At 45.6% G+C, this 574,208-nt stretch overlaps 11 protein-coding genes, 5 long non-coding RNA genes, 1 other non-coding gene and 1 pseudogene across 98 annotated transcripts; 10 read left to right on the forward strand and 8 right to left on the reverse strand.

The window, feature by feature from the left end:
* Positions 1-8,497: 8,497 nt before the first annotated feature.
* On the reverse strand, positions 8,498-61,144 carry LOC145532136 (ninein-like protein). Of its 47 annotated transcripts, XM_081556583.1 has the most exons (13): positions 60,336-60,516; positions 59,896-60,000; positions 44,385-44,488; positions 30,428-30,579; positions 27,172-27,243; positions 25,959-26,175; positions 25,047-25,148; positions 24,685-24,944; positions 19,709-19,813; positions 12,789-12,905; positions 12,534-12,707; positions 11,249-11,362; positions 8,498-9,458 (listed from the first exon to the last, which is right to left on the reverse strand). In XM_081556583.1, the coding sequence occupies exons 11-13, from the start codon at positions 12,627-12,629 to the stop codon at positions 9,267-9,269; spliced, it is 402 nt and encodes a 133-aa protein (XP_081412709.1). In that variant the 5' UTR covers positions 12,630-12,707; positions 12,789-12,905; positions 19,709-19,813; positions 24,685-24,944; positions 25,047-25,148; positions 25,959-26,175; positions 27,172-27,243; positions 30,428-30,579; positions 44,385-44,488; positions 59,896-60,000; positions 60,336-60,516; the 3' UTR covers positions 8,498-9,266. The 47 variants fall into 47 exon arrangements, with proteins under 47 accessions (XP_081412709.1, XP_081412718.1, XP_081412702.1 ...); XM_081556592.1 differs by lacking the exons at positions 59,896-60,000; positions 60,336-60,516 and adding an exon at positions 61,080-61,144 and having other exon boundaries at positions 12,534-12,704; positions 24,774-24,944; positions 30,428-30,576; XM_081556576.1 differs by lacking the exon at positions 25,047-25,148 and having other exon boundaries at positions 30,428-30,576.
* LOC145530945 (6-phosphogluconolactonase pseudogene) lies at positions 39,464-43,427 on the forward strand (annotated as a pseudogene).
* On the forward strand, positions 53,299-54,273 carry LOC145532137 (stabilizer of axonemal microtubules 2-like). The gene is given in 3 exon segments (XM_081556618.1): positions 53,299-53,514; positions 53,516-53,675; positions 53,678-54,273. Coding segments are annotated over 3 exon segments (972 nt in total).
* On the forward strand, positions 59,184-61,597 carry LOC145532134 (MAP/microtubule affinity-regulating kinase 3-like). Of its 6 annotated transcripts, none has more exons than XM_081556562.1 (3): positions 59,184-60,655; positions 60,788-60,883; positions 60,918-61,597. In XM_081556562.1, exons 1-3 carry the CDS (start codon positions 59,584-59,586, stop codon positions 61,103-61,105), a joined length of 1,356 nt encoding a protein of 451 aa, XP_081412688.1. In that variant the 5' UTR covers positions 59,184-59,583; the 3' UTR covers positions 61,106-61,597. The 6 variants fall into 6 exon arrangements, with proteins under 6 accessions (XP_081412688.1, XP_081412690.1, XP_081412687.1 ...); XM_081556564.1 differs by having other exon boundaries at positions 60,803-60,883; XM_081556561.1 differs by having other exon boundaries at positions 59,184-60,883.
* On the reverse strand, positions 59,276-69,732 carry LOC145532138 (uncharacterized). Its single transcript, XM_081556619.1, has 2 exons — positions 68,156-69,732; positions 59,276-65,032 (listed from the first exon to the last, which is right to left on the reverse strand). Exons 1-2 carry the CDS (start codon positions 68,402-68,404, stop codon positions 64,946-64,948), a joined length of 336 nt encoding a protein of 111 aa, XP_081412745.1. The 5' UTR covers positions 68,405-69,732; the 3' UTR covers positions 59,276-64,945.
* A 10,109-nt stretch (positions 69,733-79,841) lies between these two features.
* Positions 79,842-157,459, reverse strand: LOC145532133 (ankyrin repeat domain-containing protein 26-like). 8 transcript variants are annotated; one of them, XM_081556552.1, is made up of 29 exons: positions 157,088-157,459; positions 154,565-154,679; positions 154,229-154,402; positions 149,776-149,882; positions 148,147-148,284; positions 145,022-145,089; positions 142,446-142,479; positions 141,260-141,329; positions 138,123-138,183; positions 137,834-138,033; positions 134,382-134,475; positions 128,011-128,039; positions 127,843-127,915; positions 121,622-121,867; positions 117,968-118,050; positions 113,253-113,404; positions 111,621-111,788; positions 107,121-107,154; positions 106,710-106,845; positions 104,975-105,023; positions 103,936-104,113; positions 99,877-100,812; positions 94,225-94,295; positions 93,357-93,447; positions 87,422-87,577; positions 86,481-86,695; positions 85,006-85,234; positions 81,417-81,462; positions 79,842-80,083 (listed from the first exon to the last, which is right to left on the reverse strand). In XM_081556552.1, the coding sequence occupies exons 1-29, from the start codon at positions 157,318-157,320 to the stop codon at positions 79,968-79,970; spliced, it is 4,302 nt and encodes a 1,433-aa protein (XP_081412678.1). In that variant the 5' UTR covers positions 157,321-157,459; the 3' UTR covers positions 79,842-79,967. The 8 variants fall into 8 exon arrangements, with proteins under 8 accessions (XP_081412678.1, XP_081412676.1, XP_081412683.1 ...); XM_081556550.1 differs by having other exon boundaries at positions 111,621-111,791; XM_081556557.1 differs by lacking the exon at positions 111,621-111,788 and having other exon boundaries at positions 137,834-138,030.
* LOC145532139 (uncharacterized) lies at positions 100,552-103,847 on the forward strand. Its single transcript, XR_014073028.1, has 2 exons — positions 100,552-101,266; positions 102,782-103,847. It is a non-coding gene; the product is annotated as an uncharacterized LOC145532139 (long non-coding RNA).
* A 5,515-nt stretch (positions 157,460-162,974) lies between the features above and the next one.
* On the forward strand, positions 162,975-202,576 carry LOC145530947 (ankyrin repeat domain-containing protein 26-like). The gene is given in 22 exon segments (XM_081552281.1): positions 162,975-163,005; positions 163,008-163,030; positions 164,299-164,386; positions 166,249-166,347; positions 166,993-167,021; positions 167,118-167,190; positions 170,935-171,011; positions 175,526-175,677; positions 177,131-177,298; positions 179,197-179,230; positions 179,510-179,796; positions 179,863-180,040; positions 182,273-182,719; positions 182,722-183,235; positions 184,859-184,983; positions 187,878-187,948; positions 188,722-188,815; positions 196,064-196,219; positions 196,934-197,136; positions 198,382-198,610; positions 201,282-201,327; positions 202,415-202,576. Coding segments are annotated over 22 exon segments (3,261 nt in total). The 3' UTR covers positions 202,552-202,576.
* Positions 202,577-216,729: 14,153 nt separating this feature from the next.
* On the forward strand, positions 216,730-267,672 carry FBH1 (F-box DNA helicase 1). 12 transcript variants are annotated; one of them, XM_081556631.1, is made up of 21 exons: positions 216,730-216,975; positions 228,078-228,233; positions 228,542-229,241; positions 232,351-232,481; positions 232,588-232,723; positions 235,078-235,268; positions 235,724-235,816; positions 236,576-236,670; positions 237,401-237,569; positions 238,206-238,428; positions 239,158-239,245; positions 239,328-239,414; positions 248,523-248,659; positions 258,763-258,862; positions 258,950-259,071; positions 259,496-259,571; positions 260,169-260,366; positions 260,848-260,973; positions 263,294-263,400; positions 266,586-266,717; positions 267,201-267,672. In XM_081556631.1, exons 4-21 carry the CDS (start codon positions 232,387-232,389, stop codon positions 267,369-267,371), a joined length of 2,346 nt encoding a protein of 781 aa, XP_081412757.1. In that variant the 5' UTR covers positions 216,730-216,975; positions 228,078-228,233; positions 228,542-229,241; positions 232,351-232,386; the 3' UTR covers positions 267,372-267,672. The 12 variants fall into 12 exon arrangements, with proteins under 12 accessions (XP_081412757.1, XP_081412750.1, XP_081412751.1 ...); XM_081556624.1 differs by having other exon boundaries at positions 228,542-229,143; XM_081556625.1 differs by having other exon boundaries at positions 228,542-229,143; positions 232,369-232,481.
* Positions 267,673-278,869: 11,197 nt separating this feature from the next.
* IL15RA (interleukin 15 receptor subunit alpha) lies at positions 278,870-320,145 on the reverse strand. Of its 4 annotated transcripts, none has more exons than XM_081556635.1 (8): positions 318,945-320,145; positions 295,336-295,530; positions 293,448-293,540; positions 290,435-290,626; positions 289,834-289,866; positions 282,096-282,171; positions 279,772-279,981; positions 278,870-279,495 (listed from the first exon to the last, which is right to left on the reverse strand). In XM_081556635.1, the coding sequence occupies exons 1-7, from the start codon at positions 319,039-319,041 to the stop codon at positions 279,798-279,800; spliced, it is 870 nt and encodes a 289-aa protein (XP_081412761.1). In that variant the 5' UTR covers positions 319,042-320,145; the 3' UTR covers positions 278,870-279,495; positions 279,772-279,797. The 4 variants fall into 4 exon arrangements, 2 of the variants coding, with proteins under 2 accessions (XP_081412761.1, XP_081412760.1); XM_081556634.1 differs by lacking the exon at positions 318,945-320,145 and adding an exon at positions 318,604-318,853 and having other exon boundaries at positions 279,147-279,495; XR_014073030.1 differs by having other exon boundaries at positions 279,158-279,495; positions 282,116-282,171.
* On the forward strand, positions 318,807-326,032 carry LOC145532142 (uncharacterized). The gene is made up of 3 exons (XR_014073031.1): positions 318,807-320,291; positions 324,627-324,712; positions 324,987-326,032. It is a non-coding gene; the product is annotated as an uncharacterized LOC145532142 (long non-coding RNA).
* Positions 326,033-335,369: 9,337 nt separating this feature from the next.
* On the reverse strand, positions 335,370-388,396 carry IL2RA (interleukin 2 receptor subunit alpha). Its single transcript, XM_081554016.1, has 8 exons — positions 388,162-388,396; positions 359,354-359,536; positions 346,984-347,097; positions 344,655-344,876; positions 343,215-343,295; positions 342,791-342,862; positions 341,550-341,616; positions 335,370-337,689 (listed from the first exon to the last, which is right to left on the reverse strand). The coding sequence occupies exons 1-8, from the start codon at positions 388,223-388,225 to the stop codon at positions 337,665-337,667; spliced, it is 828 nt and encodes a 275-aa protein (XP_081410142.1). The 5' UTR covers positions 388,226-388,396; the 3' UTR covers positions 335,370-337,664.
* Positions 388,397-422,408: 34,012 nt separating this feature from the next.
* On the forward strand, positions 422,409-444,660 carry RBM17 (RNA binding motif protein 17). Its single transcript, XM_081556636.1, has 12 exons — positions 422,409-422,542; positions 431,035-431,172; positions 431,683-431,799; positions 435,183-435,349; positions 436,160-436,257; positions 437,300-437,356; positions 438,761-438,902; positions 440,886-441,037; positions 442,061-442,134; positions 442,622-442,720; positions 443,939-444,011; positions 444,140-444,660. The coding sequence occupies exons 2-12, from the start codon at positions 431,050-431,052 to the stop codon at positions 444,241-444,243; spliced, it is 1,206 nt and encodes a 401-aa protein (XP_081412762.1). The 5' UTR covers positions 422,409-422,542; positions 431,035-431,049; the 3' UTR covers positions 444,244-444,660.
* On the reverse strand, positions 438,158-438,229 carry TRNAH-GUG (transfer RNA histidin (anticodon GUG)). The gene has a single exon. It is a non-coding gene; the product is annotated as a tRNA-His (tRNA).
* An 18,722-nt stretch (positions 444,661-463,382) lies between the features above and the next one.
* LOC145532145 (uncharacterized) lies at positions 463,383-471,982 on the reverse strand. The gene is made up of 5 exons (XR_014073035.1): positions 471,718-471,982; positions 470,995-471,378; positions 470,760-470,863; positions 469,279-469,381; positions 463,383-463,741 (listed from the first exon to the last, which is right to left on the reverse strand). It is a non-coding gene; the product is annotated as an uncharacterized LOC145532145 (long non-coding RNA).
* PFKFB3 (6-phosphofructo-2-kinase/fructose-2,6-biphosphatase 3) lies at positions 471,746-553,837 on the forward strand. Of its 10 annotated transcripts, none has more exons than XM_081556643.1 (16): positions 471,746-471,823; positions 535,043-535,168; positions 536,166-536,262; positions 536,855-536,921; positions 537,361-537,435; positions 537,804-537,860; positions 540,450-540,574; positions 541,031-541,238; positions 541,790-541,936; positions 542,071-542,175; positions 543,441-543,570; positions 544,115-544,177; positions 544,289-544,353; positions 545,995-546,168; positions 547,670-547,692; positions 551,296-553,837. In XM_081556643.1, the coding sequence occupies exons 1-16, from the start codon at positions 471,808-471,810 to the stop codon at positions 551,300-551,302; spliced, it is 1,485 nt and encodes a 494-aa protein (XP_081412769.1). In that variant the 5' UTR covers positions 471,746-471,807; the 3' UTR covers positions 551,303-553,837. The 10 variants fall into 10 exon arrangements, with proteins under 10 accessions (XP_081412769.1, XP_081412770.1, XP_081412767.1 ...); XM_081556646.1 differs by lacking the exon at positions 471,746-471,823 and adding an exon at positions 496,374-496,464; XM_081556639.1 differs by lacking the exon at positions 471,746-471,823 and adding an exon at positions 527,632-528,033.
* On the forward strand, positions 472,376-485,846 carry LOC145532147 (uncharacterized). Its single transcript, XR_014073037.1, has 3 exons — positions 472,376-472,456; positions 472,726-473,016; positions 485,380-485,846. It is a non-coding gene; the product is annotated as an uncharacterized LOC145532147 (long non-coding RNA).
* LOC145532146 (uncharacterized) lies at positions 481,992-492,688 on the reverse strand. The gene is made up of 5 exons (XR_014073036.1): positions 492,338-492,688; positions 491,672-491,805; positions 489,962-490,115; positions 489,331-489,502; positions 481,992-483,800 (listed from the first exon to the last, which is right to left on the reverse strand). It is a non-coding gene; the product is annotated as an uncharacterized LOC145532146 (long non-coding RNA).
* Positions 553,838-574,208: the final 20,371 nt, after the last annotated feature.

A 574,208-nucleotide genomic window follows, 5' to 3' on the forward strand; every position in this document is an offset into this window, starting at 1 on the left:
AGTGAAATCTTAGACAATTTGGTTCCTTCAAAATACTTTCACTCAGGGAAGACTGGAGCTTCCAAACACGGAAAACTGAGCCCACCTGTGAGAGTGGAGGGAGTTCCTGGAGGGGCTGCGGAGGCCGGACTTCACCTGCTTCCTGAAGAAAGAGCAGGAGGGGCAGCTCCCCAGGCACAGCTGCAACCCCGCCGAACAGCTCCCCAGGGCTGAGCGTGGAAGACCCCGAGGTGTACCTGGCGAACCAAGTGGTCGCCAGCACAAGTTAACGCCCTTGCTGGGTCTCAAACATGACCTGACCCGCCTAGCCGGATCTCAGAACCTGGGGTCCTGGAGGACTCAGGGCTCCAGGCCTGCTGCCTCCCAGGCCCACTTGCTCTCCCCCAGCTCCTCCTGCTGGGCACTGGGTCTCCTTCTTCCTCTGCCCACCCGCAGCGGCACACATTCCCTGAGCCCCTGTAAACAGCCAGTCCCCACATCACTTTACTCCCCGCAGGCCTTCATTTCCTGTGGGCTCGGAGCCTACCACCCACTCCCACGTACGTTCTAATGGGATAAACATTCCTCCTGGGGTAGAAGGGTAGCTGGCAGACAGAGCTCTGCCCTGTCTGGGGGCACCGACTTTTTTCACCCCTGCCCCCTGACTCGGGTTTGGAATTGTTTCCATGGTAACAGGGCCTCATGGACACTATTCAGTTTACCACTGTTGTAAATAAAACACTTGTAAATTAAAAAAATGCTTCACAAACATTTGGTAAATAAAGTTAGTTGAGCTATACCTCGTTCCTGGCTTCTATATTGGCGTTGTAGGAAAGCAGCTTTGCTGCTAGTGATTCATTCTGGCAAAAGACAGCATAGTGCAGAGCGGTGTTGCCACAGACGTCCGTGACACTGGGGTCGGCACCATGCTCCAGCAGAAGAGTCGCACACTCCTCCTCTTGGCATTCTATGGCCTGTTAGTGTTGTGCCAAGAAACAGTGGGTAAATTCTAGGAATTCAAAGTAAACAGTCCACAAGCTTCACCAGTTTGCTATATTTCATTGAGATAAATTCACTTTTAGTCTCAGTAGCTAAATCACACCCATCTCACGTGGACATGGTTCGCTGCCCCATACCTTCATCAGCGCTGTCTTGTTTTCATTATCACAGAGGTTAAGCAGGCATTTTCTCTCCAGGAGGAGAGCTACCACTGCTGAATGGCCGTTGTCACAGGCCAAGTGGAGGGCAGTCCTACAAAAGCAAGAGCAGTTTTTAGGAAACTGTAGTGTAACTGTTTCAAAACAAACAACTGTTCATGTGACTGAAAACACTCAATAGCATGGTATTCCTATCCCTCTAAAACAAATATTTTGTTTTCTTCTGGAGAAAGAGCAGCATATATTAGCTTTAGCTCCTCTTACACAGCAATGAAAGAACAAAATACTTGAATAGAATGCGCAAGACCTTGAGATTCAGCTCAACTTGGCTTTGAATTTGACTTTCACTCTGTCACTTATTAGCTGTCACTCAGCCTCTTTATGCCTCAATTTCCTCATCAACAAAATGGAGAGAGAGTAGTAGTTATCTCACAGGACACCGCTGCAATGCTAAATGAGATCCATGCACAGGGTTTAAAACCATTCCTTGCACAGATAACAGCTAGTAATTGTTAGATTATATTATCATACTTACTACTATTACTACTATCTTACAAGGACAACATCTGAATGAAGTTAAAGGATATTACACCTCCTTTGCAGATATGTTTTGAGGATTAGAGACAACATTGTACTTCGATGATTCTAATAGGCTCATTTTCTCACATTTTAACGTCTCTGACATTGGAATATAATTTATAATTCACAGTCTTTACAACTACAAATTGTAGCATTTTTCTTTGTTCGTTTCTCATTTTTCCTGTTGGTCTAATTACCAGGAGGTGTTTTCATCTAAGTTTGCTTTAGAGATGATGTATGTTATGTATTATTATATAATACAGGTGCACAACACAGCGATCCACAATTGTTAAAGGTTATACTGCATTTAAAGTGACTATAAAATATTAGCCATATTCCCCATGTTGTACAATATATCCTTGTAGCTTGCAGGATTTTAGTTCCCTCACCAGAGCTCGAACCCTGGGCCCAGAGCAGTGAGTCTTAACCACTGGACTGCTAGGAAATTCCCAAGATTCCCTTGACTTCTGAAAAGGCTGAAAGTTGTCACAGGATATCAATCCTCACAAAAAATTCTAAAATAAATTGAAAGTGACAAATTATTTTTATCTGTGCCACATTCCTATTAGTGCCAGAAAGACAAGCCCTGTCTGCTCATCTGACTTCCCTACAGACAGCTTGATCTACAGAGATTTTTAAATTTGGGGGGTTGCTAATTCAACTTTCAGATTTTTTTTTTCTTTTTTTGGTGCCAAAACCCAGGGAACTCCAGAATTCTTGCCTTTGAAATCATTCTTAGAAAGGCCTCTGGGATGGGATATATGTATACTTACAACTGATTTATGATGTTGTACAGCAGAAACCAATACAACATGGTAAAGCAATTACCATCCAATTAACAAAATATAAAGGTTAATAAACAGTAGAACTAGAAAAAAAATGTCTTTGTCAGCACACAAAAAATGTATAAATAGGAATTTCAGTTTTCTTCTGGTACTTTTCTCACTCTGTATATTAAAATTTTTGATCTATACTCCATTTGAAACTTTTTGGTGAGATAAAAATCTAGTTACTTTTCTCTAAATAGTTACCAGGTTATTTCTCCAACATCTACACATAATTTATCTTTTCTAATAGAAAATGTCATCAAGCAAACTTTGATATCTAAAAGGGCAAATCTTTGTCTACTATACAAAACTTTCAATTTCATCACAACAATTAAAGACAGCATGTGTAACCCAAAGTCTTTAAAACTACAATATGTTTATTTGGTTTAAACACGGAAAGACCATATATCATAAGAAAATGTCTTCCTATTCAAGGACACAGTCAGCTTCCTACTTCAAAGCTGTCTTCTAAGGTCCTTCAGCAAGGAACATATACACATAAGTGTACACAGATATAAAACAGATATTGAATTGTATCTGAAGAATTTTTAACCCAGAAGTTGACCTGTCATGGGGATTATTTTTCTCACTATGCAGTTTTCTGTAATATATAACATTATGGTATAAAAATGTGTGCATTAAAAATAAGATGCCAACAACATCAAAAATCTGTCCACTGCCAATATCCACAATGGACGATCCATGCGAAGAAGAGTTTTCATAAATCACATGAGAAAAACAATGTGAGAGCCAGGGAATTCCAGAAGATTTCCTGAGGGCTATAGAACTAGAGAGTTCTTACTCATGAGTACATCATGTTAACACATGCATAATAACAAATGAAAAGGAGGAGGAGGAAGAAGAAGAAGAAAAAAAGGTGTTATTCATGTTTTACTTCAGTTCTGTGATTACTGACATTCAGTTAAATAACTTTAAAACGACCAGTAAAGTGCTCTATAAGGGGAATTATAAGTGGGTCCGAAACCAGCTAAGGCTTTTGCAGCCTATCAAGTCTGTGGGGTGCTGGATCCCACAAAGGTGTCTGCAAGCCTTGGAGGGGAAACTCACAGGAGGGACCCCTGCCAGGCCCTTCCTCCCCACTTACCTGTTCAGCTTGTCCCTGTTGCTCAGGCCATTCTTTCCGAGAAACAGAACCTGCTCCACTTTGGCTATGTTGCCTATGCTGGCAGCTTTGTGGATCTTTCTGAGGTCCTTGTTTCGGACGTGGTACCCGAGCTCGAAGTTGGTTCTTTGATGACTGCTGTCTCCCCCGGGCTGATGGAGGAGCTGAAGGGCGGCACGGCCCTCTTACTCCTGACATCCCAACTCTTCTTCATTGCAGAGCCTATGAGATCAAAACACACCTCACCTCCCCCTCGGCTCTTCACAGTCCCCTAAACCCAACACGAGCGCTACAGGTAAGCCAGAGCCATCCCACCACAACCTCCCAGCTGGGAAGCTCAACGGTTTGGAATCTTTCATCCCAGAATGATCGTTGCTAAGCGACACTTCTAAACACATTGCCCGCGTGCCAGAATGCCCAGTGTGATGTGCAAGAATTGGAAGTGCATTTTTCGAAAGAAACAAACAATATCAATAAACCCTTACCTAAGGTAAGAAGGAAAGAGAGGAAACTGAAATAAACACAGAAAGGAAAGCAACTTTACAACAGACACCTAAGAAGTAAAGAAGCATAATCATAAGGGACCATTATTATTGATGAACAATTACAAATTGGAAAACCTAGAAGAAATAGATAAATTCTGAGAAACATACACCCTGTCAAGACTAAAACAAGAAAAAATAGAAAAACTCAACACTCCAGTAACAAATAAGGAGATTCAAATACTAATTAAAAAAAAAAACCTCCCCAAAGTTAAAAGCTTAGGACCAAATGGATTCAAAGCTCAATTCTACCAACATTTAAGTAAGAATTAAAAGTAATAAGCTGCATAAAAAAACACTTGACAAAATTCAAAACCCATTCATGATAAAAAGAAAATTCAATAAAATAGAAATTTCCTCAATACAATAAAGGCCATTTATGAAAAGCACGAAAAGTGAAAGTGATAATTGCTCAGTCGTGTCTGACTCTTTGCTATGCCATGGACTATACAGTCCATGGAATTCTCTAGGCCAGAATATTGGAGTGGGTAGCCTTTCCCTTCTCCAGGGGATCTTCCCAACCCAGAGATAGAACCTAGGTCTCTCACAATGCAGGCAGATTCTTTACCAGCTGAGCACCAAGGAATCCCAAGAATACCGGAGTGGGTAGCCAATCCCTTCTCCAGTGGATCTTCCTGACCCAGGAATCGAACCAGGGTCTCCTGCATTGCAGGTGGAGTCTTTACCAACTGAGCTAACAGGGAAGCTAGTCTACTTGGGAAAACAGCATCTGAGAGTAGGAAAAGCAGGGACCAAGAGGCTTTGACCAGGATGGCTGCCATCTTTAAAAACAAAAAACCCCTCTGTCCTGTGGCTGATTCATGCTGATGTTTGGCAGAAACTAACACAATACTGTAAAGCAATTATCCTTCAGTTAAAAAAACAAACAAACAAACAAAAAAACCTCTCCCTCAACTCTGCTGCCCCCTTCACCTGCAGCCTCAATGGTGCTCAATCCACAACCGAACACCCTGAAGGAGCTGCCCAGCCCCACTCTCTCCTCCTCGCCACAGCCTAGATTCTGCTCCCTCACTCTGTGGAATTGTTCTCTCTGCCACTGGAGTTGAGAGGAGCCAAAATCAAATGAAATGGCTTGCCTACAGGTGAAGGGGGAGAGCTCTCAGCACTTCAGGTCATGGGTGCTAGATGGTAAGGTTCAGAGAAAGCTGCCAGTGACGTTACCAGGGTATAAACATCACATGTTGAGGCCACGAGCTGGATCCTCACTGGAGGGAAAAAGAGCTCAAGACCCTCAGTCACTGATCTGTCCCCACAGGTGGGAAGGGGGGTGGGTTGGCGTGCATGCAGTCATGGGCTGTTATCACTTCCCGGCGGGGAGGGGACTCCTGCCCTGTGTCTGAGCGGCTGACACCCTGTGCTCTGATTAAACATATCCCAGGTGTGGAGAACAGCTGGAGCAGATGTTCAACCTGCCTCAGCCTGGCTCCCAAGAAAGAGAAATGAGCTTTTTTCTCTTCCCAGGTAGTGGCTGAGGCTGGGAAGAAGCAGGAAAACACACATTTGCTCAAGAGCACATTCTGATCCAAACTCACAGTGTAGCGTAAACCTATCATTTCTGATCCCACAGGACAGGCAATAGCCAACCTGAAAGGTGGTGAAATTGGCCCAGGTCTGAACCTGGGTGTGTGTGGGGTGGAGAGAGAGGGCCCTGGGGCTGTTTTCAGCCCGTGAATGAGGCTGAGGGATGGGAGAATTACTTCTCCAGGATCAAGACAAGTGCAGCCGGGAGCTCCAAGCAGTGCTTGGGTTGCTGTGTCCACATCTGCTCCCTGGTTAGTTTCTGAAGCTGTCCGAGCACAAGAAATCTGTCTAAAGGAAAGTGGGAGGCTGGCGTTCAGATGCTTAAATAAACCACATCTGTAGGAGGGCAGAACCCAAGGGCCATGTCTGGGCCCTCAGCTTTGAGAAGAGAGATCATAGTTTAAGTGGATAAGACAAAACTCGGGATGCTGGAATCCTTTTGAATTATTACTCTGGCTCTGCCCATAAATGAGACTCAGATATCTCAACCAATTTATTTTTTCCATTTTTCTATGGATCCATGTATTTATCTCCTGTCTACTGTGATCTCAGCCTGCAAATTAGACTGTTTGCCTGGGGAGGAAGAGGGATGGCTCTCCCCCAGCAAGGCCGTTCCACTACTGCTTTGGCACTAACATAAACTAACCCCCACAGTGATAAAGAAAAACCAAGGGGTGCAGCAGAAAGAGTCAGATTTTGGTGGCAGGCAGGCCGTGCGTGTGCAAATCCCAGCTCAAATATTAAGTTTAAACCCTCGGCCTCAATTGTCTCATCCAGCTTTATGAAGTTGTGGGTGTTGGAGGTTATCACGTAGAGTGAGGGGCATTCTGTTAAGTGCACACGGGGCAGCGGTCACTGCTCTTGTTACTCGGTGCATCATCCCTGTGTCTGCAGGAGCAGGGATGCCGTGTCACTGGGTGGAGCCCCCGTCTAGTGAGGGTGGACATCAGGGACCATCAAGGCCAGGCTGGGGGGGGGGTGGGCAGCTGCTCTGGAGAGTGGGCAGGAGGCCAGGAGGCAGTGGGCCTGGGACAGGCAGGCACCAGGCCCCAGACCCCAGGGCGATGAGTACAGCAAGGCTGATGATGAAGGTTCTCGACTGAAGAGGAGCAGAACTCAGGCCTGAACACGTCTCCCTGGACAAGACAAAGTACCAGTGGCCCAGGGCCAAGGAATGTGCTGCTGGGGAGGGGACAGAGGGGAACCCATCTCCCTGGTTCCTCCAGCAGAAGGTGAGTAGCTGCTCTCCTCGGGGAAGAAGTAACCTCACCAAAGCCACTCAGACAGTGAGTGATGGATCCAAGGTTGAAAACTCAACTGTCTTTCCTACTGTACAGCACCGGCCACTCTGCTTAATGGTATGTGGCAACCTTGGATGGGAAGGGAGTTTGGAATGAACATTGGAGTATGTGTATCTTTTTGAAGTATAGTTTTCTCCAGATATATGCCCCAGAGTGGGATTTCTGGATCATACAGTAGTTCTAGTATATTTTCAGCTTTTTAAGGACCTTCCATACTGTTCTCCATAGTGACTGTACCAATTTACAGTCTTACCAATAATGTAGGAGGGTTTCCTTTTCTCTACACCTTTTCCAGCCTTTATTATTTGTAGACTTTTGGATGATGGCCATTCTGACCAGTGTGATGTGATACCTCATGGCAGTTCTGTCGTGCATTTCTCTGATAATTAGTGATGCTGAACATCATTTCATGTGCCTACTGCCAATCTGTCTGTCTTCTTTGGAGAACTGTCTACTAAGATCTTCTGCCCATTTCTATTTTTTATTTTTATTTGTTTTGCCCATTTACAAATCGGGTTTTTGGTTTTTTATTTTTATCTTTTTGACATAGAGCTACATGAGCTATTTGTATATTTTGGAGATTAATCTCTTGTCAGTTGCTTCCTTTGCAAATATTTTTTCACTTTCTGTTAGTTTTTTGTTTTGTTTATTGTTTCCTTTGGTGTGCAAAAGCTTTTAAATATAATTAAGTCCCATTTGTTTATTTTTGTTTTTATTTTTGGTATTCTAAGACATGGATCAAAAAGGATATTTCTGCGATTTACGTCAGAGTGCTGTTTTTTTTTGGCTGCACCATGCAACTTGTGGGATCCTAGTTCCCTGACCAGGGATCGAACTCAAGCCCACAGCAGTGAAAGTGCCGAGTCCTAACCCTTGGACTGCCAGAGAATTCCCTCAAGGAGTGTTTGGCCTATGTTTTCCTCTAAAAGTTTCCATTTAGGTCTTTGATGCATTTTGAGTATATTTTTGTGTATGGTGTCAGAGAATGTTCTAATTTCATTCTTTATTGTAGCTGTCCAGACTTCCCAGCACCACTTATTGAAGACGGTTTTCTCCACTGTCTATCCTTGCCTCCTTTGTCGTAGGTTAAGCGACCACAGGTGCATGGAGAGAAGAGTCCACTTCATGTTGCTGAGTCTTCCTACCCCAGATCTGATCTTTCCATCTATTCCAGTGGTTTAAGGTTTTTCTCATTCAAGCTCGTACAGTAAATGTGCAGACAGATGGAGGGGAGGGAGCGTGCAGCAGCTTCAGGAGAGCGGTTGCCACCAGGAAGGGGAAAGACGTTGGCTGCAGTAGAACAGGGACTGCGCTTCTGTCCAAGATGTTGTAACAATGTTCTTAACACATCTGCATGTCTGTGTAATACATATGAATGCCTCCTATAGAACTATTTTTCTACATCTTTGAAATATTTTAGTTTAAAAAATATTTAGAAGTTAATCGGTTTTAATAGAAAAGGATTTTATTGCAAATACAGTGACTTCATATTACAGTAGTTTATTCTGATAAACCAAGTGACCATAATTTATGCATATCTTGGATATAAAACTATACTTTTTGCCTTTTTTTTTAAAAACATATAATACACTTTCCAGTGTGATGACATTTCAATGAGGAAAAGATTGCATTCACAATGGATACCATCCTCCCTGAGTCCACAGCCCTAAAATACCAGCACTGTCTAGACTCCCTCGTGGTGGAACAGGCCCTGACAAAAAGGCTTCCTTCCTCTATTCCTTATCGCTAGCTGAAAGTTACAGAAAGGGCAACATTTCTGGAGTGTCTCTATCGATCCACCATCCAGAATGCCAGTGACTGAACCCATAGCACTAACAGTGCAATGGTAAAACTATAGAGCCCTGACTTTGCATTTTAATCTCTGTAGCCAAGGTCAGAAGTGCAACATTCAAATTGCTTTATTTTACCATTTACCTTGCTGAGAACCCCATAATCTGTTTTGCTTGTCAGTAGCAAAATTAGGAATATAACTCTGGAAGTTACCCAAGGACCACTAAAAAAAAAAGTACTCTTTTCCAACCTGTTTCCCCAGCATCTGGCACACAGACCTTCACTGAATGCTTGTGGGGTAAACAGAATCACAGTCCTCGTCTATCCAGGGGTGTACAGCCAGTGAGTCACAATAAGTAACGGCCATCACAGTGGTTTACTTTAAAAGATATTCTTTCAAAACGAACTCCAGGAAGAAAAGCAGTCTACACAGCGAGGGATGCTGTAGCAATCTTACTGAGCAGTTTGTTGAGAGCTCTAACTTTTTCTTCCAAGAATCGCGATTTTTTCTCGGCACCTCGTTGCTTCTCTTCAGTGACTTGAAGCGCTTTTGTCAGGTGAGCATTTTCCACATAGAGCTCCTTGAGCAGCAGATCAGATCGTGTGTTCTTTTCAAACTGGAGAGGGGAGAAAGCCACAGTGTACTGCATGTCTAACGCAGCCACGCCACCAGCTCTCCCTTCCTATTCCTCCACACGCGTTCAGACTAGTTTGGGGAACCTTACAAGTCAGAGACATGTTGGATGTAATGACAGGTTTTGTTACCGTGGCATGACAGAGGAAACTGACGAACTATGTGGTAGACAAAATTTAAGCCAACTTTGTACAAATTGATTTACCACGAAATGAAGACAAGAAGACCCAAATCTGGAGGCCTCCAAAAGACAACGAGGAAACGGTCAAGAGTACCCACAATGCTTGGCTTATCTCAGTGTGCTCTGCAGGCCCACCATGTCAGCAGGACGCACCGAGGCACCTTGGGTGCCCCCCACATGACATCTACAGGGGCTTCAGCGATGGGGACACGGGATACACTACGCAAGATGCAGAGACGCAGGGGGTCCCAGCTTTGGGCTTTGAAAGTCCGCGCTGAGTTCACTCGCTCAGGTAGCTACCGAGCAGCTCTGGGGGCCAAGTGCTGCCCGGCTACGGCCCTGCTCGTACAGGCACGAGTTCTAACAGGGAGGCAGCAGAGCACCCAGTGCCAGGCAGCGTGTTAACAAGAGCCCAGGCAGGGGACACACGGCTGAGCCTGAGGGCAACAGAGAGACCTGAAAGAAGCATGGCAGATGTGGGGGAGGCTGCCCGGCACAAACCTCCCGGGCAGAGGCCGGCACATACGGGGGTGACAGGAACGGCCAGGAGGCCCGTGAGGAAAGCAGAGGTGAACGCCGGCTGGGCAAGGGGATGAGGGGAGGGGACCAGGTCCTGCAGAATCTCGAGGCCACTGGAGAAGCTGCTGACTACTCTGAGGAAGGCCGGCAGCTCCAACGTATCTAAGGATGACTGCTGTGCTGAGGGGCTGTCAGAGGAGATGAGGACCCCAGCTATCAGGACCCAAAAGACGGGGCGTGGGGCGGGCGATGGGATCTCTGCTCTGCACCGGGGGCTTCGCTGAAGAGTGAGACAGGCCCCTGGGTGGGCGGGTGGCTGGGAGCAGACAGCTCTGAAGGGGCGCCTGTCAAGGCAGCAGAGAACTTGCTGGGAGGACAGGGGCTCTGGAAGGCAGTGCCGAGGAGACCGGAGAGGGGGCGGCAGAAGCGGGGATGGGCGAGCTGAGCGCACGGCCATTTCTCTGGGACCTTCTGGTCTTATGAGGACACAAGCCCAAGTCACAACTGAGAGGAGGGGAGAGGGGCTGGGGGTCAGAGACAGAGGGGAAGGGGCCCCCCAGAGAGGGGTGTGGGGGAAAGGCGGCAGTTGGGACAGTCCACCCCTACCCGCACCCCCGACCGGCATGTAGGAGCCTCAAGATTTACTTGGGGTTGAGGTTTTACCAAGAGGGACTAGGGGGTAGGAGGGTCACCAAGAGTCTGATGGCTGGGAAGGAAAGTGAGGGCCTGGGGACAGAAAAGGTTGGAGGGTGGTGATGCCGGCAGGGCAGGGGCTACACACATGGGGAGTGGGGGTCTGGAGGGGGCAGCCTGCACAGAGTGACTCAAACTGGGGACCCGCGGCTCAGGGCGCTGCACATAAACCACATTCGGTCACTGTGTAAGAGAAGCTATTTCCACAGATGCTCACATTTCACTTCCTGGAGCACCAAGCAGACCTCATAGGACAGCAAGGCCTCTCTCTCCCCGCCCTCCTCTCCCTTCCTCAGCACTTCCCCAGGACACAGGGTTCTCTTGGGTCTTGTCTCCCTGATCAGCTACCTGGACACCCAAAGGACGCGTCCATCACTCACCTGTTCCTTCAGCTCACCCACTTTCTCTTGGAGGAGCACTTCCATGTTCTTCAAAATCATTTCCGCCTCCTCCACCCGCTCTTCTGTTGCTTTCAGCTGTTTTTCATGTGCTTCCTGAACAAGAGGAGGTTAGCGATCAACACGGTACATTTTAAAAAGAATCACCTCAGGCTTATTTACTTTAGAATGGAAATCAGCTGAAGTGTACAAAATCCAAGCATCTGGCTAACCTTTCATCCATAGGGAAGGATGGTTAGAAATGTCTCACAAGCCACAAAGCTGCATTTCTCACTGTTGTGTGAGCAGATAAGAGACTCTTTGTCCTAGGATTTTAATCCTAAAGGACTCAAAGCTGAGTTTCCCCAAACATGGTAGTCTTTCTAGAGGATCTCAGACTAAATTTCCTTTGTCAATAATATGTCCTAGCTTAAATGTCTCTCAAGCACAACGTGTTTGCATAATGCTATAAGGTTGTTCTTCGTTAGAATCTGTGTTTTACAAATGTCAGATTTTACCCACCTTTCCAATCTTGCACAAATTCCTTCCTCACGAAGACACCTAGCCCTCTTCCCCTCCTCACCCTCCCACTGACCCATGAACTTTGAGGACCCAAATGTGCTTCCCCGGGCTCGCACTTTGTGGTGCTCACTCACTGATGCCTGAGAGACTGCTCTGAGGTGGGAACCACTGCCACCAGAGGTGGAAAGAAATAGAAGCACAGAGAGTTAAATCACTCCCTCAGTTAAATCACTGGGCTCAGGTGGTGGGGCCAGGATCCAGTCCCCTGCAGTGCATGCTCTGAGCTACTGTTCTGCTGCCCTTTTAAGGCAGCAACTGTTTCTACATGAGAGCCTGGCACACAGCAGGGCTCCCCAAATCCGTACTGTCACTGTGCTGATCTCTTGTCCAACCAGCACCCCCCACCCCTGGCTGCTTTTAAACATGCCAGGCACAACGCACCTCAGGACCTCTGCACCTGCCTGCACTCCTGAAGAGCTATCCCTGCCCATCCCTCTCTTGTGGCCCTTCTATCACTACCTTTCAGATCTGGAAGCAGGTCACATGTGTGGCTGGCTACAGATACACGCAGCCCAGAAAACAGGCTGGGGGACTTCAGGGTCGGCCGCTCAATGCCCACCAGCTCCCAGCGGAAGCCGGGTCCCATGGCTTCCACAAACATCCCACATGGTGGGAGGGCTCTCAGGCCGTCCTCCTCTTGGCACCAGAGAGCCTACTCGCCCTCCCCGTCACCCCCAGCTGGCCCCCGAGCCTGGTCCCCACTCACCCAGGCCTCCGCCTGGAGCTGCCGTGCCGCCCGCTGCTCCCCTTCCAGCAGCTGCTGCAGCTCGGCCATGTGGCCTTGGGGCACGAGCTGTGCCATCTCGCCCCGCAGCTGCCACACCCGCTGGGCAGGCTGGGACCGGGCCAGCCGCAGCCTCTGGGTGGCTCCATACAGCTGCTGGGGAAAACGCACAGTGGTCGTGAGGTGACTGTCCAGAGCTACAGGGTCACCACCAGACACAGAAAACTGCATCTCTACCTGGTAGGCCACCGCACAGGGGAAGGATGTGTCCAGCAAAGCCCACGATTTCTAAAGAGTCCGTTTATCTGATGCCCACACTCCATTTCCTGGTAGTTCAGAGGGTAAAGAATCCGCCTGCAATGCAGAAGACACAGGATAGATGGATTTGGTCCCTGAGTTGGGAAGATCCCCTGGAGAAGGGCATGGCAACCCACTCCAGTATTCTTGCCTGGAGAATCCCACAGACAAAGGAGCTTGGCAGGCTAAAGTCCATGGGGTCGCAAAGAATCAGATAGGACTAAGCGACTAACACAAGTCCATTCATGGCATTTCTGCACCCTGAGAGCCTGGAAGGCCTGCCTGTAGTCCTCCCTGTGACCTCGTGCTGGATAGTGGAAGGATCAAGTTATTCTGTCCTGTTTACCTCCTGGGTTCTTTGCTCGGTTTAATTCCTTCAATAATGGGACCCACACCAGCTGCGAACAGCAGCCTCCCTCTAAATGTAGAGCTCAAGCTCCTGAGACGGGCTGTGGCCAGGGCCCCGGAGGTGGTTGCACAGCGTCTGGTGGGGCGTGGATGTGGACAGACTAGGACACTGCTCCCCGGGCACAGAACCCAAGGGATCGCTGGCACCAGGCTGTCCAAAGCCTGGCCACTTTCCCTGAATGGAGCGCCTGGGAGGCCATCTAAACACCGTTTACACCATGGACTGTGGCGGCCTCGTCTGGAGCACACAGAACTGCCCTCTGAGACCCCAGGGACAGGAGAGGCGGTGGCTCCACCAGGGGCCCTGCTGAGGACAGGCCGGAGAAGAGGGCACTGGCCACTCCGGGCAGGGGTGAAACTGTGAGCCACAGACCCACTTCCTCAGTGTCCTGTGTCACCGCGTGTCTGAGGGGCCACCCCGGGCAGGAGTGAAACTGTGAGCCACAGCCCCACTGCCTTCACTGGCCTGTGTCACCGCGGGTCTGAGGGGCCACCCCGGGCAGTTTCCTCAGAAGGACCCCCAGAAGCACACTACATGCACGGGTCCAGCAGAGCAGCCCCCACGCTCCTGGGATGAAGAGAGGGGAGGAAGGTTCTCACACATCCTCCACCAGATGTAGCCGCCTCCCACCGGCTTTTAAGCTTCGGATGATCACTATGCAGTCACTCCAGCCCATGTCTGAGTCCCGCACACCTGCCTGGGTGCCTTGCCGCCTCCTGCGGGCGATGCTGTGCTGAGCCCTGAAGCCTGACCACAGGCCTCGCCATCCACTCTCCTTGGCTAGGCAGTACATCAGGACGGCCCAGCTGAGTGCCCTGAGGCCCTCCTTGTAAAGCAAGGCATGGATGGAGGGTGGGCCCGCTCGGAGAGCCCTGCTCGACCGCCACGTGAGAAGGCAGGACGTACCCAGAAGAGAAGCGGGACCACTGCAGCCAGGAAGCCAGGGCCTCCATCTTCTGGATGCTGGGGTGGGGCAGTGAGCCCCTCAGACGATGGTGGACCTTTCTGCCCTGAATCCAGGCTGGCCCGGCCAAATGTGGGGCAGTGATGTTAAGGAACCCCCCAGCACAGTCCTCAGCAGCCTGGATGCTTGTCTGCTCTTCTTGGGGCACTTGGTTGCCACGCCACGAGGACCCGATACCATAGAGAGGCTGGTGCAGGAGCCCCCGCCCGCAGCACCCCGGGACGCCGGCCATGTAAGCGCCCCAGGTGGCTGCTGTGGGTAGCACTGGGTCCACAAAGTCACCACTGTCTGGAGACAAGGCTGGTAGCAGGTAATTAAGGTAACTGTGCTCAAAAGGTGGGGTCCTAATCCAATGGGACAGTGACTTTATAAGAAGACACAGTGAGAGGGGGCTCCCCACAAGCCTGGAAGAGCCTCACAGGAACCAAGTCAGCCCCGCCGTGATCGTGGCCTTGAGAACCTTGGGACAATAAACTCGGTAGTTTAAGCCACCTGCTTGTGGCATTCGGTATGGAGCCTGAGCAGACTAGGACCGTGACTGTTTTGAAGTCCACAGAGTGTTCTGCTCTCTGCCCTCAAGGGAAACCTCCTTCTTTACCAGAATCAGAGAGGGGAAGAGAATAGCCAAGTGGAGCCCCCTCTAGCTGTTCTGACTCAGAGTCACTCACCTACTGGAGTGGCTAAGAGTGACAATACCAAGTGTGGACAACGATGTGGGGCAACTGGACTTAGCATACACTGCTGGCGGGAACATAAACTGTTAGTAGCCGCTCTGGATAACAGCTGGGCAATTTCATGTAAAACTAGACATGCAACTGCTGTACAGATCAGCAATTGCTCTCCTGGGCATTTGTCTTGTGAAATGAAAACCTACATCCACACAAAGACCTGCCTAGGAATGTTCATTGCAGCTTCTGTGACAGGCCCAAACTGGAATCAGCCCAGCCAACCTTTAAAAGGTGAGCATTAAGACAAGCTAGTTCCAAACTGGGAAAGGAGTACGTCAAGGTTGTATATTGTCACCCTGATTATTTAACTTATATGCAGAGTACATCACGTAAAATTCCAGGCTGGATGAAGCACAAGCTGGAATCAAGATTGCCGGGAGAAATATCAATAACCTCAGATATGCAGATGACACCACCATTATGGCAGAAAGCAAAGAGGAACTGAAGAGCCTCTTGAAAGTGAAAGAGGAGAGTGAAAAAGTTGGCTTAAAACTCAACATTCAAAAAACTAAGATCATGGCATCCGGTCCCATCACTTCATGGCAAATAGATGGGGAAACAATGGAAACAGTGACAGACTTTATTTTCTCGGGCTCCAAAATCACTGCAGATGGTGACTACAGCCATGAAATTAAAAGACACTTGCTCCTTGGAAGAAAAGCTATGACCAACCTAGACAGCATTTTAAAAAGCTGACAAACGTCCGTCTAGTAAAACCTAAGGTTTTTCCAGTAGTCATGTATGCATGTGAGAGTTGGACCCTAAAGAAAGTTGAGTGCTGAAGAATTGATGCTTTTGAACTGTGGTGTTGGAGAAGACTCTTGAGAGTCCCTTTTACTGCAAAGAGATCAAACCAGTCAATCCTAAAGGAAATCAGTCCTGAATATTCATTGGAAGGACTGATACTGAAGCTGAAACTCCAATACTTTGGCCAATACTTTCTGATGTGAAGAACTGACTCACTGGAAAAGACCCTGATGCTGGGAAAGATTGAAGGCAGGAGGAGAAGGAGATGACAGAGGATGAGATGGTTGGATGGCATCACCGACTCGATGGACATGAGTCTGAGCAGCTCTGGGTGTTGGTGATGGACAGGGAAGCCTGGAGTGCTGCAGTCCATGGGGTCGCAAAGAGTCGGACATGCCTGAGCGACTGAACTGAACTGAAGACAAGCTGTGGGACATTAACGCCCTGGAATACCATCCAGTGATAGAAAGAAACTAACTGTGGACACATAGCAGGGAATCATGCTTTGTGAGGAAAGGCAATCCCAAAGATCTCATTCTGTGTGATTCCTTTTGTGTCACTTGTGAAATGATACAGTTTTGGAAATGAAGGACAGATGGTGGTTTTCAGGGGTTGGGGCTGGGGTAGGTTGGCAGAAAGACAGATGGCAGATGTAGTTGGGAATGAACAATATGAAGGACCTTGTGGAGCTGCAGCTGTTCAATATCGGGACTGTGGTTGTGGAGGGAATAAACCGTGTAGACCTGACACCCACATGAGTACACGAGTAAAGCTGTGGCAGCATGTGGACTTTCTGGGGGTCCCGTGGTTGAGAATCTGCCTTCCGAGGCATGACACTCGGGTTCCATCCCTGGTTGGGGAACTAAGATGCCACACGCTGTGGGGCAACGAAGCCCCTCCCCCAAGAAAAATAACACCCCCCCAAAACTGGGAAAGTAAGACCTACGGATTGCATCAATGTCAACAGCTGGATTGTGATACTCATCAAAGGCTGACTTGTGCCCCCTCACATCCCAATTCACATGTTGAAGCCCAAACCTCCAATATCATATTGGAATACTGTACAGAGGGACTGCAGTTGGAGATGGGGTCTTGAAAGAGGTGAATAAGGTAAAACGAGGTCATATGAATCCAATATAATGGTGCCCTAATAAGAGATGATGACACAGACACATTGGAGGGATGACCCTGTGCGGACACAGGGAGGACAGTTGTATACAAACCAAAGAGAGAGGCAGAGAGAGGCCTCAGAAGAAACCAGCCTTGCCCTGACCTTGAACTTCTGACTCTGAGAACTGTGAGGAAGTAAACTTCTCTTGTATAAGCCCCTCAGTCTGTGGCGCTTTGCTATGGCAGCCCTAGCAAACTAACACAGATCCTATACTAGTTTCATAAAATGTGACAACCGGGGAAAACTGGGCAAAGTGTATTGCTCTGTAATATATGTCTTATAACCACATGTGAGCCTGCAGTTATCAATAATAATTTCAATTAAAAAAAAAAAGAATGACACATACAAGCTGTGTGAAGTGAAGTGAAAGAAGCTCAGTCGTGTCCGACTCTTTGTGACCCCGTGGATTATACAGTCCGTGGAATTCTCCAGGCCAGAATACTGGAGTGGGTAGCCTTTCCCTTCTCCAGGGGATCTTCCCAACCCAGGGAACAAACCCAGGTCTCCCGCACTGCACGTGGATTCTTTACCAGCTGAGTCACAAGGGGAGCCCTCCAAGCTGTGTGTTTCGGTACAAAAGCCAGGAAGTGAGACCAAGGGCAGAAAGCCTTGATTCATGGGGCAGAGGGAGACCAGTGTGCTGGGCAGTGCTGAAACAGAGTGAGAAGGGCATTCACGTGCAGGCTAAAGGGGACCGATCAAACAGTAAGTCCATCCACCAAGGATGACGGAAACCAGGCTTCTCACTGCTAGAGGCATAGTTATAAATATAGAAAGAGAGAAAACTACAAGCATCCCTGTGATATTGGAATTGCAGAGTTTGAATTTATGACTTTTGGAAGAGAGGTGTATAAATAAATACACCTGAAACCACGTGCATGTGAGCATAATAAATACACACTCTCTAGTTCCATGCACTAACTGCATTTGGACAGTGATGCCCCAAGAGCTGTGAGCACTCCCAGTACCCAAATCTTGGTCTCCAAGTACCATTCTGAGCTAAAAGTCACCAAGGATTCCTTGGAGAAGTGGCTGCTTCCAGAGCTGGGGCAAGGTTAGTACCAGATGAACCTGGAATATCATAGGACACTAGGAAGTACGGAAGTGCTCAAATAATAATGACCAGGACCTGTCTGGAGGGCCCACAAGTCACCCTGAGGGGGCTCTTATTGGCCAAATCTGGGACAAGTGAGCATGAAAATAAATACTGATGGTAACATATTACAACCTATTGAATAAAATGGAGAAAATTGGGTGCGAGTTTGATGAAGAACAGGACATTCACATCATATCAAAGGATTTTCCCATAAAATGTTCAGTAATTACCAAGGGGAAAGTAACTTTGTGAAGAAGTCTGGCCAACACCACCTGACCAAGAATCTGAGGACGTCACTAAAGCTTGTGCCCCCAGACAGGATGGAATGAGAAGGGGATATTCCCACATAATCTTAATCCAATTATAAGGAAGTTCTAGACACACCAAAACAACTGCTTATAACCTTCAAAAGCACAGGGTCCTAAGAACAAGGACAGGCAGACCGAAGACACATGAGGTCCTGGTTGTGGCTGACGGGGCCACAACCCGTCACATCCATACTGATTTCTCAACTTGGAGTGGGAGGGGGCTGATGGGCCAGTGACTCTTGTAACTTTCATTAAAATGTTCTGTGTTTCCTTTCTGTAAGTTGGAGATTATTTCAAAGCAACGGAAAAGAGAGGTGGGCATCAGTTTCACAGCAGGGGTCAATACTTAAGCTGTGTGCAGGCTCTTCCATCTCAGAGCAGGCCTTTTCCTTGTCTCTCTCTTTAAAACCTCAATTTCCTCCCTGGTGAAGAAGCAAAGTTCACCATATCACTGACGAGCCATCGCTCACGGTCACCGTGGTGGCTCGGTTTGTACACCTGTTCTCGAGACCCTACAAGCCACTGGTCTGTCACTGTCCTGCACTGTTACTGATGCTGTCCAATTAAGATCCCAGCCTGGGGACCAGAGGAACCCTGCCAGCACTGAGAACAAACCCTCCACGACATTCCTCAGCTGCACAGCACATGTTAATCTCTCTCCAGCACGTGGGAGTGCTCTTCACACCCAGAAGCATAACAATCAGCACAGCCTTACATTTGCTGACGTCTGCTGTCAAAAGGGTCCTAGCACCAAACTTAGGGGAAATGGTTCCTGAAGGGAAGAAACCTTTCGGATTTCAGAACTGCTGTAACGTAATAGTGATCGCTTGGTGACCAGCCACTCTGGATTCCACACTTTAATCGTCAGGCACTTTTATCAAATCAACACCTCATTCTCGGCAGTTCAGAGCTGAGCTCATTTGAATTTTATTTAAAAAAAAAAAGCCAAACCCTTCTTAGATGAGGCTCTGATGGTGAAAGCTGAAATCCACTGAGAGGTATCCCTCCACAATACACACGGCTCCTGCCTCAGTACTCAGGCCCCTGACCTCGACCCCTGACTCTGACACACTGAAATCCACAGACCAGGAATGAACCTTGGACAAAAGCGCAGCTGAAATCATTATCAGGACGAGAACAAACAGATTCTACTGGCCCAGGAAGGTTGTAAGAGGCCCTCATGCCCCTCCAGGAATGCAGGATGCCTCCTCTGACCCTTGAGCACGCTGGGGAGTATTTCTGTAGGACGCCTGAGCCCTCCCGTGCCCATCAAGACTGGTCAGAGGGCAGCACAGTTCCCTGCTGACTGTTCCTGGAATGTGTGTTATATGTGAACATGTCCCACTTTCTACAGTATCGCCTTCTGAGCTTCTTCTACGATGAGCAAACCGTGTCTGGGATGGGTGGTTGGGGTGGGACCACTGAGCCGGCCCTTACCTCTGTGCAGCCTCTGTCCTTTCCGAAGCTTCAAGCTCTTGTCGGATCCTCCCCAGCTCATTTTTCAAAAGCGTGTTTTCTTCAGAAAGCTTTTCCAACTCAATTCTGGATAACAAATTTTAAAAAGAAAGAAGAGTGGGAATTCCAGGAGCTGGTCACCCGACAGAGTCTGCTCTTGCAATGACCCCCAGCCACACTTTCGTTTCCTGGATAAGGACACAGGGCACCAGTTCCTTCCCTGTAGCCAGTGTTAACCTGCTCTGGTTTGCGTCTCCCAAGAGATAAGCTACAGAAAAACAAAGCTTTCCTAGCTCCTAAAAGAGCCATTGACTAGTGTACTCGGCACCCTGGTTCTCTGTGTTTACAGCTGGCCTGTTCCTGCATTTCCTTACCTTCACTGAAATGTCCGCATGCTCACAGCTGGCACCAATGCAAGATGCTGGGTGACAGTCCTCACGAGGTTGTTGCAAGGAAATCCCCCCAGGGACCCCGAGCACAAAGCTGAGGAACACAAGGACTCAGGAAGCTGAGTTCTATGGGGCGTGCCCCTTATCCTACACCCTGAGGTCAGCACTGGAGGAAATTGGAAAGATGCCCGCATCAGTGGATAGAGGGGGATCCGATGCAATGTGGAACCTTCAGGAGGGGAAAATAAGCACCGACACAGGCTGCCCAGGCCAAGTCTGCCTGGAGCCCCTGGCTTCCGATGCTCTTAGTCTCCCTGGAAGGTAACTCCGTTGATGTGCAACAGATGAGCAACTGACCAAGAAAGATCACGGGGAGGCAGCTTGTAACCCACGCCTGCTGCCCAGAAAATCTATCCTTAATATATGTTGGTCTCACTGACATTTATTCCCCTAAACGTTAGGTCTTTACCTGGCATTACCTTCTAGTTTGTTCAATCTAAAAGTACTCAAAGCACATGACCACATATGTTTAATGTATTATTCTTATAATATCAAGCATAAGTATTTCCTTCATAAGCATAAGTACGATTTCATTTTTCTCATGAGGAACGAAGAGAAAAATTAAGACATAGAAGAATGGCATTTTAAAAGACATGAAGGGTTTCAAGGAGGAGCGTGATCACAAATGAGGTCTGTGTTTTGAACTGTCATTCAGGCTCCTGGATGGAAAACAAAATCGATTCAAGGGAGGGGTGTGTGTGTATGTGGGTGGTGGGGCAGAGGTGGGGGGGGCGTCTGTTTCCAGTTTCCTGGACGTCGAATAAGATGGTGGTTGCCTTATCCCAGTCCTCCACATTCACCAGCTAACCAGAGCCTGTGCAAAGCTGATCATCTAACATGCGGTGTCCTTACAGAAGGTGATAGAAACCTCCAGGGGCCCTTAAACAAAAACCTGAATGCTGAAACCAAAGCTGTGAGCATTAAGCAACACAAAGATGGGATTACCCCGAGGCCAACACCTACATCAGTGTGGAGAAACCACACCAGGGGCGCATGTGCTGGGCTGGTTCCCTGGAAGAGGTTAAAGTGGTCTCAGTTTAAGAGGTTCCCAAATCATCTTAGCAAAAACAAAACACATCCTTTCTGCAGGGAGAACCCTCTACGACAGCTCTCAGGATTCCCAGAGATAAACATCATGTAAGCATGAGCTCACAATCAAAGGTCACCACAACATCTGTGGGAAAGGACCACTTATGAGAGTCAGAAGAAGCCAAAACCACAGAATTAGATCCCAGATATTGGAACTATCCGACACAAACTTGGGATAAATATTATTAAATGTTTACTTACATAAAAGATAGAAATAGAAAATGGACAAGCAAGCAACAAGAAGCTATCAGAAATGATCAGGCAGGACCAAATAGAATGTTTGAAAATGAAAAAAAAAAAATCATTGTCAAAATAAAAGCTCATTGGTGGATTAGATATAACTGAAGAAAGAATCACTGACCTGGAACACAGAGATACGAAAAAAGTACCCAGAACATGACATGTACAGAAAAGAAGATGGAAGAAATGCAAGAGAGGTTAAGAAAAGGAGGAAAAGTGAAAAGATCTAATATCACACATCCAACTGAAAAGGCCATGAGGGGAGAGGCAATATTTTACAAAGAATGGCTGAAAGATTTTCATAGGACACAAATCTATATATTCAGCAGGCATAATATTTCTAAGTACGGTAAGTAAAAAGAAAACCGCATCTATGCCCTACGACTCAACAATTCCATTCTTAGGTATATCAGCAACGAGAACAAAAAAATGGGGCTCCCCATTCTCCTGACTTGGAACAGTGACCCTGGGGGACGTGTTCTGGGTGCTGGTGATACATGTGTCCAATTCATCAACAATTCTTCCAACTGTACACACGCGTGTATGTTTGTGTGTGTGCATATAACACTTCAATAAAAAGTTAAAACGAAAGAAATACACACCTAAACACACCAAAGAGAAACCACAAAAGATGGAGAAGCTAATAGCAACCAGAGGACACAACTCAGAATACCTCCTGTGGGGACAGAAAAACAGCCTCTAAAAGACGTCTGCATCCAGAACCTAAAAATGTGCTATTTCATAGCAAAGGGGAATCAATGCAACAAAGAGAATTAAAGCTGCTAATTCACTGCCCTTAGATAGAAAGAATGTCCTAGACTGTCCACTAGGGCCCTCCACTGTGGAAGAGCAGGCAGAAGAACGGGAGTCAGGATGGAGCGCGAGGAGGATCAGCCAGTCACTGCTGGCATTAGAGGAGGAAGGTGTGGATCAAGAATGGGGGGCCTGCAGGTTTCCTCCAGAGCTTCCAGAAAGAAGGCGGCTGCCAACACTGAGATTCCCGCCCAGTTGTAGCCACTTCTGATTTCCAGGCTCGAGCACCATGAAATCCTAAGTTGTGATGCTTGAAGCCTCTGACTTCCTGGTAACTCTTCACCGCAGCAATAGAAAATGGATGCTCACACAGAGCAGCCTGCCCAGGGCAGAGGGCAGAGGGCAGCCTTCAACTGAGCATCAGGGTTTGTGCTCCTAGGAAGACCGGCCTTCAGAAATGGGAGAGAATCTGAGACATATTCAGATAAACAAAAACTGAGGTAATGTACTCCAAAGACAGTTTCACGAAAGGCCACACATCAGAGTAAAGAAGATGGTCCCATAAAGAAGGCATCTAACCAGGCATCCAAGCTGAGGACCATTCAGTAAAACTCCTGGTCTGTAGTTTTGAAAAATGTCCATGTTCAAATGCCTTGAAACAATCTACCAGGACAGACCCACAAGGAAACATAAGATCTGAACAGGCCTGCAATAAGGGTTACAGATGCCGGAGAATGGAGCCGTCTCCGCCCACTCCCCTGGGGCTGAAAGCTGCAAACACCTGTCTCGCTCCCGGGTGCACCCCCGGCTGTGACTGCACGTGGAAGGTGCCCAGGAAACCCTGTCCAATGATCCAGACACCACTGAGACTGGAACTGTGATGTTAGCTGTGGGGCCAACAAGCCAAGGCGTGCCGCAAGTCAGGAGAAGCAGAGAGGACCAGCACAGCCCGGCGGGTCCGGGGGCTAGGTGGAGGGCTAGGACAGCACTGGGCTCCTGTGCCTGTCCACAGGGAAGTGCCCGAGACAGTCGGCAGAGAGGGCGTGTGGCCCATGGGCTGTCGAAGGCCCCCGTGTGTGCCTGGGGCCTGATGTGGACTTGCAGGTCCACTGGGCCCGAGACCAGCCTTCGATCGCAGCCGCAATAGTAACAGTGGGTCCACACGTTCACCTGAGGCTCTGTGCCACTTGTGAGGCCCAGCACCACCTCTGCGTCATGGAACAGGGAATTCAGAAGTCAGCCCATCACAACCAAGGCTCCACGTCATTGGGGGACCCCTGAGTCCGAGGCAGAAGCCTAGAGCAAGGTCGAGAGGGTGATAAACAGTCCAGGCGCCTCAGGGAGAAGTGAGGGGGGTCTGGGAACAGAGCCTGGGGCTACTGGCTATGCTAATATTTTCTTTCTCAAGCTGGGAGATGCACTGACATTTATTCCTTGGCTTATCATAAATCCCACGTGATCTGTTTTCCGGTGATGCAGCGTGCCACGGTCACCTAGCAGGCAGGAGCTGGCACCTCAGTGGAGACACCTGTGTGTGCAGTCGGCCAGCTTCCTCTGCCCAGACAAGGGGCACAACACCTGACAAAGCCTCTGTCTCCACAGGACGTGGGGACCTTGCGGGAGTGCTGTGTGGACGCTCACGGGCCAAAAGACACAGTGCACAGAGCCGCAACCACAACACACAGCTGTGCCCGGCTTGCAATAGCCCGGGACATCTCCTGGGTGGTGCTGTGAGGCTCCTGGAAAAGACCTTCTAGCGACCTGGGCCCCTGAGATGGAGTGGGTTCCGGCCTGAGCCCCAGGGGGGGCGGGCAGGAGGGCCAGGCCGCATACCTGAGCGGTCCCATCACCGGCTCACAGCCCGCCTCCCCGCCTTTAGCCTCCCCTCCGGCCTCTCCAGCCCCCAGCTTCCTGGTGGAGCAGAGGATAGGCATGTGGGCCCTTCTTCCCTAGCACAGAAGATCATGATCCAGTTCTACAAATAAACCTTTTCTCTCCTTTGCTCACAAATCTCAGTTTTTTTCAAGAACTCCACTAACCCAAACTAAAGGCCTTTCCCATTACTTGGGGGCATTTAGGCCTTTTATCCACCTCCCCGGGAGCCACGAGATGACAGATGATGGAGACTGTATTTTTAAAGTCAGACTCTTTGGGACTTCCTTGGCAGTCCAGTGGTGAAGACTCCATGCGTCCACCAGAGGGGCACAGGTTCAATCCCTGGTAAGGGAACTAAGATCTCTCACGCCATGCGTACAGTGCAGCAGAAAGTAAAGTCAGAACCTTTGTAAAATAACCTGTTCTTTCAGGGCTCACCACTCAGGTAACAAGTACTTGTGACTCTGAACAACCTGCCCAAATTCAATTTCAAATTCGGGTTCTGGGCAACAAACCCTGGACCTGAGATCCCGCAAGGCAGGGGTGGTGGACCTGAGTCGCTGGAGCGCCACCTGCAGCCGCGCTCTCTCCTGGCTCAGCCACGGAGCATGGCCCCACTCCAGCTCTGCCCTCCTCTGCACCTGCTCCTGAAGGCCTCAGACCATCTCCTGCGACTCCGCGTGCAGCGTCGCCAGCTCGGCCTTCTGACCCTATAGCACACCAACTTCGAGCTGGAAGGCCCGTTCCAGCTGCCTCCTCTCCTCTGCAAAGGCCCTTTTTGTCACCTCCATTTCCCTCATGTGGTCATTAACCTGAGGAGAGAGGAGGAGTGATGTCGACTGGGGGCTCCCAAACACAATTTACTTGACGAATCAAGGCTGCAGGGCGCAGCACCCTAACAGCGGGTGGCCCACCTTCAACAGGGTGCCAGGGCCCGTGAAAGGCTCCCCACAGATTGTGTGGGCGCCTGGTTCCGTCACTTCCTGTAACCTCCATTGCAGCCTTGGGGGGAGGCCCTGCAGGCACAGAAGGGAGGCTGGTGGCCCGGCAGGAAGCCGCAGCAGGAGGGCAGTGGGGAATAACACCTCCACGAGGCCTGGAAGGCAAGGCCACAGCAGGCACCCAGGGGCAGGACCACCCTGTGGCCATGGTGACATCTGACGACCTGTGGGACCATCCCTCCACAAACCCCACCACAGTCGAGTATCAGAGCAAAAGACACATTCACCCAAGAAGATAGGCTTGGCCAGGGTGGCCTAGGAGCGCCTGCGTGCTAAGCTGCTTCAGTCGTGTCCGAGTCTGTGTGACCCTGTGGACTGCGGCCCACCAGGCTCCTTTGTCCATGGGGTTCTCCAGGTAAGAAGACTGGAGTGCTTGCCATGCTCTCCTCCAGGGGATCTTCCCAACCCAGGGCTCAAACCTGCATCTCTTATGGCTCCTGTATGGGGGACATATCTCCTCTTTTCCTCTAGCGCCACCTGGGGAGCCCCTGGTGCAGGGCAATCCCAGGAACTAAGATTCTGCTCCCAGAATCTGCTTCAGCTGGAACAGAGCCAGGGCTGTGACTTCCCAGCATAGGGCAAACAGGGAGGTCTGGCCTCTGCACCAGCCTCCGGACAGGGGAGGGACCTTGCTCCCTCCCGTCATTAGCTATTCCTTCTGTCCTGTCTCCTTCCAAAGGGGGTGGAGGCACAAAGTCAAGGTCACCCACATTCCCTGCAAACCTCAGTCCCCCTGAGCATGCTCACTATGTGGAGACGTGTGCGCAGACGCGTCTCAGCAGCAGGAAGTTCCCTGACCTCTGTGGCCTCCCTCAGTCCCCTGACCTTGGTATCCAGGTGGATCTTGAGTTCTTGGTAACGCTCCTTCAGCTGCTCCAATATGATCTCTGTTTCTATACTCGCTGGGGCAGAATCACCCACGAACGTGACGGTGCCCGAAAATAAGAGGACATGTCCATTGATGTTCTGCCCAGGACACCACGGGATCCGATCCAAACTCCAAGCCAACCCTGGGGGAAGCACAGCCTTCCATAGGCCCTTTCTGCAAGAAGAGGGCAGTGCTGGTGCTGAGAGGCCACGGGGGCAAACCTCTTGATTCTGCTGTTTACAATTGAAACAGCAGAGCCCTTTATCAGCTCATAACTGCTGAGTGCATATCTGTTGCATGAACAAATGAAGGACTTGGTAACCTGAGTGCAGGACTTTCCACTTCCCTTACATTTACTGCAGACCTCTTGCACATCAGTTCCCCGTTCATCAGTATCTATCCTTAAACACGGTCACTGCAAAGTGTTCCTACCGTTCTGTGTACTCCACACACCCTAACAACACGCTACTAATTTCTATGCCCAACTAACTGATGAAAACACTACCTAACCAGGCCAGGGACGAAATCTCAAGTTGCAGACAGACTTCTCTCCAGGAGGAGCTCTCAAGAACTCATTTTTCCTCCAGCAGTCAGTAGTCTTGTGTCTTATTCTTCACCCAATCACAGGTTCTTGGAAGTCGGTCGTTCAGCTCAAATTCTCCTCTGTGCCAACTCCCATGCTTGGCTCTAAACAGTCTGCAACTCCAGAACCCTCTAGCCTACCAAGCTGTAGTGTTCTGCAGCACGAGTTCCCAAGCAACTTCACGCAAGCTTTCGGAAGTCACTACTACTCCTGCTAAATTTGCAAACTGACTGTTCTCCCTTTAAACCCACTAAGGCCTCACCTGATGAAAACAAGCAGCGGAAACAATACACTTCACCCGTTAGGTCTGTTACTTGCTCCTGTGTCATCTCTTTTGGATCCACCCTAATTCCTTTCAGGTCATACCGGTCAAACAAGAAGTATTTATCATACACCTACCATGTGCCAAGCACTATTTGGTCCCTACAGACATAATAATCATTAACACAAATCCTTCTACTTCTGCATAACTAGGGTATGATCAGACTCACAGAGAATTTAAAAAAAAAAATCATCTCTAAAAACTAATGTTAAGATGATCTGACATCAATATCATATTTCTTAAACTGTTTAAACTGTCAACTTACCAACTTACACATCAGGTAGGTTTGCTCGTGTAAAGCTTTCATCTCCTCCAGAATTTGCCTCAGTCCATCCTCCTGGAACATATAAAATTACGCTCATTAATTCCCCCACCGAGTTTGTAGCAATACTCTATGCTTATGTACCTTATGAAACACCAACAATTCCTCCACACCTACTGAGATGGCCACAATGACAAGCGTTGGAGAGGATGGGGAGAAACTGGCACCCTCGGCCAGTGCAGACGGGAATGTGAGACGGTGCAGCCCTAGAGAGCACAGCCTTGCGGGGCCACAACAGGTCACATTTCTAATTTCCATATTATCCAGAAATCCCTCTTCTAGGTATACACTCAAGAGAACTGAAAACCTATGTTCAGACAAAGTACGTCTATTCAATGGAATATTCCTCAGTCAAAAAAAGGTGCCGATACACACGACAACGTGAACTTTGAAAACACTGCTTAGTGAAATAAGCCAGACGCAAAAGGACAAATACTGTATGATGCCACTTATCTGAAATGTCTGGAATAGGCAAACTCATAGAAACAAAGTAGATTAGCGCCTACCAGGCTGAGGGGGTAGAAGAGCACGTAGTTACTGCTTAAAAGCTATAGAGTTTATTTGGGGTTATGAAAAAGCTTTGGAAATAGGGGTGATGGTTGCACAACAATGCGAATATAATTAATGCCACTGAAGTGGACAAAGAAGAATGGTTAGAAATGGCAACATTTAAGTTTTGTATCGTTTACCACAATTAAAAAAATAAAAAGGAATGAATTACTAACCAAATACACAATCAACACAGTCATTAAGGATAATCTTAAAGACATTGTACTGAGAAGTCAGACAGAAAGGAGTAACACTGTATGCTTCCAACTGGCCCTGTACAGAAAACTTTGCAATTGCTGGCATGCTGACTCCAGAAATACAATAAAAAAGACAAACATAATCTGGAGGGGAAAGAAAATCTTTGGCTGCCTAAGGCTGCAGATGGGAGGTAGCCACGGCCACAAAAGACAAAGGCGAATCCTTGAGATAGCAGAAATCTTGCTTGGGTTGCTGGATACAAGGATTGTATACATTTGTCAAAACTCTATTAAAATGTGTATTGTGTTGTACATAAATTATACCTCAATAAAACTAATGACACAAAACCAACAGTCTACAGAAGTAAAACACATGACAAAAGCATGTAAATTACTTTTTATTTATTGGAAAAGGATCTTAAAAGGTTACTATCAAAAAAAAAAAAAAACCTACACGCTGCTAAGATGGAAAACAGAAAGGTCAAAAGAGTTTTTCTGCTATCTACGTTGGCAAATTTCTAAAAAAATTTCCCTTGGAAGGATAAAAACATTTGAAGTATAAAATTCATAAATGCTACACAATGTCTGTCAACAAGCACCCCCTACACCTGAAACATTGTAAATAAACTATGTTTCAACTAAAATTTTTACCAAAAAATAAACCCCAATAATGCTATACCAATGACAACCAAAAAAAAAAAAACCACCTCAAAACAAAACAACAATAAGCAACCCATCTACTGTTAGAGCCAAAACAAATGAATTAGCAAAAAAAAAATGCTTTAGCACTACAGGTATAACTACAGAATTACACTATTTACTGCTGCTTGGATGTAAGAAATGATTTCTAATGAAAAATGAAAGCATGACTTCTATCTACTCTTTCATCAGCTGGTTAAAAAGATATCATGGAAAAGTCTGATTGACTAGAATCCACTTAAATATTCCTTTTATCACAAACATTATTTTAAGGGACAGCTGAAACTCTTGCACCATTAGGAGATCAGCAGGTATACAAAAGACAAGTATGAAATAAACTTGTAAAGATACAACCGAGTTTTCAGATTTAAATTTTTATTTATTTTTTTAAACCTTAAATTTTAAAAATTCACACTGGGAATTGCACCATTTTGTGCTCCCACCTCCAGATGTAAGCCCCTGGGAACTCAAGATAATTTCCCTAAAGACTCAAACAATTATCAGTTCTGCAGATACAAAGCCCATCATTACAAATTTGCCAAACTCAGCACCTAACCATGAGGGATTCTGGAATGAAAAAGGCAGAGTCCCTGCTCTACACCAGCAACCATCTGCCAGGGAGGAATGATTCTCGAAAGCATGTGTGGGTCCAGGGTGTGAGGGGTCAATCAGATCAAGACCAATTCTTAGTCTAACCCAGCTCAGCTGCCCCAGTGGCCCGCCCCCAAAGCAGCCATGACTGCAAGAAAAGGTGCACCAACGCCCTCTAAGACCCAGAAAAGCCAGTGATTTTACACTTCTAAGTTCACCCCTGATTTCCTGCCTCCACCCTGCTGCTTCCCAAAGTGGGAAACCAACACTTCATGTCTGAGCGAAACAGACAGCTGGACTCACAGTCTGAAAAGCCAGCACCTGCGGGCAGTGTCTGCGCCTTTGGGCTCCTTTCTTTCCGTGTCACCTGGTCTTCCCACCCTAGTGGGGACATATTGGAAAGCTTCCACCCCTCTCAAATATCCGGCTTCAAACTCAGCATTCAAAAACTAAGATCATGGTATCCGGTCCCATCACTTCATGGCAAATAGATGGGGAAAAAATGAAAACAGTGGCAGAATTTATTTCCTTGGGCTCCTAAATCATTGTGGATGGCGACTACCTCCAAGAAATTTAAAGACCCTGGCTCCTTGGAAGAAAAGCTATGACAAGCCTAGAGAGCATTTTAAAAAGCAAAGATACCACTTTGCAGACAAAAGTCCCCATAGTCAAAGCTATGGTTTTTCCAGTAGTCATGTACGGATATGAGAGTTGGACCATAAAGAAGGCTGAGCACCGAAGAATTGATGCTTTTGAACTGTAGTGTTAGAGAAGACTCTTGAGAGTCCTTTGGACAGCAAGGAAATCAATCCAGTCAATCTTAAAGGAAATCAACCCTGAATATTCCTTGGAAGCACCGATGCTGATGCTGAAGCTCCAATACTTTGGCCACCTGATGGAAAGACCTGACTCATTGGAAAAGACCCTGATGCTGGGAAAGATTGAGGATATAATGAAGGAGAAGGGGGCTACAGAGGGTGAGATGGTTGGATGACATCACTGACCCAACGGACATGAATTTGAGCAAACTCGGGGAGACAGGGAAGCCTGGTGTCGTGCCTCAGTACATGCGGGCCTGAAGACTGGGGCATGACGTAGGGACCGAACAACAACCACCCCTCTGAGTTCTAGTCTCCAGTGAACCTCCCACTGTGGTCTCCTACCTTTTTAGATAAGGTAACTGCCTGAAGTTCCAAGAAGAACAGAGAGGAACTGAAGAAAACTGTTCAAGCTGAGGCTCCGCTTCCAACAGCTGCAAGTTCAGACAAGCGCTTTAACTTGATCCGTAATTCCAGTGGCTCAGCTTCCCCATCTGCTAAATGGCCAAAGTGTCCGACTAAGTGCTCCTGAATGTTCAAAACAAAACTCACCTCACCCAAAGGCTCTTCCTGCTGACCCCCAGATGTTTACTCTGCTACCTGAGAGAAGCCTCCAGAGACGAGGTCCCTCCCCTCCCCCGCTACTCCTCTCACCTCCACCCCTGTCCTTGTACCTACAAGTCCTGTCGTCTCAGGACACGGTGTTCAGTGACCCCAGACCGGGCTGTCGACCACATCCATCTCTCCTGCTGTCTATTATAACCCACTCAGAACCAGTCTTTCTTCTATCCGATCCATTCCCCAAAGTGCTGTGTGGTGGTTTAGTCCCTAAATCGTGTCCGACTCTTGCAATCCCATGGACTGTAGACTGCCAGGCTCCTCTGCCCATGGGATTCTCCAGGTAGGAATACTGGAGTGGGTTGCCATTTCCTTCTCCAGAGGATCTTCCCAACCCAAGCATCGAACCGGGGTCTCCTGCATTGCAGGCAGATTCTTAACGACTGAGCTATGAGGGAAGCCCCTTAATTAGTGGGCAAGCCCCTTAATTAGTGAAGTGAAAGTCACTCAGTCTGACTCTTTGCAAAGTCTTACTCTTTGCGACAGTCTATGCCAGAATAGTGAAGTGGGTAGCCTTTCCCTTCTCCAGGGGATCGGGATCCTCCCAATATAGGGACTGAACTCAGGTCTCTCCCATCACAGGCAGATTCTTTACCAGATGAGCCACAAGCGCTGGGACAGCTATCTAAACACAGAGTAATCCCATCGCGCCTCTGAAATGCCTTGGGCCTGAAGAGCGAGCCTCCCGCCCCACAGCCCCCTTGCTGCCCGCCCTTCCCTGGCGGGGAAGGGTGGGTGTTCGCACGGCCGGCTTCCCGGTGGGGCTACACTCACCGCAGCCCTCAGGGCGCGGCCCTAACGGGTCTACCGGGCTACCCCGTCCCCACCTCCCCGGTGTAACTCGCACCTGAGCTCCAGCAGCCCGTTTCTCGGTCTCTCGGCGCGTCACCGGAGCGAGACGCCCGCCGCGCAGCCCGCGGGCACAGCAGCTTTGAGGACGTGGGGCGGCGGGGCGCGCTGAGGAAGTGGCGGCTATCCCCGCGCACGCGGGAAGCCACCGAAACCGACCTGCCCACAGCCACGGAGTGGAACCACAGGCACACACGCCATCCCGCTCGCGGCTGTGCAGCCCCAGAGCAGCGGCACCGGGAGGCGCCCGCCCGCCCCCGCCCTCACGGCGCCCGCCCGCCCCCGCCCTCACGGCGCCCCGCCTCAGGCAGCCTTCCCTCGGCCGCACGGGGCAGCTCCCGGGCCGGCTCCACGGCCTTCTCGCAGAACATGGCGCAGGCACCGGGCGGAAAGCTTAGGCCGGGCCTCTGCGGGGGTCGGCGGCGCGCCGGGGGGCGTGTGAACGGCGAGCACCGGCCGGCCCCTGGGGGACGGGGGTTGTGTGGGCGGCGAGCCGGGCGGGCGCCTGGGGGGCGGGGGTTGTGTGAGCGGCGAGCACCGGCCGGCGCCTGGGGGGCGGGAGTTGTGTGGGCGGTGAACCGGACGGGCGCCTGCGCGGGGGGCGTGCGGCCGGGGAGCGCGAGCCGGCGACGGGGAGTGTGGGAGTGGGGAGCGCGGCCCGGCGCACTGGGGCGAGGGCGGCGTGTGAGCGGCGAGCCGGGCCGGCGGGGAGTAGGGATAGAGGTGCTTGTGAGCCGGGAGTGTGAGCAGCTGAGCCTGTGAGCGGCCGGCAGCGCTGAGGGCGGGTGAGCCTGGCACGGGGCCCCGTCAGTGGGAAACGCGAGCTGGCGCCCCGGGGGCGTGGGAGCCGGGCACGGGGCCCTGTGAGCCGGGAGGGCTGGCGGTCACTGTGTGGCCTGAGGGGCGGGCAGCTGGCGGTCGAACCCAGGCCCCCTCCGCTTGGGGCCGGCGGGGCGCCCGGAGAAAGCTGCGAGGCGCCAGCGGTGGGCTTGGCCAGTGCGTGCGTCCTGCCGCCACCGGGCTCCTAATTGTTTTGAATTTGAGGATAATGACAATATCCTGATTTTTCTACCCTATGCTTTGGGTTCCGAAGTGACATTTATCTCAAAATTACTGCATTATTCTAGGCCAGTCTATAGCCAAGTGTTTGTGTCTCTTCCTTCCGTTCTTCCCTCGATTTTTATTGGAGTACAGTTGATTTACAATAGTGTCAGGTGTGCAGCAAGGTGAATCAGTTACATGTATATATGAATATCCGCTCGTTTTAAAAAGTTTTTCCATATGGGCTGTTACAGAATGTTGAGTTCCCTGTGCTCTACAGCTGGCCCTCATTAGTCATCTGTTTTATACACAGTAGTGTGTAGTGTGTATGTGTCAGTCCCAGTCTCCCAACCAAATGTATGTTTCTTGGGTACATGTGCATGTGTAAAACTGCTAGAGAGGGTCAGAGAGAAACCGGCTGAATTGTGGTTTTTTTTTTACCACTTCAGCCTTGAAAAGATAGTTCTTGAAACTTGAAAGTATTACTGCGTTTTGATGGTCAAGTTGATCTGCAAGGAACATTTCAAGAGACACAAAAGCGTGGGGTGTAATGACAAATATGTGGGCTTATGACAACAGCAGTTTGCTTTAGTGATGTTTTAACAAGGGCTTCCCTGATCGCTCAGTTGGTAAAGAATCCACCTGCAATGCAGGAGACCCCGGTCGATTCCTGAGTTGGGGAGATCCCCTGGAGAAGGGAAAGGCTACCCACTCCAGTGGTCATTCAGGTATGACCTAGATCAAATCCCTTATGAGTATACAGTGGAAGTGAGAAACAGATTTAAGGGACTAGATCTGATAGACAGAGTGCCTGATGAACTATGGACAGAGGTTCGTGACATTGTACAAGAGACAGGGATCAAGAAAATCCCCATGGAAAAGAAATGCAAAAAAGCAAAATGGCTGTCTGAGGAGGCCTTACAGATAGCTGGGAAGAGAAGAGAAGCGAAAAGCAAAGGAGAAAAGGAAAGATATTCCCATCTGAATGTAGAGTTCCAAAGAATAGCAAGGAGAGATAAGAAAGCCTTCCTCAGCAATCAGTGCAAAGAAATAGAGGAAAACAACAGATTGGGAAAGACTAGAGATCTCTTCAAGAAAATTAGAGATACCAAAGGAACATTTCATGCAAAGATGGGCTCGATAAAGGACAGAAATGGTATGGACCTAACAGAAGCAGAAGATATTAAGAAGAGGTGGCAAGAATACACAGAAGAACTGTACAAAAAAGATCTTCATGACCCAGATAATCATGATGGTGTGATCACTCACCTAGAGCCAGACATCCTGGAATGTGAAGTCAAGTGGGCCTTAGAAAGCATCACTACGAACAAAGCTAGTGGAGTTGATGGAATTCCAGTTGAGCTATTTCAAATCCTCAAAGGTGATGCTGTGAAAGTGCTGCACTCGATATGCCAGCAAATTTGGAAAACTCAGCAGTGGCCACAGGACTGGAAGAGGTCAGTCTTCGTTCCAATCCCAAAGAAAGGCAATGCCAAAGAATGTTCAAACTACCGCACAATTGCACTCATCTCACATGCAGTATTCTTGCCTGGAGAATCCCATGGATGGAGGAGCCTGGTGGACTACAGTCCATGGGGTCGCAAACAGTCGGACACGACTGAGCGACTTCACTTCACTTCACTTCACATGCTAGTAAAGTAATGCTCAAAATTCTCCAAGCCAGGCTTCAGCAATACGTGAACCGTGAACTTCCAGATGTTCAAGCTGGTTTTAGAAAAGGCAGAGGAACCAGAGATCAAATTGCCAATATCCGCTAGATCATCGAAAAAGCAAGAGAGTTCCAGAAAAACATCTATTTCTGCTTTATTGACTATGCCAAAGCCTTTGACTGTGTGGATCACAATAAACTGTGGAAAATTCTGAAAGAGATGGGAATACCAGACCATCTGACCTGTCTCTTGAGAAACCTGTATGCAGGTCAGGAAGCAACAGTTAGAACTGGACGTGGAACAACAGACTGGTTCCAAATAGGAAAAGGAGTACGTCAAGGCTGTATATTGTCACCCTGCTTATTTAACTTCTATGCAGAGTACATCATGAGAAATGCTGGGCTGGAAGAAACACAAGCTGGAATCAAGATTGCCGGGAGAAATATCAATAACCTCAGATATGCAGATGACACCACCCTTATGGCAGAAAGTGAAGAAGAACTAAAGAGCCTCTTGATGAAGGTGAAAGAGGAGAGTGAAAAAGTTGGCTTAAAGCTCAACGTTCAGAAAACTAAGATCATGGCATCTGGTCCCATCACTTCATGGGAAATAGATGGGGAAACAGTGGAAACAGTGTCAGATTTTATTTTTGGGGGCTCCAAAATCACTGCTGATGGTGATTGCAGCCATGAAATTAAAAGACGCTTACTCCTTGGAAGGAAGGTTATGGCCAACCTAGATAGCATATTTAAAAGCAGAGACATTACTTTGCCAACAAAAGTCCGTCTAGTCAAGGCTATGGTTTTTCCAGTGGTCATGAATGGATGTGAGAGTTGGACGGTGAAAAAGGCTGAGTGCCGAAGAATTGATGCTTTTGAACTGTGGTGTCGGAGAAGCCTCTTGAGAGTCCCTTGGACTGCAAGGAGATCCAATCAATCCATCCTAAAAGAGATCAATCCTGGGTGTTCATTGGAAGGTCTGATGTTGAAGCTGAAACTCCAATACTTTGGGCACCTCATGCGAAGGGTTGACTCATTGGAAAAGACCCTAATGCTGGGGAGGATTGGGGGTGGGAGGAGAAGGGGACGACAGAGGATGAGATGGTTGGATGGCATCACCGACTCGATGGACATGGGTTTGGGTAGACTCTGGGAGTTGGTGATGGACAGAGAGGCGTGACGTACTACAATTCATGGGGTCGCAAAGAGTCGGACATGACTGAGCGACTGAATTGAACTGAACTGAACTGAACTGAAGAAAAAGAGTGAGAAAAGTTTTATTTGATTATGTTGCTGAATTGTTTCTGTTCTTATTGAGAAATATTAATTATATGTTTGTGAGGTCTCCTTTGTTACCATTTATATTTAATCATGTGTGTTTTCTAGTTCATCTCCCAGATTCCTCATTCTGTACCCAAAGCACGTCCCCAGTTGCTTATTGCATTGCATTCACTGTATTTCTGTCCTAGGATCAACTGTTTGCTGAAGAACAGCAGGAGAAGGACATGCGGTGTGAGACAGGGAATGAGCCAGACTAGTCAACAGCTTCCATACCGTGTTGCTGCCTGACTCCTTCTCTTATTAAAGATGCTCTTTCCTTTTCTCTCGAGTCACATCTTCCTTTTATTTTCAAAATTCAGCAGTTGTGAGACACTCAAGAAACCCCTTGGGACCTCCTTGATGGTCCAGTGGTTAAGAATTGGCCTTGCAATGCAGGGGACACAGGTTTGATCCCCGGTTGGGGAACTAAGACCCCACATGACTTGAGGCAACGAGCAGCAAGGAAGAACCTGTGTGCCACAGCTAAGTCTCAACGCAGCCAAATCAATCAATCAATATTTTAGAAAGAGAGACCTCTAGAGTAAGTAACTTGAAAATTTTAAGTGTCAGTTCATCAAAAAAAAAATAAATAAAATGAAAATATTAATGATACAACAGAGAAATCATCTGCAACATATTAAGGACAAAAGACTAATATTCTTTATCTATAAAAGGCACACACAGGTTAATGAGAAATTCTCAGTTGAAAAATGGGCAAAAATATGAAAATAAAATGTTTTATTCTATTTCTAATGCCCCAAAGAGACCATACACAAAAGCAGTAATACAAATGGCCCTAAAGTGTTTTTAAGTATCTCTCACTACTAAGATTTCCTTAAATCTTATACTGCCAACTACTGTGAAGTAAGATGACATTTTTATAGGTGCTTTCTGAAAGGCAATTTAAAAAAAATATATTTATTTATTCATTTGGCTGTGCCGAGTCTTAGTTGTGACACAAGCTACGTTCAGTCTTCATTGTGACGTGCGGTATATTTAGTTGTGGCATTTGGGATCTATTTCCCTGACCAGGTATCAAACATGGGCCCCCACATTGGGAGCTTCCAGTCTTAGCCACTGAACCACCAGGGAAGTCCCATGAAAAGCAATTTGCTAGCATAAATCAAAGGTCTTACAACTGCATGTAGTTTTTGAACCCACGATTTTGCTTCAACAAATACATTTTTCTAGAAATGTATTCAAAGAAAATAATCACAAATATGAGCAAAGATGGATCTGCAAACATATTTTCATAGTGGCGTTATTTGCAACTTCAAAAAAACTAATGAATTTAAATGTTCAGCAGTCAAGAATTAGTTAATGAAATATAGCACACCAAATGATGCAATATTATGAAGACATTAAATATTATTATGTGATAATAAATATAAAAATATCTAATACACAGACATATGCCTTATATTGTTGAATCTTTACAAAGTTATCCAAATGCAGTGTAATCACTTTTTAAAAGATACATATATACGCTACTACTAAGCATATTGGAAAGATATACAACAAAATCCTAACAGCTGTTAGAATGGAAGGTGATTTTATTCATCTTTCTCCTTTTCCTGTGTTTTCCACATTTTTTTATAATGAGTATGTTTTGTGCTTTTAAATCAGGAGAAAAAAATGGAAATTTCAAAAGAGAGAGTGAAGGGAATTCAGAGTCCTTTAATACTAACAATGAGCTTTTATTAATAAAATACTTATTCTTCCTTTTTAAAAATTTTTTTCAACATAACATGCGATTATATTTATAAATGAAGGCTTAGGGAACAAATGCATTTCTGAGTATTTGACCACAATAATTTATGGCATACATTGGCTGGAGCTGTTCAGTACTGACAAATCCCAGAAAATAATTGCATACAATACTTGGAGAGGAAATTGCTTTATGCTTCCATGCTATGAATGGAAATTAGCATCTTTCTAAAAATAAACTGAGAGCAATCACAATCATAGACCTTGAAATGTGGTTTCCACAAGATGTTAGCTTTGCTGCTTTGAGACCCATTTGCAATGTGGAGGGGAAACACTGCCTGCCTGTTTTTTTTTTCCTGTTATGAAACTGTTGCATATAATTGGTTTTTTCCTCTTGGATCCTTAATCCCTCCCTTTCTCCTGACTGCTTCCCTTTGGAATGCATATATACTGAAGTGTTCACTGTGCTCCTTAAAACCTTTCTAATGATCCTGTTCCCTTCTCAAAGAGTATTACCTATTTTCTTTATTCAGTGCCTCACCTTTTGCAATTCACAGCTTGCCGCAAGAGGACTCTTTCAAACATAACTGACAATTTCCCAAGATTGGGGTGAATTTTCACCTCCCTGTGTTCCTAAAGCAAGCTCAAAACCTAAAGGAATCTTCCATACTTCCTTTGTTCTCTCTCAATCCCACATAATCACTAGTCAAGTTCTATCCTTTCAAGCTCTAAAATGGTGCCCAGAATCACCCCTCTGGTCAATGACTAACTCCCCCACCCCTCTCCCCACTTAACTCCCATCTCCCACTCCATGCACTCTTGTAAACAGTTAAAGTTCTCATCATTACCAACCTGCACTGGTACCAACAACGTTCCAAGTATCTCTGACTCGAATGTGCTCCTAGTGGTCCAATGGAGTCCTTCTAAAATTTTTAAAATATTTAGTTAGTTCTTTGACTGTTTCAGCTCTTAGTTGCAGCACACGGGATCTGGGATATTTAGTTGCAGCATGCGAGCTCTTCATTGTGGTATGTGAGATCCAGTTCCCCAACCAGGGAGTGAATCTGGACCCCCTGCACTGGGAGTGTGGAGTCTTAGCCACTGGACCAGCAGGGAAGTCCCTCCAATGGAGTCTTAATAGTGTCTCTCCCATCACCTCCTGGTCAATGCCCAAGGCTTCCGTACTGCCCATTAAGCCAAGCCCTCTTTATCATTTCTTTATTTAGCATGCTCGGCAAGGTCCTCTCCAGTGTAGCCACAGACTAACTTTGTTCATCCTTACTTCACACTCCATGCTGTCAAATATCCTACTCTTCAAATCTAGTGTCAGTGGAAACCAAGAGGACAAAATCGAATGAAGAACCATTTCTGAGATGGAAAAAGGGAAGTTGAGGGGTATGGGGCAGGGGCAACAGAGAAGGTCTCCAGAGAGATCCCGGGAGTCTGGGTCAAATGAGCAGAACATGGAGAATCCGGGCACTGAGACAGAGCTGGGGGGGGGGGGGATGACTTCTGTTTAGGAAGTACTGAGGCCTCCAAGGAACATTCTGGTGGAAGCATGCAGCAGTTCATGGATATATTGATCTGCAGCTCATGGAAGAGGCAGGGAGAAACCTCTCAGAGATACTGGGCCTCTTCCGTTGTAGTGAGGTCACCAAGAAGAAAGGAAGAAAGAGAGAGAAGGGAGGAAGGGAGGGAGGAAGAAAGAAAGGGAGAGAGAGAGAAAAAAGAAAACGGGAGGGAGGGAGGGAGGGAGGAAAGGAGGACGGAAGGAAGAGAGAGAGAACACGAGGGAGAGGAAGAAAGAGAAAGAACGAAAGGAAAAAAGGAAGGAAGGGAGAAAGAAAAGGAGGGAGGGAGGGGAAGGGGAAGGAAGGTATCACAATTGTGTTTTATTTCCAATGTTCACATTTAACAGTTGATGTAAAAATACACTTTCTTATCTTTTCGATGTAGATATAATCCTATTTGAAGAGAATATTAAAAGCCTATCTTTGAAAGCCTGAATCACTATGAGACCTGGTTCCTCAGGTGATAACCCCAGGCAGGAGCCTCTGGAGAGAAAAACCAGCAGAGTGATTGAGGCTGCTGGGGGAGAGCATGTGGGGGGACAGAGAAGAGGGCGAACAGCAGAACCCTGGAAGTAAGTAGCTTTTAGAAAGAGTCAGAGGCAGACGATGGCTCAGATGGTAAGGAATCCGCCTGCCAGGGCAGGAGACGCTGGTTCAGTCCTCGGGTCAGGAAGATCGCCTGGAGGAGGGAATGGCAGCCCACTCCAGTATTCTTGCCTGGGAAATCCCACGACAGAGGAGCCTGCTGGGCTGCAGCCCATACGGTCGCAAAGAGTCGGAAACCCATGCATTCAAATCAGTGATCAAAAACGTTCACTTGTTGTTGCTGTTGTTTAGTCGCGAAGTCGTGTCTGACTCTTTGCGACCCCATGGCTGTAGCTCACAAGGCTCCTCTGTCCATGGAATTCTCCAGGCAAGAATACTGGAGTGGGTTGCCATGCCCTCCTCCAGGGGATCTTCCCAACCCAGGGATCGAACCTGGTTCTCCCGCCTTGTAGGCAGACGCTCTTACCGTCTGAGAGAGACTCAAGACGACCCCAAGGGGACTTCCCTGGCTGTCCAGTGATTAATTAAGACTCTATGCTTCCAATGCAGGGGGCATGGGTTCAATCCCTGGTCAAGGAACTAAGATCCTACATGCCATGTGGTGTGGCCCCCCCCAATTTTTTTTTTTTAATTTTTAAAAGAAGACTCCAAGGGTCCCCCAGACAACCAAATCCTCAGAGGAGGGGCAGTTTTGAAACAAATCCAGGCTGGCACGAAGGAGATAACCAAGTGTCCAACCTTCAGGCAGGAGTGGAAACTGACCTAGCCTTCTCTATAACATTCACCCAGGCCCTGTGATGGGACCACCCACAGCTGCAGGAACCTTCCCTGAGAAGATCAAATCCCACCTCCTTCCAGCCTCTGCAGCATTCTCCCTTCTCAGCCGATGCCTCTCGGGTGTCCCCTACAGTTTCCAAGCAGAAATTACAAGCACCTGGATTGTTTGAAGGACGTCAAATCAGTCAATCCTAAAGGAAATCAACCCTGAATATCCACTAGAAGGACTAATGCTGAAGCTGAAGCTCCAATACTTTGGTCACCTGAGGCAAAGAGCCGACTCACTGGAAAAGACCCTGATGCTGGGAAAGATTGAGAGCAGGAGGAGAAGGGGATGACAGAGGATGAGATGGTGGGATGGCATCACCGACTCAATGGACACAAGTTTGAGCAAGCTCCGGGAGATAGTGAAGGACAGGGAAGCCTAGCATGCTGCACTCCATGGAGTCGCAGAGTCAGACACGACTCAGTGACTGAACAACAACAACATTTGTTTCAAAAGGTTAATATATCAAGGGCATTTATTACACGTTGTTGTTTAGTCACTCAGTCGTGTCTGACTCTTTGTGACCCCATGGACTGTAGTCTGCCAGGCTCCTCTGTCCATGGCATTCTCCAGGCAAGAATACTGGAGTGGGCTGTCATCTCCTTCCCCAGGGGATCTTCCTGACCCAGGAATCAGACCCACATCTCCTATACTGGCAGGCGGATTCTTTACCTTTGAGCCACCTGGGAAGTCATGCCAGACAGCTTTTTTTCCCGTTCACAATGGATTGACTCCTCCAGAAAAATCTCTGAGGTAGGCACCCCCTCTCTACAAATGTGGACACTGAGATGCAGAGATGTTTGTATAATAGGCCTTGAAGTGGTGCAGCTGGGATTCCAACAGCTGATGCTGCAAATGATAAAGACAACTAGCCTGAAATCTCCATTTACAACCTCCTGTGCACACACTGTCCCATACATGGAAACAACACCGCCAAGCCACACAGATATGGAAAAATCCAAAAGAGGTCAGTGAGTGATGCAAGCTGGGAAGACACTGCCCTTGGCCAAAGGTCAACAGACTGCCTCAAAGCTCATTTTAATTTTATAGGGTGGGAGAAGACAAAACGAAACGCTGTGCCGTGAAGCCTCAGCCCCATTTGACCAGGAACAAATCTGTTTCAGAGCTGATGAGCTGGAAAAGAAAGTCTCCACCCACCGTGCCCCAACGCTACACCTCGCTGACCACAGAAATCCTAAGATTACCCTGAAAAGATTTACATCTGTTCTAATAAAAGCTATCTATTAAAATGTGGATGAGGTAGCATCAGTCAAGTGCATAACGGGGGAGAAGATGTACCTCACTAACCAGTTCGGTGTGAGTCACAGAAATCATGGGACACTGGAGCTGAAAGGGGCCTGAGAAACACTAAGTCCGAGAGTGAGATGCGAAGCAGAGAGGTCTGACGAATCTCTCTCAGGGTGTGTCTCTTCATTTTTGTGCACAAGCCCATCTAAGAGATGTTAGAGCCTTATTAAGCATCAGGCCCTTTGCCAGACCCTGAGAGTACAGAGGCCACTAAGCCATGTGATGACAAGCTACGTGATCAGGGAGGGGTTGCCTTGTTCTAATTCACACAAGATACCGAATGGACCAGCATGTTCTAATTCACACAGGGTGCAGGATGGGCTTGCAGCAGCTCTCAGGACAAAATACTTAATGTGCTCTGCACTTCATTATTTTTTAAAGGTTTTATTCATGCGGACCATTTCTAAAGTCGTCATTGAATTTGTTACAAAACTGCTTCTGTTTTATGTTTTGGTCTTTCAGTCACAGGGCATGTGGGATCCTAGCTCCCCTACCAGAGATCGAACCCACATCCCGTGCAGTGGAAGGCGAAGTCCCAACCACTGGACTGCCAACAAATCTTGCTCTGCATCTTCCCTGGTGGCTCAGTCAGTAAAGAATCCACATGCAATGCAGCAGGCTGCCTGCAATGCAAGAGACCCGGGTTTGATGCCTGGGCTGGGACGATCCCCTGGAGAAGGGAATGACAGACAACCCACTCCAGTATTCTTGCCTGAGAAATCCCATGAACAGAGGAGCCTGACAGGCTACAGTCCATAGGGTTGCAAAGAGTCCGACACGAGTTAGCGCCTAAATCATAAACAAACTGCTTGGCTGAATCCAGTCTACAAATATATATGTCTGGCTTTCAACCCTTTAAAAACTGGGAGATCGCTTAGGACATCGGGATAACCAGCAATCTTGAGCAGCAAAATGATCCAGCAATCCTGACTGTGCACTCTCATTTGGCAATGATGGGTGGAATTGAGTAGAGGCTGCCCTCACGAGATGGAGACGGTACCATCAACTTTGACACAGTCTCAGCTATTCCCTAGTACCTCTCAGGCAAGGCAAGCTTCCTTCCTTTGTTGGCGTATGCCCAGGAAGTATATGATGATACAGTGTTAGAGCTGTCCCCCCCAGACTGGTGGGAAAGACAAGAGACTAAAGAAAGGCTGCATAGGGCAGGCGTATTGGTGGCCTCCGCTCCATCTTCCGGAGCCCGCAGGAGCTGGGTTGGTTGCTGGCACAACCAGTAGTACAGTGGGTAGCTTTGCACTTGGCCTGTTGCTGGCATCCTCATCTGGATGCGGGGGCTGTGAGCAATGGGCCACTGCTGCCTCGCCCACCACGTGCGCCAGCCTTTGTCACTGGACGTTGGGCTTCTCCAACGAGCACCTCGTGCCCTTCCCCTCCAGCAATCCAAAAGCCCAGACGGCCTCTACAGGACCCACCTGCTCGCCATGCAGCCCAGCCCCACAGCCCAAGGGATCACCATTGACCCCAAGCTGCCCATGGAGGCGGCGGCTGAAGCTGAGACTGGCCTTCCTAAGGGATTCCATTCCGGTTTTCGATCTGCTGATTCTGGGTGTAGATCCTGATGGCAGCCCCCTGCTCACCCTTCCCAGACCCCAATCTCCTGCATGATCAGGAGTCACCCCCATCAGCAATTCCCCCAGACACCGCGGCAGCGTGGGACCCTCACACTTCCCTGCTGAACGCAGCTAGAACTGTCATCTTCGTGGCCAGTGGAGCGGGCAAGGCAGCCATTCTAAAGCACATTTGGGAGGATGAGGAGGAAAACCGGTCTCCAACACCCTGGTCCAGCTTTGCACGGGGAGACTTTGCCGGTTCCCGGAAGAGGCAGCATCCCAACTCCTGACCTAACCTCTCAAGAAGTATTCCACTTTGTAATTGGCACCGAGAGATGCTATAGCTGAGACTGCACAGCCCGAGTAGGCAGAGGCCTTCCGGGGCTGGGACTCCCTGCCAGCCCATTACAGACTTTATTTTAGAAAAGCAGTGTTGTGCCAGTGGAAGCTGAAAGGGTGTGGCCACCAGTGCTGCCAGGAGGCTCAGGCTATGTGCCGTGACTCTAGGTGACTCGGTTATTAGAAAGAGTATTCGTGTGTATAAAGAAAGACAGAGGTAGGGAAAGGGAAAAAAGGGAAGACAGGAAAAAAGAAAGAGCAAAAAGAACTACAAAACAGCGTACTATGTGTTGATAGAGGTACACACAGAATACTTATTTAGTGGCTGAACTAAGGCCAGAACCTGGCCTCCAGCAGCCAGGTGCCTCTCCAGGGCACATGCAGACAGCCATTCCAGACTGAAACAGACAGGATCCATCGCAGCCCCAAGTCACCCCTTGTATATAGTATCCACTGTGGTATTAGGACTCAGAGAGGACGCAAGGGATTGGATTATTCTTACAGCTAAGGCAACGAGAAATATCATTTGCTGGAGGTAAGAAACAAAATTAGATTTCTTTGGTATGCAGTTAACATCAGTCATGCCACATCTTCGGAGAAGGCAATGGCAACCCACTCCAGTACTCTTGCCTGGACAATCCCATGGACGGAGGAGCCTGGTAGGCTGCGGTCCATGGGGTCGCTAAGAGTCGGACACGACTGAGCATCTTCACTTTCACTTTTTACTTTCATGCATCGGAGAAGGAAATGGCAACCCACTCCAGTGTTCTTGCCTGGAGAATCCCAGGAACGGAGGAGCCTGGTGGGCTGCCGTCTATGGAGTCACACAGACTCCACATGACTGAAGCGACTTAGCAGCAGCATGCCACATCTTACGTGATTTAGAATAATACTAAGTAAAGGGAGGGATGCTTACCATTCCTCTTCCCCATCTTATTACCTGCAGGAGGGCAGAGTGCATGAAGACCAGCCACATTAGCAGCCACCAGGGGCTCTTCCAGGAAGCCATGGGGTCGGGTCTCCTCGGGATGTCTCACTTGCAGCCTAAAGAGGAAAGATTTGATTTCCATTCAGCTCCAGACCCTGCAGTGGCAACACTCATGACTTACCAGATCAACAGAGGGAGGAACCCTGAGCCCCACATACTGTGTTGGAAAGCTTTGTGTTGGCCCTGGATGGAACTACCTACTGTAGAATACAGGCTGTCTGGAGCTCTCTTTAGGAGGAGTCCATGTCAAAGTCAGGAGGGCACCTAGACCCGCCTGCACGGTGCAGCCCATACCTCCAGCCCTCCAAAAGCCAAGCCATCTCTGCACCAACCACTGCCCAGCTCATCTGTCAGCAGCAGGGTGTGGCTATTGGCATCCAACTCAGGGAAGCCAGCGTGGACCCAAGGGTTAGGGCACCTGCCAGCTTCTGCTACTTCAGGCACAAATGAGTCTAAGCCCTACTAAGCCAACCCAGAGAGGGGAAGGAACCTGGCCTAAGATCACACCAAAAGACAGTGACCATTCTAGGACTGGAATGCAGGTCTTCTGCTAGTTCGAGGCTTTCCTCACCAGAAGACACCGTTCATCCTCCTCGGAGCCCCCGCCCTGCAGCCAGAGAGCTGAGTGAGGAGGGGTTCAGAGGGTACAGCCTTGGAGAAGCCAATGAGCACAGTCTCCTAAAAGTAGGTGAGGGCAAGCCAGCGGGAGGCTGGAGGGCAGCGGGGGCTTTCCTCGGAGTCCTCCCGACGGTTTGCAAGGAAATCAGGATGGGTCGAGCCTGGAAAAGCCGAAAAGCCGTGGTCACCCTCGCCTCTCGTTTCGCCTCGCGGGCGCCTTGGCGAGCTGGTGTCCGGGGGGTGGGTCGGTGACTTCTTTCCATCTGGAGAAAGCAGTAAGGGCCTGGCCTAATGCCATCCGCAAATGTGCTGCTGTTTCCGACCTGAGGCGGCGACTCTGGGCCGAAGGGAGGCGGCCAGAGCGGGGCCCTAGGCCTGTGCGTCCCCCTCCCTCGCTCGCACCAGCCGTCCCTGGAGCGCACTCCTCCTCCAAGTACCCGCCGCCTGGCGGTCTCCGCGCCCCCGCTACGTCCCGGTCCCGCACTCCCACTGGCCACGGCGGGCGCGTCGCGCAGCCCTTGGCGCTCTAGGCGCTCGCAACCCATTTGCCAAGCGGCCGGACCTTCCGATGCCCGAGCCCACTAGCTGCTGTCAGCCCGTTTTCTACCTAGAAAGCCCCCAACGCGAAGATTCCCCAAGTCGGTGGAGTTCCCCCACGCTCAAGCGTCCCCGAATGCCTCTCCCCCAAACCACTGGGACCCACGGAGCCTGCCCGGCCAGAGGTCTCCGAGCTTCGCCGAGCGCCCGCGTCCTGAAGTTGCCGGGAACCGAGTCGTGCCCGGCCGCTCGGAGCCCCTCAACCCCACTGCGCCGTCTTGCTCCGCTCCCCACCCCCACCCGCGGTGGAAGAGCCTTCCCGCCCCCGGGCGCCAAGCTCCGAGCACCCACCTGGCGCCGCAGAAGTGTCCGGGACGTGCAGCCAGGCGGCGCGGGCTCGGCGCGCACTGGGGAGAGGCGGACGGGAGCGGCCCGGTCCACACCTCGTGCGGGATCTGGGACCCGGACCTCCCCAGACGCCGGCCACCAGCTCGCGGCGCCGCAGTCGCCACCGCCGCCGAGAAGTTCAAGGGGGCTGGGACCCGGCCGCCCCGCCTCTTCCACCTCCTCCGGGCGTGCGGAGCGCGGCGCTGGTCCCCGCCCAGAAGCGGAGGGCGCGCACCGCCCCCTGCACCGCAAGCAAGTGCGCGGCGCGCCCGGGCACCCGCCCGCCCTCGCATCGACCCCGCGCCCTCCGCCCGTGCCGGGGACGCCGCGGGCTCGAAGGGAGCGCGTGAGGGGCGGGAGCCGGGCGGCTCGGAGCGCGCGGAGCTGAGGCGACGGCGAGACTCCTCCGCCTTCGCAGGAGCTGGAACGCTCCTCCGGCCGCTTTTTTTTTTTTTTTTTTTAAAGCTGTGAGCATATAAGACACCATACAAGGAACAAATTTTTAAGACAACACATACAGTGACCATATCAGGGCTTCCCTGATAGCTCAGTTAGTAAAGAATCCGGTTCGATTCCTGGGTCAGGAAGATCTGCTGGAGAAGGGATAGGCTACCCACTCCAGTATTCTTGGGCTTCCCTTGTCCCTCAGCTGGTCAAGAATCCACCTGCAATGTGGGAGACCTCGGTTGGAAAGATCCCCTGGAGAAGGGAAAGGCTCCTCACTCCACTATTCTGGCCTAGAGAATTCCATGGACTGTATAGGGTTGCAAAGAGTCGGACACGACTGAGCAACTTTCACAAAGATTTTCACATACAGTGAACAAATATATTTTTATACTCTAATACAGCATATAGTAATTGCTAAGATATATATTAATTGGTATGCATAGGAGATAATGTATTACATAATAATTTGACATAAAACTGGTGAAATGTTTGTACTGGGTCTTTTAAACAACCATAGTAAGATTTTCTTCTTTTTTTCTCCGTAAAGTTCACTTGAAATACAATAATACTGATAATCCTTGATGCCTTGACTTTTTACATGTAACATACACACACGCACACACACACTCACACATCCAATACTAGTTCTGGCTTCTCATTACCTGGGCTTCCTATAGATTCATGCACTTCTACTCCCATAACCCAATGTTGGGGATTCCTGGGTTCCTTCTGGCCTCCTCTCCCCTGATCTTTCCTAGTGAGGAAAAGTTATCCTTGTATTTCCGGGCTGGGGGCACGAGAGAAGAAAACCCATGGGCCAAGGGGACGTGTTACCATCCTGTGTGATAACCACCCTACAGGCTCTGTAGATCCCTCCATAAGGACAGATCTGTAGCTGAAGAGGAATCCCAGTGGGAAGAGCCTCTCACTATAACCTTAACAGTTAGAGAATAGAGGGCAGATGGAAATGGGGTATGACTAAAAACAAAAAACTACAAGATGGTGAGAAGGGCGTCATCTAGATTCTGGAGATGTGGCTCCATGGAACTGGTGACTCTTAGACGGAAATATATCTGCCCCCAGCAGCCTTGGTTTAGAAACTTATTCAGACTAAAGTGTACATAAAGAAAATAGGTCAGTATTTGATTTGATAAATACTTTTTAGGGATTACTCTTCTGTGTGCTAGGCACTACGAGGAATAGAGATCTGAATGGAGCAGGGTTGTTGACATTTAGAAACTTTACAGTTGAGGGAAAAAAAGAGCAATATAGCATGAAAAATTAAATAGTCATACAAGAAATAAATGAAATATCACAAGGAGGGGAGAATGATTCACTAGAAAATATATGAAACAATTAGTGCTTCAAAAATTTAGACTGAACAAGATATCACTGCAGGCTAGTCTGAGAATGCATCAGAGACTAGTAAGTATTGATGTATGGAAAGAGGACGGACGTCCTAAAAGCTAGGGTGAGATGAGCAAAAAGTCATAAAGCCAGAAAAATAAAAGGGTATTCAGTGAACACGGTGTGGACCAGAGAATTTCAGGATCGGAGTGATTGGTGTCTAATTCCAAAAATGGAGGTTAAGATTGTGATGTCTTGGTTGTCAGACTGAGGAGCTTAACATTTTTCTAGTAGCCACTAAAATTTTTTGAGTTCTGCTACCAGATAGGATATAGTAGATGGCAGAAAGCCATAACCTCTACTGAAACAGCTAAAAACATACATAAATTTTTAAAAATCTTTTTTTAAATAGAAGCAAAGAACTAAATTTACAGAGATGGAGGAGCTCTTCCTAGATGCGCTGAGGTGGCCAACTGTTCACTCCTCTGGAAGCAACTGTCAAGTCTAGGCAAGGCTGAAGATTGGGGAGGCATCAGCAGGAGACTCTTCTAGGGGGAAGGGAAATCAGTGGAGAACCTCACACATAGGCAGGTATGACAGATTAGAATCTATAAGTACCCCAGATGCAGGGCTGGTTTCCCATGTGGGGTGTTTGCTAAGTGTTGAGGGGGCATGGTGGGCTAGAAAGAGCTCACAGAAATGTCCCACAGCCTCTCTTGGGAACAGGTGCTTGGAAGGCAAAGCCCCACTAGAATGAAGACAAAGCTACAAACACATCACAGGTCTTGTCCAAAGAAATCTGTAATTAGAGGAAGACTTTGTCTAATTAAAGATGTCACTGAACACCAGTCTCGCTCAGTGGCTCTTGGATCTCGCTCTTGGATCAAGGTGGTCTGCCCCATATCCTATCTGCCCAACAGAGGGAAAAGCAAGCTGTCTTCTGTTGAAAGGAACACTGATTTTAGTTTCTATGATTTTCTTATGCATAACGTCCAGCATATAATAAAACCTTCTAAGACCTATGAAGAATCAGGAAGTATTTGAAGAGATAATGGTCAAAGAATTGCCAAAATTGGTCAAGGAATTCAGGCCACAGATTCAAGCAGCTTATCAAACCGCAAAATAAACACAAAGCCATGTCTGTCAACAGTCATCAAACTTCTGAAAACCAAGTAAAGATAACTTCTTAGAAGTAGTGAGAGCAAAACTACACATTATCTACAAAAGACAAGTTAGAAATGTACTTAACTTCACCAGTAACTATAGAAGCCTGAAGACAATGAATGACATCTTTAATGTTAAAAGGAAAACAAAAATTGAGAATTTCAAGCCCAGTGAATCCTAGAATTTTATATGTAGTGAAAATATCCTTCAAAATAATGTAAAATAAAGAGGTTTTTAGGGAAGAAAAAAAAGAGAAAATTTGTTAGTAGCAGATACATACTACAAAAGTAATTAAAGGAAGTTCTTCAGGTTGAAGGAAAATGAGTCCAGAGAGAAGCAAGAAGAGCAGCAATCAATGAGTCTGTCAAGAGAAAAACAGTAGAGGAAATTGATGAAAAGAAATGCTGATTCTGTTAAAAGATAACAAAGTTGAATAACCCTAACCACAATGACCAAGGAGAAAAATAAAAAGAGAAGACACCAACTACAAATATCAAGAATGAAATAAGGTTCTTGCTGTAAAGCCTGTAGAACCTTATTTTACAATATTTTTCTTCTATTTCCTTATTCTTATTTTTGATGATTTCATCAGGTTGCTATTCATTCCATGATTGCCTCAGATGGAAAAACTTATAATTTAGAAAGGAAAATAAACAGGATTCGAAAATGACTTGAAACAGAGAGAAGGGAGTGAGGGAGAGAAAATTAACTGGGTGAAATCTTTACATGAGATGCAAAATTCAAAATAGTGTTTTATTGTTGTGTTACTGTTATTTAGGGAAAATGAGTCTGAGCAAGACGGTGAACTCAGTTAGGGCAAACTAAGTTTCAATTTACCTCTTGGACATTTGAGTAGAGATTGTCTAGGAGGAAGATAGATATGTTGGTTTGGATTTCAAGGGAAGTCTGGAGTAGAGATTCAAGTTTGAGAGTCATCAATTTACAGGTAGGATTAAAACTGTGAGACAAGTTTGATGATGTGTAGATTGAGAAAGAAAGGATGGAGCCCCCTGACTTTATGAAAATTGGTCCCACATTCTTGGTGCCACAAAACAACACAGAGAACAGAGCCCCAACTACCGAGAGAAAGAAACTGCATGTCCAGCTGAGGACTTTTGTCCTCAAAGAGGAACCCGGAACAGCTCACTGTGTAAGGATGGAGTTGGAGCTCTGCATCTGGATGTTCACGATGAGCAAACACATGCAAGCACCTCATGGACTTAGAGCTGTTTAGGAGAAAGCAAACTTCCCATCTAAACTGAACGGCCCTTATCTAACAAGTGCAGTACTGTAGTTGCCAAATGACCAGATGCACTGTTAGATGCAGACAGCGTTATGTTTGATTTTTTCCCATAAGTGTCATAAGAGACTAAGAACCAATGATATTAATAAAGACCATGGTGTTTTAAAGGTATTGATAGAGTTATTAATAAATATTATAGGAAAATAATAAATTTCCAGGCATATGAGCATAGGGATATTTAAAAGAGGCAAACCAATTTTCTGCAGATCTCTGGAATTAATACATTGCTATCAAAAACCTCGTCCCTCTAAATTTTTGCTTCCTTTTGAAAACCAAACTTTTTTGGTAAGGGAGAATATTCTCTTCTATTTAGTTTCTCTCATGAAATTCGCACCTTTTTTGTAGACATTTTGGCAACAAAGGGTCTCCCTGTATGTTTATATTGAACCACAGACCTTCCAGTAACATCCTCTGGTTTCCTTTCAGTTACTGAGAAGCAGTGCTATAATTTTATACTTGAGGCAGCAAACAACAGAGATTCCTTCATGGTGACTCAAGAAAAAGCGAGTTTGTGGTAAAGCTTTATGTGAAGTGGAATTGGAAAACTATCGCGTGCAGAGGAAGCTTGAGGGAGAGCTACCCCTTGCCCACCCGACCACCGCCATGAGCTAGCTGGCTTTTCTCACAGCATCCTTACTCCCCTGGACACATCTTCTCTGATCGCCCTCCGAGGTCTAGCCTTCTCTGCCTGTGTATCATGTCCCTGTTTCCTTATGAGTCTATTCCAAAGTCTTCAGCCCACCACAGCTCTCCAATTCTGCTTCACGGCACCTTTCACATTCTTCTCCCACATGTATCTGAATTTGTTTTCAAATGTAAGTCCACAAGACCAAGAATGTGCATGACCCATATCATCTTTTCTTACCAGGTCTCTGCTATCCGAAAGACTGCCTGCTCTTAGGTTATTCGCTATCATTAAAACAGCAGTAGCTTGAAGGTGGTGGGAGTAATCATTATTTGGTCAAAACGTGGCTATTTTGGCAGAAATGCCTGGAACTGAGAAGTTTTTCTCTTCAAAAGAAGTATCCACAGAAGAAGCATTTGAACTTTTGCCTTTCCAATAAACACTGCATGGCCTTTAGCCTAGACTCTAATTCTTTATCTTGTATATCTTCTGTCTCTTATAAATTAAGATATCTCTGTGGTATTTAGAGATACATATTTTGGGGTGAAGTCAATTCCATAGTATTTCTCAGCTTTCTCCCCTTCTCATCTAGAAACAGAAAGCCTAAATAAACCTCAGTTGAAACAAAAGAACACAAGAGACTGTGGAAAATTCTGAAAGAGATGGGAATACCAGACTATCTGACCTGTCTCTTGAGAAACCTGTATGCAGGTCAGGAAGCAACAGTTAGAACTGGACATGGAACAACAGACTGGTTCCAAATAGGAAAAGGAGTACGTCAAGGCTGTATATTGTCACCCTGCTTATTTAACTTATGTGCAGAGTACATCATGAGAAACGCTGGGCTGGAGGAAACAAACACAAGCTGGAATCAAGATTGCCGGGAGAAATATCAATAACCTCAGATATGCAGATGACACCACCCTTATGGCAGAAAGCGAAGAAGAACTAAAGAGCCTCTTGATGAAAGTGAAAGAGTAGTGTGAAAAAGTTGGCTTAAAGCTCAACGTTCAGAAAACTAAGATCATGGCATCTGGTCCCATCACTTCATGGGAAATAGATGGGGAAACAGTGGAAACAGTGTCAGATTTTATTTTGGGGGGCTCCAAACTGCTGATGGTGATTGCAGCCATGAAATGAAAAGATGCGTACTCCTTGGAAGGAAGGTTATGACCAACCTAGATAGCATATTTAAAAGCAGAGACATTACTTTGCCAACAAAGGTCCGTCTAGTCAAGGCTATGGTTTTTCCAGTGGTCATGTATGGATGTGAGAGTTGGACAGTGAAGAAAGCTGAGTGCCAAAGAATTGATGCTTTTGAACTGTGGTGTTGGAGAAGACTCTTGACAGTCCCTTGGACTGCAAGAAGATCCAACCAGTCCATCCTAAAGGAGATCAGTCCTGGGTGTTCATTGGAAGGACTGATGTTGAAGCTGAAACTCCAATACTTTGGCCACCTCATGCGAAGAGTTGATTCATTGGTAAAGACCCTGATGCTGGGAAGGATTGGAGGCAGGAGAAGGGGACGACAGAGGATGAGATGGTTGGATGGCATCACCGACTCGATGGACATGGGTTTGGGTAAACTCCGGGAGCTGGTGATGGACAGGGAGGCCTGGTGTGCTGCGATTCATGGGGTCGCAGAGAGTCGGACACGACTGAGCGACTGAATTGAACTGAAATATAAGCACTTCAGTTTTCCATCCATGGTCTAGGTGAGCTGCAAGAAGAACTAAGGTATTTAACACGAAATCCCAGGCTCAGCTCTGATGTTCATTTCTAAATTCCATACTTCGTCTCTCACAGTTTAGAGGGCATTCAGTCTGGGCCCCTCACCTCCAGACGAAGCCCATTTCCCGAGGAGGAAAACTCGAAGCCAGTGCTCCTCCTGGGATAGTACAAGTTACCCTCGACCCTGTATATTTGCTCAGGGAGTCCTGTAGGCTTCCAGGGGTACAGTGGAGCTGAAGTTTTCTCGACTTTGAGGAGTCCCCCCAAAGTAAGGACTGATATCCACATCACTCCTGTCCACACAGCAGGGCCCTTGGTTTTATGTTAATCCCTAGCTTTTATGTTTCACTTCACCATGTTATAACAAGAATCCCAACCAGTTCCTGGGAACACAACCCTAACCTCCTAAATTCTGTCTTCACCCAAAACACAATCTTTTCGGTTTTCAAAAACAATCAACAGTCAGGCTCAGATGTTCCATTCCCATGTTAAAGCAGAAGACTCTGAAAGTGGAAAGTTGTGTGTATTAAAGTGGGGAGATAGGAAGAGGAAAGTAGAAGAGAAGGAAAAAAGGAATAAATCTGAGGGGAAGTCAGTGGAACTTTCTACTTAATTGGTGTTGAGATACCTAAAGGAAATGTAAGGACAGCAATGAGAGAAGTCAGTCACGATTTTTAGAAGGTGGTGGTGTTCTTCAGTATTTAAAAATGCTCTCTCTTTTAAACTTTCAAGATGATTATAGAGCTTGGGACATTCAGAAAAGGGAACTCTACAATCCGCAACAAACTTACTACCCCCCTAATGTGAGATTTGGAAATTCAACATTTCAGGATGACGACGTCCCTCGGGAGATAAAGCCTAGACAAAGCTGTAAACCCAGCCCTGCGGTCGAACGCTCTACCATCCCCTTTAGCGGTAACACAAGTAAGTCATCGCCTTGATTATGTGCCTCATCGACCAGAATTCAAGTTGGCAAGGCCAAAAGACAGCTACAAGCCCCCCGACCAAGCCTTGGAGGACCTCACAACTCACCGATGCGACTTTCAGGGTCTCGTCGGTGAAACGGCAAAGACCTGCAGACCCGCACAACCAGAGGGGCCCAGGACGCTCCATTCGGAGGAAGCACCGAGTTCCGGGACAGCTTTCAAGCGTGGGCACTCCCAGCACCGCAAGTACAGAAAGCGCCGGAGTACGTCCCTTCCGCAGGCACCAGGCAGCGGCAGAGCACCAGCCACCTCGACTATGGCCCGCATCAGGCCACGCGTGTGCTTCCCACCAGGCTCGCTTCTCGTAGGAGAAATCATACCTTTCCTTTCCAAGGAAAGAGCCCCACGAAGCAAGATTTCCCAGCATGGGAAAGCTGCCGCCAGGGACTCATGAAGCAGGAGCCGCAGATCTCCAGCCCATCCGGAAAATTCGATGGCCTGAGCACTTTCAGGTCCCACTACGTGCCCGTGCCCGGGGAACTAATTCCCACCGAGAGCTGCAAACCTGCGGACGCTCCCTTGAAGAGGTCGCTTCCGTTTGATGACGTCACCACGTACTCTCTGGAGTATCTGCCCAAGAAACTGGAGACCTGCCCGGCTAGCTACCCTTCCCCTCCTGGCTACCTGTTTGAAACTACAAATTCCCGAGGTCATAAATTCTTCCGCAAGATCGCTCCGGAGGTGAAGGCCTTCTAATTCTCAAATCACGTTTAAAAGGAAGCGGACTCACAGCATGTTGGCTTCTCAAGGACAAAATCAGTTTTTTATAGTAGAAAACAAACTTTTTTTAAGTGAAAACTAATCATTTTTTAAATTTTTTTTCCTTTTTTTTAAAATAAATTTATTTATTTTACTTGGGGGCTAATTACTTTACAATACTGTAATAGTTTTTGCCATACATTGACATGAATCAGCCATGGGTTTACATGTGTTCCTCTTCCTGGACCCCCCACCGACCTCCCTCCCCATCCCATTCCTCTGGGTCATCCCATTGCCCCGGCCCTGAGCCCTTGTCTCATGCATCGAACATGGAATGCTGTTCTGTTTCACATATGATAATATACATGTTTCAATGCTATTCTCCCAGAACGTCCCACCCTCACCTTCTCCTTCAGAGTCCATAACATTGTTCTATGCATCTGTGTCTCTTATTCTGTCTCGCATATAGGGTTACCATTACCATCTTTCAAATTCCATATATATGCATTAGTATACTGTATTGTTGTTTTTCTTTCTGGCTTACTTCACTCTGTATAATGGGCTCCAGTTTCATCCATCTCAGTAGAACCGATTCAAATGTATTTTTTTAATGGCTGAGTAATATTCCATTGTGTATATGTACCACAGCTTCCTTATCCATTCGTCTGCTGATGGACATCTAGGTTGCTTTCATGTCCTGGCTATTGTAAACAGTGCTGCGATGAACATTGGGGTACACGCGTCTCTTTCAATTCTGGTTTCCTCGGTGTGTATGCCCAGCAGTGGGATTGCTGGGTCATATGGCAGTTCTATTCCCAGTTATTTAAGGAATCTCCACACTGTTCTCCATAGTGGCTGTACTAGTTTGCATTCCCACCAACAGTGTAAGAGGGTTCCCTTTTCTCCACACCCTCTCCAGCATTTATTGCTTGTAGACTTTTGGATAAATTTTTTAAATTTTTAAACAAGAAATTTAGAAAATCTGTCCGAGGAAATCAGCATTTTTAAATCCATTTCGAATTAATATTTGAACCAAGATTGTTCTTTAGTAGGTGTTTCTGAGACTTGAATTATGTACATTCCCATCAGAACTGTTTTTAATCCCAACATACTGCTTGGTAACTTGTTTCAATCTATTATGATTTATACTTGTGTTCATACTTATGTCAAGTATATGGTTATTCCCATAGGTGTTATCATTCATCAAGTGCCTTAGGACTTTTCTAGAGCACCGCGGAAAATGACACACGGATTCTTCTTTCAAGACAACAGTATTTTTCTCCTTAGACTTCAAGGCATCTATGAGGTGTTCCCTGAGTCAGGTTTTCATTGGTGGCTGTTCAGATGGCTGCACTGCTCCTCACAGGGTTCAGGTTAGTAAAAGTCACCCTAATGTCGAAATCTAAGGCTCCGTGAGTTGGAAATCGAAGCACCTGAGTTCACAGCTCCAGTGATGTTAATTTCTATTTGTGTTATCCTAGGCAAGTGACTCTTGTCTTTGAGGCTCAGGGTCTTCATCTGTAAACGAATGTCTGCTCTGCCTACCTCACAGAAACTTTGCTCTGAGCATCAGGTCCTGTGACGCCTTGAAATCCACAAAGAGTGCTAACCAAGAATCAGGGGTTGTTCATAAGTCACCTAATCTCTTTTTGTACCTGTTCCACCATTTTCATAGTAGGAGAATTCCCTACTCAATACTCCCTTTCTGGCCTGTAGCAAGGATTGTAGAATAACCTAGCCTGCTTCATGCTGATGAGGAGTATGATTTCTGAGAGGAGTCTTGCCCTCTAAAGCTTCACAAGCACCTAGAAGTTGTTACAGAGAATGGAGAGTGTGGGTAGGGGAATAATGTGGTTTGAATGACACTATTTCCAAAAAGGAAAAAGCATTTGCAGAAGTTCAGAGTATGACCAGCAGCTCTGAAGAAAAATGTTCAGGGTAACCGCAGGCAGTTATGCACCCAATTGCCGCTGCCAGAATCACAGCGCAGAAGACCCAGGCTCAGCAGGAGCACAGTTATGTCCTCCTCCCCCTCCAGTGTGAAGAGCAATGCCAAGAAGGGAGCGAGGGAAGGAATGGTGGCACCAAGTGAAGTCAGCAGAACAGACTGCGTATATAAATGCTGAACAGTCCCTAATGAATGAAACTCTCCCCCCCAACCCCAGCCACGCCATGCCGCACGTGGGATCTTAGTTCCGAGACCAGGGATCGAACCCGTACCCCATGCATCGGAAGCATGGTGTTCCAACCACTGGATCGGCAGGGGAGTCCCATGAAATAAACTCTTATTGGGTGGTTTTGGGGTGATAGGATTTATTTTATCTTAAAAGTTTAGTCTTGTAGTTTTAGAATTGTTTCAAAATATATATCCATAACTGAGAATAAGTCCATCACCATTTGGTTAAAGTATTTTTCATTATGTGGCAGTAATTTGTTTTTATTTGCTTTTGTATTTATTAGGGGAAATTATGTTGAATTATATGTATCTAGTAATATTAATAAAGTATCACTAAATGAATTTTCATGAAATCATTTCTGCAACCAATTTTCTCTGGAAGAGACCTTGTTAATAAAGGATTTTCTAGGTTAAGGTATGCATAATTCACACACACACACACACACACACACACACACACAGAGTCACACAACATTTTAAAAGCACTGGAAACTAGTAACATTATTTAACCATCTGCCAGATTTAGAATGAGATTCCACGAAGCCAAACTTGGATGAATCTGATGAAGAATGGGGGACATTTGGAGACAAAAAGCAGTAGGAAATTTCACCCCCACCCCACCCCATCTCAACCCTGTCTCCCTGCATATCCTTGTTGTGGAAATTAAGACCACAGAATTAGAAAGAGAGGCACTGTCGTTCATAAGACTGGAGGGACACCCACGCCCAGAGTGAATGCTAACGTGCACCGTGGACTTTGGGTGGTCATGCCGTGTCAAGGCTAAGCCACCCATTGTGACACCCGCAGCCTCTGGGCACAGACCATTAAAGGGCGGGAGGCTGTGCAAGTGTGGGGGCAGGAGGCACAGGGCAACTCTCTGCTCTTTCCACTCAATTTTGTTGTGAACCTAAAACTGTTCTAAAACAATTAAATGATTAAAGAAAAAAACCCAAAACCTAGGTGACAGGAAGAATGGAGGGGGTGTCCAGCAGTCAGAAGCTGGGAATCCCCATTCCCCAGCCCCTTAAAACATCTGATTTATAGACTTTTGTACAAACTACCCAAGGCCCTCTCTGGGGCTTCCCTCTTGGTTCAGCTGGTAAAGAATCCTCCTGCCAATGCAAAAGACGCAAGAGATGCAGGTTCGATCCCTGGGTCGGGAAGATCCCCTGGAGGAGGAAATGGCAACCCTCTCCAGTATTCTTGCCTGGGAAATCTCATGGACAGAGGAGCCTGGCAGGCTACAGTCCATGGGATTGCAGAGAGTCAGGCATGACTGAGTAACTAACACTACAAACTACTAATAATACACGGCTCTACACATTTCTAACAGTTTTTTTACTAGGTATTTTTTTTTTACTATAGTGTTATTCAAGGTTGTATTTGGAAAAGGGGTTCTGAAACTTTTGTGGACCTATTAATAATGGTCTTCAGTTCCTTTTCTTGAAGCCTGTTCTCATTGCTATTGCCTCACATCAGTCTATCTTGTAGCTTCTGTTACTGAGCTGCTGCATTCAAAGGGACCTGACCCTGGTTTACCTTCATACTGGAGGACAAAGACACTGCAATTTCCAAATACTATCCTTGAAGTCAGGCACATCCATTCATTTTTAGAGACCAATCAGAATTTTTATCCCAAAGTAAAAAAAAAAAAAGTATTAGAAACAGATGATGATTTCTGTGTGTGTATGTTTATTACACAGTAGTCTCAAATCAAATTGAAAACAAAAAGTGGAGCTACAAAGTTACAATAGTACTAGCTTTTCATTTTTTGAAACTTCCGATTTTATAGTGGAGTATAGCTGATTAACAATGTGATAATTTCAGGTGGACAGCAAGGGACTCAACCATACATATACATGTATCCATTCTTCCCCAAACTCCCCTCCCACCCAGGCTGACACAGAACACTGAGCAGAGTTCCCTGTGCTACATAGTAGGACCTTGCTGGTTATCTGTTTTAATTATAGCAGTGTAGCACTAGCTTTTCTAGTCACCCATCTATTTTTACCGGAGATCTTTATCTCTTCGTAAGGCTTTGAGTTACTGTCAAAAATCCTGCACTCCAACCTGAAGGACTCTGTGCTGAGGCAGAACTCTCACAACTCTTATAAACTGGGCAGGTCTTCATTTCTCCTTCCTTTTTGGAGGACAGTTTTGCTACCCATAGGATTCCTGGTTGACAGCTTCTTTCCCTTCAGCACTTCAAATACACTGACCCATGTCATCTGGCCTCTGAGGCTCCCGATGAGAAATCTATTCATGATCCTCCCAGAAAATCTCTCAGCTTTGAAGACATTAATTATGTGCCTTATGAGTGTCTTATGCAACAGCACAGTTTCTGATGGTATAGTCAAGTTCGTTTAAATGGTCACTTTATTTTGAGACCAGAGTTTAAGGAAAAGGAATTGAATATTTCAAGTGTAGATGTTATGAGGTCCTTAACATCATTACTGATTTTCAAACTAGACATGGAAAGGCTGCTGAAAAATTCTACAGCTTTTAATTTCTAAGAAAGTGAATATCAGTCTCTAATAGCACATATAAAGAAAAATCTCTTTAGGACCCTTTTTCCTAAGTGTGAAGGGGCCTTGAACCTGAAAAGACAGAAAACCATTAGGATTTATCCTCAACCATGACTGGTCCATTTCCTGCTCTGTCCTCACAGGGCACAATTGTGATGAAACTCACTAAAAACCTTATATAAGAGCCCAGCTGGCCCCAAGTTTTTGGTCCTTAGAGCCCAGGAAGCTGTTACTGGTGACCTGACGGCTGGACCCACAGTTAGCGTGTTGTTTTCCTGTGTTTTTGCCATTCTGTTGATTTTATTTTTCCTTTTTTTTTTTTTAGTTAGTGCTGCTAGTATTAGTAACATTGGTACAGTTAATATATTTGGTATAGTTAATAGTTTATTAGCATAGTTAGTATAGGTAGTATTAGCATAGTTAGCGCTGTTAGTATAGTTGGCATAGTTAGTACAGTTGGCATAGTTTTGTTGCTAGTATAGTTGTCATAGTTAGCGTTTGTTAGTTTAGTTGGCATAGATAGTGTTTGTTTCTTTAGTTGGCATAGTGTTGGTTAGTATAGTTGGATAGAGTAGTTAGCTGGTAGAGTAGTTAGGGTTTACCACCATGCAGGACCTAACGGCCATTTATTCAACTAAAGGAACTCGAATAGGAAATTATGAAATTGTCCACACTATTGGAGTAGGTCACTTTGCGACAGTTCAGTTGGCCCGGCATGTTGAGGCTGGGACCGAGGTGGTCCTTAAGGTAATCAGCAAGACAGGGGGTTTATTAGGCTTAAAACAGTACTGGCGTGAGAGGAGCAGTTTGGAGCTGCTAGACAATGAGCATGTTGTTAGACTCCTCGATGTCATTGACAATGACGAGTCTCCCATCATGGTTATGGAATACATGAGTGGGGGAGACATGCAAACCTACCTGAATCGGTGGGGCCACATGACCGAGAAGGAAGCCCGACGCCTCTTCCGGCAGCTCCTTTCGGGCCTGAACCACTGCCACAATCGGAGCATCCTGCACCTGGACCTGAAACCGAGCAACTTGTTCCTTGATGCTCATCAGAATGTTAAGATTGGAGACTTCAGTGCGAGCACCGAATACTACGACAATACACCGAAACAATATAGAATCAATGGCACCCCTTCCTTCAAAGCCCCTGAGCTCCTCCTGGACCCCTACTGCTCAGGCCCGACCTTGGATGTATGGAGCCTTGGCATCGTCCTGTACATCATGGTGACTGGGCCCCAACCCTTCCGAACACCAGATTACGATTACATAGCGTGGGGTGTGATGATAGAGGATTTTCACGCGCCCAAGTACCTTTCAGGTGAACTGAGAACAGTAATGGAAAGCATGCTGACCTTCAACCGGACAATCAGAGCTACGATACCCCATCTTTGGCAGCATCCATGGGTGACGATGGATGAGGAGGAGCCCCTCCAGCCACTCTGTGGCGAGGACTCAGAGGTGACCGGGCAGAAGCTTCTGGGCTCTAGGTGCGCCGAAAGCCACAGGTCAGAGAGCGTGGGCTTGGATAGACCCAGGGTGAGGGCCCGTACCATCCGCGTGAAGCCCGCCCCTGTCATAATGGACTTCACCAACGAAAAACCTCAGCCTCCAAGCCCTGAGCCCACCATCATACCACACTGGCTATTCGTGACGGAGCCCACCCACGAGTCAGGTGAGATCCCTGACCCTTCCACTCCCCGACCTCCCCCATCTTCCTGCTGTGACCATGGGGCCACTCCCTCCACCCATGGGCTCCCCAACACCCGCCCCACCCGCCCTACGCCTGACACCCGGGGCATTACAGATATCTTGGACACAGGGGGCACCCAGGACACCCACGGCGAGAGCGGCGCCCACGGTGGGAGTGGCGCCTGCGGCGAGAGCGGCGCCCACGGTGGGAGTGGCGCCTGCGGCGAGAGCGGCGCCCACGGTAGGAGTGGCGCCTGCGGCAAGAACGGCGCCCGGGACAGCAGCAGCGCCCGCGGCACCCGGGACACCTGCGGCACCAGCGGCGAGAGCGGCGCCTGGGACAGCAGCAGCGAGAGCGGCGCCTGGGACACCAGCAGTGAGAGCGGCGCCTGGGACACCCATGGTACCTGTGAGGGAACCCACGACGCCCTGAGTGTTGCCGACACCCCCGGAAGCTCCTCCCAAACTGGGCAGTCCCACTGCCCAGCCACTCCCTCTGGCCTCAGCAAGACAATGAGGGGCGTGGCTAGGAGAATATGGAGGTTTATAAGAAAATATTGCTGCTGTGGACTGCCCAAGCAAAGTAGGCCCAGAACAACCCATGGATGACTGACCATGGACAGTCGACCAAGACAAAAGCAGCCCTGCCGAGCTCCCTGGGACCCAGTCAATCCAGCACCTCCAGGGCCTTCAGGAACCCTGGCCAGCTCCGAGGATGGTCTGGAGCAGCCTGAGGGACCAGGAGAGGCGACATCCTGACCCCGCTGCCCCTCCTCCACCACTGGATGAAACCACAGACTGGACTCTCCCCCGGGGCGTGTCCCCCTCTCCCTACACTGCCCTCTTCCATGTTGCTGGTGGAGGGAATAGTTTTTGCCAACTCCCTATTTCTTCATAGTTTTAATAAACTTCATTTCTCCAGAAAGATGTATCTCCCTCTGTTTTGCATCCTCTCCAGTTAGAGAAGTGTGTAGTCATGTAGGACTTGCAGTTAACGACCTGACAATTAGCACAGTGATTCTCAAGAGCAACAACTGCTGCACTGCAGGGCAGAAAAGCAGAAAGAGTATATTATTCTCCCACACTGACAATACTGAACATTTTCAGAAGGGCTGAGGGGAACTTTTGATCTCTGCAGCCTGTGTTAATTATGACCGGGAGGTCTAGCACAGGATAGTAAGTCCCCTGAACCAGCTGGTGTGTGGTGTGGTCAGCTCCCTGTGCAGATGAGTTTCCTGAATGTCCTGCAGGAGCCAGTGCTCTCCTCTCCCCTGTGGGGAGGGGCCCTGATGGGTGGGGTTTTGTTACAATATGGCTTCTTTTATGTTTTGGCCTCATGGCATGTGGGGATCTTAGTTCCCCGACCAGGGATGGAACCCACATCCCTTGCATTATTGGAAGGCAAAGTCCTAACACTGGACTGACAGCAGAAGTCCCTTTTTGGATGTGTGGGTCTGACCACAGGGACTGGATGATTTAAAACACTAGATTTGTCAGCATTACCTGGTTCCCTTGTTCAACGAGCCCTTGAACACAGGGTGACTGGAACAGGGTCTTCTCCCCAGAGGCCTGTCTCTGGGGATGCACACTCTCGGCGGCAATGCCTGTGCCGTTCCATTGGCTCTTGTGCGCTTACATGTCACTTGCCAACTGCGGAATCCTTCACCACGAGACACAGAGCACTCTGACCACGTGCCTGTGAGGCACCTAAGAACAAAAACTACAGGAGCTTAGGAGGACAGTCCCTATGGGGACTGTCTTCCAAAGAGAAAGCCCATCCTAGCAGTATGACTGTTTCAGGGCCGACACATGCCTCTGGGAGTGGGCAGCAGCACAATAACTCCTGGCCATACGCTCAGATTTCCTTTCACTCAGAAGCAACAGAATCACCACCTAGAGACAATAGCATCGGGGTGGGATAAAGTCGTCCTCAGGGATGTAAGAGCTGTGTGGCCTCAGAGAGCAGAGCTAGGGCAAAATTAGGTGGCAATTTTGGAAAGGTGAATTTCAACTCATTGAAACCAAAGGGAAGAAAAAAGGAGGCAGCACCTGTGTGTTCCTTCTTGTCGTTGTCGTTGTTTGGTCGCTCAGACTTGTCTGATTCTTGCAACCCCATGGGCTGTAGCCCACCAGGCTCCTCTGTCCATGGGATTTTCCAAGCAAGAATACTGCAGTGGGTTGCTATCTCCTCCCCCAGAGGATCTTCCCAACCCAGGGATCAAACCTGGCTTCTGCAGCTCCTGCATTGGCAGGAAGATTCTTTACCACTGGTGCCATCTGGGAAGATGAAACTGGGAGACTGGGGTTGACATGTATACACTGCTACGTATAAAACAGATAACTAATGAAAGCCTACTGTGTCACACAGGGAACTCTACTCAGCGTTCTGTGGTGACCTAAATGGGAAGGAAATCCAAAAAGAGGGGATGTATGTATACATGTGACTGATTAACTTTGCTGTACAGTAGAAACACGACTTTCCTCCAATAAAAAACAAATAAAGATGTTTCTGCTTATCGAGTGGACAAGGCACTCTAGAGAGGAGACAAAACTCAGGAGGCTCCTGACATGGCCCTTATGAGGAATGACAAAGACGCCGGGAACAGTGGGAAACTGACAGGAATGGATGGAAGTGAGAGGAAAAGGGAGTGGGTAGCTTAGGATGTGGTCACTGTGATCTGGAACACTAACTAGGGGCAGATCAGATTTGGTGGAGATTAGGAGTTTGATTTTGGCTACTTTAAAAACTATTGATTTGTGTCATCTATGATATCAAAAGGTTATTAATGGCTTTACCCCTGGGGATGCAGATGATACCACTCTAACGGCAGAAAGTGAAGAGGAACTCAAGAGCCTCTTGATGAGGGTGAAGGAGCAGAGTGAAAGAGCCAGCTTAAGACTACATAGTAAAAACAACTAAGATCACGGCATCTGGCTGCATTGCTGCATGGCAAATAGAAGGGGAAAAGGTGGAAGTAGTGACAGATTTCCTCTTCTTGGGCTCCAAAATCACTGTGGATGGTGACTGTAGTCATGAAATCAGAAGACGGTTGCTTCTTGCCAGGAAACCGATGAGAAACCTAGACAGTGTGTTGAAAAGCAGAGACATTATTACTGTGCCAACAAAGGTCCGTATAGTCAAGACTGTGGTCTTCCCATTGGGCATGTACAGTTGTGAGAGCTGGACCACAAAGAAGGCAGAACAGCAAAGAAGTGATGCCTTTGAACTGTGGTGCTGGAGAAGACTCCTGAAACTCCTTTGGACAGCAAGCGTATCAAACCAGTCAATCTTAAGGGAGATCAACCTGAATATTCACCGGAGGGAATAATGCGGAAGGTGAAGCTCCAGCATTTTGGTCACCTGATGAGAACAGATGACTCATTGGAAAAGTCCCTGATGCTGGGAAAGATGTAGGGCAGAAGGAGAAGAGGAGCCTCTAGGATGAGATGGCTAGATGGCATCACCAATGCAATGAACATGAACTTGGGCAAACTCCAAGAGATGGTGAGGGGCAGGGAGGCCCGGCGTGCTGCAGTCTATGGAATCACAAAGAGTCAGACACGACCGGCAACTGAATGACACCACCACCCGTGGGGGTAGAGTCTAAGGAATGGTGCTTTTCACGAGTGCCTCTTGTGATGCTGGCCTACTGCCGCATCTCTGAGGTGAGCCCATGAAGTCAGCTTCCCTGTGCTCTTAAGGTACATTGTGAGTGCAGGGAGCAGGTGAGAGTGGCAATTAAGGCCAGAAGCTCTGAAATCAGATTAACCCGATTTGAATTCTGGCCCTCGTACCTGTGTGGCCTAGGGGAGTTTTTCCAACTGTATAATAGAGAATGAACAACACTGGAGACATCCTTGGAGGTCCAGCGGTTAAGACTCTCAGCTTCCGGTGCAGGGGACTTGGGTTTAATCCCTGGTTGGTTATGCGGTGTAGCATAACCAAAAAAAAAACCCCCAAAAAACAATGAAATAAAATAAATTTTTTAAAACAGAAGATGAACAATATTGACTTGATAGGTGACTGTGAAGTGATCCACATAAACTACTTAGCTGAGCACCTAGTATAGTCCACATAAAACAAATCTTAGTGGTTGAGTTATTCAGTCCAAATTACCATACATTTTAAAACAAGTCAAACACTGGTAGCAAGGAGAGAAGAGTGACTGCACACACCTTGGGGGGCAGTCCCGGATGTTACAGGGCTGGAACGCAGCGCAAGGCTTCCAGAGCTGGTCACAGAAGGCCTCGCTCACTTCCTGCCCGTTGGCCATCAGGCACGGGGGTCTCTGAACTTGCGCTCCCAAGTGGCCGCACATGGCAGAACAATGAGTCCAGTTGCCAAGCTCCCAGAAAGTCTCTGCAGAAAGAAAAGGAATGTCACAGATGGCCGCTGGAGGAAAAGGGATGATGGGTTAGAGACAACCCGGACAAAGACAACTATGAGCTGCTTTCTGATTAGCTGCCCGTTGGGCTCTCTGAACAGCTCACAGAGAATCTACCATCAGATGGAGTAAAGGGATCCTTTAAATCTCATTTTCCCTTGACTAGCTTGTTGTCATAACCCGGGGCGGGGGGGCAGGGTTTGCGGTGTTATTACAGCCATGATGGAGCCCTTGGTCCTGCAGCTGAACTGGAACCCAGTGTGTCTGATGCCAAATCTAACTCTTTCAGAATACTACCTCACATTTCACAAAGGCCCCTTGACAGTTCAAGGCAAGACATACAGCCTGGGCAAGGGGTTGTCTCAGGCCAGCTAGATCTGCCAGAAAAGTCCCAGAGAAGGAGGAGAAACTCTGGGCAGTGGGCCAGCTTCTCAAGACTCTCCAAACAGAGCCAAGAGGACAAGAGAGGAGGGTCTCTCCAGGGGATGCCCTAATGGATTCTCTTTCTCAGAAGTGGATCAGACTGAGAGAGATGAAAGATGATTTAGCCGGGAGCAGGGGTTAAACAGACAGGTTCAAGATACATTTCAATTCCATTCTTACTTCTCCACTAATTCTTAGTCTAAACTTCAGATGAGTCCTGAAGCTGAATAAATAATTTGCCATAGAGCCCTTTGGAAAGGTGAAAACGGGAGTTTCCTTTAAAAAACCTGAAGCTGACCACCTTCAATAATCATGGCTTGTTTTCCTTTTAGTCCTCATTCCAAGTAGCCTTTCCTTTCCCTTTTGACACCAGATAAAAAGATGAAGTAGGACATGACGATGACAGATTTGTGTATGATCACAGAAAGGACCAGATTTTCTTGTGATAATCACAAGTAAATAATAGCTACCAGCTGTGTCCACAGGCTGCTCCACTGAGTACACCTATGCCTTTAACTTAACTGTTTTCCAGTGCTTCCTTTTGATGTTGGAATTTTGTCCTAAGCTGCGTATCATTTGCAAAGCACAACAGTACACATTTTTAGCTGCCCTACAGTTTATTTAAAACACCTTTTAGAAATAGCTAAGTTTATTGAGAACTTTTCAGGTGATAGGTACTGAGTTAAACACTTTAACATCAAATTTCCATTTAATTCTCATAACCATCTTGTGATTTCGATTATTTTTACTTGCAGAGGTAGAAATGGAAAGAAGCCGTGTGACTTTTCCAAGGTCCTGCAGCTGGACTGGAACCCAGTGTGTCTGATGCCATACCTAACTCTATGTCACATTTCATAAAAGCAAGACAGTTCAACGCAAGACATACATGCATTTCTTAAAAAAAATACACCTCTTTTTATTGAGGTATGATTCATGTCAAACATGCAGTTTTGTGAGTTTTCACAATTGTATGTACTTAGGTAACCATGATCCAGAGCAAGTTATATACATTTCATCACTCACAAAGCTTCCTCTCATCTATGAAGCAGGTTAAAGACTAACAGAGTTTTGCCAAGAGAACACACTGGTCACAGCAAACATCCTCTCCCAACAACACAAGAGAAGACTCCACACATGGACATCACCAGATGGTCAATACTGAAATCAGAGTGATTACATTCTTTGCAGCCAAAGATGGAGAAGCTCTATACAGTCAGCAAAAACAAGACTGGGAGCTGCCTGCGGCTCAGATCATGAACTCATTATTGCCAAATTCAGACTTAAATCGAAGTAGGCAGGGAAAACCACTACCTTCTGAATGGAAGACCATACCTGAATGGATCAAATCCCTTACGATTATACAGTGGAAGTGACAAATAGATTCAAGGGATTAGATCTGATAGACAGAGTGTCTGAAGAACTATGGACTGAGGCTCCTGACACTGTACAAGAGGCAGTAAGCAAGACCATCCCCAAGAAAAAGAAATGCAAAAACACAAAATGGTTGTCTGAGCAGGCCTTACAAATAGCTAAAGGCAAAGGAGAGGCAAATCCCCTCAGGCTTATTTACTTTAGAATGGAAATCAGCTGAAGTGTACAAAATCCAAGCATCTGGCTAACCTTTCATCCATAGGGAGGGATGGTTAGAAATGTCTCACAAGCCACAAAGCTGCATTTCTCACTATAGTGTGAGCAGATGAGAGACTCTTTGTCCTAGGATTTTAATCCTAAAGGACTCAAAGCTGAGTTTCCCCAAACATGGTAGTCTTTCCAGAGGATCTCAGACTAAATTTCCTTTGTCAACAATCTGTCCTAGCTTAAATGTCTCTCAAGCACAACGTGTTTGCATAATGCTATAAGGTTGTTCTTCATTAGAATCTGTGTTTTACAAATGCCAGATTTTACCCACCTTTCCAATCTTCCACAAATTCCTTCCTCACAAAGACACCTAGCCCTCTTCCCCTCCTCACCCTCCCACTGACCCATGAACTTTGAGGACCCAAATGTGCTTCCCCGGGCTCGCACTTTGAGGTGTTCACTCACTGATGCCTTCGAGACTGCTCTGAGGTGGGAACTACTGCCACCAGAGGTGGAAAGAAACAGAAGCACAGACAGTTAAAGCACTCCCTCAGTTAAATCACTGGGCTCAGGTGGTGGGGCCAGGATCTAATCCCCTGCAGTGCATGCTCTGAGCCACTGTTCTGCTGCCCTTTTAAGGCAGCAACTGTTTCTACATGAGAGCCTGGCACACAGCAGGGCTCCTCAAGTCCATGCTGTCACTGTGCTGATCTCTTGTCCAACCAGCACCCCCCACCCCTGGCTGCTTTTAAACATGCCAAGCACAGCCCACCTCAGGACCTCTGCACCTGCCTGCACTCCTGAAGAGCTATCCCTGCCCATCCCTCTCTTGTGGCTCTTCTATCACTACCTTTCAGATCTGGAAGCAAGTCACACGTGTGGCTGGCTATAGACACACACAGCCCAGAAAACAGGCTGGGGGACTTCAGGGTCGGCCGCTCAATGCCCACCAGCTCCCAGCAGAAGCCGGGTCCCGTGGCTTCCATAAACATCCCACATGGTGGGAGGGCTGTCGGGCCGTCCTCCCCTTGGCACCAGAGAGCCTACTTGCCCTCCCTGTCACCCCCAGCTGGCCCCTGAGCCCGGTCCCCACTCACCCGGGCCTCCTCCTGGAGCCGACCTGCCGCCCGCTGCTCCCCTTCCAGCAGCTGCTGCAGCTCAGCCATGCAGCCTGGGGGCACGAGCTGTGCCATCTCGTCCCGCAGCTGCCACACCCGCTGGGCAGGCTGGGACCGGGCCAGCCGCAGGCTCTGGGTGGCTCCATACAGCTGCTGGGGAAAAGGCACAGTGGTTGTGGGGTGACTGCCCAGAGCTACAGGATCGCCACCAGACACAGAAAACTGCATCTCTACTTGGTAGGCCACCCCACAGGGGAAGGGCGTGTCCAGCAAAGCCCATGATTTCTAAAGAGTCCATTTATCTGATGCCCATACTCCATTTCCTGGTAGTTCAGATGGTAAAGAATCCGCCTGCAATGCAGGAGACACAGGTTACATGGATTTGGTCCCTGAGTTGGGAAGATCCCCTGGAGAAGGGCATGGCAACCCACTCCAGTATTCTTGCCTGGAGAATCCCACGGACAAAGGAGCCTGGCAGGCTAAAGTCCATGGGGTTGCAAAGAATCAGATAGGACTAAGCGACTAACACAAGTCCATTCAGGGGCACTTCTGCACCCTGAGAGCCTGAAAGTCCTGCCTGTAGCCCTCCCTGTGACCTTGCGCTGGATCCTGGGAGGATCAAGTTCTTCTGTCCTGTTTACCTCCTGGCTTCTTTGCTTGGTTTAATTCCTTCAATAATGGGACCCACACCAGCTGTGAACAGCAGCCTCCCTCTAAATGTAGAGCTCATGCTCCTGAGACAGGCTGTGGCCAGGGCCCCGGAGGTGGTTGCACAGCGTCTGGTGGGGCGTGGATGTGGACAGACTAGGACACTGCTCCCTGGCCACAGAACCCACGGGATCGCTGGCACCAGGCTGTCCAGAGCCTGGCCACTTTCCCTGAACGGAGCATCTGGGAGGCCATCTAAACACCGTTTACACCATGGACTGTGGCGGCCTCATCTGGAGCACACAGAACTGCCCTCTGAGACCCCGTGGACGGGAGAGGCGGCGGCTCCACCAGGGGCCCTGCTGAGGACAGGCCGGAGAAGAGGGCACTGGCCACCCCGGGCAGGGGTGCAACTGTGAGTCACAGCCCCACTGCCCTCACTGGCCTGTGTCACCGCATGTCTGAGGGGCCACCCTGGGCAGGAGTGAAACCGTGAGCCACAGCCTCACTGCCCTCACTGACCTGTGTCACCGCATGTCTGAGGGGCCACCCTGGGCAGGAGTGAAACCGTGAGCCACAGCCTCACTGCCCTCACTGGCCTGTGTCACCGTGGGTCTGAGGGGCCACCCCGGGCAGTTTCCCTGGAAGGACCCCCCAGAAGCACACCACATGCAGGGGTCCAGCAGAGCAGCCCCCACGCTCCTGGGATGAAGAGAGGGGAGGAAAGTTCTCACACATCCTCCACCAGATGTAGCCTCCTCCCACCAGCTTTTGAGCTTCGGATGATCACTATGCAGTCACTCCAGCCCATGTCTGAGTCCCGCACACCTGCCTGGGTGCCTTGCCGCCTCCTGCGGGCGATGCTGTGCTGAGCCCTGAAGCCTGACCACAGGCCTCGCCATCCACTCTCCTTGGCTAGGCAGTACATCAGGACGGCCCAGCTGAGTGCCCCTGAGGCCCTCCTTGTAAAGCAAGGCATGGATGGAGGGTGGGCCCGCTCCGGAGAGCCCTGCTTGACCGACACGAGAGAAGGCAGGATGTCCCCAGAAGAGAAGCGGGACCACTGCAGCCAGGAAGCCAGGGCCTCCATCTTCTGGATGCTGGGGTGGGGCAGTGAGCCCCTCAGACGATGGTGGACCTTTCTGCCCTGAATCCAGGCTGGCCCGGCCAAATGTGGGGCAGTGATGTTAAGGAACCCCCCAGCACAGTCCTCAGCAGCCTGGATGCTTGTCTGCTCTTCTTGGGGCGCTTGGTTGCCACGCGACGAGGACCCGATGCCACAGAGAGGCTGGTGCAGGTGCCCCCGCCCGCAGCAGCCAGGGACGCCGGCCATATAAGCGCCCTCTTTGATGCCTGGCTCCCCTGCTGGCCCCGTGACCTCAAGACCACGCATTCTCCATGGCTCTGGATGCACCCTCACCTCTGCACCCCCCGAGGGTCCCTAGATGCCCTGTAAGCGCCTTACTTCCCTCTGCACACTTGCATCCAGGTGTGTTTCGGGGGGTCCTCATCTAACTCACAAAAGGTGACACCAGCTGCGTCACAGCAGCTGCTCCTGCCTGTGACAGTGGCTGAGTGCTGGGCATACCCCACCCCAGTGGGCATGGAAGACTCTGGCAGCCCAGCCCTTCTGCCCACGGGTGGATCTGTCTTCTGCGCCTCAAAGGCTCAAACCAGTCCGGCGATTTCTCAAGGTTCCCTTTGCACTACAAACAGGGAAGGGAGCCCCCAATACACAGAGACACCTTAGAGAAAGTGCCTGCTGACAGTGGGGGGCTGGGCCCAAAGGGGTCTGCCAGCCCCTCCTAAGTCCCTGGACAGGGAGGGGTCCCACATGCAGACAGACCTTTCTGCAACCCAGGCCATCTGAGAAGTGACCTCTCACACCAGGTGCCTATAGCTAAGTCCAAGGGTCAGACCAAGGGCCAGGTGGGGTACCTGGTGCCTGGCTGAGCAGAGACACGAGGCTTAGAGACCCTCTCTCACAGCTCCTTCCCCCTGTAGACCCTGGCCCTCCAAGTGCACCCCATGTCTGAGTCCACCAGGGCCTGTGGCCCACAGGGCACCTCACACCATCACCTCCCTCCTCTCCTGCTGGAGCTTCTCGGAAGAACCAGCCCTGCGTCCCAGCACCTCACGCTGACAGACACCTGCCACCCCTCCTGGGCCTGCTCACTCACATCTGTGTGTCCCAGCCCATGAGCTCCCTGCCTCCCCGACGCTGCACCTCTGAGCCTGGCAGGCGCCGGATAAGTGCAGGGCAGGGCAGTGGGTGGACACCCACAGGTGTGTGACACCTGGGCTCCGCTGGGGGCGGGGAGCTGGTCCCCTCGGGGGCTGTCCGCCTGCGGCCTGGACCTTGGAGGCCACCTGCTGTGTCCCCTGGCTCCTCCACCTGCAGAGGGCACATCCAGAGGTGCTGCTATGGCCTGCTGCCCTCGTGAGGAAACAGGCACAGCCCTTCACACGGTTCACTCGTGTTCCGCCTGACCCTGGACGGGGCCTGACTGAGTCCTGGGCCTGGAGGGCGCCCGTCTAGCTGTGTGACCTCAGCTAGCCCCGCAACGCCCTTGGCCAGGCTAGTCCCATCCAGGCTGTCAGAGGCGAGGCTGACCCCCCTCAGCCTGGGACCACCGTGCACACCCATCTGGTACCGACTCTCTCCAAGGGCCTCTCTCAGCTGTGACTGTGCCAGTCTCAGGCTCTGACATTCCTGAGTTACGCGGTCAAGTTCAAGTTTTTGGATTTGGTTACCCTGTTTTTAAATGTCAGTTTCACAAGTATAAAAAGAACATTAGCAACGTGATACGTGTTTAATGCAGAAACTTCAGAAAAGCAAGTATTACACCATTTAAGTCATCCGTGATCACACCACACCCGATGAGCTGTATCTCCTGGCCCTTCCTTCACACACACACATGCTGCCACCACGACATCGAAGGCCATGCCTTCTCTCTTATAATGTTCAGAGCATTAGACACTATTCAAAAATGTGGTTTGTAATGGCAGCACCATAATTTATGGACTTAGTCAATACAGTTGATGATTCAAATCTGATTCCAATTCTATTGTGCTATTATAAACACCAGAGCAACGAAAATATGTTCAGCTAAGTCCATACACAAAGTTCAGGAAAGTTCCCACAGCAGAGTCATGAAGCCAGAGCACACCACCGTTCTTGACCACTCTTGATGTATGTTTTGCCATTATGACCTCTGGAGAGGTCATCCCAATTTAGGCTCCTATCATCAGGATTTAATCTCTTTCTGTTACTTTCTCTAAGTACCAGGCTTTGCAAAAGCTGCTCAAGTTCACACATTTTTCAGGGCTTGCTCGTGAAGCCCCTCGCTTTACCTCCAGGCACCTCAGGGCCGTCCCTGGTCTGTTTTAGGCCAGGCTGCCCGCCCCTCCCTGCCCCGCCCACCATTCACCTGCAGCTCCTCCCGGAGCACGGCCTCCTCAGGTCTGTGTGTCAGCAGCTGGAAGGTGACGTGATTCTTCTCGCTTTGGGCCTGGTGGGTAGAGGCCTCCTCTACGAGCTGCAGGACCCTGTGGTTGAGCTGGGACAGTTCATCCCTATACTTCTGACTCTGGAACGAAAAGGGAGGAAACACGGGTAGACAAGTTATTTTTTTAAGCCAGCAGCATCCCAGAGGTCCTCAACCAGGGGCACTCTTCTCCCCAGGGGATGCTTGGCAATCTCTGGAGACCATTTTGGTCATCTCAGCTGGGGGTGGGATTGCTATTAGCAACTAGTGGGTGAGGCGCTTGCTCAGTGTCTGCAGAGTGATGGATTCTCAGGCCACTGGGCAGAGGATGAACTCTGATCCATCCCCCAAGAAACAAACACTGGACACCAGGATCGCTCACACCCCTTAAACATCCCATCACTGCTCTGGAGAACTGGCATGATTTTCTCGTTTCTCCCAGTTATTTCTGACATTATCTTACACAAGTTGAAGGAAAGAAAACCCCAAACCCTAGCTAAACCTGAGGCACGTGATTCTCTTCAAAAATCTGATCACTGTCATTAAACACAGCACACTGATGAAATCACCCACTTTGCAGACAGTGGATGCTGGACCCTGGCAGTGCGGCCTGGGATAAACAGCAGCCAGCAGGTGACACAAGGAAGTTCATTATCTCCAACCGTGTCACACGCTTTCACACAAACCATGTTTTGCTCCTCTGCTTTTCCTTAGCAATTGCTCTGGAGGCTGAGGGTCTGAAGCCCTCTGTGCCTCAGAGCAGGGCTCATGCACAGCTAGGCGGGTGCATCACTGTGGCCCCAGGGTGGGTGTTCCTACCTTATCAGCCAGACTCGGGGAGGCAGGCAGCGGTGGGAAGAGGCAGGTGGGAACGGCGGATCTCTCAGGAACACAAGGTTGGCAGGTGAAAATCTACTATGCTTCTATGTCCTGACAGTGAATGTGCCAAAATCCACGTGAAAAACAAAACACCATTTCTGCCCTGGCCTGGAAAGAGCCTGGAAGTCGTCACTCCCACCCTCCCAACAGCAACAAAGAAAAAGCTGAGTAACCAAAAGTCAACAACTCTTCTGAGAGCCATCAGAGAACTGAAGTCACAGGGCAAATCAATGCTCTGAAAACCAAAAAGAAAAACAGGCGACGAGCGTCACAGCTCACCAGGAGCTAAAGGCTGGAGGCCTAAACCAGGTGGCTGCTGTGGGTAGCACCGGGTCCACAGGCACCACTGTCTGCAGACAAGGCTGGCAGCAGGTAATTCACATAAATGTACTTGAAAGGTGGGGTCCTAATCCAATGGGACAATGACTTTATAAGAAGACACAGTGAGAGGGGGCTCCCCACAAGCCTGGAAGAGCCTCACGGGAACCAAGCCAGCCCCACTGTGATCGTGGCCTTGAGAACCTTGGGACAATAAACTCGGTAGTTTAAGCCGCCTGCTTGTGGCATTCGGTATGGAGCCTGAGCAGACTAGGACCGTGACTGTTTTGAAGTCCACAGAGCGATCTGCTCTCTGCCCTCAAGGGAAACCTCCTTCTTTACCAGAATCAGCGAGGGGAAGAGAATAGCCAAGTGGAGCCCCCTCTAGCTGTTCTGACTCAGAGTCACTCACCTACTGGAGTGGCTAAGAGTGACAATACCAAGTGTGGACAACGATGTGGGGCAACTGGACTTAGCATACACTGCTGGCGGGAACATAAACTGTTAGTAGCCGCTCTGGATAACAGCTGGGCAATTTCATATAAAACTAGACATGCAACTGCTGTACAGATCAGCAATTGCTCTCCTGGGCATTTATCGTGTGAAATGAAAACCTACATCCACACAAAGACCTGCCTAGGAATGTTCATTGCAGCTTCTGTGACAGCCCCAAACTGGAATCAGCCCAGCCAACCTTTAAAAGGTGAGCATTAAGACAATCTAGTTCCAAACTGGGAAAGGAGTACATCAAGGTTGTATATTGTCACCCTGATTATTTAACATATATGCAGAGTACATCATATGAAATGCCAGGCTGGATGAAGCACAAGCTGCAATCGAGATTGCCGGGAGAAATATCAATAACTCAGATATGCAGATAACATCACCATTATGGCAGAAAGCATAGAGGAACTGAAGAGCCTCTTGAAAGTGAAAGAGGAGAGTGAAAAAGTTGGCTTCAAACTCAACACTCAAAAAACTAAGATCATGGCATCCGGTCCCATCGCTTCATGGCAAATAGATGGGGAAAAAATGAAAACAGTGGCAGAATTTCTTTCCTTGGGCTCCTAAATCACTGCGGATGGTGACTGCAGCCATGAAATTTAAAGACCCTGGCTCCTTGGAAGAAAAGCTATGACAAGCCTAGAGAGCGTTTTAAAAAGCAGATATACCATTTTGCAGACAAAAGTCCCTATCGTCAAAGCTATGGTTTTTCCAGTAGTCATATGGAATAAACTGTAGAAAATTCTGAAAGAGATGAGAATGCCAGACCACCTGACCTGCCTCTTGAGAAACCTGTATGCAGGTCAGGAAGCAACAGTTAGAACTGGACATGGAACAATAGACTGGTTTCAAATAGGAATAGGAGTACGTCAAGGCCGTATATTGTCACCCTGCTTATTTAACTTATATGCAGAGTACATCATGAGAAACGCTGGGCTGGAAGAAATACAAGCTGGGAGAAATATCAATAACCTCAGATATGCAGATGATACCACCCTTATGGCAGAAAGCGAAGAAGAACTAAAGAGCGTCTTGATAAAAGTGAAAGAGGAGAGTGAAAAAGTTGGCTTAAAGCTCAACATTCAGAAAACTTAAGATCATGGCATCTGGTCCCATCACTTCATGGGAAATAGATGGGGAAACAATGGAAACAGTGTCAGACTTTATTTTTTGGGGCTCCAAAGTCACTGCAGATGGTGATTGCAGCCATGAAATTAAAAGACGCTTACTCCTTGGAAGGAAAGTTATGACCAACCTAGAAAGCATATTAAAAAGCAGAGACATTACTTTGCCAACAAAGGCCTGTCTAGTCAAGGCTATGGTTTTTCCAGTAGTCACGTATGGATGTGAGAGTTGGATGGTGAAGAAAGCTAAGGGCCAAAGAATTGATGGTTTTGAACCGCGGTGTTGGAGAAGACTCTTGAGAGTCCCTTGGACTGCAAGGAGATCCAACCATTCCATCCTAAAGGAGGTCAGTCCTGGGTGTTCATTGGAAGGACTGATGTTGAAGCTGAAACTCCAATACGTTGGCCACCTCATGCGAAGAGTTGACTCATGAGAAAAGACCCTAATGCTGGGAAGGATTGGGGGCAGGAGGAGAAGGGTACGACAGAGGATGAGATGGCTGGATGGCATCACTGTCTTGATGGACATGGGTTTGGGTAGACTCCGGGAGTTGGTGATGGACAAGGAGGCCTGGCGTGTTGTGATTCATGGGCTCGCAAAGAGCTGGACATGACTGAGCGACTGAACTGAACTGACCACACCTGGCCCACATTTTTTTCTCGGTATCTCTGGTAGCTCACTTCCTGGGCCAGCCCCTTTATCTCAACGGTTCAACAGTTAAGGAGGTAGTCAAAAGAAACACTTTGAGTCTGTTGTTTCTTAAAAATACTCTACCTAAAGTCATCCTCTTGACAAAGAGGCACATTCTGGGGTGAAAAATTTCGCTTCCCTACAATGCCTTGGATCAGGTAGAAAAGGTTAACGTGGAAACCCAAGGAGGAAGCCACCTGCTTCCCAAAATATCCCTATAAGTTTTGGGGGACTTGCTTAGATGCCTGAATCTAAGACTTGGGGGGCTTCCGCTGAGACCAATTTCTTTTGCTAGGTAAGGGTCTTGCTGATTAAATGTTGCCTAAGACAAGCCAAAATGGCAACCCACTCCAGTGTTCTTGTCTGGAGAATCCCAGGGACGAGGGAGCCTGGTGAGCTGCTGTCTATGGGGTCGCACAGAGTCGGACACGACTGAAGCGACTCAGCAGCAGCAGCAGCAAGACAAGCCAAGAGGATTTGGTGCCCATCAACTTCAGGTTTCCTTGGACTGGTTACAGTGGCTGAACTGCGGCCTAAAACTCCTCTAGGAACAAGGGGGGGAAATTGTGGGGAAATAAACTTCCCTGGGGTTTCTCAGAGGCTCTTTGTCTCTTACATCTCCAGCCATTCATTTAATTAATTGCTCCAACCTGAGAGGATTCATAGTCTCATCTCCCCAAGGAGACTAAATATTATAGCTCAGGGTAGGTCCCCCGAAGGTGCCCTGTCTCATTAAGAATTTATATTTCAAGGAGGGATGAGGCCAAGATCTGGCTCCTTGAGAGATGTTGTTACCAGCAAAGCCTATGAACAGTTACCAGGTTTAAAAAAAAAAGAGAAAAAACCAACTTAGGAATAAAAATACTAACCTTCTTTGCCTTGTGCTTAGTCTGATTTCTCTTGCTCACGGGGTGATACCTTCAGAGGCCTTGCTCCTGGCCCTTCAAACAGCAGTTTCTGGTGTGAACCAGCTTGGCTGACGCTCCTGATTGGGGCAGGGGGGCCATGTGCGCTGACGCTGCATAGGACACCTTAATGTAAGATGTCAACGAGCCCCGTGAGCCCCATTACCTGGAGCAGCTGCGCCTGTCTCTGCTCCCAGAACCCTCCAACTCCACCCCTGCCCCACCGATGAGAGCCCTACGGAGCAGCCCCGCCCGCGGTCTATTGGAGAGCATGGGCCGTACAGGGGGGCTCCCACCTTTCAGGTCCTTTGCTTCTCAACACAACTCATTCCATTGGCAGAGCGACACTGGGCAGAAGGACCCTTTTGGGGTGGGTACCAGCTTTACTTACATATCAAAGGCCAGAGTAAGGAGGAGATCCTTCCCAGGAGAGGAAAAGGCCCTTCACGAGCAGCAGGGACAAGGTTTCCTGCCGTCCTGCACCTGCTGGTGTGGAACAACTGACCTGCTCTCAACACACGGCCCCAGGTGCAGTCCTGGGCTAGGGGGCAACACCTGCATGTTTACTGTGAGATATTTGGTAAGAACTGTGTCTCTGATTGCAATAACCTGTCCATGCCTTCAGGATATAAGGAATGAATATCAAAAGCCCAGCCAAAAGAAAGAGTGTCTCAAAGAGGTGAGTGACAGTGAACGCCAAGAGGAAGGATAAATTCAGACAAACAAGGACTGGAAAGGTGTGGTTTTGATTCAGTGACGTGGAAGTCATCAGTGACTTGGGAGCAGTTTTGAGGGAAAGAGAGGGAAGACGGTCTAGAGTTGCCAGAGATACAGGCAAACCTTTCAAGAAGTTTGTTGTGGGACCTAAGATTGTCTGGTACAAGTGAGAGGGGAAGAGCGGGGTGAGAAATTTATAGAAAGGAGATTTGAAATCATCATCAGAAGATACAAATTACTGAAATAAAGCAGCAGGATCACTGGGCAGTGCAGCACCGAGACGTGAGTCGCGTGGAGAGGGTGAGGGGGAAGAATGATCAGCAGTCTCACGTGAAACTGGAGCTCTGCCAAGTCAGACACCGAGAGGACAGGAGGAAAAGGGGATCAGGATTAAGTGAGCATTAGTAACTTGTCAGCTCTTAGAATTGTGGAGGAAACCACTTCCTGCTCCCTCTTAGATTCAGTGTTTGGGAATCTGCAAATTAAATTGTTAAAAGCAGATAACCATGAGAAAAAACACTTAATAGCTTTCTAGCAGTCATGTACCCATGTGACATTTGGACCATAAGGCTGAGCACCGAAGAATTGATGCTTTCAAACTGTGGTGCTAGTGAGTCCCCCTGGACAGCAAAGAGAATAAACCAGTCAATCTTAAAAGAAATCAACCCTGAATATTTTCATTGGAAGGACTGATGCTGAAGCTCCAATACTTTGGCCACCTGATGTAAAGAGCCAACTTATTGGAAAAGACTCTGATGCTGGGAAAGATTGAGGGCCAGAGGAAAAGTGGGCAACAAAGAATGAGATGGTTCGATGGCAGCTTCGACTCAATGGATGTGAATATGAGCAAACTCTGGGAGATGGTGACAGACAGGGAATCCTGGTGTGTTGCAGCCCATGGGGTCACAAAGAGTTTGCCACAACGGATCAACTGGACAATAACAACATGCAAGCTTCATACAGAAATGTGACTTGAAGGGGAGGCTACACCTGGGAGATGATGTCAGCAAATGACAGGGAGTGGAAGATGAAGGCATCTTCTGAAAGACAGGTGACTTGGGGGAGGAGGGGCACTTATGTGAGAACAAATAACATTTTGGAAAGATACATGGTACTTTAGGAGGATATATGGGAGATAGGGGAGTTTTGTGAAAATGTCTGTTTGTCTGGTGCTTGGAACTTTTCTCTAATTTTAAGACTTTTTCCAAAAATCAAACAAAAATAGATAGGTTGATAGGTAAAGAAAAGGTGAAAAGTCTTAGGCAAATCTATTTATCTATGAGGAACTTTTCCCTAATTTTAAGACTCTCTCCAAAAGTAAATCAAAAGTCAATTAAAACTGACTCAAATGCATTCCTTTTTATAGCTGAATAATACACAACTTCTTTATCCATTCATCTGTTGATGAATGGTTGCTTCCACGCCCTAGCATTTAGGTTGCTTCCATGCCCTAGCTATTGTAAATGCTAGGAAATACATAGAACGAAAAGAATGAAAGAAATACATAGACATTTTCAGATTCTTTTAAAGCTATGGACATAACTGCAATGAACACGGGTATGTGTGTTTTTTTGGAATTTGCTGTATGATGCAGAGATCCCAAAGCTGGTGGTTTGTGAAGAACTAGAGGGCTGGAATCGGGAGGGAGGTGGGAGGGTGGTTCAGGAAGGAGGGTTCATATGTGTATCTATGGCTGATTCAGGTTGATGTATGGCAGAAACCATCACAATATTGTCAAGTAATTATCCTCGAATTAAAAATAAAAATTAGGAAAAGTTAATTCATTTAAAAGGCAAAAACTCAGGCAAATCTTATTTCCCCATGAGGAAAGATCTATGAGTCAGTGTTTAAAGTTACATGTAGCAAGTTTTATGCCACTATTAATAGTTACAATACCTCAAAATATTGACAGTAGCCATAACAGCAGTAGCTAAATCTTTAGGTCTATATATAGTGATAAAAACTGGAAAATACAAAAAAGCTATCAATCAACACCACTAAATAGTAATGACATGTTTGGTTTTATGGGTGCTGTTTAAACAGCTGGTATTAGGGCTCAGTTTGAGTTTGTAAAGGGTGTATCTGGTGGCTCTTATGGTAAACAATCCAACTGCAATGCAGGTGACTCCAGTTGATCCCAGGGTCTGGAAGATCCCCTGGATAAGGGAATGTCTCCCCAATCCATTATTCTTGCCTGGAGAATTCCAGGGACATAGGAGCCTGGTGGGCTACAGTCCATGGGCTCGCAAAGAGTCGGATACGACTGAGTGACTAACACTTTCACTTTGAACATGGAAAACTCAACAGTCCTGATGTTTCTGCTTAAAAGTAAGTTAGATGCAGAGAAACGTGGCTTAAAATGCCATATAAATTTTCATGATACACACAGAATACAAAAATATTTTCCTTTAATAAAGATTTTCTCATCATGTTTAATGGGAAAGAACTAAAATGTCATGGAAACAGTCCAGTAGGGAAATTTTTACTATTGAGTTATCAAACCATATATTTTTTTCTTCAAAATCTATATATATCATTTTGATGTTTCACAGGTAGGTCTTGATATAGATTTGATCCACCTGTAGATAATCGGGAGTAAAATCTAAAGAATTCAGATTCAAATTCAGCAGCACCTGGAAAGAGATAGAATTATATTCTTTATCTAGAATACTTGAGTTCACAAAGTATTAGCTAAAAACAAAACAAAAAAAAAAAACCAACCCTGAGACCTTTCGTAGTGTTCTGAAGAATGAAACATATCTATACATGGCATGACACAAAATAGAAGATAATTGCATTATCTGCCCATGGTAGAATGTGTAGCTGAGTATCAGAGCTTCTGGTTTTCTCATTCTTCATTCATTTAGTCAGTAACTATGTGCAAAGGTGCCGTAACAAGCACTGGAAGTAAAAGATGAAGGTAACCCAGTGCACCCTGAAAATGATATGCTATAAAGTGGAAAAATAGATGACACAAAATAGAAGATAATTGCATTATCTGCCCATGGTTGAATGTGTAGCTGAGTATCAGAGCTTCTGGTTTTCTCATTCTTCATTCATTTAGTCAGTAACTATGTGCAAAGGTACTGTAACAAGCACTGGAAGTAAAAGATGAAGGTGACCCAGTGCACCCTGAAATGATATGCTATAAAGCGGAAAAATAGATGAACAGGCGATTTCCACACAGAGTCATAGATACTAAGACAGATACAAAAGACGGCACGAGGAACACTCAGAAGGAACGGCCGGCTTTGTGTCAGTGCTGCCAGCTTCCTGGTGGGGGCGCTGTGGAAGCAGAGAGAGACCTGAAGGACAGGAAAAAGCACAGGAGACGGAGGGGAGAAGCAGGTACAAAGACCGGAGGGGAGGAAGCCCACCTGTGGGATCCTACAGTCTGGCTGGTTAGATGCAGAGCTGAGGGGCAGAGGAGGAGGGTAAGGAGATAAGGCCGACTACTGTGGCAGGACCCACACTGATGTGGGTGGTTGGAATCCTGCCTGAGGGCAAAAGATAAACTGGTGACAAAGTCAATGACTGAGAAATTTTAAAGTCACCCATCAAGTGACAGCGACACAGACGTAATTGCTTGAGTCTGGGGTTCCTAGCTTTAACCACTACCAGACACTTGAGAAGCTGAACTCCATGTTTTCTGAGAATAGTGTCAGGGTGCAGGCTGACAGCTCCACAGGGATGGAGGAAGTAGAGGAAGGATATACCCAGAAATGAAAAGGAATACATAGACTTTTTCAGATTTTTTAAAAAAGCTACGGAACATAATAAATAAATAAGGAATAAGGATATTTTTCACTATGATTGCTCATGTTTTCACATTTTTCATTAGCTATGTATAAGAAAAAGTATATAACATAGCATTTGTTATACAACAATGAAAAGAGATGCCACTTACTCTTCACAGTATTTCAGAAATCAATGTCTAAATTTAATTCATACGTTTTGGCAACATACCTTCTTCTAGTTCTCTATTTATACGCTTTTCCACCTTCCGCTGCATCTGAAATAAGTCAAATATTATTTATGCTTAAGTTAAACAAGAGATATTATCATAGAAATGATATACAACTTACTACATGTGACATTTAAATAATACTTTTAGAGACTACACCTAACTTGAAGATTACTTAGCAGAAAAATAATCACATAAATAAAAGAAAATGAGTTCCTACTTACTTTGCTTTTAGATAACAGAGCACTTATATATGGAATGCTATTTAGATTAATTTGATAAAAGTACAATAAATGTCAGTCTAATGAGTACACATAATTTCAGAGGTTACGGAATGACGCATAATCCTAGTAATGACTCACAAGATTACTATCTTCTCCTCTAACAGCTCTTGCCCTAAATGTGTACTTCCAAGACCTTTATTTTGATTTCTAGGTAAGGGTCGTGTTCAAATGGAGGAAGTAGTTTGAAGTTGAATGTTAACAAGGAAAACACATCTGCGATTTTCTTTTAACTTTTCCATTTAATGAAAACATAGAAAGGTGAGAAGATTAAACACCAGAAAACAATGTACCAGCAAGATTTAATTTCTAAGATGTATAGTGAGAAGAATTCTCTCATGAGTGCTAGTTTCCGAACTATGTCTCATAGAGGGGGAAGGTCCCACACGGGTCACTGTTGGGTTGAGAAACAGAAGTCACAGCTGCCAGGGTCTCTGAACGCTCCTTATCTAAAGGGCTCTATACTTGTCTCCGTTTTACACAAGACGGTTCCACGCAACAGTTTTTGTTTTGTTTTGTTTTAAAGAAAGGTTGTCTATTTTGAAAAAAACAAAATTTTTTTAAGGTATGAGAGTCATTGATTTAGTCAAAGTTCCTAATTCTACAAAAGTAGTAACAAAGCCAATGGCATTCTTACTGAGTCCAGAGTCCTATGCCAGCTACTTCCTCATATTAAGAAAAAACACATAAATCCTAATTAAAACATAGAGAAATTGAACATGTAAAACCTTATTATATAGTTCAATAATGCTTGTGGCATGACATGACATAGTAGCTTTCTAACTAAATGATATGTTTTAAAGGCATGAGCAAGAATAAATTTTTATCGAACTCCTATTTGTAGCAGTCTATATAGTTAATTTACACAGCATAACGGTTTATTAAACACAGGACAGGGAACTTGAAGGAGAAAATCTTGAGTTGAATCAAGCAGGCCAAAACTGAAGAGATTCATCCTTAAAAGGATGTTCGTTTCCTCCAGATAAAACCTGGCTTATTAAAATTTGTCAACAAATGAAATTATCCCCATTTTGCATTATTTAGGACAAAATGTAAAACACAAAACAGATCTCTCTTTACTGTCTAGCATACTTCTATCCAAGCTCTCATCATTCGTTGGTATATATAAAAAAGTATGAGTATAATCTCAACTATAAATCTGGTCAGAAATTACAGTTGAACTTCATTTCCTCAGCCTGAAGTTTTGAGGGGAGGACTTTTACTCCTACCCTCCTCATGAAAAGCGAGATTTACCTAACGGGTGAGTTTGGGAGAAGGAACTAAGAAGTGCTTGCTTGGTTCTGAATCTCTTCTTTGAAAAGATGTACGTGCCCACAGCACTGTGAACGTGGGTCTGCAGTAGGCAGCCTGCCCCAGGGATGGGGCTCAAACATTTGCTTTCACCTCTTAGGCCTGCGTGGGGAAGTGTCTGACTTGGGATGAAGTGTTTGGAGGCCCGCTGTGACTGCACAGCTAAAGCATGTCCACCAGGTTCATGGCTCTCAAGAACTAAGACCCAACACAGCTGCAGTGACTGCACAGCTAAAGCATGTCCACCAGGTTCATGGCTCTCAAGAACTAAGACCCAACACAGCTGCAGTGCTGTCAAAGAAACAGATTGCTTGTCTATGATGGCAAGAAGCCAAATGAGAAAACAGGTTGAGATTGCATTTAACAAGGGCTACTTTTCTCTGAATGTGAGTGTTGGACTATAAGGAAAGCTGAGTGCTGAAGAATTGATGCTTTTGAAGTGTGGTGTTGGTGAAGATTCTTGAGAATCCCTTGGACTGCAAGGAGATCTAACCAGTCCATCCAAAAGAAAATCAGTCCTCAATATTCATTGGAAGGACTGATGCTGAAGCTGAAACTCCAATACTTTGGCCACCTGATGTGAAGAACCGAGTCATTGGAAAAGACCCTGATACTGGGAAAGATTGAAGGTGGGAGGAGAGAGAAGGGGACGACAGAGGATGAGATGGTTGGAAGGCCTCACCGATTCGATGGACATGAGTCTGAGTAAGATCTGGGCGTTGGTGATGGACAGGGAAGCCTGGCGTGCCGCAGTCCATGGGGTAGCAAAGACTCAGACACGACTGAGCAACTGAACTGAACTTTTCTCTGTATCACCAACATCATGAAAACACCATCAAAACCATAAACCTGTGTGCACTGACTGGATATTTTAATCATAATGATTACACGATGAAAACTAGTTCCAATTTCAAGACTCCCCATCATTACTCTCTTAGTCATCATTCACCCAGGTGCTGTCAAGCAAAAGGGAGCTTCATTTAAAAATTTTTAATGTTTGCTTGAACTACAAATTTAGAAACATTCTACAATTGCTCAGAAAGATATTTGTTAGAAATTTATATAAAATGGCTATAAGTAAAATAGCAATTAAAGATGTATTTTTTTAAAATAAATTTATTTTAGTTGGGGGCTAATTACAATATTGTAGTGGTTTTTGCCATACATTGACATGAATCAGCCATGGGTTTACATGTGTTCCCCATCCTGAACCCCCCTCCCACCTCCCTCCCCATCCCATCCCTCTGGGTTATCCCATTGCCCCAGCCCTGAGCATTTGTCTCATGCATCGAACACGGAATGGTGCTCTGTTTCACATATGATAATATACATGTTTCAATGCTATTGTCCCAGAACGTCCCACCCTCACCTTCTCCCTCAGAGTCCTTAAGACTGTTCTGTGCATCTGTGTCTCTTATTCTGTCTCACATATAGGGTTATCATTACCATAAAGATGTATTCTTGTGTAAGAAAATGACAAAAAATGATAACCTAAAATGACAAATTAATCTTTTGATTTAGTATTACAAGTTTGTTTAATTCATAAAAAGGATTTGTCCAGGATTCCTTCCGATGAAAAGCACTCATATGTGGTCACTGTTCAGACGCCCGTCAGTCGCTTATGCTGAGGGGCAGAGAGCCTGCAGTGGGAGCAGCAGAGCCTGAGGTGACTGTGAAGCGCGGCCAGAGTGAGACCATCAGAGAGGAGGCCAGACACCTGAGAGAACCCTTTCAGTTACCAGGGAATAAGAGTTCATTTCTGAAGTAGAATCTAAAGGCAGCTTTTCAAGAAATTTAAGACGTTCATAAATATCTCTTAAAAATAGAAATCTAGGACCAAAAAAATCATAAAACTTTTGTCTCCTTGATTAGCACACTTAATTATGGCTTTTACTTAGTGTGCATAAGTCAAATAAACAGCTCAGAAGTTCAAATTAAAAATAAGAACCATTCGTATCAGAAATCCTAAACCCAAGGAAAAAAAGATAGTAGAACTAACCTTGAGCAAGTAAGTCGCCATGCTGTTATATGAAGGGCATGGAATTGAGGTAGAAAATCCTACGTTTGCTTTTGGAGAAAGATTCATATTGAACATTGAAGTATTATTGAAATTCCCAACGCAAGGGGGCTCCAGGACTGGCCTCATGGTGAGAGCGCTCAGTAAAGATCTGTTCTGCTCTTTCTCCACCTCAGCTTTGGTGATCATCTCTAGCAGCCTCTCATTAGTCCTGGGGAAGATGGAAAACACCAATTTCATTCATGCTTCCCTACATGACTGGCATTTTTTAAGTTGTCATAGAGTAAATGGAATTCCCATTAAACTGTTTGAACACTGAAAACACAGAGGAGACCTCCTGTAAACAGTGACAGTTGTAACCTTGCTCTAAAGAAGTACACATGTGTCTGGGGCTCCTCAAGTGACAAGTCACAGTGGGGAGACCAGAGAAAGGGCATCAGAGAGAAGGGAGGTGGGCTCACAGTGACCCCTGCTGCCTCTGGGACACACCTGCCTCAAGGAAACAGTTCAGGGATGAAGAAACACACCTCCCACAAAGCCATTTTCAAGTGCTTCCTTTCACCACCCTGGTACATACGTTTCCCTCATGAACTCGGAAAATTAAGCATTTGGCTCTGAGGAATCACCTAGAGCCACAATCTCGAGGGAAGGACGAGAAACTCAATGGGAGACAAAAGGGCTAAATAACAGCCCCAGGAACAATGACAAGTATCCCCTCTTTTCCAAAGTTCATTTTATGTTACTTCACTTCTACGAAGGGCCTATGTCAGCAACTGTTTTTGATTGTCCCCCCCCCAAAAAAAACTGAGGACAAGGTTTGGTTTCATTTCAAAAGGCAGAAAGTCAAAACTGCATTCAGTGCATGTCTACAGTGAGAGGCATCACGCTCCCCAAGCAGGGAGCCCGGCCCCTCCGGGATCCTTCCCCAGAAGCCACACCCGACATCCCAGCATCAAGTTGCCACAGCCCTGAACCCTCTCTGGGAGCACCTGTGCTTCCCTTGTGTCTACTTATTTTAGGCATCGGCTAGCAGAATGTGTCCTCTGGTACCTGCTGCTTTGCCACATGCTCTTCGGGCTGATGAAAGGCGTCCTAGTAGTGCTCTGCTTTCAGACGGTGGCGGCGGGGAAGCCTGGACTCAGCACTGCAGGTGGGATCTGCTCTTTCCAGCCTCCACACACCCCATCGGGTCACCATGCTAGCTTCGGCCACTCTGTGAATTACCCTGCCTTTCACCCCTGTGTGAATTCCCCCAATTTCACAAGCATGCTTTTAAGTAGCATAGAAAAACTTACAAGGATATTGTATAACTCATTTTTCTTAGGGTGCCCTCTAGAAGTGACTATATAGTTAGCTTTCACTTCCTACTAATCTCAGGAACCTGGATCAAGAAAAATTAGGCTTCAGAGAAATTAATGGACAAAATTTATCTTCTGTGATTCTGTGTTTTGACTTACTTGTCTAGTTTATTTTCCAATGACTTTGTAAGTTTTAGTTCCTCTAAGTAGAGTTTCTTATATTTTTCCAACTCTGCTTTATTAGAATCTTGAGAAGTTTCCATCTTGGAGATTTCAGATTTCAAGTCTTTAATTCTGAGTTCCATCGGACTTCTTATGGAAGCAATATGCTCCTCTTGTAGCTGCTCCAAGTTTTCTTGAGATGCTGCTTGTGTCTAAGTCAAATTTAAAAAGATACACTTTTTTAATGATTATAACCTGAATAATTATATTTGTTCCATTTAGTTTTGAGTCAGTAATTCAGAGAGCGATTTTAAATGTGAAAATAAGAAAAGTGGAACTTCAAAATACTTTAAAATAATTCATGTCAATGTGACATGAATTAAATCTGAATTATAAAATTAATGTGGAATCAATGTTATAGTAGTACTTAATGAACCGGATAATTCAAAGACTAAGAGGATGAAGTGAAAATTTAGAAATTGAACAGACAACTTAAGAATAATTCAAGAGGATGGTACCAGTTCTAAACCACATATTTTTTTTTCTCCTCATAGTCTTCTTTTATACCAATTGGTCTTATAAGTAAAAGGATTCTCTAGTGAGAAGCATTCTGAAAGATCAATTTAGTGATAATTGTAATGGAAACTGAAACATTTATAAGGAGAAACAAGTGCCCCCTTCCTTCCAGAAATCTACAAAACACACTGCTCTAAGGGAAGTAGAGGAAACACATAAGCTGTATACATCTAAAATGTAATCTACAGTGAGGTGAATTTAAGCACATGACAGATCAACAAATTATCCTGCAAAAATAGGTTGACTTCTTTTAATTTCTCTATGAGATCCTGTCTTGCTCTTTCTTCAACCTCCCGTTTATACTGCTCAAATTGAGTGTGTTCTATCATATTCAGTTCTATATGACTTTCGAGTTCCACTACCTCTTGCTCCAACTTCTTTGTCTCTTGCTCTAGTTTCTCACATTTCCTTTGCCATCCTTTCATTGATAGTAATTCCTGTTGAAGAACTTGAATTTTTGCATCCAGGTGCGGACATTGTGAACATGCAGTTTCCAGCTCTGCTGGAAGATGATCAATCTGCAAAAATAAAACAATACCATTTGGTTCTGAGGGAAGTGGACTGAGCCCAGCCTAACACAAACTGAGAATCAAATACATACGATGGTATCTGTATTATAGACTGCAGGACCTGGAATACCTCAGAGAATCAAGAAAGTTCAAACCACCAAGAGTCACAAAATATATTCCTCACTATCATCTTAGTCACACAACATTTGCACTTGATTTTACACTCTTTAATTGTTCTACAGTAATACTTTTCTATCTTTCCTCCGTAGAATGACTGCAAGTCACGTCCTAGTAGAATGTCTCTTACTCCTTCCCCCCATCTTGTCCCATGGTTTTTAAAGAAGTTTGAGGTATCCTGTATTGAGTTATCTAGGGCTGAGTTAATGCCTCCCAAAAGAAGATGGTGAAAATAAGACTAATTACTAAATCTTGTAAATATGGATTCTAATCCAATAAGCCTTTTTCTGAACTACAGTTTTTGCTCATTTGAATTGCATTCCAAAGAGAAATGATTCACAAGGTTAAAGAAATCCCATCTCCTAAGAGTTTAGTGAGATGATCCATACATTTTTCTGAACAACAAAAAAATGCCTCATTCTTGCAACCCTTTGTTACTTTCCACAGAATAAGAGAACATATCAAACAAAACAAACAAACAATATTTCCTGGAATTTCAGTGACACAGAGTTGGAAAGAACTTTCATTTAGACAGAATGATTACTTGGTAAGTAGACGTGAGTGGAGCTGGTGGTTTTCAAACATGTCTACAAATTCTTTGACACTCTCGTCATGAAATTCCTTCCCCTTAAATATGTGCTGGCCTCAGTAACTGATTCTAGTGGACAGAGCCTGGGGGAACTGCTATGTGATTTCTCAAGCTAAATAGCTTCTGACTTTGGCTCCATGGGGAAAGCCCACTCTTCGCATCAATCACCACGCTCTGAAGCAGCCCAGGCCACATACTGAGCACATGTCAGTGTCCCCACTGACGACCCCCACCTAATGTCTCCTCCAAAAGCCAGCTCCAACTGCCAGACGTGTGCATGAACGAGTCTTCAGATGACTCTGTTCCCTACCTTCACGACACCCTGGCTGATGCGACTGGAGAAGAAATGAGCTGGCCTCACTCACTGAGGCTTGCCCCATTGCAGACTTGTGAACAAAGGAAATGCTGTTTTGAGCCACTAGGCTTTGAGGTGATCTCTAATGCAATTTGTTAACAGTAAATAACTGGCACAGATACTGATATTAAAAACGGGGTTCAGTGCAGTTCAGTCGCTCAGTCATGTCTGACTCTTGGTGACGCTGTGGACTACCGCACGCCAGGCTTCCCTGTCCACCATCAACTCCTGGAGCTTGCTCAAACTCGTGTCCATCGAGTCGGTGATGCCCCCAAACGAGGTACTGCCATTTAAAAAGAGCTGAAACATGTGAGAATGCCTGTGAACCTGGAGGTAGGTGGCACTTGAATGGATGCAGAGAAAGGAATGATAACCCAGCGGGCTTCCTGACACTGTCCACAGAAGCCCGATGGTCCTTGAAGAGGCTGCTGGTGACGGCTTCTAGGCAAGAGGAGAAGCTGACTCTGACACAGGGGCGGAGACTCCTGCTGTGAAGCAGCTGAAAGTACATCAGTGAGGGAGAGGCTGTCAGAACAATGAAAAGTGCTGTGAAATATAAAGGAGCCAGGACTCACTGGGTTCAGTGTCTGCATCCCCTTTACAGCACCTCCACATGTCCAACTGTCACATGATGCTAAAGGACAGAAATGGCTTCTGGGCTAAGATCAAATCTAGGGTGCTGCCAGGAAAACACGGTATAAAGGTAACACCTGTAGACTGTAAGTGGAAGACCCTGGAAAGACTTAAGGTGGTGCCTCAGATGCCTTTAAGGATCTTAAGAGCAGAAGAATGTTAAAGGTGTCATCCTGCAAAGTTTCACAGGAAGCCCAAGGTGCAGTGCTTCCTTCAAAAAGATTTTTGACGGTAACTTTTCCAATGGCGTGAACCCCAATCAAATTCACAGGACACCAAAAGCTTTAAAGAGAACCTTGGCAGCAAAAACACCGCTTGTTTGTTTCACCTAACAGAGACCAAGTGTGAGTCGCCCAGTCATGTCTGACTCTGTGACCCCATAGACTGAAGCCCACCAGGCTCTTCTGTCCATGGGATTTTCTGGGAAAGAACACTGGAGTAGGTTGCCATTTCCTTCTCCAGGGGATGGGGCTTCCCTGATAGCTCAGTTGGTAAAGTATCCACCTGCGGTACAGGAGATTCTGGTTTGATCCCTGGGCCGGGAAGATCCGCTGGAGAAGGGATAGGCTACCCACTCCAGTATTCTTGGGCTTCCCTTGTGGCTCAGCTGGTAAAGAATCTGCTCACAATGCAGGAGACCTGGGTTCGATCCCTGGGTTGCAAAGATCCCCTGGAGAAGGGAAAGGCTACCCATTCCAGTATTCTGCCCTGGAAAATTCCATGGACTATATGGTCCATGGGGTCTCAAAGAGTCAGACACAACTGAGCGACTTTCACGTTCACTTTCTCCAGGGGATCTTCCCAACCCAGGGATCAAACCTGGGTCTCCTGCATTGCAGGCAGATTCTTTACTGTCTGAGACACCAGGGAAGTCCAACTGAGAGACCAAGACATACAAAATGAGAAGAAGCCTTTGGGATTTTCTTAGAAGTTCTATAAAGAGGAACCTGGCTTAGGAAACATGACTCACCTACAGACAGAGCTCATTTCTTATGAAAAGGACAGCACAGAGCTCAGAGTGCGAGCTCAGAAATTAAAAAAAAAAAATATTATCTTTGATGAGCTCACAAGTGATCAGCATTTGTAGTCAACGCAGTTTATAAACCTGGTGCCAGTAAGCACAGATTTCAAAATGAATGACTTTGCTTCAAACATCTGAAAATGATTTTTCATCATTTCATCATTTTTCTGGAATTTAAACTGGTGACATTTATTTGTTAAATATAGAGGTTGTTACACATGAAATTGACCATCTGGTGATGTCCATGTGTAGATTCATCTCTTGTGTTATTGGAAGAGGGTGTTTGCTATGACCAGTGTGTTCTCTTGGCAAAAATCTGTTTGCCTTTGCCCTGCTTCATTTTGTACTCTAAGACCAAACTTGCCTGTTATGCCACAGATCTCTTGAGTTCCTACTTTGCATTCCAGTCCCCTATGATAAAAAGTACATTTTTTTTTTCATGGTAGTTCTAGAAGGTCTTGTAGGTCATCATAGAACTGCTCAACTTCAGCTAAAGAATTCTAAAGGATAGCAAGCAGACATAAGAAAGCCTTCCTCAGTGATCAATGCAAAGAAACAGAGGAAAACAACAGAATGGGAAAGACTGGAGATCTCATCAAGAAAATTAGAGATACCAAGGGAACATTTCATGCAAAGATGCGCCAATTAAGGGCAGAAATGGTATGAACCTAACAGAAAGCAGAAGATATTACAAAGAGGTGGCAAGAACACAAAAGAACTATACAAAAAAGATCTTCATGACCCAGATAACCATGATGGTGTGATCACTCACCTAGAGGCAGACATCCTGGAGTGCAAAGTCAGGTGGGCCTTAAGAAGCACCACTACGAGCAAAGCTAGTGAAGGTAATGGAATTCCAGTTGAGCTCTTTCAAATCCTAAATGATGATGCTGTGAATGTGCTGCAATCAATATGCCAGCAAATTTTGAAAACTCAGCAGTGGCCACAGGACTGGAAAAGGTGTTTTCATTCCAATCCCAATGAAAGGCAATGCCAAAGAATGTTCAAACTACTGCACAATTGCACTCATCTCACATGCTAGCAAAGTAATGCTCAAGATTCTCCAAGTGAGGTTTCAACAGTACATGAACCGAGAACTTCCAGATGTTCAAGCTGGATGTAAAAAAGGCAGAGGAACCAGAGTACAAATTTCCAACATCCAGAGGATCATAGAAAAAGTAAGAGAATTCCAGAAAAACATCTACTTCTGCTTCATTGACTATGCCAAAGCCTTTGACTGTGTGGATCAAACAAACTGTGCAAAATTCTTAAAAGAGATGGGAATACCAGACTATCTTACCTGCCTCCTCAGAAACCTGTATGCAGCTCAAGGAGCAATAGTTAGAACTAGACATGGAACAACAAACTGGTTCCAAACTGGGAAAAGAGTACATCAAGGCTGTCTATTTAACCTGCTTATTTAACTTACATGCAGAGTACATCATGCAAAATGCCACAGTGGAGGAATCACAAGCTGGAATCAAGGGTGCTGGGAGAAATATCAATAACCTCAGATATGCAGATGACACCACCCTTATGGCAGAAAGTGAAGAGGATCTGAAGATCCTCTTGAAGAAAGGGAAAGAGGAGAGTGAAAAAGCTGACTTAAAACTCAACATTGAGGAAACTAAGATCATGGCATCCAGTCCCATCACTTCATGGCAGATAGATGGGAGAACAATGGAAACAGTGACAGACTTTATTTTGGGGAGCTCCAAAATCACTGCAGATGGTGACTGTATCCATGAAATTAAAAAATGCCTCCTTCTTGGAAGAAAAGTTATGACCAACCTACACAGCATATTAAAAGCAGAGATATTACTTTGCTGACAAAGGTCTGTCTAGTCAAAGCTATGGTTTTTCCAGTAATCATGGATGGATATGCGAGTTGGACCATCAAGAAAGCTGAACCCCAAAGAATTGATGCTTTTGAACTGTGGTGTTGGAGAAGACTCTTGAGAGTCCCTTGGAGTGCACGGAGATCCATCTGGTCAATCCTGGAGGAAATCAGTCCTGAATATTCATATGACTGATTCTGAAGCTGAAGCTCCAATACTTTGGCCACCTGGTGTGAAGAACTGACTCATTGAAAAAGTCCCTGATGCTGGGAAAGATTGAAGGCAGGAGGAGAAGGAGACATCAGAGGATGAGATGGTTGGATTGCATCACTGACTCGATGGACATGAGTTTGAGCAGGCTCCAGGAGTTGGTGATGGACAAGGAAGACTGGTTTGCTGCAGGCCATTGGTTTGCAGAGTTGGACACAACTGAGCGACTAAACTGACACATAAAATACTAAACGCTAATGGAAGTTTTTTAAAGTGTGGCTATATTTACATTTTACTTTCTAAAGATGCTCTAAAATAATTTTCATCAGTGGTTCAAGATATTCCTGGTTTTCTTAAATCACATCTTACTAAAATAATCTTTGAAAAAAAATCCCATGCAAACTCCACCTCTTTAAAAAAAAAAATCCAAGAAAGGAAAAAATATATTCTTTCAGAAAGAACTGTTCTATAGAGACATAGTATTCATTCCTGGTGAAGAGAACAAACTGCAATATTAAAAATGATTCATTCTCTAAAATCTCACAGAAAGGTTTGGATTACAAGAGAAATTCAAAATTCTCAATCAAATCATTACTCAAAGTTCCAGACTCAAACAGATGTTTGTGTATGTACCAGTGTTCTTGGCAGCATTATTAACAACAGCCAGAAAATGGAAAAACCCCAATTTCATTGACAGAGGAATGAACAAAATGTGGTCTAAATATTGCTTTTCGTCTGGATTCTCACAATGTTTTAAATTAAAATCTTACTACAAAAATCATTAATTTTATGAATTCAGTCCTCTTCTTCTATAAAGAGGAATCATGCTACCAGTAGCAAACACTATCGGTAAAAATTCAATAAACTCTTTAATCAATGAGATTTTTCACACTGTCCAAAATATATTACTAGTAAAAAAATTAAAATTCTTCCTCAGTATGACAGACATTAAGAGGTTGACTTACCAATCTTGTACGTAACTTTTTCTGAAGTTGTTCAGTTTTGCCCACTTGCTTTTTGACTGTAGTTTGTAACTTGGCATTTTCAATTTCAAGCCTAAAATGCAGATTTAAAATAATTATTCTCACACATAGGTGTTTGTTTTTTTTTTTTAACATTTTTTGGATGTGGGCCATTCTTAAAGTCTTTATTGAATTTACTACAACATTACTTCTGTTTTATGTTTTGGATTTTTGGCTGTGAGGCACATGGGATCTTAGCTCCCCGACCAGGGGTCAAACCCACACCTTCTGCCTTGGAAGGCAGAGTTTTAACCCCTGAACTCTCAAGGAATTCCTTCACACATAGATTTTTAAAACACCACACTGTTTCTGAACAAACATCTGTAGTTCAATTATACAGGATCTTAGAATTTTGAAAAGTAAATGATTTGGCAACTGTATTGTTTTTCTAGTTGTGTTTTGTGGACAATCGGCTTCCCTGGTGGCTTAGATGGTAAAGAATCTGCTGGCAATGCAGGAAACCCAGGTTCGATCCCTGGGTCAGGAAGATCCCCTGGACAAGGAAATGGCAAGCCACTCCAGGATTCTTGCCTGAAGAATGCCATGAACAGAGGACCCTGCTGGGCTATATCTCATGGGGTCATAAAGAGTTGGATGCGACTGAGTGACTAAAACTTTCCCTTTTCACTTGTGGGTAATGTGTAAAATATGGAAATAATGGGGGAAAAATATGCATCTCAAAACAGCTCAAAGCTGAAATGTCACCTAGCTTCAGAGTGATGTGTTTATTATCATTACTGATTTAATTCTCGTATTATACTGTTTATCTGCTCTATACTTAAGTTGTTTTCTGTGCTGCTTTAAATCGTACTTTTGGATGTGATCCTGTGGTTTTTCAGCACATCTCACAGCCTCTATATGTTGATCCTGTGCTTCTTGCAACTAAAAAGAGAAAAAAAAGGAAAAACAACTGTTTTAACTACTGATAACCTAGCAAATCCAACATCATCACTTTCTGTCTCTTTCGCCTGCATATTGTTTACAGCTGCTTTCCAGCCATACAGCAGAGTTGAGTTGTTACAACAGACACCTTACAGTCCACAAACTGAAAATATTTACTGTGTGCCCTTTGCAGGATGCTGACCTCTCCTCTAGCACTCAAATACAACATCATCCACGCTTTAAATTAGATTTTCTCAAATAAACACATAAATTTGTTAACTGGCCAAATGGGGAATGACAGAAAATTACCTTATGGTAACATTTTTTTTTTTTTCATTCCAAGCTCCACATCAGCCATCACTTTAAATATGCACATATGTGAATGACCACGGCTCTTCCAGTGATTACGAGAGCTAATACTGCTGTTGGTGACAACCAGATGCTTCAGGGCCTAGTGTGAGAGGCAGGAGCTACACAGGAGCTAGAATGCATAGGCCTGTGTTCCAGTTTCATCAGTTCTGAGCTGTGAGTCCTGGGGTAAATCACTTAACCTTTCTGTATCTCAGTTTCCCCATCCATAACATGGAGACAGTGGCAGCATCAACCTCAGTGGGATGCTAGGAAGATTAAACTGGCGACTATACACGATGTATTTAGAAGAGGATGTGGCACATAGTAAGAGCTGTTTGTAATTGCCATTATTACAGTCGCTGTATTTTACCTCAAAACGATTTGGGGTCTTCTACACAAGTCACAGTGAACTCACTCTCCATACCGTTGCAAGTGGCAGTAAGGGGGAGCATGAGGCCCAGAACACATGTGTCCAGTACTTCAAGAATGTTCACTGACTCCACTAACCACCTAGTACTTTAGTACTTTTCTCCACTTACAATAATTTGTAACTTACTTCCTCTCTGTACTACTCAGTGGACAATGACCACCACTTAATATGCAAATAGCACCTCCTGGACAGAGTGGTACAGAACTTTACATGACCGTCAGAGGAAGGGTGAAGTCACTGCCATGGAAATATTACCCGACTGCTAAATCAAAGTTCTGAGTCAATTCATTCCCAGCAACTTTTCATGTCTAGCAAGTACTCGGATGAGAAAATTAAGCTTATCAGTTATGGATATCAGAGAAGCCATCCCCAGAACCTTAGGCTGGGAAGGTCAGAAATCCATAGAGGCCTGAAAGGCTAGATACCCATAAATCCCACTTCTGGCTGCATAATGAAGGAAAGCACGTTTACATTTTACTACCAGAGTCAGGGGGGAAAAAAGAGCATTTAATTGAACAATTCTCCTCTATTAGACTAAGTGCTTTCAATTTTACATTTAATTACTTAAAATACATTTTAATAAAAGTTTTACTATACCAGCATCTCCAAGAAGAAATTATTGGTATGGATGAAGTACTTAGTTGTATTCTAACAATTGTTAAGCTAAACTATTTTCCATTTACGCAAGACAAGTGCTGTGCATATCAAGAAATATTCCCTGTTAGATTAATGTACACTTAGACAAGATTCTCCCTCATGAAAAAAATGACAACAATGTAAAGTGAAGGGCTAAACTGCTCTTCACAGACTAGATGACAGGGCTGAAGAGAAAAGGCTCGATGAGGGCTGGACAGTCAGGGAAGCTCTGGAGGAGGAGAGACTGGGCACCAGGTCTGAATAAACGGAGGACTACCCAAGAGGAATAGAAACTGTGAAGACAGAAAGGACAGTCTGAGCAAAGGCAAGAGAAGGAGAAATCAGCCAGTGAACTCTGAGGATAAAATCCCACCACAGGGAAATAAAAACATGCCCATCCAGAAACGTATAAACCAATGTTCACAGCAGCATCATTAATAGTCACAAAGTGGAAACAACCCAAATCTCCATCAACTTATGAATGGATAAATATGGCCACGTACTGTTTATTGTTTGACAATCAACAGAAATGGAAGAAGTGATACGTGCTATTACATGGATGAACCGCGAAAACATGACATCAAATGAGAAAAGCTAACCAGAAAGGAACACACACTGTGTGATTCCACTTATATGAAACACCCAGAACAGGCATGTCCACACAGACGGATATCAGACTGGGGGTTGCTTGGGGCTGAGGGAGATGAGGGGGCCATACGTGGTGGCTAAGGGATGCAGGGTTTCTTTTGAGGGGTGATGGAAATGCTCTAAAATTGACTGTGGTCACAGGTGACACCTCTCTAGACTAAGAGATACTGGACTACACACTTGGAATGGGTGAATTATATGATATGTCAATTATATCTCAATAGCTTTTTAAAAAATCCAAAGGCACGATCTAGATAATGTTCTTAATTCTTTATTTTGGATGTACATACTATACTTCATCTGAGGACCTCCTTGCTTTTACAATATACCTAAAATGAACAGAAAAGAAGGCAATGCCTAAAGTCAACTGGTTTGTGTAACACCCTTTCTGCACAAGTTATTCTGAAATTCACGAAATAAATATAAATATATACAGAACTCTACAGCCATTCACAAAAGGGAAGATGAGAAATGATAATTTTCTGGAACCTTCCATTAAACATTATCCTCTGATTTTATCTGGCTTGCCTCATAATGGTAATACAGCTATCACTAAAAAAAAAATATTGTTCAATAGAAAAAAAAGTCTCTCAACTTGTGTGAACAATGATGCACATTTCTCCACTTTCCTAAGGGTAAATAACATAAGTAAAAAATATACAATGCAAATGGCAGAATGTAAGCCAGAGTTTAAGAAATGAGTGCATTATAAAGATAATAGAACTGGAGTAAATTACTTGTAATGAAAATACAAAAGAAAGCTGTTTATGAAAAGGAATGTCCTAAAACACTTTATCCTACATATTAACTGTCGACACATTCAATTTCATACGTAGCTGGCTTGTGAGTTGACGTAACTTGCTCCTTAAATCCTGTGTCTCAACTTCTAAGCTGGCACGATAACATGACAAGACCTCCAGTGAAGCCTCCATCATAGATCGCTTTTTGAGGATATCAGCCAGTTCTTGCCGAAGCTGTCTCACGGCTGCCTAATAACATGCTCTGTCACTGAGTTTTTCAAATCACTTTACTATGATGTTGTGCTAATAATAGATAACCCCAACATATGGACTTTGAAAACTATCACCACACACAGCAACTCACCTTCTTTCCCTCCTCACTGAATCTGGTTACAGACACAGAAGGGGCCACCCTCCGGCCTTCCTGATATTAAGTTACTCAACAAAGATGCAGACCCGCTGTCCACGCCCTGCCCCTCCCAATAAATCTGCAGAGCTTCACCACCTCACAACCAGAAAGAAATGGGTGTGACCAGTCAGAATGGCTGCTATCCAAAAGTCTACAAGCAATAAATGCTGGAGAGGGTGTGGAGAAAAGGGAACCCTCTTACACTGTTGGTGGGAATGCAAACTAGTACAGCCACTATGGAGAACAGTGTGGAGATTCCTTAAAAAACTGGGAATAGAACTGCCATATGACCCAGCAATCCCACTGCTGGGCATACACACTGAGGAAACAAGAATTGAAAGAGACACGTGCACCCTAATGTTCATCGCAGCACTGTTTACAATAGCCAGGACATGGAAGCAACCTAGATGTCCATCAGCAGACGAATGGATAAGAAAGCTGTGGTACATATACACAATGGAATATTACTCAGCCATTAAAAAAAATACATTTGAATCGGTTCTATTGAGATGGGTGAAACTGGAGCCCATTATACAGAGTGAAGTAAGCCAGAAAGAAAAACACCAATACAGTATACTAATGCATATATACAGAATTTGAAAAATGGCAACGATAACCCTATATGCGAGACAGAATAAGAGACACAGATGCATAGAACAGTCTTATGGACTCTGAGGGAGAAGGTGAGGGTGGGACGTTCTGGGAGAATAGCATTGAAACATGTATATTGTCATGTGTGAAACAGAACACCATTCCATGTTCGATGCATGAGACAAAGGCTCAGGGCCGGGGCAATGGGATGGCCCAGAGGGATGGGATGGGGAGGGAGGTGGGAGGGGTGTCCAGGAAGGGGAACACATGTAAACCCATGGCTGATTCGTGTCAATGTATGGCAAAAACTACTACAATATTGTAAAGTAATTAGCCCCCAACTAAAATAAATAAATTTATTTAATAAAATTAAAAAAAAAAGAAATGGGTGTGAATGTGCAACAAGTGGTGGAAAATTCCACCCTGTGGAACATTTCCCCCTCTTTCTTTATTAGAGGCTTTGATTAACTTCAGAGATCGTCACATATTCCAACCAGTGCTCAGATCTTTCCAACAGAGTCCTATCCCAGCAAAAAAAAGGAGGCCATTCCCTTGTGGCTTATCTATTTGATATCTAGTGGTGTGTATGTGTTCATTCAAAACTCCTAATTTATCCCTCCTCCCCACCTTTGCCCTTGGCTAACCATAAAGACCTGCTGTAGAGCACAGGGAACTTGACTCAGTATTCTGTAGTCACCTACATGGGAAAAGGAACTGAAAAAGAATGGATGTGTGTATAACTGAATCAATTTGCTGTACATCTGAAACTAACACAAAATTGTATATCAACTATATTCCAGTATAAAAGAAAAATCAAATTTAACAAATGAGGTTGCTCCCATGGCCCTCAAGGAGCCTCGTTATCCTGGCCTCCACCTACCTGCCTCTGGACCGCAGCCCCTACAGCCCTCTCCCTGACTCACTCAATTCCTGCTGCTCTCAAATCCTGCTGCCACCCTTCATTTTTATGGGGCAATCTGGTATTCAAATGATAGTAATTGATCCTTAAAATGAGAATTATGAGCAAATTGTTTGTAAACATGTGCTAAGTTAATAGCATAACTAGCAGTGGGAAGATGAAAACAAGAAGAGTTTGGTTAAAGCTCACCACTTGAGTCCCAAAGTATGATTTAATGACAAGTATATTTAAATGACTTGCCAATGAATTATCAATTAGTGACAATTCTTTAAAGAGTTGAGAGGCCATAAGAATAAATGATTCAAGCCTGAAATGTTTTCCAAGTTAATTCAAATTTACATGAATAAAATTAAAATTATACCAACAAATATGACAAAAAGGTATGACAAGTTATTGAAGCCAAAGTACTATATGTAAGTGATAGCATCTGGGAAACGTGGAATTGACTGTCAAGGTAATCCATGTACCTGAAGCTTAATTTCAAAATATTCATTTTAGGTTTGAGCATTTCTTTTATCTGCTTCATCATTATACCAACATGTGGTAACATAAAGATGAAAATTATTATCTTAATAGTAAAAGACTAAATTACTAATACCTGTCTATATTAAAAATTTAGAACTTAATCTCTTAACATTTCACAAGTGACACGATGTCTCCACTCAAAGTGAAGCATCTCTCGGGCCTAATTTTTATTTGCTGGATACAAGGTGTGCGTTTAGGCTTGTTTAGAGACTATATATTCACAGCCTGTGTATTTTTTCATTTAACTAGATTCACCATTTAGCCAGAATCAAGAATCACTTTGAATTTTCTTTCAGGAAGTCTGAGAATTATTTCTCCTTCTGGATACTTACTTCTCTTTCTGCTTTCTCATTTTCATACTGACACATTCTCTCTTTTAAATGATTGCATTCGTTGATTAACTCCTTGTTTCTTTCCTCCAGCATCAGACATCGTTTCTCCCTTTCAGCAAGAAGTTTTCTCATGATCTGCTGAAACTGGTCTTGGATGCTAATGACTGTCTTCTCTTTACTGTCGGCTCTGTTTTGTGCATTATCCAGTTGCTGTCGGAGCAACATGTTTTCACTCTGGAGCTGAGATAATCTCTCCTCTAAGGATTCCTGCTTTCCAAGGTATTCATTCCCTTTGCTTTGTTCGTTCTGATACATGTGTTCAATTTCCTGCTTTTGACACTCTGCTTGGTGTAGGTCTCTCTGGACACGTTCTAACATCAAAGTCTTTTCTCTGAGATCATCTCTCGTCTGATATGGCTTGATTCTTAGCTTATTGAATTTACTTTCCACTTTAGAAAGTTGCTGGGAAACCGTCTCACTGTTACTTTTCAGCTTAGTCACATCGAACTTCATTTGGTCCTGCAAGCATAACCTCTTGTCTTTTGCTTTCTGGAAGCCAAGTTCCAGGTCTCTTTGTGATGTCTGACCTTGATCACAATCGTGTATGTCAGCAGCCAGTCTAGAACAGAAGGATTCCACTTCTGTTTCCAGTCTTTGTTTGCTTTGTTTTGCGTTCTCCAGCTCAGAGTTTAGCATTGCTTTCTCAGCTACCAGAACATTAAGCTGACCAGTATACTGGGATATAGTCTTTGTTAATATTTCCTCATTCAATTTCATTGCCTTTTGAAGATTTTCAATATCCTCAAAATATTTCTTCTCCTTTTCCTGATTCTGATTTTTTACTGCATCTATTTCCAGTCTTAGGCTGGCAATCTCATCCTGCAGCATGTGGTTTTTGCATAACAGATCTTTTGTTTTTCCACCACTATCAGAAACCTAAATGAAACAAAGGAGACTTCTAGTTAGTACTCAATAAAATGACATTTCATTATTTCCTCCGAAATGAAACACTAACCTGTATGTTTATACAATGAAAAGACTGCAACAAGTGGCTCTCCAACCAGAAACATTAAGGTTTCATACAAACCTCAAACTTTATACAAGCAGAAACTCCCAAAGGTTCAAAAACTTAATTGAAGACAATGAATCCATGAAAGGAAAAAGAAATCCCAAGCGACTTTTCAAGAAGCTCAGAACTGAAAAGGCTTTTCTCTGAACCACAGCGAACCCAGAAGGCTTAAAATGAAAGATTTCTAGAGTTGACTACACTTAAAACTTGTATCCGATGTGGAATATTTATACAATGGAAAACTACTAAGCCATGAAGAAGAATGAAATAATGCTATTTGCATCAACAGAGATGGACCTAGACATTATCACACTATGTGAGGTAAGTTAGACAAAGACAAATATTATATCATACTGCTTATATGTGGAATCTAAAACGAATTTATTTACAAAACAGAAAGAGACTCACAAACATAGAAAACAAACTTATGGTCACCATGGAGGAAAGGAGGGTAGGGGAAGGGATTAATAAGGAGGTTGGGTTTAACATATACCATTATATATATAGCAAAGTGTATATAAAATAACCAGTAAGGATCTACTGTGCAACATTAGGAACTACATTTAATATTATACAAGAAGAATCTGAAAAGGAACGTGTGTGTGTGTGTGTGTGCGTTCCTCACTCAGTCATGTCCAACTCTTTGCATCCCCACAGACTGTAGCCTGCCAGGTGCCTCTGTCCATGGAATTCCCCAAGCAAGAATACTGGAGAGGGCAGCCACTTCCTTCTCCAGGGGATCTTCCCAACCTAAGGATCGAACCCAGGTCTCCTGCTTTGCACATGGATTCTTTACTGTCTGAGCCAGCAGGGAAGCCCCATTTATATAATATACACACACATATACATATATGTCTTAATCACTGTGCTGTATACCTGAAACTAACGCAATATTGTAAATCAACTGTGATGCAATAAACAACACCACTCACTACCTTTAAAAACACTGCATCTGATACCTCCTATACAGCTACTCCACAGCAAGAGCCATAGCTCTCTATATATTTAAATAGATTATATTTTGTACAGAAATTGTTTGAGAATATGCTACCTTTCTAACATTTTAATAGGCAATTACAGACTTATACCTATTGACAACTGTACTAAGGACTTCCACAAACATCAATTAACTCATTAGCTATAATGATTCAGGAAAGGAAGAAGTTAAAACTATATAAGTAAGCTGCAGGCTTTTCACCAGGTCTTCTGACTCTATTAGTCCAATTACATCAAACCACAGTTACTGCTCTAGTACAAACATATCAATACAAAATCATCTTCCTATTTCATTCATGGTATATACACTAATGGTAAATAAGGTAAAATTTAGAGAGGTCTTCTTAGAGGATCATGAGATTATTTCCTGCTGTAATAACTTTCATTCTCTCTTCATACTGTTTAAAATAGTAAGATGGGAGAAATACAATGAAAAACATAATAATGATCACTAAGTGTATACTATGGCATATCTATCACTGTTTTCAAAAGTTCCTTGTACTGAAACAGGACACTACAAAGAGCAAAGGCTCATTTTCTCACAAGTACAAGAATGACTTCCAAAGCATGGTCTCTGAACTGCCTATAGTTTTCCTCCTTACCTTCAGTGGAAGTATAAACTAACCTAATGATCAAGGAAGGGAAATCACTACCAAATACTAGAATATCTACTATTAGTAGCAAGAGTTTTTGATTTTTATTCCCTCGTTGGGAAGGGGGGCTTCTATAAGTTTATTCTAAGAAAACACCTTGTTAAAATGTCCAAAAGTATTTTTGCAACTCATGTTGCAGCTTTTACAAACTGAAAAACTGTAAATGACGTGGAAATGCCGTTGACAGGGTATTGGTTAAAGAAATGACAGCGGAGCCAAGAACGGATTCTGATTTGGACACTGGAGATCAGGACGTGCATGGAGTGACCGACACGCTCGCCCCAGAGCAGAGGGACTCTGTCGGGCAGCGCAGTCGATGGGGGAGCACACGTGATCTGCCTGGCCTGAACCACAATCAGGGTCCCGGCTCCTTTGAGACAGTCGCAAAAGATCTGAGATCAATTCCATGGAAAATATTAAAGGCCTCTCCTTGGATGAGGCCATTGTATGTCCCAACCTGACTGATGTAGACAAATGGATTTGAATTACCAATAGTACTTTTCCGAGCTCTCCCCGAGAGGTTTTCATTGTGGGAGATCTGCTGCTAGGACCTCAGGGATGGGACCCAGTCCATGTTTGCGAGGGACATCGGCTGGGGAGTGAATTCCTCTGCTCTGAGATGCCACTCGAGAACTCTGAAGAATGAAGGAGAATCGACTTCAAGAGTGTTTGGTTTCTACCAACTGCTGGAAAAAAATTCCACGGGGAGCATTCCTGCACCTCTCGAGGACGCCAGTTAACACCTGTCCTTGAGGACTCTACTGTGAGGGAGAACCCAGCTGGGGAAGCTGGAGCCAGCTCTGAGCTGTTCACGGGGCAGGTGGACTGGAGGACTGAAGGGCACCGAGTGAGGGGGTCCATGACCCTCAGCCACCTGCCACATTGAAGGCTAGAGGTAACTTGATGTAAAATTAGGCACGATCTTCCCTCCCCATGCCCCTTCTCTTCTAGACCTATTCACTCACCAGTGGTCCCTCAAGGCAGAAGGATCTGTCGCCTGAGGCGAGCGGAGAGCTTAACCTCCAGTTTCTACAACAATCTCAACCCTGTGGTTTCTCAGTAACTATTGTGTGAGCTACTGACGGGACCTCTTCCTCCCTCTGATCGAATAACTGCACCCAGCATTTCAGGATTATAGAATTCTTATTTCTGGCCTTGTTACTTGGGGAACTTTGAATTTCTTTGCTTTTGTTCTTAAGAAGTAACCTAAAATTTCCTATAACACTAAATAAATGGTACAACACTAAATAAAATGGTACTTCTCCAAAAAAAGGGGATATTATAAATAATATTGATGAAATAGTGTTAGAAATTTGAAATTTTCACCAAAGATTACTCTACCTGATTCCGATTATTTCTCCTAGTCTTCAGCTCCATTCTGAGTGCTCGGAGAGTGAGTTCTAGTTGTTTCATTTCAACTTCTTTAGTATATTCGTCTGCTTTTCTTAACTGCTCCCTATTTTTTTCATATGACATATTAGCATTTCTTCTATTCTCTTCTTCTTGCTTTAAGGTGAATCTGAAAAATTTAGAGAACTCTTAGAAAATCACGGGATTATTCGCTGCTGCTGCAATAACTTGCATTCCTTCTTCACAATCTTTAAAATAATAAAAATGGGGGGGATACAATGAAAAACACTTAATAATGATCATTGTTTTCACACAAAGGGTTAAGAATAAAATCGCATAAAATTTTGTGGGTTTTTTTGTCTTGAGAAAAATGGCTACTTCATACATCTGTGGGTGGGAATGTAAAGTAATGTAAACTTTCTGAAGAATAGTTTAGAAATATAGGTCACAGACCTTTTTAAAACTTCTCATTCTTTAACCAATATTATTATAGAAAAATGTATTCAAAATAATTTTAAAAGGTAGAAATGAATTTATAGAAAAGATGTTCCTTGCAGTATTAAATAGAATACAGAAAAGTGAAAAACAACTGAAAGTCAATTTGGTAAATAAGTCAATTTGGTTTCCAATATGGTGGACTCCTGTATGGTCATGAAAATGATGATTTGGAAAAATATACATTAAGTTATTAGAAGCATTCACTGTTAAGAACCTGCTATATTATTTCCAAGAATTTCACACTCAATACGTTTTCTCCCCTGTAAAATCCAAGAGGATAAGTTAGTCCTTATAACACGCCTACATCTTTGCAGTATTAAATGAAACAACAGTTCAAATATTTCTTTAAAAGCGAGATGTATGGTACCTCAAGCTGCCGAGCTCTTGTTCCCACTCTGCTTTCTGATGTTCTAACTATGATTTCATTTCTTTGCTTTCTGACAGCTCTTTTTGTAGCCCACAAACCTTACTTTTCATTTTGTGAATTTCTCCTCTAAGTAGTTCACAGTGGCTTCTTCGAAAATCTACTAACCTTTCATGGGAAAAAACTGCACCCTGCATTTTCAACAAGCGACCAGAATCTGCGTGACAAAGAAAACAAAGATAGAAACAAACAAACAAAAATTTATGTGCGTAATTTTTGAATATAAAGGACTGTGCCTTTCACAGTCAGTCATCCAGGCACTGAACAAATATTGTCTATAATGTGGAAGACATTCTTCTAAGGTCTGAGATAAAACAGATGCCCCCGGCTCTTGTTTAGCTTGAAGTGTAGTACAAGAGAAAGACAAATCAGATAATTATGACCTCAGAGAGATACTGTAAGAAAAGAGAGTTTTATGATAACATAACAGAACTTGACACAGATTGGGTCCAGGAAAGAGTTCCCTGGGGAAGAGATGTCACACTGAGCAATGAAGGATGAGCAGGAAGTAGTGAGCAGAGTAGGAGGAACAAGCCTGGGGTCAGTCTCCAGCCACCATATGTTTCTAACCAAGACAGAGGGAGCAGCTACCGATTTACCTTCCTGAGTGGAGCAAGCAAGAACAACACGGACAAAATACGTTAAACGATGATTTTCATGACAAAGGCCTTCAGGGAATGCAGGACAATGATGGAGGTTACCCTAAGGAACGCCCCAGCTCATGGCCTGGAGAGAATTTCCAGGCCCCAACACGAGGAGAAGGAATGGCAGCTGAGTCCACCACGCTCCCCAAGTGGAGGTGATGAAGCTGAGAGTCTGGGGAAACCAACGTGGGCAGACATCACAGGTCAGAACCGTGGAGAGGAGGGAGTGGGACACAGAAGAAGGACCCTGGAGATCTAAGGAGGAGCCCCGCGGGTATTAAGCAGAGGAACGAACAGTGCACATGTGTGAGAAACCACCTGAGACCAGGGAGAAGCCAGCTGAAAAGACTACAGGAAACCGTGCCTGGTGCTCACTCACTCCCAGGAATTCTACCTATTCTCCTGAACCAGGCTGGAAAAACTACTTACCGGCAGAATGAACAGGGTAGTCAGCCAGGTCTTGCCTCCAAGGCAGGAAATAATCAGCTCTAGCCCCAGGGCCCCTATGGATGCACCTAACAAGTCTTGAGAAGCAAGAGCACAGAAGGATCTCTGGAAAACTCTCAATATTTGGAAATTAAATCACACGGATCTAAATAACCCTTGGATCAAAGAGGTCACGAAAAGAGAAAGTACAAAGTTTTTTAAACTGAAGGAAAATGAAAACGTTAAGACCAACAGACATTTTAGGAAACTGACAAGCTGATTCTAAAATTCAGTAGAAAGAAGGGTAAAAACTAAAACCAGATGGAACTACACAATTGTGACCTTTAACTTCACAGCAAAGAGAGGCAACAGTTGGGCTTGAAGCAAGGGGGTAGCATGATGAGACCTGAATGTTTAAAAATAGGCAATAATTACAGTTGCTGTGCAGACAGAGGTTCTGCCAGGTGGAGTGGCAGGGAAAGAAGTCCTGAGATTATTTCAGTTACTCTAGAAGGAAAGTGATGCTGACCTGACCGAGGGTGAAGGCACAGGAAAGAAGAAGAGTCAACAGAAGGTACAGTGAGTGAGAAGGATCATAGGCCTGTGGCTCAGAGTACACACTCACTTTCATGTCCTTTTAATGCAAGATATACTTCTAAGATGCACAGCACTGTAACATATCCCTGGCTCTAGAGCAGTACTGACAAGGTGTGCATATATCACTACTCGACACACAGACAGGCTTTCTGTTAACATTTACACTGCAGTCCTACCTTTACACCCCACGTCGAGAGGTTCTACTTGCAACATGGAATTCGTAGAGTAAAGCACGTCACCATCCTCAGAAACAGTCTCAGACGACTGAGTTAAGTCATCCAGGTCGTTCCCGTAATTAATTTGTTCTTTGACCTACACATAAATAATACTGTTTCACAATGTCCTTAAAATATGTATAAAATATACTGAGTGTACAGAGGTGATAAATCTCTGTATCAAAACAAAAACAGACATTTCTTAAGAGATTTTTATCAAAAGGATAACTTTATCAACAGTGTTTCTAAATGATGTGTGCAAAGTAAACTTCCCTACAACAAAGGAAGGTTTTCTATTTTACCACTATTCCTTTTACAAAGTATTTTCGACAAGGATAATATTTTTGAAAGTTCATTTTTTTTTTACTATACCTTCTTCTTTTCATACGGTGTTTTCCTTGCAGGCCTAAAAGAACAAATGATTCTTTTCAGGCTAATATTAGATATTCAAAAATACAAACAATACCTAAACTTTTCTTTTTTATATAAACTCTGCATTGGTAAGTAACTGTCTATAAAGGATGCAGAAATAAGTAAGAGCAGCATTAAAGGACACAGAAAATATATCAGTAATATTAATAAAGTATTAAAGTAGATCCAAGGGGAAGGAAAAGCATAAAGTTACCTGCGTTGTGTGATAGGAAACAGTATACCAGTGTCTTTTGCACCTGTCCTTTTCAATAAGAACTTTTATGGCAATATGACCTATCTGGGAGGTATCCCTTCAGTCCTTCTAAGAAAGAAACCCATTGGAGTAACCAAGATATTAGCTTTTTGAGGATGTCCTATGCATCGGCCAGGCATTATTAGAAATGCTTGACGTGTCTTAAGGGCATGTTGATCCTCGCAGTCACTCTGAGAGACAGGATAGGAAGACATGGAGCGCACAGAGGCTGAGAAATGTGCCCGAGCCCACTCAGCATGTCACCAACAGACCCAGAATCCAAACCCAGGGAGTCTGGCTGCCACACTGCTCTTCTAGACTATGCTGAGAAAGTAATATTGAAAAGTCTTTTTAAGTAATACACTAGCAAATGAATCTATAGTATCATTTCAGGTCTAGCTATAGCTACAAATAACGATTTCTGAAACTTAAAACATATTTCTCAAAAATTAAAAAGACTTCAGAGGTAGGCAAGACTGGAAATCTACTGTCAATCAAGTTTTGTTTTTTGTAAAGAAATTCATCGATAGGCATTCATTCAACCATTCTGCTGTTTCTTCATGCACCTGACATACATGTATTGAGCACACAACATGTGTTAATGACCTGCTTAGTACAGGAAGCACGGTTTTTGTCATTTAGATCTTTATCATCCAAAAGAAATAATTTGTGAAAGACTGTTAATAATTGTTTTTCTATTGAATATAAATAAAATGTTCCCTTTCCTCTGGAATCTATAAACAACTATGAAGTTAATATGATGTGATGTTTCAGAGTACCTTACGAAATCATAGCTACTCACCATGTTACTATCAACTAGAATCATCAAGAAATGACCATATCCTATTCAGTATAGCCTAAGTGTAAATTCACAATTATGTAATTTTTGAAAATCTATATATGATAGAATTAACTTAAGTAATCATCTGCATATTCCATTACATAGGAATATTACACATCAGACCAATGAAAAAGCCCTTACCATAAAACTATACATGAACAGAAGTATTATGTAGAATTAGTTTACTGTAATACTTTAAAGATAATGTCATATAATCAATAAGCTTTCTAGTATGGAAATGCAAACAAGATTAAACTAAATAAATACGTCTTCTGCTGGCTCATTCCCAATAGCATATATACTCTAAAAGCTCCCTTCTTGGAGTATAGGAATGCAAGGGATTTCTGTGTGTTAATTTTATATCCTGCAACTTTACTATATTCATTGATCAACTCTAGTAATTTTCTAGTAGAGTCTTTAGGGTTTTCTATGTAGAGGATCATGTCATCTGCAAACAGTGAGAGTTTTACTTCTTCTTTTCCTATCTGTATTCCTTTTATTTCTTTTTCAGCTCTGATTGCTGTGGCCAAAACTTCCAAAACTATGTTGAATAGTAGTGGTGAAAGTGGGCATCCTTGCCTTGTTCCTGACTTTAGGGGAAATGCTTCCAATTTTTCACCATTGAGGATAATGTTTGCTGTGGGTTTGTCATATATAGCTTTTATTATGTTGAGATATGTTCCTTCTATTCCTGCTTTCTGGAGGGTTTTTATCATAAATGGATGCTGAATTTTGTCAAAGGCTTTTTCTGCATCTATTGAGATAACCATATGGTTTTTTTCTTTCAATATGTTAATGTGGTGTATTACATTGACTGATTTGCGGATGTTAAGAAAACCTTGCATTCCTGGGATAAAGCCCACTTGGTCATGATGTATGATCTTTTTAATATGATGTTGGATTCTGTTTGCTAGAATTTTATTAAGGATTTTTGCATCTATGTTCATCAGTGATATTGGCCTGTAGTTTTCCTTTTTTGTGACATCTTTGTCTGGTTTTGGAATTAGGGTGATGGTGGCCTCATAGAATGAGTTTGGAAGTTTACCATCTTCTGCAATTTTCTGGAAGAGTTTGAGTAGGATAATGAGAAAACAGAAAGAGAAATTAAGGAAACAATACCATTCACCATTGCAACAAAAAGAATAAAATACTTAGGAATATATCTACCTAAAGAAACAAAAGCCTTATATATAGAAAACTATAAAACACTGATGAAAGAAATCAAAGAGGACACAAACAGATGGAGAAATATACCGTGTTCATGGATTGGAAGAATTAATATAGTGAAAATGAGTATACTACCCAAAGCAGTCTATAGATTCAATGCAATCCCTATCAAGCTACCAACGGTATTTTTCACAGAAGTAGAACAAATCATCTCACAATTTGTATGGAAATATAAGAAACCTCGAATAGCCAAAGCAATCTTGAGGAAGAAGAATGGAACTGGAGGAATCAACCTGCCTGACTTCAGGCTCTACTACAAAGCCACAGTCATCAAGACAGTATGGTACTGGCACAAAGATAGAAATATAGATCAATGGAACAAAATAGAAAGCCCAGAGATAAACCCACGCACATATGGACACCTTATCTTCGACAAAGGAGGCAAGAATATACAATGGAGAAAAGACAATCTCTTTAACAAGTGGTGCTGGGAAAACTGGTCAACCACTTGTAAAAGAATGAAACTAGAACACTTCCTAACACTGTACACAAAAATAAACTCAAAATGGATTAAAGATCTAAACGTAAGACCAGAAACTATAAAACTCCTAGAGGAAAACATAGGCAAAACACTCTCTGACATAAATCACAGCAGGATCCTCCATGACCCACCTCCCAGAATATTGGAAATAAAAGCAAAAATAAACAAATGGGACCTAATTAAAATTAAAAGCTTTTGCACAACAAAGGAAACTATAAGCAAGCTGAAAAGACAGCCTTCAGAATGGGAGAAAATAATAGCAAACGAAGCAACAGACAAACAATTAATCTCAAAAATATACAAGCAACTTCTGCAGCTGAATTCCAGAAAAATAAACGACCCAATCAAAAAATGGGCCAAAGAACTAAACAGACACTTCTCCAAAGAAGACATACAGATAGCTAACAAACACATGAAAAGATGCTCAACATCACTCATTATTAGAGAAATGCAAATCAAAACCACAATGAGGTATCATTTCACACCAGTCAGAATGGCTGCTATCCAAAAGTCTACAAGCAATAAATGCTGGAGAGGGTGTGGAGAAAAGGGAACCCTCTTACACTGTTGGTGGGAATGCAAACTAGTACAGCCACTATGGAGAACAGTGTGGAGATTCCTTAAAAAACTGGGAATAGAACTGCCATATGACCCAGCAATCCCACTGCTGGGCATACATACCGAGGAAACCAGAATTGAAAGAGACGCGTGTACCCCAATGTTCATCGCAGCACTGTTTACAATAGCCAGGACATGGAAGCAACCTAGATGTCCATCAGCAGACGAATGGATAAGGAAGCTGTGGTACATATACACAATGGAATATTACTCAGCTATTAAAAAAAATACATTTGAATCGGTTCTACTGAGATGGATGAAACTGGAGCCCATTATACAGAGTGAAGTAAGCCAGAAAGAAAAACAACAATACAGTATACTAATGCATATATATGGAATTTGAAAGATGGTAACGATAACCCTATATGCGAGACAGAATAAGAGACACAGATGCATAGAACAATTTTATGGACTCGGAGAAGGTGAGGGTGGGACGTTCTGGGAGAATAGCATTGAAACATGTATATTATCATATGTGAAACAGAACACCATTCTAGGTTCGATGCATGAGACAAGGGCTCAGGGCCGGGGCAATGGGATGACCCAGAGGGATGGGATGGGGAGGGAGGTGGGTGGGGGGTCCAGGAAGGGGAACACATGTAAACCCATGGCTGATTCATGTCAATGTATGGCAAAAACTATTACAATATTGTAAAGTAATTAGCCCCCAACTAAAATAAATAAATTTATTAAAAAAAATAAATAAATAAAAGCTCCCTTCTTAACATAAAACAAGAAACGCCTTTGAACTCCACATTCCTCTTCAGTTACCATCCAGTTCTTCATTGCCTGTCCCAGTAACATTTCTTAAGGGATGTTTATGTGTATTCACTACAGTCCAGCTTCCAAGGGGACTATTTACTGAAATGACTTCTGGCCAAAGGCACTGGTCCTCACCTTAACCTTTCAGCAGTGTTCGTCCACTAGAGTTGAGCAATCTCTTGTCTTGGCCTGAGCACTGTATAACGCTGCTCTATTTCCAGAAGAAGTATTCAGTGCTAATATTTCTCCCCCTACAAACAAGGAATCTGTAGAATGTACCTGTCATCACCCCGATCTACTTCCCTTAAAATGCTGTCATCATTCACGTGCAGCAGATCACCAGTCAGTGAATCGGTCTTTTCAAATATTGGTGCAATCACACGTTCTTCCGGTGTCCGTTTGTCATTGTTCTTTTTCTTTACTCTCTTCCTGTGCACGCCAGGATTGCTACTTTAAAAAGTCCACAAAAAAACCCAATGTTTTCTAATAATTCAACAGATAAAGAATAAAAAAAACAATTCTTGTAAAATGCCAACTCTTGCCCATCTTAAGTCTTTGATTAACTCACAAAACAGTTATGAAGTACCAACCACATGCAAGAAAACAAATTCTTCCTTCAAACACAGATATAAAATTATGAGACAATATGATACATAAAAGTTGACATATGAAAGTGACCAGTGAAATAAGGAAGGATTTCCAGAAGAAGTGAAGAGAGGAGGTCATGAGAAACAGAAAAGGGAGAAAATCTTTCTACTTGGAGATTTGAATGTGATCACCAACATCAGGCACAGGGCATTTAGGTTGCTTCCTAGGAACCTGGAAGGAAGAGTACAAAATACATGGAAGAAAGCAGAGAGATGCATCTGGAAAGACATTGAGAAGAACCTCAAGGGCTACACTGAAAACCTGGAATCCACTGGCTAAGTGACTTGACTCTTAGACATGGGAGTCATAATTAGATTTACACTATATTTTTCATTTTGCTACTAAATATAATAATGGTGAATTTAGGGATTTCCCTGGTGGTTCAGTGCTTAGGAGTCCACCTGCCAATAAAGGGGGCAGGGGTTCGATTCCTGGTCAGGGAAGATCCCGCATGCCATGGTGCAACTAGACCGTGCTCCACAGCTACTGAAGCCAGCACCCTAGAGCCCACGTTCAGCATCAGGAGAAGCCACCACACTGTGAAGCCCAAGCATTGCGGCAGCAAAGACCCAGTGCAGCCAAAAATAAATTAAAAAGAGAATTCAGAGAAAAAAGTAACACTTAATTTAGGTGGTATTTTAAATGACATGAGGCACATATACCATGAAAGAAGAAATCAAGGAAATATCTGGCCAAGGGAGGAGAGTTTACTTTTAAACCACCTGCATGATGTGGTGACAGCAGCATCATGGCTGAAAGACCAATGCCTCATCGGTTCTCCCGCCACCAACAGCAATTTGGCCTCCATCCATGGACATACTCAAAGCGCTAGGAGAAAAAACCCTGCCAACCAAGAGTCCTCTAGCCAGAAACGTTGTCTTTCATAAATGAAGGAGAAATAAAAACTTTTCCAGACAAAGCAAACCTGATGGAGTTCATCACCACTAGTCCCGCCTCATAAGAAATGCTGAAAGAAGTCCTCAGACTGAAATGAAAGGATGTTCATTAGTGACAAAACAAATTCAAATATACAACACACTGATTAAGGCAAGTATGCAGTCAAATCCAGAATACTCTAATATGTAACATGGTGGTATGTTAACAAAGGAACTCTAGTAATAAGGCTAAAGGAGAAGAGTATTAAAAATAACTATGTCTTTAGTAAAATATAAAATCTGTACATCACAAACATTAGCTCAAGTTAGAAATTATTTTATAGGAAAATAACAAGTGACCTGCTGTTAAATATTGCTATAGGATTACCTATCAGAACCTTCATTCTCCACATCAGGAAACTCCTGGTTGCTGTTTCCTCCACTCCTTCTCTGCTGAATCAATCCACTCTCATCAGCAGCATCGCATATGTTGTCTGATACTTCCACTTCACTACTTTTGTGCTTCTTTTCTTCTTCAACCTTTAATGAAAGCTTGACACTAAGAATACTTGATACTTCTTTATTATAAAGATCTTTGTTTTCAATTTTATCATTTGCCTCAGCGTTTGCCCTGAATTTAAGTGATAAAAATATTTTTGTGTTTATTTTAATTTTATCACTTACAATCCACTGACATTTTTGTAAAATCTGTTCCTTTCTGTTTGAGGAAATGAAACAAAATTCCCAAAATTTCAAAAACGGTTTTCTTAATAAGATGCAATTATTCATATTCAGTCTTCCCCATCTGACTGGCAGAGACAGAGAAATAAAAAGACAAAGACACAAAATCTGTCCTCTTCAGTCTCTACCACCTGCATTTTCCACTAAACAGCCAGATGTAGAGGATGTGACACCTTCGCGCCTCAGAAAGGAAACATTCTTCTCTCTGAACTAAAGCTATTCTTTCCCCTCTGCCTTTTACAATTCTTTTTTCACTTAGATCTGGGAGATAGCAAAAAAGTGTTCATTAAATTAAATGAATGAAAGTTTACCAAAACACAAGGAGCAGAATGAAACTGAGGAGTTGATAGTTCGTGTGGAATTCTGGAATATAAGTAATGCTTCCCAATTCCACATTCAATAAGCATCAAACCTTACAGCTAGAGGGTATAGAAATAATTCCTATTCAGTTCAGTTCAGTCACTCAGTTGTGTCTGACTCTGTGCGACCCCATGAATCGCACCACGCCAGGCCTCCCTGTCCATCACCGACTCCCGGAGTTTACCCAAACCCATGTCCATCGAGTCGGTGATGCCATCCAACCATCTCATCCTCTGTCGTCCCCTTCTCCTCCTGCCCCCAACCCTTCCCAGCATTAGGGTCTTTTCTCATGAGTCAACTCTTCACATGAGGTGGCCAACATATTGGAGTTTCAGCTTGAACATCAGTCCTTCCAATGAACACCCAGGACTGATCTCCATTAGGATGGAATGGTTCGATCTCCTTGCAGTCCAAGGGACTCTCAAGAGTCTTCTCCAACACCACAGTTCAAAAGCATCAATTCTTCGGCGCTCAGCTTTCTTCACCGTCCAACTCTCACATCCATACATGACCATTGGAAAAACCACAGCCTTGACTAGATGGACCTTTGTTGGCAAAGTAATGTCTCTGCTTTTAAATATGCTATCTAGGTTGGCCATAACCTTCCTTCCAAGGAGTAAGTGTCTTTTAATTTCTTGGCTGCAATCACCATCTGCAGTGATTTTGGAGCCCCAAAAAATAAAGTCTGACACTGTTTCCATTGTTTCCCCATCTATTTGCCATGAAGTGATGGGAGCAGATGCCATGATCTTAGTTTTCTGAACGTTGAGCTTTAAGCCAACTTTTTCACTCTCCTCTTTCACTTTTGTCAAGAGGCTCTTTAGTTCTTCACTTTCTGCCATAAGGGTAGTGTCATCGGCATATCTGAGGTTATTGATATTTCTCCCGGCAATCTTGATTCCAGCTTGTGTTTCTTCCAGCCCAGCGTTTCTCTTGATGTACTCTGCATATAAGTTAAATAAGCAGTGTGACAATATACAGCCTTGACGTACTCCTTTTCCTATTTGGAACCAGTCTGTTGTTCCATGTCCAATTCTAACTGTTGCTTCCTAACCTGCATACAGGTTTCTCAGCAGGTCAGATGGTCTGGTATTCCCATCTCTTTCAGAATTTTCCACAGTTTGTTGTGATCCACACAGTCAAAGGCTTTGGCATAGTCAATAAAGCAGAAACAGACGTTTTTCTGGGACTCTCTTGCTTTTTCGATGATCCAGAGGATGTTGGCAATTTGATCTCTGGTTCCTCTGCCTTTTCTAAAACCAGCTTAAACATCTGGAAGTTCACAGTTCACGTATTGCTGAAGGCTGGCTTGGAAAATTTTGAGCACTACTTGACTAGCGTGTGAGATAAGTGCAATTGTGTGGTAGTTTGAGCATTCTTTGGCATTGCCTTTCCTTGGGATTGGAATGAAAACTGACCTTTTCCAGTCCTGTGGCCACTGCTGAGTTTTCTAGATTTGCTGGCCTGTCGAGTGCAGTACTTTCACAGCATCATCTTTCAGGATTTGAAATAGCTCAACTGGAATTCCATCACCTCTACTAGCTTTGTTCGTAGTGATGCTTTCTAAGGCCCACTTAACTTCACATTCCAGGATGTCTGGCTCTAGGTGAGGGATCACACCATCATGATTATCTGGGTCATGAAGATCTTTTTTGTACAGTACTTCTGTGTATTCTTGCCACCTCTTCTTAATATCTTCTGCTTCTGTTAGAATTATCTACTATTGCCCCACTATTTACCAAAAACAGCAATAAAATAAAAAAATATTCAAGGTTTTGTTTAAGGCCCCTAAACTGGCAGGCCCTAGCATTTTATGGCACCAAAAGAGATGATACAATTCTAGAACACTGAATGTGATACATTACCAAATAAATCATCAGATTAATCAGATAAGTTAAAAGCGTGACTTTCTCACAGTAATTCATTGCCTTAGTTGGGGGTAGGGATCATCTCCCTTTTTTTCTTTTACAGGAGAATACATAGAGGTTTATTTCTGTTTCTTTTTTTTGTTTTTTTTGTCTGTTGTTCAAACTTAGTCAAAGCACCTCTTATACAAAAGTGCAAACAACAATTTAAAAAACCTATTACTGAAGAAAGAAAAATCTCACAGCATCTCAAAACTCGGTCTTCTCCTTTGTAAATAAACACTTAATTTTTTTTTTCTTTTTTGCTCAGGGTTTATACTACCTATGGGCTTCCCTGGTAGCTCAAATGTTAAAGAATCCACCTTCAATGTGGGAGACCTGGGTTTGATCCCTGGGTTAGGAAGATCCCCCAGAGAAGGGAACAGCTACCCACTCTGGTATTCTTTCTGGCCTGGGGAACTCCATGGACAGAGGAGCATGGCAGGCTACAGTCCTAGGGTTCGCAAAGAGCTGGACATGACTGAGCAACTTTCACACACACACACAACTATGTAACAAAATCACACATGTCAAAACTTTCTACATTTTAGTAAACAGCATAATGGAAAGGTCTGTCTCAAAAGAAACATCTGAGAGTGCCAATTAAAGCACATGTGCGAGCACGTGTATTTGTTATTAAAAAGATCCTGAAGCAGCCATGCTGGAAACCCATGTGCCCAGTGACTGCGGAAAGCAGAGAAGATCACACATATTCAACCACAATGAAGAGATTAGAGGGAACACGTGTTCATGTCCCATCTCTCAGTCAGTCCTTTCTTCCCATTCTATGGAAATACAACTTATATTTAACCCAACAGAGTTAAAGGGAAAAAAAAATGCAAAACCCTAGCTGATTATACTTCTTAAGCAATTTCCTTGGTGCTTATTCTGGCTCAGAAGATCACATGGTACATAGCTAAATGAGTTTCCCCGTCCATATGAAAGACTGACAGAGAAGAATTAGATATTAGAATTGAAGGACAAAAGCCATGAAAATAGTTTCCTGAATTTCTATTATTGAGATAATAATTTATTTCTACACAATTACCTCTTTGGATGACCCTGCTTTATTCATAAGTGGAAAATCAAAATGGACCACATCATCAAGAAAGAGAAAAACCAAAGCAAGAGAAAATGAAGCTCCACCTCTTTTGGAATTTGAATTTTCTCTTTTTCCAGAGCCAGCAACTCTACTTTTAACATGTCTATTTCACTCTTAAACCTCTGCATATCCTTCTCTAATTATTCATTTACATATACTTCAGATGCGCTGTGACTATTAAGTGGAGAAGAATTCCCATTTTCTAATTCAGGTTCCATGCTTTTATTGTCACTAGCACTGCAATTATCTGCATGCACTGGCTTCTGTAACCAGTCCTGTATTGCTTTATTTTTCAGATCAGTATTTTAACAACAGCAAGGGGAACGTGAATTTTTATTTGAATTATATGTTTCATCTTACCAGAGCAGACAAGCCACAGGCTAAAATGACATGCCTGTCCCATGTCTAATTTCCGATTAGCAGGATCTTGCCTCATATTTTGTGGCATTTGCATATCAACGTCTTGGTCTTTCACTTCGACTGTAACTACCGGCTCTCCTACTTTTTTATTTTCTGTATCATTATAAAAAATCTCCTCAATTTTGATAAACACATGTTCAATGTCTAGTTGATAATTTTCAAAGTCTACTTTATTTTCAGGGAAACAAAGCTTTGAAGATGACCGACAAGTCTATCCAAGGGACCCAGAGTTTACAGGCCACAGAAAAACATTTTTGAGACTGGGTTCTTTTTGTTCAGGAAATGCTTGGAATACTAGAGAGACAGATACTCCAAATGCATCTTTTTCCTCACAATCAAGTATATAATTTGTGAGATTAGGAGATATTTCCTTTTTGTTTGCTCCTTCTTTAGATCATGTAGTGGATCTTCCTCAGGACAAACGGTAATTTTGTATCCCTCACAAATTTCACTGAACTTCCGCTTTAATTCATTTGTGATGGGTTTTAACTTACCTTTCCATTCTAATTTGCCTTGTTGGATACACATTTTCTCATACAGTACTACACCAGAAATCAAATTTACAGTTTTACATACCTGTGAATGGTTATTTTCATCTTCATCAAGTTTTTCTTGTTTTTCCTCTGTTATCATTTCCAAGTCTAGTTCTCTTGACAGATCTGCATGTTTAGTTAAAATTACTTAGAATGTTTAGATAAAGACATAATCCTCATTTAAAACATAGATCTAAAATATTGTATCAAATGACAGATTAAATCAATCTTATTCTTCTGCTGAATATTTACTTCTTTAAGAACTACTTCCAATGACCTAAAAACTTCAACAAACCGTTTGGGAAATACCAGATGTCACCAGGTTACAGGCACACAAACAGCTCAAAGATTCATTCACAGATTCATCCAAACATCAGTGAACAAAACAATCAGAAACCAAACAAAAGTTCAAAATGCAGGACAGACATAAAAAGTCACAACATATTCTCTTCTCTACTTAATAACAGGACCTTTTTAACAACATGCCAAGCTTCAACTGCAACATTATTCATGGTTTACAAAATTCTTCTTACTTTTTAGCTTTTATCAGTTCCTTCATCTGAAATGCTTCCCTCTATTCTTCCGACAAATTATTTTTCATCTTTTAACGCTCAACCTGCTTTGTGAAGTTGTCTTTGATTACTGCCATCTTTCCCCTGATAAAGAGGTATGCCTTTCCTTGTAGCTACCTTAGTACTTTAAAGATTTTTCTAGTGTATCTTTCTACATTTTCCTAGTGATAGATATAGATCCGAACTGTAAATTATTTCTTCACATGTCTATCCTCTTGGCTCCTAGACTGCAGAGGACAAGCTCTTAAAAGCCACCTTGGTATATACAGTGGTTTTTTTTTTTTTTTAATTTTTTTATTGAAGGATAACTGCTTTACAGAATTTTGTTGTTTTCGGTCAAACCTCAACATGAATCAGCCATAGGTATACATATATCCCCCCTTTTGAACCTCCTTCTCATCTCCCTCCCCACCTCACCCCTCTAGGGTGATACAGAGCCCCAGTGTCTCTTATTCAATAATTATTTCTTGGGTTTCTGCTCAGCACTAGACACTGGAGTTTAATGAAAAATGTAGAAAAAGGTGTCAAGGGTGGCTTTTCTAGAGATAATGCCTGAGCACAGACTTACACAGTTCAAGGGCACAGAGGGCAGGAGAGGGAGAGCACTGAAGGCTGTAGCAAGACGGGGAGAGAAGCACACACGCCACAGGGTAGATATTTGTCCAAAGTAAAGAGACAGGGACTGACAAAGATCATGGCATCCGGTCCCATCACTTCGTGGCAAAGAGATGGGGAAACAATGGGAACAGAGACAGACTTCATTTTCTTGGGCTCCAAAATCAACGCAGATGGTGACTGCAGCCATGAAATTAAAGGACACCTGCTCCTTGGAAGAGAAGATGTGACAAACTTAGCATATTAAAAACCAGAGACGTTACTTTGCCAACAAAAGTCTGTCTAGCCAAAGCTAAGGCTTTTCCAGTAGTCATGTGTGGATGTGAGAGTTGGACCAAAAAGAAGACTGAGCACCAAAGAACTGAAGCTTTTCAACAGTCGTGCTGGAAAAGACTCTTGAGAGTCCCTTGGACTGCAAGGAGATCCAACCAGTCAATCCTAAACAAAGTCAGTTCTGAACATTCATTGGAAGGACTGGCGCTGGTGCTGAAGCTCCAGTACTTTGGCCACTGGATTCGAAGAGCTGACTCATTAGAAAAGACCTGATGCTGGGAAAGGTTGAAGTCGGGAGGAGAAGGGAATGACAGAGGATGAGATGGTTGGGTGGCATCACCGACTCTATGAACGTGAGTTGAGCAAGCGCCAGGAGATGGTGAAGGACAGGGAAGCCTGGTGTGCTGCGGTCCATGGGGCCGCGAAGAATCAGACACGACTCAATGACGACAACAGGGACAAGTGAAAAGGGCATCAGCAGCAGTTCAGAATTCTACAGCAAGGGGCAGAAAGGGCTAGAGAAGGAGAGTCGGGCAGAAGTCAGATTATGAAAGCATCAGTGGCACTTTAAGAGGTCTAGACATTAATGTGACTCAGAGTGCCTCATGGTCACGTGTGCTTTTGAGATTGGTGACTCTAAACACCACGGGAGGGATGAATCTGAAGGGCATACGAATAACCGGAGGAAGACGAATCTGAAGGCATTAATACTGGGGAAAAAAAGCTGATGCAGGCCTGAACTGAGGGAGTGTTTACAGAAATATTTAGGATATAAAATTTTCAGGGTACAGTATAGAATAAATCTTTAAGAAACCAATAAATGTACAAATCCAGGGACCCTGAAGGAGTCGATTCTGCTTGTTATTTTATAAAACGTATCGACTGAGAAGAAAGTGATCAACATGAACTGACTGAAGTGGCTTCTACCTATTTTGTAGTTTTCCTATCTCACACCGTCCAGTGTTGAAGGGACTCATGTAGGCGTTTTATTTGAATTTGTTTTTCCTGGACCTACCAATCTCATGGAGAAACAAGAGCAAATGACTCAGTTGTATGCTGCTGCTAAGTCGCTTCAGTCATGTCCAACTCTGTGCGACCCCATAGACGGCAGCCCACCAGGCTCCGCCATCCCTGGGATTCTCCAGGCAAGAATACTGGAGTGGGTTGCCATTTCCTTCTCCAATGAGTGAAAGTGAAAAGTGAAAGTGAAGTCGCTCAGTCGTGTCCGACTCTTAGCGACCCCATGGACTGCAGCCTACCAGGCTCCTCCATCCATGGGATTTTCCAGGCAAGAGTACTGGAGTGGGGTGCCATTGCCTTCTCCAACTCAGTTGTATAGGTTAAAACAACAACAACAAAAAAGCAGGTTGATTTTAGAGCTTGTAGTCTCTATTCTAGCAGATAACTGAGAATCTTCCGTAAATGCAAAAGTGAGGACAGAAAGGAAAAAAGTACAGGAGTGAAAAAAGAAACAGTGGATGATTTCTTACCATAGCCCTGACCATATGACTGATTAAGGGCGCTAAATTAATTAGTATTTATGGACAACACGTTATTAGACTCAATAGACTGGGCATCCTTGTGGAATCAGAATTGACTTTCTATATGCTGCTTTTAAATGATACAGCACTCCTTTATATCAACATCCCTTGTGAACTCTTAATTCAGTACAAATAATAAAACAAGTTGATATACTACATGGACACAGCTGAGAAGGAGCTACTATGTAGCATATTTCCCATGACTCCCATTCCCACTGGGAAAGTCAAATCTGAAAAATAGGAAGTCACAGAAAACACAAGAAATATTTTAGTATTTGGTATCACAGTTGCTTTTCTAGTTATACTGAATATAATCATAACTAATACTTATGAATTCACAGCTATATAAAAACATTGCCACGAAGTCACGTTTGGAGAAGGCAATCTCTATATGTCTACCTAGTTTCCCAACTAGTCCCAGAGTTCTAAACATAATCCTGCTACCCACTCTCAGGTGTATGCTAAATACTAGCCTAAACGAACTTACTTTTTCCTAACTCTTTGTTATTTATTGTATTACTATGGTCAGAGGGAGAATGCAAACACTTTGCTAAGAGGTATTGATTGGCTGCAGGTTGCATAAAAGGAGTCAGCACAAGGTAGATTTTGCCACAAAATCTAATTTGGAACCATCAGAAGGATGGTAAGGCCATGCCCAGGTGGCCCACAGCTGAGTGCTCTGGGCTTCTGCATTACCTTTTTTGCTTTCTCTGTTTCCTGGAAGCTGCGACTTGCATAGCTGACGGAGTGAGTAATTCCCTACCGGGAACAGCGCTGCAATCTTCATCTTTATTTTATCTATTATGGTCTTCTGTCCAAATTCTGTGGATGCTGACTGATTTTTGGTCGATTGGGACACCAACGCACACTGGTCATCAACTTTCAAATGCCTGGCTCTTTGACAAGTCTTATTATTGAGGCTCAAAGCGGTAGAAGCCCCATCTGAAAAATGTGAAAACAAAGTCTCCACTTATTAGAATGTGAGTAAGAATAAAACTCTAACTTGTACAAAGTCTTTCTTCAGAGAATCAGTTCCATGTCCTCCTCTCCCCTGAAACTCACTAGTCCTTCACAGCTTACTCTATCTCACATGTCACCATCATTCATGAAGACATGTTAACTAGTGTGTCTCGTTTCTTCTACTTTTTAATTGTCTAGTACTACTGATTTTGATTCACTCAATTTCTATTACATATTCTGTATTCCATAAGAACTTGACCAATAATTATTTTTTCAACATACAAATATATTATGAAGAAAATTTACATCTACCTTATTTTACACTTAATGATGTCTTACAATACTGTGTGTTCTAGAGACCATGGTTTTAAAAACACTTTTAATGAATGATACTACTTTAATTAATGTTATAAACCTAGACAACATTAAAAAGCAAAGACATCACTTTGCTGACAAAGGTCCGTACAGTCAAAGCCACGTTTTTTTCAGTAGTCATGTACAGATGTGAGAGTTGGACCATAAAAAAGGCTGAGCACTGAAGAATTGATGCTTTCAAAGAGTGGTGCTGGAGAAGACATCTGAGAGTCCCTTGGACAGCAAAGAGATCAAACCAATCAATCCTAAGAGAAATCAACCTTGAATATTCACTGGAAGGACTGATGCTGAAACTAAAGCTCCAATACTTTGGGCACTTGATGTGAAGAGCCGACTCACTGGAAAAGACCCTGATGCTGGGAAAGACTGAGGGCAGGCAGAGAAGGGGACGGCAGAGGATGAGATGGTGGGATAGCATCGCTGATGCGATGGATAGGAACTCGGGCAAACTCTGGGAGATAGTGAGGCACAGGGAGGCCTAGCGTGCTGAAGTCCATGGGCTCACAAAGAGTTGGACCTGACTTAGCAACTGAACACCACCACCAACGACAACTTTAATTACAATGAGATGGTCTTTACTCAAATTATCAATATCTTCAGAACTGATTTTTTAAGCCCTGGATAGACATCATAAACTTATATGAGACATGATAGTCTTGTGGGTGACTAATTGTTTCCACGTGAAAATAGGATAAGTCTAAGATCACACTGGATCCAAAGAGCACAGAGCACCATGAGGCAAGAATGAATACAAAAAAGAAATATTTGCTTTCAAAAAAAGGAACTGTCAGGTATAAATTTCTTAAGAGAAATCAAAGAAACAAGCAACAAATGTAAAAGTGAAACTTTAAACCCCATGTCAACACAAGGGCCTCTTTATCATTTCACATCCAACAGTGCCAATGGTTTAAAATGGTGGTTCTGTAGTGTGCTCTGAGAATTCCGAAGTCCAGAGACCCACTGGGCCGGGGGTCCAAGAGGTCAAAACTATTTTCACAACAACTCTAAACGTCACTTCCATGCTCATTATGTTTTGAGTGCACACAGGAGTTCTCCAGAGACAGGATATGTGATAGCACAACTCTAATGACTAACGGAATTAGCCATTATGATTGCGTGTGCCTGTATTTTTATGGTTTTTAGTTTTATTTTCCAGGAGTTTCCAGCGGAGGCGAGAGTTGGAGGTGGCCTGCTGCAGGGTCAGGGGCACTGAGTGCAGCAGTGCATGCCTGGGACCTGTTGAAGGAGATGCTGTTATCTTCATTACCTCCACCATAGTTTGGCCTCAGGTCAAACAACAGGGAGGGAACACAGCCCCACCCATCAACGGAAAATTGGATTGAAGAGTTACTGAGCATGGCCCCACCCATCAGAACAAGACCCAGTTTCCCCCTCAGTCAGCCTCTCCCATCAGGAAGTTTCCATAAGCCTCTTATTCTTATCCATCAGAGGGTAGATAGACTGAAAACCACAATCACAGAAAACTAACCAAACTGATCACATGGACCACAGCCTTGTCTAACTCAATGAAATTATGAGCGAGTCATGCTGTGAAGGGCCACCCAAGACAGACGGGTCATGCTGGAACGTTCTGACAAAGCATGGTCCACTGGAGAAGGGAATGGCAAACCACTTCAGTATTCTTGCCTCGAGAATCCCATGAACAGTATGAAAAGGCAAAAAGATAGAACACTGAAAGATGAACTCCCCAGGTCAGTAGGTGTCCAATATGCTACTAGAGATCAGTGGAGGAATAACTCCAGAAAGAATGAAGAGATGGAGCCAAAGCAAAAACAACACGTAGTTGTGGATGTGACTGGTGATAGGAGTCAAGTCCAAGGCTGTAAAGAGCAATACTGCATAGGAACCTGGAATGTTAGGTCCATGAATCAAGGCAAATTGGAAGAGGTCAAACAGGAAATGGCAAGAGTGAACATCGACATTTTAGGAATCAGTGAACTAAAATGGACTGGTTTGTGGTTTCGTCCTTAAGTCGTATCCGACGCTTATGACCCCATGGACTACTTGTAGCTCGCCAGACTCTTCTGGCGATAGGATTTTCCAAGCAAGAACGCTGGAATGGGTTGCCATTTCCTTCCTCGGGAGATTTTCCTGACCCAGGCATCAAACCCAGGTCTCCTGCACTGCAGGCAGATTCTTTACTGACTGAGTTACCAGGGAAGCCCCCAAATGGACTGGAATGGGTGAATTTAACTCAGATGACCATTATATCTACTACTGTGGGCAAAAATCCCTTAGAGGAAATGGTGTAGCCATCACAGTCAACAAGAGTCCCAAATGCAGTACTTGGATGCAATCTCAGAAATGACACAATGATCTCTGTTCATTTCCATGGGAAACCATTCAATATTACAGTAATCCAAGTCTATGCCCCGACCAGTTATGTGGAAGAGGCTAAAGTTAAATGGTTCTATGATGACCTACAAGAGCTTCTAGCACTAACACCCCAAAATGATGTTTTTTTCACTATAGGGGACTGGAATGCAATAGTAGGAAGTCACGAGATACCTGGAGTAACAGGAAAATTTGGCCTTGGAGTACAGAATGAAGCAGGACAAAGGCGAACAGAGCTTTGCCAAGAGAACGTACTGGTCATAGCAAACACCCTCTTCCAACAACACAAGAGAAGACTCTACACATGGACATCACCAGATAGTCAATGATGAAATCAGACTGATTCTATTCTTTGCAGCAAAAGATGCAGAATCTTTATAAAGTCACCAAAAACAAGACCGGGAGCTGACTGTGGCTCAGATCATGAACTGCTTATTGCCAAATTTAGACTTACATTGAAGAAAGAAGGGAAAACCACTAGACCATTCAGGTATGACCTAAATCAAATCCCTTAGGATTATACAGCGGACATGACAAATAGATTCGAGGGATTAGATTTGATAGACAGAGTGCCTGAAGAACTATGGATGGAGACTCGTGACATTGTACAGGAGGCACTGATCAAGAACATCCTGGAGAAAAAGAAATGCAAAAAGGCAAAATGGTTGTCTGAGGAGGCCTTACAAATAGTTGAGAAATGACGAGAAGCTAAAGGCAAGGGAGAATAAGAAAGATATACCCGTTTGGATGCAGAGTTCCAAAGAATAGCAAGGAGAGATAAGAAAGCCTTTCTCAGTGATCAATGCAAAGAAATAGAGGAAAATAATAGAATAGGAAAGACTAGAGATCTCCTCAAGAAAGTAAGAGATATCAAGGGAACATTACATGCAAAAATGGGCACAATAAAGGACAGAAATGGATTGGACCTAATAGATGCAGAAGATATTAAGAAGAGGTGGTAAGAACACACACACAAAAACTATACAGAAAAGATATTCATGATCCAGATAAGCATGATGGTGTGACCCCTCACTTAGTGCCAGACATCCTGGAATGTGAAGTGAAGTGGGCCTTAGGAAGCATCACTACGAACGAAGCAGGTGGAGGTGATGGAATTGCAGCCGAGCTATTTCAAATCCTAACAGATGATGCTGTGAAAGTGCTGCACTAAATAGGCCAGTAAATCTGGAAAACTCAGCAGAGGCCACAGGACTGGAAATGGTCAGTTTTCACTCTAATCCCAATGAAAGGCAATGCCAAAGAATTTTCAAACTACTGCATGATTGCACTCATTTCATCCGCTAGCAAAGTAATACTCAAAATTCTCCAGGCCAGGCCTCAACAGCACATGAAACGTGAACTTCCAGATATTCAAGCTGGATTTAGAAAAGGCAGAGGAACCAGAGATCAAATTGCCATCATGCACTGGATCATCGAAAAAGCAAGAGAGTTCAAGAAAAACATCTACTTCTGCTTTATTGACCACCCCAAAGCTTTTAACTGTGTGGATCACAACAAACTGGAAAATTCTTAAAGAGATGGGAATGCCAGACCACCTGACCTGACTCCTGAGAAATCTATATGCAGGTCAAGAAGCAATAATTAGAACTGGACATGGAACAACAGACTGATTCCAAATAGGGAAAGGAGTACGTCAAGGCTGTATATTGTCACCCTGCTTCTTTAACTTATATGCAGAGGACATCATGCAAAATGCCAGGCTAGATGAAGCACAAGCTGAAATCAAGATAGCTGGGAGAAATATCAATAACCACAGATATGCAGATGACACCACCCTTATGGTAGAAATCGAAGAAGAATTAAAGAGCCTTTGGATGAAAGTGAAAGAGGAGAGTGAAAAAGTTGGTTTAAAACTCAACATTCAAAAAACTAAGATCATGGCATCCGGTCCCATCCCTTCATGGCAAATAGATGGGGAAAGAATGGACACAGTGACAGACTTTATTTTGGGGGGCTCCAAATCACTGCAGACGGTGACTGCACCCATGAAATTAAAAGACGCTTGCTCCTTGGAAGAAAAGCTACGACCAACCTTGACAGCATATGAAAAAGCAGAGACGTTACTTTGCTAACATCGGTCTGTCTCGTCACAGCTATGGTTTTTCCAGTAGTCACGTGTGGATGTGACAGTTGGATTGTACAGAAAGCTGCACACCGAAGAATTGATGCTTTTGAACTGTAGTGTCGGAGAAGACTCTTGAGAGTCCCTTGGACTGCAAGGAGATCCAACAAGTCCATCCGAAGGGAATTCAGTCCTGAACATTCATTGAAAGGACTGATGCTGAAGCTGAAACTCCAATTCTTTGGGCACCTGATGTGAAGAACTGACTCAATGGAAAAGACCTTGATGCTGTCAAAGACTGAAAGCGGGAGGAGAAGGCGAAGACAGAAGATGAGATGGTTGGATGGCATCACCAACTCGATGGACGTGAGTCTGAGTAAACTCCTGGAGTGCTGGTGAACAGGAAAGCCTGGTGTGCTGCAGTCCATGGGGTCGCAAAGAGTCGGACACGACTGAGCGACTGAACTCAACTGAACTCCCATATAGTAAACATCAATAGACATAAACAAAAGTTCCTTGGAATTCTCAGTAATTTTTAGAAGTATAAATGGATCCTAAAGCCAACAAATTTCAGAACCACTGTTTCAAAAGATTATGTCTATCAAATAGTCATTAAAGTATGATTACTTCCCCTACTTCTAATAATCAAAGACACCACAAACTCACACATACACACACAGTCTGCTAATCAAAACATCTGATTGGCCTACATTCATCTGTGTAACAACATTATAATGAAATAATTATCAGCTGAAATACAACTGACATATTAGAAAGTGAAGTTTTACTCTAGGGAAAGGTTAGAGTTCAAACAAGCATTCTTGGGCCTTGGAAAAAATTTAGAGTCTAAAATTTAATCGCTGAGATTTCCTGAGAAGTATAGAGAGTCCAAACTGAGAACTTCAGAGTGTTGAAATATAGACAGAAACATCTTGAGTTGAAGCTTACATTTTAAAAATTTCTTGTTCTTATGCTTGTAAATATCTTTTGTTTCAAAAGACAGGTATCAACAATAACATTTGCCTTATGTATGTCTAATTCTTCAATTAAATTTGCAAAGAAAATGTTAGAAGTATGAAGACTGAGCATTTCAAATATTTCAGTGTCCCTCTTTCCAGAGTTAACTGTGTACTGCAAAATTTACCTGAACTGGATGTTTGTAAATCCTTCATTCTGACTGTTTTATTAGGAACAGAATCTTTCATTCTGACTGCTGGCTGAATGGGGTTTGGAAAGAATTTGATTACTAAATAACGTACATATGAGACAATCCAAAGTTCAAAATTCAAGATAAAATCATAAACGTTTTTACCTTCACGTTAGGATATTTCCCAGAAGAATCTAAAAGGAAAAAGGGACATAGAGTTAATTACATGTAAATATGAAAGACAGCTGTACATCCATGCAGAGTTAGTACCAAGCAGAATCCTCACGCTCAGCCTTGGCACTGAATACATTCAGTTTCAGTGTCTTGTTTTTAGGGGGATGTTAGGACACCGGCAAGACAGACATATGAATCTATTATAGATAGTGAAGAAAAAATAGAAATACAGGTTTAACAAAACATGCAGTAAGATTTCAAAAGTAACATTATGTTTTGAATGGCTTTATAAAACATTAAAGTGCACATAGACCAATGTGAACATGCTGACTGATGAGGAGAAAATGGATCTTAATCAGAGGAGCAAGTCATGAACCCAAGAAGATAAACGTGAAAGCTGATGGTAAAATACAACAGCATATCTTGAATGCAACACAGCAGTTATCATTCACACCATTATACTATAAATATTTATCATGTTCTTCAATCTGTCCAGTCATTTAAGAAGTGCACAGTTGGGATGACAGTTCACCAGAATGCATAATTCATTTCTCATCAAAGACAGAGTAATGAACTGATTAGCCTGGATATACACTCGTAGAAAAATGGCTCAAAAAAATATTCATTTTTTTCTCATATCCATGTGGGCTACTGGTATGCCTACGTGTCTTGGCTCCTCTAGTTTATCCATCTTCAAGTGTCTCGATCCACTCCTGCAAGGTGTATAAGACACATCTAGGAAATAATGTGTAATAAATTCTCAATACTGAAATACAATGATCAAAAAGGAAATAATACATTTAATTGCCACAGAATTATTAGAAATTACAAATCTTGCATGTTTCAAAATCACTGTAGTATTTATTAAAAGTATTTCTAGCATTTAGGGAATGAACCCTATTAATCTGCTTGGCTTCAAAACTTAGTTTGGTTTGGTACACCATGCTAATGCTTCAAAGGATTTCTATGAAACAACTCTCAAAAAATCAGCTATCTTTAAAAAAAAAAAGCCAATGCCTCCTTTTTCAAATTAATCTAATTTGAATAACAAACACCAGTACAACATATATGTTTGTTTTTTTTTGCTTTTTTTTATTAATTTATTTATTTTAGTTGGGGGCTAATTACTTTACAATATTATAGTGGTTTTTGCCATACATTGACATGAATCAGCCCTGGGTTTACATGTGTTCCCCAACCTGAACCCCCCTCCCACCTCCTTCCCCATCCCATCCTTCTGGGTCATCCCAGTGCCCCAGCCCCAAGCATTTGTCTCATGCATCAAACCTAGAATGGTGTTCTGTTTCACATATGATAATATACGTTTCAATGCTATTCTCTCAGATCATCCCACCCTCACCTTCTCCCTCAGAGTCCGTAAGACTGTTCTATGTATCTGTGTCTCTTTTTCTGTCTCGCACATAGGTTATCATTATCAACTTTCAAATTCCATATATATGTGTTAGTATACTGTATTGGTGTTTTTCTTTCTGGCTTACTTCACTCTGTATAATGGGCTCCAGTTTCATCCATCTCAATAGAACTGATTCAAATGTACTCTTTTTAATGGCTGAGTAATATTCCATTGTGTACATGTACCACAGCTTCCTTATCCATTCGTCTGCTGATGGACGTCTAGGTTGCTTCCACATCCTGGCTATTATAAACAGTGCTGCGATGAACATCGGGGTACACGTGTCTCTTTCAAATCTGGTTTCCTCAGTGTGTATGCCCAGCAGTGGGATTGCTGGGTCATATGGCAGTTCTATTCCCAGTTTTTTAAGGAATCTCCACACTGTTCTCCATAGTGGCTGTACTAGTTTGCATTCCCACCAACAGTGTAAGAAGGTTCCCTTTTCTCCATACCCTCTCCAGCATTTCTTGCTTGTAGACTTTTGGATAGCAGCCATTCTGACTGGCATGAAATGGTACCTCATTGTGGTTTTGATTTGCAATTCCAGTTGAGCTATTTCAAATCCTGAAAGATGATGTTGTGAAAGTGCTGCACTCGATATGCCAGCATATTTGGAAAACTCAGCAGTGGCCACAGGACTGGAAAAGGTCAGTTTTCGTTCCAATCCCAAAGAAAGGCAATGCCAAAGAATGCTCAAACTACCGCACAATTGCACTCATCTCACATGCTAGTCAAGTAATGCTCAAAATTCTCCAAGCCAGGCTTCAGCAATACGTGAACCGTGAACTTCCAGATGTTCAAGCTGGTTTTAGAAAAGGCAGAGGAACCAGAGATCAAATTGCCAACATCGATGGATCATCGAAAAAGCAAGAGAGCTCCAGAAAAACATCTATTTCTGCTTTATTGACTTATGCCAAAGTCTTTGACTGTGTGGATCACAATAAACTGTGGAAAATTCTCAAAGAGATGGGAATACCAGACCATCTGACCTGTCTCTTGAGAAACCTGTATGCAGGTCAGGAAGCAACAGTTTGAACTGGACATGGAACAACAGACTGGTTCCAAATAGGAAAAGGAGTACATCAAGGCTGTATATTGTCACCCTGCTTGTTTAACTTATATGCAGAGTACATCATGAGAAAGGCTGGGCTGGAGGAACCACAAGCTGGAATCAAGATTGCCGGGAGAAATATCAATAACCTCAGATATGCAGATGACACCAGATTCTCCACAGTGAGGGATACCCAGAGAGGTTCAATGAGTTACATGGAGAGGTGAAGAGGGAGGAGGGAGATAGAAATGACCAGGAGGAGAAGAGGGGGACTCAAATGTGGAGAGAGCAATCTAGCCAGTAAACACTTCCCTATGTGCTCTCCAGTCTGGAACCCTCAGAGCGGTTCACGGAGTAACATAGGGCGGAGGGAGGAAGGAGATAGAGGTGAGCATGAGGAGAAAGGGGGGAATCAGAGGAGAAAGAGAGATCTGGGCAATACTCTGTTCCCTAAGTGTTCTCTGGTTCCCAGAGCACCCATAGAGATTCACAGAATTGGACTGAGAAGAGAAGGAGGAGGGGGGAGATAGAGGTACCCTGGGGGAGAAGAAAGAGAGTCAATAGGGGGAGAGAGTAATCAAGCCAGTAATCACACTCCTGAGTAAAAATGGGTACTAAAGATTGGGTTCTTAAATGTACAAAATTGATATCAAATACTATAAAACAAAGACTAAAAATCTAGAGGAGAGGTTATTAGACTCTTAAAAAATACAATATTAAAAAAAAAAAAACCCAAATCACAAAAAGTATAAGATATGTATATGCAGTTTGCTTTAAAAAATAGGGTCTTTTTTTTGCAAGGTAATAGTGGGTTATATAAAGGAAAATTAAAGGTATAATAGAGGACTTAAAGAAAAAAGAAAAAAAATTTAAAAATTAAAAAAAAAATGATAATAGTAAAAATATATCCAGGACTTTCTCTGGAGCTGTTGTGGGCAGTGTGGGGTCAGTTCAGTTTCAGGTAGTTCCTTGTTCCTGCTTATACTTTTCAAGATCTATAGGCCCCTTTCAATGTAGTTGGTGTTAACTACAGGGATTGTAAACTGTTGCAACCTGTCACTTCCAAAGCAGTTCCCTCTGTTTATTTGGCTTCTGTTTTCAGGTCTCTTCAGTGTCTAATTTCCGCCCTGACACAAGGGGGCAGAGGTGGTCTCTTGAGGTTCACTTGTTCAGTCGTGCTGTGGGGAGGGAGGAACACTGCAAACTAATATCACTGGCGTGTGTGTGGAGATCTTGCAGTGTCTCGGCCGCACTGAGATTAACCCCGCTCACGGCATGTGTGCTTTCCCAGTCTACCCTGCTCAGGCTTCAGGTTATCCTGCTGGGGAGTGGGGCCTGAGATGCGTGCACTTCCCAGGTCTAAGCCGCACAGGTTCAGGTTCTCGGGTACTCCACAAAGGCGCAGACTCGGTTGGGCCTGCGGTTTGTGCCAATCCCTGGTCGGAGCAGCTCAGGCAGCCAGGTGTTTGGCGAGCGCAGTGCGACTTATCACCTCCCTGGTCCCAGCCTCGGTTTCTCGGCGTACCTGGCTCCGGTGTGCCTTGTGTCAGTTCTGGGGAGCTGGTCTCTGGCTGCAACCCTCCTGGCGGAGGTCAACCATGCGGAATCTCAGGAAATGTTTGCTCTCTGGTGCTGAGTTTGCCCCTTTCTGGCTCTGGCTGTCCCCGCCTGCCCACTGCATCCAGTGGGGGATGGGGCAGTCCGCAGCTGGCTAGCTCTTCTCTGGTATTGCTGAGTCCTTTGTTCTGTGAGTGGGCCAGTAGTGCCTTAGATTTGGGCTTTTCGTGGGATAGTTCTCTCTCTCTCTGGCTATCCCTCAGTTTAGGCTGCTATCTCATGTTAGCTCCCTCAGATTGCCCTCAGGGCATTCAGGCCTGGTCCTTACCCTAAGCCATGCCGCCCGCTCCTCTCCGTTCAGCCCCTGCTTGCTGGTGGTGGATGCGAGCATCTGGGGTACTTCTCTGCTGGGAGTTGCCTTTAGGTACATAATCTGTGGGTTTTATTTATTTTTCCTCCCGGTTATGTTGCCCTCCGAGATTCAAAACCTTCCCCCAAACCTACAGGTGAGAGGGTTTCTTGGTTTCTCCTCCTTTACAACTCCCTCCCCGGGACGGATCTCCGCCCCTAACTCTTTTGTCTCTCTTTTTATCTTTTATATTTTGTCCTACCTCCTTTCGAAGACAATGGGCTGTTTTTCTGGATGCCTGATGTCCTCTGCCAGCGTTCAGAAGTTGTTTTGTGAAGTTTGCTCAGCGTTCAGACATTCTTTCGATGAATTTGTGGGGGAGAGAGTGGTCTCCCCATCCTATTCCTCTGCCATCTTAGCCAATCCCCCCCCCAATATGTATCTTTGATGCCTAAGAGTTACTCGGAGGGACTGCAGTTTCCCCCACTTCTGGCATCTGCTCCCACCTCCAGGATTCTCTGGGGCAATAATGATCTTATCTCTTTTCAGGGTAAATACACTGAAGTCATCTAGAAAGAGTTCTCTCAAGTGTCCTCATCAACTCCAAACTCACCTCCTTAAGGCCTGACTTTCCTCCTTTTGTCCTTTCACTAGATTCTCTCCTCTCGAAAGGGTAATCTCTGGATCTGTGGTCTTAATTCTTCCCCCTTTACATTTTTTCTATGGATCATCTCCACCACTTCTTTTTCCCTCTTTGCTTAGCAATGGTATCTTACACCTGTAATTGCTACTTCAACTCTTTGCTTCCCTTCGGCTATAAACACGCTCAGAAAGAAACACAAAATAGTGCTTTTCCTTGATCCTGTTCTGTCCTGCACTATCCAATGCTCTTCTTCCAGATTTCTCTAAAGGCAAGGCCATACCCTTGCTACTCAGAGAGCTTGTTAGAAACACAGAATCTCAGGCCTCCTGCTCAGCATGTGCACTTCGCACACGGTCCCCAAGCAGCTAATTAAAATTTCAGAAATTCTGGTCTACACGGAGTCTGCTTCTACATGACTTCAACTTAATTCATTCTCCTGAAATCTCAGCCTCCGTTTCCTCACACGAATACATTCCCCCCAAACTGAAATGACATTAGAATTTGGAAACCTTCCAATGGACTCTCTATGAGGCTGTGGGTTCCTTGGTCTCCCCATCACACCCCCTGCTCTCTCCTTCTTTCCAGTTCTCTTGTTTTGTCCCATGTGACACTATCCTGGAGAGCAGCAACATTTCATATGACATCAATCTGCACATATGTACAGCTGAGCACCTATGCCCACGCTCCTCCACAGAGGATAAAACACAGCTCTGCATGCCTAGGGACCTCAGTTCTGAATGTCTTCCTAATAACGAGTAAAACAGGAAGAGGGGGAGAACCCTGCTGTTCTTCTCTGATAAGTTTTGGTGTCAGAAGCTCACTTGAAATTCATCATCCATGTCAAATATTCTCCCTTTATCTAAAGACCCTCATTACTTATTGCCGCCTTCCCACACAGACCTGTGTTTCCTTTCTTCATTTCCTCCCCTACCCTCTGCCTCTCTCATCCTTCATTCCCTCTTGCCTCTCATTTCTTGGCCTTCCTTAGGTCGTAGAGTATCTTGAAACAGAACTAATAATTTGTTTTTGGTCATGTGTCACATGGAATCTCAATTCCCTGAGCAGGGATCGAAACTGCACCGCCTGCACTGGAGCGTCTTAACCAGACAAAGTCTAAAACTTTGGACCATGAAGTAAGTCTAAGAACTAATAATTTAGCTCCTTAAACTGGATTCTCAATGTAATCTGTGGTAGACACCTGATAAGATGCATAATTGCCCTCCTTTTCTCGTCTTTTTTCTCACTACCCATCTGACAGGTGATTTTCTTTGCCTATTAGAATGTATCAGCATTCCTATTTTCAATCAACGTTCTGTCAAATGATTTTTCTATAAAACACAGTTCTTACCTTCTACTTGTCCATTTAATGTCTTTTTTCCTCTTTGACCAGCAGTTCCAGGTAAATGATCCACATGCTTCTGTGGCAGGCTCTCAGAGATACTCTGTTAGAATGAATGATAACAATGAGTTGCATGAAGCGTTCCTAATCTGTTTCAAAGAAAGTACCCTACTTTTAACTCGGTTAAGACAGGTTTTGCCAAGATCCCACAGTCACTATGTGACAGAACCAGGGTGCTAAATTCAAACACGGTGCTGCATCACCAAGCAGTGGCTGCCGCATCTAAGAGATCAGGCCCTTCTTATCTCCTTCCATAGCTGCCACCTTCAAACAGGGCACCGTTACTTTATGTTACTTCAAGTATGGCTGCCATAAACGTACTCTGCATGTGCTATTTAAGCTCTCCAAAATGGTTTGCACTCACTAAAACATCACTAAAGCTAACTGCTGTTATTATAGCCCCACATATTTATTACTATTTCCCATGCTTTTGCTTCTCTTGAAATGTTCCTTGCAGATCAACCTGACAATCCAAATGTAGTAATATGTTCAAGCTTCAAGCACTATCTTGTCAATGTTGATGTGGTAAAAAAACCACAATCAGAATGAAAATCAAAACTACAGTGAGATACCACCTCACACCAGTCAGAATGCCCATCATCCAAAAGTCTGCTGCTGCTGCTGCTTAGTCACTTCAGTCGTGTCCGTCTCTGTGCGACCCTATGGACTGAAGCCCGCCAGGCTTCCCTGTCCATTGGATTCTCCAGGCAAGAATACTGGAGTGGGTTGCCATGCCCGCCTTCCCGACTCAGGGATCAAACCCAGGTCTCCCACTGAAGGCAGATTCTTTACCGCTCAGCCACAGCAAGATACCACCTCACACCAGTCAGAATGGCCATCGTCTAAAAGTCTACAAACAATGAATGCTGCAGAGGGTGTGGGGCAAAGGGAACCCTCTTGCACTGCTGGTGGGAAGGCAAATGGATACAACCACTATGGAAGACGGTATGCAGATTCCTTAAGAAACTAGGAATAAAACCGCCATATGACCCAGCAATCCCACTCCTAGGAATATACCCTGAGGAAACCAAAATGGAGAAAGGCACATGCACCCTGATGTTCACTGCGATGCTACGTATGACGGCGAGAACATGGAGCAACCTAGATGGCCATCGATAGATGAGTGGATAAAGACATGGTGGTACATACACACAAAGGAGCACTACTCAGCTGTAAAAAGAAACGCATCTGAGTCAGTTCTAATGAGGTGGATGAACCTAGAGCCTATTATACAGAGTGAAGCCAGTCAGAAAGAGAAATACAAATATCATATACTAACGCATATGTACGGAATCTAGAAAGATGGTACTGACGAATTTATGTGCAGGGCAGCAATGGAGAAACAGACATAGGAAACAGACTCAGAGACACGGGGAAAGGGGAAGAGGGGAGAGGGTGAGATGGATGGAAAGAGTAACATGGAAACTTACAATTCCATATGTAAAACTGATAGCCAATGGGAATTTGCTCTATCACTCAGGGAACTCAAAGAGGGGCTCTGCAACAATCTAGAAGGATGAGATGGAGAGGGAGATTGGAAAGGGGGGTTTGGGAGGGAGGGGACATGGGTGTACCTATGGCTGATTCTTGTTGATGTCTGACAGAAAACAACAAAATTCTGGAAAGCAATTATCCTTCAATTAAGAATAAATGAATTTGCTACAATCCTATTTGAATATTCACATGGTTTACTGCTTCTTTCCCTGTAAACAGCACACTAACGACTCTAACTTCTTATCTATGTCTTCCGGAATGGCAGGTAAAGATGAAAGGAATGATCTAGATATAAAATAAGGAGTAAAACTATGATTATCCAGGTTGAAGATTTAAAAGTTTTCAAATACATTTATGATGATCAAGCAGGACTCAATATTCACGTCGGGAAAGAAAAAACAAACTAAAAAAAATCAAGTGACCACAATGACTAACTTTTCGATATGGAAGAATTTACATGTTAGTTACACATGTATAACAAAGAATTGACATGGTAATTTAACACCTATAAATACTGAAATTAATCAAGTTTCTTAAAAATAACATGGAATGTACATGTTGCTAGAGATATTTTTAAAAGAAAAAATATCTTCCACAGAAAATTTTATAAACTCCAGTGGTGATTTTTCTTTCCTTATGATTTTATAATAACAAGTAGTCTATATAAGAAAAAAAGCATAAATCGTGATTTCATTCATTTAATGATTGTAATTACCCATTATTTGCTGACATTTGGAAAAAAGAAATCAGAATCTCTCCAGAGGAAAAAAATACAAAAAATAAGTTCTACATTTTTTCTTTCAGGTTGTTGCAGCTAAAAATTTTCTCATTTAATGAAGAGAGGTTAAGAATCTCATATATAAAATTAAAAATTATAATTTTAGTAAAAAGAATAGATAAAATGCTTATTTATTTCCTCTTAATTTTAAGAAAGATCTAAAACACCCACCAAGATTATAGCAAACAGTAAGATAAATTAGACAAGTACATTAAGTATTTAGAGTCAGACACGACTGAGCGACTGAACTGAACTGAAGTTAGAAACCACAAGAAACTGAAGGGCCAAAAATTCTTAATTCATAATACACCTCCTAAGGCCTAAAACAGGGCTCATGTTGAATTGTCTCTAAACGAAAGTTTCGCTAGGTTAAACAGAAGACATCGCTTCATTAATTTCAAAGTGAGAATTCTTTAAAATGAGAAATCACTTCAAATTTAAATGAACATCCAGAGGGAACATTATTCAAAAAACATATATACATACACAAGTATAAACAAATCACGTTGCTGTACATCTGAAACTTACACAGTATTTTACACTGACTACACTTCAACTGAAGGAAAAAACAAGAACCACCACCACCATCGAAAACAACCACCAAAAAAATAAGGAACACATTTTCTTTCAGTTCTTCATAAAAATCAGCCATATGTCATTCAAAATAGTATGAGCACTGTTTTTTCACGACCTCACTTTCTCTTCTTAAGCTGAATTTGAAATTATTTCTTGCATATTTATAATATAGAGTTCCTGGTCTGACTTACTCCCACTATTTCTGTTGTGTTTGTATAATAATCTGGCTCATCCTCACCCTCATTCCATCTTATATCCACCTTGCCCTTCTTAAAGGAATTCTTCCCCTTCATCCTCATCCCCATCTTCATATTCATCTAGTTGTTTTTCCTCAGTGCTTTGTAATTCTTTTCTTTCATAACGACATACTTAGTAGGCGAATATTTATAAATCTGAATCATGCACATGTATGGCTCTTATTATCACACCATTTCGTATCGTGACTTTGAGGGCTTCTATTTCTGTGGTGGGATCATTTTTGTCATCATAAGGATCAGGGGAATGGTATGTGAACAAGTACAGGGAAAGAAGAGTTACAAACAGAACAACTTACCTTTGTACAACCAAGGCCTCCTACAGACTTGAGAAGTTTTGGAACAGGCTCAGGCGATGGGAAGGCAGGATGACAGATGCCCTCAAACTGGGGTGATGGTTTGGGAAATGTTTCAACCACATCTGCAACATTACTATCAGAATTATTGTCCTCAGAGAAAGTTGTACTCTCTGGTCTGAAAATGCCACATTTTGCTTCTACTACAGTGAAAACAGGAGAGAGTACATGAGAACATGTGTCATTTCAGATCAGAGAATAACACCAGGAGGACAGTCTTCAAATAACTTACTGTTTCTCTTGGATTGCTGAGAAGGCTTCATTAGCTTTGCTAACTCTGATTTCACGACATGCTGGAGAAGAAAGTAAGAGCTTGAAGAATATAGTAAGTATCAACCTGAATAAAAGAATTATAACATTCCCCATTCCTCTATGATCTAACACAAAAAGCACAGGCTCTGGAGTCATTCAGATGTGGATTCTGCCACTGACTGACCTTCTCATGGGGAAAGGATTATGACAGATGACATCAGAAGCCCCCGATGTTCCTCTCCTTACCCCTAATTGACTGCTATACAAATACTGTGACACCCACTAGATTACTTTCTCCACCAAAATGTTCTAGAATGATCATTTATCCCCGGTAGTTTAGAGCACTACTGAAAAATGAAGACATTTAAATTAATTGCTATATTTTGAAATTAGCTTCCACGATTAATATATACATGAATTATCACTTGGGAAGGGAAATATGAAAGTTTAGGTTTTAGCAGAACTTTATTGAGATGGGCTAGAACTGCAAACAGGATAAGCTACTTCTATTCTGTTTGTCAAACAGCTAGAGACAAATGAAACAAGGGGAAAAAATTCAGGCGCTTCTAAGAAACAGGGTAAAAAACAAGGTTAAAACAGTAGGGCAATGATCATGAATAAAAGCTATAAACACTCCAAACAGAAAGCCATGGGCAAACATGTTCACAATAGAAGCAGAGAGAGATGGACTGAAAGAACAGACACTGAAGAAATGTGTTCTGCAAGGAAAAATTCGGTTAACAGTAAATATTTTAAACAAATTTTTAAAAAGGTAGAGGAGGAAGAAGAAAGGAAAAAGTGAGACATTCCTAGTCAAGAACAAACTTTATGGAAAAAAACCATAAGTATAATAAGGTATGTGAAGAAACACATATATTTAGAATTTATATATAATACATCAGGAATATATCAGTATTCTTAAGGATATACTATGAGCAAAGCCTCTGTTTCACGTGATTTTATTAATATATTTTTATGCATCTACACTCTTCTTCAAATTTTATGAAAGTATCAACATCAGTTCCGTTCAGTTCAGTTGCTCAGTTGTATGCCACGCTTTGCAATCCCACGGACTGAAGCCTGCTTCCCTGTCCATCACCGACTCCCAGAGGTTTTACAAACTCATGTCCATTGAGTCGGTGATGCCATCCAACCATCTCATCCTCTGTTGTCCCCTTCTCCTCCCACTTTCAAACTTTCCCAGAATCGGTATTTTCCAATGAGTCGTTTCTTCGCATCAGATGGCCAAAGTATTGGAGCTTCAGTTTCAGCATCAGTCCTTGCAGTGAATGTTCAGGACTGATTTCCTTTAGGATGGACTGGTTGGATCTCCCTGCAGTCCAAGAGACTCTCAAAGAGTCTTCTCCAACATCACAGTTCAAAAGCATCAATTCTTCAGTGCTCAGCCTTCTTTATAGTCCAACTCTCACATCCGTACATGACTACTGCAAAACAATAGCTTAGATTAGACAGAACGTTGCTGGCAAACTGATGTCCCTGCTTTTCAACATGCTATCTAGGTTGGTCATAGCTTTTCATCAAAGGAACAAGCGTCTTTTAATTGCACGGCTGCAGTCACCATCTGCAGTGATTTTAAATCCCCAAAAAAGAAGTCTGTCACTGTCTCCCTTGTTCCCCCATCTCTTTGCCATGAAGTGATGGGACCAGATGCCATGATCTTAGTTTTCTGAATGCTGAGTTATAAGTCAACTTTTTCACTCTCCTCTTTCACTTTCATCAAGAGGCTCTTTAGTTCTTCAATTTCTGCCATCATGGTGGTGTCAACTGTGTATCTGAGGTTACTGATATTTCTTCTGGCTATCTTGATCCCAGCTTGTGCTTCATCCAGCCCAGCATTTCACATCATGTACTCTGCATATAAGTCAAATAAGCAGGGTGACAATTTACATCCTTGATGTACTCCTTTCCTGATTTGGAACCAGTCTATTGTTCCATATCCACTTCTAACTGTTGCTTCTTGGCCTGTATACAGATTTCTCAGGAGGCAGGTCAGGTGGTCTGGTATTCCCATCTCTTGAAGAATTTTCTACACTTTGTTGTGATCCACAGAGTCAAACGGTTTAGCACAGTCAATAAAGCAGAAGTAGATGTTTTTCTGGAACTTGCTTGCTTTTTTTATGATCCAGAGGATGTTGAAAATTTCATCTCTGGTTCCTCTGCCTTTTCTAAATCCAGCTTGAACATCTGAAGTTCATGGTTCACATACTCTTGAGGCCTGGCTTGGAAAATTTTGAGCATTACTTTGCTAGCATGTGAGGTGCGTGCAGTTATGCGGTAGTTTGAACATTCTTTGGCATTGGCTTTCTTTGGGATTGGAAGGAAAACTGACCTTTTCCAGTCCTGTGGCCACTGCTGAGTTTTCCAGATTTGCTGGCATATTGAGTGCAGCACTTTCACAGCATCATCTTTCAGGATGTGAAATAGCGCAACTGCAATCCCATCACCTCCACTAGCTTTGTTCACTGTGATGCTTCCTAAGGCCCACTTGACTTCGCATTCCAGGATGTTTGGCTCTAGGTGAGTGATCACACCATCCTGGTTATCTGGGTCATAAAGATCTTTTTTGTAGAGTTCTGTGTATTCTTTCCGCCTCATCTTAATATCTTCTGCTTCTGTTAGGTCCATACCATTTCGCCCTTTATGCTGCTCATCTTTGCATGACATGTTCCCATGGTATCTCTAATTTTCTTGAAGAGATCTCTAGTCTTTCCCATTCTATTGTTTCCTCTATTTCTTTGCATTCATCACTGAGAAAGGCTTTCTTATCTCTCTTTACTATTCTTTGGAACTCTGCATTCAAATAGGTATATCTTTCCATTTCTCCTTTGCCTTTTGCTTCTCTTCTTTTCTCAGCTATTTGGAAGGCCTCATCATACAACCATTTTGCCTTTTTGCTTTTCTTTTTCTTGGGGATGATCTTGATCACTGCCTCCCGTACAATGTCATGAATCTCCATCCATAGTTCTTCAGGCACTCTGTTTATCAGATCTAATCCCTTGAATCTATTTGTCACTTCCACTGTCTAATCATAAGAGTAAATACTACATGAAACTAATTTCAGAGCAGGAAAACTAATTTCACAACAGAACACTTTACCTTGGTTTTAAAATCTAAGACTTCATCGTTTGATGCAGGCCCTAAATCAACGCCAGGTTTGCTGGGAAACCTTTAAAGCAAAAACATACCATAAAAATGAGTGAGCTCATTTCCTTGAACAAAAGAAAAAAAAGCAAGTGAAAGTTTGTCTATATATTAAATGAACTTCTTGACATGAATAAAATTTGGCCTGTTTTAAAACAGCTTTTTTAAAAATTTTTTTAAAGATTTCTTGATGTGGACCACTTTTAAAGTCTTTACTGAATTAGTTCCAATGGTGCTTCTATTTTATGTTTTGGCTGTCTGAACCTGAGTCATGTGAGATCTTAGCTTCCCTGACCGAGTATCGAATCCACACTGCCTATATTGGAAGATGTCTTACTAACCGTCTTAACCACTGCACCCCCAGGGAAGTCTCCAAAAAAGTTTTTCGTTACCTATTTCTGCTTGCATCTCTCCCAACCTATGAAATATCTAGTTAACACTCGTTCTTAGTTTCCATAACAGAGAGTGACAGCCAATATATCAGTAGAGCCTAAATATAATTTGTTTTCCCCAGAAGTTCTAATAGCTGATCTGAAAATCCAATTGATGGATGAAATAATTCTTGTTTGCCCTAACTGGAATAAACCTAAGACTTAAAACAAAGTGGAAGAATAGGCTTTTCCTTCTCCATTGTCTCTTCAAGGTTCAGAGACAAATCTGAGTCCATCCAAAATGGGAATCTTGGTCCGTCAGCAGGGACACCACTTACTGAGATGGCACCACTTCTCTCCTTTACTCTACGAGGGAGCACAGGGAGTTTTCCCACAATGTCGAAAATTAAAATGGACACAAATCAAAGAACTAATTTATATCTTTAACTTATATGCTCCATGGGCACTTCTCAGTCTCTGCTGAGGGCCATGGGAGTGGACATGGGAGCCAGGAAGGCCAATTGTCAAATCACAGGTCAACTCATTTTAACCAGGATCAATTCACTAACCTCCTGAAACCACAGTTGCCTAATTAAGTAAATGTAGGACACAGCTACTTTACAAAGCTGCTGTGATGACTCTATGTGGTCACAAATGTTAAGCACATAATGCAGTGTCTAACCCAGAGTAGAAAACTCAACAAACATTAGTTTCTCTTCTCCATGTTCCGTTAGTTAAACATATAATTTAAAACATTCATAAAATCCTACCTCCTTAAAGAGTCCTCTTCAGAACTCTCATCCACTATTAAAGAAAAAAGCAAGATACATTTTAAATCAACGGGAGAAACATACAGAATATTAAAACCTCAAGACGGATGCTTTGTTTAAAAGTATTCCTTTCCAACCGCACCTGGAGGCCACACTACAGGAAGGGAACAGTGGTTGTACTATACTCATAGGCCACTAATGCCTAAGAACCACTCCTCCCCTTTATAGTCATCAAATGCAAAACAAAAAAACAAAGAAAGAACTGCTGTTTACAATGACCATAATCCTAACCAGACTCCAGAAGACTGACAAAAAATGATACTATACCATTAATAGAATCAGTACTATAAGCTGACAATAGCACACTTAAACAGCAGAGTCTTTCTGGACTTCCACTCCCTGGAGCAGTGAACAGAGCCTACAGGTGTCTTGCTGGGACATAACACAACTTCTCTGGCTCTTCAGTTCACAATGAAAACGCCCTATCACAGGGAAGCTTGGTCTACAGGCACTGAACTTCAGAGCATGGTAAAACATCGGAAACAAAAGTCTTCTCTTCCTGGCCCTCTTTCCCAAGGCAAGAGAAGTATGAAAGATGTAGTGATTCCAGGTTTAGAAAGGATAATCTCTTGAAAGGCAGGTGGGGGAGGGCAAACGGGTAAAGGGGCTCAACTCAGTGGTGAGAATGGGGACTAGACCTGTAGTGGTGAGCATGAAGTAGGGTACACAGAAGCTGAACTTTTAAAAAACGTTCCATATATATATATATATATATATATATACACACATATACACACACATACACACACACACTAGCATGTTTAAAGAGAATCTCTTAAGACTATCTCCTTCCATCACACAGAGCAGGATGGTCCAAAGAGGGCTGTGTACTAGTGAGGGATATCATTATATCAATCTTCCCCATTATATGGCAAATGTTTATAGAAATCATGCATTTTCAGCTTGGAAGGCATACATCATCACATCCTAAGCTGATGAACAAGGGGAGGGAGGGAAGGATGGAGGGAGCCACGGACTCTGGTGCCGTTGGACGACATTTCCCAGGGGTCGTCATGATCTGATGCTGGAGGGATGACTTGCATGCAGTGACTCCACGGGGAGAGGAGCACTGCAAGCTTGAGCCTGGAGGGCAGGGGCAGTGATTTTTAAATGTTTGCACCCTGTGACATCAGAACAACGCTTAGTACACAAAAGACACTTGAAAGTTATCTGTTTAGTGAACAAAGGAACAAAAAATAAGCATGTTTTCTCTGAAAATTTTGTTTACAAAAATACAGAAATTAACCAGAGAAAACTCTATTCTGAGCGTATTGAAGACCAAGACACTGTCATCTCTGTATCTCCTCTGACTCGTGTATTAAAACAACCTACAGTTCTTTAATAGATGTTTTTGTTGTTCAGTCACCAAGTTGTGTCTGACTCTTGTGACCCCATGGACTACAGCTCATCAGGCCCTTCTGTCCATGGGATTTCCCAGGCAAGAGTACTGGAGTGGGTTGCCATTTCCTTCTCCAGGAGCTCTTCCCAACACAGGGATCAAACCATATCTCCTGCATTGGTGGGTGGATTCTTTACTACTGAGCTACCTGGGAAGCCCCCTTTGATTAGATAGAGGTCTATTCAGTTAAAGGTATCCTTGGATACCCTGTACAATGTGCTAGATGCTACATCCACTGGACCTAATGCTGTTTGTGTTAATGCAAAGTATTTTTGTGCTTTTCTTAGAAACTGCAGAGTCCCAAGTTGTTCTTTTTGAATAACTATTATGATCATCTTTTAACTGATGGCAAGAGAACATCTTTTTCTTAACAAAACTATACTGTCATGACAATTGTCCAACACACAAAAGAAAATATCTGGTCCTAATGAAGTCAACCTATCTCACTCTCTCTAGATCTGTAAGGAATGAAGTTGGTAATCTAGATCTGCTTGGTACAACAATAGGCAAAATAACTGGTTCTCGGCCAGGCATTGCTTTTCTGCCTTCTGTACTATTGGTATGTATCTTTCAGAAATAATCTCTCACTACTATGCTGCACACTGGCTCAGCTTTGCAGTTATTGTTTATCATTTCTTATCCTACCAGGAAGGGATTATTCAAGTTCCCAGTTTTAATGATGGTAACTATTTTAGTGAGACTGATCACTGCACAATAACTACTAACTATTCATTCACTAAAATGCAAACCATTTCTAAAAATGAAAGTTCACTTTCATAAAAAGTCCAATCTGCTATACTATGAATATAGAGGAAATATACATCATACTCACTTAAAATTTTTTTTCTGATTTACACAAAGATCTAATATAGAACTTTAGGGGCCATATTTAATAGATGGATTTCTTTTCAGACAATAATGTCTTTGATGTTAAATCACCTACAATTAACTTCTTAAAGAATTCTGAATACTAGAGTATAAAGAAATTAGTTTAAAAAATAAAATGCACATGCAATTTATACTAATTTTTTCATAGTTCTTTCATTATTGAAACTTCCTCATTCCTACTTTATCTAGGGTAGAATCACCAAGAGCAGTTCGGTATCAGATGACGTACCTGGGTTGCTATTTTCAGGAGAAGTTTTAGGTCTCTTTTCTTTATATTGAGAAATCAGTTGGCAAAAGCTATGTATTAAAAAGGTGATAAATAATATTTTAGCACTGATATGAAAAACAACTACCAAATTCTTAGATCATTTCAGGCAATGTCAGCAATAATATCAAAACTTCAATTGTCCCATACATTTCAAGTTTCTAAGTTCTATAAACTTTTATTTAGCATGTAGTAAAGGAGAAAGTAAAGGTATATTGTCACCCTGCTTATTTAACTTATATGCAGAGTACATTATGAGAAATGTTGGGCTGGATGAAGCACAAGCTAGAATCAAGATTGCCAGGAGAAATATCAATAACCTCAGATATGCAGATGACACCACCCTTATGGCAGAAAGTGAAGAAGAACTAAAGAGCCTCTTGAAAGTGAAAGAGGAGAATGAAAAAGTTGGCTTAAAGCTCAACATTCAGAAAACTAAGATCATGGCGTCCGGTCCCATCACTTCATGGGAAATAGATGGGGAAACAGTGGAAACAGTGACTGACTTTGTTTTTTTGGGCTCCAAAATCACTGCAGATGGTGATTGCAGCCAAGAAATTAAAAGACGCTTACTCCTTGGAAGGAAAGCTACGACCAACTTAGCATATTAAAAAGCAGAGACATTACTTTGTCAAGAAAGGTCTGTCTAGTCAAGGTTATGGTTTTTCCAGTGGTCATGTATGGATGTGAGAGTTGGACTAAAAAGAAAGTTGAGTGCAGAAGAATTGAACTGTGGTGTTGGAGAAGATTCCTGAGACTCCCTTGGACTGCAAGGAGATCCAACCAGTCCATCCTAAAGGAGATCAGTCCTGGGTGTTCATTGGAAGGACTGATGTTGAAGCTGGTACTCCAATATTTTGGCCACCCGATGCGAAGAGCAGACTCATTAGAAAAGACCCTGATGTTGGGAAAGATTGAAGCCAGGAGGAGAAGGGGACGACAGAGGATAAGATGGTTGAATGGCATCACTGATTCAATGGACATGAGTTTGGATAAACTCTTGGAGTTGGTGACAGACAGGGAGGCCTGGTGTGCTGTGGTTCATGGGCTCCCAAAGAGTTGAACACGACTGAGAGACTGAACTGAACTGAAAGGAGAAAGAAAAAGAAGATGAAGTCGTCCTGAACTCAGGGCAGTACAGCTCCAAATATTAGCTAGATTTAGCTTGGCATACGAAAAATCTCTTGAGCTTGCAAATCCTAGCTCTATAACCAACTGTTCTTTGTTCCTGGAGGAGTTGTTTCTCTACAGTTCAAAGTCTTCCTCTACACAACTGGGATATTACTACCTTATTTCACAAGAGGATTAATAGGATTTAATGAGATAATATACTGCCAAAATGCTTGCAGAAATAGTCAAAGAGTGGAATAATTTCATCTGCAACTTTATTGCTGTAAGTGCTTTGGAATTCCAAGTAAATCCCAATGTGTGCTTTTTCATACGTTTAACATTCAAGTGTTGCATGAAACTGTTATTAATTGTGGTGATTAGCTGTTCTTTGTGGTTTGTAACTTAGGGAATCTCAGCTCTTATATAATGTGTACCTAAATTTATTTATAACATATGAATTCACTACATTAGAGAACATAATGATCCCCCATTATTGCAGCTAATTACACCAAGAGCAGAAAACTAATCCCAATCAAGACCTGGCCTGGACCACTACTCTTCCTTCTCTAACTACTCAAACTCTGAACCAGCAGATCTTTCTGACAATGATGTTTAATCTCCATGTTCCTCTCCAATTCACGTGGAAGACATATCCCTACTCTTACAGTGGACACTGGCAAGTTCTATACAGGGCTTACCTCTCTGAATTCTAACTATCTTACTTGAGATTTAAGGATTTCTGCTGAATGGGTTCCTTATGGGGCAGATTCTGAAAACATTTAAGGTGGAGGCAGATAGGAATCCGTTGGAAGATTTTCATTACTACGGGAAACAGATGCCATGAGGGGCCAAGCATAATTAGGGAATCTCAGGAAAGTTGGCACCCGCTACTCTGGAAAGGATGACAGGGAACCTGTGACCTAAGAAAAGGTGCCCCTGCAGGACAGAAAGCTGCCTTGAGCTTCAAGTCTAGATACAAAGGAGAAAGGGAAGTCTGCTCAATCCCTGCAGGAGCTTTTGATCCTCTCTGACAGCCTAAAATGGTCCCCACTGACATCTGCTAGCAGAAAAGATAAATAAGAGCCTTAACGGCACCTCATCGGGAAGATCTAGGCTTTCATGTGGGCTCCACACAAGGTCTCTGAGTGAGGAGGGAAGCTAGGAGGCCCAGCTGCCCGAACTGGGTGCTGGTGCTTTGCAACAGTGACTGAGCGACAAGCATACGTATGACAACAAAGGAGCTCTCACTCTGAAGTCGACGTGTGCATCACCTTAAAGGCTGGGGAACCTGGACCCACAGGGGTAGCCTGGGAGCAGAGGTCAATCATGAGCCCACTGCAGGATGAGCTTCTGTTTTTTTTTCCTTTTAAAGTGATTTTATTAAAGGTCTTTATAGAGCCACATCCAGAGTCCAGATCCAGCTGTCAAGCAGACCCCGTCAAGGCCAGCTGTAGCAGCAGTGCTGCAGCAGTAGAATCAATGCAAGCAACAGAATGACGAGAAAGAACTATTTTCTCCAAATGACCTGTGGAAGAGGACTGTCTCGTTGATCTTAGGGAATCCACCAGGTTCTTGGAAAATTCAAGTGGAACTGTATAGAGAGGCAAGTCCTCAAGGGAAAACACAGGATTTTCTGCTCAACTAAATATTTCAAGACCCAACGAACTAGTTAGAAATATCACAACTGTGACACTGTTCGTACACCATACCAAAAGGTCACACTTGGAATGAAATGGCTAATGTCAAGCTTTCTAAGGATCAAGGTCTGCATGTCCTGAGATAAAGCACCCCAAGCCCACAGCCAAGAGTAACTAATTGGCCTTTGCTTGGCTTTCAGCTCTTGAGGGGGAACATCTCACCACCATTCTCCAAACTGCCTGCACCAAACCGGAACTCTCACTGGTCACGTAGCAAGTAACAGTTAAAATTATTTTTGGCTGCAGTTTAGTGAGAACTGGCATTTTAATGTGAACACTTACATAGTAAAACCACTAACAGCAGCATAGTCTTCTGCAGTCCGTCCAAAATCATCTTGAGAAAAGATGTCAACACCTTGCTGAAGAAGAAGTCTGACGACATTTGGTGATTCAGACTTGACAGCAAGCATGAGGGCTGTTCTAAAACAACAGAGAGATGACTTCAGCCTCAGGAAGTTGAGTTAACTTACTTAAACAGTTAATTTGATATGCTTTACCAAGTGAACGCCTTGCCCTTTCATGAAGAACTGACCATTTACAGGCTCAAGTGTTCATCTTTGTAAATTACCTCCAAGGCTAAAATGAAGGGATGGAAAAGAAGTCTCCTGTCCCATTGGGATGCCAGGTAGCAGCACTTACTATTTCAAAAGTCCCTGATGGGGACTTCTCTGGTGGTCCAGTGGATAAGACTCTAGGCTCCCAATGCAGGGGGCCTAGGTTCCATCCCTGGTCAGGGAACTTGATCCCATATACTGCAATTAAGAATTCCCACAGCTAGGACCCTATGCAGCCAAATAAAAAATAAATAAATAAATGTTTTTTAAAAACAATAATAAAGTCCTTGATGGACAAGAAACGATGCTGAGGTCACTTATCTGAGGCAGATGACTATTTAAGGGATGAATTCCCCATTTCCTCCTTCGTCTGATAGATTCGGCTTCAAAGTCAGCTAGAGGTTGGGTTAAGGAGAGGCTACTTGCAGGCTTAAATCAAGAATATTGATAATAATGGGAATAAAAATAGTCATGGTGGCAGTTAATGATGTGGACAAGCATGCGCTAGGCACTAAAAATGAAATACTATATATAAAATCTTTCTTACACACAGGCACCTTTGAAAGATGCATTACTATTTGCCTTTCATATCAGGAAACTTATTTGCTGATGATAAATAACCCTAATCGATAGGAAACCTAGGAATTGAACCTAGTTTAATCTAAAGCCCATCATTTTCATCTGTATCGTCCACCTCTGACTTGTCTTTGTTAAAGGAACTGTTTATCCAATCAAAGCTTTCTTCCTTCTACCTGCATTAAAAATGAAAATATCAAAATGTACTAAAATGAGAAAGGAGAAAAACTGATGAGCCCACAGGATCTGGTGACAGTGAGTAATAATGACGTTTTTGTGGCTGTTGTTATTTAGTCGCTATGTTGTATCTGACTTTTTTGCAACCTAATAACATCAGCATTCTTCAAACAAAGTAATTTAAAGCAAAGAGTTATCCAAAAGACAAAATCAAGTCTTTTAGTTTACTATGCATCTTTTTAGAGGTTAAAGAATTCTTTTAAAAGAATTAAGAAACCTGATACTGTCATGAGGTAAACTAAAAAGCAGAATCCATATTTCATAAAGCTAATAAAACTAATTTGAAATCCCTCAGCTATTACAAGATCTACCAAACAAACAAAAAACAGGTTGCATATGACATCAGTCAATATTATAAAGGAATATGAATCTTGCTATATATATATTCCTGCTATATATCGTTCATGATTCCCAGTCAGAATAATTGATTTTCTACCTAAGTGATGATGTGTTGATCACAAATCAATCCTCTCATTCATTTAATCTAGATATTAGCATCCTAGAACCGCATTAAGAGTTTTAAAAAGAAAAAGAACAATGGTACCTTTTCATCTTATCAACCGCATGTATATTTGCTTCTTCCTTTACTAAAAACTCCACCATTTGCCCTCTCCTTTCATGTATCCCAAGTAACAGTGGTGTCAGGTCATCCTGTAAAACAGGGAATACCATTTCTAATGTACACAGTTAACCTATTTCGAAACTGAAATTAAAATCGTGCAATAGATTCTCTGAACTTAAAAATAAGTGTCAGAAAGTAAATGAAAGAGAGCCCCCTCCTCCTCATCGCCCTGTGCACCTTCTTTCTCTTTAATATATGCTCCTCCTCTGGGCCTTCCCTGGTGGTCCAGTGGCTAAGAGTCAAGCTCCCCATGCAGGGGGAGCGGGTATCACTTAGCTACTGAATCAACTGCGTGTTTTAGGAACAATGCTGAGGCAGAAACATATAATACTATCTGTAGCATGCATAACCTATCCAAGGATGACCATGAGTAAACTCAAAAGGTTTACAGACATTCCAGTGGGAATATTCTTCTCTACACGAAGATGCAAAGAGAAACTTTTTTTTTTTTTTCAAAAAATCAACTGTGGGAACCCTGTTTTACTGCTTTCTCAGAAATGTCTTCTGGAATTTAATCTTACTCATTCTCTCTTCCTTGCTTGCTCTTTCCACTGCCCTTCCTGAAGTTAGATGTTCTGGCTGACAGGTCAGCATTAGCTAGATGCTAACTGCATGCAGAATGAGCGCCCTCCCCACTTTATCTTCAAAGACCCTTCTTGATGACTCTTCATATGATTACCTCCAGACCACCAGGAGGAAGCTTCGAAAATCCTAGAGTTCTGGTGTCTGTCTTACTTTACTGCTCTTAGTTAAAGATTGCAACATAAAATTAATAATAAATACACACTCAACATTTTCTCAGGGAATTGCTCTTCCACGAGCTCTCCCTGTGCTGTCTCTTATAATCTTGTGTGTTTGTGAGAATTATTCAGTGCGAAACCGCCACAATCAACTTAAAAATTCTAATTTGAAAAATTCAATCCCGTTCTTAAGAGATTTTTTAAAATATGAAATCAATTACAGATTAGACTTTAAAACCTTCAAAAATTTATCAAAATAAACTATCAATTGAAAATTGGAAATTCAAATGCTTATGGACAGAAAGCTGATGACCTGAGTAAGTGAAAAAGCCAGGTGACACCGGTAACCCTGAAAACACATGTCCCATACAGAAACAGTGGCCTCTGCACGCAGACCAAACAGTAGGATGGGCTCAAGGGGGTCCAGATTTGGTCCCTGGAGAAGGCTGAACTGCAGACTTCTGCATGAGCCTCCTAAATTTGAAATATTGACTCAATCTGTGTGCTGCTGCTGCTGCTAAGTCGCTTCAGTCGTGTCCGACTCTGCGCGACCCCATAGGCGGCAGCTCACCAGGCTCCGCCGTCCCTAGGATTCTCCAGGCAAGAATACTGGAGTGGGTTGCCATTTCCTTCTCCAGTGCATGAAAGGGAAAAGTGAAAGTGAAGTCTCCCAGTCGTGACCAACTCTTAGCGACCCCATGGACTGTAGCCTACCAGGCTCCTCCGTCCATGGGATTTTCCAGGCAAGAGTACTGGAGTGGGGTGCCATTGCCTTCTCCCAATGTGTGTAGGTAAACTAAACATATCCAAGGGCCATGTTTGGTCTATGGCCCACTTTTGGTTTTAGGTTTGCTGTTTCCAAACAGGTGGGTGTAAAGCAAATATTTGTATGTGAACCCTTTCCTTTCTTTAGTATCATATGTTTCACAAAATAAGTGGGTCCCAATATGTAATAAATATGGCTATTAAGACTCATAATTCAAGTAAACATAAATTCTTTTAAAAAGATTCATAATTCACAGTTAAGAATGTTTCCACTGCCTGTTGAAACTACAGTCTATCTCTAGAATTCTTCTAGACTGTTAATCAAATGGATAATGAATTCCTAAGCCCGCTGAAAATAAATGCTTAAAACAATTCCCCTCTGTACGAACTTCATGGGTTTTAAAGCTCTCATCTGCTTATGCCAGGGATCAGCAATTCCAACAGACACACTGCAAGAGTCTGTCCTGCAGCTGACACCAAAAATGGCTCATGCGTTACTATGACTGCAGACAGGAAAACCCTGTTGGTAACAAACATCTGTTGAGCTAATGACCTGGATGATAAGAGAAGGTACAAAATCCTTAAAGGGTCAGACTCTACAGACGAAGTGACTTCGCCATGAGTAAATCTCTAAAGACTCTCAGAGTGTCACTGAATGATGAGTGGTTGTAAGGAAGAGTTATCGTTCAAGTCCATAGATACCGCCAAGGATACTCCTTTTAATGTCTCAAACACAGGGGCAGCGAAAAAGTCAGACTAATATTGTTGGAAAGGGGGAAGCTGATGGAAGTAGCTAGCACTGATCAAACTCCAATGCTTCTAGAGACTACTTTCTTTTGTGAAGGGTGCATTTAGAAATTACATGTGTTCACTGCATAGTCATCAAGGATTGCATCAGAATCTCACGGGAATAGTTCTAAACACACACGTCCAAGCGTTCCTGGATTTACTCAGTCAAAATCTTCAGGGAACAGCCTAGGCTTGTAAATTTTTTAAATAAGTTTTTCCAAATAATTGTGGTTCACCAACAGAATATAGCTGAGACTTAGTGCAGCAACCACTCCAGTCTCATCTCTTACTCACACGGCCAATTCCTTCTCTTACATGAGGTTTTGAATAAAAAAGAAAAGTGTAAGAGGTAAGAGTCATCAAAACTGCAATTTTTTAAATTTTCCTGGGTAAACAGTGGTAGCACAGGGACTAGTAAACCCAAAAAGCAACCTGATCTCATTATTTATAAACCCCTTACTTCCTTCCCATCAAGACATTCTAGATGGGAGAGCAGAGTCTAGACTCTCATCTAAGTCAATGGTTCCACCAGAACAGGATAATATATCAGTTAATTATTTGTTCTTCTCTCTTAATTCCCACTTATTCACCACCTGTTCACTGCCACTCTGTTTTGCTCAGAGTCTTCTTAAAACTGGCACATAGGTAAGTTTACAATTCACTCACATTCTTTTTCAAAATAACTATTATCCCTGAAAACTGAAAAGCACCTCACAGAAATATATAAACTGAAGGGAATAAAAAGCACAAACCAAAATCTCAGGACTTCTGAGGTGGTCCCGTGGCTGGGTCTCAGTGCTCCCAGTAAACAGGGCCTGGGTTCAACCCCTGGTCAGGAAATGAGATCCTACATGCTGAAACTAAGCCCAGCACAGCCAAATAAGTAAATATTAAAATAAATAAATCCTCTTCTTGGCATTTCCCAACTGCCAAAATTCCAGCTTGACTTGCTCTTTTCACTTGCTCGCTCCTTTTCCTTTCCTTTCACCCTCTAAAGACTTGGGCAATGAGAGAGAAACCGCGTTTATATAAATCATTTTTCATGACATGGGGATTTGTGAACAGCAGCAAGATTTCTATTATGTTGTAAAATGCTTTCGTTATATTTGAATTGTAAGACAACGTCTACTGAGGCAAATTTTGCTTTACTGTGTTATTTTAGACTGATTACAAAAAAAAACTTAAGTGGGGGAAAATATTTGGAAAATGTTTTACCTTTAACAAGTGCAGTGGTATCACAAATACCGGCCATAAACACATAAAGGAACGTTTTACTCTCTAATGCTTGAGAAATATCATGATTTAAAGTGAAATCTTAGACAATTTGGTTCCTTCAAAATACTTTCACTCAGGGAAGACTGGAGCTTCCAAACACAGAAAACTGAGCCCACCTGTGAGAGTGGAGGGAGTTCCTGGCGGGGCTGCGGGGGCCGGACTTCACCTGCTTCCTGAAGAAAGAGCAGGAGGGGCAGCTCCCCAGGCACAGCTGCAACCCCACCGAGCAGCTCCCTGGGGCTGAGCGTGGAAGACCCCGAGGTGTACCTGGCGAACCAAGTGGTCACCAGCACAAGCGTACGCCCTTGCTGGGTGTCAAACATGACCTGACCTGCCTAGCCAGATCTCAGAACCCGGGGTCCTGGAGGGCTCAGGGCTCCAGGCCTGCTGCCTCCCAGGCCCACTTGCACTCTCCCAGCTCCCCCTGCTGGGCACTGGGTCTCCTACCTCCTCTGCCCACCCGCAGCGGCGCACAATCCCTGAGCCCCTGTACCAGTCCCCACATCACTTCACTCCCCACAGGCCTTCATTTGCTGTGGGCTCGGAGCCTACCACCCACTCCCACGCATGTTTTAATGGGACAAACATTCCTTCTGGGGTAGAAGGGTGGCTGGCAGACAGAGCTCTGCCCAGTCTGGGGCATGGACTTTTTTCACCCCTGACTCGGGTTTAGAACTGTTTCCATGGTAACAGGGCCTCATGGACACTATTCAGTTTACCTATTTACATACTGTTGCAAATAAAACACTTGTAGATTAAAAAAATGCTTCACAAACATTTGGTAAATAAAGTTAGTTGAGTTATACCTCGTTCCTGGCTTCTATATTGGCGTCGTAGGAAAGCAGCTTTGCTGCGAGTGATTCATTCTCGCAAAAGACAGCATAGTGCAGAGCGGTGTTGCCGTAGATGTCCATGACATTTGGGTCGGCACCATGCTCCAGCAGAAGAGTCGCACATTCCTCCTCTTGGCATTCTACGGCCTGTCAGTGTTGTGCCAAGAAACAGAGTGTAAATTCTAGGAATTCAAAGTAAACAGTCCACAAGCTTCACCAGTTTGCTATATTTCAATGAGATAAATTCACTTTTAGTCTCAGTAGCTAAATCACACCCATCTCACGTGGACATGGTTCGCTGCCCCATACCTTCATCAGCGCTGTCTTGTTTTCCTTATCACAGAGGTTAAGCAGGCATTTTTTCTCCAGGAGGAGAGCTACCACCGCTGAATGGCCATTGGCACAGGCCAAGTGGAGGGCAGTCCTACGAAAGCAAGAGCAGTTTTTAGGAAACTGTAGTGTAACTGTTTCAAAACAAACAACTGTTCATGTGACTGAAAACACTCAATAGCATGGTACTCCTATCCCTCTAAAACAAATATTTTGTTTTCTTCTGGAGAAAGAGCAGCATATATTAGCTTTAGCTCCTCTTACACAGTAATGAAAGAACAAAATACTTCAATAGAATGCGCAAGACCTTGAGATTCAGCTCAACTTGGCTTTGAATTTGACTTTCACTCTGTCACTTATTAGCTGTCACTCAGCTTCTTTGTGCCTCAATTTCCTCATCAACAAAATGGGGAGAGAATAGTAGTTATCTCACTGCTGCGATGCTAAATGAGATCCATGCACAGGGTTTAGAACCGTTCCTCGCACAGATAACAGCTAGTAATTGTTAGATTATATTATCATACTTACTACTATTACTACGGTCTTACAAGGACAACATCTGAATGAAGTCAAAGGCTATTACACCTCCTTTGCAGATATGTTTTGAGGATTAGAGACAACATTGTACTTCGATGATTCTAATAGGCTCATTTTCTCACATTTTAACGTCTCTGACATTGGAATATAATTTATAATTCACAGTCTTTACAACTACAAATTGTAGCATTTTTCTTTGTTCGTTTCTCATTTTTCCTGTTGTTCTAATTATCATGAGGTGTTTTCGTCTAAGTTTGCTTTAGAGATGATGTATGTTATGTATTATTATATAATAAAGGTGCACAACACAGCGATCCACAATTGTTAAAGGTTATACTGCATCTACAGTGACTATAAAATATTAGCCATACTCCCCATGTTGTACAATATATCCTTGTAGCTTGCAGGATTTTAGTTCCCTCACCAGAGATTGAACCCTGGGCCCAGAGCATGGGCCCAGAGCAGTGAGTCTTAACCACTGGACTGCCAGGAAATTCCCAAGATTCCCTTGACTTCTGAAAAGGCTGCAAGTTGTCACAGGATACCAATCCTCACAAAAAATTCTAAAATAAACTGAAAGTGACAAATTATTTTTATCTGTGCCACATTCCTATTAGTGCCAGAAAGACAAGCCCTGTCTGCTCATCCGACTTCCCTACAGACAGCTTGATCTACAGAGATTTTTAAATTTGGGGGGTTCCTAATTCAACTTTCAGATTTTTTTTTCTTTTGGTGCCAAAACCCAGGAAACTCCAGAATTCTTGCCTTTGAAATCATACTTAGAAATGTCTCTGGGGTGGGATATATGTATACTTACAACTGATTTATGATGTACAGCAGAAACCAACACAACATGGTAAAGCAATTACCATCCAATTAATGAAATATAAAGGTTAATAAACAGTAGAACAAGAAAAAAGATGTCTTTGTCAGCACACAAAAAATGTATAAATAGGAATTTCAGTTTTCTTCTGATACTTTTCTCACCCTGTATATTTAAAATTTTTGATCTATACTCCATTTGAAACTTTTTGGTGAGATAAAAATCTAGTTACTTTTCTCTAAATAGTTACCAGGTTATTTCTCCACCATCTACACATAATTTATCTTTTCTAATGGAAAACGTCATCAAGCAAACTTTGATATCTAAAAGGGAAAATCTTTGTCTACTATACAAAACTTTCAATTTCATCACAATTAAAGACAGCACGTGTAACCCAAAGTCTTTAAAACCACGATATGTTTATTTGGTTTAAATATGGAAAGACCATGTATCCTAAGAAAATGTCTTCCTATTCAAGGACACAGTCAGCTTCCTACTTCAAAGCTGTCTTCTAAGGTCCTTCAGCAAGGAACATATACACACAAGTGTACACCGATATAAAACGGATATTGAATTGTATCTGAAGAATTTTTAACCGAGAAGTTGACCTGTCATGGGGATTATTTTTCTCAATATGCAGTTTTCTGTAATATATAACATTATGGTATAAAAATGTGTACATTAAAAATAAGATGCCGACAACATCAAAAATCTGTCCACTGCCAATATCCACAATGGACGATCCACGGGAAGAAGAGTTTTCATAAATCACATGAGAAAAACAATGTGAGAGCCAGGGAATTCCAGATTTCCTGAGGGGTATAGAACTTGAGAGTTCTTGCTCATGAGTACATCATGTTAACGCATGCATAATAACAAATGAAAAGGAGGAGGAGGAAGAAGAAGAAAAAAAGATGTTATTCAAGTTTTATTTCTGTTCTGTGATTACTGACATTCAGTTGAATAACTTTAAAATGACCAGTAAAGTGTTCTATAAGGGGAATTATAAGCGGGTCCAAAACCAGCTAAGGCTTTTGCAACCTATCAAGTCTGTGGGGCACTGGATCCCACAAAGGTGTCTGCGAGGCTTGGAGGGGAAACTCACAGGAGGGACCCCTACCAGGCCCTTCCTCCCCACTTACCTTTTCAGCTTGTCCATGTCGTTCAGGCCATTCTTTCTGAAAAACAGAACCTTCTCCACTTTGGCTATGTTGCCTACGCTGGCAGCTTTGTGGATCTTTCCGAGGTCCTTGTCTCGGATGTGGTACCCAGGGTGGAAGTTGGTTCTATGTTGACTGCTGTCTCTCCCCGCGCTGACAGAGGGGCCGAAGGGCGGCACGCCCTTCTTACTCCTGTCGCCCCAAATCTTCTTCATCGCAGAGTCTACAGGCTCCAAACACACCTCACCTCCCCCTCGGCTCTTCACAGTCCCCTAAACCCAACAGGAGCACTACAGTTAAGCCAGAGCCGTCCCGCCACAACCTCCCAGCTGGGAAGCTTAACGGTTTGGAATCTTTCATCCCAGAATGATCGTTCCTAAGCAACACCTCTAAACACATTGCCCGCATGCCAGAATGCCCAGTGTACATGTGCAAGAACTGGAAGTGCATTTTTCGAAAGAAAAAACAATATCAATAAACCCTTACCTAAGGTAAGAAGGAAAGAGAGGAAACTGAAATAAACACAGAAAGAAAAGCGACTTTACAACAGATACCTTAGAAGTAAAGAAGCATAATCATAAGGGACCATTATTATTGATGAACAATTACAAATTGGAAAACCTAGAAGAAATAGAAAAATTCTGAGAAACATACACCCTGTCATGACTAAAACAAGAAAAAATAGAAAAACTCAACACTCCAGTAACAAATAAGGAGATTCAAATATTAATTAAAAAAAAAAAAAAACCCTCTCCAAAGTTAAAAGCTTAGGACCAAATGGATTCAAAGCTCAATTCTACCAACATTTAAGTAAGAATTAAAAGTAAGACTCTGCATAAAAAACATTTGACAAAATTCAAAACCCATTCAAGATAAAAAAATTCAATAAAATAGAAATTTCCTCAATACAATAAAAGCCACTTATGAAAAGCATGAAAAGTGAAAGTGATAGTTACTCAGTCGTGTCTGACTCTTTGCTATGCCATGGACTATACAGTCCATGGAAATCTCTAGGCCAGAATATTGGAGTGGGTAGCCTTTCCCTTCTCCAGGGGATCTTCCCAACCCAGAGATAGAACCTAGGTCTCTCGCAATACAGGCAGATTCTTTACCAGCTGAGCACCAAGGAATCCCAAGAATACTGGAGTGGGTAGCCAATCCCTTCTCCAGTGGATCTTCCTGACCCAGGAATCGAACCAGGGTCTCCTGCGTTGCAGATGGAGTCTTTACCAACTGAGCTAACAGGGAAGCTAGTCTACTTAGGAAAACAGCATCTGAGAGTAGGAAAAGCAGGGAACAAGAGGCTTTGACCAGGATGGCTGCCATCTTTAAAAACAAAAAAGCCCTCTGTCCTGTGGCTGATTCATGCTGATGTTCGGCAGAAACTAACACAATTAAAAGATGCTTGCTCCTTGGAAGGAAGGTTATGGCCAACCTAGATAGCATATTTAAAAGCAGAGACATTTCTTTGCCAACAAAATTTCGTCTAGTCAAGGCTACGGTTTTTCCAGTAGTCATGTATGGATGTGAGAGTTGGACAGTGAGGAAAGGTGAGCGCCACAGAATTGATGCTTTTGAACTGTGGTGTTGGAGAAGACTCTTTTGAGAGTCCCTTGGACTGCAAGGAGATCCAATCAATCCATCCTAAAAGAGATCAATCCTGGGTGTTCATTGGAAGGACTGATGTTGAAGCTGAAACTCCAATACTTTGGCAACCTCATTGGAAGAGTTGACTCATTGGAAAAGACCCTAATGCTGGGTAGGATTGGGGGCAGGAGGAGAAGAGGACGACAGAGGATGAGATGGTTGGATGGCATCACTAACTCGATGGACATGGGTTTGGGTAGACTCCGGGAGTTGGTAATGGACAGAGAGGCCTGGCGTGCTGCAATTCAGGGGGTTGCAAAGAGTCGGACACGACGGCGCGACTGAACTGATATGTGTATAGAAAGTAAAAGATATCTGCTTGTACATCTGATCTTTTAAAAAAATTATCAGATAATAGTTGATTTACTATGTCTAATGTCTTATATTAGAGTTAAAATACATTCAATTAAAATTCAGAACTAAAATATTTTTTATTATTTCTTTTGAGGGGAGAAAAAGACTGCTAATACCAAGAATTGAAAAACATACGAAGTTTCTGTGACAGTGGGTATTGGCAGTGGTGTACTGGTAACTAATTAACAACTGGCTCACTAGGAAAGTGTGATTTGTAGAAGTTGCCAATTTCTGTGGGATAAATACTTTAAACATGGCTGACTCTCACACATTGTTGGTAGGAGTGTAAATTGCTACAACCGCTTTATAAAATCATTTGATGAAATCTGTTAAAGTTGAATGTATGCAAATGCTGGGAAACAGCAATCCCAACCCTAGTTATGTGTACCAAAATATTTGTATTTTCAGGTCATCAAAAGTTGAAAAACTAACATGAATAAATAGTTGTGTATTCATGCAATGGAATACTATGCAGCAATAGAAATGAATAAGCTGCTATTACACATAACAACATGAATGACTCTCACACATGCAAAAGCAAATATACTATATAATTCTAACTATAAAAAGTTCAAAACACAAAACTACTGTGGGGGGTCAGAAGTCAGGGTAGTGGTTGATTTGGGAAGGACAGAGAAGGTAGTGATCAGGAGCATCTTACCTGGATGGTTACTGTATGGACTGAATGTTTGTGTTCCCCCAAATTTATGTTCAGTTCAGTTCAGTGTTTATCTGTTAAAATTTATGTGTTGAAACCCTAATCCCTAATATGATGATATCATTACCGAGTCCAAGCTCACACTGCTCACCACATGACAGGTGTCCCAAAGAACCATCTTACCCGAGTTAGAATTCAGGCTTCTTTTATACTGAAAGGGTAGGGGATGTGGCTGGTTGTCGCAAACTTGTTGGTGCTGACCAGACCCCAGAGGGAATGTGAGATCCTTTGGTCTTGTCCACTCTAGGTCTCATCACCATATTCCTATAAATCTCCAAAAGAGAAAAATTATCTCTATATGAATGAAAATTGTTATATCTTTAATAGTCCAGCCTGGGAGCCAGAGCCCTGAAAAGGAGCTATGATGTGTATTTCAGGCTGTAGGTGGCATTCCTTTCCAGGGTGCAGAGCCAGCAGGAGTAAGCACAGGAAACAGAGCACAAAGGTTAGAGCTAAAGCAATAGCTCCAATATGGAGTCAGGTTTGTTCTCTGCTACATTATGAGGTGGGGCTTGGGGGAGGTACGTGCGAGGGTTTAGATGAGATCATGATGTGAGGCCCCCATAATGGGATGAGTGTTTTATGAGAAGAAACCAAAAACTTCTCTCTCCATCATTCTCTCCCTCTCTCTCTCTCCCTTCGTTCCTTCCCACCATGTGTACACACAACAAAAAGGTGGCTTTCTGCAAGCCAGGAAGCCAGGAAGAAGGCTCTCACCAAGAACTGAATCTGCCAGCACCTTGATCTTGGATATCCCAGCCTCCTCCAGAGATGTTAGAGATAAATGCCTGAAGTTTGAACCTCCCTGTGTATGGTATTTTTTTACGACCTAAACAGTCTAAAACAGTTATGCTTGCACAGATGTGTTCAAGTTTTAATGGTGTATTCATGAGCAATTTCAATTAAATTTTATTAAACTAATGGAGTCTTCGCACACACAAAACCAAAGAAATCTTAACATCATTATCAGAATAAATCAGCTTTTTCAATGTCTCTTAACTCATTGATAAATCTTACTGTGTTCATAAATGAAACAAATTACACCTTGGCCAGTTAAACACATAAAGAGAATTTTGCCAAGAGCAATTTAGGCTCATAGTAGAGCAATTCATTTACATACTTAAGAGAAGACATTCAAGCAAACAGAATATTTTCTAAATCCCCAGATACTAATTTTGAACCAACTAGCTCTAAATCCAATTGGATCAAAGACAGTTTCTGGCTGGAAACAAACAGTGTAGTACCCTCTCAGAAGGAGAAAAAGTTAAACACATATTTAAAGACAAAAATATTCACCATTAAGATGAAATCTCTAACTCATCTCCTCTTACATGTCCTTCCCCCCAAACCCTTCTGTTTTCTCATCCTGACAAAAATGTACTTTTATTTACCCTGGGTATACTATCTCTTGGTCCTTCTCTTCTTTGGCTTTGTCTTGTTTTTTTAAATAATGTCACAGCATTTTTTATTTCTTGTTCCCAGTGAATCAAGGGAATCAGTGGAATTGGAGTATTTCTCAGTTTAACTGATATCTAGAATCTAAAAGAGATCAATCCTGGGTGTTCACTGGAAGGTCTGATGTTGAAGCTGAAACTCCAATACTTTGGCCACCTCATGCGAAGGGTTGACTCATTGGAAAAGACCCTAATGCTGGGTAGGATTGGGGGCGGGAGGAGAAGGGGACAGAGGATGAGATGGTTGGATGGCATCACCGACTCGATGGACATGGGTTTGGGTAGACTCCGGGAGTTGGTGATGGACAGAGAGGCCTGGCGTGCTGCAATTCATGGGGTCGCAAAGAGTCGGACACGACTGAGCGACTGAACTGAACTGAGAATCACCCAGGCCGACTCCAGTTCTGCTTGGAAAGTTATTGGCTGTGCCTTCTTATTTAAATGACCTTACCTTAGTCCACGTCAAGCGAGGGGGAAAGTTCCTATCTCCACAGCCTTAGATTTTCTCACATTTTAAGTAAAATCCTTGGGTTATTGCCATCAACTACTCCCACATCTTTCTTATTTCCTGATTTCTGCATGGTGAAGTTAGGCGAAGCTGCATAGCTCCCGGCTCACACGCACCCCGCCCCCCGCCCCGCGCTCCCCGCCCCGCGCTCCCCGCCCCGCGCTCCCCGCTCCCCGCTGGCCCGGCTCGCCGCTCACACGCCGCCCTCGCCCCCGCCCCCGCCCTCACGGCGCCCAGCCTCAGGCAGCCTTCCCTCCGCCGTGCGGGGCAGCTCCCGGGCCGGCTCTACGGCCTTCTCGCAGAACACCGCTCACGCGCCGGGCGGAGAGCTTAGGCCGGGCCTCTGCGGGGCTCGGCGGCGCGCAGGGGTCGTGTGAGCGGCGAGCACAGGCCGCAGCTTGGGGGGCGGGGGTTGCAGGCGCCGGCCTGTGCTCGCCGCTCACATGACCTCCGCCCCCAAGGCGCCGGCCTGTGCTCGCCGCTCACAGGACCCCTGCGCGCCGCCGACACTTGCTCGCCGTTCAAATGACCCCCGCCCCCCAAGCGCCCGCCCGGCTCGCCGCCCACACAACCCCCGTCCCCGAGGCGCCGGCCTGTGCTCTCCTCTCACACCTCCCTTGCGCCGCCGACCCCCGCAGAGGCCCGCCCTAAGCTCTCCGCCCAGCGCGTGAGCGGTGTTCTGCGAGAAGGCCGTGGAGCCGGCCCGGGAGCTGCCCCGCACGGCCGAGGGAAGGCTGCCTGAGGCTGGGCGCCGTGAGGGCGGGGGCGGGCCGGCGCCTCCCGGGGCTGCTGCTCTGGGGCTGCACAACCGCGAGCGGGATGGCGTGTGTACCTGTGGTTCCACTCCGTGGCTGTGGGCAGGTCGGTTTCGGTGGCTTCCCGCGCGCGCGGGGGTCGCCGCCACTTCCTCAGCGCCCCCCGCCGCCCCACGTCCTCGAAGCCGCTGTGCGCGCGGGCTTCAGCTTCAACATCTTCACAAAAGATGGCCAGGTAAGGGTGTTTCACAAATTACTACATCGCTAATTACTACCAACTTTTTCTTCCTGAAAATGCTTCAACCCTCTGAAATCCTTTTCCACTACTTTATTTTATTGAAAAATTTGTGGAGAGAGATAGACTTATATGTGTCTTTAAAATTCATAGTAGTGAATGTTCTCATTAATGTATCTGTGACTGCATTTTACAGATATGTCAGCTGTAAAATTGGGAGAAGAGGAAGATTAGAATCACCTTGGGATTCTGAGGTACTGTCTTCTATTATTATTTTGAAATGTAAGCCCCAAGTGATGTAAGAACATAAAAGCGGGAGATGCTGTGACTTTCTCACCTTTGCATTTCCCCCTCAAAACTTTTTTCTTACTTTTAACCAATATTGAGTAAAATAATTCTGTGCTAAATACTACCACATAGTACACTTTTGTTCATTTGCAAGATTCACCTAATGAAATCAGTGTAGTACAGAAACCAAGGCTTAGAGGTCATAAGGAATCCCTTTGATTCTGAAGTTGCATTTATCTGCAAACTGAAACATTATTTCAGGTCAGTCTATGGCAAAATGTTTCTTTGTTACGTGTGTGTGTGTGTATCACCTCATTTTTAAATTCTTTTCCCATATGGGCCATTACAGAATATTGAGTAGCGTTCCTTGTGCTATACAGTAGGTCCTTATTGGTTATCGATTTTATACACGATAGTGTGTAGGGTGTATCTGTCAATCCCAATTTCGCAACCAAATGTATGTTTCTTTGGTACATATGCATGTGTAAAACTGCTAGAGAGGGTCAGAGAGAAACATTTTGAATTGTAGTTTTTTACCACAAGATAGTGCTTGAAACTTGAAAGTGTTACTATGTTTGGATTGTCAGGTTAATCTGGAAGAAACATTTCAAGAGAAGCAAAAACATGGGGAATAGTAACAAATATGTGGGGTTATAATAACAGCAGTTTGCTTTAGCGATGTTTTAATAAGTACAAACCATTTTGGATTGTGTAGGTAGCAGGGGGACTTCCCTGGTGGCTCAGGCGGTAAAGCATCTGCCTACAATGTGTTAGACCCAGGTTCAATCCCTGGGTCAGGAAGATCCTCTGGAGAAGGAAATGGCAACCCACTCCAGTACTCTTGCCTGGAAAATCCCATGGATGGAGGAGCCAGGCGGGCTACAGTCCATGGGGTCCACAAAGAGTCGGACACGACTGAGTGACTAAACTTAAGGAGCAGGGCAGAGTACCTTTATGGCAGCCGTACTTGAAGTAGCATAGAGTAACGATGCCCTGTTTGAAGGTGACAGCTATGGAAGGAGATGAGAAGGGCCTGATGTCTTCGATGCTGGCAGCCGCTGCCTGGTGAGTCAGCAGTGTATGAAGTCAGCATCCTGGTTCTGTCATTTAGCAGCTGTGAGATCTTGGCAAAACTTGTCTTAACTGGGTTAAATGTAGGCAGTTTTTTAAAGTAGGGTATTTTCTTAAAAAGGCACTAGGAAATCTTCATGCAACTCAATATTCATTTTAACAGAGTATCTCTGAGAGCCTTCCACAGAAGTTTGTGGATCATTTATCTGGAAGTCAAAGTGGAAAAAATACATTAAATGGACAAGTAGAAGGTAAGAACTGTATTTTATAGAAAGGTTATTTGACAGAACATTGACTTAAAATGGGAATATTCTAACAGGCCAAAAAAACCCCAGACCACCTGTCAGATGTGTAGTGAGGGACGAGAAGGGCAGGGAAATTGTGTATCTTATCAGGTGTCAGCCACAGATTAAATTGAGAATCCAGTTTAAGGAGCAGTTTAAGGAGCTAAAGTATTGGTTTCTGGACTTCTTGGAGGTCCAAACGTTAAGACTGTCAGGGGCAGGGGTGGAGATTTGATTCCTGGTCAGGGAACTAAGATTCCACGTGGCACATGACAAAAGAAAAAATTACTAGTTCTGTTTCAAGATACTCTGCAACCAAAGGAAGGTCGAGAAATAAGAGGAAAGAGGGAATGGATGATGAGAGAGGCGTAGGGTACAGGGAGGAAATGAAGGAAAAGGAAGCAAGGGCCTATGGGGAAGGTGGCAATAAGTAAGATAGGTCTTTAGAAAAAGAGAGAGTATTTGACATGGACAGTGAATATGAAGTGAGCTTCCAGCACCAAAACTTGTCAGAGAAGAACAGCAAAGTTTTCCCCCTCTTTTCTGTTTTCCTCATTGTTACGAAGGCATTCAGGATTGAGGTCCCTGGGCATGCAGAGCTGTGTGTTATCCTTTGTGGAAGAACATGGGCATAGGTGCTCAGCTGTAAATGTTTGCAAATTGACGTCATACAAAATGTTGCTGCTTTATAGGATGGTGTCACAGAGGCCAAAATAAGAGAACTGGAAAGGAGAGAGCGGGGAACGTGATAGGGAGACCAAGGAACCTACAGGCTGATGGAGAGTCCACTGGAAAGTTTCCAGTTTTGTAATGCAGTTTCAGTTTGGGGGCAAGTGTTAGAATGAGGAAGTTGAGGCTAAGATTTCAGAGAATAAATTAAGTTGAAATAATGTAGAGCAGACTCCGTGTAGACCAGAGTTTCTGAAATTTGAATTAGTTGCCTGGGGACCTTGTGGGAAGTGCACATGCTGAGCACGAGGTCTGAGATTCTGCATTTCTAACAAGCTCTCCTAGTAGCAAGAGTGTAGCCTTGCGTTTAGAGAAATCTGGAAGAAGAGCATTGGATAGTGCGGGACAGAACAGGATCAAGGAAAAGCACTATTTTGTTTTTCTTTCAGAGCGTGGTTATAGCCAGAGGGAAGCAAAGAGTTGAAGTAGCAATTACAGGTGTAAGATACCGTTGCTAAGCAAAGAGGGAAAACGAAATGGTGGAGATGATCCATAGAAAGAATGTAAAGGGGGAAGAATTAAGACCACAGATCCAGAGATTACCCTTTGGAGAGGAGAGACTCTAGTGAAAGGAAGAAGGGAGGAAAGTCAGGCCTTAGGGAGGTGAGTTTGGAATTGATGAGGACATCTGAGAGAGCTCCTTCTAGATGGATGGCTTCAGTGTATTTGCACTGAAAAGAGAAAAGATCATTGTTGTTCCCGATAATACCGGAGGCAGGAGGGGGTGCTAGAAGTAGGGTCAACACCAGCTACTCCAAGTAACTATAGGCATCAAAGATAGATGTTGTACTGGTATTTGTTAATTTGAATATGGAGGGATTGACTTTTTTTCTTTAAGATAACTGATTTTTTGACAGTTGTTTCACAGAAATCCTTTTAAGCATTAGCATGATGTACCCAACCAAACTACGTTTTGAAACAAAACAGACTGACAGGCTTCATTCTCTAAATGCTAGAATTGTTATTTTCAGTAAATACTATACTGATTTTAAAATGTGCAAGATTTTTAACATCTAATAATTCTGTGACAATGAAATTTATTATTTCCTTTTTGATAATTGTATTTCAATGTTGAGCATTTATTGTACATTATTTCATAGGTGTGTCTTATCTGCCTTCTTGCAGGAGTGATTCGAGAAACTTTAAGGTGGCTAAACTAGAGGAGCCAAGACATGCAGGCATACCAGTAGCACACATGGGTTTGGAAAAAAATGAATATGTTTATGCACCGTTTTTCTGTAAGTGTATATTCGAGCTAATCAGTTCATTACTCTTTCTCCGATGAGAAATGAATTATACATTCAGCTGAACTGTCATCCCAACTGTGCACTTCTTAAATGACTGGACAGATTGAAGAACATGTTAAATACTTGTAGTATAATGGTGTAAATGTTACTGCTGTATTTTATACTGTTGCATTTTACCATCAGCTTTCACATTTATTTTCTTGGGGTCACGATTTGCTCCTCTGATTACGATTAATTTTCTCCTCATCAGTCAGTGTGTTCACATTGGTCTATGTGCTCTTTAATATTTTCTAAAGTCATTGAAAACATAATGTTACTCTATGTGCTCTTTAATATTTTCTAAAGTCATTGAAAACATAATGTTACTTTTGAAATCTTACTGCATGCTTTGGTAAACCTGTATTCCTATTTTTTCTTCACTATCTATAGTCTGTCTTGCTGGTGTCCTAACATCCCCCTAAAAACAAGACACTGAAACCGAATGTATTCAATGTCAAGGCTGAGCACGAGGATGCTGCTCGGTACTGACTCTGCATGGAGGTACAGCTGGCTTTCATATTTACATGTCATTAACTCTGTGTCCCTTTTGCCTTTTAGACTCTCCTGAGAAATATCCTAACTTGACGGTAAAAACATTTATGCTTTTATCTTGAATTATATGAACTGTAGATTGTATCATATGTACATTATTTATTAATCAACTTATTTCCAAACCCATTCAGCCCACAGTCGGAGTAAAAGATTCTGTTCCTAATAACACAGTCGGAATGAAGGATTCACAAACATTTAGTTCAGGTAAATTTTGTGATACACACTTAACCCTGGCTCCTGCATTGCAGGCAGTCGCTTTACCACCGAGCCATCAGGGAAGTGCCTTCTGGAAAGAGGGACACTGAAATATTTGAAATGTTAGCTCTTCGTACTCCTGACTTCTTTTTGCAAATTTAATTGAAGAATTGGATGTACATAAGACAAATGTTATTGTTGGTATCCATGCTTTGAAAAAAAAGATATTTATAAGCATATGAGCAAGAGATGTTTAAAATGTAAGCTTGAACTCAAGATGTTTCTGTATATGTTTCGATACCCTTAAGTTCTCAGTTTGAAATCTCTATACTCTCAGGAATTCTCAGAGATTAATTATTAGACCCTAAGATTTTTCCAGTGTCCAAAAATGCTTATTTGAACTCTGACCTTTACCTCGAGTAAAGCTTCACTTGCTAATATGTCAGTCGTTTTTCAGCTTATAATTATTTCATTTTGGTGTTGTTACACAGATGAATGTAGGCCAGTCAGATGTTTTGATTAGCAGACTGTGTGTGTGTGTGTGTGTGTGTGTGTGTGTGTGTTGTGTCTTTGATTATTAGAAGTAGGGGAAGTAATCATACCTTAGGATTCGATAGACATAATCTTTTAAAACAGTGATTCTGCAAGTTTTTGGCTTTAGGATCCTTTTATACTTCTAAAAATTATTGAGAATCCCAAGGAACTTTGTTTAAGTCTATTGTTGTTCACTATATTGGAAAATAAAACTGAAAACTTAAAATACAAGCACACACAATCATAGTTGCTAATTCCGTTAGTCGTTAGTATTATGATGTCACATATCGTGTCTCTGAAGAACTCCACTGTGCCCTCAGAACAGAATGAGAATGAACGTAATGTTTAGTGGTGTTGTGAAAATAGTTGTGACCTCTTGGACCCCCTGATCCAATGGGCCTCTGGACTTAAGCACTTGAGGACCACTGTTTTAAACCATTGAAGTGGTTGGATGTAAAATGATAAAGGGGCTCTTGTGTTGACACAAGGTTTTAAGTTTCACTTTTACATTTCTTGCTTGTTTCTTTGACTTCTCTTAAGAAATTTAAATCTGACAGTTTTAGTTTTTTTATAAAAATAGGAAAATATTTTTGTGGTGTATTCATTCCTGTCTCATGGCCCTCTGTGCTCTTTGGTTCCAGTGTGGTCTTAGACTTACCTATTTGCACATGGAAACAAGTAGTCACACACAAGGCTATCATTTCTTATATAAGTTTATGGTGTTTTTATTTAGTTGCTAAGTTGTGTTCAACCCTTGCGACCTCATGGACTGTAGCCTGCCAGGATCCTCTGTCCAAGAGATTTTTCAGGCAAGAGGCAAGAATACTGGAGTGGGTTGCTGTTTCCTTCTCCAGGTTATGATGTTTATCCAAGGCTTTAAAAATGAGTTCTGAAGATATCTGTACATTGAGGAAAGACCGTCTCATTGACATTAAAGTAGTTGTTGATGATGGTGGTGTTTAGTCGCTAAGTTGTGCCCAACTCTTTGTGACCCCATGGGCTGCAGCATGCCAGGCCTCTCTGTTCCTCACCATCTCCCGGAGTTCGCCCAAGTTCTTATCCATTGAATCAGCGCTGCGCTCCAACCAGCTCATCCTCTGCCACCCCCTTCTCTTCTTGCCCTCCCGTTCTCATCCTGCCCTCAGTCTTTCCCAGCATCAGGTGCTTTTCCAGTGAGCCAGCTCTTTGCATCAGGTGCGCAAAGTATTGGAGCTTCAGTTTCAGCATCAGTCCTTCCAAAGAATATTCAGGATTGATCTCCCTTGGGATTGACTGGTTTGATCTCTTTGCTGTCCAGGAGACTCTCAAGAGTCTCTCCAGCACCACAATTTGAAAGCGTCAGTTCTTTGGCACTCAGCCTTCTTTATGGTCCAACTCTCACATCTGTATGTGACTACTGAAAAAACCAGAGCTTTGACTATACAGACCTTTGTCAGCAAAGTGATGTCTTTGCTTTTTAATATGTTGTCTAGGTTTCTACCATTAATTAAAGTAGTACCATTCATTAAAAGTGTTTTTAAAACCATGGTCTCTAGAACGCACACTATTGTCATGCAAAATTAAACATAAAATAAGTTAGAGATAAATTTTGTTAATAAAATGTTTCTATGTTGAAGGAAAACAATAATAAAGTTCTTATGAAATACAGAGTATGTAATAAAGATTGAGTGAATCAAAGTAATACTAGAAAATTAAAAAGTAGAAGACATGAGACATGCTAGGTAACATCTCTTCATGAATGACAGTGACATGTAAGATAGAGTAACCTCTGAAGGAATAGTGAGTTTGAGGGGAGAGGAGGACGTGGAGCTGATTCTCTGAAGAAAGACTTGGTACGAGGTAGTAAGATTGTATTCTTACTCCGATTCTGATAAATGGAGACTTTGTTTTCATATTTTTCAGATTGTATTTTCAGATTGGGATTCGACTAGTTGGAGCCTCAATAATGAGACTTGTCAAAGAGCTGGGTATTTGAAAGTTGATGGTCAGTGTCCGTTGCTGTCACAATCAATGACCAAAAACCAGTCAAGATCCACAGAATTCGGACAGAAGACCTTAATAGATAAAGAAAAGATGAAAAATGCAGCAGTGTTTCTGGTAGGGAATTCCACGTCCCATCACCTGTGCCAGTCTCAGCTGCCAGAAAACAGAGAAAGCAAACAAGGTAATGCAGAAGCCCAGGGCACTCAGCCATGTGCCACCTGGCCACGGCCTTACCATCATTCTCATGGTTCCGAATTAGATTTTGTGGCAAAATCTACCTTGTGCTGACTCCTTTTATGCAACCTACAGCCAAACAATACGTCTTAGCAAGGTGTTTGCATTCTCCCTCTGACCATAGTAATATAATAAATAACAAAGAGAGTCTGGAGGAAGCAAGTCCGTTTAGGCTAGTATTTAGCATACAACTGAGAGTGAGTAGCAGGATTATATTTAGAACTCTGGGACTCTTTGTGAGACCTAGGTAGACAAATAATTATTGAAAAAAATAAAGAATATTTATACTACGGTGATGTTTAACAGCTTGTCCTCTGCAGTCTAGAAGCCAAGAGGATAGACATGTAAAGAAATAATTTACAGTTTAGATGTATATCTATCACTAGAGAAATCTATAAAGATACACTAGAAAAATGTATAAAGTACTAAGGTAGCTACAGGAAAGAGATACCTGTTTATCTGGGGAAAGATAGCTGTAATCAAGGACAACTTCACAAAGCAGGTTGAGTCTTAAAAGATGAAAAGTAATTTGTCAGAAGAGTACAGGGAAACATTTCAGATTAAGGAATTGATAAAAGCATAAAAAGTAAGAGGAATTTTGTAAACCAAGAATAATGTTGCAATTGAAGCTTGACGTGTTGTTAAAAAGATACTGTGATGAAGTAGAGAAGAGAGTATACTGTGACTTGATACGTCTGTCCTGTATTTTGAAATTTTGTTTGGTTTCTGATGGTTTTTTTCACTGATGCTTGGATGAATTCATGAATGAATCTTTGAGCTGTTTGTGTGCCTGTATCCTGGTGACATCTGGTATTTCCCAAATGGTTTGTTGAAGTTTTTGATCATTGGAGGTATTTCTTAAGGAAGTAAATATTCACCTGAAGATTAAGATCAACTTAAGCTATCATTTGATACAATGTTTTAAATCTGTGTTTTAAATCAAGATTATGTCTTTTGTCTAAATATTCTAAGTAATTTTAACTAAACATGCAGATTTGTCAGAAGAAATAGACTTGGAAATGATATTGGAGGAAGAACAAGAAAAACTTGATGGAGATGAAAATCACCATCACAGGTAAGTAAAACTATAAATTTAAATTTCTGGTTTAATTCCATTTCTATGCTTTAACAACACAATACAGTGTAACAGAGTCCATAACAAATAAAATTGCCTTTCAAAATTACCCTTTTAGAATTGATAGATAATAATTTAATAGTTTTTGTAGCACTTTAATTATAAAACTTAAAATACTGTTAGAATCTATTATAATTTATAGTTCATCTTTAGAATTGAGGGAAAAAAAATTCCTGACTTGTTTACTTCTTCCGTTTTTAAAACTTCATTACATGATTAAGAAGGTGATATCAAATACTGAATCATAAGATTAAGCAGTTGAAATTATGAACAATATGACAATGATGGCCCCTGACCTAGATACATGTAAAGAGAAATCATTCCCAGTGGCTCAAGGTTGAAATCGCCAGTCACTGCTGCCAAGTGAAAGATTCATTCTGCCTGTGATCTCGGCATAATTGACTTAGGGATGAACATTCAGGGAGAGAGTGGGGTCACAGAATCAACCCAGTTGCTTATTAAGAGAATCGAACCTTCTAGATTGGACCTTTGTTTTTAGGGTATAGATAATAACTTTCTAATTTATTTCATTTCAGGCTGGGAAATCAGTAGATACTACTAAAAATGCTTTATCCGCTTTCTTTGGTGAATACTAGAACATAATATAACTGATTGTAGGGGCTTCCTGGGTAGCTCAGCTGGTAAAGAATCTGCCTGCAATGCAGGAGACACCGGTTCGATTCCTGGGTCGGGGCATTTCCCTGGAGAAGGGATAGGCTACCCACTCCAGTATTGTTGGGTTTCCCCGGTGGCTCAGACAGTAAAGAACCCGCCTGCAATGTGGGAGACCTGGGTTCGATCCCTGGGTTGGGAAGGCATGGGTTGAGGAGGGCATGGCAACCCACTGCAGTCTTCTTGCTTGGAGAATCCCCATGGATAGAGGAGCCTGGTGGGCTACAGTCCTTGGGGTCGCAAAGAGTCAGACAGGACTGAGCACACACATAACTGAATGTAAGCAGGTAATATGTATTGATGTATAACACTATCATAATATGTAATTTGCATTAAAATGCAGGAATTGGTTCCTCTTTCTGATTGGTGTTCATTGATTTTGGCTCCTGGTCATATAAAGTTTGTCTGTTCTCCAGATATTAGTTCTTAAAAAAGAAAACCAAAAACCTTAACAGACATGCTGTAGGGACTCCCTATATACGGTATAGTGAGGTGAAATATTTCTAAGGGAAGAAGCGTTTATGACATTAAAAATCATCTAATTCATTTTTGATTGACTTAACATGTATAAATTGTTTAATTCAATCAAACAGTGACAAAATTGGGTTTGTGAGTTAATGTTTTTCGCCTATTTTCAGGTAAGTCAAGTTATTTTTCACTTCTTAGTTGTGATCTGGTGATTTGTGAGTAGTTACATATAATTTAAGAAGTTTAACAGTGAAATTTTAATAATTTTCTGATTTTTCTTTATCCATACTGGATGAGTTAAGGATTATATTATTTTGCACACATGTACCCTGACAGAAAAGACATCTGAAAATCAAATCAACCCAATTAATCTTCCATTCTCACAGCTGCAAAAATTGCCTCAAGAACCAGAAATGAATAAGGAATGTGGTAGACAGGACAGATCTGTATGTTCAGGGCCTCCTTGTGTGGAGAAGTATGAGAAAAGGTGGATCAAACAAGGCAAATTAGAATGGAAAGATAAGTCAAAACCATCACAAATGAGTTAAAGCAGAAGTTAGGTGAAATTTGTGAGAAATACAAAGTGATCGTTTGTCCTGAGGAGAAGCCACTACATGATCACCCTAAAAAGGAGCAAACAGAAAGGAAACACCTCCTAACATGACAAATAATATACCTGATTGTGGGGAGAAAGATGCATTTGGAGTATGTGTCTCTCTAGTATTCCAAGTATGTCCTGAACAAAAAGAACCCAGTTTCAAAAATGTTTTTTTGTCGAATAAACTATGGGTCCCTGGGATATGCTTGTGAGTCATCTTCAAAACTTTGTTTCAGTGAAAATAAAGTAGACCTTGAAAGTGATAAACTAGATATTGAACATGTGTTTATCAAAAATGAGGAGGGTTTTTATAATGATGCAGAAAATAAAAATGTAGGGGACCAGGTAGTTACATTTGAAGTGAAAGAAGACCAAGAGTTTGATATGCACATGTCAGAAAATGTGAGGCAAAATCCCACTAATCGGAAATTAGACATCGGACAGACACATCAGTCTTGTCTGTGGCTTGTCTGCTCCGGTAAGATGAAACACGTAATTCAAATAAAAAGTCACGGTACTCCTGCTGTCCTTACAAATACTGATAAGAAAAGCAAACCAATACAGGACTGGTTCCAGAAGCTACTGCATGCAGATAATTGCAGTGCTAGTGATGATGAAAGTGTGGAACCTGAATGAGAAAATGGGAATTCTTCTCCACCAAATAGTTACAGAGCATCCAAAGTGTATCTAAATGAAGAATTACAGAAGGATATGCAGAGGTTTAAGAATGAAATTGACACGTTACAAGTAGTGTTGTTGGCTTTGGAAAAAGAGAAAATTCAGCTTCCAAAAGAGGTAGAGGTTCATTTTCTCTTGCTTTGGTTTTTCCCTTTCTGGATGATCTGGTCCATTTTGATTTTCTACTTATGAATAAAGTGGGGTCATCTAAATAGGTAATTGTGTAGAAATAGATTATTTCTGCCATCTAAATAATAGGAATTCAGGAAACTTGTCATGGCTTTTTGTCCTTCAATCAATCTAATTCTGTCTCTTTCAGTCTTTCATATGGACTGGGAAACTCATTTAGTTACATACCATGTAACCTTCTGAGCCAGAATAAGCACCAAGGAAAGTGCTTAAGAAGTATGATCAGCTAGGGTTTTGCAGTTGTTTTTAACTCTGTTAGATTAAATATAAGTTGCATTTCCATAGACTGGGAAGAAAGCAGAAACTGAGAGAAGGGACATAAACTCGTATTCCCTCTAATCTCTTCACTGTGGTTGAATATGTATGATCTTCTCTGCTTTCCTCAGTCCCTGGGCACTTAGATATCCAACATGGCCACTTCAGGATGTTTTTAATAACAGATACATGTACTCCCACATATGCTTTAATCACCACTCTCAGATGTTTCTTTTGAGAGAGACCTCTTCATTATGTTGTTTACTAAAATGTAGTAAGTTTTGACATGTGTGCTTTTGTCACATAGGTAATGTGTGTGAGAGTTGATCAGTCGTGTCTGACTCTTTGCGACCCCATGGACTGTAGCTGGCCAGGCTCCCCGTCCATGGATTTCTCCAGGCCGGAATATCATTGGAGTAGGTAGCCGTTCCCTTCTCCAGGGGATCTTCCCAACCCAGGTTTCAAAGCCAGGTCTCCTGCATTGAAGGCAGATTCTTTAACATCTGAGCCACCAGGGAAGCCCATAGGTAGTATAAACCCTCAGCAAAAAAAAGAAAAAAAAAAAAATCAAATGTTTATCTCCAAAGGAAAAACTGAGGTTTGAGATGCTGTGAGATTTTTCTTTCTTCAGTAGTAGGTTTTTAAACTTGCTTGCTCTTTTGTGTAAGATTAAAAAAAAAAAAAAAATCTGTAGCTCTTCTCCTTTAAAGAAAAAGGAGAATGAACCCTACCCCCAACTAACGAATTAAATTACTTTGCCAAAGTCAGGCTTTTAACTTCCCTGATTCATTCAAGGAATTCATTTGGTAGTTTATCAGATTCAAGATTACAGAATTGTATCATCTCTTTTGGTACCATAAAATGTTAGGGAATGCAACTTTAGGGGCTTTGAACAAATCATTTAACCTTTTTTGATTTTAAAACTGTTATTGGTAAATAGTGGGGCAAAGGTAGATAGTTATTTCTATACCCTCTAGCTATAAAATTTGATGGTTATTGAACGTGGAATTGGGAAGCATTACTTATATTCCAGAATTCCACGCTAACTAACAACTCCTCAGTTTCATTCTGCTGCTTGTGTTTTGATAAACTTTGGTTCATATATTTCAGTGAACACCATCAGGTTTTTGCTATCTCCTGGATCCAAATGAAAAAAAGAATTGAAAAAGGCAGTGGGGAAAGAATAGCTTTAGTGCAGAAAGAAGAAAGTTTCCTTTCTGTTTCTGAGGCACTAAGGTGTCACATCCCCTACATCTGACTGTATAACGGAAAATCCAGGTGGTAAAGACCAAAGAGGACAGATGTTGTGTGTTTTCACTTGTCTATCTGTGCCAGTCAGATGGGGAAGACTGGATGTGAATAACTGTAGCATATTAAGAAAGCCTTTCTTGAAATTTTGGGAATTTTGTTTCTTTCCCTCAAACAGAAAGAAGCACATTTTACAAAAATTTCAGTGACTTTTAAGTGATAAAATTCATGTAAGCACAAAAATATTTTTATCACTTAAAATCAGGGCAAATGCTGAGTCAAATAATAAATTGAAAACAGAGTCTTTAGAAGTAATAGCAATTATCCTTAGTGTCAAACTTTCACTAAAGGTTGAAGAAGAAAAGAAGCACAAAAGTAGTGAAGTGGAAGTATCAGACAGCGTATGCGATGCTGCTGCTGAGACTCGATTGATTCAGCAGAGAAAGAGTGAAGGAAATAACAAGCAGGAGTTTCCTGCTATGGAGAATAAAGATTCTGATAGGTAAGCCTATATCTATGTTCAATGGTAGGTCATTTGTTATTTTCTTGTAAAATAATTTGTAACTTGAGCTAACGTTTGTGATTTACAAATTTTATTTTTACTAGGGATATAGTTATTTTGAATACTCTTGTCCTTTAGCCTTAATACTAGTTACTTTGTTAACATACCACCATATTACAGTATTAGAGTATTCTGGATTTGACTGCATACTTGCCTTAACCAGTGTCTTGTATATTTAAATTTGTTTTGTCACTAATGAACATCCTTTCGTTTCAGTTTGAGGACTTCTTTCAGCATTTCTTATGAGGTGGGACTAGTGGTGATGAACTCCCTCAGGTTTGCTTTGTCTGGGGAAGTTTTTATTTCTCCTTCATTTCTGAAAGACAGCGTTTCTGGATAGAGGACTCTTGGGTGGCAGTTTTCTCCTCCTACCATTTTCAGTATGTCCATGGATGGAGGCCAAACTGTTGTTGGTGGCAGGAGAACTGATGAAGCACCTGCCTTTCATCCATCATGCTGACGTCACCCCATCATGTGGGTGGTTTACAAGTAAACTGCCCCCCGCCCCACTAAATTTGATTTCTTCTTTCATGGTGGATGTGCCACGTGACATTTTAAAAATCATCAAAATTGTTACTTTTTTCTTTGAGTTTTTTTTTTTTTTTAATTTATTTGGCTGCGCTGGTTCTTTGCAGCTGCAGTGCTTGGGCTTCTCATTGTGGTGGCTTCTCTTGATGCTGAGTGTGGGTTCTGGGGTGCTGGCTTCAGTGGTTGTGGAGCACAGGATTCATTGCTCCACAGCATGTGGGATCTTCCCTGACCAGGGATCAAACCTGTGCCCCCTGCATTAGCAGGCAGATACCTAAGGACTGGAATACCAGGGAAATTCCTAAATTAAACATTACTGTGTTTAAAAGCAAAACAAAACATATAGTGTAAATCTAATTATGACTCCCATGTCTAAGAATCATTGTGTTTAGCCAGTGGTCTCCAGGTTTTTAGTGTAGCCCTTGAGGTTCTTCCCAATGTCTTTCCAGATGCATCTCTCTACTTCCCTCCATGTGTTTTGTACTTTTCCTTTCAGGTTCCTAGGAAACAACCTCGATGCCGTGTGCCTGATCTGTGTACTCACATTCTAATCTCCCAGTAGAATGATTTCTCGCTTTTCTCTCCCTTTTGACCTCCTCTCTTCACTTCTTCTGTAAAGGCTTTCTTATTTCACTTATCACTTTCATATGTCAACTCTTACGTTTCATATTATATCATAATTGTATATCTGTGCTTGAAGGAAGAAATTGTTTTCTTGCATATGGTTGGTACTTCATAACTGTTTTGTGAATTAATCAATCACTTAAAATGGGTAAGAGTTGGACTTTTACAAGAATTGTTTTTTTATTCTTTATCAGTCGAATTATTTGAAAACATTGCCTTTTTTGTGGATTTTTTAAAGTAGCGATCCTGGCGCGCCCAGGAAGGAAATAAAGAAAAAGAACAATGACAAATGGACACCAGAAGAATGTGTGATTGCACCAGTATTTGAAAAGACCAGTTCACTGACTGATGGTCTGCTGCACATGAATGATGACAGCGTTTTAAGGAAAGTGGATCAAGATGATGGCAGGTAACATGGACAAATTCTTTATTTCTAGGGGAAGAAATACTAGCACTGAATACTTCTTCTGGAAATAGAGCAGCATAATATAGTATACAGGCCAAGAGAAGAGAATCCTCAACTCTACTGGACGAACACTGCAGAAAGGTTAAGGGGAGGACCCGTGCCTTTGACAGGAAGTCGTTTCGGTTAATAGTCCACTTGGAAGCTGGACTGTTGTGAATACACCTAAACAGCTCCATAGGGGATATTTACTGGGACAGGCAATGGAGACCTGGATGGTAACTGAAGAGGGGTGTGGAGTTGAAAGGAGTTTCTTGTTTTATGTTAAGAGGGGAGCTCGTAGTGTGTATGCTGTTGGAAATGAGCCAGCAGAGGAAGTGTTCATTGGTTTTCATCTTGTTTGCATTTCCAATATTAGAAAGCTTATTGATTGTATGATATTATCTTTAAACTATTACAATAAATTAATTGTGCATAATTATTACATACATATATACTTTTGTTCATATGTAGTTTTGGTAAGGGCTGTTTGTTCATTGGCTCTGAAGTGTAATATTCTTATGTAAATAAATATGTGGATGACTACTTAAGTTAATTCTATCATACATAGATTTAAAAAAAGTATATAGTCATGAATTTACAAATACTTAGGTTATACTGAATAGCATTTAATCATTCCTTGATGATTCTAGTTGATAGTATCATCATGGGTAGCTATGATTTTGTAAGGTACTCTGAGACATCACATCGTATTAACTTCATAGTCGTTGGGGGATTTTGCTTATTTTCAATAAAAAAAATTAACAATCTTTTACAATTTATTACTTTGGATGATAAAGATCTAAATGACAAAAACCATGCTTTCTGTACTGAGAGTGTCGTTAACACATATTATGTGCTCAACAAGTGTATGTCAGATGCATAAAGAAACAGCAAAATGGTTGAATGAATGCATATTGATGAATTTCTTTATAAAAAACAAATCTTTATTGAAAGTAGATTTCCAATATTGCCTACATCTAAAGTCTTTTTGTTTTGTTAGAAATATGTTTTAAGATTCAGAATTATCATTTGTAGTTATAGCTAGACATGGAATAATAATATATATTCATATGATATTATATTACTTAAAAAGACTTTTCAACATCACTTTCTCAGCATATTTTGGAACAGCAGCGTTCAGGCCAGATTGCCTGGGTTTGAATTCTGGGTCTGTTGGTGAACTGCTGAGTGGGCTTGGGCAAGTTCCTCAGCCTTTCTTTGCTCCATTTCTTCCTATGTAAAGGATCTAATATATTACCTATCTCCCAGAATGATCATGAGGATTGCTGCTGCTGCTGCTAAGTCGCTTCAGTTGTGTCCGACTCTGTGCGGCCCCATAGATGGCAACCCACCAGGCTCCTCCATCCATGGGATTTTACAGGCAAGAGTACTGGAGTGGGGTGCCATTGCCTTCTCCGAATGCCTTTAAAACATGTCAGACGTTTGTAATAATGCATAGCCGTTGCATAATAAGCCCTCAAAAAGCTAATATCATGGTTATCAAAAATGGGTTTCTTTCTTATAAGGACTTAAGGAATACTTCCGAGATAGGTTTTATTGCCATAAAAGTTAGTTCTTATTAAAAATGACAACTGCAAAAAACCCTGGTAGATAGATACTGCTTCTATCACATAACGCAAGTAATGTTATGTTTTTCCTTTTCCTTTGTCCTGATTTAATGTTTTATTAATATTATGGATATATTTTCTTTACCCTTTAATGCTACTCTTTTTATTGTTTCGTTCTTTTATAGAAATTACTTACGAATGCAAAGATGTTATATAAAAAACAAATGTTTAGGTATTGTTTATATTTTTGAGTTATTAAATTTTAGCCTGAAAAGAATCATTTGGTTTTTTTAGGCCTGCAAGGAAAACAGCATATGAAAAGAAGAAGGTATAGTAAAAAAAAAATTAACTTTAAAAAATATTATCCTCTAAAAAATACTTTGTAAAAGGACAAGTGGCAAAATAGAAAATCTTCCTTTGTTGAAGAGACATTTACTTTGAAAACATTGTTTAGGAACTCTGTTGATAAAGTTATCCTGTTGATAAAAACCTGTTCTTTTAAGAAGCCTCTGCTTTTGCTTTGATAAAGATATTTATCACCTTTGTACACTTGGTATATTTTATACATATTTTAAGGACATTGTGAAACAGTATTATTTATGTGTAGGTCAAAGAACAAATTAATTATGTGAATGACCTTGATGACTTAACTCAGTCATCTGAAACTGCTTCCGAGGGTGGCGACGTGCTTTACTCTAAGAATTCCCCGTTGCCATCGGGCAGGTGGCTGAGGGTCGTGGACCCCCTCCCTCTGTACCCGTCAGCCCTCCAGTCCACCTGCCCCATGAACAGCTCAGCGCTGGCTCCAGCTTTCCCAGCTGAGTTCTCCCTCACAGTAGAGTCCTCAAGGACAGGTGTTAACTGGCGTCCTCGAGAGATGCAGGAATGCTCCCCGTGGATTTTTTCCAGCAGTTGGTAGAAACCAGACACTCTTGAAGTTGATTGTCCTTCATTCTGCAGAGTTCTTGAGGGGCATCTCAGAGCAGAGGAATTCACTCCCCCACCCGATGTCCCTCTCAAACACGGACCGGGTCCCATCCCCGAGGTCTTGCAGCAGATCTCCCACAACGAAAAGCTCTCGGGAAGAGCTCGGGAAAGTAGTATCTGTAATTCAAATCTTTTTGTCTACAGCAGTCAGGTAGGGACACACCATGGCCTCATCCAAGGAGAGGCCTTAATATTTTCCATAGGAATTGATCTCAAAATTTTTGCGACCGTCTCGCAGAGCCGGGACCCTGATTGTGGTTTAGGCAAGGAAGACCGTGTGTACTCCACCGATGACTGCGCTACCCGACCAAGTCCCTCTGCTCTGGAGCGAGCGTGTCGGTCACTCCACGCACGTCATCACCTTCAGTGTCTAAATCAGAGTCCGTTCTTGGCTCCACTGTCATTTCTTTAACCAATACCCTGTCAACGGCCTTTTCATATCATTTACAGTTTTTCAATTAGTAAAAACTGCGACGTCAGTCGAAAAAATACTTTTGTACACTTTAAAAAGTTGTTTCTTTAGAATAAACTTATAAAACTCCCCCTCCCACCAAGGAAAAAAAAGTAAAAAAAAACTCTTGCTACTAACAGTAGCTATTCTGGTATTAGGTAGTGATTTCCCTTCCTTGATCAGTAGGTTAATTTATACTTCCACTGAAGGTAAGGAGGAAAACTACAGGCAGTTCAGAGACCATACTTTGGAAGTCATTCTTGTACTTGTGAGAAAATGAACCTTTGCTCTTTGTAGTGTCCTGTTTCAGTACAAGGAACTTTTGAAAACAGTGGTAAATATGCCATAATATATATTTAATGATAATTATTGTGTTTTTCATTGTATTTCCCCCATCTTACTATTTTAAACATTATGAAGAGGTAATGAAAGTTACTGCAGCAGCAAATAATTTTATAATTTTCTAAGAAGAGCTCTCTAAATTTTACCTTATTTACCATTAGTGTATGTACCATGAGTGAAATAGGAGGCTTGTTTTGTATTGATATGTTTGTACTAGAGAAGTAACTGTGGTTTGATGTAAGAGGACTAGTAAGAAGACCTGGTGAAAAGCCTGCAGCTTACTTACATGTTTTTAACTTCTTCCTTTCCAGAATCATTATAGCTAATGAGTTAACTGATGTTTGTGGAAGTGCTCAGTACAGTTGTCAATAGGTATAAGCCTTGCAATTGCCTATTAAAATGTTAGAAAGGTAGCATATTCTCAAGAAAACAATTTTTGTATGAAATTTCATCTATTTAAATATATACAGAGCTAAGGCTCTTACTTGAAGTAGCTGTATAGGAGGTATCAGATGCAGTGTTTTTAAAGGCAGAAAGTGGTGTTATGGAATTACAGTTGATTTACAATATTGTGTTAGTTTCAGGTGTATAGCACAGTGATTCAGGTATATATGTTTGTGTGTGTGTATATTATATAAATGGGGCTTCCCTGCTGACTCAGACTGTAAAGAATCCACCTGCAATGCAGGAGACCCAGGTTCAATCCTTGGGTCGGGAAGATCCCCTGGAGAAGGAAATGGCTGTCCACTCCAGTATTCTTGCTTGGAGAATTCCATGGACAGAGGAGCCTGGTGGGCTACAGTCCATGGGGTCACAAAGAGTTGGACATGACTGACTAACACATATACACACACACACACACACACACATATTCTTTTTCAGATTCTTCTTGTAGAATATTAAATGTAGTTCCTTATGTTGTACAGTAGATCCTTGCTGGTTATTTTATATACACTTGTCTAGATATAATGGTATATGTTAAACCCAACCTCCTAATTTATCCCTTCCCCTACCCCCTTTCCCATATGGTGACTGTAAGTTTGTTTCCTATGTCTGTGGGTGTCTTTCTGTTTTGTAAATAAGTTCATTTTAGATTCCACATATAAGCAGTATGACTTGTCTTTGTCTGACTTACTTACGCTTAGTGTGATCATGTCTAGGTCCATCTTTGTTGCTGCAAATAGCATTATTTCATTCTTTTTTATGGCTTTGTAGTTTTCCATTATATAAATACAGCACATCAGATGCAATTTTTAAGTGTAGTCAGATCTATAAATCGTTTATTTTAAGCTTTCTGGGTTTGTTGTAATTCAGAGAAAAGCCTTTCCAGTTCTGAGCGTCTTGAAAAGTCCCTTGGGCTTTCTTTTTCCTTTGATGGATTCATTGTCTTCAATTAAATTTTTGAACCTTTGGGAATTTCTGCTTGTATAAGGTCTAAGGTTTGTAACGAACCTTACTTTTTCTATTTGGAGACCCACTTGGTGCAGTCTTTTCATTCTATAAACATACAGGTTAGTCTTTCATTTCAGAGGAAATGTTGAAATGTCATTTTATTGAGTACTAACTAAAAGTCTCCTTTGTCTCACTTAGGTTTCTGATAGTGTTAGAAAAGCAAAAGGTCTGCCGCGCAAAAACCATACGCAGGATGAAATTGCCATGCCAAGACTAGAAATAGACACAGTGAAAAATCAGAACCAGGAAAAAGAAAAGAAATGTTTTGAGGATATTGAGATTGTAAAAGGAAAGAATGATTATCCTCAAAAGGCAATAAAATTGAACAAGGAAACGTTGACAAAGACTATATTCCAGCATACTGGCCAGCTTAACGTTCCAATAGCCAAAAATACAATGCTAAACTCTGAGCTGGAGAAGGCAAAACAAAGCAAACAAAGACTGGAAACAGAAGTGGAATCCTGCCATTCTAGACTGGCTCCTGCCATACACAATCGTGATCAAGGTCACACATCACAAAGAGACCTGGAACTTGCCTCCCAGAAAGCAAAAGACAAAAGGTTACGCTTGCAGGACCAAATGAAGCTATACCAAATATGGCTAAGCTCAAAAGTAACAATGAGATGCTTTCCCAGCAACTTTCTAAAGTGGAAAGTAAATTCAATAGGCTAAAAATCAAGCTGCATCAGACGAGAGATGATCTCAAAGAAAAGACTTTGATCTTAGAACGTGTCCAGAGAGACCTACGCCAAGCAGAGTGTCAAAAGCAGGAAATTGAACACATGTATCAGAAGGAACAAAGCAAAGGGAATGAATACCTTGGAAAGCCGGGATCCTTAGAGGAGAGATTATCTCAGCTGCAGAGTGAAAACATGTTGCTCCGACAGCAACTGGATGATGCACAAAACAGAGCTGACAGTAAAGAGAAGACAGTCATTAGCATCCAAGACCAGTTTCAGCAGATCATGAGAAAACTTCTTGCTGAAAATGAGAAATAAGGTCTGATGCTGGAGGAAAGAAACAAGGAGTTAATCAATGAATGCAATCATTTAAAAGAGAGAATGTGTCAGTATGAAAATGAGAAAGCAGAAAGAGAAGTAAGTATCCAGAAGGAGAAATAATTCTCAGACTTCCTGAAAGAAAATTCAAAGTGATTCTTAATTCTGGCTAAATGTTGAATCTAGCTGAATATAAAAAATACACAGGCTGTGAATCTATGGTCTCTAAAACAGACTAAAAGCACACCTTTTATCCAGCAAATAAAAATTAGACCCCAGAGATGCTTCACTTTGAGTAGAGACATCGTGTCGCTTATGGAACGTTAAGGATTAAGTTCTAAATTTTTAATATAGACAGGTATTAGTAATTTCCTCTTTTACTATTCAGATAGTAATTTTAATCTCTGTGTAACCACATGTCAGTATCATGATGAAGCAGATAAAAGAAACGCTCAAACCTAAACTGAATATTTTGCAATTAAAGCCTTAGTTACATGGATTACCTTGACAGTCAATTCCAGGTTTCCCAGATGCTATTACTTATATATCGTACTTTGGCTTCAGTAGCTTGTCATACCTTTTTGTCATATATGTTGGTATAATTTTAGTTATTCGTATAAATTTGAATTAACTTGGAAAGCATTTCAGGCTTGAATCATTTATTCTTATGGCCTCTCAACTCTTTAAAGTGTTGTCATTAAATTGAGGATTCATTAACAAGTCATTTAAATATATTTGTCATTAAGTCATAATTTGGGACTCAAGTGGTGAGCTTTAACCAAGCTCTTCTTGATTTAATCTTCCCATTGCTATTAATGCTCTTTGCTTAGAACATTTTACAAACAATTTGCTCATAATTCTCATTTTAGGGATCAATTACTGTCATTTGAATACCAGTTTGCCCAATAAAAGTGAAGGATGGGAGGATTCGTGAGCAGCAGGAATGGAGTGAATCAGGGAGAGGGTTGTAGGGGCTGTGGTCTGGAGGCAGGTGGAGGCCAGGTAATCGAGGCTCCTTGAAGGCATAGGAGCAACCTCATTTTTTAAATTTCGTTATTCTTTTATACTGGAATATAGTTGATTTACAATTTTGCGTTAGTTTCAGATGTACAGCAAATTTATTCAGTTATAGGTATACATATATCCATTCTTTTTCAGATCCTTTCCCATGTAGATGACTACAGAATATTATGGTTAGCCAAGGGGAAAGGTGGGGAGGAGGGACAAATTAGGACTTGGGGATTAACATAGACACACGACTAGATATAAAATAGATAAGCAGCAAGGGAATGGCCTCATTTTTCTGCTGAGGAAGGACTCTATTGGAAAGATCTGAGCACTGGAGTGAATATGTGAAGATCTCTGATGTTAATTGAAGCCTCTAATAAAGAGGAAAAATGTTTCCACAGTGTGGAATTTTCCATCGCTTGTCCCACCTACACACCCGTTTCCTTCTGGACGTGAGGTGGTGAAGCTCTGCAGGTTTATCGGGAGGGGCAGGGTGTGGACAGCGGGGCTGCCTCCTTCGTCTGAGGAACTTAATACTGGGAAGGCCGGTGGGGAGCCCTTCTGGGTCTGTAACCACATTCAGGGAGGAGGAAAAGAAAGTGAGTTGCTGTCCATGGTGATAGTTTTCAAAGTGCATATGTTGGAGTCATTTATCACTAACATATCGTAATAGTAAAGTGATTTGATAAACTCAGTGACAGAGCATCTTATTAGGCAGTTGTGAGACACCTTCAACAAGAACTGGCTGACAACCTCAAAAAGCGGTCTGCATCGGAGGCGTCCCTGGAGTTCATTGAAGTTGAGGCACAGGATTTAAAGAACTTATATCAACTCACAAGTCAGGTATGTGTGAAATTGAATGTGTCGACAGTTAATACGTAGGATAAAGTGTTTTAGGATGCTGATTTTCGTGGACAGCTTTCTTTTTTATTTTCATTACTAGTAATTTACTATAATTTTATTAATCTTTAAGTGCACTCATTTCTTAAACTCTGACTTTCATTCTGCCATTTGCATTATATATATTTTTTCATATATTTTATACCATTAGGAAAGTGGAGAATTGTTCATCATTTTTCACACAAGTTGAGAGACTTTTTTTTCTATTGAACAATATTTTATTTTGTGATCCCTGTATTACCATGATGAGACAAGCCAGATAAAATCAGAGGATAATGTTTAATGGAATGTTCCAGAAAATTATCATTTCTCATCTTCACTTTTGTGAATGGCTGTGGAGTTCTGTGTATATTTGTTTCGTGCATTTCAGAATAACTTGTGCAGAAAGTATATTATACAAACCAGTTGAAGTTAGGCACTGCCTTCTTTTCATTTTAGACACATTGTAAAAGCATGGAGGTACTCAGATGGAGTATAGTACATACATCTACAAAATAGAGAATTAAGAACATTATCTAGATAGTGCCTTTGGATTTTTAAAAAGCTATTAAGATATAATTGATGTATCATATAATTCACCCATTCTAAGTGTGTAGTTCAGTATTTCTTAGTCTAGATAGGTGTCACCTGTGACCACAGTCCATTTTAGAGCATTTCTACAAGCCCCAAAAGAAACCCTGCATCCTTTAGCGACCTCCTATGGCCCCCCCACCATGTCCCTCAGCCCCAGGCAACCCCCAGTCTAATATCTGTCCCTGTAGACATGCCTGTTCTGGGTGTTTTATATAAATGGAATCATGCAGTATGCTCCTTTGGGATTAGCTTTTCTCATTTGATGTCATGTTTTTGCAGTTCATCCATGTTATAGCACGTATCAGTTCTTCCATTTCTGTTGACTGTCAAACAATAAACAGTATGTGGATATATTTATCCATTCATAAATTGCTGGAGATTTGGGTTGTTTTCACTTTGCGACTATTAATAATGCTGCTGTGAACATTGATTTACATGCTTCTGTGTGGGCATGTTTTTATTTCCCTGTGGTGGGATTTTATCCTCAGAGTTCACTGGCTGATTTCTCCTTTTCTTGCCTTTGCTCAGACTGTCCTTTCTGTCTTCACAGTTTCTATTTCTCTTGGGTGGTCCTCCGTTTATTCAGACCTGGTGCCCAGTCTCTCCTCCAGAGCTTCCCTGACTGTCCAGCTCTCATCGAGCCTTTTCTCTTCAGCCCTGTCATCTAGTCTGTGAAGAACAATTTGGCCCTTAATTTTGCATTGTTGTCATTTTTTTTTCATGAGGCAGAATCTGATCTAGGTATACCTTGGTCTAACAGGGAATATTTATTGATACGCACAGCACTTGTCTTGCATAAATGGAAAACAGTTTAGCATAACAGTTGTTAGGACACAACTAAGTACTTCATCCCATGCCAGTTTTTTCTTCTTGAAGATGTTTGTATAGTTAAACTTTTATTAAAATATATTTTAAGCAACTAAATGTAAAATTGAAACCACTTAGTCTAATAGAGGAGAATTGTTCAATTAAATGCTCATTTTTCTCCCCGACTCTGGGAGAAAAGTGTAAATTTGCCTTCCTTCATTATGTAGGCAGAAGTAGGATTTACAGATTTCTAGCCTTTCGCCAACTGTAAAGTTCTGGGAATAGCTTCTCTGGTATCCGTACCTCGTAACCTTAATTTTCTCACCGGAGTACTTGCTAGACATTAACAGTTGTGGGAATGAATTGACTCAGAACTTTGATTTAGCAGTCGGGTAATATTTCCATGGCAGTGACTTCACCCTTCCTCTGACGGTCATGTAAGGTTCTGTACCACTCTGTCCAGGAGGTGCTATTTCCATATTAACCAGTGGTCATTGAGTAGTACAGAGAGGAAGTAAGTTACAAATTATTGTAAGTGGAGAAAAGTACTAGAGTACTAGTTGGTTAGTGGAGTCAGTGAATGGTTTTGAAGTACTGGACACGTGTGTTCTGGGCCTCATGCTCCCCCTTACTGCCACTTGCAATGGTATGGAGAGGGATTTCAGGGTGACTTGTGTAAAAGACCACTTCCGTTGGCATGCCGTCTGCCTGAAGTATCAAATGGTTTTGCAGATAAAATACAGCGACCGTAATAACGCCAGTTATAAACAGCTCTTAGTGTCTGTCATGTCCTCTTCTAAATACATTGTGTATAGTCCCCAGTTTAATCTTCCCAGCATCCCACTGAGGTTGATGCTACCACTGTCTCCATGTAATGGATGGAGAAACTGAGATACAGAAAGGTTAAGTAATTTGCCCCAGGACTCACAGCTCAGAACTGATGGAACTGGAACACAGGCCCGTGCATTCTAGCTCCTGTGTAGCTCCTGCCTCTCACACTAGGCCCTGAAGCATCTGGTTGTCACCAACAGCAGTGTTAGCTCTCGTAATCACTGGAAGAGCTGTGGTGATTCACATATGTGGATATTTAAAGTGATGGCTGATGTGGAGCTTGGAATAAAAAAATATATATATATGTTTATCGTCAGGTGATTTTCTGTCTTTCCCCATTTGGCCAGTTTATGAATTTATCTATTTATTTGAGAAAATCTAATTTAAAGCATGATTTTGTGTTTGAGTGCTAAAGGAGAGGTCAGTAACGTACGAAGGGCAGACAGTAAATATTTTCACTTTATGGACTGTAAGGTGTCTATTGTAACAACTCAACTCTGCTGTATGGCAGGAGAGCAGCCATAAGCAATATGCAGATGAAAGAGACAGAAACTGACATTGGCGGATTTGCTAGGTTATTAGTAATTAAAACAGTTGTTTTTTTCCTTTTTTTTTTCTCTTTTTAGTCTCAAGAAACACAGGATCAACATACAGAGGCTGTGAGATGTACTGAAAAAACACAAGATCACATCCAAAAGTATGATTTAAAGCAGCACAGAAAACAACTTAAGTATAAAGCAGATAAACCATATAATATGAGAATTAGATCAGTAATGATAATAAAAACATCATTGTGAAGCTCGGTAACATTTCAGCTTTGAGCTGTTTTGAGATGCATAATTTTCCCCCATTATTTCCATATTTTGCACATTATCCACAAGTGAAAAGTGAAAGTGTTAGTCACTGAGTCATGTCCGACTCTTTATGACTCCATAGACTATAGCCCACCAGGCTCCTCTGTCCATGAAATTCTCCAGGCAAGAATCCTGGAGTGGGTTGCCATTTCCTTGTCTAGGGGATCTTCCTGACTCAGGGATCGAACCTGGGTCTCCTCCATTGCAGGCAGATTCTTTACCATCTGAGCCATGAGGGAAGCCAGTTATCCACAAAACACAACTAGAAAAACAGTACAGTTGCCAAATCACTTACTTTTCAAAATTCTGAAAACCTACATAATTTAACCTGCAGATGTTTGTTCAGAAACAGTGTGGTATTTTAAAAATCTATGTGTGAAGGACTGCCGTGACAGTCCAGTGGTTAAAACTCTGCCTTCCAACGCAGAGGGTGTGGGTTTGATCCCTGGTTGGGGAACTAAGATCCCATGTGCCTCACAGCCAAAAAACCAAAACATAAAACAGAAACAATATTGCAGTAAGTCAATAAAGACTTTAAAACTGGTCCACATTCAAAAAAATCTTTAAACAAAAAACCCTATGTGTGAGAATCATTATTTTAAAATGTGCATTTTAGGCTTGAAATTGAAAATGCCGAGTTACAAACTACAGTCCAAAAGCAAGCCGGCAAAATTGAACAGCTTCAGAAAAACCTGTTAAGTATAAGAACGGTAAGTCAACCTCTTAATTTCTGTCATACTGAGGAAGAATTTTAATTTTTTTAATAGTAATATATAAGAATACTTTGGACAATGTGAAAAGTCTCATTGATTAAAAAGTTTATGGTATTTTTACTGATACTGCTTGCTACTAATAGCATAATTACTCTTTATAGAAAGAATGGACTGAATTCATAAAATTAATGATTTTTGTGATAAGATTTTAATTTAAAAGATTGTGACAATCCAGTCCCAAAGCAATATTTTATATAGAAAATATTTTGTTTGTTCATTCCTCTATCAATGAAGTCGGGGTTTTTCCACTTTCTGGCTATTGTTAATAATGCTGCCTTAAACATTGGTACACAAACATCTGTTAGAGTCTAGAAAATTGAGTAATGATTTGATTGAGAATTCTGAATTTCTCGTATAATCCTAACCCTTCTGTGATATTTTTGAGAATGAATCATTTTTAATATTGTAGCTTATTCTCTTCACCAGGAATGAATACTACATCTGTATAGAACAGTGTTTCTGAAAGAATGTATTTTTCCTTTGTTGGATTTTTTGTTTAAAAAAGAGCTGGGGTGTGCATGGGAATTTTTCAAAGATTACTTTAGTAAGATGATATTTATCCTGGAATATCTTGAACCACTGATGAAAATTATTTTAGAGCATCTTTAGAAAGTAAAATGTAAATATAGCCACACTTTAAAAAAAATTTCGTAGCATTTAGTATTTTATGTGTCAGTTCAGTCGCTCAGTCGTGTCCGACTCTGCGACCCCATGGACTGCAGCACACCAGGCTTCCCTGTCCATCACCAACTCCCAGAGCTTGCTCAAACTCATGTACATCGAGTTGGTGATGCTATCAAACCATCTCATCCTCTGTCGTCCCCTTCTCCTCCTGCCTTCAATCACTCCCAGCATCAGGGTCTTTCCCAATGAGTCAGTTCTTCGCATTGGAGCTACAGCTTCAGCATCAGTCCTTCTAGTGAATATTTAGGACTGATTTCCTTTACGATTGACTAGTTTGATCTTGCAGTCCAAGGGCCTCTCAAGAGTCTTCGCCATCACCACAGTTCAAAAGAATGAATTCTTCTGTGCTCAGCTTTCTTGATGGTCCAACTTTCACATGAATCCATGACTACTGGAAAAACCATAGTTTTGACTAGATAGACCTTTGTCGGCAAAGTAATGTCTTTGCTTTTTAATATGCTGTCTAGGTCGATCATAGCCTTTCTTCCAAGGAGCGAGGGTCTTTTAATTTCATGACTGCAGTCACCATCTGCAGTGATTTTGGAGCCCAAGAAAATAAAATCTGTCACTGTTTCCATTGTTTCCCCATCTATATGCCATGAAGTGATGGGACTGGATGCCATGATCTTCGTTTTTTGAATGTTGAGTTTTAAGCCAGATTTTTCACTTTCCTCTTTGTCTTTCATCAAGAAGCTCTTGAGTTCCTCTTTCGCTTTATGCCATAAGGGTGGTGTCATCTGCATATCTGAGGCTATTTATATTACTCCAAGATATCTTGATTCCAGCTTGTACTTTCTCCAGCCTGGCATTTCGCATGATGTACTCTGCGTAGAAGTTAAATACGCAAGTGACAATATACAGCCTTGATGTACTCTTTTCCCAATTTGGAACCAGTCCGTTGTTCCATGTTCGATTCTAACTGTTGCTTCTTGAGCTACATACAGGTTTCTGAGGAAGCAGGTAAGGTGGTCTGGCATTCCCATCTCTTGAAGAATTTTCCACAGTATGGTATGATCCACACAGTCAAAGGCTTTGGCGTAGTCAATAATTCAGAAATAGATGGTTTTCTGTAATTCTGTTGCTTTTTCTATGATCCAACAGATGGATGTTGGCAATTTGACCTCTAGTTCCTCTGCCTTTTCTAAATCCAACTTGTACATCTGGAAGTTCTCATTTCATGTACTGTTGAAGCCTCACTGGGAGAATTTTGAGCATTACTTTGCTAGCATGTGAGATGAGTGCTGTTGTGCAATTGTTTGAACATTCTTTGGCATTGCCTTTCTTTGGGATTTGAATGAAAACTGACCTTTTCCAGTCCTGTGGCCACGGCTGAATTTTCCAGATTTGCTGGCATATTGAGTGCACCACTTTCAAAGCATCATCTTTTAGGATTTGAAATAACTCAACTGGAATTCCATCACCTCCACTAGCTTTATTCGTAGTGGCTCTTCCTAAAGCCCACTTGACTTTGCAATCCAGGATGTCTGGCTCTAGGTGAGTGATCACACCATTGTGGTTATCTGAGTCATGAAGATCTTTTTTGTATAGTTCTTATGTATATTCTTGCCACCTCTTCTTAATATCTTCTGCTTCCGTTAGGTCCATACCATTTCTGTCCTTTATGTGCCCATCTTTGCATGAAGTGTTCCCTTGGTATGTCTAAATTTCTTGAATAGATCTCTAGTCTTTCCCATTCTATTGTTTTCCTCTATTTCTTTGCACTGATCACTGAGGATGGCTTTCTTATCTCTCCTTGCTATTCTTTGGAACTCTGCATTCAGATGATTGTATCTTTTCTTTTCTCCTTTGCCTTTGGCTTCTCTTCTTTTCTCAGCTATTTGTAAGACCTCCACAGACAATCATTTTGCCTTTTTGCATTTCATTTTCTTGGGGATGGTCTTGGTCACTGCCTCCTGTACAATGTCACAAACCTCCATCCACAGTTCTTCAGGCACTGTCTATCAGATCTAATCCCTTGCATCTGTTTGTCACTTCTACTATATAATCATAAGGGATTTGATTTAGTTCATACCTGAATGGTCTAGTGATTTTCTGTACTTTGTTCAATTTAAGTCTGAATTTGGCAATAAGGAGTTCATGATCAGAGCCACAGTCAGCTCCCAGTCTTTTTTTGTTTGTTTGTTTTGCTGATTGTATAGAGCTTCTCCATCTTTGGCTACAAAGAATCTAATCAGTCAGACTTTGATATTGACCGCTTGGTGATGTCCATGTGTAGAGTCATCTCTTGTGTTGTTGGAAGAGGGTGTTTTGCTATGACCAGTGCAGACTCTTGGAGGGCACAAACAAAACCTTGTGTGCACCAGGAGCCAGGAGAAAGGAGCAGTGTCCCCACAAGAGACTGAGCCAGACTTGCCTGTGAGCGTCCAGGTGTCTCCTGCAGAGGGGTGGGTTGACAGTGGCCTGCTGGGGGTCAGGGGTACCGAATACAGCAGTGCATGAACAAGTCCTTTTGAAAGAGGTGGCCATTACCGTCATTACCCCTACCATAGTTGACCTCAGGCCAAACAACAGGGAGAGAACACAGGCCCACTTATCAACAAAAACTTGGATGAAAGATTTACTGAGCATGGCCCTGCCCATCAGAATAAGACCCCACAGTCAGTCTCTCCCATCAGGAAGCTTCCATAAGCCTCTATCCTTATCCCTCAGAGGGCAGACAGAATGAACACCACAATCACAGAAAACTAACCAAACTGATCAAATGGACCACAGCCTTGTCTAACTCAGTGAGACTATGAGCCATGCCGTGCCAGGCCACCCAAGATGGAAGGGTCGTGCTGGAGTGTTCTGATACAATGTGGTCCGCTAGAGAAGGGAATGGCAAACCACTTCAGTATTCTTGCCTTGAGAACCCCATGAACAGTATGAAAAGGCAAAAAGGTAGGACACTGAAAGATGAACTCCCCAGGTTGGTAGGTGCCCAATATGCTACTGGAGATCAGTGGAGAAATAACTCCAGAAAGGATGAGAGATGAAGCCAAAACAAAAACAATGCCCAGTTGTGGATGTGACTGGTGATGGAAGTAGAGTCTGAAGCTGTAAAGAACAATATTGCATAGGAACCTGGAATGTTACGTCTATGAATCAGGGTAAATTGGAAGTGGTCAAACAGGAAATGTCAAGAGTGAACATTTTAGGAATCAGTGAACTAAAATGAACTAGAATGGGTGAATTTAACTCAGATGACCATTATATCTACTACTGTGGGCAAGAATCACTTAGAAGAAAGGGAGTAACCATCATAGTCAACAAAAGAGTCTGACATGCAGTACTAAGGTGCAATCTCAAAAATGACAGAATGATCTCTGTTCCTTTCCAAGGCAAACCATTCAATATCATGGTAATCCAAGTCTGCCCCACCCACTAATGCTGAAGAAGCTGAAGTTGAGCAGTTCTGTGATGACCTACAAGACCTTCTAGAATTAACACCAAAAAAAGATGTCCTTTTCATCATAGGGGACTGGAATGCAAAAGTAGGAAGTCAAGAGATACCTGGAGTAACAGGCAAGTTTGGCCTTGGAGTACAAAATGAAGCAGGGCAAAGGCGAACAGAGTTTTGCTAAGAGAATGCACTGGTCATAGCAAACGCCCCCTTCCAACAACACAAGAGATAACTCTACACATGGACATCAGCAGATGGTCAATTTTATGTGTAAAATACCCTATTTTTAACAAATAAATGTTGGCACTTTAAATTCCAGAAAGATGACAAAATGATGAAAAATTATTTTAAGCTGTTTGAAGGGAAGTCATTCTGAAGTCTGTCCTGACTGGCATCAGGTTTATAAACTGTGTTGACTATAAATGCATATCACTCATGAACCCATGGGAAGTAATACTTTTTTTTATTTCTGTGCTCACACTCTGAGCTCTGTGCTGTCCTTTTCATAAGAAATGATCTCTGTCTGTAGCTGAGTCATGTTTCCTGAGCCAGGTTCCTCTTTATTGAACTTCTGAGAAAATCCCAAAGGCCTTTTCTCATTTTGTATGTCTTGGTCTCGGTTGGACTTCCCTAGTGGCTCAGACAGTAAAGAATCTGCCTGCAATGCAGGAGACCCAGGTTCGATCCCTGGGTTGGGAAGATCCCCTGGAGAAAGTGACAGTGAAAGTGCTCAGTTGTGTCCAACTCTTTGAGACCCCATGGACTATACAGTCGTTGGAATTCTCCAGGCCAGAATACCGGAGTGGATAGCCTTTCCCTTCTCCAGGCGATCTTCCCAACGCAGGGATTGAACCCAGGTCTCCCGCATTGCAGGCAGATTCTTTACCAGCTGAGCCACAAGGGAAGCCCAAGAAGACTGGAGTGGGTAGCCGATCCCTTCTTCCACAGTCCATGGGGTCACAAAGTGTCAGACATGGCTGGGCGGCTCACACTTGGTCTCTGTTAGGTCAAGCAAGCAAGCAAGCGGTGTTTTTGCTGCCAAGGTTCTCTTTAAAGCTTTTGGTGTCCTGTGAATTTGACTGGGGCTCACGCCATTGGAAGAGTTACCCTCAAAAATCTTTTTGAAGGAAGCACTGCACCTTGGGCTTCCTGTGAAACTTTGCAGGATGACACCTTTAACATTCTTCTGCTCTTAAGATCCTTAAAGGCATCTGAGGCACCACCTTAAGTCTTTCCAGGGTCTTCCACTTACAGTCTACAGGTGTTACCTTTAGACCATGTTTTCCTGGCAGCACCCTAGATTTGATCTTAGCCCAGAAGCCATTTCTGTCCTTTAGCATCATGTGACAGTTGGACATGTGGAGGTGCTGTAAAGGGGATGCAGACACTGAACCCAGTGAGTCCTGGCTCCTTTATATTTCACAGCACTTTCCATTGTTCTGACAGCCTCTCCCTCATTGATGTACTTTCAGCTGCTTCGCAGCAGGAGTCTCCGCCCCTGTGTCAGAGTCAGCTTCTCCTCTTGCCTAGAAGCCGTCACCAGCAGCCTCTTCAAGGACCATCGGGCTTCTGTGGACAGTGTCATGAAGCCCGCTGGGTTTTCATTCCTTTCTCTGCATCCATTCAGATCCCACCTACCTCCAGGTTCAAAGGCATTCTCACATGTTTCAGCTCTTTTTAATGGCAGTACCTCATTTGGGGGCATCACCGACTCGATGGACACGAGTTTGAGCAAGCTCCAGGAGTTGATGGTGGTCGGGGAAGTCTGGTGTGCTGCAGTCCATGGGGTCACCAAGAGTCAGACATGACTGAGCGACTGAACTGCACTGAACCCCATTTTTAATATCAGTATCCATGCCAGTTATTTACTGTTAACAAATTGCATTAGAAACCACCTCAAAGCCTAGTGGCTCAAAACAGCATTTCCTTTGTTCACAAGTCTGCGTTGGGGCAAGGCTCAGTGAGTGTGAGCCCAGCTCATTTCTTCTCCAGTCGCATCAGCCAGGGTGTCATGAAGGTGGGAACCAGAGTCATCTGAAGACTTGTTCATGCACACGTCTGGCAGTTGGAGCTGGCTTTTGGAGGGGACATTAGGTGGGGGTCGTCAGTGGGGACACTGACATGTGCTCAGTATGTGGCCTGGGCTGCTTCATAGCGTGGTGATTGATGCGAAGAGTGGGCTTTCCCCATGGAGCCAAAGTCAGAAGCTATTTAGCTTGAGAAATCACATAGCAGTTCCCCCAGGCTCTGTCCACTAGAATCAGTTACTGAGGCCAGCACATATTTAAGGGAGGGAATTTCATGACAAAAGTGTCAAGGAGTTTGTAGACATGTTTGAAAACCACCAGCTCCACTCATCTCGACTTACCAAGTAATCATTCTGTCTAAATGAAAGTTCTTTCCAACTCTGTGTCACTGAAATTCCAGGAAATATTGTTTGTTTGTTTTGTTTGGTATGTTCTCTTATTCTGTGGAAAGTAACAAAGGGTTACAAGAATGAGGCATTTTTTTGTTGTTCAGAAAAATATATGGATCATCTCACTCAACTCTTAGGAGATGGGATATCTTTAGCCTTGCGAATCATTTCTCTTTGGAATGCAATTCAAATGAGCAAAAACTATTTCTAGTTCAGAAAAAGGCTTATTGGATTAGAATCCATATTTACAAGATTTATTAATTAGAGTCTTATTTTCACAATCTTCTTTTGGGAGGCATTGATTAACTCAGCCCTAGATAAGTCAATACAGTATACCTCAGACTTCTTTAAAAGCCATGGGACATGTTGAGGGGAAGGAGTAAGAGACGTTCTACTAAGGGGTGACTTGCAGTCATTCCATGGAGGAAAGATAGAAAAGTTTTATTATAGAACAATGAAAGTGTAAAATCAAGTGCAAATGTTGTGTGACAGTGATGTTAACAGTGAAGAATATATTTTGTGACTCTTGGTGGTTTGAACTTCTTTCTTGATTCTCTGAGTAATTCCTGGTCCTACATTCAACAATACAGATACCATTATATTTATTTGATCCTCGGTTTGTGTTAGGCTGGGCTCAGTCCACTTCCCTCATTACCAAATGGTATTTGTTTTATTCTTGCAGACTGATGATCTTCCAGCAGGGCTGGAAACTGTATGTTCAGAATGTCTGCACATGAATGCAAAAATTCAAGTTCTTCAAGAGGAGTTATTATCTATGAAAGGAATGCAAAAGAAATGTGAAAAACTAGAGAAGAATAAAAGGAAGTTGGAGCAAAAAGTAATGAACCTCAAAAGTCATATAGAAATGAATATGATAGAACATAGTCAAATAGAGCAGTGTAAACAGGAGATGGAAGAAAGAATGAGACAGGATCTGTCAGAGAAATTAAAGAAGTCAACATGTTTTTACAGATTAATTTGTTGATCTGTCATATCCTTGAATTCACCTCAGTGTAAATTACATTTTGGATGTATACAGCTTATGTGTTTCCTCTGCTTCCCTTAGAGCAGTTTGTTTTGTAGATTTCTGGAAGGAAGGGGGCCCTTTTCTCTCCCTGAAGAGAGAAATATTTCAATTTCCATCACAGTTATCACTTTCAGAATGATTCTCACTAGAGGATCCTTTGACTTATAAGACCAGTTGATATAAAACAAGACCATGAGGAGGAAAAAAATACTGTGGTTTAGAACAGGTACCATCCTCTTGAGTTATTCTCAAGTTGTCTTGTTCAGTTTTTAAAATTTTAAGTTGATCCTCTTATTCTTTGAATTATCAGGTTACAAGTACTACTATACCATTGATTCTACTTTAATTTTATAATTTAGATTTAATTCATTTCACATTGACCATGATTATTTTAAAGTTTCTACTTTTCTTTTTTCACATTTAAAATCGCTCTCTGAAATACTGACTCAAAACTAAAGGAACAAATGTAATTATTCAGGTTATAATCATTAACAAAAGAAATATATCTTTTAAAATTTGACTTAGATACAAGCAGCATCTCAAGAAAACTTAGAGCAGTTACAAGAGAATAATATTGCTTCCATAAGAAGTCAGATGGAACTCAGCATTGAAGAGTTGGAATCTGAACTCTCCAAGAAGAAAACTTCTCAAGCAGAGTTGGAAAAATATAAGAAACTCTACCTAGAACAACTAAAAGTTAGAAAGTCATTGGAAAATAAGCTAGACGAGTAAGTCAAAACACAGAATCACAAAATAAATTTAGCTCATTAATTTGTCTCTAAAGCCTAATTTTTATAGAGCCAGCTTCCTGAAATTAGTAGGCAGTGAAAGCTAACTAGATAGTCACTGCTAAAGGGGCACCCTAAGACAAATTAGTGATACTATATCCTTGTAAGTTTTCCTACACTATGTAAAAGCATGGTTGTGAAATCGGGGGAAATAAGCATAGGGGTGAATGGCAGGATAATTCACAAAGTGCCTAAAAATAACATGGTGACCTGACTGAGGGGGTGTGTGGACGATGGAAAGGGCAGATCGCACCTGCAGTGCCGAGTCCCGGTTTCCCTACTATCTGAAAGCAGAGCACTCCTAGGAAGCCTTTCATAAGCCAAAGCAGCATAGAGCAAAGAAGCAGGGACCCGAGGACGCATTCTGCTAGTAGATGCCTGAAATGAACACACACGAGTAAAGCATGGGTGCTCCCAGATGAGGTTCAGGGCTGTGGCGACTTGATGCTGGGATGTGGGGTGAGGCTTCCGGGGACGGATCCCGGAGGGGCCGGTCTCCCTGTTTGTGGAGCGTGATGCCTCTCGCTGTAAAAACATGCATTGAACACTGGTTCAGCTTTTTGCCTTTTTACATGAAAACAAAAATCCTCTTCAGATTTTTTTTTTTTTTTTTATGAAAAACAAGTGCCTGTGTAGGCCGTTTGTAGAAGTGAAGTAACCTAAAATGAGCTTTGGAAAAGCAGGGGATGCTTGTCATTGTTCCTGGGGCTGTTTTAGCCCTTTTGTCACCCATTGACTTTCTCGTCCTCCCCTCGAGATTGTGGCCCTAGGTGATTCCTCAGAGCCAAAAGCTTAATTTCTCCGAGGTCATGAGTGAAACATACGTATCAGGGTGGTGAAAGGAAGCACTTGAAAATGGCTTTGTGGGAGGTGTGTTTCTTCATCCCTGAACTGTTTCCTTGAGGCAGGTGTGTCCCAGAGGTAGCAGGGGTCACTGTGAGCCCACCTCCCTTTCTCTCTGACGCCCTTTCTCTGGTCTCCTCACTGTGACTTGTCACTTGAGGAGCCCCAGACATGTGTACTTCTTTAGAGCAAGGTTACAACTGTCACTGTTTACAGGAGATCTCCTCTGTGTTTTCAGTGTTCAAACAGTTTAATGGGAATTCCATTTACTCTACGGCAACTTAAAAAATGCCAGTCATGTAGGGAAGCATGAATGAAATTGGTGTTTTCCATCTTTCCCAGGACTAATGAGAGGCTGCTAGAGATGAGCACCAAAGTTGAGGTGGAGAAAGAGCAGAACAGATCTTTACTGAGCGCTCTCACCACGAGGCCAGTCCTGGAGCCCCCTTGCGTTGGGAATTTCAATAATACTTCAATGTTCAATATGAATCTTTCTCCAAAAGCAAACGTAGAATTTTCTACCTCAATTCCATGCCCTTCAAATAACAGCATGGCGACCTACTTGCTCAAGGTTAGTTCTACTATCTTTTTTTCCTTGGGTTTAGGATTTCTGATATGAATGATTCTTATTTTTAATTTGAACTTCTGAGCTGTTTATGTGACTTGTGCACACTAAGTAAAAGCCATAATTAAGTGTGCTAATCAAGGAAACAAAAATTTTATGATGTTTTTTGGTCCTAGATGTCTATTTTTAAGAGATATTTATGAACGTCTTAAATTTCTTGAAAAGCTGCCTTTAGATTCTACTTCAGAAATGAACTCTTATTCCCTGGTAACTGAAAGGGTTCTCTCAGGTGTCTGGCCTCCTCTCTGATGGTCTCACTCTGGCCGCGCTTCACAGTCACCTCAGGCTCTGCTGCTCCCACCGCAGGCTCTCTGCCCCTCAGCATAAGCGACTGACGGGCGTCTGAACAGTGACCACATATGAGTGCTTTTCATCGGAAGGAATCCTGGACAAATCCTTTTTATGAGTTAAACAAACTTGTAACACTGTAGCAGAAGATTAATTTCTAGTTTCAGGTTAACATTTTTGTCATTTTCTTATACAAGAGTGCATCTTTAATTGCTATTTTACTTATAGCCTTGTTACTTAAATTTCTGAAAAATATTTTTCTGAGCAATTGTAGAATGTTTCTAAATTTGTAGTTGAAGCAAACATTAAAAAATTTTAAATGAAGCTCACTTTTGTTTCTATCTCAACAGCACCTGGATGATTGATGACTAAGATAGCAATGATGGGGAGTCTTTAAATTGCAGCTAGTTTTCATTGTGTAATCATTGTGATTAAAATATCCATTTTTGTCAGAGCACACAGGTTTATGGTTTTGATGGTGTTTTCATGATGGTTATGGTGCAGATAAAAATAGCCCTTGTTAAATGCAGTCTCAACCTGTTTTCTCATTTGGCTTCTTGCCATCATAGCAATCTACGGTTTCTTTGACAGCACTGCGGCTGCGTTGAATCTTAGTACTTGAGAGCCATGAACCTGGAGGACATGCTTTAGCTGTGCAGTCACAGCGGGCCTCCAAACTTCATCCCAAGTCAGACACTCACCCCTGCAGGCCTAAGAGGAGGAAACAAATGCTCAATCCCCGTCCCAGGGGCAGGCTGCCTACTGCAGACTCAAGTTCACGGTGCTGTGGGCACATACATCTTTTCAAAGAAGAGATTCGGAACCAAGCAAGCACTTCTTAGTTCCTTGTCCCAAACTCACCCATTAGGTAAATCTCCTTGCTTCTCATGAGGAGGGTAGGAGTATAAGTTCTCCCCTCGAAACTTCAGGCTGAGGAAATGAAGTTCAACTGTAATTTCTGACCAGATTTAGATTTTAGTTGAGATTACACTCATACTTTTTGTATATACCAATTAATGATGAGAGCTTGGATAGAAGTATGCTAAATAGTAAAGAGAGATCTTATTTGTGTTTTAAATTTTGTCCTAAATAACTCAAAATGTGGATAATTCATTTTGCTGACTCATTTTAATAAACCAGATTTTATCTGGAGGAAACGAACATCCTTTTAAGACAAATTTTGGCCTGCTTGATTCAACTAAAGATTTTCTCTTTCAAGTTTCCTGTCCTGTGTTTAAAAAATATTTATGCTTTACAAATTAACTATATTGACTGCTACAAATAGGAGTTTGATATTGATTTATTTTTGTTCATGCATTTAAGACATATAATTTAAAACATTTATTAAATGCCACAAGCATTATTGAACTATGTAACAAGGTTTAACATTCATTTTCTCTATGTTATAGTAAAAATCTATATGTGTTTTCTTAATCTGAGGAAGTAGCTGGCATACGACTCTAGACTCAGTAAGAAGTCCATTGGCCTTGTTACTTCTTTTGTAGAATTAGGAACTTTGACTAAACCAATGACTCTCATACCTTAAAAAAAGTTTTGTTTTTTTTCGAAGAAAACAACCTTTGTTTAAAAAAAAAAACTTCTGTGTGGAACCATATTATATAAAAGAGACAAATATAGAGCCATTTAGCTAAAGGAGTGGCCAGAGAACGTGCAGCTGTGACTTCTCTGTTCCTCAACCCTGCAGTGAGCCCAGTGGGACCTTCCCCTTCTATGGGACATAGTTCGGAAACTAACATTTAGGAGACAGTCCTTCTTGCTAAACACCTTCAGAATTAAAACTTGCCAGTACATTGTTTTCTTATGTATAACTTTCTCACCTTTCTATGTTTTCACTAAATGGAAAAGTTTAAAGAAAACTGCAGGTGTGTTCTCCTTATTAACATTCGACTTCAAACTACTTCCTTCATTTGAACAAGATCCTTACCTAGAAATCAAAATAAAGGTCTCAGAAGTACATATTTAGGGCAGGAGCTGTTAGGGGAGAAGATAGTGATCTTGTGAGTCATTACTAGGATTATGGGTCGTTCTCTAATTCTCTGAAATTATGTGTACTTGACAGACTGACATTTATTATACTTTTTATCAGATTAACCTAAATAGCATTCATATATGTGTTCTCTGTTATCTAAAAGCAGAATAAGTAGGAATTCATTTTCTTTATGTGATTATTTTTCTACTTAAGTAATCTTCAAGTTAGGTCTAGTCTCCAAAAGTATTACTGAAATGTCACATGCAGTAAATTCTATGTCATTCCTATGATAATATCTCTTGTTTAACTTAAACATAAATAATATTTGACTTATTTCAGATGCAACTGGAGTTGGACAGGAGTATAACTAGAGAACTAGAAGAAGGTATGTTGACAAAACGTATGAATTAAATTTAGACACTGATTTCTGAAATACACAGTAAACAGTCAGTGGCATCTCTTTCCATTGTTTGGATAACAGTTGCTATCTTAAATATTTTTTCTTACATATAGCTAATGAAAAATGTGAAAGCATGAGCAGTCATAGTGAAAAATATCCTTCTTCCTCATTTATTCACCATGTTCCATTGCTTGAGAAACAATCCCAAAAGGTCTATGTATTTCTTTTATTTCTGGCTATTTCCTTTTTCCACTTCCTCCATCCCTGTGGAACTATCCGCCTACACCCTGACACTATTCTCAGAAAACGTGGAGTTCATCAGCTTCTCAAGTGTTGGTAGTGGTTAAGGCTAGGAACCCAGACTCAAGCAGTCACGTTTGTGTAGCTGTCACGTGGTGGGTGACTTTAAAATTTCTCTGTCACTGACTTTGCCACCAGTTTATCTTTCACCCTCAGGAAAAGCTCCAACCACCCACATCAGTGTGAGTCCTGCCACAGTAGTCGGCCTTATCTCCTTACCCGCCTCCTCTGCCCCTCAGCTCTGCATCTAACCAGCCAGACTGTAGGATCCCACAGGTGGGCTTCCTCCCCTCCGGTCTTTGTACCTGCTTCTCCCCTCCGTCTCCTGTGCTTTTTCCTGTCCTTCAGGTCTCTGCTTCCACAGCGCCCCCACCAGGAAGCTGGCAGCACTGACACAAAGCCGGCCGGCCCTCTTAGTGTTCCTGTGCCATCTTTTATAGTATTTATGACTCTGTATGGAAGTTGCCTGTTTGTCTGTTTTTCCAGTTGAGGGCATATCATTTTTCAGGGTGCAGTGGGTCACCTTCATCATATAACTCCAGTGCTTGTCCCAGCACCTTTGCACATAGTTATCGAGTAAATGAATGAAGAATGAGAAAACCAGAAGCCCTGATACTCAGCCACACGTGTTTTTTGTGTTGTGTCATCTATAGATATATTTCATTCTTCGGAACACTTGTAAAGGTCTCAGTTTTGTTTTTTTTCCTTAACTAATACTTAGTTAACTCAAGTATTTTAGGTAAAGAATATAATTCTTTCCTTTTCTTTCCAGTTGATGTTGAATTTGCATCTAATTCCTTTAGAGTGTCTCCTTGAGGATCTACAGATTGGTCAAATGTATATAAGGACCTACTTTTGAAAACATCACAAGAATATGTACAGACTCTGAAGAAAAAAGATGTGATTTGAACGATAAATAGTAAAAGTTTCCCTACGGGACTCTTTACATGACGTTTTCATTGTTTCCCATTAAATATGATGAGAAATTCTTTATTAAAGGAAAACATTTTCATATTATGTGTGTATGATAAAAATTTATATGGTATTTTAAGCAATGTTTCTCTGCATCTAACTTAGCAGACTTAAAAACCAGCACTGTTGAGTTTTCCACATTCAAAGTGATACTGTTAGTCACTCAGTCATGTCGACTCTTTGTGACCCCATGGACAAGCCCGCCAGGCTCCTCTGTCCATGGAATTCTCCAGGCAAGAATGCTGGAGCAGGGAGCCATTCCCTTCTCCAGGGGATCTTCCAGTCCCAGGGATCAAACCCAGGTCACCTGAATTGCAGGTGGATTCTTTACCATTTGAGTGGCCCTTTATGAACTCAAACTGAGCCCTAATATCAGCTGTTTAAACAGCACCCAAACAACCAGACTTGTCATTAATATTTAGTGGTGTTGATTGATAGCTTTTTTGTATTTTCCAGTTTTTATCACCATATATAGTCCTAAAGATTTAGATACTGCTGTTATGGCTACTGTCAATGTTTTGATGTATTACAACTGTTAATAGTGGCATAAAACTTACTATATGTAACTTGAAAAACGGATTCATAGGTCTTTCCTCATGGAGAAATAAGATTTGCCTGAGTTTTTGCCTTTGCAATGAATTAATTTTAAAAAAAATTTTTATTTTTAATTAGAGGATAATTACTTTACAATATTGTGAAGGTTTCTGCCATACATTGACTTGAATCGGCCATAGGTATGCATATGTCCCCTCCCTCTTGAACCTCCGTCCCACCTCCCTCCCCATTCCACACTTCTAGGTTGTCACACAGCACCAACTTTGGGTTCCCTGCATCATACAGCAAATTCCAAAAAAGACACATGTACCTCAGTGTTAAACTGCAGCACTGTTTACAATAGCTAGGACATGGAAGTAACCAGATGTCCATTAACAGATGAATGGATAAAGAAGCTGTATATTATTCAGCTATAAAAAGGAATGCATTTGAGTTGGTTTTAATTAACTTTTGATTTACTTTTGGAAACAGTGTTAAAATGAGAGAAAAGTTCCAAGTGCCAGACAAACAGACATTTTCGCAAAACTCCCCTATCTCCCATATATCCTCCTAAAGTACCATTTATATTTCTTAAATGTTTTTTGGTATAAGTGCCCCTCCTTCCCCAAGTAACCTAAGATGCCTTTTTGTCCTACTCCCTGTCATTTATTAAGTAGTACATCAACTCCCAGGTGTAGTCACCCCTTCAAGTCACATTTCTTTGTGAACCTCTGCATGTTGTTATTATTGTTCCGTCATTCAGTCATGTCCATCTCTTTGTGACCTCATGGACTGCAACGTGCCAGGCCTCCCTGTTCTTCACCACCTCCCGGAGTTTGCTCAAACTCAATGTCCATTTACTCGAAGATGCCATCTAACTATCTCATCCTCTGTCACCCCCTTCTCCTCTGGCCGCAATCTTTCACAGCATCAGGGCCTTGTCCAGTAAGTCGGTTCTTCCCATCAAGTGGCCAAATTATTGGAGCTTCAGCATCAGTCTTTCCAATGAATATTCAGGGTTGATTTCTTTTAGAGTTGACTGGTTCGTTCTCCCTGCTGTCCAAGGGACTCTCAAGAGTCTTCTCCAGCACCACAGTTTGGAAGCATCAATTCTTCAGCACTCAGCCTTGTTTATGGTCCATCTCTCACATGTGTACATCATTCCTGGAAAGCTATTTAAATGTTGTTTTCTCACGGTTATCTGCTTTTGTCAGTTTAATTGGCAGATTCCCCATAACTGAACCTAAGAGGGTGGAGGAAGTGTTTTTTCCTCCCCAACAATTCCAAGAGCTGACATGTTAATCATGCTCACTTAATCCTTGATCCCCTTGTCTTTCTGTCCTCTCAGTGATCTGACTTGGCAGAACTCCAGTTTCAAATGAGACTGATGATCCTTCTCCCCCGTCACCCTCTCCAAGGGTCTCAGTGCTGCACTGCCCGGTGATCCTGCTACTTTTATTTAATTTGTATCTTCTGATAAGAATTTCAAATCTCTTCTCTACAAACTTCTCACCATGCTTCTCCCCTCTCACTTGTACCAGACAATCTTAGGTCCCACAACAAACTTCTTGAAAGGTTCGCCTATGTATCCCTAGCAGTCCTAGACTGTCTTCCCTTTCTTTCCCTCAAAACTACTCCCAAGTTACTGATGACTACCACATCGCTGAATCAAAGCCGCACCTTTCCTGCCCTTGTCTACCTGAATTTCTCCTACCTCTTGGCGTTCACTCTAACTGACCTCTTGGAGACATTCCCTCCTTTTGGCTAGGCTTTCAGTATTCATTCCTTTTATCCTGAAGGCACGGACAGGTCATTGTAATCAGAGACACAGTTCTTATTAAATATCTCACACTAAACATACAGGTGTTGCCCCCTCGCCCAGGATTGCACCTGGGGCTGTGTGTTGAGAGCAGGTCAGCTGTTCCACACCAGCAGGTGCAGGACAGCAGGAAACCTTGTCCCTGCTGCTTGAGAAGGGCCTTCTCCTCTCCTGGGAAGGATCTCCTCCTTACTCTGGCCTTTGGTACGTAAGTAAAGATGTTACCCACCCCAAAAGGGGTCCTTCTGCCTAATGTTTCTCTGCCAATGGAATGAGTTGTGTTGAGAAGCAAAGGAACTGAGAAGTGGGAGCACCCACTGTACAGCCCATGCTCTCCAGTAGGCCATGGGCGGGGCTGCTCCATAGGGCTCTCATCAGCGGGGTGGGGGTGGAGTTGGTGGGGTTCTGGGGAGCAGAGTCAGGCGCAGCTGCTCCAGGTAATGGGGCTCACAGGGCTCATTGCCATCTTGCATTAAGGTGTCCTGTGCAGCATCTCTGCACACGGCACCCCTAGCCCAAGCAGGAGCATCGGCCAAGCCAGTTCACACCAGGAACTGGGGTTTGAAGAGCCGGAAGCAAGGCCTCTGCAGGAAACACCCGGTGAGCAAGAGAAACCAGACTAAGCACAAAGGAAAGGAGGTTAGTATTTTTATTCCTAATATTTTTTTTTGTTTGTTTGTTTTTTTAACCTGGTAACTGTTTATGGGCTTTGCTGGTAACAAAATCTCTCCAGGAGCCTGATCTGGAGTCTCCAGGGTTCTGGGCTTCATCCCTTCTTGAAATATAAATTCTTAGGGAGACAGAGCACTACTCTGGGCTGTAGGTCTCCCCTGCTCCTTGAGGAGATGAGACTATGAATTCTTTCAGGTCGGAGCTATTAACTAGATGAACGGCTGCAGATGTCTGCGCTGAAGAGTCTCAGAAGATCCGGGCTTTTTGCAAAACCGCTGAGAAATCCCAGGGAAGTTTATTTCCCCACACTTTCCCCCATTGTTCCTAAAAGAGCTTTAGGTCCAACAGCAGCCACTGTAACCAGTCCAAGGAAACTTGAAGTTGATGGGCACCAAATCCTTTTCGCTTGTCTTGGGCAACATTTAATCAGCAAGAGCCTTACTGAGCAAAAGAAATTGGTCTCAGCTGAACTCCCCCAAGTCTTAGATTCAGGAATCTAAGCAAGTCCCCCCAAATTTTGGGGACTAATTTGGGAAGCAAGGTGGCTTCCTCCTTGTGTTTCCATGTTAACCTTTTCTACCTGATCCAGGGTATTGTAGGGAAGCAAAATTTGTCACCCCAAAATGTGTCTCTTTGGCAAGAGAATGATTTTAGGCAGAATATTTTTAAGAAACAAAAGACTCAAAGTCTATCTTTTGACCGCCTCCTTAAATGTTGAATAGTTTAGACAAAGGGCCTGGCCCAGGAAGATAGCTACTACCAGAGATACTGAGAAAAAATGTGGGCCAGGTGTGGTCAGGGGAACTACAAATATTTACAGAGAGTTCCAAACACTTGCTTTTCCATCTCCATGTGAATCACCTTCCTCCATATTCTAGTCCCAAACCACCACCCACAACATCCTCCTTTGTTTCTAGCTGAAGATGGTATTTAAGGTGAGGGTTTCAACCATTCTGGTGAGTTACTCAAGTTATCTGGTTCTCACCCATGTATACAGAAGTATACATGTTGTTAACCTTTTGTTTCCTTTTCTCCTGATAATCTGTCTCATGTTAAGTTGCTTCTTAACCAGCCAGATGAACCTAGAAGGATAAAGTTTGTGTCCTCCCCCACAGGACACACCTGAGTACAGGTAGTTATGCTCACTTACAGCTGGCATAGACTTTGCCTCATCTGCAAGGAAGAGATCTCTGGTAAACTGTTATCTATACAGCAGCACCAGCCAGTGAGCTGATGCTCAGTTGAAGGCCTTAGACATAGGTAGGGTCATCGTGTTACCAAGTCCTATTGCTTCCTACAGGATGGGCCGATAAATCAAGAGATGAGTTGTTGGGGCAAGGAATAGCAACTTTGTTTGGAAAGCTGGTAGATAGACCAAAATAATGGTGGACTCGTGTCCCCAAGAACCATCTTGCCTGAGTTAGAATTCAGGCTTGGTTTACACTAAAAGGAGAAACAGTAAAGTCAAACCTTCCTGGTTCACATCAGCCTCTGAAGGGAATGTGTTAATTCCCTTCCTGCAGTCATTGACAGCTGGGCTTGGTCAGGAGGTTTTCTGGGAGGTAAACACAGATATTTCAGCTTAATGCTCATCATGCGGGAGGCAGGGCTCCCAGCGATGAGCCACTATGTATAATATACGCATAAAGGCAACATCCCTTTAGTGCTGAACTTGTAATAGAATACAAAAGGGTCTTCCCTATTATAGTTGTTCACTTCAGCAGAAGTCAGGGACAGATTTCAGACTGCCTTTTGTGAACGAAAAACCATGGAGTCAGTAACACTCCCTAATTTGAGCAAACTCCATGAGATACTGAAGGACAGGAAAGCCTGGTGTGCTGCAGTCCATGGGGTCGCAAAGAGCTGAACATGACTTAGCCACTCAACGACAATAATGCTCCCTAAAGAGCTCTCTGAAACAGAGTCAGGAGGCCATTAACAAGCATGTCTCAGCCTGGATGGAATCTGACCTTCTGATCATTTATTGTCCTAATGAAGTCCTCCAGAACATCTGCCAAAAACTCAAGCTACTTCTCGGACCACCCCTGCCCTAAATAACTTGTGATTCCATAAGGACAAATACTTCCTGGCTTGTATCAGAGTTGCTCACAGTTCTCATCAGGCAAATTTTGACAACCTGTGGCCTTTTGTATTCATAAACCCCTGACTCTTTTTGGAACACTCTTTCGGTTTAACCTGAATCTCTGTTTCCCAAATTGCAATTTTTTTCCTTCCAGTTTTATTGAGATGTAATTAACATGCAGCAGTGTATAAGTTTAAGGTGTAGAGCATAATGATTTGACTTACAAGATGATTACCACAATGTATTTTACTATAATTATAAACATAACTGTATTTCTGCTGCCTGGATATAGTGAAACATAACTAGAGCCACACTGCTGAAATACAGTAGAATTTTTAAGGTTCTCCAGAGTGGGAATAAAGACAGTAGGGGATTAGCTATTTATCTATCCATCTGTCAGGAGACCTGAAATCTGAAGAGTGAGCCAGCAGACTGGAGATTCAGGGAAGAGTTGATGTTGCAGTCTTGAATCTAAATCCCGAGAACAATAGTCTGGAAACTCAGCCAGGGTTTCTATGCTTCAGACTTGAATTCCTTCCACTTTTCAGTTGTTGTTCAGGCGCTGAGTTGTGTTCCACTCTTTGTGACCCCATGGACTGCAGTCTTCAGGGCTCCTCTGTCCTCCATTGTCTTTTGGAGTTAGCTCAAATTCATATCCATTGAGTCGGTGAAGCCATCCAAGCATCTTGTCCTCTGCTGCCCCTTTCTCCTCCTGCCTTCAATCCTTCCCAGCATTAGGGTCTTTTCCAAGAAATCGCTCTTTGCATCAGGTGGCCCAAATATTGGAGCTTCAGCATCAGTATCAGTCCTTCCAATGAATATTCAGGGTTGATTTCCTTTCAGATTGACTGGTTTGATCTCCTTGCAGTCCAAAGGACTCTCAAGAGTCTTTTCTAGCACCACAATTTGAAAGCATCCTTCCACTTTGAGGAACCTCAGTATTTGGGCTTGCAGCCTTCAGCTGATTGGATGAGGCCCATGGACATTACGGAGGGTAATCAGTTTTATTCAAAGTTACTGCTTTAAATACTAATCTCATCCAAAATATACCTTCACAAAAACACCTAAACTGACTTTGGAAAAAATGAGTGCATTTCTTGGTAAACTAGAATAAAGAAAAATATGTGGCTTAGGTTTCCTACGGACAAAAATAACTTTAAAAAAAAACTTATATTATTGGAGTATAGCCAATGAACAATGTGGTGGTAGTTTCAGGTGCACAGCAGAGTGACTCAGCCACACATATACATGTATCCATTCTCCCCTAAATTCAGGGAAGGGTTTTTAAAGGCGCCATTAGGGGTGAGGGTGTGAGATGCCTGACAGCTGGTGCACATCCTTCTGGACTGGTTGGTGGTGAGCTAAGTGGGTGGTTTTAGGAGTCAGTATCATCAACCATCAGGTTTCAACCAGTCTGGGGTCTACATAGGTGTAGTCAGCATACGGTTAACTTCTTCCACCTGGTGGGGGTTTCAGTATCTGCAGCAGAACTCCAGGATATGGCTCAGAGTGTTATCTATAGCCCTTGAGGAGGCTTTGACTTTGATGTTTTAACTATTGTTATTTTGTCTTGGACCATTTTCATTTATTTCAGCATTTTCTCACTTCTCTGATTACATTTGCTCTTTGGGACTTGGGCAAAGCCTCAGAGGCTAAAGCTTTTCTACAAACAAGAGGCAGGTGCCATGGGGAGGTCTTCACAGTGTTCTGCTCCATTTCCATTAGTTTTTCTTTTTAGTGTGTCCTCCTTTATTTTAAATGGATTCAAGAGGCAGAGGGAATGTTCCTAGTTAGGAGTTTTTCGTTCGTTTTCTAGACTTTTCTAGAAAAGTCTAGAAAAATCCATCTTCTTAAAATACTCTGTGTGTCATATTCCCCACCTCAGCTATTCAATGAGTATCATGTCCTTCAGAAGCTGCACACCCAAAACCAACTAAGTCCACAGTCTAGTCTCTGTGCTAGGTGCTAGAGATTCGAAAACCAACAAAATGTGGCTTCTTCTCTCTCGTGGGTTGTTACTGGTTGTCATTGGGCCCCTCAGTGCTCATGACCCATTGGACTGAATAAAGGTACTTTAGGAAACTGCAGATTTAATGGAAGGAAGTCATAGGAATGACGCCTTAGCATCTGAGATATTTATTAGGAGTTGGAGAGATTTGTTCTAAAGAGATATAAAGCCTTGTTCCAGCAGGAAACAATTTTTAAAAAATTTCATTGAAGTATATTTGACTCACAGTGTTGTGGTAGTTTCAGGTGTACAGCAAAGTGAATCAGTTATATATAAATATATATATATAGCTCCATTCTTTTCAGATTCTTTTCCCATATAGGTTATTATATAATATTGAGTAGAGTTCTCTGTGATATACAATAAGTCCTTGTTGGTTATCTGTTTTATGTATTGTTGTTGTCGTTCAGGGGCTCAGTCTTCTCCAAGTCTTTGTGACCCCATGGATTGCAGCACAACAGGCTTCCCTGTCCTTCACCATCTCCCAGAGCTTGCTCAAACCTGTGTCCATTGAGTTGATGATGCCATCCAACCATCTAGTCCTCTGCCATCCCCTTCTCCTCCTGCCTTCAATCTTTCCCAGCATCAGGGTCTTTTCTAATGAGTCAGTTTTTCACATCAGGTGGCCAAAATATTGGAGGTTCAGCTTCAGCATCAGTCCTTCCAATGAATATTCAGGACTGATTTCCTTTAGGATTGACTGGTTAGATCTCCTTGCAGTCCAAGGAACTCTCAAGAGTCTTCACAAGCACGACAGTTCAAAAGCATCAGTTCTCTGGTGCTCAGCCTTCTTTATGGTCCAAACTCTCACATCCATACATGACTACTGGAAAATCAGTTCAGTTCAGTCATTCAATCGTGTCTGACTCTTTGCAACCCCATGGACTGCAGCAAGCCAAGCTTCCCTGTCCATCACTAACTCCTGGAGCTTGCTCAAACTCATGTCCATCAAGTCGGTGATGTCATCCAACCAACTCATTCTGAAGTCCCCTTCTCCTCCTCCCTTCAATCCTTCCCAGCATCAGGGTCTTTTCTAATGAGTCAGTTCTTCACATCAGGTGGCCAAAGTATTGGAGCTTCAGCTTCAGCATCAGTCCTTTCAATGAATATTCAGGACTTATTTCCTTTAAGATTGACTGGTTTGATCTCCTTGCAGTCCAAGGGACTCTCAAGAGACTTCTCTTTTATACACCACAGTTCAAAAGCATCAGTTCTTCAGCTCTCAGATCTTTATTGTCCAACTCTCACATCCATACATGACTACTGCAAAAACCATGGCTTTGATTAAATAGGACTGCTTTGGTATTACTTAACTACCAACACTATTTCATTTTTTTGTTTCTTAAATTTTTTATTTTGGGGGGGTATAGCTGATTAACAATGTTGTGATAGTTTCAGGTGAACAGTGAAGAGACTCAGCTATACATATACATGTATCCATTCTCCCCCTTGGAGAAGACTCTTGAAAATCTCTTGGACAGTCAGGAGATCAAACCAGTCAATCCTAAAGGAAATCAACCCATAATTTTCATTGGAAGGACTGACACTGAAGCTCCAATTCTTTGGCCACCTGATGTGAAGAGCTGACTCATTGGAAAAGACCCTGATGCTGGGAAAGAATGAAGGCAGGAGGAGCAGGGGATGACAGAGAATGAGATGGTTGCATGGCATCACTGACTCAATGGACATGAGTTTAAGCAAGCTCCGGGAGACGGTGAAGGATAGGGAAGCCTGGCATGCTGCAGTCCATGGGGTCACACAGAGTTGGACAGGACTGAGTAACTGAACAACAATTCTCCCCCAAACCCCTCTCCTATCCAGGCTGCCACATAACACTGAGCAGACTTCCCTGTGCTATACAGTAGGTCCTTGTTGGGATAGCTAGTGAGTTTGAGACAGTCATGTACACACCGCTGTATTTAAAATGTTTTGTTTTTTTACTTTTGGTAATGTAGTAATGAGAGTGAACAAAAAATCAAAAAGGAGAAACCCGGATACATGAAGGCTGGAAACTTGAAGAAGTGCTTCACAGAGGGAAAGCCAGTAAGGTGAGAATGGGCAAAATGTCTTGTCGTAATTGCACTTCCTAAGCACACAGTCCGGAGAAAGCAATGGCACCCCACTCCAGTACTCTTGCCTGGAAACTTCCATGGATGGAGAAGCCTGGTAGGCTGCAGTCCACGGGGTCGCTAAGAGTCAGACATGACTGAGCGAGTTCGCTTTCACTTTTCCCTTTCATGCACTGGAGAAGGAAATGGCAACCCACTCCACTATTCTTGCCTGGAGAATCCCAGGGACGGCGGAGCCTGGTGGGCTGCCGTCTATGGGGTCGCACAGAGTCGGACACGACTGAAGCTACTTAGCAGCAGCAAGCACACAGTCAAATGAGACTTGCCCTTCTGATGGTTGTTTGGGGAGGCTGTTTCTTTATCCACAGAACTGTTTTTAAAAAGGTAATACGTCTCCACTATCTTTAGACCAACTTACTAGCAGCAGTTGGGATCAGTCACAGCCAAAGCCCAAACCTCAAAACGTAAGCAGGCGTGTTCCCCCATGCCAGTGGGCAAGATGCGTTTTATTTAGCTGTGTATCTTTCTGATGCTCTTCTTGTTTATGTAAGATCAGGAATCCCTTGTGGATTCATTCAGGAACTTTATTATGGTATGAATCTTCAGGTGTTCAAATGTCTAAGGAGGTGGACAGTCAGTACTGAAGACTGTGTGCATCTATTAATAACCGAATGCAATTGCTTTGTATAAAGGTTACAAGTGAAAATAGTGACTGTGGAGGTCATCTGATAAAACTGCACAGAGGACCCCACACACTTGTGCTCATCTATACACCTGTGAAATGTGAGTAAGGGCCCTGATAGTAGCAATGTCATAGCAGTATCAGTTTCTTCTTGTGATTGTACTCTAGTTGTAAGACATTAACTTTGGGGCAAGATGGGGAAAGGTGTGTGGGACTTCCCGGCTGTCTTTGCAAATTTCTGATAAGCTGTAAATATGAATTTCAAAACAGAAAATTAGAACAATGTCATCTGTGCAATAATCATTTAGTGAGAAGTTCCTAGAAAAACATCACACCTGGGACTGTTGCTATAGGCAGTGAGTGAGTGAGTGATAGTCGCTCAGTAGTGTCTGAATCTATGCGACCCCACGGACTGTAGCCTGCCACGCTCCTCTGTCCATGGAATTCTCCAGGCAAGAATACTGAAGTGGGTTGCCATTTCCTTCTCCAGAGGATCTGAACATGTTTGTTCCAGCTCTTTGCTCTATCATGGGAGGCAGTCTGAAACAGAAGGTTGGAGCAGTTAACCCCACAAGGACAGCAATGATGTTCTGTAGGAGAAGCCTGAGAGGCTATGGTGTGGAGGCTGACCAAGTTCAGTTCAGTTCAGTCGCTCAGTCGTGTCCGACTCTTTGCTACCCCATGAATCGCAGCACGCCAGGCCTCCCTGTCCATCACCAACTCCCGGAGTTTACCCAAACCCATGTCCATCGAGTTGGTGATGCCATCCAACCATCTCATCCTCTGTCGTCCCCTTCTCCTCCTGCCCCCAATCCTTCCCAGCATTAGGGTCTTTTCCAATGAGTCAACTCTTTGCATAAGGTGGCCAAAGTATTGGAGTTTCGGCTTCAACATCAGTCCTTCCAATGAACACCCAGGACTGATCTCCTTTAGGATGGACTGGTTGGATCTTCTTGCAGTCCAAGGGACTCTCAAGAGTCTTCTCCAACACCACAGTTCAAAAGCATCAATTCTGCGGCACTCAGCTTTCTTCACCATCCAACTCTCACATCCATACATGACTACTGGAAAACCCATAGCCTTGACTAGATGGACCTTTGTTGGCAAAGTAATGTCTCTGCTTTTAAATATGCTATCTAGGTTGGTCATAACCTTCCTTCCAAGGAGTAAGCGTCTTTTAATTTCATGGCTGCAATCACCATCAGCAGTGATTTTGGAGGCCAAAAAAATAAAGTCTGACGCTGTTTCCACTGTTTCCCCATCTATTTCCCATGAAGTGATGGGACCAGATGCCATGATCTTAGTTTTCTGAACGTTGAGCTTTAAGCCAACTTTTTCACTCTCCTCTCTCACTTTCATCAGGAGGCTCTTTAGTTCTTCTTCACTTTCTGCCATAAGGGTGGTGTCATCTGCGTATCTGAGGTTATTGATATTTCTCCCTGCAGTCTTGATTCCAGCTCGTGCTTCATCCAGCCCAGCATTTCTCATGATGTACTTTGCATATAAGTTAAATAAGCAGGGTGACAATATACAGCCTTGACGTACTCCTTTTCCTATTTGGAACCAGTCTGTTGTTCCATGTTCAGTTCTAACTGTTGCTTCCTGACCTGCATACAGGTTTCTCAAGAGACGGGTCAGATGGTCTGGTATTCCCATCTCTTTCAGAATTTTCCACAGTTTATTGTGATCCACACAGTCAAAGGCTTTGGCATAGTCAATAAAGCAGAAATAGATGTTTTTCAGGAACTCTCTTGCTTTTTCGATGATCCAGCGGATGTTGGCAATTTGATCCCTGGTTCCTCTGCCTTTTCTAAAACCAGCTTGAACATCTGGAAGTTCACGGTTCACGTATTGCTGAAGCCTGGCTTGGAGAATTTTGAGCATAACTTTACTAGCATGTGAGATGAGTGCAATTGTGTGGTAGTTTGAGCATTCTTTGGCATTGCTTTTCTTTGGGATTGGAATGAAAACTGACCTTTTCCAGTCCTGTGGCCACTGCTGAGTTTTCCAGATTTGCTGGCATATTCAGTGCAGCGCTTTCACAGCATCATCTTTCAGGATTTGAAATAGCTCACCTGGAATTCCATCACCTCCACTAGCTTTGTTCCTAGTGATGCTTTCTAAGGCCCACTTGACTTCACATTCCAGGATGTCTGGCTCTAGGTGAGTGATCACACCATCGTGATTATCTGGGTCTTGAAGATCTTTTTTGTACAGTTCTTCTGTGTTTTCTTGCCACCTCTTCTTAATATCTTCTGCTTCTGTTAGGTCCATACCATTTCTTTCCTTTATCGAGCCCATCTTTGCATGAAATTTTCCCTTGGTAGCTCTAATTTTCTTGAAGAAATCTCTAGTCTTTCCCATTCTGTTCTTTTCCTCTATTTCTTTGCATTGATCGCTGAGGAAGGCTTTCTTATCTCTCCTTGCTATTCTTTGGAACTCCGCATTCAAATGGGTATATCTTTCCTTTTCTCTTCTCTTCTTTTCCCAGCTATTTGTAAGGCCTCCTCAGATAGCCATATTGCTTTTTTGCATTTCTTTTCCATGGGGATGGTCTTGATCCCTGTCTCCTGTACAGTGTCACGAACCTGTGTCCCTAGTTCATCAGGCACTCTGTCTATCAGATCTAGCCCCTTAAACCTATCTGTCACTTCCACTGTATAATCATAAGGGATTTGATTTAGGTCATACCTGAATGGTCTAGTGGTTTTCCCTACTTTCTTCAATTTAAGTCTGAATTTGGCAATAAGGAGTTCATGATCTCAGCCACAGTCCGCTCCCAGTCTTGTGTTTGCTGACTGTATAGAGCTTCTCCATGTTTGGCTGCAAAGAATATAATCAATCTGATTTCGGTGTTGACCATCTGGCGATGTCCACATATAGAGTCTTCTCTTGTGTTGTTGGAAGAGGGTGTTTGCTATGACCAGTGCATTCTCTTGGCAAAACTCTATTAGCCTTTGCCCTGCTTCATTCTGTACTCCAAGGCCAAATTTGCCTGTTATGCCAGTGTTTCTTTGCTTCCTACTTTTGCATTCCAGTCCCCTATAATGAAAAGGACATCTTTTTTGGGTGTTAGTTCTAAAAGGTCTTGTAGGTCTTCATAGAACCGTTCCAAGTTCAGCTTCTTCAGCGTTACTGGTCGGGGCGTAGATTTCGATTACCGTGATATTGAATGGTTTGCCTTGGAAACGAACAGAGATCATTCTGTCGCTTTTGAGATTGCATCCAATTTTGAGATTGCTGACCAAGATTGGGAATCTAAGATCGGCAGGAAAGGGTGGGGGTCTCTCTGCAAGGCCCACCAGGTACCAGTCGGCCTTCCAGGCAGTCGACGGCGGCCCCCAGGGCCAGCAGGTACTGCATGCAGTCCGGCTGTCCCATGGAGGCAGCCTCGTGCAGAGAGAGCCCGCTTGTAGTCCTGGTTGAATGCCTCGATGTCCAGGTCCCAGGTGTCAACCTGATAGGCCAAGATGTCCCAGCGGCTATGGCGCGTAGCGTGTGCAAGAGGGTATCTCCGGCAGGCCCCGGGCAGCACGCGCGCCCAGCCGCGTGGAGCTCCTCTCATCCAGCACCAACCAGCCCAGCCGCCGCGGAACCGGGAGCGCGGTCAAGGCCACCGGCTTGGGTCCAGCGGGAACGCTCCTCGACCCTCCCCGGGGCCCCGCCTCCTCCGGGCCCCGCCTCCTCCGGGCCCCGCCTCCGAGATCCTCCCCCGGCCCACCCTGCCTGTCAGGACCCTTTCCCAGACGCCGCGACCCTCCCCAGCCACCCTCAAGTTCCGGGCTGACCACGCGACCCGCGAGCCGCAGCGAACGCACGTGCGGAGACTACCGCCCACACTGGTTTCACTTTGAAGAGAAAGATTAGGTGAACTCCCGGGACCACCACCGCAGGTCCGGTCACAGGCGGTGCGAGCCCGCCGGGACGGGGTGGGGCCTGTGCGGCCCCGCCTGTTGCCCCGCCCTCCGCGACCGGTCCCGCCCATAGCATTGGCTCAGCCCTCCGCGGCCGGTCCCGCCTGTAGCCTTGGCCCCTCCCGTCGGGCTGGACGCGGCCCCTCAGTGAGTCCCTAAGCTCGGAGGAACTCTGGGAAAGTTACTGCTCGCCTCTTCCGCCCTGGCGGAAACGCAGACGCGGCGGGGCCTGCTAGCGGTAGCGCGGCTGAGCGTCCCGATTGGCCGCCGCAGCCGTCCGTCAAGTGCGCCGCTTCTTCTTGCGTGCTTCAATTGGCCGGGGATGCATTCCGTCAGCGTCGGCGGCGGCGGAGCTGGTGGAGGCAGTCCATGGCCTGCAGGGGCTCCCACTGACCCTGGGAAGCCGCCACCGGGAGCCCTGGTGGCCCGGGACCTGAGGCGGCGGCAGCGGCGGCGGCGGCGGGAGCCCCAATGCGGATCGCCATAGTGCGTGAGGCCGCCGGCGTGGTGGGGGCGCGGACGGGTCCGGTCGCGTGGACGCTGAGCCTCTGGCGTCTTTAGCGGGTCTGATCTCAGCGAGGTACGGTCCGCGGGGGTAGTGGACCGCGGGCTGGGGCCAGGGCCGATGAGAGCGCGGCAGGCCGGGGCGCTGTAGGTGATGTGGGCGTCGCCGGAACGTGGCCTCGGCCGTGGGAAGCCAGCATTTCCTTTCCTGCTGCTCAGCTGTTTTGACCTTGGGCGAGTCATTTTGTGGCATCCTTTTGCCTCTTGTATTTGCAGTTGCCCTCCCCCTAACCTGAATATCGGGAAAACTGGGGTAATGTGGGAGGGCCTGGAGCTGGTGCAGTGTCTGTGAGTTCTGAGCAAGCTGTGCGGGGTGGTGGAGGACATGAGGGTCGGTGTTGACTTCTCTACCTGATCTTCCGAGGTGCTCGTCGTTTAATCCTCCTGGTGTTTTCTGTTCCTTCCGAGGGAAAATGGGAGCAGCTCTGCTTTTCAGGCCTGGAAATCGTTATAGTTTGCATCTTGTATCGCACTGTGGTTTACAAAATACTTGACGTTAGTTACCTTATCCGCAGACAAGCCTGTAAGGCCTCGTGGCAGGTGGGGAAATTGAGGCCTGAAGAAGTTGGGGATTTTCCCACGGGAGGATAAAGACCTCTGGAAGGAAGGATGGTAGCCGCCAGTGACGGCCTGCTCGCGCCTGGCAATCTGCTCAAATAAGGAAGATAAAGTGAAAAAAGACCTCTGACATGAAAGCAAGCTCATTTTGCTCATGAGAGGATTGAATTTGATTAACTGAGTAGTAAGAATAGTCTTTGGAGAGAGAATCAGGTCCAGTTATCAGCTTTATCAAAGTTATTGTTCCCTTCTGTCTCACCACTTCAAAAAAAAAAGGAAGGCATGAAAGTTCTTTAAGGTTCACTAAGTTTTAGGAAATGCCAGGCATTGTTCTTACTGCAGCCATTGGTATTGGTGCTAGTGGAAGTTGAGATATCTGGTAGCTCCACACATTTTTTGCTGCTAACCTTCCTTATTACCAGTTGACTCCCTGGAGAAGGGAAAGGCTACCCACTCCAGTATTCTGGCCTGGAGAATTCCATGGTCCAGTATTCTGGCCTGGAGAATTCCATGGACTGTATAGTCCATGGGGTCAAAGAGCAAGACATGGCTGAGCAACTTTCACTTCACTTTCACTTTCCATCTTTTCTTGGGTTAAGCCTGCAGTTTCCTTGCTTTTAAAAACACATGTTTGCAGTTGCTGCTGCTGCTAAGTCGCTTCAGTCGTGTCCGACTCTGTGCGACCCCATGGACGGCAGCTCACCAGGCTCCGCCGTCCCTAGGATTCTCCAGGCAAGAATACTGGAGTGGGTTGCCATTTCCTTCTCCAGTGCATGAAAGGGAAAAGTGAAAGTGAAGTTGCTCAGTCGTGTCCGACTCGTAGCGACCCCATGGACTGTAGCCTACCAGGCTCCTCCATCCATGGGATTTCCTAGGCAAGAGTACTGGAGTGGGGTGCCATTGCCTTCTCCGATGTTTGCAGTATAGGACAGAATATTTTAAATTCAGATGACCGGTTATTTAACTGGTGTCTCACAGGCAATTCTCCTCCTGCATTCTTCTTTTTTTAAAAAAGAGTATTTTATTTATTAATTTCGCTGCACCGGGTCGTTGTTGTGGCATGCAGGATCTAGTGCCCTGACCAGGGATCGAACCCGGCCTCTGCGTTGGGAGTGTGGTGTCTCAGCCATGGGACCACCAGAGAAGCCCCCCTTCTGCCTTCTTTAGGAACTGATTTTGGCCTGTATCCCCCTTTCAACAACTAAAGGACAGTGTATGTGGATCTATTCACAGCGCCTGAGATTCTCTAGAGTGAAAGCTTGCTGATCTTGACAATATGCTTGCGGAAGGAGATGTTCTGGGGTCTTAATGGTTTCACCATTTGTCTGCTCGTCCCTTTTGTGCAGGTGTGTGGAATTTGTGGTGTGCCCTGTAGTAATTCATTTCTCCTGTGGCTTGCCTTGGCATCATTGCTACTTGGCTATCCTCTTTCCTTTTCCTCTCTTTTTTTTTCGTGGTTCCGTTGCATTCCACAGTTGTCATCAGAGTGTGTCCTGATGGGTTGACGTGTTTTGTGGCCTCTGAGTGTGCGAACACTAGACTCTTGTTCATAGACTTAGAGCTCTAATTTCACATTTGTTGTCATCCTCTCTCTCTGCTTATTGTCCCCCTCTATCCTTCCTAAGCTGGTTTTATTTAAAGATTGTGAATTCTGTCTTCATCGGTCTGTGGAATCGTCTGCTCTTAGAGCATCTCACCAAAGCACCTCAAATCTTAGGTCTCCAGCTGTCACTTACAGATGTTTTGAGGGCTAGTTTCCTATTTCAAAGTACCTCCTGGAGCTTAACCTGGCACTCGACAGATAATTTGAAAACAAAACAAGCAAGCATTTTCAAAACTGAAAACTCTCATTCTCCCTTGACTCTTCGAAGAAGTGACTAAAATGCAAACACGATTTCTTCTTTACTCCTCAGTGTGGTTAATGATGTTATCACTGAGATCTGGCTACAAATGTCAGTTACCTGTGTTGTTTCTTTTCTGATCTCTCCTGTCTAATGCTGATCTTCACTTTCCCCTTCTCCCTATTTTTGCCACTGCTGCCCTCAGTCCTTGACCAACTCTTGCCTCTGTTAGTAAAGTGACTTTCTGCCTTGTTTCCATGACGATCTGCATGCTGACTCATCCTCTGCCTGCCTCCAGAGTTCCCATTCTAAGGTGTAAATTTGACCAGGCATTGACCCTGCTTAGAAAAGTGAGATAATTCTCTGAATCCCTCTAAGATAAAGTCCAAGTTCATTAGCATTATACTTGAGGACCTTTGTACTCTGTGTTTCCAAATTCCTTTTTCATCTTTATGAGCCTCTTGGTGTGATGAAACCCAACTTCCCACCACACCATTGCCATGTGTTTTTTTTGCGTTCCTGGATCCTGCTTATCTTGCGAGGCTGATCTTTTCATAAAGCCTTTTTCATCATTCGTAACTGGTCACTTTTCTTTACTCCCATAGCATTTCATAAGTGCATTTGTGTGGCACCTGCATAGTGTGTGTTTTGAGAGCTACCTTATGGACAGATGGAATCATTCATTTTTAAATCTGCAGTGTCTCAAATAGCATGTGACCCCAGAGATGCCAAGAGAGGAAGCCCTTGAGGTGTTTGTCATGAATCTGGGGCATCATAGATACTTACACGTGGTTGTGGGATGAATTGACAGTAGAAAAAGCCTTTCAAATCTTTAGAAATACAGTCTAGTCCGTACACCATGATCATTTTCTTGTTTTTCCTTTCTTCCTGCATTCTTAAAACACACATAGGAAAAAAAGCTCTCTCCATCCTCGCTTGCTGTATTAAATGGTTGCTGTTCCATGAGACGAGCAGGTATTTGTAGGCATCAGAGAACCTAAGTGGGGGGGGGACCTGTGAGAGCGGGCCTTTGGGTTTGTAGGGAAGCAGGGACCCGGCTCTACATTGAGAGCAAGTCCTTGGAGGAGCTAGCACATTTGCTTCTCATACAGCTCAAACTTCCAATGAATTCAAAAATATTTAGAGCTTTTTCCATTTTGAGTGTATAGTATTTAGTGATACCATGTTTACACTTTCCTGATGAGCATCTCTGGTGGCTCAGACAGTCAAGAATCGGCCTGTAGTGCAGGAGACCCAGGTTCGATCCCTGGGTAGGGAGGATCCCCTGGAAGAGGGCATGGCTACACACTCCAGTATATTTGCTTAAAGAATTCCATGGACAGAAGAGCCTGGTGCGCTCCAGTCCTTGGGGTTGCATTGAGTCAGACACGACTGAACGATTAACACTTCCACTCTCCTTACACTTACATTTTCTAAGTATTGGAAGTTGGATCTTTGGTTATGATGTTCCACAATGGTTTCTAAAAATGGGACAGAGAATTTAAACCTGAGGTTTTTAGAAGCTGCTCTGAATCTTTCTGGTGGATTTGGAAGGGAGAGTATTATCTTTCTTTTTTTTTGGGGGGGGGGCCACATGGCATGTGGGATCTTAGTTCCCCAACCAGGGATCAAACCTGCGTCCCCTGTAGTGGAAGCAGGCATGGAGTCTTAACCACTGTACCACCAGGGAAATCCAGAGAATATTACCTTCCATAGAGAGAAATCTGGACTTGAGGAGTCAGAAGGCCTAAGTTGTATCACCTACAACTGTTGTGACTTCAGGCAAGTTTTCCCTGAGCCCCAGTTTCATTGTGGCACAGTCACAGGGTTGTGCAGAAGTCAGATGAGAATTTGTGAAAGAACTTCAAAAGCTATGAAGCTCATTGGCACACTGAGATAGTGTAGGATATCAAAACCAAATAAGACAACCTCAGCTTCTCCAGAGGGCAGTGCTGTAGTTGCTACATTTGTTCATTTCATTCATTCATTCATTCCATTAATATTTTTGGAGCAATAGGTGTTGGATGCCTTTCTCCTCCCTCCTACCTGACTGTAAAGCTTTCATCTAGGGGCAGAAGACATGTTGATACACACCTAAACAGTGGTTTGAAAGTGGAAGTCGCTCAGTTGTGTCCAACTCTTTGCGACCCCATGGACTATACAGTCCGTAGGATTCTCCAGGCCAGAATACTGGAGTGGGTAGCCTTTCCCTTCTCTAGGGGATCTTCCCAACCCAGAGATCGAACCCAGATCTTCCGCATTGTGGGCGTATTCTTTACCCCTGAGCCACAAGGGAAGCCCAAGAATTCTGGAGTGGGTAGCCTATCCCTTCTCCAGTGGATCTTCCTGACCCAGGAACGTACTGGGGTCTCCTGCATTGCAAGCAGATTCTTTACCAACTGAGCTATCAGGGAACATGTTAATAAAACATACTGTAGTAATAACAACAGTCTGTATGTGAACAACTCATGTTAAATACATAGCTGTACAGGTAATCGTTGCATATGTCTCAGACACATACAGGGTGGTTTCGTTACTACACAGCCTTGCCTAGGTTGAATGAGTACTTTTGTCTCACTGAGGTTGGGGACCACCACCATCCATGCTGCTGAGACTGGGCTCTTAGATCTCCCAGGGGGCATTTGACGTGTGAAGTACGCAACTCCTGGTAACAATGGGCCTGCCGCAGCTCACCTCCACTGTCTCGCCAGAAACAAGAGGGTGTCTGCTCGACCTGCATGGAGCCTCTCTGAGAAGGGCAAGAGGCTTGTGAGAGTGAATGGGATGAGGTTGGGTTTCTCTTGATTGGTGAAACCTCCCAGTGTGCCTCTTGTTAGGAGCTGTCGCTCTCGTCAGGCCCCTGTGCCAGAGAGTTACCTTGATTTTCCTTTTTCAAGTTTTTATTTGATAATCTTTCTCTCCAGGAGTTGTAGGCACTTATCTTCAGCATGTCCATTTAGGTCTGTAACCTGCACATCTTGGAGGCCTGTTTGGTATAAATTCTGATTAATGAAGGTTAGGAATCCAAAAAAGTGACTTGGTGTCAATTTCAGGTGACCCTGGAATGGTTAGGGTGGGCATGACCTCAGTAACAAACAGATCCAAACACACAGTGACCTCAGGACTTCTCTGTCCTGTAGCAGTTTCTAACTGTAGGGTATGTGTGTGTATGTGTGTTGTGGGGGTGGACTCTGGTGGTTTAGTCACTAAGTCATGTCTGACTCTTTGTGACCCCATGGTCTGTATCCCACCAGGCTCCTCTGTCCATGGGATTTCTCAGGCAAGAGTACTGGAGCGGGTTGCCATTTCCTTTTCCAGGGAATCTTCCCAACCCAGGGATCGAGCTTAGGTCTTCTGCACTGTAGGCAGATTCTTTACCCACTGAGCCACCAGGGAAGCACTGGTGCTCTTTAAAGCAGTAATCCAAGGACCCAGGCCGTTGGAGGGTCTTCCTTTTTGAATGCGTGGCCTCCAGGTTTCCCTGGGGTCACCTTCCTATTCCGTAGACGGGATGAGAGTACAGAGGAAGGGGCAGGAGAGGCTTTTACGGGCCGGGCTTGGGAGAGGTGCACACTCCTCCACACGTGTTCCCTGGGGCCCCAGCTCCCAGCACGACGGGGAGGTGTGGACCAGACGTGTGCCAAGGAGGGAGGGGACGGGCCATCTTCACCACGAAACCAGGAGCACCCTGTTCCGCTTTGGGCAACTTGTCTTATAAAATGTCTTGCAATCAGGAGGATGAGAAAATGAAGCCAGGCGAATTCCAGCAGAATTGAGGTGTCCTAGCATGTACTTCCGGAGAAGGCAATGGCACCCCACTCCAGTACTCTTGCCTGGAAAATCCCATGGACAAAGGAGCATGGTAGGCTACAGTCCATGGGGCCGCTACAAGTTGGACACGACTGAGCAACTTCACTTTCACTTTTCCCTTTCATGCACTGGAGAAGGAAATGGCAACCTACTCCAGTATTCCTGCCTGGAGAATCCCAGGGATGGCGGAGCCTGGTGAACTGCTGTCTATGGGGTCGCACAGAGTTGGACACGACTGAGGCGACTTAGCAGCAGCAGCAGCAGCACGTACTTCTTGTTCAGTCAGCATTGGAGTAGCTGTGATTTGCGGAGTATCATGCTGAGTGCTTTGAGGAAGAAGTCGAGAGGATGTGTTCCCTGCCTTCTCAGGGCTGGGGGTGTCTCGTGCAGGTTTAGTGATGATCGGTATAGTAAGGATCATTCCAGGGAGCTGAGGAGAATCTAGTCTTCGGCTGTGCGCTTGACCTGAGGGGGGCGGGGAGGGGCGGTGGAATGATGACAGTCATCAGGGTGAAGAGCATGGTGATTGGCAGAGGGCTCCAGGTACTCACCACTTGGGAGTCAAACACAAGGACTGGGACCCGCACCTGCAGTGCCAGTGGTCTGCTAAGTAGGGTGGGGTGGTGGTGGGGGCAACTCTAGAAACGGGGCCCTAGAGATGGAGGATCCATGAGGCGTTTCGCTGTAAGAGAGCTGTCACAGGAAAAGCAGCATGGGATGGGCAAAATCTTGTTTGACAAATGGTTTTCCTGCCTTCCCAGTGTTTTTCTGTCATGACATAAGGGATATGACACTGTGGTCAGCTCTAGAGGCACAGGTGCTCACTGCCTCCTGGAGACGATTCTGCTGGACCCATCTGGGGCCTCGCATAGTTTGGAAAGCCCACCAGCAAGTGTCATGTCCCTCCATCCCTCTTAATGGTGCACATTCATCACAGTGCACTTTAGCTGCTTCCTGAAGAATCACGAGCATCTTCTAATAAGTGCCCTTGGAGAGCTGTGCAGAGAACACCTGCTGTTTGGTGGAGGGGACCGCACGAGGTCTGGGGACTCAGGGAAGGAATGGGTAGCATTTGCGCATCCTTATTTTGATAGAGTTAGGTTTAAGCTGCTGATTTAAAAATATATTAAGAAGGCTAGAAGCTGGTTAGAATTTTACTATAGTAATTTTAAGTAATTTCACAAGAACATTGATGCTGTTAAAACATAGCATCTTTTAAGAGGTTCATCATGGCATGGTCCACGTGTAATTCTGAGCTGATGGGCTGTGTCAGCCTCCCTGTGGTGTCGCTAGGTGCTTCCATCTGTCTGGTTAGAACCACGTGACTGTGGTGTGAACTCCACATGTCAGCTCCTCAGGGTCCTCGTTGTGACCTGACTGTGAGTGATCGCGTGGAGGAGGCCTCCCTGCTCTAGATCTGAGCGCATCACACGGCCTCTGACTTAGACGCCTTGTTAACGCTGAAGGAGGAGAGTGAAAAAGTTGGCTTAAAGCTCAACGTTCAGAAAACTAAGATCATGGCATCTGGTCCCATCACTCCATGGGAAATAGATGGGGAAACAGTGGAAACAGTGTCAGACTTTACTTTTTTGGGCTCCAGAATCACTGCTGAGGGTGACTGCAGCCATGAAATTAAAAGACGCTTACTACTTGGAAGGAAGGTTATGGCCAACCTAGATAGCATGTTTAAAAGCAGAGACATTACTTTGCCAACAAAAGTCCGTCTAGTCAAGACTATGGTTTTTCCAGTGGTCATGTATGGATGTGAGAGTTGGACGGTGAAGAAAGCTGAGCGCCGTAGAATTGATGCTTTTGAACTGTGGTGTTGGAGAAGACTCGTGAGAGTTTCTTGGACTGCAAGGAGATCCAATCAATCCATCCTAAAAGAGATCAATCCTGGGTGTTCATTGGAAGGTCTGATGTTGAAGCTGAAGCTCCAATACTTTGGCCACCTCATGCGAAGGGTTGACTCATTGGAAAAGACCCTAATGCTGGGTAGGATTGGGGGCGGGAGGAGAAGGGGACGACAGAGGATGAGATGGTTGGATGGCATCACCGACTCGATGAACATGGGTTTGGGTAGACTCCGGGAGTTGGTGATGGACAGAGAGGCCTGGCGTGCTGCAATTCATGGGGTCGCAGAGAGTCGGACACGACTGAGCGACTGAACTGAACTGAACTGAACTAACGCTCAAGACGGTGGCGGGGGCCCTGGCTCCCACACAGTGAGGCACAGAGACCCGAGAGGCGGGAAAAGCAGTCTTGGTTTCTGATCTCTCGCTGAAGTCAGAAGAGGAAGTAAGCAGTAAAGCACCACCTCTGCCTCCCGGGTGCGCAGTGAGGGCCATGGGGACCATTCCGGATGGACAGGGCAGGCTGCCCTGCTGGTGCCCAGTGGCCAGATGGCCCACCTGGGCACCTCTGCACCAGCGATGGCTTCGTGCAGGAACGCTTTGGGCTGTACCCAAAGGCTGGAAGCAGAATACTCGCGCAGGTCTGTGCCAGCGCCAAGGCCCTGGGTCTTGTGATTTGAGGGTTTGACATTGGTAATCTTACTCCCTTGTGATTTTATCTATGAAAACTTTCTCTCCAGGCTAGTTTACCTATAGACCTTCACCTTCTTTAAATAAGACATTCTCCAACTATCAGTAGATTTCCTCAGCTGTCTTCAATTCTGATTCTGGACATTGGATTTGCCAGCTCTGAAACAGTTGGGCATGTTGGAAGAGAAAGCCGAGATGAGTCACATATCTGGGATCTACAGGGTTGATGGGTTTATTGGCTGGAATTCTGCAGCTGCTCCTGTAGTTGAACCGAGTGGGTTTGGAGCACCTGAACAGGGGCCGGGGTTTGTCAGTGTAGTCGTCCCAAGGTACCTACAGGGGATTCCTTCCAGGACCCTCCATGGCACCAAAATCCCAGAGAGCTCAGGTCCCTCAGAGTCTACCCTATGGACAGGGACCCCCGAGCCCTGTGGCCTCAGATTCATCCAGCCACAGGTCATGTTAGTGTTGATCTGTGATTGATTAGCTTAGTGACATGAAAGGTTCTGAGCAGAAGAGGTAAACTTTCATGTCTTTTTAAAAAAGAATAATCAGACTTTAAGCTTATTTTTTTTCAATATAGAAAACTTTAAATTTATTCTTTATTTTTTTATTATAGAAAAACTGAACTTTTTTTTTTTTTCTTGCCTCTGTGAGTATGAATAAGACTTGGTTTTTAGTGTAGAGGAATACGTTCCACAATGAAGTAATGAAATTTATGAAACCATTACAGCGGAAGGGATCTTTTCTGATCATAATAAGAAATTAAAACATACGACTTGACTTTGTAAAAGGTGTTTTCAGTAACACACAGCAGGCTGTAACTGGACTGCTGACACACTTCATGTCTTGCCATTAGGTACTATCTTTACAATTTGAAAGTTATTTCAATGTTTTATGCAATCACATCTAAGCTTTGTTCAAGAGAATAAGCAGATGGGTAAATTTGTGTCTGGTTTTATTGTTTCACAAGTCTTTTGGGGTGTGTTTTCTCATTTAATCATTATAGCACCCCTGAGCCTTCAAGAAGCTAAGTGACCGGGGTCCTCCAGCGGCATTTTAACTCTGAATTCAGGTAGTTAAAAGGTCTCTCTAGCATCCTTTCAGAGGGCCTTGTAGAGCTGTCTTTGTGTGGAGAAATAATTTTCTAAAAGTCTTGAAATATCCATGAAGTTTTTTTTTTAAAACTTCTGTTAAACCTTCCAAAAATGAATTGAAATTTTGAAGCATCGTTTCTGAAGAAGCTACGGGCTGAGGGGGGTGGGTTATTGATTAATAATATAAATTATACCAGATACACGTATTAGTGTCTTGGTTTTAGATGTTTTCAGGGTTACAGGAAATGTTGAGTGGAATTCTAACATGTGGTACTGGAGTGTACTCTAGAGTATTTTTAGGGCCTGTGAAAGTATGGTGCTGGCAGGAAGTGGTCTCTCTGTTGGCCATCTGTAAAGGGCCACTTTAATCCTCTTGCACATATTCTTTTCCTCCCTCACCCGTTTTTTTAAACGTAACTATTCTGTTTACAGTAGGGTAACTGGGTAACTATTGTATTTAATGACATTGAAGCAGTGAGATCGTAAATGCAATAATATGCAGAAACAGGAAGAGCATCAGCCAAATATGGAAAAGGATTACCTGGAAGAAAATGCCTAATATAAACATAAATATGTCAGTACTCTCAAGACAGAACTCTCGGCACAGTTGCTGTTGTGTTGCTGAGGGGGAGTATGAAATTTCTTCCCATGAAGATGCTGAAGAGTGATCTCGACTCTTTTCCTCTCGGGGGCTTTGCTCCCATCCTCTTACACTAGTGCTGAACATTGAGGTGCTTGAGGGGTCGAGGGTGCACCGGTGGGTGGGCGGAGTCTCACGAGGGTGAGCTGCCCCTTGGGGAACCTACAGTTACTGTCCCCTTAGTGCCTTCTGCTTCTGCGATTTGGGAAAGCTGGTATATTCGGGGGACAATGTGTGAGTTTATTTCTAAAAAGCTACAGCCAGCTCTTAAAATATTTATGGTTAATATGGGAATATAAAGGGCCTGGGTGAAGTTGGCAAAAGATGACGCATCTCCATTTGGGCAATAGTGGCAACTTTTCAAATGAGCATTTCATGATCAGGGCTTCTAGAAAGCATGATAGGTGAAAGAGAAGGTTATTTTAGGATTCTCAAATCCTAAGGAAGAGATGCTAAGAAACTATGAGATGACTGAAAATTGATGGGAAAGTAGAGAAGATGGAAAGGGCCGGCTCAGGTGGTCCACAGTCACTGTATTCCTAAAAATTAAGTTTAATTTGCTGACTAGCTTATAGAATTCATGATAACTAACAAGAGTCCCATTTCTTCTGCCCTTTGGTACAAAACAGTGGAAAGGTTTAAGCGGAAGCATCTTACAGCCATTGAGTGCCAACATCTCGCTCGGAGTCATTTGGCTGCGTCCCAGTCCTTTGGTCAAAGATGGACAAGCAGAGACCCGAACCACGGTCTCTATCCTAGACCCAGAACCAAAAGAGGGACCAAGGGTATGTCTTCCCCCAAATACCTTGCGTTTCAGAATCTATAGCGTGTATGGCCTTTGAGTATCTCAGTATTTGTAAATGTTGTTACTGTGATCTTACAGTCCTGTGGCAATAGTCTGACCATATGACAGAGCCTGATATGAGTACTTTTTGTATTAAGCTTTATATGTAATCAGCAGACTAATAAATACATCCTTGTCTCTTTTCCATATTAAAATAGATAATTGAAAATTAGTTTGTCTCATTCACGTCAGCGAAGGGTCATCAGTCATTCCTCATTTCTCGTGTGTTCTTGTGGGTTCTCTGTCTAGGTCGAGGATGCCTGAGATACAACCTTGATTTCTTCCTCACTGGCCAGCAGCGGTGCACCAATGACATGGCCAAAAGCAATTCTGTGGGCCAGGACAGCTCTAAGGACTCAGAGGATGAAATGATCTTTGCGGCAGGGAGCCCCTGTGCCCTGCCTCCGGGGGGAGATGGAGAAGCCAGGCTGCACTCGCCAGGGTCTGCCTTGCCTGCAAGGAAGCGGTCTCGGTCCTTAGAGGACGAGAGGAATCCAGCCCCAGGGACCAGTCCGTGGGATGGGGTGTCTAAGAAGACCCCATGGGATCGCTCGTCCCCGTCATGCACACGGCCCAGGGAAGCCAGGCGAGAAGCAGAGGACGGGGTGTGGCAGCTCAGCGTGCAGCCTGGAGAACCCAGCCAGGAGGTGGAGGACATTGGTCTGGACCCTGTTCCTGACTCTCACTACGGGCTTCTTGGGACCTTGCCCTGCCCTGAGCCCCCGAGCCACATCTGCAGCCTGCCCAGCGAGGTCCTGAGGCACATCTTTGCTTTCCTGCCCGTGGAAGACCTCTACTGGAACCTGAGCTTGGTGTGCCGCCTCTGGAGGGAGGTCATCAGCGATCCGCTGGTATGGAACGTGCTCTTCATTCTCTGATGTTTGCTCTAAATCTTCACGGATTCGCCTCGCTTAACGCATCCTCCTGACGATGGCATTTCTTCAGAAATGTTAGTGTCCGTTGTCCTCTAGAATCAAATCCCAACCCCTGGAGGCACCTGAGAACTTCTGTGTGTGTCCCACCTTATTATTTATTCCAGGCTCACTGCTGACTTCTCTCCAGTCCATCCTGGTATTCTGTCCACAGCACACGATATGCTGCCTCCCAGCTGTGGACTGTGGTACTTCCCTTACGCTGCTCTAATCTGTACCCCACAGCCGACCAGCCCAAAGAGTCCCTCATATCTCTGTTGACATCTCACCTCTTCCAGGCTGCACTCTCCGAGTAACTCCTCTTCTCTGTTCCATCCCACGGAAGTTACCCTCTCTCTCTTCCTTACGCTATGATAGCAATTTATAGCTCTGTTCAAGCCTATGATGTTCTGCTATGATCTTAGAGAGCCTTCCTCCTTCATTTAACATTAGAGCATTGCTGGAGGGCAGGTTGTCCTGTTTGTGCATTCTCCACTGTGTGTTCCACTGTGTCTCACAATAGTTTACATGTATTAATAGGAAGTTGCTAAATGAGTGTTGCATGTAGTCACAGGAGTACCTTCTGAGAATGACACAGGGGCAACCCACGCTCACAGAAAGGATTTTCTGGTACCGTTAGCCCACAGCCTGTGCTTCCGTTTGTTGTGTCGTTATACTTCCCAGGTTCAGGTCTCCAGAAAACCTGAGGGCTGGGAGAAGGTTCTGCTTAGCTAGTGTGTCCCTTAGACCAGCCATTGGGAATAAGCCAGAGGTAGAGAGTTTAACCCATTCTTCAAATGCGTGTGCTTAGTTGCTCAGTTGTGTCCGACTCTGTGACCCCGTGGACTACACCCCCACCAGGCTCCTCTGTCCATGGGATTCTCCAGGCAAGAATGCCGGAGTGGGTTGCCATGCCCTCCTCCAGGGGATCTTCCCAACCCAGGGATTGAACCCTGGTCTCCCGCACTGCAGGCGGATTCTTTACTGAATGAGAAGTTGACAACCTTGGAGATGGAGGGCAAGATGGATTTGTTAAGAGTTAGGACATCTCTCTTCCAAGCCCAAAAGGTTTTGGAGGAAATTTCTCATCGCTGTTGCTCCATCTTTTGCTTGGGGGTCTTGTCTCCTACCTTCAGACAAATAACTTTCTGTTTTTAGTTGTGAACTTGGTTTTGGGTCAGTATTTCTGGGCACTTGATTAAGATCTCTGGTGGGAACTGGGTATAAATGAGGGTTCCTGCCATTCTGCTTGAGAAGATTTTGGGAAGGTATCCCAGTTTATTCTTATGTCTTGAAATGTCAGAACAATGCTCTTTTTATCATCACTGGCAATGACGTGATGGTGTTACTTTCAGTGACCTTGTCTCAGCTCTCATTTTCTTTTCATTTCTTGTGGTATCTTTGTCTACCTTTGGTATAAGGTTATGCTGGCCTCAGAATAAGTCTGGAGCGTTGGCTCCTCTTCGGTTATTTTGAAGAATTTGAGGAGGATTGATACTAGTTCTTTAAATGTTCAGTAGAATTTTTCAGTCAAGCAACCTAGTCCTGGAAGCTTCCTTTTTGGGAGGCTTTTGATTATTGATCCAGTCTCCTTACTCCTTGGGCTTCCCTGGTGGCTCAGACAGGAAAGAGCCCATCTGCAATGCAGGAGGACCCAGGTTCAATCCCTAGGTCGAGAAGATTCCCCTGGACCAGGAAATGGCAACCCACTCCAGTATTTCTTGCCTGGAAAATCCCATGGATGGAGGAGCCTAGCGGGCTCATTATTGATCTGTTCAGATTGTCTGTTTCTCCATGATTCGGTCTTGGTAGAGTGTGTGTTCCTAGGGATTTATTCATTTCTTCTAGAGTATCTGGTTGGTTGACCTGCAATTATTTCAAGTATTTTTATAACCCTTCTTATTTCTGTGACGTCAGCTGTAACATTCCTCTTTCATTTCTGATTTCAGTTATTTAAATCTTCCTTGTTTTCCATGATGTATCTAATGGTTGTCAATTTTGTTGATCTTTTAAAATAACTCTTATTAGTTTTATTGATTCCCCCCCTATTTTTCTAGTCTTTATTTCATTTATTTCTCCTCTATAGTCTTTTTTATTTTCTTCCTTCTGCTAGTTTTGGATTTACTTTGTTCTTTTTCTAGTTCCTTTAGGTGTAAATTTAGGTTGTTGATTTGTGATCTTTCTTTTTTAATGTAATTTTTATAGCTATTTAATGTAATTTTTATAGCTAAACTTAACTCTTAGCATTGTTTGCATTTCATCCCATACATTTTGGTACCTGTGTTTTTATTTGTCTTAAGGTGTTTTCTAATTTAGTTGTGATTTCCTTGTTGACCCATTGGTTGCTTTAAAAATGTGTTGTTAATTTTCTCATATTTGTGGGTTTTTCAGTTTTCTTTCTGCTACTAATTTCTAGTTTCATTCTGTAGTGATTGAAAAGCATACTTTCTATAATTTCAGTCTTTTAAAATGGATTAAGACTTATTTTGTGGCCTCATATGTGATCTATCCTGAAAAATGTTCTGTGTACTTGAGAAGATTCTATATTGTTGTTGGGTAGAGTGTTATTTATATGTCAGTTAGGTTCAATTGTTTTAGTGTTGTTTGTGCTATCTGTTCTTGAAAGTGGAGCATCAAAGTCTCCTGTTGTCTATTTCTCTCTGCAGTTCTGCCCATATGTGCTTCCTAGATTTAGGACTTTGATATTTGGTACATGTGTATTTATAATTGTTATGTCTCCTTGGTGAACTGACCCTTTTATCATTATGTAATCTTCTTCTTTGTCTCTTCTAAAATTTTTGACTTAAAGTCTGTTTTGTTTAATATTAAAATAGCTGCAGCTCTCATGTTGTTTAATCCTAGTTGAAACTCTGAGTCATTAGTGTCTCGACAGGCACCAGACTCTGTTTCAGATGGGAAAGTTGAAGCTCTAGCTCTCCCCAGATTCTGTAACAAGTTGGTATTGGAACCAAGAAACTGAGACTCACCTTCTCCTCGTTTTCAGCTGGAATCTGTGTCGTGTTTCTGCCCTTTATCCAGCGTTTGAGTTGTGGGCTGTCATCGTTTTCTAAACGGTTGTCTGTGTCTGTAGCCTGGTCTCTAACAGCCATTGCCTGCATGTCGTTTTGGATTTCTTAAACTATCTAGTTCATTCCTTGGAAAAAGCTGTATCACCGATACCTGATGAATGAAGAGCAAGCCGTCAGCAAGGTAGATGGCATCCTGTCGAGCTACGGCATAGAGAAGGAGTCAGACCTGTGCGTGCTGAACCTCATCCGGTAAGTCACCGTCCTGTGGGAGGAAGTGGATTTCTGAAGTCCTTTCTGAGAGATCAGCACTTAAAGGATCATTTTCCCACGGACACTGCTGTGAATGTCTTAACAGCTACACAGCCACCACGAAGTGCTCCCCGAGTGTGGACCCTGGACAGGCATTGTGGAGTCTGAGGGATCACCTTCTCCTCCCCGAGGCAGAGGCCTGCGTGCGCCAACACCTCCCTGACCTCTATGCTGCCCCTGCCGTACGTGAAGAGGCTGTGGGGAGGGCTGGGGAGACGTCGCCTTTCCTCTTTGGAAGAAAATATCTTGGTGGTCAGGTGTGGCTGAAGGTTGTTTTAGATTTATTTTAAAAATCTTCCTTAAATCTCTGCTTTGAAGCCTTAATCTTTGTCGTTGGTCCCCTAGAGAAATATATGGCCACAGATTCTTTAATTTGGAAGAAATTTTAAAAAGCATTTCATCCAGTTTTCTATTCTGTTGAGCGGTTTCAACAGACGATGATCACCTAGCCTCCGAACACTTTGATTGTAAGAGTTTCTTTACAAGGCAGCCCATTGTATTGGTGACAGCTTGGGTTTTCTGAAAGTGAATGTTGCTCAGTTGTGTCCGACTCTTTGCGACCCCATGGACTATATAGTCCATGAAATTCTCCAGGCCAGAATATTGGAGTGGGTAGCCTTTCCCTTCTCCAGGGCATCTTCCCAACCCAGGGATCAAATCCAGGTCTCAACGTGTTGCAGTTGGATTCTTTACCAGCTGAACCACAAGGGAAGCCCAGAGAAATGAAGGGCTTGGTACTGACACATGGTGAGTTAATGACATGCTGGAAATAGTCCACAGTGTCCTAACTCCATCTCCTGGAATTGTCATCTAGATCAAGGGTTCTTCTTTAATGTTCTCTTAGAAACCACATGCAACCCCAGCCTCATTCTGCAACCAGTGGAGGGTTGGAAATCTAACCCTGTGCATTTCTCTGCCTTCAGTGAAGTGGTTGTTGATGGTGGACTGAGGTTTGTTTCACAGGACGGTTGTAGTGAGAAATGTGCAGAACTTTCCTTTCGTGGATGTGGTTTTAACAGGGAGACTTGCAAGGAGTTAAGAATAGTAGTTATCTGACTATTTTTGATATTTCCATGTTAGTGAACGTTTTCTCAGACATTAATAAATGGAGCGTTCAGTTCAGTCACTCAGTCGTGTCCGACTCTGCGACCCCATGAACCGCAGCACGCCAGGCCTCCCTGTCCATCACCAACTCCCAGAGTCCACCCAAACCCATGTCCGTTGAGTTGGTGATGCCATCCAGCCATCTCATCCTCTGTCATCCCCTTCTCCTCCTGCCCTCAATCTTTTCCAGCATCAGGGTCTTTTCCAGTGAGTCAGCTCTTTGCATCAGGTGGCCAAAGTATTGGAGTTTCAGCTTCAGCATCAGTCCTTCCAATGAATATTTAGGACTGATTTCCTTTAGGATAGACTGGTTGGATCTCCTTGCAGTCTGGAGCATACTGTGTCCCTAATCATACACTTTCAATAATTTATTTACTATTTATTAAACTTAATATTTAATAAATATTTTTAAAAATTCTACCTATCTTTTCTTTCTTTAAAAAGGTTTTTAAATTTATTTGGCTGCATGGGGTCTTAGTTGCAGTATGTGGGATCTTTAGTTGTGGTTTGTGAACTCTTAGCTGCGTCATGGGGATCTGGTTCCCTGATCAGGGACCAACCCTGGGCCCCTGCCATTGGGAGTGTGGAATCTTAGCCACTGGACCACCAGGGAAGTTCCATTAATAAGTTATTAAATAGTCATAATGTAAAGTAAGTAGTAGATTGGCATTTCTTTTTTAAAAATTTATTTTTTTAGGCTGTGATGGGTCTTCATTGCTGTATGGGCTTTTCTTTAGTTGCAGCAAGCAGAGGCTGCTCTCCAGTTGTGATGCTCAGCCTCTCATCACAGCAGCTTCTCTTGTGGCGCACAGGCTCGCGGGCTTAAGTAGTTGCTGCTCACAGGCTCCAGAGCAGTTGTGGCTCAGCAGTTGTGGTGCACAGGCTTAGCTGCTCCGGGGCATGTGGCATCTTTCTGGATCAGAAATCAGGCCCATGTCTCCTGCATTGGCAAGTGGATTCCTTACCACTGAGTCACCAGGGAAGGTCAGTAGTAAATTAACATCTTCATGGCATTGAATTGTCAGCCTTGATTTCTCTGTAAAGACTGCTGTTTTCCTCTTACCCGCCCATTTTGGCACGTTTATTAGTAAGCTTGTTGGACTTGAGTGTCTGGACCTGAGAGCTCACACTGACCTGAGTGGGGAGGGCGTGGATTACCTCCGTGCAGGGTCTTATATTAGGGACTTGATAAATGTTATTCAATCAAAGGAAACTGAGAAGTCAGATCCAAAAGTGATGAGAAAGAAGGAATCCAGGGTAAGAGGAGACGTTCCCATTGTTTCCCAAGTGTCATTTGGGAAGTTGGCCTTCTTGCAGAGGGTCAGTAGGAGACATGTGAACCCTGAGCCTCACTTTCCTCATTGTCGTCCGTGTGCTTCTCACCGACTGTGTTTCGGGTCTCCTCTCTCATCCTCTCCGCCTCCCTCCTTAGGGCGTCAACGTGTGGGCCTTGGTGGCGGCCATCGTCCTCCTGTCCAGCAGCGTCAGCGACATCCAGCAGCTGCTCTTCTGCCTGCGGCGGCCCAGCTCCACTATAACTGTGCCAGACGTCACTGAGACCCTGTACTGCATCGCCGTGCTGCTCTACGCCATGCGGGAGAAGGGGATTAGCATCAGCAACCGGTAACGGGCCCCCCGGGTGAGCCCCCCACCCACCGCGCCCCAGGTTCTCTGGGAGACCGGAGTGCGACGGTGCTAGCAATCGCACTCCAGGGACAGGAGGCTCTGTTCGGTTGCACACCATCCCTGGGGCCTGTTCGGTTGCACACCATCCCTGGGGCCGCGTCCACGTGTGTGGACATGCGTCCTGTTCCCCAGAGAGCACGTCCCAGTCTCTCCTCTGGCCCCTGCGGCCAGGCCTCTCTCCCAGAACATGCTCTCCAGATATTTACCTGCACTGCTACTTACCTCCAACAGTGCAGCTAAATACACCTCTTGGTATATTTAAGCCCTTTTTTTTTTTTTTTGGAAAATAATGGTACATATTTTATTTTTAGCAATGGTTAGGAGTCTGAGGAAAAATAAGATACAGATTATGACTGAATTTGGAAATCTCTAATCTCCTTTCTTCCTGTTAGGATTCACTACAACATCTTCTATTGCCTGTATCTTCAGGAGAATTCCTGTGCTCAGGCCTCAGGAGACAAAGAGGAACCGTCGGTCTGGCCGAGGTACGTCCGTCTGTAGATGTGTGTGGTGTGTTGTCCCCTTTGACTCATGACTGTCATACTTAAGGAGAAAAAGAGTTTTGTATTAAGCACTTTATTGAGTTATAGTTTACATTACATAAAAATCACCCATTTTAATTGTATATAATTCAGTAATTTTTAGTAAATCTCAGTAGATTTACTGAGTGTTCAGCTAACATCATAATCTAGTTTTAGAACGTTTTAATCACTCTAAAGGACCACCCTCTCCTTTTTCTCTTTTTATTAAAGAAGAGAGCATTCTTTTTTTAAAATAATTTTATTTTTTAAATTTTTGGCCATATTGGCTCTTCACTACTGCACAGGCTTTTCTCTAGTTGCAGTGAGCAGGATCTACTCTTTAGTTACGATGTGCAGGTTTCTCATTGTGGTGGCTTCTGTTGTTGTGGAACCACGGACTCGAGGCACTTAGACTCAGTAGTTGTGACTTGCAGGCTCTAGAGCACAGGCTCAATAGTTGTGGCTCATAGGCTTAGTTGTGGCTCATAGGCTTAGTTGCTCCATGGTATGTGGGATCTTCCAGGACCGCAGAATGAACCTGTGTCTCCTGCATTGGCAGGTGGATTCTTATCCACTGCACCACCAGCAAAGTCGCTTCTCCCTTTTTTTTTCTCGTTAAAGTTTATTCACTCCATTTGGTTTCCTATTTGGTTTTTGGTAGTCTTATCATCTGATCTTTTCAGTTCCTTGCTCTTTTCCTAATTTCTCTTCTGTAATGATTAGAAAGAAAACAACCATCCAGCTGACACATGAACAACAGCTGATCCTAAGCCATAAGATGGAGCCTCTCCAGGTGGTGAAAATAATGGCATTTGCAGGTAAGGGGCTGCCGTTCCTGAAGGCTTCTCATTGCTGCATCCCCCTTCCCTCTACCTGCTGGAATATCTTACCATCATCTGTTATTCCACTTCTGCAATTAAATCATCTAAAAAGCAGTTGTCAAGGGATAATTGTGTTTTCTTACCACTCCAGGGAGCAGATAGTCCATAGTTTGTGGGATTAACCCAGCCTGCTATGCGTCATCATGTCTGCTCACACATGGGTGGCTGTGGGGCAGCAGGTCATGTGACTGTCTTGTTCAGACAATGTCAGGAGTTCCTGGCTTTCTGTAGGGTGAAACCTAGAAGGGCTTCTACCTTCTAATTCTAACCTGCATCCCCAGAGGTGTGGTCCAGTGTTTTGCCTCGGTCAGCTAATTGTGTTAGCTGGCTCCTAAAGTACTTGGTCACTCTTTGTCTGACCTTTAATCATACTGCTTTTTCTCCCTGTGTGTTACATGCACACAGTTGAGGAGCAGACTGAAGCTCAAGGAAGTCAGTGGGCCCCTCACTAGAGCAGCTGTGGCTGCAACCCCAACCCAGGTGGCTCTGTCTCGATTCTAGTGTTCCCTTCACTGCATGGCTTTTAGTTCTCATCAGTACTGGAGAGCTTGCCACTGTCGGGTCCCAGGCTGGTGGCAAGATAAGGATGGGAACATACTGATTAGGGTGCCATTGGAGCAGTTCTTCCTGGTCAGAGGGTGACCGCCCTTCCTCTTGGCATCTCCAGGCACCGGGAAGACCTCCACGCTGGTCAAGTATGCCGAGAAGTGGTCTCAGAGCAGGTTTCTATATGTGACCTTCAACAAGAGTATCGCCAAGCAGGCGGAGCTTGTCTTCCCCAGCAACGTCATCTGCAAGACCTTCCACTCCATGGCCTATGGTCATATCGGGCGCAAGTGAGCATCACGTTGGTGCTTTCACATTGCAGTCAGTGCACCCCAGTGACAGGGGAAAACGTAGTGCCTTATCTCCGTTTACAGACAGGGAATATAAGGAAAGATTTAGTGATTTATACTTTTACCCCAGAGAGGTACATTGTCAATTGAGGGAGGCATGTTCATGTCTCTGGAGTTGAGGCACAGGTCAGATGACATGTCTGAAGTCCCAGGCACCACCAGCCTGGTTGATCAGTTCAGGTTCTGCTCAGAAGCGGGAGGGGAGAGGATGGGGCTGAGGGGCGCTAGACCCAGGCTCCAGGGCCTCTGAGCCACGCCCCATGGGATGAGAAGGCTGTAGGGAGGTTCAAGGTCCCCCCAGGGTCTCCTAGAGTTGGGTCCACACCATGAAACAATGATGTCTGCTGTGAGTCCCTTTGTCTCCTGGGTTATTAGATCTGAATTCTGGAAAGCCTAGAGGAGCCCTTTTTGGTCCTACAAGGACCTCACTCAGTCCCTCAGCTTGTTTCCTCACCTGGAGGAGCCACTGCTGGCAACCTGGTGGTGTCATTTGAAGAGAAGGGGGCAAGGCCTGGGGGACACAAGTCCTGTGTGGCCAGGTAGGCTGACCCTGTGCCCTCGGGATGTGCGTTGCAGGTACCAATTGAAGAAGAAGCTGAATCTCTTTAAGTTAACCCCCTTCATGGTCAATTCCGTCCTCACTGAAGGGAAGGGTGGCTTCATCAGGGCCAAGCTCGTGTGCAAGACCCTGGAAAACTTCTTTGCCTCGGCCGACGAGGAACTGACGATCGACCATGTGCCCATCTGGTGCAAGAACAGCCAGGGGCAACGAGTCATGGTGGAACAGAGCGAAAAGCTGGTGAGCAGCTCAGTCTCCCTGGACTTAAGGCTTAGGAAGTTGAGGGCATGACCTGGGGTCAGGTTGTCCCAGCTTTCGGTGTCTTCAGAGCTGCTGGCAGGAGGCAGAGGCGGAGGGAGGCCACAGGCTGGTGTGGCAGCAGGGTGTCCAGGGTCTTCTGTGAAGTGTGGTCCTCTCCCCTGGTCCTCAGCCTGGCCTGCACTGCATCGACAGGGCTCCTGCCAAGGTTATCAGAGCTCACCATGGGGTCTGCTAGTCCTAGGATTTAAGGATGAAGTATCTCTCTTCTAATTTTTATGAATTCTTATCAGTCATTGGCTACTGTTTTTTTTTCCCTCACTCCCACTGCACTGACCAGGGATGTAGCATGTACCCCGTGGAGTGGGAGCACAGAGCCCTCATCTCCAGACTGCTATGGAAGTCCCTGACCACTCTCTTTATGAATTATAATCACTGTGGTTTATAAATCTAGAGGAATCATCCATCCTCTCCTGGTTTGTTGGATGCTGTGCTCCCTGAAAGATGCTCTGCCGCTGGATGTGGTCCATCCCCGGCTGCTTGCCGTCTGGGTGCCTGATGGTGTCATGAGGCCCTCATGCAGCTGGGGGAGGTCAGGGAGGGGCCACCACTCACCATGTGCTGGAGCCTTCGCTCTGACCCCTGCACATGCACATGAACCCCTGATTTCTGGGCCCTGACCTCGGTGTCACCGTGTCACTTGCTTTCTAGAACGGAGTCCTTGAAGCGAGCCGGCTTTGGGACAACATGCGGAAACTGGGCGAGTGCAAGGAGGAGGCTTACCATATGACACACGATGGTACTCATGGGCCTGTCCTAACCCCTGAGCCCACGTGGACCCACCTCACCCCGTGTTCTGACTCTTTTGCCTCTTCTCCTAGGCTACTTGAAACTCTGGCAGCTCAGCAAGCCCCTGCTGGCCTCTTTTGACGCCATCTTTGTGGACGAGGCCCAGGACTGCACCCCAGGTGATAAAGCATTTGGGATACCGGTAGTCTCAAATACATAGAAACTGCATCACGCATGTGTCAGAGAACGTGTGTGCAGTGAGTCCATGATTCTTTTTTTTTTTTTTTTTTTAGGCTAGTATGAACAGGGGTGGATTGGGTTTTTTTTTTTTCTTTTTTTTAAGCTAATTAATTAATTTTTTAAATTTATTTATTTATTTTAGTTGGAGGCTAATTACTTTACAATATTGTAGTGGTTTTTGCCATACATTGATATGAATCAACCATGGGTTTACATGTGTTCCCCATCCTAAACCCCCTTCCCACCTCCCTCCTCATCCCATCCCTCTGGGTCATCCCAGTGCACCAGCCCTGGGCACTTGTCTCATGCATAGAACTTGGACTGGCGATCTGTTTCACATATGATAATATACATGATTCAGTGCTATTCTCTCAGATCATCCCACCCTCGCCTTCTCCCACAGAGTCCAAAAGACTGTGTTATACATCTCTGTCTCTTTTTCTGTCTCGCGTATACGGTTATCGTTATCATCCTTCTCAATTCCATATATATGCGTTAGTATACTGTATTGGTGTTTTTCTTTCTGGCTTACTTCACTCTGTATAATGGGCTAGAGTTTCATCCACTTCATTAGAACTGATTCAAATGTATTCTTTTTAATGGCTGAGTAATATTCCATTGTGTATATGTACCACAGCTTTCTTATCCATTCGTCTGTTGATGGTAATCTAGGTTGCTTCCATGTCCTGGCTATTATAAACAGTGCTGTGATGAAGATTGGGGTACACATATCTCTTTCAATTCTGGTTTCCTCAGTGTGTATGCCCAGCAGTGGGATTGCTGGGTCATATGGCAGTTCTATTCCCAGTTTTTTAAGGAATCTCCACACTGTTCTCCATAGTGGCTGTACTAGTTTGCATTCCCACCAACAGTGTGAGAGGGTTCCCTTTTCTCCACACCCTCTCCAGCATTTATTGCTTGTAGACTTTTGGATAGCAGCCGTTCTAACTGGTGTGAAATGGTACCTCATTGTGGTTTTGATTTGCATTGCTCTAATAATGAGTGATGTTGAGCATCTTTTCATGTGTTTGTTAGCCATCTGTATGTCTTCTTTAGAGAAATGTCTGTTTAGTTCTTTGGCCCATTTTTTGATTGGGTCATTTATTTTTCTGGAATTGACCTGCAGGAGTTGCTTGTATATTTTTGAGATTAATTCTTTGTCAGCCGTTTCCTTTGCTATTATTTTCTCCCATTCTGAAGGCTGTCTTTTCACTTTGCTTATAGTTTCCTTTGTTGTGCAAAAGCTTTTAAGTTTAATTAGGTCCCATTTGTTTATTTTTGCTTTTATTTCCATTACTCTGGGAGGTGGGTCAGAGAGGATCCTGCTGTGATTTATGTCGGAGAGTGTTCTGCCTATGTTTTCCTCTAGGAGTTTTATAGTTTCTGATCTTACGTTTAGATCTTTAATCCATTTTGAGTTTATTTTTGTGTATGGTGTTAGAAAGTGTTCTAGTTTCATTCTTTTACAAGTGGTTGACCAATTTTCCTAGCACCACTTGTTAAAGAGATTGTCTTTTCTCCATTGTATATTCTTGCCTCCTTTGTCAAAGATAAGGTGTCCATAGATATGTGGATTTATCTCTGGGCTTTCTATTTTGTTCCATTGATCTATATTTCTATCTTTGTGCCAGTACCGTACTGTCTTGATGACTGTGGCTTTGTAGTAGAGCCTGAAGTCAGGCAGGTTGATTCCTCCAGTTCCATTATTCTTTCTCAAGATTGCTTTAGCTATTTGAGGTCTTTTGTATTTCCGTACAAATTGTGAAATTATTTGTTCTATTTCTTTGAAAAATACCGTTGGTAGTTTGATAGGGATTGCATTGAATCTATAGATTGCTTTGGGTAGTATACTCATTTTGACTATACTTATTCTTCCAATCCATGAACATAAAGTATTTCTCTATCTATTTGTGTCCTCTTTGATTTCTTTCAACAGTGTTTTATAGTTTTCTATATATAGGTCTTTTGTTTCTTTAGGTAGATATATTCCTAAGTATTTTATTCTTTCGTTGCAATGGTGAATGGAATTGTTTCCTTAATTTCTCTCTGTTTCCTCATTGTTACTGTATGGGATTGCAAGGGATTTCTGTGTGTTAATTTTATATCCTGCTACTTTACTATAATCATTGATTAGCTCTAGTAATTTTCTGGTAGAGTTTTTAGGGTTTTCTATGTAGAGGATCATGTCATCTGCAAAGAGTGAGAGTTTTACTTCTTCTTTTCCAATCTGGATTCCTTTCATTTCTTTTTCTGCTCTGATTGCTGTGGCCAAAACTATGTTGAATAGTAGTGGTGAGAGTCAGACCCGAATAGTAGTGGTGAGAGTCGGCACCCTTGCCATGTTCCTGACATTAGGGGAAATGCTTTCAATTTTTCACCATTGAGGATAATGTTTGCTGTGGGTTTGTCATATATAGCTTTTATTATGTTGAGGTATGTTCCTTCTATTCCTGATTTCTGAAGGGTTTTTATCATAAATGGATGTTGAATTTTGTCAAAGGCTTTTTCTGCATCTATTGAGATAATCATATGGTTTTTATCTTTCAATTTGTTAATGTGGTGTATTACATTGATTGATTTGCAGATATTAAAGAATCCTTGCATCCCTGGGATAAAGCCCACTTGGTCATGATGTATGATCTTTTTAATATGTTGTTGGATTCTGTTTGCTAGAATTTTGTTAAGGATTTTTGCATCTATGTTCATAAGTGATATTGGCCTGTAGTTTTCTTTTTTTGTGGCATCTTTGTCTGGTTTTGGAATTAGGGTGATGGTGGCCTCATAGAATGAGTTTGGAAGTTTACCTTCTTCTGCAATTTTCTGGAAGAGTTTGAGTAGGATAGGTGTTAGCTGCTCTCTAAATTTTTGGTAGAATTCAGCTGTGAAGCCATCTGGTCCTGGGCTTTTGTTTGCTGGAAGATTTCTGATTACAGTTTCAATTTCCGTGCTTGTGATGGGTCTGTTAAGATCTTCTATTTCTTCCTGGTTCAGTTTTGAAAAATTATACTTTTCTAAGAAGTTGTCCATTTCTTCCAAGTTATCCCTTTTATTTGCATATAGTTGCTGATAGTAGTCTCTTATGATCCTTTGTATTTCTGTGTTGTCTGTTGTGATCTCCCCATTTTCATTTCTAATTTTGTTGATTTGTTTCTTCTCCCTTTGTTTCTTGATGAGTCTGGCTAACAGTTTGTCAATTGTATGTATCTTCTCAAAAAAACCAGCTTTTACCTTTGTTGATTTTTGCTATGGTCTCATTTGTTTCTTTTGCATTTGTTTCTGCCCCAGTTTTTAAGATTTCTTTCCTTCTACTGATCTTGAGGTTCTTCATTTCTTCCTTCTCTAGTCTCTTTAAGTGTAGAGTTAGGTTATTTATTTGACTTTTTTCTTGTTTCTTGAGGTAAGCTTGTATTGCTATGAACCTTCCCCTTAGCACTGCTTTTACAGTGTCCCGTAAGTTTGGGGTTGTTGTGTTTTCATTTTCATTCGTTTCTATGCATATTTTGATTTCTTTTTTATTTCTTCTATGATTTGTTGGTTATTCAGAAGCGTGTTGTTTAGCCTCCATATGTTGGAATTTTTAATAGTTTTTTCCCTGTAATTGAGATCTAATCATACTGCATTGTGGTCAGAAAAGATGATTGGAATGATTTCAATTTTTTTGAATTTACCAAGTCTAGATTTGTGTCCCAGGATGTGATATATCCTGGAGAAGGTTCTGTGTGCACTTGAGAAAAAGGTGCAATTGATTGTTTTGGGGTGGAATGTCCTATAGATATCAGTTAGGTCTAGCTGGTCCATTGTGTCATTTAAAGTTTGTGTTTGCTTGTTAATTTTCTGTTTAGTTGATCTATCCATAGGTGTGAGTGGGGTATTAAAGTCTCCCACTATTATTGTGTTATTGTTAATTTCCCCTTTCATACTTGTTAGCATTTGCCTTACATATTGTGGTGCTCCTATGTTGGGTGCATACATATTTATAATTGTTATATCTTCTTCTTGGAATGATCCTTTGATTATTAGGTAGTGTCCTTTGTCTCTTTTCACAGCCTTTATTTTAAAGTCTATTTTATCTGAAATGAGTATTGCGACTCCTGCTTTCTTTTGGTCTGCATTTGTGTGAAATTTTTTTTTCTAGCCCTTCACTTTCAGTCTGTATGTGTCCCTTGTTTTGAGGTGGGTCACTTGTAGAGAGCATATATAGGGGTCTTGTTTTTGTATCCATTCAGCCAGTCTTTGTCTTTTGGTTGGGGCATTCAACCCATTTACATTTAAGGTAATTATTGATAAGTATGGTCCCATTGCCATTTACTTTGTTGTTTTGGGTTCGAGTTTATACACCCTTTCCATGTTTCCTGTGTAGAGAAGATTGTTTAACATTTGTTGGAGGGCTGGTTTGGTGGTGCTGAATTCTCTGAGCTTTTGCTTGTCTGTAACGCTTTTGATTTCTCCTTCATATCTGAATGGGTACAGTAGTCTGGGTTGTAGGTTATTCTCTTTCATTACTTTAAGTATGTCTTGCCATTCCCTTTTGGCCTGAAGAGTTTCTGTTGAAAGATCAGCTGTTATCCTTATGGGGATCCCCTTGTGTGTTATTTGTTGTTTTTCCCTTGCTGCTTTTAATATTTGTTCTTTGTTTTTGATCTTTGTTAATTTGATTAATATGTGTTTTGGGGTGTTTCCCCTTGGGTTTATCCTGTTTGGGACTCTCGGGGTTTCTTGGACTTGTGTGACTATTTCCTTCCCCATTTTAGGGAAGTTTTCAACTATTATCTCCTCGAGTATTTTCTCATGGCCTTTCTTTTTGTCTTCTTCTGGGACTCCTCTGATTCGAATGTAGGGGGGTTTCACATTGTCCCAGAGGTCCCTGAGGTTGTCCTCGTTTCTTTTGATTCTTTTTTCTTTTTTCCCCTCTGCTTCATTTATTTCCCCCATTCTATCTTCTACCTCACTTATCCTATCTTCTGCCTCCATTAGTCTACTGTTGGTTCCCTCCAGAGTGTTTTGATCTCGTTTATTGCTTCATTTATTATTAATTGACTCTTTTTTATTTTTTCTACATCCTTGTTAAACATTTCTTGCATCTTCTCAATCCTTGTCTCCAGGCTATTTATCTGTAACTCCATTTTGTTTTCAAGATTTTGGATCATTTTTGTTATCATAATTCTAAATTCTTTTTCAGGTAGACTCCCTATCTCCTCCTCTTTGGTTTGGTTTGGTGGGTATTTATCATGTTCCTTTACCTGCTGAGTGTTTCTCTGCCTTTTCATCTTGTTTAGATTGCTGTGTTTGTGGTGGCCTCTCTGTATTCTGGTAGTTTGTGGTTCCTCTTTATTGTGGAGGTTCCTCCTTGCGGGTGGGGTTTGACGATTGGCTTGCCAAGGTTTCCTGGTTAGGGAAGCTTGCATCGGTGTTCTGGTGGGTGGAGCTGGATTTCTTCTCTCTGGAGTGCAATGGAGTGTCCAATAGTGAGTTTTGAGATGTCTGTGGGTTTGGCGTTACTTTGTGCAGCCTGTATATTGATGCTCAGGGCTATGTTCCTGCATTGCTGGAGAATTTGCATGGTATGTCTTGCCCTGCAACTTATTGGCTCTTGGATGATGGTTTGTTTCAGTGCAGGTATGGAGGCTTTTGGATGATCTCTTATTAATTAATGTTCCTTGGAGTCAGGAGTTCTCTGGTGTTCTCAGGTTTGGGGCTTAAGCCTCCTGCCTCTGGTTTTCAGTCTTATTCTTAAGTAGCCTCAAGACTTCTCCATCTATACAGCACTGATAATAAGACTTCTAGGTTAATGGTGAAAAGATTCTCCATAGTGAGGGACCCCCAGAGAGGTTCACAAGTTACATGGAGAAGAGAAGAGGGAGGAGGGAGAAAGAGGTGACCAGGAGGAGAAAAGGAGGAATCAAATGGGGAGGGAGCAATCTAGCCAGTAAACAATTCCCTATATGTTCTCCACAGTCTGGAACCCTCAGAGAGGTTTACAGAGTTACATAGAGAAGAGAAGAGGGAGGAAGGAGATAGAGGTGAGCAGGAGGCGAAAAGAGGCGATCAAGAGGAGAGAGATAGCTCTAGGCAGTACTCTGTTCCCTAAGTGTTATCTGCAGCCCAGAACACCCACAGAGATTCACAGAATTGTGTTGGGAAGAGAAGGGGAGGGAGGAGATAAAGGTTACCTGGGGGAGAAAAAGGAGAGTCAAAAGGGGGAGAGAGTAATCAAGCCAGTAATCACACTCCTGAGTAAAAATGGGTACTGAAGATTGGATTCTTAAATGTGCAAAATTGATATCAAATACTATAAAATAAAGATTAAAAATCTAGAGTATAGGTTAGACTCTTAAAAATACAATATTTAAAAAAAACCAAAATCATAAAAAGTATAAGAAATATATATGAAGTTTGCTTTAAAAATAGGGTCTTTTTTTTTTTTTGCAAGGTAATAAGGTTATAAAAATGAAAAAGGAGTAATAGAGAACTTAAAAAAAGAAAAAAATTTAAAAAAAATTTTAACAAAAAATGATAATAGTAAAAATGTATCTAGGAATTTCTCTGGAACTGTTGTGGGCAGTCTGGGGTCAGTTCAGTTTCAGATAGTTCCTTGTTCCAGCTTATACTTCTCAATATCTGTGTAGGCCCCTTCCAATGTAGTCGGTGTTAACTACAGGGATTTTAATCTGTTGCACCTGTCACTTCCAAAGCTGTTCGCTCTGTTTATTTGGCTTCTTCTGTTTGCAGGTCTCTTCAGTGTCTAATTTCTGCCCTGACACAAGGGGGCGGAGATGGTCTCTTGTTCAGGCTCACTTGTTCAGTCGTGCTGTGGGGAGGGAAGAACACTGCAAACAAATATCACTGGCGTGTGTGGGGAATACTCGCAGTATCTCGGCCACACTGGGTTTGCCCCCGCTCACGGCGTGTGTGCTTTCCCAGTCTACCCTGCTCAGGCTTCAGGTTTCTCTGCTGGGGAGTGGGCCCTGAGTTGCATGTACTTCCCAGGTCTAAGCCTCTCAGGTTCAGGTTCTCGGGTACTCCACAAAGGCGCAGACTCGGTTGGGCCCGTGGTTTGTGCCAATCCCCGGTCGGAGCAGCTCAGGCAGCCAGGTGTTTGGCGACCACACTCTCTTCAGGTGCAGTGTGACTTATCACCTTCCCAGTCCCAGCCTCGGTTTCTGGGCATGCCCGTCTCCAGTGTGCTGTGTGTCTCTTCTGGGGAGCTGATCTCTGGCTGTGACCCTCCCAGCAGATGTCAACCATCCAGAATCTCAGGAAGTCTTTGGTTAGAAACTAGAAGCCTGTTCGCAGTTTGGTAGTGGATGCCCTCTCTGGGGCCGAGTTTGCCCCCTTCCGGCTCTGGCTGGCACCCGCCTGCCCGCCATGTCTGGCCGGGGATGGGGCAGTCCGCAGCCGGCTAGCTCTTCTCTGGTATTGCTCAGTTCTTTGTTCTGTGAGCGGGCCGGTAGGGCCTTAGGTTAGGGCTTTTCGCGGGATAATTCTCTCTCTCTCTGGCTATCCCACAGTTTAGGTTGCGGTCTCAAGTTAGCTCCTTCAGATTGCCCTCAGGGCATTTAGGCCCGGTCCTTACCCTAAGCAATACCGCCCGCTTCTCTCCGTTCAGCCCCCACTTGCTGGTGGCGGATGCAAGTGTCTGGGGTACTTCTCTGCTGGGAGTTGCCTTTAGGCACTTAATCTGTGGGTTTTATATATTTATTTTTCCTCCCAGTTACGTTGCCCTGCAAGATTTGAAAACTTCCCCCAGACCCACCAGTGAGAGGGTTTCCTGGTGTTTGGAAACTTCTTCTCTATTAAGACTCCCTTCCTGGGACAGATCTCCATCCCTAACTCTTTTGTCTCTCTTTTTATCTTTTCTATTTTGTCCTACCTCCTTTTGAAGACAATGGGCTGCTTTTCTGGGTGCCTAATGTCCTTTGCCAGCGTTCAGAAGTTGTTTTGTGGAGTTTGCTCGGCGTTCAAATGTTCTTTCGATGAATTTGTGGGGGAGAAAGTGGTCTCCCCGTCCTATTCCTCCGCCATCTTAGGACAGCCTCCGTGTCCGTGGTTCTTATCTGTAGTAGGAGGGGTGTCTGACGCTTGCTACTGCTGCTAAGTCACTTCAGTCATGTCTGACTCTGTGCGATCCCATAGACGGCAGCCCACCAGGCTCCCCCGTCCCTGGGATTCTTCAGGCAAGAACACTGGAGTGGGTTGCCATTTCCTTCTCTAACGCATGAAAGTGAAAAATGAAAGTGAAGTCGCTCAGTCGTGTCCAACTCTTAGCGACCCCATGGACTGTAACCTACCAGGCTCCTCCGTCCATGGGATTTTCCAGGCAAGAGTACTGGAGTGGGGTGCCATTTCCTTCTCTGGTCTGACGCTTAGTCACTCTGAAATCCTTTGCTTCCATATTTCAACAGTCCCCCCATTCTCTATCCCCACGTCCACCCAAAGGAGAATTATTTTCCTCTAAATATTTTGCTTGGGTTATTCTTAAAATACTGGCTGAGCCTAGGTCATCACATTATTAGGACAAAGACTCATGCCGAAGGGAAAAGGTAGTCGATTCAGAGTGAACAATGTTTTTTTTTCCTAGTGGCTGTTAGAAAATAATGTGACTTGGTAGGTCATCTTTAGGCCCTGAGTTCTTATATTAAAGAGGATAATTTGCATCATTTTATATTTGCCTCTATGATTTCTTAGACACAATTGCATATTCAGGAGTAAAAATAATCTGCATCCATAGGATTAGAAACTGTTTGTTATGAACTTGTTTCTTTGGGACTTCTGGATGGTTTGTGGTTAGGACACTGCACTTCCACTGCAGGGGACGCGGGTTCAATCCCTGGTCGGGAACTAAGATCTCACATGCCTCGCAGCATGTCCAGAAATAAATACATGAATGAAAATTATTTCCTTGGACTGAGTGCATGTACCCTGCAGGGAAGGATAACCCTGCCGTCCAGTGTGCAAGTGTTCTCATCCTTTCCTGTCTCCCGTTTGGTCTTTTTGCTGTGTGGGTGGGCCTTGCGTCAGAGCACTTACTTGTCCCTCCTGGATTGCAGCCATCATGAACATCGTTCTATCTCAGCCCTGTGGGAAGATCTTCGTGGGAGACCCCCACCAGCAGATCTACACTTTCCGCGGCGCCGTCAATGCTCTGTTCACGGTCCCTCACACGCACGTCTTCTATCTCACACAGGTAAGACTCTGTTTGCTTCCCAGCCCCCAGATGCATGTACACTCACACACACAACGCACACACAAGCCTGTGTGTGGCTCCCCACCCCAGTTTTCCAGTGCTGCCTGTGTGCTAGGCCCCATGCAAGGTTTTGCCTGAGTTCACACTCTGCAGCAAAGACACGCTTCTAAGTAGGGGCTCTCTGTGGTTCTTGAGGGTCTGGAGAGTCACAACGGTTTTCAACATGCTGCTGCTGCTGCTAAGTCGCTTCAGTCGTGGCCGACTCTGTGCGACCCCATAGACAGCAGCCCACCAGGCTCTGCCGTCCCTGGGATTCTCCAGGCAAGAATACTGGAGTGGGTTGCCATTTCCTTCGCTAGTGCATGAAAGGGAAAAGTGAAAGTGAAGTCGCTCAGTCATGTCCGACTGTTAGCGACCCCATGGACTGTAGCCTACCAGGCTCCGCTGTCCATGGGATTTTCCAGGCAAGAGTACTGGAGTGGGCTGCCATTGCCTTCTCCGGGTTTTCAACATAGTCACTTGCCTTTTGTGCCGTGTTGACATTGGCACTGATGATGCAGAGCCGGTAGTGAGCCGTGGCCTCAGTGCCAGCCTTCCCTTGTAGTCTCTGTATTCTTTTAATGCAAGGTGTTCACTAAGAGCATTCCTGATACCGGAGGGAAGAAAGTTAGTTTCTGTCCTGCAAACCATGATCCCGTCTCTCCAGCACTCCATGTGAGAAAGTGGGAAGAGGAACATCTTCCTCCCCTGAAGTGTGCCGGGGTGTGAGGAAGTGGGAAGCAGAGGGACATCTTCCTGCCCCTGCCGTGTGCCGGAATGTGAGGAAGTGGGGAGTGGAGGTACATCCCCCTGCCCCTGTGGTGTGCCGGGGTGTGAGGAAGTGGGAAGCGCAGGGACGCCCTCCTGCCCCTGCGGTGTGCTGGGGTGTGAGGAAGTGGAGAGTGGAGGAACGTCCTCCTGCCCCTACAGCGTGCTGGGGTGTGAGGAAGTGAGAATAGAGGGACGCCCTCCTGCCCCTGCGGTGTGCTGGGGTGTGAGGAAGTGGGTAGCGGAGGGACATCCACCTGCCCCTGAGGTGTGCCGGGGTGTGACGAAGTGGGAAGAAGAGGGGTGTCCTCCTGCCCCTGCAGTGTGCCGGAGTGTGAGGAACTGGGGAGTGGAGGGACATCCTCCTTCCCCCGGCGGTGTGCTGGGGTGTGAGGAAGTGGCGAGTGGAGGGAGGCCCTCCTGCCCCTTCAATGTGCTGGGCTGTGAGGAAGTGGGAATACAGGAACGTCCTCCTGCACCTGCATTGTGCCGGGGTGTGAGGAAGTGGGAAGTGGGCGGACGCTCTGCTGCCTCAGGGATGTGCCGGGGTGTGAAAAAGTGGGGAGTGGAGGGACGTCTTCCTGACCCTAGAGTGTGCCAGGGTGTGAGGAGGTGGGGAGTGGAGGGAAGCCCTCCTGCCCCTGCGCTGTGCTGGGGTGTGAGGAAGTGGGAATAGAGGGATGCCCTCTTGCCCCTGCGGTGTGCTGGGGTGTGAGAAAGTGGTGAGTCGAGGGACGATTTCCTGCCCCTAGGGTGTGCCAGTATGTGAGGAAGTGGGGATTGGGATTCGTCCTCCTACCCCTGCGGTGTGCCGGGGTGCGAGGAAGTGGGAAGAAGATGGACGTCCTCCTGCCCCTACAGTGTGCCGGGATGTGAAGAAGTGGGAATAGAGGGACGTGCTCCTGCCCCTACAGTGTGCCGGAGTATGAGGAAGTGGGGAGTGGAGAGACGTCATCCTACCCCTGTGGTGTGCTGGGGTGTGAGGAAGTGGGGAGTGGAGGGACGCCCTCCTGCCCCTGCCGTGTGCCGGGGTGTGGGGAAGTGGAAATAGAGGGACGCTCTCCTGCCCCTGTGGTGTGCCGAGGTGTGAGGAAGTGGGGAGTGAAGGGACCCCCTCCTGCCCCTGTGGTGTGCCGGGGTGTGAGGAAGTGGGGAGTGAAGGGACCCCCTCCTGCCCCTGCCGTGTGCCGAGGTGTGAGGAAGTGGGGAGTGAAGGGACCCCCTCCTGCCCCTGTGGTGTGCCGGGGTGTGAGGAAGTGGGGAGTGAAGGGACCCCCTCCTGCCCCTGTGGTGTGCCGGGGTGTGAGGAAGTGGGGAGTGAAGGGACCCCCTCCTGCCCCTGTGATGTGCCGGGGTGTGAGGAATTGGGGAGTGGGGGGACGCCCTCCTGTCCCTGCAATGTGCCGGGATGTGAGGAATTGGGAAGAAGAGGGACGCCCTCCTGCCCCAGCAGTGTACCAGAGTGTGAGGAAGTGGGAGTGGAGGGACGCCCTCCTGTCCCTGCGATGTGCCAGAGTGTGAGGAAGTGGGGAGTGGAGGGACGCCCTCCCGCCTCTGCAGTGTGCCGGGGTGTGAGGAAGTGGCGAGTGGAGGGACGCCCTCCTGCCCCTGCGGTGTGCTGGGGTGTGAGGAAGTGGGTAGCGGAAGGACATCCACCTGCCCCTGAGGTGTGCCGGGGTGTGATGAAATGGGAAGAAGAGGGATGTCCTCCTGCCCCTACAGTGTGCCGGAGTGTGAGGAACTGGGGAGTGGAGGGACATCCTCCTGCCCCTGCGGTGTGCTGGGGTGTGAGGAAGTGGGGAGTGGAGGAACGTCCTCCTGCCCCTACAGCGTGCTGGGGTGTGAGGAAGTGGCGAGTGGAGGGACGCCCTCCTGTCCCTGTGGTGTGCTGGGGTGTGAGGAAGTGGGTAGCGGAAGGACATCCACCTGCCCCTGAGGTGTGCCAGGGTATGACGAAGTGGGAAGAAGAGGGATGTCCTCCTGCCTCTACAGTGTGCCGGAGTGTGAGGAACTGGGGAGTGGAGGGACATCCCCCTGCCCCTGTGGTGTGCCGGGGTGTGAGGAAGTGGGGAGCGCAGGGATGCCCTCCTGCCCCTGCCGTGTGCTGGGGTGTGAGGAAGTGAGGAGTGGAGGGACGCTCTGCTGCCTCAGGGATGTGCCGGGGTGTGAAAAAGTGGGGAGTGGAGGGACGTCTTCCTGACCCTAGGGTATGCCAGGGTGTGAGGAGGTGGGGAGTGGAGGGAAGCCCTGCTGCCCCTGCGGTGTGCTAGGGTGTGAGAAAGTGGTGAGTCGAGGGACGATTTCCTGCCCCTAGGGTATGCCAGTATGTGAGGAAGTGGGGATTGGGATTCGTCCTCCTACCCCTGCGGTGTGCTGGGGTGCGAGGAAGTGGGAAGAAGACGGACGTCCTCCTGCCCCTACAGTGTGCCGGGATGTGAAGAAGTGGGAATAGAGGGACGTGCTCCTGCCCCTACAGTGTGCCGGAGTATGAGGAAGTGGGGAGTGGAGAGACGTCATCCTACCCCTGCGGTGTGCTGGGGTGTGAGGAAGTGGGGAGTGGAGGGACGCCCTCCTGCCCCTGCCGTGTGCCAGGGTGTGGGGAAGTGGGGAGTGAAGGGACCCCCTCCTGCCCCTGTGGTGTGCCGGGGTGTGAGGAAGTGGGGAGTGGGGGGACGCCCTCCTGTCCCTGCAATGTGCCGGGATGTGAGGAATTGGGAAGAAGAGGGACGCCCTCCTGCTCCAGCAGTGTACCAGAGTGTGAGGAAGTGGGGAGTGGAGGGACGCCCTCCTGTCCCTGCGATGTGCCAGAGTGTGAGGAAGTGGGGAGTGGAGGGACGTCCTCCCGCCCCTGCAGTGTGCCGGGGTGTGAGGAAGAGGGGAGTGGAGGGATGCCCTCCTTCCCCACGGTGTGCTGGGGTGTGAAGAAGTGGGGAGTGGAGGGATGCCCTCCTGCCCCTGCGGTGTGCCAGCTGCTTTCTGACCTCGGGCACTTCTGTGAATGTGTTGTGAGCTCTACAGGCTGTTGCTTCCATTTGTACTTGAATGAACAGTGGACAGACCAACTCTCGTTGTTCAGACGTGGCAATTTGGCATTTTCTTAAGAGTGAATACGATGAGCCGTATTTTCCAGGGGAGCAAATACCAAATGTTCATTGCCAAAAAAAAGTCTTGCGTTTATGTGAAATCCACATTTTGAAAAACTTGTTTCCAGCACAAGCACGGCAACCCCTGGAGCCTTGATTGCCTAGAAAGGCTGTTAAATATGCCACTGTTTTTAGCACGCATCTGTGTGAAGCCATCACACCAGGCTGGCCACCCACAGAGCCCCGAGAATCGGCTCTCCTCCCTTAAGCTGTGAACTAACGGCATTTGCAAAAATGTAAAAGCAGTGCCACCCTTGCCTCTAAAAATTTTTTTTAGGGGGGGAGACTGCAGTTTTTGAAAAATGTGTCCTTCGTGTTATCATGTAATGAGATTATTGTTGTTAATGTTTAAATGAACTAAAATTACTAATGTGGTAATTGTAGGTAGATAAAACTCACATAAATACAAGCTTCCTTGGGTCCTCACTAGTTTTCTGAAGTATGAGGAAGTCCTGAGACGGAAATCTGTGGGAACCACTGCTTTTAGGAATCTCCCAGTTAGAGAACGTGAGCGCTGCCGACACACACGGACGTCGTCCGCATCGTGAGTTCTGCTCTGGGGAGCCCCAGAGCCCAGTCTGTGACGCTCTTCCCCAGGCTTTCTCTTATTGTTGGCTCTAGCGATCTAGGATGACATCAGCACAGAGGAATTTTTTTAATGGACATTTTTAGTTTCAGATTTAGAAAAAAGTTGAGAAGACAGTACAGACAGTTCTTACACACGCTGCACTCAGCGTCCTCCAGTATTCGGGTGATGAGTTTGCCACAGTTAACGTGTCATTGTGGGCACATTATTATCAACTAAAGTCCACAGTTTATTCAGATTCCCTGGTTCTTACCAAATGTCCTTTTTCTGTTCCAGAGTCTTATTCAGATGACCCCACTGCGTTTAGTTGTCAAGTCTTCTAGGCTCCTGTTGACTGTGCTCTGTGGTTCCTCTGGCTTGCCTTGGTCCTGGTGACCTTGAAGGGCACCAGTTAGGTGTCTTGTCACATGTGCCTCTGCTGGCATTTGTCAGGTGGTTACACTGATATTTGGGTCCATACCATCAACATGATTTACAACTGATGACGTTGTCTTGGTGCCCTGGCTGAGCTGGGGTGTGGCAGGTGATTCTGCCGTGGAGTGACCCCCCACCCCCCACCCTGTCTCCCCTTTCCAAACTGTGTGCCCTGAAAGGAAGTCACGGCTCACAGGCCTCAGTTAAGAGTAAGAGTTGGAATATCCACATAGATTATTTGGAATTCTTCTGTGAAGGAGATACTGTGTCTTCTCTTCAGTTTACTTATTTATTCATTTATTTGTTTGTATCAGTATGTACTTGTGGATCTTGATAATTTGGGGATGGCTCACTTAGAATAGGAAACATCAAGATGGTTAAGTAGAGAACCTCATGAATAGTGTGAAAAGGTATAAAGATATGACACTGAAAGATGAACTCCCCAGGTCAGTAGGTGCCCAATATGCTGCTGGAAAAGAGCGGAGAAATAGCTCCAGAAGGATTGAAGAAACTGAGCCAAAGTGGAAACAACGCCCAATTTTGGATGTATCTGGTGGTGAAAGTTAAGTCCAATGCAGTAAAGAACAATACTGCATAGGAACCTGGAATGTTAGGTCCATGAATCAAGGTAAATTGGAAGTGGTTAAACAGGAGATGGCAAGAGTGAACATCGACTTTTTAGGAATCAGTGAACTAAAATGGACTGGAATGGACAAATTTAATTCAGATGACCATTATATTTACTACCATGGGCAAGAATCCCTTAGAAGAAAGGGAGTAGCCCTCTTGGTCAACAAGAGTCTGAAATGCAGAACTTGGATACAATCTCAAAAACGACAGAATGATCTCTGTTCATTTCCAAGGCAAACCATTCAATATCACAGTAATCTAAGTCTCTGCTCCAACCACTGATGCCAGAGAAGCTAAAGTTGACTGGTTCTATGAAGACCTGCAAGACCTTCTAGAACACACCAAAAAAAGATGTCCTGTTCATCATAGGGGTGAGTAAAAGTCACTCACTCATGTCCGACTCTTTGTGACCCCATGGAATATACAGTCCATGAAATTCTCCAGGCCAGAATACTGGAGTGGGTAGCCTTTCCCTTCTCCAGGGGATCTTCCCAACCCAGGGATCTAATCCAGATCTCCCACATTGCAGGTGGATTCTTTACCAGCTGAGCCACTGGGGAAGCCCAAGAATACTGGCATGGGCTATCCCTTCTCCAGCGGATCTTCCCGACTCAGCAATCAAACCAGGTCACCTGCATTGCAGGCAGATTCTTTACGAACTGAGCTTTCAGGGAAGCCTCATCACTGAGGCGGAGAAGGCGATGGCACCCTACTCCAGTACTCTTGCCTGGAAAATCCCATGGACGGAGGAGCCTGGTAGGCTGCAGTCCATGGGGTCACGAAGAGTCTGACATGACTGAGCGACTTCACTTTTCACTTTCATGCGTTGGAGAAGGAAATGGCAACCCACTCCAGTGTTCTTGCTTGGAGAATCCCAGGGACGGGGGAGCCTGGTGGGCTGCCGTCTATGGGGTCGCACACAGTCGGACATGCCTGAAGTGACTTAGCAGCAGCAGCATCATTGGGGACTGTAGTGCAAAGGTAGGAAGTCAAAAGATACCTGGAGTAACAGGAAAGTTTGCCTTGGAGTACAACATGAAGCAGGGCAAAGGCGAACAGAGTTTTGCCAAGAGAATGCACTGGTCACAGCAAACACCTTCTTCCAGCAACACAGGAGACAACTCTGCATATGGACATGACCAGATAGATGGTCAATAGCAAAATCAGATTGATTGTATTCTTTGCAGGTGAAGATGGAGAAGCTCTATACAGTCAGCAAAAATAAGACGGAGAGCTGACTGTGGCTCATATCGTGAACTCCTATTGCAAAATTCAGACTTAAATTAAACGAAGTAGGGAAAACCACTAGGCCATTCAGGTATGACCTAAATCAAATCCTTTACGATTATACAGTGGAAGTGACAGATTGAAGGGATTGAATCTGATAGAGTGCCTAAAGAACTATGGATGGAGGTTCGTTACATTGTACAGGAGGCGGTGATCAAAACCATCCCTAAGAAAAAGAAATGCAAAAAGGCAAAATGGTTGTCTGAGGAGGCCTTACACATAGCTGAAAAAAAGAAGAGAGGCAAAAGGCAAAGGAAAAAAAGAAAGATATATCCATCAATGCAGAGTTCTGAAGAATAGCAAGGAGAGACAAAGCCCAAGTGAACAATGCAAAGAAATAGAGGAAAACAATAGAATGGGAAAGACGAGAGATCTCTTCAAGAAAATTAGAGCTACCAAGGGAACATTTCATGCAAAGACAGGCTCAATAAAGGACAGAAATGGTATGGACCTAACAGAAGCAGAAGAGATTAAGAAGAGCAAGAATACACAGAAGAACTATACAAGAAAGATCTTAATGACCCAGGTAACCATGATGGTGTGATCACTCACCTAGAGCCAGACATCCTGGAGTGCAAAGTCAAGTGGGCTTAGGAAGCATCACTACAAACAAAGCTAGTGGAGGTGATGGATTTCCAGCTGAGCTATTTCAAATCCTAAAAGATAATGCTGTGAAAGTGCTGTACTCAGTATGCCAGCGAATTTGGAAAATTCATCAGTGGCCACAGGACTGGAAAAAAATCAGTTTTCATTCCAATCCCAAAGAAAGGCAATGCCAAAGAATGTTCAAACTACCACACAATTGCACTCATTTCACATGCTAGCAAAGTAATGTTCAAAATCCTCCAAGCTAGGCTTCAACAGTATGTGAACTGAGAACTTCCAGATGTTTAAACTGGATTTAGAAAAGGCAGAGGAACCAGAGATCAAATTACCAACATCCTATGATTGTTGGATCATAGATAAAGCAAGAGAATTACAGAAAAACAGCTGCTTCTGCTTCATTGACTATGCTAAAGCCTTTGACTGTGTGAATCACAACAAATTTGTGTGGAAGATTCGTAAAGCAGTGGGAATATCAGACCACCTTACCTGCCTCCTGTGAAACCTGTATGCAGGTCAAGAAGCAACAGTTAGAACCAGACATGGAACAACGGACTGGTTCCAAATTGGGAAAGGAGTACATCAAGGCTGTGTATTGTCACCCTGCTTATTTAAGTTACATGCTGACTACATTATGCAGAATGCTGGGCTGGATGAAATACAAACTAAGATTTCTGGGAGAAATGTCAATAACCTCAGATATGCAGATGACACAACCCTTATGGCAGAAAGCAAAGAACAACTAAAGAGCCCCTTGATGAAAATGAGAGAGGAGAGTGAAAAAGCTGGCTTAAAACTCAACATTCAAAAAACAAAGATCATGGCATCCTATCCCATCACTTCATGGCAAATAGATGGGGAGACAATGGAAACAGTGATAGACTTTATTTTCTTGGGCTCCAGAATCATGGCAAATGGTGGCTGCAGCCATGAAATTAAAAGATACTTGTTCCTTGGAAGAAAAGCTATGACCAACCTAGACAGCATATTAAAAAGCAGAAATACTACTTTACCGGCAAAGGTCTGTCTAGTGAAAGCTATAGTTTTTCAGTAGTCATGTATGGATGTGAGAGTTGGACTATAAAGAAGGCTGAGCACTGAAGAATTGTTGCTTTTGAACTGTGGTGTTCGAGATGACTCTTGAGAGCCCCTTGGACTGCAGGGAGATCAAACCAGTCCATCCTAAAGAAAATCAGTCCTGAATATTCATTGGAAGGACTGATGCTGAAGCTGAAGATCCAATACTTTGGCCACCTGATGCAAAGAGCTGACTCATTGGAAAAGATCCTGATGCTGGAAAAGATTGAGGGCAGAAGGAGAAGAGGACAGCAGAGGATGAGATGGTTGGAAGGCATCACCGATTCAATGGACATGAGTTTGAGAAAACTCTGGGAGACAGTGAAGGACAGGGAAGCTGGCATATGTATTCCGTGGGGTCTCAAATAGTCGGATACAACTGATCAACTCTGCACAACATCACTTAGAATAGTTCTATAGCAGCAAAGTACTACTTGTTGAAAATCTTGCTCTCCTGTGACTGTGTTCTTGCTCTTCACCCAAATATGTAGTACTTCTTTACCTCAAGTTATAAAGGGGTGGGAAAAGGCAGTAAACACCATGAGTTTGGGCGAAAGCACTGACTTTCCAGCTGCAGAGGTCAAGGAATTAGTGCATTGGGTGGTGTTTCAAAGGGTAGGAAATTATTTTGCCACATGCAGTGGGTGGAGACAGGGAGGGGGCAGGAAATGCTCAGGACTTGGTGATCTTTCTCACAGCTTGTTAAGTAGAGCAGTAGTTTTATTTATTTATTTATTCCCGAGAAACACTGTGCTCGGTACAGTAAGGAGTAGCTGTGAGTAAGGCTGTGTGTTGTAACATCCACTTTCATCTCATCTGTGGCCAAGCATTGCAGAAGCTGTGCCTTCCTCAAGTGGGGCAGTGGCTTTACATTGATACTGAAGGAGCCTCATGGGGCAGGGAGTTGCACCCTCCCACCTTGATCTTCTGTGTGTAATTTATGTAATTTATGCTTCTTCTTTAGATGATGTTTGGAAAGAATGAGGGATTTGCTTAAAACGAAAGTCTGCTGCTGGTCTCAGGGAACAAGGGGGCTGAGGCCGTCAGGCTTAGAGGGTCCTGAGAGTCCATACCCCACCTCTTTCTTCGTGGATTGCTCTTCCTGTTTGCGGCAAGGCACAGGGCTTTATGAAAGTGTGTGGCAGAGGATTCATCCAGCAGAGAGAAAGGGCAGGGGAGGAGGGTTGGAGGCTGGGCAGGTGAGGCGTGAGGCGGGGGTTTCTGAGCTGCGCTGGGAACAGTGATAAGAAAGTGTAGAAAATGTGGTGAAAAGATTATCAAAGTTTGGATTCGGGGCAAGAGATAAAGACAGATAGGTAAGTCTCAGTTTTCAAGAGAGAAAACGCTGTTTTGAAAACTTAGAATAGTGATATCTGCCTATGAGGCTCCTGTTCCATGTGAGTGGCTGTGCAGTAGGGAATTTCCAAGGACCCTCTTAAGGTTGGGCGAGTCAGGGATGCGCAGTGGGGTTTGGAGAGGCCAGGCCTTGGTGGTGACGGCAGTGTGTGCTCATTCTTTGGTGGGTGCTAACACCGTCTGTTGTGTTCTTCTCCCAGAGTTTCCGGTTCGGTGTGGAGATAGCCTATGTGGGAGCTACCATCTTGGACGTCTGCAAGCGAGTGAGAAGGAAGACATTGGTTGGAGGCAACCATCAGAGTAAGGCTGCAGTTCCTCGTGTTTGTTATACAGATTAGCTTCCCTCGTTGCTGGATCTGCCCCATAGTTTGTGCTCTCTCCCTCAAGGTGGCATCCAGGGTGACACAAAGGGGCAGGTGGCTCTTCTGTCCCGCACCAACGCCAACGTGTTTGACGAGGCCGTCCGGGTCACAGAGGGAGAGGTGCCTGCCCGGATTCACTTGATTGGGGTAGGAGTGCGTTTCTATCCTCTGCTGTCCCACAGAAACCTCACCCACACACAGAGCCGATGAAAGTGCCCAATACGCCCAGACTCATACTGCATGCAGGAGTTGGGATGACTGTCCCGTGTCTGTGCTGTGGGATGCTACCCCCGGCTGTTCTGGTCCAGCGAGTCCTGTAAACTAAGGCCCAGCAAGGACCACAGACCTTTTGCCCTGCTCTCTAAAAAAAAAGCGCATGCCCTTCTTGCCTGTGTGCACACACAAAAGCTCGCTGCATTTATGCTCTGGGTGCAGTTTGAGAGTCAGTTCCAAGAAGCCAGCTCATTTCAAAATCCCACGTGTACATCCTCTTTACTTTGTCTTGTTAACAACAGTAACAGAAAACAAAAAAGGAAAAGATGCCCAAAATTTCACCAGCAAACTTTTTCAGGGGATTAAATCGTTTGGATTGGACAGAATCATTGATATTTGGACACTTCTCCAGCCAGAGGAAGAACGGAAGAAACGTGAGTACCGCCTGGCCGAGTGGTAGGCATAGGCACCCTGGTGTCAGGTGGGAGGTGGACGGCGGGCTCTGAGTCGCTTGCCGTCTGCACTGGAGGAGCTATTGTGCTGCTTCTGTCAGTGGCGCAGTGCCTGAGGCCGCCTCTTCTCAGAGGCTGTGACAGCTCTTTCCAGGCCCTGTTCTCGGGAGTCTAGATCTCTCTCTCAGACTGGCCCCGCGGCCATCGTCCTCACCCTCTTTCTGTTCTGTCTGCCTGAGGACCTCACACATGGTGACTTCTACCTGTGAATCATTTGACTACCTGTGCAATCCTTTCTAACACTTCCATAGCACACTTGCTTTTTCATTACTGCATTGTTTCAAATCCCCGACAAGCAGGGATCTCAAAGGCAGGGCTCTTGACCCCGAACTTGATGCACAGGTCACTGTGCTGACTCACCCAGGCGCCCACAGCAGGTCGTTGGTGCCAGGGGCCTGGACCCAGGTCTCCAGCTCTGAGACCATTCATTTGTCTCGTGGTCCGTTAGGAATGCGGAACTGCCACCACCGAGCATGGGTGCAGCTGTGTCCCCCTGACCCACATGCATGTTCCCTGTAGGAAACCTCGTCATTAAAGACAGGTTCATCAGGAGGTGGGTGCACAAAGAGGGCTTCAGCGGCTTCAAGCGGTATGTGACCGCGGCTGAGGACAAGGAGCTGGAAGCCAAGATCGCAGTCGTGGAGAAGTACAACATCCGCATTCCAGAGCTGGTGGCGAGGATAGAGCGGTGCCACATAGAGGACTTGGACTTCGCAGGTGAGGATGTGGGGCGGGTGCAGCGGCCTCTGTGCCTCTGGCCAGCGTGGACGTCACTGACCAGGGCGACCGCACCAGCTGAGGGGAGCTGGGCTGCCTTCCTCCCGCTCCCCTCCATTTTTGCTCTACTTCCAGCTGGAAGAAGGGGCTCCTGAGCCCCAGCTCTGCCACCGTGTGACCCTGGGCAAGCCCCAGCACTCCCCTGGGCCTCTGTCCCCTCGTGTGGAGGAAGTGGGTGGCAGGTAGTAGCCGTGAGCTCTGGACTGGACTCTACCGTGGACTCAGCCCCTGCAGTGGGTTTCTCATGCCCCTCATCTGTTTACTGTCTCCTTCCTTCTCTTTGTTTTTCAAACTGAGGTTCCCTCTCCTGCAGAGCTGCACCCAGGCGAGAAAACGCAGTTAGGGCAGCATACGCTTTTCTCCCCTTGCCTCTCTCCCCCTGCCTGCCCCTGGCTGACCGTCGGCTGTGTTTCTGCTGCAGAGTACATCTTGGGCACCGTGCACAAGGCCAAGGGCCTGGAGTTTGACACCGTGCACGTCCTGGACGATTTTGTGAAGGTGCCCTGTGCCAGGCACAACCTCGCGCAGCTACCCCACTTCAGAGTCGGTGAGCAGACGGGGTCCTCACTGTGGGGCTGCTTTCCTTTTTCTGGAATGGTGTGGCCTCTTGGAAGGATCCTTCTAGAACAGAAAGGTCCTCCTAGTCCTAAATTTGTTATTCTTAGACTGTGGTTTTTAGAAAAACTGAGCTTCCAGGGTCTACCTCTGTCAGGCTTCTCCAAGGGCAGGTGTGCTTGTCGCGTCTTGGTTTTTCCCCATCAGGCAGAAGCTCTAAATCATAGTTTACCTACCCACCAGGGTGTTTTCTCTGTAATTTTTTTTTTTTTTAATTAAAGAGGCCTGAGACTCTTAAAAGGCATCAGTGTACACTATCATTTGTCTTCTTTTGTATCAGTTTATACTTGAGGCTACCTGTTAAACTCAAAGCATTAGTGCTGTTGGTTTTGGGTTTAAGTCTTAGAATGAAACCATTTAAGGTGTTCCTATAAACAGACAAAATCTCTCTCTTAGTCATAGAATCAAAATTTTGGTCATAGCCTTCATGGGCAAGCCCAAAATAGAAATACTAAAAATTCCTTATCTCTGACAAATATATTCATAAAACAAGAGGAAGACATAGTGTTGAATATACGTTGCTGTGGAGTGGGGAGACGCAGCGGCCAAAGAGAGATACCAGCTGCTCTGTCTTGAGAAAGTGAAGTTTATTTAATATACTCCTACCTCTCCCTGTAATAGAGTGTGGCCACACGCAGCCCTTAGCATGAGACTGGCGCTGCGCATTACGATTACTGCCGGACTGTTAGCAGTCCTCTCTCATTGGTTGGTGTCACAGCAGCCCCTCCCACAGGCAGCCAGCTGTTCAGGGAGCGACTTTTAGCAGTCCATTCAGCCAGCTCTCAGCAGAGTGGTGGTCATCAGGTGGAGAGTGAGGTAAGAGGCAGAGCCTGGCTTTCCCCCTGGGGCCCTTCAGCTCACCCAGCCCTGGGCCAGCACATGAGCTGGGGGCCCAGGGAGCAGGCTGGGGCCTTGTCCTGCAGGGCTCCAGAGCCTTCACCAGGGCTGCACTCTGGCTGGGCCCATGCCTTGAGGTAGTGACCCAGTCCCTGATCCCCACCTCTGAGACCTCATGGCGGCGGCCGTCTGCATGTGTCATGGTCTGTGGGGCCTGCCCCCACCGTACTGGCAGCCTGCGGAGGCTGCGGGCCATTAGGGCCTGGGTGCCTGGCTCCCTCAGCAATGGCAGCCACACGGGGTCTGGAGACCTGGCCCTGAGGGAGCCGCCAGCTGAGATCTGCCTCCTCTCAGCCAAGACCGGACCTCAGAGGGTGACGATTGTGCCTGGGGACCGTGTCCTTTCTCATCAGAATACAGCATAATATTCAGTTGGTGACGGTTTACAGGAGCATCGTTCCCTGACCGTGACCTGGCCTCAGGAACACAGGCTCTGCCACCAAGACATTAGCAACAACTCATCCGGCCCTCCCTCCCCTTCCCTAGAAAAAGGCTTTGCTGAGAGCTCCCGGGGAGTTTGGGCTGTTTAGGGCATAAGCCACCCAGCTCCTTGCAGGGCCCTGCATTAAACCCTTCTCTGCTCCAAAGTTCAGTGCTGTGGTGTTTGGCCTCATCCTGTGCCCACCCTGTCTAGGGCGGATGGCACAGCTTTTCGTGTGTTCCCAGACCCCCACCCCTTGTGGAGGGCTCCTGTGTGTAGGCACTGACAGGGCGGAAAACACACGAGCCCATCCAGACTGGCTGAGGGAGAGGGACAGCATGTGGAGGGAAGAGCATAGCCCCCAAGACAGGAGGCTCAGGCTCAGGCGCCCCGGGACCGTTGTGCGGCTATGGCTGAGGCCTGTCTGTCCAGGGACTTCACCTCCATCAGCCTGATTTCTGCCAGCCTCCTGGTTGCCATGATGGTGCTCCAGGCACGTCACTGCTGACCATGCACCAGGTGCTGGGTGACCAGTGAACAAGCCCCCAGGACTTGCCAGAGGCAGCGCAAACAGGAACTCGACGTCCTGTGTCCCTTGCTCGTGGGGTTTTGTCTGTTTCTGGAGTTGGTGTTTGTAGGAAAGCTTCGTTTGTGAAGCCAGCAGATCTTTAGGGGGTTTTGCTGCTGCTAAGTCGCTTCAGTCGTACCCGACTCTGTGCGACCCCATAGACGGCAGCCCACCAGGCTCCCCCGTCCCTGGGATTCTCCAGGCAAGAACACTGGAGTGGGTTGCCATTTCCTTCTCCAATGCATGAAAGTGAAAAGTGAAAGTGAAGTCGGGGTGGATGGGGAGTAGTAAACGTTTAGATGAGAACATAAATTTTTGTAAGCAGGCTTGTGTGTTGATATATTTTTTTCCCTTTTTTTTCTTTAGAGTCATTTTCTGAGGATGAGTGGAATTTACTGTATGTAGCAGTAACTCGTGCCAAAAAGCGGCTCATCATGACCAAATCTCTGGAGAACATTTTGACTTTGGCTGGGGTAAGCACAGACAGTTGTTTGCTGACTCCTGGTTTATAGATAAGCCTGGCTTTTCTTAGTCTCTAAACCAGTACCCCAGAGAGTGAAGTAGGAGAGTAAATTTTATGTACAAATAATCTCTACCTGTTGTGTGAGTTTCTGCATGAACTTTGATCTTATGTACTCTTCTTAGAACCTTCAGCATAGTTTTCTTGTAGAACCTGTGTTACAGTAGTGGTTAGATCTGTAACAGAAGCAAATTATCACATTGGCGATTGGTAACAGATGGCTTGTAGAGTACTGATACCATTTCACAACAGGGGTTACATGAGGAAATCTGAGACATTTTAATGTTGAGACAGTGATATATTGCATTCCTACGTCTGCGTGTGTTTGGAGTCCATGTCTCTGAAACACTGGGGACTTTTCTTTCATATCCACAGCCCCTGTTATTGTATCTTATAAAATTTATGGTGATTCCACATGGCCTCTACCACTTGATCCATAATCATACATTTATGATATCTCAGAAATGTTTTTTTACAGTTGATTTGTTCACATCAGGAGCCAAACAGACATTTGGTTATTAAGTCTCTTAAGCTTCTTTGTTTAGAGCAGCCCAAGACCCCTCCCTCATTCCTGACGCTTCTGACTTTTTGTGGAAACTGCGTCAATTGTTCCCCAGAACATCCCCTGTTCTGTGTTTGTTCTACTGCCCTGGGTCGCCGTCACGGGAAGTCACCTGAGGGGTGTGACTGGGCTGGGGTCTAACTGTTCTGGCAGGAACCCTCCACAGTGCAGGGACAGTAGGCTTCGCTCTGTGCTGTATCCCGTCAGGAGGCAGTGGTTTCAGATTCTCTCCCTCTTACTGATGCTCAGACTGTTCACCTTTTTAGCAGACAGAGCTAGGAAATCCATATTTTTGATACTGATCATTTCAATCCCAGTTTTTAATTTAAACTTCTTGTTAAATTTAACACAGATATATAAAATAGACACGCAGGTGCAACTAGCAGGAGGTGGGCTGCCCTCTGTTTGCACCATTGGGAGCTGGTGGCCAATTGCATTTATAACCCTCATCACTTGTGGTTCTCCAGCCCAGTCCTTTAAGGATTTTTACTTCTTTACACATTACACACTTTACTTTCTTTTACGTTTGAATCTTTTCTCTTACACTGAAAATCTTGGTTCTGAACCATATTTATTAATTACTTATTTACATTATTCTGTGTGTAAAAGTTTTCAAGTAGTACCAGTATTACTGTTGACAGAATACCGTGTGGAATTAAAGATTTCCTAACAGCTCTGTCTCTCAATATTCCACTGAAAATGTGTAGTCAGAGTACAGTGTTTCGAAGTACCATGCTTGAAATGAGTCTTTTCCCCTCTGTGTGACTTGATCACCAGTTTAAGCACAGGTAGACATATTTATTTATCTGCAGCCCCTACAAGGATTGCTGTCCTTTTTCATTATCTTTTTTGAATGTATAAAGCTTATGTTTCTGAAATCAGAATTTTGTAACAGGTGTCCTCTGAGAAGTCTGATTCCCCCTCCCTATCTCCTGTAGACTTTCTCTCTTTCCATCATTGATAGCTAGTTTTTAAAAATTAGTTTTTGATATTTCCTTTTGCAGATATCAACAAATATGTATAGATATATTTTTCTATTCACCTTTTCTGTGAAAGGTAGCATTCTGTAATATTCTGTACCTCACTCTTTATCAGTTTCTAAAGCTTTTTCTCCTCCTTATTACAGCTGAGCAGTATTCACTGCATCCATCCAACATGATTTATGTAGTTCCTCACCCATAGATGTTGGATTTTTTCCAGTCTTCTGCTTTTAATACTTTTGCCACCATGCATGATCTTAGGCACAAGTCAGTTTCTGTTTTAGCTAATGCATCTTGGGGATACAATTCTACAGTCAGAATTTCTGGGTAAAGGGTAACGAATGTATCACTTTTCTTGGTATTGCCATATTCATCACGGAAATTGTATGTCTTGGAGTCCCACAAGTTTTGTGTTAAGAGTCTAGCAGACTTTTTAAAGCTAACTGAAAGCATGTCAGTTGCTCATGCACACATTTTATGGGGAAAATGAGTTTTCTCCATGGAGAAAGAACATGGACTCTGCAGAAGTACTTCCTTCTCACTAAGGCTGGTTAGGAGGTATCTGTTGGTCCAGGGGCTCCAAGGAGGCCCCGGAAGCACAGCCCGTTTGTGTGACCAGTTGATTCTTAGTCTAAAGACCTTGCATGAAGGAAGGACTTCTGCTTTTTCTCTGTTGTGGCTTATGAATCCATCTAGGAACATCCTGTTTCAGACGTGGTGAAGTCCACCCTGGTCAGCAGTTAGTTGTTTGTACACATTGGCGGGAACATGAGCGTTTGTATATTTTCTGTTCTTTCCTGTAGCAGGTAGGCAGACCCTGAAAGACAGAAAAAAACCACATAAATCAGAACCTTAGACCTGGATTTTGCAAAAAAAAATTGTATAAATAGCTAGTTGTAATTCAGAAAAACCCATGAAATCATCATTGTTTTGTCAGCAAGCGTTTGAGGTCTTTCTGGTGTGCCAGACCTGGTTATCCTCCTCTGCGGTAGCAGCAGACCAGACCCTGGTCCCTGTTCTCGTGGCATCTCCCATCTGGAAGGGCGCTGGCATTTGACCCGGGTGTCCACTGTGCAGACGATGAGCCCCTGGCACACACTATTGTGCACCTTCCTCACAACAGCCAGCTGACCTGGGTGCTGGGGTCTGTGCCTTTTGCAGGTAGAGCAGCAGAGGCCCAGATCTTGCTCACGAAAAGAGCCAAGGGCTCGGGGAAATGGGCATGGGCAGATGTTTGAAGCTCACTGGGCTGTGAAGAGAACATTCAGATCATTTTTAATGACTCAGAGACAGGTCAGCCTCAGATAAAATCCAGAAGTAGTCCTAAAATATTGTAGCCAATAGTTTCACATGTTTGTCCATTAAACCTTTTTTTTTAAAACCAATCATTTTAGTAAGAAGGCAGCTGGACTGGGTCCCGCTGTGCGTGTTCTTTTGGAGCTGGTGTTTTGCGTGGGGAAAAGGGCAGAGAAACAAGGGAAGCCGCTGTGGTCCGTGCTTTTCTTATCTTGGGACTCGTATGATATCCGAGTGTTGGACGTCCAGGTAGAAAATTGCAGAGGCGTTTCAGTGATACCCTTGCTCTCTCCTTCCCAGGAATACTTCTTGCAGGCGGAGCTGACGAGTAACGTGCTGAAGACAGGCGTGGTGCACTGCTGCGTGGGCCAGTGCAGCAACGCCATCCCTGTAGACGCCGTGCTCACCATGCGCAAGCTGCCCATCACCTACGTATGTGTCTCAGCCGCTGCCTCTGCCCTTCCCAGCTTTTAGCTCAGTCGTCCGAGCTTTATCGCTGCGCAGCCGTGAGCCTGTCCGGGCCATGGGTGAGGGAGGTGAAGGGGAAGCTTGTCTGATCCTTCCATGAGGAGGTCTGGAGGTGCCCTGTGGACCTCAGTGTCGCAGACACTGGACCCAGTGGGGCCAGGCCGTGGCAGTCTGGGAGGCGGGCTGGTGCAGACGCTTAGGTGAGCACTGTGTACTGGGGGCCTGGTTAGCTTTTTCCTGGCTTATTCATCTCATGCCTTAGTATGCCCTGGGAACTTGATATAGCAGAGTCCACCCTGGATGCTTTGCTGGGGGAGGTGTGACCTCAGGGCCACACGGCAGGTCTGAAAGTATCAGAGTCTGATGGGGGAAGGGTCACACTTCTTGGTGGAAAACACTTGTCCTCCAACTGTCCCCCTCCCCTCCTTTTCTTACCCCGCCCTGCAGAGCAACAGGAAGGAGAACAAGGGTGGGTACCTGTGCCACTCGTGTGTGGAGCAGCGCATCGGGCCGCTGGCCTTCCTGACCGCCTCCCCCCAGCAGGTGCGCGCCATGGACCGCACGGTGGAGAACATCGTGCTTCCCCGGCACGAGGCCCTGCTCTTCCTCGTCTTCTGAGCATGGGCCCTGCTCTCCTCCCGCTGGGATGCCCGGGGGGCTCCTGCCCCTGCAGACAGCGGCGTGGGGGCTCCCTCCTTGAGGCCAGACTCGCTCATAGAGCATTTTCCAAGGATGATGACGGCGGCCTGAGTTGGACCTACTTTGTCTTCACCCCTGGAGGTAGCCAGACCCTGCCGCCCCTCCTCCACGTCAGCGGGCCAGGAACGCGGGGGATGGTCTTTTGATTAAAAAAAAAACATTTGATGTATTTAAAATTTTATTACAAGATCTCAATTAAACAGGCATTGTAGCACTGGCATTCCACTGTGTGAGGCCCCTGCCTTCACCCCCGCTGTTTCTGGACTTTCTCCGTTTCTCCACTCACTGTTGTCAAAGCTCTGTGATTGTTCATGTCACACACTGAACAGAGTAGGAGGCTGTATATCCAAGGTGACAAATGACACATCAGAAACGAGATTTTTCGTGCTCTGGGGAGTCACGCACATGTGAGACCCAGGGTGCGCCTTTGTCATCGTGGGGCTCACAGCCTGAACAGGGAGGCACATGACACATAACAAGTGCACAGTGACCATAGCTAGCCATCTCGCGTCCCTGCAGGTAGAGCAGAAGACCAGAGCCCAAGAGAGGGGCGAGGCAGGCCAGCCACCACGCGGGGACACAGGCAGTCGGTTCCTGGTCGGGTGCTGGGGGGTGTCAGTAATACGGCTGTCCTCACAGAGGCATGGCTTAGCCACACGTGGATCCGGTGTTTTCACATTTTCGCCATGCAGCACATCAGGGATGCAGACGGCAGGTGGGGCGCTGCCGGGGCTCCCCAGCTCTGGTGTCTGAGCCCAGGCCGCTAAGTGGGGAGCAGACGTCTTGCCTTGTGCAGCTCCCCTAGTCTCTCCCACATCAGGCCTCTAGTGGAGCTTGGCGAGTGAGCAGGCCCGTGAGGAAAGCAAGGGTGCTGGCGGACGGGGCTGACTGTGTGGAGAGGGTGAGGGCTGCATTAACATCTGCACAGGGAGGAGGATTCACACGGTGGGCCCTGAGCACAGCTGGGGCGGACTTCCTCACCCCCCTGCCGTGTTCCTGGCCCAGCCCCGCTTGGTGCTCCTGGATCATTCAGAACAAAGCGAGTGGGAGGGAGTGGTTTGGATTTGCAGGGCACAGTGTTCAGAGTCGTTCAGTAGAAGGATTTGGGGAGGAGGTGGCTAGAGGGGGCCCCACGAACACGTTTTCTGGAAGTCTGGTTTTGCTCACTGGAGAGGAAGGCGCTTGCAATTGTTGGAGGAGTATATCCTAGGCCTCCACTGAGCCCCTGTTGGGCAGGCCTGACCATGGGTGTCTGGAATCACATGCAGTCCTGACTCGGAGAGGGCAGTGAGGATTGTGATGCTGTGTGGGGGGCTTAGAGGGGGTATCCAGAACTGGAGCTGCACTCCTGCTCTGGGGCCCGAGAGACGTCCATCAGAGTGGAGGGCAGGGGACCACCGGAATGGGTGGTGCTGGAGCTGTGTTTAATATTGGAGTGAGTGGTTAGCTACCTACTAAAGAAGGCGAGAACCTTCTAGAAAGAAGGAGCAACATGAAGGACAAACATGTTTGTGGTCATGGTGCCACAGTAAAACATTAGTGTTAGTATTTTGGTACTTATTTAAAAAATAATAGGATCCAGGAATTGATACTGGTACTTTATTTTTTAAGTGTTATGTAAGAATTTCTAAAATGTCAGTAAAATCAAATAGTTGGTGTGTTGCAGATAGAAAAATAATTTTTAAATAGAAATGGTTATTTATTTTAGTTTCTTAAGGAAATCAGTTTATTAAGATAGAAATTCCTATATAAAATTTATAGTTTTGTTAAATATACTTATAAAGTTAATTATATTCTATTTATTTTTATTACAAATTTTTTAATTGAAGTATAGTTGATTTACAATATGATGTTAGTTTCAGGTGTACAACATAATAATTTAATATTTTTATAGATTACTCTCCATTTAAAGTTATTAAAAATGGTTATATTTCCCTGTGCTGTACAATATATCTTTGTTGCTATTTACTTTATACATAATAGTTTGCATCTTCTAATCCCATACCCATGTGTATAAGTGTTAAATATCCATTATCATTTTAATATGAGTGATTAGATGAAAAAAATAAAAGTGTTATTCAAAAATATAAACTAAGCACTACATGGAAATGAAAATCTTTTAGATCCTTTATAAAGTTTAGTCTTTAAAACATGGGGCTTCCCTGATTTCATTTAGTTGTGAATGTATTTTTGTGCACATTTTCTGTAGAGGTTTGTTTTGTTTTTACACCACATAAACTGGGAGAATAAGGAAAATAATTATAAGCTAGTTCCAGATATTTTTCTTTGGTTCATTCATTTTTAAGTAACCCCTTTTCATTGATAACTTAGATGAGATCTTTTTTCAGTTGTTTAAGAATGTGCAGTCTGCTAATAGCAAGTTCTAGTTTTTATTTCAAAGTTAGGATTTCTGATTTGTCTCCATCTTCTTTGATTTTATCATGTATATAGAGGTTCTGATGCAGAATTACCCATATAAAAACAAATTCTGTTATGTTATGTCATATTCCATTTGTTTAGAAGTTATTGGAAATAAAAATTATTCTCGAAATAGAAGTGTCAAAATATCATAGTGCATTGTAGATTATGCATTACTTTGTCCTTTCATATAATTATTCTCAAGGCATATTTCAGATTTTAGGTTTTTTAAAAAACTAGGTGATAGCATTTGACCAACCTAAAGTATTGGTACAGAGAAATTTTAAAATATCACAGAATATCAGCAACTGAAATTGCAGTCACTAAAGGTTTGACCTGTAGTAAATGTTTGGAGCGATGAGATGTGTTTGGCTGGGGTGTGTGTGCAGTAGGAGCAGGCTAGTGAGGGGCCAGGTAACAAAGGGCCCTGGACACGAAGGAGTTTGGGTGGTGTCCTCAAAAATTATGAGAAGTCAGTGAGAAATTGTAAGGCATAACAGTCCAGTTGTAGATTGGAGGATGTTTTGAGAAGGTCAGCTCAGTTAAGAGGCTCAGAGTTATGATCTCAGCTAGAAATGCCATCTGCTGGGCTGGACTAGCACAGGCGAAGTGGTCCAGTGAGGCGGGGTTGTCCTCTAGTGAGTGGTCCTCAGAGTGTGGCCCCCAAGGTGAGCAGTGTCACATCCCCTGGGACCTTGATATAAATGCACATTCTGTTCTTCACACACATCTGCTGGGTCAGAACTCGTGAGACTGATGCCAGCAGTTAGTATTCTTTTATTATTATTACTTTTTATTAGAATGTCATTGCTTTACAATGCTGTGTTAGTTTCTGCTGTACAACAGTGTAAATCAGTTATAATACATATACATGTATCCCCTCTCTTTTGGGTTTCCTTCCCATTTGCATCATCATAGAGTATTGAATACACTTCCCTGTGCTTAATTATCAGTTTTATACATAGTATTGTATATACGTCCATCCCTATCTCCCACTTCATCCCATTCCCCTCTGCCCCACTTGGTATCCATACGTTTGTTCTCTGCACCTGTCTCTTCATTTCTCCTGTGCAAATAAATTCATCTGTACCATTTTTCTAGATTCCACATATGAGTGATATTTGTTTTACCCTTTCTGACTTAACTTCATTCTTTATGACAGCCTCTAGGTCCATCCACATCTCTGCAAATGGCACAGTTTTGTTCATTTTTGTGGCTGAATAATATTCCATTGTATATATGTACCACATCTTCTTTATCCATTCCTCTGTTGAGGGACATTTGGTTGATGTTGATGTTTAACGAGCCCTACAAGTGATTCTGATGTGCACTGAGTTCTGAGAACTTCTAGTCTCATGATTAAAGAGGTCGAATCAGTAGGACTTAGGGCTTCATCGGGGGTAGTAAGTTGGTGGTAGGAATCCCAACAGGACCCCTGGGTTTCTGGCTTGTTTGCAGTGTGGGTAAGGGTACCCTTCATTGGGACAGAAAACATGGAGTGTAGTAGGTTTGTGTAAAACCAGTGATGGACTTGGTTTTGATGTATCAAGTTTGGGTGCTTATAAGAAACCCAAGTAGGTTTGCTGGTGGGGACACAGGTCTGTAGGTCAGCAGACTGGCATGGACTGGAAGCAGTTTAGAGTTGTGTCTAAGTGGTGGGTGAGGAAGACCAGCATGAGGGTTTCGACGAGTCCACTCCACCATAGTGTCCAGAAAGGAAAGAATAAAGGAACACCAGGCTTGAGCTGAGAAAGGAAGAGGATTCTCTGAAGGAAGCAACAGCCAGTTTCCAAAGATGGAGTTGCTGCTGAATTCAGGAGAGGAAGGGATTTAAGTGGAAGTGGCTTCAGCCTCCAGCACTGCCCAGACCAGCGGGGGTGGGGAATAAAGTTGCAAAGCCAGGGGCCATGTTAGCGTGGTCAGTTCAGTGAGGCCATGAGCTGGACCATGGGGGCTAACATGTGGGTGGGGCCTTTAGGTAACTGAATATGATCATGGACCAATCATATGTGTGTACTTTGGTTGCTTCCTAAAGCCATACTTCAGGGACAGCAAATAGGATCCCTTTTAAAGGCATAAACCTGTTTGGACAAAGACAACAGGGAGAAAGTGACAGCCACAAGAGTCTGGAGGTTGGGAAGCAGATAAGTGAGTGATGACTGACAGCTCACCTGAGAAAGCCGAACCCCAGGCCCAAGAACTCTGATGGGGCGGGACTCGATGGTGCCTGGGCCATGGGAATTAGGAGTAAGGGTGGAGCAGGAACAGTGGCAAAGAGTGTATAAAAGCCAGTTACATCCTCATGTTCTTGCTGTCCTGTGAAACTGGGCAACGTCTCGTCCTCAACCCTGGCAGAATCCAGAGCTTTGGTCTCTGGGGAGGCTGAAATAGGAGGATCTCCTGAAAGAGACCAGGCACAGCTGAGGGCCAGTGGACACAGGCCATCATCTTCACGAGCTCAGGCTGCTGCAGCAGAAGACTTGTAACCTACAGACTGCAACTCCTCCCAGCTCTGGAAGCCAGGAGTGTGAGGGGAAGGCACTGGCAGGTGTGTTGTCTGTTGAGCACCTGCTTCCTGGTTCACAGAGAGCATCTTCTCACTGTGTCCTCACCTGAGGAAGGAGCAGGGAGCTCTGGGGTCTGTTCCCAGGACACTGGTCTCATCCTGAGGGCTTCACCCCATGACCTCATCACCCACAAAGGCCCCATCTCCTGACAACATTCCCTTGGGGGTGGTGATTAGGAATCAACATCCTAGTTTTTATACACACATGCACACACAAGCTAAATGGGAGAACAACAACTTCTGTAGGGAGTAGAACCAGCTTCAGCCAAAACACCCACAGTGATGTAGATTCCTTGGGTCACGCCACCTGGAGCACCCATCAGCATCAGACTACCCAAATGCTCAGGGTTTCAAACAAGTTTTTAGTGCTCAACCCTTAAATAGGAACAGCAGACCAACCAAATGTGGATCTCCAGCCATCTGAAAAGAGCCTCCAAGATGAAGGTGGAATATAAAAACAGAAAAGAATCAACTTGAAAGAAGTGGTCTGTACAAGAAAAAGAAAAATCTAAATCTCTTAAATGTATTCAGAAAGTAAGATAGTGCGTGCATGCGATAACAGGATCAGGTGTCTGTGTGTGTGTGTATATATTTGGAGACTTAAAAGTATAAAATGAAAAACCAATAGAATAGTTGAAAGAAATAAGTTGAAAAAATAATACAGGAAGTTGAACAAAAATTAAGGTTGAAAAGAGACACTTGGTCAGAACCACCTTAAGAGGTTGAGCATCTCAATGCCAAAGGAGTTTCAAAAAAAGAAAACAGGCTGGCAACTTTCAATTTTAATTATGAAAAATCACCCAGAACTGAATTATGAGTTTCCAGGTTGAAATGCTCAGCAAAGTATATGAAGATAGACCTCCAGCGAGCCCACTGTGGTGCAGTTTCAGGAGCACCAGAGAGAGATCCTACAGGCCCTCAGAAGGAAGAGCATCACCTGCATGCAAAGGTCCAGGACCAGAAACGTCTTCAGGTTATGCAACTCCACACCGAGGAGCTGCACCTCAAAACCCAGGGGAAACAATTTCCAGCCTAGCATCCCAAACCCAACCAAAGGACCAGTAAAATAAAGGCGCTTTTACATGTAAAAATGTCATCCACCATGCTACCTTCCTCAGGAAGCTGCAGGAAGGCTGAATCCCAGCAAAGCAAAGGGCCAGTCGGGATGAGGAGGACCTTCCCCAGCAAAAAACAAGCCTGGCCCAGGATGGGGGGGTCCTGGGCAGAATATTTCTGTAGAGGGCAGAGTGTGGGCTGGAGTTGGTGATGCATACAGAGTAATCCAGATTTGCTTTCTTGGAGTCTGGGTGAGGTCCACTTCCTTTGACACACGACAGTGTGGAAAAGAATTAATACCCCAAAGTGGGAACTCATTTGAGAAGGAGGGAGGGAGCAGGCAGCCACTGGGGCCTGGTTGTCTAGTATTTACATCGACCTTATCCAGGAAGCAACTTCAATGTTTATGAGCCTTGTAGACACACTTGGGACACAGTGTACCTTGTTCAGTTCTGAGAAACCTGGGGGAGCAGATGGTGAGGCAGGCTCTAGGGTGATGGATCAGTAGCACATAGCATAGCACTCAGGTTGAAACCAGTGAGATCTCCAAACCCATGGTGTTTTCCACCACCAGCACGTCAACAGCTGGAACTAGAGCTCTTCAGAAAACCCAGATCTGTCGGAAACAAAGCATCGAAGAGTTTCAGATGTTCTCAGCCATGGCATTCTTCAAACCAAATTTTACTCACAATAAATATAGCTGCCATAATCAGAACTCAGGGTAGCCGCTAGAATTCCTTCTAAGCTCTCCCCTGGGAAGCCCCCAAGCTGAGCCTCTAAGGGTTCTGGTAACAGACCAGAGACACTGCAGCCACATGCAGCCCAAGGGGCGCTGGACCTCTTGGACTGAGAGCAACTCAGGCGCCCTCTGGATCTTGGGTTACTCAGAGGGGATTCTGGAGATTCCATGCGTGTTTTGTCATTAGTGCCTTTGGCTCTCTGCCCGGATACGTGAAGAAAGAGTCCTGTACAGATAACCAAGTTCATGGTGATGGAGTCCATGAGAAAGGGCTCCCTGGGTAGTGCCTAGGACTTGAGCAGGACCCAAAGATTCTGCTGATTGCAACCAGTCCCTGCATAACCTTCACTCTTCCAGGCTGCTTTTGTTTCAGTTTGTTTATAATAGTCACTGAGCAATCCTCCTGGAGCCAGCTAGGGTCACAGTGACCCCTGGAGCGGGGGAGGGGGTTGAAGGAAACCCACAAAGCTGCACAGTTGGTGAGTGTGCCATTCCAAGCCACTCCTGCTCCGTCTCATGGTTTTAGCAGAGCTTATGCTGTTTTTCTGTCATCTGTAAGGCAGATCACCATTCAAAGTTATTCCTCCTTCCCTACTTCTCTGTAGTTAGCAATACCTGCTTCTACTTGGGACTGCTTCCATGACAAGTAATGGAAACTGAGTCTATGATAAGGAAAGAGAAGATGCACTGGAAGAATGTTGGGGGCTTGGAAGATCGCAGGAAGTTGGAGGATTAGGTTAGGAAACCTAACCGAGGCAGCCAGGAGAGCTAAGACAACAGCAGCCTGACAGCCACTTGGTGCTTCCGAAGCATTGCTGGGTGCTGCTCCATCAGTTCTGTTGTGTTTGCTCATTCCATACTCACTGCTTCTCACCAGGTGAGGGCATCCAATGGGCCTCATGTGGGTCTGAGTCAGCACCCTAGTGGGAGCCAGGGAAGGGGATATCAGCCTCTCTGTGTGTGGGCAGGAGGTCTCCAACATGATTGCAGATCACTTTGCCAACAACGGTGCGTTGAATCAAAGCTTTTTCCGGTAGTCACGTGCAGAGGTGAGAGACCATAAAGAAGGCTGAGCCCTGAAGAATTGATGCTTTCAAACTGTGGTGTTGGAGAAGACTCTTGAGAGTCCCTTGGACTGCAAGGAAATCAAACCAGTCCACCCTTAAGGAAATCAACCCTGATTATTCATTGGAAGGGCTGTTGCTGAAGCTCCAATACTTTGACCACCTGATGAGAAGAGTTAATTCGTTGGAAAAGACCCTGATGCTGGGAAAGATTGAGGGCAGGAGGAGGGGACAACAGAGGATGAGATGGTTGGATGGCATCACCGACTCAAGGGACATGAATTTGAGCAAACTGGGATATAGTGAAGGACAGGGAAGCCTGGCGTGCTGCAGTCTGTGGGTTCACAAAAAGTCGGACACGACAGCCACTGAGCAGCAATGACAAATTGGAGAAGACAGAGGGTCACATCCCAGGTTACTCAGGACCAGAGAAGTAGAATGGGTGGGTTCATAGGCCCCTAGGGGAGAAAAGTGTGAACCACAACTCCTTCATACTTGTAACACCGTATGTTTATAAATTCTGTGAAAACGTCACATGTTGAGTTCCTGATTTGTTCCTGACAGTGTGAGGTGTTGGGGATACTTTGATTTGAATTAAGCTGGTTTCTTTGCCTTCAAGACTTATGGGAAAACCAAGTAAACCTAAAATTCTCAGCTACGTTCTTAAAATTCTGAGGCCAGAATTGAAGCAGATCGGTCAGTTGGAAACATGTAACTCCCCCCCCGCCTTAAATGTGCCCCTTTGGTCCCTGTTCTCTTACTTCCAAACATCTAGAAGAGAGTTTATAAAGAAGAAAGTCTTATTTACTGGTTAAGTTAAGGTAAAAAAAGATGATGGGCAGTTTTCTTTGTGACAAATGTTGTGTAGGACAGGAAATGAGAGCAGGAAAAAATATGATGAATTATGTAGGTTCATAGCCAGCTGACGACATTATCTGGTCTCAAGACCACTAGGCCCTGTAGAGTTCACAGACCCTTTTGGGTCCTGTGTGCTTTCTCCACTAAAAATAAAAAGAGGGACTCTTCCAAGTACCTGGCAGGTGCTGACCCCTGTCATTCTCCTCACTCATCCATCCAACACCCCTTGGCATTTACGGAGTACCAAGGATGGAAAGACAGACGCTGGCCCTGGGCAGTACCGAGGTAGATTCTTCCAAGACATTTCCCCTGATTCCTCCCCTCCTCTTTTGTCAGCCCACCACATCTCCGAGAGGCTGGGCGGCCCAGCGACTTGCTTTGACCAATGAAATGAAACAGATGTGCCCATAAGATGTGGCAGTCCCCACCGGTAAGGGACCTGGCAGTTTCTTCTTTCACCTGGAAGTGGTCTGACTGTCCCGAGGCCACCATCTGTGAAGAAGCCCCAGCTAGCCACGTGGAGCATTCATGCAAGGGAGTGCTAGGGCCCCAGACAAGGAAGGTCTTCTCAGACCTTCTAGCTCAGCCCAGTCAGTAATGGAATGCAGACAAGTTGACGACGTGCAGAGCAGACCTGCCTGGCTGAGCCCAGTCAGCCCCCAAAGGCAGCAAGCAGTAGTGGTCTGGAGCTGCTGCTGGGGTGGCCTGACACGTGGTGACAGGTCGAAGGAGGCGGCATCACATCAGGTCCATCTGCAGGACCCTCCCCACTTGGCTGAGTCGAGGCTTCCGGGTTGGATGGGAAGTGGTGGTTTTGGAGAACTCACAGTTGGCCTGCAGGTGGGCACAGGTGTGAGGGGGTGGGAAGGAGTCCTGATGCAACAGAAAAAGTGCACCAGAGACCCACGTGCCACCCATTTTCCCTTCCAGGTAGGTGGTTATGGTCTCCATGATGACTCCTCATTTCTAGGCACCTTGTGTCCTCCCAGGCCAGCCCTCTGGGATCAGTCACTATCTGTATATAGAAATGAGGGACATGTAGAACTTGAGGTGCTTGGAGGTGTTGGAGAAGGATGGGGAGGTGGGTGCTGAGTGCCCCCAGGTCAACTCCTTTTAACTCTGCCTGAGAACCAGCTCTCAGAACATTTTACCTTATTTTGATTAGGAATATTTTAATTAATCTATTTTTTTCTTTTATATAGATTGTGAAGAATTATGAACTTTGAGAATTTATTAAAGGGATGATTTAAAATGAGCTACAGAAATCATAGGCATCCATAGGGTCTTAGCCTGAGATACATTGTGTGATCATTCATTCAGTTGTGTCTGACTCTTTGTGACCCCATGAACTGTAGCCTACCAGGCTCCTCTGTCCATGGGATTTCATAGGCAGGAATACTGGAGTGGGTTGCCATTTCCTTCTCCAATGGAATCTTTTAGTTTGTTGATCTAGCATCTGTTAATGACCTTCAGGGCAATGTGTCAGTCTCTGAGAGAATTCAAAGATGAACACATAGTTCTTTCCAAGATGTTCACTGCTTGATGGATGCATTCTGTGGCCTTGGTATGTTTTGGCATCATAGAGGTTGTTTAAACCTTTCCCTAGAAGGACTATACCACCTGGTAAAAGAATTCATTTTTTCCCTTAGACTGAAAAAAAAAGAAGAAAGTCCTGATTGAGTGATTGATTGCTCTGTCCCCACCCAAGCCCTCTTGGTCCTTTTAGACCTCAACTCCACCCAGCAATCCTTGGTGCTATGTCTAGATCTAATTTTTGACATATAATTCATGCAGCTTGAACTTGGTTGGTGCTTGGTGGACAGCAGACTTCATGCTGGGCGTGAGCCAGGTGATTCCACAGCATCACATCACTCACTCTCCCCAAGATGATATGAACTTGAAAATCCATGAGCTAGCCCTGTGACCCAGCCCTCTTCCATCCCATAGAAACCTTTCAAATCCCTGGCTCCACTGAACACGTGCCTTTTTGTTGTTGTTGTTCCTGTTAAATAAGTTTTAAAAATAACAAGGGTCATGCACCTAAAAATTCTTGTAAAGAACAAACTGGATCCAGTTAACAATAAACTCTAGAAACTTAGGGACAAACAGCTGTAGAGAGAAGCAAAAAAGTGTAGGAAACCAGTGTATGTAAGGATAACCAGATAACCAAGGGTATGTAAGGCTCAGCTTGAGTGTTAGCAGTGTTTCCTGCTCGTTGAAAGAGACAGTGAAAATGGTACATCTCTGAAATCCCCAACACCAGATATTTAGAATTCCTACCCTTTCTTCCTTCACTCTTTTCTTTTAATTAATTAATTTAATTGGAGGCTAATTACTTTACATTATTGTAGTGGTTTTTCCCATACACTGACCTGAATCAGCCTTGGGTGTACATGTGTTCCCCATCCTGAGCCCCCCTCCCACCTCCCTCCCCATCCCATCTCTCAGGGTCATCCCAGCGCACTAGCCCTGATGAAGGCATCTAAATTCATGACCTGAAGAAATTCACAAGAAAGAGCACTCTGAGAGCCCCGGCAGCAGGTGAACTGGTTGCTCTGCCCACATTCCACCTCCCCTCCTGGCTACCCTGGCCATGTGATGGCGCGGCTGACACCTGGCTTACCGCCCGCCCCTGTACCTGCCCCCATCCTGACTCTGCAGACTCTGCATGAGTAAATGGGCAAGTCACTTCTCTAGGTCTCAGTTTTCCCATCTGTAAAATGAAGAGCTGGGACAAGGCCCATGAGTTTATAAACAAACGTAAACATCAAAGAAGGAAAGAAAACAACACAGGGACAGTGTGTGCAGCAGATACGCACCTGGTGCTTCTCACGTGGAAACGCTACCAGAAATTCTCCAAAGCCACAGTCCGACTCGGCTGCGGGCAAGACTTTTACCCTCCTTTCAGAGAGAAAAGCTGACCTCAGTCACATGGGACTCTGCATTCCTGATCTCCTTTTTTTCCTTTGTGGTACATTTCTCGTCAGTGATTCTTTCAGTGCAATTTTTTTTATATTGAAAATAGACATTTATATTGTTTGTACAAGGAACAATTTCAAAATACAAATCTTATAATATGTAGATATAAAAGACAAGGATATAAATATAAATGCACATCTATAGAAAAATGTCACCAAGTTAAGTTTTCTTCTTTCTGAATCCTTAAATCTAGAGGATCCAGTAGGCACAGTCTCTCTCTGCTCCCTTTCCATGTATGCAGAGCACCTGGCAGAGAGAAGGTTTTACAAAGCTGAAATGCTGGTGTCATCCTTGTTAACACCTTCCAATCCAGGAGTCTTGTAGTTCACTTGGAGCCTCGGGTGTGTTTCTTTCCTTTGTAACCTGCAGATCAGGATGAGGAATGGGATTGAATGGAGTGGACAAGCTGTCCTGAATAAATGTCATGATGAAATAAAAGCCCCGATAGGAAGCCCTGAGGCCTTCACTCCCTCCCGGGTAACCGTTGACTGCTGGGACTTTGGGAACTGGGCCTTACGCCCAGGGCAGGCAGGCAAGGCAGGCAGACAGCGGGCATCTGTCCTGAGCCCAGAGAACCCACTGGTAAGGGCGATGCTTGAGCTGGGCAGTCGGTAAAATGATGCTCGGATGTTTCCTCACCCTGGGGCCAGCGCCCCGAGTCTTCTCTAGGTCCTCTCTGGCTGGAGAAGAGCTGGGCCTTCACTGTGGCTTCTGCTGGCCTTGGCATCCCCGGAGCCTCTTAGGCCACGTGGGTGGATTTCCATGTCCTCCCCTCTGGCATCTGCCCCCGTGGTCATTGGCACTCTCTCCATGCTCTCCATCTCAACACCGGGTGTCTGGTGGGCTTGCCTGGAAAGCAGGATAATTGACAGAGGAGAGATTGTGTCAACAAACAGTTCCTTTCAGACACTCTGATTGAGAGCACCTAGACTGCCTCCACTCACAGGTGGTCTTTAGATCTTATTTTGGATTTCACCCCTTTGTCAGCCAAGTTTTACCAGCACTGTGGTGGCAGCTCCCCCCGCCTTGCCAACCCCCTGCCAAAAGGCAGTTGTTCCAGTGCCAGGTGCCACGGGAGGAGTGAGTGACAAGGAGCCTGGCCAAGCCAGCATTGACAGTCCTGATAAAAGTGATGTCATGGTTATAAAGCTCATTCATTCGTGTCCGACTCTGCGACCCAGTGGGCTGTAGCCTACAAGGCTCCAGTGTCCATTGTATTTTCCAGGCAAGCGTACGGGAGTGGGTTGCCGTTTCCTTCTCCAGGGGATCTTCGCAACCCAGGTATTGAACCCAGGTCTCCTGCATTGCAGGCAGAGACTTTACCATCTGAGCCACCAGGGAAGCCCTGACATTTATTTAGTAAGTGTTAAATAAATAAACAAATATATTAATCAGTTCTTGACAAGCCAAGAGTAGGGGATGCAGAGAATCTTAATTCCATGCCTCCCCACCTGTTACTAGATATGTGTTTTAAGTCCTGAGTATGTGGACCTGTGGATTACACAGTCTGTCTCCTGAGAAGAAGCAATTTTCAGGACATTTTAGAGTCAACACCTGAGCTCCTTGGAGTGAGGCCTAAACTATAAATCAGGACTCTAGGCCAGTTTACAAAACCAATTTTCTAAAACCCAATTTGTTGAATCACTAATCTACCTAATAACCCATTTGCAAATTAATCAGTTTATGGAAAGAATCAGCTCACCACACGGCCAAGTAGCAATGTTTATCATGTTTACCAGTTCTTAAAGATACATTCATGACTATTACCATAAATACAGTCAGCAAATATTGATGTATTCCTTTTAGGAGTATATTTATTGGCCATATTTATCAAATTCACAAATTCTTTTTAAGAATATATTTTTAATGTCTTCTTTAAAAAGATTGTGTATTTTTTTAAATATCGTCAATGAATATATTCTAATCATATCTCCTAAGAATAATTCTAAATACATTTTATGTAGAAATTATTTAACTGTAATGATATTCTTAAAATCCTTTTAAAAGTAATTTTCTATTTCACAAATATTTTAGCATTTAGGGGATTTTTTGATGACTTTTTAAGTAAAATATCAGCCTTCTTTTCTTGATTCCTAGACTATGAAGTTTATGGCATTTCTTTTTGGTTAGGGTGATATTAATAGCTTTTGAAGATGTGTGTGAATATTTTGATGGCTGTTTCTCATTTTGGCTTTGCAGTGCCATTTCATGGAATATTCATTTTGTCAAAGATAGGCTCGAAGAGTGGTATAATCTTTATATTGATATAATATTTAGGAAGAAATTTTTGTGACTAGTGATTAAACGTTTAGTTTCAACACACCTGATATGTCTGGAACAGCCATATCACTATGGAATGGTAAAATACTGGCTACCAGCTGATGGAAGTACAGGGTCAAGGCTAATATGCTATTTGAGGCTTTTATGAAGGAATGGTAAAAATGCCTAAAGATTAGAAAAATAAAAACTGAAATTTCAGAAAGTGGCAGAAACAGTCTAGCCAGCAATGCTGAAATATAGAATTTCTAGTATTAGAAATGCCAAGGCCAACACGTATGAGCCTATTTATGGGGATATGTGTCCATATTTAACAAGTACATTCAAGAAGAACAATCTGTGAATATATCATACAAATTGCACATCCATGAAATCGGTTACTTGGCATATTCTTTCCTTCTGAATTGGCTTTTGGTGAATTGGCCCCATGTTGTCCATTGATTTCTGGCTGCCCGGATTCTGACCAGTGACCTGCAGGCTGCCTTTGGACAGTGAAGGGAACAGGCCTGACTCAGTGACCACTTGGCCTGGACACTCCTTTTGCCTAGCACAGAGTGTGTGGGAACACCCACATCTCCAGCCAGGATAGGGTCTTCCTTGGCAAGGGCAGACCTGGGTCATCAGATGCAGCCCTGCTCTTGGGGAAGGAAGCATCTTGTCCAGCATGGGCCTCCTGTGCTACTCACCTTGACCTCAGGCAACGTACCAGAAGAAACAGCAGGAACATCCCAAAGAGCACAGCGACAGGTGTGGAGACGGCAGCTGCAAAGAGGGCAGAATGAGTTGGCATCCTGCTCAAAGTCCCAGCACTCCTGAGCGTTAAAATTCTGTACAGTTTCGTTTCTGCAGAGAGATCCAGATGCCTTCCCAACCAGCTCAGAGTTGCTAACAGATCCTGAGATCCACCCTGTTCTGTCTGATCTACATCAGAGCAGAGAGGACACTCCTTTCCCACCACCACAGCCACAGTGGTTGTTTGGGAGTTGTTAGGGAGGGTGGGACCTTCATGTGGAAGCAAGAGGGCTGAGCCCAGGGGCAGGTGAACAGAACTATTTTTAAAACACTTGTATCAATCAGAATTCTGCTCCCAGCAGATTTGGCCAGTTTGCCTTAATATTGTGAAATCTCCCTGCAAAAATCACCAACATGCCCTGCATCTAAGATGACAACCTGGGGCTTCCCTGGTGACTCAGTGGTAAAGAATTCACTTGCCAATGCAGGAGACATGGGTTTGATCCTTGGCCTGGGAACATCCGACTTGCTGCGAAGCACTTGGGCCCAGGTACCACAACTGCTGAGCCTGTGCTCTAGAGCCCGGGAGCCACAACTACTGAAGCCCGCATGTCCTAGAGCCTGTGCTCCATGAGGAGGAAAGCCACTGCAATGAGAAGCCTGAGCACTGCAACTAGAGAAAAGTCCACACAACAATGAAGATCCATCACAGCCAAAAATAAACTAGATTAAAAAAAAACTTAAGATGACAACCTGAACAACTGCAGACCCAGGAGTCTCACTGTGGCCCAGGAGGCATCTTGATCACCTGGAGCCTTGAGCTTTTCAGACCTGCGCCTAGACAGACAGCTACAACCGTGTGTGCAAGGACTTGGCCTTAAACTAGAACTGTCCTGAAAAACAGCTAGAGATAAGATGAGGGAACATACCCAGATTTCTGCAGGATAGGAGAGGAAACGGGCAACATGTAACAGAAGCTTCAGAGAAGACCATTCCTTTTGACTCTAATTTCACTTCTAGAAATGTATTCTAAGAAAATGGGAAATGCGTACACAGAAGTAGTCACTAAAGCATTGTTTAAAATCATTTTTAAAATGTTAATCTAAATATCTTATCAGTAGACAGTTAAATGAAATGTGGCATACTCATACAATGGAGTATTATTCAGCTTTTCAAAACTTTGAAATCTACATTTGTTAACACAGAAAGATGTCTACAAAGTCATAAGTGAAAAAGCTGGTTGAGATAAAAATGAATAAAAGAATTTCCAGCAAGCCATATGTGTGTCCATATACACAAAATAGTCTTGAAGAATATATGCCAAGTATTAAGTAATTCTTTGGGCTTGTAGATAACTTTATTTTCTTTTTTAAAAAGTTTACATTTTCCTTCCCTGATCTTTTTGCAATGACGTTCTAATCAGAAGAGACACTAAAGTTACAAAAACAAGACTGCTTTTATTTACCTAAGTAAATAAAACTTAGAAAAAGTTAGAAAAGCTATTCCAAAAGAAGTAAGAGAAAACATGAGGAATTAGTGAACGATGTTGAGTTTCTAAATTTAACATTAATCATCATTATGACTAAAAGACAAATTTCTTAGCAGAGATGTTGTACCCTCCAGTAAACTATTCCTTCACATTGACTAATCAGGTTGGCATGCATTTACTGTTCACGGAGAGATTTATTGGAAAAGGCGAGCTGATGTTAACTATAGTTTCACTTTCACAATGCTGCTTCCTGTTTCTTTTTGAGAATAGAAGCTGCAGACTCAGACTTAAGTGCAAAGAGGGGTCCTGAGCCAATGATATAACAAAGCAATTTGAATTCAGCCCCTGGAACTCAGACACTTGGTTCCTTCCCCAGTTATTTCCAGGCACATGTAGTAAAGAAATTGAAACAAAACTCACCAAATTTAGTAAAGAGATTGAAACCAGAATCACCAAGTTTAGTAAAGAAATGGAAACCAGAATCGCCAAAACAATCGATTCATGCAGCAACTGTCATGTTTTCCACCCTTTTGTGTTTCCTAGCAGGGTGCATGGGTTGGAGAAAAAGGAAAAGAGATTTGATGAGACAGAGAAGGGAGGAGGATTAGCTTGAGAGAGGAAGGAGAAGATGGATTATTGCACAGGAGGCCAGAAGGGTCAGGAGCCCCTGCCTTGCCTTCAGCCTACAGTGATGTTGGGTCTGCAGTGGAGAAGACGGCTGAGGTGGCCAGTGGACCGTGTTCAGTGTGAGTGATGAAGGATTCCTCTGTAACCACAGTGACGTACCACCTCATGCCAATCAGAAAGGCCACCATCAACAAGTCTACAGATAATACTAATTTGAAAAGATATGTGCACCCCAGTGTTCATAGCAGCACTGTTTTCCAAGTCAAGACATGGAAACAACCCAAATGTCCATGAACAAATGAATGGATAAAGAGGTGGTATTTATGTACAATGTAATATTGCTCAGCCATAAAAAAGAATGAAATTCTAACATTTGCAGCAGTGTGGATGGGCCTAGAGTATATTATGCTTAGTGAAATAGGTCAGAGAAAGAAATATACTGTATGATATCACTTATATGCGGAATCTAACAAATAATACAAATGAATGTATATATAAAATAGGAACAGACACAGAGAAAACAAACTTGTGGTTACCAAAGGAAAGAGGGAAGAGAGAGGGTCAAATTAGAGATAGGGGATTAGCAGATATAAACCACCATACATAAAATAGATGAGTAATAATGATATACGGTAGAGCAGAAGGACTTACAGACAATTATCTTGTAATAACATAAATGGAGTATAATCTTCAAAAATTCTGCACACCTGAAACTAACATATTGTTGTAAATCAACTATACTTCAGTTTTTAAAAAGTGTTCTCTGTGCATATCCAGGGAATCATCATTTTTTGGCAGTACCTGCAAACTAGCTCAGTCAGACGGTAGGGTATCTGACATGCTGTGTGCCTGCATTCGCTGAAGGCAGTTATGAAATGAGAATGTCAACACCTTAGTCCCTGGCAATGGTTTCTCTTTTGTGTCTTCCTGTACTGAGCACATAGGAAGTGCTGGATTCAGAGTGGGTAATCAATAAATACTTAATTGATGGAATTAAACCATTAACTTTCTGCAAGCTAAAGAACTGGAAAAGGTCAGTTTTCATTCCAATCCCAAAGAAAGGCAATGCCAAAGAATGTTCAAACTACCACACAATTGCACTCATTTCACATGCTAGCAAGGATGCTCAAAATCCTGCAAGCTAGGCTTCAAAAGTACGTGAACCGAGAACTTCCAGATGTACAAGCTGGATTTAGAAAAGGCAGAGGAACCAGAGATCAAATTGCCAACTTCCGCTGAATCATCGAAAAAGCAAGAGAATTCCAGAAGAACATCTGCTTTATTGACTACGCTAAAGCCTTTGACCGTGTGGATCACAACAAACTGTGAAAAATTCTTAAAGAGATGGGAATGCCAGACCACCTTGCCTGTCTCCTGAGAAATCTGTATGCAAGTCAAGAAGCAACAGTTAGAACCAGATAAGGAACAACAGACTGGCTCCAAATAGGTAAAGGAGTACGTCAAGGCTGTATATTGCCACCCTGCTTATTTAACTTAAATGCAGAGTACATCATGTGAAATGCTGGGCTGGATGAAGCACAAGCTGAAATCAAGATTGCTTGGAGAAATATCAATAACCTCAGATATGCAGATGGCACCACCCTTATGGCAGAAAGTGAAGAGGAACTAAAGAGCTTCTTGATGAAGGTGAAAGAGCAGAGTGAAAAAGCTGGCTTAAAACTCAACATTCAAAAAACTAAGATCATGGCATCCGGTCCCATCACTTCATGGCAAATAGATGGGGAAACAATGGAAACAGTGACAGACTTTATTTTCTTGGGCCTGAAAATTATTTTGGATGGTGACTGCAGCTATGAAATTAAAAAGCACTGCTCCTTGGAAGAAAAGCTGTGACCAACCTAGACAGCATATTGAAAAGCAGAGCCATCACTTTGCCGACAAAGATCCATCTAGTCAAAGCTATGGTTTTTCCAGTAGTCATGTATGGATGTGAGAATTGGACCATAAAGAAAGCTGAGTGTTAAAGAATTGATGCTTTTGAACTGTGGTGTTGGAGAAGACTCTTAAGAGTCCCTTGGACTGCAAGAAGATTAAACCAGTCAACCCTAAAGGAAATCAACCCTGAATATTCATTGGTAGAATTGATGCTGAAGCTGAAGCTCCAGTACTTTGGCCACCTAAAGAGAAGAGTTGACTCATTGGAAAAGACCCTGATGCTGGGAAAGATTGAAGGTGGGAGGAGAAGGGGACGACAGAGGATGAGATGGTTGGATGGCATCACCAACTCAATGGATATGAATTTGAGCAATCTCTGGGAGATAGTGAAGGACAGGGAAGCTTGGCATGCTGCAGTCCATGGGATCACAAAGAGTTGTACACAACTGAGCGACTGAACTGAACTGCAGCTGAAGGACATGTAAAGTGCCGTTTGCTTTTTAATGAGAAATCTGCATGTTGTTGCAGCTTAGGACCACGTCTGGCACAGGATAGGAGCTCAATTTGTATCATTTGAACAAACGAATGTTGTGATATAGAGGTAGCTCCCTTTAAAGGCTGACCATGTAAACTACAGCAGATGTACTTCTGCCCTGAAAGATGGAGGTATAATACAGTCTGAAAGATGAACCCTTCCCCTCAAGTGTACTAAATGGACATGGCAGTGTAAACGCCGTCGTAGCTGACATTCTATCCTTTTATTTCACAACCAGGAATCTTCAAAAATAGCCTAGGTAAGGAACAGAGACAGACATTGAAATAATCAAATAAGGTTATTGATTTAAAAAAAAAAAAAGGCTTCCAAGTGAGTGCATAGATATAGAAGATAGTGAAATGAGGACAATTTCCCTCAACATGTATTAAAATGTTAGAGCCCTCAAACTCCAATGAGTATTTGCTCACTCACTTATGGAACATCTACTATTTACCATTTTGTTGCACTAAAAGAGCCACTTCTAAAAGTTGTGAAAGGGACTTCCCTGGCAGTCCAGGGGTTAAGACTTCACCTTCCAATACAAGGAGTGCAGGTTCAATCACTGGTTGAGGAGCTAAGACCCCACATCCCTCAGGGCCAAAAACCCAAAACATAAAACAGAAGCAATTATTGTAACAAATTCAATAAAGACTTTAAAAATGGTCCACATCAAAAAAAAATCTTTAAATACATAAAAGTCGTGATAGTCATTTACATAATTCACTTTTTAAGAACTGATATTGGTAATACCAGTGGACTGATTAAAGCATTACATTAATATCTATTGAGCAACTGCTATGGTAAAGCATTATTTATATCATCTTCCAAAGATGATCAATCGGTGGCTTATTCCTGCAGAAATAGGAGCCCCTACCAATGCCCAAGGTGTCATGAGTGCCTCTGCCTCTTGTACCCGGTGGGACACACTCCTGGGTCCCAGGTGGCTGGGATTGTGTATCACAGACATACTTTGGAGAAACTGTCCATTACTAAGTGTTTCTAGACACCTAGCAGGGTTTTAGTCTTAATTCCTATCTTCTTAGCCAATAAAACTTAAATGGATCTCATTTTCATGTCTTTGCTGACTAGGCCTGTCTTATAGTTAGTGTTTACATTAAGTAGTCTGGAAGAAAGAAATCTTATTCATGCCACATAAAAGATTTAAAGTTGTTTTTTTTTAATCTCTGTATTTCCACAGTTCCTTGTGCAGAGCTATCTTTGCCTATTGTAGGTATTCAGTTAATGTTTATTATCTGGCATTTTACAATAAGGGAGAGAATTTTTGATATTTTAATCCAGTGAAAGTCATGAACTGGGAAGAAATACAGATTAGATATCATAATAAAATAGTTTTCAAATCCACATTGGAAAAAAATGGCCCTCAAATTTTGTAGGATTTTTTTCTTTCAGATATACTTGTACATGGGCTTCCCAATTGGCTCAGTGGTAAAGAATCCACCTGCCACTGCAGGAGATGCAAGAGACTGGGGGGTTCAATCCCTGGGTCTGGAAGATCCCGTGGAGAAGGAAATGGCAACCCACTCCAGTATTCTTGCCTGTAAAATCTCATGGACAGAGGAGCCTGGCAGGCTACTGTCCATGGAGTCATTTAGTGACTAAACCAGCATCACCACCATACTTGCACATATGCAAAGTGATATACGGTTTTCCAATTAGTCCTCCTTTGTTATGTAGCCCAAGAATGTAAGGAACCCCAAGGCCCAGTAGGGCTTTGGCTGGATAAATTGTGGCAAATGCATATAATAGAATATCCTGAGCTGTTGGAAAGGATGAGGTGGTTTTTATCTATTGATATGAAAAAATTTCCACAACATACCATTAGGTATAGACAAGGTGCAGAATAGTGAAAATAATATACCTAACTGTATCGTGTATCTTCTACATGCTATTTACAGATTGACTCTCTCTGCAGGATACCCTGAAATCTGGTAGCAGGAGTTCCTGCCTGCCTGCAAGGGGACTTTCAGTCAGAGATAGGCTTTTTACCATACAGCCTTTTGTAACTTTTCATTGTTAAGCCCTGGGCAAATATTAACAGTTCAAGAAAATGACTAAAAAAAATGTAAAAGTCTGTAGAAAGATTAATGTAATACGTGACACAAGGAGAAATGTTTGGTCAGCTCTCTTATTTATTGGCCACCTCTTAAATGATAAACATACTTTGGTTTCAACATCGTTGTCATTAAACGCCACAGTTTTTCCATGAAAACACTCTCCAGAGAGCCTTTTAAAAATATCTTGCATTGGCATATGTTTTGATCATTCTTAAAACCATTCTAATCAACTAAATGCAGAAATGACCAAAGCCTCTTGGTTTTTTCCCAGAATAAACTTGATGCAGATAAAATATAACTACAAAAACTTTAATCATTCTCTAGCTGGGAAACTTGTGAATAGAAATTAGAAATTAATTTTTGCCTGCGTTGAAATTATAGTTTTTTTTTCCTCATTGAAAACTTGCATTTCTCCCTGCTTCTGTTTCCTTGCATTTCTCACATTTCTCCCTGCTTCTGTTTCCTCCCCTCTCCTTTTTTCTCTCTCTCTTCCCTTCCTCTTTTTCTTTTATTCTTGCAAGCACTTTTCCATTTTCCTCCTTATACTCTCTGGGACTTTCTCTCTCTCTCAGCCTTAAAGTCATGTGTCTTCTGTAAAAATGCCTTTTATACCAAGAACGTGAACTTCTCGCTGTTGAGTGTATAGTGCTAACTCCCTGTGAAAGATAAATGAGTCTCATGGCAGAACATCATTTAATGATGTTAACTGGTTTTCCGGTGGGTCCTGAATAACAGTCTAGCCCCCACTTAGTAGGCCTGAATAGTTGCACAAGGGGGCCCTGTGATGCACCGACCTGGCTTCTGTACCAATCACCTGACAGTGAGAACCTACCAACATTAAGAAAAATAGTCAACCTAGAATTCTGCACACACTGTAAACAGTGCAGTCTTGTAACTCATCTACACAGAGACACTTCTGAGAGTGAAAGGGGCAGCTGTTGGTGATCATGCTGGAACAGCAGGCATAAGTCAGGACCGTCCAGCACCCTGTCACTGAGGTCCCCTGAACATAGACACCACCACTTGATGCAGATAAAATATAACTACAAAGGACCATGGAAAATACTCACCAGTCACAACTCTGGGATTGTACTGATAGGCACCTGCAGGGAAGAGATTACAGCTCAGTTATTGCCATGGTCCTGAAGGCACTAATTTCTCTAAGCAAGAGAACTCCTGGACGGTTTGGCTCTCATCTTAAAGCCCTGAGAGATTCACAGCCAGCAAAATCAGACTCACTTTAGCACCGGACCAGGATCATTTGCTTCCATGCTGAGCCATGCTTAGGAATCAGAGGCGCATTTACAGAACATGCAGATTACCCAGAGAGCGTGCCCCCATCCCTCACACCATGATTCCAGATGGCAGAAAGCTCCCTCTGTCCTCCCATATCAGGAGGAGGCAGATCTTAATCAGATTCTAAGCAAAGGCTCTGCCATGTGGCTTAATGTGAGGAGAGACAGTTCTCTTCCCACTGAAGCAGGGTGGAGCATAGAACACAGGCCGGAGCGAGAAGGCTGTGGCAGAGAGCAGGAGGCAGAGGGTCAGGCAGTCGTCCCAATTTTGGATTGGATGGTGTGATGTGATCAGCCTACTCTGGATCTGTGCCTGCATCTCAGAAGCAGCCCCTGGGAGCTGTGCTCTCCTCCAGCAGGCAAAGCCAGCACTAACCGGGTGTGTCCTGCAAGGCCGGGTGTGTGTGTTCCGGAGCCTTGGCTGCTGTCTGAGCTGGGACGTAGGTGGTCTCCTTACTGACTACCCCTGTGGTTCCCACAGGAGGAGCTGTGGACGGCAGCCTGGAGCCTGGTCCAGTAGCTGGCCTTGTGGCCACTTTGGTGTCTGACTTGGAAGTAAGATCTGGCTCTGCAGGGGAGTGCAAGACATGGACAATGAAAACATTGAGAACAGTGTCTTTTCTCAGCTTCAGAAGAGAGTGGACAAACATCTACTCCCGTGAGCCCACCCCGGCCAGCCCTCTCCCAGCAAACTCCTCCACAGCTCTGGGGGAAGATCCCTTGAGTGGATAACATCTTCATCTGTTCCGAATGGCCAAGAGGCTTTTGTGGACACTAGTGGATTTATGACTATTTATCATGGGTCACATAAGCTAACGATCTCAAAGATTTGAGTAGTATCAGGCACTGGAGAAGTGGTTACCAGGAGACCCAGCTCAGACAAACAAGTGGAACTGGGGATTTCCCTGGTTGTCCATTGGTTACTGGACCACCTGCCAATGCAGTGAACAGGGAGTTCGACCCCTGGTCTGGAAAGATCCCTCATGCTGTGGAGCAACAAAGCCAGTGCACCACAACTGCTGAGCCTGTGCTCTAGAGTCCACCAGCCTCAACTACTGAGCCTGTGCTCCACAACAAGAGAAGCCACGGCAGTGAGAAGCCTGAGCCCTGCAACTAGAGAGTAGCCCCCTGCCCACCACAGCTAGAGAGAGCCCTCACACAGCAACGAAGAACCAGTGCAACCAAATAGTAAATGAATAAAAATAATTAAGAAAAGTGGAACTATACTTGCCAAAGACATCAGGATGCTAATTTTAGTTTACTTTTTACATACTTACACAAAACTTTTGAAATAAGGGGAACCTGGGATTCAGCCCATCTGACCTTTCAAGAGTGGACCTGAGGAATGCGTCCTGGCTCGGCACCCATCTCTGGGAGGAGGCTGAGCCACCTGCCTTGCGTTGAGGTTCTTGACCTCCCAACCCTCACTGGCCAGCAGCTGCTCCAAACTGTAGAGTGCTGTTCTGTTTCCGTGCTGAGTGGGTCTTCCAGTGTGATAATACAGTCCTGATGAGCCCAGCCCTGGGGCACAAGCTATGATTGCACATTCTGGGCTATCTGACCCCCTGTTGGGGCCTCTGCCCCACACTCTCCCAGCCACATGCGCCGGAGGAGTTATCGTGCCCTCTCACCCTCTGTCGGCACCTCATAGGGCCCAGGCGCTCTGCAGACCATGCTCCCCCTGACCTGGAGCAGGCCCATGAGGTGCCACTGGCCACAGCACCCACCCTGGAGGTTACACTCACACCCGAGATTTCCCTACGCAGCTGCAATCTGCCAAGGGCTTGGGGCATGAAGGCCAGGCTGAGGGAGGTCCCTCAAGCCAGGTGTGACATGGGTCAAAGGGGTTGTGGGCACCGCAGCCTCTTCCTCCTGTTTGTCATCGGCTCAGTAACTGGAAGGAGACCCTTGCTCCACCCCTCCACCTTCCCTTCAGCGATGGTTCTCAGCCGTGGCCTCCTGAGGGTCCCAGGAGAGCTTCTGAAACTCCAGTAACCAGGTGCTCCCCAGACCACCCACAGTTCCAGGAGATCTCAGTGGGCATCCTCAGTTAAGAACTGGCTCTCGAGGGAGGTGGCCCGACAAGCGCTGTCAACTATTGTGGGATGGGTGTGCCTGGAGGGAAAGGAGGAGACGGGGCCAGGAGAAGCCTGGCACTGGGGCTTCCCTGATGGCTCAGTGGTAAAGAATCCACCTGCCAATGCAGGAGACTCAGGTTTGATCCCCGGCCCAGAAAGATCCCACATGCCGCAGGGCAACTAAACCTAGACGCCACTACTACTGAGCCAGCGTGCTAGAGCCCTCGAGCCACAACTACTGATCCACGAGCTGCAACTAATGAAGCCTGAGTGCCTAGAGCCCGTGCTCCCACAACAAGAGAAGCCACGGCAATGAGAAGCCCATGCACCGCAACTCGAGCACAGCCCTTGCTGGCCGCAGCTAGAGAAAAACCTAAGCATCAACAAAGACCCAGCACAGCCAAAATAAATAAATAAATAAAAACCTCACACTGGGTAATGAGCCACAGAGAATCAAGAGTCAAGAGAGGGTGTCAAAAGAGAAGGGCAAGTCTTCCCAGGATATTTTGCATCCAAGAGCTCAGATTTTCTAAACAGTGCAGAGGAAACTAGGGTAGAGTTTGCCTAAGACTAGGTCAAAATGCAGAACTCTGGCAGCTTTGTGCAAGCATGTGTACCAAAACAATCACAGGTAGGGTTGTTGGGAGCTGGTGTGCTTGGGTCTCTCCTGGCTCTGCACATCTTGCCAGTGGAGGCACCATCTTTTCAGGGATACTTAGATGGCCTTGGCATGTGGAGACAGTACCTCCCCCTGGAGCACAGGGCAGATGTGTTCACACCAACAGTAAAACATCAGGTTCCTGCTCAGGCTCCCTCCTCTCCAGGGATGTCTGCCGCCCACACGGGCACCTGCTTAGGCTTGTTAAGGCACGTCTGGACGAGGGACTTGATGAAACCTGCCAGTGGCCCTGCTGCCTGCAGTACCAGGTAAGACAGTCCTCCGTCTCTGATCAGGAGGATCAGGTTTTCTGCCAGTGCCCATGAGGCCCAGGAAGGCCGATATGCAAGGTGGGCAGAACCTCAGCACCACCCCCGCCCAAACCTTTGTCGAAGCTACGCATCTGCCACGAAGTGTGATCCGGCCTAGTAAGAGTGGATTTTAAACCATTATGAAGTGTGCACCCATGAAGCCTGGCTGTCCGGCAACTTTGGCTTAAAAGAGAAAATGAAGCTAATGTCAGTTCTTATCCTTGACGTAAATAAGGGGTGTTTGCAGTGGAACCCCGGCAGTGGCCCACGGATCTGCAGGCTCTCTGTGGACCTCAGGGCAGCCGGGGATGGGAGTCCTGAGAGAGTCTGCGGCATTCCTACCTTTTCCGGAGGGGGTGGGGCTCTCTGGCTGTGGGGTCAACCCTGTCGGCGCTGCTGTGGAGGGTGGCCTTTGGTGACTCAGGGAGGGGTCTCCTAGAGAGAGGATAACCACACGGCATTTATGATCCCGAGGGTGGAACCTGGGGTGGCTTCAGAACTGGATGTAGATAGAATAATAATAATAATAATCATAAATGTATAATTTAAATAAATAATTAATTTATAATTTAAAGTGGACACATGTGGTTGCCCAGGCCTGGCCAAACACACACGAGATAAACAGCTGTTCGTCCGCAGTTCCCAGTGCAAACAGACTGTACAAGTTCAGTGGCAAGTGTCTTATCTTTGGCTAGAATGATAGCAATGATATCAACTCAGCTTTTCAATGCTGGCTTTTGCATGAGAAAACAAATGATTATTCAATAGATTGTTTTTGGCACAAGTTGTTGGGGAAATCATAGGAGGAGCTGTTAGTAGTAAAAGGTGGGGCTTTGGGGGCTAAGACCTAAAGGTTCCCCCAGTCTTTGGTTATAAACATCTATGATTCTAGGCTAATCCCCATCTTTCATTCCCCCCACCCCACCCTGCAACCCACCCTGTTCAGTTCAACATCCTTGATTCACTCACCCAGAGGAATTGGAACATTGAGGAAACATCCACTTTCTCTACAGTAGGAAGCCCTGATTTTTGCCCCTGGACTACAGTTCCAATGGGTCCCCAGGCTAGATCAAGGAAGACAGCTGTGCTCTCCCCAAAATTACTGCCCAGACCTGGCCTCACCCAGCCCGTTCCCATGGGCCCAATGGTCCATGTGGTGGGCACACTGTTCCCAGCCCAGTGATGCCTCTGCTACAAGCAGAAGGCTTGCCTGGCCTCTAAGCCCTGCACGGTGGCCACACAGTGCGGGGGCAGGGGCACAGGGTGATCTCACTACAGATTCAATAGAGAGACTGGCTTTTCAAGGAGTCCCCCAGCCATGAACCTGCTCTTGAACAACCCCGTTTGTCTGCTTTCCCCGGAGAGGAGCTGAGAATGTCCACAAATGTTGCGTGGGAACGTATCCCACCTGAACACACACCATGTGTGCAGTGACTATTTAATGCATCCTTCTCTTGGAAGACTATGGGTTGCTCTTTCCTTCTCTAGAGTACAGGGCTTAGTCTTCCTGAAAATAACCTTGCTGGCTTCTACTCTAAGATTCTTTGACTTCTCCTGGCATGGTTATCCAGTTGTGGATTTTTTTTTTTTTTAAGGTGGGGAAATTCCATAGATCTTTCCTCATTCTTGGTCTGGCGCTCTGGCTGGATCCCAGACGATGTCTGGACCAGGAGGTCTCTGCTCCATGGGTCTCCCCACTTCTCTCAGGGCAGGTACCAACAAGGGAGGAAGGGCAGTGATTTCCAACAGGGGAGGAACGGCTGTCCCCTGGGGAAGAATTGGACAACCCTCCAGGGAGCAGGGTGCTGTGAGCAAACACCTCTGTCTGTAGCCCAGTTCTTGCTTCTGTGATCTAAAGCACTGATGGTAATAATAGTTAATATTTACCAGAGTTTGCTTACTCCTCCTACAACCCACAATGTTGAAAGGACCTGATGAATCAAGCCCATTTTCTTGATGAGGAACCAAGAGATCCAAGACATTGAGGCCCTTGCCCAAGGTCTCATGGGTGGTTATGTGGCAGAGCCAGGATTTGAACCCAGAACTGTATGACCCCAAAGCCCATGTAGTTTCCCCATCTTTGAGCTGTGTTTAGAGGCCCATTGGTTTATTCTGCCTCGGTCCTCAACCCAGATGTTTAGCCTCCCTCATCAGCTGCCCATACTGCGGTCTGCTCTCTGCATGGCCATGGCAAAAGGGGTGGAGGGACAGTGCTGGGACAGCCACTTACTGATGCACTTGAGGTTGGGAGTGGTCCAGTGGGCAACTTTCGCGGTCTCGTTAAACACACACTGGGTCAGGCTGGAGGTCCCAGCTTTACGCTTGAAGCCAGAATTACAAACATACCGCTCCCTGGAGTTGATGCTGTAACTCTTGACCCGGATGTCTGCATGCTCCACGGATGTGGGAGTCGGGCAGGTGATGCCTACAGAAGTGTAGATGAGAGGGAAGATGTGAGCAGATTGCAGCTTGCTCTGTGGGGTGCATGGGTGGAAGTCAGTAACTTTAAACCCGAGGAACCCTGGGGATCCACCCCCCAGATTCAAGCCTGTGGAAGATGTCGAGTAAGGGTGCCCACCATCTAGAAGTGGTCCAGGATCTTGCTTTAAGAGCCAGCCACCGAGCATCACTAGAGCCTGGGGGTCATCAGCAGAGACCCCTCTCCCTGTCCTCCACCCCCATCAGTCTCCAGCCTCTGTATCTCTCAAACATATGCACCTCTGCCTCTCTCCTACCCTGCCTCTCTTGCCTGAGCAACAGCAAAAGGCTCCAGATTGCTACCTTTAACAAACCTTTAATCCATTTCCACAAGGCAGGTGGCATCATCTTCATTTTTTAAATAGTTCATGTATTTATTTCTTTGGCTGCACTGGGTCTTAGTTGTGGCATTCAGGATCTTTAGCTGTGGCATGTGAGATCTTTAGTTGCAGTATGTGGGATCTAGTTCCCCCACCAGGGATGGAATCTGGGCACCCCGCATTGGGAATGTGGAGTCTTAACCACTGGACCACGAGGGAAGTCCCCAGCAGCATCTTTATAAATGCATATTTGACGACTTCACTCTTTCCTGGTTGCCCACTGTCATCTTTCCTAAGCTGAGTTTAATGTCACTTTCTTAGGAAAGCCCTCCCTCACCCCTACAGTCACCCAAGTCCCATAGTTCTGTGTCCTTCTCCTCTACAGTGGATTCCATCCACAGATGTATTTAAGACGCGGAGCCTTGATGAAGGCTCTGCTGGCCCCATCTGCCTCTCCAGCCACTCTTGCCTCTGGCCAAGCTGGCCTTTGGCCCCTCACCACCCCGGCATGCCTTCACTATGCCCCCCTGCCCCCCACCTCACCCTTCCTCAGTTCAGTTCAGTCACTCAGTCTTGTTCAACTCTTTGCGACCCCATGAATCGCAGCATGCCAGGCTTCCCTGTTCATCACCAACTCCTGGAGTTTACTCACACTCATGTCCATTGAGTTGGTGATGCCATCTAACCATCTCATCCTCTGTTGTCCCTTCTCCTCTCGCCCTCAATCCTTCCCAGCATCGGGGTCTTTTCCAGTGAGTCAGCTCTTCACATCAGGTGGCTGAAGTACTGGAGTTTCAGCTTTAGCATCAGTCTCTCCAATGAACATTCAGGACTAATGTCCTGTAGGATGGACTGGTTGGATCTCCTTGCAGTTCAAGGGACTCTCAAGAGTCTTCTCCAACACTGCAGTTCGAAAATATCAATTCTTAGGCACTCAGCTTTCTTTATAGTCCAACTCTCACATCCATACATGACTACTGGAAAAACCATAGCCTTTACTAGACAGACCTTTTTTGGCAAAGTAATGTCTCTGCTTTTTAATATGCTGTCTAGGTTGGTCATAACTTTTCTTCCAAAGAGTAAGCATCTTCTAATTTCATGGCTGCAGTCACCATCTGCAGTGAGGTTGGAGCCCCCCAAAATAAAAGTCTGCCACTGTTTCCACTGTTTCTCCATCTATTTGCCACGAAGAGATGGGACCAGATGCCATGATCTTTGTTTTCTGAATCTTGAGTTTTAAGCCAGCTTTTTCACTCTCCTCTTTCACTTTCATTAAGAGGCTCTTTAGTTCTTCTTCACTTTCTGCCATAAGGGTGATGTCATCTGCATATCTAAGGTTATTGATGTTTCTCCCGGCAATTTTGATTCCAGCTTGTGCTTCTTCCAGCCCAGCGTTTCTCATGATATACTCTGAATATAAGTTAAATAAGCAGGGTGACAATATACAGTCTTGATGTACTCCTTTTCCTATTTGGAACCAGTCTGTTGTTCCATGTCCAGTTCTAATTGTTGCTTCCTGACCTGCACACAGATTTCTCAAGAGGCAGGTCAGGTGGTCTGATATTCCCATCTCTTTCAGAATTTTCCACAGTTTATTGTGATCCACACAGTCAAAGGCTTTGGCATTGTCAATAAAGCAGAAATAGATGTGTTTCTGGAACTCTCTTGCTTTTTCAATGATCCAGCAGATGTTGCAATTTGATCTCTGGTTCCTCTGCCTTTTCTAAAACCAGCTTGAAATCTGGAAGTTCACGTTCACATATTATTGAAGTCTGGCTTGGAGAATTTTGAGCATTACTTTGCTAGCATGTGAGATGAGTGCAATTGTGTGATAGTTTGAGCATTCTTTGGCATTGCCTTTCTTTGGGATTGGAATGGAAACTGATCTTTTCCAGTCCTGTGGCCACTGCTGAGTTTTCCAAATTTGCTGACATATTGAGTGCAGCACTTTCACAGCATCATCTTTTAGGATTTGAAATAGCTCAACTGGAATTCCATCACCTCCACTAGCTTTTTTCGTAGTGACGCTTCCTAAGGGCCACTTGACTTCACATTCCAGGATGTCTGGCTCTAGGTGAGTGATCATACTATCATGATTATCTGAGTCATGAAGATCTTTTTTGTACAGTTCTTCTGTGTATTCTTGCCACCTCTCCTTAATATCTTCTGCTTCTGTTAGGCCTATACCATTTCTGTCCTTTATTGAGCCCTTCTTTTCGTGAAATGTTCCCTTGGTATCTCTAATTTTCTTGAAGAGATCTCTAGTCTTTCCCATTCTATTGTTTTCCTCTATTTCTTTGCACTGATCATTGAGGAAGGCTTTCTTACCTCTCCTTCGTATTCTTTGGAACTCTGCGTTCAAATGGGTATATCTTTCCTTTTCTCCTTTGCTTTTGGCTTCTCTTCTTTTCACAGCTATTTGTAAGGCCTCCTCAGGCAGCCATTTTGCTTTTTTGCATTTCTTTTTCTTGGGGATGGTCTTGCTCCCTGTCTCCTGTACAATGTCATAAACCTCCATCCATAGTTCATCAGGCACTCTATCAGATCTAGTCCCTTTAATCTATTTCTCATTTCCACTATATAATCATTAGGGATTTGATTTAGGTCATACCTGAATGGTCTAGTGGTTTTCCCTACTTTCTTCAACTTAAGTCTGAATTTGGCAATAAGGAGTTCATGATCTGAGCCACAGTCAGCTCCCAGTCTTGTTTTCGCTGACTGTATAGAGCTTCTCCATCTTTGGCTGCAAAGAATATAATCAATCTGATTTTGGTGTCCACCCTTCCTAGCTTCGTTCAATGCCACTTCCTCAGGAAAGCCCTTCCTCATGAAAGCCCTTCCTCACGAGGGTCCTCAGTTCTTACAAGGTGAGGACCCAGCCAGGTTACCACCTTTCCTCCAAAGCAGCCTCTTTTAAGACTGAGTCCCATCCAAAGCCAGGAAGAGTCGATTGCAGATAAAGTTTCAAAGCGAGATTTTCCTGCAGCCACTTGAAAGAACTGTATGATTTCTTAATGCTCTTTTCCCTATCAATTCAATACATTATTAGGTTTTCTTGTGCATGGAAGAGATGGGAGAACTCATTTCTGAGGCCAAGCCTCACATATGAGGGGTGGTAAAGGAGGCTGAGAGTGGGCTGTGCTGGAGGAAAAGTCCCAGGGAGGGAACTTCCTCAATAGCATTTCCCATTGTCCTGGAGGCTCCCTTCTCAGTTACTGAAGGGTGAGTCTGTGCCGAGTGGCTCATTGGTTGGGTGCCTGGCTGCCCACAGCTGCCTGGGGAACTGACTTCTGGGTTCCAGGTTGGGAAATGTGTAAATCTCTGCTGAGCAGCTGGAGTATCAGGAGGGTTAGAACTCCGGCAAGAGAAGTGAGTGAAGTAATCTTTCTGCCAGGGAGGGACTCTGAGGGGAAGACTGAATGTAGTGCCAGTTGGATTCACAGACTGGAGGAGGAAGGCGCCCTAACGGCCCCTGTGCCAGGGGTCAGCAAACTAGGGCCCAAGTGCCAAATCCAGCCAGCCATCTACTTTTGCCAATAAAGTTTTATTGGCACACACCCTTGCTCATTCGTTTATGAAGATAGAAGCTTTCACTCTGCAACAGCAGGACTGAATTGTTGCAACAGAGATCTAAATTATTTACTTCCTGGCCCGTTTCAGGAACAGCCTGCCCCAGGCTGTGTAGCCTTGAGACAAACCACTGCCCTTGTTACTAAGACCAGCTGCCCAGTGAGTCAGCACAGAAGTAGTGCAGTCCTCTGAGCAACTGAGGTTGACAAAAGTGATATTGCCCCACATAAAAAGAAAAACCTCCCCACATGGCAAAACTCCATGTAAGTCAGAAGACAAATGACCAAACTGGAAAAAAAACCCTGTATTTTCTATCACATAGGGTTAACTTCTCTCATGTCAAGAGCTCCTGAAAGTCAATCAAAACACTGCCAGTCCCAAGGGAAAATAGGAAAAGAGTATAAACAGGAACTTGACAGAAAAGGAAATACAAATGCTCTTAAATATATTTAAAAAATACTCAAACTCAGTCATAATGAAGGAAATGTAAAATAAAACTACCTAAGACAGTGCTTTCAGCTCCCAAGTTGGAACAGAGCCAGAAGTTGGTTACTACACCATTACTTGCATGTTGCCCGTACAGCCCGAGTGAGACATACTTGCAATCTAAATACCCATGCATTTTGATCCTGCAATTCTGCTCTCAGGGATTTTATTTTACAGCTATATCTGCATTCCTGTGAAACGTTGTTACACCACTTATGCACATACCCTTGAACTCAGCAGTTCCACCTCTAAGATTTGCCTTACTGGTATATTTATGAAGTGAGTGTGTACAAGGTTATCCATTATAATAGCCAGTAAATTACCCTGTATGTCGTCAGTAGGAGAATAAATAAATTACAATAGAGATTATAGCACCACTGTACCATGAAGTCCTACCCAGCTCTTTACAATAGAAATTAGGGAAAAAAAAGAAAGTTATTTATGCACTGAAGTGGAGAGCTTTCCAGGATAAACTGTTAGGTTTGGAAGAAAAGGAACAGAGCACTGTGTATTAAACACTACCCTCAGTGAGAAATGAAGCAATACATATATCCAGTTTTTTGTTTATACATAAAATCTCCGAAAGTATACACAAGAAACTATTCACACTGGAGGTGAGGCAGCTGAGAGATAAGATTGCTGACTTTTCATGCTTTCTGAATTTTTAATGGTGCAAATGCTTTACCCATTAAAAATGCTTTTGAAATATTTTGTAATGCTCTGTTTCTTCTGCTGATGTGTACACAGGTTTTTTTATTTTTCATGATATATGCTGGGGTAACAATCAAAATAGCAAGCAACCAGACAGTGGCCTAATTCAGACAGCGAACAATCAGAATAGCTGCTGGCATTAACCAGGACCCGGTGGGGTGACCACTGGCCACAGATCAAAAGCCACACTCATGATGAGGACTGGCAGAATATTAGTCATGTATATATACTATATACTGTTTAAAATAGATGAAATACTTCATAATAAAAAAGTGGGGGATGAGATTTAAAAATACCCCACCACAGGAAGTCAGAAACCACATGACAAAGGAGAGCTAAACCACGCGGAGAGTGTTCATTGCTTTTACTGTAACACATGCCTCCTCTGAGCAGAGCCCTAGCTTTCTGCTTTCCTGCCTGACCCTCTGCCCAGGGCTTGCCCATCTTCTCCTCCAGAAAGCACCCCTTGGGTTTCCATACTCCCCAGCTGCAAGCCTAGGTGTAGATGTCAGAGAATCACTGCCAGAATCAGTAGGACATGTACTCACCTCTCAGGGTCACCACCTCCTGAACCCCTTCTGCCACATCCTGCAGGGTAAGAGGGCCTCTTTAGATATCAAATCAGAGGGAGCCAGTTCCAAATTCAGGGTGTGGTTGGAACAGTCTACTGTCAAGTGCTCAGCAGTCTGCAGACAGGCCAGCCCACCACTGGGTCAGCTGTCACACCCTCCCCTCCTGCTTCAGGGTGTATTGCCAAGGTGTCAGCATCCTCACACCTGAGCACACCTGAGTGCAGTGGGTCAGTCACTCCAGGCTTTACCTTGGTCTTCCTAGTCTCAGAAGGGAAAATAGATTGTTTGATTTTCATTCTTAATCCAACACTGACTCTTCTTTTAAAACCCCATCGACATCTAATATTAGATTTTTAAAATATTTATTTACTTATTTAGGGTGCACTGGGTCTCAGTTGCCACATATGACATCTAGTACCCCAATCAAGGAGCATGAAGCCTCAGCCACTGGACCACAAGAGAGATTCCCTAATATTACATTTTTAAAACTATAATATCCAGCTTGCTGTCCTTTATCACTCCATCCTGATGCTGACAATGCTCTCTTTTCACTTACAGTGATTCTATAGTGGACACAAGCATTTTCATTCCCTTTTCAATGAGATCATAAGATAATCATTATTTTAACGTACCAGTTTTCTAAACAAATTTTTTTTCCTATTAACTTGTGTGAACAGAGTTCATGGGAGAAGCGATCGGGCTGTTTAGGTTTACTTCCTTCCTCCTCCTCTCTCCCCATCTGATGTCTGGGTTGCATCTTGCTCACCTGAATCCCTTACCAAACATTTTTATTCGCCTTGTGGTCCGCAAGTTCAACTTCATCCACTGATTCCAATTTCAAGTCTTATTTTGAATCTATTGATCTTTCCTTGGTCACCCTTTTTTTTTTTTTTGGTCTTCACTGTTTTCTGCGTTGTTTTCAGATTTGAGATTGTGTGTCATCAAATTGTCCTACATCTTCTAAATCTGGAAATACTCTCCTCCATTTAGGGCAGTGGATTTCAACTTTGAGTGTTTGTGGCACTCTGAAATAAAACACTGGCCCTGTCACTCAAGGGGATTTAAAACGTTGAGGCCATGGCAACTGTGTCACTAAGAGCCACAAAGAATCACTGCCACAGTGTAAGGACACCATGCTAGTGTGTCATTCTTCAGAGTGCCTGCTATGTGGGTGGGACAGTTTATTGCATGTATAAGTACCTAAGTTTATGGCATATGTAATAATTCTAAGTTTTGGGCAGACTTCAGTAAATAGGCAGTCTTCTCCACAGTGGCCTGACTTCACCTTAGATGCACAGTTAACCCATGACACAGTAAAGATGCTGTGTGTGAGCGACCTGGCGGGATGGAAGGAACGGTCCTGTTCCTTTGCACTTGGGAGATGGCTGCCCTTGCAGCTCCCGCTGTTACTCATCTGCGGCTCCCACAGGCGGCAGAGCAGCTCCTCCAGCCCTGTGACCCTTTGCTGCAGCTTCTCCCACCTTTGGGCCAGGTGTGTCCAGCTTCAGGATGAGGAGCACCCCTTGTGGAAGCTGGAGTCTCAGAGGGAAGATGAAGGACCCACAGGGGTTCCAGCTCTGCCTCTCGGCTCCTAGGTGGCTCTTGCTTCTCCTCCGTTTCACGTCCATGTTCCCACCAGACCATGACCTGGAGGCTCCAGCTTCAGATGCAGAAAGGACAGCTCCCCTAGACAGTAACCGGCTCCACAGCAGCACAAGGTGGTTCTGTTCCTCAGATTCTTCGGACCACAGTCCTGACCAATACAGTCTCAAAGAATCTTCCCACAGTTGGTTACTAGTTACAATGGGGAAAATGGTAACTACGTTGCTTCCCACAATTGGTTACTAGTTACAACAGGGAAAATGGTAACTACCTTGAAGAAAGCTGACAACTGCCACCTGAACCGAGTGGTCAGACATACAATCACAGGGACTTCCCCATGGTGGTCTAGTGGCTATGACACTGCATCCCCAATGCAGGGGGCCTAGGTTTGACCCCTGGTCAGGGAACTACATCTTGCATGCTGCAACTAAAGAGCCCACATGCTGCATGCGGGAACTACATCCTGCATGCTGCAACTAAGACCCGGTGTGGTCAAATACATAAATTAAATATTAAATAAAAAGAAGTAATACCACCAACATGGGGATATATAGCTGTCATATGCCTCCTGATCTGATTCACTGCCAAGGACACAGGATCACATCTGTGGTCTCCCTCCCCCAAATCCATAACCTGAATCTATCCATGAGGAGACATACAGAGTGTTCCAGACTGAAAGAGGCTAAAGGATATGATAACTAAATGCTACACGTGGTCCTAGATTAGATCCAGAATTAGGAAGAAAACAGATAAAAGGACATTCATGGGACAACTGACAAAATTTGAAAAAATGGACCTTGTATTAGATAATATTATTATGCCGAGATTAAATGTCCTAATTTTGATAGTTGTACTGTGAGCTCGTAAAAGTGTTGTGTTTTAGGAAGGTATGTAAGAAAATGTGTTCTTAGGAAATATACATTGAAATATTTAGGCATAAATATTTCAAGCATAACGTGGCAAACCGTTTAGATGCTTCAGAAGAAGATGTACATGTAATATAAATATGCAAATGTACATATATTTAGAGAGAGGGGGAAACAGTAAATAAAATGGTGGTCCAGTGGTCAGGAATCTGCTTTGCAGTGCAGGGGACATGGGTTTGATCCCTGGTTGGGGAACTAAGATCCCACATGCCACGGAGCATCTAAGTCCATGTGCCACAACTAGAGAGTCTTTGCGCCACAATCTCACATGATGCAACTAAGACCTGACAAAGCGTATAAATAAATTTTAAAAAAAGAAAATGGGGCAAAATGTAAACAGTTGGCAAAGCTGGGTAAAAGGTATTCAGAAAGTCTTTGTACTGTCTTTACAAATTCCTGGTGAGTTTGAGGTTGTATCAGAATAAATAAAGGTAAAAAATAAGTAAGCATCTAAATAAAAATTAGCTGAGTGGTGCCTGGGGCCCTTTCCTTGAGATTTCCTCTTGAAGGAAAGTCTACAAACCCTCTACAGCTCAGACCACGATTACCTTTTGGTCCGGAAACTCTTCTTTGATTATTTCCCTCACTGTGATTTTCATGGCGCTGACTGCCCCTCATTACCTGTCCTCTCTTCACACCTTTTAGAGTTTCTTCCTCATTTCCCCGGGGCCAGTAGTGGTACTTCCACTCTTTCTACACGTGGTCATTTTGTTGTTGTTGTTGTTGTTGTTGTTAATATTTATTTATTTCGCTGCTCTGGCCTGATTTAAAAATCAAATTTTGATTTAAAAATCAAATTTTTAAAAATTTGACTATGCTATTTCTTTGTTTTTGGCTGTGCCGGGTCTTTGTTGCTGCACGGGCTTTTCTCTAGTTGCGGTGAGCGGGGGCTACTCTAGGCGCAGAGCTGGAGCTGCTCATCGCCGTGGCCTCTCTTGTTGCTCTAGGGCGTGAGAGCTTCAGTAGTTGCAGCTCTAGAGCACAAGCTGAATAGGTGTGGCGCACAGGCTTAGTTGTTCTGCAGCATATGGGATCTTCCCAGATCAGGGATCGAAACCAAGTCTCTGGCATTGGCAGGCAGATTCTTTACCACTGAGTCACCAGGGAAGCCCTGCTCCAGGTCTTAGCTGCAGCATGTGGGATCTTCTGGTTGCAGCTCGCAGGCTGCAGCCAAGAGTTCTAAATTTGTCCTTGATGGGAGTGTTCGTCTGCATCAGGGCCACATTGGAGGCCTTGCTCTGCCTCGTCAACTCTGCTCTTTACTGCCTTTACCATCCTCTTCTACTCTCCTTGTCCGGCTTCTCAGATGTGCACCAGAACCATCTGGAGGGCCTGTGACAACACAGAGTACTGCGCCCTCTTCTTGGAACTCCTGAGTCAGCAGGTCCCAGGCAGGAGCCAAGCATCTCACTTCCTAACCCCAACCCTAACAAGCTCCAGGTGATGACGATGCTGCCGGCCCAGGGACCATGCCCTCTGCTATTTACAGGTGCTGAAGAGCCTCGGCATCACAGCAAGTTACTTTTCAGCATGAAAACTGCTTGTTTATCCTTTTTCAGGTCATGGTCTTGGTTCCATCAGTGAGGATTTCTTTTATAGGTTCTTCCTGGTGTGCTCTTCTGAATTTCTGTTCTAATACTTTTTCATTGGATCTAATTCTTCCCCACCTCCAGCTCAAAAATGTTCTGTGGGTGTGTTTGTGTGTGTCTAGCTTGACAGTACCACACCACAAAATTTTAAATTAAATCTCAGATTTTTGCTACCAAAATCCTAAATCTGTACCTGTGGGGCTTTGCTATATATGAACAGAGCTGGGGAAGTATTTAGAAGTGGAGTGGTGGGTTGAGTGGAGAGGAATGACCATAAAACTCAACCCTGGAAACATTTGACCATGACCAGCATGGGTAGTCCCATAAAATCACTAGACTCTGTTCTATGATAAAGTGTTCCTTCCTTCTCTGGGAGTCTGAATGGACCTTGGACCTTTGGACCTCTCAGGGTACATTACTGATGGCTGGACGGTCTCTCCAGTCACAGATGAGTAACTCCAGAGAATACAGCAGATGGGAGAGGGTTTGGCAAAGACAGGATTTTGTTGGCAAGAGTGTATTTAGCTAGTTTCCTTCCTTATGCCAAGTCCGGTCTCTGGAGCTGACACCATTATTGTCTTGGCCTTGGGAGAGTCTGTAATGTCAGAGTCAAGTGCTGAGCCTCTCTGCCAAAGGTTGTTCTGAAAACTTAGAAGGGAGGAGATTCAGAACCCCTGCCTCACCCCAAACATCATACACACAGTGATTCTCAGGACCAGTCCATTTCCTCAGAATTGCAAAGGTAACGTGCTCAAAGCTGTACTTGTCTTTTTGTGACCAGCTTATTTCACTTAAAGGGCTTCCCTGGTGGCTCAGATGGTGAAGAATCTGCTTGCAGTACAGGAGACCTGGGTTTGATCCATAGATGGGGAAGATCCCTTGGAGGAGGGCATGGCAACTCACTCCAGTATTCTTGCCTGGAGAATTCCATGGACAGAGGAGCCTGGTGGGCTATAGTCCATGGTGTCACAAAGAGTCAGACATGACTGAGTGACTAACACACTATTTTATTTAGCATAATCAATATTGTAGCATATTTCAAAACCTCCTTCCTTTTTAAGGCTAAATATTGCACTGTATGTATAGACCATATTTTGATTGTCATTCATCTGCTGATGGACACTTGTGTTGCTTCCACGATTTACTTACTGTGAGTAATGCTGCTATCATCATAGGTGCACAAATATCTCTTTAAGACCCTACTTTCTTATCTTTGTTCCTCTGTATTCTTTAGATCATGATTTTCTCTTTCTCCTTATTTTTCAGCAGTCTGAATATGATGTGTCTAGCATGAGATTATTTCAAGGGGGTGGCATTTATCCTGCTTGGTGTTCTCTCAGCTTCCTGGATCTGTAAGCGAATATCTTTTACAAATTTGGAGAAATTCTCAACTATTATCTCTTCAAATATTTCTGCTGCTCCATTCTCTTTTGTTTCTGGAGTTCTGATTACACAGATATTAAACCACTTCCTACTGTACCACAGCTCTTGGATATTCTGTTCTGTATCTTCGCTTTCCCTCTCATTTTTGCTCTTTGTGTTGCTGTTAGAGTGATTTGTACTGATCTATCTTCAAGTTTACTGATTCTTTTCTTGGCTGTGTCAAGTGCTCTGATAAGCTTGTCAAAGGCTTGCTTCATCTCCATTGTTTTTAAATTTTTTCTAACATTACCATTTGAGACTTTCTCATGATTTCCATTTCTCAGCTGAAATTCCCCCTTTATTCATGAATGCTGTCTATCTTTTTCATCTGAGCCTTTAACATATTAATGATATTGAGCTAGCCAAAAGGTTCCTTTGGTTTTTCCCATAAGATGGCTCTCATAGAGCTTAGTTGTCTTTAACTTCATTGGAAACAATTTTGTTAGATTGTATTTCAAATTCTCAAAGGTGATGCTGTGAAAGTGCTGCACTTGATATGCCAGCAAATTTGGAAAACTCAGCAGTGGCCACAGGACTGGAAAAGGTCAGTTTTCGTTCCAATCCCAAAGAAAGGCAATGCCAAAGAATGCTCAAACTACTGCACAGTTGCACTCATCTCACATGCTAGTAAAGTAATGCTCAAAATTCTCCAAGCCAGGCTTCAGCAATACATGAACTGTGAACTTCCAGATGTTCAAGCTGGTTTTAGAAAAGGCAGAGGAACCAGAGATCAAATTGCCAACATCCGCTGGATCATCGAAAAAGCAAGAGAGTTCCAGAAAAACATCTATTTCTGCTTTATTGACTATGCCAAAGCCTTTGACTGTGTGGATCACAATAAACTGTGGAAAATTCTGAAAGAGATGGGAATACCAGACCATCTGACTTGTCTCTTGAGAAACCTGTATGCAGGTCAGGAAGCAACAGGTAGAACTGGACATGGAACAACAGACTGGTTCCAAATAGGAAAAGGAGTCCGTCAAGGCTGTATATTGTCACCCTGCTTATTTAACTTATATGCAGAGTACATCATGAGAAATGCTGGGCTGGAAGAAACACAAGCTGGAATCAAGATTGCCAGGAGAAATATCAATAACCTCAGATATGCAGATGACACACACTTATGGCAGAAAGTGAAGAAGAACTAAAGAGCCTCTTGATGAAGGTGAAAGAGGAGAGTGAAAAAGTTGGCCTAAAGCTCAACGTTCAGAAAACTAAGATCATGGCATCTGGTCCCATCACTTCATGGCAAATAGATGGGGAAACAGTGGAAACAGTGTCAGATTTTATTTTGGGGGGCTCCAGAATCACTGCAGATGGTGACTGCAGCCATGAAATTAAAAGACGCTTACTCCTTGGAAGGAAGGTTATGGCCAACCTAGATAGCATATTTAAAAGCAAGAGACATTACTTTGCCAACAAAAGTCCATCTAGTCAAGGCTATGGTTTTTCCAGTGGTCGTGTATGGATGTGAGAGTTGGATGGTGAAGAAAGCTGAGCGCCAAAGAATTGATGCTTCTGAACTGTGGTGTTGGAGAAGACTCTTGAGAGTCCCTTGGACTGCAAGGAGATCCAATCAATCCATCCTAAAAGAGATTAATCCTGGGTGTTCATTGGAAGGTCTGATGTTGAAGCTGAAACTCCAATACTTTGGCCACCTCATGCGAAGGGTTAACTCATTGGAAAAGACCCTAATGCTGGGTAGGATTGGGGGTGGGAGGAGAAGGGGACGACAGAGGATGAGATGGTTGGATGGCATCACCGACTCGATGGACATGGGTTTGGGTAGACTCCGGGAGTTGGTGATGGACAGAGAGGCCTGGCGTGCTGCAATTCATGGGGTCGCAAAGAGTCGGACACGACTGAGCGACTGAACTGAACTGAACTGAACTGATTGTGACAACTATCATATCAGCATACATTTTTAAAAACTTATCAAAATTGGTGAATTTGTATGTAGCCATTTTAATATTGAAGATGGAAGAAAAAAGCAACATTTTTGGCATCTTGTGCATTATTATTTCAGGAAAGGTAAAAACACAACTGCAATGCAGAAAAATATTTGTGCAGTGTATGGAGAACATGCTGTGACTAATTGAACATGTCAAGGGTGGTTTGCAAAGTTTCATGCTGGATATTTCTCACTGGATGATGCTTCATGGTTGAGTAGACCAGTTGAAGTTGATAGTAATCAAATTGAGACATTATTTGAGAACAACCAATTAATTGTTATATCATGCAGGCGATTGCCAACATACTCAAAGTATCCAAACTAAGGTTTGAAGATCCTGTGCACCAGATTGTTTATGTTCATCGCTTTGATGTTTGGGTTCCACAAAATTAAGAAAAAAAAAACCTTCTTGACTGTATTTCCACATGCAACTCTCCACTTAAATGTAATATCTTCCATTTTTAAAACAAATTGTGACAGGTGATGAAAAGTGGACACTGTACAATAATGCGTAATGGAAAAGATAGTTGCCAGGTGAAATGAACCACAACCAACCACACCAAAATCTGGTCTTCATCCAAAGAAGGTGATGTGTATATGGTGCAATTGGAAGGGAGTCCTCTATTATGAACTCCTTCTGGAAAACCAAACGATTAATTCCAACAAATAACTGCTCCCAATTAGACCAACTGAAAGCAGCACTCAATGGGAAAAGCGTCCAGAATTAGTCAACAGAAAATGCATATACATCAGGATAACATAAGATCGCGTGTTTCTTTGACACCCAGGCAAAAACTGTTGCAGCTTGACTGTAAAGTTCTGATTCATCTGCCATATACACCAGACACTGCACCTTTACATGTCCATTTATTTCAATCTTTACAAATTAATGGAAAAACTTTCAATTCCCTGGAAGACTGTATAAGGCACTTGGAACAGTTGTTTGCTCAAAAAGATACAAAGTTTTGGGAAGATGGAATTATGAAGTTGCCTGAAAAAAATGGCAGAAGGTAGTGGGACAAAGCAGTGAATACATTGTTGAATAAAGTTTTTGGTAAAAAAAAAAAAAGAAAAAGAAAAGGAAGTTCTTGGTGAAAATGAAAAATGTATCTTCTATTTTTACTTAAAAAAACTGAAGGAACTTTTTGGCCAACCCAATGGTTCCTTTAACTTCCAGTCTGATAGTTTCAATTTCTGGGTGTTCGGTGAGTCTTGTTTATTGCTTTCGATCCCTGGGTCGGGAAGATCCCCTGGAGAAGGAAATGGCAGCCCACTCCAGTATTCTTGCCTGGAAAATCCCTTGGATGGAAGAGCCTGCTAGGCTATAGTCCATGGGGTCCCAAAGAGTCGGACACGACTGAGCGACTTCACTTTCAATTCATAGTGCGACGTTTCTGTTGTTGCGACATACAGGCACACAGTATGTTGAGACATACTTTTCTGTATGTCTCAGTTTTTGATTGAAAGCTTAACCATATTTGTAGAACTGAGATAAATACTATTTATGCCTGAAAGTGTGAACACTTTTAATGCTAAACTGATGATGTGGGGAAGGTTGAGTCAGTCAAGTCAGTTGTTGAATTGGATTTAGATTTTGTTGTTGCTATGGTTGTCTTCAGAATATCATTGGCTTCAAATTCCCCCAGCTTTATTTTTAGCGGGGGGTGGGGGGGTGGGGCGGGGGGTGCTGTGCTGGGTCTTCACTGCAGTGAGTAGAGAGTAGCCCTCACTGCAGTGGCTTCTCTTGTTGCAGAGCATGGCTCCAGGGCACACAGGTTTCAGTAGTTGCTGCTCCCAGGCTCAAGAGCACAGGCTCAGCAGTTGTGGCACACACACTTAGCTGCTCTGTGGCATGTGGGATATTCCTGCACAGAGATTGAACCTGTGTCTCCTGCATTGGCAGGTGAATTCTTTACCACTGTGCCACCAGGGAAGCCCTCTTTTAGTCTTCTCTTGTGCTTAGGGTGAATTTGAGTAAACTCTGGGAGATAACGGAGGGCAGAGGATCCTGGCATGCTGCAATCCATGGGGCTGCAAACAGTCAAACACCACATAGCGACTGAGCAAGGACAAGTGCTTCACGTGGGGGCTGGAGTGGCAGGAGGTTTTTCTCAGTGTTCCTGCTCCACCCTCATCTTGTGTCTTTTTCTGTTTATCTAAACGGCAGGGGTTATCTCTCCACACTCCTGCCCACCCCGCCCTGGGCAGTTGACGGCTGCACTTTTGACTTGGCGTTTGCTTGCCTGGATGGGGTGGGGTCAGGGGAAGCTGACTCTTGTCCTGGTACAGTCTCAGTCTTAGGCAAGCCCACTGTGCCTGGCGCTCAGGCTTGCAGCTTTCAGTCGTATTGCTTTTTCCTTTCATGGCAGCCAACCGCTCCCTTGTTATCTTTAACAGGTTTTGTACATGAAAAAGCTTCCTCCCCTTCTCCAGCAGCAGCAGTAGTGGGCCTCCAGTGGTGTTGGTATAGGATCTGTACCCGGGACCAAGTATGCGTGGGCTTATTTAGGGACTTGACATTCTGTTCCATTGATAGATTTGTCTATTGGTTCATCTAGACACCCAATACCTTGCTGTCTTGATTATTGTAGCTTTATTGTTGAAGGCAGGTAGTGTAAATCCTCTGACTTTGTTAATCATTTTCAAAGTTGACTTTGGTCCTTCACTGGGTTATCGAATCAGTATATCAATTTCTAACTAGAAAAAAAAAGCCTGCTGAAAGTTTGATTGGAATTGCATTAAATTTATAGATCAAGTTGGTGAAGAACTGACAATAGTACTGAGTCTTCTCAATACCCATAAACACAGTCTTTCTTGATTTATTTAAGTTTTCCGTAATTTATCTCAGAAATGTTTTCTAGTTTTCAGTGTATTAATTTTGTACATCTTTTGTCAATGTATCCCTAAGTACTTCATATTTTCACTACAACACAAGTGACATTGTTTATTTCAGTTTCTAATTGTTGCTAGTATTTTGACATTTGCAAATTGATTGTGTACTCTGCAACTTTGCTCAACTCATTGCATTAGCATTTTTGTAGATTCCATGTGATTTTCTATGCAGATGGTTCCATAGAAATTTCATGATTCCATTTCATTTACCATGTTGTCTTACTAACTGTAACACTTTGTTGTATTATTGCAGTGTTTGCTTTCAGATCTGTAGTATATGTCTTTACCTCATCACAGCTCACCCACAGGTGAGATCATACTACTTCACATGTATAGTATAAGAACCTTGAACAATATACTTTCATTTCTCTCCATCCAGCCTTTTGCTATTCTGTCAAATGTTTTGCTTCTACTTATAAACACCACAATACATTATTATTATTTTTACTTTAAACAGCTGATTACATATTTTATTGGCTATGGATTTTAATAGATGTTTTCTATGTATTATTCATCATTTCTGGGTGTTTTGTTTCCAACAGAATTTTTCAGAATGTTTACTCTTGTCATTTTACTGAAAAAGGAAGTCTACTTTCCATTGTGAACAGTGTGTGTGTGTGCATGCTTAGTCTCTCAGTTGTGTCAAACTCTTTGCAACCCCATGGACTGTAGCCCACCAGGCTTCTGTGTCCATGGGATTTCCCAGGCAAGAATACTGGAGTAGGTTGCCATTCCTATCTCCAGGGATCTTCCCAACCCAGGGATCGAACCTGTGTCTCCTACACTGCAGGCAGATTCTTTACCACTGAGCCACCTGGACAGCCAGTCAACCACATATTGGTCAGTAACTCACTCTACAAAGCTGGACTCTCACAAGTGCAGTGGAGGTAACACATTTGATTGTGTCAATAATCTTCATCTCAGAGGCCTTAGTCACACCTTTTGATACTTCAATTATAATTTTTCTTCTCATAACATTGTTCTCTAGATAGTCAGTGAAGCAAATCTCCCCTTGTTTACAACACTGTAAGCTCCTGAATACAGTTCTCCAATACTCTTATTACAGGAGCTAAGCCCAGTATGTGATGGGTGTTTTCTGAAGTTAGTTTTTAGCTCATGAATCTACCGAATGGAATGGATGAAGTAATGGAAATGGGAGAAAATGTAAGATTCTTGAATTTTCAAAACTCTTAAGTAGGCAAAAAATATACATAACAAGTCCTAACGATTGTTTAAATGAAGTCACCAAAATATTTGTGTAGGGCCACACCTCTTTCTACTTCCCAGAACCTGTGAATCACTTTTTTCTAACATGAGTAAGTAACCCTGGCCTACTCTCGAATCCAGAGTTCAAGAGTAGCAGGCTCCTCCCATTCTGTAAGAAAAGTCAGAATTCATTTCAGTATTCTCTGTCTCTTATTCTGCTGTTGAAATGCCTACAGCACGCTGACTGTGGTGGGATATCAAGACCTATAGGCTATGATCTCTGCCCTCATGCTCATTGTGACACTGATGTAGCCAATGCATAAAAGCCTTTCTGTGTTTTCAGTAATCCATCTTCCCTCCTTATCCTGGCTGAAGCACCAGCCAAACCAACACATATTTTCCTCTTGGCACTCAGTATAAGTACCCACCATACCCAGGTCATGCCTTTAACTCTCTCAGGCTCATTAACTGAGCCTCCCAGTCTACCTTTTGTGCGGTAGGTGAACTCATCATCATTCAAGTCCTTAAATTATGACTTCTGAAAGCTTGGGAGAATTGAGTGGCTGTAGGTTGAAGGATGAACAAAAGGGAAAGAATGAAATACATGCTATACTCAAAGGACTCAGGAGGAAATTGCCCCCACCCCCCACCCCTCACCCCCTGCCTTACCAACACCACCTTGGTTCAGGGTTTCATCACCACTTACTGGAACTATTGCAAAAGTCTCCAGCTTAGCTTCCTGCTTCCAGACCCTCTTGCCTACAGTTTATTCTCCACATTCTTGAAAAGAGTAGCCCTTCCACCACGTGTGTGCATGCTAAGTCACATTAGTCATGTCCAACTCTTTGTGACCCCATGGACTCTAGCCTGCCAGGCTCCTCTCTCCGTGGGATTTCCCAGGCAAGAATGCTGGATTGGGTTGCCATGCTCTCTTCCAGGGGATCTTCCTGACCCAAGGATCAAACCTGGGTCTCCCACACTGCAGGCGGATACTTTACCATCTGAGCCACTAGAGAAGTCCAACTCTTCCACCATACAGCTCCAGTAATATCCCCCTGGACCTAGCCCTTAACTGCCTCCCCACTATGCCGAAGAAAATCATCTTTCCAAGTAGAAACATTCAAGTAACATCAATCATGTTTAATAAGTAACATGGATATGACTCCAAGAGTATGTACTAGGGGACTTTATACATGTATTTACTTAGTTATGTGCTATTTGGTAAAATCAGTTTGGTAGAAGTGATCTAGCCCAATACAAGTTATCTGGAGTGATGATTTTATTGAAAAAGAATATCCTCAAATGTTTCTGCCATTTAAAAAATACTTTGAGGGCTTCCCCCTTGCCTTATTTGTTCTATATAGCTAATTTTCATCCAACTTATTTTACTCTATGCTGTTTAGAATATCAGAGGTTTTAAAACAACCTGAATATCCATCCTTTGGCAGGTAACAGAAGCCTCACAACAACTCTAACAATAAGGAATTATTTAAACAAGTCATAAAGGATTATAAAATATATGTATATAATGCAGTTATATGCAGTGACTTTATAGAACCCAATTTTGAGCAATCTGCAAAATTTATAAAGCCACAAAAACATTTCCAAACAAGATTGGTTATAATTAATTAAAGATGAATTAGAAAAAACTCCAAAATTCTAGCTCTTTTTTGTGTTACTTCTTTTGTAGTTTTATTTTTTCCTTTCATTACAAAAGCAATGCAAATTACATCAGAAAGACAAGAAAAGGCAGACAACTACACAGACACAGACACACACACACACACAACCTATCATCTCTCGACTCTAGATCTTTAGTAAAGGCTGAATCATGCAATGCATACTATTTGAAAGCAACCGCATTATATTTATGCAATCCTCCATTGTTGGGCATTCAGGTTGATTTCAACAAATCCCATATTTTGTACATTTAAGTCTGTATCACTTTTTTGCTATCAGTAGCAGCACAAAGCAAAAATGAGATAAAAATAATTTCATAAAAGTTTTTAGCAAAACTCCCCAGGTGTCTGAAAAATGACTTATTAATTTAAAAAACATTTAAAGACATAAGTTGTACAACTACCCTTAAGCACACCAGCACCCTGCATAACAAAACCCAAGCTGGTGAGCAGGGATATTCATCTTCAAACAAATCATTGTCGTCTCTACCTGCTTTGGGCAGATCACCTGAAGCCTCACAGGTTACGAGGATCTTTAAGAAGCTGCCTAACCAAGATGATGCGTTCACCCTCCAGATCAGGTCTCCTGAATCAGAACAGATGACAGCAACTCTCTTTGTCTATTAGCATTGAAAACTAGCGGGAACAGAGCTGAAACTAGTATTTACCCAGCTAGTCATAAGGAAGGAGCTGCTCTGTATAAGTCCCGACCAGGATCACACTGCCAAGTAGCAAATCTAATCATCTGTGTCCACTTCCCTTCTCAGTTCACTTAAAAACATCAGGTACCCTCTGTTCTCTTAGCTATTCATCCATTTTTACACCAGTAGAACACGTCCTGGCAGCTACCCAGGTGGCATTAGTGGTAAAGAACCTGCCTGCCAATGCAGATCTGGGTTCAATCCCTGGAGGAGGGCATGGCAGTCCACTCCAGTATTCTTGCCTGGAAAATCCCACGGACAGAGGAGCCTGGCATGCTACAGTCCAAGGGGTCGCAGAGTCGAACACTTAGCATGCACACTGTCCTGATTACTGCAACTTTATAAGTCTTAAAATCAGAAGTGCTGATCCTCCAGCTCAGTTGTCTTTCAAAGCTGTTTGATTGTACAACAATCTTTTGCATTTCCCGTCTCGATTTTGCAACCAGTCTATCATTTTCTATAAGAAAGCCTGCTGGAATTTTTATTTGGGGAGAACTGATACCTTAGCAGTATTGATCTGTCCAATCCATGAACATGATGCACCTCCATTTGTTTAGATCTTCTTTAATTTCTCTCAGCAGCGCTTTGTGGTTTTTAGTGTACAGTCTTTCTCATTTTTTTTTTTTGGTCAGAGTTATCCCTAACTTTCTGATGCTATTGCAAATGATATTGCTTATTTTAAAAATTCAGTTTCCAATTACTCATTGCTAATGTATAGAAATATAATTGATTTTCATGTAGTGATGTTTTGTCTACAGCAACCAATATATACAAACAGCTGATGCTCAATACAGGTGTAAGAGCAATTCAGCAGAGATCATCTTTTCAACAAATGGTGCTGGAAAAATTGGATAGCCATATTTGCTTGGAAAACCAAACAAATACAAAATTTTCAATCCATATTTCACATTATATGAAAAATTAGTTCAAAATGAATCACAGACATCAATAAAACCTAAACTATAAAACTTCTAGAAGTAAACATAGAAGAAAACCTTTGTAACCTTGACTTAAGCAAATATTTCTTAGATATGACACTAAGAGCACAATACAAAAGAACAAATTAATAAGCTGAACTTCATCAAAATTAAAAATGTCTTCTCTTCATCAAACGCTGTTATGAAAATGAAGAGAGAAGTCACAGACTCTGAAAATTATTTTTGCAAATCATGTATCCAATAAAGGACTTATACCCAGAAAATATAAAGAACTCTCAAAACTCAATAATAATTCAATAACTCAATTTTTTAAAGGGCAGAATGCTTAACTAGACACTTTGCCAAAAGAAGACGGATTGATGGCAAAGAAGCACAAGAAGAGATGCTCAATATCATTAACTATTAGGAAAATGCAAATTAAAACTATGAAAGACAACTACACATTTACTAGAATGGGAATGATTAAAGAGAAAGACTGATCACACACACACAATTGTTTTCTTTTGGTAACTATGTGAGCTGATGATGAATGTGTTGATCTTACTCCGGTAATCATTGCACAATATATACACATATCAAATTATCACTTTGTACACCTTGTGTGTGTGGTCAGTTGCTCCGTTGTTCTGACTCTGCGACCTCATGCACTGTAGCCCATCGGGCTCCTCTGTCCATGGGATTCTCCAGGCAAGAATGCTGGAGTGAGTAGCCATGCCCTCCTCCAGGGGATCTTTCTGACCCAGGGATTGAGCCTGTGTCCTGCTGATGCAGGAGGGTTGTTTATCACTGTGCCATCTGGGAAGCCCTTTGTACAGCTTAAACTTGCACAATATTATATATCAATTACATATACCTCAATAAAACTGGGAAAAAATTAAAAAGTTAACAAAAAAGACTGGCCATACCAAGTGCCGACAAGGATGGAGAGGAAGTGGAACTCTTACCCACGGCTGGCGGGAATGTAAATGAGTACAATTACTTTAGAAAACAGATTGGCTGTTACTTTAAACAGTAAGCATACACATGTCACGTGATCCAGCCATTCGCTCCTAGCCATTTTCTCTACCCAAGTGAAATGAAAACTTCTGTCCACACAAAAACCTATAAATGTTCGTAACAGTTTTATATTAAATAGTCAAAACCAGAAACAACCCCCAAAACGTCCAGCAACAAAGTGGATGGATAAAACACTACAACATCTGTGCATTAGAACAGTTCTCAGTAATAAAGAAGAACAGATTGCTTGATACAAGTTACAAGACTGGAGAATTCTCAGGATAATTATAAGTGAAAGGAACAGAGGACATGAGGAAGCTTCTGAGAGTGATGATTATATTTACTCTCCTGATGGTGGTAACGGTTTTGTGACTTTACATTTACCTCTAAACTTATCAAATTGTGCAACTTACATGTGCTCTGTTTATTATCTGTCAACCATCTCCCAAGAGAGCTGTTTAAGAAAAACTAAGAACCATCAGGAGCTAAGAGATGGAAGCCCTGCCTCTGTGAGGTCAAAGGGCTGCTGGAGCTGAAGAGCTTCAGGGAGCTTGCCTGCAGCCTGCTCTGCCCTGGGAGGTACACAGCTCTAGGTTTTGCTGGGTTCTGACTAAGGCTGCATTTCTCTCAAACATCTCCAGGAGACTTGCTCCCCAGTGCTCTCCCCGGGGTCATGCGGGACACTGGCTAGGCAGGTGGGAGGAACTGACCACATCACCCACATAACTCGGATTCTCAGATACGGGGGGAAATCCAAACATAGTCTCAGGAAAAGAAAATGTCAGGAAAGCCAGAAGAGCTAGGGGATTCTCAGCAGGCCAGCCGGCCACCACTGTGGATGGATCCTCCAATGGAGGATAGGCAGACTGACCCGATTGGATGTAAATTATGCGGAGTGTTGCCTTAAACACAAACGTGCACAGACAGATCACGGGATTACTATCGTCTGGAGAGTCCATGGATGGCCTTTAGGGCCCCTTAACCCCAAAACTATATGCAGGTTTTGTTAAGTTTGTGCATTCGTGTGTTTTTCAGAGGAGACGGTTTGTAGCTTTCATCAGACCCTCGCAGCTCCGTGACTGGAAAATGATTAAGGTGCACCAACGCGGATAAACACGGACACATCCCTGCTTTCTCCTCCCTCTTGTCCAGCTCCGGGGACGAAAACCCACTACTGGCAGGCCACTCATTCGAGTCTGCCCAGTGAGTTGACAGCTGTGTGTCTAAAATTCCCCCTGAACACACACCCAGCCATCCTTCGACTTCATTTTTCCCGGTTTGTCTGGGAGAGCGCGGTCCGGGCTGCGGCCCCCACCCCCGCGCGTCCTCAGAGTTTCCTAACGCTGAGACTTTCCAGGTGTTGCCAGGCCCCCCAGATGTGCAACCTGCCTGACACGTTTTCTCTCCTCTGGGACGCACGCGGCCCGTACCTCGTCGTAACGCCGCCCACCCGTATAACCTGCTTTGGTCGAGAGGAGGGACCCCTGCGGGGACTGCCGGCTGTTGAACGGTTTCCGCGCGGGGCTCACGCATTTCTCGAAATCGCTGTAATGCTCCCAACTGGAGCCCGTGCGGCATACCCCAGCTTCTTCCCTTTGCCTTGGAAATTGGGGAAAACGTAGAATGAAAAGCCCAGCGACTCGCTCCCTGCCTTGAGTGGCCAGGCGAGCCGGGCCCATAGCCCGTGGTCCCCGCGTCCCTCCACGTGTGCCAGGCGCGTGGGGCGCACCCTCGTGCTGGGGGCCGCCCCGCGCCCGGCCGCCCGCCTCCCTGCCCGCCCGCGAGCTGTGAGCGCCCTACCCGGCGTGGCCGGCGATCCAAGCAGAAGCAACAGCAGCAGCAGCAGCCCCAGCGAGGGGAGGGCGCCGGAGCCGCGGCCCCAGAGCCGTCCGGACATGGCCGGACTTCGGCCGCGTCCCCGCCGGCCGCCTCCCGGGCTCGCCCCGGTCGGGACGCCCCGCCGCCGGCGTGCTCAGATGCCCACGGCCTGGTGGAGGCGGCGGGCGCAGCTCCGGGACCGGCTGCCCCGCGAGCCGCATTCGCTTTCGCTTTTGCTTTAGCCCCCGAGGGCTGGAGAGAGGTGAGAAGCGGTGACAGTTCCGTGACTCAGCATCCCCGCCCCCTCCCCTGGAAAAAACCCCGGCGGCGCCGTGACCCCCGCGCCGCCGCCCGGTCCCCGCAGCGCTGCCGGCCGCGCCGGGACTGCGACGCGGACTGTGTCCCGCGGAGGCCCGGAATCCTCGCCGGCTGTGCCCTCCAGCCCCTGGTGATCCCAGCAGTTCATTCCGTCGCGTGTCCCCGCGCAGAGGGAGTGGGAGAAACCGACTCGTTCCCGTAAACACGGCCGGTGGGCGTCACACCTGGCTTCGGCTCCACTCGGTCACCTCCCCTGGCTTCTCTGCGTCTGTCGCTCTGGCTTAGACGGCCTGGACGGCGGGCTGCCGGCGAACGAGTGGCCCCGCGCCCCGCCGGTCCGGGCCTGTGACGCTGGGTGACAACTGGGGTGTCGCCTGGGGTGGCTGACCAGACCTGGCGCGCAGCCCGAGCCGCCTGACCGAATGTTCCCCCACTCCTGGCACTGCCACTGGCGCTTCTTAGTCTTGCTGCATCTTTCTTCCCCAAGAATATTTCAGCTATTTGGAGAGGGCTCAGGAGAGAGGACCGACCGTGGTTCCCCTCTGTGCCTTAGTTCCTGCGTTAGAGGAATTGCCTAGCCTACCATCCTGCTGCTGGGCAGGCGGCTTTCTTTCTTGGGATCTCCAGTTAAGCTGGACGGTACTGAGAAGCAGCTGCGCTATGAGAAAGCTCCCAATGTACAATTGAAAACCCCCAGTTTGGGAAGTGAAAAGAGGCCGAGGCGGAGTCTCTGGCCTGGGGCTCCCTCCATTCTCCAAGCGCTAACATCCTGAATAACTCGGCACACTGTAAACTGTCACCAATGCCAACCGCAGTCCTTACTCAGGTTTGGTCCATTTTCCATGACGCAGGGGAGGGTGTGTACTCAGTTCTAGGCCGTCTTGTCATGTGTGAAGATGTCTGTGCCCCCCACTGTCAAGACGGAGAGCGCTTGTCGCCAGCACCCTCTCCCTGAGCCCTGGCCACCATCGAGTTTTTCTCCATCTCTGTGACCTTGTCATTTGAAGAATGGTATGTGAGGGGAATCATACAGTTTGTAACCATTAGAGGTCCACTCTTTTCCCTTGAGATCCATTCAAGTTGCTGTGTGTCAGTACTTTGTTACTTTTAGTGAGCAATACTGATGGTTTCTTTTTTAAAACGCGTGAAGCTCCGCCATCCACACCCAGACAACCCTGTGCTTTTGGGTCTGTGTTAGTTGGCTAGGGCTGCCTTAACAAAGTTGCTAGAAGTAGGTGCTTGATTACAGCAGAAAGTGATTCTCTGATGTTCTGGAGGCCAGGAGTCCCAGATCCAGGTGTCCCCGGGGCCCAGCTCTCTGGGCAGACGCTGGGGGACCATCCTACCCACCTCTTCTAGCTTCTGGAGTTCCTGGGTTTGTCAGTGTGTCACTGCAGTTACTCCCTGTGTGCCTTCACCTTGCCTTCCCTCTGTGCCTGCCTCTGTCCAAATGTCTCCTTCTTCTATAGACACCAGTCGTCATGGATTAGGAAGCACCGTAATCCTAACGACCTCGTTTTCTCTTGATGACCTCTTAGAGATCCTGTTTTCAAAGTGGTGACATGCTGAGTCACTGGGAGTTAGGACTTCAGCATTTGTTTCTAGGATGACACATTTCCACCTAAACAAGAGGGTGTTTTTTTATTTTTAAAATTTGTTTTATTTATTTATTTAATTTTTGGCTGCACCGAGTCTTCATTGCTGAATGGGCTTTCTCTAGGGATGGCAAGCGGGGGCATCTCTTTAGTTCCAGTGTGCAGGCTTCTCATTGTGGGGGCTTTGTAGTTTCAGCCCTCGGGCTCTAGATCGCGGGCTCAGTAGTTGTGGCTCACGTGGGACCTGTGATTGAACCAGTGTCCCCTGCGTTGGCAGGTGGATTCTTACCCACCGAATCAGCAGGGAAGCCCCTATGGTATCTTTACTTCTAAGAACAAAGTCCAAGACCTGTTTTTCAGGCCAAAGGGAGTGAACAGCTGGGTCCCTGAGGTATCCACACCTCGAGGGTGACTCATGTAGGAGTTTGTCCCAAGGCCTTCAAATCAGAGGCCCTTACAGGGCTGCGGAACTCGGTCATCAGCTGCCACTCAGAGCACAGCTAGGGTTGAGGACAAGGCTGTGGGATCAGGAAAGGTGATTCCTGGTAGCAGGGTCTTCAGCCATAGCCTTTCCTCTGGAGGCATAGACAGTGGACCTCAGGACAGAAGGGTAATGGGTCACATTGGGTCACCCAGAAGAGGAGGCCATGGATCAAGGCTAATGGATATTCCCCACCCTCCTTCTCCTCCTCTGCCTCCTTCTTGCTTTAGAATCTTAATTTTAAAAAAATTATTTATTTGGCTGCACCAGGTCTTAGTTGCAGTATGCAGGATCTTCGACCTTTATTGTGACATGTGGGATCTATTAATAGTTCCCTGACCAAGGATTGAACCTGGGGGCCCTGCATGGGGAGCTCGGAGTTTTAGCCACTGGACCACTAGGAAAGTCCCAAGAATCTTAAATTTTTAAAGTAAACTGTAGTTCATATAACAGTAAATTCACCACTTTATTGTGTATAATTCACTTGTTTTTATTCATGACATTGTATGCCTGTGTGCTAAATCATTCCAGTTGTGTCCGACTCTGTGTGACCCTGTGGACTGTAGCCTACCAGGCTCCTCTGTCCATGGGATTCTCCAGGCAAGAATACTGGAGTGGGTTGCCATGCCTTCCTCCAGGGGACCTTCCAGACCCAGGGATCAAACCCACATCTCTTACATCTCCTGCATTGGCAGGCAGGTTCTTTACCACTAGCACCACCTGGGAAGCCCATGACGCTGTATAACCATCACCAATAGTGAATTCCAGAACACTTCCATCATCCCAGAAAGAAACTCAGTGCCTGTCGGAGTTACTCCCAGTTCCCCCTCTCCTTAGTCCCTGCTAACTTCATATCTTTCTTCTCCTATGGATATTCCTATTCTGAATCTTTCACATAAATGGAATCATACAGTATGTCCTTCTGTGTCTGGTATCTTTCACTCAGCATAACTTTTTCTAGGTTCATCCGTGTTGTAGGGTGCATCAGTACTTTATTCATTTTTTTGGCTACATAATATTCCATTAACTAGATATTCCACATTTTGTTTATTCATAAGCCAGCACACGGATATTTGAGCTGTTTCTATCTTTTGGCTGTTAGGAATTATGCTGCTCCGAACATTCATGTACAAGCCTTTGGGTGAATCTATGTCTTCAGTTCCCTTTGGTGTGTGCCTAGGAGCATTGCTGGGTTGCATGGTCACACTCAGATTCTTGAAGGACAGCACAAAGACATGGGAGCCATTTAAGAACCAGGCACGACTGGTCCCCAGACTGGGGGTGGTCATTCCGCTGCTCACCAAGGGATAGCATCCTTGACTTTGGGAGATGCTGACTTAGGAGCTAAGGCAAGGGAAATCTGTAGGGATCAGTGTACAGGCAGGTAGCAGGGAAACCAAGGCAGCAAACTGTGATAGAGGGACTGAGAGAAAACAAGTCCACGCACAGAGGAGCCTTGCTGAAGAGCAGAAAGACACACGCTGGCTGTGAGAGGAAGGAATTGCTTCTCAGTCTTCAGAATATAAAAAAAACACCACATTTTCTATTTTTGTTAGTCTTCATACCTGGCACCAAGCTTCCATTTGCCAAGATCAACAAAAATCCGATATGACTTCCCCCTCCCCCACCCCCGCACTCCTCCAAAAGCAATGGCTCTCTTCCCTTCCCATGGGTTTTTTCAGGAAAACTAGAGAGGAGGCCTGCCACCTCTGACTTCTTGGTTATTTCTGGATAGTCGTTGTCCAGACCCAGGCTCCAGCCTCTGGTTTCAGCAGGCCTCTCTGACCCCTTCTGGGGATTCCACCTCCGTTCCCCTCAATACACCATTTTGCGCAGCCTCACAGGCAGTCTCAGCAGATTCTCTCAATTAGCTGAGGTCCTTGTCCAGAAGAGTCTTATGTGGGTCTGCCTCCCTGGTACCCAGCCATCAACCAGACAAGTAAACATCAAACAGTCTGTAAACTGCATCCCTGGGAGAGCCCAGATTCTGCAACACAAAAGCCTATCCACTCTCAGGGAAAATCACCCCTTAGTTTCTTCCCTGTGATGAGTCTTCAGTAGCAGAAATCTCCAAGTGACCAATCCATTCCTTTCATTTACTTGTTTCATTTTCTTTTTGGCTGTGTCAGGTCGCTGCTGCAGCACACGGAATCTTTGTTGTGGCACACAGGCTCCTCTCTAATGGTGATGCTTGGGCTTAGTTGCCCCTGGAGTGTGGGATTTTAGTTCCTTGACCAGGGATCGATCCTAGGGCTCCTGCTTTGGAGGTCAGATTCTTGACCACTGGACTGCTAGAGAAGTCCCCTAATCCATTTCTTGATATCACAGTTATATTCATCTGTAGCCTCATAGCCATACTCGAATCACTTTTGTAGTAGAAAAATGGAGTGATGAAATGGACTTTGAATTTTAAAGATTTAAACATGTCAGAGGAGAGTGTGTTAAACAACTCTTTGAACTTTCTTTTTTTTTTTTGACTCAACATTGTTTTGGATCTTTTTATTGAGGTGACAAGACTTACAGCAAGTTCCATTTGTAAAATGTTTTATTTTTACTTCTGTCTACCCTGCAGAGTGCTCACCACCAAAAATTTACTTCCCCTCCATCACCATACAGCTGATCCCCTTTATCAATTTTACCCTCCACTACCCCTTCCCCTCTGGTAACCTCTATTCTGTTCTCTGTATCTGCGTCTTCATTTTTGTTTGATTTGGGTTGGAACTTTTACTTTTTAATTGACTTTGAGCCACATTCTCTCTAGTTCTGCACACGTGGTAATAATAAGATCCACACCATAGGGTGGTCATGAAAATCAGATGAATTAATAAAACCATTTTGTGTGCCCCACATATAACAAATACTCGATAAGTGTTACATATGTGGCATACAACGTATAATATATAATTCATTGTCCTTTGTAAACTCCCCTAGATGATTGTAGAGAAAGTTATCAGCTAGAAATGTTAAGTACAAGTTAGGGGTGGGAAAGGGGTTGGGAGAAATATTATCTGACACTAAGTCAAGCCATCTGCCGAGGTGGGGGCCGGACAGCCGGAGGAGCCCAGCGGGTGTAACAGAGGAAGAACACGCGCACAGTGATCTGCTGAAGGAGGCAGCACCCGCCACCCTCGTGGGGTTGGCAGGGAGCTTTCTCAGCATCCTAGCTTCAGCTTTGGGGAAGTAAAACCCACAGGGTCCTCTTGATTGAAGGCAAAGTCTCAATGCATCCACACAAAAGAGGCAGAATCAAGCATTTATCATCACTCACAGATCCCAAAAGCAAGGAGTGGGGCGCAACTGATTCCAGATGACTCCAGGAAAGACAATTCTCCATCCCAGGACGCAGCGAGCAGAAGGTAAAGAGGAGGGGAGCAAGCATCTATTACTCATGAAGTCCTTGGGCGGAGATCACTAATTTTTCACAGGCTTCCCTGTAAGTAGTAACTTTAAAAGGGGCCCCGGGAATACTGAAGTGGGAACTTAGAGTGGCATCCTCCATTTGAGTCTTTATCCAGATGTCCAGTCTCTGGGTGTGAGGAGGGTTATCACAGCGTATGATGTCTCAGCAGCAACTCAGAAAGACAAAGTTGTTTTTCTCAAAAGTTTTTTTTTTCTCTCATCACACCCAAGTCCCAAGAAGATGGACAGTGAGGCCCCATGAACAGATGGTGAGGATGAAAGCCCCACCCTGGGTGAAGTCCCAACAGCTGGGACCAATCTTCCCGCTTCTGCCGTCACTTCCTGCAGCAAGATTACAGCCAACTAAGATGCCAAACTTGTGAAGCAAACCACCCTGAGCTGAACCAACTTTGTGTTTCATTTTCACTTACACCATGAGAATCCCCTCCTGTCCCTCATCCACCCAAGGGCCCAACGTGGTCAGTTACCCTGAGGCTTCTTCCTTAATCTTCACAAATACACTTGCCCCCTCCTCTCTGCCCCTCATCCTGTCTCTTCTTCCTCCCTTGTCTCATCCTCTCTCAAGTGAGGAGGCTTGAAGAAGAGGAGGACCAGCTTCATGAGCCTCCTGCTCTCTCCGTTGTGTTTTGGTTCATCCCTGAATAACTCAGGATAAAACCAAGGAAGAAAGTGGCAGAACCTTAGAGTTTTAAAAATGCAAACTCATGACTTACCCCAGAATCTCAAACCCAACTAAATGCCCACAATGGCCAGACAGCAGGGTTGGTGGGCATGAGAGGAAGTGAGCTGAAAGCGCTTGCAGGCTTTATAAGCAGTGTGTGTCCAACACATAGGTCCTTGTGTGATAACTCCTGGTTTGCAAACAGTGATTATTGTTTTAGGAAAAAATCAAGACACCATGCAAGCCCCAAAAAACCCATTTATAGGCTTTGCAGCATCTAATATATAGTGATCTTTTTATTCAGACAACCACTCAGCTTCCTCCACCATGCTAAAAATCAGAAATATTACTTTATTGGAATGAGTTCAGTTCACACATTTTAAAATCTTATGTCTATGACCAATCACAGACTGCAGGGTAGCCACAAACCTTCAATTTGTGAAAGAAAATGCATTATCTGCAAAGCACAATAAAAATGAAGTGCAACAACTCAGTAAATTTACTAAAGTAATTTAATTGTACTTCAAAATTGAGTGAATTTTTTGGTATGTAAATTATACCTCAATAAAGTTACTTAAAGAGGTAAAAAAAAAAATGCAATACATTGAGGGTTGCTATAATTGCCTGATAGAAGAACATGCATGCCCATTTATGGGTGTAAATATTCTTTGCTTCTGTCTCTACTATTCTTGTACACAGAAAATTTAACATTCAATCCAAATAACACGCTATCCCCCACCCAAAAAACAAGATGACATGAGATAAAACTGTCAACAGAACCAGACACAGAGGTGGTGCAGATGTGGAAACTATCAAAAACTTTAAAAATAACTGTAACTAATGTATTAAAAAGGCATAGTGGGAAAAGTGAACTCTAGAAAAGAGTTAAATCAAAATTCCGGAAATGAACATCATTTTTACCGGCTAAATTCCCCCAAATTCATCTGTTGTAGCCCTAACCCCCCAACGTGACTGCATTTGGAGATAAGGCCTGCCCTAGCAGACTAATGAAACCACGATATGAGATATGAAGAATTCCTCAACAGGCTTATTAGCAGAGGCAAAAACCAGTGAGCTTGAGGAAAGGTCAGTAGAAATGACTCACACTGAAACATTAGCTGTGAAGAGGAAGGACAAGAAATAACAGCATCCTCGAGCCATAGGAGAGTACAAGATAGTCTTATACACATGTTATTGAGCCCTCGAAAGATGAAAGAGAGGAAGACGGAAGAAGAGAAAAAAGCTGAGATTTTCCCAAAGTGCATGAAAAACAACAAACTCCAGATATAGGATGCTGAAAGCACCCTGAACAAGATAAATACCAATAAAAACAAATAGCATGTCATTGTCAAACAGCTGAAAATCAGTGATATAGGGAAAACCTTAAAGTCATCCAGAATGGAATGATCCATAAGGAAGATACTGCATTCTGAAGACTTCACATCAGATACTGTGCGAACCGGAAGAGGATGGAGGGACGTGGTTAAGAAGCTGAAAGAAGGGACTTACCTCCTGGTCCAGTGGTTAGAACTCCACGCTTCCACTACAGGGGGCACGGGTTCAATCCCTGGTTGGGGAACTAAGGTCCTACAAGACATTCAGTGTGGCAGGAAAAAAAAAAAAAACAGAAAAAACAAAACTGTACTTGCAGTTTATTTATTCTCCAACATCCTTGTCTCTAAGGATCCCAGCACATGGTTTGTCACTATAATATGACTGAGACATCTCTAGGGAGAGGAACCATGGGAGAAGAGGGAAGGAAAAGCCTGCCAACTCCACAGGTGTAGTTTTGGGGAGCAGAGATGCCATCTGATTTCCTACTAAGTGAGCAGACATCTGCCCTCACAGGACCCAGGTGGCAGAAGCATTCTAGCGTTATGACAATAATTTCTTTTTTAAAATCTTGCATATATAATTTATTTAAGTATCAAAATGAAATATTATTTTAGGAACACAGACACTATGAAAGAAAAAACACACTGTATTTCTCTTCACCCAGTCTCCATCCATTCTGAAATGTGTGACAATAATTTCTGACTCTAAATCTCTGACCTGCCAGGTACATTCCATTCCACCTCGCCCATGCCACGCTGTCCCTCCGTCCACTTCAGTCAGCTCACAGGTCAATTATTAACTTGGTCCGAGTTTCATCCCCCTCTTCCTTGGATGGGGCATGTCTCTCTTTGATTTCTGCCCCGGTGTCTCCAGGTGCTGAGGGAGGGTTTCTTGTTCCAGTCCCAGCAGTTCCGGGGGTGCCCTCAGGTCCCTGCAGGAGATCCGCTGACATCCTGAGCCTCAACTCCCTCCCTGCACCCAGGTTCCTTCCTTGCTGAGGCCTGGAGACTGTGCAGTCCCTGTCTGCGGTGCACCGGGCACCTGGGGACGTTTGGATTCTGTTCAAGCCTCGTTTGCCCCTAGGGGAGCTCAGAACTTGGGCCATCTCTGGCAGCTCCCCGGCTTTCCCCACTTCTAGGGGCGCAGGATTCGTGTCCTGGCTGCTCCTCCCAAAACAGTCAGACTCCCCTAGGCTCTCTTTTTTCTTTTTGACAGCTTTGTTAATGTTCTTTGACATATAAAAATTACGCACCCTTAAGATGTTTGGTAGACGTATACATCATGAAAAGATCACCAGGATCTTTACGTCCCCTGTCCCTCTGCAGTTGCCCCTGCTTACTCCGGTGTCTCAATTTAACGGTGCCTGTGTCAGAACCTCCCACCTGCCCTAAAGAGGGTGACGGTGGGCTCTGAGCTTGCCCCTCCCCTGCCCTCTCCTCTTCCCCACGGGCTGGGGAGGCGATTGGCATAGGGAAGGAAACCAGCTCTCCCGGTTGTCCGAGATTCCCCCTCCTTTCTTGTCCCACACTGTTGGTGGAATTTCCTTGAACCAGATTAGCATCTGGCGACTTTGTTTTCATGAGTCCCAGCGTAGGTGGTTGCAGAAGTGCAGAACACAGTCTAGTCCTTTCATTTCTAACGCAGTCAAAACGTCCTCCTTTATGTATGATCCTATCATACCAGCTATGGAGCTGTCTGTCTGGTTTTCCCTAGAGAGTGGTGCTCCATATTCGTAAAATGAATACACAGGAAGCTGAAACTCCAGAGGCCCTAGAAGAGGTTTCAGCACTGGGGTCCTGATCTCTGTGGACTGGATGTCCCGCTCCCCTGAGTTCACCAGTGAAATCCACCCCTCTCTGGGCATGCCTGCTGAACCTCTAGGGACAGTAAGCAGGACTCCATTTGCAGGTTTGGAGGAGCGGGCTCCAGGGACAAGCCTGGCGGGGAAGAGAGGACAGGCTGGTGCCTGTCTGAGGCTGTCCCGGTGGTCTGGCCCCTTGGCCATGGATGAGAACCTGAAAAGCTATTTAGGCGTGAGCTGAGAATGTGGGATTCACAGACACTCCAGGTGAGATTCCAGGGCACACGAAACTTGCTTTAGTGCAAATGCAGTCCTGACAGCCAGATCCTGGGGATTCTCAAAGATGCTGAGGGAGACAGTGTGTGTGTGTCAGCGTGTGTGTGTGCGTATGCCGTGGGTGTGTGCGGAGTTGAAGTCCAACACTAGCAGGTGGAGCAAGAACAAGGCATTATGGTTTATCACCAATAGCCTGGCCTCATCTGAACCTGCAGGCTGGTGAGGCCAGAAGATATTTCATTCAGACGCCAGTCTCTCCTAGAACCCCCCAAACCCTGCCACCCCACCAGGAACTTCAGAGGTGAATTTTTTAGAAAGCATTTTATTGGAGGGGGTTAATATTTGAAGCATACAGTTGGGTAGGTTTTGACATGTCCGCACCGGTAAACCTACAGTCACACAAAAGTCCTTTGTAACCCTTACTCTGCCCTCCCTGCCCATTTTCCATGTCTCCACTAACATATATAATCTTTCCTCTAGCTTTTTAAAAATCTTTTAAAATTCATTAGTTAATTTTGACTGTGCTGGTGTTTGTTGCTGCGTTTGGGCTTTTCTCTAGTTGTGTGCGGCGAGCGAGAGCTACTCTAGTTGCGGTGCGCCAGCTTCTCACTGCAGCAGCTTCTCTTGTTGCCAAGCACAGGCTCCAGGCGCACAGGCTTTAGTTGCTCCACGGCATGTGTAATCTTCCCGGATCAGGGATCGAACCCATGTCCCTTGCATTGGCAGGCAGATTCCTAGCCAGTGGACCACCAGGGAAGTCCTTTAGCTTTTTTATTTTTTATTTATTTATTTATTTTTCCATAACCTTTTATTTTTTATTTATTTATTTATTTTTATAAATTTATTTATTTTAGTTGGGGGCTAATTACTTTACAATATTGTAATAGTTTTTGCCATACATTGACATGAATCAGCCATGGGTTTACATGTGTTCCCCTTCCTGGACCCCCCACCCACTTCCCTCCCCATCCCATCCCTCTGGGTCATCCCATTGCCCCGGCCCTGCTTTTTTAAACAGATGGAATGCAGTTACTGTTACCGTTTTAATGGGTCGCCTGCTTTGGTTTTGATCGATTGACCTTTACTCATTGTGAGTCAGGTACTCCTGCTTGCTTACATGGCCCGTACATCCTGACTGGTTTGTGGATTTTATCTCATTGGCTGCTGGATATTTTTCTGCATTCCTGTAAACATTCTCGGGCTTAGTTCCAGGGTGCAGTGAAATGCGTGGATACGCTTTGATCCTTTTGGATCTCGCTTTTAAGGTGTGTCAGGAAGGATTTGCACAGCTTGTAGCCTGGAGGTTGTTATTCCCCAATGCTGAGGTGTGGCGCCTCTGAGCACTCTACCCAGTGCCTCATGAGTTATGGAATCAGGAGAGCTTCAGGCTGGCTGGTGGGAGCGGGCATTGTCCAGGTCTCAGGCTGGTGGGAGCGGGCATTGTCCGTGACCTCTCATGTGCTGAGTGTTGCCCCCCAGGTCTCCAGGCTGGTGGGAGCGGGCCCTGTCCATGACCTCTCGTGTGCTGAGTGTGGTCCCCCCCACAGTTCCTCAGGGTGGCCCTTTTCCTGGCCTGAGCAGTCTCCTCACACACAGCGGGTGGCTGGCACTCCTGTGAGGAGAAGGGCACTTGCGCGATCTCTCCAGAACCCGCCCGTCTCCGGGTTCTCTCTCAGTGCTGCTCTCTCCTGTGTCCTCCTCTCTGTGACCCGTGAGGCCTGGCTCTCTGGACACTCAGCTCCATCTCCAAACCAGGAATTCTGCTGCGTCTCCTCCCCACGCCTGGCCTGAAATGTAAGACATAAGCTGGGCCAGCGTAGGCTCTCCTGTCTGTTTCTCACCCCTCAGGGATCAGTATCCTTCACTGCAGCACATCCAATGTCTTGAAAACCACTGTTGGGGCTTCCCTGGTGGTCCAGTGGTTAAGACTTTGCCTTCCAGTGCAGGGGGTGTAGATTCCGTCCCTGGTCAGGGAGCTAAGACCCTCAGGCCGCAGGAACAAAAAACAGAACATAAACAAAAGAAGCAATATGATACAAATTCAGTAAAGACTTTTAAATGGTTCACATTTTTTAAAAAAGTCTTTAAAAAAATCTCATTATCTCATTTTGTTTTCTCCCACTTTTGGTTGTTTCAGGCAGGGGGTAAATTCAGTTCCTATTTCCCCATCTTGGCCTGAAATGGAAGCCTAAGCAGAGCTTGTTTAATACAAGGATCTGGTTGTATTAAATAAACTAAAGGAGCAAAATGGGAGAGGTTTTTATTTCAGGAATCAAAGTGTTAGTTACTCCATCATGTTCAACTCTTTGCGACCCCATGGACTGCAGCCCACCAGATTCCTCTTTCATGGAATTCTCCAGGCAAGAATACTGGAGTGGGTTGCCATTCCCTTCTCCAGGGGATTTTCCTGACCCAGGGATCAAACCCAGGTCTCCTGCATTGCAGGCAGATTCTTTAAGGTCTGAGCCACTCCAGAGAAGCCATCAGGAAGCAAAGCCTGGAGGAACACAGGGAAGAGGTGGGGTTACATGAGCAGACTTTCAGCTGATTCTGAAGGAAACTGTTGCTGCTGTTGCAATAAGTGCTGCTGTTGCAATAAGTGCTGCTGTAACTGCAAAACCATTTTGGAGCCTGTAATGGCAGTCAACCACCGCTGTCTGTACCGGGGCTGCCAAAGACTGCTGGAGCCCATAGCCATCTCTCACTGATGGAGAGGCCACGAGAAGCTGAAAGGAAGGATTATGGCTTCTCTTTCTTCATTGGCCTTCCAAACGCTTCTTTGGACTTCCCAATGGCCACCCAGCCCACAGCCAAGGCAGGAGCAACTGCGAAGTTGCAAAGACACAGCCCTTGACAGTAGAGACCTGGGTGTGCAGATACACAAAGTCATCACCTATCTGCGGCTGCATCTTTTACTCCCTCGCTGATCAGTGGCGTTTACCTTCACAATTACTCACATGGCTGTGAAGCATCTACTCCACTGAAGATTTCAGATAGTTCATAACTTCTCATATTGGGGTCTATTCTTTCAAGGTAATCTAAAGAACTTAAGCCAGATTCTCTCTTCCGACTCTACTAATGGAAATTAGTAGCCATTCATCTTGCCTGCGGAGAAGGCAATGGCACCCCACTCCAGTACTCTTGCCTGGAAAATCCCATGGACGGAGCAGCCTGGTAGGCTACAGGCCATGGGGTCGCTAAGAGTCGGACGACTGAGCGACTTCACTTTCACTTTTCCCTTTCATGCACTGGAGAAGGAAACGGCAACCCACTCCAGTATTCTTGCCTGGAGAATCCCAGGGACGGTGGAGCCTGGTGGGCTGCCGTCTATGGGGTCGCACAGAGTCAGACACGACTGAAGCGACTTAGCAGCAGCAGCAGCAGCAGCATCTTGCCTGACTGCTTGAAGGTAGTTCTTAGCCTATTTTTTTTCCAGATGGAATACTCTGTTATCCTACCCTCATAGCATTAGGATAACTCATGTAAGTAGGATAACTTATTGTAGAAAGAAAAGGATGCGCATTTTGTGCTTCACTCTTTCACAAGAGGAATGGAATAACAAGGGGATTGGCTTTGACAATCTCAGCCCTCCCTCTTTCTGACTCCTAGCTTAGCCAGAAAGGACCATCTGCCTGGAACATCCCCGTGTGAGCTCACATTTTTGGAAAGCCTTCAGGGACACTGCAAACTAACTACAGTCATTCTCTGAAGATGAGTAAGGAAATAGTCAAATTAGTATAGAGTGTCAATGCTATTTCCTTGGATGTACTTGTTTACCTCCTGGAGGGAGAAATTTTTTAGATAATATTTATGAACAGCAAACATGTACTTACTTGAAAGTCTGTTTAAATGTTATGTGCTCATTCTTGTCGCATTTTCCACTGAAAATATTTGGATACTGATAAGACCATATAAGCCAAATTTGGGGGAGAGGCATGTCTGTCTCTGATATTGGTAGGGGTGGATGTTATGGGGTGTTGATATAGCTGTTCTAACAAGGGCAGACATCACAGTGGCCTAAAAGGGAGAGTATTCCTTTCTTTCTCTTTGGTAGTTGTAACTGTTATAAGGGCTTCCCAGGTGGCTCAGTGGTAAAGAATCTGCCTGCCAATGCAGGAGATGCAAGAGAAACTGTTATAAATGTTAAATCTGCATTTTATTTTTAAACAATTTTATTTTATATTTGAGCATAATTGATTAATAGTGTTGCATACATTTCAGGTGTACAGAAAGTAATTCAGTTATACATATACACATATCTATTCTTTTTCAAACTCTTTTCCCATTTAGGTTGTTACAGAGTATTGTGTAGAGTTCCCTACACTATGTAGTAGGTCCTTGTTGATCGATTTTGTATACAGTAGTGTGAACATGTCCCTTCTGAACTCCCAATCTGCCCCCAGGGGAGGGTATTTCTGTCTCACATCCAGTACGAGTATAAGCAGTCCCGGCATGGCCCTGCCATGTCAGACATCCTGGCTCCTTTGGTTTTATTTCAGTTTCAATCCCACTCCTGGGCTGACTCCCACCACCAAGGCCACCTGCCAGCCAGTGGAGGAGGTGAAGGAGGGGCAGGACATACCCGTCCTCTTCAAGGGCACATCCTAGAGACTGCTCGCTTTACTATACTCATGTCTCCTGGGGCAGAACTTAGTCACGGGACCCACTGAGCTGCAAGGGAGGCTGGAAAATGTAATCCTTAGCTGGCAGGAGACTGTGTCCCCCTAACACCCGGGGCTAAGGGAAGGATGGATTTAGGGAGGCACACAGCAATCTCTGTTAGAATGACTTATTTTCCACAGTTGTTTTAAATTCCCAACCTGGTAATACCAGCATCTCTGCCATGTCTGTATTTGGTTCTGATGCTGGCTGTGTCTCTTCAAACTGTGTTTGCTGCCTTTTAGCTTGCCTTGTAATTTTTTTTCTTTGTTTTTGCCACATTGCTTGGCTTGTGGGATCTTAGTTCCTTGACCAGGGATGGAACCGGGGCCCTTGGCAGTGAAAGCACTAAGTCTTAACCACTGAACCACCAGGGAATTCCCTAGCATGCTTGTACATTTTTGTTGAGAGCTAGATGTGATGTCCCAGGTAACAGGAGCTGAGGTAAGTAGGCCTTTGGTGTGAGGCTTTGTATGTCGGTGTAGGAATTAGGCTGTGTTTAATGCTTACAGTACCTGGGGTGTCAGAGGCTGAAACTGCCTGTGGTCTAGTTGTTTTTTTTCCCCTGGTTTTCCCTGGGTTTTCTCTGGGTTTCCCTTCATGTTTTTTCTTAAATAGAGTCTGAGACATGCCGGTCTTTGGGCTGTTTTGTTGTCGTTTAGTCACTCAGTCATGTCCGCATGCTGTATGTAGCCCACCGGGCCCCTCCGTCCATGGAGATTCTCCAGCCAAGAATTCTGGAGTGGGTAGCCATTCCCTTCTCCAGGGGATCTTCCCTACAGTCTCTTATGTCTCCTGCATTGGCAGGCAGTTTCTTTACCACTGCATCACCTGGGAAGACTTACCACCCCGTTCCCATTAAGTAATCACTCTTAACAGCCCCAATAGGCACTAGTTTGCTTCAGTCTCTTTGGAGCTGCCTCTTTTGGACACTGTGTATAAAAGGAATCATACAGCACGTGACATTTTATGTCTGGCCTCCTTCACTTAGCGTTGTGTTCTTTAGGCTCATCTACATGGCAGCCTTTTTGAAGACCTCATTCCTTTCTGTGACTGGGTCGTATTGCAGTGTGTGGGGAGACCACGGTTTGCTTAACCACTCATCCACTGGTGAGCGTTTGGGTTGTTTCCATCTCTTGACTGTTTGGCTGTGATGCTGTTATAAATAGTCATATACCAGTTTCTGTGTGGACGTGGGTTTTCTTCACCCCTGGGTAATATAACCGGGAGTGGAATTGCTGAGCCATGTGGTCATTCCATGTTTAACTTTTTCAGAAACTACTACCACAGTGGTTGCATCATTTTACATTCCCACCAGCAATGTATGAGGGCTCCTATTTCTCCATATTCTTGTCAACATTTGTTATTTCCTTTCTTTTCCCCTTAAAGTCGTCTTATTGGGTATGACCATCTCACTGTGGTTTTTATTTGCATTTATTTTTTAAAAATTTTTATTGAAATATAGTTGATTTACAATGTTCTGTTAGTTTCAAGTATACATATATATATATGTTATTTTTTTACATTCTCTTCCATTATAGGTTATTATAAGATTTTTGAGTAGAGTTCTCTGTGCCATACAGTAGGTCCTTGTCAATTATCTATTTTTCTATATAGTAGTATGTATATGTTAATCCCAAACTCCTAATTTATCCCTCCCCACTTCCCCTTTGGTAACCATAAGTTTGTTTTCTATGTCTGTCAGTTTCTTATTGTTTTGTTAATAAGATCACTTGTATCTTTTTCAACTCCACATATGAGTGATATCATACAATATTTGTCTCTCTCATACCGACTTACTTCACTTAGTAAGATCATCCCTAGGTCTACCCATGTTGCTGAAAATGGCGTTATTTCATTATTTTTATGGCTGAGTACTATTCCATTGCACACGTGTGTGCATGCACATGTGTGTGTGTACACATGTATACCTGATTTGCCTTGCTGAAATGACCAGTGACGATGTGCTTGTTAACTGTCTGTCAGGACCTTTGTATGTTATTAAAAGTATTGAGGGCTCCCAAAACTTTTTGTTGTTTATGTAGTTACATCTAGTGATACTTACCATACTTAGATGCTAAAACCAAGAAAATTTGAAAACGTTATTTATTAATTCTTCCATAAACAATAGTAATAAACTCATTATACGTTAACACCAGAGCAATGACATAATCATATATCATGTAGCTTCTGGAAAAACTCCATCATGCACTTGTAAGGGAATGAGAGGGAAAAAGGCAAATCACATCTTACTCACAGTTGACCTTTGAACTACCCAGGAGTTGGGAGCAATGACCCTCTGTGCAGTAAAAAATCCACATGTTATAGTTGGTTCCCCATACCCATGGTTTCTACATATCCCTGGTTCTGCATCTACAGATTCAGCCAACCTCAGGTTGAATAGCACTACAGGATTTACTGTTGACAAAAATTCACATGTAAACGGAAACTCCGCAGTTCAAACCCATACTCTTCAAGGGTCACCTGTATTATGAAAAAGTTTTGATCTCACAGACTTCCCTCCCCAAAGTGAGTAATGATAATCCAGTTTTACTCAAGTCAGATAAATAAGGTTAAAAACTTAATTTTTTTCTGGTCTGACATTCCAGATCTTAACCTTACTTTCCCAGAAAACATACATGTCGGGGAATGATAATGATGGAATCTGATTGTACTTGGTTGGTCACAGAAAGGACATAAAACCACTTTTTAACCTGGATATAGACCTACTGACACCTGCCCATTTTTTGGTAACACTTTCCTGCCCTCTCAGAAATGAAGACTGGCTGCTGATTTAAATTTTTCATTAATCTCCTTCATCATGTGACTTTGTTCAGCTAGGACATTTGTCAACTGATTGAGAATTGATATGTTGGGCAAGAGTCTGAACTTTCAGTCTGAAATCTCAGCCCCCAAGGTTGGCTTTTCCATTGGGGGTTGAGGGTGGGCAGGTGTGGAGAGGTATAAACCCGTTGGTTCTCAAAGTGTGGTCCCCGGACCAGCATCATCAGCATCACCTGTAACCTGTTAGACATGTGGATTCTCGGGCCTCACCCCAGACCTGCTGATTCAGAAACTTTGGAGATGCACTCAGGCTTCCGGGTCTCACCAAGGTCTCCAGGTAATTTTAATTTGCTCACAGTGTGAAGGTCACTGATGTGACCTTGTCCATAATTACACGTGCTCCCCTGCCCCCATCCTTCTTTCTTTCCTTCCATAAACATTGAATGTACTGCTCCCTTATCAGTGTTTTTATGATACCTCTTTGCAAATGTACACATTTGCACACTGTATGTCTGTCTGTAAACATCAAATTTGTGGCAGCCGAATGCAAAGCATCATTAATGGCAATCCCAGAGAAAAAGCTCTTAGAATAGCCAGTCATGAACAGCTGAAGCTAAATGTTAAGGATAACCCACTACCTGGGACCCAGCTTCTCCCCCTTCTCCCGGCATTAACTCCAGTGAAATCCTTTCAAACTCTGAAGCTCAACAGTTCCATGGGTTTGCTTGCTGTCTTCTATGGTCACCCAAAGACTGCTCCCCCAGGGAACCTGTTCTTTAGAAACTCGAACTGGAAGTTTCAGTAGAGGGGGCTAGCTTGGAGGACTGGGCTAAGGTCAAAAGGATTCCTTTGGGGGCATATAAGCAGGAGAGTGGGCTGGTCAACCAGAGGCTGGGAAAGGACTTATGTGGATCCAGGGACAAAGTCCACTCACCTGGGCAGAGAGTGTTGTGTGTCTATTTACATCAGTGCTAGGGCTTTCCTTGGGATCTCTAACCTGGGAAATTGGGATGCTTTTAGCATGAAGTTACTCTTCTTTATACTCTACATAGTGTGGAGAGAACTCCATGCTACTCGTGGGTCTAATGAACACACACACATGAAAACAGGACCAAGAGTTCTGGTTGTCCCTCCCTGTTCCTCCAGCGACCTTGGACTTGCTAAGGACACAGGTCGACCTCACGGGTTGATACTACAGAGCTGGCTTCACGATGGAGTTGCAGTTGCCTGGTGTTCTGTTATGTGACTTCAGAACTTTCCAGAGCCCACTGGATCAGGAGATGCCTCTTGGATGAGTGTTTAGCTTCTTTGATTTTGATTGTGGTCCACGATGTCTATGGGCTGTTCTTGACTTCTTCCGGCCCTTGGTTTTCTAGATTGTCCTTCTGTTCTTCTTCCTGTGGTGATACAAGTCATAGTCATGGGTGGAATGCTGCACCAAAAACAATATGGCCTCACTAAACTGATGTGGGTTGAGCATCCCACGAAAGCCCCATTGACCCGCTAACTTTAAATCCCACCTCAGGATACCCTGACCATCCCACTTGCTGATCATCCCTCTAGAGGTCAAGACCAGCAGCCCCGTGGTCCTCACGGTGTCATGATCCAGTCATTGTGCAGACTGTGAGGCTGAAGATGAGCCTGAGGCCTGGCCAGTTACAGGTGGGGGAGCTGGTGGGTCTTGGGGAGGGCCTGAAAGATAGGCTGTGTTCAGGGGCTACTCCTCACGGGGTGCATAACCTCACTTTGCATTTGTCCCAGTGGGTGGTGATGACAGTTCCCGGGAGGGGGGTACCTGCATCATCTCGAGTCAACCCTCCTCCTTCACACTCACTTCCAATCAGCCACCAGACTCTGCTAACCTGACTCCTTTATGTATCTCTCCATTCTTTTCCTCTGGTTTAGCTGATGCCCCCAACCTCATCCATGCTCTCCTTGTCCCCTGTGTGGATTTATTCCAGCATAACGTATCAAACTGCCACCATTATTACCACCCCAATTCCAGCCTTTCTGGTGGCCAGACCATTCAAATGCCGATGTTACCATTTATCGCATAAGCCAGCTTCTATGGCTGCTGTTGCCCTCAGGATGGGATTGAGTTCCCCAGTCTGGTCTGATCTTCCAGGACATGGTCTCTGGCTAGCACACATCAGGGCACTGTGACCAGTGCACTTTACCCCTCAGTGCTGAGAACTGCCAGACCCTCCCAGACAGCCTCCTGCCCTTTAGGACGCTTCCCTTCTCCTCCTGTCCCTCTGCCTCCCAGCCCTCCTGCTGCTTATCTGCCGGCATCAGCTCTGAAAGCCTGTTGAGCGACCCCATGTAGGATGACATGTGTCATTTCTCTCTTCATTCTCTGTAACAGCTCAGTCTTAGGCTTTCACAAATTGCATTTCAAGTCTCTCTTTTTTATTTTCCTTCTCCTTGACTAGTCTATAAGCTCCTGAGAGCAGGGGCCCTTCTTAATCATCCTGAGGCCCCTACCAACTGCCTGGTACACAGGAGATAGTCTCTGAGTCCCTTTAAAATCGAGAGATAATTGGCAAAGAACACTATGGAAGTTTAAGGTGTAGTGTGTTGACTTGATACATTTATGTGTTGTGACATAATGACCACCATGCTGTTAAGCTAACACTTCCATCACATTGCATGGTTGTCATTTCTTTTTTGGTGGTAAGAATATTCAAGAGCTAGTCTCTTAGCAACTCTAACGTGTACACATACACTGCTGTTGATTGTAGTCACCTAAGCTGTGGCATCAGATTCCCCAGAACTTGGCCATCTCCTCACTGCAAGTGTGTGCCCTTTGACCCACGTCTACACAGGAGCTGTTCTATAAAACTTTCTGGAAGTGGAAGACAATAGCTGCAGAGAAGGAAAAATAATAGCACAGCTAGCTGTGCTAAAGGGATTTCCTGAATTGAAAACTGCTAGTTTCTAGCCAGCACTGTGCTATAAGAAGTTTCTGTGAAGATGGGAGTGTCTCGTATCTGTGTTGTCCAACAAGGTGGCCACGTGTGGCTATCAAACTCTTGAAATGTGGCTACTGCCACGTGTAGACCGAACTTTTAATCATATTTAATTTATTTAAGTTTAAGCTGAAGTATCTGCACGTGGCTAGTGGCGAACCTGTCAGTGTCCTTCCTCAGCTCTCAGCAGCATCTGGTTACCTCCTACCTGACTAAGAGCTCCCATGGGGTGAGGCTGCAGGAACTGGCGTGCAGGCAAATGCTTAACAACCAGCTCTCGGAAACAGTCTGCTCACCTCCATGGTGTAAAAACCCCCACCACACCCAGTGTCAAGCTGTCCTGAATACAGAGCTGGGGAGAGAGGCACAGTGTAAAATTATCATCTAGGCAGTATTTCCTCAACACAGGTACACAGATGCAAACAAGAATAAAGTAGTCAAATGTAAGAAAATAATAAGAAAGTGATTAATTTTGAATATTTATTGACTTTGTACTATTTAACTTATTTAATTGTAAGCTTATATACTTTAGTTTTTAATAATGGCTAAACTTAAAAGCAGATCGCAAAACTCCAGAACACCTAACTTTTGGCCTTTGGGAGCCTTTGCAAGCCAGCTCCATCTCATCACCAGCTCCTAGTACAGTTCAGTCACTTGGTCATGTCCGACTCTTTGCGACCCCATGGACTGAAGCACACCAGGCTTCCCTGTCCATCACCAACTCCCACAGCCTACTCAAACTCATGTCTATTGCCTCAGTGATGCCATCCAACCATCTCATCCTCTGTCATCCCCTTCTCCTCCCACCTTCAATCTTTCCCAGCATCAGGGTCTTTTCTAATGAGTCAGTTCTTTGCATCAGGTGGCCAAGGTATTGGAGTTTCAGCTTCAGCATCAGTCCTTTCAATGAATATTCAGGACTGATTTCCTTTAGGATTGACTGGCTGGATCTCCTTGTAGTCCAAGGGACTCTCAAGAGTCTTCTCCAACACCACAGTTCAAAAGCATCAATGCATTGACGCTCAGCTTTCTTTATAGTCCAACTCTCAAAGGCAATGGCACCCCACTCCAGTACTCTTGCCTGGAAAATCCCATGGACAGAGGAGCCTGGTAGGCTGCAGTCCATGGGGTTGCTAAGAGTCGGACACGACTGAGCGACTTCACTTTCACTTTTCCCTTTCATGCACTGGAGAAGGAAATGGCAACCCACTCCAGTATTCTTGCCTGGAGAATCCCAGAGACGGCAGAGCCTGGTGGGCTGCCGTCTATGGGGTCGCACAGAGTCAGACACGACTGACGTGACTCAGCAGCACATCTGTACATGAGTACTGGAAAAACCATAGCCTTGACTAGATGGACCTTTATTGGCAAAGTAATGTTCCTGCTTTTTAATATGCTGTCTAGGTTGGTCATAGCTTTCCTTCCAAGGAGTAAGCGTCTTTTAATTTTATGACTTCAGTCACCATCTGCAGTGATTTTGGAGCCCCCCAAAATAAAGTCTGTCACTGTTTGTATTGTTTCCCCATCTATTTACCATGAAGTGATGGGACCGGCTGCCACGATCTTATTTTTCTGAATGCTGCTGCTGCTGCTGCTAAGTCGCTTCAGTTGTGTCCGACTCTGTGCGACCCTATAGACGGCAGCCCACCAGGCTCCACCGTCCCTGGGATTCTCCAGGCAAGAATACTGGAGTGCGTTGCCATTTCCTTCTCTCGTGCATGAAAGGGAAAAGTGAAAGTGAAGTCGCTCAGTCATGTCCGACTCCTAGCGACCCCATGGGTCTGCAGCCTACCAGGCTCCTCCACCCATGGGATTTTCCGGGCAAGAGTACTGGAGTGGGGTGCCATTGCCTTCTCCGGTTCTGAATGCTAGCAATTGCTTTAAAAAAAATGGGGGGGTAGTATTTGCTGTGGCCACAAGAGGGTGCTCTCAGGTGACATTGGATTTTAGGAAGGCTTTTGGTGGTTCAGTCCGTAAAGAATCTGACTGAAATGCAGGAGACCTGGGTTTGATCCGTGGGTCAGAAAGATCCCCTGAAGTAGGGAATGGCAATCCACTCCAGTATTCTTGCCTGGAGAATCCCATGGACAGAGGAGCCTGGCGGGCTACAGTCCATGGGGTCGCAAAGAGTGGAACGCGACCGAGTGACTAACACTTGGAATAGCTCTCTGGGTCGGTCTGCGGTGTCTGTTGTCTCCTACTGTCTGTTGTCTCCTGGAAGACTGCAGTTCTGGGTATCTGGAGGACTCACACAGTGTCAGGCAGTTCTTTGTTTCACAACTACTCACCATCTCCGCTGCCAGGTGAGGCAGCTCAGGAGGAGGACACTGGCGAGCAGGAGGACGCAGCCGGCCACTGTGGACAGAGAAGCAGGTCAGGAAGGCGGTCCCCGGGGCTGAGAGAGCCCCTTCCCGTGCGTCTGTCCCCCCAGCCCTCCACACCCAGCTCAGTGCTTCCCGGGAGGTGAGCGCTGCGGTTTCTGCCGCCCCTTTTCAGAATGCAGCTCCCTCCTGGCCAGGCTTCCCTGGAGGCTCCAGGACCAGGGCCTGGGGGTATGGACTGGAAGGGCTCCAGCCTTTCCCATGGAGGCTTCCCTCTTTCTCAGGGAGCAGCTGACACGCACCCTCTTCAGAGAGGGTCAGAGGCCCAGCCTCAGTTCAAGAGACCCTGAGTGAGGCCCGCAAGGGGTGAAAGAAATGTTGGAAACATCAAGATGAGTATAAAGGTAAATGATAAACACTTAGCATCTCCTGAAAGTGTCCCTGTTTCCCATACACTCTTTCCTTTGCCCTGGAGATGGCAGGTTATCCATCCAGCTGTCCGTCTATTGGTCTTAGACATGCCTTAAAGCCTGTTTTTCTCCCTCCATCTGCCCCATAAGATATAATTGACCTGTAACATGGTGTAATTTTAAGGTGTACACTTACTTATCGCAAAATATATTGTAATTACTATTGCTTTTCTGTGCCAAGAACATTGAAGATTTACTCTCAGCAGCTTTCAAGTCCGCAACACAGTATCGTTGGCAGTAGTCCCCACACCCTGACCGTCCCCTGACCGTCCCCAGACCGACTCCGTGACAAAGTCCGAGCCCATTGACACTAGCCCTCTGTTTGCCTCACCCCCAGGCCCTGGTCACCAGCATTCTACTCTAAGAGCTCCGTTTTGGTGTTTTTGTGTTTTTTTTTCTCCTCAGAGCCTGTTTTTGCCTCCCACCAGAAGGCACCTGGCGTGGTCTTGGCGTGTTTTTTTCTCTCCTGCCCTGGGCACACCACCTCACCCCCACACACATCCAGGTGCCAGGTGTTTGTCCTCTGGGAGCTGATCGGGAGGCCCTGGTTGAGGCTGGTTGGAGACCTCACTGCTAACTCACCAGAGCTGACCTGTGACTCTGAGTCACGTTATGCTCTGGATTCGTCTTTGAGTTTTATACACATCATATAGTGTAAAGAGTTAATTTAGACTGACTCATCGAGCAGCTCACCACCCACCAAGCAAATGTGTCGGTATCTGTTGGGTCACTACCCACCTGCGATCTGATACTCGGTGGTAAATATGAACGTATCCAATGTTGTAACCATGTCTGTGGGCTTCTGGAAATCTGTGCAAAAGAGAGGGGAAGATGCTTGTGGATGCTGGCTGTGGGGCTGCCTGGGGCTGCGAGAGTCCAGGCTCCTGGAGGCGGGGGACTTGGAGGCCGCTGGAGACCTGCGAGAGGCCAGGGGAGCCTTGGACCAACATCTGAATGTTTCGTTCTTCTGCCTTGAGCTGCCGCCCTCCAACTTGCTTCTCCTCCAACACTGGCTACGCTGGCTGTGTTTGAGGACTGGGAGGTCATGTGCGGATGTGGGACCGTCTCTAGCACCAGGGGGCAGCTCCCAGGCCAGCTCTTCCGTCTCCTGCCTCACAGTTTAATAGCCAAGCTTTTATCTTCCAAGAAACTCCAGCTGTACCTGTGGTCCCTGCCGTCCTGGTTGTTAAGAAAGTTCCACTCCCAGGAGGAGCCTCCGTGCTCTCCCAAGGCTCTGCGTCATCTGGAGGAGAGAAGAAGGATGCTTGTGGGGCAGAAGGTAGGGAGTGGGGGTCTCCCATCCACCCCCTCCGCCTCCTCAGCTGACCCCAGACACGGTAGCTGAGGTGTGTCTCGGCTCTGCGGTCCCCATCAGGGTCATGGTGAAGTGGCTCAACAACCCCAGCAGAGCGGGAGGAGGGAACTGTGACCCTGACTCTGCTTTCCTTGGAGCTCTGATCAGCTTTCTCCCCAGACTTCCTACTCAGCTCTGGTTTCCATCTGCAGCTTGGAATTGGGTCATCATAATACAGATTCCATCAAACCATTAAACAAAGTGCATGTGTGCTAAGTCACTTCAGTCATGTCCGACTCTTTGCGACCCTATGGACTGTAGCCCATCAGGCTCCTCTGTCCATGAGATTCTCCAGGCAAGAATCCTGGAGTGGGTTGCCATTTCCTTCTCCAGAGAATCTCCCCAATGCAGGGATCAAACCTCTTATGTCTCCTGCATTGGCAGGTGGGTTCTTTACCACTAGGGCCACCTGGGAAGCCTATTAAAGTAGAAATGCACAAAAGGAGAGCTTTTCTCTGTGACAGGTTCCCCATTGCTTGTAGACACGCCAGTGGGCAGCGTGACTCACAGGGGGCGGACTATGGGAAAGAAACACAGCACCTCCCCCGCTGCCCTGAAGATCCAAGAGGGAGGTATGGGGCCTGGTCAATGGGGGTGAGCAAAGAAACCACTAACAGTTAGGGCCCAATGGGGGGACTTTTGATTGTAGATATGGTAATACGATTTCAGGATGAAAATAGCAGAAGACCTCAACGTAGGTGGCTTGTCCATGTGCGTGATTGAGCATACAGGCATGTGCATGTGTGTCTGTGCTTGAAAAGTCCCTCCCCTGCACGTCTGCACTTTGGCAAAGCTCAAGTGGGACTCACACAAGACAGGGGGGTGGCTTTCTCCTGGTATAGCAGGAGAATGGATTTACGTTACGTATCAGCAAGTTGGAAATGTATTCAGGGCAGGTGGACTTTCCCTTTTGAATGAGGAAGTCTTGGTAGCTTAGAGGCAGAGGGGGACTTTCAGGATCAGCTAGAAACGGGGACAGCACCACGTGGGGGTGGGGTGGGGCCTCCGGAGGACGCCTGTCTTCCTCTTTCAGATCCTGCTCTTTATCCCCATCAGGAAATGGGGGACCCCAGGGTGAAGAGAACTTAAAGTTTATCTAATCTGTTTTCTAGAGTGAGAACAAACCGAGGCCCCAGGAGAGGAAGTGGCTCGCCCTAGACCACGTAGTAGGTGGATCAGGAATTCCAGTCTGGTCCACCTCAGGGAAGCAGCCAGTGGTGGACCCTGGGGTGGGGGGCACCTCTGTACCTGGAACCTGACTGTTCGCTCCTTCATTTATGCACTTGAGACTGGGCCTGGTCCACCTCATCTCCCCGTCGATCATCGTGCAGGTGCTTTCAGCAGGACCGGTCTGTAGGGCCCTGAATCCCTGGGCGCACTGGTAATGAACTGTCTGCCCCAGCATGAAATGATAGACTCTCTTTAAAGGTTCAAGTTCATGTTCCCATGGTGGCGGCTCCTCGCAGTGACCTGGGTGAAGGGAAGGGAATTCCAGAGGCAAGTTGAGGAGATGCTGTGAGTCCAGGCTGCCTCTTTCTAGAGACCAGACCACAGTCTTTCTTTTCTTTGGTCCCCTCCTCTTTCCCTCCCCCGCTTTCTTCCAATAAGTATTGGTAACATCTATTTGCCAGGGCCTTTGCTAGGCACTTTGTGAAAGGCATGAAGATCCAGTCCCCCTCTGCTGCAGTGAGCAGACAGTGGATCAGGGAAGGGAGCCTCTGCAGGGAGAACATGGTGAGGATGATACTCGAGACACAGGTGCTCACTCTGGGAACGCAGAGAAATGAGCTTCTGCTGACAGGGAGAGATTTGCTAAGTGGACAGGTGTGCGAACAGTGGTCTCAGCTTAGGGTTAAGGGCAGGCTCCAGCCAGTCTGGGCCGAGGAGATGTGGAGACCACCCAGATCTCGACTGCTAAATGAGGAAACACATCCTCAAGAGGTCATCTTGGAGCCACGGAGAAGTGCTTGGGACAAATTCAAAGCTGGTAGGAGGGAAGCACCAAGACGATCTTAGAGAAATGGAGCCTGGTCCCTGATCAAGGCATGCCTGAAGCTTGCCCTTTTAAGACCTCTGAAAATTCCCATGTCCAGTAACTTTCCCCTCACCCAACTAAAACCCAAGCCTGGCTGACCTTTAACCCCACAGATCATGTCCTGTCCTGATTTAATCCTCTGTCCCCACAAATATGGACACATGGAACCACAGATCCTTCTAAGCCCAGAATTGTGAAGCTGTGTATATGCTCTGACCTTCCACAACCCCAAGGATCCAACATAACCCCTCCCACTGCCCTCCATGACCCTTTGCAGCAGGAGGCCCAGTGGTCCCATCCTGAGGGGTCTGCTCAGTACAGCATCTTGAAGTCCATCCTTGAACATGTGTTTAAGTCTCAGAATCAAATTGTCTTTCCAGTCAGTAAAATTCATAACCATCCAGACCCATTGGAATTGGATTTGCTTCTTTCAAGTGAAAACCTCCAAATTAAGACAGTCTGCACAGCATCCCTTAGCCAGAGGCAGCTGGTTATCTCTTGAGTAAGGAGAGTAAACACTGACCTCTTGAGAAAACTTTCAGTAATTGTGGAATATGGGAGGGGAGAAGTAGAGGAAAACAACTAATGTGTTCTGAAACCTCACTCCAGAACAAAGTCACAGTGACAAGGACAGGAAACAGCATATTGCAGCAGGTTCCCCAGATTAGTCGTTGTCCTTTTTTATTTTTTAATTAATAAAAGCTGAAAATAAATTCAAAGTAGCTTAAATTACCATATCAAGACCCCTGGTCTAATTCAGGAGACCCGAGGCCTTATTTCAGTCCCATTTTGTGAGCTGTGCCATGTCTTTAATTGTCTCCACATCTCAATTCCACAGTAAATTGAAGGAATATTTCCTGCTCTATGACTCACTGGGTTCTGAGGTTCAAATGAGATTATAGACAAAGTCGTAAACTTCTTTGTAAGGTTATACAATTAGCGTAGGAGCACAGGGCATTGTAAGGTCAGCTGGGCCCCTCAAAGCTCAGGTTTCCCCAATGGGCTCCTTTCTTCCTGATGTCAAGGCTGACTTCCACCTTATTAATTTTGGAAAGTCGGGGCAGCGGCTGGGTGACACAGCACTGGCTTGTCCACAGCCAGTTAGCTCAAGTTCTGTCCACAGCTTCCAGAAGCCAGTGTGACCCCACCCACCTCAGAACCCCATCCTGTTAGAAATAGAGACGTCTGGAAGTAAATTACTTGGCTCACAGTTCAGTATCTCTTCCTTAAGGGAAACGCTGACTCAGATTGGTATTGTCTGGCCACTGTGCTTGGGGCAGTTAGTCCCCAAAATGCTATTTGAACGGAAGTGAGTTGAGTTGAATTGAATTGGGTTCTCTTGGGCCGGTTGCCAATCCTGGAGGATGCCCAGAGCTCAGGCCGGCTGCTGTAAGAGGGGCTCAAGATGCTGAGCAGACAGCCTGCCACCACCATGCCGTGGTGCCAGTCCCCAGGACGTCCTCAGGAGAGAGGACCATAGGCTGGAGTCTCCCCCTCGGGGGTGTGCTGTGTGTGGCTGTGAGAGAGAAGGACCACTCCTACCTGGAAGTTCAGCTTGCTCTGGGGGCTGCGTTTGGCTCTGCACACCTGTGGGTTTTCTCTCACTCTGTTCTTCAGGTCCAGGAGTGACTTGTTTTACTGGGTTCTTAGCGGGAGCTAGAGAGTATGGAGAGGATGAAGACGATAACTTCACAGGTATTTAAAAGAGAAAACCCTCAGAAAGAACGTCTTTCTAGGGCCTGTAACATGCCAGGCAATATCGGGGGATGCTGAGGTTATAAAAGTGAGACCTGCATACCCTGTCGTCAGGGGGCTCTCTGAGGGCCTGTTCACAGGCAGCAGGGCACCAGCCTACCAGTCAGGCTTCCTGTACATGATGATAGTAGCCTACAATGTGTCTCTGAAGGACCCGAGCTTTTCTGGTGGAATGGTTTGTGCCCGTGTGTCTCTCCAAAAGGGACCCCATTCTGGCCATCGGCCTGTCAACACCGTGCATGGAGGTGAGTGTGGCGGCCAGAGGAGCAGTCAACTCAACAGCTCACCCATCCTGTTTCCCAAAGGCAGGTCATTTAAGATTCAGAGGGCATCCTAAGGAATGGCAATGTATGCAATCTCAGAAAAGACAGAATGGTCTGTTTCCAAGGCAAACCATTCAATATCACAGTAATCCAAGTCTATGCCCTAACCACTAATGCTGAATAAGCTGAAATTGAATGGTTCTATGATGACCTACAAGACCTTCTAGAACTAACACCAAAAAAAGATGTCCTTTTCATCATAGGGGACTGGAATGCAAAAGTAGGAAGTCAAGAGATACTTGGAGTAACAGGCAAGTTTGGCCTTGCAGTACAAAATGAAGCAGGGCAAAGGTGAACAGAGTTTTGCCAAGAGAACACATTGGTCATAGCAGACGCCCTCTTCCAACAACACAAGAGGCGACTCTACACATGGACATCAGATGGTCAATACCAAAATCAGACTGATGCTATTCTTTGTGGGTGAAGATGGAGAAGCTCTATTCCGTCAGCAAAAACAAGACCAGGAGCTGACTGTGGCTCAGATCATGAACTCCTTATTGCAAAATTGAGACTTAAATTGAAGAAATTAGGAAAACCACTAGACCATTCAAGTATGACCTAAATCAAATCCCACTTCCCTGGTGGATCAGATGGTAAAGTGTCTGCCTACAATGCAGGAAACCCAGGTTCAATCCCTGGGTCGGGAAGATCCTCTCGAGAAGGAAATAGCAACCCACTCCAGTACTCTTGCCTGGAAAACCCCATGGACGGAGGACTGGGGTAGGCTACGGTCCATGCGGTCACAAAGAGTCAGACACAACTGAGCGACTTTCACTTTCACTTTCTATGATTATATGGTGGAAGTGAGAAATAGATTCAAGGGATTAAATCTGACAGGCAGAGTGCCTGAAGAACTATGGACAGAGGTTTGTGACACTGTACAGGAGACGGTTATCAAAACCATCCCCAAGAAGAAGAAATGTAAAAAGGCAAAATGGTTGTCTGAGGAGGCTTTACAAATAGCTGAGAAGAGAAGTGAAAGGGAGGGAGAAAAGGAAAGATATGCTCATTTGAATCCAGAGTTCCGAAGACTAGCAGGGAGAGATAAGAAACTCTGCCCAGGTGATTAATGCGAAAAAATAGAGGAAAACCATAGAATGGACCTGTTTAGAGATCGCTTCAAGAAAATTAGAGAAACCAAGGGAACTTTTCATGCAAAGATGAGCACAATAAAGGACAGAAACAGTATGGACGTAACAGAAGCAGAAGATATTAAGAAGAGGTGGCAAGAATACACAGAAGAACTATACAAAAAAGATTTTCATGACCCAGACAACCACGATGATGTGATCACTCAACTAGAACAGACATCCTGGAATGTGAAGTCAGTGGGCCTTAGGAAGCATCACTATGAACAAAGCTAGTGGAAGTGATGGAGTTCTAGCTGAACTACTTCAAATCCTAAAAGATAATGCTGCTAAAGTGCTGCATTTAATATGCTAGCAAATTTGGAAAACTCAGCAGTGGCCACAGGATTGGAAAAGGTCAGTTTTCATTCCAATCCCAAAGAAAGGCAATGCCAAAGAATGTTCAAACTATGGCACTACTGCGCTCATTTCACACATTAGCAAAGCAATGCTCAAAATTCTCCAAGCTAGGCTTCAACAGTACATGAACCAAGAACTTGCAGATGTTTAAGCTGGATTTAGAAAAGGCAGAGGAACCAGAGATCAAATTGCCAACATCCTATGATTGTTGGATCATAGAAAAAGCAAGAGAGTTCCAGAAAAACAGCTGCTTCTGCTTCATTGACTATGTTAAAGCCTTTGACTGTGTGAATCACAACAAATTTGTGTGGAAAATTCATAAAGCAGTAGGAATATCAGACCACCTTACCTGCCTCCTGAGAAACCTGTATGCAGGTCAAGAAGCAACAGTTAGAACCAGACATGGAACAACAGACTGGTTCCAAATTGCAAAAGGAGTACATCAAGGCTGTATATTATCATCCTGCTTATTTAACTTATATGCAGAGTACATCATGAGAAATGCTGGGCTGGATGAAGCACAAGCTGGAATCAAGATTGCTGGGAGAAATATCAATAACCTCAGATATGCAGATGACACCACTCTTATGGAGAAAGTGAAGAAGAACTAAAGAGTCTCATGATGAAAATGAAAGAAGAGAGTGAAAAAATTGGCTTAAAACTCAACATTCAGAAAACTAAGATCATGGCATCTGGTCCCATCACTTCATGGCAAATAGATGGCGAAACAATGGAAATAGTGGCAGACTTTATTTCAGGGGGCTCCAAAATCACTGCAGATGGTGACTGCAGCCATGAAATGAAAGGACGCTTGCTCCTTGGAAGAAAAGCTATGACCAACCTAGACAGCATATTAAAAAGCAGAGACACTACTTTACCAACAAAGGTCCATCTAATCAAAGCTATGGTTTTTCCAGTAGTCATGTATGGATGTGAGAGTTGTATCATGAAGAAAGCTGAGCGCCAAAGAATTGATGCTTTTGAACTGTGGTGTTGGAGAAGTCTCTTGAGAGTCCCTTGGACTACAAGGAGATCAAACCAGTCAATCTTCAAGGAAATCAGTCCTGAATATTCATTGGAAAAAGTGCTACTAAAACTGAAACTCCAATACTTTGGCCACCTGATGTAAAGAGCTGACTCTTTAGGGGGTGGTCCTAAGATGGTGGAGGAATAGGACGGGGAGACGACTTTCTCTCCCATAAATTCACCGAAAGAACATTTAGACACTGAGCAAATTCCACAAAACAACTTGTGAATGCTGGCAGAGGACATCAGACACACAGAAAGGCAGCTCATACTCTTCAAAAGGAGGTAGGACAAAATATAAAAGATAAAAAGAGAGATAAAAGAGGTAGGGACAGAGATCTGTCCCAGGAAGGGAGTCTTAAAAAAGAGAGAAGTTTCCAAACACCAGAAAACAGTCTCTCCGGCGGATCTGTGGCGAGCCTTGGAATCACAAAGGGCAAAATAACTGGGAGGAAAAATAAATAAATAATTAAAACCCGCGGTTTACGTACCTAACAGCAGTTCCCAGCGGGCGCGCAGTGCAGATGCGCACATCCCCAAATAGCAAGCGGGGGCTGGGCAGGGAGAGGCGGGCTGCATTGCTTTGGGTAAGGACTGAGCCTGAATGCCCCGCGGGCAATCTGAGGGAACTAGATTGAGACAGCAACCTAGACCGTGGGATAGCTTTCCCGCAAAAAGCCTTAACCTAAGACACCGCCACGCCCTCTCACAGAACAAAGGACTGAGCAGAGTAAACCGGCCAGAGACTGGCCCATCACCCACAGGAGACAGGCAGGTGAGGGCAGCCAGAGCCGGAAGGGTGGAATCGCGGCCCCAGAGAGGCATTCTATACCAAACTGCAAACAGACTTTGCTGCTAACCAGGACTTCTTGGGACTCTGGATGGTCGACACCCACCGAGAAGTTTGCAGCCAGAGATCAATCAGCTCCCCAGGAGAAAGCACAGCACGCCTGGGAAACTGCACCCATTGTACCCCCAGAAAACCAAGCGGCTGGGATGGGGGAAGGGAAAAAGGTGCAGCCCCCGACCACACTAGCCAAAAACCTGGTCACTGGAGCTGCTCAGACCTGGGAAGGGCACAAAACCCAGGCTCAACCAAGTCTGCACCTTTGTGAAGTACCCAGGAGCCTGAACTTGAGCGGCTTAAACCTGGGACGTACAGGCACCCCAGGTGCCGCTTTACAGGCAACCCCTGGTGCTGCTTCAGACAGTTCCTGGCAGTGCAACCTAGAGCCTGAGCAGTGTAGACTGGGAAAGCACACATGCTGTGAGTGGGGCAAACCCAGTGTGGCTGAAGCATTGTGAGCACACGCTAGTGAGATTTGTTTGCAATGTTCCTCCCTCCCCACAGCACGACTAAACAAGAGAGACAAAAAAAAAAAGTGACCACCACCACACCCCCTTGTGTCAGGGAGGCAATTAGACACTGAAGAGACCAGCAAATAGAAGAAGCTAAAAGAAACAGAGGGAATCGCTTTGGAAATGACAGATGCAACAGATTAAAACCCTGTAATTAGCACCGACTACATAGGAAGGGGCCTAGAGACCTTGAGAAGTACAAGCTGGACCAAGGAACTATCTGAAAATGAACTGACCCCACACTGTCCATAACAGCTCCAGAGAAACTCCTAGATATATTTTTGCTATTATCATTTAAAAAAAATTTTTAAACTCTTCTTATTATTTTTAATTTTTTTAAATTTTATTTTATTTTCTTATTTTATTTTTATTTTTAAGTCCTCTATTACTCCTTCAATTTTCATTTTTACAACCTACTATTACCTTGCAAAAAAAAAAGACCCTATTTGTATTTGTTTTTTTTCTTTAAGATCTTATTTTTAAAGTAAACGTCATATATATATATATATATATATTATAATTTTTGTGACTTTGGTGGTTTTTTTCTCTTTTTTTAATATGGTATTTTTGAGAACCTAAACTGTACTCTGGATTTTTAATCTTTGCTTTTTAGTATTTGTTATCAACTTTGTATCTTCAAGAACCCAATCTTCAGCACCCATTTTTACTTGGGAGAGAAATCACTGGCTTGATTTCTCTCTCCCCCTTTTAACTCTCCTTTTTCTCCACCAGGTCGCCTCCATCTCCCCACTCCACCTTTTCTTCTCTACCCAACTCTGTGAATCTCTTTGTATGTTCCAGGCTGTGGAGAGCACTTAGAGAACTGATTACTGGCTGGATCTGTCTCTTCCCTTTTGATTCCCCCTTTTCTCCTCCTGGCCACCTCTGTCTCCTTCCTCCCTCTTCTCTTCCCTGTGTAACTCCGTGAACACCTCTGAGAGATCCAGACGGTGGAGAGCACATAGGGAAGTGATTACTGGCTAGCTTGCTCTCTCCCCTTTTGATTTCCCTCTTCCTCTCCTGGCCACCTCTATCTCCCTCCTCCCTCTTCTCTTCTCCATGTAACTCTGTGAACCTCTCCGGGTGTCCCTCACTGTGGAGAAACTTTTCATCATTAACCTAGACATTTTATCATCGGTGCTGTATAGATGGAGAAGTCTTGAGGCTACTGTAAGAATAGAACTGAAAACCAGAGACAGGAGACTTAAGTCCAAATCTTGAGAACACCAGAGAACTCCTGAATCCAGTAAGCATTAAACGATAGGTGCTCATCAAATGCCTCCTTACCTGCACTGAAACCAAGCACCACCCAAGGGCCAACAAGTCCCAGAGTAAGATCTACCACACAAATTCTCCAGCAACACAGGAACATAGCCCTGAGCTTCAATATACAGGCTGCTCAAAGTCACACCAAACCCACTGACATCTCAAAACTCATTACTGGACACTTCATTGCACTCCAGGGAGAAGAAATCAAGCTCCACCCACCAGAACACCGACACAAGCTTCCCCAACCAGAAAACCTTGACAAGCCACCCGTCTAACCCCACCCACAGTGAGGAACCTCCACAATAAAGAGGAACCACAAACTGCCAGAAAACAGAAAGGCCATCCCAAACACAGCAATATAAACAAGATGAAAAACCAGAGAAATACCCAGCAGGTAAAGGAACAAGAAAAAGCCCTCCAAATCAAACAAAAGAGGAAGAGGTAGGGAATCCACCTGATAAAGAATTCCAAATAATGATAGTGAAAATGACCCCAAATCTGGAAAACTAAGTGGAGTTACAGATAAATAACCTAGAGACAAGGATCGAGAAGATGCAAGAAAGGTTTAAAAAGGACTTAGAAGAAATAAAAAAGAGTCATTATATAATGAATAATGCAATAAATGAGATCAAAAACACTCTGGAGGGAACCAACAGTAGAATAATGGAAGCAGAAGAGAGGATAAGTGAGGTAGAAGATACAATGATAGAAATAAATGAAAAGAGAGGAAAAAAGAAAAAAGAATTAAAAGAAATGAGGACAACCTCAGAGACCTCTGGGACAATGTTAAATGCACAAATATACGAATCATAGGAGCCCCAGAAGAAGAAGACAAAAAGAAAGACCATGAGAAAATACTTCAGGAGATAATAGTTGAAAACTTCCCTAAAGTGGGGAAGGAAATAATCACCCAAGTCCAAGAAACCCAGAGAGTCCCAAACAGGATAAACCCAAGGCGAAATACCCCAAGACACATAATAATCAAATTAACAAAGATCAAACACAAAGAACAAATATTAAAAGCATCAAGGGAAAAACAACAAATAACACACAAGGGGATTCCCATAAGGATAACAGCTGATCTTTCAATAGAAACTCTTCAGGCCAGAAGGGAATGGCAGGACATACTTAAAGTGATGAAAGAAAATAATCTACAGCCCAGATTACTGTATCCTGCAAGAATGTCATTCAAATATGAAGGAGAAATCAAAAGCTTTACAGACATGCAAAAGCTCAGAGAATTCAGCACCACCAAACCAGCTTTCCAACAAATGCTAAAGGATCTTCTCTAGACAGGAAACAAAGAAAGGGTGTATAATCTCAAACCCAAAACAATGAAGTAAATGGCAATGGGATCATACTTATCAATAATTACCTTAAATGTAAATGGGTTGAATACCCCAACCAAAAGACAAAGACTGGCTGAATGGATACAAAAACAAGACCCCTATATATGTTGCCTACAAGAGACCCACCTCGAAACAAGGGTTAGACTGAAAGTGAAGGGCTGGAAAAAGATATTTCATGCAAATAGAGACTAAAAGAAAGCAGGAGTAGCAATACTCATATCAGATAAAATAGACTTTAAAACAAAGGCAGTGAAAAGAGACAAAGATGGACACTACATAATGATCAAAGGATCAATCCAAGAAGAAGATATAACAATTATAAATATATATACACCCAACATAGGAGCAATGCAATATGTAAGGCAAATGCTAACAAGTATGAAAGGGGAAATTAACAATAACACAATAATAGTGGGAGACTTTAATACCCCACTCACACCTATGGACAGATCAACTAAACAGAAAATTAACAAAGAAACACAAACTTTAAATGATACAGTAGACCAGTTAGACCTAATAGATATCTACAGGTCACTTCACCCCAAAACAATGAATTTCACCTTTTTCTCAAGTGCACATGGAACCTTCTCCAGAATAGATCACATGCTGAGCCATAAATCTAGTCTGCTAAATTCAAAAAAATTGAAATCATTCCAAGCATCTTTTCTGACCACAGTGCAGTAAGATTAGATGTCAGTTACAGGAGAAAAACAATTAAAAACTCCAACATATGGAGGCTGAACAACACACTGCTGAATGACCAGCAAATCACAGAAGAAATCAAAAAAGAAATCAAAGTATACAGAGAAATGAACGAAAATGAAAACACAACAACCCAAAACCTATGGGATATGGTAAAAGCAGTGCTAAGGGGAAGATTCATAGCAATACAGGCTCACCTCAAGAAACAAGAAAAAAGTCAAATAAATAACCTAACTCTACACCTAAAGCAACTAGAAAAGGAAGAAATGAAGAACCCCAGGGTTAGTAGAAGGAAAGAAATCTTAAAAATTAGGGCAGAAATAAATACAAAAGAAACAAAAGAGACCATAGCAAAAATCAACAAAGCCAAAAGCTGGTTCTTTGAGAAGATAAATAAAACTGACAAGCCATTAGCCAGACTCATCAAGAAACAAAGGGAGAAGAATCAAATCAACAAAATTAGAAATGAAAATGGAGAGATTACAACAGACAACACAGAAATACAGAGGATCATAAGAGACTATTATCAGCAACTATATGCAAATAAATTAGACAACTTGGAAGAAATGAATAAATTCTTAGAAAAGTACGACTTCCCAAAACTGAATGAGGAAGAAATAGAAAATCTCAACAGACCAATCACAAGCATGGAAATTGAACCTGTGATCAGAAATCTTCCAGCAAACAAAAGCCCAGGACCAGATGGCTTCACAGCTGAATTCTATCAAAAATTTAGAGAAGAGCCAACACCTATCCTACTCAAACTCTTCCAGAAAATTGCAGAGGAAGGTAAACTTCCAAACTCACTCTATGAGGCCACCATCACCCTAATTCCAAAACCAGACAAAGATGCCACAAAAAAGAAAACTACAGGCCAATATCACTTATGAACATAGATGCAAAAATCCTTAACAAAATCCTAGCAAACGGAATCCAACAATATGTTAAAAAGATCATACATCATGACCAAATGGGCTTTATCCCAGGGATGCAAGGATTCTTCAATATCCACAAATCAATCAATGTAATACACCACATAAACAAACTGAAAAATAAAAACCATATGATTATTTCAATAGATGCAGAGAAAGCCTTTGACAGAATTCAACATCCATTTATGATAAAAACCATCCAAAAAGCAGGAATAGAAGGAACATACCTCAACATAATAAAAGCTATATATGACAAACCCATGGCAAACAGTATCCTAAATGGTGAAAAACTGAAAGCATTTCCCCTAAAGTCAGGAAAAAGACAAGGGTGCCCATTCTCACCACTACTATTCAACATAGTTTTGGAAGTTTTGGCCACAGCAATCAGAGCAGAAAAAGAAATAAAAGGAATCCAGATTGGAAAAGAAGAAGTAAAACTCTCACTGTTTGCAGATGACATGATCCTCTACACAGAAAACCCTAAAGATTCCACCAGAAATTACTAGAGCTAATCAATGAATATAGTAAAGTTGCAGGATATAAAATTAACACACAGAAATCCCTTGCATTCCTATACACTAACAACGAGAAAACAGAAAGAGAAATTAAGGAAACAATTCCATTCACCATTGCAATGAAAAGAATAAAATACTTAGGAATATATCTACCTAAAGAAACAAAAGACCTATATATAGAAAACTATAAAACACTGATGAAAGAAATCAAAGAGGACACAAACAGATGGAGAAATATACTGTGCTCATGGATCAGAAGAATCAACATAGTCAAAATGAGTATACTACCCAAAGCAATCTATAGATTCAATGCAATCCCTATCAAGCTTCCAACAGTATTCTTCACAGAACTAGAACAAATAATTTCACAATTTGTATGGAAATACGTAAAACCTCGAATAGCCAAAGCAATCTTGAGAAAGAAGAATGGAACTGGAGGAATCAACCTGCCTGACTTCAGGCTCTATTACAAAGCCACAGTCATCAAGACAGTATGGTACTGGCACAAGGACAGAAATATAGATCAATGGAACAAAATAGAAAGCCCAGAGATAAATCCACACACCTATGGACACCTTATCTTTGACAAAGGAGGCAAGAATATACAATAGAGAAAAGACAATCTCTTTAACAAGTGGTGCTGGGAAAACTGGTCAACCATTTGTAAAAGAATGAAACTAGAACACTTTCTAACACCATACACAAAAATAAACTCAAAATGGATTAAAGATCTAAATGTAAGACCAGAAACTATCAAACTCCTAGAGGAAAACATAGGCAAAACACTCTCCGACATAAGCCACAGCAGGATCCTCTATGACCCACCTCCCAGAGTATTGGAAATAAAAGCAAAAATTTAAAAATGGGACCTAATTAAAATTAAAAGCTTTTGCACAACAAAGGAAACTATAAGCAAGGTGAAAAGGCAGCCTTCGGAATGGGAGAAAATAATAGCAAATGAAGCAATGGACAAACAATTAATCTCAAAAATATACAAGCAACTCCTGCAGCTCAATTCCAGAAAAATAAATGTCCCAATAAAAAAGTGGGCCAAAGAACTAACCAGACACTTCTCCAAAGAAGACATACAGATGGCTAACAAACACATGAAAAGATGCTTAACATCACTCATTATCAGAGAAATGAAAATCAAAACCACAATGAGGTACCATTTCACACTAGTCAGAATGGCTGCTATCCAAAAGACTACAAGCAATAAATGCTGGAGAGGGTGTGGAGAAAAGGGAACCTTCTTACACTGTTGGTGGGAATGCAAAGTAGTATAGCCACTATGGAGAACAGTGTAGAGATTCCTCAAAAAACTGGAAATAGAACTGCCATATGACCCAGCAATCCCACTGCTAGGCATACACACTGAGGAAACCAAAATTGAAAGAGACACGTGTACTCCAATGTTTATCACAGCACTGTTTATAATAGCCAGGACATGGAAGCAGCCTAGATGCCCATCAGCAGATGAATGGATAAGGAAGCTGTGGTACATATACACAAGGGAATATTACTCAGCCATTAAAAAGAATACATTCGAATCAGTTCTAATGAGGTGGATGAAACTGGAGCCTATTATACAGAGTGAAGTAAGCCAGAAAGAAAAATACCAATACTGTATACTAACACATATATATGGTATTTAGTCAATCGGTAAAGATAACCCTGTATTCGAGACATCAAAAGAGACACAGATAAATAGAACAGTATTATGGACTCTATGGGAGAGGGCGAGGGCGGGAGGATATGGGAGAATGGCATTGAAGCATGTAAATTATCATATGTGAAACGAATAGCCAGTCTAGGTTCGACGCATGATACAGGGTGCTGGGGGCTGGTGCACCGGGATGACCCGGAGGGATGGAATGGGGAGGGAAGTAGAAGGGGGGTTCTGGAAGGGGAAAACATGTACACCCATGGTGGATTCATATCAATGTATGGCAAAACAAATACAATATTGTAAAGTTAAAAAATAGAAAATAAACTAATTAAAAAAAAAAAAAAGAGCTGACTCTTTAAAACAGACCCTGATGCTGGGAAAGATTGGAGGCAGAAGGAGAAGGGGAAGACAGAGGATGAGGTGGTTGACTGGCATCACTAACTTGATGGACATGAATTTGAGTAGGCTCTACTGCTGCTGCTGCTGCTGCTGCTAAGTCGCTTTAGTTGTGTCTGACTGTGCGACCCCATAGACGGCAGCCGACCAGGCTCCTTCGTCCCTGGGATTCTCCAGGCAAGAATACTGGAGTGGGTTGCCATTTCCTTCTCCAGTGCATGAAAGTGAAAAGTGAAAGTGAAGTCGCTCAGTCGTGGAGTTGGTAAAGGACAGGGAAGCCTAGTGTGCTGCAAACCATGGGATTGCAAAAAGTTGGACACAACTGAGCAAGTGAACTGAACTAAAGAATGGCAGTTGTGCAGCTGCTATGGAGAACAGCTTAATTGCATGGGCTATGTTCACATCATTATGAACTACAATTATTTTCAGTTGTTTAGTAAGTATTAATGTAATGTCTGCCCCCCCCACACACCCTCTTAAAATGTGGTTTCCTTGAGGGCTTGGTGTGGCAGACTCTAGGTCCACCCAAATCTCTACAAATGACCCAATTTCGTCCCTTTTTATGGCCGAGTAATATTCCATTGTATATATGTAGCACATCTTCTTTATTCATTCCTCTGTCAATGGACACTTAGGTTGCTTCCATGTCCTGGCTGTTGTAAATAGTCCTGAAATGAACACTGAGGTGCGTGTGTCTTTCTGAATCATGGGAAAGCAGTACAGATGAACCTATTTGCATGACAGCAATAGAGATCAATAGAGACGCAGATGCAGAGAATGGGCGTGTGGACCAGCAGGGGAAGGGGGGGGTGGGACGAACTGAGAGAGTAGCATTGACATATATACACTACTGTGTGTAAAACCGCTAGTGGGGAGCTGCTGTATAGCCCAGAGAGCTCGACTCGGTGCTCTGTGGTGACCTAGAGGGGTGGGATGAGGGGTGAGAGGGAGGCTCAGGAGTGAAGGGATATCTGTATACTTGTAGCTGATTCACTTCCTTGTCCAGCAGAAACTAACAAAATTATAAAGGAATTCTACCCCCCACCCCAGCCCCCAAGGAAAGTTGCAGTTCTGCCTCCCTCTTTGCTACAGTTTTTCCCTTCCCTCGGGTTACCAGTGGAAACTCTTACAGGTGCTGTTGCAGAGGCATCTGTTTACCCAGGCAGAGTGGCTGGAGTCCCCCGCACAGCGCATGACGGCCGACACTCTGCGGAAGCCTGTCTTGCAGTCACAGTTTATCATGGTGCCCACCTCGTACCTGAGGACCTTGAACATGGCGTTTGTGAGACGCGGAGGGTCATCGTGACAAGCCTCTGCCAAGACAAAAAGGCACCTTAGTAATCCAAGAGCTTCCAAACACGGGCACAGTCAACCATCAAAATGATCTAATCCCACGTTTCTTCCCTTGATTTAAGGGGTTGGTATGTACCCCACTTTTTCCTGGAAAGAAACTCAGGCAGCTGAAGGTTCTTCAGAAACCTTCAGATCAGAGATGGTTTGAAGTTTAACTTCAGCCAAGTTCTTCTCCAAGCTACAGTGTCTTTCAAACTAAATGAATAGAAACAACCGGGGTTTTATACTGAATATGACTCCGGCGGAGCAAGCATAGTTTCTAAACAAGGAACATGAGGAAGGGCTTCCCTTGTGGCTCAGCTGGTAAAGAATCCGCCTGCAATGCGGGATTCCTTCGATCCTGGGGTTGGGAAGATCCCCTGGAGAAGGGAAAGGCTACCCACTCCAGGATTCTGGCCTGGAGAATTCCATGGTATAGTCCATGGGGTCACAAAGAGTCGGACGCGACTGAGCAACTTTCACTTCACTAACGTGAGGAAAGGCGGGGAGCAGGGGAAGCCACACGGATTTAACTGAGGGATGAAATGTGTCTGTTGAGAAATCCTTTCTTGGGGGGAGAAATATTTGTAAAGTGTTCACTCAATGTGTGGTGAGTAGGAAATGTGTTTCTCACCCATCTGCCCACCTCTGAGTTTACCAAGTTTCTTCTCACACCACAAAACCTGACCCTCCCTTGGCCCAAAAAATCATCACTAGTTTCCCACTAAAGACGCTTGAAGAAGTGGCTGAGTACCCAACTATTACAGGGAGGGAAACGTGCTGGTCTCATCAGAACAATGATTCCACTGTGTGTCTCTAGACAAGTTCCCCTGCTTCAAGAGATGAGATTTTTCAGGAAAAAGTCATAGGTTGTGTGGAGGAAGTGGACAGGATGGCACAGGAAACAGGAGAAAGTGAGGCAGCCAGGCTGCCCACAGCTGGCCTCGCTACCCAGCAGAAGGGCATCAGTTCTGGATGGGTGGCTGCACCCTCTGCCTTCAGAGGACCATCTGCCAGTTGTGAATCAATGAGTCAGCATGGAGTGGAGCTTCTCTGAGCCCTCACGCTCTGCCCGGCAACTCTTCGTCCTGGAGACCACCCCATCCCCATCCAGGATGCAGGACCCTCCCGACACCCCCAAGAGGATGAGGAGAATGTGAACAGCTTGCCCCACCTCTAACCAAGAAGGGACTAAACAATAGCAATTTGAATGGCTGAGTGGGCTAGCAGTTGCAGAGGAACCTGTAACATAATGTGCATGCGTACATGCTAAGTCACTTCAGTCATCTCTGACTCTTTGCAACCCTATGGACTGTAGCCCACCAGGCTCCTTGTCCATGGAATTCTCCAGGCAAGAATACTGGAGTGGGTTGCCATGCTCTCCTCCAGGGATCTTCCCGACCCAGGGATCGCACCTGCGTCTCTTAACGTCTCCTGCTTTGGCAGGCGGATTCTTTACCATTAGCACCACCTGGGAAGCTCATAACATAATTAAATTCTGGTAATTGTAATAATCATAATAAGGCAAGAAATGCAGTGTGGTGGAAAGGGAAGGACGCTGGGTCTCTAAATTGTAGCTCCATCAGCTTACTAGCCACACAGTTTTATTGTAGTTACTTATCTAAGACGCAGCTTCCTTTTCTGTAAAATTCATATAATAATTATTATTTTACTGATTTGTTTTGAATATCATGTGAAATAACATATCGAGGTAACTTGCAGAGCACCCGGCACGTAATAGTCATAGAATAGACGCTAGTTCAGCTCCTTTTTTCTCTGTCCAGAAAAAGCAATCTTGGATGTCCCCAGTAAATGAGCAGACAAATAAACTGTGGTAAATTCAGACAATGGAATGTTATTCAGAGCTAAAAAGAAATGAGCTATCAAGCCAGAAGAAGACATAGAGGAAACATTAATGCATATTACTAAGTGAAAGAAGACAATCTTAAAAGAGCACACATTGTATGATTCTAACTATAAGGCATTCTAGAAAAGGAAAAACTATGAAGGCAGTTAAAAAAAAATCAGTAGTTGCCAAGGTTTAGAGAGGCTGGAGATATGAATATGTGGAGCACAGAGGATTTTTAGGGCAGTGAAATTACTCTATATGATACCATAATGATGGATACAATAAATAAGTGGGCAAAGATTATTCAAGTCAATTCTCCAAAGAAGATATCTGATTATCAGTAATCACTTGAAAAGGTGCTCAAGACAACATTAGACATCACGGAAAAGCAAATCAGAAGCCAAGTTGAAAGAGTCCATTAGAATGGGTAAAATAGATACAAGACTGACAATACCAAATGTTGTCAGGGAGTGACTGTAACTTGCTGACATTACTGGTGGGAGTGAAAATAATGCTGTTACTTTGGAAAATTCAAAGTTTTAAAAAATGAAGTTAGATATATACCTGGCCTATGATCCAACCATCCCACTCCTGGGTATCCAGGAGGAGTGAAATCTTGTGTCTATGAAAACACCTAAACATTTATAGTAGCTTTAAGTAATTTCAAAAACATTATGTTGAACAAGAGAAGACAAAGCAACACACACGCGCATTGATTCCATTTATACAAAATTCAAGAAAAGACAAAACTAGTATACAGAAAGAAATTAGAGCAGGGTTTGCTTGTGGTGGGCGGGATTGAATGCAAGGAGTCAGTAGGGTGACGGAAATGATGGGTACTTGGGTGTACATCTTTGTCCTGATGACAAATTGAAATTATAATGGACTCATCACAGTTCAGGCATACAAAAGTGGAGTCAGGGGCCATGGAAGATCTGCTCTCAAGACACCTCCCTGCACCACTAAGAACCTGAATTTTCTCTGAACTGCACCAAACTTAAGGACACCACCAATGGTTTTCAAAACAATATCTGCCAGCAGCTGCAAACTGATGGTCTCAAGGTCTCCCCTTGAAACTGTGCAGCCTTTTCAGATGTCAACCAGTTGGTACTCAACAAGCACCTTTGTGCTTTCCAGCTCCAACTATAATTCTTGGTAAACAAGTCATGTCACTAAGTGCAACCTTGTGGGTTTTCCCTTTATAAGCCTCCCTTATTTTATTGTTGGGGGTGGAGTGGGGAGACAAGTCAAGGGCTTCTTTTCTTAAGTTTTATTGGAGTCTAGTTGCACTACAATGTTGTGTTAATTTCTACTGTGCAACATAATGAATCAGGCATAGATGTATATAGATCCCCTATTTCTTAAACTTCCTTCCCATTTAGGTCACCACAGAACATAGAGTAGAGTTCCTTGTGCTATACAGTAGGTTCTCATTAGTTAACTATTTTATACAGAGTATAAATAGTGTCAGTCCCCATCTCCCAGTTCTTGCCACCCTTGCCCTTTCCCCCTTGGTCAAGGGCTTCTCTGGGGTATTCCTAACAAACCCCAAATAAACACCTTTTTATTTCAATCAGGTCTCCATTTCTGAAATTTTTGGTTAATGGCCAAAACTCATCAAAATCGTACACTTCAGATCTGTGCATTTCACTGCAAGTAATTTTACTTCCAAAAAATCAGTAAGAAGTATTCTGAGCAACTCTCACGATTATTCACTAGCACAAAGAATCAAGAATTGACCTCAGATGCATTCGGAATCTGACGATTCAATCACAAACCAAGAAAATTTCCAAACACAGAAATTGGAGAAGAACCAGGCAAATTGCCCTTGGGACAACTTTGTGTCCTTAAAAACTATTTATGTGGTGATATGCTTTTTTTAATTAGGCCATTAAAATTTCCGGGATCATCATAAATTAGCCTGAGCATCGAGGAGGTCATGTGGGGACAAGCGAAAGTTCCAGAACTTCTTACTCCCACAGACTTGCTTTTTATCAAAACATTTTCCTGGAATCTAGAAGCAATGAAACTTCTCTGATCTATAGCTAAGAACTGGTGAAGAACTTGACTATAACCCTTTGCCCTGGAACCATGCAAAGACTGCTCCAAATGTCATCTGAAGAAGGTGGGGTGGGAGGGTGTTCATCTCAGAGTGGTCATAAAAGAAACAGCAGTACAACATCTTTAAAAAAAAAAAAAAAAGAACGGAAAATGCCTCTTCTCTCCTGAAATCTTGCAGAGGAGTGAGTGAGTGAAAGTTGCTCAGTCGTGTCCGACTCTTTGCGAACCCATGGACTGTAACCCGCCAGGCTCCTCTGTCCATGGAATTCTCCAGGCAAGAATACTGGAGTGGGTAGCCATTTCCTTCTCCAGGGAATCTTCCTGACCCAGGGATCAAACCCAGGTCTCCTGCATTGCAAACGGATTCTCTATCATCTGAGCCACCAGGGAAGCAGAGGACTATTGAAGGACAATTCTGTTTATGTGACTCAGCAAAATGTCTTTACATCCCCTTTCCTCATATTATCCTTACGAGTTTTCTTCCCACACAGCATGGTAGCTGCCCTCATTCCCTAGTTTTACTCTAAAATTCTCAAAGTTCAACAAAGGGGCTTTTCCCGCCTTTACTCTTGCACCCACCTTTCCAAATCTATTTCCTGTTTCCACCAGAGGCTCTGACTTTCTAACAGAAGTCTTTCTCTGCTCTCAACTCTGCCCATTTTCCCAACTCAGGAGGCAAACACAGAAAAAGTTTTTGGAAGTGGGAAGGGAACTGTTTTTGTCTCTGTTGTTTTAAAGCATTGATACATTTCTAAATTGGATGTTATTTTTCTCTTTGGAGAGGATTGAAAGCCTGTGCTGCTTCTGAAGTGGGGGAGAACTGTGTACATTCCTAGTCTGTTGCTGGGACTTGGGGTGAATGCTCAGAGCTCGGACCAGGGGCCCAGGGGGAGGTCCTACCAGGGGCTCAGAGGAACACTGATGTGGTCATGCCACCTCCCACTTTTCGTGTAGGCAGAGAGCCAGTGATTATCATTAATCCTGCAAATCTCAAGAGCTTCCATTCTCACTTAGAGTTAAAATTGAGCTCTTCTGATGTCAAAAGTGTTTCCTGTCTCATTTCGGATTTTAACTCAGACAGGTAATTGGAAAGACACAGGCAGGACCCTACACACGTGTCCCTTGGCCCTGCACCCACTCCACCTCCATCCACACTGGCCCCGGTGCATCTCCCCTTGGGATATTTGTAGGTGTGTTGCCTCCGGGAATTCCCTGTTCAACTGAAGTGCAGGAATCCATGCACTTTTGGCGTCTCCAGCTGACAATGGCAACAGTCATGGAGAGCTCCCTTGCTCTGCGCTGTGTCACCACGCAGGTCTGGGAGGAAGGCGGACGAGGGTGGGGAACCCTGGGACACTCACTGCTTTTGGTCTCCATTGTTTTGTTTTCCCTCCAGTGGATTGCTGGAGCCTCACCTCCTCCATCTCACCATGCCCATGCAGGGGGAGAGAGAGCTGAGGCATCCACTGGATGCGCTGCAACAGACTAAGGGATCCAGACCAGCCAGTTTCTGTCTCCCAGGCGTCTGCTCTCTCCTTTCTTTCCTCTTCTTCTTCTTCTTCTTTTTTTTTTTTTAAGATGTATTTATTTATTTTTGGCCATGCTGGGTCTGCATTGCTTTGCATGGACTTCTCTCTAGATGTGGCAAGTTGGATGCCAAGGCTTCTCATTGTGGTGGCATTTCTTAATGCAGAGTGCGGGCTCTAGGCACACAGGCTTCAGTAGCTGTGGCTCACCAGCTCGAGAGCAGGCGCTCAGTAATTGTGGCGAACAGGCTTGGTTACCCTGCGGCAGGTGGGATCTTACCGGACCAGGGATTGAACCTGTATCCCTGTTGGCAGGCAGGTTCTTATGCACTGGGCCACCAGGGAGGTCCTGCTCTCTCCTTTTGAACATTAGACCAAACCATCAGCCATCTGCTGCTGTTTCCAGAAGGACAGCTTCTACTGCTTGGGTTTCCAATAAAAGATGAGAAACTTGGTGACGCAGGGCAGTCACTTCCCTTCCTCTGAGTGGCCGGTCACCCAGCAGGAGTGACGAGATGCAGACCACAGCTTCCTAGTTGGAGTTGCGATCCTGATACCCTTTCTCTCGTTTCGCATATGCTCTCAATGCCACTCCCCCCAACATAAAGCTACCCTTCGTGTTTTGCCCTTTTGTTTTTAGAAGAGAATAGAACTAAGATGCGGGCTTCCCTGGTGGCTCAGTAGTAAAGTGCCAATGCAGGAGATGTGGGTTCAATCCCTGGGTTGGGAAGATGCCCTGGAGAAAGAAATGGCAACCCACTCCAGTATTCTTGCCTGGGAAATCCCATGGACAGAGGAGCCTGGGGGGCTATAGTCCTTGAGGTCCCCAAGAGTCGGACACAATTTAGCAACTAAACAATGGCAACAACAAAGAACTAAGATGAGTTTTGTGCTGAGATGTTTTTGTGTCCCTTGAGTTAACCAGAAATACCAGCACCGGGAGGGAAGTTGGTCCTTTGAGCGGGAAGTCTGATTCTCTAGAGCCGGTAGGACTCTGCTTCATTTGTGCACAGCAGAGCCTCTCACACTTTGACATGCAGACATGTGGTCTGCGGGGGGCTTGTTGAAATGATAGGGTGAGTGTGGATGCTGAGACGATTTCTCACGAGTGCCTTGAAGCTGCCAGCGGCTGCAGCCGCGTTCAGCATCTAGCAGTGGCTGCCCTCTCCTCAGGGGCCTGCCTCCCCCAGGGGACCACCAGCGGGGTCCTTAGGCGCTGCTAAACCTGCTTCTGGAGTACTTTGTTCCCAGGAAAAGCATCTGAGAGGGGGCACTGAGAACTCCCTTGGCTGGAGGAAAGGTGGATGAGTGAAAATAGTTGTGGACTAGGTGAGTGGGGTTTTTTTATTATTCTTTTCTGATGTTGCTGAAAACAAAAGAGCAGTCATATGGCCCCTGTGGCCTGTGTGAGTAACATGAAAGACAAGGAAAGGGAAGGGGCTTTGAAAGGATGTGGACAAGGTCTGAGATAAGATTCTTCACTCTGTGAGTGAATCAGGGTCACGTTATGTTTGCCCGAACAGCCGAGCCAGCTCTGAGTGCCTGGCTTCATCTTTGTGCCCATCTGCCTGGCCATCGATATGCTAGAGACTGGGAGTAGACATCAGAATAGCTCACTAAGCACAGAAACTTCTAGGTGATGTTTTACTGAGCTTTACAGAAGGGATGTAGGAGCCATTAAAGTTTGGGGCACAAAACACTCATCTGTGTCAAATCTAAGAAGAACCCCGAGATTTGTTGTTGTTGTTGTTCAATCGCTAAGTCATCTCCAACTCTTTGTGACTCCGTGGACTGCAGCACACCAGGCTTCCCTGTCCTTCACAATCTCCCAGAGTTTGCTCAAACTCATGTCCATTGAGTCAGTGATGCCTCCAACCATCTCATCCTCTGTCACCCTCTTCTCCTCCTGCCCTCAGTCTTTCCCTGATGAGGGCATCTCATCAGGGCACCTGATGGTGGCCAAAGGATTGGGGCTTCAGCTTCAGCCTCAGTCCATCCAATGAACATTCAGAGATTTATCTAAATGTCAGACAGTCTCCAAATTTCTCGGGAAGCCTACCCAGCAGTCTGAGCCTCAGAAAAAGCAGGTGTTTCAGGTGTAAACTAAAATATTATAGGACATGTTTGCCATTAATCTCAATAGGATCCCAGGATCTGAGAGCTGGGAGAGACTCCAAAGATAATGAAGGTTAACCTGCCCTTTTGTTGATTAAGGAAACAGGCCTTGTTCCATTCGACGACTAGCCACAAACCTGGGATACACAGAGCCCCGACTTTCAGTTCAGGGCTTCCCCATCGCTAACGTCAGGAGCAAGCGTGCTGGTCACCAGCGGTGGGAGCTCCTCTAGCTGGAGGCAGGGCTCTGCCTATACTATCTGGGCCACTGGGAAGTGTTTGTGAAGTGTTGTGGTTGAATTCAGATCATTATCTTTGAAGAATTCAGAGCTCACGTCCTCCATTTGGGGCTATTTATGTAACAGTAGCTGTGACATCTGAGCCCCACCTGTGGCTGCTCCCTTGTAGAAATTACCTTCCATGCTCACTGCAACCCTCAAAGGGAGAGATTGTCACCCCACCTTACACGTCAGGGAACTGAGGTTCAGAGAGGTTCAGTCAGTTGCCTGAGTCACACAGCTCATGGCGATGGGACCAGAACCACAGGAAATCCCACTATTACTGCCTTCATGCCTACCTTTTTTTTTTAAAAAGGAACAACTTTTTTTTTACGGTAGAGAATCTGCTTGCAACGCAGGAGACCTGAGCTCAATTCCTGGGTTGGGAAGATTCCCCTGGAGAAGGAAATGGCAATCCACTCCAGTATTCTCGCTTGGAGAATCTCATGGAGAGAGGAGCCTGGTGGGTTACAGTCCATGGGGTCGCAAAGAGTCTTATACAACTGAGCAACTCACACTATTTCTTTTTTTTTTAATATCTATGTATTTTCGGCTGTGCTGGGTCATCATTGCTGCTCAAGCTTTCTCTAGTTGTGGTGGGTGCAGGCTGCTCTCTAGCAATCCTCAGGCTTCTTATTGTGCTGGCTTCTCTTGTTGCAGAGCAGGGGCTATAGGACATAGACTTCAGTAGTTGCAGTTTCCCTGCTCTAGATTACAGGCTCAGTAGTTGTGGAGTACGGTCTTAGTTGCTCCACGGCATGTGGGATCTTTCTGGACCAGGGATCAAACCCTTGTCTCCTGCGTTGGCTGGAGGATTCTTTATCACTGAGCCACCAAAGAAGCCCCCTCATGCCTACCTTTAAAAAAAGATCTCATTTTTACTTTCAGGAAATTATTTCAAATAGCAAACTTAAATGTGTCGGAAGAAGCAGGGATGAAGAAGATAGCATGTGGAGAAAAGGTTTGCATGGACCCCTGGTCACCACAAAAACATAGAGGGTGACACAGCTGGTTTCTCTGTAAGCATGAGATTCAAAGTGTTGAACAAGCAGCATAGAGGGGGTTGGGAACCAGTGTGAGGGATGCCAATGTAAGGGTGAAGCCAGCCTCCTACAGCCCCCGTCTGCAACACGGTAACCCTTCAGTTGCTGATGTTTGGGAGGAGCCAGGGGAAGAAGTGCAGATGTATCATTTAAGAAGTTCAAAGGGCAGATATTGACCAACAAACTTGGGCATATTTCAATTCTTTAAACAACTAATATGACAACAGCGGTGATTCTCAAACCTTTTGGTGTTAGACCTCTTAATGCTTTCAAAAATTACTGAGGGCCCCACCCCAAAGCTTTTTTTTTGTAGATTATATCCATCATTGTTTGCCATATTAGGAATTAACACTGAGAGAGTTTAAGAGGACATGTTTATAATTCATCTTAAAGTAACAATGACAAGCCCTCACAAATATGCCCTGATTGGATCTTGTCAACTACACCATGAAGAAGATATTATCACGATTCCTACCATTTTACAAATGAGACACTGAGGCACAGCGAGGTTTGGAGAATTGCCTGAGGTTGCCTAGCAAGGTCGCCTGGCTAGAGGACTCTCAGTGATGGGGCTAGAGGCTTGTCTGGGCTTTTGAGCTGAGGTCTTGGCAAGGATGCTGTGCTGCCCCTTCCAGACACCCACCTCTAGCCCTGAGCTCGTGTCTAGACATAGTGCCTTCACCTCCCCATCTGGCCATCCTCTGGTGCTCCAGCTCTGCTCAAAACCTACTATTTCCTCTTCTACTTAACTTGTCACTGTGGCTTTAGTCAATGCAATCAGATGAAAAAACATGTAGCAGCCTAAATACTAGAAAGAAAAGAAGTAGAGCTATCTCTACTTGCAAATGTTATGATAGTGTATCCAATAAACCCAAAAGAAGCAATGGTGGTAGTGATAAAATAACAAAATGATTTTAAAAGATAGCATATGATCTGTTTGTGTGTTCCAGCTGCTCAGTCGTGTCCGACTCTTTGTGACCCCGTGGACTATAGCCCTCCAGGCTCCTCTGTCTATGGGGTTCTCCAGGCAAGAATACTGGAGTGGGTTGCCATTGATAGTGATACTGAAAAAGCATGGCATGGAGTGAGGAGGAGAGAAGCACTTTTTTGGATAATGTTTGGATAATGCCAGCTAAGGAATGCAGAAAGATGGATTGGAAAGGGAATTATGTGCAGAAAGGTAGGTCGCAAAGGAATTAGGTTGAGTGAAAAAAACCCAGTTTCAAAGGTTATATATCATGTGATTCCATTTATCTCGTAGTCTTAAAATGACAAAATTATAGAGATAGAGAGTGGCTCAGTGTCTGCCAGGGAGGATGGAGGCCTCTGGCCATGGTCACAATAAGGCAGTGGGAGGGGTCTTGGGATAGGAACTTTGGTGTATATTGGCTCTGCTCATGGTCACAGAAATCTACACACATGGGAAAGTCACATGGAAATAAAGACACACGTGCATGAATGAGAGCATGTAAGATTGTTGAGGTCTGAGTAAGACTGATAGATTGCAGCGAGGTCAACTTCCTGGCTGTGATACCATGCTATAATTGTGGGGAGGACTGAATGAAAGCTGTACTGGATCTCTTGATATTGTTATTTACAACTGCATGAAAATCTCTAATTATCCCAAAATAAAAAGTTAAAAACAAACATGCACTCAAACAATCCTCCATTCTTCATGCCCTTGTTTCTTTTAAGGGCCCTCTCAGGCCCGTGAGGCCACTCTTCAGTCCCCTTCATTTCCCCTCACCTTTGCCATCGGTGCAGTCCCTTCCCAGGAGTCGTTGCTTGGACCTCTGCAGGACCCTGGCGTGCACCGCCCCCTCCATCTCCTGTACCGTCCACCCTCACCTCCAGCCCTCCCGACTGCAGACCTGCCAGAGCAGCAGCATCTTATCATTTCCTTCCACCTCCCATCTTTCCCTGCTTCCAATATGTGTTTTCAAATGTCACCAGTTTTGCGCAGTGGCAGTATCGTAGCCAATGAGGTTTATCCAAGCTAGCTGAAAAGGGAAAAAAAAGACCATCCAGTCAGGGACTTGTCTGGATGTCCAGTAGTTAAGAATCCTCCTTACAATGCCAGAGTTAGATCCCTTGTCAGGGAACTAAGGTCCCACATGTCATGGGACAACTGGGCCCTCAAGGAGAGACGAAGCCTGTGCGCCGCAGCTAGAGAGTCTGTGTGCTGCAACAGAAGATCCCAAATGATGCAACTAAGACCCAACACACACAGTCAAATAAATAACTATCTTTTAAAAATTAAAAAATATTTAGAAGTCAAGCATCCTAGCATCCCAGAGCACAGAATGACTGTACCAGTGCCGTAGTTAACGGCTGCAAGTGCAGAGGTCGATCATGGAAGCGGAGAGCTCTGGGTACCACAACCAACCTCCCTCTTTCTCCTTTGATTCAGGAAGTGGGTTTCTCAAGCACCAGACTTGGTTTTTGACAGGAGGGATTGACACATTTCTTTTCTTTACTTCGGGAATCAAGTCTGCCCGTCAAACCACAGATGGCAGATTCCTTAGCGCCATTAAGGAGCGTGTGACCTTAGGGGCTTCTTAGACACTCCAGGTCACTGCTTTTGCCGGGCTGATCCGTCCTCTGGGCCTCCAGGCATGGTCTCCCTGATGGGGAAGCCTTCCCAGCCTGTAAGTCAGGTCAGCAGGAAGGCTGGTCTTGGCTTTACTGTGTTTGAAGGATGAACAGTGGTTTACTTGGGAGAGAGAATGTCAGATTCAGGGGACTGTGCGTGTGTGCTATGTTTCTTCAGTCGTGTTTGACTCTTTGCGACCCTATGGACTGTAGCCAGGCTCCTCTGTCCTTGGGATTCTCCAGGTAAGAATATTGGAGTGTGTTGCCCTGGCCGTCTCCAGGGGATCTTCCCAACCAGGGATCAAACCCACTTCTCTTATGTCTCCTGCATTGGCAAGTGGGTTCTTTACCACTAGCACCACCTGGGGACTTTAAGGGGAATGTTTTCTGGAGTGTGAATGGCAAGGGTGTGAATGACAGAGATGCGTTCATGGAAATAATGTAAGCGGAAGATTTCAATATCTGCCCCCCAGGTCTTGATGTTACTATTATTATCTCTGGAGCAGGGTTGGTTTTAGGACCAAATGATAAGATACGTAAACTTTGTGAGCTGGAAAAAAATATCCGAAATGTGAATAACTTAAAGCTTGATTGTGTCAGAACAAGGAAATGGAGATTCTTTTGACTTTATCTTCTGAGAACTATTTAGAGAGAGAATTCTGGATCTGTTTCCTTCCTCTCACCTGCGTGCACAAGGGCCTTCACATCTAGTAAAGTATGGTCAGCTTCCTGATCACTGCCCACTGGCTCACCACTGTTGAGTTTCAAAACTTCTGGTCATTTCTGGTTGTTGTTGGTCGTCCATGTCACCAACTGTTTCTTTAAACTATTTTCTCAATGCAGGCAGCCATAGGCTGCCTGAATGAATGCTTGAGTGTATTAGCAATCACATCAATAATATGGTCCATTAATTCATTCAGTCAACACAGATCCATCTTCATTCAGTGTAAGTGCTGAGGCATGAATGCTCAGTCACTCAGTCATGTCCAGCTCTTTGCAACCCTGTGGACTGTAGCCCATCAGGCTCCTCTGTCCATGGGATTCTCCAGGCAAGAAATACTGGAGCAGGTTGCCATTTCCTTCTCCAGGGGATCTTCCCAACCCAGGGATTGAACCTGCATCTCTTATTTTCTCCTGCATTGCAGGTAGATTCTTTACCACTGCGCCACCTGGGAATCCCCCCCATGCTGAGGGATAAGTGGCAAAACCAAGTTCAGGGTCACTGGGCTGTGGGCTGGGCGGGGGGGCAGGGGACGGGGTTAAGGCAGGTCAATGGCATCAAAGAAAAGGTCGCCTGACTCCCCAGGTGGGAATAAGAGGGGGCACTGTGTGCTCTGTTGGGGGGGGTGTTCAGTGCAGCTGGGCTCATTCTATGATACTGAGCATCCTTCACTCGTGAGTTCTGTATCTGACCCACAGTTTCTGAGACCTGGCTGGGCCTCTCAGACCAAAGAGTCAGAGTTTCCACAACTCAAGAATGAGAACATCTTCTGCCTTAATCAACACTTGTTACCAAGAAAAAGGGGGGGATGGGTGGGAAAAGAGTTCTTTTCTCTTTATGTTAGAAGGGAAGAAAGGAGACTGAGAACCAGGAGTATTCCTGTCCCAAGTCAAAGCCATCACGTTTGAGGGTCTCAAATACTCCAGGGTGGTGGTTTTGTCCCTGGGAGCCTTAGCTGATAACAAACTTCTGTATGTGAAAGAGTTAACCACACATTTACCACAGAATGTCAACCCGATGAAAACTAAAACGTTGTCAGATAAGAAAAACAAGGGGTGTAGAAACATACCAATGTTCTTTCTCTGAAATCGAAAATCAGTTTTCCTTCAAACCTTTGAAACCTGTTTCTTGGGTCAAAATAATGGTTTCAGCAGAAATGTGCTATGTTGGTGAATCCCACCCACCGTCTTCCCCAAGGGGAGCCATCAGAGAATTTAGACCATGGAGTCGTGGATTTTCAACTCTGTAGCCACAGAGTTTCCACTATTTTAAAGAATGCCAGGTGCATAGGTGCGATGTCGGGTAGAAACTCAAGACCCAAAGGGAAACATAGGAAAGAAGAAAAAAGAAAAAAGTCACAGGAGAACATGAAGGCATCTAGAAGGAAGAGTCACTTGTCAGAACCGACACGCGGTTCAGGTGTTGTGCAGGGGCTGGCCGTGCCACTATGGGCCCCGAGTGTGTCAGGCGCCCCAAATCCATGTGTCCTGGGAAGACGAGGGTCAGGTGCTGCCAGTAGCCACCCTCACCTCCTGGGGTGCCTCCCATACCCCTCACTCTGGGCACGCTTCTTCCTGCCTGCTCTCAAGAATACACTCAGTTTTAAAGAAGACACAAGTGTGTGCTGTTTGGATTCACATTCATATGAAGAAACCCTCCTGCCCAGTGCAATGGTATCAGGAGGTGGGGCATTGGGTGACTTGAGGCCGTGAGTTTGGAGCCTCAGAGGTGGATCTGGGTCCCCTAGGAGAGTCACGAGAAATCCTCTGGGGGGAAACCATAGCCCTCGCCCAAACCCCATCACGCCGCCCCCTCCCCTGTCTCAGATCTCAGCCCCCAGGAATAAAGTGAGGGGTGAAGCTGTACTGTTCTAAGGCCCCCAGGCTGTGGTATTCTGCTAGGGCAGCCTGCTCGGACGAAGACATCATTGTGCGTCTTGGATGGCGACCAGCCTTTCCTTAGAGAACGTCAATCCCAATATGGAAACAGAGGCCGCAGGCCACCTGGAGGGAAGGTGCTGATTTAGGTTCCAAAGTTCTTGGTGCTTTGGAGGCAGCCCTGATCTACTTGTCTACTGTGACTGGCCCAAGATGGGTTCAGTGTAGACCAACAGCAGCCTGGACATGTTCCCCAAATCCACACATTAGTAGGCAAGGCCCCACAGAGAAGAGGGTGGATAAGTCTGTGTCAGAGTGAGCTGATGATAGGGGTGGCCACACGGGGTCGGGAGGAGGGTGTTTAAGACTGTCGCGGAAACGAGGCCCAGAGCCCTCTCCAGTACTCTAGGAACTGGCCTCAGAAAGGCAGCCTCAACCAAAAGGCTTTTGATGAGTTTAGCCTGTAGACTCAGTCTGGGCTGTCCCCCACTAGGCCAGCACTGAAGGAAACAGACTCCAAGATCCCCAGAAAGTGAAGTGAAAGTGTTAGTTGCTCTGACTCTCCGTGACGCCATGGACTGTAGCCCACAAAATTCCTCTGTCCATGGAATTTTCTAGGCAAGAATACTGCCATGGGTTGCCATTCCCTTCTCCCGGGGATCTTCCCATCCCAGGGATCAAACCTGCATCTCCTGCATTGGGAGGCAGGTTCTTTACTGTCTGAGCCAAATTCCCCAGAGCGCCTTTTAAAGTATCAGCTCTAGGGACTTCCTGGTGCAATGGCTAAGACTCCAAACTGCCAGTGCAGGGGGTCCAGGTTCAATCTCTGGGCAGGGAAGTGGATCCCACAGGTCGCAACTAAGAGTTTGCATGCTGCAGCTAACACCCAGTACAGCCAAATAAATAAATAAAAATATTTAAAAATCCACACCATTCCTGCCTTCCCTAAATTCGTAGGTAGCACCCACAATTGTGGTCTCTGATCAAAGCCGTAGGCAAACACTCTTCCTTTCAAGAGACACCCGACTTAGGAGGTTTGGCCACAGTTGATGAATTTGTAAGGGGTTTTCATGTTGGGCTTCTTCTTATTGAATCTAAACCCAAGGTGGCAGCATTTTCCAAGGACATGGGAACTAAGACCTGTTTACCATGATTCATGGGGAATTGCTTTGTGTTGAAAAGAACAGATGGGAGCCATCAAGGATGTAGTCATTGCAGCATGAACTACACAGAGTTCCTCTCGTGGTGTGAGCAATGCCTTTAGTCCTGCTGGTGAACAGACCGGACGCAGTAGGGGAGTGGGCTGGCTGGCTGGGAGCCTGAATGGCTCGATCAGCACAGGGTGGAAGGGATGACGTTTCACTCTGCTCTAGGGAGTTTATTAGCCACAGAATGTCAGAACTGAAAGGGACTTAGAGAGCCTCTGCCCGCTCTGTCCAAGACATGGCAGTCACCGCGTGCTGGCCACTGATCCAGACACACAGTTGGCTCTCCCTGGTCCCCACAGCCACCTCTGTAGTAGGCTGTTATGAACATTCATGACAACTAATACAATGACTATTTTATAGTCCATTATTATAAGTAAGACATTGACTACACAATAAACTGAGATATACAGAATGCTACAGTGTTATTGATACAGCTGTAAATAAGAATCATTTCAGTGTGATTAATTACTGGATGGCCATCCCTGTTGGCTCCATGTTATACAGAATGCAGTGAGCCAGCAGTGTCAGGGCCCTGCCCAGAGTCACACAGCCAGTACCGCGAGGCCAGCATCCGGATCCACAGCCTCTCGGGGGAGGTGCCCATGACAGTGTGCACCCACCTGGCCTCTGTGTGTCTCAGCTACTTCCTGTCCCTGTGGCCACTGTAGCCTCTGATCTCCCCCGTGTGTCCTGTGAGGCAGGAAAGCCATCTCGGTCACCTCGGGCTGGGATTTGGGGGGCTGGAGCTCAGAGAGTGGAGACTGGGTACTAATATGCAGAGATCGCTCAGACTGGACTCCCCAGGGACTGGGCCTTTGTAAGGAATGTGGGGCCAGCGAAGCCAAAGGAGCCAGGATTCCGGGCAGGTTCCCTGGGCAGCTGGAGGTGGTGGTGGTAGCACCTTTCATTAAAACTGGAAATAACGGAGGACAAGCAGGCTGGGGGGTGCCCAGCGCTGGCTGTACTGAACTTGGGAAGCCTGTGAGAAAGCCTGGTGGAGAGGTGCTCTGGCTCTCGGCCGTGCAGATTGCAGGCCCAGCAAGCTGTGCTTACTGAGCACCTACTGTATCCTGATTACATTAGGCAGGCTGCCTCGTCCCAGCAGCCGAGGCCGCTGGAGGCTTGAAGGACTGTCCCATGCCCAGCTCTCCCTCAGGTCACTCAGCACCCTCAGGGGCTGCATCCCTTCCCCCATGCCACCTGTCATCAGTCATACACACAGGTAACAGGGCTGATGCCCTCAAGCCCAGACGGCCTCCATCCCTGCAACAGCTCTGTGGCGCCAGCTCCTTCCCAGGTACAGTCCATGTCCCTGCACTTGGCCTGGCTCCGTGACCAGCTCACAGCTCCGCCCCACGGGTGCTCTCCCACCTGGAGGACCGTGCTGTGTCCTCTGTCATTAACTCGCTCGAGACTTCGCTTCCCCCTTCCTGCCTTCTGCCTGTCCTGCAGGACCCCTTGTTGTCACTTTGCTCTGGGAAGCCTCCTTGCCCCTTTTCTCTGGGGTTGGGCATGCCTCTGCCTTCCCAGGCCACCTGCGCTTGCCACACCTGTCCATCAGCTGTCTCCATTTTGCTAGTGCAGAGAATGGTACCCAGTGATGGCTTTAAAGGAAAACAGGATTACACAAGTTCAAGCCAGGTTCTGAATCCAAGCCCTGTGGAATCCCAAGTTTCTGAGCCCTTTCTACTCTCCCCAGATGCTTCCCGGTTGGGAAGAATTCCAAGCAGGCAGATGAGATGCAGTAGATTATAAAAGAGGAGGTGTCCCTAGGTGCCAGGCTTTGAAATCATAGGTGAGGAAGCTATGTTTGCAGAACAGGAGCCCTGCCAGCTGGAATGGTGCGGGGGGTCCCATGTGCAGGGAACATTCAGATGGACCAGGTCAGAAAAAACATGCGATGCAGACAAAGGACGCACGTCCCACAGGTGGCGGGGGAACAATGTGAGGTCTTTGATCAGGGAAGAGGCATTGTGAAAGTTGCTTTCAGGAGAATTAATTTAGGAGTGGATCAAAGAGTGACTTAAAATAAGAGACAGAAAACTTGCCTAGGAAGCCCAGGGGAATTGATGAGACCGGTTAACTGCCTTCTTCCTCTGTACAAAGACGCAGCAGATAGCTTGGCTCCATCACTTTCTGGGGTGTGTGAATGACTGCCTAACAACTTCAGTTTCCTCATCTGTAAAATGGGAATGATCCCAGTGGCACCTGATTCATAAGGTTGTTGTGAGACTTTGGTAAGATCACAGGTGTAGAGGGCACAGCCGGGTGCCTGGCTGGCCCTCAGTTCCTCTCCCAGGAGGAATAGGAGGAGCAGGAGGGTGGGAGGCTGAGGTGTCACAGTCCCTCCGCAGGAGCCCACTGCAAACTCAGGCTAGAGGAGTGAGACAGGAAACCCTGGGAGAGGGAAAGTGAAACTCAATGGCCTGGCGAGTGAAAGGCGTTGAAAGTCAAAAGTGAAATAAAGGGCCTGTTAGCACATCTGAGCCAAAAACGCTCACCCTTTGTGGTCCCCTGCGCTCTCCTGGGTGTCAGCAGAATGTCAGCGGAAACTGCCCTCCTATCGTTAAAAGGTGTTAGGGTTTGTAACTTTTTTTGGTAGTTGTTTGTTTTGCTTTCCACTTGAAATAAGGAGTTTTCTCTTCACGAAGATCCTTTTATTCTAAATCAGACGCTGAGCAGAGGTGTCAGTACCACAGGGCCGGAAGCAGATACCACACTCAGCTGGGTCTGCAGGCGCTACTGGTTTCACCCGCTGGGGAAGCCGCCAGCCTGCCGCAGCCAGGACCGGTGCCCGCAGCACAGCCTCCCCGAAACTCCCGGGAAACTCACAGGGCCCCAGGCAGGAAGAGGCTGACGTCAGCCCAGGCAGTGGGGATTTCAAGCAAAACTCGTGAAAACGGCTCCTCTGCCCTTTAACTGTATCACAGTCTTTCTCTGAGGAGATAGACCGATTCACTCCAAGGGCCTCATTTCATGAATCTATGTGTATATAGTTATACACATATATATGTACACATTGTATACATGTGTATACTTATACACACATATATGTACACATTGTATACATGTGTATACTTATACACACATATATGTACACATTGTATACATGTATATGGGTTATACACACACACATATATACATATTGTATACATGTATACATATCCATGACACACGCATGTGTACATGTATATATCGTGTGTATATCATATATGTATATACACATAGTGTATAGATGTATATTTGTGTATATATATGTATACACACGGACTTCCAGGGTGGCTCAGTGGTAAAGAGTCTACCTGCCAATGCAGGAGATACGGACTTGATCCCTGGATCAAGAAGATCCCCTGGAGAAGAACATAGCAACCCACTCCAGGACTCTTGCCTGGAGAATTCCATGGACAGAAGGAGCCTGGGGGGCTACCATCCATGGGGTCACAAAAGAGTCGGTCACAACTTAGCGACTAAACAAACATACATATATAGACACACATATATTTACATAAACACACACATATTGTATATATACATAGTACATATATGTATGTGTATACATATATACACTACATATAGCATGTGTATACATTTCTATATATATACATGTATGCATATGCATATGCATATGTATATGATATATATATATATCAGGTTGCCCAGAAAATTCATTCAGGTTTTTCTGAAAGATGTTACAGAGAAACACAAACTTTTTTACTAACCCAATATATATGTGTGTGTGTGTGTGTGTGTGTGTGTGTGTATGTATGCATGTGTATACATACATAGTTTAAAGAAACACTGTTCCTTTTAAGTACCTAGCATTACCAGACTTACTGGGTTCCCTTCATCCGTTTCTTGGAGAGGCAGGTCCTTCCTGGATGTTTGAAATTGGGGAATGGCTCACACACTGGTGAGGGGGCGCCATCTGTCAGCTCCGCGTGTTAATGGTATTTCTGCAGCACCAATGGGCTATGGGAACCATCCGTTTCTCCTTTAAGGAATGTAACTGCTCCCACCAGAAATGTTTCTATTTTCTTGGTCAGGGAGTTTCTTGAGCAAAGGAAAGCTTCCACACATTTTCTGACTATGCTGTTCTAAATTCAAAATCCACAGTGTTTGATTTCAATAGCTGTAGTAATTAGCAACGACAGAGAAACGCTTTCAGCCCTTGTTTCTGTCCCAGGTATTAGGACAGTGAGGCAGTGAGGCAGTTCTTGAGTGACAATGTCCATGGACTTGCATAAGAACAAATGTCTGTCTGTGTGGCCATTCACTCTTTCTTTGTATTTGCATTCTGAGTCTCAGCTAGGTTGGCATTATCTGTGCGATATATTTTTCTCCTGCTGGATGGTGGGTTCCTGGAGACCCAGGACTGGGTTGCACCCATTTCCTGACTCTGTCTCTGACACATAGTATTTGCTTAATAAATGTTCGCCAAGTGAATGAATGAACAAAGGAATCAAGCGGTGCCTGAAGGTGATGCCACAGGCAAGACCATCCCCAGCCACCCTCCTTCACAGCAGAGCAAACTCCCTCCATCATGCCTTGGACGCACACCTACCCTCGCCTTTGTTTTCTTATTGCTGAGGCTACAGAAAGCAGGGAGGCTTCTGAAGGAGGTATCTATTTTGGGCCCAAACAGAAGAGTGGGTGATTCTGTGGGCAGAGATTCCTGAACACGGTGGTGTTGACTCATGCCTGAAGGTGCTCAGAATTTCCTTGCTTTGTGGGCGGCTGGGGCAGACGTGGCTTGACTCGAGTGCTTTCTTTGAAGCCCAGTCAAATGCAGGAAAGACACCCCGAGCTGCTGTTTGGCGGGTAGGAGGAGGGGGAGAGCAGGATCTAGAGAATTTAAACTTCAGGGACTCTGAGGGCCTGAAAAGCCAGCCCCTCGAGTAGACGGCAGGCGACTACTGGGCGTCTGGGGTTGGATGCGGTTGGAACAGGGTTTTCATTTATCGACAACCACAGGGGCAGTGGGGCCTACTCAGAGCAGACGTTTGAAAGGTGAAAATAAACTTCTTTATTAACAGCAGTTTACGAGAATCATCAAGAATGCAGGCCCTGCATGGAGCCAGCCTGGCTTCCATCCGGCACCCCCCACCCCTGGTTGTATTCCATGCGATAACTGATTCACCTCCGTGAGCCTCAGTTTACTGGGTGCAAAAGGGGGGTGAGAACAATGTGGGCTCGATTTTGAGGATTAACAGAGGCAACACAACATTTTCACATAGTGCCTGTGAGAGAGCTGTAAATATGAGCACTTGTCATTATCATTCGTGTTTCAAACATTTCTTGGGGACTTTCCTGGGGGTCAGGGTTTAGAACTTGGAGATTTTACTGCCCGGACCCAGGTCCTTGTTTGGGGACCTTGTTTGGGGAACTAAGATTCCACAAGCCTTTGTACTGCAGCACCCTCCAAAAGTGTTTCCTGGCACAAGGCTGAGGGCAAAATAAGCCTCAAAGGAAAAAGTGGGTGCTGAGATCAGGGTTTGTGCAGGGCCTGCCCCAACCAGCCAGCTGTTCTGCAGTTCACAGCTTCACCCACCTTCCTCATCTCCCTTTCTCCTGAGGGCCTCCTGGAGCCCAGGGGGCTTTCCATGCTCTTTAGGGTAAAGGGACCCATCACCTCCTTAGCACTGACTTTGTGTTCTTTAAAAACCTGCTTCTCTTTCTTCTTCTTTTCAGAAAATAGTATTTCACTCTTCCCAGTCTCCTGATCCATCTGGGCCTTTCGTTGTGTCTGGGCTGGGGGATGGGGAAGGGGGATGCCAGAGGCCTGACTCCACTGGCCTGTGCTGGCCACCCCGCTCATTCCCAGTGGCCTTCTGGTCACCCCGCCCAGGGCATCCACACTTGGGTGCCTTAGAGTTTCTGCTGCCTAAAATCTTCCTGGGTCCCTGGCCCTGGGCTGAGCACTGCAGGCACCATGGCTTATGGAAAGCCGTGTGGACAGGATAGGTTAGGGGCAGATGGTCACATGGGCAGTCAGGATGGAGGCTCTGGCCAGACAGAGGTCGGGGCAAAATTTGAACGGGGGGAAATAAGACCCCAGACTTCTTGACTGCTACCCAGAGGTGTCATGTGGTCCTGGTGATGCTGACTCGGTGGCCCATTGTGGGAGTGCAGACTCCACACCCCAACGATGTGTGAGGATCAACGTGAGAGGGCGAGAACCCAGGTGCTCTTGTTAGAACAGAAGTACTAGTTTTTATAGGATCACTAGGCATTTGAGCTTCATTTTGTTCAGCAAGCAACCAACATGGAGTAGGAAATATTTGAAACGTGGGGCATTTGATTCTTTGCCTTCATGAACGCCTCAATTTTCAGTTTGTTGCTCAAGGAGCATGACTCACGTATACAACTTCAGCCACCTCATTAGGAAACACCACCCCTCAGCTAGCTCCTGAGATTCACAAGTGCAAGCTCAGAACCACCTTCTCCAAGAAGGCTTTCTGAATGCCCCGGGGAAGCACCTCTGGTTGCACCTCTGGTTGCCATGGCGTGCATCAACTCTGCCACCTACCACACTGAGATGTTCAATCTTGTGTCTTTCCCAGACTGCTTTCCCCATTTTAGTTGTAAGCTCTGTGTGGGGTGGACACAGCACCTGTTTCTTCTCTCCCATGACAGCCTTGCTATGGGGTTCAGGCACGAGGCACTCGGATCTCATGGAGGAGCTTGTTTGAACCAGAATCTCCTCCCTCACCCCAGATATCCTGAATCAGATTCTGTCTCACAACAAGCCCCCTGCCTCTCCTGTATTACAGGTGATCTGTAATACATTGAACTTTGGGAAGTACTATGCTAGGGCATCTATTCCCAGTGAATAGGAATAAAACAGTGGAATCGGACCAACCATGGAATCACTGTTCTGTGGATTTCAGTCCTAACTGCATCTTGAATCATTTGAGAAGCTTAAAAATAATGCTAGCCTTATGTCCAGTTCTAATCCCCAGAGAGTCTGACCTAACTGATCTTGGGTGGGACTTGGACATCATTTGTGAAAGTTTCCCAGATGCACACTTAATGTGCAATTCATGCCAGAAACCACTGCTCTAAATACATTTCCCAGTTGGACTTGTGTTTTCTCACTGATGGAAGCAAATCCCAGAGTAAGCTCCAAACAAGTCAAAAGCCGGAAAATTCCTGAGCAGTCTTGGAGTGGGAAATACCTAAAAGACCCAGAGATGATTCTAGTATTGTTTTCCCCGAAATGGGTGACTTACTTGAAAGCCTGGGGAAAGGGGGGATTCAGTGATGGCTGTTGAGTCATTGGCAAATACTGCTGCCTCCCTTGGCAAGTCCTCAAAGTGGGAGTTGCTCAGCAGATGTTTTATCTCCAGTCTTAAGCCAGCAGCAGTTTGAGAGCAAAGACCTTTTCCATCTCAGTAATCCTAATGCATGGATAGATTGATAGATGGATAGATTGATGGATGGATGGATGATGGATAGATAGATGAAAGAAAGGAAGGATGGATGAATGGAGAGATGGATGGATGGGTGGACGGATGGAAGGAAGGAAGGAGGGAAAGATGGACGGATGGATAGATTGAAGGAAGGACGGATGGATGGATGGATGGATGGAAAGTGGATGGATGGATGTCACTGAGAGTTGATGTGAAGACATATGGGGAATATTGTACTAGAATTTGAGAGGCCTGGATTCTGGTCCTAGATCTCCACTTCTCTTGCTTGCCTGATGTCTTTGGTTTTTCCTTGGCAACTTTTTCTTACAATCTTGTCTAGGCACCCAGCCCTCTTAGGTTAGTTTGCCAAGCCAGCTACACCCCCCTTACTAGCGAGGGTAACTTCCCGTGTCTCATTCTCTGTGCTCAGAGTATGGGTGTTCAGATACTAAAGAACATGATCAGAGGTCTTACCTGGAGACCCTGGTTGACAGGGAGGTTGTAACCCCAAATATTACTCTCAAAATTTTGTGCATAAGAAAGTTTTTCTAAGGAAGCAAATAGCAGCACTCCCCAAATTTTTGCTCAAGGACTCACTACTCAAGAAAGGTGGAGCTAGACAGAGTATTTCTATCACGTTGCTCTTCCTGTTGGGAGTTTCAGGATGTGTATAGGAGTAATAAATGAGGCCCATATTTATGTGGTCAGGTCATCTCTGGGCTGTTTCCCACCACTACCTCCCCCCCACCCCACCCCAGATAATACTTGGGACAGCAGCTGACTCCACCTAAGCAGAACTTCCTGAAGAAATTACTAGAAAAGGTAGCAAAAGAGGTGGATGAGGGTGCTCATTAATGACTTCCAATCTCTCCTCCCCTGATACATGCCTGGATGAAGAACAACAGATAGAAGGGTGGCAGGAAGTTTAGGGACCCCCCCACCATGGCTTCAGAGGCTTCTCTGGTGGCTCAGATGGTGAAAGAATCCACCTGCAATGCAGGAGTTGTAGGTTTGATCCCTGAGTCAGGAAGATCCCCTGGAGGTGGGCATGGCAACCCACCCCAGTGTTTTTACCTGAGAATGCAATGGACAGAGGAGCCAGGTGGACTGCAGTCCATGGGGTCACACAGAGTCAGACATGACTGTGCAGCTACCAGCACTGTGACTTCAGAGGGCCCCTGGCTGGGCTGCAGTGATGCACACTGTTAGCATGGAGACAGGAATCCTAGGTCCGGAGTCCAAAGGGCTCAGAGGCCACCCCTTCAGCCCCCCTGCCTGGCTCCTCACACCACTTGACCAATGTTCTTCTAGGCTCTGCTCAGATACCTCCGGAGAAAGGGCGCCCAGGACTGTCTGGGGAGGGAAGGGTGGAACAGCCCTTTCCTGTGACTGTTGAGCTCCTGGACGCTCACCAGAGTAAACCTACGGCCCAGGTCTTACCTCCTTAGTGCCAACCTCCCCCACCCAGCCTCCACCCTCTTCCTGCTCAAGTCTCCTCCCTTCTCTGTTTCTCGCTGCCACCCAAAGTCTGGGGCAGGGAGCAGACGAGGAACGAAAGCCGAGAATCGCTCGTAAGGCCGAGGACCCACGGGTACACAACTGGGTGCCCCGACGTTCGAAAAGTATGAATGTCATCACGTACGCATACGTTCATTTTCTCAGAGGGAAGTTGAACAATAGGGATTGGAGGGACTTCCCAGTAGACACGACTCTGTGCTCCCCATGCCGGGGGCCCAGGTTCCCTCCCAGGCCAGGGACTAAGCTCCCACGTGCCGCAGGCAACCATCTCACATGCTGCAGCTAAGACTTCACAGGCCACAACCAAAGATGCCACAGGCCTCAGCACAGATCAAAGAGCCCACGCGCCGCAACTAAGACCCAGGACAGCCAAATACATAAATAAAAACCAGTACTAAAAGAAACAGGGAGTGGAGGGGAGCAGAGAAGAACCAAAATCCTGCCCTGTCTGTCTTCCTGGCCAGCGCACGTGCCCCTCTGAGGCTCCCCTGAAGTGGTTAGAAAGCCTAAATTTAACCGCTTTCAAGGATGCAGGGCTTATAGCTTTTTGAAGCAATTGACTGAATCAAGATCCTCTTTCCTCTCCTCCCAGGGAATGGCCTGGGATGAAGAGAAGAGAAATAGGTTCCTGCTCACATAAGCTCTCTCCTACGAGAAGCAAGGAAATCGACTGAGAGCAAAAAGGCCCGGAGAGCAAATGGCAGAAGCCTCCCTGGCAGGGAGTGGTGTTACAGCCGTCACCCTCCCTGAAGCCGTGGTCCTGACCTGAGCACAGTGTGGAACCTCCCAGAGGATGGAAATAACCGTGGTGACACGTCAGCCTTGGCACTTGGGCCTCCGAAGTCCTCTCAACCCGGACCCTGCTGTATATGTCTTCGGTTTGGAAACTTTTTCATCTGAAAGTACCCCAGCTTGCAAAGGCCTTTTGACAGAGCTTATTTTATTTCCTGTTCAGAATTCTTGACATAGAGCAAGAGAACCAGAAGGCAGTCTCAGGATCAGCCCCATCAACCTTCTCATTTTACAGAGAAAATGAGGCCCATGGAGATCCAGCAGTTTGCCCCCAAATCATGCCCTTCACCCCCCTGCAAAATTCAGCTTCCTCCTAACATTTCTCTGCCCTGACCTTGGTGGACATGGCCCCACTTCCCAAAGGAACTCCTGTTTCTTTTTCAGGATTCTACTGATCATGAGGCAGTGAGGCGGGCAGGGAATGAGTGAGGGCTGCGTTGAGGGTGACTGTCGCTCTGATGAGAATGACACAGGCGCCTCCAGACCACTCAAGGCTTTGGTCAAAGAAGCTAAGAACTCTTCTCTTTGCACATCAGCCATTCTTTACAGCGGCTGACTGTCAGTGAAGTCAGCTCTTTCTGGTGCCTCGATGCTCTCGGATCTCAAAAGGAGCAGATGTACAGATGATACACAGCACTGCCTATTTAAGAAATGCTGCTTTTAAAGAAAGTAGCAACTGTTTTATGAGGTACTCCCTAAGTTTACCAAATCCGTATATATATATATATATATATATATATATATATATACACATACACCCAGGGTTATGATCTATCTATCTACATACACTACCTTCTCCAAGGCATATCTTAAAGATAAGCAGGAAACATGTGGTAATAACACTTTGGGATCTAGAGAAACTGAATGATTGAATGTGAAGGGTTAAGCGTTTGTGTTTTAATGACAAACGTGAAGATGGAAATTCCAGTGTGGGCAGTCATCTTTACAGGAAGGGACAATTAGACGAAAATATCATCTTCATGGGTTTCCACACTGTGTGTGTGTGTTTTTGAGTCTAGGGCATGCAGATTTGATCACAGAATTCCTAGAATGAAAGAAAGATGATGAAGGCACAGATAAACTCTCAAAATTTCCACAATGCTGAGAAAGGCACCTTCAATAACGTGCCTGTTGGCAACATCAGGAGAATTCTCTTTTCAACCACATCCCAGGACCCAGTAATACAGAGACTAAAAACACCCACGTTGACCAATACACTCCCTGTCAACCATCACAGTTCTAAATGGTGGCTTTGGAAATTTTCATAATGAAAATCAGCCTTATGAATCAGCTAGAAATTGCATCTGTTGACAGTCTGATTGATTTTGTTAGTGACTTCTCCCTTCCTAGGAATAAGATTTGTTTATTTTAAGACTGGGCTCCTCTGGGAGGAAAAAGTCTGAGAGGAGATTATTTCTGACCCTGGAGAGGTTCCTAAGCCATATGTGGATCCCAGAAATTCAGTCCTTGTCATTCTCTTTGGCTGCCAAGTCCTTACTGGTCTCTGGAAGAGGCTATTTCACGCCCTGTCTGCCCACTTACTTTCTCTATGGAGTCACTTCCATAGAGCTTGGGTCCTGTCCAGAGTGAACAGAAAGAGCACTCAGTGGAAAGAACTGGGTTTGAGTCCCAGCTGTGTCACTGCCTCTGTGGCCTCTGAGTCTAGGGGTCTTCATCTTGTGGGTTGGTGACATCCACTTTCAAAGGGACTATGAAGGTGGAAAGAAGACATGTGTCTGGCCTATACAAGGTACTTTGTGCTCAGTTGCTCAGCTGTGTCCGATTCTTTGGGACCCCGTGGACTGTAGCCTGCCAGGATCCTCTGTCCATGGGATTCTCCAGACAAGAATACTAGAGTGGGTTACCATTTCCTCCTCTGGGGATCTTCCCGACCCAGGGATCGAATGCGCTTCTCTTGTGTCTCCTGCATTGGCAGATTGATTCTTTACCACTGTTCCACCTGGGAAGCACCCCCCATAAGGTACCCTATAAATGGTAAATTTTACTTTCTCATTGTCTTTGATTGACTCCCAAATGAAATTTAAAATCCTCAACTTGGGGTCAACCAGTCTTAATCCCCAGTAGCCCCATATCTCCAACTGAGGCTGGGGGCTTTTCCTGACGTTCTGTTGCGTCTCTGCTCGTGTGGCCCTCTCTCTCTGGAATCCCCCTGGAGGGAAACTCACTGACCCCTCAGGGCTCTTTGTGCGACCGCTTTTGTGAAGCCTTCTCAAATAGCCCCTGCTCCCATAGATCTTATCCCATTCTACCCACACTGCTGTCATAACTCTCTTCCCCTCACTAGGTTATATCCCTTTTAAGGTGAGGCTATGTTTTGTTCACGTTTGTATTTCCTGTATGGTTGAAAAGGGGAACAAGAGGCATTGGATAAGTTTTTGAAGATGTGAGTGTATGACAGAGCACTGCTATAAGACCATTCACATTCTCAGATAAGTCACCAACACCTGGCAGTAACACACATTTACTCGAAATGTGCTCCCTAGAGATGAGGCACAGTCAACTGTAAAGACTTTTCTGTTCCCTTGGCCTGACCTCTCACTTTGCAAAGACCCTGTGGAGACAGAAGTTACATTATAAGTCTTCCTAAAATCATGCCCATTTTTCACTTTAAAGTAAAGAAGATCCTACTCCTGGGTCAGTTCATAGCCCAGTGACTGGTCACTTCCCCTCAACAGGCCAAAAAGACTCCTTATGCATCATTGTGTTTCACTTCTTAACACATCTTTCTGTGGCCACTTAGCATTATTATATGTCTAAAAATGAAGGATATGAAACTATAGATGCTGATATGTTTTCCTGCATAAGCAAGGGAGGACATTATTAGAAAATTCACATGCCATTAGGAAGGAGGTTTGAGGCTGAAATTGGTGGTTTCTTATTTCTTAAAAAAAAAAAAAGAAAAACAGAAACTGACAATATCCTTCTGAAAGGATGAATGAGATGCAAAACTTTCATATAAGTACACATACACACATATATATACATGCATGTAGGCATGTAAGAAGACAAGAAGAATTAATGTTCTCAAAGTGATATGCTTATATCTTTTAAAAAAACTTCTATAAAGTTGCATATATAAGGAGCTTCCTAGGTATCATTTCCCTAGGCAGTAAAAAACAAAGTACACATCCTTGAAGCTTAACTTTTCTGAGATCCTAAATGATCACAGTACTTCATATATGAGTTACCGACATCTGAGGCACTTTCACCTGGTCTTAGATTTCTAGCAGATTTTTAGCACTATCCTTACAGCCAGTGGATGCAGTAGAAAACTAAATTCATTTGGAAAATAAAATCTCTTGAGGAATCTGCTCATTAGTATCCGGTTAACAGTCAAATATCACACCATATATTCTTCCCAGAATCAACTGTCAAAGACCTTGAGTGACAAGAACTCCCCATTCCGAGTTCTCTTTATAAGTCGGTGATGGTTGAGGCAAAGAATGGGGCCCCCGTGGGCCCTGGACATAGGGGCAGAACCCAGGATTCCGTCCCCTCCCTGTACTTTCTACTTTGATGCCCCTCGGGTTGTGTGATTGGGAAGAGTCTACATCCTTAGCCTCCCCAGGACTCCAGAGGTACCAGCGACCCCTTACCTGTCATGCGGCCAGGTACCACGATGAATATGAAGAACCTCCACATCAGCAAGCGTGGCTCCATCCTCCTGGCCCCTGGGACCACTGCCGACGTGGGGGCCGGGAAGAGAAAGTGCTGCTCTGCAGAATGCCGGGTTTCCTTTCAGCCTCTTGTTGGCATCACACTGGGAGGCTGGGGAATGAAGGGTGAGTCCGCTCAGGTTGTCATCCTTGCCTGTCTGTTGACTTCTAGGGCAGTCAGTGCTCGCTCTGTATAAGTATTAGCCTGGGTTCTTCAGCCAGGAAATTGTGCGTACCACTCTCTTCTCTAGTCTCAAATATAGGAAGTGGTTTTAACCAGGTTTTTTTTTTTCTTTCTCAAGTTCAGTTGCTGGGAGGTGTGGGCTGGGGTTGGTGAGAAGGATTGGGGTTCATTTATGAATCCTTGCTTCGGCTTACCCCTGAAAAGGACAGGGAGATTCCCACTGCCGTTAAAGCAGAGTGAGCAAGCGCTTCTTGGCAGTGGTCTCATCTAAAGTTTCATAAGCTGACGTCACCATGAAACTGAGGTCCTTACCCCAACTCGCAGCTCCCCGGGGAGTCGGCAGGTGCCACTCGAGATGGAGGGGCGCAAGGTCATGCCAAGCAGTCTTGGCCCTAGATGGGAATTTCCTAAAGCTGTCTGACGACAGAGCCCTTTAAGAAGTCCACTGGGTCTCTGGGTGGGGTCTCCAATACTCAGATAATTGAAGAGGAGGCAGCAGACTGCCTCACGCTCAGGACTCCTGGATACTCTCCCAAGACTTACAGTCAGCACTAGCGTAATTATCTCACCAGGATGCCCTGGGTCCTGAATATGAATTGTCATTTCATAAGATATTTTGCCACCAGGGGTGTTTTTCTCTTGAAGGATCATTACTAAAAGTGGATTTGGGTTTTCAACGTTGGACTTTTTTTTTGGAAAATTGAATCTCACTTTCCTGTTTGATGATCAGAGCTATCTTCTGATTTTCACAGAATAGTTGACTATGTTTTGCCCTCTAGAAATTCATGTCATCATGTATTTATAGTAAGATAAAATTTAAAAAGTATCAGCAAGTAAGCAAAAATATTGACAAAAGGAAGACTATCCAGGCATGCCAAAGCAGTTTATAGTTACACTATGTGTTATTGATAATCTCTAAGAATATTCTGACATTCTCTAAGAAAGACAATTACTGGGACTTCCCTGGCTAAGACTTCACCTTCCAATGCAGAGGGTGCAGGTTCAATCACTGGTTGGGGAGCTAGGATCCCACATGCCCCAGGATCAAAAACCCAAAACATGAAACAGAAGCAACATTGTAACAAATTCAGTTCAGTTCAGTTCAGTCGCTCAGTCCTGTCCAACTCCTTGCGACCCCAAGAGCTGCAGCACGCCAGGCCTCCCTGTCCATCACCAACTCCTGGAGCCCACCCAAACCCATGTCCATTGAGTCGGCGATGCCATCCAGCCATCTCATCCTCTGTCGTCCCCTTCTCCTCCTGCCCTCAGTCTTTCCCAGCATCAGGGTCTTTTCAAATGAGTCAGCTCTTCGCATCAGGTGGCCAAAGTATTGGAGTTTCAGCTTCAACATCAGTCCTTCCAATGAACACCCAGGACTGATCTCCTTTAGGATGGACTGGTTGGATCTCCTTGCAGTCCAAGGGACTCTCAAGAGTCTTCTCCAACACCACAGTTCAAAAGCATCAATTCTTTGGCACTTAGATTTCTTTAGAGTCCAACTCACATCCATACATGACTACTGGAAAAACCATAGCCTTGACTAGACAGACCTTTGTTGGCAAAGTAATGTCTCTGCTTTTTAATATGCTATCTAGGTTGGTCATAACCTTCCTTCCAAGGAGTAAGTGTCTTTTAATTTCATGGCTGCAAGCACCATCTGCAGTGATTTTGGAGCCCCCAGAAATAAAGTCTCTCACTGTTTCCACTCTTTCCCCATCTATTTCCCATGAAGTGATGGGACCAGATGCCATGATCTTAGTTTTCTGAATGTTGAGCTTTAAGCCAACTTTTTCACTCTCCTCTCTCACTTTCATGAAGAGGCTCTTTAGTTCTTCTTCACTTTCTGCCGTAAGCGTGGTGTCATCTGCATATCTGAGGTTATTGATATTTCTCCTGGCAATCTTGATTCCAGCTTGTGCTTCCTCCAACCCAGTGTTTCTCATGATGCACTCTGCATGTAAGTTAAATATGTAGGGTGACAATATACAGCCTTGACGTACTCCTTTTCCTATTTGGAACCAGTCTGTTGTTCCATGTCCAGTTCAAACTGTTGCTTCCTGACCTGCATACAGGTTTTCCAAGAGGCAGGTCAGGTGGCCTGGTATTCCCATCTCTTTCAGAATTTTCCACAGTTTATTGTGATCCACACAGTCAAAGGCTTTGGCATAGTCAATAAAGCAGAAATAGATGTTTTTCTGGAACTCTCTTGCTTTTTTGATGATCCATCAGATGTTGGCAATTTGATCTCTGGTTCCTCTGCTTTTTCTAAAACCAGCTTGAATATCTGGAAGTTCATGGTTCACATATTCCTGAAGCCTGGCTTGGAGAATTTTGAGCATTGCTTTACTAGCGTGTGAGATGAGTGCAACTGTGCGGTAGTTTGAGCATTCTTTGGCATTGCCTTTCTTTGGGATTGGAATGGAAACTAACCTTTTCCAGTCCTGTGGCCACTGCTGAGTTTTCCAAATTTGCTGACATATTGAGTGAAAATTCAATAAAGACTTTTAAAAAAGGTGTGTGTGTCTTAGTAGCTCAGTACTGTCTGACTCTTTGCAACCCCATGGACTGTACTCTCCAGGCTCCTCCTTCTGTGGAATTCACCAGGCAAGAATACTGAAGTGGGTTGCCATTCCTTTTTCCAGGGGATCTTCCGAACCCAGAGATCAAACCCAGGTCTCCCTCATTGCAGGCAGATTCTTTACCGTCTGAGCCACCAGGGAAGAAGAAAGAAAGAAAAAGAAAGGAAGGAAAGAAGGAGGGCGGGAGGGAAGGAAGAAAAGCAGTTACTATCTCTGAAAAGAGCCTTGTGCATGAGTATGTGAGTGCTCAGTCCTGTCCAACTCTGTGACCCTATGGGCTGTAGCCTTCCAGGCTCCTCTTGCCTAGAATTTTCCAGGCAAGAATACTGGAGTGGGTTGCCATTTCCTACTCCAGGGAATCCTCCCGACCCAGGCAGGAATCAAAACTGCGCATCTTTTGCATTTCCTGTGTTGGCAGGCAGATTCTTTACCACTGAGCCACAGCCACCTGCAGATGAACTAGAAGTGGTTTCCAGACTAAGTACCAGAGTTTGCAGAGAAAATCATGGACTGCTCTCTTTCTGAGAGTGCAATACTTGTCAGAATGTGACAGGATCATCGTAGGATTCCAGGACAAGCTTACGCTCACTGCTGAAAACATTCTCAACCCCCGGATGAGAGCAGCAGTTCCTGTTGTCTGTAGGGCTGTCCCAGTTTTTAAGCTGGAGATTTTTCCTGGCTAAAGGTATCAAAGTATAATTTTGAAACAAACACAGAAAAATTGGAAATATAATCCAAATAACATCCCCTCCCCCAAAGCATTGAAGATTAGCTGCCAACATGATATTTAGGGCTGAATTATTCAGAAAGGGAAGGAGCAGAGAATGGTTAGTGCCCAACATTCAAGAATAAAGCAATGAAAGGAAAATGAGACCAAAATGTGAAATCGAGCCAAGCCCAGTGAGCATGTATGTAATGAAGAAGTAAACAAGCCAGAATGACCTCCATGCTTTTTAAAATTTATCTATTTATTTGGCTGTGCCAGGTCTTAGCTGTGGCACATAGGACCTTCCATCTTCATTGCAACATATAGGATCTTTAGTTCGGCATGTGGGATCAGGAATTGGGCGTGGATCCCCTGAGTTGGGAGTGTGAAGTCTTAGCCCCTGGACCACCAGGGAAGTCCTGACATATAAGCTTTTAAGGTGTTTCGTATTTTTTAAACCCTAGAGGGTCTTTGGAATTAATATTTTTTCTTGGAAAGTAACAATTACCTAAAGTTTACTAATACCTTCAGTTTTATATCAGTTTTCTTTCTTCTGTGAATTTAAAATTAAATTTAATGATATTTATAGAATTTTTGAGGACCAAGGAAATATTAACTAGGACTTAAAAGATATACTTGTACTGAAGTAGGTAGACAACATTAATTTCACAGATTAATTCACTGTTACATAAAATAATCAAAATTTGAATTGTAATTTTTTAAATTTTATTGGCACATAGTTAATTTATAATGTTGTGTTTAGTTGCAACTGTGCAGCAAAGTAAGTCAGTTATGCATGTATCTATTGTTTTTCATATTCTTTTCCATTGTGGTTTATCACAGGATATAAAATATAGTTTCCTGTGTTGCACAGTAGGACCTGATTTTTTATCCACCCTATACATATTAGTTTACATCTGCTAATTCCAAGCTCCCAATCCTTTCCTCCCCCTTAAAAACCACAAGTCTGTTCTCTATGTCTGTGAATCTATTTCTGTTTCATAGATAGGTTCATTTGTGTCATAGTTTAGCGTGTCATAAATTTTTTTTTTTTGCTTTACAACAGAACTTCCCTCAACCCCTTCTCATAATTATTAGAAAAATTAATCCATTTTATTTTATTAGCAACAAAAAAAGAAAATAATAGCAAAATAGTTAAACATCTTTAATTTTATCTTGTTTATTATTTAAAATAATGTATTAACTGTGAAAACAAAAATAGTGAAATGGGGCTTTTTTTTAATAATTTATTTCACCCCACAATTTGCAAATGGGTTTTATTTTAGTTCAACTAAAACTTTTTTTCCTACAGTTGCCTGGTTGGGGGGTCTTTTTAATCAAATAACTATTTTTTATGAGTGGTGTTGCTGAATTAGAGCCTTGAAACAAAGCCACATTTGTCATTCTATTCCCCACTGGAATGTTAGGGAAAAGGTAGGACGTAGAAATTGCACACTGCTCCCAAAAAACATCAGGTGGTTTACCTTGGGATGCTCACTTCTCCGTTTGTAAGAAATTTCAGGTTGGAAATGTTCATTTTCACTTTGAAATGTTAGGATGTGTTGTTTGTTTAAGTCAATCCAAGTTGGAAAACCATGAAAAATTCTTTTTAAGTCAGTCTTCTTGGGACAACCATGTAAAACTCTTTTAGTCACAAAGCTTAGTTAATGTGATATACATGTGGGGATTCATTAAACTGAGTAACATCATAAACACATGATGAAATTATGGACAGGGACCAGAGACCAATAGGCTGACAACTGCATCATGACTATTGTCATGGAGACGACATGTCGTGGTGGGGTGGAGACAGCCAGCAGGTCCCCCAGGCCACCCTTCCCTTCTTCTCGGGTGAACGATCAGAGCACATTCCCTAGCCCCCTGGAGCTAAGTGTGGTTCTGTGGTGATGTTCTTGCCAAGAAACATTAGCAGAAGTGACGTTTAGCATCCCTGCCCGGTTTCCCTTCTTTCCCTTCATTCCACATCTGGAATGCAGTGACCAGAGTCCTCCTGGAAGCTGAGTGCTCCATCTGGGTTCCTGAATGCCTGGAGCACAGCTACCTATGACGGGGAAGATGCACCTTGAATTGTCATTTAGGAAACCAGTAGATTTTCTGCCATATTAAGTCACATTCTTGTTGGGTTTTTGTTACAGCAACTTAGCTTACCCTGACTAATATCATTGGTTCCCATAGACAGATCAAACATCATGTGCTCCTGGATCAGTGACTTCCCTTGGGGTGGCAGGTTTGCTTAGGGAGGACTCAACCATTCTCAAATCCCATAAGAATTGTCATAATAGTCTCAGTCTGACTCATCATAAATGGGAGAAAAAAAAAAACCTAGCATGTTGTGAGCTTCTAACCAAAAAATGTTTTCCCTTACCCTTACAAAATGTGGGACTCTAAACATTAAATCTAGGTAAATGATTCAATTATTTGACATGTTATTTAATTCAGGTTTCTTCCTAATATTATCTTAACTTTTCACACAAACACACCTTGACCTTCAAACCAAAACGTTGGTAAAGTTCAAGTGGCTAAGCAGCACCTAGTCCACTAGTAAAGCAGCAGCAAAAAAAATGTCTCGAAGTACTTAATGGATTGTGATGATAAAATATCTACATTCATATGAGTAAAAGTCACAAGGTCTACAGAATTTTTCTGACAAAATAAGGGGACCAGCTCCTGGCGCTAAGATGGACTCACGTAAGACAAATAACTTGGTCAAGTTTTACAGTTTGCACTGAGCTGAACTTTCAGTCTTAGTCTCCTGACCTTGACGGCACTGGGTGGAGGCAGAGATTGGAGAAGAGGGCAGACCCATTTTGTCGTGAATTGTGTATATATTGTACAGAGGCTCCATTGAGTAAAGCTGCTCCCCATAGTGGATTCACGATTGAGAAGGAAAGACACTTGACTATCACTTTCTAATCCTCAGACTCAAAACCCTGGGTTGAATTTCATTTTACCTACTCATCAAGGTCATTTTAAGACTTGCATGTCATCTGAGCGGCATGTAGCCTGAACAATAAGATGTTTGCCCAAGTTGTTGGCTAGGAATTTGGAGTTTGTTGTGTCCAGTCCAAGCTGATGTGGTTAAGGCTGGATGGAACCAATGACCCTTCAACTGGGCAGATGTGAGTGTCCGCGTGGTGACCTTTTGAATTTGACTTAGTCACTCCTGCAAAGAAAGATAATCATGGCACCTTTTTCCAATCGCCTTTCCCCACACTCCGCATGCCTCAGACCATCCTGTTTCTTCAGTCTTCATCCCAGAAATACTCCAGCCCCTTGCCATCAGGGAGTCGGACTTGAGATTTGCTTTTCTATCTCCTCACGTGGCTGCCTTGTGAATAACCCCTCTCTGCGTCAAACCTCAGTGTCCTAGCATTTTGTCTTGCTGGGTTGAATAAGATGAAGCTGGTTCAGTAACAGACTGCCACTATCACAGCACTTGCTTTGCTGTATTATCACCCATTCTTTTTTTTTTTTTTAACTTTTGAACTTTTTATTTTGCATCGATGTGTAGCTGCTTAACAACGAATGCTGTGATAGTTTCAGGTGAACAGCAAAGGGACTCAGCCATACATACACATATATCCATCCTCCTCCAAACCCCCCTGTCATCTAGGCTGCCACATAATATTTAGCAGAGTTCCATGTGCTGTACAACAAGTCCTTGTTGGTCATCCATTTTAAATATAACAGTGTCCATCCCAAATTCCCTAACTCTCCCTTTCCCCTCATCCTTCCCCCCGGCAACCACAAGTTCATTCTCTAAGTCTGTGAGTCTCTTTCTGTTTTGTAAGTTTATTTGGATCATTTCATTTTAGATTCCACATATGAAGGATGTCATATGATATTTCTCCTTCCCTGTCTGACTTACTTCACTCAGTAAGACACTCTCTAGGTCCATCCATGTTGCTGCAAATGGCATTAATTCATTCTTTTTAATGGCTGAGTAATATTCTGTGGTATATATGTACCACATCTTCTTTATCCACCCTCTGTTGATGGACATTTAGGTTGCTCGCATGTCTTAGCTATTGTAAACAGTGCTGCAATGAACATTAGGGTGCATATATCCTTTTGGATCATGTTTTTCTCCATCTGCCCAGGAGTGGGATTGCAGGGTCATATGGTAGCTCTGTTTTTAGCTTTTAAGGACCCTCCATACTGTTCTCCACAGTGGCTGTACCAATTTACATTCCTGCCAACAGTGTAGGAGGGTTCTCTTCTCTCCACACCCTCTCCAGCATTTATTGTTTGTGAATTTTTTTGATGATAGCCATTCTGGCTGGTGTGAGGTGATATCTCATTGTAGTTTTGATGTGAATTTCTCTAATAATGAGTGATGTTGAGCATCTTTTCATGTGCCTCTTGGCCATCTATATGTCTTCTTTGGAGAAATGTCTTTTTAGGTCTTGTGCCCATTTTTTGAGTGGGTTGTTTGTTTTGATACTGTTAAGTGTCATGAGCTATTTGTAAATTTCGGAGACTAGTCACTTATTGGTCACACCATTTGCAGACATTTCCTCTGAACGTGTGAGTTGTCATCATTCTGTTTATTGTTTCCTTTGCTGTGCAAAAGCTTTTGAGTTTAAGTAGGTCCCGTTTATTCATTTTTGTTTTTATTTCCATTACTCTGGGAGACGGTGTCATCCCCACCTTCATATGCCTTTTCTTCCTCTAGTCTGGTGGTTAATCTTTGTTTTGGGGGGATGTGGTTACACTTTTGAGAATTTGATAGAATCTCTAATTTCTTCCCTTGGAAAAAAAATGAACATCAACACATCCCCAGGAAGTTAAGAGTCCATTTCACAAGAATCTCCATCACTTTGAGGACTTAGATGAAAAGATTTTCATGCCAAGTTGCAGGCCTCTGGGCAGCTGAATTCACATGACCCAACCCAGAGTGTGACACGTGGGTATCCAACTGCTATTTGTTAAAATACATACCTATAAGAATACAACTGGCATCTATTAAAGCAACTTCAGACACATTCTTCATGAGCACACGTTGAAGGTTTGTTTCAAGTCTACTGCCAGGGGATCATTTCCAATCAGTCCAGGTCAAAGATTTCCTTCCTGGTAGAGATTCTTTTTGGAAGAAAAGGTGGCTAGATGACACAGACAGATTATATTCAAGAAAGGAAAGTTTGGTTAAAGGTAACTAAGTTCCTCCCAGGAGAGGTGGTCAACTGTTCAAGTTGAATCTCAATTTTTCAGGAAGTTGCTCAATTCTGTTATCAGAAACACTTGGTACTTCCCAGAAGAGACCATTCGTTGCATCAGACAACACATTTCTGACCTAGGCTGCCTTATCTGAGGTTTGTGACAATTTTGTAGCAGTAAAAGGTGATAAATACTAATGATCATGATAAGATACATAGAAGTTCAGGAAGAGAAAAATTCAGGAAGGCTGATATGATCAGGAATGTCTAAGAACTGTCCTTGAAGGATGGATGGTAGGTGGATACTGGGCTAAGAAGGCATGGTCTATGGTCGAATAGAAATAGAGGTAGGTAGACAGAAGATGGGCTTCCCTGGTGGCTCGGATGGTAAAGAATCTGCCTGTGATGTGGGAGACCTGGGTTCGATCCCTGGCTTGGGAAGATCCCCTAGAGAACAGAATGGTACCCACTCCAGTATTCTTGCCTGAGGAATTCCATGGACAAGGGAGTCTGGAGGGCTACAGTCCATGGGGTTGCAAAGAGTCGGACACGACTGAGCAACACACAACACAGACCAGGGGGTGGGAGCCAAGGGTAGAAATGTCAGTTGGATTTAGACTGAGATGGACCTCAAAGGACAGAATGAGATGTGTGGACTTTAGCCTCTGACAAAGTCTATACAGAGTGGGACATAATTCAAGTGACATCATAGCCTGAGCTGGTGCAGCGGAAAGTGAAGGTACAGGGGAGGCTAAAGGGACAGAGATCCTGAGACGCTCTTCACGCAGGAAATAACAGGACCTGAATGAGGGGATGATGCAAATTGGAATGGCAGAAGGGTTGCTGTCAGAATATAGGACAAAAGAAAAATGCAGCTTGTAATACCTGGAATTTGGAGGCAAGAGGTAGGGGATGGACATTGCGAAGTTTGGCAGAAGTGAAATTCATTGATTTGAGTTTCACCTTTTCCTTCGCTTGAACCTTCCCAGGTGAAGATGCTAATAAATGTGAAATGAAGAGACCAGTGGGAAGTGGGGCATCAGGGGAAGAGGTGGAAGAAGATCGTAGATGTTTAAACCCAGGTGCATGAGGCTGATGTTAGGTGAGTGACAGAAAGGTGGGTTAATGCAGGGGTCCCCAACCTCCAGGATCTAGTGCCTGATGGTCAGAGGTGGAGCTGATGTAATAACAAGGAAATAAAGTGCACAATAAATGTAATGCACTTGAATCATCCCCAAACCATCCACCCCCACCCCACCGCCGGTCCGAGGAAAAATTGTGTTCCCTGAAGCCAGTCCCTGGTGCCAAAAAGGTTGAGGACGGCTGGATTAATAGGTGGGAGTTAGTTGTTTACTCTTGGTTGTTCTGTCATTCTTGCTCTCTTGTTCGGTCCTTGAAGACACGGACTTTGCTTTGTCATTTATCATCCAGACTATCCTGAGCCCTGGCTCTCCAGTCTTTCCCTACACCCCTTATAATGAACAACTTACAACAAACTGCTTCTATTTATCAGAATCTAGATTGAGGAGGGAGGGTAAAGGAGCAGCAGGCAAAAGAAGAAGAGATGGTGAGAAATCAATCCTCTTCTCTTACTTTTCCTTCACTTACCATTATGGCTTGTCAAAGGTCATTTCAACAGTGCCCCTAGTCCCAGGTTGCACAGATTCTCCTATGAAAGGCAGATGAAAGAAGTGGATCATGAAATATTGAATGCAGAAATAAAAGGATGAGATAAGAGAAAGGGTAGGGCAAGGAAGAGAGAGATAAGAAAGAAGTGACTGCAGCGAGACCGTGAGTCCCACCTGGGGATGCTGACCCCTGATCATTGGAGTTGCTGTCCTCCCGCAGATGAAAGGTTGCTAAGGTTAGCTCTCTATTGAGTCCGCCTATTACTGTTTTCAGGTATTAAAATGCCACTTCTCTAAGGTGTGCTTGCAAAATGGGCATGAGTATGCGCATTAGAGAAGCCAAGGCCCGGAAAAAGTGCTCCATTAAAGAAAAAAAAATATGCCAGACAAACAGGAAGTAGGGTTGAGAGAAGGTGGCAGAGAACGGATTGGGATAGAGTGAAAAATTAAGGGGAATTTAAAATCATTGGAAGATTTTTGCAATTTGCTTTGTAATGTTAACCCTTTCCCCCAACATTCTATGAAAATCTTGGTTCTGGTACCCCTTTCTTGCTTATGCTTTTTGGAGTTGATTTCACTTGAAGAATGGATGCAGATGCTGAGCACAGCTTTCTTCAATAGATTGGGACAAAACAGACAGCTGTTTAGCTCAGAACTTCATGATTTCTCTCTGATCTTTCTTGCCTCTGCTTTTTTTCTTAACCATTTTATTTTTTTCTAGCATCTTCAAGGGAAGTTCAAGAAAGAGAAAAGGTGAGACTTGGATAAAAAGGATTTCACCTTTGTCAAGTCCTCCATCAACAGAAGTTGACAGCACCTACACTTAAACATGCACTGTGCTAGGACCTGGGGGGATCCAAGAAACGAGGGCACGGCCCTGCTCAGGGGATGTTCAGGGTCTCCTCAAAGGGGAAAGAGATGCACCCTCCACAAGGGCAATGACTTGAGTTGCAGGGAGTCTTAGCCACCAGGGCTGCCCTGCCTCACCCAGCCATACCACATAAAAGCAGCCTTGCTCTCTCATCTTGTACCTCCTTTCTCTAGCAGAGTTATGTGCTGAGCTGTGGTCTCAGAGTCAGAATCCAAGAGAAGAGAAACTTTGCTCTCCCAGATAGAGGCAGGGTGATGACCAGAGGTGGTGCAGGGAGCCTGTTGTTTACATAGTGGATATGGGTTTCCCAGTTGGTGCTAGTGGTAAAGAACCCACCTGCCAATGACAATGAGACATGAAAGACTTGGGTTCGATCCCTGGGTCGAGAAGTTCCCCTGGAAGAGGAAATGGCAACCTACTTCAGTATTCTTCCCTGGGAAATCCCATGGACAGAGAAGCCTGGAGGGCTACAGAATATGGGGTCTCATAGTCGGACACGACTGAGCAATTGAGCACACACATGCCTTATCCAGTTAAAAGAACAGGTGGTTTTCCCAGGTCTGTGGTGTGGTGTCTCAGGTCTTTCTGCTTTTTACCTCTCAGTTATGGACTTGAAATCTCCAGTAGAAGTCCCACAATTTACTCTTTCCTGTAGTTTGTGCACTCTGGGGAGCATTCTTCAGTATAATTCAATTCAGTGAGGACTGGGAGATGCAAAAGGAAATTTACAAGGGCTCCTGCTCTCAAAGAGCCCACAGTCTAATCATGGGGGTTGGGGATCAGAAAAGCCCCAGCTAACTGCAGACACATCTGTCAGCTTGATAATCCCCCAAACAGTGAATCAATCCATGCAAGAGAGGCTGCAGCGTGGAGGTCTTCAATCCATGCTTGTTAGACAGTGGATGGTATCTGCCATGTCTGATACCTGCTGTCACTGAGAGGGACATAACAGTACCTCAGATTTCACCCCAGTTGTTACTATGAAAACAGTCTTATTTCTCTCAAACTCATGTCGAGAGAATTCTGCTGCAAATTCTACGAAATCTACAGGTGCATCCTGTTATTGAGACGCTGAGTTGAATTTCTGCAGTTTGTAATTTCCACCAGAGTTCACTAGTTGAACGGTATCATGGAAAAAACAAAATCCACTATGCATCAAATACCTCTCCCCAACTCACACATCTGGTATCCAAGGAGCTGTGGATTGCCCTGCCCATAAAATACCAGGAGTGAACAGCTGGTTTGCATGAACCAAAAACCAAGTCCTCCATCTCAAATGGTTAAAAAGGGACTTTGCTGTCATTTTGCAGCTTATGAGGACTTTTCCAGTGGGATTCCACCCAAGTTGTCAAAAAGTGAGGTTCCTTTTCTCCATTTCTGTTTGAGAGCAGGATGTGTTTGCTATATGGATTTCAGTAAAAGCTCCCTCACCTCTTCCACTGTGGCTCTAGTTCAGGGATGGATAATAATGTGTTTTCTCTCTCAAGCCAGTGATGATCAATTACCAATAGCTGCCTGGAGCAGGTTCTGGGCTGCATCTGGACTCAGTGGCTGGGGGTATTTGGAGGGTGCGTAGACTTGTATCATTTTTTTCTCTAGATCTTTACCCAGCGTCCCACATGGGCTTCCCTGGCTCAGATGTGTCTCTCACTCCTCAACAATTCTCACTCATTATATTCAGCTTAGTCTTTCTAAAGAACATTGTAATTTTTTCTCTTCTTTTATCTGAAACTTAGAATCTTAGGAATGTCCTTAATGCCCTTGAAATTAAGCCCAGGTTCCTTGGCCTGGCCCTCGGGGTCCTTTATGATCTGCCTTAGCCTCTCTTTTCAACATGAATTCTCCACCTCTCTCTTTCATGACCTCTCTGCTACAGGAAAAAACAAATAAGAGAAAACAAAAGTCATCAACTTCTCACTAATTCCCTTAGGTTCTCTCTGCCAGATCTTCAAGGCCAAATCTAAGTCACTCTTTCAGATCCAGTTTGGATGCTTCCTCCTAAAGGAAATCTCACCTAATCTCTCCTTCCTGTGCCTCAGTAAAACCGATGACAATCGCTAACAGTGATGAAGTGTGTGCAACAGGGCAGGCCCTGTGCTAAGCATGCCATAGGTATCATCTCCCCAACCTCTTGTAAAAAGAGATGAGATCAGTGTAACCATCACAATTTCCATTTTACAAACGAAGACACTGAATCTCCTTGAGGTTGTGAAACACCCACACTCCCCGTTACCTGGGGGTGGAGACCTGTCTGGGTCCCCAGGTCTACCTGCCACGTCCCCTCACTCTCAGGACACTTCCCAACATCTAACTGTGTCCTGGGTCTCTGGAGACACGTCTGATCATTCCTACTAGACTCCACGTGTCTTAGAGGTAGGAAGTGCCTCTATGTCCCCTTTTATTCCCCGTGCAGTACCTGGCACAGAACAGACACTCAGTAAGAGTCTGCTGAATGAGTGAGCACATGGGGAACCCATCTCGAGCTCTGCTTTTGAGAGACAATTCATATGCTGTCAGTCTTCACCAGTTTCAGCAGGCTCTTTATTTATGGGATTGGGTTTCAGGAGAAGTCATTTGATGGTGGCATGTCTGAGTCCACACATATACCAAGAGTTTGGTTTATACTCACGCCTGCAGTGTCAAGAGGCAGGATGGTCAGGATTTTCAGCCAAGAATCCAGAGTCTTGGGTGCATTCGGCCAGCTGGGGTGAGGAGCTGAGAGTGTCCTCTTGGGCTCTGGACTCACCTCTTCTTAAAAGAGCAGTGGAGCCTCCAGGAACTGAGCTGAGGAGTCTTGTCCTCTGAGTAAGGGACCAGGAGGCGGGGGCGAGGAGGGAAGAGAATAAATTCCCCTAACTTTAGATTCTGGGCACCTGTGATCCTCTGTTAAAAGCTCCCGCTTTGCCCCACCATTCTTTCTGGAAACCTCTTGTTTCAGAGCTTGAGAAAACAAAGTGAAACAAAGCAAAAATAAAAACAAAGCAGGGACTTTTGGGGGTAATGAGGCCAGAATATTATTTCATAATAGGCAAAATTTTTTGTGACACCTGGAGGATGAAAATAGAACAAAGTAACTCATTTGAAGACTCTAGAAGTGACATTAGCAAGTGGTTAGATTCATGGAATCCAAATATCTGTTTCATCAGTCGTGGCCAGATGGGGTATTAACAATACCTCGAATTGATGAAATTATTTCTTTCTTAGAACTTCAAAACTTTTTGAGTAACCTCATATTTATCCTCCCAAAACTACTGTGATGTATTCTGTTTCTTGTTTGAGAAATTACAAGATCGAGATCTGTTGAGACTAGATTGATTTCATCCAGGGTGGAGACAGGACTAATTTCTAATTTACTCACCTGTTTTTTTTTTTTCTGAAAAACAAAAACAAAAAACCCTATCTTGCTTATTGATGGCATATTTCCCACCTTGGTGACTTGCCTGTTTTATGCAAAAAAAGGGAATTTTTCATTTTCTACTGAGCTCATTTATGAGCTCATTTGCTGTTACCACTGCTATTTATTGAGTATCTATTGTTTGCTTACTCTAGTATTCTTGCCTGGAGAATTCTATGGTGGCTCAGATGGTAAAGAATCCGCCTGCAATACGGGAGACTTGGGTTCGATCCCTGGGTTGGGAAGATCCCCTGAGAGCATGGCAACCCACCCCAGTATTCTTGCCTGGAGAATTCCTGTGGATGGAGGTGCCTGAAGGGCTATAGTCCATGGGGTCACAAAGAGTCAGACACTACTGAGTGACTTTGGGCTTCCCTGGTGGCTCAGTCAGTTAAGATTCTGCCTGCAGTGAAGGAGAACTGGGTTTGATCCTTTGGTTGGGAAGATCCCCTGGAGAAGGAAACGGCAAACCACTCCAGTATCCTTGCCTAGAAAATTCCATGGACCGAGGAGGCTGGTGGGCTGTAGTCCATGGGATCACAAAGAGTCGGGCATGACTGAGCAGCTAACACTTGCACAATTTTACTTTATACACTATTCACTTATACTGTTTGCCAGGCACACTGAGCCAGCTATTTTATTTAGCAAGGAAAAAACAGACAAAATCCTTGCCATTGGTATGGTGAGGCAGACAGACAATAAGCGAATAATGAAAGGAAAGCCTACAGTGTAATATTCCGTTGTTTTACAAAGAAAAACAACGCAGGTGAGTAAAGCAGGCCAGAGGAGGGGACGCAGAGTATGCTTCTAAAGGTTAGGGTCCACAAAAGCCCTGCAGGGACTTCCCCGGACGTCCAGTGGTTAAGATTCTGCTTCCACTGCAAAGGGTTCAGGTTCGATCCCTGGTCAGCGAACTAAGATCCCACATACATGAAGCTTGGGCAAAAAACTTAAAAAAAATTTTTAAAAGCCCCTCAAAATTGTAGACACTTGGCCAGAAACCTGGGTGAAGTGAGAGAACAAAGCATGTAACTGTCAACTACAAATTGGCACTTGCCAAGAGCATTTGCCAGCAACTGAACAACAACAACAACAGCGTTTGCTATCTGCCTCTGTGGAGACCAAACCCTGTGCTTATGCAGGGTCCTGGGCTGTGGACCTCCAACACCCAGAGAGGGAGCTAAGGGTAGAGTGAGGCACTCTGTGCCCTAGGGAATCCAGTAGAACAGGTCTTGAGAGTTAGATGTTTTCAGGAACTGATTTCATGATCCCAATCCTCGCATCTTTTCATCTCTAGAAAAGCACTAAAATCCTTTCATGGTGACAGCAGCTCCTCATGACTAGTAGAAAACCTCTTGTAAAGTAAGCGCTGGATGGCACTAAATTCCCCCTTCACCAAAATCTTAGATATTGACCTTCTCCGACTGCCTCTTTGGAGCAGTCTCTCAGAAATATAGCTGAGGTGCTATCTCCCGGGCTGCAGTCCTCATTTTGCCCCCAATAAAATTGAACTTGCAACTCTAACATTGTGCATCTTTTTAGTCGACATAACCATTTGGAGGAAAATTGGGGGTGAGCTCACCATCTAGGAACAGAAAACGGAAAACATCCCCAGGACTGTGCGAGCGGCTGTCCCAGAAGACCCAGGTGAGATCCATCTGGAAACGTTCAGAGGGGTGGCTTGCTTAAGTGTCTGCAGAGAAGGTCAGGAGTTGATGATTTTATTCTGATTTGACGGGAAGCCAAGGGAAGGCTGCATGTCCACTGAGGACTGTCTAAGCCCTGCCATGGGCTGTGGCTCTGCTCCAGGCTGCGTGTGTGCTAACTCAGTTCAGTCGTGTCCGACTCTCTGTGACCCCATGGACTATAGCCCGCCAGGCTCCTCTCTCTGTGGGATTCTCCAGACAAGAATACTGGAGTGGGTTGCCATTTCCTCCTCCAGGGGATCTTCCTGATCCAGGGATAGAGCCCATGTCTCTTATGCCTCCTACAGTGGCAGGTGGGTTCTTTACCACTAGGGCCACCTGGGAAGCTCCAGGCAGAGGTTAATCTAACTTATTTCTCTGTCCTGACCTTGTCATTCTCAGCTCTCAGCTTGGAAATCGGTCCCTGTTAGGCCCTTGCCAGTGCTGTGACCCAGGAGAGCTTGAGGGAGCACGCAATAGCTCTTGGAGCGTTTAGGGTGCATTGTACACTACATGCATGCATGCTGAGTCGCATCCAACTCTTTGTGACACCATGGACTGTAGCCTGCCATCCATCCATGGGATGGATGTAGGCTCCTCCATCCACGGGATTTCCCAGGCAAGAATACTGGAGTGGGTTTCCATTTCCTCCTCTAGGGGATCCTCCCAACCCAGGGATTGAAACTGTGTCTCATGGGGCTCTTGCATTGGCAGGCAGATTCTTTACCACTGAGCCACCTGGGAAGCCCATACATCACACCACTGGCCAAAGTGAGTCAGATGGCCCAGAAAGATGCCAGTGGGTGGGGAGGCATTGCAACTCGCAAGAAAGAGCTCCAGCAGGGACGCAGAAGCTCCAACGAGAAGAGGGGCGTGTTTCTGTTCTCAGTCTGTCTAGCCACAGCTTTAGTTACTTTGATCTCTTGTGAATCTACATTCAGCCCAAATTTTCCCTGGCAGTTACAGAGTGATACATTCATCAGATTGCCTCCAAGAGACTTATACTCAGGTGCCTGTCACCTCTCAAAGGTAACATTTCCCAAACTGAACTTACTATCTTTTCCCCCAATGGTTCTCCCAGACTCCCTGGCTCCTTCAGGGTCACCCCATCCGTTCAGCCATCCAGCCTAGAAACTGGGGCTCTTGTACTCTTCTCTTTCCTTCCCTGCTTCCTCTACCTCCAGCTGCTGTTTAAGTCCTTTGGATTTTAACTCTTTTACATTAATCATCTCTTTTTCCCACTTAGAGGATTTATCTCAGGTCCTCAGCATCCCTCTCCTTGACCCTGTCTTACCCTCCAGCATCTGCACCATCACCTAACATACACATCTGATTGTATTGTGTTCTCTATTTCATGGAAATCAATTCCAGAATCCTGGCCAGAGCCTGCGGTGCATTTGTAAATAGCCTCTTCTTTCCACACTCCTCTGAACAACTAGTTTTGCCAACTAGCTACTCTCCAAACTGTGTCAGGCCACACTTCATACCTCCCCAGCTTTTCTCAAGCTCCTCTGCCCAGAAAAATCCCTCCACTCCTCATCTGTCAAAATCAGCCCATCTTTCTCCTTTTTTTTTTTTTTAGTGAGTTTTTATGACCTTCATCCCCAAGTACACCATTCTTTTCTGCACCTGGTATGAATGTGATCATCGACAAAGCATTTTGCACTTCCTTGTCTGTCTGTCTGTCTGTCTCCCTGTTTTGGTGGGTGGCTGGTCCTGCCCTTCCCCTGGCCTCATGTTTTCATTGGGGGAGGGTCTCCAGCTGGAGCAAGCAGTTGGCTTCTCCTCCCACCCCAACTTCCTCCTCTCCATGGAGAGCTGACAGCCACCTGACCTCTGTTACTCCGTTGGGTAGAGCTTATCTACTGAAACTTCGAGAGCACTCAAGATTTGCTCTTGTTTTCTTCCATTAACATTCCCCAAGCCAGCAGTCTTAGGAAGTGGGTCTAATCTGCCACAACCTTAAGCTAGAAATCCTTTTCCTTATATTAAAGGAAAACCCTCTATCAAAATAGAACTGGTGGGAATTCCCTGGTGGTGCGGTGGTCAAAAATCTGAGCTCCCAACATAGGGAGCACAGTTTCAATTCCTAGTTGGGGAAGTTTAAGATCCCACGTGCTGTGAGGCAGCTAAGCCTGTGGGCCACCACTAGAGAAGCCCGAGGGTCTAATTTCATACTTTTGCATGTAGATATCCAGTTTTCCCATCACCATTTATTGAAGAGATCTTTTCCCCATTATATAGTCGCAGTACCATTGTTAAAAAATAATTTGGCCAGGGTGCCAAATTTCAATTCATTCCTTTCTGTTGCTAACAAGTATTTCATAACGAGGGCTTCCTAGTGGCTCAGATGGTAATGGTAACGAATCTGCCTGCAGTGAGGGAGACCTGGGTTTGATCTCTGGGTTGGGAGGATCCCCTGGAGGAGGGCATGGCAACCCACTCCAGTATTCTTGCCTAGAGAATTCCATGGACAGAGTGAGATTCCTGGGTTGTCTGGTGAGTAGATGTTTAATTTTATAAGAAACTGCCCAACTTTTTCCCGGAGTGACTACATTCTGCATGCCCACAAATTGTGGTTGTTGTTACATGACTGTATGTGTTAGTTAAAAATCAGAAAACTGTAAACCAAAAAAGGTGTATCTTGATGCATGAGAAAACCTGTATATAAAAAACTGCATATAAATTACCACTCAATAAAACTGTCTAAAGGACTATGTGGGAGAAGGTGAGGGTGGGATTTGAGAGAATAGCTTTCAAACATGTATATTACCATATGTAAAACAGATGACCAGTGCAAGTTTTATGCTGAAGCAGGGCACTCAAAACTGGTGCTCTGGGACAACCCAGAGAGATAGTGTGGGGAGGGAGGTGGGAGGGGAGTTCAGGATGGGGGAACACATGTGCACCTGTGGCTGATTCATGTCGATGTATGGCAAAAACCACCACAATATTGTAAAGTCATTATCCCTCAATTAAAATGAATTAATTAAAAAAAAAAGAAAAGAAAAGCCCGAGGGCCACAACGAAGACCCAGCGCAGCCAAAACATTAAAAAAAAATAATTTTTTTAAAAGATATAATTGGCACATACATTGTGCAGCTTTAAGGTGTGCTGATTTGATACACGAATATATTGCAAAACCATCACGACAGTTGCGTTAGCTAACACCCTCGATCACGTCTCATAGTTATCATTTCTTTCTTTGTGGGAAGAACATTTTAAAATTTACTCACCTAGCAACTTTCAAGGATATGATGAAGCACTCTTAACCATAATTACCATTCTGCTCATCGGATTCCCAGAACTTATTCAGCTTCTGACCAGAAGTTTGTAGCCTCTGACCAATTTCTTCCCATTTTTCCCACCACCCCCCCTGCCCCCGGTAACCACCACTCTGCTGTTTCTAGCGGTTCAGTTTTTTTATATGTCACGTCACTGAGATCACACTGTATTTGTCTTTGTCTGACTTATCTGACTTACCATAATGCCCTCAAGGTTCATCCATGTTGTCACCAATGTCAGGATGAGAAGCCAACAGTCTTAGAAAGTAGGTCTGGTCTGCAGACCCAGTCTCTGTGGGTGGACTCTTAGGAGCCCAAGGTCTGTCTGGATTTGGGTGATAAATCTAAAGCCATGTTCTCCAACCCTTATGTCGGTAATAATGCTGTTATTCTGATTCCTTGTATGTCCCTTTGCTTTTTTTTTTTTTTTAAAGTTATTAGTATTAACTGTAAACCAAGGACAGAAAGAGAAGATTATAAGGTAATTATCTATAGATTGTCTAAAACTTCAACAACTCCCTTCTAGATGGAAATTTCGTTGAGATTTTATTCATATTTGAATCAAAATGCTTAGCACAGATCACGGCACATAACAGAGGCTCTGTAAATATTTATTAAAAAGGTTTTTGCTGAAGTATAATCTTAGTGTCTGTAACACTAAAATGTACACATCTTAAATGTACAGGCTGATGACTGCACCCTTGTAACCACAATCCCAACCAAGTTACAGAACATTTCCTCCCACCTAGGAAGTGCCCCCATCCTTCTTCCAATCAGTATTCCCTTCCTGCCAGAGATAACCACTTTTCTGATTTCTATCACAATGCACTCGTTTTTCTTCTTCTTTTACTTCATATAGCTAGAATCACGCTATGTATTTTTTCCAGAGGGCTTGCTTCTTTCACTCAGCATAATCATTTTAAGATTTATTCATGTCATTCCACATATCAGTAAGTTTTTCTCTTTTTTCTATTACTATATTGTGTTCCACTGTATAAATACACCAAAATTGTTTATTCTTCTACCTATGGGCATTTTGAATATTTGCAGTTTTTGATTATTATAAATAAATCTCCTGTGGGCATTCTCTTTTTTTAATTTAATTTTTTAAATTGAAGTATAGTTGATTTACGATGTTGTGCCAATCTCTGCTGTACAGCAAAATGACTGAGTTATACACATTCTATTCTTTTCCGTTTTGGTTTATCAGAGGATATTGAGTATGATTCCCTATGGTATAGATTAGGACCTCGTTGTTTATCTATCCTATATATATTAGTTTACATCTGCTAATCCCAGACTCCCAGACCATCCCTGCCCACCCCCTCCCCACCCCGCCCCTGCTTAGTAACCACAAATCTGTTCTCTAAGTCTTTGAGTCTGCTTGTGTTTTGTAAATAGGTTCATTTGTGCCATATTGGTTCCACATATAAATGATATCATATGGTATTTGTCTTTTTCTTTCTGACTTATTTCACTTAGTATGAAAATCTCTAGGTTCATCCATGTTTGCTGTAAATGGCATTATTTCATTCTTTTTCATGGCTGTAGTATTCCACTGAATACATACACTACGTCTTCTTTATCCATTCAACTGTTGTTGGGCATTTAGGTTGTTTCTGTGTTTTGGCTATTGTGAATAGTTCTTTGACAAACATGGTGCGTGTATCTTTTTGAATTATAGTTTGCTCGGGATATATGCCCAGCAGTGGGATTGCTGGATCATATGGTAACTCTATTTTTAGTTTTCTGAGAGACCTCCACACTGTTTCCCATAGTGACTGCACCAACTTACATTCCTACCAACAAAAGTGTAGGAGGGTTCCCCTGTGAACATTCTTTTTTTAAAATTAATTTATTTATTTATTTTAATTGGAGGCTAATTACTTTACAATATTGTAGTGGTTTTTGCCATACATTGACATGAATCAGCCATGGGTGTACATGTATCCTCCATCCTGAACCCCCCTCCACCTCCCTCCCCATCCCATCCCATGCCCTGTTTCATGCATCAAACTTGGACTAGTGATGTATTTCACATACGGTAATATACATGTTTCAATGCTACCCTCTCAAATCATCTCACCCTCACTTTCTCCCACAGAGTCCAAAAGACTGTTCTTTACATCTGTGTCTCTTTTGCTGTCTTCCATATAGGGTCATTGTTACCATCTTTCTAAATTCCATATATATGCGTTAATATACTGTATTGGTGTTTTTCTTTCTGACTTACTTCATTCTGTATAATAGGCTCCAGTTTCATCCATCTCATTAGAACTGATTCAAATGTGGTTTTTTAAATAGCTGAGTAATATTCCATGGTGTATATGTACCACAGCTTTCTTATCCATTCATCTGCCAATGGACATCTAGATTGCTTCCATGTCCTGGCTATTGTAAACAGTGCTGCGATGAATATTGGGGTACACTTGTCTCTTTCAATTCTGGTTTCCTCGGTGTGTATGCCCAGCAGTTCTATTTCCAGTTTTTTAAGGAATCTCCAAACTGTTCTCCATAGTGGCTGTTCTCCATAGTGGCTGTACTAGTTTGCATTCCCACCAACAGTGTAAGAGGGTTCCCTTTTCTCCGCACCTTCTCCGACATTTATTGTTTGTAGACTTTTGGATAGCAGCCATTCTGACCGGCATGAGATTGTACCTCATGGTGGTTTTGACTTGCATTTCTCTGATAATAAGTGATGTTAAGCATCTTTTCATGTGTTTGTTAGCCATCTATATGTCTTCTTTGGGGAAATGTCTGTTGAGTTCTTTAGCCCATTTTTTGATTGGGTTGTTTATTTTTTGGTATTGAGCTGCATGAGCTGCTTGTATATTCTGGAGATTAATTCTCTGTCAGTTGCTTTGTTTGGTATTATTTTCTCCCATTCTGAAGGCTGTCTTTTCCCTGGGAACATTCTTGTACAACTTTTTTTGTAGACATACTCAAGTCTATTGGGTATATGTTGGAGTGTTGACTACACAACTACCAATCACTTGAATACTGCTAATGAATTAAGCTTCTAATAGCATCATTGTAGATACAGACAGTCAGTTCTCCTGGGAGGCTTCACTACCTAGGCACAGTTGATTAAATCACTGGCCAGTGGAGACTGGACTCCATCTTCAGCCCTCTGCCCTCCCTGGAGATCAATGAGAGTGGGACTGAAAGTTCCAGTGCTCGAGTCACATAGTTGGTTCCTCTGGTCACCAATCTCCATCCTTAGATGCTTTCTAAAATTCATCTCATTAATATAACAAAAAATACTTTTATCATCCTTAAAACTTAGGAAATTCCAAGGGTTTTAGGAGCTCCTTTCCAGGAATGGGGACAAATACCAACTATATATATTTCTTATCATAAATCACAATATATCACAATATCACACTCCCTGTTTTCTTTCTCAACCGGTTCAGAACTCAGAGGGGAGAGAGATGAAATTAATTAGCACCTTGAAATCCCAGCATTGTGGGTATAATAGAGAAGATTTACACATCAGATAAGGTTAAGTCTCTTTCAGCCCTATAATGATATGATCCCATGATGACTGTTCAGTTCCACGCCCTTCTCTTACTCAAGAAAGCATAGAGGTGTGCAGGCAAGTCACCTTACGGCCTTGGATGAGACGATGACCCATATCAGATTTCAGGAAGGTGTTTTAAAATTGCTTGCTTTTCTGGGATGATGTTCACATCCAGACAAACAAAATATCTCTTCCTAGAGTAGGGAAAACCAACTATCAAAGAAGAGGAAAACAAACAGATGGAAATAATTATGTTTTTCAACTTTCTTGTAGCAAAGAGAAACTATGTTTTTGCTTAAGGAGGAGGTCTCAGCTTTAAAGGAAACGAAGGAAGGCTACTTGTGAAAAAACAGTTCACTAGCACTTCTCGTTCTGTTTCTTTGAAGGTCACAATTACAGATATTTTGATAAAGACATCCTCTTCAATGCTTGTGGTCTTTCCACTTGATGGAGGAGATACAGTTGGTACTGTTTAGTCACAGCTGTCATCTTACTTTGAAATATGGTAGAAGATAGGAGGAGGGAAATAGAAAATTTTTTTTTTATTTTCCCCAAGGTCATTTCATCATTTTCTAGCCATATATGTCTACTGAACACTTTCATTTTGATTCCCATATTCCCTGTTAAGAAACAACTCTCTGGTTTAAGAATGTGTGTTTTGGAATATGAGAATGGGCTGTGGGGAATCATTATTTGGAATTACACAACTAGGAAAAAAAAAAGGAGTTTGAAATGCAACCTGCAATCAAGTAGGATCATAAATAAACCACTGAATAAATCAACAATCCGTCACTGAATTTGTCATTGAATCAGGAAATAAGAGACACTGGTGAGTTTTCACTTCATAAAGCCAAAGGTAAACTTGAATAATTGTTACATTTAGTCCAAAGGAAGATTGTGACTAGCCTGTGAATTACATCTGTAATAAACCTTAATAAAAACTTCAACAGCTTCATGGCAAAGAAAAAAGAAAAGCAATAAAGAAATAATGGAGATTTTCTTGAATTTTTATTAGAAAGGACATTTTTATGAGTCCCTCAGGGGCAAAAGCCCTGTCTGGGTTCTGTGGGTCCTCAATACTAGCTAGAATCTAGTGGCTGGAGGAGACAGTAGGGAGGGGTTCTCTCTTGTGCAGAAAAGGTCTTTGCATCTTCTTGAAATAAAGGGGATGCTGGCTGGGCATGATTTTCAGTGTCTTCCACCCTCCCGCCTGCTCAGGAGATGAGAGACCCTGTATAAGCTTCTGGAATTCTCTGGCTTTCAGTTGCTCTTAAAATGCCCACAGCTTTTTATTTCCTTTGTGTAAAACAGTAACGGAACCCGGAGACAGCCATCTGCTATGGTTTAAATGTTTGTGCCCCCCACCTCAATTTGTATGTGAGAACCCCAAAGCTGATGGTGTCAGGAGGTGGGGCTTTGGGAAGGTGATGAGGTCATGAAGGTGGAGCCCCCATGAATGGGATTAGCGCCCTTACAAGACACTCTGGAGAGCATCCTTGCCCCTTCCTCCATGTGAGGACACAGTGAGACTGTGGCTGTCCACGAACCAGGAGTAGGGTCCTCACTGATCTTGAATCAGCCAACAGCTTGATCTTGGACTTACCAACTTCTAGAACAGTGAGAAGTACGGTTCTGTTGTTTACAACCCACCCAGTCTCTGGTATTTTGTTATAGTAACACATTAACCTCAGGCAGATCTGGGTTCTCATCGTGGTTCAGCCACTTACTGTGTTTAGCAAATTATTTGATCTCTCTTGAGTCTCAGTTCCTGTTCATAATAACGCCTGTCTCATTGGGAGTTTAGGGGTAAATGAGACTGATTTACATTAAAATTCCCAGCACACAGTGGGCACTAATTCTCCTCTGCTGTTCTAGGAACGTCTTATCTTGGAGGTGAACTGTCGTTGCTACTCTCTGCAATACTTTTGCTCCAGAGAGGCAGAGAGTGTAACTTGAAAGGGTTACTAATCCCTCGAAACCCTCTGATCACAGATAAACTCATTTCCCGATCCTGCCACGTAAGCCACTGATCTGGCTTTGATGACCTGATCACACGTTGAGGACCACATGAAGGTTGCCACTCAAAGCTGTACTCAAGATCAAAGTTCTGGAGCAAGGCTCACTTCTGCCCACGCTCTCCAGGGAGGCACCCAACGACTTGATGGAAAAGATAACAGACCCTCGCGAATCAATGCCTACAGATCAGGCTGTTGGTCTCCCTGCTCAGAGAGTGGGAACCTCAGTGCTGGAAAATGATAAGGACATCTTAAAACTTACTGGCAGATTTAGGTGTGTGTATATGTGAACTCAGGCTTCCCTGGTGCTGGTAAAGAGACTGCCTGCCAATGTAGGAGATGCAGGTTCAATCCCTGGGACAGGAAGATCCTCTGGAGAAGGAAACGGCCTCCCACTCCAGTATTCTTGCCGGGGAAATCCCATGACAAGAGGAGCCTGGTGAGTTATAGTCCATGGGGTTGCAAAAGAGTCAGACACGACTGAGCGACTAAACATGTGTGAACTCAGCTTCTAAAAAATATCCACAGGCAAGTCATAAAACATGCATTTTTAAAAAGGTAAATTTCTTATTAGAAGGATTAGTTTTCAACCAATCGAAGCAATTAAAAAGTTATGGAAAACCTTGTCAAAAAAGCAGAACAAACACCAATTAGTAGAAAATGAATTAAAACTTTTTTTTTAATTCAGAAAATTGTACATTCTTTAACATTTTTTTTACTGAGAAAAGATACAGACAAGCAAAAAATACATATGAAAAATGGCTATAATCCCACTTACCTTGATAAAATCTTGTTGGTAAATATCTTTTTTTTTTTGGTAACCCCATTAAATACTGTCTGTGTATATATTTCCATATTTTTAAACCCAAACTGGGATCCTTCGATATAAATTGCCACTGAACATCATTAAATTTCACTAAATCTTTATTATTGGACTTTTGAATTTGTTTCTAAGTGTTTGCTGTTATCAACATTACAGGAATAACTGTATAGAATGACTTAGGAAAGAAATGAAGGGGAAAAAAGTCAAAAAAATGTCTGAAAAGTGGATAAATTGTTTAGAGATACATTAAACAAAAATCATCCTCTGTGGAATATCGGAAATATCTCTACACACAGAGTCCCTGGGAATTAATTTTTGGTCAGATTATAATTTTGATCTAACCATCATCTTCATAACTTGTTTCCTCTGTATTCAGCATCCTTTTATTTCTCTCCTCTGCTCCCTTCCTGCTCTGTCGTCCAAATGCCAAGGCATTTCATGCCAGCCTTTCTCCTGCCAGTCCAAGCTCCTCTCAAGACTCTTCTCTTTCTAGGATATCTGCTCTGCTAATGTCTAGCTTTTGATTAATTCTATCTGATTGATTTGATTAATTCTTCCCACTTTCTGCCCTTCTCCTTCCAGGCTGCTGAGCGCTGCTGGAGAGAAAACCCACAGCTTGTTTTGCTGGTGTCACTAGGTAAGTTTTCTGTCCTTGCTGTACTGGCCCTCTCTCAGGCCCCTCATGTCCCGTCCCAGTTTCCACAATTTGGTCATCCTTCCCACTCATCGAAAAGCCTGAGTTCTATCCCTCCATCTAATTAAGCCTTAGACCCTCAGTTTGTAAAAGAAAGGGAATAACTGGTTACAATGGACAGGAAGTGAATGTAAAAAGGATGTTTCTAATGTGCTCAGAGACGAGGGGAAAAAAAAAAAGATTTCCTCCTGAGAATTAAGCTAGAAAATTCCAGATGGAGAACTGCACCTATTTTCTGTAAACCAAAATGTTGTTGTTCAGTTGTTAAGCTGTGTCTGACTCTGTGGCCCCGTGGACTGCAGCGCGCCAGGCTTCCCTCTCTTTCACCATTTCCTGGAGCTTGCTCAAATTCATGTCCATTGAGTTGGTGATGCCATCCAACCATCTCATCGTCTGTTGTCCCCTTCTTCTCCCGCCTTCAATCTTTCCCAGCATCAGGGTCTTCTCCAATGACTCGGCTCTTCTCATCAGGTGGCCAAAGTATTGGAGCTTCAGCTTCAGCATCAGTCCTTCCAATGAATATTCAAGGTTGATCTCCTTTAGGATGGACTGGTTTGATCTCCTTGCAGTCCAAGGGACTCTCAAAAGTCTTCTCCAATACCACAGTTTGAAAGCATCAATTCTTTGGTGCTCAGCCTTCTTTATGGTTCAACTCTCATCAAAACTTCTTTATGGTTCAACACTTATGTCACAATAAGTGTGTGACAATGACGTGAACACACAGAATCCAACTGGAAAAGGAGGCGGAGGCGGTGGTAAACAGCTTGCACACTGGACATGTCCAGTCTATGAAGGAGGCCCCAGGGGACAGAAGATTCCCCTTAGAAGTGCCTGCTCTGCCCCACTGAAGGCTCTGGCCTCAGAGGGGAGGTCTTTGCACCCCCACCTGTAACTCCATCAGGGAGGTGGGGACACCGGGACTAGACACCTTCTGTCTCGCCTCTGGGCCCTTTCTCCTCCAGAGCTTGGTGGACAGGAGGTGCTCAGCAAGTTCATCTCATGTCTCAAATGTTCAAGGGACACATTTTGTTGCAAGAATGACTCCTCAATCCTTTTGCACTAAATCAGCCTGAATCCTCAGCCCAAGCCGCCTTCCTGTCTGGCATCTGGGAAGATAGAGCTGCCTTGGGAACTCAGGTGTGTGTTCAGCACCGGCTGTGCCCATGAGAAAGTCATTTCTGCTCAGGAGACGTCATTGGTAAAGTGGGGATGACACCGCAGCTGTGTGGAATTGTTCAGTGTGACCCAAATAAATGCTCTTCCTCCCCCGCCTGGCCTCTGCGTGAGGTGACAGGGCCCGAGGACCCCAGTCTGGAAACTTTGACCCAAAAAGAGCAGAAGCAGGTCATTAGCATACCTTCCTTTCAAAAGCACAATGCAGCATTTTGTACTGTTTCACGTGGAGAGTCTCCCTAGACTCCAGTACGGATGTCTCTCCGGCCCTCAGGGTTTCCAGAGAAAGAGAAAAGGCTGAAATCTTTCTTCCTTGGCTGCCATGCCCCTCTGGGCACTGTCAGCCTTCTGGAAGTTTCCCAGAGCCCACATTCTGGGCCCACAAACTTCAGGACCGAGGGAGCTGTGCAGGCAGCCGGGGCTTCCTTCTCCCCCTTCAGTTCCCGCGAAACGAGGCCCCTGAGAAGTGTGGATCTTTTCTCTCCCTCACGGTCGGCATGTCCGTGTCTCCCCCAAATTCACCACCCCCCGCCCCCGCCCCCACCTCGTGTGATGGTGCTGGGAGGCGAGCTCTATGGGAGGTGACTAGGCTTAGATGGGGCCTGGAGGATGCAGCCCCCATGACGTGATGATGGAGATGGGAGCTAGCTGTCTTCACCGAGGGAGCACACAGCGAGAGGGTGGCCGCAGACAGGCGCCCTCCCCAGGAACGTAGTGAGCGGCGCTTCTCCGGGCTCGGAGGAGATCGGGGTGCGTTGTTTAAGCCTCACGGTGTGCTATTTGTTACGGCAGCCCTGGCTGACTAAGACGGCCTCAGCGCTTTTCTCTCAGTTTCTCTGGGGAATTTTCTGATGAACGTAGGTCTCCACCATATCACGTGAGATTTAAGGTGAGGTAATGTGAGTCAGATGCCGGGAACAAGAGTAAATCGTAAAGTCTGCGAGACGGGCTGAGCTTCTGAATCACACGTTTTGTCCTCTCATCAAAAGACTGGCAGGGTCGGGACTTCCCTGGTGGTCCAGTGTCTAAGACTCCTCGCTCCTCATGGAGCGGGGCCTGGGTTCCATCCCTGGTCAGGCTACTAGATCCCATGTACCACAACTAAGACCCGACACAGCCAAGGAAATAGATAAACAAATATTAAAAAAAAAAAAAAAAAAAAAAAGACTGGCAGCATTTCTTCACCAGAGGGACTAAGAGAATAGTCTGTCTCCTGCCCATCTTGTAGGATGTGGGGTGGGGAGGTTCACTTCCTTATGCCCTAAGCTGCACTTTACTCCCATTCCCTGTTTCCCTTTGAGCTCGATTTCCACAGGATTGGCTCCTTCTAACATATTCTGCAAAATACCAGGTGCTATAGACTGAATGTTTGTGTTCTTGCCAACACTCACATGTTTAATCCCGATTCCCAGTGTGATGGCGTCAGGAGGTGAAGCTTTGTGGAGGTCATGAGGTCATGAGGATGGAGGCCCAATAAATGGGATTACTGACCTCACTGGAGAGACCCCAGAGAGCTCCCCTGCCACTGTAGATGCCTGAGGACAGACTAAGACATCAGGCCACGCTTGCTTATCCAGCTGGCCCCTGCATGGTCCTGCAGCTGCATTCAAATAAATAACAGACTGGAAATGAGAAAGCAAGAACGGCAGATGGCTGGTAGGCTGCATGGCTAGGTGTGCAGACCATCATGGGTCTGGCTCGGGTTCTCTTCCCAAGAGACAGCCAGAACCCGGACAAACACATTTGTTCCCATCTGTATCATCTGTTTGCTGGTCTCTGGACCATGTGCAGGAGTGCCATCTACTCACTTCCTGCCACAGACTGCGTGGAGAAGCAGCCAGGGATTTACTGTGAGGATCTCTTCTCTCCACTGGGATTCTGATCTCCTGCTAGTTGAGCCATCACCTGCATGTCTAAAACAAAGTTCTTCCCCTGAGGATTGAGCCTCACCACTTCCTAGTCACTGCACCTCTTCTTGCCCTCGGCTGGCTCCCTGTGACAGGCATGCTCCCTAGGGTTGGTCATCCTTGGTTCGTGACCTATCTCTTCCCAATTGTGTCACCTCTAGCAACTTCTTCAATGTGTCTAATCCTTTTTTCCTACCCCCTTCTCCTTCCACCCAGGCTGCAATGCTGCATGGTCCACTACAGGCTCCTAAGAGCAGCAGGACCTTTTAAGGAGCCCCTCAGAGTCCACAGCTGAGTCCAAAGCTTAGAATCAGATCTATTTATGACCCTGACCCTAAGCCTGATTGCACTTGAACCTGCATCAGGGTTTCCCTCCAGGAATGACTCCCCAGGTTTGGAAACCTTCACTTCTAAAATGGCGCTGACCCCAGGACTACCCTGGTGGTCCAGTAATTAAGACTTCTAGTGCAGGGAGTGTGGGTTCAATCCCTGGTCAAGGAGATAAGATACATGCCTCGGGGCCAAAAAAACAAAATATAAAGCAATATCGTAACAAATTTAGTAAAGACTTTAAAGATTGCACATCAAAAAAAAAAAAAAAGAAGAAGAAGAAGAACTAAAAAAAGGGTCAAATAAAAAATATTTTAAAAAATAAATAAAATGGAACTGAACCCTACAAACCTAGTTCTCCAAGCAACCTTAGAAATAAATGCTTTGAAGTCAGGACTGATTCCTCCAAATCTACAGCTGAGCACTCCAGCCCTGACATATTGTTTTACTGCCAGAATGCTTCATGTCTCACCCAGAGCTGATCCCCACGCCTTAGGACTGACGATTTCTGTCCTAATGCTGCACTAATATTTTATTTAGGATTTTTGCATTGAGGGTCATAAGTGAGAATGGCTGACAGTTTTCTTTGGGTTGTATTTGTTGGGTATAACTACTATACTAGCTCTGTATGAGAAATTTGAAGCTTTCCTTCTTTTTCTACACTCTGGAACTGCAGAACAAAGTTCATTGGCCCTGGAGGTCTCATTGCAGGACTCCCCTGGTGGCTCAGCAGTGAAGAACCCACTTGCAATGCAGGAGACTTGGGTTCGATCCCTGGGTCGGGAAGATCCCCTGGAGAAGGAAATGGCAACCTACTTCAGTATTCTTTCCTGGAAAATTCCACGGACAGGCTACAGAGGAGCCTGGCAGGCCATAGTACATGGGGTCGCAAAAGAGTTGGATACGACCTAGCACCGAACAACAACAGACAATAGATGTCTGATAAAATTTCTCTGTGGAAGCATCTGCACCTGTTGTTTTGGAGAGTAGCTCTTTGCTCTTTCCTCCTGTTTATCCTGTGATAGTTCGTTTGTTTAAATTTTATAACTCATCTAAAGTCCATTTTGAGAAATTATATTGTCCTAAAAATTACTTCATCCAGAGTTTGTTGTTGGTGTTGTTCAGTCACTAAGTCGTGTCCAACTCTTTGCAACCCCATGAACTGCAGCACGCCAGACTTTGCTGTCCTTCACTATCTCCCTGAGTTTGTTCAAACTCATGTCCACTGAGTCAATGATGCCATACAACCACCTTGTCCTCTGCCACCCCCTTCTCTTGCCCTCGATCTTTCTCAGCATCAGGGTCTTTTCCAATGGATCAGTTCTTCGCATCAAGTAGCCAAAGTACTGGAGCTTCAGCTTCAGCATCAGTTTTTCCAATGAATATTCAGGGTTAATTCCTTTAGGATTGACTGGTTTGATCCCCTTGCAGTCCAGGGGACTCTCAAGAGTCTTCTCCAGCACCACATCAATTTGAAAACATCAATCCTCTGCACTCACCTTGCTTTATGGTCCAACTCTCACATCCATACATGACTACTGGAAAAACCATAGCTTTGACTATGCAGACCTTTGTCAGCAGTGATGTCTCTGCTTTTTAAATATTCTGTCTAGGTTTGTCATTGCTTTTCTTCCAAGGAGCAAGTGTCTTTTAATTTCATGGCTGCAGTCACTGTCCACATTGATTTTGGAGCCCCCAAAATGAAATCTGACGCTGTTTCCACATTTCCCCAATCCATTTGCCATGAAGTGGCAGGACCGGATGCCCATCTGGTCCTACTATTTTTTGAAAGTTGAGTCTTAAGCCAGCTTTTTGACTCTCCTCTTTCCCCTTCATCAAGAGTCCCTTTAGTTCCTCTTCACTTTCTGCCATTAAAGTGATATCATCTGCATATCTGAGGTTATTGATATTTCTCCTGGAAATCTTGATTCCAGCTTGTGATTCATCCAGCGTGGTATTTCCCATGATGCACTCTGCATATAAGTTAAATAAGTATGGTGATAACATACAGCCCTGACTATATAAATAAAATAATAAATAAATATTATAATAAATTATTATATTTATTTAGTATAATAAATCTGAACAAAGTCATCTCTTAAGCTAATTTTACTTTCTTTTGTATATGGAGTTTATTCCTCTTATTCCATATTTTGTATTTTTGTGCTTTCTTCCCTTTCTAGTTTATGTTGATTCACGTAGATGTGTGGTCTTAGTTCTATTTTATTGTTTTGTCATGGTTTCTGTTTTTTAGCTTTTTCAAATATTTCATTGAGTGATTTTATGTGCCTTGCTGTTGTTGTGTGCATATGTCTTGAGAATTTGAAAGGTTCGTATTTTAGTTCTGGGTTAATGATGATCAGAATGCCACACGATATCCTTAGCCACCTATTTCTTTAGGTTAACTACCAACTCCCTACGCTATTTCCTTCTTTTGTCCCTTTTCCTCTCTTTTCTTAACCACCGGTTTTTAATTATATTCTTTCTTCGTATGTACCTTTGTACTAAGGTGCATATTTAAATGTCGACCATTCGATTTATCAAATTGAAATGTTTTTACCCCAAAATATGTTACCAAACCAAAGTTGGGTCCACTTGCCCACAAGCAGTAAAACCAATCTACTGACACTGGGTTGTGACGAAGAAAAGTCTAGCATTTATTGCAGGCATCTAGCAAGGAGAAGTGGCAGCTCATGCTCGGAGGACCTGAATCTGATAGCTTTCAGGGAAGAGGTTTTAAAGGCAGGGTGAGGGAAGGGGCTGCAGGGGGTGTGATTGGCTCCTGCACCGTTCTCAGACTAGTTGGCAACAAGGTGAAGTTTCAAGCATCTTCAACCTTCTGGTTTCAGCCAGTTTAGTGTCTACATGCTTGCAGTCAGCAGTTCTCATCTGGTAGAGGCTGCTTCCTGTAAAAACAACCTAGGAATGTGTGTCAGACCTTTATCGTTCAGGGCCCTGGGAAGTGGGTGATACTGCTCTGTGGCGGTTTATAGTGTAGATTGTTACCAGTTTCCTGGCTCAATAGCTACTTTACATCTTCACATTTCCCAATCATTAACTCTTGAGTCAGCCTTTTGAGACTCCAGGAGGCCCAGGAGACTAAGCAAAATTCTTTTACTTCAAAGGACAGGGACCTAGGGGTTGTATACGGTTTCAAACATAGACATGAAAATCGCATAGGCACAGAATCCTATTTTCTCTTTCCCCCCAAATTTTGTCCTATCGTTTTGAAATCGTGAGGCTTTATAACATCTACCTTGTATGTATACATGTATGTATATGTATATAACATGTATCCTGTAACCCTAACTTCATATCCATGATTTCCTTAGCCCTTCCCTTGTGACTCAGCTGGTAAAGAATCCGCCTGCAATGTGGGAGACCTGGGTTTGATCCCTGGGTTGGGAAGATCCCCTGGAGAAGGGAAAGGCTATCTACTCCAGTGTTCTTGGGCTTCCCTTGTGGCTCAGCAGGTAAAGAATCCGCCTGCAATGTGGGAGACCTGGGTTTGATCCCTGGGTTGGGAAGATCCCCTGGAGAAGGGAAAGGCTATCCACTCCAGTATTCTGGCCTGGAGAATTCCATGGACTGTATAGTCCATAGGGTCTCAAAGAGTCAGACACGACTGAGTGACTTTCACTTCACACAGTTAATTCAGCACTGCTGGTCTTGTCTTTTACAGCCCTTTCCCCTTCATCTCTCCTACTATGATTTATCTTTAGCTTTGCGCACACTGATGATGAACAGTTTTTGTTTTTGTTTTTTTTAATAAATTTATTTATTTTAGTTGGGGGCTAATTACTTTACAGTATTGTAGTGGTTTTTGCCATACATTAACATGAATCAGCCATGGGTTTACATATGTTCCCCATCCTGAACCCCCCTCCCACCTCCCTCCCCATCCCATCCCTCTGGGTCATCCCATTGCCCCAGCCCTGAGCATTTGTCTCATAAACAGTTTTGAAGCCGACCTTTGTAGCTCTGGACCAGTCGTCCTCCTCTCCGCCTGAGGTCAATGCCAGGCTCCCGGGGTCTATTAGTGTCACAACCTTGCGCCATCGCGACCCCTCTTGGCGGCAGAGGAAGTCTCTTGGCTCTGCGGGCGCGGTCCTCCGGCCGGCAGGGGGCGCGCGGCAGCGGGGGCGCTCTCAACGCAGGCGCCGGGCGCCTCTCTTCCGGCCGTACGCGCCGTGACCCCGCGCCGCCGCGCGTCCCGCGGAGTCTGCGTAGAGGTTGGCGCCGGAACGGTGCTGCCGTCGGGGGCTGACGCCCAGCGCCCAGCCCGCGGTGTCGGCGGCGCGTCGGCCTCGGTGCGCCGCCGCGGCCCGGGAGCGTCGGCCGGGCGGGCCGGGTAAGTGGTCCCTGGGGCCGGTGGGCGGGCGGGGGCCGGGGCCGGCGCACCTCCCCGGCCGGGCGTCGCGGGAGGCGAGGCCGCAGCTTTAGGCCGCACTGCGAGGGGCTGGGGTCCCGGGCCGGCCCCTCGCCGCTGGCTCCCCCGCGCCTGGCGGCCTGGCCGCTGGTAAGTCTCCTCGGCTTCTCTCGCTCCCTGCCGGCTCCTTCTTTTATGTGCCTCGGCTTGCCGGACCCTCGCACCCCTTCTCCCCCGGTTTTCTTCCCTGTCTGGTCTGTCCTTGTCTCTCCTGGACCCGAGGGCGCCTTTCCCTCTTCTCTCCCTTCCCTCTCGCTGTCGGTCTGTCCGGGAACAGCTGTTGGTCCCTTGAGCCCGGTAGGCGGGCCTGAGTAGCTTGTGGCCGGGGCCGGGGGTGCCGAGGAAGGAATCCGTTTCCGTTCCCTGCTTCGAATCAGGTGTGGCCATCCCTCAGAGACCGGGGGTTTTACCTGAACGAGGCTCTGGCACTGCCTCGGACCCTGTCTTTTCTTAAAGCTGTATTTTAGTTTCGCTATCCAGTCACCAAGCGTTGTTTTTCTTGAGCGTCTCTTTGCCCACGTCATGTTTAGGAATAGCAGATAGTTAGATCAGTAAGATTCTGTCCCTCCGCTCCCGTGAGTTTAGTTTCCAGAGAAACAAGCGTAAAAAGCCACGCTTCGGTCGGTCTGAGGGACTGGAGTGGGGTCTGGAAAGGCTTCCAAAGGAGTGAGGCGTATAACTGAGTCTTGGGGGTGTTTTGTTAGATGTGCAAGATGGGGGAAAGCGTCCCTGCAGAGGAAATAAGTGTAAAGGTAGCAGAGGTGAAGCACCTTAGTGCATTTTGGAAACTGCAGGAAAGGCAGATAGAAGTGTGAACAGGGATAGTCAGGTCAGATCAAGAAGGTTCTCTGAGAAGTCAGTGTAGGAGGGCTCTGGGGGGTACTTATTCCTAGAGGCAGGCAAGTGGGTGGGAAATAGGATATTCTGGAGGAGGGCAAAATTCTGCACATTCTCAGGTAGGTGCGGACTGTGTCTCCCCTCAACAGGTGGAATTTTTAAAGGATGCCATTTAGTTTCCACAGTTCTGTGGGTTAAAGGCCACAGGCATTTTGACTATAGTGAGAATATTTAGGCGATATGGGATGTTACATTAGTAACTTAAACTATGGGTGTTTTATTTTTAGAAGAAATAAAGCAAATGGTACATACTAAGAAATGTGCTGTGTGCTGACTGACCACTCACTGATATATTTAGAAAATATTTAAAAAGTGCTTAACAGTGTCCCAAGCATGGTGCTCAGTTGGAGATAAAAAGATGAAGACAGAAACAGCCCTTGCTACCTCTGAGGGGTTTATGATATAGTAAGAGACAGACATGTCACCCAGTGGACAGCCTAACATGATGTGAGTGTGTTCAGGGGGTAGCTGGTTTTATGTGAGGGTTGTAGTCAGCAAAGGCTTCAGAGATGCACTTAAAAGATGAGCACGTGGGATGCTCCTGAGAAGACGTCTTCCATATTCTTTTTTGGCAGTTGCACATGTTTTGAAATATACTTCTCTAGCTTAGGTAGAATCTTGAAAAGTCATCATTCTTCTAGAAGAACTGTGTTTACCATTTTCTTTTTAAGTAGAGGAAAAAGGAACATACTTGGAAGATGTGTTGATCAAAGGCTGATGTTACTATGAAAAAGAAGTCAATAATGAGACAGTGTTTTAAAGAAGTTATGAAAATCAACTATTTGTATTTCCATTTGGTCCTGGCTTCCTAAGATATATCCAGATGTTAGAACGTGCTCCGTTTTTATTACCTGTCACCAGACTTCATGAAATAAATGTGTTGTATCATCTGAAAGACATCTGAGCATTAATTAGGTGAAGTTCAGGTCATAACAGTCTTGTTAGTGCACTTGTTATTTTCAGTGTTTGCAGCAGGGAGGGTGCATGAATCAACTGATATATTTACAAGTACTCAAGGCAGCTAAACTGAAGACATATACTCTTTTTAAGGAATGGATGCAACAAGCCGTGTTGGTAAGGTTATATGAAAGGAGGAAAGGAAGGAATTAGAATGGGGTTCAGGCTGCTGATAGGCCAGGGAGGTCACTTGGGTGGATGGGATGGGATGGGGACCATATGGGTGGAGGGTGGTCTCTTGTCTCACTGGTGCTTGTTGCATTATAGTAGTTAATTAAAGCAAGTCTTACAAATGCAGGTGGGTAGAGCGTGTTGTTGCTGTGGTTCATTCAGTTCTGTGAATTTGAAGATCTGTGAAGAAAAAAGTGAAGAAAGCTCTTCTGCCTTTACTGTGATGAGGAGATCTGATGTGTAAGCTCCAAGGTACAGAAAGCTAGCAGATGCTAGTAAGGGGACATCAGTTTCTGATATTTAAGGTGTGTTTTTGAAGGTTTTGAGAACAGAAACAGGGAACTTTAAATGAACATAAGATTTTGCTGCACAATGACTTTTGAAGCTTGCAGAGCGAGGCGAATCAGGTGCCATTGTCAACAGCTAGCTTCAGGTAGACTGGAATTGGAGGAAGTATGGTGGTTGGAACCTCACCAGTTGAGTGATGAAATCGTAGGAGTTGGGCTCTTGGCTGAAAGGACTCTGTTGGAGGTAGAGAGCCTCTGCACTGCTTGAACGTGTAGCCCTGAAATAGGGAAAATGTTGCCATCAGCGTTTGCTCCTTCCCTCGGCGGATGTCCAGCATCCTGTTAGCTCACACTGCCTCCCCTAGTGCTGCTGCTCCTCTCCCTTTTACCTAGTTTTTAAAAAAATTTTGATTGTGGTAAAATATACATAACATAAAATTTGTCGTTTGAACTGTTTTAAATGTGTGGTGCTGTTGTGTGACCATTACCACCATCCACCTCAGAAGCTTTTGTTTCCTCTTTACTTCCTAGTGGAGCCTGTGGGCGTTGTGTAGTTTCACTGCTGATTCATGTGGCTAAAACGAATTTAATTGTTGATATTTAAAAATGTTTATTGAATGCCTCCTCTGTGCCAGAAATTGGAAATGCAAAAGTGAATAAGTTGGTCTTTTCCCTTCAGTTTAGTGGGCATTTACTCGATTTCCATTGAGACCAACATTATTTGTATCCTGCCTGGGACTCTGTGCTTTCTGGACTTGGTTGATTATTTCCTTTCCCATGTTAGGGAAGTTTTCAGCTATTATCTCTTCAGATATTTTCTCGGGTCCTTTCTCTCTTCTCCTTCTGGGACCCCTAGACGGCAAATATTGCTGTGTTTAATGTTGTCTCAGAGGTCTCTTAGGCTGCCTTCATTTCTTTTCCTTCTTTATTCTATATTCTGTTCTGCAGCAGTGATTTCCACCATTCTGTCTTCCAGGTCATTTATCCATTCTTCTGCCTCAGTTATTCTCCTATAGATTCCTTCTAGTGTATTATTCAACTCTATTTATTTGTTCTTTAATTCTTCTTGGTCTTTGGTAAACATTTCTTGTATCCTCTCCATTCTTTTTCTGAGATCCTGGGTCATCTTCACTATCATTATTCTGAATTCTTTTTCTGGGAGGTTGCCTATCTCCACTTCCTCTAGTTTTTCTGGGGATTTATCTTGATCCTTCATCTGGGACATAATCCTGTTTTCATCTTGGTTAGCTTTCTATGATTGTAGTATTAGTTCTGGAGGCTTCTGGGATTGTAGTTCTTATTTCTTCTGTCTGCTCTCTGGTGGATGAGGATAAGAGGCTTGTGCAAGCTTCTTGATGGGAGGGACTGGCTGTGGGGATAACTGGGTCTTGCTCTGGTGGGCAGGGTCATGCTCAGTAAAACTTGACTGCAGTTGTCTGCCGATGGATGGCGCTGTGCTCCCTTCCTGTTAGTTGTTTGGCCTGAGGTGACCCAGTCCTGAAGTCTACAGGCTCTATGAGTGAGTGAGTGAAGTCACTCAGTCGTGCCCGACTCTTTGAGACCCCATGGACCATAACCTACCAGGCTTCTCCCTCCATGGGATTTTCCAGGCAAGAGTACTGGAGTGGGTTGCCATTTCCTTCTCCAGGGGTATCTTCCCGACCCAGGGATCGAACCCGGGTCTCCCGCATTGCAGGCAGACGCTTTACCCTCTGAGCCACCAGGGAAGCCCACAGGCTCTACAGTAGGGCTTTTGGCACCTCCCAGAGAACTTGCACCGAGCCGAGATGCATCTCCCAGTACTGCTGCTACCAGTGCCCCTGTCCCTGGCAGGCAACTGCCAACCCATGCTTCTGCAGGGGACCTGCCGACACTCACGGTAGGTCTGGATCAGTCTCCTGTGGGGTCATTGTTCCTTTCCCCTGGGTTCTAGTGAGCACAAGGTGTTGTTTGTACTTGCTTAAAGAGTGGAGTCTGTTTTCCCCCAGTCCTGTGCAAGTCCCGTAATCAAATCCCACTCGCCTTGAAAGTCAGATTCCTTGGGGATTCCCAGTCCCTTGGCCAGACCCTCTGGCTGGGAGCCTGTTGTGGGGCCTAGGACCTTCACAACAGTGTGAGAACTCTGGTGGTGGTGTTCGCCAGAGTGTGGGTCACCCACCTGGCGGGTGTAAGGTTTGATTTTGTCATGATTGTGCCCCTCCTACCATTTCACTGCAGCTTCTCCTTTGTCCTTGAATGAAGGGTATCTTTTTTTGGTGGGTTCTGGTATCTTCCTGTTGATGGCTGTTTAACAGCTAATTGTGATTTTGGTGCTCTGGCAGGAGAAGATGAGCACACGTTCTTCTGCTCCACCATCTTGAGCCAGTCTCTAGAGGCCAACGTTATTTGTAAATACGTTTCTTGATGATGTTCTCAAATCTCTTACTAAGCAATGTTGACAGAAGTAAAGTGGAAAAGGACTTCCCTGTAGCTCAAACGGTAGAGAATCTTCCTGTAATGCAGGAGACCAGGGTTCGATCCCTGGGTCGGGAAGTTCCTCTGGGGAAAGGAATGGCAACCCACTCCAGTGTTCTTGCCTGGAGAATCCCATGGACAGAGAAGCCTGGTGGGCTACAATCCATGGGGTCGCAAAGAGTCAGACACGACTGAGCGACTAACACACACAACACACAAAGTAGAATTTGGTTTGTAAACAAAGTTTGATAATTTAGCTTTATAATTTCCCAGAAAGTGTTGTTGTTTATATTTGTTTGCAAGAATCTGTCAGTCTTCCCTTGTCTTTATAAGAATAAGGAAAGATAAAACAAATGAACCCATAGTTTGTTTACTAGGCTTTGGTCTGGTGATCAACTGAATGATGAGGTCTCAAAAAATTAGACTAGGTTAGATGAAAGATGCATGGTCATTTCTGAAGTAGTGTTTTGAAAACCACATGACAGTTGACCCTTGAACAAGGTAGGGGTCAGGGGCACCGACCCTCCGCAGCTGAGAATCCATATAACTTCACAGTTGGCCCTCCGTATCTATGGATTCAGCCAACCTCGGATGGTGTGGTCCTGTAGTATTTACTGTGGAAAACAGGCCATGTGTAAGTGGAGTTGTGCAGCTCAAACCTGGCATCATTCATGGGCCCTTTGCAAGCTGGACACTCAGCATTGTTTTTTCTTTGCTGTTGCTCTGAGTTTTTCAGGTTAAATTTAAACTTTAAGGATGTGTACCTAGAAAAGGATTAGTTTTGAATACCAAGTAGGCTGAAAGAAAAGTGCATGACAGCTTCTGCAGCTCTGTGGTCTTATGCAGTCGTCAGTGGCCAGAAATTTCTGAAGGCTTGGATGAGAGGGGGTTGCAAATAGTGTGTTAACTGAGCAGTTGGCCTGATTCCCTGTTCAGCTTTGGGGTAGATATTGATCTTAGTCTGGGGGTAGAGCAGTGACCTCCCCACACTGGATCTAGGTTTTCGTGGAGTTTACAAGACTGTGGATTAAAAGAGTAGGTTCTGAAGTAGATTCCAGGGATATTCCCTGCAAAACTTTGGAGACCTGGTCAGATTTCAGGCATGCTTAGATGAGAAATGGAATTCATTAATTTTTCTACATTTAGCCTTAGTGTCTTGAGCTTGTCTCAAGCTTAATAACATGACAGGGTGTTGCCAGGTTCGCTTTGTGTGGCACTGAAGGCAGCGGGCATTTCTCTGTGGGATACACTCTTCAGGGAATTCTTTGTTCCTGCTGAGCCAGTGAGTTGTCCCAGAAGCCTTGAGGAGGAGAACTGTTAGGCATTTCTCAGTTTTCTTGTGTGTCGCTTGGAGCACTCAGCCACCAGTTCCCTGGGCCCTGCTCTTACTTACCCTGCTTCTGTGCTGCCTTGGGGCCTTTCATTTAGAGATCAGCGCTGAGCGCTCTCAGGTCATCCCAGGGCTCAGGTATAAAGGAAGGAAGGAACTCGGAAAGGCACCCTGACTTCAGCTCAGGAGCCGAACAGCTGTCCTGAGGGAGGGAGGCAGCATCCACCCCCTCACTCCCGCCCCACACACCGTGGGACCAGGTCAGCCAAGGTGTTGGGGTGTCGGGGTCTTAAGATCCATGCACAGAAGGGTGGAGAAGTGAGCAGACACAGAAGTTTTGCCCCAGGTCAGATGTGACTCTGGGGGAAAATTAGATATTTCCCTTCCTGTATGTATCACCTTCTCTTCCTGAGACATAACACAGGCAAAACAGGATTTGTGTGACACGGTTTCAATGGCGAAATGCTGTCTGAGCCTGGGAACTGACAGACTTTTGGAATGTGTTCATAAGTTAGCAACTCCTGTGTTAAGCATTTCTTTGCAGTTTAGGGTTTTCAGTCAATTTTTTTTTCCCCTTTCCAGCTGTGAGAAACAGATTGCTGTCTTATTTTGAGAAATGAGCCATGTTGTGGGTTTCAGAATGTTGAAGTTTTTAAACATGGCAGTAAGGACTTAGCAGCTAGAGGTGTGGACTTCTGACTGGGTTTGACCTGGAGCATATTTATCCCTGGAAGTCCCCACCCACTCCTGGACTTCTCTTGGCTTTACTGGTAGCCTCCTCCTGGGCTTCTGTAGCAGATACTGCTTTTGACCACTCTGACAAATGTGATAGGCTGTTATCCTGATGTCAGAAAGCGAAGAGGAACTAAAGAGCCTCTTGATGAAGGTGAAAGAGGAGAATGAAAAAACTGGTTTAAAACTCAACATTCAAAAAACTAAGATCATAGTATTTGGTCCCATCGGTTCATGGCAAATAGATGGGGAAAAAGTGAAAACAGTGACAGGCTTTATTTTCTTGGGCTCCAAATCACCATGGATGGTGACTGCAGCCATGAAATTAAAAGACTTGTTCCTTGGAAGAAAAACTATGACAAACTTAGCGTATTAAAAAGCAGAGATATTACTTTGCAGCAAAGGTCCATATAGTCAAGGCTATGGTTTTTCCAGTAGTCATGTATGGATGTGAGAGGTGGACCATAAAGAAGGCTGAGCACCGAATAATTGATGCTTTTGAACTGTAGTATTGGAGAAACTCTTGAGAGTCCCTTGCACTGCAAGGAGATCCAACCAGTCCATCCTAAAGGAAATCAGCCCTGAGTATTCTTTGGAAGGACTGAAGCTGAAGCTTCAATCCTTTGGCCACCTGATGTAAAGAGCCCATTCATTGGAAAAGATCCTGATGCTGGGAAAGATTGAGGGCAGGAGGAGAAGGGGATGACGAGGATGGTTGGATGACATCACCGACTCAATGAACATGAGTTTGAGCAAATTCTGGGAGATGGTGAAGGACAGGGAAGCCTGGGGTGCTGCAGTCCATGGGGTCCCGAAGAGTTGGACACGACTGAGAGGACTGAACAACAAGTGTTAATTATTGTCGTTTTTGTTGTCTTCATCCTCTTGTGCTCCTCTGTTCTGCCAGGGATAGCATGTGTTGGTCATTCACATATAGATTATTGATTCTCTCTTTGTGCTCAGTCATTAAAGATCACAAGGTAGGATACGAGGAAGCCTGGGTATTAATACAGTCTAACCTTCTACTCTCCTGTTACATCTGTGAGATCATTTCTGGGTTCTTCCCCTTATTTGTAGGCATATAATAAAATTTTTGTTTATAAAAGGGTAGCTTCCCCGCCACCATTCCTCACCGCCCCCCCAACACCGAGAAGGTGGTTAATTGTGCTGACTCACCTGGTAATAGGTGTTTTTGTAAGGCTTCTACTTTTTGCTACTGACACAAAGTAGAATTTTTTTTTTAATGAATATGTATAGTTAAGAATGCCCTGACTCTAGAACTTCCCTCTTCCCTCATTCTATAGAACAGAATGATTTCACTTCTGAATTACTTGATCACATGGTCTTATATATAGGAAAATTCATGCTAGAGGTTTATTTTGAAAATAGCACATGGGTATTAAAAGGGTACTGATTGATGATATCAGGTGTCTTGGCTTCTGTCAGTGAATGTTCCTGGATGAGGTGATCTCATCAGATATCTCCTACCTCTGAAATTCCATGCCACTGCATATTTTAACATAGGAAAATTAGAAACCTTCACTACATTCTTACATTCTTTAACCCCTATCCACTTTCCCTTTCAGCACTGAACTGAGAAGATGTCCCTGTACGATGATCTGGGAGTGGAGACCAGTGACTCAAAAACAGAAGGCTGGTCCAAAAACTTCAAACTCCTGCAGTCTCAGCTCCAGGTGAAGAAGGCAGCTCTCACTCAGGCCAAGGTGAGAGAAGCTGAGCCCACCCTCCTGAGGATTAAGAGCCACTCCTCTGCCTCTTTGTTAAATATGTAGGGCTCATCCATTGTTGGAGGAGAGGCTGGGGTAGGGAGGGAGAGGAATAAGAGTTGAAGGTCATTTCACGTCTCCTGGGAATAGAACTGTTTCAGAGAATCAGGAGGAGGAAAAGAGTACCCTCGATTTCCAGCATTGATGCTGGTTTTCAAACTTCAGTATGTCCAAGCATCGAGTTTTTTCAGTGTATTATTTCATATGAAGATTAAACAGTGGCCAATCTTTCTGTAAACCTTTTATAAAAATGGAGATTTGTGTTGTAAGAAAAAGGAACTAGTATATGGTTATCGTAATAATTGAATTAAAAGGCTATTGTTTTAAGATTGTTTCTCTCATATCTGAAAGGTTTGTTGCAGAGACCAAAAAAAAAGCTTTGTTACAAGTAATCCGAATTTTGATTTGAAGCCTCAGTACACTGTTCTTGGTTTTTGATGATTTTAGAGCCAGAGGACAAAGCAAAGTACAGTCCTTGCTCCAGTAATCGACCTAAAGCGAGGTGGCTCTTCAGATGAGCGGCAGATCGTGGACACTCCACCGCACGTGGCCGCAGGCCTCAAGGTACACCCCCGCGCGCGCGCGCACACACACACACCCCGCCCCAGGTGGGCTCTCCTGCTTTCCCAGGCTGCACTTTACACACGTCACTCTGAGCACATCTTCTCTGTAGGCCTTGCAGTCTAGTCAGTATCATATTCAATTTAGTTTTTGCTCTGGTTTTATCAACTTTAAAACACTTACCTGTTTAAAGCTCAGTAGTTAATTAATCAGAAACTGGAGGTGGGCGAAAAGAAAAATAAATGACTTAAAAATTTAAAAACTTGATATTCTTTTCCTCCTGCATGTTCTGTTCCCTGATTTGCTTTTCTCACTTAGTATACTGTGGCCGTCTGTCTGTGTCAAAAAGTATAGGACCATGTGATCATCCTAATGGCTTCACCGTATTCCCCTGTGCGGCATGCTCTGAAGCTCTTGGTGGGGTTTCCTGGCTAGAGGAACTGATCCTTTTCCTGCAGTCTAGTAGTCTGTCAAGAGGGAAAACCACTTGATTCCCCACAAGGGAACTTTTCTGAGGATTCTTAGTCATTTAACATTTTTTCCCACAAATTTGTCACCTAATTTTTTCTTGCTGCATCTAATCAAAAACTGGTTAATCATCTTCTGTTATTGTATATTGACTCCAGAACCTATAATGTCACCCCCAAATTTAATCAGTAAGCATTTTCCTTCTTGCTACATAGCCAGTTTTCAATTGTAAAGGATCCCCATCAGGTGAGTGTATGGTGATTTACACACCCATTTCCTAACTGTAGGACCAGTAAACATTTCAGGGAATACCTTTTCAGAGAGCTTTCTATGCATTTAAAATTTTCTTAGGATAGATTTCCTGAGGTGACTTTAGGAGATCAATCCCTTTCCTGGGCAATTTACTTGTTGCCAAGTTGTTTCTGGCAGAGTTGTATCACCTGCAATGTGTGAGCATTTGAGTTTTTCCCACCCTCTGCAGTATTGGGTATTAACAGTCAATCTGTTAAAATGAAACAAGCCCCTTTATTCTTTATGGCATTTAGAGAAGGATGGCTCATTGTTGAACTTAGCAGAGTTCACACAGTAAAAGTTGTTTGCTGTCAGATTTTAAATGACAGAGAATTAACCTTCATGCTGACAGTTTGTTCTCTGAGTTGGAACTTTTTGATGGCAGTGTTAAATAAATTGAGTTACTGATTGTTAGCTTCTTCTGTCTTAATAATAACTGAATGGAAATGTTGTTCAGGTGCTTTTGTGTTTTAGAAATGTTTTTTATGTGCATACAAATGAATACCTGCCCTTTAGGAGCCTTACGGTAAATAGATTTATGCCAGATTTCCAGTGATGGGCCTGAGAAGTGATTACAGCTATTTTTCTAATTTCGTTTATTCAACAAATCAAAGTGATTTTTGATTTTTAATTGTAAGGAGACCATGAAGTGTTTGTTTTATTAATATGATGAGAAAATGTCTAACTGCACAGTGTAGTCCAGGAATTGTTAAGATTTAGATCCATTGATACTGAGCATAAGCTCTCTGTATCATGCCTGTTTTGTGTTCATATATAAAATACATTTTACAAACAGCCGTCCTGCCTTTGGCTGTGCTGGGCATGCTCCTCCTGACAGGTGCAGAGTAGGAGCTTAGGGACCCTGACCTGCATTCATTTTGGTGTCTTTAGGGACCAGGGAAGGCATCTTATTTTTACAGACAATAAGGGGGTGTCATGCTAGAGAAACAAACAGAAGAAAGTACAAAGATTTAGGAATGTGAGACCATGCAGTGGGTCAGGGCTTACGAGAACCACAGAGATCGAGACCACCAGCCTAGGGCAAAGCCCCCTTTTCATCCTATGTTTCTAGTGCACTGTCTGCCTTTTGTTCTTTTACTCTCAAAGAGCAGTTTGTAAATGTACAAAAGAGAAACGCAAAAACCTGACTTCAGTTCAGCCACTCAGCCATGTCCAACTCTGCGACCCTATGAACTGCAGCACGCCAGGCCTCCCTGTCCAACACCAACTCCCGGAGTTTACTCAAACTCATGTCCATTGAATCGGTAATGCCATCCAACCATCTCATCCTTCGTCGTCCCTTCTCCTCCTGCCCTCAATCTTTCCCAGCATCAGGGTCTTTTCAAATGAGTCAGCTCTTCTCATGAGGTGGCCAAAGTATTGGAGTTTCAGCTTCAACATCAGTCCTTCCAATGAACACCCAGGACTGATCTCCTTTAGGATGGACTGGTTGGATCTCCTTGCAGTCCAAGGGACTCTCAAGAGTCTTCTCCAACACCACAGTTCAAAAGCATCGATTTTTCGGCGCTCAGTTTTCTTTATAGTCCAACTCTCACATGCATACATGACCACTGGAAAAACCATAGCCTTGACAAGACGGACCTTTGTTGGCAAAGTAATGTCTCTGCTTTTTAATATGCTATCTAGGTTGGCCATAACTTTTCTTCCAAGGAGTAAGCATCTTTTAATTTCATAGCTGCAATCACCATCTGCAGTGATTTTGGAGCCCCCAAAAATAAAGTCAGCCACTGTTTCCCCATCTATTTGCCATGAAGTGATGGGACTGGATGCCTTGATTTTAGTTTTCTGGATGTTGAGCTTTAAGCCAACTGGGATTGTTTGTATTGATGCTTCCTAAGGCCCACTTGACTTCCCATTCCAGGATGTCTGGCTCTAGGTGAGTGATCACACCATCGTGATTAATTGGGTTGTGAAGATCTTTTTTGTACAGTTCTTCTGTGTATTCTTGCCACCTCTTCTTAACATCTTCTGCTTCTGTCAAGTCCATACCATTTCTGACTTAGTGGACTTAAAAAAATGAGCCACGCTGTGGGGGGAGTTACATGCCCTGTTCAGACTCAGGGCCTGAGATGCAGCGGCCTCAGGAGGCTGTGGACTCCGGAGCATTCAGAGCCCAGGAGGAGGTTTTCTACTTTTCTTCTCTTTTTTTTTTTGAGAGTCTTAAATATGTCATGTCTCCATGTAATCAAAATCTGAGATTATTATTATTATTAAGTGACTGCAAGAATATGTTATTCATGAGTTGTTTTATATTTTAAGTTTTTATGTATATAAAAATAGAAGTATTCTGTATTTACTCTAAAAAATCAGATTTGTTGCTTAAAATTTTGGGTGTTGCCAGCTTGTTTTAAGACTTCCAGGAAAATGCTGTAGGGTGTTTATGGACTTGACCCTGAGCTGAGAGGTGAACTCTGTTGTGCTCTGCTGCCTGCGCGTGAGCATGCCAAGTCTCCGAGCCGCCTCGAGCATCTGCTCCCTCATCTGTAGAGCAGAGGCGGATAGGTGCTCCTCGGGGCCCCGCCTCACCCGCATGGTCCTTGACCTTAATTCTTTGAATAAAACTAAGACAGAGGGTAATACTTACTTTGGCATTTTCCCTTCCTCAGGACCCTGTTCCCAGCGGGTTTTCTGCAGGAGAAGTTTTGATCCCCTTAGCTGATGAATATGATCCCATGTTTCCTAATGATTATGAGAAAGTAGTGAAGCGCCAAAGAGAGGAGCGACAGAGGCAGCGGGAGCTGGAAAGACAGAAGGAAATAGAAGAGAGAGAAAAGTAAGGCCTCATGCAAGTGTGGGATAGGGTTATGTTTGCAATGTTCATTCATGTTATGAGTGAACTTTAGTGCTGTCTGTGGACTGAGTGGGTTTTGTGGTTGGTCTGAATAGTCCTCAGGAGTCAGATTGTTGTTAAGAGTGTGTGGTGGTTATATCCCATCACGGAAACAAACTCCAGAGTAAATTCACGTATAGATGGGGAAAACTTAGAACATACATTTTGAATGAGTTTTTAGAAAAATAGCTTACAAACTGATGTTGAATAATAGGGTTTTTTTCCCCTATGTTCTGACTCTACTGGAGTCATACTGCTTAAAATACTTAAAATGTTTTTCTCACCTTTTACTATTTTTGAGCCAGATAGAGCTTTTAAGAACTCATAACATCTTTTATGTTTTTTGAAAGTATGGGTAACAAAGATTTCTTTGCATTTCTTTTAAAAATGCTGAGTATTAATGATTAAATGATTATATAAAACATTAATATACTATTTCTCATTATTTATTGACTCATTTCATGAAGTGAAAGCATGTTCTAGAGAATCGAAATTATTTCATTGTGTTAAACCTGTGTTGATTCGCTTTAAAGTTGAAAGAGGTAAATATCAAGGAAACTTTTTTCTTGCTATCTATATGCATATACCTGTTAAATTTGTTGAGTTTATCTTCTGGATTTTTCTCACTTGTCATATGTTTGCTGCTTTAGTCTTTAATCAGTTGTTTGCATACCCCCGACCCCTCATGCCCCCGTAAAGTCAAGGTGACATCCTTGGGTTCACATCTCTGAATTGTTCCATCTGTTATCCCAGGAGGCGTAAAGACAGACATGAAGCTAGTGGGTTTTCCAGGCGACCCGATCCAGATTCTGATGAAGATGAAGATTATGAGCGAGAGAGGAGGAAAAGAAGTAATGCGTGAACATAAATGTCATGTTTTAGATGTGCAGTTCTACCTTTTCCTTCTATATTCAGTTTGATAACTAGTTCAGCTGACATTGATTTGGGTAGTTTTCTCTCTGGAATCTCAGCAAAATCCCACATTTGTATGGGGTTTAAGTTTTCGTTGTGTTTCCACAGATAATCTTTCTAACATTTACTTGTTGGACCTTTGAACACACCTTAAACTACATGCCTGTGCTTATCTCTGTCCGTAGCACAGTCGTCCCTGCCTGTTCTCTGTCCATCTGCACTTTTGTTAAGAACAGCACTGAGTGGAGAGTGTGCACTCTTGTCCAGAATCCTTGCCACCCACCCACATGCACGACTGAGCTTCCCTGAATGCTGGCTTCTGGCAGTGTCGTAAGGAGGGCAGGGAGACGGGCTGTGAGCTCATGCTCTGTCAGGCCGCCTCCATCTCTGAAGCCTCACAGGCAGCATCGAAGTTGTGTGAGAGCCAGGTTCTTGGTGACTGCTAGATAGCTAAGCACTGTCCATTCTGAGAGAACAGCTTCATCACATGTGGTTGCTGCCTGTACACTGATTCTGGGGAATTTCTTCTGTGAAACATTTCATACTGGTGCAGCATGGTTTTGTGATTGGTTTCTTTAATTTACATTTTATCATTTTTTCGAGTGTCTCATTGGTGATTAAGTTATAATACATATGTTAGGGCTTTTCCCGGGTGAAAAATCCCTATGTTCTCTGCTCATGTTTTCCTTCTGGTTGTCTGATAGCAAATGGGGTCTGCTTTGGTTTGTTGGTGTCCACCATTCTCTGTCTAGGAAATGTGAACAAGAATGATGACAACACAAAGCAGACTGTGACCAGAAGTACCCACACATCCAAGCACTGATACCTACATGTGTACTTTTAACCCTGGTTTCAGACACTGAACTCTTTAGGTGTTAGTGAGAGGGTGGAGTAGTGTGCCTTCCTGCCTCTTCCTTTGGGGTGGGGGTGCGATCTCACTCCCTCACTCAGCCCTTGCTCAGTGGAATGTCTGTTTTGCAGGTATGGGCGGAGCTGCCATTGCACCTCCCACGTCTCTTGTGGAGAAGGACAAAGAGTGTACGTACATGTTTGTTCCCTCTTCTTTTCAGATGCAGTCTTTAACCCAGTCTTGGGAAGCCTTAGCTGGAATCAGCAAGGTGCCTAGGTGCAGGGAAAAGGCCCCCAAACCCTCTTCACTCTAGCCCTCAGCCAAGAGCACCTTCCAGCCCTTATGCTTCAGAAGTTTTTATGCCAGTCTCTAGGGTTTTTCTGCAGCAAGATGCTTTTTTGTTTGTTGTTAAAAATAATTCATTTTGTTTTCTCTAACATTTCATATTTGGAATTAGGTTAAAACAAATAGTAGCTCAGTTGGCAAGTTCTGTGCTCAGTGATCTCAGTTCAGTTCAATCGCTCAGTCGTGTCCGGCTCTTTGCGACCCCATGGACTGCAGCATGCCAGGCCTCCCTGTCCATCACCATCTCCCAGAGTTTACCCAAATTCATGTCCATTGAGTCAATGATGCCATCCAACCATCTCAAACTCTGTCGTCCCCTTCTCCCACCTTCAATTTTTACCAGCATCAGGGTCTTTTCCAACGAGTCAGCTCTTTGCATCAGGTGGCCAAAGTATTGGAGTTTCAGCTTCAACATCAGTCCTTCCAATGAACACTCAGGACTGATCTCCTTTAGGATGGACTGGTTGGATCTCCTTGCATTCCAAGGGACTCTTAACAGCTCTCAGTGATCTGTGTGTGTGTGTAGCTCAGTCATGTCCGACTCTTTGCGACCCTGTGGACTGTAGCCCACCAGGCTCCGCTGTCGATGGGATTCTCCAGGCAAGAATACTGGAGTGGGTTGCCATCTCCTTCTCCAGGGGATCTTCCCGACCCAGGGATCGAACCTGGGTCTCCTGCATCACAGGCAGATGCTTTACCCTCTGAGCCACCAGGGAAGCCCTCAGTGATCTAGGAGCTGTTAAATTTGTGACTCTCCACAAGGTGGCAGCACATTCCCCAGTTAGGTCCCTCAGTCACAGGTTGTGTGCCTTTACTCAGATTCCCAGAAGTCTTCTGCAGGGATCGGTTCTAGAATTGGGGGTTGGAACTGGACTTTTGTGAATCTTCCAGTTCATTTTCCTACTCTCTGTGTTGGAGCATACCTAAACTATCCTGAGAAAATGTAACCATTCCCAGAGTTTTTAAATACCGATTGCACTATGAATGTTACCTTTTTATAAAGAAGATAATAAAAAAAAAAAGTTTAATAATGAAAATACCTGACAAACTGTAAACCCCAACTGAAACCAGTCTCTGGGAGTGGAGCCCAAGCATCTGGAGCTCTCTGAGCTTCCTTGCTGATTCTGTTGCACAGCTAGGGTTGCACTTCACTGAACTGGTATGTGGTCCCTGACCTCGGAGACCTTTGTTGTCTGCTGGGGTAAGGAGGCACAAAAAATAAAATCCTGTTTCCTGTCATCCAACAGTACCCCGAGACTTCCCTTATGAAGAGGATTCACGACCTCGCTCACAGTCTTCCAAAGCTGCTATCCCTCCCCCAGTGTACGAGGAACAAGACCGACCCCGATCCCCCACCGGCCCTGGCAACTCCTTCCTCGCCAACATGGGGTAATGGTCTGCGCACTTGCACCTCGGCGGGTGCAGGGAGGGTGGGACTCTGGGGGGCGGGGTGCTCAGCCCTTCCAGTGGATGCAGCGTGTGTGGAGATGAGGGCTTTAATGGGTTTACAAGGAGTGCGTGGTGCGCTCAGCCACACGGGGTCAGCGCTTGAGTCACTGGGAGGGTATTGCAGCACGCCCCTGTTAACGTTTTGTACAAAACGTAAAGCTTTCTATCGGAAGTGTTGAGTGATTTGGATGCTGAACTTTATATTCTCTAGGTAGGAACAGTTTCTGATTGTTATTTATATTTGTTTTCAGAACCTTTGCAAATAGCTCAAATGAATTACACCTGACTTACACTATGTCCAAAAGATGAATGACATCCTTTTTTTCCTTGATAAAATGACCTTTGCTTTAAGGTCATGTCTATACCTTTGGTCTAAACACTTTTAGTCATTCTACCTATAATTAGAAATTTGTTTGCCAGTGTTTGAAAATCAGTTTTAAGGTTGACTTCAGGTGGGGCTTGTGGATTTTTTTTAGGACTCACTGGATTTGGCTTGTGTTTTGGTTAAAAGAGTGTTGTGATTGTTTACTCTGTTCCTCTCGTGCTCCGAGGGGGTGTCAGTGGAGCAGCATTGCACCGAGGCCTTTGTTCTGTGTCCTCTAGAAGGACGGCACCTCTGGTGGAGAGGCTGTGCCTGCAGAGGTCTCTCTGGTCTGCCCACGCCTATGTGAGCGCTTTGATTCTGCCTTCGCTCCTGGGCTGCTCAGAGCTGAGGAGGGGGCCAGGGTTCGCACGCTGGGAGAGGATTTGGAGTTCTCACCTTGATACCTGTCTTCGCAACCTGTGCTGTTCTCTGGGGGCTCCTGGCCACTCAGGGCTCTTGAATTAATTGAACGTGAATAGAATTCAGCATGTATTTCTTTCCTCACGCTAGTCTCGAATGCTCAGTAGCCACACAAAGCTCACAGCTACTGCCCTGGGTGGTGCAGACGGAGGATGTTCCCCTCATTGGAGAGAAGCTTGTGGGGCTGCCCTGGAGTGTGTACTGCAGGGGCACAGGCGTGACATCACTGGGGGCTGGTTTTGGTTTTTTCTGCTAGTGAAAAAAATTGCCTTATTACTGGTAAGAAAAAGGTATTAAATCTTTATGTGTAAAGAAGGTACAATGTAGTACAGTTCCTCAGTTTTCAGTCTTTTTAGCCCTGGAACAACTTGTTCAAATGAAATATTTAAGGAAATTACGTATGTGAAATACTGTAGGTACAGTTCTGGTTGAAGCAGGGTTTTGGGGTTCAGGCCCTAAGAAGCAGTGGTCAGAATGGGTACCCTTGAGGCTCCTCCCTGTGCAGTTTGAAAGCTGTCATGAATTAGAGGAAGAGCAGTGGACTAAGAATTCAGAGTTGTGGGTTTCAATTTCAGTCCTACCGTTAATACCAACATGTGGTGTCTTGCTTTGCTCTCAGTCAGCCTTGAGCTGGGCAGCCACTGCGGGCCCCAGTTTCTTCATTTCCATCTATTAAACAAGTAGTTGCTAGGCATCCTTCATTTATGAAGTCAGTCATTGGAAACTCTTCTGTACTACTTAGAAAAATGCAGTCATCTTCATTACATGAAACGGTACTTAGGTTTTGACAGGCTTACTTAAACTGGTTTTGAGCCTTGTAGCAGAGCAGGTACTGGGGCACACAGGAAGTCTGATATTTTCTAACAGGCCCTGGGGAACTTGTACCAGAGGAACTAGTGTTTCCTTCACCTCAGAGGTAATCTCAGGGCACCCAGGATTTCAGCATCCACTTTTTGTCTCTCTCCTGAACATCCCACAACTTCCATCTCATAGCCCGTTAGTAGATATATGGCATCATCAACGCCCTTGTGGAATCTACATTCTCTTCTCCCAGAAGGAGATTGTTGTGATGTAAAATCCAATCTGTGCTGTAGCTGATGACCCAAGTGCAGGGACCTTTCTCCTTTTCCTCCTTGCAGGGGCACGGTAGCGCATAAAATCATGCAGAAGTACGGCTTCCGGGAAGGCCAGGGTCTCGGGAAGCATGAGCAGGGCCTGAGCACAGCGCTGTCAGTGGAGAAGACCAGCAAGCGGGGCGGCAAGATCATCGTGGGCGACGCCACCGAGAAAGGTGGGCCTCCCCTTGAGCAGGGCTCCTGGGGGCGTGGGCGGGGGCAGGCCATCCTCCAGCTCTGGGTGGTGGAAACAGAATTCTGAGGCCCATCTTTACAAATAGTTCAGGACAGAGAGACAGAACGCTTGTGGGAGGAAAAGAAGATGAGAGGCTTTGGCAGAAATGAACAGGACTCCAGAAATCCTGTCGTGCCTGCTTCTCCTTGGGAAAGAGCCTTGTTACACTGATAGAACCTGTGTTTTTATAGAACACAGAGCCATATACAGTATATCAGTGATTCTTTCTGCGGTATCTCTATCCTGTAAGGGTTCTCTGCTTTTTGCTGTCCTTTCATCCTAATTTTCTTACTGACTGCTCTGTAAAACTAACGTTATTTTGCAGTCTTCTGGTAGATGATGCCTACTTGGTGTTTTATTTTCATTTGATTGTTAGAGTCTGTTCTGTAGTGAGGGCGTACTGGAATGAGTCAAACATGATTTAGCACTTTAAGCAGCAGAACTGAGTAGTTTTGAATCTGTCTTAGCTGAATGCCTTTTCCTGAAGAAGAAAGAGAACTTTCCTGGCAGGCCTGTTGATGTAGAGCTTGAGGAAGCAGCAGTAAGCCTCACAGGCTGGAACCAAAAACCAGCAGTCACCCCAATTTGTGGGAGTATCTGAAACTGGTCAGCTCATGGCTTGCTAATGAACTGCTTGTTTACACTGGGCTCAGGACCTCTGACCACTGCCTGAGCCAAAACTCGCCTCTGAGGGTGGTGATCACTGTGCCCTGCCGGCCCTCTAGGAAGTGAACTAAGCAAAAATGCATCTCACTGAGAATATTAAAAAGTTCTAGAAATTATGGTAAAAATTATACCAAAGCAAAGTGATGCTTTCAGAGAGGAAAGGCTGCATCTTTGCTCAGAGACTGTGTAGATGCTGGCTCTAGGACATAGAGAATGGGGATTAATGTGGAAAGTAAATCGCTCATTGTGACTTAGACTTGGTGCCCTAACACTTCTGTCTGATGATGTTTTCTTACAGACGCAGCCAAGAAATCGGATTCAAATCCATTAACTGAAATACTTAAGTGTCCTACCAAAGTGGTCCTACTCAGGGTAAGAAGCTGACAGAGGAGCCCTGTTTGCCCTCTTTGAGTCTTGTGTTGCCCTGTCCCTGCATGCTGTCAGCCTCACTGATGATGGGATAGCTGAAGAGAACTGAAAGTGATACTTGTGGGGTAGACTCCTTGGAAGACTGGTTTTTAGATTCCTTTTCACTAGTGTTTCTTTGCTAAACATAGTATTTAAGACTACAGTGAGAAATTACTTTAAAATGTTTGAAATTGTTAGAAATTCAGCTTGGTTTATGTATTCTGGTGCTTGTCCAGTTGCTCTGGTAACTCTTGTTGAAGCCTAATGTATATTTTTTTAATTTTTTAAAAAAACTAACGTACTTCAGGATATTTCAGGAATGAAAATTTTCTTTGGGTCATTTGGGTTTGGAAACATTTGCCATCGTAGAAAAAAGTTACTTATACATCTCTTTTACATAGTTGTCAATTATACTCGATACTGGAATTTATGTATTTATTTTTGTTTATAGAACATGGTTGGTGCAGGAGAGGTGGATGAAGACTTGGAAGTAGAAACCAAGGAAGAGTGTGAAAAATATGGCAAAGTTGGAAAATGTGTGATATTTGAAGTAAGAGAGATTTCTTTGTTTATAACCCAAGTTATGGTTGATAGGTTACAAAGCATTTTCTATAAATAGAGGATGCATTGTAAGTAATATACTGTCTTACTATAGAAGGTGACATGTGTTGGTTAGTTATACTGCTTTACTCAGTTATTGCAATTTCAGATATTAGCATAAGAAGAACTTCAAATTTTATTTGGTGAAGAAACATTTCATTTTGTGACTGACGTTTAGACTTGATGACAGTGGGCTCAGTAGTTTAGTGACAGGGGCGTCACATGTGCCTTTGGCTTCCTTCTTTTGGCAGGTATTTTATTTAGTGCCTCCCACGTACCAGTACTGACTGCACTGGGGTTGAGGAGGTGCCTTCTGTGCTCTCGGTGATATGTTCAGTTGAAGAAACAACAGAACAAACGTGAAGTTAGAGAATATTCAGTTGCTAGACTCAGTGACATTGACTTATAAGTACAGGAGTTTGAGAGAAGGATTAGATCAATACAGAATAGTTAGAGGAGGCTTTGTGAACAGTATCAGATGTGAGCAGAGCTTTGGACTGTGTGGGTAGGATTTGGGTAGGAGGGAACGGGCATTCACATAGGATCACGGCTTCTGGAGACTGGGAAGGGCTGCACGGTGGCGTGGGTGTGGTGGGGATCAGCAGGAGTCGTGCTTACACAGTGCAGCGGGGCCTAGAAAGCTTAACAGAGGAACTCAGCCTGGTATGAGAGACAGTTCGCGTCCAGATGTTTTATTTTAGTTCCTGCTCACCTCAGCTTTTCCTCCATGCTGGGTTGTATCTGTTGACTGCATAATTATCTGTTTATGTGTCTGATGGCATAGGACCTGCGGAGGTCTTGCTTAGCTGCTTTTTCCTCGCACTTAGCACACAGCCTGTCCAGAACAGATGTTCAGTGAATTTTGATGACGAGTAAATTACACTTACTGGAAAAGGAAATGACAAGCCATCCCAGTATTCTTGCCTGGCAAATCCCATAGACAGAGGAGCCTGGTGGGTTATAGTCCATGAGGTTGCAAAGAGTTGAACACGACTGAGCACTCACAGACACACACAAACACAAATTACACTTATATCCTTGGCATTTGACCACTGTTTATCTGTAATTGGAATACTCATTCTGACAGAAATCATTTATGGAGGAAAACTCACAGTCAGTGACATCTCTGATGATACCTTTACTTACTATACTTCCATTTCTTTTCCAGATTCCTGGTGCCCCTGATGATGAAGCAGTACGAATATTTTTAGAATTCGAGAGGGTTGAGTCAGCAATTAAAGGTAAGTTGTACAGCTAATGATAAAGAATTAAAAAGTTGAACTCGTGATCTTAATATTTTGAAGACATATTGTTGTAATGTCTCATGGAATTCCTGCCTTAACTAACTGTCTTTTTGTTTGCTTTTTAGCTGTTGTTGATCTGAATGGGAGGTATTTTGGTGGACGGGTGGTCAAAGCATGTTTCTACAATTTGGATAAATTCAGGGTCCTGGATTTGGCAGAACAAGTTTGATTTTAAAAACTAGAGCCTGAGTCATCTCCAGCGATCCTTCAGCAAGCTGCAGACTGAGCAGAGGAGAAGAAGGCGACAGGGGGCCTTCATGGCTGTGGGTGCAGAGACTCTGTAAGGACTTCTAAGATATATGTTGACTGATCCCTTTTTTATTTTGTGGTTTTTTAATATAGTATAAAAATCCTTTTAAAAAAACAAACAAAAAGCAATCTGTGTGCCTCTCTGGTTGTTTCTCTTTTTTTATTACCACTTCTGAGGTGATTACATTTTTTGCTAGGATTTCATGATAATTCTCAAGTGCTTCAGTGATACAGCATTTCTTGCACTTAAAAAAAAATCTAGAAAGTTTTGGCAGGGTTGTGTTCCCTTTTTCTTTCTTATTTTGATTTCTTTTAATAAAACCTGCAAGTTACTAAACTGTAGCTTCATAAATTCTGTAATAAAGTATCATCTTGGCAATCTGCCTAAGGTGAAAACCTCTGCTTTCTCTAACAGAGAAATTCTTATTGACTCCAGTCATAGAAAAAGCTCTTTACAGCCTCAACTAAGGTTGAAGAATCTTGAGCCTACCATGACCTGTTTGGATGAATCATTTTCAGTTAAGCTAAGTCGGACTCTAGAGATTGTGATGGATTTAGGAGTATTTGGGTATAGAAATCATGAATATAGCATTTGTTTTCAGAGATTGAAGCCTAGTCTTTAGCATAGCTCAGCAGTGACAGGTTAACTCAGAACCTCATGGGTACATTGTAAATGTGTGCCCGATAATGTTGTGGAAGTGGTGATTCCCTGGGGTCATGTTTCTACTGGCAAAATTTGCAGTCCTGGTAGTTCTCATATGTAGTTTTTAAATTGATAAAATTCAGCCACTTAAACTGTACTGCCAATTAATATAATTCCGGAATTGTGAAAAACTGTACCATCGAAGTACAATGGTATATGTAGCTTAAATGTTTAGTAGGACTGCAAGACAAAACAAATAATAATATTTGGCCAGAGCAGGAAGTGTTTCCAGAATCTGCCTGCCTGTATTCTGCTCCTTGCTTGCCCTAATATTGCATGTGACTTAACCTGAAGCGGTGGCTGGGGCCATGTGCCATGCGGTCTCTTCAGGTCATTTCAGTGTGACGATGTATGTGACCCTGCGGGGGAGGAAAGTAGCCAGCGTTTCTTTGCATCCATGGACTTGGTTTGGAGACATAAGGAATATTTTCACCCTTTTTAAAAAAGGATTTTCTCATGTTTTTATTTAACATAAAATAAAAGAATAACATTTTCTCTTTTGTGGTATTATTTTACTGAGTTAAAGTGAATTAAGACTGCTTCTGAGAAGAAAGTGCACATACTCTATGAAATAAATATGAGTTTAAGAACAAAAGGTAAAAGAACTACATAATTAGACATTTTGTAGGACCTGAGAGTCAGCAGCCAGCCTCACGCTTGAACAGGTCTACCGCACACTTGGCTCCGGATACCCGTGACGGTGTTGCGCTTGGGCTTACAAGGGCCGAGATGTGCTTGTGCTAGGTACTCATTATGACGGCTTAGTTTAATTTGTGTGAACCCTGATGTCTTGGAAGTATAATTTCCAACTCCCTTTGACAACTGCATTACTATTAAGCTTTATGATAACATCATTGCCGAGGTGGCTTTTCCCAGCATTCTCACCATCAACCAGAGAAATGCAAGTGCTTCACTAAGATTTCTGTTAGCATGGGTAAAATTTAGTGAATATCTATTCCCCCAAACTCTCTAATTGTTAAACTCTCCATGATTGCAGTAATCAGCTAGTGCATTACTCACAGTGAATTTCGTGTATTAGAATAATTTAAAAATCTTACACAAGGTAGCGGTTGAGAAATGTGAAATTAATTTTCAATATTAATTAAAATTCAAATCAATGTCAATGGGAAGTTTCCAGTGTAAGTTGAATGAAGCTCCAGTATAAGTAGAAAGCCTCAGCATCACACATTTGTCTTGGTGGACCTGCCTCTGATCTGAACGCCCTTCCTGCCTTTGGGGGTCCCCTGTGTTCACCTGCCTCCCTGAGGTAGAGACTCCAAGCGTGCTCTCCCAGCCTGTCTAGCAGCCCCTCAGGGCAGGAGGATGGCCCTCGGCTCTTTCCGTCAGCCGTCCTCACGCTTGTGAGGTAGGCCCAGTGTTGTCTAGCCTTTGGGGCAGAGATCTGTCTTGAGGCAGGGCCTCTTGTGTGTCAGGGCACTCTTTGGAGCAGTTTGTAGCTGTGATTTGTGATGTCTTTATGTAAAGCCTCCAGGCATGAATGGAGCTGGTTTGGAGATTGCATTTGCTGTCTAGGTTTTGGTTTTTTTGTAAGTGCTTTTTCTGCTTAAACCAGTCAGTGAGTGCTGTCCCTTGTAACCAAGAACAAATCGATGCCTGGAATTGAAAGTGACACATCTTAAAAGACGGAGGAGGGAGGGCCTACCGTCCCAGGTTAGTTGGTGAAAGATTGATGAACCTAGCTGTTTAGTAGCAAAACATCTTGCCGATCTGTTACTGTACTTTAGGGTCCTGACCGGACCGGCATTGACTGAAGGACAGGGAATCTGCTGGGTGTGGCTGTGCTGGTCGTCTGTTGAGGCAGTCGTGGTGGTGTCAGGCTTCGTGGGGTCACTCTGTGTGTTGACCGGGTGGCTCTGCTGAAAACAGAAGTGATCATACCCACTTCTTAGGTTTGTCAGGAAGGTTAAGCAAGCCATACTGGGGAGCTGCAGAGCCCCGCGCGAGAGCTGGACAATCAGACTGAAGGAGCTGATTGGAAAGCAGGGTGAAGAAGAAAGTGCGGCTTTACCCAGAGAAGCTTTCCCAGACTCTGGCTTACAGTCCCATGATTAGAGTCCTGCTGGTTTAAACCTACCAGAGCTGAGCCTCAACTGGGAGCCCAGCAGCTGCCTTAGCAGTTGAGACTGGAGAGTGCGGTCTTACAAAATGGAGTTAAAGGTGTTCTTTCCCACATCAAGCGATGGTTTGAATTGCCCCGAGACACTGGCTACTGAGGTCCAGGAGGGACTAGACAGCCCAGGATCAGCTGCTGTAAGACAGAGCGCTTAGATGAGAGCTCATCCAGGGAAGCCGTTTGTTTGCTCAGGCAGGCCTGGGCTGTGAGGTTTCTCCTGGTCCTTTCCAGCCGTGGCGTGTTGGATCTGCATCCAGGGCAGCTGGTCTGGCTGTCTAGCTGAAGCTGCAGCACAGAGGCCACGTCTTCCCCAAGGAGAAGATGCCTCACCCAGAGACTGGTTTGAAGTAGACTGCGAGAGACTGGCGTCATCTTCCTCAGCCCAGGGTGAGTGCTGTTAAGTCAGTGTGGGAGGATGGATGTGTGCTTTGTGCGGAGCCAGAAAGGCCGGCTGTGGCAGACACTGTCCAGCACAGCACCTGTTCCCAAGCTCCTCCTCGCATTCTTAGGCCTCTGTTTTAAAGGCCAAAAGACTGAACTTCTAACTTGGAACTAGGGATGGCCCCGTGTTTGGCCAGTGAGCTGTAAGTAGCAGTTGAGGTAGTTTTAGAAATGCTTTTCACATTTCCAGTTAAACCAGGGCAGCCGTTCAATGAACTTGAGGCCAACATGCTAAGCATAGTGGGGAGGGGAGTCCTGGTCACAGGCAGTGAGGGGCTGCTACAGACCTGGGTGCAGGTCTCGTGGGGGAAAACAGAGGGAACCCCTGGACCCGTGGGTTCTCAGCTGCTTGCAGGCAGATTCACCTCTTGCTGATTATGTCCCAAAATGTGTGTGATACATTCAAAGGCTGGGGGAAATTACTTTGTAGACAATTAAAAACCATTGAATATAAAACCTTGCAGACTTAACTTTCTTATAGTCTGCTGCCTTAGTCATCCATACCTAAAGGAGAATTCAGTTCATTTTGTTTCAACCAGCATTTCTTTGTGAGTTGCTATGTATATATTGCTAATTGTTTTTAGCACTGAGGATGAAAAAAATGAACACGGGAATAATACTTTCAAAGAGTTCATAGTTTATTTTAGAGAGAGAAGCAAAAGCAAGGTGAAAGGTGAAGCAGGCTAATGCGAGAGACGTCCCTTGACTGAGCTCTTTGGGGTCAGTGGCACTTTTATCTCCAGTCCCAGCATCTGGCACACACAAGGTAGACAATAAAGGAGCAGTGAGTCTGCTGCCTGCATGTAGAGTAGCGAGGTCACAGATGACTGACCACCAGTTAGGCGTGGTTAGGTGCAGCATAGCCATAAACACGAGGGGATGTGTGCTGGGGCTGAAGGCAGAGGAGGCATTGCCCTGGGGAGAGGCGAGGAGGGTGCTTTCCAGGCAGAACTGCAGGGGAGGGATGGAGGAGGGACAGCATGACCCTGCCCGTCTCGCTACTGCCTGCTGACCCTTGGCTAGTTCTGATGGCACATCCCTGCTCAAGAGTATTCCCCCCACCCCCCGCCATGGTTTTTAGAATAAACTTTTAGATGTACACTTTACTGTGACAGTAGTACAGAGTTCCCTTCTGCACTCCTCACTTCCCCTGTTAATAATATCCTACCTCAGTGTGGTACGTTTGTCACAATTAATGAGCTGATACAGACACATTAGCATATACTTGTAGAACACGTAATATTTAGCGTATTATGTACTTTACTCAGATTTCTCTAGTTTTCAGCTGAAGTCCTTTCTCTCGGGATCCCGCTCAGGATTCCTCATTCCGTTTAATAGTTTTATCTTCTTAGGCTCCTCTTGGTTGTGACTGTTCCTCAGCGTCTGCTTGTTTTTTGATGACCTTGACAGTTTTGAGTACTGGTCAGATGTTTCGTAGATCACCCCTCAAATGAGAGTTATTGAGTGTTTGTCCTCATGGTTAAGGCTGGGGCAGTGTTTCAGGGAGAGGAAGGAAGGTGAAGTGCATTCCCGTCACTTTGTATCAGGGTGCACACTGCGAACAGGACTTATCCCTGATGATGTTGGCTTCATCACCTGGCTGAGGTGGTGCTTGTCAGGCCTCCCCACTGTGAAGTGACTCCTTTCTCTCCTTTGCTCCTCTGGAAGAAAGTCGCTGTGCCCAGCCCACGCTTCAGGAGTAGGAGTGTGTTCCACCTCCTTAGAGTGGAGTAGCTTTTTTGAGCTCTGCATGGAAGATTTTCTGTTACCTATTCAGCCATTTCCATCAGTATGAGCATCAAGGTGTTACACTTTGGGTTATAATCTAATAGTCCTTTGTGGTGTTGCTCACGTGATTCAGCCTTGGCTATTGGAAGCTCCTGCGGTTGGCATCTGTACCCCTTTGGCTTTGACATCCCATTGCTGGATGGTGTTTGTTTTTGTTTCTTTAGCACTGCTTCACTTTCTGGAATTGCAAGATGTTTCAGGCTCATCTTGTCTGCTTCCTGCCCCAGTCCTAGAATCAGCCATGGTTCCCAAGAGTGGGGTTAGGATCCATAATCTGGGCATCAGGCGTGCTTATTGCTGTTGGGATGTCATTGTGACTTGGCTCTCTCAGCTAATAGAGCAAGGAGGTATATGTGAGTGGATATGTAACCATCTGTATGTGTATTAAGGTAAACACAAGTTCAGACTGATGTCTGATCTGGTCATGCTAGCCTCCTTCATTTGCTCAGCTGTAACCCCCAGTGCCATGGGGAGAAGCTCCCACTTCTGCCGTCTACGTAGTGGTTCAGTTCCAGTATACACATGCTGCACTTTCAGAATAGTTAATCCATGCCCTCGTGGGAAACAGCCCTATCAACTGGAGTCCAGTGTTCTGTGCGGTGTTTATCATGCCCTTAGCCTACAGACTCCATGTGTTTCCAAAGTTACTTAACACTGTTTCCTTGCCCCAGCCTTCAGCAGTACTGTTTTATGTATTTGTAATACATTTAGATTTATTTGCCACATTCTGCATTTCATCCCAGGATCCCCCAGCCTGTTAAATGAGTTGTTAAACATGTATATACATTAAGGCTTACTCGTTGGGCTGTAAAGTTTTATGAATTTTGACAAATGCTTAATGTTTTGTGTTCAGCATCACACTTACCCAGAACGGTTTCACTGCTCTGAAAAACATGCCCTGTGCTGCAGTTACTCAGATTTCTCCCCTCCCCGATCCCTGGCAGCTATTGCCCTATTTCTTGTCTCCTTACTTTTGCCTTTTCCAGAAGATCATGTCATGAAATACGGTGTGCAGCCTTTTCAGACTGGCCCTCCTTCAGGTAGCATGGTGTATTTCAGAGTCATCCATGTCTTTCTGTTGCTGGACAGGTCATCTTTTATTCTGTTACCTGGATGTACCAGTTTGTTTATCCGTTCCCCTGTTGAAGGACATCATCCAGGTTTGGGCGATGATGAATAAATAAATAATGGCATGAACGTCAGTGTGCAGGTTTTTCATGCACATAAGTTTGTACACTAGTTGGAGGAATGTCTGGCAGTGTGAAGCTGGATTGCATGGCAGGCTCTTCCGTTTTGCCTCTCCTGTGCTTGCACACTCTTCCTGTACTGACTACTTTTCTGACTCATATAAGCATTCTCAAATCTCGCCCTTCTTCAGGGGAAAAATGTGAAACCCTTACATTTTAACTCCCTCTGCTGCTCCCAGCGCCCCTCCTCTTCCTTCTTTTCACAGCGGACTTCTCACAGAGTCACCTGCTCTCTGCCGCCACCTCCTTCCTTTTATCACCACTTCGGTTCAGCCCACGCTCTGGGATGGGGACTGTGACTATTACAAAATAGACCTTTATTTTCACCAGGCTTCCTCTTGGCCACTCTGCTACAGATCCTGTGTCCTGGGTCTCATGGGATCTGCTCCGTCCTCTCTCTTGACCTTTTATGGCATCTGACACCGTTAACCACTCCTTCTTGAGGCCAGTGACCACTCTTCCTGTTAGTGTTTCCCTTTCTCTTACCCTTCATCCTCTTCCTAGGTGTTCTTAGCTCCTCTCCTGGCCTGTAATTTCTTCTGTGGCTGACACACATTTTTATCACCACCAGGCCTCATTATGAAACTTCAGGTCTGTATCCAACTACCTGTTATGTAACCCCTTTCCATGCCAAACACGTGTCCTGAACTTTGCTCACTTTTCCGCTTTCAGGCCAGCCAGGGTCTCTAATTTGGGGAAAGCATCGCCCAAGTCAGAAGCCTGGGCATCATCCTAGGTCCCTGCCTTCCTCTTGTACCCAGTCCAGTCTGTCACTGAGACCTGTGGATTCTGTTTCTCATCTTTCACTTTAACCTGGAGGAGTTCCTTGATCTCAGACCCTCATCATCTCTTGCCTGTAATAGACCCTGGTCTCCAGCTAGACTCCCTGCTCTAATCCACTTCTCTGATCTCCCAAAGCAATGCCCCAGCTATTCATGTTACCCCCGTGTATTAGAGTCTGTGACCATTCTCCATAGCCACATCTATACCCCATAAGTGACTAAACTGGGGGGTTCACCCTACCCCATGCTTAGGCTTCCCCCACCATACCTTCATCTTCAGTTCCAGCAGTAGAAACACTGGCTGGGTTTTTGCTTACATTGTTCCCTCTGCCTGGAGTACTGGACCTTTCCCCTAGTCTTCCATTGAAAATCTTGCCCCTAGTGGATTGCTACTCATGCACCAGAGGCTTATAATGGAAAACAACTATCCTCTACTCTGTACCTCTCCTGCGGTCACTACTTTTAACTGTTTCAGCTGGTTGCTTCTGGCCTCTGACTCCGTGTTTCCAAATACACCCTCATGAGGCTCTTTCCCCCGCCAGCCACACACACATTGCCTGCCTTCATCCTTCTCTCCCTGAGCAGGTATCTAAGGCCAGTAGTCTGAACTCCGTCTCCACCTCCCTGATTCCCACTACAATCCAAGGAGTAAATCCGGAAAGGATGACATTGGCTCAGGGGAGCAGGGGACCTGACACAGGAGAGAGGGAGAGTCGTCCCCAGGATGAGGGGAAGGAAGGCTTGGTCCAGGAGCTGTGATGTGCAGACAGGCTGGAGAGCTCAGGCCCCAGGAGCAGGAGGAGCAGGGCTCTCAGACCCGTGTCTCCCCAGGGGAAATGGAATGGATTTATTACAAACTTGACTCTGTTCCAGGAAAAAGTTGACTCAGTTAAGTCCAGGAAAAGTTGTATAACAATGAAAATTAGTCACTGTATACGGTTGACTCCACTGAGAGCAATATACAGAATGTCTTAAAAAATAGAAGTACTAATTTCTGATTTGTTTTTAATGTTTTATGACTAACTTAAAAGAATGAGCAGAGAGGGTTAGAAGGGGTGTTTGAAGGCTGGACTCTTTCGTTTTCTAGAAAGTCAGTGGATTACTAAAATTCTATCTCTGTCTCTCCTGTATTGGATCTTTTTCTTGATATTCTCTCTATTTCAGATGGAGCTTATTCTCTAGTGGTTTCCTGAGAAAAGAGACTGGGGAGACACATTTTTTTGAAGCTTTGCCTCTGAAAATATCTTTCTGTCATCATACTTTATTGGTAATTGACTAAATATAGACTTCTTAATTAAATCCATTTTCCCTCAGAATTTTGAAGGCATTGCTACACTGTTCTCTTCCTGTATTGCTGTCGAGAGAGGCAATGTCATTCTTGATGATCTGTCTTCCTTCTCTGGAAGGTTTTGGAGCCACTGTTCTCAAGTGTCATAATTGTGTGTATGTCTGATGTTCCTCTGTTCACACATGTGCTGGGTGTGAGAGAGGGACTCTTTCAGTCTGGAATTCATGTCCTTTGAGTTCATATCCTGGAAATTCTTCATATCATTTTGCTTTGATAAGTCCCTCCCCTTCCTTCATTGGATCTCTTTCTGGACCTTGTATTAATTTGTTATGGAGCCCGTCTGGCTGCCAGTCTGCACCCCACCCGCCCCAGGCTATGCAAAAAGTGTCCACACTGCCAACATGCCCGGCATCAGTGGGCACAGAGTAGGTGCTCTAGTCTCTGTTTAATGAAGGAGTGACAACTGCTTTGAGCTCTGAACATTTTTAGTGTGACTTTTGGACAAACAATTCTTGACTTTTTTCCCCTTTGTATCAGTAAGTTATGGTTTGTGGTGTTTTAAGGGAGTTGATAATGTGTATCAATAAACCCAAAGGAAACTTTAAAAAAAAATATTTTTGCTGTCCTAACTTCTGCCATCAGTACAAGTGTTTATTATTTTTTTTAACTTTTTATTTTTTATTGGAGTATAGTTGATTAACAATGTTGTGATAGTTTCAGGTGTACAGCAAAATGATTCAGTTATATCAGGTTGGCCAAAAAGTTTGTTTGGGTGTTTCCCCAAGACGTTATGGAAAAACCTGAATGAACTTTTGCCAACCCAGTACATATGCATATATCTATTGTTTTTCAGATTCTTTTCCCAATTAGGTTGTTACATAACACCTAGCAGAGTTCCCTATAAGCACTAAGCAGAGTGCTATACAGTAGGTCCTTGTCGGTTATGTTTTAAGTATAGCAGTTGTACATGTCCATCCCCAACTCTTAACTATCCCTCCCCCTACTTCATAACCATAAATTAATTCTCTAGATTTGTGAGTCTGTTTCTGTTTTGTAAATAAGCTCATTTGCATCATTTAAAAGAGGGCTTCTATGCCTGAGGAGACACTCAAAGTGTGGCAGTAATGCATCAGGTATTAATGTAGTTGAAGATTGAGAGACGAGTGCAGTCATCCAGTGTTGGAAAAAGAAGAACTTGACACAACGTTCTTGCGGGTTGTTGTTGCTGCAAGAGGGAGCCTTGGCTTAGGCTGACGGCAAGGGCTGTGTGTGCCCGTCAGGTTGACAGCTGCCATTACATCAGGAGGAGGAGCCAAGAGCAAGGATCTCACAGTTTGCACAGAAAGCGCCTCTAACATGGCAGTTACCCAGCTCAGATTCTGGTCATTCTATTTTCTTTTTGGAGTTAGTACGGTTATGAATCTGAGGTTTGGGCATAGAAGACTTAGTTACCACAGCTCCTCTAGATGGGTCTGAATGTACTTCCCAGTTAGCACTCTGTGACTTGTGTCTGGGATGGCCCAGAGGCTCCTCACCCAGAGTGGATGTCTCCAGGAGAGGATGACAGGAGAGGGCACAGAGGGACGAGGGCACAAGAGTGGAAGAGAACTTGTATGTCGGAGAGGAAGCTCTGAGTGACCTTCCTAACCGGGCAGCTGTCCTGCTTGGCCCTCCTTTCATCTAAGGGCATCCTTCGGTATCCAAGGGGCATTGGTTCCAGGGTGCACACACCCCCCTCCTACCCCGAGAATACCAAAGTCTAAGGATACTCAAATCTGTTAAATAAAATGGCCTAGAATTTGCATATAACCTACTGACATGCTCCCATATACTTTAAATCATCTCCAGATTACTTATAACACCTAATAATGTAAATGCTGTGTAGTTGCCAGCATGAGGCAAATTCAAGTTTTGCTTATTGGAACGTTTTTCTGGAAGTTTTTTCAAATATTTTCATCTGTAGCTGGTTGAATTCGCAGATGTGGAACCTGTGGATATGAAGAGCCAACTGTCCTGCATTTTTTTATCAGTGGTGCAGAAAACCTGTCACAGAGCACTGCTGAGTCTCAGTGGGAGGTGCAGGGAGGAAGTTCTGGGCAGAGTTAAGAGGAGCTGGTAATAAAACCTTCATCTCCTGTAAGTCAGTAGAAACAATCAGCCATTTGCCAGCAGAATTTCTTGTCCCTGAGTGAACAGTGATGTTGGCGTGGAGATGAAAAAAGCAGTGGTTCTGCAAGGTTAATACAGAGGGTTGGGCTAGGCCTTGTGTAACAAAGACAAAACATATAACAGGAGCTGTACCAGTGTCCTGGGGCTGCTGTAGCAAATGACTACAAACCAGGGGGCTGAAAGAGCAGACATTTTTTTCTCCCACAGTTCTGGAAGCTACAAGTCTGAAATCAAGGTATCAACAGGGCTCAGCTCTCTCTGACGGCCTCTTCCTTTCTTCTGGCGGCTGTAGCCAATCATGCAGTTTCCTGACCTCCATCCTGTGGCTCTCTGTCTAGGTATCTCTTTCCTTACAAGGACACCAGTCATCTTGGATTTAGGGTCAGTCAAATCTGGTTTGCTCTCATCTTGACTAATTGCATCTGCAAAGAGCCTGTTTCCAAATAAGGTCACATTCTGAGGTTCTGGGTGGACATAAATTGGGGGATACTGTTCACTCCAGTACAGTAGCTTAAATAAGCTAGAAATAAGACATGTCTTTGTCTCTCATAGAAGAGTTCCAAGACAAGCAGTTTGAGGGGGCCAGCTGAGACTATCAGGAGCCCAGGGGCTGCCTGTCTGATCACCCCATGTTTAGCACATGCCTTCTACTCATGGTCTGTGAAGACTGCCTAAGTTCCAGCCATTGCATTTGCCTCCCACCTGCAGGAAAGGGAAAGGGAGTATGAAGAGTTTACAGAGGCACGTGCCATCTGTTCTTTGAGAAACAATCCAGTATTTCTGTTTGTGTTGTATTGGATGAAACTCTGTCAGATGCACAGTCAGCTGAAAAGGAGCCTGGGGGTGTAGCCTTTTTTCAGACAGCTTTGTGTCCTGCTAAACCTTAGAAGTCCTCTTTCTAGAAAAAGAGGGTTAATGGGTATTAAGTAGGCAACCAGCAATCTTCCACAGTCAGGGTGGCTTGTCTTTACTTCCCTATGACATGTAAGAAGTAGTTTCTTACAAAACCTGCTGTGCTTATTAAAAGATTTTCTAAATGTCTTGATAATATAGTCTCTTAACAAGTGATCTAGGTTTGTAGGAACCAGAGATGACTGAAGAACTCCAAAGATGACCTAAATAAGATGCAGGCTGTTGGTTACCTGAGAACCTCAAGGGAAGTGATGGTGCTTCATGTCTGCCCCTTTGCAAGCACACAGCCGAGCCTCCCGTCCCTGCCCAGACTGTCCACGTCCACAGAGAGTGGCGCCCTCCCCTCCCGCATCCGCATCCGGCTGTCACGGAGTCTCCAACTTGCTGTTCTTCCAGATGCATTCTCCATGCTCCCTCCTGTGGGGGCTTTTCTAAGCCCCTGAAGGCATGAAAAAAGTTAGGGTTTCTTGCAACAATTTCTTAAGTCTGGATGTTATCAGATAACACGAAAGAGGAGACATGACATTCACTAAGAATAGCATCCTTGGTCCCATAGAAAGCCTGAGGGAGACAGGGACAAGGATGGAGGAGGAGAATTTTCTCATTTCTGTTGCCTCGCTTATCCCTGGTCCAGTGAGTCATCGTCTTCTCGCTGACGCAGATCTCTGACTCACTTTGCTGGTCTCTCTTGTCAGTCTGTTCCCAGTGTTCCCACTGAAGGGAGCCTCCTGTCTGTGAAGGTTGTGGTCCTCTCAAGCTTTTCCTCACAGTTGTCTTCTCTTTAGCTGTCGCTGCTCACCCCGCCCCCAACCCCACATGGGGCTTCCCCAGTAGCTCCGCGGTAAAGAATCTTCGTGCAGTGCAGGAGATACAGGAGAGGTGGGTTCAATCCCTGGGTGGGTCAGAAGATCCCCTGGAGGAGGAAATGGCACCCCACTCCAGTATTCTTACCTGCGAAATCCCATGGACAGAGGAGCCCGGCGGGCTACCGTCCATAGCGTAGCAGAGTGAAACATGACTGAAGCGACTTAGCATGCACGCACGTGCACACACACCCTCTTGTGAGGGAGTTGTAGGAGGGGCTTAGTCACATCTCAGCTCGAATCTAGAGCTTGGAGTTGGTAGGGGGTTGACACGGGAGCTGGGACCACAGATGGAGACAGTGCACAGGCAGGTGGGCACCTGCCATCCTCAGGCTCCTGCCCTGAGCTCACCCTCGCACCTTTGCGCCTTCTTGCTAATTCCTGCTCTTGGAGCACACAGTCCTCCCAACCCAACAGCAGGGCCTGGTACAGGACAGCCTCCTCCTGAGCACTTCTAGCCTACCGTATGTGTGTGCGCAGTCATGCCCGACTCTTTGCGACCCCATGGACTGTGGCCCACTGGGCTCCTCTGTCCATGAGATTTTCCAGGCAAGAATACTGGAGTGGGTTGTCATTTCCTTCTCCAGGGGATCTTCCCAACCCAGGGATTGAACCGGAGTCTCCTGCACTACAGGCAGGTTCATTGCTGCTAAGCCACCAGGGAAGCCCTCTAGTCCAAGACTCCATTCCTTTCCTCGAGAGGAGAGCTGACAGTTTCTCTGATTGTCTGCACACTTTACAGTGGACAGTTGCTTATAAAACTCAAGAAGGCTGGTATATAATTTCCACATTTGCCACATCTCACCAGTTGTATTAGTTTCATAACAATGACTATGCAAGACTAAAGGCGATGCTTTTTCCTCCACGCGACCAGACAAATGTGTATTTTTCTGACAAAAATAAACTTTCCTCCTTGCATGTCCTTTTAGGTTTCCCACCAATCACCCACACACCTCTCGTTCGGAATAGCTGGTCCCCTCCTACTAATGACAGCCCTTGGGGGCAGACCCAGAAATTGTGTCCAGAGACTGAAATAATATTGCCAGCTGGGTGGTGCCACTGCAGTGCTATTTGATGGCCCTTATTGAGTTTAATTATGTTGAAACATTTTGTCTTCCCAAGGCTTAGAGGGAAGAATAGGCTAGAGTAAGATGTTTAACTTCTTTTTGAAACAAGTCAACTTGAAAAGTATTGGGCGAGGCAGGGAAGAGTGATATAACTGGCTTTTCCCAGTGTTGGAAGATGCCATCTCTCTGCTTATTGGCAGAGAGGAGTCATTTAAGCCAAATTGCATAATTTATTTGTTTATTGGGGCAGGTTGAAAAATGTATTCAGGGAAATCATGTATCTTTATACAAGTTAGCCTCTGAGTAAGTATTTGTGAGATGCTTACCATTCAGTTAGGCAGTAACATAAAAAAGTATATCAGCTGTCCCAAATCCATGTTGAAAATGAGGGAACAAATACAGTTCTAAAATATGAAAACCATAATGCTGACAAACAGATGAAAGTATAATTAGCCTGAAAAACCCCAGAGCTTAGAAGAGCTTTTTTCATTTTTCCAGCTCTTAGAGCCACATTAAAACAAAAAATCCCAAAGCACGAACCCTTTGCTAAAGCCACTGAAAGGCCGTCATCCACGCCCAAACTTCAGTGTTTACTTGGCTTATCTGTCTTCCCTGAAAGGCAGGTAGACTCCTTCCACCCAACAGAGGGGGATGAGGGCTTTAGTTCCACATCCTCATCTGTGTTCAGTTCTAAGTCCACTGACCAGACATGGGCTGCTCCACACCCTCTGTCAGACAGCAAAGATGTGGACACCGACTTAACCTAGGAGAGAGCAAGTCGACTGTGAACTCCAAGCTGATCATGGACATCCGTTCATTTTAGTGAAGTGAAAGTTGCTCAGTCGTGTCCGACTCTTGGCGACCCCATGGAATTCTCCAGGCCAGAATACTGGAGTTGGTAGCCTTTCTCTTCTCCAGGAAATCTTCCCAACCCAGGGATCAAATCAGGTCTCCCACATTACAGGCGGATTCTTTACCGAGCCACAAGGGAAGCCCATTTTAGTTCATTTTAGTCAGATGTTTTAAAACCCTGGGTCCATGATCGGTGCTTGTCTAGAATCTGCTTTGAGTAAGTTCTCAGGACTGGGATAGGAAGAACCTTGGATATCCTACAGAGACTGCTTCCCCTTACAACCCTGAACAAGACCAAAAAGCCTCCAGATGCCCTCCTCCCCACACACGGGTCACACACTGTCCTCTGGCCTTCCTTTTTCCGCCTGCTCTACCCTAGGAGACAGAGACACATTTTCTGCTTCCCCAGCCGCAAGCCTGAAGTCTGCCTCATGACATGAAAGTAGGACTATGTTAGGCCCTCCAGGCAATGCTTTTGCTTTCCTGGTAAACGGGAAAGGTGAGCTGGTGCAACCCTGTGTCCCTGTTCTAGCTTGTACCACGTGGCCCCAGCACCCGGAGGTGCAGCAGTGGCTGCACTGTGGGCAACAAGCTCACTTGCCGTGGTTAACAAAACAGAACCTGTAGACTCATCGCCAGCTCTGAACTGCACACCTCTGGACTTCTTCCCCTCGAAAGAGGAACCTTTTCTTGTTAAGTCCCAGTAGACCCAGGTTTCTATAACTTGCAGTTAGAAACATCCCAGGCTGGTACAGTTAGAGATCTAAAATTCATAGCTCCCTGGATTATTTTTTTTAATATAGAGTTTAGGAGGTATTAGGAGGCCTGTCTCCCTTGGGCCAGAGGCAAGGTCATGCTACTTTTATTATGGAAAATGTAGTCTGTGGATAGTGAGAAAAGAACTTGGTCAGTGCACAGACTGTGAAAAACCAAAACAGGAGAAGCAGCTGCGCTTTGCTGGAGCAAGTGGCTGTGAGGAGACACCCCACGTCCAAGGTCAGAGAAACCCCAGTAAGATGGTAGGTGCTGGAGTGGCAGTGAGGAGATACCCTACACCCAAGGGCAAAGGAGAAGCCCCAGCAAGATGGTAGGAGGGGCGAATTCATGTTTAGAATCAAACTCCATTCCTGCTAGAGACACTCAGAGGGCTCAAACGCTCAGAGGGCTCAAACAAACCTTTGTGCGCACCAGGACCCAGGGACCCCACAGAGACTGAGACAGAACTGTGTTTGAGCATCTCCTGTGGAGGTATGAGTCAGCAGAGGACTGCCAAAGGGACAGGGGCTTTGGGTGCAGTAGACGTGGGTATGGCATAAGCCCTCTTGGAGGATAGACCTTACACAGGACTGGGAAATAAACTCTTGGGAGGCACCAGGACCCAGGAGAAAGGAGCAGTGATGCCACAAGAGACTGACCTGGACTTGCCTGTGAGTGTCCAGGAGTCTCCAGTGGAGGCGTGGGTCGGTGGTAGCCTGCTGCAGGGTTGGGGGCACTAAGTGTAACAACAGTGCATGGGACCTTTTGAAGGAGGTCTCCATTATCTTCATTACCTCCACCATAGTTTGGCCCCAGGTAAGTAGCAGGGAGGGAACACAGCCCCACCCATCAACAGATAATTGGATTAAAGATTTACTGAGCATGGCCCCACCGATCAGAACAAGAACCAGTTTCCCCCTCAGTCTCTCTCATCAGGAAGCTTCCATAAGTCTCTTATCCTTCTCCATCAGAGAGCAGACAGAATGAAAACCGCAATCACAGAAAACTAACCAATCTAATCACATGGACCACAGCCTTGTCTAACTCAATAAAACTATGAGCCATGCCATGTAGGGCCACCCAAGACAGATGGGTTATGGTGGACAGTTCTGACAAAATGTGGTCTGCTGAAGAAAGGAATGGCAAACCACTTCAGTATTCTTGCCTTGAGAACCCCATGAGCAGTATGAAAAGGCAAAAAGATAGGTCACTGAAAGATAAATTCCCACGTTGGTAGGTGCCCAACATGCTACTGGAGATCAGTGGAGAAATAGCTCCAGAAAGAATGAAGATAGGGACCCAAAGCAGAAACAACACCCAGTTGTGGATGTGACTGGTGATGGAAGCAAGGTCTGATGCTGTAAAGAGCAATATTGCATAGGAACATGGAATGTTAGGTCCATGAATCAAGGCAAATTGGAAGTGGTCAAACAGGAGATGGCAAGAGTGAACATCAACATTTTAGGAATCGGTGAACTAAAATGGACTGGCATGGTGAATTTAACTCAGATAACCATTATGTCTATTTACTGTAGGCAAGAATCCCTTAGAAGAAATGGAGTAGCCATCATAGTCAACAAAAGAGTCTGAAATGCAGTACTTGGATGCAATCTCAAAAACAACAGAATGATCTCTGTTTCCAAGGTAAACCATTCAATAATATCATGGTAATCCAAGTCTATGCCCCGACCAGTAATGCTGAAGAAGCTGAAGTTGAACGGTTCTATGAAGACCTCCAAGACCTTCTAGACCTAACACCCAAAAAGATGCCCTTTTCATTATAGGGGACTGGAATGCAAAAGTAGGAAGTCAAGAAACACCTGGAGTAACAGGCAAATTTGGCCTTGGAGTACAGAATGAAGCAGGGCAAAGGCTAATAGAGTTTTGCCAAGAGAATGCACTGGTCATAGCAAACACCCTCTTCCAGCAACACAAGAGAAGACACTACACATGGACATCACCAGATGGTCAACACCAAAATCAGATTGATTATATTCTTTGCAGCCAAAGATGGAGGAGCTCTATACAGTCAGCAAAAACAAGACCGGGAGCAGACTGTGGCTCAGATCATGAACTCCCTATTGCCAAATTCAGACTTAAATTGAAGAAAGTAGGGAAAACCACTAGACCATCCAGGTGTGACCTAAATCAAATCCCTCATGCTTAAACAGTGGAAGTGAGACATAGATTAAGAGACTAGATCTGATAGACAGAATGCCTGATGAACTACGGACAAAGGGAAAGATATACCCATTTGAATGCAGAGTTCCAAAGAATAGCACGGAGAGATAAGAAAGCCTTCCTCCATGATCAGTGCAAAGAAATAGAGGAAAACAATAGAATGGGAAAGACCAGAGATCTCTTCAAGAAAATTAGAGCTACCAAGGGAACATTTCATGCAAAGACAGGCTCAATAAAGGACAGAAATGGTATGGACTTAATAGAAGCAGAAGATATTAAGAAGAGGTGGCAAGGATACACAGAAGAACTATGCAACAAAAATCTTCACGACCCAGGTAATCACGATGGTGTGATCACCCACCTAGAGTCAGACATCTTGGAATGTGAAGTCAAGCGGTCCTTAGGAAGCATCACTATGAACAAAGCTAGTGGAGGTATGGAATTCCAGCTGAGCTATTTCAAATCCTAAAAGATGATACTGTGAAAGTGCTGCACTCAGTATGCCAGCAAATTTGGAAAATGCAGCAGTAGCCACAGGACCGGAAAATGTCAGTTTTCATTCCAATCCCAAAGAAAGGCAATGCCAAAGAATGCTCAAACTACTGCACAATTGCACTGATCTCACACGCTAGTAAAGTAATGCTCAAAATTCTCCAAGCCAGGCTTCAATAGTACGTGAACCGTGAACTTCCAGATGTTCAAGCTGGCTTTAGAAAAGGCAGAGGAACAAGAGATCAAATTGCCAACATCCATTGGGGATCATTGATAAAGCAAGAGAGTTCCAGAAAAACATCTGTTTCTGCTTTTTTGACTATGCCAAAGCCTTTGACTGTGTGGATCACCACAAACTGTGAAAAATTCTGAAAGAGATGGGAATACCAGAGCACTTGACCTGCCTCTTGAGAAATCTGTATGCAGGTCAGGAAGCAACAGTTAGAACTGAACATGGAACAACAGACTGGTTCCAAATAGGAAAAGGAGTACGTCAAGGCTGTATATTGTCACCCTGCTTATTTAACTTATATACAGAGTACATCACAAGAAACGCTGGGCTGGAGGAAGCACAAGCTGGAATCAAGATTGCCAGGAGAAATATTAATAACCTCAGATATGCCGATGACACCACCCTTATGGCAGAAAGCGAAGAAGAACTAAAGAGCCTCTTGATGAAAGTGAAAGAGGAGAGTGAAAAAGTTGGCTTAAAGCTCAACATTCAGAAAACTAAGATCATGGCATCTGTTCCCATCACTTCATGGGAAATAGATGGGGAAACAGTGGGGAACTTTATTTTTGGCAGGCTCCAAAATCACTGCAGATGATGACTGCAGCCACGAAATTAAAAGAAACTTACTCCTTGGAAGAAAAGTTATGACCAACCTAGACAGCATATTAAAAAGCAGAGACATTACTTTGCCAACAAAGTTCCATCTAGTCGAGGCTATGGTTTTTCCAGTAGTCATGTATGGATGTAGACTATAAAGCTGAGCACCAAAGAATTGATGCTTTTGAACTGTGGTGTTGGAGAAGACTCTTGAAAGTCCCTTGGACTGCAAGGAGATCAAACCAGTCCATCCTAAAGGAAATCAGTCCTGAATATTCATTGGAATCACCATGAATGTTGATGTTGCAGCTGAAACTACAATACTTTGGCCACCTGATGGGAAGAACTGACTCATTTGAAAAGACCCTGATGCTGGGAAAGATCGAAGGCCGAAGGAGAAGGGGACGACAGAGGATGAGATGGTTGGATGGCATCACCGACTCAATGATCATGAGTTTGAGTAAACTACGGGAGTTGGTGATGGACAGGGAGGCCTGGTGTGCTGCATACCATGGGGTCACAAAGAGTCGGACATGACTGAGCAACTGAACTGAATTGAACTGAACTTAGGAGGTATTGTTTATTAAATTGCACTTTGCCATGTTTACTGAGCATTTTCCACACGGCATACATTGTGTGAGACCAGTGACACAGAGGACAAAATGTTATTTAGAGTCCAAGCCAGACAGAAATACGAACCATATTCAGCAAGGGTAGCTTTGTGATCGTCTGACTCATTCCTTTAACAATGATTGTGCACCTACAGTGAACCAGGCTCTTGGAGCTGAAGATACGGAGATGAATGTCATAGCTATAAGCCTTTAGGAGCACAATCTTCTAAATATTCATCCTTCATTCATCCAGTAAATGTTCCTCGGGCACCTACTATGTATCAGGCAGGCTCAGAGCTCAAGCTGAGGGGAAACAGTAAACAGGATTACAGAGTCATTCTGCTTTTGAATAGGACCACAGGTGCCGGAAGTTAGAGTCAGGAAGGAATGAAACAAGGGGTAGGGGACCCAGCTGGAGGCATAGCATGAGTGGTCGGCTGTCCTTGCAGGGTGACCGGGGGTCTCCAGTGACACTTGGGCCACAAGTCCCCTCCCTCTCACGAGTTTTGCGTCTGGCCAGGCGGTTTCCCTTGGCCCACATCCTTTCCTCCAGAGCCCGACTTCCTCTATGGCTGTTTCCTGTGTGACCGCTGCCTGTGCCTCCGCCAGCCTGTCCGGTGCTCTTGTTGCCTCTAGCTACCTTGTGACCCAAGTATCTTTATTAAAAGTGAAGTGTCCCCTAATAAGGAAAATGTACCCTTTTTCTCAAAGTGATTATGTGACTAATTGAAATCACAAGGATTCCCATTTTCCCCTTCAGAGGCAGCAGTGTATTCTCAAACCGTAATGGGGTAGAAAGCCGCCACTTGGCCCAAGAGGTTTAGCCTGATTTCTGGGAAAGAGGCAGCCTGGCTACTCAGCCATAAATAGGTTATTAAGACAAAATACACTGAGACTGAATGGCCCGCGATTCCCGGCCGAGCTAACCCCCAGAGGATCGTGACATCCCGCCCAAGGACACTGACGGCAAGAGAGAGCCCAGCTCCCTGGAGATTCGGGCCTCTGTTCTGTCTTGGTCTGGCCCAGCCACCAGGGCAAGCCACTTCCCCCACGGGGCCAGCTTTGTTGTTCGCGAAACGGGGTGAATGCTGGCCGTTGCTTGAATCAGAAACCTGTCAGTGCAGTGAAAAAAACACATGAAAGCCCTTTGTAACATTAAATAAAAGCCTAGTTGTACTGACACAGGAGTGGCTTCCCAGCAGCAGACTGGTTACGCTCCGAGTCCTTTAGGACTCTGATGTTTTCAGTGGCTCCTTCCTCAAGGTAAACCCATCCCTGGGCCCCGTGGGCTTCAAAGGCCTGAGGTCAACTCTGTGAGCAGCTCGAAAAGGCCAGCCACTGACTTTGGAGCCTCATTTCAGCTAGTCTTTACTTCTAAAGAAAGGGATGACTGTCCCGGATGGAGCTGGTTGGCCTCGGGGCGCATGTTCCCACCAGGCACAGCGGTAACTGCTCACAAAGCTGCAGGCACCGTTGAGCAAGAGATACAAAGGTGCTCGCCTGCCTTGGGGACATTAATCAAGGGTTTGAAAAGGCTCTGTTCCCTAGAGACTAAATTCTGATTTCTGAAACTCCAGCTGGAAGAAGAGAGGATAAAGGATGACGTTATCGATGTCACGGTCAAGCAGCAGAAGCAGGAGGAGTACTCGGAGAGAAAGGAGGCCCCTCTGAGAATCAGCCATGGCTGGGCTGGGTCAGACTCACTTGCAAGGCCCTGGGGCAGCCTCACTGTGTGTAGTCCACTCCCCCATCCACATGCCAGTTCATATGTATGTGTTCGGTTTAAGAGGTTACTCTCCGTGGTAGGCAGGATTCTCATGTGGCCCCCAAGACCCCTGGTTCTGCTGTACACACACCTCTACAGCGATCCTGGCAAACATGAGTCTAGGTACTGCCGAGGAGGAAACTGCAGATAGAATTAAGATCCTAAGCCAGCTGGCCTTAAGAGAGGGCAATTATCTGGGTGGGCCTGAGTCCTTAAGGTGGGGAGTTTTCTCCAGTTGGTCCCAGATGTCAGAGCTCAATGCATGAGAAGGATTTGTGGTCTTGAAGATGGAGGGGCCACATGGCAGGAACGCAGGCAACTTCTGGGAATGGAGTGTGGCTCGTGTGCAGCCAGCAGGAAACAGGGGCCTTGTTCTCATAGCCATGGGAACTGAATTCTGCCTCCGAGAAAGGGCCCGGAAGCGTGTTTGTCTCCAGAGCCTCCTGGTGAGACCTGAGCCCAGCTGACACTGCCGTTCGGCCTCGGGAGACCCTGAGCAGAGAAACCAGTCCCACTGTGTGACCTCTGACCTGCAGAACTGTGGCCCAGTAGATGGGCAGTGATAAGGCATGGGGTTTGTCCGCACTTGGGCCACCGGCAGTTGGACAGTTCCAGTCACTAGGGTAACCGGCGGGTCACACGGCCAAGTCAGTTTGGGAGTCTTCTCATCTAGTGAGCTCTCCAGCATCTATAATTATGTTTTGATTTTTTAAACCTTTTCATTTTTAATTAATTTCAGACTCTCAAAAAAGTTGTACACAGTACACAGCATTCTCAAAAACCCCTTCACTCCAATCCCCCAACTGCTGCATAAACACAGCACAGTTATTAAAGTCTGGAAGTGAACACACTCCCCCAGCTGTCCTGCTGGCGTCCCCTTCGTGGTCCAGTTGCAGCGCAGGAACCCGTTAGCCCTCTTTCATCTGGAACACCTCCTCAGTCTTCGTCTTCGTGATTTTGATGTATTTAAAGAAGTACCAACTAGTTATTTTGTAGAATGCCCCTTATTTTAGGTGCCTGTTGTTTCCTCGAGATTAAATTCAGAGTACGGATTTTTGGCAAGAGCATAGAAGATGTGATGCTGTGTCCTTCTCACCACACTGTGTCAAGAGGCCCAATTTGGTCCCTCACTGAAGGCGTTCACATTGATCCCTTGGCCAAAGCAGCTGCCTGGTTTCTCCCTCGTAAAGCTGCCTTCTTCCCCTTTGTCATGAATAATTACCTTGTGGGAACGACTGTGAGCCTGTCAGTATCCTGTTTCTCACTGTACTTTTGCTCACTGATTTTAGCAACCACCGATGATTCTTCTGTGAAACAATTACTGCTGTGGGATTTGCCAAAAAGTTCCTGGTTCTATAATTGCTTCTACATTTATTAGCTACAATTCTAATAATTTCAATAAATCTAGAAATCGTTAATTTCTACAAATCCTAGAATTTGTGAGGAAGAGTGTTTCTTCTATTCCCCCTTGTTTACTCACCTACCTATTTATTTACTTCAATGTGGATTCAGGGAATCTTTCTTTCTTCTGTGGGTCAGAACCCATTACAAGCATGATTTATCTTGTTGCCCAAACTGTCCCAGAGGAGCCCTTTCAGGTTGGCCTCCGGGTCTTCTGGACATGCCCCTGTAACTTGTTTGTACCTCGGTGTGATGGTTTAATTATTTCCTGGCACCCTCATCTTTCCTGCTCCAATTCTCCAAGGTCTCCTGGGTCCTTTAATCAGAGAATGGTATTTAGAAACCAAGATCTCTGAGTATTAGACATGTCCACAGCATTGTTCTTCATGTTTAAAATTTTATTGAAGTATAGTTGATTTACAACATTGTGTTAATTTTTGCTGCATAGCAAACTGACTCAGTTATACACATATATATTCTTTTCCATTATGGTTTATCACAGGATATTGAATATAGTTCCTTGTGCTGTACAGTTGGACCTTGTTGTTTATCCATTTTATAAATAATAGTTTGCATCTGCTGATCCCAAACTCCCAATCCATCCCTCCCCTAACCCCCTACCCCTTAGCAGACACAAGTCTGTTCTCAGTATCTGTGATTCTGTTTCTGTTTTGTAGATATGTATCATATTTTAGATTCCACATATAAGTAATATCACATGGTATGTCTTTTTTTTTCTGACTTCACTTAGTGTGATAATCTCTAGGTTCATCAATGTAGCTGCAAATGGCATTATTTCATTCTTTTTATGGCTGAGTAATATTTTATTGTATATATGTACCACATCTTCTTTATCCGTTCATCTGTTGATGGACATTTCTGTTGTTTCCATGCACTTCTTGGCTATTCCCATAGAACTACACTTAATGGTCATGCTCTGATACTGTGGATCATTGACCCTTTCATTGTTACACACAGACACAGACTCACCTTTTGGTAAAATGCAGAGTCAAGGGGAGCTCATCTGCCCGCAGCTGGATTCCTCTTGCTACACTTGACCCCCCTGAACCTCAGCCCCCATGTTCCCTGGGCCAGCCACGTGCCCCTACCCCATACCTCCCCAGGCGCTCCCATCACTCACCTCCTCTGCAGGGACCCTTCCCACTCAACGACCCTGGAAGAAGCCTCTCTCCGCTTTCAGATCTATTATTATTAATGTCACTAATAACTATTAATACCTCTTACTGGGCACTTGTGCTCCAAGCAAACATGAGTTCGAATCCTTACAGCAACCCACAAAGAAGGCAGCTTCCCCATTTATGGCCCAAACACGGAGGCTCCAAGGGGGCTGTCACCCAGCTTAGGAAGCACGAAGCGTGGATTCTCACTCTCCAGCTCTGCTTTTCGCATCCGCCCTCCCCTGTGGGGACTGTGGGTCTGCAGACACCCAGGAGCTAGGAAGGAAGAGTGAGGGGCGGCCAGGCCGTGGGAGCCAGTGCAGTGGGGACAGCCCCTGGACTCTCCTCCTGGGGAGTCTGGTGGAGATGGGGGTGGGGCCACTCCCCTGGCCCCCTCCTCTTCCTTCCTCCTTCATACACTTTTTTACCACTGTTCCCGACCCCCATCAAAATTTCCCAGGTCCATTCTTTGGCCTGGAAACTCTTCACTCAAGACAAAGCCTAACAACATTCTATGATCAGGGAGACAAGGCTTGAAAACGCAAATGCCCAAATACCTAGGGAAGGAACGGCTGTGGGTGGGATGGGTGAGTTTCCAAGGGGAAAGACTGTGAGAGTTCTTTCTATCTGAGTGTTCCTGTCCCTATGAGAGGACACGAAAGCCTTCTGCCTACGTATCAGAAAAGAAATCTGGGTGGGGACCCTTTTCTTCTTGCAGAGAGAAAACCAGAGGCTGTGCCCTGGGCACTTCCTGCCAAGAGCCTGGGCACAGGGCACCAAAGCCAGGAGAAGGCAGCTCACATCCTGGGGAAACAGAGCCCAAGATTCTGATCTGGCTCCTCCAGTCCCCCTCCTCGCATCTGAGCTTCACTTTCCTTTGGGTTCTCTAAGTGCAGTCTGAACCAGGAGGACCGGCAGCATCCTTACAACCTGGGCTTTTTGCCAGATGGGTCAGTTACTGGGCCCCACCCCAGCCTGAATCAGAAACAAGGGCTGAGGCCCAGCGATCCGTGTGAGCAGCTCTCCAGCCTCCTCTCCTCTCCTGCCTGTGAGTTGAGTGCCTCTGGCCTCAGGACCTCAGATGATTCTGCTGATGGTGACCATCCTAAACTGATGATCAATTGGAGCCTAGGGGAAGCCCTGGAGTTTCCTCACGGTTCTAGAAATTAGGGTAGGTTTTAAAAATGCCACTTCGATGCACCAAGAGCTCCTTGGCAGAGAAGAAGTGTTGAATCAATAGTCCATTAGACTGAGGACAGAAATGTCAGCTGACACAATTGAAATTTGCTGAACACTGATGACATGACTTAGTTTATGACTCATGTTACACTAGTGACAGGCCCTGGGAATGTATTCTCAATTTCAAATTGCTCCCAACCTTTCCTCCACATCTGCAAACCAGAGGACCATGACCCACCACCCCAGCCCATTCCCCACCCGCACTGCCTGTGATAAGTTAGTGCTTCAGCAAACCCCACTGTCCATGACACTCTTACCTCTTGTGGGAACTTGCCTGGGCTGTTTCCTCCCTTCTGCAAGGGACAAGCAGAAGCACTCTGACACTAGATGTTGACATCAATCCTTGTTGGCTGCCTCTAACTGGTGGTGAAAGAACAAATGTTTTCAGGGTTGTTAAACAGACACTGCAAAAATCGGAGAGGGCTGCTCTCTGAACATGGGAGGGAAACCAGACTGTAAGGAGTCCTGTTTCCTACGTTGCGTTATACTCAAAGTGGAGAGATCAGGCTGCATGAATCTGAACTGGTTTTACTCAGCCCTTCTGCTACCAAATGTGTGGGTTTTCCACACCAACAGCCAGTTGTCCCACTGGATGTCCTGAAGTTCAACTCAGCTCTGAAGCTACCCGGGTTTAGCCCATATCCCACAGCTAACGGGCTTAGTCCCTCAAGACTGCCCCATTTCAGACGCCCATCACAAGTACTGCCCAGGGTACCATTTTCTGTCGAGTTTGGCTGCAAAGTGTAGGGTTCCTCCACCCTCATCCTTTCAGGTTTGATAATTGGCTAGACAGGCTCACAGAAGCCAGAAAAGAATTTACTTCACTGGCTATTATGGTGGCTCCTTGCCTGTAATGCAGCAGACGGCAGTTCGATCCCTGGGTCAGGAAGATCCCCTGGAGAAGGGAATGGTTACCCACCCTAGTATTCTTGCTTGGAGAATTCCATGAACAGAGGAGCCACGGGGTTGCAAAGAGTCAGACACGACTGAGCAACTAATGCTAACATAGAGGACGGAAGTCAGGAGCAGCCACGCAGAGGTGATGCAGGGGGCAGGTGAGAAGGGAAGGGGGCAGAGAACCTCTAGGTCTCCTTGGGTGCCCTACCCTCCCAGCACCTCCACGTGCCTACCCTCCAGAAGCTCTCCCAGTCCCATCGTGGTGGGGTTTTGACTGAGGTTTCATTTTGTAGGTATGATTAATTAAATCATTGCCCATTGGTGATTGAGCTCCATTTCCAGTCCTCTAATCATGCTGGGTCTTTCTAACCACCAGCTCCTATCCCGAAACTATCGAGGGGTTCCTGGCCACTGCTCTTCTCACTAGCATACAGAAGATCATTCCAGAGATTTCAAAGGTTTTAGGAGCTGTGTGCCGAGAACCGGTACAAAAGCCCAAAGATTTCTTACTGTATTTCACAGTCAGTCATTCAAGTCCATAGAGCAGTAAAGGTGCCAACCAGAAGGACAAAAGGGCCGTCATCGCAAAGTGCATGTCCTCTGGCTTCGGTGACTCAGAGCAGTCTGCATCTGTGACGTGCGATCTTGTGCACTTTATCTGGCCTTAGATGAAATTTGCCTTCCGTGGCAGCTCAGACCATGGAGTAAAGTACACGGCCACCAGGCATCATGCTCATGGCAGGAAAAAGGGCAGAGGGAGCTGATCATGGAATTGAATTTGGGGCTCCCCCAACTGTCCTTCACTTCCCGCTCCTGTGGGCAGACTGACGCCCACACTCACCAGGGCTCACTAGCCAGCTCTCCAGTTGAGTCCACATAGCAGTGTCTTTCCAGAAGGCTCCACCAGGGCCCTTGACAGTCTGACCCAATGGCCACTTCCTTCTCCTTTCAAAACAGGGTGCGGTGGGGGTGAGGGGTGAGGAAGTAGTTAGGACTATTAACCAGTAATGGTTCTGATTCTGATTAAGAAAAAAAATTTAAAAACCAAACTACTGGCTCTGACTTTTCCAGCTCACCTGGTTGGTAGTTTTCACTACATAGAAATGCCAACTGCTATTTGCATGGATGCTTTAAATATTAGATCAGGAGATTGTGCTAACATCTTCAAATTGTAACGTGAAATAGCACTTGTCACAGGAATTAACTCCTACTTGACTGGAAGGATGACCTGCCTTTGAGGCTTTTTGAGTCCACCAAATTAGAAAGCATTTTCTCAGGTGCTGGTCTCGCAAGCAAAACAGTAACGTGAGGGGTGACGCCCCTCCTCCATTTCTCTGAGTTACAGTTCCTTAGGTCCCACTACTAACGTTATTTTTTAACATACTTATTGAGCTGCTGCTCCCTCCAGCTCTCATTTAATTTCAAATCAGTTCAGCCAGCGTGTGAACCATCTCCGGGGCCTGAGGACAAAAAGATTAAAATGGAATAAAGTTTTCCCAACACTTCCAGGGATGAAGCCCCCCAGCAACCCGAAGGCTTTGATAAAGGAGTAGATTTTGTTCCTGATCAGGAGTTTCCGCTCAGATGCGTCAGGAGAGGCAGGCGGGGCGTCGGGGAGCTCGGGACCCGGATCCCAGCAGTGGCGGGGAGACTGCAGGCGCCGGCCGACCGGGAACGCAAGGGTTAAACGGTTTCCGCGAGGCCCGCCCCGGGGCCGCGCTTCCCGCTCCGCCGTGGTTCCTCCCTCTGCCGGTGACGCGCCGGCCTTTGCCCAAATATGTCCGTTTCCCCTCCCTCACCCGACACCCGGCGCCCGCAGGCGCCCCCGAGCCACGGGGCTGGCACTCGGACGTCGCTCGGCCTCAGTGTCCCGGGAGCACTTCTCCGCGATGCCCTTCCGAAAAGGTAGGCGGGGTCCCCGCGGAGCGCGCCCGGGCTCGGGCGGAGACCTGAGCGGCCAGGTGCCCGGGGAGGCCGGTAGGGCGCGGGGACCCGGGCGCCGCGGTGTGCCCGCCGGCGCCGCACTGCCCCTCTCCTTCCGCGCGGCCCCTCCGACCCCGCGTCGCCGCCTCCGGCCACTCGGTGGGCTGACCCCCACGTGCCGGAGCCGGTGTGCAGCGCGCGCGGCAGAGGCCGCGCGCAGAGCGTGGGTCGCGGTACTTGGACAAACCCCGATCGCGCCGCAGCAAGTTCTGAGATGCAGGTGGACTCGGGTTCTCCCGGCGGGCTGAAGATTTGGGAGGGGAGTGGTCTATGGTGGCCCGAGGTGGCGAGAGGTTCGCAGCGTGGGGTTGCGGCGCGCTCGGGTTGCGGTCCGAGCCTCCCGGAGAGAGAGGCGGGGGAGCACGCAGGTGTGGAAGCAGATCCGAGTGGTAGTCCTGCCTCCGGCCTTTTCTACTTACCCTCTGACTCTCGGGAAGTCGTTTAGCCGACCGGTGTCTCGGTTTCTTCATCCGCAATACGAGCGCGTCAGCTGGGACGTGTGGGACGGGTGAGAGGCGCGCGGGGCAGCCAGCAGAGGAGCGGCCCGCCTACCAGGCAAGACCTGCCTCCCTGTGCCCAGCAGCCTGCACCGAGCTTCCTACCAGGCCCACCTGCAGGCCCTGCTCCCCGGCAGAAAAGCCCCAGCTACTCCCGTGGCCCATTTTCCTGGCGGGGTGTTGGAGGCCCTGCTGTGCCCCGGGCGCTGCAGAGCTGGGCCAGGACGCGCCATCCTCAGGTTGGAGCCCAGGATGGATGGAGGAGACTTGGTTTACTTTCCAAACAGCGGTCTGATGACTCCTGCTTTTTCTATTTTTGTTGGAAAGGGCTCGGGGACCCACTGTCACTCGGACCCAAGGCTTCCCCACCCCCACCTGGGTACCAGTGACCCATGCCAGCGACTCCCTCTGGAACACCTGGGGACTGGCTGCGTGGCTTCCTCCCGCTGCTGCCTCCACCCATCTTTCTGGCCGCCTCTACACTTCTCTCATCTTCCCGATTCATCATCAGATTAACGCTAGGGTTGCCCCTGTTACCCTACTGGCCTTTGTCCCTTAAACGGAGGTCCTGGTGAAGGGGCATGGACTGCACTCCCGGCCTGTGGGGATGTTGAGAAGGTAGGTGACAGCTCAGAGCAGGGACTGAGGGTTCCTGCTTCAATGGCTCCATTATTCCGTATATAATGGGGCTGCCATGTCTCTGGACACTCCCCGGAGTCCCCACCTGACCTCATGTAGCTGCAGCGTGAATGGTCATTTATCCACTGCGTCCATGTGGTCTCTGGAGGCAGACTCCTGGGAGGCACAGCCGCTGTGCACTCGGAGGGAGCCAGCCTTGCGCACGAGGAGTAGGTCCCTGGGCGGCTGAGCCGATGTTCACCTGTGGAGGTTTCCCTCTGTGACAGCCTCGTTAAGTCACAGCAGACCTCTGTCCTCACACTGCCCACTGTGTTTTGACTTTACTCCCTAGTCTGAAGAAAAGAAAGTTGCTGCCTGGACAGGTGAACCCTGCCCCTCCGTTCCATGAATACTGATTCCTGAAGGGTCCAGGGTGTGAGAAACGGGCCTTGTGGCTTTTTCGGAAGCTTTGCTGTGCGCCAGGGTGGGGCCCCAGTGGGTTTGCAGTCCAAGCAGAACTTCCCCACTTGACTGGGTTGGGACCTCCTGTTGAGAAATAAATGCAGTGAGTGGAAATTAGGGCAAGACCATGAACGTTGAGTCCAGTTCGGTGATGAGACAGCATCTGGACCTGCCAGGAGGTGGAAAGGTCAGCCTGTGAGAGGGGCTGTGGCACTCTATCCCTGGAACCATCCTGCTGCTAGAGACTTCTATATATATATACATATACACAGAATATATGCACAGTATATATACTGAGACTTCAGTGTACATATGTATACTCTTTTATACTTTAAAGGGGGGATTCCCTGGTGGCTCAGACGGTAAAGAGTCTGCCCGCAGTGTCGGAGACCTGAGTTAAATTCCTGGGTCTGGAAGATCCCCTGGAGAAGGAAATGGCAACCCACTCCAGTATCCTTGCCTGGAAAATCCCATGGACGGAGGAGCCTGGCAGGCTACAGCGTACAGGGTCACAAAGAGTCGGACATGGCTGAGCATCTTCATTCACTCATACTTTAAAGAACTTGAATCTGAATCTATTAAGTATTTTTTAAAAATAACTAAAAAATTGGGAAATGAAAAGACTTTGCTTCTCTCCTTGCAAAACGACAAGAAGCCAGATGGAGGACTCCTTTGTGGCTCACACCCAGAAGGCTAACTGACCGCTGTATCTCCTAGGCTATGTTTCTGTGTCTTGCAAGACAGATTCGGGGACCAGCTGGGTCAGGGCCTGGCAGGAAGCACTCGGCCCGCTCATTCCAGGCAAACTGAGAAGAGCTTAGTGAAGGGCCTATTACAAAGGTCCGGGGTAGGGGAGAGGAAAACCCCAGTGGATATTACAGAAGCCCCGGCAGTCCCACCCCAGGCTGGGGGGTGCTGAAGATCCAGGGGTCACTGAGCTGGTGGCTGGATGGGGCCTGCCCCTCTCTGGAGGATGCTGGTGGCTCATGACCCTGCAGAGACCGCTTGCCGCTCCCTCCCTCTGACCCTAGGGCATTGGCAGTGGAGGGCCAGGAAGCTTGTCGTGTGTGTGCGGGTCAGCTTGTGGGGACCCGAACCTGCTGGGACCTGGACTTGCCCTTCGTGGCAGTGGGTCTGGGGTGACAAACAGATCGCCGCACAGGCTTTGGTTCTCAGCCTGTGCCTTGCCTCTGGAGGGGCTCGATCGATGGCGCTGAATGTAGTGAGGACAGAGTCCGTGACTGCACACCAGTTGCCTGCTTGCTCATTCATGTGCTCCTTCACTCATTCATTCTTTAGATCGAGCGCCTGCTGTGCTCCAGGCACGCTGGAGGTTCTCTACCTGCAGTCACACCCCCTGGGCGTGATCCACCTGCTGTGATGACAGCAGCAGGAACCACATAGCCCGAGTAGGGTGAACGGTGGGGCTGGGGTGGCGGGCAGAAACCTTCGATGACTTTCTCCGCCGGCCAAGGGAATGACATGCCAGCACCATGTTGATGCTGTTCACGTGTTCACCATGCTCACACCCGCCCTGGCCTCTCTCCTTGGTGGCTCCAGGGTGCTGGTGGCTGTGTGTGTGTGTGGAGGGGAACAGAGTGGGACCCTTGATTGAACTTGGCTGAACTGCTGGAATCTTGAGATGGGCTAGAGTGAGAATGGAACACCCTGACGTGGACCATCAGGGAAAATTGTGATAACAAAGGGGGCAGCAAAAACTTAGGTGGGAACCCAGGAGGAAGGTGGTGAATCGGGCAATTAAATCTGTGAACCTGGTACATCCCCCTCTGGAGGACTTTGAAGCCAGGCTGGATGGTGATTTTCTAGAGGGTGGAGCGGTGCTCCCTTCCGAGTCTGGGGTTTGGGCCAAATTCTTGGGACTCTTTCAGGTGGAGAAGCTGGAAAAATGTCTTTAGATGGAGTCCTAGGAGTTCCTGCACATTCCACCTTCAGAAGGGACGGGGAGAGGGGTGAGGTTCTCATAATAACAGTGAGAAACCAAACTCACACTTAGGGAGCACCTTCCAGTCCTGGGATGAGACCTGCATGTGTGCACATAATTATCCTCACAACCACCCCAGGACTATTATGTCCACTGCGAAGGTGAAGGAGTGATGCTCAGTGAGGCTCTGTACGCAGCAGTCAGCTCGGGCACTGAGCAGAGCCGGACCTGGGCTTTGCCTTTCCAGCTCAGCCCGCGATGATAGACTAGGCGGGGATGTGGTACTTTGTGTGTCAGGCTGAGACTGCGCAGCGTGAAAAGTCTGCAGTTATGAACCAGCAGCGTTTTCCACGTTAGACAGGAGCAGAGAGAAACGTAGATGCCTGAATCTTCTGAGTCCTTGAGGGAGGCCCGAGGAGAGGATGGGGCTGCACGTGGAGACAAGTTGTGTTCCCGTCTCTCCCGTGGCCCCGAGGGCACACCTGTCAGGGGCAGGACTCATAGCCCTGGTCCGGCCGATGAATGGCTACAGCCGCCCTGGGAGCCGCCCCGGGCCCTGCCGAGAGTGGAGACAGAGACCAGTGCCACCATCACAGGAGAGGCGGCAGCTGAGGGGTTCCTGCAGGTGAGCTGCTGGCGGTGGGTTTTTGGACCCAAGCTCGGGCCCTTTCCTTCCTTTCTCCCCCAGTAGGATAGCAAAGAGCAGACCCCGACTCTACTCTCCAGAAGGCTGGGCTGGTCCCCCGTCCCTCCATCAGCCCCTGCGCTCCGGTGCTGGGCCGGCACCGCCCTCTGCCCTGGTGCAGGCAGGCTGTGTCGTGGGGCGCTCTCCTCCCATGGGTCCGGGCAGCTTTCTGGGCAGGAGGCTCCATCTCAGAGACTCTGCCCCAGGGAAGCACCTGCCAGCCAGGCCAGGCCATCTCATTTCCTTGAGGGCCTCTGTCCCCACAGAATCCTCTGCTTTGTCCTCCCAGGCCTTCAATTGCTGAGCTGTGTCCCTCTAATGCTTTCCTGTTCCCTTAAAGCGTGTCCTCTGCTGTGGTCCATGTCCTCAGCATCCAGTGGTGGCCCCCAGGCCCCCCATGCTCCCCCATCTGGGCTCCCTGCCCGCATCCTCTCCCTTGGGGGAGCCAACCGCCCCCTCCCGGGTTGGGGAGGGGGAGATGTACCATCCTTCATGGTACATCTGCACACAGGTGGATACACACACCAGCTTCTGGTCCTGCCTTAAGGCCCTGCTCAAGTTCAAGTCTTCTCTGCCCCGTTTTCCGTCTATTCTGTGCAGATGGGGCTCTTGCAGACACTTACTTGTGCTCAGTTTGCTTGCCCTCGATTTGGGGAGGGTCTGGATCTCATACTTCTGTCCAGCCAGGTGGTTGCAAGTGCTTCATAAATCCTTGCGCCTGGTTACTTTGTCCAAAATTCCATTTTTCTCTGCAGTAAGTTGTTGTAGAGCCACAGTAAGACTGTCAGATTCCCTGATCACTGAAACATTTACAGTCATGCTCGCACGTGTAATCTAAAATAAAGACAACACCAAGCCATAAATGTAAGCGAGGCAGACACACTTGTGATTCCGACGATGGTCACTATTTTTTTGTTGCTTCTGGGTGAAACAGTAGGTCCTTAACAACAGCACCTGATGCTGTGCACCTGAGTGTGGTCTGCATCTTGGTGGGTTCAGACCTGGGGGCCCTGTGCAGGTAGATACTCTTCTCTTCTCCTTGTGGAGCTAAACGCCCATTGCTCACACGTGCTCAGGATTTGTGGATCCGTGAAGTGTCCGAGCCTCAGGTGCGCCCCCCCAACCTCCCCTGCAGGGGACATGAGTCTCTCCTTGAACTTCACAGGGTTTCCCCAGGGCAGGCCGGCCTGAGCCTTCACCTGTCTCCAGTACAGCTCCTGTGTGGGTGGCCTTCCTGTTTCCTCCTGATCTCCAGTGGGTCCCGGGAGGTGCGGACAGCCCTCGGCCTTGGCTGACCATTTGGAAACAAAGGGGGTGGCACCCTGAGATCGCTCCAGCTCTGGCCCAGAGACCGATGCTTCCCCCTTGCTTGGACTCTCGTCACACACGCTTCCCACTCTGTCTGCTCCTCCGAGCTCCTTAGCTAAGCTGGGCTGTGGGAGGCAGGGGGGGGCCCCCCACTGAACTGTGTCCTCCAGGGACTCTGTCCTGGGCACCCTGGACAGTCTCTCCCAGCAGCTCCAGGGGACAGGCTGAGGTCTCAGGAGAGTGGCAACTGAAGGTGTCCTGGGTGCCAGGGAGAAGTGGACCCTCATCCCACTGGCCTGAGACGGCCCGTCTGGATACTGGCTGCATCTGTGTCCAGGGACTGAGCAAGGGGGGCCCAGCCGGGGTGGGGGGATGTCGAAGCCCTGGGCAGGGGCCAGGCAGGCAATGTGTGAGGAACGGGAGGGTGTGGGGCTGTCCGGCCCTGGCTGCCCCTGCTGGGACGGACAAGGGTGCTGACGCTTTTGAGGGAACAAATGTGTTCTTTCTGAGGACCGACTGCTTTGGTGTTTTGACCGTTGGCTTGACCTGCTGAACCCGAGAGTGGGGTTAAGGGAGGCCTCCCCCTGAGGCTGCTTGGGCTCATCCGGAGGCCTGGGGACCCAGGCCAGTCCAGTCAGAGGGAGAGCAAGGTTCCATCAGCCCTTGGGGGTGGACAGGAGCTTAGTGAGGTGCAGGAAGCGAGAGGGAGAAAGACCCGAGCAGGACCCTGGGGAAGGCCCAGCCCCTGGCACCACGGCCCTAGGACAGCAGGGGCGGCAGGTGCTGGCCCCCAGGGGGCTCCAGGGCCACCGTCTGTCTTATTTCTGGCCACACGCTTGGGTTGTGCTTAGCTGCTCAGTCATATCTGACTCTTCACAACCCCTCGGACAGTAGCCCGCCAGGTTCCTCTGTCCATGGGGATTCTCCAGGCAAGAACACTGGAGTGGGTTGCCTTGCCCTCCTCCAGGGGATCTTCCCGACCCAGGGATTGAACCCAGGTCTTCCACATTGCAGGAGGATTTTTTACCATCTGAGCCACCACGGAAGCTCACACTTGGGTTAACTGGGGGCTTTTTGAAAAAGTCTGCTGTGCCAGAAATTTTGATTTAATGGTACTAGGTTGATGCCTGGACAGAAAGATTCATGAAATGGCATACAGATACACGGTGACATTTCCAGTCAGTTCCATTTCATTAACAAGGAGGCTGGTCAGGCTTCAGCAAACCCACTTCAAGGCCACGAACAGGGAGAGCCCAGCACTCCTGAGACCGCTCTCGTTGCACCTCAGGGACCAGGAAGCCCTCAGGGCGCCTCCAGACTTCTTGCTGCCTGGGCTCTGAGTGTGACTGAGGGTCTCCGGCAGGTCTGGGGGTTCAAGGGACCGTCCCAAACTCAGTGGGGTGGGGGGCTCTGTGAATCTGCGTCAAAGGAGGGAGGCCCCAACCACGCAGCCATCCATCTGCAGGGGCCACATTTCTCTGGGGAAACATCAGAAAACAGACGTTTGGGGAACATGAGGAAAGAGAGGGTTACAGCTGAGGAACTTGGGAGAAAAGGCAGGAGACACACTGGGAGGCCGGATGGGCTGCCTCAAACGACCCCGACCCTGTGATGTTACTTCAGTCGCCTCCAGAAGTCCTTCGATCACGGCAGATGTCTGTCCTTCGCCTCGTGGAGCAGGATCGGGTGAAGCACCAAGGGTGGAGGAGGGACCTGGCCAGACACCTACCCTCGTGTGCTTCCATTCTGGCAAGGAGACAGATGGTAACAGGCGAGTCAACAAGCACCGCGTCTGTCCACAGCGTATCCGCGCTGGGTAGAAAAATAACGCAGGAGAGACGAGGGAAGGCGGGGGAGCTGCTGTTTGAAATAGGATGGTCACTGAGGGGACATCCGAGCAGGGACTGAAGGGAGTGGGGAGTGAACCATGTGTTTTCTTAGGAGAGTGTCTGGCAGGGGGGTGTGTAGATGCAAAGGCCCTGCGGCTGCGGTGGGCTGAGTACGGAGGTGAGAGGGGCTGGTGTGGGGTGGGTGTGGGTCACAGTTCAGAAGGGGTGGGTTGGTGGTGTGGGCCCTCAAGGCCTTTGTAAGGTCTTGGCCTCCTCCCTGCAGTGGGATGGGAGGCCCCGGGAGGGACTTGGTGGAGGGCAGGCACAAATCAACTATATTATAAAACCCTCAGGCTAGCACGTGGGGGCCCTCCTGGGACCAGACTGCAGGTGATGTATTCAGGAGGTAGAGACGGCAGGTCTGTGGATACATCCGATGGGGAGGGAGAGAGAGTTGGGGCAGCTCCCACGACTGCCCCCAGCTGACCTGTGGACATGCTGGGCACGTTACTGCTAACAGTTGCGTGGTCAGCAGAGGGGGCAGGTCACAGTGGGGCTGAGGGGCACGGTGACTGCTGAGTAACCGTGAGACGATTCAGGAGGATTGGGACTTGGCAAGCGGACATCTGCAGAGATCCATTTTGCTCTGGGCTGATCTCCAGACAGACGCTTTTTGTAAGAAGAAACTGGCTTTCAAGTCAAATCAGCGTTGACCATTCTTTTTTTAAAAAAATATTTATTTGGCTGCATTGGATTTTAGTTGCGTCATGCAGGATCTTTCATTGCAGCACATGGACTCTTTAGTTGCGGCACGCAGGCTTAGTTGCCCTGCGGCATTCGGAATCTTCGGTACCCGCTGTTGTTGTTCAGTCACACAGTTGTGTCTGACACTGCGATACCGTGGACTGCAGCATGCCAAGCTACCCTCTCCTTCACTATCTCCTGGAGTTTGCTCAAACTCATGTCCATTGAGTCAGTAATGCTATCTAACCATCTCATTCTCTGCTGCTGTCTTCTCCTTCCGCCTTCAGTCTTTCCCAGCATCAGGGTCCTTTCCAGTGAGTCGGCTCTTCTCATCAGGTGGCCAAAGTATTGGAGCTTCAGCTTTAGCATCAGTCCTTTGAGTGACTATTCAGGTTGATTTCATTTAGGATTGACTGGTTTGATCTCCTTGCAGTCCAAGGGATTCTGAAGAGTCTTCTCCAGACAGTCTTCTAGTTCCCCTACCAGGAGTCAAGTCTGTGTCCCTGAGATCTCCCCATTTTAGCATCGACAGTCCCCAGAGCCAGCTGCCTCCTCATCCCAAGCAAACTGGGACGGTGGATCCCCGACCCACCTTCAGCCAACCCTCGTGCCTTGGGCTTGATAACTCCTGGATGGCCTCTTGTTGGAGAAGTAGGTTTGAAAACATTCATATTGGAGCAACAACTAGAATCCAAGTTATTTTTATGGCCCTGGGTTACAGACTGGAAAGTATGGAAGATAAGTTTCAAAGCAATTCTGTCAGCAGACACAGTAGAAAATCAGAACAAGAATGTTATCAGCAACTTGCTGTAATAACAGCAAAGGAATCTGAATCTGCAGATTGCCTGGCTTCTGCATGAAAACCCTAAAACTCAAATGTCATCCCTTTTTCATGAAAATGAATCAGTCAGCATCCACTTTACCATGAGTCATGTTTGCTGTCATGACATCATTTCCCAGACATAAAAATGGGGAACAAAACACGGAACCCACTTCAATGAAATCATGTTTGGTGCAAATCCCAGATGATATAAAAGCTTTTTTGTATAAAGTCATTTGAATGCAGGGAAAGGTCATGTGGTCACTGACTGCTTTAGAGGAAATTGGTTTCTTCACGTTATAAAACTTTTACAGATTTCATTTGTGGATGCCTCCCAACACATAATACAGGGCATGACAGTAAACCGGTCATCCACACTCCAGGAGCACCAGCCATGCCCAGCAAGGGGGGAAGCCTGTGTGTCTCTGTGGTCGTGTTCCTTTCTCTGGCTCCTGTTAGAAATAACCAGAGGCCTGGGAAAACCTTTTAGAAATCAGCCAGTGTGTTATGGGATGAAGGAGAAAAAGAAATTCCACCTCTTCACCGCTTAGAAAAATGCAGGTGGAGAGTGTGGTGGAAGGCACCGTTTGACCCTTCCTTGCTAACAGACAGAAGTCTGATGTTATGGAGTGTTGGGTAGAACGTGAACCAGAAGGGCGGTCTCTGACATATTGCTGGAGGGTGAGTGAGCTGACACGAGTGCCTGGGAAACAGTCTGGCGCTGTCTTATAAAGTGGACACGCATACATCCTGTCACCAGGGGTCATTCTTGGGTGTCACTGAGAGAGACTCCTGGCCAGCTGGTGTCCACTAAGACTCTGTTAGGAATCCCTTTAAACACCCCGAAAGCACATGAACAGATGCATGAGTTCATTCTTGGTACAGCCCCATTATGGAGTATTCTGTGGCCGTCTGAATGAGCTACACTCTGAAGACAGCTACACTCAGTATTGCTCATGACTATTTTTTAAAAATCTCAAAACATTGGATACAGATGCTTTTAAAAAAATAAAACCCGCAAAATCTAAACAATACGCTTCTTTAAAACTTCGCTCCCTATTTATAGCTTTTTTTTTTTTTTAAATAATTAACTTGCCTGCGCTGGATCTTGGTCGCGGAACGTGGGGTCCTCGATTTGGCATGGGGATCTAGTTCCCTGCCCAGGGATGGAACCCCGGCCCCCTGAGTTGGGAGTTCGGAGTCTTAGCCACTGGATCACCAGGGAGTCCTAGAATTGCTTGGTTTTAAATGGGTGAATTATGTCTCAAGAAAGCCATTCCAAAAACCAAAGAAAAAGAGTTCATCGTCTTCATGGCAGCTGCTTTCTCAGCCTTCAAGAAGCAAGGTTTTGTCTCCACTTTCTGGATAAGCAGAAAGAGAGAAAGATTTCACAGACCCTGCATAGGTGACTGATGACCAGGAGGAACAGCCGAGGCTGGTGCTGGGTTCCAGTCTCTGTCTGGACTTCTGCCCGCCTGCCACGTCTTTGTGCTTCTTCCGAGGGCGCCGTGTTCTGGGCAGGGGTGACGTGGACCTTGACCTGGGGGTGCCCCAGGTGACCTCAGGGGGCGTGGGAGAGCGTACCGGGTGACCAGGAGGGACTTGGTTCCAGTCCTGTGATGTCTCTGCCTGTCGGGGGGCCTCTGATGGTCCCTTCTCTCTTCTATAAAAGGAGGAATTGGCTGGGTCATCTCTTCCAGCAAGTGCACTGTGCGATTCTAATGATCCTCTTTCATCTCTCATGCTGTTAGGGTTGGTTTCTTCAATATGCATTTGAGTTTTAGTTCCCAAAGGGTTACAGTAATGATTCCTAGGTTTAACGGTAATACATGTAGTATATTTAGTTATCTCGATGGGTATCCTGAAGGTCTTTCAGTTTTCATTAATCCCTCTTCTTCATCCCCTCTACAAAGTGTGCATCGCACTAAGAGCTGGTATATAGGCGACTTGAACAAATCACAACAGGACAGTCTCTCCTGCTCTGAGAGACTAATCTGGGGAGCCATACACCTGACGTCTTTGGTGATTACAAAAAAGTGGTTTACACCAAGACCTAAGTAAGTCTTTTCTGTTATTGGCTTACGTTTTGTGTGTTTTTAAGCTGATGTGTAACAAATGTACGGCAAGTGTTCAAATCTCGATCGGTCTCTACACATCTATAGGTGTTGAATTCACTAAGACATTAGAAGCAATTCTTTACTTTGCAAGATCTAGCCCTTTCTCTCTCTCCAGAGGTAATGGTTCCTGTGCCGTAATGTATGTTCACTCCATTTCCCCAGCTGGACTAAGCTGCTGGGCAGCGTCCCCTTGTCCAGCCTTGGGCCCGATATGATTGATAACCATATACTGAATTAACTAAAGAATTAGTAGGAACATTAATACTTCAGGCCTCAAAGGATATCACTCTCTGACTTGAGGGTCTTTCTTTCTTCTTGATTAACTTAGTAATGGAATCTTCTCCCAGCGCCTGACAGCGATTGCACGGAAGGTCCACGCAGGGGAGCCTGACCTTCATGGGAAGGAACAAAAGGCTGCAGAGCCAGCGCCGTGTCCAGAGCCTCCCGGCTTTGTAGCCCCCTGGCTCAGGAGCCCGCAGCCCCTCAGCCTCCGTGTGTTGTTGACCCTGTAAAACCGCTCTGATGACTTCTCTGAGGGGCATTTCCGCAGGTTTTATTCTGCATTGTACCTCTCCTTCATTGCTCTGCCTGGTTAACAAGTCAAATGCCTCTTTTTCAGAGGGGGACCAGTTTGGGTTAGACACTGTCCTCTTCAAGCTGCTTAGATTGAAGTCCTAAGTTATTCCAGCCGGGACACCTGCTGTCCCATTCACACTGGGCATCTGGGGGGGATGTGCAGAATGAATTCAGAACCCCTGAGAGGAGGGCCCTGGGACACAAGATAACCGAGTTCAGGCCGTCCTCGTCTCCTCCCGAAGGCTTGAGAACCACTGCAGCAGGTGTATGATGAATGAATGACATGGGCCTGGCCGACCTCCTGTAACGAAGGAGACATGAAATGCTTAAATGACAGCAGAAATGTGTCCCAGCACAACTGGTCTAAGGGGGGACCTTGGTTTCAGGAGACCTTTGCAGTGACCCCCTGAGCTTCTTAATTATCGGTGTCCATGTCCATCGCTCTTGGATCTGCACCTGCCCTCCTCAGAGTCCCTTATAAAGAGGCCTCCTCCGAGCACATAAGCCTCCCTGGGGGGCCACCACCCTGCTGAGAAGGCGGCCTGGGAGCAGATGGAAACCTTTCTGCAGCGAACATTGGACAAAACACCTGGCACTCGTTTGCCCCAGACATGTCCCTTTCACTGCATATGTATTTTATTTGTGTGTCTACACGAACATAAGATGTTTGATTTACGTTAGATGACTCAGAAAATAGTTCTCAGGTCCACGAGCATTCACTGCATGTGTCAGCAATGAGTGATACTCCTTGCCTGGAGGAAGTTTTCCATGTCTGTCTGTATCGCTTTCTACTTTAAAAAATGTTAAGCATCTAGCAAAGTTGCAGGCACAGCAAAGGGGATGACCTGCATTGCCTGGATTCCCTGGCGGTTGTTGCATTTTACTGTGTTATTGTCTCAGGGTGTTTTGTTGTTGAAACATTTGAGACTTCACTGCAGACATCCTAACACTTCATCCCTAAATACTTCAGCGTGTTCCTCCCAAAATCAAGAATGTTCTCTTAAATTATCCATATGGATTCAAGGATTTTTAAAATGATGATCGCATGTGTTAGAATCCAATCCTGACCTGATGGATTTTAATGCTCAAAACGTCCCATGTTTAACAGACACCCTTTCAAGTCGGCTGCCATGTCTTTTCAACACATTCCCTTTGCCTTTTGAGCCCTTCCTTATTTTTCTGGCACCACTAGGTGCTTTGTCTCTACATCCTGTCTCAGCCTTGGGATCAGTGGGTGCTCCAAAGAGCCCTGGTTTCTTTCACTGGAGGATGGTGGTTAGAATCAGACCTGTGCTCTGGTTTGATTTTTGCTCCTGGGCTACCATTGTTTCTGGGGACTTTTCAGTGGATAGAGCTAGGAAACATGCTTTAAAAAAATATAAATTCATACTGCTCTCATTTTGGTCCAATACCAGACAGCTTTTCCTCTCCTTCCTCCCATTTTGCATATTTACCTTTTATATTTTCCCCAGGAATCTTTGTTTTTGTTTTTTTTTTTTAATCTCAGGGTTTCCCTGGCAGTCCAGTGATTAAGACTTTATACTTCCACTGCATGGGGCGTGGGTTCTATGCCGTCAGGAAACTAAGATCCCAGAAGCTGCACAGTGAGCCAATTTTTTTTTTGAATCTTCACTCTCCTTTACTCCTGGTATTATTAATTTGGTACCCAGAATTCCTTGTGTTGAATAACTGATTCCCCATGAGCGATGGCAGTGAGTGGATCATAAATTCAGTGCACAGGTGGGGGCTGACCGTCCTGTCTTCTGGGGCCTTAAAAAATATCTGCAGACAGGAGGTCTGAAGGAGACCACAAGCAGGACTACTTCGGTTCTTTCTGTATCTGCCAGTCATTTCACAATGCATGTGTTTTACTTTAACAGAATTTTTGCAGTAAAGTTCAGGGGATGGGGTGTGGCACCCCCGCACCTGGTGTCTGAGTGCCCCCAACTCCTCTGGGCAACAGGCCTGCTCCTCACCCATGGCCACGGCAGCAGATAAGCAACACGCAGCTCGGACCACCAAGCATTTAAAGGAGAAGAAAGGAAATGAAAGAAAAATGTTCCATGAAGATTGCCTCTCCCCTCATAAAAAGATCAACAGAAGGAAAAAAAATGTTTAAATGATGAACAGATATATACCCACAAAGATATGAGACTCAAAAGGCTGCCAGGCAGTTGAACTAAGGACAGGGATGGGGGTCTGGGGGCTTCAGAATGAAGGAAAGGTGTGGTCCACAGCAACCCCCCCCCCCACGCCCTGCAGACAGGTGTCTCAGGTGAAGAAGCACTGTCTCCCAGAAACAGGACCCCTTCTAATGTGAATTTCTCTTATAAAAAGGGTAACTTCTCCTGTGTCTGCGGTCTCTCTAAAATAACCAGCTCAAAATAATCCTTAAGCCAGGAGGCATATTTTGGGGTGGCAGGCTCTGCCGCCCTCGATACACCTCCTGGAGCAAGGCTGCGGGGACGGAGGTGGTCCAGGGGCTGGGAGAGAAAGAGGAGCAGGCAGAGGGCAGGTGTCCGCGGGGCCTCCGCCGTGGGAGGCCAGGCAGGAGCCTGCAGGTGGAGCCCTGCCCCAGCGGCCGCCGCCTCGCCCTCCCTGGGCTGACGATGGGCGCGCAGGTCAGCTGAGCCCGGCTGCCTGGGGAGAGGTCACCCCGGGACAAGGCGGCGGCGGCGGGGAGGGGCAGGAAGGGGCGGGGCGGGGTCCAGTGTGCGGGGCGGGGCCGGGCGCGCGGGCGGGTGCGCGGATTGGCTGCCTGAGCGGCTCACGGGCCGATCAGCGCGCTCCCCGCCCCGCCCCGGTGCGCCGCACGCCGCGTTCACGTGGCGCCGCCCCAGCCCGCTCCGCGGCGCGGCTCCTGCACGTGGGCGCGGCGTGTCGTGCACGCCGCGGTGCCGGCCGGCGCCGCGTTCGGTTTCGGCGCCTATCCTCCCCGTGGCTTGGTTTCATTTTCTGGCCTAGGGTTGTTTCCGAGAATGCCCGGGAGTGGCCGTATTTTGTTTAAAGCGCCAAAGGAACTAAGGCAGCAGGTGGTTTGCCATCCGGGCGGGGCCGGGAGGGCGCGCCTCAGAAGAGGAAGGGGGTCGGGGAGGCTTTTTAAAAGAGCCCGGACGGGGAGATTGCGTAAGCCTGTGCAGTGTTTTTTATCTTCGGGAAGTAAACAGTGCAAGAGGCCGCGTTTCGTTTTCCTGCCTGGCAGAAAGATGTACCCAACCCTCTGATCGTGGACGCGGTGTTCCTTGTGACATTGTGTAAACAGCTTGCACAGCCTCCCCAGGAGGACGCCTCCAGAGGGTCGGGGGCCTCAGTGGCCCCAGGAAACCGCGGCCACCTCCTGCGTGCGAGCTCTCCCAGCCCCCATGGGTTGAGGCTTCGGTGTCTCAAGCTTCGACCCCTAGCTGAACAACTCTCCCCAGCCCCTCACCTTCACTTAGAGCCTAGAATGAGTTGGGTTCGTGGAGGTCTGGAGTTAACTTTCGAGAGTGACTCAGCTAGTGGAGGGTCAGGAAACCAAGTCACGTGAGAAGTGGTTGAAGAATTGGGGTGTTTAGCCCAGACAGGTCCCTGGGGCACACAAACCCAACTACAAATATGTGAAGGACTCTTGGATTGCTCTGGTACCGTGCTGCCTGAGGGGTCAGAACAGGGATGTTTATGGCAGGTGAATTTCAGGTCAATTATGGAGAAGGGGCAGCAAAGAACCTTGCTAGAGTTTTATCCAGGAACCTGGTACAGATAGGTGTTTACTTGTTTCAGTAGGAAAATGGTGGCACTTAGATTCAAACTCTGATCTGTCAGATTCCAGAGCCTTTTCATTTTTCATGATGCATCTGTTTTAATGCAATGGGTTACTTTGGGCGTAATGACAGTGCCAAAGGGATTCTGCAGTGATGGAGTGCATTGGACTGGACGGTTCAGCCAGCCCTGTTTAGCCGTGTCACTGATTTCTGTATCTGATGGAGAAGGAGCTTGTCCTGGGCCAGACAAGGATACCAGGGCAACCTGAGAAGGAGGAGGTCCCCCCATTTCACCAGCAAGTTAGATTTTCCACCAGGGCACATGTCTACTCGGTTGACCCTGCAAGTGCTCTCACTTGTTGAAACAGTCCTGACTTTGAGTTTAACAAATGTGATCATGGGGTCCAGTTGTCAGTCTTTGTTACAACCTCCCAGCCCATTTTTTGCATCTGACACTCTGCCCCTTGTGCACTCCATCTGTCTAGACTCAGTTAAACGTGGGACTAACACAGTAAGGGCTGAGGTCTGGGGGAGCAAGTAACCCTGACCTGAGTATGTCAGTCCTACAGGCAGCGTGAGACAGTGCCATGAAAAATCAGGAGGGGAGGGCCCAGGCTGGTTGGATTTCAATCTGTGGACTCTAGTGCCTCAAGTTCACACTTTTAAGCCTCTAGGGAAGATGCATAGAGGAAGTGGCCCCCTTTGAGGTCTTGGATTCACTTCATGAGTTAATATCTTCAAGCTTTCTGAAAAGATGAGCACTTTAGGAGTCGTTTTTTGTCTCCACTACATGTGGTGTTCAGTATTTCTCATGTTAGCACCCCTGGGAGGAAGGTAGGGGTATGAAATGCATGTAACATAGGAGGCAGAATCTGGCTTTTCTTGGATCTCTAGTGGGCCTGGTTACAATTTCTTATAAAAATAACCTAGGGAGAAAATACCAGGCTGAGCCCCCTTCCCCTAGTGGAATTTGCCTGAGGCTGCATCCACCCTGCACACAGTTTTTAGACCCCCAGACAACTGTTGCTGAATATCCACTCTTCTTCCTTTCAGTAAGTTTCCTGATTATTCATCCTTAACCTCCTGGGTCCTCCTGTCTCCAGGGTACCAAGACATTGGCCATCTCCCAGGCAGCCCAGTCCAGCCCCGAGCAGCACCACAGTGAAATGTGTGCCTGCCTCCTGGCCTCTTTCTCTGCGGGTTACTCCCTATCTCTTGGGTCCTCTCCTGCACTTTCCTGTTCCTCACAGCCTTCATGGTCATCGTCTGAATTTATTTTATCTACTATTTATTTCTGTCTACTCTGGTTGCTGTGCATGGGCTTTCTCTAGTTGCGGCAAGTGAGGGGCTGCTCTGCAGTTGCAGTGCTCGGCCTTCTCATTGCAGTGGCTTCTCCTGTTCAGCTCTCACCCTCTAGAAAACTGGCTTAGTGGTGGTGCACAGGTTTTGTTGCCCCGTGGTTTGTGGAATCTTCATGGACCAGGGAGCAAACCTGTGTCCCTTGTATCAGCAGGTGAACTCTCAACCACTGGACTGCCAGGGAAGTCCCCATGGATGTCATCCTAAAGGGATAGTGTCGCAAAGAAGCCAATTCTGACTCCATGTTGGAACTGTTTCTTTGATTTGCTTTTCGTTGCTTTTGTTGTTATAATCATACAGAATGGCCTGCCTCAGAGAATCCTGCGCCTCTGCCTGACTGTTAAAGTGCCTTTGTTCAGAACCCTGTCCACCTGTGGCTGGCAGGAAGGAAGAAATGAATACATCCCCTGCCTGAGGCTTGCCATTCTAGGAGATATTTGCAAGATTAATGGCCTTCTTATTTTGCTTCCTCACCTCCTGGGATCTCTGGTCTATAAAAGAACCTGGAATACAGACCACCCCAGCCCCCCAGTCATCAGATGGTTATTTTGAGGGACAAGGCAATGGCATCCCACTCCAGTACTCTTGCCTGGAAAATCCCATGGACGGAGGAGCCTGGTAGGCTACAGTCCATGGGATCGCTAAGAGTCGGACACGACTGAGCAACTTCACTTTTACTTTTCCCTTTCATGCACTGGAGAAGGAAATGGCAACCCACTCTAGTATTCTTGCCTGGAGAATCCCAGGGACGGCGGAGCCTGATGGGCTGCCGTCTATGGGGTCGTACAGAGTCGGACACGACTGAAGCGACTTAGCAGCAGCAGCTTGCCATCTTCTCGGTCAGCCGGCTACCCATTCAAGTTGTCTTCCTTGCCTCAACTCCTCATCTCTTGGATTCATTGGCCTGTCATGCAGCGAGCAGAGAGAGCTAGGACTCAGTAACAGTAGTAGCTTGGTTTGCATTTTTACTGATGAACAGCCTAGGGTTAGGGTGGGGGCAAAGGTTAAATTACATCCTTCTTTTCCCAGCTCGCCCCATTCTCCCCCAGCCTTCCCATCCTGAAGGACCGCTGGGGTGGGGCCCAGATCTCCCGACTGTGAGGTCCCCACTTCTGCTCCTGCTTACTGAGCCAAGGTTCCGCTCCCCAGCTAGCTGTCTTTCACTGTTCACTTATAATTCATCCAATAAGGGATTCAGTCAATGAGATCAAAGCCTCAGACTTTGTGCTGGAGGCTGGGAGTGCAAGTGAGCACAAGAGGTGGGATGTTGCTGTGGGCTCTGGAGGCTCACGTCCTGGGTTCACACACCAGCTGTGTGGCCTTGGGGAAGTTCCTTCCTCTCTCTCTGCCTCAGTTTCCTCACCTGTCAGCCTTGTGGGGTGGTCGTGAAGAAGAAGCAAGAAGCACCCCGGTCCAGGCCTGGCACGTGCTTGGCACTCCATGGCTGGTGCCCTCTGCCCAGTGATGCCAACTCTGAGGTTGTTGCTGCCACCTGCTCCTCTCTGGGCGTCAGTGTGCTGGACAATGGTGGGGGGCAGGTGGTCAGCACTGCTGCTGCCCCCCCAATGGCTCAGTGCCCTTCCAGACCCGCCTGACCATGACTCCCAGGCCTACCCTGTGAAAAGGCAGGCTGTCTGGGGAGCTGTCTCTAGGAAACTGCCAGAGATCCGTCCACCCACGACCACACCTCCCAAAGGGGTCCTCAGCCTAATGACCCCCTTCCTGCCACCCCAGGTTCTCCAGCAGGGACCACCATCTGCTTTCTCTGGTGTAGCCATTGGGTGGGCCCTGCACGTGGGGGAGAGAAGGACTGTGTTCCTCACTTGCACAGCCTGTGGGGCTGTGATGGGGTCTCTGGTGGCTACACAGATCTTAGCTTTACTGGGAAGAAGAATGAAGAGGGTTCAACACGTGCCCAGTCATGTGAGCTCTTGGGAGACAGGTGTCCTCAGTAGGTACAGAGCAGACCGTGTTGCCCTGGGATTTTTGATTTTGATCTTGAACCTTTGTGTCTGTTCCTTAAGCTGCCAGGAGGCTGGAGGTGGGGTTGGGTGGGGGTGGGGTGTGTGTGTGTAAGTGAACTTGCCTGTGCTGATTGGTGGGTGGAGGGGAGGAACTGGGAGAAAGAGGTAGTTTTCTGAGGTCCAGAGAGAGGTGCAAAGTCTAAAGAATCTTTAAAGTGAAAAAAGAAAGTGAAGTCGCTCAGGCGCGTATGACTCTGTGTGACCCCATGGACTGTAGCCTACCAGGCTCCTCTGTCCATGGGATTTTCCAGGCAAGAATACTGGAGTGGGTTGCCATTTCCTTCTCCAGGAGATCTTCCCGACCCAGGGATTGAACCCAGGTCTCCCACATTGTAGGCAGACACTTTACTGTCTGAGCCACCAGGGAAGTTTAAAAATCCTTCTAAAAAATGTGTGCATATTCAGTCGTGTCTCACTCTTTGTGATCCCCCTGGACTGTAGCCCACCAGGCTCCTCTGTCCATGGAATTTTCCAGACCATTTCCTACTCCAGGGGATCTTCCCCACCCAGGGATCGAACCTGTGTCTCCTGCATTGGCAGGCGGATTCTTTGCCTCTGCGTCACCTGGGAAGCCCCTCTAAAAGGTGTGGCATCCTTAAATGTGTATGTCCTGGGGTGAAATTCCAGTTCCTGGGCTCTGCTACAAGATTTGCCACAGAGTCAGAGACCCCAGGGAAGACAGGCCCCTCCCTGCCTCTCACATTTGTGTTTTTATAAAGTTTCCATTTCAGTTTTGTGTGTGTATTTCCTTGAACCTCCACCAGCATCTCTGAGGTTCTGGGTTTGCACTGGGAAGACTGATGTTCTTACTGGTTGTATTCCTGGCTTGCTGTCTGGAATGACTTGACTTTTCCGCTTCCCTGTTTGTAGAAACCTTAAATTAGTAACATTTTGGGAGTCTTTTTTTTTTTTCTTTGCATCCAATCTCCTGGACTTCTGTCTGTGGTTATTTGGAGGTAACGGCATTGGGGGATGTGCCTCGGGGGCCCACCCACCAGCTCTCTAATGAGGAGACTGTAGTTTGTTTTCACTGGGAGAACCAAGTTTACCATTTACTGGAGCTGCAGAAAGAGCCATAGATCCTTATCCCAAGATAGGAGGCTGTGAGCCTAGAAGCAGTTTAAAAAACTTGGTACTTTGATCCTCATCTTATCCGGAGAGACTGCTTAGATTGTTTGGTGATCTAGAAATCAGAAAGAGGATGGATGGCTTTCACATCAAAAGAGATCCATTCTCCAAGCTCACTCCCACCCTCCTCCACACCTTGTATGTGTTTTCCTTCCTGTCCCTGTAACAAACGAAGTACAGAAAGACATAATGTTTGAAAGGGACTAGAAACTTTCAGCCACAAAAATTCCTGGGGTGGTAGATGGTGCAGAAGGGAAGATTAAGAGGAAGAGTGGAGGTGGGTAATGTACGGAGGTGATGATGGTCAAGCAGGAGCAGAGTATATTGAGGGGTGAGGGGAGTGAGGGCCGCTGAGAAGCCGGAGGAGATGTCCTATGTATGCCAGGACCCCAAGCTTCCTTCCCTTAATCTCGCTGTTGGGAAAGGCAGGGCACACCATGTCCCTCCTCAGCCCCCAAAGCATGACTTCTCTTTCTACTTACTGCTAACTCATCCTTCTTAATTGCTAATTTTCAAGCAGGTTTTATAATGTACATAATATTATCAGCACAGTGGTATGTGTATATAATTTACAACTAAAGACATACCTTCTTGGGAGGTGGTGGTTTGCCATCAGAAAAGTTGGGAGGTCACTGCTCAGAGAAATGATGACGCAGCAGGGAGAGACCAGTGCTCCAAACTTGAATGCTCGTGACTCATTGGAGACTTTGTTGCTGAAATGCAAATTTGTGTTCAGGAAGTCCATGCTGGAGCCCCACATTCTGCAACTGGAGGGCTGACTCAGAGGAGTGAAATAGTGGCCCCTCTGCCTGCCTTTTTTTTTTTTGCAGTAGTGTTCCAGTTGGTATTTTAGTCATTGAGGGAAAGCCAGTGGGGGGTCGGAACAAGATGCTGTGGCGCCTCCTCCCTGGAATGTCCCAGCCTGACTCCAACACTGCAAGGAAGTCCCCGTGTGGTCGGTGTCACAGAGGTCCTGGGACCCATTCCCATCAGGATACGTCAGTGTCCTGGGTCATATGACACTGTGACGCTGCTTTGCTTCTTTGTCCAGATGGCCCTGACCCTCTGCGGTGTGCAGGATGGGGGAGGGGGAGCAGAGGGGGAGAGAGAGAGGAGGTGAGCAGACAGGTGTACCTGTGAGAAGCCGGTGCCGCCCCTCCTTGTTCCGTGTGGCTCCTGGTGTTTTCCTTCCTTGCTGGCTTCATCTGGGCACTCTGCAATGCAGGTGACATGGTACCTTCTGCTTCTAACATTTAGCTCACATTTGCAAAGCACATTTCAATACTGTTGCTTAAAAATGATAGCTCCCCAGGCCCAGAGTTGTTGTTATTTTTTTGAATTAGAGTATAAGGGTTCCCTGGTGGCTCAGTGGTAAAGAATCTGCCTGCTAACGCAGGAGATTCCCTGGTCCACGAAGATCCCACGTGCCATGAAGCAGCTTAGGCCCATGTGCCACAACTACTGAGCCTGTGCTCTAGAGCCCGGGAGCCCCAGCTGTTGAGCCCACTTGCCGCAGCTCCTGAAGCCTGTGCTCCACGACCAGAGAAGCCACCACAATGAGAAGTCTGCACATCGCAACTACAGAGTAGCACTCACTGACGAAGACTAGAGAAAAGCCCTCGCGGCATCAAAGACCCAGCATAGCCTAAATAAATAAATAATAAAGTTATTAAATTGAATTGGAGTATAATTGCTTTACAATGTTGTGTTAGTTTCCAGTGTACAACACAGTGAATCAGCCATACGTATACATATATCCCCTCCCTCTGGGGTCTCCCTCCCACCCCTCTAGGTCAGCACAGAGCACTGAGCTGAGCTCCCTGTGCTGTACAGCGGGCTCCCACTAGCTCCTTTATACATGGCAGTGTGTGCATGGACTTCCTAGGTGGCGCTGGTGGTAAAGAACATGCCTGCCAACACAGGAGACATAAGAGACGTAGGTTCGATCCCTGGGAAGACCCTTGGAGGAGGAAATACAACTCACTCCAGTATTCTTACCCAGAGAATCCCATGGATAGAGGAGCCTGGCAGGCTGCAATCTGTAGGGTTGCAAAGAGGGTAGGACAGGACTGAGCGTCTAAGCACAACACAACACAGTGTATTACAGATGTCAGTCCCAATCTCCCAATTCATGCCTCTCTCCCCTCCCACTCTGCATCCCATGGCCATTCCCTACAGCTGCGTCTCTGTTCCAGCCCTACAAATAGGTTCATCTGTACCATTTTTCTAGATTCCACATAGGTGTGTTAATATACCTTATTTTTTTCTCTTTCTGACTTACTTCACTCTGTACAAAAAACTCCAGGTCAGTCCACATCTCTACAAATGACCCAGTCTCATTCCTTTTTATGGTTGAGTAATATTCCACTGTATACATGCACCACATCTTTATCCATTCCTCTGTCACTGGCAGAATTCTTTTTACCACTTTGCAAATGAAGAAACTGAGGCCCTGAGTGGTCAAGTGACTCATGTGAGATTGCAGGGCTGGGTGCAGTGGAGCAGAGCGGCTCCTTCCCAACGTGTGCTCGCTGTTCCTTCTGTCTGAATGAAGACCACCTCTGTGCTGGGAGCACGCGAGAGCTAAGAGGCTTGTGGTTTTGAGGACTTCAAGCCCCATTCATTTATTCCATCAGACAAGTTTCTAGGATGTGTCTAGACCTAAGTGTTCAGAATTCAGGGATGAACAAGGCAGTACTTGGCCTTAAGGCCAAGACAGAGGAGCAGAGATGAGTCTACCAGCTTGTTGGCTGCCGTGGTGGGGTCAGGTCACTGTGCCCCTGGAGGGTCCCGTTGCCATGGAAGGGACAGCAGAGAAGGTGACCTGGCAGAGTGTGTCGGCTGAGACCTCAGAGTGAATATCCAGCAAGATAGAGGGGCGGGGGTGCCAGCACCAGGTGACTCAGTGTGTGGACACCGGGACTTCTCCTCCATTCAACCGAAACAGAAATGATAGTGATTAATAATACATTTCAAACCTAACAGTGATAATCCTAAGTCGTTATCTAAGTCATTAGATTAGTGATAATCCTAAGTGGGCTGCTTGTTGAGTCTTCAGCCCATTTAATCATCATGGCAGGTCCCTCTTGAACACTGTGAATATTGTTTGTTCTGAGAGTTACTTTGCTGCTAATACAGCAGCTCCCTTTTCTGGTGACATGTGTCTGCCTGCTGTAATTCCCACATCCTTTTACTGTGAACAATGCACATCTTCGTATTTAAGCTGGATTTCTTATCGTCTGGCTTGCTTTCTTTATCCAGTGTGATGTGTTTTCTAAGTAATGTTTAGGCCGTGTATGTTTAATGTAACTATCAACTGTCCTCAAACACAGGAACAGAAAGTTCCCCAGGGCCAGAGGGTTTGCTTCCAGTCTTTTCTGGGCCAGAGTCTGGATAAGGTTTGTCTGGCTGGCTCTGAAGTTTTCCCCAGCAGTCAGCCCAGGAGTCAGAAACCTCGGGTTTGGAGCCCCTGAAGCTTGATCTTCAGGTTTGGGGAAGGAGCTGACTGTGAGCAGTCAGTTCAGGCCCCCCTCTGGCCACCCTGTACTCATGTCCTGCCGTTTAGAAGCTCCACCTTACCCCTGAATCCCTATCTGGCAGAAAAAGTCCACTTCCCCCATGAAGCCTTCCTGGACTGCTGACCAGCTTACAATGGGGTTTGTCTGTGCAGGGCACGCACACGCAACACCAGCCTTGCGGTGAGTGGGGGGTGGCAGTGAGCTTCCCAACACAGCGTGAGAAGAGTTTCTTTGAAAACAGAACTTCTAACACTTTCCCTAAAGCTTCAAATGTAACGGCCAGGTTGGGTTTGGCATGTCCTGGAGCAAAAGGGGTTGGCCCTGGGCACGGGAAGAGTGGATGTCCACCCCTGAGTCTGCGCCATCTGAGAGCAAGGTCAGTCTCCAAGTCAGCACATCAATACAACACAGAGGCCACTGCAGAGGTCCTGCAGTGCAGGCAGAGGAAATAGAAATGGTCTTAGAGGGAAGTAGGGAGCCAGTGGTAGTTTCTGAACAGGGGAAGAGCTAGCTGAAATATCGTTTTAGGAGATGAACGTGTGAGCAGCATGTGCCATGGACTGGAATAGGGAGGCCTGCGGGGCAAGGGGGGCCAAGGAAAACCAGAAGCAGCGTCCTGTGGTCTCAGCGCAGTTTCAGGGCTTACATCTGACCAGAGGCGGTAGGAGTAGGCGGAACAGAGATCACTTGTCTGAGCCATGTTACGTCAAATAGGGTTTGGTGACTAATTAGCGGTGGGGCTCGGAGGGACCTGAAGCTACACGTTATGGTCAGAAGCCGGATCAGGGGCCACCAGTGAACTGGTCTTCTAAACTCCTGAGCCTCAGTTTCCTTGTCCGTACTCTCAGGGAGCTGCAGCTGGTGATGCAACCCAGACTCACATTCGCCTGGCCTCCTGGCACAGACCTGCTGTTTACATCGTTCACTGACCCGGGCTGTTTACCAGCAGCCCACTCCCCGCCTCCCCCTGACCTCTTCCCTGCTTTCCCCGTCTGTCCAGGGTCCCAGCACCTGGCCGGTCTTGGCCCGGCTGCCCAGGCAGGGCGTCCCAGGGTGCAGCTCAGATTCCACAAGCAAGGGCAGCCACAGCCTGGGCTGACCTCCTGGGCCCGCTGCCTGGAGCTGCCCGGAGGCCCCGGCAGAGGAGGCTGAGACGGGACCCAGCTGTCGGATCCTGGAGGGCAAGGACTGACCAGGCGAGCCCGGGACTAAGCATGGTGGTGGGAGGAAGGGTGGATGTGGGGCCGCCCTGCGCTCCGTGGGCTCTGCGTCTCCTCGTGGGCTCCCAGCTCCTCTTCTGCAGCCTCAGTGGCTGATGCCCGGACCTGGGGTCCTGGCGAGCCTCACGGACGGTGCTGTTTGGTTTCTTTGCATTGGTGAGGGCGGGGCCCCAGCTTCTCTTCTCAAATCCCTGTGTCACCTCTCCTCCGGTTCCCATGCACGAGGGATGTCTCTCTTTTCCGTGGGGGGAAGCAGGAGGCCACTGAAGAGGCAATAAATTGTCGACCGATTGTGAAATGTCCTCTCGATCTTGGTCCGTGCCCTCTGCCCTTTTTCTCTGCAGTTTCAGGCACTTTCAGGGGCACATTGCTGGGTGTCGTGGTAACAATCCTGATGCGTGGAGCACTTAGGATGTACGGGTGTCGTCCTGGGCATTGGTGTGCGCGGACACCAAGCTTACTGAGTGAGGTCCTAGCATCCCCACCCCAGTTTACAGAGGGCCGAGCTGAGCGTGGAGCGGGGTGGAGCCCAGCGCGATGGCCGCTCCTTGTCTACTGGAGCTGGGACGTGAGGAGTCGAGCATCAGCGATGCTCACACTCAGATAGAGAGCGCCCCATCTATCCAAGCCCCGTTGCTTTTGGCCTACGTGAGCCCGTGGGCACATGCTGCCCAGCACAGCCAGTACCATCCACTCATCGGATGTTGGCACCTACTGGGTGCCAGGCTTCATTCTAGGTATTGGGGCTTCATCAGAGGCAGAAACGAGCAAAGAAAAATCTGCGCCCTCATGGGGGAGATGAAGCAACAAACAGGATAACAGAACACAGCACGTTAAGGGTGATAAGTGCCAAGGGGCGGAAAATAAAACAGGAAAGAGGGACGTGAAGTGTTGGGTGTGTGTGCTGAATCGTGGGGGGCATCACCAAGTGACTTTGGCAGGACAGGGGAGGGAGGGCCAGGGGTCCTGGGGTGGGAGGGCAGCAGCAGGAACTGTGAAGTGGACAGAACTCTCCCCCAAGCCAGGTGGCTTAGAGATTACCCTGGAATGCAGTCAGGTGTCATTTCTCCTGGGGGCAGGGAGCGGAGACTTTGCCTTGAATTTGTTAGCTGGATCAGGTATTTATTGCTTTGGGAGCAATTCCAGGCCTGCAGGTTTGAGGGCCCCTGCATGTGTCTGTCCCCCCACTTGCCCCTCTGCCCCAGCGGGCATCCTGCCCTTGTGCTTCTGCAAAGCCGACCGGTGGGATATGATGACAGACTTTGGTTGCTGCTGGCATCACTTTTGAAACAAACTGCCTTGGGAAATGGTCTCTAGTCTGTTTCCTCCTCCCTACCCCGGTGACCACTGTGAAGGGCCTCCCCACCTCTCCGTGTCCTAGGGCGAGTTATTTAGTCCCTCTGAGATTGCATCCTAACCCCCACCATAGCCAGGATATAGCAGTAGTTAGTTCCCACCTGGTTGGGTCGGTTCCAAAGATGAGAGATAATTTCTTTTAAGTATTTAACACAGTGCCTGGTACATTCAGTAAAAGGGAGCTGTGATGAATTTATTGGCTAAGAATAAAAAGAGCTAATGCTTCCTGGGGTCTGTGACTGCTCCTGTTTTACCAGTGAAGAAATTGAGGCACAGAGAGGTTAAGTTCTCAGTCCAAAGTCACACAGCTGGTAAATGGTGAATTTGAACCCAGGCCATCTGGTTCCCATCGGGGAGAAGTAGCAGATGAAGGTGAAGCAGGCAAAAGCTTGAACCTGTGGGACCTTATGCTGCTTCTGAGCTCTTTGTCCAAATCCCTTTTTTGCTGGAAGTTTTCTGATCATTTATCAGCTAACAGTTTGCTCCTTCTGGTGCTGAAAGGAGGGTTGGGGCGTGGCGAGGAGGCCCCCAGCTGGAGGAATTTTCCCATTCCTTCTTTTTCTGCTCTGGGGTGTCACCATTAGTGGGGGCTGTCAAAGGACAGTGTGGAGACTCAGGAAGGCACCAGGCAGAAGGTGGGGGAAGAGAAGGGACCCTGAGTTCCACTGGGCTAGGTTTTTGAACGGTGTACTCGATGGCGCCCCAGGAGACTGAGGTGGGCAGGAATCCTGCTGTCTGAGCAAGTGGGTACTGGGGAGACGGGGTACAGAAATACGGAGATGGGCACCTGAGCCAGACTCAGCCGAGGTTGCCAGCAGTGGTGGTGCTGGAACCCAGAGCATCTTCCAGCTTTGAGTTGTGAGATGACCGCTGGGCCCCTAAGTGACACTGAGGCCCCTGACCAGCTCCAGACTGGGCACATCCTTTCACAGGTGCAGAGTGAGATCAAGCTAAGTGACCGCATGGAAATGACTGGATTCTGGGCACTCAGCCATTCAGAGTAACCAGCTTCTAAAAATCTCTGGAATTAGCATTAGTTTGAATGAATGAATGATGTATACGTACGTCAGGGTTGACTCCCAGACAGCAGGCAGTCCTAAGGAATTTGGACCAAGAGAAAAACACAGTACTGTTTTTTCCCCCTAAGGATAACAATAGGACAGGCTCATGTAGAAAGGGCAGGAAAGTGCAAAGAGAGAAAGGCATCCCCCATAATTCCATAACATAGAAGTAGCTTTGTTGTCACTTCCGGCAATTTCCTCCTTTTTTTCAAAAAGTTGATCATGGGGTATATGCAGTTTGTACTCTGATGCCTTACTCTTTTAAGAATAAATTTTTAAAATTTTATTTTTTTTATTTTTGGCAGTGCAGTTTTTGTCACAGTCTTATGGCAACCCACTCCAGTACTCTTGCCTGGAAAATCCCATGGACAGAGGAGCCTGGTAGGCTACAGTCCATGGGGTCATAAAGAGTCGGACGCGACTGAGCGACTTTCTTTCTTTCTTTCTCTTGTTGCAGTGAGTGAGGGCTACTCTCTAGTTACAGTGTGAGGGCTTCTCACTGCGGTGGCTTCTCTTGTTGCAGAGCATGGGCTCTAGGGTGAGCAGGCTGGGTGGTTGTGGCACACGGGCTTAGTGGCACCTCGGCATGTGGAATCTTCTAGGACCAGGGATCAAACCCGTGTCCCTGCACTGACAGGTGGATTCTTAACCCCTGGACCATCAGGGAAGTCCTGACGGCCTACCTTTTGAGAATTCATATGAAGATGGTCTACTCCGTGTGTTCATTCTCTGGAAAAGGACAAACTGTTACATGTATTCCTCAAACTAAGGCACATCCTAATCATACAATACTGAGATGGATCCTCACAGGCTTGAACTAGAACTGGAAGTGAAAACAGAGACTCAAACAGATGTTTGTACACCCAAGCTCATTCACAGCAGTGCAAAGGGCGAAGCAGCCCAAAATGCCCATTGCCGGTTGCCCAAGTGTGGGTAAAGTTTGTCGTCCAGTCCAGGGTCAGGGGACAGAGGGCCAAGTCTCTGCTAGACAGTGCAACACTGCTACCACTGCCCCAGGGACCCCACTTGCTCCACCACAGGGTCAGCCAGAGCGTCCATCTGTCCCCATGGACCCACCCTTTTGACCTCAGAAAGTGGACATGGCCGAGCCCTGCAGCAGAGAAGCAGCAGAGCTCCGTGTGCCTGCACACATGCACGCACACACACATGCACATACACACACCCAGGCCCATCCTCATACCCGCCACCCCTGCTGCTCTCAAAGCGGGTGAGGGTGGGGCTCCCAGTGAGTCTTCTCATCTCTCCTGGGCGAACAGACCTCGTGGGCAAATAACCTCTCGGGGGACTTTTCTTGCCTAGTGTCGCAGGCAGGAGGGAATTTTCTCTGGAAACCACCTAGTAGTTTAGTATCCTAAGAGTTTATCCAGCCTTCCTGGAGAAGGTCAACCCAGTTCTTCATCCTCAAAAGCAAAACAAAAGACACAAGAACAGGTGTCTGAGCTGCTAAGTGGTCATTGGCCATGGAGGAGACGGGGCTGTAGGTACAAGACAAACACTGACTCTGAGGGGTTCTCTTATTCTAGATGTTTTTGCTCACGAGTCTCCAGAACACCAACAGACTCCATGGGGACTGTGTTTACTAGTCTCTTCGCGTTCATGTACGCTTGTTTCCTGAACACAGTATGAGACACATGTGATCCGACGCTGCCGACTTCTCCCAGTCCCGTGGCCCCACCCTGAAGCCCGGCACAGGGCTGGTTAGGTGTGTGCAAATTGGAATCTTTATTTGGCTAGACCCGGGCATCGCTTGAAAGGCTTTAAAAAATTGCAAAGCCTAAACCCCACCCAGCAGCCCTGATCAAAAGGGTCTAGCATGGAGTTTACACATCAGATGTTTAAAAGATGTGCTCTGGATGGTTTTCGTGTGTTCCTGATGCAGAGAACCAGAGATCTGTATCGTGGTTCAGCTTCAGTGATCAGTTTTGTGTGTTCACTCTTTCCCTCCCCCCCGGCCCCCCAGATTATCTAGCCTAGCAGCCTGTGACCTCAAGTTACTGAAACTTAGGACATAACAAACCTGATGGAAATAGCCAGGAGGCTGAAGCCTGGCTTTGCATTCTCTGGTGGGAGAAATGCTTGGGTGACCAGGTCATGCCCTGGAGAGCTTCCTGCTGGAGCGGCCTTCCATCTCTTACTAGCTCACAAGGCCATCCAGTTCTTCTTTCCATCCTGAGTTGATCTCTCGTTGCTTTGTGAGGATCATGGAAACAGTCTCTGTTTCAAGCTGCAGTCCACAGAGGAAGCATCGTGGGCGGGCCGGGCTATTTCTGCAGGGAGCCCCCCTCGTCCACAGTGCCTGGAGGCGCACGTGCCTGATGCTGGCCCCTGTTCTGGGGGGCACACACTGTGGGGGGTCTGCAGCCTCTCCATTCCAACTCCTTCGGAAGATGGCTGCTTTTAGTATTGTGGGATACGTCAACACTGTTTAACACATCGCAGGAAGTGTCAGAGTAATCCCTGTTGGGCTCAGCCGTGCTCTGTCCCAGACTTGCCCCACAGCTAAGCTGCCAGGTGGAGGGATTTCATTTCCTTCTGACGCCTCCAGCCTCCAGCCTCCAACCTGGGGCTCCTGAGTTCCCTTGCCAAAAAAAAACCGGGAAGGAGGCAATCAGAAGATGCCCTCACCTCTGCTTGCTAATTTGCTGGTCCTGTACCGGATCCGTTGTTTTTCTTCAAGTGTTATTCAACCCACTTTTGCACCAAAGGTCAGACTGAGAAATGAGTCTTTATCTTCCTCCAGGAAAACGGTCCAGGATTAGCAAATAGGTGAGAAGAGGTGGTAAGGCCTGCTGACCACAGAGAGCCCTTCCTCTGGGTGGCACGGGGGCTCCCCAGCAGGAGTGGATCTCACCCCAGATCCACTGTCTTTCCCTCTTTTACTGCCCCCTTTAACCGGATTCACACACAGGCATATACGTCCTTACCTGATTGCGTTGTTGAAAAAATAACATGTAAAACTTGGCCCAGATGTACATGGTAGCTGTTTGATCAAGTAGTTGTTATAATATTGTGTTCTAGTATTTATAAGGAGAAGGCAATGGCACCCTACTCCAGTACTCTTGCCTGGAAAATCCCATGGACGGAGGAGCCTGGTAGGCTGCAGTCCATGGGGTCACTGAGAGTCGGACACGACTGAGCGACTTCACTTTCACTTTTCACTTTCATGCACTGGAGAAGGAAATGGCAATCCACTCCAGTGTTCTTGCCTGGAGAATCCCAGGGATGGGGGAGCCTTGTGGGCTGCATCTATGGGGTCGCACAGAGTCGGACACGACTGAAGAGACTTAGCAGCAGCAGCAGCAGCAGCAGTCTTTATAAAGTATTTTACAATATATTCACTTAATGAAGATGAAAGTGAGTGAAAGTCTCTCAGTCATATCTGACTCTTTGTGACCCCATGGACTTAGTCCATGGAATTCTCCAGGCCAGAATACTGGAGTGGGTAGCCTTTCCCTTCTCCAGGGGATTTTCCCGACCCAGGAATTGAACCGGGATCTCCTGCATCGCAGGCGGATTCTTTACCAACTGAGCTATGAGGGAAGCCTTTCATCATGAAGATGAAAATCACCTGTAATTCAACCACTGAGTTTCATCATTTCTGATCTATGTATGCTTGCTAAGTCTCTTCAATAGTGTCTGACTCTTTGTGACCCCATGGACTATAGCCCACCAGGCACCTCTGTCCATGGGATTTCCCAGGCAAGAACACTGGAGTGGGTTGCCATGCTCTCTTCCAGGGCATCTTCCTGACCCAGGGATCGAACCAGCGTCTCTTACGTCTCCTGCATTGGCAGGCAGGTTCTTTACCACTAGCACCACCTGGGAAGTCCTTCTGATCTATAGACATACCTAATATATTCTAGAAAGTTGAGATTCTACCAGCATTGTTTTTTAAAAAATGTTATTCATTTATAAATTTCTGCTATACAGCAAAGTGATTCAGTTATACATACACATGTATGTGTATATATGTATATTCTTTTTCGTATTTTTTTCCATTGTGGTTTATCACAGGATATTGAATGTAGTTCTCTGTGCTATACAGTAAGACCTTGCTGTTTATCCCTTCCACATATAATAGTTTGCATCTACTAATCCCAAACTCCAAGTCCCTCCATCCCCCTCCCCCTCCTGGCAACCAAGTCTGTTCTATATCTCCCCCATAGATGCATTACTTTTATGTGTCCTTCCCTCATCACCGTATTCTGCTATCAGCAGTACACCTCATGGATGGCATGTGACAGCATCAAAAACGCACTCAGCTTGTCAGTGACGCCATCTGGGTTCAGTGACTTCTGTGTCTCTGGCGTTTATCCTTTTCTTCCTTATTCCCTGGTGGTGGGTTTCTGACAGCTCACCGTGGAAGCCGGTCATCACATTGGGTTCCCTGCATCCCTGGGGGTGTTCTTCCCTTGATCTGTGTACCCAGAGGATTCCTGTGGAGCCGGCACTCTCCCCGCTCTGGCCTGGGGCTCGCCTGCATCCCTCTGCCACCAGCCTCGTGCCTCCACCTCCTCTGAGTGGGGGTGTCATTCTGACTCTGGAGGCAGGGAGCAGGGGTGGCCCGGGTCAGGACCCTGAGTGGCTCCAACCAATTTTCCGAAGACCAAAGGAAAGAGAGCACCCCCACTCAGCAGGCAGACGTGAAGGCGCTTAAGGGGTCCCCCCCCCCCAGCCAGAAGAGATCAGCCCCTGGGAGCAGACTCAAGCCACAAGAGGCCAGCCCACCCCTTCATGCAGGGCCTCAGAGTCAACGCCTGATGAGCTGTTTCTTCAGCTTAAGGGCTGGATGCCGGGTAAGTCAAGGACCACGGGAGGGGAGATGTGCTAAGCCAACCAGAAACCACTGATAAGCTAATTCTGTGTGATGCAGTCTTTTTGGGAAGCTAGTCTGATAAGGAATGAGAGAACAGGCCCTAAAATCTGGCCATGGAGGGGGCGTGGAGGGCGGGGGAAGAAGTCCAGTTCTCAAAGGTGGTCCTGCTGGTCCCGCCTGTCTCCTCTCTGGTGTGGCTGGACCAGTGCTCAGTCTGGGAGATGGGGATTTCTGCCTCCCCCATCTGCCCTTTAGAGGTTTGGTCAGCCAGGGGCAAGCATGGAGGTGCTGGAGGACAAATGGTGGGCCGCATCTTCACCTACACGTGCGTGCTCAGTCACTTAGTTGTGTCCGACTCTGTGCGACCCTATGGACTGTAGCCCACCGGACTCCTCTGTCCATGGGATTCTCCAGGCAAGAATACTGGAGTGGGTTGCCATTTCCTTCTGGAGGGTCGTCTCCACACCCATTGAAATAAATCTTCAATGTTCCATCTTTTACAACTAACACATGCTATTTGATTTACTTTAGTTATGGAAGGGAAACATGAATTTTCCACAAGTGAGTTCAAGAATGGCATTGTAAGGAACTCCCTAGCAGTCCAGTGGGTAGCACTCCACACTTTGACTGCAGAGGGCGAGGGTTCTATCCCTGATTGGGGAACTAGAATCCTGCAAGCTGAGCGGTGTGTCCAAAAAAAAAAAAAAAAGTTAGAGTGGAAGTTGAATGTATCAACATCGTCTGTCTTGTCTGAGTACAAAACTTAATATCTTTCCCCACTCTTCTTGTGATTAAAGACCATGTCTCCTGAGAAATGTTGGCTGAAAAACTGTGTAGAGATTGTTAACATTCCCCCAACATCCATGCAGCCCCACTTTCTGAGCAGCAGAGTCCTGGGCAGAGAGTTCAGTTAGAAGACTGAGTTCCCCCCTGAGTTGGTGGCTAGTGTGACTGGCTCTACGACCAAGTTCTGCCTAGTGAGACGACATGGAGGTGTTCCAAGGACTTTTGCAGAGTGTTTTAAAAGCAAAAAGCCAGGCATCCTTTGAGCCACTGATATTTTGGCATACGTAATTTTGTAGTATTTAAATAGTGTAATATATATGACATAGCTTATGTTACACTGTTTAATATAATGTAATACATATGACGTGGCTTAGGTTACACCACTTAAAATACAGTAAATGAGGAGAGAGATATTAGGCAACAACTGTTCTAGGCAGCTTCTATACAAATTACCTGTTTCTTGCGTGGCAGGTCTTTTGTTGTCAACAAGTGAAAAGTCAAATTAAATGCAATTGCAATTATACGTTTTATAATAAACCATTAGGTTTTGACCTATGAGAGATGCCATGATTTGATCAGATGTCTGTAAATTCCAACCCTGAGGAAAAGCCTTTTGAAGTGAATGTGCAGAATTGCTACCATTTTAGGCCCTTTGTGAACTTAAAAATTTTTCGAGTTTTATTTTTTGTTTTGAAATAATCTTAGAGTTACATGAAAGTTGCAAAAATAGCACAAAGCCTTCCAAGATAAGCTCCACCCAGATTTTGCAAAAGTTCACATTTACCCTATTTGATTTCTGAGTCTCTCTCTTTTTTTAACTTTAAGAATTTATTGTTTTCTTTTTTTTTCTATTTCTCTTTTTTAAAATAATTTATTTTTAATTGAAGAGTAATTGCTTTACAATATTGTGTTGGTTTCTGCCTTACATCAACATGAATCAACCATAGGTATACATATGTCCCTCTTGAACCTCCCTTCCAGCTCCCGCTCCATCCCACCCCTCTAGGTGAGTAGTAAGGAAACATATACACTACTACATGTAAAATAGCTAGCCAGTGGGAATTCACTATATGACTCAAGGAGCTCAAACCTGTGCTCTGTGACAACCTAGAGGGTTTAGTCTATTTCTCTTTCTTTCCCTCTTTCCCTCACTCCTCTGCCTGCCTGTCTCTTTCTCTCCACCCATCCACGCTACCTCACCTGAAGCAGACATGAAAGTGGAATCATACAATATTTGTTCTTTTGCGACTAACTTTTTAAAAAAATTATTTAATTTATTTCAATTGGAGGATAATTACTTTACAATATTGTGATTTTTTTTTCTGCCGTACATTGACATGAATCAGCCATGGGTACACATGCATCCCCCATCCTGAATCCCCCTCCCACCTTCCTCCCCACCTCATCCCTCTGGGTTGTCCCAGAGCACCAGCTTTGGGTGCCCTGCTTCATGCATTGAAATTGCACTGACCATCTCTTTTACATGTGGTAATACACATGTTTCAATGCTGTTCTCTCAAATCATCCCACCCTTGTCTTCTCCCACAGAGTCCAAAACTCTGTTTTTTATATCTATGTTTCTTTTGCTGCCTTGCATATAGAATCATTCAGTTCAGTTCAGTTCAATCGCTCAGTCGTGTCCGACTCTGCGACCCCATGAATCGCAGCACGCCAGGCCTCCCTGTCCATCACCAACTCCCGGAGTCTACCCAAACCCACGGCCATCGAGTCAGTGATGCCATCCAGCCATCTCATCCTCTGTTGTCCCCTTCTCCTCCTGCCCCCAATCCTTCCCAGCATTAGGGTCTTTTCCAATGAGTCAGCTGTTTGCATGAGGTGGCCAAAGTATTGGAGTTTCAGCTTCAACATCAGTCCTTCTAATGAACACCCAGGACTGATCTCCTTGAGGATGGACTGGTTGGATCTCCTTGCAGTCCAAGGGACTCTCAAGAGTCTTCTCCAACACCACAGTTTAAAAGCATTAGTTCTTCGGCGCTCAGCTTTCTTCACCGTCCAACTGTCACATCCATACGTGACCACTGGAAAAACCATAGCCTTGACTAGACGGACCTTTGTTGGCAAAGTAATGTCTCTGCTTTCAAATATGCTATCTAGGTTGGCCATAACCTTCCTTCCAAGGAGTAAACGTCTTTTAATTTCATGGCTACAGTCACCATCTGCAGTGATTTTGGAGCCCAAAAAAATAAAGTCTGACGCTGTTTCCACTGTTTCCCCATCTATTTCCCATGAAGTGATGGGACCAGATGCCATGATCTTAGTTTTCTGAATGTTGAGCTTTAAGCCAACTTTTTCACTCTCCTCGTTCACTTTCATCAAGAGGCTCTTTAGTTCTTCTTTACTTTCTGCCACAAGTGTGGTGTCATCTGCATATCTGAGGTTATTGATATTTCTCCCGGCAATCTTGATTCCAGCTTCTGTTTCTTCCGGCCCAGCGTTTCTCATGATGTACTCTGCATATAAGTTAAATAAGCAGGGTGACAATATACAGCCTTGACGTACTCCTTTTCCTATTTGGAACCAATCTGTGGTTCCATGTCCAGTTCTAACTGTTGCTTCCTGACCTGCATACAGGTTTCTCAAGAGACAGGTCAGATGGTCTGGTATTCCCATCTCTTTCAGAATTTTCCACAGTTTATTGTGATCCACACAGTCAAAGGCTTTGGCATGTCAATAAAGCAGAAATAGATGTTTTTCTGGAACTCTCTTGCTTTTTCGATGATCCAGCGGATGTTGGCAATTTGATCTCTGGTTCCTCTGCCTTTTCTAAAACCAGCTTGAACATCTGGAAGTTCACGGTTCACATATTGCTGAAGCCTGGCTTGGAGAATTTTGAGCATTACTTTACTAGCGTGTGAGATGAGTGCAATTGTGCGGTAGTTTGAGCATTCTTTGGCATTGCTGTTCTTTGGGATTGGAATGAAAACTGACCTTTTCCAGTCCTGTGGCCACTGCTGAGTTTTCCAGATTTGTTGGCATATTGAGTGCAGCACTTTCACAGCATCATCTTTGAGGATTTGAAATAGCTCAACTGGAATTCCATCACCTCCACTAGCTTTGTTCATAGTGATGCTTTCTAAGGCCCACTTGACTTCACATTCCAGGATGTCTGGCTCTAGGTGAGTGATCACACCATCATGATTATCAGGGTCGTGAAGATCTTTTTTGTACAGTTCTTCTGTGTATTCTTGCCATCTCTTCTTAATATCTTCTGTTTCTGTTAGGTCCATACCATTTCTGTCCTTTATCGAGCCCATCTTTGCATGAAATATTCCCTTGGTATCTCTAAATTTCTTGAAGAGATCTCTAGTCTTTCCCATTCTGTTGTTTTCCTCTATTTCTTTACATTGATCACCGAGGAAGGCTTTCTTTTCTCTCCTTGCTATTCTTTGGAACTCTGCATTCTGATGGGAATATCTTTCCTTTTTGCCTTTGCTTTTCACTTCTCTTCTTTTCACAGCTATTTGTAAGGCCTCCTCAGACAGCCATTTTGCTTTTTTGCATTTCTTTTCCATGGGGATGGTCTTGATCCCTGTCTCCTGTACAATGTCACAAACCTCTGTCCCTAGTTCATGAGGCACTCTGTCTATCAGATCTAGTCCCTTAAATCTATTTGTCACTTCCACTGTATAATCATAAGGGATTTGATTTAGGTCATACCTGAATGGTCTAGTTGTTTTCCCTACTTTCTTCAATTTAAGTCTGAATTTGGCAATAAGGAGTTCGTGATCTGAGCCACAGTCAGCTCACAGAGTGAGTCTTGTTTTTGCTGACTGTATAGAGCTTCTCCATCTTTGGCTGCAAAGAATATAATCAATCTGATTTTGGTGTTGACCATCTGGTGATGTCCATGTGTAGAGTCTTCTCTTGTGTTGTTGGAAGAGGGTGTTTGCTATGACCAGTGTGTTCTCTTGGCAAAACTCTATTAGCCTTTGCCCTGCTTCATTCTGTACTCCAAGGCCAAATTTGCCTGTTACGCCAAGTGTTTCCTGACTTCCTACTAAACTACTAAAGACGTAGTTACCGTCTTTCTAAATTCCATATATATGCGTTAATATCCAGTATTTGTGTTTCTCTTTCTGACTTACTTCACTCTGTATAAAAGACTCCAGATTCATCCACCTCACTAGAACTGACTCAAATGCGTTCCTTTTTATAGCTGAGTAATGTTCCATTGTGTATATGTACCACAGCTTTCTTGTCCATTTGTCTGCCTATGGACATCTAGGTTGCTTCCATGTCCCAGCTATTGTAACCAGTGCTGCAGTGAACATTGGGGTACACGTGTCTCATTCAGTTCTGGTTTCCTCGGGGAGTATGCGCAGCAGTGGGATTGCTGGGTCATATGGCAGTTCCATTCCCAGCTTTTTAAGGAATCTCCACACTGTTCTCCATAGTGGCTGTACTAGTTTGCACTCCCACCAACAGTGTAAGAGGGTTCCCTTTTCTCCACACCCTCTCCAGCACTTATTGCTCGTCGGCTTTTGGATGATGGCCATTCTGACCGGTGATGATACCGGTATCACCATGAGATGATACCTCATTGTGGTTTTGATTTGCGTTCCTCTGATAATGAGCGATATTGAGCATCTTTTCATGTGTTTATTAGCCATCTGTACATCTTCTTTGGAGCAATGTCTGCTTAGTTCTTCTGCCCACTCTTTGAGTGGGTTGTTCGTTTTCTGGAGTTGAGCTGCATGAGCTGCTTGTACATTCTGGAGATTAATTCTTTGTCAGTTGTTTTGTTTTCCATTCTGAAGGCTGTCTTTTCAGCCTTCAGACAGCCTTTTCCGCCTGTAAGCAAGCAAGACTTGCTTATAGTTTCCTTCATTGTGCAAAAGCTTTTAAGTTTAATTAGGTCCCATTTGTTTATTTTTGCTTTTATTTCCATTACTCTGGGAGGTGGATCATAGAGGATCTTGCTTGTGATTAATTGTCAGAGAGTGTTCTGCCTATGTTTTTCTCAAAGAGTTTTATAGTTTCTTGTCTTACGTCTAGATCTTTAATCCATTTTGAGTTTATTTCTGTGTATAGTGTTAGAAAGTGTGCTAGTTTCATTCTTTTGCAGGTGGTTGACCAGTTTTCCCAGCACCACTTGTTAAAGAGACTGTCTTTTCTCCATTGTGCATTTTTGCCTCCTTTGTCAAAGATATAGCTGCATGGATTTACTTCTGGACTTCCTATTTTGTTTCATTGATCTATATTTCTGTCTTTGTGGCAACTGACTTTTTTCACTCAACACAGTATCCTTACAATTCATCCCTGTTGCAGCAGACGTCAAAATTTCCTTCCTTCTTACAGACTGAGTAATATTCCACTATGTGGAGAGGCTACATTCTGTGTATCCGTTCATTTAGATACATCTGGGTTGGACATCTGGGTTGTTTCCACCTCTTTACTACCATGAATAATGCTGTTTTGAACATGGGTGTGCAAATACTTCTTTGGGACCCAGGCCATTTACTTCTTAGAGTACCCTCCCACTCCCTGAGCTGGGATTGCTGGTTGCTTCTTTATGATGAGACCCAGGCTTTGCACTTTGGCAGGAGCACCCGGGGAAGCAGTGCCATGTCTTTGGGGCATCACGTCAGGACACACATGGTAGGTCTTTGTCCCATTCTTGCCCATATTCACTTTCCAAAATAATTGATTATGGCTGTGCTGGGTCTTCCTTGCTACTCACAGGCTTTTCTCTAGTTGCAGTGAGTGGGGACTACTCTCTAGCTGTGATGCACCACCTTCTCATTGTGGTGGCTTCTCTTGTTACAGAGTCTTGGTCTCTAAGGCAAAAGGGCTTCAGTACTTGTGGCTTGTGGGCTTAGTTGCCCCACAGTATGTGGAATCTTCCCAGACCAGGGATCAAACCCCTGTCCCCTGCATTGGCAGGCAGATTCTCAACCACTAGGCCACCAGGGAAGTCACCATGTTCACTTTGACCCTTTCTGGATGGCATCTGCCAACTTCCTCTACCGTGAGGTTACTATTCCTCCTTTGTAACTAAGAGGTGTCTTGTGGGGAGATACTCTAAGGCTCTGCAAATATCCTTTTTCTTGCCAAACTTTCAGCCACTCGATGACTCTTGTCTGAAATCATTATTACCAACCGGTGCTATACAAATTTCGTTATTGCTTTTACACTTATTTGTTGGCATTCTGTGCAAGGAGAAGCTGTCTCATCTCCTGCACCCATTTATTCATCATTTTATTTACAGTTGAGTGGGTTTGGGATTCTCACTTTTCTCAGGGTAGTCAGTCAATTCAGTCACTCAGTCGTGCCTGACTTTTTGCAATCCCATGGACTGCAGCACGTCAGGCCTCCCTGTCCGCCACCAGCTTCCGGAGTTTACTCAAACTCATGTCCATTGAGTCGGTGATGCCATCCAACCATCTCATCCTCTGTCATCCCCTTCTCTTCCCACCTTCAATCTTTCCCAGCATCAGAGTCTTTTCAAATGAGTTGGTTCTTTGCATCAGGTGGCCAAAGTATTGGAGTTTCAGCTACACCATCTGTCCTTCCAATGAATATTCAGGACTGATTTCCTTTAGGATGGACTGGTTGGATCTCCTTGCAGTCCAAGGGACTCTCAAGAGTCTTCTCCAACACCACAGTTCAAAAGCATCAACTCTTCCACATTCAGCTTTCTTTGTGGTCCAACTCTCACATCCATACGTGACTACTGGAAAAACCATAGCTTTGAGTAGATGGACCTTTGTCGGCAAAGTAATGTCTCTGCTTTTTAATATGCTGTCTTGGTTTGTCATAGCTTTTCTTCCAAGGAGCAAACGTTTCTCAGGGTTATGATCTATTATTATTATTCATTTTTTTGCCCAGCTCCTACCAGATTTGGCCAGTGGAACCCCTTAAAGTAGGCCCTTATTTCTTTTTTTAACATCTCCTTATCACTTTCTCAGGAAGTCACATGTCAACATCAGTGTTTCTTTTTTAAAAAAAATATTTATTTTATTTACTTGGCTGCCTTGGGTCTTATCTGCAGCACACGAGCTCAGTAGTTGGGGTGCACGGCTTGGTTGTCCCCCAGCATGTGAGATCTTAGTTCCCTGACCTAGAGTTGGACCTGTGTCCCCTGCATTGAAAAGTGTAGTCTTGACCACTAGAGCACCAGGGAAGTCCCAGCATCAGTGTTTCTTGTGTTGTTCATTTTTACATAGTCATCAACATGGAGTATACATGAAATCTGTCTGATGCCGTATGGTGTCCAAACCCCACAAGGCAGCTGCTGATAATTTGAGTGATAAGCCAGCCCAGCATTGAGAGCACACTTATCTTGCACCCTTGTTTCTGCGAACTCCAAACATACTCGGATGCTCTCGGGCTATTTTGGGCACATGTGTTGGTTGTAGCTTTGGAGAAGCAGACAGTGGGATGGAGTCAGAAGTGTAAGAGATGTATTGGGGGTAATGCTTGTGAAATAAAGAGCAGACCTGATATGAGTACATATGAATGAAGGGGAGGGGGACTGGGCTCAGCCCTTGCCTGGGAGCTGCAGGGAGGGGCACGGCCGGACTCCTGGGCCTCCATGGATCCCAAGTACTGCAGTTGGAGCCTCATGTAACCCCTCTCCTCGAAGCTGAAGAACAGGTTCTTTCTTACAGGGAAACCTGAGGGGCATACCGCTAAGGCTGCCATAGGAAAAATATTTAAAGATTGTATTTATTGATTCAAAAATTAGAAATTTGAAACAGGACTCTTTCTATGTGGGATGTGAACATCTTGGGCTCCCACTCATTTGCGACTCGCTGAGGCTTCAGTCATCGCAAGATGGGACACGCTGATCTAGGTGTCTGACTCCATTCTTATGCAGAGTTTTGAGCTGGCGTCTCTGATTGGTTCAGAGGGGCCACAATGGTCTCTCGTTGCCCCAGCTCGTGACTGGAAAGAATGAGTTGTCAGCTGGGATCACCAGAGGGCTGTTGCATTCCAAGGGACTTGTTAAAGGAATGTTCCACCCAATCTGTAGCTCCAGCCCCTTGCCTACCCAGTGTGATCAAATGCACGATTAGATGCTGGGTCAGCAGCTTCGACCCCAGATTCGCTTAGTATTGTGGTTCTGAAGACTTCACAACGGAACAGGGCTCCTGAGATCACAAGCTAACTGCACATTTCAGGTGTACAGCTGTGCCCCGTCCCATGTCACCGAGTTGGTGAGCTGGGCTGAGGCTCACGGTGGGGCAGACCCTGTGTCACTGCTCTGCTCCAGTGTTGTCCCCGTGGCCTCCAGCCAGCAATCCGGCCTCTGCTCATGCGAGCAGTAAGATGCGAGGCAGTTTCCCCTGTGCTGTACCTGGTCATCATTTCATCTCATCAGCTTGTTCTTTATCTCATGGCTAGTCCTCCAAGAGTGTGGTTCCCTATGGCTGGGGCATCCTGATGGCCTTTCTCTGGATGCGTATGACAGTCACCACTCCCTGAAAGGGCGCCATGCAGCCTGGGACATGTGTGCGGTGTGGTCTTAGCACCGGTGATTACAGACCACCCGCCTCTCTAACTTAAACGCGAGGCGTTAGCACGGCCCAGCTGCGGTAGGCTTTCCAACATCTAGTCAGCATTGTTTTCTGAAACCTGCACTTAAACATTATTTTTGGCTTGATTTGGCTCTATTTTTAGGATGTTTTCCCCTGGGAGAAGGAAGAAGTATGAGGGGGAACAGAGCAGGGAAGGGATGCCAGCTCTGATTTGGCAATCGCAGAGCCGGACGCACCTCAGGGTGTCAGCAGGCTCGTGACACAGCCCAGCCCCCACGTTCCTTCCAGTGTATCGCCCCCCATGGCAGCAGGTGGGCGCTGGTCAGTGTCTGTTCTCCCTACGGGTCGGGTACCTCGGTTGTTTTGACTTCAGCTGTTTGCCGTGTCTGTGTGTGTGTGTGTGTATATGAGTGTACATGTGTGTGTGAGAGAGTGTGTATGTGTGTGTGTGAATGTGTGTATGAGTGTGTGCATAAGTGTATGTGAGTGTGTGTGTGTGTGTATGAGGTGTGTGTGTGTATGAGGTGTGTATGTGTATGAGGTGTGTGTGTATATGAGTGTATGTGTAAGTGTGTGAATTTGTGTGTATGTGTGAGACTGTGTGTATGGCTGTATTTGAGTGTATGTGTATGAGGTATGTGTGTAAGCGTGTGAATGTGTGTCTGTGTGGGAGAGTGTGTGTGTATGGGTGTATTTGAGTGTGTGTGTATGAGGTATGTGTGTATGACTGTATGTGGGTGGGTGGGTATGAGGTGTGTGTATGAGTGTATATGTGTAAGTGTGTGAATGTGTGTGTATGTGGGAGAGTGTGTGTGTGGGGTGTATTTGAGTGTGTGTGTATAAGGTATGTGTGTATGACTGTATGTGTGTGGGTGTGTATGAGGTATGTGTGTATGAGTGTGTGTGTGTGTTTTAAGGAAACCAGGGGTTGGAGACCAGATCACAGAGCCTTAAGAGCAGAGGAAGTCTGTTCAGACACCTCAACCGCCACCCCGGGCTGGGCTTGGATGATTCAGAAAATGCTAATCTTTGTTTTGAGTCCCTCAGTGTTTCCATGAGCATGTTTAGTCGTATCTGCTTTGATCCCTTCAACCTCTCTTGCTGTAGCCCGGCGGCGATTATCCTCATTTTCCAGATGAGCCAGGGTGACTGGTGCTCTGGCCCCCTCCGAGCTGGGGTTCCCGGAACATTTATGGAGGCTACTTCTGGCCCATGATGTGAGCCACGAAGAGTCACTGCAAATCCATTCTTCCTTCACCCAGCATACGAAGATGCCCTGTGTGCCTGACACGGTGGCAGGCTCTGGTGGTGCACGCCTGCAGAGCTGCCTCTCTTTCAAGTGCTTCTATTCTAGTAATTAGCATCCAGTTTCTATCTGTGTTTCATTGAGAACAATTAGAATCCTTGGAGGAGTGGAGGAGATGCTTTGAGGCCATTTTGATGGCTCATGGGCAGAGGAGGGAAGAACTGGGGTCCAGAGAGGGCAGTGCCGTGACTGGGACGGACAGGTTCGGAGGGGGGTCCAGGCTCCCAGCCCCCGGCCCACGCCCCCTACCCCCACAGTCTCTTCTGTGCCCCTCACTCCCACAGGATAAGCTTCGGAGACCTTATCTGAAGGGCTGGTTCACATGGTTGAGGATCCAAACTTTGCTTATCCACAGGTTTCCCAGAATTGCTTTTTGCCAGTCATTCTGAGATCCTGGCTGCAATATTAACCCTAAGTCCCACGATGTCACTCAGCATTCCCTCCTGCCTTTGGTCTTTCAGTCGGCGTCGCTGTGTGCCGTGGAAAACTGTGTTCACGCTGCTTTGAAGCCCATGAGTGGGCTTCTGAACCTGAAGAGGCCACATCTCATGGGAACCCGCTGGCTACTCGTCTGTATTGGAGGGTTGGCGGGCATCTGCTCTGGAGGACGGGGCAGGCGGCACAGAGAGAACCGGGGCAGGGGAGTGGCAGGAAAGGATGTTTGGCTGGGTGGATGGAATGACTGTCTGGCCAGCAGCTCATCTAATAATAGGACGACCAGCTGGAAGCCACAGGTTCGAGCTGAGGCCTCTCTGGAGGGCACTGGCGTTTCTGGACTTGGTGCAGGAGCGGCCTCGGGGCCTTGGGGGGCAGGGTGTGGAGGGTGGGAGGGCAGCTGTACAGGAGAGGGGAGCGCCAGACGCGGGCGGCAGAGTGGTGGAGGCTGGACCCTCACCCCTAGCCCCACCTTCACCTCTCAGCCACAGCTCACCTGCTCCTCTGAAAACCATCTTTCAGCTGGGAGATTGTTTAGCTAAAATGGGGGTTCTGCCTTGAAGGATGATGGAAGAGTGGCTTCTGGGGTGTGAGACAGCTAATTTTATGTCTTGACCTGACTGGGCCAAGGGGTGCCTGGGCAGCTGGTTAAAATATGATTTCTGGGTGTGTATGAATGTTTCTGGAGAAGTTGCATTTGAGTCAGTGGACTAAGGAAAGCAGATGGGCCTCCCCAAGGTGGTGGGTGCCATCCTGTCCAGTGAGGGCCTGGATGGAACAGAAATTTGGAGGAAGGGTGAACCCACTCTCTTGGTATGACTCAGGACGTCCATCCTGTCCTTAGACTTTGGATGTCAGAGCTCCTGGTTCTTGAGTGAATCCCACATGCTTTCCTGGATCTCCAGCCTGCAGATGACAGATGGTGGTACCTCTTGGCCTCCAAAACCATGTAATGAGTTTCCTTTTATGCATACATAAACACACATATACATACATGCATATACACACACATACATACCTACATACACATGAGTGTGTGCCAAGTCACTTCAGTCACGTGCGGCTCTTTGCCACCCTATGGGCTGTAGCCCGCCAGGCTCCTCTGTCCATGGGATTTCCCGAGCAAGAATACCGGAGTGGGTTGCCATTTCCTCCTCCAGGGAATCTTCCCGACCCAAGGATGGAACCTGCAACCCTTTATGTCTCCTGCATTGGCAAGGCTGGTTCTTTACCATTAGCACCACCTGGAAAGTGCCCCCCCCCACTTACCTACACACATACATACCTACGCATATGCATACACACGTGCACACATATCTACATGCATGCGTACACACATACATATGTACAAATCTGTTTCTCAGGAGAACGTTGACTGTTACGGGAAGTCACAGAACCTCCCAGCTACAAGGTGGATGTCGCTGAGTCGGATAGGGTGGGGAAGACGAAGGAGTCGGAGAAACCCGTTCTCTGGCTCAGATGGCTCCAGCTGGCTGAGAGTTCAGGGAGATATTTGGGGTCTGAAGAAAGGGGAAGGCTCACTTTTTACAGAGCTCTTCCCATCTCAGGATGGGAAGTCCTGAGCCCACTGTGTGCCGAGTCTCTGCTGTGCACTTTTCATATGAAAACCCCCTGGTTTAGGTAAGTGTTGACCCCGATGCATCACCAAGCAAGCCCACTCTTGTACAGCGGCTCACGCCCCTCGATGTGAGATGACTTGTTCAGTCTCCTGCTCTCTCCTCTCCCCTCCCCGTGTTGTTGAAGGTGGGGGTACTGGGTAGGGGGCAAAAGGGCGAAGGCTGCCAGTTGGCGGGTGCAGACCAGGCTGTGGACGCAGAGTTCTGGGCTGACCCTGTCCTTTCTGCTTATCTCCATTCTCCCAAACTTGCTTTTTCCTGGTCTCTCTATCATCCTCTTCTCCTCTGTCTTGTTGACCACCTTGTAACTTTAACAGATTTAATGTTTTCATTTTTCAGATCTCTCTCGATCAGCCCTCATCTGCTGTCTTTTTCTTTTTTTAATTGTGCTGGAATTCACACAATGTAAAATGAATGATTTTAAAGTGAGATTTATCTTGGCTGTGTCATGCAGCATGTGGGATCCTAGCTCCCCGGACCAAGGATCGAAACCACTCCCCGCTGCATTAGGAGCACAGAGTCTTAACCATTAGACCACCAGGGAAATTCCAAAATGAACCATCGTAAAGCCCCAATCCAGTGGCATTTAGTACAATATATTCACAGTGCAGTGCAACCAGCACCCCATCCAGTCCCAAAAGGTGATTGTCACCCCCAAAGAAAGCTTCATCCCCATTAGTCACCCCCAGTCTCTCTAGCCCCTGGTGATCAGCCATCTGCTTTCTGTCTGTGTGGATCCACCTGTCCTGGAGAGCTCCTGCTGATGGAATTATACACGGCACGACCCTTTGTGTCTGGCTTCTTTCATGGAGCATAATTGTATTAGTTTGCTCCGGCTGCCATAACAAAATACCACCGATGGGGCGGCTTAAACAACAGACACTTGTTTTCTCACGGTTCCGGAGGCTGGAATCTGAGAGGAGGTTTGGTTTCTCCTGAGGCCTCCTTGCGCTCACAGGGCCTTTTTTCTCTGGGCACACACCAGGTATCTCTTTGCATGTCCAAACTCCTCTTCTTGTAGAGACTCTAGTCAGGTTGGATGAGGGTCCACTCTAATGGCCTCATTTAAATTAATTGCTCCTTTAAAGACCCTACGTCCAAATACGGTCACATTTAGAGGTACTGGGGTTCAGGGCTTCAGCATGTGAGTTTTAGGGGAACACAAAAACTCATGAGTTCTCCTAGAAACATAGGTTGAAGAAGGAAATGGCCACCCACTCCAGTATTCTTACCTGGAAAACCCCATGGGCAGAGGAGCCTGCTGGGCTACAGGCGATGGGGTTGCAAAGAGTTGGACATGACGTAGCCACTAAACAACAACAGCACATATGTAATGTCCTCAAGGTTTATCCATGTTGCCGTATGTATCAGAACCTCCTTCCTTTTCAAGGCTCAGTAATATCCCATTGTATGGATGGACCACATTTTGTCTTGCTATTCATCTCTTGATGTATACTTGGACTTTCGGCTCTTGTGAAAAACACTGCTACACCCACTGCCTGTTTACATAAAGGGGTGACTGGCATTGGGGGAGTGGAAGGCAGAGGAGAGGCAGGCATGGTGTGAACCCTGTCCCCAGAGAACCGTGCCAAGTGTCTGGATGTGGGTTCCAGGTCCAGCCTTCTGTATCCGGATGACTCTGGCCCTCCTCAAGCCAGTAACAAGTATTTGACAAACTGTGCTGTTGTGAGCTTGCCTTTGGGGAGTGAAGGGCTGCCAGACTGATTGAGTCTTTTTCTTGTTTAACTGTCTATTTCTTTTTGGCTGCGCTAGGTCTTGGTTGCTGTGTGCAGGCTTCTCTAGTTTCAGTGAGTGGGGGCTACTCTCTTGTGGAGCATGGGCTCTAGAGTATAGGCTCCAGTAGTTGTGGTTGCCCCTCGGCATATGGAATCCTCCCGGACCAGGGATCGAACCCCAGCCCCCTGCATTCACAGGCAGATTCTTAACCACTGGACCACTGGGGAAGTCCATTGTTTGAGTCTTTAGCTGATGTAATCACTGTCCTGGTGTTTGCACACTGTCCCTGGCATCTGTCTGGCCTCTTTATCCACCATGACTAATGGCCAAGTGATAGCTTTCTTGCTGATGAGGAAACAGCCTGAACTAGGAAAAAAAAAAATTCCAGAGTTGTCTAACTTATCCTCAGTTTATCCAGTGATGTGTTCTGGAAATCTTTCACCTACCGAAAGTCACCAAGCCCTTTTCTTATGGCACAGGTGGGTTTTTGCCTGTTTCTTTTCCATCTGTGATTTGGAAGAGAGGGGCATGCAGGTCCTAGAAGACCCTCAGGAGACATCCGGGTGGGGGGTGCTTGGGGATCAGTAGCTGCTGCTGTTTCCCCTGCTCCACGGCGAGTTGACCCAGAGCTGCCACCTCAGTTTGTCTGGCTCTTACTACACTTCTGGATTGCTTCTTTGACCTCTCCTTGTCTTGTGTTTGTGACTATAAAATATTGTCATTGGGAAACTCTTCTGGCAAGAAATAGGGTTCCAGGGCACGCTTCCATGCTTATGATGAAAAGAAACAAGGCTGGTGTCAGAGAGAAATGGGTGGCCAGCCCTGTGTGTGTGTAGGTGGGGGGGTACCCTGTGCCCCAGTGTCTGGCCCCCAGATTTTCCTCTTTAGAAGCTGGATGTTAGTGCAGCCAGCAGTGATGGAGCTTAGGGAGACCAAGTCACAAACCAGACTGGTGAGAAAATGGTATTTAGATTGCTCACTTGGTGCATTTCTAGGAGGACCACAGCTGCTGGGCAGAATAGAACGTTCTGGTCTGCTCACCAGTGGGTTGTCTGTGAGGGAAGGTAAGGGGAGGTGGAGGGGTTCTGTGCCTGGAGGGTCCCTGTCGTGGCTGCTCGCAGAGCTGAGGCAGCTTGTTAGATGAGGTTCCCAGCAGTCAAAAGTGAAAGTGAAAGTCGCTCAGTCATGTCCAACTCTGCAACCCCATGGACTGTACAGTCCATGGAATTCTCCAGGATTCCTATCAATTCATCCTCACTGCAACTTTTTCAGGATTCGACAGCCCTTTAACCTGCATCCTATGGTATGGTTACAGGTCCCTACATCCACTGAGGGTTCCAGCACCCCTATCTTTTCCTGCTGCACCCCCGCCTCTTGTTTACATGCCTTTGAGATGAATTTTCCAGAAAAAAAGTTTTCTGGCCTGCCCTCCTCTTAGGATAAATGCTGTTTGGGGAAGGAGTGGAGGAGAAATTGAGAACCAAGTCGTTTGAAACCATCATCTCCATGCAGGGGGGCCTGTCTCTTGAGCTCCCCCTCACCCTATCTTCTGTACAAACCCTGAGCAGAGACTCCGAACCTTATTTCACAGCCCAAAGACTGTTGCCTGCCTATTATAACCTGTCCTTAACACCATAACCAGAGGCCAGCCTTGGGTACCTGCCACCAGCCCGGCTCCATTCTAGCCCCTCGGGGTGGAAACAGCCAGAGTTACGAAGAAGGTTCCTCCCGTCTTCTTGCTCCTCCTTCTTGGTGCCCACTGGGGTCTTCCTCTAATTTAGAACAGGAGCTACTTGTCCTGATGATCCACAAGGTGCCCCCTGTCTGACCCCCGTGCCCCACTCTCTACCCACCTGGCTGTCTGTTGCACCCACCTGCCTTCTCCCTGAATCTGGATCCCAGCCCAGCACCTTCATCTGTGTGTCTCCACTTGGACACCTCTTACTCCACAAACCTGGGAGGGCAACTGAAGATGCAGGATACGACACAGAACGTGGACCACCTGCCAGCTTGTTACAGCGCGAGGTGTTGAAGTGACACCGTCTGCGCTACATGAGGTTAACTGGGACCCAGCGCTGCCTTTAGCTCCTCCAGATTTTTCTCACGACTGGAAAACTTTCAGCCACAGTTGTTGCTTCTGTGGGCCCACACTGCCCTGGAGCCACAGCGATGTCATGCTTTTGACAGCCTGGCCACAAAGATACCTTATCAACCATAGAAATTTGGAGCTCATCAAAGAGTTTGAATCGTTTTTGAGAAGTAGGATATTTCTTTTCCTCTTTGCTTTTATTAGGACATCTTAAAACCTTTGAGAAATACACAAAGAGCCCAAAGCCTCCCTCCTCCACCTCTTTAAAAGAATTTTTTAATGCTGACTCACTTTGATTTCATGAAGTAGTTATTTCTTTTTAAATTGTTTCTGTTGTGGTGGCAACTATTAGCCTTTTAAGAAGGGGCTGTTAGGTGTGAGTGCTGGGACTCTTTGGCGGGGGGGGGGTGACTCTCTGTCTTCATATCCTAAGGAGCACTTTACAGTGTAGGCTTATTTGGAAGTTTTTAGTTATTAATCTTCGTAATAGTTTCTTAAGACGCTTCTTATTTCCTCGTTATATCCAAATAGTAGATAATGTAGATATTGTCATAGAAACCACTTGGATCCAAAGTTTTGTTGTTGGCATTGTTATTGAGAAGGAGACTGAATGTTCTAGTTGGAAAGTAATTTAATTGGGTGACACTTGAAAGAATACCAGCCTAGCCAGATATTTTTTTATTCCTTGGCTTATTATTAATAGCTATGTGATCACAAGGAAGTCATATTTGTGAGCCTCAGTTTCATTAACTCTAAGGGGAAAAGGTAGGAGAGTGTGTCTCTGTGTGTTTCTGTGTGTCCGTCTCTGTGTGTGTGTGTGCTGGGGACACTATGAAATTCAAAAATGAATCCATATTTCTGACAAGGACCACGTCTCATTTGACTTTGGCGTCCCCAGGACAGCTGCTGTCAGTGAATGCTTGTTTCATTTGGGAAGACACGAGAGATACTGACTTTCTTCGGTGTGTGCTCTTGGACTTAGCAGAGAAACGCTGTAGGACAATGAGATGGATACGAAATTCCCAGCCCATCTGCCCCAAGTCCATGCAAACTCTCCGTATTCTCCCAACGTGAACTTTTTACCCTGAGCCTGCATTCAGCATGATCTCACCTTACCCAACACCTGCCTCTCAGTTCCCTGCTTGTATTCTATTTCGTGGCCATTTCCCACTCTGGTCCTCAATTACAAGCTCTTGGGCATGGGAGATCTTTCTTTGTCATATTCGGCGTGAGACAGAGCACGCAGCACTGTGATGAGCTAGTTGATCACCTGCTGCTTCTTCCTGGCTGGACTGAGATGGTTGTGTTTCCAGTGCAGCCTGTTCTGTGCATGACTCGCAGCTCCTGCTCGTGAGCATCTGTTAAAGGTACCAGAAGGTGGACAGTGAGCTGCTTGCTGGTCTCTGTGTCTGCTTTCCCCTCCAGGAAAAACAGGTTTGGCATGGTTGTCTGGAGCCCTCAGCCGACCTCTGCATGGGTCTCCTCTTTATTTCATGTCGTGCCTGCAAAGACTGCAAACCCACTGATACTCTACACAAAACCCGTAAACAGAATCATTGCCCCCTTCCACCAAAGTAAAACAGCTTGAGCTTGATTCCTCTTTTCCACAGGTGCGGGATTCGTGCAAATTCTGTTTGTATATGTGCGTCATTTGCAAGAAGCGAAGGTGTTAGGAACACATGCAAATCACCAGAGTCCTGGCTCCCTTTCTGCCAGTTCCCCTCTCCCATCATGCCTTGGTCTGTACTGTGTAGAATCCCATGAACAGAGGAGCCTGGCAGACTACAGTCCATGGGGTCGCAAAGCGTCAGACGCGACTGAAATGACTGAGCACATACTGTGTCTGCTTTTGTCATTCTATTTTTTCTCCAGAATTTGAGCAAACTGAGTGATCACCAATTTAAAATCTGGGGTGTTTTTAAAAAACTTTCTTTTGAAATAAGAGAAGTTACAAAATAGCACACAGAGTCCCATGAACCCTTCACCCAGCTTTCTCTTATGGTGACATCTCCTATGATGGCAGAAAAATATCAAAACCAGGAAACTGATCGTTGGTACCAGACTGTGAAACAGACCACAGAATATCTGATTTTTAAAAGCACACACAAAGGAATGCTTTAAAAACTTTTTTTAATTGGAGGATAATTGCTTTACAATATTGTGCTGGTTTCTGCCACACATCCACATGAATCAGCCACAGGTATACATATGTCCCCTCCCTCTTGAACCTCCCTCCCATCTCCCACCCCATCCCACCCCTCTAGGTGGTTACAGGGCCCTGAGTTTGAGCTCTCTGTGTCACACAGCAAATTCCCACTGGCTATCTATCTTACATATGGTAATATATCTGTTTCCATGCTACTCTCTTAGTTTGTCCCCCCCACCCCCACCCACAAGTCTGTTCTCTTATGTCTGCATCTTCATTGCTGCCCTGAAACAGGTTCATCAGTACCATCTCTCTAGATTCCATACACACACATGACATATGTCTCGATATTGGGTGAAGAGGTTGGCAGGGAATGTCAGATACTCTCAGTGCAGGAGCCTGATGCAACACCCAGGGCAGTTTTAAGAGTGTGGTCTCTAGGTCACGGGTGTGCCTTCAGAAGAGGAAAGGCCTGCAGGAAGTGGAGGAACAAGGGCTGGGCAGAAGGAAAGGAAACTTGCTGGTTCAGTAGGACTTCAGTTGTGACTCTTCACCAAGACCCAGGCTGTGGCCACATTTAAGTGTCCTGGTACCTCATACTGAGATGAGTAAGTCCTCTCATTTGGAGAAACATGTATATGACATTTGTAGAAAAATAAATGATTTTTAAAAACTGGACTTTATTTTTAGAGCAGTTTTAGATTCACAGCAAAATTGAGAGGAAGGTACATACTTTTCCCAAGTACCCCCCACCGCCACCCATGCACAGTGTCTGCTGTTATCAACGTCATTCACCAGATGGTACATGGTTACTGAGGCTGAACCTACACGGACACATCTACTGCTGCCGTTGTGTGCTCAGTCGTGTCCAACTCTTTGCCTGCCAGGCTTCTCTGTCCATGGGATTTTCCAGACAGGAATACTGGAGTGGGTTGCCATTTCCTCCTCCAGGGGATCTTCCCAACCCAGGGATCGAACCCTCATCTCCTGTGTCTCCTGAAGTGGCAGGCGTTATCATCACCCAAAGTCCACCGTTTACTGTGGGTTCACTCTTGGTGTGGTATAGTTAATGAATTTGGACAGATATATAAAGACATGTATCCATCACTGTAATATACAGAGCAGTGTAACTGCCCTAAAAATCCCTTGTACTTCACCTGTTTATCACTCTTTCTTCCCTAACCCCTGGCAACCATTCATCTTTTTACTGTAATTGTACCTTTTCCAGAATTTCATAGAGTGGGAATCATAGTCTGTAGCCTTTTCAGATTGACTTCTTTCACTTGGGAATATGTACTTACCGCTCCTCCATGTCTTTGTCATGACTTGACAGCTCCTTTTTTTTTTGGCACTAAATAGTATCCCATTGTCTGGAGGCATCACAGTTTATTTATCCTTTCACCTGCTGATGGACATCTTGGCTGCTTCCACCTTTGGGCGATGATGAGTGAAGCTGCTATAAACCTCCATGTGCAGGTTTTGAACTGGGTTTTCAACTCGTTGATGTTGCATCATGTGGATCTCTGTATCTGTGTTCCTATTCATGTATGAGTGACATTTTATATATATATATATATATTAAAAAGTCCTCTCCCCTTTCTTTGGATGGTTGGTGAGGTAAGGGCTGATTTTAGTCTTTTATTTGGTGTCTCTCTTCACTCTCTCAGACACTGGATTGTTCGCAGGAGCAAATGACGACACTTTGTGTCTAATTAGCAATATCTGATTGCTCACCACCTGCCAGGGCTTGTTCTGTCTCCTCTGGATGGGGAGAAGGTGGGTTCTAGCACCATTTCAGTGTTTAAGTCTGGTTCAGTGGCTCACCATTGTGCAAATGGGGTTGCTTTTTTGCTGTAGTTACAGGAGTGTCTGGGGTGGTGGTGGTGGAGAAGGTGGTTAGATGACCTTGGCTGGCAGAGGGAACTGAGAAGAGAGAGGTCATGGAGAAAACCCAGCCCCACCACTCTTTCTGAGTCTGGACCCAGCTAAGGAATTCACCTCTATAAATAAGCACCGCAGCAGGCCATACCGCACATAAAGGGCTTGGGGTGAGATGATCTGAGTCACAGTGCACTCTACTCCCCTCATCATAACTCCTCTCAGCACTCCGGAGTCAGGCTGTGGCCATCACAAGTCCCTTGGGAGATGTCTGTGTCAAATAAGAGAAAAAAGTTCCTAACTGGCTGTGGTCCCTGACCTTTGGCCCGGTTCTGACTCCTCTAATCTCTAAACTTCCCTTTACTCATTTAAAAGGATGATTGGATAATCTGGAAGATTCCTTGTAGACCATGGGTCATAAAATTCTATACCCCCCAATCCTTGAAGCTGTCCTATTTGTAAAAATATCATCGGATTAGAGGGATTTTTGCATTCTCTGCTGCCTTTTCTGAAGGACGGCATCCTTGATCGCCAGATTGGGGGGTGGGTCAAAGCCATGGATGGTTGGATATAGATGAGGTTGTTAGCAGAACTAGGGAAAGAGGTGGATGTCTAAACCAGTTGCCTCTGGACCAGTCCATCTGGAGTTCAGATGCACTTGGCTTGTTTGTAAATGGATTTGCAGAGATGCAACATTATCTTCCAGAAGAACGCTACCCTAATGTACCACACTGGGGAACTTCGAGGGCTGCAACAGTTCTGGCTGCCTCATGACCCACCCCCCACCCCCACTTTATTTTTAAAGTGTGAATTCGACCTAGTCCCCCACTCTCTCCCAGTTTGTTTGCACTTATATATAAGGAGTGGGAGGAGGATTATGTGAAACTTCGTTTGCTGGCCTCCATCAGGTGAGGGAGGTGATGATGAGCTAGAACTCAGTCTCTGCTCTAAGCCATTATGGACACCCAGGCAGCGAAGGCGACAGGTCTGGGTGTGGGGTGTGAATGCTTAGCTAGAAGTTCCGAGGAATGTCACTGCCTGGTGCCCTCAGAGCTGGGCCCTGGTCAGACACATTATCCAGACGGGGAAATTAAAGATACCCTGTCAGTTCACTTCTGTGGCCTGCTCTCCCCCTGCTCGGAAACACACAGTCCTCTGCAAGCTTGGAGGGTGGAAGAATGCCACCCCAGCCTTGCCCTGTCCTTCAGCCTGTGCAAAAAAAAATCGGTGGGCAATAGCAGGCACACAGGGAGAGACGAGTGTGCAAACATGTAGAGGTGCAGCCGAGCCACCCCAGACCCAAGCAGCTGGGGGCAGGGTGCCGGTGTGCCCTCCCTGCTGTTTTCCTCTTTGGATCAGCCCGCTCTTATTTCTGGAGTGGAGTGGGACTCTCCCTGGGGCGATCTAGGGTGACATCTCTGGCATTTGCTCCCAGTGCAGAAAAACAAGTCCGAATGCAACGCACTCGGGTTTCTGAACAGCTGCCCAAGCTCCGAAACCAGGCAGTCAGCAAAGCGGAGGAAGGGAGGAGGGCAGGGGCTCGGGAGAGGGAGGAGGGGGCGGGGCGGGGGGAGGCGGTCAAGGGCGCTGTTTCGGTGGGTGACCCTCCTCCCCGGGCTGGGGAGCGAGGAGAGTGGGGGACGCCCAGGCGAGTGGGATGCCCCGAGTGGGGATCAGGGTGCGGGGGCGAAGGGGTCGAGGGTACCCCCCGTGGACGACAATGAGAGATCCGGACCCCTGGGCGGGCTAACGTGGGGGAAACTGAGGATGCTTGGGCTCGGTGAGGAGCCTGGAGTGGGGGTCGGTGCGCGAAGGGAGGGGGTTTGAGGGTACGTCCCCACCTGGTGGGTAGCACGCTGGACGCCCTGCGACCCCAGGCGGGCTGGGGGAGGGGGCTGCCTGGACTGGGAGAGTGCCAGGGTGGGGTGGGCGTCGGGCTGGGGAGCTCCTGCCTCTGGGCGAGCTGGGGTGCGAGGAAGGGGGAGGCGCGGCGGGGCGGGGCGGGCAGGCAGGAGTTGCTTGCCCGCCGCCGGGGAGCGGGCGCCTTCCCAGCCGAGCCATGCGGTACGTGAGCGACGTGTGGCAGCCTCTGCGCAGACTGTTCCGCGGCGGTGTGGGTTTCGGCGAGCGCCGCCTCCTTCCAATCACCGCGCAGCCCCAGCGGAGGGATGCGCCTGTGCAGCGCAGCGCTGTGCACCGAGGCGTCGCGTGCCAAAGTCACATCCAAGTGAATGCCCTGCGAGGGAGGCATCCTCCCGCTCCCTGCACCCCAGATCTTCACAGGGCAGCCACGGACCTGACCTCACGACTGCCACATGTCCCCAGCTGATGTAAAGCCTCGAGAACCGGGGATAGGGAGGGACACACACGGCAAAAACTGGCGAGGAAGACGTGCAGTAGGGCTGTGCGGGTTACATGGCACGAATTTTAGGGGTTTGCACAATCAAGGTGCCGCCTCCCAATAGTTATTCCGGACTTTCAGTCAGGTAATCAGTTTCAGATCAGAATAGGATCTAGTTTTATTTACTCTTCTACTAGGAGAGAGAAAAGTATATCGAAAATACTGTAATCGGTGACGGTGAAAACCAAGATGCCACGTTCCATTTTGGTCCAGCCTGCGGGTCTTTCCCGCCCTCTCCTTGTGCCCAGCATTCCGGGGACCCCGGGTTCCAGGTCTTAGGCACTGGCTTTTGGGGAGCGGTGTTCAACAAAGGTCAGGGTTTCTAAGGAATTCAGGAAATTGTGCAGAGTGAAGACCAAGGGCCAAGGAAGCCCCCTCCCTTGGGGTGGCGCCAGGGCTGTGGCGGCTGAGACTCACGGGTATTATTAGGGAGCAGTTCCGGCAAGGAGTGACCCCACAGGCGCTCTCAGCGACCTCCTTCTAGCCTCCCTCTAGGGTAGCAGAGACACACACACCCGTCCCCTCTTAACTTTCTTCCAACCTTCAACCCTAAACCCCTGTTTTCACCGTGACCGTGCCTGGCCCGGAATGCATGTTAAAAATGCACAGTATGTGGGTCCCGTTCCTAAAGAGGCCAAGTCTTTAGGATGCAATAAGCATTCCAGGTGATTCGCTTGCAGGGCTCCACGGACCACATCGGACGGTGCTGTTTCTCTCCTCCCAGCACAGCTGCAGTGGTTATTCTGGGAAGCTGTGCAGGGCGTTTTTAGGGGATGATAGGAGGAGGCTCACGAAGTGGCACCTTCAGCCAGGGCTCCTTTAGGGCGTTGCGTCGCCGGTCTGCAGGGGGCGCCAGCAGGCTGGGCCACCCTCCTTCCACGTGAAAGGGGGCTGGAACCCGAGGAATGCGTCCCCGCCCCAGGGCTGACGTGTGCGTGGCTGTCTTAAAAGCCAGAGCGGCGCGCTGGGCGTCCAGCAGAGCCGGAGAGGAGGCCAGCGGGCCAGGACCGCACGGGCTCTAGCCGGCGCACGAGGACCGCGGCTGTCACTGCGCTCGGAGCATCCCAGCCCTGCGGGAACTGTGGGTGCCGCCCCAGCCCCGCGTCCCTCTCGCAGAGCTTGGGGAGCCTCGCGCCCCAGGCGAGCGTCCGTGATTTAGCACAAAGCACGTTTCCAAAAAGCCGCGCTTTCGCGCACGCACCCTCGCCCCCCTTTGTTTCGGGGGTCGCCAGGCCGCTCTCCTTCCCAAGTCTGAATTCTTCAGAAGGGGCAGAGGGCCGCCGAGCCTCGGCTGGGAAGATGCCCTTGGAGCTGACTCAGAGCCGGGTGCAGAAGATCTGGATCCCGGTCGACCACCGCCCCTCGCTGCCCAGAAGTGAGTGCAGACGCGCGCGGGGCCGGGCGGCCGGGGAGGGCGCGCCGTGTGCGGAGAGAGGCCATTGTGTGGCGGGCGCCGACCCGGCGCTTTTGTGCCGGCTCCCCTCCTCCGGCGCGCTCGGCCGGCCGGGCGCCGCCCTCCGCGCCGTCCCCGCGTCCCGGCCCGGGCGCCCCCCGCTCCTCCCCACCAGCTCCGGCGCGGGGCGGGCACGGCGCCGGCGCTGCGCCTCCCCTGGCCGGCGTCGGGGGCGCTGTGGCCCTGCCCGAGGGCTCCGTGGGGCTCCGCTCGGCTCGGCTCGGCTCTGCTCGCCCGGGGAGCGCAGAGGGACCCGGAAACGGCGCGCGCGCGCTGAGCGGAAAGCGCCGGGCGCCGCCGGGAACCTCCGTTTCTGGGACGCGTGGGAAGGGACTCCGGCGTGTCCCGCGGCCCCGGCCCCTCTCCCGGGCGTCCGCCGCGCCTCCTCGGGTCCCATCCGCCGTTCGGTGTCGATCGCTACCTCCGCTCTCCTCTCTTCCCCTCCTTCCCTCTCGCCTCCTTTTCTCCGCTTTCCGCCTCCTCTTCCCCACCGCGTGTTTCTCTCTCCTCTCTCTGCTTCCACCCCCTCACTCCATCCTTCTTCTATATGTTTCTCTTTCTTTATGGTTTTCCATCTTCTATCTTTTTCTCCTCCTTTCTATGTATTTCTAATCTCCTATCTTTAGTTCCCTTTTTTCCCCTCTCCCTTCGCTGTCTTTACTGCTCTCTGCCTCCTTTCTCTCTTCCTTTCCCCGTGCCCGCCTTTACCCCCTGTACCGGGGGCGTAGAGAGCTGTCTGGAACTCAGCCTTTGTGCACGTTTTGGGGAGGGTCTGCGGGTGGGGATTACACAGTTGGCAGCGTTTCCCACGTGTGCGAGCCGGCGCGCGCGCGCGAGCGCACACACACACATACTCAGTCTCTCTCTCTCTGGACTTGGAGTTTGCTGACAGTTCACTTCCCCGCCCGGCCGGGTGTTGGCCCGTAAATGCTTTGGGAAGGTTTACCTTGGGTTCTGTCCCCAGCCAGGGAGAGAGCCACCTGTTAAAAGGATGATTCCAGAGGTTTGAAGGCGACACCCGCTCCTCCAGCAAAATCACCAAGGGGCCTGTCAGGTAGACAGGCTGAGACAGTGGTGAGCATTTTGCTCCAGGTCAGGTCAGGTCAGGATGCCTGAGAGGTAAACACTGGCTCCCAGGTGCAAACCCTCTCAAGTGGCTTCAAGGTATCCCCCGAGTGCTAGGTGGCCTGTGGGCCTTCTCTGCCGTCACATTTCTCGGGCTGGTCACCAAGGCTGCAGTGACAGCTCCTCTCCCCACGGTTTGCCCAGGTGTGAGTTACCTCCCCGTCCTCAGACGTGCCCCAGGAGGTGGGGAGAGTTGGCCCTGGGGTGCTCCTAGGACATCCTGGTGATGGGGGCCTGGCAAGGTGCTCCCCATGCTGGCAGGGGTGGGGTGGAGTACAGTGCCCCTCTGCCAGCTTGATCCCTCAGGTCTAGCCGGCCACAGAAGCCTTAAGGACAACTAGGCTTCTTTGCAAGGTAGCTGGGTGCTGGGGAACCTTACCCGTTGTCTTGCTCCCCAGCCCTTTCAGGCATGCCCTTAAATAGCCCACTGAACAGGCTGACCACAGTCTGGTTATATTTGGGTAAAACCTGTTGGTGGTGAGAAATGCCCCACCTGAAATCAGGAGGGAGATACAGAAGGAGCCCCACCCTTTTTTGACTTTTGAATAAAAGATATTAATAAAATAACACTCAATACACTGGGGCACACAAATATAGATTGATTCTCTAAACACCTGTAGGTGTATGTGTGCACATAGAAATGCACATTCACATTTAGTTGTCCTCTGGGGTTCACGGTGGGGTGAGGACTGGGATGTCTAGCCACAGCAGGGCGGGATGGGAGGGAGGACACTGAGCTTGGCTGGCATACACTTGTTGAGTGATTCTGACAGACACAAGTGTGCAGCCACGCTTTTGCTCGGGGCTTCAGAGATCCATCCATTAGTTCCTATCAGCCTGCACGTCTCACACGCAGATGCGAGATTTGCCTGAAAATCCCTGTCGGAACAATTCGCAGCTTGATGTGGGCGGGGCGGGGGGGGGGACGCTGGGGGGCGTTGTTGCTAAAGCTGATGGATTAAGTCCCTTGTCCCCGCCCACTCTTGCAATCCCTGTGTGTGGCTGTGGGGTTACATTTTTTTCTTAGAAGATTATCTGCACCCTGGGTATTTATTGCTTGCATGCCGTTATTTTAAGTAGCTGTGTCTTTCTGGGTTTATATGGTCACATTTGTCTCCTCCCGTAGTGGAGAGAGGGTATCTCTTCCTGGCATCTTTCCCATTCCCTGCCCCTCCCCCCTTTTTTAACGGCATTGGGAACACTGGGTGGGTTTTTCTCCCTCCTGAGCCTGTTCCCATCTTTCTAAGTACTGTCCTAGTTGGGGGGTCACAGCAGACCCGTCTGAGATGTGTTAACCAACACAGGGCCCAGGAAACATGACTGTGGATGTATAAAGAACGGTAAAACAGCCACAGGAAGCCCCAGATTGATTCATTTGGTGGCACTTCCGCCTCTGAAACCCATCATTTGGGGGCCTGGTTGCTACACCTTCATGGTGGTAAATGCTTCTTACAAACCCTGCAGCTTCCTTCAAGTGCAGACCATAATTCAGGGAGACTTACTGACTTGTGAATCAGCTGAATGGACAAGGAAGTAGACTCTCAACTGGGAAGAGCTAGCAATCCTTTGTTTCTCATCACAGAAAGAGTTATGTGTGCAGGTCCCAACTCATGTATCATTTCTCCGCTCAGAACCTGGTTTCCTCATCTGTAAAGCAGGTTATGTACTATTGTCTGCTGAGAGAAGGTTTCATCTCTCACAGGGGCTTTAGCCCCACTGATGGTTTTCCGGCTCAAAGAGGGAAGATCCGGGAAACCTTACAGACCTTATCACGTGGGAAGCCACTGTAATCTGCAGTCGTGATTCTCAGCCCTGGCTTCACATTTAAATCGTGTGGGGGAGACTGGAAAAAATGCACGCTGGTACCCCCTCTCCGAGTTAGAATTGCTGCAGGTGCAGCCTGCGCATCCTGGTTTTAAAAGCTTCTTAGGTTCAGCCGCTGGTTGAGAACCACTTTTTGAGGAAGGAGTGCTTGAGGGGTTTCAGGTGAGAAGGACCGGACCAAGGTGAACCCCAGGTCTGTCCCTCGCCGCTTATGCAGGGGACCTCCTTCACTTGTGGGTCCTGGTTCCCTTGTGTCTGGCCTTAATGGAAGGAAGCCCTAATGGCTGATGGAGCAAGTATCCTACACGTTAGCTTCTGCTTCACCCTCTGGGAACTTTTGTGAAACATCCGTGCATTTCACAGACAGGGAAAACCGAGACTCCCAGAGGTCCAGTGACTTGGAGTTTGAATCTCGAGGCAGTGCTGGCTTTGAACTCTCCTGGCTCCAGGCCCTCTCAGCCACCGTGGTCCTGTGTTGTCAACTGATTCCCTGAAACGCCCCTCCCTCCTTTGCTGGCAGAGAGCCTGTCGGGTTGGGAGGACCATCCTCTGGACGAGAATCAGGCATTGAGTTAAAATGTGCGGGCAAAGCAATGAATGAGTGCAGCATCCACTGCACAGTCCAGAAGAGTTTAGGAAAGAAGTTTTCCTGAGCTGGGGTCTCCCCGCCCTGCAGAGCCTCAGCCCACCTCACGGCCCCCCACCATCCCCCTGGGGCAAGCTCACTTCCCTGTTGATTCCTAACACAGGACCAGGTGGATTCTCTGGGCTGAAATGATCCCAGGAGAAGGTTTGTGTCCAGTGGACCACAGTCAGGTGTCTGCCATGGCTTTCTGGGCCTGCCTTCCATTCTCCCAGGGCGGAGTATGTGGACCTGTTCCGAGAGAGAGCCCTTTTCAGGTGGTGGCGTCACAGCAGGGCTTACTGTGCAGCGTGTCGTTTGCCCTAGCCTGGCAGCGATGGGGGAGCAGGTTGCCATGGTTACGGTAGACACTCTGCCTTGGAACTTGCATGAGGCCCGCTGGGCACTGGCCCGGTCTACATCTGCAGCTTGGCTGTCTGTTTTCCATGAGTTCCCCTGAAACTTGGTGTTGAAGCCTGACTACCTACTTGTAAGAAAAGAGCACGAGTGACATGGCATCTTTTGAGGTTAACATTTTGGAGTGCCTCTGGGTGGCAGGAAGTTTACAGGAGGTGCAGTACGTGCATGCTAAGTCGCTTCAGTCATGTCCGACTCTTTGCGACCCCATGGACTGTAGCCCACCAGGCTCCTCTCTCCGTGGGATTCTCCAGGCAAGAATACCAGATTGGGTTGCCATGCCCTTCTCCAGGGGATCTTTCTGACCCAGGGATCGAACCTGTGTCTCCTGTTGGTCCTGCATTGCAGGCATATTCTTTACTGCTGAACCACGAGGGAAGCCTACGGGAGCAATGGCAAAGTGTCTTCCATTGGTTTTTTAATTTTCTGAGCCTGCGGTACGGCATCAGTATGGTAAGCTAGGACAGCGGTCCTGCCTGCTTGAGGCAGTGGGGAACAAGAATCAGAGAGGTCAGCTGCTCAGTCAGTGCAGGACTGGAATTGGAATCTGCCAATGCAGCCTCTGCAGACTGTTGCTTCTTTACCTCTAACCTCGGTGTATCCCCTTACATGCAAGTACTTTGGGGAAAACCTAATGTTAAGCTATACACTTATCTTCCCTATTCCTGAGCTGTTGGAGAGAAAGATGAAAAGGCAGGGCTCCAGGGAGGAAGGTATGAGAGGTGGGAGGATTAAAAGGTCAGCAGAGAAGAAGAGCGTCAAAGTGGAATTGAGACAGAGGCAGGAGATTATGGGACCAGGAAAGCACTTGAGATGTGATGTGAGTTTAACAAAGAGGAGGGATGGTAAATTTTTGTCATTTCGGGGACCCCCGAGCACCTGGGTGGATGGGCAGCCGCAGACACCTTTGGCAGCTCTTTGAATCTCATGCAAGAAGCCAAAGGACTCAAGGAATGACTTCTGCTTCCCCAGACAAGCAAGGGATGGTTTATTTGGTTTTGAGATTCAGCTTGAATTTTGGGCTTAAGGTATCTATGCTGCCATGTCTTGATAGGTTTTGTTTTTTCCTCCCAAAGTGTCTATTGCCAGAGAAGATTTGCACATACGATTAGTGGATATAGAAGTAATCCCCTATTTGATAAATCAGTCACCGTCTGCCTCTGCTTCCTTGGCATGAGTCCAACAAAAGTATTGCATGCATGTGCACAGCCAAGAGTGTGTGTGTGTGTGTGTGTGTGTGTGTGTGTGTGAGCGTGTGTGAGCGTGTGTGTGTCTTGATGCTCCTGGGAGCAGTGACACAGTGGGGATATCAGATAAGACCAGGGGAAAACCAATGAATGGCTTGGGGGAAGGATCAGCAGAGTGGGTGTTTCCAGGCACGAGCGAGGACACTTTCACTTTCTTGTATGTCACCTGCAGCTGTCACATGCTGACAGTAGGTGTGGCATCTGTCCCCACTGGTCTCTGAGGAGGCCATCAGCTTTCTCTGCTTGCCCCTTCAGGACTCCAGAAAGCCCCCTGGTGCATCTTTGCCCCAGTCCTGTGCTCATGCAGGACAAGAGGCCTCTGTTTTCTAGGAGCCTGTTTGTTCCCAGCCCCTGGCCACCGGGGAATCCAAGCCAAGGGTGTCTGTGGCTCCTGAGTGTCCCTTGGCCTCCTGACGGCCTTTCCTCCTCTTCCTGGCTCTCATGGAGATTGTCCCTGACAGTCTAGAAACATGAAAGGAGAAACCGTGTTTGTGTGGGGCGCTTGCTGCCCCGTGTCCACAGGCTGCAGGTCCCAGAGGCAGACCCTGGGCATCGTGGCTGGTGCTTGGACATGTGACCTAAGTCTGGCCACCAGGCCCAGCCTCATGGGGCTGTTTTGGAGTGTCCAGCTTGAGAGGAAGGGTCTCCTCAAGCTTGTGCTGTCAGCGGCCTGGTGGCCCCCCTCCCTCCCATCTGACACTCGCCTGTTTAGAAGGAAAGAACCTAGATTCCGTGATGTAGCCTGAGTTGCTTGGTCTGCACTGTGGCCAGAGCCTGGGGAGTGGGGCTGCGTGGTGGTCAGTGAGCGCCTCACACGCTGCTGGGTGGGGAGCGGGCAGGCGGCCAGTCTCTGGCCCACATGGGCGGTCCCGGGCTCATGAGCACTTGTCTCACCTGATGCCCCAGAATCTCAGGAAACACAGCACTCGGAATGTCCAGAGCAGGGTTCTTTGGGCTGCTTTCTACAAACCCAGTGAAAACCTCTTTCCCTGGAGTTTTGTTGAGATTCCGAGGAACATGGGCGAGAAGCCAGGAGAGGCTGCACAGGCAAGACCCTCTGGGTTTCCGGGGGGCCCTGCTTGGGGCCCTTGTGACTTGGCAGCAGCCAGAACTTGGACAAGGAGGAGCAGGCAGGGGCGGTGGAATTTGTGGGATCAGCTTCTTGGTCCCTGATTGACTTCCATTTCATAAACTCTTACTGTGAAAATCGCCTTTTAAAAATAACCTTTTTAGGAAGGCCATGCAGACCTCGTGCGTGGAAGTGTGGAAATTTATCTGTAATTTGGCTGCTGGAACCCCACCCACCAGGGCTCTTACCTGCCACCTCTATTTACCTGTTACGTTGCATCTGAGACAGCCTCTCCTACTGATGACCTCACCCTTTATTGGTACAGGGGAGTCCCTTCCTTATACCCCAGGGCTACTTTCCCCTCTGGAGTTAGTCATCATTTTCTGGCTGGGTTTGGGGCCCTCAGGTGTCAGGCTGGGAGTTTAGGGGTCCCTGCCATGAGGACCTCAGAGCAAGAGGGAGCCGTGTGACCGAGGGCTCTGGCCACCAGGAGCCCAGTCCTGCTGGATTGTAAAGTGCAGGGGCTTTGAGGTGGGAATGAAAGCTCCGTTTCCATGGGATTCTTTAAAGCCTGTTATGGGCAGCACTGGCTACTTTATTCATGGCCCTTCTGTTGTTTCTCCCCAGCCTGTGGGCCAAAGCTCACCAACTCCCCGACAGTGATTGTCATGGTGGGGCTCCCCGCCCGGGGGAAGACCTACATCTCCAAGAAGCTAACCCGCTACCTCAACTGGATTGGTGTCCCCACAAAAGGTGAGGCTGCATCCCAGGCCAGAGCCGTCACACTGGGGGTACACTTTACTTGCCACGACCTCCATCCCCCCCAAAAAGAATGGCCTTTCCCTCTTCAGCTGCTGAAACTCTCTTTGCAGGACCACTCTAGGGGGCTCTCCCTGTAGTGGGGGGGTCACACCTTCCTTTTCACTATGTCACCCACCACCCTGTATGTACACCCTGCTGTGTGTATGGGAGTCTCTGCTCACTGGCTGCTCTCTGGTCTCCCTGCCCTGCTTCCTCCCCAGCTCAGCCCTCATCTCCTGCAGGAAGCCTTCTCTGACTACCCCAGTCTGTGCGGATCTTTCCTTCAAACTCCCCCACCCCTTGTTTGTGACATTCCTCCACTGGCTGTCTTAAAGTACTCTTTCTGTGCTGTTGATTATGTTTTTGTATCTGGTCTTCCCACTGACATGGGGAATGTCTTTAGCACAAGGTATAATTTTTCACATTTGCTGCCCCAACCCCCACCCCCACTCCAAGCCTGTGCCCAGCATAGTGCTTCATACACAATCTGCCCGGTCAGCACCCAGTGCCCATCCTGGGCGTGGGCTGCTGGTATACAAAGTGGCTGGGGTGGATCCGGCCATGTATGTGAGTCCACACTCCTTCTCAACCATGTTGGTGGGAATCATGGCCCCAGTTTTCACTAGACACGTGGCCACCACCTGCTTTCAGGCTCAGCCTCCAGCCCTGGCCCTGAAAGGCTGGCTTCCAGGCTGGACTGTGGGAGGTGACCCCAGAGAAGCAGGGGCACCATGAGCAGTGCTGGGTCTTGGGGAACCCCAGCTGCCTTCCAGGTCAAGCGATGCCAGTGCAGGACGTACAGCCCACTGCCTGGTTTCTGGTTTTCTTGGGATCTTATTCAAGTCGTGCGCCGGCCTGGTTTCCTTCTTTGGAAAGAAGGATCCTGGCCCTGGGAGATCCTTTCTGGCGGTCAGCATGGTCAGTTAAGGGGCTGTTCTTTTTCACTCAGTGTTCAACGTGGGCGAGTACCGCCGGGAGGCCGTGAAGCAGTACAGCTCCTACAACTTCTTCCGCCCCGACAACGAGGAGGCCATGAAAGTCCGCAAGTGAGGACCTGGCTGTGGGTGCAGGGTGCTCTGTTCGCTGTGTGGCCTCAGACTGGGCGGGAGGGAGACAGCTGGCCCCTCTGTATGCAGCACGCGAGCCTCTCGGCCTCTGAGCCTCGCCGCTGTCCTCTGCTTCCAGGCGGTCTGTGCCCGCTGAGGTGATGCAGACCAGCGACAGGGAAATCGTTCCCTGCAAAATCGTCTGTTTACGCTAGAAAAGGATTTCCTTTTCAGCCCAAAGTGACCAGGGGTCCCAAGTGTGGCCTTAGAGTCACTCGGGAGCGGGACACAGCCCCAGTGCCAGCCCCACCTGGATGGGTACAGTGGGCGTCGGTGGGCAGGACTTGGGCAGCTGTCTTTTGGAAGCTCCTGGGGGCGGTTTTCAGCATGCCAACAGCACTAGATCACTCCCCGAGGGCCGAAGCCGTACGTGCGGGACTCTGACTGGGAGCCTCCGGCCTGGCAGTCTCAGTCAACTTGTACAGTTTAGCAGCAGAGTCGCAGGTCACCCTGCTCATTGTGTGTGTGGGGGTGCCTGGGTGTCCCCTTGGATGGACCCACTCTGATGCACCCATCTCTTTCTGTCTTGCAGGCAGTGTGCCCTGGCTGCCTTGAGAGATGTCAAAAGTTACCTGACGAAGGAGGGGGGCCAGATTGCAGTAAGTCTGGGGAATAAGTCTCGTCTCCCCTCCTGCCGCGGGGACGGTGCCCTGGAGGGAGGGGCATGTGGACAGAGCTGTGGGGGGACGCCGCCGGTGGGGACAGGTGTCTGGCCTGAGCCGTGAGGGAAGCAGGGGTTGAGGGTAGCCCCAGGACCCAAGAGGAAGCTGGTGGGTGGGGCAGACTGGGGGGCACGGCCCGCCAGACCTGGGGGCTGCGGCCCCGGGAGCCAGTGTCCCTCCGTGGCTCCCTCCCCTGCATGCTGCTTTAAGGACTGTTTCCACCCCGGCCCTCCCTCTTGGTCCCTGAGCGCAGGAGGGAGGCCGTGGGGGGCCTGGGAGGGTGCAGTTTTTCCTGGAGCCCCAGAAAGTGACAGCCTGACCTCTGCTGGTGCAGTAAACGCTGTTCAACGCCAACCGGGTTCTCTCCTCTGGCCAGGTTTTCGATGCCACCAATACTACTAGAGAGAGGAGACACATGATCCTCCATTTTGCCAAAGAAAACGATTTCAAGGTGAGCCTGATTTCTCGTCTTGGCCCAGGGCACTCAGGAGCAAGGGGGTCCCGCAGGGACTGACTGGTTCCTTGTCTGGAGCACCTCAGCTCCACACTTGGGCTTCCCCTGCCACTGCCTGGGTGTTGTTGCCTACAGATTGGGCTTTCCTGGTGGGGGCTCTAAGGGCTTCTGAGACTGGGGAGGGGAGCATCCTCTATTGGTGGGAGGGCAGAGACTGACGGCTGGTTCTGTTTTCTGTATTTGGGGATTTATGTGTGGGGTCCTTCCTGCTCCAGTGTGGTGGAGATGTCACAGTGATCCCAAAGTTGGCCCTTTGTGTTACCCCATTTGTTGTTTCCTAACGTTTCTGCCTTGTTTCCTTCCAGGTGTTTTTCATTGAGTCTGTGTGCGATGACCCTACAGTCGTTGCCTCCAACATCATGGTAAGACCTCCAGAGTGTGGCAGTCTGAACAGGGGTGACTGGGTCAGCCAGGAGAAGCCATAGGACCTTGAGAATGAGCTGGCTCTGCCTGCTGGTGGTTTGATTTTTGTCTTGGGGGGAATCAGGCGGGTCAGAAGTGCAGAGCAGTAGTTAACTCAGGAATACATTCTGTGACCCGGATCTTATCAAGGCCCTTCAGGTGGTTGGCAGAAAGCTTTCCTTGTTGGACATAAGAGAGAAGTTGAGGACCTCAGTTTTGGTGGGTGGCAGTAGCCTTGGCTGCTGGGGGGTGAGGGGGCTGCTTAGGGCGGAGGATGGAGACAGGAGGCTGGTCTCTTGCTGCTAAGTTTTCCCAGTAAGTAAGCATGGTCATGTGTTGACATAAGTAAGCATGGTCATGTGTTGACAACAACCTGTAGGACCCTGCAGACAGAGGGCAGAATTCCCAAATTTGGGAAAAATGGGAGTGGTAAAACTGGCTTCCTGCTCCTTTTCCTGTGTCAAGGGGAGGGTTACCTGGGTAAATTGAGGGTACTTGGAAGCTTAATTTGATGTCTTTTTAAATTGTACTTGTAACAGTAAACTGTAAACAGAAAAGGTTATCGTGACGTCTTCACTGGAAGTCCCCTTCTCTTGTCACTTTCTCTCCAGCTTAAATACATCTGAGTAAGATGCTACCTATAACAAAAAGCCGATCGGACCCTTCTACAGGGAGTGCCAGACTTTGGCCATATAGCGTGTGTCCCTCAAAGGAATGCTGAGAGTTTGTTAGTTTTTGGTGGTGGGCCTTTGTTCCAAGGCAGTGGGAATATTTACATGCATTTCTCAGAAATGAGTTCATATTTCAGGAAGGGCTACTGAAATGGTAGAAAATCAGTCCAGATTGGTTTCAGTGGCCCCAAAGGAGGAGGCTCAAAGTATGAGGAAATACAAGTTGCCTTGGGCTAAACAAAGGCTTTTGCTGTATTTCTTTGGTTTGGTTCTACATTTCCACTGGGAGGGAAGCAGAACACAGCTGCAGGATTGTCTGTTTCCCTGGTGAGCAGTTGACACTCACTTGGCCAGAAGCTCATGCACCATGTCGTCCTCTGTGAATCCCTGGATCCCTGTTCTCCAACCCTCCGTGTTCAGAAATCTCTTTCTCTGATGAAGCCTCAGAGCTGCTTAGCAGTTTTTAGACTTTTCTCTCATGCTTTTTATGCAAGAAGCTGTGCTGGAGGAAGATATCTGTGAACTGAGTTGTTTTTTTTAATTATGCTAAAATGTACATAACTTTGGTTGTAGTGGTTTAGTCTCTTAAGTCACCTGTCCAACTCTTGCAACCCCATGGACTGTAGCCCGCCAGGCTCCTCTGTCCATGGGATTCTCCAGGCAAGAATACTGGAGTGCATTGCCATTTCCTTCTCCATACATAACTTTGGGTTGGCCAAAAAGATTTTTCAGATTTTCCTGTAACATTGTATGGAAAAACCTGAATGAATTTTTTGGCCAACCTAATAAAAAAAGTTACCACTTTGACTGTTTTCAAGTGTTCAGTTCCGTGACATTCAGCACATTCACCCTGTTGGGAAACCATCCCCATTGTCCACTTCCAGAACTTTTTCATCTTCCTGGACTAAAACCCTGCCCCCGTGAAACACGAACTCCCTGCTAAAGTTGGAGTTTTGCAGTGTGCCCGCCTCTCTTTCATGGCTGTGGTCATTGTTGAGGAAGAAAAGAGCACGTGTGAACAAATTCTGAGTTTCCCTGAAATCTGCCAGGTTTCTCAGACTTGTTCAGTTTTAGAGGACGGTAGGCCGGAGGGGCATTTCTCCTCTGTCTCTGTCCCATGAAAGCAAGCCTTGGTTGGGAACAGGTAGAGAAGCATCCATTGGGGACCAGTGACAAGGGGGTACCACCCTGCCTGTGGGCAGTGCAGGAGGAACCCGATGATTCCACTGGGAGGGTATCCACAGTGATGGGGCATTGCCAGCACCCCCTGGGGCACCTTTGCTGACAGGCAGCCTCCTCTGGGTAGGTGCCTATGTGGGACTCAGTGAGACTGAAGATCAGGTTGTCTAGTGGTGACCTGGCTACTGGACTGATCCTGAATCAGGGCCCATTCAGAGGGATTTATTAGAATCCACCTGGGGTAGGTCTTCCCTGGCAGTCCAGTGGGTAAGACTTCGCCTTCCAATGCAGGGAATGTGGGTTCGTTCCCTGGTTGGGGACCCAAGATCCCACATGTCTCGGGGACAAAAAACCAAAACATAAAACAGAAGCAATATGGTCACAAATTCAGTAAAGACTTTAAAAATGGTCTACATCAAAAAAAAAAAAAATCTTAAGAATCCTCTTGGGTTTCCTGTCCTCGCCTTTCCAGGCTAGGAGGCTCGGTCCACCGTGGGTGCCCTCCCTGTGGAATCATCAGGCTGTGACTCAATGCTCAGCCATATCTCTTTTTTGTTTTTCCTCTTAAAACGCTGGGTCGGGTCATCATCATTCTGAGCCTGACTGTGCCTTTCCCAGTTTGCAAGCCCCAAATCCTGCTCATTCTAAGCAGAAAGCCCTCCGGCGTGATTCATCAGCTGCCTCTTTGTGGTGTTACAGGAAGTGAAAATCTCCAGCCCGGATTACAAAGATTGCAACTCCGCAGAAGCCATGGACGACTTCATGAAGAGAATTAACTGCTATGAGGCCAGTTACCAGCCCCTCGACCCTGATAAATGTGACAGGTAATTCCTGAGCAGTGACTGTCTGAACCACCTGCTTCAGGGCTGTGACTATTATTCCTGATGACTAATATTCCCATGAAGCATTTGTTCCTGGATACTTTTATAAACTCTCTTTAAATATCTAAAAAACAAAATCCTTGGTGATATATTCGGTGTAACTATCGTAGACCCCATGTACAAGTGTGCAAAGTGAGTATCTGGGCCCCGTCTCTCTCTGTCCTTTGCTCTTTTCCCTTCTTTTCCTTTCAGTTCTCTTGCTTTTCTCTCTCCTATCCTCTGGGAGGCCCTCTAGCCCCACTCTGCTGTGGGAATTGCAGACTCAGACCCCCCGACTCTCAGAACAGAAAGGCTGGGTCTCTGCCCACCTGGAGCTGACGCTGTGGTGCGGTGGAGGCCGCATCTGCATGGTGAGGTCGGGCTGCGCCAGCCACGTCTGACGGGCTGGCCCCCCTGCAGGGACCTGTCGCTGATTAAGGTGATCGATGTGGGCCGGCGCTTCCTGGTGAACCGGGTGCAGGATCATATCCAGAGCCGCATCGTGTACTACCTGATGAACATCCACGTGCAGCCCCGAACCATCTACCTGTGCCGGCATGGCGAGAGTGAGCACAACCTCCAGGGCAAGATCGGGGGCGACTCGGGCTTGTCCAGCCGGGGTCGGAAGGTAGGGGGTGCGAGGGCTGGGCGGGAAGTGTCCCTGTGGGCGTGTGTCCTTGTGTACATATCTGTGCCCTTGCATGTATGTGTGTTCCTCTGTGTATGTGTCTGTGTCCTTGTGTGTCCTTGTGTCTGTGTGTGTTCCTCTGTGTATGTGTCTGTGTGTGCCCTTGTGTGTGTATCTCTGTGTCCTTGTGTATACAGGTGCATGTTCCTGTGTCTGTGTGTTCCTCTGTGTGTTCCTCTGTGTGTCTGTGTCCTTGTGTGTGTCTGTGTGTTCCTGTGCATGTGTGTGTCCTCGTGTATGTATCAGTGCCCTTCTGTGTATGTGTGCAAGTCCCTGTGTGTGTCTGCGTATGCTGATTAGACACCAACTCACGAGTGTGCGACTGTGTGTGCCTGAGGGGAGGGTGTGTGTGCAGGGCTGCTCCCAAGGCCCCCTTCCCCCAGCAGTGAGGACAGCCTCGCCCTCCCGGAGGGGCTCGATCCTGCACCACCTCCTCTCCCAGACGGGTGGAGCCTGTGACCCAGCGTTTGCCCCTCACCCCATCCCCCCAGTTCGCCAACGCCCTGAGCAAGTTCGTGGAGGAGCAGAACCTGAAGGACCTCAAGGTGTGGACCAGCCAGCTGAAGAGCACCATCCAGACGGCCGAGGCCCTGCAGCTGCCCTACGAGCAGTGGAAGGCACTCAACGAGATCGACGCGGTGAGTGCGGGCGGGGCCTCTGCCCGAGGGGCTGCGGGGGACCCCCGAGCCTCCCACGCTGGCCAACTCGCGCTGGCCAACTCGCGCGGCGGCTGCGGGCTGCGCCCTCGAGCAACTTACTCCTGTGCCTGCAGGGGGTGTGTGAGGAGATGACGTATGAGGAGATCAAGGACACCTACCCTGAGGAGTACGCGCTGCGTGAGCAGGACAAGTACTACTACCGCTACCCCACCGGGGAGGTGCGTGCGTGCTGGGCGGCTGACGGGCGGGCGGGCGGGCGGGCGGCGGGGCTGTGGCTGAGGAGCTGGCGCTGATCCTGCCGAGGGCGCGGCGCCCGGTGAGGCCAGGGACGCAGAGGGGCTGAGAGGCTCCGCCGAGGGAGGGCCCCGTGCTCCGCCTTGCGCGTCCGCCTGTGAACAGAGTCCTCCCCAGTCACACAGCTCGAAGGGAAAGCACCGCTGTGTTTCCCAGCAGCTGGGACAGAGGTGTTTCTTCAGTGACGGAAGTGACAGTTCAGGAAAGGGAAACAGTCCTGGCTGCTGATGCGCTGGACGCAGGACCCCGCTGACTGTGGGCCACATGGAAGGCGCTCAGCAAGTCCCTTGTGCCGGCTCCACGGATGCTGGCGGAGGGACCCCTGGGCCCTGCAGGCCCTCAGGCTGAGCCAGCAGCTGCCTGGAGCTCTGGACGGAGGGTCTGGTGCAGGCGGAGTTCTGGGGTCTGCGGAGGGCTTGGCCTGGTGACACCCCGCAGGGGTCCTTCTTGTCTATGGCCCTTCCGCTCAGCGTTTGTCACACGTCAGTTCCCCGGAGCCCAGGACATTGTCCTTGGTCTCATTCCCTGGGACCTCTTTAGTGAGAGAGGGACCAGGGGTCGTCGTGGTCTTGAAAGTCACAGGCTCACCCCTTCTTTTTCAATTTTCTCCTACTGAGGTAAAGTTCCTATCATATAAAAGTCACCGTTTTAGCCAAAGTACACGTCAGTGGTTTTTTTGTATATTCACAGCATTGTGCAGCCATCATCACTAATTCTAGAACATTTCCCCATTGCCCCAAAAGAGACCCCCAGCCTGTTAGCAGTCAGTCCCAGTTCCCCGTCCCCCCGCCCGTGGCTTTTTGGAGTCTGTGTTCTGTCTCTGGAGTTGTCTGTTCTGGACGTTTCATGTCAATGGAATCACATGCTCAGATGTCACTCTGTGTAGCGTGTTCAGGCTCCTTCGTGCTGTGCTGTGTGTCGGGGCTCCGTTTCCCAGGTGCAGGGTGGGGGTCAGGAAGGAGCAGGGAGAGGCAGTGGCGTGGGTCCCCCGGGGCTGGGATGGATGCAGGACCAGCACCTGGGTGGTGGGCTGATGCAGGACAGAGGCGTGGTCCCTGGTTTATAACGACGGGAGGGGTGTGGCCGGGGGTGCCTGGCGGGGTCTCTGGTTTATAACAGCGGGAGGGCGTGGCCGGGGGTGCCCGGCTTCTGCTCCAGCTCAGCGCCCCCTTCTCCCTCCGCCCTGTAGTCCTACCAGGACCTGGTGCAGCGTTTGGAGCCGGTCATCATGGAACTGGAGCGGCAGGAGAACGTGCTGGTCATCTGCCACCAGGCCGTCCTGCGCTGCCTCCTAGCCTACTTCCTGGACAAGAGCGCAGGTGCCTGGTCCCCAGTGCGCCCTCTCCTGGGGGAGGGCGGGGTTGGGAGCTGGTCCCAGCCCCCCATGAGGAGGCAGGGCCCCTGGGGTAGCCCCCTCTGGGTGCTTCCTTGCAGCCCCCGAAGGATATCAGAGCAGTTTGAAGCTGGGTGGGATTAACGGCCTCAAGAAACCCAGCCTTCCTGTCTCCCCACATCTCAGGGGCTGTGGGTCTTTGGGGAGGAGGCAACATACCTCTAAGGAGCTCCCAGCCCAGCAACCTTTAAACACTCTTGTGTCTGCCTGCGGGCCAGTGGGATCCCGACTCCTACAGTGTTTGGGGAATGATGCTCTTACTCTAGCTCGTTTCATGAGGCTTTGGGTTCGCTTCAATTGTGTTCTTTCAGGTGTCTTAGCAGGGCCGCCTGCTGCCCGCAGCAGGGCCTGTGCTGGGTCAGGGCGGTGGTGGTGCACACGGTCCCCACGCAGCACAGGCTCTCGTGAGGGCCTGGGTGTGGCCACCCTCCAGTCTCCCATCTCACCATGGGCCCTTCTGTCATTTCCAGAGGAGATGCCCTACCTGAAGTGCCCACTTCACGCCGTCTTGAAGCTGACTCCCATCGCTTATGGTGAGCGTGGGGACCCAGCCCCACCAAGACTGGTCCCCCGGGTGGGGCAGGCGGGGCTGTGAGCTCGGGTCCCTGTTTAACTGAAGCCAACCTGTCCCCACCCTTACCCAGGTTGCCGAGTAGAATCCATCTACCTGAACGTGGAGTCCGTGAGCACACACCGGGAGAGGTCAGAGGTGAGTGTGAGCTCGCAGTCCCCTCCTCACCCCTGCTGTGTCATCTGTCTGGGAGGGACCCATGGGTGCCAGCCCCTGGGAGGCCCCAAGGCAGCGGGGCTGGCAAAGGCTGTGTCTGTCGGTGGCGTCTGCCTGCTTCCGTTTGGATCTGTGGTCCTCGGGACTGCCCTCCCTGTGCTCTTGGCCTCCGAGTGCTCCTGCCTGCCTGTCTGGTGGCTTCTTAGCATCGTCCTCCGTTTTCTTTCTTTCTGTGCTTCTTCCCCCATTTGCTCTTGACACAAGAAGTGAGTGTGGAGGAGGAAGCCTCTTTTAAACGTAACCACGGTCTGGTTACCGTCGCTTTTTCCTCTGGGGAAGCCAAACGATCACAGGTTCCAGAGTCCCCGGTGGCAGTGGGACCCACAAACTTCCTGTTATCTATGTGCACTTACATCTCTAATCCTCACAAAGACGATAAAGAATGAAGAAGAGGGTGGGACCAGGGAAGCACAGCTGTAACTGGGAGTTAGCGATGTGGCGGGTGGAATGAATGATTCTCTGGACAAGCCCAGTGCATGACCGCACGCGACACCCCCTGGGGGCGGCCTGGAATTTGGTGGTCAGCCTGGCTGGGATCCCGCAGGAACAGCACAGAGTTCTGCCCAGGCGTAGGAATCTTGTGAAAGAAAGTTTGAATTTACTTTATACCAGCGGTCAGACTCCAGTGCTCTGCCAACATCCACCCAACCCTTTCTTTGACACCAAGCGTGACATTCCCATGTTCCCATCCCTGCTCTCATGGAGCGTGGCCAGAAGATCTTGGCATTAAAATCCCAGCCTCCAGTCGCCCGGCTGGTTGACTGAGACGAAGGTGGACCGCATCCCTTGGCTCTGATGGTGCCTTCTGAGTGGGGGTGGCGGGATGGGCATTGGCTTCCCCTCCAGGGGCAGCAGCCTCCCCACCGGACCCTCCCGTGGCAAGATGTTGGGGGGTGGGTTGGAACTGGGCTCTGATGGCCCCTGAAAGCTTTGCCGGGCAGAACAGGGCAGGGGCTTGATGGAGATCTTGGAGGTCCCCACTCCAATCGAGTTGTCACTTGGTCGGAAGAAGGCTAGCGTTTCCTGTGTCTGTGGTCCCCTGGCTGGGGTGGAGACTGCGTTTCCTGTCCGAGGCTGGGCGTGCTCCCCGGGAGCAGGCACTAGGAAGATGCCGGCTTGAGGTCAGCAGCAGGGGGGACTGGCACCTACACCTCCCTCCACCCACGGCTTGAGCCCAGGTCCCCGCCCTCTGCGTCCCTGGAGCCCGGCAGCCAGGTCTTCCCCCCGCCTCTCACATGCTATCACTGCATCACTGTCCCGCTCTCTCTTCCTCCCTCGCCTGCTCTGCGAATGTTGTGTCTGTCGAGTGGTTGTCTGGAAATGATCGGGGCCGAGGCTCAGTATGAGAGAACATCCCTTGTTTTTGCTGAGTGGGAGACGTGGGATGAGCCGGCGGCCCTGCGGTCCAGAGCCATTCTCCGTGGTCAGTCTTGTGGTCTCAGTGAAATCCAGGAGCAGAGAAACGTGTTTGGTTTGGTTTCGGATTTTTGGGGTTTTTTTGGCTTATTTATCTCCCCCTCCTCGTAACTGTCGCCTTCTCTCTTTTGTCTTTGTCTCGCTTAGGATGCAAAGAAGGGACCTAACCCGCTCATGAGACGCAATAGTGTCACCCCACTAGCCAGCCCCGAGCCCACCAAAAAGCCTCGCATCAACAGCTTTGAGGAGCATGTGGCCTCTACCTCCGCTGCCCTGCCCACCTGCCTGCCCCCGGAGGTGCCCACGCAGCTGCCCGGACAAGTGCGTTGACCCCCCCCTTCTGAGTCGAGTCGCATGCAGGGTGGGGGGAGCGTGCCCGGCAGGGTGGCAGGGGCCACAGACTCAGGCCTGTGTGGTGGTGGTGGGGGGACTGGGAGGAGAGGACACGGACTGTCCCTTTGAGTGTGGAACCCCCAGATCCATTCTCGAGACCTTGTCTTTGCACGGACACACCCTTTCCGGGGAGGTGGCCTTCCCTGGGCAGAGCCAGGCCAAGCAAAGAGATGGCCCAGTGTCTGTGATCCATTCACATTCATGGACAGTTTCTTCTAAAAGTTGAAGGCAACCCCCAGTTCAGGACCAGCTCAGCCCCCATCTGGCTGAGGGCTGTTGGCTTCTTTGCGGCCTGGGGACATGTCTTCTGTCCCCACGATGAGTATCTTTCCTGACTTCCTCCCTTGCCATTGCTCTGTTAGAGAAAAGCTTTGTCAGATGGGGCCCTGGGAATGTGTCTGGAGCCGGCGTGGACAGACTGGAACCTGGGCCAAAGGACCTGGAATAGATGCTTTCTCCTATAACATAGTAAAAAAAAAAACCCCAAAGCAGAAAACCAAATAGATGAATTCTTAGATTATTTTATCCTTTGTGATGCTAGGCTGAAAGACACTGGCTGTTGGGCCATAAAGTTTGTTTCCAGCACACACACTACCTTCCGCGACAACACTCGAGACTCCTTGCTGGGGTGTGGGATGTAGAAATCCCCAGGCACGGATTTGGGTCCCACCTAGGGGTCTTACCCTGACCACCACCCACCATGCCTGGCCTCTGACAAAGAAATCACAGGTTCAAGTTCAAGCTGAATTTGAAGGCCCGCAGGCTCTTTCTGAGTTTCCTGGAAACTCCTTTAAACCTTGTGCTGTGTGTGTGCAGGGGGCGGGGGGCAGGGGTGACAAGGCTGTGCCTCCCCGGGCAGGCCATAGGCCCGCTTCCGGCCTCAGTTTTCTCATCTGTGGGATAGGGGAGCAGCAGCTTCTGCCAGGGGCTGAACATGGGGAGATTCGTGCTGAGTGTGTCTGTGGTCATGTCCAGCCCTGGTGCCAGCTCTTATGTCACATTCTGTCACCTGGCCTTCAGTCTCCCTGTTTTTTTTTTTAAATGAGGGAGACAGACTGGCTGGAAGACATCTAATTAGTGATCCTTTCGGGCCTACCATCAGCGGTGATTTCGTGAAAACTTAGAGCTAAAGTGGCATGTCAGTGACATTGTGTGTTGGTGTAAATGGTGGGGTCACAGATGGAAGGTGAGAGGCCACGGTCACAGACACAGGGACCTGTCGGGCGGGGGTTGGGTGATGGTCAAGGCCGTGCTGCCCCAGGTGACGGGGGTCTGGGGGGCAGGCCTGTCCTGCGGGGTTGCAGACCTGGAAGCCGCTGGCCAGGCAGGGGGTGCCCAGGGCTCCGTCCCACAGAGAATGCCCGGTCCCCAGCAACCCAGGCCCTCTCCTTTCCCTCCACTGACTCTCTCCCACCTTTTCTCTCTGCAGCCTTTGCTAGGGAAAGCCTGTTTGTAAGTATTTTTCTCTGAATTCTTTTGCTCTTTGCATCTCTTTCTCCTTGCTTGCCAGCTTGGCCCTCCTGCCTGTTGAAGTGGTGAGGATAACGGCAGTTTTTGTAAAATCTGAAGGAGGAAGGAGAAAGGGTCCATGAATTTTCAGGACAGGACGCAGGGAGTGGGTTTTCCATGCATCCTCCTACCATCCTGCCCGCCACTGCCTTCTCCTCGCTCCCTCTCAGGGCGGGGCTGACTGTCAGTATTTGCAGTTCTCAGTGGCTGGACATTGGTCTGCTTTTTCCCTTTAGCGTCAGACATTGGCAGGAAGCTGGGTCTTTGCCTATTGATGTTGTCTTTTATGTTCTGGACCTCCCCCAAGAGCCCTACCATTTTGAGAGGAAAGTTTGCGCAGAGCAAAGTTTGTGCAGAGCCTAACCTGCACAGTGAACAGTGGAGGACTTGAGCGCCCCCTCCTGTTCTGCAGGGGTCCCCCACCTTCAGGGGCTCCGGGAACCCCGCTCTGGAGTGGTCTGCTTGGACACCACTGCTCTGCATGGTGTTGTCCTGGATCAGAGCACGCTCGGCCTTTACGGTCATGTCCAGGATGGGGTGCGGCTGTCTCTCTGCAATTTCTGGTTGGTTCAGCGCTGGTTTTAATTCCACTGGATAAATTCAGTGCTTCCTCTGCTCTGGTGGTCCCCAGCCACAAGAACGAACTGAGGCCATTATATCACAAAATTTTAACACGGGACACCCTGAAATATCACCCTAACTCTGAGTCACACCAGCCCTGTCTTCCCCTTCGCTGGCTAGGCTAATCCATGCAGAAACCTGGCTTATTCTTGGAAAATAGGAGCCGCTGCGCATTGTGTTTGGACTGAGTGATACCACCTGCCCAGAAATACACGTCGTCACTTTTCAGCTTGTACACATCCTGAGTCTTTAGTCCTTAAAATAACCCTAGGAGGTCGCAGGGCAGTTCTTGGCCCCGCTTCCCAGATGAGGGTGAGGCCTCACCCACAGTCTCCCCACCAGCCCTCAGCAGAACTGGTGGTTAAATGACTCTCCAGTCCCAAAGGCTGGCTTCCAGAGCTGCCCGGGTCCTGTGCACCTGCCCATCCCGGGCACCCGACGTTTGCAGCCTGTGGGGTGAGGCCAGAGCAGTTTGTCTTCCTTTCTGACTCTCGCAGCCTCTACTTTGCAGCAGCTTCCTGTGTTGAGACGTGTTTATTTAACAGTGAGCTTGCCCGTCAGAGTCAGTCTGTAAAAGCAACAGTCCTGTGTCTGTGACCCCCTTTGACACATAGAATGCCCCAGGGGCAAATGTTCTTGTGTGAAAACCAGCCTTAGGGGTTTAGAACCTTACAGTTTTGCATCTGTGCGTGTCCTCTTCCTTTTGATCCACAGCCTAGTGTTGCCAGGAAGGACATCTTCCTGCTGGGAGAGGGCCATTCAGCCACCCTTTGAGGTTGAACTTGTCTCTTTCTAAGGCTGGTAGTGCCTTTGGTCAGAATCCCTCCAGTTCAGTGAAAATGTATTCTCTGGACCCATGCAGGTGTCCCAGCGTTCAGGTGTCTTGATGATGAGAATATGGGTGTAGTGCTTAGCAAAATACCTGGCACGGGGCCAGTGCCGGTGGACAAGAGCTGTTCCTGAGGGAGGCGCAGTGCCCTGTGCTTTGGCAGCCTGCCCAGGCTGGGGGTTCCTTCTCGTGGGCAGCAGGAGTCCTTAGGGGCTGGGGACGGGGTGCCCTTGGGGTCTTAGGGTGGTGGCCCCAGGATGCTGGTGTCCTGGTAAAGCAGGCACATGACAGACAGGTGGGACACAGCACCTACCCTGCAGCCCGCTCCCCGGGGGCCTGCAGGCCGTCTGGCCTTCACAGTGCACCCTTGACTTTTTTTTTTAATCATAAATAATGCTTTTAATTATTTAGCTTCTTATAGTACTCACGTAACAGAAACTGACAAATCCACGTTGTTGTTTAGTCACCCAGTCGTGTCCAACTCTCTCGTAACCCCATGGACTGTAGCCCGCCAGGCTCCTCTGTCCATGGGATTTCCCAGGCGAGAATAGCGGAGTGGGTTGCTATGCGTCCTCGACTTTGAAATGTCAAATGCGCACTCCGAGGACAATTCTACTAAAGATGTTGTTTTGTTTTTCTTTCCTGACATGTTTCTTCCTTCCCCCTTCTATGCTTGAAAGACGAACTGTCTGTCATATTTTCTCAAAGTTCTCTCCTTACTAACCTTGGCAAGGTAAACGCTCCCTGCATGCCGGTCTCCGTGCCTCCCATGTCTCTCTGCATCATGGCGTCTCAGCCCTCGGGGCCTCATGGTCTTCATGGAGACTGGCCATTGTGAAGTCTGTGACTCATTCACCCAGGCCCCGGAGCATGTGTGTTTTTTAAAGGGCAGCCCCCATGTCTCCGTGTGTCCAGAGCCACGGGCACCCTGAGCGCATGACGTGGCCTGTGGTCTCCAGTGTCCTCATCGCATTGCCATCATTCGTGGGTGCCCCAGCCTCGGGCGTGTGATGTCCCAGGGAGGGTGGGAGCCGGACCTCCGTCTCCGACCCCATAGGTTGACCGAGTCCTACCTGGTTGTGAGGCTCGGGGGCCTTGGTGGAGACACCCAGCTCACAGGGCTAGTCTGATGCACTCGTGGTCGGAGGATCAGTGGCTTGGGGTCCGAGTCTGACTAAAAGCAGGCTCAGGTGGGGCCCCGGCTTCCGTGCTGCCAGCCCTGCGATGGGCCTCTCTTACAGAGATTCTTGGTTCTGGCAGGAGGGGAGTGGGCTGTGGTGATGCTTGTGTTTCTGTCTTCCTGGGTTCCACTTTCCCTGCCGCCTCTCTAACGCAGTCTGGGAGGATAACACTTTCAAAAATTGTGTTTCCCTTTTCTCCAGGGCAGGTTAAGGAGGGTGGGTTAGGGAGCCCACAGCTGTGCAGTGTAGGCATCATCTCCCCCGGACGATCAAAAACGATTTTTTCGGGGGCTTTGGTACTGGCCCACCTCCTTTGGGGCGGGGCTTGTGGGCAGGATTGCTTTTATTAGAACGGGATGAGAGCTTCACCCGCACGCGTCTTCTCTGCCCAGCCCCCTTGTCTGAGTTCAGGCATCCCAGCTGTGTCCCGGGTCCCCAGGGCGGTGGAACAGCTCCATTTAGGCCGGGCTGGGAGGAGGGTCCTAGTGCTTCTCCAGGTTTAAGCACCCCCCCACCGCCCCTGCCTGGCAGCGAGGCCAGCAAGAATGCCTCGGGTGGGGACGAGGGCAGCCTTGGGCTCTCAAGGGGGCAGGAGCTGGAGGGCCCCAGGTGCTGGCACCCAGTGCCCCTCAGAGCAGCTTGGACCCCAGGAGCTGCCTGCCCTCCCCACCCGCCGCCTCCCCGCCTCCTCCAGGCACGGATAAGTGCCCTTCCTGGCCCCTCTCCCCGTGGGACCCCAGGCTCAGCCACCACCACGTTCCTGGGCCGCACTGTGTTTGGTGATGCTGCTCCTCCGGGCCGTGTTCTCTGTTGGGGAGAGGGGGCCCGTGTCTCAGTTGCAAACTTCATCTTTGCTTGCGAAGCCTAGTCAACAGGAATGGTAACCGGCGTCTCCCTCTTCTCTCCCGAGAGCAGAACATAAAAGGCTCCCCGGGCAGCGTGGACGCCTCCAGGACGCACTGACCGCCCCCCCTGCACCCAGCTCCCGCCCTTCCGTCTGCCTGCTGCCAGCGATCCGAGGACGTCTCGCAGAGGGGAGCGGGGTGGAGGGCAGCATGGAGGAGGGGCTGCTGCTCCAGGGGCACCAGGCCCCCGCCTGCCCCTGCTCCCCCAGCCTTTGGGCCGCTCACCCTGTGGACCCCAGGTGGCTTGGGAAGGACCGTGCGCAGAGGAGACAGAACGGGGTGCCTCCCTGGGGGCTTGTTCATCTCGTTCTGTACCTGCCCCGCTGGGGATGATGCTGGTCCCTGACTCCTAACCTTAGCGGGGCCAGGCTCTCAGCTGCTGAGGGTCAAGGGAATGCAAGCTTCCAAGAGGCTCTTTGTGCATCTAGCCTGGACGTTGCCTCCTGCAGGGAAGCTCACAGCTTGAGCTGGGTGGGGCTCACCCAGGAGAGCCGGTCCTGGAGCTGAAGAGAGGACCCCTGAGCTGGACCTGCTGGTCAGCCAGGCAGCAGGCCTCTGTGTGTCACCCACCCTCCCCGATCTGTCCTGCCTCTGAGGAGGGCGTGGGACAGTCTGGCAGGAGGAAACACGTTGCTGAAACAGCTCCAGGGGCCTCGCCTCCCAGCGCAAGCTCCCCACTCAGCTCCTGGGCCTGCTGGCTTGTGCACTTTCTTAACGGCAGAGACTGACCTGAAACATCTCACCTTCGGCAACTGAAGATGCTCGGGGTTTGTGCCCTTGGGGCTGGAGCTCTGGAAGGTTGTGGGAGCCGGGCGTGCCTCTGGGGAGGTGAGGGGACCCTCCCACCCCAAATGGCCGGGAAGCGAGCATTGGGATTGTTGCAAGACTGACCCCGGGCGACGGCATGCAGAACAACGACCTGGCCCCTTCCTTGGGGACGTTCATCCCCTGTTGTGCTTCCTGGGTGGGGACAGCGACCCGAGCCAGGCCTCACACGTGGCCTCGTCCTCCAGGAGGCTGGCTGCAGGATACGGAGTGGTGCCCTGTGTGCGTGCGGAGACTGGCTGTGTCCTCAGCGCGGAGCCTGGTCCCCTCTGCGGGTCCAGAGCAGAGGATGTCCTCATTTGCCTTCACGGCACCTGTGGCATTTTTAGTGGGGGCGCTTAGAGCAGGCTGTGGACACGTGGTTCTGAACACCTGTAGTTTCTGCTTTCTGGTCTTCCCCTGGGGCCTCCAGGCACTTGAGGGGGTCGAGGCCCAGGAGAAGCAGTGTGAACTGAGAGGTAGATCTTATCCAGTGACCCTTTCCAGAATCTCGAGAAGCCGGTGCCAAAGGCCACCTTCTCTTCCTGTCCTCCCCGCTCCTTCCCCGTCTTAGCTTGTGAAGTAGTCACGGGGGTGGGGGGCCGTTTAGACAGCTGGAGCCTGGAGTGGGGAGAGGAGCTGTTTTTGTTTGTATTTTTTGTTTGAGAGGAGCTTTTAGAAGAAAAATGCATGTTTCTCTGACTGGGACTCAGTGGGGAGCGGGGACGCGATTCAGAGACCCTACAATCAGGTGTGTGGGTTTCACACCAAACTGTTCAAACCCTCCCTTCCCATCACTGGCCATTTTCCCAAGAGGGTGTCTGTCTGTCTGTACGTTCCTGTGCAGGGCTTGTGTCACTCTCCCTCTTTCCTGCTGCCTTGTCGTCGTGTGTGTCCGTGTATGTGTGTGTCTGTGTGTGTGTGTGTGTTTAGAAGGAGGGGCCTGCTGCCCTCCTCCTGAGGACGGCTCTCTTACATCCACCTTCTGGCTTCTTCTCTGGTGGTTGGAGCTGACCCTGAATTTTGACTCTTGACGGCTGGTCTGAGTGCTTATCTAGCCTCTGACTGCCTGAAATGGGTGCATTTACAAAGGAGGCCTGGCCCGACCAGGACCTTGGTTTGCAGGGGCCTTGATGTGGAGAGAGAACCTCACTGTGGGCGGAAGGTGGGGGACAGGCAGAGAGCAGAGGCTGGGGGTCCAGGGGCCACAGACTGGACTTCCAGGGAGGGAGGGGCGGGCAGAGGCTGTGTCTGAGCCGCGGTCGCGGGGCTTCTGCCTCGCTGACCATTGGCTCTCACTCCCCTCCCCCAGAAGCTTCTGGGACCAAGATTTTTAACTTTGCTTATTCATTTTGAGGTGGGCTTGCCCCTCCCCTTTTTCTATCCTGAGACTGTGGGCAAAGCTCTTCATATGGGGGTGGGGAAGAAAGACTGTTTGAACCACGCCAATGACGTTTTCGTTTCTAATACTTGAAATTTATTTTTTTATTATTTTGATAGCAGATGTGCTATTTATTTATTTAATATGTATAAGGGATCCTGAAGATGGAAAGCTGTATAGACTGCGTTTTGTTGGTTGGTGGGCTTGGGCGCCTTTTACATGTGACTTCTGACTTCTCTGTGTTCTATATAAATTTGTTCGAATTAATTACCTGGGATGAAGCTGTGCCAGCTTTCAAACAGAAAGCCTGTCGGAAATTTGTATATTTTGCAGTTGCCAGAACAATAAAATACCTGGTTGAAATACACAGGTGAAGCAGCCCTTGGTCCTTCATGGGCGGAGGGACAGGAAGAATCTTTAACTACACTGGAGGGGCACTACACCAAGTTTCTGCCACTCAGCCCCATCACCTTCCTTTAACCAGGATGTGCAGGGACTTCTCTGGTGATCCAGTGGTGGGTAGGATTCTGCGCTGCCACTGCTGGGGGCACCAGTTCAAGCCCTGGTCCAGGGAACTAAGATCCTAACATGGCTTTCCGCCGAAAAAACCCTGGGAACTTGAAATTCACCTGTATCAGATAAAGTCATTCCATCAAACAGCTGTAGTGCAAATGGCTTAATGATCTTCCGTGATCCTTATCCTATGTGCCCTGGGTAGGGGAAGGCTGTTTCTGTCCACCTGTTTTGCAGATGAAGAATTTGAGGCTTAGCAAAGGTCAGTTACTTCCTCCAAGGCTGCTTAATGGGCAGATATCAAGGATTCAAATCCAAGTGCCTGGGACTCTAAGTTTTGTGTCTTTAACTATCATAAAATTTCCCCTCTGCATGTTCTTGGTCTTGCCAGAGTAATGGAGTTAGCAGTGGAGCCTGTGAGAGGTCAGGTCAAGCTGCTCGCCTGCGGGGCTGGGAGTCGGGCTGTCTTCCAGCCTGCTCCATTTGGGGCCTGGCTGGTGGTCAACACGGTCAGGGTCTTCAGCGGGGAGAACATGGGAGCCCTGGTCTGGATTCCGGAACTCCCTTGGTAAAATCAGAATCCACCTTTCTTAGGTCCTTCCGAGAAACTGACTAGGGCTTTTAAGAGGCAGCAGATTGCACCATGTCATAGAGAGGGGTTGTGGAGTCAGGGCGGGGGTGGGCCTGAGTGTCTAGGAAGGATTGCAGCAGCAAAGTGACCTCTAAGCAAATAGAGCCTGTGGCATGCATCCCGAGGGCAGGGCTGTGCCTGCGTTCACGCCAGGTGTTCCCACCTGTGGATCTGGGCAGGGGGAGGGGCCTGCAGGCAGACTGATACTCATCTCACTTCACCCTTGGCTAACTTTCCACTTTTCCCACCACCTCGGTGGAGACTCTCATAACTTGGAATCACTTAAGCTGTAGCGGGAGAATTGGCCAACTATTTGGGATGAAAAAGCCAACCAAATCATAGAATTGCACCATCTAAGTGAAAATCAAATTTATTAACAAAAGAGAAGAAAATGTCGGTGAATAATTTTTGTTGGACAGAGACCAAGCTTAAAAGCAATAACAGAAACTACAAAGGAAATACTGAGATTCCATCTTATGAATGTTTTAAGTCCAAGGTCGTCAAAAACCTTGAACATGAGCAAAAGCAAAACCACAGGCTAGTGGATATTTGCAACAAATTAGAACGCCCAGTTTTTCTAAAATGTAAATTGGAAACACATCCAGAGCAGTAAGAAAAAACACAACAACTCTTCTAGATCCTTGGACAAAGGCTTGTAGTTAATCCTTACTGTGAACCTTGGCAATTCTAAAGACAGGACAACTGAAGTTTGTTACAGTTAAGTTCTAATGGCTGTTTTATCAACTTGAGTTGGAACTCACTTTTTAAAAAAAAATTTGGCTATACCAGATCTTCGTTGTAGCATGCAGCCTCTTAGCTGTGGCATATGGGATCTAGTTCCCTGACCAGGGATTGAACCTGAGCCCCCTGCATTGGGAGCAGGGAGTCTTAACCACTGGACTGCCAGGGAGGTCCCTGGAGCTCACATTTTTGACACAGTGAGAGCGGTTTGGGTCAAGGCTTCAGCAGCGCTTTGATGGCTTAGGTGCTGTGCTCAGTCGTGTCTGACTCTGCCACCCTAGGGACTGAAGCCCACCAGGCTCCTCTGTCCATGGACTTCTCCAGGCAAGAGTACTGAAGTGGTTTGCCATTTCCTTCTCCAGGGGATCTTCCCGACCCAGGGATCGAACCCGGGTCTCTTGTGACTCCTGCATTGGCAGGTGGGTTCTTTACTACTAGTGCCACATGGGAAGCCCCAGTGGCCTAGGTAATCTTGATATGAAGGCAGTGGTTTCAACCTACAGGTTCTGACATACACCTAAGCTCATGATAAGGAGAACTTGCGTAAAAGCAACAGAACCATGGAGTTTGTAAGATATACAAACTCTCATATATAAAATAAATAAGCTACAAGGATATATTATTATACAACACAGGGAGTATAGCCATTATTTTATAATAATTAATATGTGCTTAGTCACTCGGTCATGTCCGACTCTGCAACCCCATGGACTATAGCCTGCCAGGCTCCTCTGTCCATGGGGATTCTCCAGGCAAGAATACTGGAGTGGGTTGCTGTGTCCTCCTCCAGGGGATCTTCCCAACCCAGGGATCAAACCCAGGTATCCCACATTACAGGCAGATTCTTTACCATCTGAACCACAAGGGAAGCCCAAGAATACTAGAGTGGGTAACCTATCCTATCCCTTCTCCTGGGGATCTTTCTGACCCAGGAATCGAACCAGCGTCTCCTGTACTGCAGGAGAAAGATGGTCTTGGGTTCACCTCTGTCCCACCATGACCTCCGTGTGTGGACCTGGACAAGTTACTTCCTGTTTTTTAACTTGTTCCCCACCCATAAAATGGGGAGACTCATACCATGTTTTTGTAAGATACACCATCAGTTTACTAACTTTTTGTACAAAAGAGAATGAACCATATGCACAACCAATGCAAGACGAAATTCTATTTCTGTTGTGTTAAACCAGGCTTCCCTAGTGGCTCAGTTGGTAAAGAATCTGCCTGCAATGAAGGAGACCTGGACTCAATCCCTGGGTGGGGAAGATCCCCTGGAAGCGAGCATGGCAACCCATTCCAGTATTCCTGCCTGTCAACTCCCATGGACAGAGGAGACTGGCGGGCTGCAGTCCATGGCATCACAGAGTCAGACACGACTTAGCTACTAAACCACCACCCAAATGTAGAACGAAAGTCTCCTTAGAAGTAAGGCAATACTGTCATGAGTTTCCAGGCTTTTTGTGAGGACTAAATCAGATAAATGAAGAGCCCTTGATGGTTCTTGGCATACAGTGAGCACTGAAATGGCCATTATAAGACTCTTGAGAGTCCCTTGGACTGCAAGGAGATCCAATCAATCCATCCTAAAGGAGATCAATCCTGGGTGTTCATTGGAAGGACTGATGTTGAAGCTGAAGCTCCAATACTTTGGCCACCTCATGCAAAGAGTTGACTCATTGGAAAAGACCCTAATGCTGGGTAGGGTTGGGGACGGGAGGAGAAGGGGACGACAGAGGATGAGATGGTTGGATGGCATCACTGACTCGATGCACATGGGTTTGGGTAGACTCCAGGAGTTGGTGATGGACAGGGAGGCCTGGCGTGCTGCAGTTCATGGGGTAGCAAAGAGTCAGACACAACTGAGCGACTGAACTGAACTGAACTGAACTGAATCTACTAATGTGTGCCAGGTCCTTTGAATGCAAAGGCCAGGCTGTGATCCTGGCTTTACAGGTGCGGCTCTGAGACTGGGGGATCTCAAGGAGGCTGCTTGGCTCTGCCCAGCCAGAACTGCGGATCAGCCCCAGGGGACAGGCTGCCAGATTACCCAGCCTAAGAGCCACACCGAGGAGCCAGACCCTGCTCAATGAATCACGGGCCATGGGAATGGGACTCAGTCACATGTTAGTTAGCAAATGGGCTTCTGTGTCCCTGGGGCTGTGGAGAGGTCTGTCTGCTTCCAAAAATGCCTAAAGGGAGGGAGGCTCCAGAGGGAAGGGATATATGTGTACCTACAGCTCTTTCACTTTGTAAGTACAAGAGAAACTAACACAACATTATAAAGCAATTATACTCCAATAAAAGAAAGAAAGAAAGAAAATAGAATTTCTTTAAGGGGTCCTGATTCAGGATGTCCAGTCTCTTAAGAGTCTGTGTTTCCCCTCCCCACCTCTTTTAAACTGGGCCTCAAGCCCATCTTTTGGGGTACCCCATCCTTGGGGTACAGGACGGTTTCCTAGGAGCTCCCCTAATAGGTTAGGGTTAGGTTTTAGGCAAATAGTTTTCCAAATCCATGGCTTCCACATTTGCCCTTTCCAAGGTAGTTTGAGAAGTTTGCTTAGATTCTCAAATAGTCTTTGTCTGCTTTGCAGACAAGGCAGAGAAAGGCAACTCCCCTCTCCCATCCCAGAAGCACTCACTGCATTGAATGCACCCCGAGTGGAAACACCTGCAGGGCACCCAAGAAAGAGAAGCCTCCTTTAATGGTTAACTCAGGCACTACAGCCCTACAGGGATTTCTTTCCTACCTGCTGCTACTGCTGCTGCTAAGTCTCTTCAGTCGTGTCCAACTCTGTGCGACCCCATAGACGGCAGCCCACCAGGCTCCGCCGTCCCTGGGATTCTCCAGGCAAGAATACTGGAGTGGGTTGCCATTTCCTTCTCCAGTGCATGAAAGGGAAAAGTGAAAGTGAAGTCGGTCCGTCGTATCTGACTCTTAGCGACCCCATAGACTGTAGCCTACCAGGCTCCTCCGTCCATGGGATTTTCCAGGCAAGAGTAGTGGAGTGGGGTGCCATTGCCTTCTCCATCTTTCCTACCTAACTCCTGTTAAACATGAGACTCAGCTACTCTTGGAATGTTTTGAATTTAGAACAGTTAATGCAATATAAGTTAGTGCAACAGCTCTCCGGGTTTCTGATCTTAAGACACTTTTAGGGACTTCCCTGGTGTTCCAATGGTTAAGATTTTGTCTTCCAGTGCAGGGGGTATGGGTTTGATCCCTGGATCCCACATGCCTCGCAGCCAAATATACCAAAACATAAAACAGAAACAATATTGTAACAAATTCAATAAAGATTTAAAAAATGGTCCACATCAAAAAAAAAAATCTTAAAAAATAAATGTAAAAAAAGACTCCTTTACACTCTTAAAATCATTTGAGTCCCAAGAGCCCTTGTTTATGTAGGTTATATCTATCATATTTAGTGTATTCGAAATGAAAACCACAAAATTCAAAAACTATTAACATGTGTTAGTAATTTATTTAAAAAAACAAACTCATTCACCTGTTATAACTAACCTATATTTTATGCAAAATAACTATAATTTTTCAAAACAGAGAATATTTAGATAGAATGGCATTTGTATTTTTCAGAAAGGTCGTTAATTGCAGGTTCTCATATTTGATTCGGTATTCAATCTATTGTAATGTGTTGCTTTGGCTGATATATGGGAAGAAAATCCAGCCTCACACAGAAATGTAGATGAAAATGGATGGAGTACGTTAATAGCCTTTTCAAATAATTGTGAAATTCCTTTTTGTCCCAGACTGGACAATTATAGTTAGTTGCAGTGCTGAATCTCAAACCACCTCAGTGAACTTTTAGTACTATGTTACATTAAAATTCATTTGGTGGATCTTATTTTTGGGTTGATTTTTCATCCACACATGATTATGTAACATCCAACATTGGCCATTTGGAAAATATTGACTGACTAAGTTATGGACATCTTCCAATATTGACACATTCCATAACACAATATTTAAAAAAATCACATTGATTAATCTCCCTCTGATCTCATCAAAAAGTTCTCAAGAAAAGAAAAGAACTTCCCTGGTGGTCCAGTGGTTAAAAATCCACCTTCCAATGCAGGGGATGAAGGTTCAATCCCTGATGCAGGTTCAGTCCCTGATTGGGGAACTGAGATCCCCCACAGGCCTTGGGGCAGCTAAACCTGAGCTCCACAATGAGAGAGCCCATGTGCTGCAAATAAGACCCAACACAGCCACATAAATAAATTTTTTAAAAAGAAAATTCTCAAAGTATTGGAAAGCAATGAGCCTTATAGTGATGGATTCAAGTTTTCTATACTTGTAGTTTTTACCTGAAAACTCAAAATGGTCAACAAATACTGTCAGTTGTTTTCCTTAAAGTGATAATCTCACTCATTCATGTTTGAGAAAATATCTAAGTATTATCATTTAAGGCTTTTTAAAGGGAAATCTGCTAATTCCTGTGCATAAATCCTTTCAGTGGCCACCCATTCATTTCCCACAAAAAGGGACAGGACATCAGCATGGCAGGCAGAGCCCCCAAGCCAGGGACCCTTCTGCGGAACTCTACCCTTCTGCTTCAGATTACTTCTTACTTTTCTGTCTTTTATTAACCAAATTGTTTTCCACTTGATTAGTTACAGATCACATGGCTGCCATTCTCATCACACGATATTTTATCAGATGCTGCAGTGGTAGACAATGGATAAAAGGGCTCCCACCCAACTCTGCATTTCTCTTGGAATTGCAACTGTTGTTTAATAAAAAAATTTTTATTGAAGTATAGTTGATTTTCAGTATTGTGTTAATACCTGGTATACAGTAAAGGAATCCATATATATATTCAATATCTGTATTTCCATATATTTATATATATATTTCTTTTATATATTACTTTTCATACGCATTTCTATTATGGTTTATTACAAGATATTGAATACAGTCCCCTGTGCTACACAGTAGGACCTTGTTGTTGATCTGTTTTACATACAATAATCTGTATCTGCTAATCCCTAACTCCTAACGTATCCCTCCCTCACCCTTTCCCCTTTGGTAACCATGAGTTTGTTGTCTATGTCTGGAAATCTGTTTCTATTTTGTAAATAATTTCATTTGTATGATATTTGAGATTCTACATATAAGTGATATCACATGATATTTGTCTTTTTCTGACTTATTTCACTTAGTATCCTCTAGGTCCATCCATGTTGCTGCAAATGGCATGATCTCATTCTTTTTTATAGCTTAGTAATATTCCAGATTATGATTTTCTCTAGATATATGCCCAGGAGTGGGATTGCAGGATCATATGGTGGCTCTATTTTTAGTGTTTACTGCTTGTGGATTTTTTGATGATGGCTATTTTGACCGAAGTGAGCTGGTACCTCATTGTAGTTTTGATTTGCATTTCCCTAATAATTAGCGATGTTGAACATCCTTTCATGTGCTTTTTGGCCATCTGTATGTCTTCTTTGGAGAAATGTCTATTTAGGTCTTCTGCCCATGTTTTGATTGGGTTGTTTGTTTTGATGATATTAAGTCACATGAACTATTTGTAAATTTGTATCTTTTCAAATTAGAGTTTTCTCCAGATATATGCCCAGGAGTGGGATTGCAGGATCATATGGCAACTCTATTTTAAGTTTTTAAAGGAACTGCCATACTATTCTTCACAGTGACTGCACCAACTTACATTCCCACCAACAGTGTAGGAGCATTCCCTTTTCTCCTCAACATTTTTATTTCCCTTTTGTCCAGCATTTATTATTTGTAGACTTTTTAGTGGTAGCTTCGTTGCTAAGTCATGTCTGACTCTTTGCAACCCTATGGACTGTAGCCCACCAGGGTCCTCTGTCCATGGGGTTTTCCAAGCAAAAATACTGGAGTGGACTGCCATTTCCTTCTCAAGGGGATCTTCCCCACCCAGGTTTCAAACCTGGGTCTCCTGCATTGCAGGCAGATTTCCTACCATCTGAGCCACCTTGCATTTCATGTAGACTTTTTAATAAAGGCCATTCTGACCAGCTTGAGGTGATACTGCTTTGTAGTTTTTATTTGCTTTTCTCTAATAATTAGTGATGCTGAGCACCTTTTCATGTGCCATTGGCTGTCTGCTGAATCTCGACTCTTGATCCTCATGTTGGATGGTGATGAGGGAGGGCCATCTACCTAATCTCATCTCCAAGAATCTGGGTTCAATTTTCCTCCTTCCTCCAGTTTAATACCATCTCTGGCCATACACCCATGACTTGTTCAGGACAGTGACATTTAAAATGGTACACAAGTTTTCCCCTGGGGGTTTTAGGGAAGACCTTCTAAGATGTAAGATAAACAGAATCATTTCTAGCAATCCCAGACTTTAAAATCCATTTTTTTTTTTTTGCAAAAGTTACATGTCTGAAAACATGCCTCTTGCCCATGTTAAATCTCACCTAGCTGAATTGCCCTAGTATGTAAAAAAATTCTATGCCACAAAGCAAAAAGTAAGACTTCATCAATTATTAATTAAGATACCCTGAACCCTGGACTTCCTGCCTTTCCCTGCTTTATAGATATTTCGTTAAAAGGAGATTCATTTTGTTACATTATTCTGAATGGCATATGGTAAAAGGAAGTGGAGGAAATAATAATTTTATTTCAGTGTCTTGGCTTCTTTCATTTCTCCATTGGTATCCAAGCATACAGGCTTCCCTGGTGGCTCATCATTAAAGAATCCACCTGGCAATGCAGGAGATGCAGATTCTATCCCTGGGTCAGGAAGATCCCCTGGAAGAGGGCATGGCAACCCATTCCAATATTCTTGCCTGGAGAATTCCATGGACAGAGAAGCCTGGCAGGCTATGGTCCATGGGGTCGCAAAGACTCAGACATGACTTAGTGACTAAACAACAGAAACAGCAATCCAAGGATACAGCCCTCTTGAAAGACAGTCCATTTTGTGCAAAGCAAAGACTATCATAAGAAATACTGAGTGCTTAACATTAAAAAATTTAAACATAAGCAATTATTTTCAATTATTCTCAATATTCTTCTCCATCTGGAGAGAAAAATACCTTTAAAAAGTCAGCAGCAATATAGGTTGTCATAAATATTCTTTAAAACACAGCAGAAATGCTTTCTAGGGCTAAAACAATTTGTAGAAAACATTGGAAAAAGTTTCCTCATATGAAAGTTCTACATCATCTCTTATACTACTGGTTTTGGGGGGTGATGTCTACATACCTATGACTTACTGTAAAAATTGTTGAGTGAAAATTTACCTGGTGAGAGTGAGAATGAATGATAAAGCATATGGGATAAAATGTTAGCAATAGGGAGACTTAGGTAAAAGTTATACATTTCTTTTGGTTTTATTTTTATTTTTGCAACTTTTCTGTACTTTTGAAATTATTTTCAAAGAAAAAGATCAAGATTATATGTTTTCATGTGCTTTTTTAAAAAATAATAAACACATCTTTGCTGATGTCATTAATAAAAATCTGATTACATTACTAGCAAAAAAGTATTTCCTTTAGTTGAAGTTAGGGGCAGTTACTCTCCAAAATGTTAAACAATATCCAACACTAATATCAAAACATTAAATTTTGCATTGTCTTTACCACTTTTGATATTCTGAACAATTTTATTGAGCAAAATAAAATAGAAGATGACATGATTATTTTATCTTCAGGAGTGTCAAGGTCTAAGAATCCAAACAATTTTTACTATAAAGTCAAAATCTGGGAATGTCTAAGGAGTTGCTCTTTTCCCCTCTTGAAATCAGTAGTGTAACAAGGATTAAAAAGATAAACTCTTTTCAGTGCTTCTGACAGAGTAGAAAGAATGAGAACAGAAGCGTGGAAACATGTAAAGGACGTGAATTTCTTCCTGAAGAATTTCCTGAATTCTTTAAAAAGTCTTGTGTCTTTTAATTAGAAGGCTGAAACCAACAGTTACTGAGTCTGAGCTCGCTCCGCTTGCCACATGCCAGGCCAGTGAATCAGAGACAAGGCAATGGAAATCAAGTCAAAGAAACATCCAACATGGAGGCAGAGTTGCTCCTTCTTTGCAATACTGTTCTATCAAATCGTATCATGAAATATTTATTCTGATTGCCACCAATCCTCCTTTTATCTTCAAATGCATAGTGATGTCTACCTCCTTGTAGTTAAAATTAGAATGATGTGCCAGCCACCAGACAGATTAGATTTCAGCCACATTAACCATTCTCTTTTACTAAATCTGTTACATCAGAGAAAAGCCAATTCTGACTCCATGCTGGAACTTTCCTTGACTTGCTTTCTGTTACTTTTGTTATTATAATCATATGTGAAGGCCTGTCTCAGAGAATTCTGCAGCCTCTGCCTGACTAAAGCATCTTTGTCCACCTGTTGATGGAAGGAAGGAAGAAATTAACACATCCCCTTGCCTGAGACTTGCCACTCTAGGAGATATCTGCAAGATTGGGGTTTTTACTTTGTTTCCTCACCTCCCCCCATCTCTGTTCTATAACAGAACCTGGGATACAGACTCTGACAAGATGCTTATTTTGAGACATTAGTCTGCTATCTTCTTGGTCAGCAGGCTCTCAGAATAAAGTCATATTCCTTGCCTCAACAAATATAGATAGAGAAAGTCTAAATTTGGTGGTTAGTGAAAAGAATGGAGCTGCTTCTTGTTTTTATTTTATATATTTCTGTTTTATCTTTTAAAAGCAAAACTTAACATTATTGTTATTTTATAGAGTCAATGTCTATAGGGACTTGCCCAGGACTAGATGGCTAGGATATCTGGGTTCTATGGCCATTAGGATCAAGTCCGTGTAATTTAAGGACCATTTATCATGCACTTACCATGTGCCTGGTGTGAGGATACTGAACATTTTAGATTTCTTACATATAAAATGAAGGGAGTAGACTAGATAGTTTCACAAACACTTTTCATTTTTGAATATTTTTAGATTTACAGAAGAGTTGCAAAGATAGCACAGCTTCCCCTAATGTTAACATCTTATAAAAACACAATACACTCATCAAAACTAAGAATTAACATGAGTATAATACCATCAACAAAACTGTGGATTTTATTTGAATTTCCCAAGTTTTTCTGTTAATATCCACTTTCAGTTCCAGAATCCCATTCAGGATCTCACATGGCATTAAACCTCCTTCAATCCGTGAGTTTCTCAGTCTTTCCTTTTTTAAAGAAATGACTTTGATACTTTTGGAGAGTGCTAGTCTGGTATCCTGTAAAAGGCTCCTGATTTGATTTTGTCTTAGATTTTCTCATGATAGGACTAAGATAATGCATTTGGGGGCAAGTAATTTTCTCATCACACCATTTTGGGGGACAAAATAACAACACAACTTGTTGCCGGTGGTGTCTGCCAGTTCTAACCATTGTCAGGTTGGTATTTTCTCCCTTTCAATTTATAGTTCTTTGGAAATGAATCATAGTCCAGCTCCCATTCAGAGGAGGAGAATTATCTCCATCTCTGAAGGGAGGAGTGTTAAAGAATTTGTGAGCATGTGTTAAAATCACCACAGTAATTGATCACGGTTTGGTGGGGAGACATTTTGAGGATATACAAAAACTCGTTTCTGTGATTTCAGTTTTCATTCTGGAGCAAACTTTGGGAGATAGTGAAGGACAAGGAAGTCTGGCATACTGAAGTCCATGGGGTCACAAAGAATCAGACACAACTGGGCGACTGAACAATAACAACAAAATACCCTGTTTCTTCTTAAAGTTTCACTCCTGGACTTTAGCATCCATTCATGTATTTTCCTTGCAGTTGTTATTACTGTGATGTCTAATGGTAACTTTCTATTTCCTTCCTTTCTTTTACAATTGTTGTTTGTGATTCTTCTGTAAGGAAAATTAGTCACTTCTCCCCATTCATTTACTTATTCAATTATCTATTTATATCACTACAGACCCACGGATATTCCTCTGCAGATAAGTTTTTAAGTTTCTTACCTGCTCTGCAGTTCTTTGATTTCTGTGAACAATTTGCCTTTCACTACCCAGAATGTTTGGTACTTGATAATTCTGCCTGGGATGGAGGTGGTGACCTCCGTTTCCATGCCAACCTGAAGGTCAGCATCACCATCATGGTTCATTCGTGTGCTGTAACTGCTATGAATGATTTCTTTCTGGTGTCTGGGTGGAGCATGCAGGATGAGAATAATCTCACTGTAATGCTCTGAAACAGTGTTTGTTTTCTTTTTCTCTTTTTTTAAAAATTGAAGTATAGTTGATTTACAATGTTGTTAGTTTCAGGTGTACAGCGAAGGGATTCAGTTATACACGTACACATACATCTATTGTTTTCCAGATTCTTTTCCATTATAGGTTATTATACGGTATTGAATTAGTTCCCTGTGCTGTGTAGCAGGAGCTTGTTTATCTATTTTATAAACAGTAGTGCATATCTGTTCATCTCAAGCTCCCAATTTATCCCTTTGTCTCTTTTCTTTCCCCGCAGCAGATTCAGTTACTGGGCAGTTTGAGGGGTTCATGCACCAGAATGTGAAGCTTTCACATATCACTTGGAAGAGGCTTATCCATCCCCACCCCCTCAACAAGTATCTATTTAAAAAAAAAACTTTTTATTTTGTATTGGGGTATAGCTGATTTAACAATGTTGTGATACTTTCAAGTAAACAGCAAAGGGACTCAGCCATACATATCCATGTATCCATTCTCCCCCATACTCCCCTCCCATCCAGGCTGCCACTTAGCATGGAACAGAACTCCATATCCCAACAAGTATCTGCTGAAGGCGTGTTGCGTGCAAGTCACTGTTCTAAGTATTAGAGAAAGAAAATGTTTTAAGATTTGGCAGCATGCTTTCCGAACTAGAGATCTAATCCATTCACCAGGGATGCCCAGATCCTGAGACCCAGGATGTCCAAGGCGGCAGCATGGAGAAGCAGGCAGGAGCTTCACATATTTCATTAAAGAAAGAGAAAGATTCCTTTACAAACCACGCTGCCGTGACCGGAAGTTGGTCCCAGGACAATAAACACATCTTTGGTCCAGTGCTGAGATGTGAGGGTAATTCCATCCAAGACTCTTTACTTTGTTATTAAATCCCAGAACGTCTGAGCAAATGAAGTTGGTGAGGAACGACAGGGATGGAGGGAGGAATACGGAAGAAGAAGTAAATGCACGGTGACAGCTTCAGACACCCCCCTTCACACTGAGGGGAGCAAGGACACAGCGTCTGCCCGACCTGCCTCTGGGTGCGGTCCCTCTGATCTTCCTGTCCGTCTGAGCTGTCATCCAAGGCAGATGTCTTCCTCAGCTGCTCCCTGGGGGCCTGGGACTGTTCTTACTGGGGCTTGTTCTCTTTCTCTAATTCACTTTGCATCTCCCCACGATGGAGTGGAAAAGAGCGTGTGAGACAGATTGTGATTTGTCATTTTGTAACTCCAAGGCTTTGGAGTTAAACACATTAGCCCTTTGTTTTCTCAGCCCATTGAGGGGACATCGTGGCCTCGTCGACTCAGCTGTCGGGGACTTTCTGGGCCCCCAGGTGCCAAGTGAAGAGCATGACACCCACTATTTACCAGAATAAGAAGGCACATACACAGGGAGTGTGAGTCAAGTGTGTCTAGCGCAGATCAAATCCTCTGCTCTCCTTGGGAGTCCGACCACCACCAGCCACAGAAGACGAACTTGGTCAAGAGAGAGGGACTTTCTGGAGAGATGCTGGTCTCTCTGGAGCAATGTGGTTGCTCAGTGTTTTAGGAAGTGTGTTAGCTGCTCAGTTATGTCCAACCCTTTGCAACCCTGTGGACTGTAGCCCACTAGGCTCCTCTGCACATGGGATTCTCCAGACAAGAACACTGAAGTAGGTAGCCGTTCTCTACTGGGAATGGTCATCTTCCTGATCCAGGCATCAAACCCAGGTCTCCCCCATTGCAGGCAGATTCTTTACCATCTGAGCCACCGAGGAAGCCCATTTTAGGAAGACACTAACCATATTCCAGTTCAGACCAGGTCTGGGCACAGAGCCCCCAAAAGCTGTGTTCAGTTGGAGACTCTGGGTCAGAAGGACCTAAGCCCAGTCCAGACTCTGGGCTTTCTTACACAGGAATAGGTTAGTTCTACGGCAAGCAGAGTACTTCTGGACAAGTAATTTTTTTTTTCCTGATTTGGTAAGTTTTTTATGTTAAATTGTAAATTGGAGTTGATTAAAGAGAATGTGGGGTGTTTTTTTTTGCATGTACAAAAATTCTGCTTTTTGGCCTTTACTCTATTGATGTGTTAAATTACATTATGGGAGCTTTCAATCTTATATCATCTCTCCTCTTCTAAGATATACCCAACCTGGTCATTATTTACTTTTAACAGCTTATTGAGCAGAGATGTTTTAACACATCTTTTGTTACTGGAACATTATTGATGGGTGACATTTCAATATTCACTTGTGTAACGAATCACCAGCCATAGGCATTAGTTTCTGCAAATATCCCCTGGTCAATTATGTGTTGAAATATATTGTAGATTTCAATGTTCAGGTAGACATTTTTTAAGAGCTTTATGTATATTTGCTGTAGACTGTGGTCAAGCCTACTCTGGACCCAGTAATGCAATGAAAACACAGTGTTTCAATGACACAAAATTGTGGTCATCATAGTGGAAGAAGGAATTGCTTTATATAGCAGTGGAGAGACCCTCAGATGATGTTATGACCCCTCTCCTTTTTCTAAAGCATAAATGGAAGAAAGCTGGTGACTTGAACTCTTTGATGTGGTAGGCTTCTCATCCTGCCCTCTCTTCAGAGAAAACAAAAGTTGAGGAAAAAAAGAAAACAAAACTTAGGAAGCAGCATGTCTCTGAGAAACTCGGCAGGAGTTGGGAAGCTGTACCCACTTTCTAACTTGTGTCTTTATCTCATATATTTTGTGTTTTATTTGTTTACTGATTCAGCAGGAACCTGAAATGAAAGTCACCAGGAATTAGATTTCAGCTGTCATTCTCGGCAATCTTGAAATCAAAACCAAGCCTTTTTATTCTAGCCTCACAGTATATTAAAAGTGAAATTGGGGACTTCCCTGGTGGTCCAGTGGTTGACACTTCCCCTTCCAATGCAGGGGTGCAGGTTTGATCCCTGGTCAGGGAACTAAGATCCCACATGCCTCAGGGACAAAAACCCAAAACACAGAACAGAAGCAATATTGTACTAAATTCAATGAAGACTTTAAAAATTGTCCACATCCAATGAAGTGAAATTGGCTTGTAATAGTTGTTTCTTATACTGTTCTTTTCTGATTTTGACTCTGACTTATACTCATCTTATAAACATTACTGAAGTGTTTTTCTTTCTCTGTTTCTGAAGCTTGGTGTACTTTGCCAGTAGAATCATTTGGCTTTAGACAAGTAATTCCTGGTCTTTGAACCCACAGGTCACAGAGGATTAGGTGAGTGAGAAGCGGGAAGTTGGCAGTTAAGGACAAAAGCGTATTGCTCTGCTAGTGGGGCCTTTTCAGTCAGAGGCAGAGCTTCTCAGGAGAGAGAAGAGCTGGCATAAATCAGGCCCATTCATTCATTCATTCACTCACTCATTGGGGTTTATGGAGTTCCTATTATGGTCCAAGATGTGCTAAATCCTGGGGGAAACTTTAATAGGAAACGAATGAGAAAAACATTAGTTCCTGTCCAAGAGAATTGTAAACACATCATCATATGAGCTTTTTAGTCTTTGAACCCTGATGGCTTGAGCTGGGGTCGTCAAGGTCCTCTGTGCAGGGTGTCGCTTCAGTCAAGTCTGACTCTTTGTGAACCCATGGACCGTAGCCTGCCAGGCTCGCCTGTCCATGGGATTTCCCAGGCAAGGATACTCGAGTGGGTTGCCATACTCTCCTCCAGGGGAGCTTCCTCACCCTGGGAACGAACTTGTGTCTCCTGCATTGCAGGCAGATTCTTTACCGCTGAGCGACAGGGGAGTCCCCCTTCAAGGTCCTCTAGTTCAACCCTAACGTATTACAGGTGAGGAAACCGAGGCTCACAGAGGGGAAGCAATTTCGGGCATAATAGTAGCCGGGACTGAAACAACTTGACTCCTGATTCAGCTCTTTTTCCAGTGAGGATTACTTCCCTGGAAAGGAGGAGAGAGAAAACAGTACCCCAGGAATTTTCGGAAGTTCTGTGTGGCATTAAAAAAAAAGTTCTAAGCTGCCAGGTACAGCCGCTCCCCTCTACTACTAATGGCTGAGAAGACATCTTCCTTCGTTTTCTGCAAACTGATCCTCTTCCCTCTTCTCAAAGATGCTACCTGGGTCCCTGAGCCTTCTGCTTCCTTCCCTCAGCCCCAGAGCTCTCCTGAGTTGCTTTTTGATGGACTAAAGGTCTGTAGAACCTCCTGTTTTAGGGGTGAATTTGCCATGTAACTTGTACTAAGAAACTCAGGCAGGAATTCCGAAAGAAAGGACTGAAGACGTTTGTACTAAGATTAAAGCCACAGAGCACAATCCTTGAATCTCAGAGCAGACAATCATTTTAGACAGGGACAGTGAGAAGTTCTCAACAGCTCTAGAACTTCAGAGAAAAACCAGTCAATATTGCCAAGCTAGGCACCGAAGAAACCTGAGATGGTGAGAATGAGCACACAGAACCCAGCTGCTGGCAGGGTTACTGCCCATCCTGAGTCTGAGATGCAGTCTGCCCCAAAACAAAGGAAGGGGGAGGGCTGAAGTCATTGTGTAGATGAACCAAAGGTCATCTTTGCTTGTGTTCCTTCATTGGAAGCAGAAATAAGATGCCTAAATGAGTGTCTTCATGCTCTCCTCTGCTAGCTGGGGTCTCAGAGTGTGTGTGTGCATTCAGCCATGTCCAAATCTTTGTGGCCCCACGGACTGTAGCCCACCAGGCTCCTCTGTCCATGGAATTTTCCAGGCAAGAATACTGGAGTGAGTAGCCGTGCCCTTCTCCAGGGGATCTTCCCGACCCAGGGACTGAACCTGCATCTCTTGCACTGGCAGGAAGATTCTTTCCCACTGCCACCTGGGAAGCAGCTGGGATCTCACTTCCTGGTATTTTGACATCCATACAAGTAATGACGGGGACTTTCTGTCTGGTGGAAATCTCTAGTTCAGTCTCTAAGGGAGAAAACATTGTCAGTTAAATGAAAAGGAGGTGAGATCTGTTTTACTTGGGGGCCCAAACTTTGATCTAAAATAAGAAGACTTTGCCTCTCAGCCTGACTGAATCGCTGAGCAAAGCCCTCTTCTTGTGGGGAAGAAAGATGAGAACTCAACAATCAGCCTCTCAAAGTGTAGGTCTGTGAAAACAACCGGAGGAAATCGGCAGAGACATCCATCCACCCACTGCTTTTGGAGAGACTGGGGGAAGGCGAAACATAGGAAAACACATCCGGTTGGTTCAAGAGTTCAGCTCTCCCTTCAGTAACGGAAAAATCCATCTTTCTTCCCTCTGGCCAGTCCAGTCGGTGGCTGCCCTGCTGTGACGTGTCATCTTCCAGATCCGTCCTAACTCAACCCTGTGGTCTTGATGGCGGGCATCGCCCAGCTCTTTTGGGGGCCAGGTTTGTCATTGGATGGTTCCGGGAATCAAAACTATAGGCAAGGGCTTAACTTGATTTTCTTACCAGAAGATATCTGAAGATATATAATAACATATATATATAATTCATAATAATATATATTGTTGTTCAGTTGCTAGGTTGTGTCAGACTCTTTGCGATCCCATCCATGAACTGTAGCACACCAGGCTTCCCTGTTAATTGTCTCCCGGAGTTTGCTCAAACTCATGCCCATTGAGTCAGTGATGCCATCCAACCATTTCATCCTCTGTCACCACCTTATCCTGCCCTCAACCTTTCCCAGGATCAGGGGTTTTCCAATGAGTCAGCTCTTTGCACCTCTTCGTGGACAAAGTTTTGGAGCTTCAGCTTTAGCATCAATCCTTCCAATGAATATTCAGGCTTGATTTCCTTTAGTATTGACTGGTTTGATCTCCTTACAGTCCAAGGGACTCTCAACAACACCACAGTTCAAAAGCATCAGTTCTTTGGGGCTCAGTCTTCTTTATGGTCCAACTCTCACATCTGTACATGACTACTGGAAAAACCAAAGCTTTGACTAGACTGACCTTTAAGACATGTAATATTCTATGATCCCCAAGAATACAAAGAAGTAATACTTGAATGCCCACTATGGCTAGATGTTTAGATTTGGAACATTGCGTTGAATCTTCCCCACAACTTCACTATCTGGTTCTTTGGGAGTTTTATTTCTCACTTCATATTGTTAAAAACAAGGCAACAGGCCCCAAATGGAATCATTTATGCTAAGCTCCACAGCACCAAACCCAAATTTAATTACAGTTTCAGCTCTCCCAGAAATGGAGTCTTAAACCAGTTAGTCAGGAAACACCTTATCTGCTCTGGTTAGGTCACCTCCTGATAGACCCCTGCGTCCCTCACAGGAAAGGAGCCTTGCAATAACCAGCCCAATTTTTTTGCCTAGAATAACTTCCTTGTTTCCGCTCCCTTCTGGCTAGAAGTCTTTCATTTCGCACAGCTCCTTCAGGCAACTTTCTTTCTGCTAAATTGGCTCTACCCCGATTCAAATCAATTTTTGCTCAAATAAACTCAAAAGTTTAATATGCTTCAGTTTATCTTTTAACAATATATATGAGAAAACTCTGGCTCAAAGGTTAAATAATTTGCCCTGGATCACACAAATGGTTACAGCTAGAGGGGGCGTCAAACCAGGTGACCATGGTTACCAGGTGGTCAATGTCTTAGTTATTTTGCTGGATCCAACTTGATTAAACAAAAGTCAGTTTCCAGAAAGAGAAGAAACTGTGGGAGCAATCTTTTGGGATGGGAAAACTGACCATTTCTTTCATTTTCATTGAGGGGATTTCCCTGGAAATGTATCCACTTCCACTTTCCTGGGCTAGTGTGAATTTTTCTGGCTTGGAAATGTCTTTCTCTGTCTCCTATATTTGAAGTGTTCAATTTGAAGCTGTAAGAAATGCACTTGGTGGTCCAGTGGCTAAGACTCCATACTCCCAATGCAGGGGACCCCAGTTGGATCCCTGGTCAGGGAACTAGATCCCACATACTGCAACTAAAAGTTCAAATGCTATAATAAAAGATTCTGCATCCCACAACTAAGACCTGACACAGCCAAATAGATGAATATTTTAAAAGTATGTTTTTTTATATTTATATATTGCTTTTATTATTTTTTGGGAGAATAATCACTTTACAATATTGTGATGGTCTTTGCCATACATAAATATGAATCAGCCCCAGGTATACATGTGTCCCCCCAATCCTGAACGCTCCTCCCACCTCCCTCCCCACCCTATCCCTCTGGGTTGTCCTAGAGCACTGGCTTCGAATGCCCTGCTTCACGCATAGAATTTGCACTGGTTATCTATTTTACATATGGTAATACACATGTTTCAGTGGTGTTCTCTCAAATCATCTCACCCTCGCCTTCTCCTGCTGAGTCCAAAAGTCTCTTCTTTATATCTGGGACTCCTTGGCTGCCCTGCATGAGGGATCATTGGTATTGTTTTTCTAAATTTCATATATATGCATTAACATAGAGTGTTTGTCTTTCTCTTTCTGACTTTTTTTTAAAAAAAGAAATGCAATTTTTTCCAAACGTCGAGTGCCTAAAGACTAACTCTCATGGGCGTGTATTTAATCCATCACCTTGAGAATGTTTCTGGAATACCTACTGCATGCAGAACACTTTGGTGGATGCTGTAAAGACACTGCACCTTTTCTTTTCTTTTTGGTGGCACCACGCTGCATACTGGCCCTTAGTTCCTCAACCAGGGATTGAGCCTGTGTCCCCTGCAGGGGAAGTGGGGAGTCATTACCACTGGACCACCAAGGAAGTCCCTGGATGCTGTAAAAACAGAAAGGTGACTGAGAAGTAGCCTGAACCCTCAGCAGTGGGAAGGAGATAAAATAGTTTAACATGTGAAAATCGAAAGCCTAAGGGATGATACAAGCGGGTGGAATTAAACCAGCGCTTCTTAATGTTGGCAACACCCCAGACTCACCTGGTGAAGTTTAGGAAGCACTGTGGTCTGGGTCTTGCCCGGAGGCTGCTGTTTTAATTGGTCCGGACATCCTCTTGCCCTCCCCCTCCCCCCACCCCTACCATGGGATGTATTTTTAAAAATTCCCTGGTGATTCTAACATGTAGCCAAAATTGAGAGCCTTCAACTAGAATAACCTAAACTATTTTTTCCAGCTCTCACTGCAAAAGTTAGAAGGGATGTTAGCATACCTCGGGTGTCCAGGGTCAAGGGCTGGGGTGGGAGGGAACCAGTGCATTAGTATCTTTGATCTCAGTTAGTCCTCAGAGGGATTATCCATCACCTCCCATCCCTCAGACTCATCCTCCCACCTTTCCCGACTCAGCCACCACCTCCGGAACAAAGTGCCATCTGTGATCACAGGGAAGAGCCCCCGGCTCTCTGTACAGTTTAGTGCATTTAGACTTTTTTTGAATCTGTGGTTCCCAATAACTTTTATTACTATTATAATTTTAATTTTTAATAGAAGGATAATTGCTTTACCACATTGTGTTGATTTCTGCTGGCCAATATCTTTTTTCTTATAATTTTATTTATTTGTCTATTTTTGGCTGTGCTGGGTCTTCATTGCTGTGTGGGCTTTTCTTTAGTTGCAGCGCAAGGGCTTCTCATTGTGGCGGCTTCTTGTTGTGAAGCGTGGGCTCTCCGGCCCTCCGGCCCTCCTGCTTTAGTAGCTGCGGCTCCAGGGCTCTAGAGCACAAGTGTAGGCTTAGTTGCTCCATGGCTTGTGGGATCTTCCCAGACCAGGGATCAAACCCTTGCCTCCTGTATCGGCAGGCAAATTCT

The sequence above is a fragment of the Giraffa tippelskirchi genome, chromosome 13, assembly GCF_054371585.1.
Source record: "Giraffa tippelskirchi isolate mGirTip1 chromosome 13, T2T-mGirTip1v1.2.pri, whole genome shotgun sequence".
Taxonomy (NCBI): domain Eukaryota; kingdom Metazoa; phylum Chordata; class Mammalia; order Artiodactyla; family Giraffidae; genus Giraffa; species Giraffa tippelskirchi.

What these genes read in the sequence shown, in the direction of transcription:
- LOC145532136 (XM_081556580.1), bottom strand. Translation starts at nt 12,629, where the DNA reads ATGGCACAGCTCGTGCCCCAAGGCCACATGGCCGAGCTGCAGCAGCTG. An exon ending in AGCTCCAGGCGGAGGCCTGG is followed by an intron (nt 11,363 to 12,533) that starts GTGAGTGGGGAC and finishes CCTCTTGTTCAG; the next exon opens with GAAGCACATGAAAAACAGCT. An exon ending in TGGGTGAGCTGAAGGAACAG is followed by an intron (nt 9,459 to 11,248) that starts GTGAGTGATGGA and finishes TCCCCTCTCCAG; the next exon opens with TTTGAAAAGAACACACGATC.
- LOC145532134 (XM_081556559.1), top strand. Translation starts at nt 59,584, where the DNA reads ATGCAGGACCTAACGGCCATTTATTCAACTAAAGGAACTCGAATAGGA. An exon ending in GGAGCCCACCCACGAGTCAG is followed by an intron (nt 60,656 to 60,787) that starts GTGAGATCCCTG and finishes GGGGCATTACAG; the next exon opens with ATATCTTGGACACAGGGGGC.
- LOC145532138 (XM_081556619.1), bottom strand. Translation starts at nt 68,404, where the DNA reads ATGCAGTTTTCTGTGTCTGGTGGCGATCCTGTAGCTCTGGGCAGTCAC. An exon ending in GGCTCCAGGAGGAGGCCCGG is followed by an intron (nt 65,033 to 68,155) that starts GTGAGTGGGGAC and finishes TTCTTTCTGCAG; the next exon opens with AGACTTTCTGGGAGCTTGGC.
- LOC145532133 (XM_081556551.1), bottom strand. Translation starts at nt 157,320, where the DNA reads ATGAAGAAGATTTGGGGCGACAGGAGTAAGAAGGGCGTGCCGCCCTTC. An exon ending in TTTACAAACATCCAGTTCAG is followed by an intron (nt 121,868 to 127,842) that starts GTAAATTTTGCA and finishes CACATTTTTCAG; the next exon opens with ATGGGGCTTCTACCGCTTTG. An exon ending in TGGCGACTTACTTGCTCAAG is followed by an intron (nt 81,463 to 85,005) that starts GTTAGTTCTACT and finishes GACTTATTTCAG; the next exon opens with ATGCAGCGGAAGGTGGAAAA.
- FBH1 (XM_081556621.1), top strand. An exon ending in GGCCCAGGACTGCACCCCAG is followed by an intron (nt 239,415 to 248,522) that starts GTGATAAAGCAT and finishes CCTGGATTGCAG; the next exon opens with CCATCATGAACATCGTTCTA. An exon ending in GCAAGCTGCCCATCACCTAC is followed by an intron (nt 266,718 to 267,200) that starts GTATGTGTCTCA and finishes CCCGCCCTGCAG; the next exon opens with AGCAACAGGAAGGAGAACAA.
- IL15RA (XM_081556634.1), bottom strand. Translation starts at nt 318,823, where the DNA reads ATGGGCCCGGCTCGCCTGGCCACTCAAGGCAGGGAGCGAGTCGCTGGG. An exon ending in CCTCCTCTCGACCAAAGCAG is followed by an intron (nt 295,531 to 318,603) that starts GTTATACGGGTG and finishes ACACTTCTGTAG; the next exon opens with GCATCACCTGCCCGACTCCC. An exon ending in CAATCCCAGAGTTGTGACTG is followed by an intron (nt 282,172 to 289,833) that starts GTGAGTATTTTC and finishes CCCTCTTTGCAG; the next exon opens with CTGCCGTCTCCACACCTGTC.
- IL2RA (XM_081554016.1), bottom strand. Translation starts at nt 388,225, where the DNA reads ATGGAGCCACGCTTGCTGATGTGGAGGTTCTTCATATTCATCGTGGTA. An exon ending in GGTACCTGGCCGCATGACAG is followed by an intron (nt 359,537 to 388,161) that starts GTAAGGGGTCGC and finishes TTGTCTTGGCAG; the next exon opens with AGGCTTGTCACGATGACCCT. An exon ending in CTCACCTGGCAGCGGAGATG is followed by an intron (nt 337,690 to 341,549) that starts GTGAGTAGTTGT and finishes GTATCACCACAG; the next exon opens with GAAGAAGAACAGAAGGACAA.
- RBM17 (XM_081556636.1), top strand. Translation starts at nt 431,050, where the DNA reads ATGTCCCTGTACGATGATCTGGGAGTGGAGACCAGTGACTCAAAAACA. An exon ending in ACGTGGCCGCAGGCCTCAAG is followed by an intron (nt 431,800 to 435,182) that starts GTACACCCCCGC and finishes TCCCTTCCTCAG; the next exon opens with GACCCTGTTCCCAGCGGGTT. An exon ending in GAAAATGTGTGATATTTGAA is followed by an intron (nt 442,721 to 443,938) that starts GTAAGAGAGATT and finishes TTTCTTTTCCAG; the next exon opens with ATTCCTGGTGCCCCTGATGA.
- PFKFB3 (XM_081556638.1), top strand. Translation starts at nt 527,958, where the DNA reads ATGCCCTTGGAGCTGACTCAGAGCCGGGTGCAGAAGATCTGGATCCCG. An exon ending in CCGCCCCTCGCTGCCCAGAA is followed by an intron (nt 528,034 to 535,042) that starts GTGAGTGCAGAC and finishes GTTTCTCCCCAG; the next exon opens with CCTGTGGGCCAAAGCTCACC. An exon ending in AGGAGGGGGGCCAGATTGCA is followed by an intron (nt 536,922 to 537,360) that starts GTAAGTCTGGGG and finishes TCCTCTGGCCAG; the next exon opens with GTTTTCGATGCCACCAATAC.